We start from the raw sequence: 576,716 nt of genomic DNA, 5'->3' as shown, positions 1-576,716 counted from the left end.
CAATTATGAATTTGAAATCTATCTGAGAAGACAGGTTGGCACTTGGTCTTGCAGACAGCAGGGGACTATATTTTTGTGTATGTGAGAGCATGTGTGAGCCTACATACATATTCTTCAAATATCTGGAACTCTATTTTCACTTGATATTCACAAGTATAGTAGCACCCTTTTGCCCCTTCTTTCTGCCAGTGAGAACGTGAAAAGAATTCTCATGTAGGATTCCTTCAACAAAAACTTTACTTTTTTATTTTTCCAGTTTTTATGCTGTATCCAATTGGGGAAAATGTGTGGTGGATAACTATTCAAGCCTGCTAACCTTTAACTTTTCACTTTTCTCTAGGGCCAGTGTTAAACTGCTGCCTTTTTAAAAAAAAATTTCCCCTCCTGGTCTTTTCTTTTTACTAGTTCTCTAGCTTTACTGAAGCTGAGGGAGATTTGAAAGCTGCAATAGGAAAAAGAAAATGAAACATGACCTGGTGGTGCCCTCCCAGAATGCAGTCAGCAAAGTCTGGGAAAGTCATTGAAGACTAATATGCACAAACCACTGTATGTTGCAGTTTTTCTTGGATTATTGTTGCAGTTTTTCTTGGATCATTGTATTCCCTGATCTAGAATATGAGCATCTCTACTTCCATTTCTAAATCCTGAATATGTTATTCCTTGATTCATGATATTTTTGAAGATTTTTTCATAAACAAAAAGAAAACTAAATTCACCTGATATTTCAAGTTTAACTTAGATGTTTCCAACACAAAAACAGACTTTTTCCTGGAAATTACAAATTCACATATGCAAGGACTGATTTTGTTAAAACATAATTTATCACTAAGGAAATATTTAAGTGTAAACATTTTGACCTTTCTCATGATGATCTTGGGATCTATACATTTTGTGGAGCACAGTCAACTGTGGGTAATAAAACTTCCCTGGATACTTTTTGATAGATGCACAGAAGGTAAGGCAATCAGAACCAGTGTTGCAAATGCAGTTCCACGAAAAGCTTACCCCATCACTACTTCCTCTGAAGCGTTGGTTTGGAATAGAGATAAATGCTTTGTTTACTGTCTGCACTTGTTCAGTGGCTGTTACCAAGACTGAGGGGTGTAGTGGTCTTTATCAGCACCCGTAGGTACAGTTTTGTTGCATAAACAGCCAAAAAAAAGGTTCATCTTCCTCTTCTGGCACTGTGACTTTGCTACATGTTTCCTTCCAAATCCTCCACGCAGCTCTTGTTCCACGCACACTGCAAACCTCTCTGCTTGCTCTGTTCTCTGCTTGCACTTCTGTTTCCTCTTTCCTGCATTCTTCTCCTACCGAATCATTCTAGATCCTTTCTGAGGTCTCATAGTTCTCTGCTGCTGCTCTGGCTGTGTACCATGTACCCTCTGTCACCCACCCTCTCCTCTCACCCAGCTGATACCACCCCGCTCTCCCTGTCCCCCACCCCACAGCACCCATCACCAAGGATGCTCTGTTCCTGCTCCAGCAACTGCTAGCCTGAATACTTTCCCCCGCCCCTGGGATGGGAATGTTGGCTTTTCACCGATCACGTGTGTCTTTGGAGCTTGGCTGGGAATACACAGTGACAGGGACCAGCGTGCCTTTCCACCAGGCGGAAAGGAGGAGTGGCGCTCTTCTATAAATCAAGTAATCTAGGATTACTTAGACACTTGGAATAGCAGTCTCTTCATTGCTGTGCCATGGCACTGTCTCTGGGAGCATCCTGAAAATCTCAGCACAGCCCAGATTCATTATGAGGATTTGATGTGGCCTGATGGTGAGAATGCTGAAATAGTCTGCGTTTTTCACCCTGCCTTTCTGCCTTATGAATGAAGGGATTGTATCCTCAGAAAATGTGACTGTATAAACTCAGAGATATGAAAACCTAGTTTGAAATCCACAGGGAGTTCATCCTTTTGTGAAGAAAACAGACATACTTTTCAGCCTTTCAGAAAAAAAAGAATACAGAGCCCAGGGATTTGTGGGGACTGGGGAAACTCCAAGTTTTTATTTTCTGCTTCCTTTTTAGGTCAGTACTGTAAGAAACTCTGTACAGGGAAGTTGTGCTGATTTAACTAAAGTCTCCTTTTTAGTCTGACACATTCTGGTAAATCCAGCCAGATGCTACTGACCCTTCTGGACCACCAAGAACCAAAGCCAGAGGTTTCCATTCCTATGAGGGAGCAGACAGAATGGAGCATTTGCCCATGCATCAAAATCTTAACACAAACCTGCTGTTCTCTACACTTTTGGTACCTTATAAAAAGTGGTAACTCTCTGGGTACCCTGGAATTTCAGCTGGGACCCTGAATGCCTAAGGCAGAAGCAGGATGCAGATCCATCAGCTCTGCCGAGTGAGGACAGGGTCTGCTGAAGCAGGAGTGCAGAGAGCTGCCAGTGCTGGCATCTTCAGGTGTAAGCTAAGCATCACAAAAGCTCAGCGGTTGGAGACTTCCCTTTAGATGGACCCCTCGCTCATTTTCCTTCTACTAGGTTTAGGCATGGCCTTTACAAGTTTGTCTTGCAGTCATTTCACTGCACATGAGGCTCATGCACTGTTAACAGTGACAGTAAAGTCAAATGTCATGTAGCTGGTTTTGTCAGTAGAATTCCAGAAGCTTTGCTATGGGAATATCATCTCTGTTCCTAGAAGCGTGTAAGTTGGTCACAGAAACTCATGTGTCTGCAAACAGACCTACGCATGACCATTTTTAAATTGTTGATGGTACTTGGTATATGACAGAACTTTGCATGAACTACATTTTGAACACTCTCATATACTAATGAAACCAGCCAAAGCAATGTCATTTGTGGTGCAGCTCCCCAGAATGCAACAGAAGAAAATTAAAGGGAGAAAAGGTTTTCTTTACTGAGCATCAAGGCAACAACAGAGCTTCCCTCAAGGAGTGGGAGCCAGGAAGCTTGCTAGGTTTCCATTCAGGGTGATGCATTGCCATGCAGTATCACACTGATGTGCTGCTGGGAATCACCATCTCCATAACAGTCCTGCAATGTCAAGGAAAGAAACTCCAGACCTGACAAGAGGATGTTACTGTCCTGCTGCCTCTAGCTGGCTTCCCTGCCCCAGCAGGAAAGCACAATCACAGCTCATCAGGAGAGTATTTTTCCACCCTTCACTTCTTTATGTTTGTTTAAATCTTTCACAAACATTGAATATATTACTACAAGCAGGATGTACTGGCATAAGCAATACATTTGAGCTTCCCCCAAGACTTCTCCATAGATAATGTGGCTGCAGTAATTTTCATATTTCTTTTCTTCTTAAAAAGAAATTTTACTCAGTTCACCATAGCTTAGCTGCTAGCCCTGTACTGTCTGTGAAACAGAGCAAAAAAGAATGTTGTTGGCTGTTGGTTTACATGAGTTTACAACTGACACAGAAGGAAGAGGAGCAGTGGATGGAGCCAATAATATAGGAGATTATTTAAACTGCTTCCTGCAGTTTAGGCATCATTTGAAGGGGAACTCTGAAATCAGTGTGAGGGAGTTTCCTCTGTGCCTTTGGTTTTCCTACTTACTGCCTAGGGTTTTGCCTTTGATTAACAGACTGACATGCCCTTGCAATCCATAGGAATCAATGAGGATGAGACATTTCAGCCTACAGCCTATATCAGAAGTGTTTTAGCAATTAACTTGCTGGATACTTGTTAAGGAGGAATCTGAATGTAAGTTGTCATGGTGCAGCCTCTAGACATGCATAAATCTGTGGGCCAGATGGGATCCACCACAGAGAGAGACAGTTGAAATGCTCATTGAGCTGCTTCCCATCATTCCCAGAAGTCCTGACTAACTTGGGAGGTCCCAGGTGACTGGAAGTTAGCAACTGCAACACCTGTCTACAAGAAGGGCCAGGAGGAGGATCCAGGGACCTGTCAGTCTGACCTTGGTGCCAGGGAAGGCCATGGAGAAGCTCATCCTGAGAGCCATCACACGGCATGTGCAGGACATGGGCCCAGCAGCATAAGCTCATGAAAGGCAGGTCCTGCTTGACCAACCTGATCTGCTTGGACAAGGAGCTCAGTGGATGAGGGAAAGGCTATGGCTGTCACCTGCCTGGACCTTAGTAAAGCCTCTGACACCATTTCCACAGCACTGTCCTGTAGGAAGTAGCAGCCCATGGTTGGCTGGGTGCAGAGTTTGCTGGGTAAAGTTTGTCTGGATGGCCAGGCCCAGAGTGGTGCTGAACAGAACTACATCCAGCTGGAGACTGGCCATGAGTGATGCCCCCAGGACCCAGTTTTGGGGTCAGACCTGTTTAATATCTTTCTTAATTATCTGGATGAGGGGATCAAGGGCACCCCTTTGCAGATGACACCATAGTGTGGCCAGCAGCCCAGGGCCAGGATCATCCCCCTGTACTCAGCACTGGTGAGGCCTTGCCTCAAAACCTGTGTCCGGTTCTGGGTCTTTCACTACAAGAAAGACATTGAGGTGATGGAGCAAGTCCAGAGAAAGGCAACAGAGCTGACAAGTCTTATGGAGAGTGGCTGAAGGAGCTGGGGTTGTTTACCCTGGAGAAAAGGAGACTCGGGGGCTCAGGGGCTCAGACCTTATCACTCTTGACAACTCCCTGTAAGGAGGGTGTAGCCAGGTGGGGTCAGCCTCTATTTCCAGGGAGCAAGTGACAGGACAAGAGGAAATGGCCTCAAGTTGCTGCAGAAGGCTTAGACTGGATATCAGGAGAAATTTCTTCATGGGAAGGGTTGTCAGGCATTGGGTTAAGTTGTTCAGAGAAGTGGTGGAGTCATCATCCCTGGAGATATTTAAGAGACATGTAGATCTGGCACTCAGGGGCACAGTTTAGTGGTGGACTTGGCAGTGCTGATTTAAAGATTGAGCTCAATGATCTTAGAGGTCCTTTCCAATATAAATGATTCTATTCTATTCCATGACCTATGTCAGATTTGCTCTGGGTGCTGGTAAAGTAGCATCACTGTTCCTGGGATGGCTCTGAGCCTAAAGTGATTCTCTCTGTAAAAACGTAGAGTTTATAATTACTGGCACAGTGCCAGGCACACACACAAAAAAAAAAATCCAGAGTCATCCTGCATATGCCACATGCATGTCTGTAGTCTGTAGCCAAGCACTGCAGAGCTGTGGCATTGCTTGCTGATGTCCCTGCTGTGGCAGTAGAGATGTCCTAACAGATTTGTTCCAGTGGCTCCAGAAGGGATCTGACTCTGAGGATTTTTTCTGAATATTGCTGAGTCCAGTGTCACAGACCTGTCTGCTGCTGAGTCCCCTTGGGTTTTGGGTTGGGCTAAAATAATTTTAATTGCTACACCTTTTTATCAGGTAAAAGGATACTAAAAAATAAACAGAACACCCACAGAAAAAGAAAGTTTCAGTTACTGCTAGCATATTAAAACTAATTGGTTCCTGCTTGATCCCTATGGGATTCTGCTACTATTGCTGTCTTCAAGGCTGAATTATCTGTCCCCAGGCTGAATTCTACAAAAGGAATTGATGTCTTCAAACTGACTTTTCTCACCTTTTGTAAACGTAATTGATGTCATCAGATAACTTCTACAGTAGAAGTTGCTTAATGAAGAAAAGAACTTTGTGTTTCCAGTGTTGCGTAAGATTATACCACCAAAATAAATATGCATTAAGTAGGTGGAGAATATGTATTAGGTAGGTGTACCTTTTACTGAATAAAAGATACAACTTTCTACCAGTTGTACTTGATTTGTGGAAACCCTGCACAGAATAAACAGTCTCTTCTAAAACTAGGCTCTGTGTCTGTGTTTAGAGAGCTCCTAAAATCTGAAACACTACCACAACCTCACCTCCTCTCCTTTCTCACCTGTGGAAACAAGGTTCTCAGCAGCAGAGATTACTCAGTGCCCATTGCAAGCTACATTGCTCCCACACCAGCATTATGAACCCTTGACTTTACAAAGTAAAACATTTGCAGAGGTCAGTTGTTTTTAGAGGACTGCTTTTTGCAGTTTTCTCTTGCATTCACCACAGAAAATACTTACTTGACAATTTTTGTAGCTTCAATGTTTGTCAGGTTGTGCAAACCACAGAAGGCATGTGCCTGCACTCTGAAAAACTCCCTCTTTCAGGTGGAGATCAGGCACTCTTACTGAAAAAAAAGGGAACACTTCATTGTTTTCATCCCTATACACTAGTGTCAGTTCCCTCTTTTAAACTCCAGAGTTTTACATCCTGCCCATATTAGGACAGTCACCTAAGTGGTGATTCAACCCCCCAGTCTGAAGTCCTGTTATGTAAACTTCTTGTAGGCTTGTCCCCTATGCACCACTTGTGGGGCTCTCAAGGTGTGCATCAGCAAGGGCAACTGTGGTGCTCCAGCAGACCTCTTTACCTTGCCCACTGGAAGTGGAATTACCTCAATTCCTACCCCAGAAAGAAGTCTGTAGCATTTTCCATGCAATCTGGGCCATGGTACAGCAGCTGAATGGTACTTGTTAGATGGAGAGAAGTGATGTGGATTTTGTGGACATTTCAATGGACTTCCCTCACAAAACCCTCCCACTTTTGGCCCTGGGGAAGGAGGATGTGTATTCTTGTCCCCCACAGGATGTGATGTGGTGGAGAAATACCCTTTCAAGGTAAAAAGAGGTAAAGCCAAGTTGTCTCTGCCCTTTGCCAGGGGCTTTGAATCAAACTGAATCACCATTTGCTCTGCCTTTTATTCAAAATTGAATCACCATTTACTCTGCCTTTTATCAGGCTTAAGCCATGCCCCAGCATTTCCCCAGAGGCTTGAAACCAGGAAGGCTTTTTTCCTGCCTTTGGTGAATAACTCAGGTGTCAGTGGGAGCTGGGGCTGGGGGGAGGGTGCTCTCTGAAATACCGTGGCTTGGCTCAGCTGCAGCTGCAGCTGGACTGCAGGGACAGGTACCAGTGACCCTTCCTGGTTAATGAGCCTGGGGCATCCATGGCCAGGAAGGAACTGGAAAGGATTCAGCACTGGGAAACTCCCCAGGAAAGGGGACAGGATATAGGCGTGTGGGTGAGGGTCAGGATCATGCCTGGTGAGGGAACCAGTGTCAGACAGAGGTCTGGGATGTCCAGGCAGGGCCATGGTAAGGCCTGTTAGTGTAAGCCACGGGCACATGCTGCGCGTGGACTGTGAACTGCAGCTCTGTCTAGGCAGGGTTCTGCGGGCAGCAACAACATCCCACCTGGGGTCACCCTCTGCAGCCATTCATCTTGACTCTTTTAAAAAGTGCCAGGAATGTGTGTCTGTTTCTCTTCCTGACCTTCCAGCCCTCCCTGCCTCTCCCTTCACTCAGAAATACCCTGCCAGACAGCCCTGAGCCTGTTAGCCAATGCCAACCATGAATCTCAAGGATAGATAGGAGTTTTGAAGAAAATTAAATTCTTCCAGATCTACAAGAAGAGTTTGTCTGGGTGAGTGGCCCAAGGGGTGGAGGAAGAAGGATAACCTTCCTTCAGCACCAGCAAGTCCACAGAGAAGGGACATCTTATAAAGAAGACCAACACAAGAAGATCTCCAGCCAGAGACTGCCTGTCACAAAAACTGAAGACACAGCTCCATAGGAAAAAGGCTTCATGAGCTCCAGGGTGAACCTGCAGAATGAGCTATCCAAATGTGCTCTTCAGAGTCCCCCGTGAAGGAAATGAGACTTTAACTGTATTTTACACCCCTACCCCGTTATGACCATGTGCATTATCCCTTTGGGTATCCATCACTTGCCTGCTAGAAAGTAGCAAGAGGAGCTTCATAAGGGAGTGGGTAGTTTTGACTAAGAAAACTTGACCCTGGCCCTAAAGTGATACTACGCTGTACCTGTGAAACACCATGTATGTCCTAGAAAGTTTTGTTTGCCAAGAAGCCTGAACAAAGCCTGAAGTATCTCCTCATCCTTCCACTTGACCATCCAACAGTCCCTCTTGCAAGAACAAAGTTGACTTCACAGCACTAAGCTTCCATAGATCCTACAAAGAACTGTTTTTTCTAGCCTTGTGACAGACAGACAAGACAGGCAGACAGACACATCGCTGCATGTCATCTTCTCCTTTTTCTGGCACACACTGGGATGGCTGTGTACTTTCCAGTTGTGCAGGGGCTGCTGGCCTCCTGCCTGCCTTCAGTCAGCTGCCGGTGAGTCACCCGGGACGCCCGGCAGGACTTTCTGAGAACACCCACAAAAGCCATCAGTGGCAGCGGGGAAGGGCCTCCATCTTTCCTGCCCCCCCCCTCTCTAACTTTCACTGAGATGAACTTGCTGGCTCTCAATGACAGCCACTGCCAGGTCCCACCACAGCAAAGGCAAAAAAAAGTAACTGGGTTAACAATTTCCAAGAATAATAGAAGAGTACTTTTCTTTTTCAAGCATCATTTTCATGAATGAATTATTCATACAATTGTGGTAATTCCAGCATTCATAAGAAAACCACCAACACACAAACAATGTGACTTCTCTTGACTGCTGCTGGCTTCTCAGCACTGGGATCCACAGGGAAGGAAGAGACACCAAATTTCTGATCTGCAAGGAAGGAAGAAAAAAGTATGATACAGTGGCACTGTTGAGAACAGTGACTGCCCCACAGGCAACATGAGTGCCCTAGTCTTGGTGATGAATTTGCACACAACTAATTTTAGGTTGGAAAGTGAAATACCACAAATAATTGCAATTTTTTCATTATATTGATTTTGTATTATGAGGAGATTTTGTATTCTGAGGAAATTAATTTAATGCTGTGGTGTGATATTGATTTTGTATTCTGTGGAGACTAAAACTGTCAAAATTGGCCAATGTTACATGCATTGTATCTCTATCAACAATTTACTTGCCAAGCTATCCCACTGGGTATATCTTGCTGGGCAAAGATGGATTTCTGTTCCTATCTCTAAGGCTACAATGCATCCCAAAGGCTCCACCAATCCCACTTGATTAAACCTTGTTTTAGCATTAGAATCTCCTCAGGCAGTGGGCACCCTCTCTCGTCTGCTCAGCACCCTGTCCTCTGAGCTGCCAGGACAAGATGTGCATGAACCCAATGCCTAATCATGGTTAGAGAAATCAGAGGAAGTATCACTGCTGCTGGACTGGAGTGAAATCAGTTGGTCAGAGCTGGAGAGAGGGCTTAAAATGCATTATTTTTAATCTTTTCAACCCTTCACCCAAAAGCTTCGCCTAAAACTTTCCATGACCTCCAAGTATGGGATACCTAGACACAGGATCCCACAGTATCAGGCTGGAAGGGATGTCAAGTCTCTACTCCAGCTTCCTGCTCAAAGCAGACACAGCTTTAAGCTCAGACACGGTCTCCTGGGACTCTGTCTGACCAGTCTTGAAAAACTCTAGGAACAGAGGCTGCACAACCTCACTGGGTGACCCAGTCTAGTGCTTGACTCTCTCTCCTTGGGAAAGTGTATCCTTATATCCAGCACCAGACTCTTGTTTCAACTTCAGTCTCTTGTTGCTTGTCCTCCCAGTGTGTTGTGATGTCATGATTTTGGCAATATCTTCTTTCTGGTCCCTTGTACGTGCTGGGGGTTTTCTCTTAGGTCCTTCCAAAGACTTCTCTGCATCAGGCTGGACTACACCAAATCCCTCAGCCTCTCCTCTAAGTGCTCCAGCCCTTAACATCTTGCTGAACATGCCCCAATCTCCCTGTATTTAAGGGAGAGTGTGAAACTGGACATGGTATTCTAGATGTGCTCTGATGAGCCCTGAGTGGAGGGGGATAATCTCTCCCCTCCATCTACTTCCCTCCCTAACTAATATCTCAAAACAAAAGTGTGGGCATGCATGACCTTTAATTCTGGTCTCAGTAAGTCTCAGAGAAGTTCCTTGCTACCCCATTGTTATTATTGTGGTTTGGCACCAGAAAACAGCACTCAGCACCTTCAAATGCACTCAAAAAGTTTTACATAGGCAGGACCTCTCCTTGGTGTCAAAGACGTGCACTGCACACTAATGCCAGCAATGCAAATAGGAGGCAAAGCCTTGGAGCCTGGCAATAAGAACAGTTGATTTTGCTCTCAGTGTTTATAAAAAAGAGGAATGATCTGATTTATCCACACTACTGCCCCCTCACCTGTAACCTATCTACCTCAGAGGTCTGTGTTTATTTTTATAATGTGCCTACGACCTTACAGGATTCACCCACTCATAATCTGAAGGTATAATGGTGCTGAGGGGGTGAATCACCACGCACTGCATCTCTTACATGCCACCAGAAACTGCCTGAAACCTGCTCCCTGTCCTTCCCACAGGCACCTACCTCACCCACACTGCTGCCACCGAAAGGGCTGCAGCCGAGGGGACCTTCCTTCCCCACAGCCACCGCATGATGTGATCACGATCATTACTCACAGGCAGGGAAGGGCTGATGAAACAAAATGAGGTCTGGAGGGTGAAGTCTAAGAAAATTCACATTGTGCTTAAATCCGAGGATGCCGAGCACAGCCTCACTGAACAGGAAGCCAAAGAACGTCAGCAGAGTCTCACTCCTGTAAAAACAATATTCATGAGATCAGCTACTTACCTCAGCTGAAGCAAGATCAACAAACTCCACTGTAGCTGAAAAAAAATAAAATCACACCTATGTTTGCCAGGCCAAAAATGGGTTAACCAAAAAAAAGAGAAAAATTGTTTTCTACTTTAGAGCTGACATTTCTATCTGAAGGACTACATGCCCTTAAAATTAAAATGCTTTTAGGCAATTTTTAGAAACAGAGCAGAGCAGAAAACAGCTGCCCTTCAGAAGTGCTGGAGCTTTTGTCAAAACAGTTGAAAATGTAGAAAGTCAGAGTAGAGCAAAAATGAGTAAACCAACAGACTTGAAAAAACTTTCATTAAAAATTAGTCATTATAAGTCCCGCTGGAACTGGCCACTTTTGCAATAGGGCTGATGACCTTTCTTAGTGGAAATGATCTGCTTCCGTCTGTCCAGTGTTGCCCATCTTACAGTAAAAAGTCATCAGGAGAGTCTGGTAGAAAATATCTTCATTTCAGTTATTACGAAATATCAATTTTGAACTAAATTGGTTGTTGTTGGGAAATGAAAAATAAAAATGGAAAATAATAGTGTTTTCCCCTGGTTCATATAGCTAAAAGTCACTTTCAGGGAACTGGCAGTCAATTTGTGTGAAATTGCCACATACTTGGTACACAAGAAATAGATGCATCAAGGAATATTGGTAAATGAGCAGTATAAATGATGCAAGTGGTATTCTTTTGCATTTTTTCTGCTATTATGCAATTACAAGATTTTGGCTAACATAAAATTTTTGGTAAATTAAGCAGAGGCACAGTAATGAATCAATATACAAGTGGACTTATGATACATGCATGTTTGAAATTGATACTGGAGGACAGAATTTTGCTGGGTAAGGAGGAAGTACAGTGACCACCCTTGAAAGAGAAAAGTTATAAGGGAATTGCAGGCAGTGACTACTGATTATGACTCACAGCAGCAAAAACTGCAGACCCATTCATGCTGAAGCAAGATAAATTCGTCTGCTGGAATTTTTAGCAGAATGGGATAGTATGGGGAAATGAGGACCTACACCATGAATTTATATCCAGACAGATAATAAATTGATTTTTAATTTGATGCTTGTACCACACCCTGGTACTAAAATAACATTGTTATGCTGTTGACTTCAGTTGATCTGTTCTAATTTATTCAGGATCCAGCTCTTTGCTTAACTGTCTGGTTAGTAACAGTGAAGTTAAAAGATAAGTTCATAGGACAGGAGGGGGCATAGGAGCTGTTCTGAAGTTCTTTGAAGGCTTTTGAAAGAGATCTTAAGCTCATTTTTGTTTACTTCTGCAGGAAGTCCTTAAAATCTTTAATGGTGTTACCATGGTAGGAATGTAGCTTTCCAGGCTACCCTGTGCCACTCATTGTCTCACTCTGCTGCCTTGGCTGTGACAGCCAAGACCCACCTGGTGTCAGCACCCACCAGGATCACCCAGATGACGTGTGTAGGGCACACGCTGAATGCCACTGCCCAGCACAGGTGAAACCACTGATGTCTGTCAGGAACCACTTGTTCCTCACACAACCAAGAATAGAAACACGCCCAGGACATAGTGAGAGAATGCTCAGGTATGGCTGGGGGTGGAACAAGGTCACCAAATGTGAGCACCAGCCTCCCACCACCCACAGACTGACTCAGTTGCCCACATATGCGCCAACCCACCTCCATCACAACGGCCTGCAGCTCTGCTGCAGATTTGTGAAGTGCCAGAGTGAAGCGGTGCCCGACTTTGCAGCCCTGCTGACTGAACTGGCCCCTGCCAGGACTGGTACTGTTAGTGTTCAGGAACACATAATTACGGAATGATTATATGCAGGTGCTTTATTGAAGAGCTCTGGGTGTTAGGGGTGCAGACCCAAATTTGACTCCACCATGGGGACAAACATGTTTTTATATTCCATCATTCCATAACTTACATATCAATCATTAAACTTATATTGTTCTATTGTATACACTGACTTCATCCAAGCACAGGCTTCCCGTGATCCCCCCCACAAACCCCTGAACACAGTTTCTCATGACTCTTCCCACGACCAAACAACAATTATATCTAAACAATCATCATGTCCAACAATTACATCATCCATCTCACACTGGCCACACAGGTGCAACCCCACATGATCTGGCAAACACAAGGCCCAGTGTTTCCCACAGGCCCACTCTACACATTTTCCCAGGGCACACCAAGCCCAGCCCTCTCTCTAACTCCCCAAATTTTCCACAATTTTAAAATCTTTTACTATCAGTACCAACAGCAGTCACAGCATGTGCCATTTGTATGGTGTTTAAGACTTGGTGCTGTCACTGGTCCTAAGTGCAGGTCAGGGCACAGAGGCACCTGAGACATCCAACCCGCAGTGGTGGATTCTCCTAGTTGGCTTTTCATCATGAAGACAGACAGCAAATTCTGAAACCAGATATTTACACTACGAAAAAGTAATTTCCCCACATTTCTTCAATAGGAAAAAGAATAATTTGCTTATTTTCTGCAAAGTGGAAGTGTTTGGTGCCAAATGATGTTTATACTGCTTGGCTCCAATTGCAGAGTGCACAAGTTAAGGAGCTGCAATGTAAATGTGAGGAGTCACCCCCAGTCAGTAAAACTAAGGAGGTGCTGGACCAGATCACCAACAGCAAGTGTGAAAGCCCTATCGTTGTAAGTGTATAAGAACAGGTAATAGGGGTATCTGTCACAATCAGCTGAGGTCTTCAAGGCCTGGTCTCAGGGCAGGGGTAGCACAGAATGAATGCCCAAATTGCTTATCTTGTCTGTCATGACCCATAAAAAACTGATCTCAACCTGATATTGCAAACAGTGCTGTAGCATCTGTTGATGCTAAAAAGTGTCAAAATGTCAGTTTTAAACACCATGAGAAAGACAGTGACTGTGCACAGCACAGTTGGTCTAACAACAGGCAGACGTAAAGGATCAGCATTGAGTCACAAAAAAAACCCTGTTGCTTCCTGAGTAATTCCTTCCACTGCTGCCATCTGTAGTACCCAGGAATTTCCTTAACCATCTCCCAGTTTCCAGCAGGGCCCAAAGCACTTTATCTGCTGGTGTGTGGCATGTGTGGCTGTGTGATAACCTAAGGCTGTGGACAGCTAGAGACAGTTTATTTGGCCAGGGTTATTTCTAGGTAAAAAGTTCTGTGCTTCTCTATTAAGGAATAAAATTCTCCGATGTACCAAAAAGCACTTTCAGTTCCCTAGAGAATGGTAATTTCTCTCAGGTGTCAGCCACATAGATAAAAAGGCTTGCTTCCTCAAGAAGACAAGCAAAGTGAGCAAAGAGACCTCCTCCCCCCTTATCTGACAAGGATTACAGCTGTCACTCTGTACCCACAGCACAGCAGCACACCGTAAGCTGCAGCAGGCCAGTGCTGAGTTCTGCTCTCTCACAATTTTCTCCCTTGTGCACTGCTTTCATTCACACAGCAACAGACTTCACAAAGGAGAGCACCACCCCTATCCATGCTTGATGGATGAGGAAACTCCCATGGTCAGAGGGATGCCATAGCAGAAGTAAGGATATAGCCCAGGTCTTGCACACCAAGAGCTGGTGAGTAGGCAGACAGTCCTTGTGAAGATGTATGGCCATGTCATCATGATTTAACACTGTGCCTTTGATCTGTGAAGGGGCTGAGCTGAGGAAACTGGTCCCAGAGCAAAAATGACTGACTGCACTTCTTACCCTGCATTAGCTCATGAAGCAACACTATCCTAAGGCTTTGTGCCTGCTTTGAGCAGGCAGATACCTCAGCCACAGGTAGCTCACTCCAATGTAAAAGGACAGCCACAGGCTGGTCTCTCTCTGACAGCCCTTGGGCCAGGCACACAATGATCTTCAGCTCTGAGGTGTGTGTCAGACAGTGTAGTTACAAGGCAACATCTAACACACACCAAGACCCTTGCCCTCTGCAGGCTGTTCCACAAAATCCAGTGGAAACCTACACAAAGATTTTCTGTGGCTGTCTGCAAGAGACAGACAGAGGTCCAGAGGGAAGAGATCTTGGTACCATCACTGCTTTTCTATGAAGGCCATTATAGCAGCTGCAGTGGCTCTTTACCTCAGCAGAACTGCTTCACATCCATAAGGTTCCATTTTACCATGAGGACGATCTGTTAACAATGGCCTATCTCTCATTTACCACCCTTTCTGCTTTACCCTCTGATGGTATCTCACCACTGAACAAGGCTTCAGTCACTGCTCACCTCCTTATCTTTTTATCGTGTGACTGGCATCACCGAGGCTACAAAGAAAGTATGCATACAGCTTCCATGTCCAAGGCAGAACAGTCTGGAGATAAAAATTATCTCCTTGATGTATGTGAGAAGGGCAGCTGGAAAGCATCCTTGATCTCTGACAGGGCTCTGGGACATTTTCTAATAATGGCAATTGTATGTGCAGGTATTTCAGTCACTCAAAAACTATTTGACTACAACCATAATAAATGCCTTCCTTTGAGAAACTGTCATGTTGCTCTAGAGGGACTGCATTAGTTTGTCTTTAAATGCTCTATTTTTGCTTTATAGCTTTTTTAATGCTTTTCTTAAAAAATATATTACCCTCAGCCAAAACTAGATTGTTTGGAAACAGTGGAACAACACGCTGGGACACCTGAAAGCACCCTCACCTTTAGACTTCTGTGCTGTGCTGCACACAGTTTTGTGTACTGTGCATTTATAGTTGCTGAGAGACTGCTCAATTCACTGTTGAAGAAGTTCTCCCAAAACTTATGTGTAACTGAAATTTGCATAAGAAAGTCTGAGCATTTTTAAAGGCTTTGCCTCCCCACTTGCTAAGTGGAGAGCTAGTGGCTTCCTGTTAAGGAAACTTTTAGTCTGCTCTTGTCTTTGTTAGTCAAGTCTGGCATTCCCCTCTGTAAAAAAAAAAAAAAAAAGAGAGAGAGAAAGATAGAGAGAAAAAAAAAAAGAGAAGCTATTGCTTAGAAGAAAGCAGTCAAGCATCATTAAAATAGCCTATACCAATATAGATGTTCACTAGCATGGCCACATCCTCCCACATCTGGTACACAAAGTGGGCTGATATGATTGACCATTCCACTCACCACTTGCACAGGCCATCCATTTCTAAGAATATAGTGGTTTTTATTTTCCACAGAGGTTCTTCATTACTACATGCACATATCTTTAGCATGCAGTTTTACTACAGACCAGAGAAGCAAGGATGGGCCTTTCCACTGAACAGATAGCAGAAGACAGAAACACAACATACCCATGACTTCAATCTGCCATCTCTTGAAGAAGCTATGCCAGCAAGTGAAGCAGATAAATCTCTTTTGGGGTGACACCGATCATGTAGCTAAGGCAAATAAAACGGGTTGGATGTCAACAGCTGTCTCTAAGCAATAGCTAGTCTGTTGTGGCCACTGACAGGTATGAAAAGAATCTATGAGGTTAAGAGAGATTGAAGGTCTGCAGCAGCACTACTGTTATTTGAAGAAAAAGTAATAAATACTCAGGGAAAAAAGGGAGACAGGAAAGGATGAAAGTGGTTTGACCTTCTTTCCTAGATCAGCATGTTGCACTTAACTTTCTTAATTCTCTTTTTTATTAATTAATTAATTAATTAATTAACAGCAGCAGATTCTCAGTGGTAAAATAGTAGCAGGAGGATCATGTATGTTCTCCCTCCAGCCATGGCAGCCTTGTCACAGTACTGGCCAGAGGCAACCCTCACAAGATACAACCACCCTCTGTTGTGACTGCTAGACAGGGAAACGCTAAAGGCTTGCAGCAGTATTAAACACTTGTGCCAGAAAACCATAGAGATCAGTGTTTCAGCAACCCAGGAGTAATGCAGACCAACATGCACTCATAAGCTCACTCCTTTGTCAGGCAAACCATTCAAAAGTGACTGGTTACCCCACTTGCCTTTGTTTGGTGATGTCATTTAGAGTGGTATTAAACCAAGGAGATTGTTCTACAGTGCTGCATGAGTGCCCTTCCTTGAGTTTCTTTTGGGTGTCCAGTACATAGAAAATATGACACCCCAAAGTAAACAATAATATTATCTGAGTTGCAAAGGTAGCCATTTAAAAAATAATTACTAGTTACCTTATATATAAAATAATTTTTCTATATACCTGCCAAAGGAGGCTATTGCTGTTTTTGTGTACGCCTCATTCAGTTAAAACATAACTGCACAAGGATGTTCATTACCTGATTTGGCCATTTTGTTTTCATAGAAGTGAGTGCACCTTATGACCCATAAGTGCTCTGTGGATACAGTCCCTACAGGGAAGAGCTATGTCTCCTTTCTTGAATGGGTTCAGAGGATGACGTTTCACTCTACCTTTGTTTAAGAGGCTGTGGATGTTGGTAAAGAGACTTCCTATTCAATGACTACACACAGAGCTCTATTTCACCTGGGCTAACCCAGTTTCAGGAGCCTTCTCACTCAGTGTCCAAATTAAGGAAAACAAAACAAACAACAAACAGATACAAAAAGAGTCACTTAGCTCCTCAGGTAACCCAAGATTTTTTGGCAAGTAACTTTGTAAATTAGGGGTGGACTTTTTATGGAATCATACAATTTTGGCTTCAAACACAGTTTATTAAAAAAGCTCTAACTTCTATCAGCATAATTATTGTCTTTTACTCCAGTATAGAAGCATATGTAAACACAATACAATCCTTCAATGATCCCAATGCTGCAAGTCTCCTAGTCACCCCTGTACAAATACAGTTAGCTGCATTCAAGTGGTGTCTGGCTGACACTTTTCATCCAGAGAGCTGTCCTGTTTTGATTTGATGCTCAAGAGATCTTGGATTCACCTTGTATTTGTCTTGATAACGATTAACTGTAATTTAGTTATGAGCAGTTAATGTCTCGTTTGAACTTGTGTAGTTTTGATCTCGAGCCACTGGGGTTTGTTTGACTTTTTCTACCATTAGCACCTTGCCCATCTTCTTTAGGAGAAGCCTATCAAAAACCAAGCTGGTCTTCCCTCAGCTCAAAATTTTGTGCCTTTTAAATTTCTCAGTGAAAGATGTTGTCTCCAACATGCAAATATGCCTCATCATTTGAAAACAGAATCTTCTATTTAAAAGTGGAGGAAGGGCTTGTGCATTCAATTTTCCTCTGTTTTTTCCAGCTCTATCAGCTGTTCAGATAAGATATGAACTCTACCTACACTGACCTGCCTCCTAATTTTTTTCACTGTTCTTTAAAAATTAGAGTTTAGGGCCAAAGTTCATGTGTTTGCAAGCAGTAGGCCAATATAACAAATAGATATGTTCTTCCAGATTATAAACTAAATGTTCAAATGTACTGTAGTAGGAAAAAAAAAATAAATTCTGGAGAAGGTATGCCAGAAAGATAATCTTCCAGACATTTAACCAGATAATCTAGAAGCTCTCTAACAGCATATATGTGATAAAACCTCATTAATAGGGCCCTTAATGGCTTGAGATGAATACCTCCTTGAACTGTGTTACTCTTTCTGTGCTCTCTTCCAGATCCCCAGATACACCTTAAGAGCTCCTGATACTCATTGCTTCCTTCATGCAATGGTAGGAAGGTACCAACCTTACTGAGAGCGCTTGCTGTGAGCAAATCCTAAAAAGCCAAACCAACAAATGCAGCAGAGAATTAGTTGTCTAAAGGAGATACATGAGATTGGAGAGAAGGAGCTTTTAGTGAAGAAAAATTACAGGTCAAGGCCTACAGTATTTTCTGCTCACAGAATAACTAATCTTAAACATATTCCAGTAGTTGATGTCAGGCTCACAATTTCAGCTGTAGATAGAGCTGCAGCACAAGACCAAGTAAGAAACAGCACAATCTCTTCATTTACATTTTATTCATTATTTTCACAGTGAAATTAAAGAAAGCTTGGCCTTAGTTTTAAGCTACATTTTTAAACATTGCAAAAGGCTTTTAAAAAAGGGTAGAAAAGACATTGCATTTCCTGCTGTGAATGCAGAGTATATGAAAGAGAAAACTCAAGTCTGAGACTAAGAGAAGACACTAGTGAAGACAAACTACAAGAAAATTGTGTATATTTAACCTTAAGATGTTACTAAATGTTAATACGTGTTCTACGTGTTGTCAGATTCATTTCTCTGAATCTATAGACTGTAATGACATTTGGAATAAATTATGGTGGAGAAGAAAACAAGGGTGTGGGTTCTTTTTTGCTCAGAAATTAAATGTTTCTGTACCCAAAATAGTGATTACTGAAAGGACTTATACTAGGGGCTTTTATTTTTTCTCCACTGACTTTTTTGAGAATTAGTGACCTACATTGTAGAAGGTTTCTTTTTTCTTCCCCTGCTTACAAGTGGCCTCACAGATTCCTGTGACTCACAGAAATTTTTAAAAAACAAACCACCAAATGTATGACTTTAAAACTATCAGTGACAGTTTCATGATCAGCTATCAGAGGGGATTCCACACACTCTCAGTGCAATTGAAAGGAGCACCCCTTTCCTCATAAACGTACAGGTAAAGGTCAGTTCTAGGAAACTGCCTTTAGTTCCAAAGCCAGACTCCTCATCCATGTCCCTGCATTTCAGCTGTTGATACCAAAAGCTCTTTTGATTCCATCAAATCATAACCATCCATCTTCTTGTGAAATCAAGGTTCATTTAGACTTTCTTCTATATCAGATCTGTATTTTTCCTCTGCTATGCTCAATGTTCCTAAATAATTATTTGTCCCAGACTCTAGTTATGCTAAATGGTGAGACAACCACTGGACTCCAAGGTAAACTGCAGACCTGTTTAATTATACAGTGTTTCTAACTCAGTGTGACTGGAACAACAATACATGCCTTGTTTCATCTTAAGGGAAAAGAGCAAGATCCAGGGATACAGGGTTTGTTTCCAACTCTTCAATGCACATTTCAAATATTGAGAGAATAGATATATAAAATGGTCATGATGCTTGCTTTTCTAGGAACCTACTATTATGAACACCAACATATTAATTAAGATAATAGAATTAATATCAAAAATTATTCACCAACACAGTGTACTACTCCATGATGAGGAAAGCATAACTAATCACACATTAGAGGCAGAGAGAAATGTCTTCACCAAACTTCACCAAACATCTTGCCAACACATTTATACTGCACACAAAAATGTTTATTGGGCATTTACAAACCAAACACTCAGGAGAGAAAATTGTAAAATTTAAATTACCTTAGGAAAGAGCTCTTTCATGATCTCACAATGACTTTTCCCACCCCACTGCCATCTCTTTGCATGCACAGGCTGCAAAGGTAATTATCTGGTGAGCAGCTTTCTGGGCTTTCATGTCCTGCTCTTTGCTCAGTGCTTAGCCTCACACTTTACCTACTCATCAAACACGGCTCTAAAAATAAAATTACTCAGGGACTCTTGGTCTTGCCTCACCACCAAAGCATCTGAGTGTCTTTGAATGTGAGCTAACCTTTGTTGGTAAGCCCTGCAGCATGAGGGGGTGGTACAATCCCCATTTTACACATAGGGAACTGAAGCCCAACGTGATTAAGGTCAAAACTTTCCATTACTTTTTTGTACTCCTTAGGACTTAATTTCTCAGTTTGTTTAATACTCGACTTTCTGTCTCCAAAGCCCAGTGTGTATTACCTCAGCTTCTGCTGTGAGAACTCAGCACTCGTTCACGTCAGACATGAAATCTCCACCCACACATGCGTAATACAAGGAGCACCCAGTCAGTCATCACCTCTGACAAGGTAGGTTTCAAAAAAATTTCCAGCACCACACAGAAATTTTGTGGCAAAGAGGAGAATAAGCACAGTTTCCCAGGGCATCATGTGACTGCCTTCACCACATGTTGTGCTTGCTCTTGGTGCAATCTCTCTTCAGCCTGCAGCTTCAGAACAAGACAGCAAGCAAGGTGGAGGTCCTGGTCATGTGGGGGATGTCCTTTTCTCTCTGTCTCATATCCCTGATTCCCCAGGACAAATGTATTAGGTGAAGGAAACAGGCATTCTTCTGTACCACACTTAGTGACTTTAGAGTTCTTTAGCCTCAGGGAGAGCAACAGAAGTGTGGGAGAAAAGTGATGGGCACATTCTATCTCTGGTGTAGAAATGGCAAAACTCAGCGAGTTGGAACACCAAACCATGCTCAAACACAGACTGTGCAGTGGGACACACAACGTCTATGCCCACTGCTTCACATTTTCCCCTTTTCATTCCTCAGTCCTCCTTGTTCAGGTTGCACTTGCTTCTTCCTATCCCTCTAATTTTGTTGTCTTCAGTGTTCAGTCTCCATTCCTCAAGCTTTGCCACCAAGCTCTTATTTCCTTGCTTTACCAAGTTCCAGTCTTTTTCTAACCCTTTTGACTAAGTCTTCATCACTTCAAAATTTGTAGTATTGGACATTTTGTTGACAGTCTTCACCTTCCCATTTTCTGACTCCTCATCATAGCCTTTCCCCATGGCTCCTCTTATCCCCATGCCACTTGGTTCTTCCTTTACTTGATCTTTTTTTCTCCAGTTGTTTCCTTTTCTCACCCCATATTTTAGGTCTTAGGAGGAGCTGGTGTTTTTTTCCATCACTTATTTTCCAGATCCCAGTTTGTTTCTACTCTAGTAGTGCTGATGAATGAACTGACAGACTGAATTGCTTCCCTTATGCAGCTTCTCAGCTCCCAGTTTCCCATCTCCCATAGAATCTGTTCTGCATCCACAGTTTCCCCAGCGTTGAAGTGGAGTGTTCTCCAACTTCAGCTGCCAGCAATCATCACCAAGTCTCAGCTGCCACTCAGGTAACACCAGGCTCTTTCCAAGTCACTGATATTCCCCTCTTCTACATGCCTGACAGCAAGACAAAGGGCACTAAAACTATGAGATAGGGACAAGTTCCATTTTTTAATTTACAAAGTCATTATGTCATTTTTGCCTCCCATCTTGATTTGGACCAGTGAGGAGCTGGAATTGGATGTCCAGCTTTGCCCTACAGGTCTGGGCTGCAGCAAACCTCCTCTGGATCACCCTGCACAGTTGCACCCAGTGGGCAATATTGGATCTCTAAGGGGATGGAACATACTCCATCACACTGTGGGGAGCACACAGTTACAGCACACAGGATGGCAATTCATCTCTGCATGAAGTTGTTCTGGTTTAGTATAAGAACAAAAAAAATCAGTAAAAGTGGTTTGATCTGTGCGAAAATGCAGATTTTTTTTTTTTGTTCATTTTATTAACCTGAAAATATCAGGTTATTTTAATTTTATATATATATATATATATATGTGTGTGTGTGTGTGTGTATATATATATATATATATATTATATAAAAAAAATCACCTGCACTTTTACTCATTAGAAAACTTGCAGCACTGGAAGCATAAAAAACAAAGGGCACAAAGTAGAGAACATAGAGACAGTGCTATAGACCCCTAACTTTTAACTAAGGAACCTTTGGTTAGTATTTTGGGATGTGAGGAGACGCAGGCTCTTTTTCTACATCTAATATCACCAGATGGTACAGTCCAGGGTATTGTGCTCCTGACCTTGCATGTTGAGTCTCACCTCCCTATCCAGAAATGTTTAACTCTTAATTGGAATAGCCTCAGTAAGATTTCTCATTGTTAGTTTATGATGAAACCTAATTCCTTGGTGGTTTTCCCTCCTACCTTTAAATAATAAAAATTAATTAAGAACCAGACTTTGAATAAGAGGGACTGAAAGACTCCTTCTTCACACTCTATGCTCCAACATAGCTTGCAGGTTTCCTTACATCACCTAGAAGGGTAAAGGGAAGGTAGGTTTGCCCCTACCTTCACCTGGCCTTCCATGGTAGAGGCAGGAACAGCAACACTGGGTACATGACAGCTCCCTGAGCCACTGGGCAACAGGGGGAATTGGTATTTCTGCTTGCCTTCACCCTGAAGACACGTGGAAGTATTTACTCTGACTCTTGGCAGTTTCAGGTCAACCAGAGCATATTTCTTGGATGGCAGGCAAAAAAATCTCTATCCACAAATGCAAATAGCAGTAGGTTTGGACTGACATTTCTTTGAGTGGCAAATGGCTCATCCCGGATTAATAAGTCTTTTTATTGCAAGAAATCAGGTCTCTGCTCCTAAGACTGGATCATCAGATCAATTTAAATAAAAAGTTAGTGGCATTTTTTTAAAAGACAAAATTATGTATTTTTTTTAAAAAAGACAAAATTATGGGGTTTTTTTCCTTATCCTTGTCCCTAGAAAATAATTACCTATTTTAAGTCAGGCTTTCCCTCATTCTTCCCTTTACCATATTCACTGTGGAGACCAATCTCTGATACTTTTATTTTTTTTTAAAGAGGGGTTGACAAACATAGAAAAAACAGGAAACTAGGTTTTAACGCCAGCAATGCTGAACACTTCAGTAAACTGGTTTTTCCTGATTGTGGTTATAATTAAGACATGAGATGAAAACACATGGTCTAATTTAATTCTTGAGAAACCGATCAACTTTCTCTTGGTGATAACAGTGCTGGCTTAACATCAAGCAGATACACTGAGTACTGAAACAAGGCAAGAAATGGGTAAGTGTGCGTAGGTGCCTCTAACCTGCAAAATGCTCATGCAGTGGTGAATGTTCAGCTAGGGGATTTACCTTTGATAAGCAATTCAGATGTCAAATTAGCTGTGCACTACAACAGCATTGTGGGGGTTTTATGCAGAGTTCAGTGGAAGCAGACAAACTACTTCAGAGCTTCATCAGAATCGTGCAGGACTTCCTCGGAAGGAGTCACCCTCTGTGCCTGGAATGGCTCTGGTACCAGGAAGTTTCCTCCGAGTTTGAAGACTCACACTTTGAACTTTGAAGTAACAGCAAAGCTCTACTTTGGCCTGTTGTAAACTGTTCCCTCTATGGCACCATCTGTCCTATCTATAAAGGAGCTAATCTCTGCAGAACACGAGGTTGGAGATAACCCTGCTTTCATTAATGCCCAGTTAAAAAGACATGCCAGGCAGCCAAGGGGGGAAGAACAGATCTTTCTTTTTCAAGAATCTCCACAAGAATCTATTTCAAAGGCAGAGGGTGCAGGGTTACTTTCTCCCTGGACCTCTAGGGATGCAACATACCATAGAAAGAAAACACAGATAGGTCATATCACACCTGCTCCTATGGCCAATGTAATGGACCTGCAGCCAGAAGAGTAAACAGTCACAAAAGCACAGGGACTCCTGGAATGATGCATGCTGAGGTCCTGGCCTGTGACCAGGAATAACTAAGGACTGTTGTTTCAGGTGGAGAACTTTTATAAAGCAGACATGTCCAGGCTGAGTGTACTTGCAGGGGCATGGTGAAAGTGACCACGTCAGAGCATACCTAGCGAGCCACTCAGATGCTGACATGCTGTTCCTAGGACTGACAATCTTGAAGGATCACTAGAAAAGCTTGAAGCTTATCACTCAATTTGATTTTCCATCACACTGAAGTGACTCAGATTAAGCCCCTCTCAGGATACAGTTTATGAATCACGGCAATTACTGATCACAGTGCTGTCAGAACCACTGGACATGCTAAAAGAGACACTTTCCTGCTCAGGTAGTGAGATGAGCAGAAAGGATGCTATCAGGGCAGACAGACTTGATCTTACACTGCCCTGGCTACCCCAAGAGTCAGCAGCCATGGGGTGTTCACACAGGCAGATCTGAGCAGCAGGGATGGGTGCACCCACAGGTACAGCCTGCAGACTTGCTGTGCAGTATCCTGACACCATGCTCATAGCAACAGAAAGGCACAAAGGTTCAAAGGATTTGTAGGGAAGAGCTGAAAATCTATTACTGAGAGTGTCAAAGGATTCATGGGGAAGCTGTGAGAACCACCCACTCTGTAAATACTGTGCCACAGTCTCTGTTCTTGTTCCTTGCATTTTGCTACTTCTATCACCTTATGATTTAGCTTTCTCTATTCTTTTTCTGTACCATCTCTGTACTCATATGTGCACAGATATATATCCTTACTGGAGCATACAGGCCATGCATTACTTAATAGAATAATTGCTAAATAATATAATTTACATGCATATCCAGTATACACTGTTGTGTATTTCTCAGCAGATTATGTGTCTCTGGGCACTCTTTGATACTCATTCTCTCTTTCTCTCTCTCTCTCTCTCTCTCTTATTTTTGTAAACAGGTACCATCCCTGAAATGCAGATGTTTCTTTGGGAGAATATCATACACAGCTGGTCCTCAATGTATACCGAAATTATTTATTTAGTCCAGGAAATGACAGGATGCCATAAACCTGCTGAAATTGCCAGGGAAAACCTATGCAGACATATGTAACTGACCTCATTGAAACAGCTCAGGCCAGAGCAGGCCTTTACTGAAGTAACAAATCCCATGGAATAGTTAGTGTCTGTGGGCTCCTCATTTTTCTGCCACAAGTTCTCATGAAATTTCACAACAAGTGAAATTTGAGAATTAGCAATTAGTGTTTCCCTTTCATCTCTTTTTAAAATAACTAGTTTAGACAAAGTGCATGACCATAAAAGGGAAAAATGGCAGAACAGCAGAAAGAGGAGGCTGAGGACATCAAGATGAGATGTGTGCTGGACTTCTAAATTGTTTGACTGCTACTCCACAAACTTCTGGACAATGAACTATTACAGACAGACCAAAAAAACTTAAACCCATGGCCTCTCAGAAGCTGCCTGCTCCGTACGGTCTGGACTCCATCACTGCCCCACCAAAAGGGAGTCCTGCTCCATATGAAGAAGGTCAACACAGAGAGATGCATTTACATGGTCCAGGTGATCCAGATCAGACAGTCCTTTGTTAATGCTTGAGAACCATGTGGACAGAAACAATTACTTGAGGTGTTCCACATACACCACAGATGCATATATATCTATAGTATCTCCTAGACATGATAGACTACCTTTTCCTATATGATTCTCAAAGCTGTCTGAGACTACTTTTACTTCTCTCCACCTGAATGAGCAAATTGGAATTTGTAGCAAGCAGCTACAATTTTTGCTTCTGAAGCATCAAAAATTGCAAAAGTGGGAGCATATGACATGAAAACACACTCCCCTGGTGTATACAGCAGAAATCTTAAAAAATCCTCTCTGTGACCTTTGGAATCAATGATTATGTTAGTCTTACTAGCAAGTGCTGTCATTGCAAAAATGGGGAGTCCCTTCACTCTGAACTCAGAAGAAAACAATGTACTTTTTCAGCTAAAACACATGATCAGAGTCACCACGTGGACATTGACTAAACCCATGTTTACAAAGCAAACTCACCATTTCCCTGATGGAAGATGACTGTTAGCTTTTAGGAAAAAATCTATGGACTCTGTTATGTAGTTCAGCATATGATGGTAAATTCCCATGTGTAAATAAATATCCTTCTTTGGAAGTATTTTTCATGGGGAAATTCTGGCACTGCTGATACAGGGCGGATAGATTTTCTCTACATTTGGAAAGCTAACTTGAATTTCTGGCCACTCATAAAGCCTCTCATGTTATTCCTCATGCACAGAATTTGCTCTACACAAAGGAAATGCCTTTCCTCTGCTTTTGAAAGTCCAGGAATGAATGCACTTCCTCAATGTCACTGAAGGCTGTGAGCTTTGAACAGCCCCAGAATGTAGTTAACCTCTTAACACATGAGATTCTGAAACCTATTGAATGCTTAGCACTTTTGAGGTAAAACCCCAGTTTGGTTGAGGGTGTGCCAACTGAGATTAATTTTCACATCTAAACTAGTAACTCTAAAACAGGATTTACAGTAAGCTCTGTATGGTACCCTCATACCATTCTGTTCTCTTTAACAAAATCAAAACAGTCTGTTCCTGAAAGAGATGTTGACCATGTGGCAGCAGTTATGGGCCTGACACAGCCCAAGAGGCTCAACAGACTGTGTTGCTGTCTGTCATGTTTAGAAAATTGTGAACATAAAAAGTCAGCCAGAAGCATTCACCAAATACTGCAGAAACTGATATTTCATGGCTATTTCTCCACATTTAGATGATTCGGGGGAAATTACAAAAATTACGGAAGAGAAGAATGACCAGCTTCATGCTGTATGATTCATGACTAAAGATTACCTTCACATGGTCACTTTTTATTCACTTAGCCCTCCCCATGTAATTTCATCACTAAGAGCTGCTGAGAAGAGATATTTCCATCTTGAGAGAAAATAGTGTCAGCAGTTTTCCCATTTTGTCAAGGAATGATACAGTCACTCATTCAAATATGCACCAAGTACATAGAAATTAAAAACAATTCAAAATAGTTTTACTGATTTTAAAGAGTGTAAGGTTAGCTTAATAAATGGAGTGTAGGTAACAAAATATATTATTTGACATAAATAAATGGGAACAGTTTGCAGGGTTTTTTTTTTCCATTCAGATCATACAAACTGCTTATATTTTGGGAGAAAGTAAAAACTTCCAGTGAAACTAGAATTCATTAGGAAAGCAATACAGAATGCTAAAGATCTGGAAGACTGGCAAGTCTGCTGAACAGCAGGTTGTTCTATCTAAGAAAGTTTTAATGACTGCATTACATGTTGAAATTGTTCGAGGAACAGAGGAGAGAGGAGTAAGAGTTTTAATTAAGTGAGCAAGTATTTGCTAGCTGCATTCCTTGACCCTTCCCATCCACTGCCAGAGGATATAGCTTTGTGCTAAATGCTTACTTCATACCTGAAGTTAGAATAGCTGATCATCTCATCAGATAGCAATATAGAAAGGAAAATAACAGTAGTCCTTGCTTGATTTCACATGAGGCATTATCTTTAGCTATTTATTTGTTAATCACTTGCTGACTCATGGATGCTGAACTGCTGGCTGAAGCAAACAGCTCCAAAACCAGGCTCTGCTTTAGAGTCCCCTGGTGTGGTGTGCACTGACATTTTGGTAGCACAACAGTGATGCCAGCCTAAAGATCAAGTTAAAAGCTACAATGATTGGGCTTGCACTACCTAAACCCATCCACTGCTCTGTGCATTAAGGCAGTTTGGAAAGGAAAGACATCCCTGTGCAGAATCCATCCCTCTGCAGTGCTGTCTATGCAGTGCTTTATGCTTACAGCCCTCAACCTAAATCAAAAATCATTCTGACAGCAGTAGTTCACAGTTAAATGAAGTCTGCTACACATGGATGGTAACTCTCTGGAAGCAGGGACCATGGTGCATGGTAAATAACCATGTGTCTAGGTGTTAAAGTACAGCAAACACAACACAAGAAAAGACTATTCTACAGAGTCTGTAGTCAAAGTTAAACAGCATGATAACAGAAAAGTGTGAGGAAAGAAACATTTACAAACTTACCATACAACTGAGAAATTGACGTACCAGAATGTAAGCCACAGCTCCAAATCCCAAAGAAACTGTGACAAAGCACAGGACTGGGAGCAATCCAGCCTGTTTCTATGTACTTTCCTGGACAGCTTCTCAACGTCTGTGAGAAACAAGGCAGTGAGGTCAATGGGCCTTTGATTTGGCTTTCTACTGCAGTACTTAGTTTAGCCACACATCTAGTCCAAGCCTGCATCAAAATCTACTGAAACCACCTTGCTCTCCTAAGCAGAAATGATGTTGATCTTCCTCTTATTTCTTGCTGGGGCCTTGTTGGATGTCTCTGTACTGTGCACTGAAGAGGGTCAGTAACTCTGGGCAGTGCTGCTGTCTCAAATGTAGCTATACATAGCTATGTCTGCAGTCCTTAAGGGCCCTGAGGCTTGCTGCAGTATCTACAGATATCAGAGGAGTAAAAACAAGTTACAAAGATTTTATCAATATCACTTAAATTTTGTCATGCATTTCACAGACAACATTGCTGAAACTAACCTCCAGACCAGCAGGTAAGTATATGGTTACTGCCAGTCTTCAGTGTGGTTAATGCCATACTTAATCCCCTTACAGATAATAAAACCTGTTCTTAAAAATGTCCAGTGTTTGCCTCCATAGCTCATTTTTCACACTGTTTCACCATCCTTAATGGGAGAATACCACCCTTACATCTTAACCTTCAGGTTAATAAAAGGGGCTAAGGCAAGATTTGAACTTTCAGCCTCTTTGAACCCACTGCAGTTCCAGTCCTTTTCTTCTGACACTTCTCTCACAAATATTAAAAAGAAGGAGAAAATGAGCTCATACACACACCAAAAAAATTTTTAAAAAAAAATAAAAGAGAAAAGCACAGGAAGCCTTGTCCCCAGGCCATAAATAAGAATCCCTATGTCATGTCCAGTACAGTCACTTGCCAGTATACCCTGGTAAATACCCTGGTAAAAGTCTTCTTTGGAATCTGGAGTTTCTTTTACTGTATTCAGATGAGTGTAATGGAAAAAATCACAAAACCAGTTCAGCTCTTGCTATCTAAGTGGCAGACATGATTTGGGGTTTTTTGGTTTTGTTTGTTTGTTTTTTTTACCGTCATAACTTGATTCAGTAATAAGCATCATCTTTCTGTCTGATAGATATTTAGGGGATTTTCCCCCCTCTCTTTCCTTTGCACTGACAAGCTCTTATCACTTCTCCACCAGGAAAAGAAGCAACAGAACAGCTCCTGGAAGACAGAAGTGCTGAACTCAAGCATGACCTCAAGCACTGCTCTTGCATTAAAAGGGATTTCCCTTTAATGATCCTTTTCCTCCCTTCTAGATGAATCACACCTCTTAGAGAATTATCTGATATTAAAAGACACAGCAAATAATTGAACTATTAAAAGCCTGAATGTTACTATCCCTAAATATTACTATAGTCATCATCCTAGCATTGAATATTATGTGAGTACTTTCTTAACAATGACTCTTTCCTAGTGCAGCCTCTCAAACATTTGGTGATGGTGTTCTGAACACTCTGAGGTCTTGGTTTAATTTAGTGAGCATGAGCTACTCCTTCCTGAACAGTAAAAAGAAGAAAAGTAATCAAAATAATTTAGAGATACAGACCTGAACGGGGTCTTGAGAGACGTCTTTTTTCCCCAAGTACAATAAAGAATTGTTATTGATTGATGTACATGAAACTGATTACCTAAATTTTCACAAAAAAATAGATATTCTGCAATTTCCAGTGACAGCTTTCTCCAGGGTTATATAAACATTTCCACTTACAACAGTGGACTGTTTCACCCTTACACTTAACCAGAATAGCTGAAAATTAAAGTATTTCTTATTCTGTCCTTAATTCCAAGAACTTCCCTTTTCCCTCAAGAGAAGCAGACATGCATATATACCTAAAAATACGTGTGTGCATGTCTGTAGTCATGTGTGTGTATGTGTGTGTATGTGTGTGTATTTACACACACACACTTTAAAGAAGAAAATTTTCCATGACTTTATACATATGTATATATGTTTATATTTTATGAAATGTAAGCATTATACCATAAATGATGAGATAAACTATAGGGTAAACTAAAAAAAAAAAAACCAACCAAACAGGAGTCATTCAGAAAAGAGGAATATATATTCATGCATTCTATAATTACTGATGTTTTTAATGTATTCCCATATTGCTGAGGAGTTATGGTTGACAAGACAGAACTTTATTTTGTGCTGTGCAAACTCAGATCAAATGAATTCCTGCCATCCTGCTCAGACCTGTTTGATAAACATCTGCTTCAGCAATGTGCAATCAACTTTGAGTTTATCAAGGTGTAAACAGTAATTATTAATATTCAGACATGCTTACCATTTAGAAATCAAAAATAAGCTGTTGCCTTTTCAGGTTTTCCTGGGTCTCAGCATCTCCATCATGGCTAGGACTACTTGCTAATTTATTTGCTGCAGTTTCCTATACAAAGCAGGGTGCAACTCAGCTCTTTTTTCCCTACTTCCTACCTTAGTTCATCATTCCTACTCCACAGTGAAACCCTCCATCACTTCAAGCACTCTCTATAAAACTCTGTGAGGGGCTGGGCTTCATATTACATGAGAGAATTGTTTTGGATAAAAACTTTTTTTTCTCTCTAATCAGATCACTTCAGCAATCTGCAACCTTAGTCCCCATGAGAGGACAGGGGAAAATGTCCAGAAGAGGGGAAAAGTAAGATGCTGACAGAAACATATAGCGTGTAAATCACAGAACAGATGCTACCCTAGTAATGCAAGTCCAGTTCCCTCAGGCATCCAGTTCCCTGGATTTTGGCCACCCCTCAGATTACCAATCATTAAACGTGGAGCCTTCCTACCCAACTATACTTTCCAAGACAGTAGAGAGGCTAGGGGAACAAAAAGAAAATAACACACCCACAAAAACCTTTCAAAGAAAACTCTCCAAGGAGAGGAAGAAAAAAAAACCTGAAGGGATTATTCTTTTTCTGGCCATATCCTGACTTCTTTTTGAACAAAGGCAGAGGAGAAGGATGGCCTGCTGTGCAGAGCCAGCACAGGCCTGTAAAGCCTGGGAAAGATCATGTTGCCACATAACCCTGCTGTGTGACACGAGCAATGATCTGAGCCAGCTGCTGCTACTGGAGGTGAGGTGAAGGAGTTCAAAGCTGAACTCCTCCAAAATCCACCTGTTCTCTGACGGAGTCAATATTTAAGACCTGACTTCAAGGTGTGCAGCAACCCTGGCTTCTCATCCTGCCACTGGGAGGGGTGGATACTCAGGAACAGGCAGGTCATTATCTGGGAAGATGAAGTGTTTTAATATTGCAAGAAAATTTGTTACACTGTATTTAGTTTCTGGGTGCCTTCAGATTGTAAGGCTATGGAGCAAGAAACAGCCTGTTTCCAGCATAAATCATATTAACAGGCCTTAAATATTGGGATTTTATTCAGTGAGTTTTTCACTGCACAGATATTAGCACAATGTTTAAAGGTGTGCATTAATTGTTTACAATAATTAAATTTAATGATTCCTATAAAGTGCTAGTTGCAGTCAAGTATTTACAATCATATTCAGACACTAAGATCTCCCTGACTTGATAGCTTTAGCCCAAGCTTCTGCTCTTTACCTGCAACAATCTGACCTCGAGCTGGGCTGGATTAAAGCACATTTAACATCTCCTCCGGAAAATGCCAGCATATTGGGACTGTGGGCTTCTATATCGGCCTGACCTCTAATTGAAGAAATGAAGTCACTTGCGGTTATTTACAATACAGAGCCAAAACTGTGGGGCACATACAAGCTAAACACAAAAAACAACAAAAAAAAAAAAAAAAAAAAAAAAAAAAAAAAAACCCAAACACTTGCTTGAGTCTGAAAACCGTATGGAAGAGCAATACTTTCCATGCATGGGACGGGCCCCCTGGAATGCTGGAGTTCCCGCATTGCTGGAATGCTGGGGCGGGGATACGGGCATCTAGACGAGAGCACCCGCAGCCTGTGTGCCAGGGACACGGAGGACACGGGAGGGGCTCCTGGGCCGCCGCCCCTCACAGCCAGCGCTGCGGGGCACGGCCGGGGCGCCGCTCTGCGCAGGGACACGGAGCCGCTCCGGACCCAGCGACGCCACACCGGGCCGGCCCGTGAGCGGAGCGAAGCCTGCGGGACGGGATGGGCAACCCCCTGCCCGGGGGGAAAGGAATAAGGAAGGAAGAAATGACATCCCGGCTCCCGAAAATCCCGCGGGTGAGTCACGGCGGGCGGGGAGGCGGCGGGGCTGCCCGGCGCGGCGCCCCCTGGCGGCAGAGCGGCCGCGCGGTTGTCACAGGCCGGAAAGTCCCGGCGCCCTGCCGGTGGAAATCCCCGGTGGGGTTTTTTTGTGTTGTGTTTTCAATCTCCCTTTTTTTTTTTTTTTTTTTTTTTTTCACCCGGGCGCTTAAACAGAAAGGGAAAAAAACAAGAGGCTGGGCTCAGCCCTTCATTCCGCAGCGGCGGCAGCGGCAGCAGCAGCAGCTCCGGCGGGGAGAGGGGAAGGAAGGAGCCCCGGCGCGGTGGGGGTTGATGGATCCTGAGCGCGGCCCCGTCCCACCGCCCCAGCCCCGCTGCTGAGCAGGAGCCGCGGCAGGATCGGCCGGAGGAGGAGCCGCCCGCGGAGAGGTGAGCGGCGCTGGGCAGGGCCCGGCGGAGCCCGGAGCTCTCCTGCCCCAGGGCGCCTCGGGCACCCGGCGGCTCTGGCGGCGGGCTCGGCCGCAGCCGTGTGCCGGCTCCCGGCCGGGCGGGGACGCTGTGCCCGCCGCTCCCGGCCCCGCGGGGCTCCGCGGCCGCTGCGGCTCGCAGAGCGGCCGGGCTCGCTGCGAGTGCCGCGGGGAAATCCGCCCTGGAGCTTCGGGCTCCTTCTCCGGGGGAGCTGGCGGGCCGTGTTGTGTCCTTCCCTTGCACGCCCAGCCCCCGGCGGAGCAGTAGGTCAGGGAACGAAGAACGCGGAACACTTAGTGTGTGTAAACCAGTCCTGTGGGATTTAAAAGAGCCTCGCTCCTCATCTTCTGATTTGATGAAGAGTAGTGCTGTGTTTTAGCTTGTACCGAGCGAAGACCCAGACAGAAAAATATGGGTGGGCTTAAAAGGTATTAAGCATGTTTGTTTTAGAAGTTTTAGCACTTTGTGGAGAAGTTTATTACTTGCTGTTTTTCAGCTAGAGGACAGAAAATGAAATAACTTTATGAAACCATGTGTAGATCTCAGAACAGTATTCAGCTTTCCCGAGCCCAGCATCTTCAGCATTACACCTTTGGAAAGGATGCTGACTCTAATTATTGTTTACAGCTGTTCCTTTCTGGGAATTCCTAGTGATTACTTGTGAGAAGGTTAAAGTAGCGTAGCACACAGCAAAGCACAGTAGACTACAAAGTAATATAACTGGAGCTCAGTTTTCTATTTTTAAATCTCCAGCTTAGGTGTCTGTTGAGTTCTGTTTGTTTCATCACATTGATTTTGAAAATAAGGGTTGCTTGGCTTTTGCCTTGGTTCACGTTTACGACCGTAAATAATACAGGCAGTAATTTCCACATGTGGAGGGGAAAAAATGCCGGTAGAGCATAGAATTGAATAATGTAGTTTCAGTGAATGCTTCTGTAAACTCAGTACTTTTTGTTACTTAAAGCTGGAAATAACCGTTTCAAGAGTCGATGCCGGTAGTGCTTAGTCATGTGATTAGTCTTTATTCGTGTAAAAAAATCCCATTGACTCAATGTTTCTACCAGCATAAGTAAGGAATTCAGTACTTTGGTCATCTCAGAGCAAAGTAGAGCTGTGGTTATCGCACAGCTTAGTAAGGGGTTGTTTGTATTTCCTTTTTAGACTCATTCATACATTACATAAATAGCATGTGTAAAACTATACTAGTGGGGGGAGTGGACGAGAAAGTATGTTCATTTTAAGCCTGTGTGCTGGTGGGGGAATGATAAGAATATGCCATCTTTATTACCTAAAGGAAAGCTTTTCCTTATGTTGCAAGATGTGACAGCTCTGCAGACCGTGCCTAGTGTTCTTAGGTTGTGTGAATGACATCACCCTAAAGTAGGACTTTGTAGCATCACCTGTTTCATCTGCCTCATCTGTTTAGGGCTTGTCGAGCTGTCCACCGTATCTCTCCATCAGCTGGTTCTCAGAGAGGTTATAGAGCTCAGCTCTTGGCACCTGGAGTTTGAGGTCCCCTCTCACCCTGACAGGGTCTTTTCAAAAGCTTTGGCTGGGCATTTGGAGGTGGATGTTGCCAATGGAAGTGTCTGGGTGAAGAGGGGAGAGCAACTCTTTCCCTGGGGGGAAGGAGGTGCCAAAGCCCTTCTGTGCAAGAGGGGTCTTCTGCCTCCATAGACCTGGGAATGCCTTCCTGGTCAGTCTGTCAGGCTGGAGTTCTTCTTCCTCTCTCTGTGCCTCCCATCTCCATGAGAAAACTTCCTAATAGTTACATAAACAATTTTTAGTTGCTTCTTGTTTCCGTGTACTTAATGTCCAGAGACTGAAACACGTATATGGCTTGATACTTGTCCCTAGATTCATAATCCAAATGGTAGGTTCTCCTAATGTGACTAGTTGTCCTCTAAAGATTTTAGGCATGCATACTTTTGTCTTGATACAATTTTTGCTTCATTTTTAAACAAAGCAAGAATGTTTGTGGACAGCATGGAGAGTCTCTCCCTGTAAAAACAGGTTATTGTTGTTCTTGCTGTAGTGCACAGGGGTTTTGAGGGATGTGGTCCCTACATTTGTCTCTAACTAGCCACAGAGTTGGTGTCCTCTGAGTAAGTATTTCATAGAGTGTAGGTTTGAGGTTATGGGTTTCTTTTTTTGTTTTTCCTGATGTACCCCATGAGGCCAGAGTTACTGAAGAAAGGGATGCAGGGCAGTAAACATTACATGTCCTACTGTGGAAATATATTGGGGGTTTTGAGCCAGAGATGGAAATGCTTTTTCAGCTCTGTTGACTTACCACTGACTAATAGTGGCACTGCAGTCTGCACCCCCACATACGGCACAAGCACTTCTGAGCCATAGCTCTGCTGCTCACAAAATACAAAGAGCCTCAAGGAAATAACCTAAGCCTGTCCTCGAGTGACAAACTCCTCATCTACCATATCTGGCCACTGTAAGTATGGGACTGATACTTGCACAGCCTGCGATTCTTTGTGCTCTTTCTGTGCTCTACTGACCGTCACTGCTCAGAATGTATGGGCTGTGGAAATCTGAAGTGGTCATTAACTGTGGTTTTTTTTGGCATGTTATCAAAACAAGAGCTTGAAAGGTCCTGAAATTCACCAAGTGCATATGGGATTACACTGTGCAATTATCAATTAGTTAAGTTTCCAGGATAATTTTCCCTTCCCTTGACCTTGCCTTCTCTTATCCTTATTTTGATTTAAATGCTTTTTTTGAATGATGATGCAGTTCCTTACTTACGCATAAATTCTTTTCAATATCACAGTAAATTGTATTAGCAAATGAGTGGGATAAGCTGATCAGTGTCTGTATCTGACTAATGCAGAAAAGTTAGTGAATGTGAGTTTTGAAAAAACGTTTTTTATGAAAGGCTCAGAAGGGCTGCATCCATCTGTACCTGTTTTAGGCAAAACTTCATCCAGAATCCCACCCTGAAAGTGCCTTCTCAGCCACTACAGTAGTGATAGCACTGTGATAGAAGGACACTAACATGCCAATAAAAGGATCCTTTTTCATTTCAGATGTCTTCTAGAAACATGGCTGGCCCACACAACCTTCCTCAAGCTTTGTATCAGAGCAATATGCTGAAGGCTATGAAGATCAGAGAGAGGACACCTGAGGATCTAGTCAAACCTCCCAGTGGAATAATTCATCACTTCAGGACTATGCACAGATACACCATAGAAATGTTCAGAATGTGCCAGTTTTGTCCCCAGTTTCGGGAAACACTTCAGAAGTCCCTGACTGACCAGGCTACCCAGACTTCACTGGAGCGCCACAGGAAGCTCAACTGGTGCAGGGAAGTTCGGAGACTTGTTCCTTTGAAGACTAATGGTAAGTTACAACCAGGTCTTTGCACTCACAGTGAAACAGGTCCTACAAATGTAGCACCTTTATTAATAGCATCTGAGTTCACATTACTGAAACAGAAGCACATGGCTTTAAAAATGTGCTGCCTTTCAATCTGTTTTGAAATTAAAATTCTTTCCACATGATGTGCTGTCCTGAGGCTGTAGCAGACCCTTGGCCATACCGCAGTATGTGAATATTATGGAAATGTCACAGATATTTTCATAATATCAGTAACCTGTGGCACTTCAGAGTCAAGAACAAGGCAGGGAAACCTGATTTGGAACATAATGCCTTCCCATGAGTCTGATTGCTCCATGTCGGCTGCCTCATCGGAAATGCCAAACATCCTTTATGCCAGGCAAGAGGAGCCTTCAGATGCCTTGAGTGACCAGGGATGCATTCCCATGTATATTTAGCAGAAGCTAATATCCTTCCAATAAGCCCTGCTGTTGTAGCTGGCAGGCAGTGCTTGCTTGCTGATCCAGCTTTAACAGCAGTGGTGGCAATAGCACTCAGAACCTGGAGCCTCCTGGGAACCTGACACTGCTGTCCCTGGAGTCAGTGCCCCATGCTGGGGCTGCTCCTTCATCCTCAGCTCCCTGCCTGGGTTTGCCAGCTCTTGCCTTCCCTCGGAGCCCACTGGTAAGTCCCATGTGTGTGACTGACACCCATCTTTGTGCAACACAAATTCTGCAGTGCCCTTTTCTTTCAACAGTCAGTGCTGGTTTCAGGACTTGGCTTTTGGGTTACTCTGTGTGTGTATTGCATCAAGTGCTACAAATGAAAAGGCACAGCAGTAGTGCCAAGATTTCCTGAACAGGTTATGTTTGTCCACAGTCTTGAGCAGGAAGCCTTGGCACATGACTGTAAGAGTCATGGGCATTTTACATTCAGTGGAGGAAAGATTTGGTAATGGCTATGACTTATGGTCATGCAGCTGCAAACTTGGACTCAGGATTCTTTACAGCACAGGTTGCCCCTAACCAAGAACAATAGACTGTGACAGTGAGGACTTCAGGAAGATGAAAAATACATACTCTTTGCTCAAGGAGCAGATCACAGCAGTTATACAAACACTGGGTGTGGTGGATCTGCAGTATTGTTGAAGTCCATGTTGTGTTCTGGGTTTGCTTCTTTTCATATCTGCTTGTATACACATTAACCTTATCTTCCTAGTCCACATTTTTTCCTTTCCAAATTCTGCCATATTTCTCAGTCTGACTGTACACAGCCGTGTTGTACAGAAGCCATAGAAATAGACCTACTGAGTAGATGTCACTTGCCAACCTAAAGCCCAATGCTGATGTGCGTGTCTGTAACTGTTGTAGAGGCATTGACCTTCTGGTGGGCTTTTTGGGCTGCCTCTTCATTGGTGTAAAATTCTCATGACTACAATGAGGGGTGTGCACAGAAGTCATGGAATCTTGAGCTTTGGAAGTACCAGAGTTGCAGCCAGGGCAGGCAGTGCTTTGCACATACTGGGAAGGTAACATCAACTCCAGGTGTTGCATCTTAAAAATTTCACTCAAATAGATTTTCTAGGAAAATGGACAATGTGCACAATTTTTGCCCAGGGCAAAGAGTAAGAGGTTTAGAATCCCCCGTCACCAGTCAATACAAATCCTGCAGGGGTTAACGCTGCCTGGACAGCCCCTTGTTGGTGACCACATTACATTCAGCAGCACTGACCTCCTTCTTTGTCTCATGACCATCGGCCAGTGTGGACTTGGATCCCACCCATGAGCAGGCATACCTGTATATGAGGTGCTGAAATAGTAGGGCAGGTTGAGGGAAGGCAAAGCAAGATTTGTGGTCTCCCCATACACTGAGCAGACAAAGAACTTGGCTTCAGTTCAGTGCTCCAGGGTCATTAAGTGCATGAGTAGGAGTGGCTTTGGAAACCTGTGGGTTATGCAAAGTAGTTGCATAGAAGGGCCTTTGTAGGAGAAAGAAGGTAGATTGGACTGTAGGAGAGGATCTCTGAAAGAAGTGCAGAAGCCTGGAGAAGCCCTGTATTATCCTAGAAAACAACTTTTTTTTTTTTCTCCCATGTGGCGTGAAAAATATTTTTTGAACGTTTAGCTGCTTAACCCATAAATATGAGAGGAATATGTTAGTTCTCTCAGTTAACAGTGGACTTTCTTCAGAAAATTCTGGGGTTTTTCTGATTAAGGCTGCAGCTGTTGAAAACAGAGAAAGTATCTCCTAGAGGATCTTTTGATATATATTTTACCTGATATGTTTGTGGATCTGTGGAGTGGTGGGGTTTTCTTAATTAAAAAAGCCATTTTGAATTCACTACATATTTCTTTGCAGACATCTGAATGGAGATAAAGGAAAGCGGTAGGAGGTACAAAAATCGAAACTCTTAGGGTTTTTTCTTCTTTTTTTTTTTTTCAATTTAAAAATTCCAGCATCTATTGGCTGTAGAGATTTCACTTGTATAATGAATTGGCATTCATTCCAGCTCGCCCAGCCACACCCCCTGGGAAAGTCCGAGGGAGGCCACGCTGCAGCCGCAGAACAAAAAGTACAACTGTTGCTCAATTGCTAGTCAAACGGTGTGGGGGAATTCCAAGTGCTGTGTAAGGAATTTTGGGCAGTGCTTCTAAATAAAGAACCGAAAGTGAGCTCTCAGAGAGAGAAAAAAATTAGTCTTATCTTTGCTCTAGATTTTGCAAAGGGAAAATTTTAATGGGATTAATATGTCATCTTTCTTGGTCAGAAGGAAACACAGTCAGTTTTTCTGTCTTCTTGGTTGTTCCCTGATTTTTGAGCTCAAGTAAGCAGCCTGCAGAATTGAAGTAAGCTTTGCAGGACTGCATTCATAAAATAGAAGGCTGTTGCAGGAATCTGATATGCACCAATCCCATAACAATTTATGAAGCATTGAGTAGATTTCAAATCATATCTTGTTCGGGAAGTGAAGTCTGTTGTAGGCTTTTCTCTGCAATTTCACAGAATAAGCAGCAAAAGTGTTCACAAATTGTGTAATTGAACTCATCACGTATGTGACACATTGGGTTTCATTCTTTTGTGGGAGTTCTTTGGGTGCATTTGTTTGCGTTTTTTTCATGGAAGAAAAATCTAGTAGCTTTACCAGGGTTGATGTCTTCTATTCCAAGAAAAGTGCTGTGGTTTCTTAGCATTATGTGAATCTGTTTACCACTGTGGTAGACATCAGACCTAGTTTTGCATCTGAGGATGTGACAGTAACGATTCTTAATGTCTCCCTTTCAGGGGAGACATCCCCTTTTTGAAGAAGGTAGCTAGAGATAGAATTTGAAACTCAGACATAGGTGTATTTCTTTTTACACCTTTTGATTATCTCCTCTGAGTCTCAGTTTCCACTCTGAAACTGCAGAATACCACAATCCTTCCTACCTGTAAAGAGGAATTTTTTTAATGCAAGAAGATTGTGTAAATGAAAATCAAATCACTGTTTTTCATTGACTTAATTTTGTGTTTTAAAATCAGCCCTCTAAGTAATATATGTAACAACCCAGCATGCTATCATTTCTGAGAGGAAGGCCAGAGGTGTTCCTATGATTGCTTTACATAAATCACCTGCCATTCCCTTTCTGTCTACTTTTTAATTACAGTTCCTCCATCAAGCACAGCCAAGGGCCAAACAGTGCTCATCAGGGGATATGAGGCTTGGTGTTACTATAATATTTTCTTAATAGTTTCCATTTTCTCAACCTCATGCTGTTGGGTGTATATTTGTGTAAACACCAATGAGGGAGATTTACATATTTTTTTTGTAATTTTAAGATTGCTTTGTTGTGTTTAAAAAGCTATTTTAGCTGTGTTTGACATTTGTAGTTGACCCCAAAATTTAGTTTGTGATATCAGTCAAAGTTAAGTAAGGTAGGTAAGGGGCATTGCTGTATGACAGCTTAACTTGGACTGGTACAGAGACAAAACCAGTAGGGAGGGAAGTTTTTTCTTTCTGTCTCTGAACAGAGACCATAACTCTAGCCCCCTTCTTTACAACCCTTCTGTCTGAGGCTTAGAGAGAAGTGCACAGGGAATACACTTATTTGTGGTGTAATTCTATGTCCCACAGGCTTGTGGCATTTTATTTAAGGAGCCATTTGAAAATAATGCACTCTGTCTTTTTTTTTTCCAGGCGATGGAAATTGCCTTATGCATGCTGCATCACAGTACATGTGGGGTATTGAAGACATCGACCTTGTCTTAAGAAAAACATTGTTTAGTGCTCTCAGGGAGATTGACACACGGAACTTCAAGCTCCGCTGGCAGCGGGAGGCTGTTAAATCCCAGGAGTTTGTAGAGACAGGACTCCATTATGACACCCGGGTAAGGCGGCCGGAGGGAGTGGTGCTGTTTTCTAGTGCTCACCAGCATTGCCTTGCTGATTCTGTTTGCTTTGTGGCTTCACGGATTCTGTCATTAATGAGAGCAGAAATAGTCTTCCTTTGGAGGAAATGGGAACGTGATTATTTGGGCACTCTGTGCTGCAGCTGGTTCCTGAGCTCCATGTCGTTGAACTATTGGTAACAGCTGTTTCTTTCCTCAGAACTGGGAGGAGGAGTGGGAATACCTCATTGAAATGACCTCCCCAGAAATATCTGGGGCTCGAAATAGACTCCCCTATAATGCACTGGAAGAAATCCACATCTTTGTCCTTGCTAACATCCTCCGAAGGCCAGTCATTGTCCTGGCAGGTGAGTTGCCTGACAGTCATCCCACTGTGTTACTCTTGTGCTGTGTTAGTAATCTTAGTCAACACCTGTTGTTTTCAGGCAGATGCATTTCAGAACACTGTGTTTTCAGAAATTATTATAAAACCCCTAACATACGTTTTTTCTTGCCTGTAGCACATACTTATTTGTGTTTTCTTTTTCTTCTTTATGCAGATAAAGTAGTTAGAAGCTTAGAGTCAGGCTCCAGTTTTGCTCCTCTGAATGTTGGTGGTGTTTACTTGCCCCTCCTTTGGCCAGCTGAAGAATGCTACAGATACCCAATTGTGCTTGGCTATGACAACATGCATTTTACACCACTGGTGACTCTGAAGGACAGCGGGCCAGGTATTTTTCAAGTACCTCATTTGGTATTTATATTACTTCTTCAAAACCACTGCGCTGATAAAGCATTTAAAATATGATCTGGTTTAGCTTTGCATTTTTAAGGTTAAATTAGATTAATTTGAAATATATTCCTAAAATGTGAGCAGAAAAAGCTTTCTGTGAATCTGAGTAGAAATTAAAGGTTACCTTCAAGATATTGGTTGAGAGTAGAGTGCAGCTCATCTGCTTGCAGGCTGGAATTGGTCAAAGGGTAACCTCTGCTTTATTGTGTTCTGGCCTCCCTTCCATATTTGTAAGAGAAGAAACTTTGAAAGATGCAGTCTCACAGCAGGGCACCACTGCCTAGCAGAAATAATGAAATATATGCTTTACCAGTTTTAACACATCTCTTCTGAGTGGACAGTAGTTCTCTAGGTTCAGGTTACAGCATCATCCCACCAAAAGGCATAACAAACAAAGACCTACAATCCTGTTCAAGTGGAGTAGATAGTTGCTATAGGGACATTAAAAGTACTGTGCAATGGGGCTAAGTTTGTGATGTAGCTGTGTTTGCAACCTCCCTCATGCTCTGCCCAGCTGTTCTCCTCTCTCTCAAAAATTTAGTGGTGGTATCTCCATGTGTTGCATTTTATGGTTATTCCTAACTGGCTGGTTATGTTTGTGTAAATATACAAATACACATACATATTTATCTCTGTGTGTGTGTGTGTTTTTGTTTGTGTATGTGCTAATCCATCTTGTTTCCCCACAGAAATCCGGGCTGTCCCTCTGGTCACCAGTGAGCAAGGCAGATTTGAGGATTTGAATGTGCACTTTCTGACAGATATAGAAGAGAGGGAGAAAGAGCAGCTGCTAAAAGACTACTTGATAGTGATAGAAATTCCAGTGCAAGGCTGGGATCACGGTACAACTCATCTAATTAATGCTGCCAAGTGAGTGTCATTCCTGTTTCCTCAAAGTTATCTTGTTTACAGAGGCGGGACAAGCTGGGCAGCCCAGTGTGTTCTTTTGGTCTTTCCTTCCTTCCTAGGTGGTCCATGTGTTTACTACCTGAAATATGAAACATTGGCATTACTGTTAATACATTTTGAAGTAGTATGAGCTGAGGCCAGTCTCAAATTTAAAGGCAAAAATGTGTTCAGATTTAGCAAACTGAAACTAGCATTTTAGAAGAAAAAATCCATTTGATCAGTTTCACTGACTTTTGGATTACACAGGAGGGTGGCTGAAAAGTACTTCAATGCAGGAACTAGTTAGCCCAAGCTCTTGTGCTTTGTGTAAGGGCACATTGCATAATGGGCAGTTGGTGTAAGTTTGGCTGCCCTGGGTAAAGCACTTGGCAGTATGTTCTGAGCACAGGTGCCTCAACACCCTGGGCTGTTCCGTGTGGCAGCAGGCAGGAAGCTGTGGCCAGTGGAGGAGCCAGCATCTCTGCTGGTCCCTCTGATGGTTGAGCATCAGTAACATGCAGGGAGCAGCTGGCAACACCCATCAGCTTCTCATATGCAGTGGCAGTGGCAGTGATGCCCAGCCAGTCCCCTCAGAACTGATGGAGGGGAGTAACTCCTGTATCCTCTGTTTTTGCTTCCACTACCACACGGAAAGGAATCTTCATTCTCTTGGCTGGTTCTGGTGTAGGGGCCTTGAAAATTGAAGTCCTTCTACCCAAAGCATGTAATCACATGTAAAGGGTAGCACTTGAGCTTCCCTAGTTGCTCTGCCTAGATGTGTTCTGGAGTATTGCCAGAAATGTTAGCTCCTCATCCTGCCAACTGTGGCATGGTGAAGCTCCAGTGTAGGATTTTCCCTGCAGCTGGAGGCAGAGTAAGGATGCTAGCATTGCACATGCCGTGCTGAAGCCCCACAGTTTGTTAGAAGAATGCTGCTGGTAGATACAGACCCAACAGGGCAGAACCAGGAGGAGATTTCATGATAAACTGTATCATTATGCTCAGTTGAAGACTGATCCTCAGAGCAATTCACCATTTGGGGGACTTTCTGCTTCTGAGAGATTACCCATATTCTTTATGCAAACAGCTCTTAGACAGAAAACCCTCACTTAGCAAAGCCTTTTAAGAATATTTCTGTTTAGCATTGTGTCAGGACATTTATTTCAGATGTGAAAGTCTCCGTCACTGAACACCTGCTTTTAAAATTATTTCCATTTACAGTAGCAGTGTAACATCCCAGATCTTCTGTCTGAGTAATATGGATGTGCATTAAATCTACATTTCCTTCCCACGTTGCTTGTATTTGCTTCCACCCCCACCATCTGCTCTTTTCAGCCACTGATGCAATCTTCCTTTTTTTGGCTGTCAGGTTAGATGAAGGCAACCTACCCAAAGAAATAAACCTCGTGGAAGATTACTTTCAACTGGTACAGCATGAGTACAAGAAGTGGCAGGAGAATGTTGAACCTGCTAGAAGAGAGACATGTTCCAGGAACAGACAGGATCTGTCACTTTCCCAGCTCTCCCTCTTACAGATGAAATGTGAAACGCCAAATTGCCCTTTCTACATGTCTGTGAACACCCAGCCCTACTGCCACGAATGCTTTGAGCAGAGGTCCCAAGGAAACAAGGGAAGAAAGCAGGGCTCCAAAGCAGGACCTGAGAAGCTGAAGGCATCTGGGTCAGGCTCCTCCCGTGGGGATATTTGTGAACCTGGGGGATGGACATCTGAAGGGCCTGTAACAGAGCCTCGCTCTGCACCTCCGACCGCTCCGAGCCTTTTCCTGTACAGTGAAACCACAGCCATGAAGTGCAGGACCCCAGACTGCCCCTTCACACTGAATGTGCAACACAATGGGCTGTGTGAACGCTGCTACAACAGACAGCTCAGTCCCTGCAACAACTTGGATGACCAGAGACACTTAGACTATGCCACATGCAAAATGTGCCGTCAAAAGGCCAAGAGGACCTTCAATGGTATATGCAGCACTTGCTTCAAAAGGTCTACAGAGCAGTCCCCAAATGGCAGTCCTGCTTTCCTGCCCACCTGCCACCAGAGATCAACATCTGACCCATCCCAGATCTCACAGATCCTCCACCAGCACTCCTGCCATCAGGCTCCCAACAGCCATGGCAAGGAGCCCCCGCCACCAGCACTGCCTCCCGAGGAGAACAGGGGAGGCAACCTCTGTAGGAAACCTGGTTGCAAGTTTTTTGGGACATCACAAAATGAGGGCTTTTGCACGCTGTGTTTCTTTGAGTACAGGGAAAACCATGGTAAGTGGAGATGGAGTGAGCTTTGACACACTTTGGCTGCAGATCAGTCTCCTTGAACTGTGAAGTTCTTTGTGTACTGGGTGATAAAAGAGCAGGGGGTGATGAAAAGAGTGTGAGGAGAAGGTGATTTTCTGTCTTATTATCCTGTTGTCATGGTTTAACCCCAGCCAGCAACCAAGCCCCAAACAGCTGCTACCTCACTCTCCCACCTGTGGGCTCAGGTAGAGAATAGAAAGCGTAAAAGCTGGAAAACTCATGGGTTGGGATAAAGAGAGTTTAATAGGAAAAGCAAAAACTGCATACACAAGCAAAGCAAAACAAAGAATTAATTCATTACTTGCCATGGGCGGGCAGGTGTTCAAGCTTTGTCTTCTCCCATGCACCCTTGCCAGCAGGGCAGTATGAAAAGCAGAAAAGGCCTTGGCACTGTGTAAGCCCCGCTCAGCAATAACAAAAACATCTCAATATTATCAGCCTTGTGCTCAGCACAAATCCAAAACACAGCCCCATACCAGCCACTGTGAAGAAAATTAACTTTACCCCAGCCAAAACCAGCCTGCTATAAAGAGGTGCATGGCAGCAGTGTGAGGAATCTGTGAAATCTCTTGTAAAACTTACTTTCAGCTTTGATGGAAGCAAAACCAACTCAGGAGGGGGTGGTTTTTGATACCTCCCCATCATCCCCTTCAGTCATGATTTGGTATGAATTTTCTTCACAGCTAGACAAGTTGTAGAGGTCAGTGAAGGAAATGCTGTAAATATATGGAAAGCACTGAAAATCAGTTATGTTAGCAAGGTGTTTAAAAAGCCTTGAAGACTCTGTAGATCTCTATCTGTTCTGGATGTAACAGGTATAATGCTTTGGAGTAACCACTGTAGTTGTCTTGACAAGCAGAACAAGTAGAATTTGACTGTAGGTAATTAGCTTGTATTTTGGAGTAACTTTGGAGTGTGTTGTTATACTCTGCCTTGAAATCTTCCTTGGTAATACCCTGCGTGTGCATGCACTTTTGTTTAAAGACTGACTTTCAAAAAGGCAATAGTTTGAATAAATCACAGCATGAAATCTTCATCTTTCATGCTACTGCCGTGTTTCACAGGTAAAGAGCGCTTAGGTATAGAGCCTGCAAGGCCTGTGTAAGAGAGAATTATTACTTATCTCTTCAGATTATTTTATTGCTAGTAAGTTTGCTGATACAAATAAAGAAACATGTAATAGGTTGGGTTGGAAGGGATCTTTAAAGATCATCTAATTCAACCCCCCTGCTGTTGGCAGAGACATCTTTCACAACGCTGAGCTTTCCACATGCGTTCAGATTAGGGAACTTCTGTGCCAGCTTGCAATACCTTATTTTCCAGCATTGCTCACAATTAAATCTTTTTTCCTTCTGATTGTGGAATATATACGTTTGCTTCATGAGACTAAAAAGTATAATGCACTTCTTCCCCTTAAGCTCTCTACCACTGTACTTCAATTGTCTGATGTGACTGAAGTGGGGGAGGCTGAAATGGGTAGGTCACAGATGGCAGTCAAAGTGAAGTCAAAGGTGAAATTTGTCTTGACTTCAGTGTGATCTAGGTTTCCCACTTAGGGCAAGTTTTTCCCAAATCATCTGTTTCAACAACTTACATTAAATTCAGGCTGCATTAGCACACTTATGTATGTAACACAAAGAAAGATGTACCAATGGGGGTGTCTCAGGATAGTCAAAAACTCATGTTTGAGGCTAGTTGATATTTTAAATTTATTTTAATTTTTACGGTGGACAGCTTTTTGCATCTGCTTTGGGTGATCAGTTCTATTGGACCGATTCAAGCTGCTCCTGTTCATGCTTTGCTTTACAGACAGTGTTTTGCTACGCCACCAGAGGAGATCTCAGAGGAAGTCTTCAGCACCAGATCAGACAGGGAGCTCCGCTGCCGGCTTCCGTAACACGGTGTCCTGCCAGCGGCGCGACTGCGGCACCCTGGGCAGCACAATGCTCGAGGGGTACTGCCAGAACTGCTTCATTATAGCCCAGAACCAGCGATTCCAAGAAGCCAGAAGGACAGAAGAACAGCTGGTGAGACAGCCAGAAGTAAGTGTGAACTTCTCAAAACCTTCCTGTTGTTTAGCGCTGCATGTTTTTCTCTTGTGGGAACAACTTGGGATCCATGCTAGAAAATCCTCAAATGGCTGCAGCTTAACTATCATGGAAAGACAAGCATAGAGCATATCATGAGTTTTTTCTGCTGCAGTTGAGCAGCGCCCGTAAAAAGTCGTTCTCAATTTAGGGTTGTCCTGGCCCTGCTCAGTTGTACTTCCACTGGGATTTTGCCAGCAATTCCAGAGGAAGCAATTGGACCAACAGCTAGGTTGTTTTGTTGGCTGGGGAAGGATTTTTGTTCTTACCCTTATAGCTGTGCAGTTGTGTCAAGGGGTTCAAGTTGCATTTTTGATTGAGTCCATCACAGATTGTGTTTGTTCCAGATAAGGTTTTTAATTTGGTTTGTTATGGTCCTTTTAGAATTGAGGATTGCCAAAGATAAAAAAGCCACTATTTTTTCCTCAGAAATGACGGAATTTGTGATTTTCTTTGGTAAAACTCAACTTGGCTCTTGGTACTGTACTTCATAGAAGTGCCTGGGAACAATCCCCAGGTGATTACCTATACAAACCACGAACAGAGTAAAAAGGAAATGAAAAGCCATTTGTGCTGCCAGCACAGCAGCTGACAATGTGTTTTAATATTTTTCAAGAGAACAGGGCAGCACAGAGGAGATGTGCAGCGCGCAGCATTGAGTGCCCAGAAGAGACAGTGTGCTGTGGCTTCGTGTAGAAACAACCAGGCCTGCAGGAGTGATGACCTGTGCCCGGAGTGCCGGCGCCTTGGTCAGCTGCCGCCGTCGGGGAGCGCCCGGGAGACGGTGGCACAGGAGCCTCCCAAGCAACGCTGCCGAGCCCCCGCCTGCGACCACTATGGCAATGCCAAGTGCAATGGCTACTGCAATGAATGCTACCAGTTCAAACAGATCTATGGCTAGTGGCGAACCAGAAAGCAATACCAGCTGCTTCCTTCTCTGAAATGGTGCTACGTCCAAAACACTTTAACAGTCCTGGGAGTGGGAGGGTGGGGGGAAACATAAGCTGTCTGCTCAGATCATGTTTATTCCCAAGAATGGGAATAAATTTCTACTTCCTCTAAACACTGCATACAAGGACTGCTGAGAAGGTCACATTGCCTTCTGCACAGAGCTCTCATTCGTGACTAAGCTCCTACAATGCCATATTTAATTCTTGGACTTCCCAGGAGGAAGTGTGAAGCATTTGAATCCAAAGAACTTCCCAGTTCTGCCTGTTTCTCAATACCTCCCCTCTCCCAGGCAAGGAGCCGTGTCTACTCTCAGAGATGCAGGACCTTTTTATGGTTGCATACATCAGTCAGGTGCAAGTCCTTCCTGAATGGGATTACCCATGACAGACTGATGCTACTTCTAGTTGACATCTGAAGAAACGTGGTTTGGTTTGCCCATGTCCTTGCTGTACTTACAGAGCTCACCAGGGTGGGAGCTCCAGCGGGCATTCAGGGTGATAACAGCAAGCACTTCTGTGTTTGCAGAGCCCTCAACAATCCACAGCCAAAAACAAGACCAGCACTGCTCTACTCCTTTAACATGCTTAACCAAATCAGCATTTAGATCCTTTCCCAAATCCCAAGACAGCTGGAAAGACAGAAGTTGCAGAAGAAATGCATGTGATGGTGAAAATGTATCCTGCCATTTCCCACTTGCGTGGAAGGAATTACCTCCAAGAGACAAGAAAAACCCCAAAGCCCTTTGTCTTCACTTCTGAAACGAGATCAACTCCTGTCTCTCTTGCACTGTAAATGTCAGGAGTATGCGTGTGCTGTTCATACCCTCCTGCCTCATTTCTGTCACACTTTCTGTCATCCCTAATGTGATTCTGTTACCACACAAACAGCTGGGAGCTCAGTAACAAGAGTTCTTCAGGGCTGAAATTTTACTCCTGAAGTTTATGCATCCACTTCTCAATCAGCAATACTTTCTTTAGTAATCTCAGCTTTACCACTGTGCCTGTTACCTGCTTCTCTCTTCTCCTTTTACACCTTTTAAGTTTTCAGCATCTGTTTTGCTGCTATGATTTTGGACGTGAGATCTCTTCTAACTTGCTTCTCAAGTTTAGAATCTTTTTCTAGTTATTAAAAAAAACCAAAAAAATTTAAATAACTCATCACTTATTTCTGTTAAATTTTATATATTTTGTGAACCTTAATGTGAACATATGTTTTATTAAAATATTTATATTATTTGAAACAATGCAATCTGAAATTTGCACAGCTAGGATTTTTTTTTACATATATTTACTCTAGTGTTGAAAGTTACAAACTTAAATGTATAATTGAAAAACTTTCTCTGGTATAAAGAAATAAATTATTGAAGGATTGAATTTGTTATTTTTATATCTGTGGACAGGGGGGATGGGACACCCCCAGAAGGAAGCCTTTCTGTTCAGCACTACCATTCAGCATGTTACTGCTCCTTGGTGCAGATGGTGCAGCCAAGTGGTTTGAAGAGGTGAGAGATAACTTGCTGTGAGTGGGTGTTCTCTCAGAAAGGGCTCTTGGTTCTGTTGAAGGACCTGGGCATAAGAAGTTGGTTCCTGTGAGTGCAGAGTATTTTCAGTCCCCAGAAGAATGAGTGTGGGAGAGTATGGATGGTACAGGAGAAGACTGCAACAAAACCTAAGCTACACTGACTTGCCTTGGCTTTCTGTGTTATCCCATCCATTATTTCAGGAATTCCCAACAAGTGGTGTTTGAGTGCCACCCTGGGAGGTGGTGGTGGCAGCACGTGATCCCAGCCTCCACACAGCTGTGTGTGCAGCCCCAAAGGCACAGACCAGCCTTCAGCCTTCCCTCTGCCAGGGACAGCAGGGAAGCCTTGGCATCGAGTTGCTCAGGAGTTCATGAAGAGCCAGTTGCCAACTGCTCTTTGAAAAACTACATGAAAGCGGTGTTTTCTCATCCCAAGCTCAGCCTAACCCAGCCTCCTTGCCAGGGGATTTCTGCACCATAACTCCTGTACTGGCACTCAGGTGTTTCAGACCTCTGCCAAGACAGGCAATACTGTACATTATCATGGCTTTTAGGTGTTGCTCATGACCTGAAACAAAAATATGAGCCCAGGCTGCAAACATCCCTGTGCAGTCAAGGACACTTTCTTAAGAGGCTGACTTCAGCTCAGTTGCTGTCTGTCCTGGTTAAATCTTTAAGCCATAGCCCAGCTCCTTCTCCACTCAGAGAGCTTATATCTGCTTTCAGAGCATACCATCTAGAAGTCAGCCTACACCCCAAGAGCAGAGCCTGCTGGATCTACCAACTCCATCTCTACAGCATATTTCTCATTTATAAAATCTGACTCTTGTTGACCAGTACCCACCTTACCCTTTCTTTACAACTCCTACAACTCACACATCCCTGTGATTCACTTAACTTTGCACCAGGCAGACACCTCAGTGGTGAAAGAACAGGCAAAGGTTGGGAGGGACACCTGCAGCCAGGCAGCAGGAGATGGAGGCAGCTCATGGCATCCACTCTCAGCTGCCACCAGCCCCTGTCCACTGAAAAGCCAGAACCTCCATCATGATGCTCTCGGTGTCAGGAGGCTGATTTACTCCACTTGCTATTAATTGCAACTTCTGCAGAGAGGAAGGATTTCAGACCAAATGTCCCAGATCCCACTGATTTTCTGGGCCCATTACTCATAACCCTTTGTGTCACATGAGGCTGGTCTCATTCTGAAGCTCCCATGTAAATGAGTGCCTAGCTTGTCTCTCGTGATTTACTTGTGTGGGAACATTAAAGCTAGTGAGGCCTTTTTTTATAAATACTCTGGTATTTCCCTTATGTCCCTAGGGGATTTTGACCCTCTTGATGCTTTCTGCTCTTTGCCTAGACAACTCTTCAAGTTCATCTATTTTTCCTTCCTGTTCTGCAAGAGAGAACTTTTGTTTGGAGTCTCCCTTTTTGTGACCACTTCACTTAGAAAAGAAGTCTCTTTTCTAAGACATATATCTGTGGTAGCCAGATTTTTTTTTTTCCTTAGCAGAAAGGCAAAACTAGTAGAGAATCATAGAATTGTTAAGATTAGAAGAAACCACCAAGATCACTGAATCCCACTGTTAACCTAATACCACAAAACTATGTCCCCAGGTGCCACATCCACACCTTTTCTGAACACTCCCAGGGATGGGGACTCAAACATCTTCCTGGGCAGGCTGTTCCAACGTCTGATAAGCATTTCAGTGAGGAAATTTTTCCTATTACCTAATCTAAAACTCCCCTGGTGCAATTTGAGGCCATTTCCTCTTGTCCTGTCACTTTTACCAGAAGAAGAGACTGACTCTCACCTGAATACAACCTGCTTTCATCTAGTTGTAGAGCATGATAAGGTTTCTCCCAAACCCCTTTTTCTCCAGGCTCAGCAATCCCAATATGAAACAAACGGCTTAATGAGTACTTGTATTTTACTGGAATTCATTGTAATATAGTGCAGAAAGGGATTGCTGTGCAGGCTTACACATTCATTTTATTTGGAGAAGGGATATACTTCTGACTATAAGATGATCAGAATATTATCTGTGTTTCTGGATTTCTCAGGGATATAACCACTCAATTAATAGATAACGATACGGAGAAGAAAGCACTTTTTTCAGTGTAGAGAATACATATCTTGATATTTCAGTGCTCTGTCTGGCAAGTCTTTGGCATGATCTGAAGTACTTGGCCACTTAACACATTAGGGGTCATGAAACAGCATGTACTGTGTTACATTGAAACACCTAACACTGATCTACTGACCTGACAATCATTTTGCCAGCTGTTTTTCATCCTGATGTCCCTGCATTTGCTGTGGCCTGTCCTAATCTCTACCACCCCATTCCTCAAAGGTGTCTGAAGTCAGTTAAACCACTCTTACCTGGCAGCTATGGCCTTTATACTGCCAGTGATAGGCATAGGAGAAAGGGCAGCCCAGTGATTAGGATAAACACATAAAAATAGGCCCCCATCATGAGACCAAAGCTCTTGGGATACGCTGAGGTGTCTTTCCCACCTGAGACTGGGATATTGGATGCTCAGCTCCTCTTCTGAACAGGCACAGCAGGGACTTTGAGCAGCTATGTCAAGAGGCTAGTCAACCTACCAAACAAAAATTAAAAATTTACCCTGGTCATCTCTAGCTGTGTTTAGGAGGCCATGAGTAAGCAGGGATATCTGGTAGAACCAAGACCTGGCAGTCCATGTGCCCAGGCTTTATTTGGGAGTCTTCCTGAGGCTTTGGCAGCAGGAAGGCTTCTGCAGTGTGAGACCTGGGACACAGACTCACCACAGATATCCTCAGTACCTGGAGATTTTGCTGACAGATCAAGGACTTCTGGGGCTGAAGGATTTGAGAGGATTCATGGAGACTTCCCTAGTGTTTAGATGTTGAATATGGGTTTTGGGTATAAATCCCTAAGAAATCATGCTGAGCATAATTTTGTGCACGTGAGTTCATGCATGGTTTTTTCAGGTGAAAGCCACAGGGGAGCATTGGCTACATAATTTTATCCTGCATATTTGAGTAGATTATAGTGTAATACGTACATCACCAAAGGAGAAAATCCACAACACAAAAAAGTTATAATCTCAGATTATTTTAAACTGCAAAGGGCCCTTAAATCTGGAGTTAAAAGTACATGGAGTGCTCCATTTCTCAGGTTCCACCTCTAACACGTGGAGCAGCAAAGCTGTCTTTGATGGGAGCAAATTCAATGGACTAAACTGAACTGGTCCAGTCATTCCTGTGCTGATCCTTTCTCCACATTAGTGATAAATACTCTTAGCATCAACCCTGTCTGGTTCAGAAGGGTTGTTCTACCTGAATAGTAAGGAAGATGAGGGGTTTAATGGTTTCATTTAATTCATTTAATGGCTGCTTCATTAACTCCCCTTTCTTTAACCATCCATGGTTATTTTGGAGAAGACTGCCTCTGGCTCTCAGGTGGGTTTTTCATCTAGCTGTTCAATGCAGTAGGACACCCATATATACCTCACAGGCCAGTCCTACACCTACACAAATGTCATCTATCCTTCCTCAAGCTGTGGTGAAGCCAGCTCAATGAGTCTGCCCAGGTTCCAGCAGCTGCCTGCCGCTGATGTCTGGTCAGAGCCATGGCTGTCACCCACTGCCTTTCCGGCAGCCCAGCACCCTCACCAAGGGCTCTTGCAGCCCTTTTCCACCAAACAGCTGCTGTAGGAAACCTGGTCAGCGCCATGTGATTTTATCTCCTTTTGTCAAGATGAATGTCAATCAGAAAAAAGCTTCTAGGTATACATACTTTTATCTATACTAAAAAAAACCCCTATTGTACCATCCGTCAAAGACAAATCTAAAATAAGAGCAGGTAATTTTTCTTGGGAGTTTTATAATGATTTCTTTTTGTACTAATCTTAATTTTAAAAAAAATTCCCTCTGTCTAATACCGAAAGACAATCTATAGCATGCTATCCAGACTGCCCCCCTCCTCCAGCCTCACTAAAGTGAATGTTATGAATGCAAACTCCCCTCCCTCCCACCACCCCTCATCTCTGACAGCAATGATGCTTCTTGTTACTAGTTTGGCTGGTGTTTTCCCCACTTTTTTTTTTTTTTTTTTTTGGGTTAAGCTCTAGTAGACATACATGGTGTTGGGCAGGAATTCAGATTTCCCCTGGTGAATTACCGGGGAAGGGGGACCTTAGGTTTTGTTCTCTGTTTGTGGCTCAGCGTCAAGGGATTCATATGAACTCATAGAAATGCACATGATGAGTTAGTCCAGTTCCCAGCCAATACTGTGTTTTTTTAAAAGAGCCACTACTGGGTGTCATGACAAGACAAGAAGGAGTCAAAATCCCCTTCTCATTTACAATGTAAAGCAAAGCAGAGCTGAGGGTCTGCTAAGAGGAGCACAACTCCATGTGGTGCTTTGTGCTTTGAAAACAATGCTTTTCCTACTGACCTCTGTCAGATATGCTGCTGAGCACCGTGGGGCAGAATTTGGTCACGGCATGAAGTACGGCATAGCATGAGATTTTCTGCTCAGATATCCCACATGCTAACATTCTTTTTTGCAGGACTCATTTAATTTCCTGGTGCCTGACACTGGTGACAGATGAGTGTAAACAGCAGTAAAGCTGGATAAACATCTTGCTGCAAACTCCAGTAACATTTGTGTTCATGTAAAGCTGTAATAATTCGATTTGCTTCTGCAACTTTACTCCACATGTTCTGTTGGGGATTTGGCCAGCTATTATAAAAAAAATAGTCTATTACTCCTTTTATATGTTCTGGAGTGAAAACATGCACTCCCACTTACTCACACCTTCATGATGGGGAGGAAAATCAGAAAAATAATTTTTAATTCACAGGTTGAGATAAGAGCAGTTTAATAACTGAAACAAAGTAAAATACTACTAACAAAACCAACAATATAATAATAATAATAATAACAATAATTATAGTAATTAAAAAGAGAGAAAGGAATAAAACTTGCAAAAAATAAGTGATGCACAATACAACTGCTCACCAGTGACCAATGTTCAACCAGTCCCTGAGGAATGAGATATTCTGTAAAATAAATAAGATGGAAATCTGATCAGATAATGTTTAAAAAATAGTCTCTTACTTCCTTTTATACATTTTGGAGGGAAAAGATGCACCTTAAATTTCTGCTGTTGGTACTCTCATGCCACAAAGGCATGCCTACATGAGCAAGCCTTGTTGTTAAAAGCCATTGCATTTAAATGGATGCACATCTTGGTGGATGGCTACAGTTTAATGGGAACTAAGTGTTTCAGCCTTTGCTGTGGTCCTGAATGCACAGCTACTTAAAAGGCAACAAAAATAGCCAAACTGATATTTCAGCATGATAGATTACAGTTTATATCCTGTAATTTATTACCTGCAATGAGGACAAAGCTATTTTTTTTGGTGGGAAGAGAAGACATTATTATTCATTTATGTATTATTAAGTTGCAGCCTAAAAGAAAAGGCTGATATTGCATAGCTTTTTCACAATCATGGGTATGTGTAGACCAGCCTACATTTGCCTAAAAGAAAAGTTCGCCCTTCCAGAGACTTTTTTAAGAAAAAGGAAGTTTGGGCAGTTGTAATAGAACAATAAATTATAATCCCTGGCAGAGCCCTTCTCTTTGAAGGCTGGTGCTAGATCAGGTGCTTGGAGGCAGGAAAGCCTGCAGTGCTTGCTGGCACTCCTGTGCATTTGAGTCATATCAGAAATGTGCACCATTAAAGTTCAAAATGCATTACTCACACTAAACATGCAGCTCAATCCCATCAGGCCCGGCCAAACCTAAGTCTATATGAATGTCAAATTTAACATATTCATCACCAGAATTTCTTCCTCTCATTTTTTCTTTTGTGCACTCAGCAGAGAGGACCTATCAAAGCAGAATTTATTGTCACCAGGCTTTCATGATTTAATTAACCAACTTTCAGTTCTGATAGTTTGGTGTTGCATCAGGCCTTTATCTTTGCTCATCTCTTCTGCAAAGGGGCTGCACCAGCTTTCCACTCTGAGCACCATGATACAGAGTCCTCCTGAAAGTGGTAAGATTTTTTCTGAGGATTGGTTTGTTTGTGCCCCTGCACACTGTAAGTTGACTCCCATCTACAGTGTTGAGTTATCTCACTGCCACGTGTCTGTCCTCTGATACAAGCTCATTCTGCCCTCCCAGGAGAGAAACTTGCCATCCATCGCCTGGGATCAGGAACAGTTTGATCTTTAACATACAGAGCTTTGTTATGTTTTCCACATCTGCATGTGCTAAATGGATGACAGAGCATTTCCAGTTTTAGCCAACTTCCCAAGGTATCTGTGACTGCATTACACAGTGCAACGAGGTTTCTGTTTCACTGTTTTTCCTCTATCATGCTGGTCTATGTACAGCTTCATTTGCTACCACTGTTGAGCCAGCTCCCAGGGCATCATGTTCTTCTATTCCCTGAGGCTTTGGAGAAGGTGAGGGTCACAAATACACCTTCCTGAAAATTTCTAGCCCCTAAAGCTCCTCCTTCATGCCTGCCTTCTATATCTTGCAGATGGATTTATCTGTAGACATGCAGAAGTCCGGCCATGCTCTGCAAAGTGCTGACCTTCCCAATTTCACAGTATTTATCCTTTCTGAGTTAACAGCACTTCCTATTTGTAAATAACTTCAAATTAAGCTCTCAACGAAGTCAAGCAGCAAACACAGCAGGTATGGGTAGGTTGTATCTCTTTTCTTCCTGTCAACAATGAAATATCAGTCTGTAATAATAACATCTGTATTATAGCTGCCAGAGGTGTGTTTGTGCTTAATCTTTTATCAATATGCTTTTTCTATTGCAATTCAGGGTGTAACTAAATATTTTCAGTTCCAGAGAAAGTCTAGCTAGATCACATTGTGATTCATTTTTCCCCAGCCAAAAAGCCATAAACTATTTAAAAATACTTGCTAATGCATGAAAGATTAACTAAATCTCTATTTTAATACTGCAATGATGAAAATATCATCAGCAGATAAAGTTAATCCAGAAAAGCCTGCAATAAATGAAAATAAGCACAGGACATCAGAGACATCATAAAAATGAGAAAATGATAAGTCTATAGGCATGTGGAGCCAGTAAGTGTTTAAAATCTCTTTGTTTTGAGCTGGTTGAAGCAGAGGCAAGTACACACAAGAAAAAGCACAAATGAGTGCTTTATTCCGAAACTGAATTAGAACACTGAAGATAACATCAAGGACGGTGTGGAAATCCCCTGGATATGTTTTGTAATTTTTTTCCAGCGAAACTCTGTATATCAAGGGTAAGTGGATGACCACAGCTGGGGTAGGCTGTGTTTTGGTATTCCGCTTTTGCGGTGCAGACAGGCAGGGTGGAATTCATCTCTGTTGACTCCCTTGACTACCAGGAGTGTCCAGGTGATTGATGAACTGAATCTCACAACCCGTTCCTAAGGAGATGTTTCCTCTTGGAGAAAGTTAGAAAATCAAGGCAATACACATTCCTGACTAATCAGTTTGACGTGGCAAGTGACAGAGCCACTCCAAACTTATAGCAGTGAGTTCTTCCTGAAATCAATGGGTGTTAGGCATTTAAATGCCTTGTGCTTCTGGGTAATTAACTTCTCACTTTTTTCATTTATATTTGTTCTGAATAAAATTGGAGAAATGGCACTTAGCTCTCCTTGGTAGTTAAGAGATTAAATTAATTGATGGTCAAAACTTGCATTGGCATTCTGAGGTGAAAGGTATGATATATAAATAACAATAATTATTTTTATCTGCATCATGAATATACTCACTGCACACTAACAATCCCACAATTCTGATATCCACTGAGTCTCACTTTTTTGAGACACTTCATTTTTTCTGAAGTCACTTTGTCTTGTTTTCTTTCAGGTACTCCTACAGAGGAGTCAAAATGAAACTTGCCCAAAGGGAGCATGTGAAACCACACACATGTCTGTGCACTGGACAACACCTAAATATTAATGAATTACCATTCATTACCATTGCTTCATTACCATTTCCTTAGTTATTTTAACAGTGCTCTAGAAATCTATTTCAATTCTAAAAAAATTCCTCTTTCAAGGCCAACATGTTCTCAGTGTAGAAAATCAGACCAAATGGAGATGAATCAGGACAGGGCTGTTTGGAATAACTGTTAAGGGCAAGGCAGTTGCCAAAACCAATACATCCTCCATGTGCATTAATAATGCATTCAAGAAAATAGAGTTTTCCTCCGTAGTCAATGGAATTGCATCAAAGATCTACCTGGCTCCCTCATCAGTTTCTTTTCTGACAAAACAAAAAATCTGATTTTTTTCAAACAGCAAGGAAAAGTACTGAGTCACAGTTTTCTGCACACCACTTGCAGATGGCTGCAGATCAGTGTTCAGCTTCTTTGAATCATAATACAGTTGAGATGTACCAGGGAATTTGTATCCTGCTTACACAGCGATTCATGTTATAAACTGGGGCAAATAGAGGACTCACTTGTTTACTCTGAGGTTTTCAAGGTTATCAAGGGAGATGAGAATAAACCACTGTGGCATGAACAAGGAAGTGAAGTGAGAAGTTAATCTAGCTGGCTTTTATCTGTTTCTGTATTGACTTACTGACATAATCAAGGGATAAACACCCTCTCTGTAGTGGAAAAATATTCATAATAAAGATAAAAATGTGATTTTAGTGAGACCTGAGAAGAACCAGTAAAAAGTTTTAGAATTACTGAATTCTAAGCATGGAAAAAAAAAATCTCAGCAATGAGAAATACGGGGACAAGAAACATCTTTTCTGTTAGCTTACCAGGACATCTCTAAAGAGTTTTACCCCTGTAAAACTGTGAGCTCATATTGTGCTATTTTTTCACAGTGCCCCCAATTCTCTTTGTTGCTCTCAGGATGTAATACCCCACTTTGTACTTTCCTGTATTAAAGTGCATTTGTTTCAGTAAATCTGCTTTGCTAATCCAGCTATTTTACACTGTCTGACTCCTCTTCCTCATCCATACTTAGTTTTTCCAGTTTCTTAGGATCTTTGGTTTGTACTAAAAAATATTAAGTAATGACTTAATATTTTCTTTCTGGACAGAGACGAAAATGTAAAATGAGATCAAATCTGGCACTGATTTCTGCAGAAAATAACTAGAGAAGTCTTGGGGTAAAGATTTCTTATGCCAAATGTATTAGTAATTATGCCAGGGTATCAGTTCTCAGTTTAATGGGCATGGGGGTTTTTGCCAGCAAGAGTTGCTAGATTTTTCTGTCCAAACATTCTGCATTACCAATACAAATACCTCACAAAAGTCTATGTATTTGCTTTTACCAACCAGGCTAGAAATTGACATCAGCAAAGCACAGAACCAGGTTTATTAAAGAATTTTTTTCCTAATAATTAACATAGAATGACACTGGCTGTTTTCCTTCTGCTTCAAGCAACTCTTGTAGGACTTGTGGGTGTAAGTTGCATTAAAGAAGAAGTGATGTTATTTACTTGTACCACATATGAACAATAATTTCCATTACATTATTATTTAAGGGAAATGTTATATACAAAACCAAGATGTTTGCTGAACTTTTTCTCTCTCTATTCTTAGAATTTTATTATCTCCAAAGGAAAATGACTGATATTAATTGGATTATAAAAATCCTTTCTTGCTTTTAGATTTCCCTTCATGTGTGCACAATTCAGATTTGGGAAGATACAAAAAATATTCCTAAAGTCATCCTTGTACTAATGTTCATGTTCTGGTAAAGCAGAATTCCTTTGAAAAGGTCTAATCATTTTACACAGTCCATCTACCTTCAGTTCTGTGCTGCAAGACAAAAATTTACCTAGGGAGATCACTTACTGTATAAAGGCTCTCCAGTGTCATTAATCTTTAGCCTCAGTGTACCTATCTAATCCACATTAAAAATAAGCACAGTCAAACCCTTGAAAAAGTTTCATACTAGGTAAAACTTTTTACTACCTCTGTGGAAAAGGTGTAAACCGCCCTATTTCTTGGCATCTGAAGTTAGACTTCAGGGAGTTTCAGTCCCTCTATGTGGGAGAAACACGTTCATGCTGTAAACAAGTCAGATGTCAAAAGAACAAATGGATGACACACAGGGTGCTGGGTTAGGGTTCAACCGTCAAGTTTTGGCATTATGTGGCAATGCAAAAAGTTCCCTACTCCTACGTGTCTGCGCCATCCACGCAACTCCTCTGCTGAGCTGCTCCAGCACAGCTGAGGGAAGGACTTTTTGGTCCCTCAGTCTGGAAAATGTGATGCTCTTTATTTTTAATTCTACATAACTGCTGTGTTGTACCAGGGCTAAATGAACAGCAAACACAATATGAGAAAATAGCATGATGTTGGTTTCCTCCATCAGGTCACTGAAAATGTTCAAGAAGACAGCATTAATTTAAAAAAAAAGTAATTAAAATATTTGTACTAAGATTTAATAGGAACATAAGTAAAAGAACCTAACGTATATTTGCTATCAGAAGCAGAAGTGCCATTTAAGTGAGACTTAAATAGTTCTTGGACTAGCTTATATGCAGGAGGGGGAAAAAAAGCTTAAGAAGAAATGAGACATTTTTCTTGTTCTAATTAAAGAAAATTAAAACTGACAAATTTTCAGTAGACCAACTAGCATCAGCCTCTGTGCTATGGGGTGCTCTGTGGTGACTAGAAGTCAGCATGACCACACCTACACTTGTCTATGCTTGCTGAATCCCAAGGCAGGTTGCTAGGTTCCCCTTGTCCAGGACCAAGCTTCTTGGTGAGCTCAGCCCAGATGTGGGCTGTGTTCAAATGTCATGAGTGCCATCAGCAGTCCTTCCTGCCAGGATCCCAGGCATGGTGCTGCCACAGAGCAGGTGAGATATGTGTGCTCATCTGCACAGAGCATAGTATCCTATCCGCCCATCCCCAGAGGAGACTGTCCCCAGAGGAGAAATGAAAAACCATTCTTCTACAAGAGATATTTCTTTCTCTGGGAAAGAAGCACAACCCGGCCCCACTCACTGGTGGGCTGGAGTTGGAGCTGGCTTTGGACATAATCCAGGGGAAGTCTGTTAAGACTTTAACTCAAGAAATGTCCTTTTGCAGTTCCCTGTTACTCTCAGCTCCAAGGATTTTAGGTTGCAGCTTGAAGGACGAAGGATACCTCAGGGACATTTTTCTGCATCAGATTCATGCCTGACAGGTCTGAAGAGGAATTTTCCCCCCTTGCAGGCTCTGTCTGGGGAGAATCTGAGCGGTGCTTTTACAAGGTGGTGTGCAAAGAGGGGGTTTCCCACTTGTGACCACAGGAGATTACCATACTGCCTGCATAAGAAGAGTTAGTTACAACAACAGCACCTGTTGACTCTCAGGGCAGACTGCTGGGCAGAATCTGGGTGAACCAGCCAGGGGCTCACAACAGTGTCCAGGTGCTTGGGCAGTGTGCTGGTGCTGGGAGACCACAGCACACTTCTGTGCAGCTGGCACCTGGCCACCTCACCTTTGGCAGAATTTCCAATTTTTTCATCATCTCCATGCACTTTGTATGCCAGCAAACACCAGCACTGCCATTCTACTCTGAAGTCGCCGTGTTTGTAAGCTGAGGCATTTCCTGGCAGGGTACTCAGGCAGCTCAGGGCATTCATTCCTGTCCCTGAGTGATCCCTGAGTGCAAGGGCCAGAGTACTCCCCATGGGCTCAGAGCAGTATGGAAAACTGGGAAAGTCAGCTCATTTAATCCTATTTTCACCCCAAGCTCAATGCAGCCTCCATCAGTTCCCTTCATACCACACAAAATACCACACAGCCCAGGGTCTTTATGGTATATGTCAAAACCTCTTGAAATCTCTTTGTCTGCTGCTTCCATAAACACAGTCTTGGCTGAATCTGCTGGGTTTTTTTTTTTTTTTTTTCAGGTTTTACCACATTTTCTATGAATTTTGAAAGTATATGTCTCAGAAAATCCCCAAACAAGTGTGTTTCCAGCATGGGAGGAAGGAACAGCTCGGCAATGTTTCTCCTGCCCAACCCAGCCATTCACTCCAATCCAAAATGTGCAGTGAAGCATGAGCTAGATCTTAGTTTCTAACCACTGACATCACGCCAGTCACCCACAAATAGACAAGCTTTTTTGCCATTAAAGTCTGGTTCATCCATCCATCCATCCATCCATCCATCCATCCATCCATCCATCCATCCATCCATCCACCCATCTCTTTTCCAAAAGATTCTCTAGACAGCGGGTGGCATGAGTGTGCATGGACACATTTACACTGCACCAGTGACGTGGGGCAGACCAAGGTGCAGAGCTATTCTTAGCCTTGCTCACAGCAAATGAACCAGGGTATCTGTGCCCTAATTAATTCCAGGCTTTGAAATTTCAAACTGCAAATTTGTAATTACAAATTTAAGAGGCAAAATTTTGCAGATGTAATTTTTCCTGAAAAATTCTGTTTAGGGTGAAGAAAGAGAAAGCAGACTGTTTTGTTGCTTTGCTGGTTTTTAGAATTTTTTTTCAGACTGCAGATTATCATTGTAAAGTCATCTCTGTCAAAGGAACATAAGCTTTTTCCAATATCATTGTACACAATGTTAAAGCCTTAAGTCCTTACCTGGCACAATACAATATTACTGAGAGGGTATACAATATTACAGAGGGCTGGATAAGAGGAGAGGGTATATTTGCATTGTACCTTGCCTTTCTCCATAACATAAGTTACTTAACCAAAGAAACTAGTAACAGGAAAGTGAGGTCTTGCTTACAACACTATTTATCTTGTCACCAGAACTAAGTTTATCGCATAAAGATAATAACTGCAATTACAAAGCCATCTTCTCACTGAATAACAGTGAGAAACAGGAAAAGATAAGTCACACCACACCCAGAAATGTCTCTCACAGGTGATTTTTTTCCAGCCTTCAAACATTCACTTCAGTCCTCCTACTTCTAGCTTAATCAAAGAACATGTGAAACACTTAACTTAAAAATTTACCCTTAAATACTCACCCAGACTGTACAAGTCTGTCTTCATGCCTATCAGCACTGCAGTGCATGGGCTCCTCTCAGCAGATCTCCCTCTATCCCACCTCCTCTGCCCTTCCAGGCATGAAGCAATTGGTGGGATGATGTTCCACCAGACCACATCACAGCTCCCCTGCTACTTTTCTTGGACTCTCTCCAGAGGAATATTACTACAAAAGCATATTTTATTTCATTTGATCAATACCCACTTGAGTGTAATGGGGGATTACTTCACCATATGTTCCCTGCTTTCCCCCTGGGTATTAATTATGCATATTCTCCCCACCTCTTCTCAGTAAGACACAGGGGAAACTAGCAACTGGTGATGGCTTATCTGTACAGATTTCACATGGTTTGTCATCACAAGATAGGGTTTAGTAGATTGTGCAGCTTTTTGCTAGACTGAGTGGTTTATTCTGATTTCTGTCACTTTGCTTTTTTTTTGTCCGAAGTCTAGGATTTCCAGAGATGGATGTTTTAAAAACAAATTCAGCAAAGTTTAGATTGTATCTTTTCTCCTTAAAACCTCTCTACTGAAAATCTAAATTGGAAGTATATAATAGTTAATGCAACCTCTTCCTTTCCCATGTGAAAGTAGTTCTAGTTCCTCTGACACTTTATCTAGGTACTTTTCTATGTACCTTATGTGGAAACACTCATACATAAGTCTCAGTGATTCTTTATTTCAGTTCAAAATGAGTTGTTTTAGACACACTCTTATCTCCAGCCACATCTCTCCAAGCAACATAAAAATATTGTCATATTTTTTTCAAAATGTCACAGGTACTTTCGTACATTTCAAAAGTGATTGTGGCCAGATGTCAGACGGGAAGCAGGCCTTTGACTGGAGCAGCACGTCCGGCACACTCATCCGATGTCCTCAAATGACGCCCTCAGTTCCCACTGCTCCACTGTTTTCCAGGGGCTGGTGGACCTCCAGAGCTTTGCTGTGTGCACGGTCTCCCGTCTCCTCTGGCATCTCTGTGTCTCCATGATGGTGCTTTCCAATGGCAGAGGCTGGGTGTGCTCAGAACGCTGAGCCAGCTCAGGCATCAGGGCAGTGCCCGTGGTCGGCACAGCTGCTGTCATGCAGTGAGAGTTGTCACACTGGCAGCTAAAATAAGTTTCCTAGTGGGCAGATTCTCCTTCCTAGTTCCTCTTTTAACTTTTTTTTTTTTTTTTGCCTCCCCCTTGCTTGTCACAGCCCTCTCCTGCTGCCTGCTTGGCCAGCAGCTGGCCTGCCTGCCTGCTGCATTTCATCTTCCCCTCTGCAAAGGAGCCCTTTGCCCTGTGACCAGCCCCCAACCAGCCCTGTCCTGAGCACCCAGCTTTCCAGCATCACTCCTTACTGGTGTGCCTCGTGCTCCACAGCACTTCACAGCGCTGCCTGTCTCTGCTACATCTCGGGGCTTCTGCCCTTCATTAAGAAGGTGTGGCATCAAAAGGGAAGAAGCGTTTGCCTTTGTTCTAGGAGGTTATTTAAGGCTGCCTGTTGCGTAATTAGGAAATGTTTCCACCAAGTTATTAGCAGCCTACCCAGCTGTGAGTATCTTTTTTTCACCATGCACTTGAGAGCACATCCAATATTTTCCTTTGTGCTGAGCCATTTGCACTTTCCCCCTGCAGTTCTTTTCAGTGGAAAGGGCCGAAGGCATGCTCATCTTGTGGCAAGAGCCATGCAAAGACGCCGGGAACGGCAGGCTCCAGATGAGCTGCATCCATTCCCTTGCCCCATACAGGACAGACAGAAGGGGCTCCATCTCAGTGGAGTAAGGCAGGCTGGCTCTCACACTGTTCCACTGCACTGTCTGTGTTTCAGAGAACGTGATGTGAGTGTACCACTTCACCTTGTCCCTTGCTAGCCAGATCAACCAGCACTGCAGCCACTCTGGCACAAGATGAGGTTTTATTTCTAATCATAACAAAAAAAGGGAACTTTGCTACATAATGGGCAATGAAAGAAGTAATTCTCTAGACTTCCAAGAGAAACAGTCTAGTCATCTGTAATCCTCTACAGACATTTTCTCTACCTGCCTTTTCTGAGGCATCCCCTCCCCAGAGGCACACAGGTGCCCTCTCTCCCTCTTCACTCAGACTGTGCAGCGTGCTTGCACATGTCCCATGGACACGTGTCAAGAGCTGCTGTGCTCTGCTTACATGTCAAGGCTAAAAATGGCACAAGACCTTGGGAGAATTATTCCTTTAAGAACCACTTCCTGACATTTAACTATGCCTTTTTTCTGTTTGTTTGTTTTGTTGGTTTGTTTTTTGGCTTGAGAAGTAACATAGATACTATTTTTAAATGTTTCCTTCCTCTTCAATAAAGTTCTCCATGTCTTTCCAGTGTCTGTTGAAAGCAGAGGAAAATACCACAGGCTTCAGTAGCCATCATTTGTTATAGAGTTCAATAAAATACTCAAATACCACAGCAATGAGCAAGATACAGCAATGGGGGCTGCAATATCAAGATACAGCTTGATCTAGAGCTAGCTAGCTAGCTCTAGGGCTAGAGCTTCAGGACAAATTTTACAATACTTCTACCTAGAAGCAAAAGAAGAGGGATGTTGTGAATAATGTAAGCAACCCATACTTCCCTGATCACTTAATTTATGGACTGCACTGTGGCCAGCTTGAAGGAGGCAGTCAGTGACAGCTTTCCCAGTGAGCAGAGTCACTTGGAAGTCCTCAGGTTCAAATCCATCACTCTGAGGGCTGCATCACAGCAGAGGAAGGCACATTTAAGTATCCTCATTGATTAAAAGAGCAAAAGGAGAAGACCAGAGAGGAATCTCTTCTTAAATTTCATGCAAATTTCAGTGTTGAGGCTGGAAGTGACCCAAAGGGCTACTAATACTGTTACCGTCCTAAGGGGCATCACAAGCCAGGCAAGACGTTGCTTGTCAGCACACCTCAGTTCTTCCATAAAGAAGGCCCTAGAAAACCCCACAGCTACACTTTGCCTCTCTGCCTGCAGTTTTACAACTTGACATCCTTTTCCTTAGGAAGGTGTCACTTTCACCACCTTACAGAAAACCATACAGAACTGACCTGGCTTTACTTGCAGCTTGAAATCTTATACAGCCATCCTTAAAATCTAGCTTCAAGAAGCAAGCCAGTGCCAGGGTTAAGACCACAAGCTTTCCAAAAAAGCTTCCTCTTCACTTCAAACCTTGATTGTTGGTGGAACAATCTGATACCAAAGATAGAAAGTGCTTAAAACTACAAATACAGAGCAGCCAGGGGTGTTGTGTGTGGTTGAATAAGGGGAAGTACTTGACCTCATGGTGCCCTTAGTTCCAGATGAGCAGACCTGAGCCTTTTGAATCAGTATTGACAGCTTGCTTTTTCGTCCATATTCATCCTTGAGGTTGTGTGTCATATTTTTAACGAAATAATCAGAACTGCATATAAACATTTGCTGATGGGTATTGATAACAGATGCTAAAGGAATGCAGAACAAGCAATAGGTCCCCACAAGAAGTACGGTACAGCTGCTACAGCCCCTTTAACTTTAAGCCAGAGATAGAAAGAAGGAAAAGGTAAACAACACATTCATTTTATGGAGAGAGGAAATAAACATTGGAGTTCAGTTCCCAAGAAATATAGCATTTAGATTAATCCTTTCTAGAGTTCTGTCTGTGAATAAAATAATTTTGTGAGCTTGGGAGAATGTGTGGCAGTTCTTAAGTCCCCCACAATTTTCTCATATAACCTAGACAAGTAATTTAACCTGTCAATTCTTCAATTTTTGGTGTTTTTAAATAGCATTCCTAGTAACACTGCTCTGCATAACATTTTCATACACTAGATCAGGTGTTTGATAAATTCCATATAAATATAGTTTATATATGTACACCCCATCCCATCTTCTAGTGCTGGTGCAGCAAACAAAAATCACTCTCACCTCTTGAAGGTACAATGTTTCTGTAAGAGAAGGAGATAGCCAGAGCCAGACTCTTAGCTGAAGAGCACTAAAGAGAGGCTCATAATCTCAACTCACTTTCTATTTGGCGTCACAATGGGCAGTTTCATCCAGGACTGACTAAACAGAGATGCAAGATTAGCTTGACAGCCTGTTAGGAAATCCATCATTTCCCCATTTTAGAAGGCTGCAATTATGTGTTTTCTCCAAATTTGCATGAGTCTTGCTCCTGTTATTAGAAACATCAGAAAGAACTTGGGACATTTACTGGCAAGTGACAGAAATGGACAAAACATTAATAAATAAAAATCATAAGAAAAGTCTCTAGAGTATGCTAGTGTAACATTTTATTTGCATACTTTGAAATTTATTCTGATTTATGTCAATGCTTGACATTGATAAAGAAATGTCTGAAAGAGTTTTGCACAATTTTAATTATGTTTTGTAAATTAATGTGTAGTTTCCAGTTTACACGAAATACCCTGGAGAAAGAGCCTTCTTTTTACTGAAAGACTAAGATGAAGGTAAAACTTTGATTAAACTACTTCAGCCTCAGATAAATCTCATTGTAGACATGTTCTGCTGACCTCAGTAGTTTTATTCCAAATACTGTAGCTAGTAATGTAGATTCAAATCTCACTGCTGGAGCAGAGAAAAGCTGTAAAAGAAACACTATTGTGTCCATCAGGGAATATGTGACAAGATTTTGAAAACAATTGTCACGGTCAACAAGACACACCAATCCCCATCTGTGGGTCAGTTATTTCAGCAGCTATTGCCTGGCCTGCCTGCCATTCTCCATCACTGTTTCTTCTTAATCCTGGCAGTACACATCAGAGTTCCCACCCAGGAACTCAGCCTTGCTGGGCAGAGAAGGTTTGTGGTCCACATTATTCTTCCAGAAAACCCCAGTGATTAACCCAGTGCTGTACTGATTGCTTACATTTCACTGTTTTATGTCAAGAAATAGGAACCTATTTTAAAGATTTTATCAGACATAGATACAGAAGCAAAAATTTCCTATCAGTGGGCATTCATCTTAATGCTTGGCAAGTGGGATGCAGCATTGTTTCAGCTTAGACAGAACTGGCTTGAACTTTGGCTCCTTTCCTAAGATGGATCCACAATTTTCACATTTTAAATGTACAAGGAGCTGTTAAAGACTTTATATTTTTTTTTTAATTACTCATTTTTCTAATCTGTGTAGAAATAAAACAGCTGTTTTACAAGGCAAAAGAAAAATTCTTAAAACAAATAAATTAGTTGCCTGATCAAGAATGAGACAGGTCAAGGGATCACAGATGGAAAACCTTGCCATACTGAAGTCAATGATGGATTTTCCTCTTGTCTGTCTATGAGGCCAGGTTTCCACATTCTGCTTGTGAAATCAGCCTAGGTATCATCACAGTTCTAAAAAGCAGGGAGTCAAGGAAAAAAGTGCATTAGAAAAGTAAACTGCATCCAAAGTGGTTGAAAAAAACCTGACACAAAACTTCAGAATTAAAAAGAAACAGTGCTATCAAAGCAGTATTTGCAATATCACGTCAGTTCTACCAAAATACTATTTCATAGAAAGTGAGAAACTCATGACATAATCAGATGATCTGTTTAAAATTCTCATTTAAAACAAATAACACTGAAACTACAGATTTTTGTTAAAGTGAAATTTCTGTGTGAATATCAGCTAGAGTAAATGGATGCCTAGATTTCCTCTGCTGATTTTTTATCACTTTTCTAGAGTTCTTTGGTGACAAGTTCAATATTCAGGTTTCAAAAATTTCAAAATCTTTTGTGAAAGATATTCTTCAGCCCCTCTTACTGATTTTTAATTGGCTTTCTCTAAAATTTTTAACGTAATAATTTGATTTTTAAATTGTAATAGAACCAAGCCAGTTGTTGATATGCAATGTTTCTTACTCTAAGTGTTATATTTCCCTTATGGAATAGATCAACATTTTCAAGCAGGGGAGAGTACCACGTCTGCACACCCTCTCAGAGGCGCTGAAGAAATTTCAGATGTGCTCAGGCTGCTCCCATGGCTGTAGAAATGTCGTGAGCCCCTTCCAGTGCACCCAAGGACAGGTTCTTCACACCTGATCATTGACAGAAGGTTCAAAACCAAGTAGACACAGTAGGTATTTATTTTCCATGATTTCTGAGGGCGTAGGGACTAAGGAGGAAGCAAAAATGAGGGAGAAACAGCAAAGGAACACGAGGGTCAGAGAAAAGGGGAAGAGGTAGAATATTAGAGCTCCATATGGGAGCCCATAGGGCTGGCCAGCAGCCCATGGAGGATGCACACTAAAGCACATGAATATTCCTGAAGGACTGCAGCTTGTAGGGAGCCCACATCAGAGCAGATTTTTCCTGACAGCAACTGCAGTTCATGGGCAAATCAGTGGAGCAGAGGAAGTGTGAGGAGGAGGAAGGATTAGCAGAGAGAAACCACTCTGTACTGATCATATCCACCCCTGCCACTATACACCATTTGGAGTGGGTAGAAGAGTCTGGATTTAGGGAGTTGGGACTGGAGAAGTGGAGCAGAAAGGTGTTGTTTTAATGTTCTTCTTTTTGTTTTCACTATTTTAGTTGGCAATAAATTACATTTATTTTCCCTTAAATAGTCTATTTTGCCCATCACAACAATCAGCAAGCACTATCCTTGTCTTTATCCTGGCCTGTGATCTTTCTCACCCTATTTTCTCCCTGTGTCCTACAGGAGAAGGAGGGGAGGGAGGAGGGAGTGAGCAGCTGGGTGGATATTTGGCTGTTAGCCAAGATTAACCCACCACAGCCTTCTTTTGGCATCCAAGGACTTCTCCTGTGTGGGAAGGGGCAGAGATGTCACACTTTTGCATTACCCTTCCTCTGCCACCCAGAAGTATGGCTGGCACAGCCACTGACAGACCAGTGCTCCATATCTGGCATTTCGAGCAGCATCTCAAACTCAGTCAGGGGTGTCTCCCCATGGTTCTGGCAGGAAATGTCATCCTTGGGCTCCATTAGAATCAGGCTGGGTCTAGCATTAGGGGACAGCCCAGGACCTACATGCTCAAGCTCCACGCTGTCCAAGCTGTCCTGCTCAAGCTGGTTTTGTGAAGAACTTTGTCAGGGTGGGTTGTCCTGCCTCTTTGGCCTGTCCACACTAATTTTGCTGTGAAAAGACTAATGGATTTTATGAAAATGATACTGCAGCTTTATTATGAGTTATAGCAGAATGAGAAGGCACGTGTGGTCTTTTGTTGCTGAATACAGACATCTAGTGGCTACGTCTTGCTTAGTTTTCAAAAGAGAACAGTGCTAACAGAAGACCAAGAGAATGATGGGGCACAAGCCAGAAAATTTCCTTCCTCGTACCTCACATAGAGTTACCCTGGAATTCTTGTCCCTCTTGGCCACTTGGCCATCTCAACTTGTGGCTATTGCCAGACTTTCTAACCAAAAAAAGCCATAGTAAGGTCGGGGCACTGAATGCCCATCAATACCAAATGGGTAATGCCTGACAGAAATGGCAACAGTTCTATTGCTCCTTGTATTAATTCAGTACTTGTGTGAATACCTAGCTATAAAAGCTCCATACACAAACACTTAGCATGCTGGTGTACTTTTGATCCTTTTCTTTTACACATAACAAGTTCATTTCCTAAATAAAATACTTTGTTATTTATTTTCTTTTAAAAAATCATAGGTTATTTTAGCATTTCCACTTTGGTTCAGAGAGATGTTGACTCAAGAGTCTTAAAGAAATGCACCAAAACCGAAATAAAAAAAGAATACAAGTATTTAACAGGTTTATTTCATGTAAATTGCTTCATACATCCCAAGCAGACTATGTGGGAACACTTACTATTTAGCTAATAGTCAAATAATGAAATAATAAAAAGGAGCTGCAGGATAAACTGCATAAATGTGTGACAACAATCACATCATGCCCATGCACCATGCAGAGGATGCCAGCACAAGGAATGGGTGTATTTTATCCAGACAAAAGGCACAGCAGCTGTGGTCACTCATGCCCAGCCATAGTCTCTCAGTGCTCCACTGCCTCTGTGCTGGAGGAGCTATTTAGGGGCTCCACAGAGCTGCAGCACCTCAGAGCAATGTGTGAAGGAGGCAGGACTCCCCACTCCATCTCTTAATGCTGTTCGCTTTAACCAGGGACATGCACTGCAGTCTGGATCTAAAAGTGTCAAAAATAAAATTAAACAAAATAACCTATAGTAGCTATGTGTGTATTCTAATGCCAGTGGAGTTTGCTCCACCTTGTGTGGCAATCTGTCTAGAGAAACAAATCAGCATTTTAATATGGATGCATGCTAATGAGCCAAATCCTTTTTTAGCAGATTATAGACACATCATGACGACAGGCTCTTTCAGGTACATATTATTAACATAGGAGAACATATGGATTTATACATATGGATTTTTATATATGGATGATATAGTTTGTGAGAAGAATGTAGACATCTAGGGTCAGACGAAGCATTCCAGTGCCCTGGTTTAATCTCCTGTATCACGTCAGCCATTTGCTTCACTGTCAGCCTTTTATTTGATAGCAAATGAGTGTGAATAATATTCCTGCAATGGGAAATAACCAGTTACAAATTGTACTGAGCTGAGAACATCCTACAATCCTAAAACCATAGTACTGATACAGTGTGATCTTCACATCAAGATTTCCAGTGAGAAGGAAAGGTTCAGGGCCTTCCTGTTGATAGTTCTTTTATTTTTGTGCTATTTACTGTCAATCGAGCTTTCAAGTATTATAGGGCTGGCTGGGTACTGACCCCACAGGTCTCTGTGTGTGTGTTCAGCTCCTGAAAAAAGCTACAGCCCAAAGCAGTGAGAGGGGCACAGTCCACAGCTCCTCTGAGGACAAGGTTCAGCTGCAGCGGGCTCTTCACATGCAACCAGACTAAGGCATCTTCCTCATCCTGGGGAGAGATCACCAGTCCGTGCATCTGCCCCCATCTGGGGAAGGCCTAGCTTTAAGTCCCAGTTCCGTGTGAGCAGTATGTGCCGGACGAGGCAGTGTCCAGGCTGCTGCTGTCCCTCCTGTCAGGCAGCTGAGGGCAGCGAGGGCAGCATGGCCGCCCGGAGGCCCAGCGCCTGGGAGTGCTCCTGCCCCGGCCACGGGAGCCTCCCGGCCCGCCCTTCGTGCCCTTAACACTGCCCAGGGAAGCGAAAAGCTCTGCCCGCTCCCTGCGGCCGTGGGAAAGGCCCAGCCTCCAAACAGTTCTTCAAAGGCCGATTGCCCAAAGCGGAAAAGCGTCAGCCCGCCTCTATTCCGCCTCTGCCTTGGCGCTGAGAGCGGCCCAGCCGGCGAGGCCCGGCCCTACCGTGCCCTGCCCCGCCCTGCCCGTCCCTGCTCGGCCGGGCCCGGCCCGTCCCTGCCCGCCCTGCCCGGCGCTGCCGGTGCCGGTGCCCGCGGCTGCTGCGCCGCCCGACACCGGCAGGGGGCGGGCGCGGGCAGCGGCGGCGCGGGCGGGCCCGGCGGGAAGCGGCGGGGGAAGCGACAGCCCGGGAACCGCTTCTGGTTCACATCGCTGTGTCTGTAGGAAAACCCGGCTCCGTCCTCTGGCAGAGATAGGCAGGCACTGCCCTCTCTCCCTCCGTCTCCTTTCCCCTCCTCTCCCTTCTCCTCTCCCTCTTCTCCGCTGCTCCTTCCCTGGGCCACTGAAGGATTTTCTCACAGGCCATTCCCAGCCCTCCTTTCCGCATGGCAGCTCTCAGGTGTCCGGCTGTAAAGGTTTGCCGACTCTCCCAGCGCTGGCCAAAGGAAACATTACTTTGTCATCTAAAAAGGAGCAGGTATGAAAGAGCAGCCATTCCAGAGGGACCTTACAGGCTTGACGTGTGAACCTCGACATTCAACAAGGCCAAGTGCGAGCTCCTGCTTGTGGCTCAGGGCAGTCCTAAGCACAAGTACAGGCTGGGTGAAAAATAGGTTGAGGGCAGCCCTGAGGACGACTTGGGGGTGTTGGTGAATGGAAAGCTTGATATGACCTGGCAAAGTGCACTTGCAGCCAGGAAAGCCAAACGTGTCCTGGACTGTGTCAAAAGCAGCATGGCCAGCAAGGCCAGAGAGGGGATTCTTCCCCTTTACTCTCCACCTTCAGTACTGCATCCAGCTCTGGAGCCCCCCACATGAGACAGCCATGGACCTGTTGGAATGAGTTCAGAGAAGGGTCACAATGGAGCCTCTCTTCTATGAAGATAGGGTGAGAGAGTTGAGGTTGTTCAGCCAAGAGAAGAAAGAGAAGGCTCTGGGGAGACCTTGCAGCATCCTTCCAGTACCTAAAGGGGACATACAATGGAGCTAGGCTTTTTGCAAGGGCATGGGGAATGGACAGAGGGGAGTCACTTCAACTGGAAGTATGTTTATGTTAGATACAAGGAAGAAATTCTTTACTTTGAGGGCAGTGAGACACTGGCACAATTTTCCCAGAGTTGTGGGTGCCCCGTACCTGGAAGCGTCCAAGGCCAGGCTGGATGGGGCTTTTAGCAGTCTGGTCTAGTGGAAAGTGTCTCTGCCCATGGCAGGGTGGTTGGAACTGGATGATCTTTAAGGTCCCTTCCAACTCATACCAGTCTATAATCTTACATTAAAAAAGAAAATGTCATTTTCCATAGCAGATCTCCCCATGGTATCACTTAGAATTGAGTAACTGTTTCTACAAAAGCTGAAAGTGGCACTTGCTGCAGTCTGTGACACATTCATAGGGCAGCTCACCATTTAAGTGCTCACTGTGATGGCTTGGCGTCACTGTGTGCTTGACACTATCACATAAGTTCACAACATTTCAGTATATTTATTCCTACAGTTTGCTCATAAATATTCTCTGCACTTTTTATCAGAACTAACGTCAAGGACTCTGAGTTGGGAGCCTGAAGTAATTATTTCTCTAACAAACATAATTATCAGAATTAAGTCTGTCAAGGACACTGTCTCCTGAAGCAGACAAGGCCTTGCTTGGGAGAAGTGATTCAAATTAGTTTGGTGAATGACTGATTTAACCATATTTGGAAGATCACAGCTTTTCATGCAGTGTAAGCCCTTAGGGTCACCATCATGTATTTCTTCAGGCAAAGGAAATAATCTGGGTTTTTTGTCAAATTCCAGTCTGAGTTACTTTATACAGTGTACTGGAAGTTCCCCTGCAGGTTCAACCATCCTTGTTGCTTCTAGTGCAATAACTTTCCCACTTCTACTGCTGTGCTATGCTGTAAATCAGCTCCTTTATTATTACCTGTAGTGTGGAGAGATGGGAAATTAATTCCTGTACAAATTTGTGATACTGGATTCCCTTTGCAAGAGAGCTGCTACAGTGGACACACTTCTGTAAATCTTTTCCAAAGAGCTGTGCAGGTACACAATTAACCCCCAGCGCCAAAATCCAGGCCACCTTGTTCCTTTCCCAAGTCTGGCCTAACTCCAGAGTTAGGGCTGTTGAGTGTGACTGGGAGAACAGTGAGATGAGGAAAGAGTATTTCAGTGTGCAGTTGCAACTCTTTGTACAAATCCCTTTGATCTTGTTCTCCCTCCTGCACAGGGGCGAGGCAGCGTGCTGTGAATATGGCTCCAGCAAATAGAGGCAGAAACTAATCTCAAATCACTGAGCCACTTTATCTTTTCTCCAGCCTGTGAGCATGCCTAACCAATTTGAGGGGACATCAGCTTCCACCAAGGACATAATCATGGGTAATTGCCTCAGTGCAGAGGAGCTTAGGAGCTGGAGAGCTGTACATGATTTCTGCTGTCCGTGCATGCAGCAGGGCAGGACGGGCAGATTGACAGGTGCTTTCTGTCTGAAACCACCCCAGTTTGGGTGGAGCAGGCTTCACATGGCTTCAGTTGGGGGATTCACTCTGTCACAAAGCCACTGGAAGCAAATTAAGCTCCCTTGAGTTGTTACAAATAGATGTTAATCTCTGCCTCGATTATGATTAACTCCTTAATGCCATGGTGCCTTACCAAACAATTTGTTAATCAGCCATAAACATGGGTGTCTAACAGCTCACTGCCCCTCCTGCAAGCACACAAGCAGTGACTCTTCTTCCCAAGTCAATGGCTTTTGTCACCATAGGCACTTGACAGAAATAGTACCATCTCCTTGCCCCAGGACTAGCACAGAGCTCCAGTCAGAGGCAGTAGCTGAAGAAGACAGCTGCTCCAGGAGAAAGGATGTATCCAACAGAGACGGAGATCTCCATCACAGTTCTTAAAGTGCTTTTAGAATAAAGGCAGTGCCTGACAGTGTTTGCTCATGCTTCTTTTGTGGCTTTGGGAGGTCTGAAGCTGATTCCCCCAGCAACAGATAATCAAAATGGGGTAATGACATGGTTAACATTTTCAGTAACTGGACAGGAGCCAGAATGTGTCTATACAAGCTGAAATTGCATCATTAGACATGATTAATGTTCCTGCATCGGCTGGAAAGGAATTACTTAGGTAACTACTTTATCCCTAACTCAGGGACCACAACATGTTAAGTGATTTTATTCTAATTTTGCATTCTGCTTATTCCTGCAGTTTACTCATAAATATTCTCCTCTCCCTCTTTAATACTGAGCAGAAAGATGGAGATATTAAGAAGACATAGGTAATAAATGGTGCACTGTCAGAATGAAGCACACGTGTTTAGATCAGCAAACTCTTGTTCAGCTGCTCTCTGTTCCTGAAGGTTTCTACATACCATTAGTGCCTTGTTTTTTGACAGGCTCCAGCAGGCAGAGTTGTCACAATGCCCAGAGAGCCTGAGGTTCAGCTGTCTCCCACAAAAGGCCATAGTACTTTCTCTCATGCTGAGTCTCATGACTTCACATCCCACTGGTCTGCAGAGGTGGCACAATTCTGCAGCACAGTGATGAAGATGTGGCAGAGAAGGGAGAGAACCAGGAAACTGAATTATTGCCACCCTTGTCTGTGAACACGAATATATGCACATAATCATGTCTATGTACCAGTTCTTAAATGTATAACCAGCACTTGGAGAAAAGACAGAATCTTAGACAGAATCCCTGAGACATGCAAGGCATGCTAATCTCTGATCCCTTCCATCTCTTGCTTTGCTGTTTTAGTTACCTTTATTCTTCCTCAGTGTCCCCACCTCAGGAGGGAGCGTTAAGTGCTACCTGGCAGAGACATGCAGTGTTTAAAAGCTCCCTGCACCTTGTCCTAGAACTACATGCCCATGTAAAAAGTTGTTCTCCCTCTTTTTTACAAGCTTCCTCTAGCTACTGGAAAGCCCCAGGGAGTTGTCCCTGGAGCCTTCTCCAGGCTGAACAACCCCATCTCTCTCAGCCTTTCCTCCAAGGAGAGGTGCTGCAGCCTTCATAGCCCTCCTCTAGACCTGCTCCAACAAATCTATGTCAAACCACTCTATGATTCTATGATTTTTACTTCTGTTATTTCACCTCAGCAACACCAAAGTGCATGAACCACATTTCTTCCTCTGATAAATAGTGCAGACAGCACTCCTGTTGAGCATGACTCCCTTCCAGCACCTAATGCAACCTGCTCGTTTGCAGCACCGGTCTGACCACATCACTCTGTGTGTGTTTGTCCCCTTACAGGTCACTCTCCCTCACACACAAATGCGTAACACGTTCTGCATCAGCAAGTTTGGAAAATTGAATCTTCCCTTCTCTAATATGCTGAATAAAAGTGGATTGTGGAATGGCTCTGTAACTTCCTTACCTGCAAGAGTTTAATAGCTCTTAATGTGCGAACAGTGTAATTTTAGCGTGACATGAAAGGGGGAAACAATGCTCTCACCTGTTGCAAATGTGTGACTCTTGTAAACAATGTGGACATGTGCCCACCAAGTGGCACACAATGACAGGATTTGGCCAGTCCATTACATGATTCACTGTCAACCACCTGAAACCAGAATTGAGAAATTGAGCCTTGGTTTCAGGCTGAGGGTCTAGCACTCTTGAGCAGGATCCTACACTGGAAAATGTGTCAGAGAATGTATGGATAAGATTTCTGTACGTTTTCCATCTAAACAATTGATTGATAATTTCACAGCTCTGTGTGTTGGTCTGCTTGTGGCTTGAATCAGCTGAGGTTTTGCTGTGTGCTCAAGTGTGGACAACATGAGACCAAATTTAGGCATATTACTCACAACAGCTCTGTTTGCAGGTTTTAGGCCTCTGGGAACTTCCAACCTTCTTGGTCACCATGTTCATGTTCAAAATACACTTAGGTCATGGAACCTGTAACCTGGGCGCTGAGAGCAAAAGCCCTTTGCCACCAAAGGAGGCAGAGCAGCCACTCTGTCTGTCACTACAACATTTCCACCATCTTTTCCTATATGGGGGAAAAAGTGATTTTAGTTACATACAAAGAAGTAATTCCATCTTCTAGAACAATGAAATCTGAACTGTTTACCAAATTGACTGCTAAACTTCAAGTTCATCATACCATTGAGTCTTCTATGTTTCTTGTCAAAAACTCAGTGTAAGCTGTTTCAGGCATATGTCCATTGAAAAAGGCTAAAACTTTCTATAAGAGCAGGTGAATGGAATATTTAGACGAGACAGTTGAAATGCAGATGGCCCAATATAGAGCCTATATATAGGAATGGTCTAAAATTTTAGCAGTGGAGACAGGCCTCTCAAAGGATCTGAAGGGAACTGGGAGCCCAATTGTTTTAAAAATTAAGAAAGGGAAACATTTGCAAATCTCTGTTTAAAAAAAAAAATCAATGTTTTCTCTCTTATTTTCAAAGAAATCTTTCCTTTTGTTGTGTCAACTCATAAATTATGATCAGCTCCAAAATAAACAAATTAACAAGAGATGTACAAATGTCTGTGAGACTGAATTTCAGCCTTATCCATGTGAAATGCTGTGCCCTTATTTCAAATTCTCGATCCAACATTGCTTCAGTTTAATGCCAAAAGGGACGTAAGACAATTCAATAATGACTGGTTACTGGAATCTTCTAGGATTTTTTCCAGATTTCCAACTAAATTTTTAAATGCTGGGGCTGAGAGTCTTAAAAGTCTCCCTCAAGAGCATCAGACCATCTGCACTAATGTTTTCAGCCCTTCTTTCCAAAAACCAGCACTCCTTTATAGCCACAAGGTTTAATTGGCCTTGTCCACTGAGGAAACAAGCTGAGAGCAGATGCTTATATTTTGCCAGATAATCCCTGACAGGGATTACAGCCTCCTTACTACATAAACTGCGTCTCTAGAAATGAAATCAAAATGGGCTAGTGTAGCCACGAATAATAGAGAAAGCTAAGGTTGCTTTCCAAAAATTGAGAAAACTATAAATTCAGAAATCAGCCAGCCATCTCATCAAAAACTAAGTTTTGATCCTCGATGGAGTTTTACATCGGATGACTCACCAATCAATTTTAAAGTTGTTACAACTTTACATAAGAAATTATTATTTTTCCTACACAATAACTAACTTCTTACTCACAAAATGCTGTTACAAATGTGATGTCCTCCCTGTTTGTCACAGATATGGAAAGGCTCAAGCTGCTCTCATGGTTTGACCAAGCAAATCAAGATTAAAAAAAAAACCCACCAAAACAAAAACCTCACAAAAAATTAGAAAAATGCCCAAAGCAGATAATTGATACTGCAAAATTAACTTTAGAAGCTATTATTCTGGCTCTTGTACTCAAACTAGAAAGCAGACTGCCTCTTCCAGAGCAGTTTCAAAAGGGTAAGATCCTTGAGATTCTTGTGAGACATTTTTAGGATAGCCATTGAAAGTCCTAGAACTTGTCTACCAGAAAGATAAAATTGCCTGGTACAAGAGGATTATAAATCCTCTTGTATTAGTATTAATCCCTTGGCCCTCTGATTAAGACTCACACCCATGCACAGCTAATTATTGTTTACCTGGATTTGTTTAGGATAAATTTCAAAGAGCTCCAGAGCATGGTAAGCTGGAGCTGAACTTGTGAGTCTTCCTAGTGAAATGTGCTTCTAAACCCTGTCTTTTGACTATTTTGTGCCATAAAAGAAAAATCAACACAGAGTGGCTTAGGTCTGTGGTGTAGTCATAGGTCATAGGTGATAGTCAGTTATAGTTGCAGAAGGTTGGCTTGGCAGAATTTTCTAATAATGAGTTTGCACGTGAAGGTTGCTTGTACTGCTATCAGGTGGCAGCAGTGCCAGTAAGTGTTGGCAGCCTTTCTGAATGCTGCAGTTCATTCTTTCTCTTATGTGCACTGTTCCTTGCTAACTGTAATGTCTGTGGCAGGGGGTCTGACTGGGTTTTGGGGGATTTTTTTTGCACAATGAATGGGAAGTTCCATCCACAAGGTTGGTTAAGCTCAATGGGGCATAAAGCAAAGAACCAAAGTTAAGAGCTCCTCTGCTCTGTCTGTGGCTGCAGGATTAATTTCAGTGATGTTATGGAGCTCTGGCTGCAGAAAGCAGGATCACATCATCTCTGGAGAAGGAGATTTAATGAACCACTGAGCTGCCATCCATAAAATGTAATCAGAGGGGATTTTGCAATTCAGTTCCACTGGGAAGAGGCCAGCAAGAAGCTGCAGAAACCACGAATGCAGAATTATTTATAAACTAACCCACAGGAGTTAGCAGTGCTGTGCTTCCTGGCAGGCTGCTTGAAGTAGGCTTCCCCTCACTGGGGAGCAGTGTAGAGATGGCTGTGCTGAATCCAGCAATGTCACTGGCTCTCAGGGATACAAGCCTGGAAATTCAAGCAAGAAGGTTTCAGTTCTTTCCTTTACACTCCATTGAACTCAGCCTTTTCTTCTCTTAGAGAAAAAAATTATTCCAGCCTTACAGCTTATGACTTTAGATAACAGAGGACAAGTGACTTGTTAAAATTTTCCCAGTGAAGGCACTGAAACCAAATCTTTTCAGTTCTTCCTTTGTTTTACAGGCCTTTTGTGCCCAAGGTCTGCTGGAGGCTAATGACTGAGCCCCTTTCCTACAGAACAAATGGAGACTTATCCGTCCTTCTTGGCAATTCCTGATCCTCAGAGTGTCACTCCCAGCTTGTTCCAGGACAGGAAATCCTGGGCCTATGCAGGCTTCTCTGGGTCAAGAGGTCTCAGCAAAGCATTGGATCACAGGGCTCAGATCTCTATGAGAACTCAGTCTCAAGCTGATCCCAACTCAGCAGTATGGAAAAAAAGCTGTGAAATCTGAGCAGCATTTTCTTCCCACTTTAAGATGATCCAGGGATTAGAACAAGCAAAGAGGGTTTGCTTGGTTTGGTTTTGATTTATTTTGTCCTATTAATTCTTCTAAACAGTAAGCATTTAAGAAGTTGAAAAACTGATCTCCCTATAAAGGCTGAGTTTGGCAGTGTTGGCAAAATAGCATTATTTCTTGTGTCATGCAAGAGGCAAGACTGTAGTGGTACGTCCCTTACAGCCTTGAAATCTGAGATCACTTACATTGATACATGAATTAAGAGAAAATGAGACAGATATATGGATTGGTTAACCTCTCTCAGGTATCTATGCCAAAGTTGCTCAATCAGGGCTCACCCCCACAGGGGAGATGGTTTTCCTCAGACTCTGATGACTAGAAAATTATTGACTGTCAAATAGGCGGCACTGTGCCTAAAATTTTATTTCAGATCTATGTCAAAGGTCTCTTCCTAACTTTCCTTATTTTCATGTTTCCTCACACTTATTTCTCATGAAATGCACCCAACTGACCATGGTGGAAGATACAATCCTGCCTTTGGTTTGACAGCAGGTACAGCATAAGAAGCAATGATGTGATCTTCCGTAACACTGCTTTGGTAATATGCTCCAGCTCCTGATTTAAGAAAGGAGGAAGGTTGTTTCAGCTCAGTCAAGTCCTTCCTCCTGATAGTGCCAATCAATCAATTAACTGCATTTGTGTTTTTGGGACTCATGGAAAACAATTTTGGCTCTCTGCATCAAAGGACAATTTTTCTTAGAATGATAGAGTGCCCAAAACACATACAGATCTGTTGTACTCAACATATGACTTAGAACACTAATATAGACAAAAGACTTTGGTTTTGCTTTATCAGTGTTATAAATACTGATAAAGCTGGAAAATTCTGAGCTCCAGTAGATAACTTACATGTCCACTTGAAAATATCTTGACCATTTTTGTGCTTTGGTGTCTTTTTTTTTTTCCCCCAGAGTGCAATGGTTTTTTGCTTTTAAACCAGAGAAAGCATCAATGGAGAATGAGCTGCATGTGTGGGCTACAGAGAATTGCTTTATATTGTCACCTTATAGAGGTGTTTCTAAACGAGGTCTGTGGGATTTTGAAGGAAGCAGATAAATAATTAAGTGTAGTTTGAAAAATGTAATCATATTCACTTATTCCTAAAGAAGGGCTTGCCAAAGACCTTGATGAAAACGTGGTAGGGCCCAGCTAGAGAAGCTTTCAGAGATGCACTTCACAATGCAACGGCAGGGGTTCTCTTCTGGGTCCAGTGACAGTAAAAAAAGAGACTGTCAGCTACATTTTTCTTTCACAACTCTTCTGTTACATCTTCTGTAACATCACAATTGCAAAAGCATTTTCTGTCACTGTAAATCAACAAAGCTAATTCAGAGGAAATTAAAGACTTGGTAGAAAAAAAGTTTGAAGTATTTACACTGACTGTGTTTGAAACTAAGTAGGGAACACTAAGATAAGTCACTCTGCAGGCAGATCAGTGAGGTATAATCTGTGGCAGGAGGCAATGACAACTAGAGAAGGGAGTAAGAAGAAATTTAACTGGAAGAAGATCAGTCTCTGCAGGTTTAAAAGACTGTCAGAGCCACTGCCAGATTCTGGGAAAGGAAGAGCTCTAGTCTCATTTCATTTTTATGATGAAAAGTGTTTTTCTAATATTGACAAATGAGAACACTTGTGAATCAGAGAGCTTCTGATATGAACAGAAATCCTTATGGTTCAAGCAAGCTCAGTATAAAACAGGGATTGCTAAATGTCTGGGCTCAAACTCAGTCAAGGTTGATTTGTGTTTAAAAAGGAACAGTAGAATTAGTGTTTTGAGATACAGCCCCATGATACATGGTGTAAAGAACAAGTTTTCAGTCAGCTACTTTTACACTCTCACATGGAGCCTCCATGGTAAAGAGGTTTGCCACAGTTCATATCATATAGATGAAACCAAAACCACATGTATCACTATTTGCACAGCTTCCCATTAATGAAATTATGGATTTACACACATAATCACTCAAAAAATGCATTTCTTGGGTTGGTTTGCTTGTTTATCTGCCAGACTTACCAAGCTCTGTAACTGAGACAGTCCCACCATTCATTATTTCCTGTTTTATTAGCAGGGTTTACTATGGAATATTAAACTCTCATAAATCTGCTTAAAGTTTAAAAATTATTAAAATTATCCATTCTTTAAATCTGCATGAGTTTCTCAAGTTGGTACTAAATTTCAAAGCTTCTAATTCTTGCAGAAGTCCTAAAATGTATTAAAGACACTGTTCTACCAAAAGCTGTTGGCTGGATCCTGTTAGTCTCTCTATGTTCATCTTCACACACACACAAAATTTAGTTTTCTGGTCACTACCTGGCTACCTGGCACAGCCAGAGGATTTTTCCTGAATAGACTGTAGTTTATTGCACAGGCTGGTGCCTGACCTGGACAATGACAACACTAGACTTTTCTTGGATTTGCACAAGATTTGTTAGGCTTCCTTGTTTAGTGCTTTCCCCAAGCCAAACCCTGCTAAGCCTGAACAACACCCTCATGATTCATCATCCCCCCATGCAGCAGCAACGTGTTGCTCAGTTACCAGAACAAACCAACATCTGTCACGCCACAACTTCCAAGACAGCCGGGCTAATCACTGCTGTGCCATAAACTGGGAGGGGAATGACAACACTAGCACTGCTAATGCCACAAGGATTCTTCTTCCAGCGTCCCTGGGGCACTGCAGCACTGCTGCTGATCACAGGGGGGTAGGCTTCCACCTCTCTAGAAGTAAAAGAGCTTGAACTTCTAACCAGGTCTGCAAAAAGAAGTGGTGCTGGTTTCTGCTAGAACACATACAACTCCCAAACAGTTTTCAGGCTGCTCAGAATCATCCAGAGAGGTTGAAATATTGAAAATATTCTTGATATTTTGAATATGCTTCTAATGAAGTTATTTTCAGCTGTCACAACTTGCTCTCTCTAAAACATGGGAAAGGACATAAAAGGCAGTATTGCTTCACCTGCTTCAATTGGTGTCTGATGTAAGCAAATTGGGATGTGAGGACAGAGAGGACTAAGAGGAAGAAAAGCAGCTTCTTCCTTTCTTTTCAGATCAGGGTACTGGTTTTGTTGCCTTGGGTGTTGTGTTTGAGGAGTGGCTGCATTGGCATCCTGAGGAACAACAGGCTGAGATTGTTTGCCAGCTTTAGAAATCTGTTAAATTCAAAAACATCCACAGTTTTAGTGTACCTTTCAAATACGCATTCTTTTAATAACACTGCAAAAGGTGGCTATCCCTATTTCACATAGAAACGCATGTTTGGAGGAGGTAAGTGGCAGTGGAGGATTCCAGCACTGTTCCTGCACTCACTGGGTTATTGGACATGCTTTTCTCTTCTTCTCTCATATCTCTATGTAGGTGAAATTGAGGTTCCCATTCAATAAAATAACTGCTAAGATCAAGCCCCTGTAGGTTCCGTTTCTTCCTAAACCCTCACCACAACAAATTGCTGAAAGATGATGACTTTCCTGAAGCAAACTATCACCTGAAAGCCCAGGTTGCACACTCAGCACACTAAAATCTTTCCCTGTAGTACACCCACATGAATCACAAGCTGCAGCAGTAGCAAGACGTAACTGAAAAATAACATTAATAACATTAAGAGCAAACCCATGCCATACTTGGAATTTTTGCATTTCACATCAGGATTGCCTGCCATTTCAAACTCTTCTTGAGCTGCTCCCTCTCTGTCACATTTTTCTTAAAAAAGACTCTCAGGATGGCCTCCTCATCAGCATCGCTTGCTTCTTCTGTAATACACTGACTGATCTGACCAGTTACAGTCACTCTGCGTTTTCTGGAGGAAAGTAAAAACAGAAGTAACTCCTGATCCTTTTCGTCATTTCTGTGTGGCTTCAGGGTTTTATTCACTAGGATACCTAGGAAAAGTCATTTTTTGGAAGGACAAGTCCTGAGTTTCTGCTCTCAGAGGACTTCCAGTGTAATGAGACAAGAGCAGATATAAAGTAGGTTAATATTAACTAATTGAAACCTGAATGACTCTTGTCTAGAGCATGTGCATTTGTCCTTTGTTCCCACAACTTTCTTGATTGATGGCTGAGAGACTTCCAATTAGAGCAGCTGGTAATTTCTCAGTCCACTTTTTAGTCCAGGGTAGCTTTAAAAAGCTTCAATGTTAATAACTCCTGAAGAGCTATGAGCAAAAACTTTGTCTTTTATGTGAGAAATGGCTGCTTGTTTGTGCTGCTGTAAAAGCTGTTACTAAATTAGTAACATTTCAACACATATAATTTGCTAATTGTACAATTAATAGTCTTCCCTTTGCTTGTAATCCCTCTTGTACTACGCAGAGAGCAAAGGAAACGTCATGGATGGCACCCTGGACTGAGGAAGAAGCCAGTACTTCCCAACATATTATCTTCAGCAATAGCAGCCTCGTTGGTCATAAACTGCTCATATTGCAACACTTCCCACTCCAAAGAAAGAGGCAGCTCAGGATTCAGCTTTGTCCCCGGATCCAGCTGTGTGCTCCCCACAGCCTTGTCCCAAGACTTTTCCTCATACAGACCTAAGATTCCGATCTGCCAGGTGCAAGCAGCGCTGATGTGCTGAGCACGGCTTCGCTGTAAGGTGCTGTCTGACCTACACAGAGAGGCTGCAGCCCCACTGAGAGCTCCAGGTTTGTCCTCACTCTTCAAATGGACAGGACATTCACTGTCCCTCCAGGATGGGCATTATTCCACCTTCTCATTTCATTACATGTAACTGCAAGAACATTTATCTTTTCCACATTTACTCATTTTTCTTTTTCCTGTATAGAAGTTCCTTAATGAAAACTAAGCCATGGTGATTCACCAGAATCAAAACTTAATAAAACTTATCCCTAAAAATTCCATTCATTGACAGTGGTCAATGAAGACATTTCTTTTCTAATATTTATGTTTTAATGTTTTTATATTTCCATCTGATGTGAGATAAATCTAAAAAATCTGTAGAAAAAGTTATTTAGAAACATAAACTAAGGATTTACTGAAGTGATTTTCATAAATTCTTTTGTTTGCATAAGATTAAATATTTCATCTTATTAAGCATTGCTTTTGTTGTTCTACAAGAAAAAGAAATATTACAATTAAGTGCCTAAGTCTGCAAATGGAGTGTTGCAGTCTTATTTTATCCAGGTCTGCTTTTTCCAGTGGGAAAGGTTTCTGGTTTATTTTTTTGATTTTTTTTCAGTTTCAGTTTTAGTGGCCATTCAGGCTCTTATCAGCTGCAAAAACAAACAAGAAAACTGCAATGTCTAGAAACAGAAGCAGGCTGGTAAAGGGTTCAATACAAGCCCATAAATCTCTAATTATATAAATTATATTTGTTGATAATAACACATTCTGCTAGTCACAGTTGATGGAGCAAGGACTATTAAAGTTAAAAGGAAACTCTTTATTACACAGAAGAAGAGAGAAACATCCTTTTAACATCCTATAGGAGATATTAAATTATTATTATTGTTACAATGGGCAAAGTTGTTGCTTTAAATGGCACTCATGAGATTATGGTGTTTCCTTAATTTAAACCCACATGAAAAGAATGGATGCTGCAGAGTTGTGAGCAAATGAGGATGCAAATGAGGAGGAGCAAGAGCAGAGAATGTAAGAGGATGATCTGTGTGTTGGGTAAGAGATGTTTCCTTCACAGCTGCAACCTACTGACCAAGTAACATAAGCCATGAGGGGAGGAAGACCTATTCAGATGTGATAAAACAGAGGGTTCTTAGCAGCTACATGCACCTTTCTTCCTCATTAAAGCAGGTGCTGCCAGCCTCTATCACAAGTCTAACCAAAGTTTCCTCTGTGCCATTTGGCATTCAGAGCAGTTTACTGGTCATTTAAAGCCACCAGGAAATTTTTATTGACAAACTTTTGGAGATGAAAATGTTGGTCTTACACATTCTGAATCTGAATCAGAAGTTGCCAACACTTGAAAAAAGTGGTGGTTTGTAAAAACTAGGAGACTGTTCACAAAACTTAAGTGAAAAAGTATATTAAAATACTATTAGCTGTACAGTTTTGATGTTCTACCTTTCAAAAGATCAAGATTACTGAACAACATTGGTTTCTAGGTTCAGTATCTGGGTCACCTAGGATGAGGTAGGGGCAAAGAGAGGAGTCCTACAGGAAGACACTAAAATCTAGGTATGGTTAGGAAAACAAGCTAGCAGCAGAATATCTCTTGCTGATACATCCAGCCTAGCACTCCACTCTAGACAGTCACAGTTAACAGTAGGAATAGCACAGAGATTGAAGCACTGACATTTTTCCACTGCTTTCCTGCCTTGTCTGTTTCCCTTCTCCTTTTATTCCCAGCATATTTCCATTCCATTTGTTGTCCATTTTTTCCTTTTGGCTTTAAATACACCATCAGTAAGTCTGGAACAGAAAACTAATAAGACGACAAGGCTGAGTAGCTGCTGGTTGTGGCATAAAAGTAATTTCTTCAGCTTGCTGTCTACTACTGATCTACACAGAATGGTCCTTCCTGGCCTCCTCCCCCTGTTCGTAGGATGTTTGCAATCTCTCCTGGGAAAGGTACAACTTTAATTGGAAATTAGGGCAAGAGGGCGGAGGCTCCTAAAACATAATTATAAAGCACCCTGCTATGTCCCAGCACAGCCATGGGAAAGCAGCCTGTAAATTTAATTTCGGTGCCGTGATGGCTTCTCTGCCAGCTGTCTCACTGCCCTCAAGCGATTGCAGAGGAGCTGCTCCCCAGCACCAAGTGCTGCATGACTGTTCCTCCTGTCTCCTTGCCAAGGAGGTTTGGAGCAGCCCAGCCCTAGCCCGAGGGGCATTTTCTACCCAAGAACTGATACTGAATGTCTCATCACCAGCGTCTCAGCCCAGGGTTTTCTGTCGATTCAGCTCCTTAGGACAGCACAGGGTATTTCTTACTCTCTTGTGACAGTAGAAATACACTGGCTGCCCTAAAGCTTGAAGAGAGGCTTTCTGTTGCCCAGACCAGCTGCTTCATGCTGAGCTCAATTTCATGTGAGGCATCTACTATATAGATGCCTACTATTTGCATCTATATAGTATTTTGTCAGTCCCAAAGCCTCATTGGAATTGCCCTTTAAGGGATATTAATTCATATATTTTTGTTTGCAAGAAGTGGATAATAGTCCTACTTACCATAGCCATGGGGGAAGAAGGAAGTACGATGACAAAGCTCTATGAGACTGACAGCACAAGCACTCCCTTTTTGAACATCCCTTCATGTTAATTCATTCATTTTTTTTATTGCTAGGCCAGCCTACAGATAAAATTAAGCACCCTTATATTAGAAAACTAAAACACCTATATAGCTGTAGCAAGGCACAGGTCACATTTTTAGTGGCAGGAGCATAAGGCGGAGGCACTGTGTTATCTGGCATTTCTCTGCCTTCAAAATGTTTTTCACAGGCTGTCAAAAAGTCTTTATGTTTGTGTTTGACTTGGCAGGGACTCTCAAAACCAGGAGAGTAAATGTGGAGGAGCCCTCGTGCAAGCCCAGTCATCTGTAACTTGGCCCAGTCCTCTGTGATCTCTCATCCGATAACCTTCAAAGCCAGCCTCTCTGTTTGGATGGTGACTTGAAAGAATCTCTGAGGATTACATTAGCTTTACATTAGCTGTACTACTGTTTTTAATAGCAAAGCAGCTACTGTATTTACAATAGAACCAGGCCAGTTCTGTGGCAAATAGATTACTCACTACAAAGAAAGTCAGATCTCAGCTTCTCAGATCTTCTTTAGATCTCTCAAAACTCTCAAATTTGTCATTTATGACTATTTTCATGCACTAGAAAATAAAAATTAAATATCTAAAATGTCATGCCTACATTCTTTGGAAGAAAGTTCAAATTTTTCGTTTAAAAATTTCATTATTCTAAAATTTGGGAAAAAATACACCAGGAAAAGGAAGCTGAAATAGGTATTTTGTTTTGAGATGATGTTCATGAAAGTAAGCTAAAAAAAAAATAAATTCCTAAAGAACCAATCATTTAAGCAAAATTACTATCAGACTTCTGAGGTTTTTTATGTGGTAAGCTGCAAACAAACAGACTGAAGCTGTTTTGATGACACAAGGTTGATGAATATCAAGCCAATTTCCAATATTAATCCAAGCTGGTACACCAGCTGTAGCAATGTTTACTACATTAGAGCAAACCATCCTTTTCCAAAACATACACTGTATATGATCTGTGTAATATTCTGTGTAAACTAATATTATATATAGGGGGCGATAGTCCACTTCGATGCCTGAAGCCACCTTTCCTCCTCAGAACTTTTCTGGTTTGATTCTTTGTGGTAGTTGCACTCCTGTTGCTTGATTCCAGAGCAAGCTATGAGTTTCTTCATCAGGAGGAGGTGGAAATGTATGTTAAGAAGAATACTTTTTTCAAACCTTTAAAGGACTCATTCCTGCAAGCACCACGGTTCCCAAGTGCCCTCAGGAGCTTGGGAGGTGAAGGCAGAACATGTCATTTCAAGTCCACCACTGCAAAAACAGCTTTAGCAAACAGTTCATGCGTCCTTACTTGTTTCTTGTCTTTACTGTGTAGATGAAGAACTAAAGAATTTTGGTTTAATGGTTTAACCTTCTTCTGGTGAAGAGTGCTCCAAATCTGGCTGCTGCATGGCCAGCTGAGAATAATTGTGCTCTAGGCTGGGCAAGAGAAAGGGCTTAAAGAGTGCCCAAGACACTGCTGGGGATGACAGTAATTACCCTTTGTGGCAGTCATGGGAAATTAGACAGCAGCTGAGGCCGGAGCACAGATTTGGAAGGCAATATGCTGCTTGGGGAAGGATGGTTTGAAAGTTATGGAGTAGACAAAATCAAGTTTTTGCTGTTGAAACAAGAAGCTGTGCTGGAAGAAATTCAGCATTGTCACCTCTGAGTGACAATGCTGCCCCTGGATATTTCGATAGGCAGTGCCAGAAGTTTAGGTGCTCTTGTTGTCTGGCTTGTGATACGTGTTGGGTGGAAATCAGAGGCTGACCCTCAGACTGTTTTTCAGATCAGCCTCCTATGACAGATGGATGGCAAAGCAGAGCTGGGATAAGATAATTAACAAGATAATAAGCAATTTTCTCTGATAGCCAGAGACAGCACTTGGTGACTCAGGACATCCTCAGCTGTGATGTGACTCAGGGCAAAGTGTAAAGTTTCACCTCTTTGTACTCCTCCTGTTACTAACCCACAGTATTTCTTGGTGTCAAAGCATCAGGCCTAACAATTAGGAACATAAACAGGTGTGTCTGTTCCCTCCCTTTTTCTGTGTATTACACATGGGAGTATTTTAAGGAAGGTTCTAAATCTTGATGCAGTGAATCTTTGATTTACAAAATTCTTCACAGTGGGCTAACCACTGTGAACCTCCAAAGTTCTAACCTTCCTCTGCCCCCACACAAAAACCTCTCAGGTTAATAAAATGGCAGTTTCAACTTGCTAGTAACTTCTTTGGGACTGTAAGGTAAAACAGAAGGAAACTTTCCACGTGGGTGGGCAACAACCATCGCATTCCTGCCATGAGGACACGGCCATGTCACACAAGGGCCAAATGAGTTATTTGAACTTCTGCCTTAAAAGTTCCTTCCCTGGGCACTGCTGGAGGCAGATGTGATGGGCAGCTCCTCCTTCTGCATGCTGGTACCTTCAGAAACCAGTGCCCAGAAGGTTTGTTGATGCTACTGAAAGACTCCAAGACAGCACAGAGTACACACTCACATGAAGGAGGGGGCTGCAAAGGTAATTTGGCTGCTAATCACCCCAAGCCATTTTGCTGTGAGGACTGCAAGTAGACTTTGGGATACTGTTTTTGTACTGGGCTTGGTTTTTCTCTTGGACCTCAGTTCTTGATTCTCTCTTCTTTTGAGGCTATTCTAAAATAGCCTGAGAAAGTCTCAATTTTTCTAATTTTCCTATTGTCAGCAGGATTTTATTACTTTATTACTTTTTATCTAAGAAGAAGAAAAAGAGGGTTAAGGGATAAAAGCCTGGTTGCATTAATATTTTGTATAAGCTTCAGATATGAACCTGGCAAGCACATGTGTTCTTGTCAAGACAGGGTGTGGTAAAATCAGGACAACTTATGAAAAAAGTAGTATGGCATTACAGAAGTGAGGTTACAAGAATTCCGTATGGGAAAATAAAAGAATGAAAAACTGGAAATAACAGCACAGTCCCAACTATGATTTACACAACTTTGGCCCGTCCTCATTCACATTGAGGTCAGCTATGGACTAAATTGTGATACTATGGATGTGTTCATGTAAATACTTTATATAATATTTTTCCTTCATTTTTCATGTTTGCATTTTACCTGTCTGATGTTTTCCTGAGGGCAAAGTTCTAGGGCACCAGTTACTTTGTAAGAAATGGGGAACTGGGCATGTAAGCCAGGTGTACAGCCAATAATTAAATCTTCTGGATTTACACTATCTGTGGAAAAATCCTACAGACAACAGCTGCCTCCCTGTTTCATCTGCATTTGAACAATCAAGGGCAATTTAAAGTGCTTTATGATGGATTCTCCATGGATACCTAATATAATTTCCTTTCATTATGATACTCGAGTAGGTTTTCACAAAACTGTTTTTACAAAAAAACAGATGGCTTGGGCAAACTAGGGCACAAGTGAAAGGATGTCTCATAAAAGCTACCCAAGAGAGGACAGTTTGATCTAATCTCACCACATTCATGTTACACAGGAAAACTTTGCAAGTTTGAGATTTTGAAAGTTGTTCCTGTAAATTTTTTGCACTCCCAGCAGACACATGCAAAATCCTATGATATGTCCACCTTGTCACTTTGATCATGAAAAATGAAAAACAAAATTGAAAAAAAAAATTGGTGCATCACTTCATATGCAGGAAATCTAACTAACCACTGTGTGCAGATGGGCATATGAGCCCTAACGTGTCAAGTCATTTAAGGAACCATGTATGAAAACAGCTCTGATGGCCCCATCAGAATCGTCTGCAGCCTTAAGGTTATGCAGGTGCTTGTTTGCATTTTGGCACTAGCACTGAAGAATTTTGCAGATAAAATTGAGGCCCAGAGATTCCTATGGAGCTGCACCAAAGCAACAATTTTTTTCTTGAAAACAAAATTTCTGGCAAAAGCCATATTTTGATAGTGTGGAAAAAGATAAAGGAAGACCCAACTGATTTCATCTTTCCCCATTATTTTCAGTCTTTTAAATTTCAGGTTGGAATTTCCAATATGATTCAGAAGGAACTCTTTGTTCAGATCACTACCCTTCTAACAAAATGGTTTGGATCCCACTTTCTGACAGAGTACACAAATGGGCCAATCCCTTTTTCCCTTATCATGATCTTGATTGCTTCATTCTTTTCTTAAATCTGTTTATCTTCAGAACACAGAGAAATCCACTGGATACAGAAATGTGTGAGGAAGTGTTCCAAGAGACTGAATTACAAGAGTAACTGTCACAACTGAGATGTGTCAAAAGGAAAGATGAAGCTTTTTCATGTGACCAGGTTGTGCATCTAAGAAAACATGATTTAATTATGACCCAAATTCTGCTAATTTTACACATATTAAATTGTCCTTTATTTTGGAAATGATATGTCAGCTGTAACTCTTCTTTCTTGTCTTATGTGTACCAGTGTCCTATTCCAGAAGTAAACAGAGCTGCTGAGTGGAGCATTGTATTAGAGATATTATTGCTTCTGAACACATAAAGTAAAGGGCTTACACTTCAACAATGAAATGTCACACTCGAGAAAACAAATTAATGTTTTGCAAGTGATGGCAATGGGGTCAAAACTTTGGTCATGTCAGTAGTTCATACAACAAAATATGCACAACAAATACAACTGCAAACTAGATAGCATTTGAATTATTGATTAAGCAGGATGTATTTTAAGACCAAGTGGCAAGTGCCTGAGAAATGTAAAGTGAAATATGGACATATTTGCAGAGAAAATTGAAAAGACTAAGATGTTCAAGCTCTGGCAGAAACACCAGAAATTAAATTGACGATATGAACTTACCAGCAGGAAGTTGTTTGGGGTTTTTTTGTTGTTGTTTCAGTTTGTACCTGTAGGGCTGCTTGGCATTCTGCTCGTTTTCAACCCAATTTCTTCATTGCTTTTCAGTGGTGAAGTTGAATTCGATAAAACATGTTTGTTGGAGGACATTTCCCTAATTCTGAATTTGACAGGAATAGAAGCAATGCCTTTGGCAGTCATCTTTATTTCTATTGTTGTAGCAGACCTAATGTTCCCAAAAGCTTCAGACATCTGTTCTTCCCTGCTTTTTCTTTAGCATTGCTGTTGGGCACAATGAAAGTTTAAGTCCTTTATTGTGTTGCTCTTAGTGTTTCAGTGTCCTTTTCTCTTATGAGAAGACTTGGATCTCAAGTCTTCTCTACAGAGAAACCTGGCTAACAGAGATGAAGAACTAAGGAGATGTCTTCTCTTCCTCTAACTTTGCCTTTGCTTGAAAATCCAAGCTCTCTGACTGTGACTTAGCTCAAATCAATCTAACAATTTGCTTAGTTATCACTGCACTTAACCTTAAATTTAACAATTTAGTTCAAAATCTAGCAATTGACTGTTAGTTAATAATCTAACAAATTGAGGCACATCATTGGCTCCTGGATTTAGCTTCCATTATATTTTAGAACCGATTATACTTTGTCTGCTGTTTTTGCCATGCACCCCTGTTGCAGAATTCGCAGGAAACAACATTGGCATCTGTAAAACAGTGTTATCCTTCTCACTGTTTTTTTGCTGCGGGGTTTAGGATGTGTTTTTCTAGGAATCTGTCTTGAACTGGACTGGCATGACTGCAAGCAAGTTACCCTAAAGGCAGGATTTCATTTGATTACTAATACCTGTGATACTACTTCTTGTTGAATACCCACCTACCCATGCACCTTGTTCTTTAAGGAAAAGCCTTTCCAGTGAGAGCCTGGGGCAGGGAACCAGGCTACAGTCCCTGATGCTGTGCTGGGTTTGGCAAATTGCTTCATTCCTCCTCTCCCAGGAATGCAAAGTGGCAGTGGGAAATGGAGACTGGGGCTGTGTCCCTCAGAGTCACCAGCCCTGTCACTACTCACACACCTTTAGGGAGGAGGAGGAGGAAAAGGGAAGAGAGGAGATGATGAAACTGCCGAGATCAGCAAGGGAGAGGAGAGAGGAAGGGGGATGATCACCGGTGATTTTCTTTTCTTTTTAATTACGCTCTGCTCTCTCATCAAGGTTGGAGTCACACTCCTAAACCTTGTTTTGTGCACCTTTCCTCACCTCCAGGCGTTTTGTCAGTGTCCAGCTAATGCAAAAGAAGCTGTAAACACAAATGGTGGTTGCTTAAGTTCTCTTTAGCTTCCTCAAGGGATTGCCACATCTGGTGGAGCAAAAGCACTGAGCAGGACCGTGCTGGTTTCCTATTGTGTGAACACGAGTGCGTTACCGTCTGTGGCACATGGTGGCACAGAATCACCTGTGCAGGCACTCAACTCCATAAGTCCACAAGCAGACAGGTGGTCCATAAGTGTCCCCTGTTCTCATGTGCTTGTGAGCAAGGCCTTGGGAGGCAGCCAGCATTGGACTGAAGAATAACACAAGCTGGAGTTGTGATGCTGGCTGTCAAACTTCAGCCAGAATACTCAGGTACTCCAAGGTGGTGCCTGAGAGGAGGAGGCTTTGGGGGCTTCCACAATTCCCCACTCTCAGTAGAGAACAAAAGTTAAGACTAATTTTTGAAACAATACATAGATACCATATTTTATTAGGTGTAATAAGCATAAGAAAATATTTATGTTTTTTTTCTCCTGAATGGATAATATTACACAATGAATTACAAGTCATTTTATACTAATTGTGTTCTCAACTTTTCACTTTGATTTTCTTCCAGCTAGGAAATATTGTTTAAAAGTATTTACATGTTCTTGCCTAATTATTCCTTGCTGCATATACTCTCCCCATTCCTTGATCAATAAGACTGAGTGCAGCGGCTGCGACCCCTACAACTGAGAGACTGATCTCTCAGTCTTATTGATCAAGGTTAGGAGACACTCCATAAAAGTGAATGGAGTTAATGGCTTAAAAAACCCAACCAACCAACCAACCAACCAACAAACCAACCAAACAAACAAAAAACTCCAAACAACCCAGGTGAAGCCCTGTGTCTTTATTAGTTTTAGGTACCAAGAAATTTTACCTGAAAAATTTTCCATCTCTAATTTGTTGAAACAAAGAACACTTGGCAGGGCTTTTATAGTACACACAATTACAAAATTGCAGATGTGTTACAAGCTAATAAACCTCAGTAGTTAAGGATTTAGATGAGACTCCTTTTCCACATCACATATTATCCCTTTTTTTCACTTAAGAGAATGAATTGAATGTTATAAATTTAGGTTTAACAAGGCAGAAACCAGTAGAGTCTTCAGTATACTTCATTGCTTGCGGTATATTGAGGCTTGAGGCACTGTGGAGTACAGGATGCTGGAAGATGTTTTATGATGTGATTTTCTTTATGAGAGCTTTAGTATGAGCTGGTAAGGAGTATTTATGCATTTTACAGTTACATATGACAGTATACACTTTCCAATTTAAAAATACTTAAGAACAGCACATGAACAAAGAAGGAGCCTTTTAGCAACTGTATAATACTTACACTCACACTGCTCCAGCTCAGCTCCTGAGGTGCAGGGAAATCATACCTGACCTTTCTACACTGGATAAAAAAGCTGGGCCAGTATAGCAGAGCATTTTAAAGTCATATGTTTTGATACAGCAGAAAAAAATGTCAAGACAGCCAAGAAGAAAGCCACCGCAGGAGTTTTATCAAACCAAGTCTGCAGGTTGCAGGGGTGGCTTGAAATCCCTTCTGCCTCTGCCCACTCTGTACTGGCACCAGCAATGGCACATCAGGATTCTTAAGGCTTTACTGGTGTTCCTTGCTGACTCTTGTAAATATTTAGAAATAAATACATTCCACATGAATGAGGAAAAGTCAAGATGCTGTCTCTGGTAGGGAGCTTTAATCCCTTCTTTACTCTGTCCTTATGGCTTAAGTGAATGAATGAAAATAGAAGCAAAGCTATGAAGTGCTGGCTGACTAATTTATTACTTTGGCAGTCAGTGGGCAAATGTATTTGACTTTTTTGAAAATTGTGCAAAAATCCTCAGGTTAAAGATGATACATATAAAATGGGATTATTTTGAGTTTCTTTCCTTCAGGAAGATGATATGCATTGGGGTTTTTTTATTGCCAGTTTAATAAGTTTTTCTGAATTTCATTACAGTGATGAATGTATTTAAAATGCAGTGGAATCCACATAAACCCCACTCATGGGAATGAAAGAGGAAAACCAAGGGGTTTTAACATTTGTGCTTTATCTGACCAACCCACATCAGATATGACAGTCCAATATAGAGTAGATAACTTTACTGCAGATGCCAGTGGCATATTTCTACACACATTAGAAAAGTTTCCAGCCTTTTCTACTAACATCTGATGACAATATTCTGAAAAACATAGCTAGTCTGTCAGGTATCTCTGGAATATGAACACATTTTTCCTGGTGCTTATGGGGAAGAGTAAAAATATGTGGGCTTGACATTACCCAGGATCTGATCTTCATAGTTAGGAAGGCAGCAGAAGAAGAATCCCAAGCATATTTCCATAATGGCAGTGGTCCAGCCAAAGCCATAGGCCCAGCTGAACATATTGACTCCTGTCATCTCAATTTCAGATGAGAACTTCACTGGGTAAATCACCAGGCCCATGATGGAGAACACAGCTGAAGAAACAGGAGAAAAAAAAACATGTTTAACACCCAGCACCACTGCCGTCCTTCATAATCCCTGTAGCTAAACCCATCCTTGTTTTGGAGGATCTGAAAATCGATCCAGTGCCATGAGAGACTTTGATTTTTCATACAGAGCTCAATTGCACACAGCAGAGACTTGGGTATAGGATCGCCTGAGGAAAATACCAGTTCTAGTATGGATATATCTGCACTAGCTAAACTTGACTCCACATGCTGCCTTACCAGCCACGAAAAGCAAGCCTCCGATCCCACGAATGAAGTTGAACCGAAGAGTGTCAATGGCAAATGCTATGATGGCCAGTGCAAAACAGATGACTAGAAGTAGGAAGCCAACCAGGTATGTGGCAGCAGCGGCTCTTCCCCAGGCTGAAATCAGAAGGAAGATACAAAAAAACAAAGGTTGGTTTTCTCTGGTTAGTAATTAAAGGTTAATTTAAAAACCTGTGAAAAGAGGATCATCTCCCAAGAAAGAAAGCATGGGAGCTTCTCTCCTCTTGTAGGTGAACATTTCAGTTTCACAAGAAATCATGCACTAACTGCAGAAGGCATAAAATTCCAGATTGGTCTTCTCATGCAGAATGAAATGGGGGCTTGGGTGAGAGCTTACTGTTTAGTTTTAACAATTAAGAATTAAGAGAGAAATGGCCTTAAATGTGTAAAACTGGACACTGTCTTTCAATAGCAAATATTACCTCAGCAGATGCCATAAAAACAGCTTCCTTTTGCACAGACAAGGACAAATAAACTATTCCTGGAACTAATAAAATCTTCCTTTGAAACAAAGTGTTTATAAAAGCACTACCAATCTGGCAAACTTAAAGGTATGGAAATAACCCATAAATGTCAAAATTCAGTGATATCTGTCTTTCAGCCTTAGTTTAGCTCTGTGTCCTAAATGGAGCTAAGGATTTGGAATCTGTTTTGTAGGGAAATTTGGTCTCTGATTTTGGTCCAAATTTAGAACCACTTCAATTCAAAAAGCTTATTTCGGATATTAATTCTTTAATTTTCAAATTATAGACTTTTATGTTATAACATGTTAAAGCAAAGCATATTGCATTGGCATAACAACTGGAAAAATAATATTTATTTAATATTTAAAGACTTAAGTAACAACTACTGTTCCAAGAGATCAAAGTGTCTCTTCTGGATCTAAAAAAGCTACTTTGACACATTTTAAATTGTGTATTAAATTGAGTAAGCAGTTAAAGTCTGGTAGGCATCTACAGACTTCATCCCCTCATCTAAGCCACTATGTCTTTGTCAAGTGTTGGCTTCTAACCAAATATATGCAACTGCAGTGCCAAAAAATTATCACAGCCCAAACAACCCTGACAATAATTACAATTTAACTTAAATGCAGTGCATGCTGTTCAGTAAAAGTTCCCTCTGAAACTGAGTAAGTAACCTATCAATTTGTTTGCTTTAAGCATGGAAGCAATAAAATGCAAAGTGTCCTGTCTTTCCCTTGTCCAGAGTCAGGTAAGCATGAAAGCAACTGACTTGTCCCCAGTGAGTGACAACTTGGTGTTCAATCTGTCTTTCCCCAGGGCCCACACCACCACTGCTATTAGGCAAGAAAAATGGATCAGGATTTTCCAGCTATCCTTTTCTACCCCTCAATCAAAACCAGTTTCCCTTCTGTTTGCTTTCCCACATTCTCCCTGCTTTATGATTCCTGCTCTGTTCTAGCTATCACACTATATCTTCAGTTTTATTTCATCTCCATTCTCTTTCTTATTCCACAAAGTTTCTGTCTGCTTGTAGGGCTTTTCAGCTGGGTTGTTTTCCCAGTAAACAGGTAGCTGCCTGAGTAGATTGAAAGGGACAGCAATTGTGTTCTTACATCTCATTTTCTAGCCCAGAGTTTTAGCTCAAACTCTTCTCTCTAGGAGTTTACAGGGGGCTCAGAGGTAGAGTGTGCAGTGTGGAGGCACAAGAGAGGGGACAGCACCTCAGGCAGAGCATCAGAAGAAACAGTCAAGGAGAGGAATTTCTTACACTGCTCAACATACCCCATTTAAGGTGTTCCTATTCCCTCTGTTACCCCTTTAAAACAGCAAAAAAAGGGACACCTGGCCATAAGAGATGTTTCTCAGCAATGGTGACCTCACTGCTCTTTGATACAAGAGTTCTGGATACTTCTGGCAAAAGTATGGAATGACAAGAACATCTGGAGGTGATGTTTTTTCTTAGGTGCAAAAGTGCTTGTGGTTAGATACAAAACTCCCAGGCAAAGGAGCAGACTCAGGGCACAGCTGCCTGCCCAGCAAGTTCTGAGACACCAGGAGTCCTGGGGGTTCCACCTCCCCTGCTGCCAAAGCTCAGCCTTGCTTCCCAAGAGCGGCTGATGGTAGAGCACCAAGCCCTGGGCTGGGAGCAGCACCAGGGCTGGGGGCTCAGGGAGCTGTGCCTGGTGGCTGCAGACATGTGGGGTGGCACCTTGTCCATGCCAGCAGCTCCCTCCCCGGCCAGGCTCACCCAGGTGTTTTTCCTGAAGTAGTGTTCCAAATGCTGTGACTGTATGGAAGCAGATTGGGCGCACGCCCAGCCCGCTGGGCACTGGCTATGTGGCAAGAAGAGACATGCCTGTTGCAGGATGCTTACACCATTTGGAGGCATTGCTCAATCACCTAACAGCCAATTTTGTGTCTCTCAGTTCTACAAAAGAGAAAAAAAACCACCTTCAATGTTGGAAGAAAAACAGCATGCAGCTCCAAGGCAGTAGAGTGTATGAAGAGTGAGTCTCTACAGGGTTTTTTTGAAGAAAAGTATTCTGAGTTCATCTGCCCTTTGCAAAAAGCAGCAGCTATCAGTATTCTAATACCACAGTGTGTAAACTGTAGAGTAAAAGGCAACAAAGGCTTTGTGCAGCAATAATTGCAACTGTTTCTATATTTGAGATGCTTATTTTATCTTGTGCCAGCCAGAAGCACTCAAGTAGCTTAGTTCTTTACAAACAGAACTAAGACTTAAAATTCCTTTAAAATGTCAAATTTAGAAGTATTAAATTGGTCAAAAAACACTGACAAGTAAGTAGCTAATTTGGTCCCAAATATTTTCTTATATTCCAATGTTGTAGGGGGTTTTGTCTTCAACATTGAGTAGAAATATAAATAAATTTTTCTATCTGCAAAGGTTTTTCTTAAAAATGTGAACTCCAGGCCAAAGAATCCTCACAGGTGCAACACCAATTCAGTGTATTCTTGGCTGTAAAGTGAGGGCAATTAAAAGCTGAAAGGGTCCAGTCCACCTGTCACCAAATCAAAAATTGAAACAGAGGGAGCAACAGGTTACAGGATATCAAACTGAGTTTGTAAAAATATTTTGAGATCCATTTTCTCAGGCCCAAAAATGGTGGTGATTTTTGGCTGTTTAAGAGTTAAAATGTGCTTGTGAGAAAATAAATGTATGTATACAAAAGTGTCTTTGAATACCAGCAGCATCCTGTAATGCTTTGGTGCCAGTCCCATTTCTCCCTCTCTCAGTTCCTTCACCAGCTGAAAGAGCACCAGTGAACACTATGAAAGGGTTTGTGGGCAGCTACACACCAGCCACTCTTCAAAACTCCTTCTAACTGGCAATTTTCTGAGCAATTTGGTCTTATATAAGACATTGCTATCCCAAACAGGGAAGAGGAACCCATGTTCTCACACCTGCCTCAAGCGGGTGAGGACAGTGCTTCTGATAGCAGAGTTTTTTATGTCGCTCACCAGTGATTTGTGAGAGTCTGGGCTGTCCAAAGTGAATACAGTAATGCAACCACTGGAAAATGCAAGTGCCTGACTTCTACAACTCCCTGCTTTGTGAGAAGACCCCTGAGCTAATGTAGAGACCAGAAAGAGCCCTCCATGCCAGGACAGAGCTCATGATATCTTGTGAGCTACATAAAGAATTCAATAATATCACAGATTTATTACTCTGCTATTAAAGCTAACTCAGTTTGGAGGCAGCATAGCTACCTCTTGTATTGCACCATATAAACACATGCTGGTTATCCTATGGCTGCAGCCATAGGGAAGATGATGGACTTAATTAGACATCCAGGACTAAGAATATCTCCAGTTTCCTGCCTTCCTGATTTTACTCCCTTACACATTTTACAGTTTATGAAAGTGTAAACGCTGTCGGTGCTTCACACAAAAAGAAACAAACTTTCTTGCTCAGCAGTAAGTTGAGCCAAAACTTTGAACCACCATACCTAGTATTTCCTCAGCCTGTCATGTTTCATGCTCCAAATGGTGCCTTTAAAAATAGAGCTGTTGTATCTTGAAAATAGCATATAACCTTTACTTTCTCCATGAAAAATACAAATGCCCAAGTTCCTGGTGTATGTGTTGCAAAACATGGGAAAACACTCACAATAACATTCTCATGTTTTTCTTGATCTGGTACTCCCACACCACATAAACTGCTGAGTCTCTCCTTGGGTGACATTTTCTGAAAGCAACCCCAGAGAGTTCAGAAGTACCGCTCCTTGTATGATCAATAAGAATGTACTTCTTCAAATTTTCCTCTTGGTTGGAAGCTAAATACACAACTAGCATTGGAAAGAAAAATATTTATTGCCAGCTCAAAGACACCAACAATTATCTAGAGGTTCTTGCTGACTGATCATTTTCACACTGCAGTGAATTGTGCAGTGATTTGAGGAGGGGTAGCTTTAATTCACAAGAACGAGGGAGGGGTGAAATCAAATGTAAGAGACATTTTGCTCTGTTATCCTTCATACCACCAAGGGAAAGGAACATAAACCCTGCAGTTCTAGCTGCAGTCTTGCAAAGCAACTCTTAGGAGAACTAAAATCTGCAGTGGTAGCAATTCATCTCTGTGTTATACATAATGAAAATGTTTCTAGGCTGAGTTTGCAGAGCTCAACCTGTTTAACATCTCTCTGATTAAAGGGAAAGAGTATTATTTTGGAAACAAAGCTGAACTCACTTGAGTTTCTCAACCTGGCGTTCTTTGTCAGGGTGTGGCAAGCACCGCAGAGCACATGCTTCACTTTGAAAGGAACTGCTTTGGTCAAGTTTTACCATTCCCCTTTGGTTTGTTCTCCTCAAGAAGGTTTCCATGTGAAAGTGCATGTGTTTGCAGAACTCATGTTCCCTTAGCATGACTCTTATGGTGGTCCATCAAACCCAATAACCCACATCTCTACCAGCCAAAGGGTTACAAGCTGCTGGTGTGCATGCACACCACTGTCATCAGGACTCTGGATTTCCTGTGTTACCTGTGCAGCACAACACAGTGCAAAATCCTGTCTTCTGGAGATACTGACTCTGTAACATGCCAACTAAGGGGAATTTCTGTGCTCTTTCTGGAAACAAATGCACACAATAATCTCTGCAATTGTTTGCTGATCACGTGAGCTGGCATTGAAATACCAGTGTACATGGGTTTGCATATAGGCAAGATAAATCAGAAACTACCAAAAGCAGCTTCTTTTAATAAACTGCATGTGCAGACTAAAAGCCATTGACTGAAAATTATTTCAAAGGAAGTTTGTACAAATGAGAGGAAAAAAAATCACAGTCATGAATAATTTTATGAACAGAATAAAATGAGGAAAATAATATCAAAGGTATATGATATGAAAAAGTACATATGTACTATTTTTTGAGTTTCTGCCTTCATTGCATCTGGATCATTCTAAAAATAACTTCATTCTCTGTGTACCTTGCATATCGGTAGTCAATACTGGAGGTTTTTCTTTTGATTTTTTTTTGGTTGAAATTTATCTTTTGCAGTGGAATACAGAATTTTTAGTATTTCTATATTGTATCCTCTTTGGTAACTCTGTTCTTTTCCCCATAGCATTACCTTTTTAGAATTCATTGGCTGTTAATACACATTTCTCATTTAATAGCAGAGTATTATCTCATGAAAGTAGTTTTTGTGTGAGCCAGAACCAGCTTTTAGCTTGCCACTATTTAAAAGACAACCATGACCTATTTAGGTTCACATTAGGATAATGTCATGGCCAAAGTTTCTCAATGATTAGTAACAAGTCCCATATAAATGAGAAAGGATTAGGACAATTACCCCACAATAATGATTTTAGATGACAACATTAAGGAAAAGAACCTTTATAAGTAGTTCTTCTATCAATAAAACACAGTATACATTAGCAGAAGGCAGTGTTTTGTCCACAGCTGCATGTTAAAATGATAGCTCAATGTGGCTTGCTCCTTTAAAGGAAAAACCTATTAATTCCTTACCCCTGGCTTCACCCACAAACAAACACAGGCAAAACCTTTGTGTAATCTGCAACCCTCCTTTCTTACTGAGGCAAGCAATTAAACTTAGAAGCTATTCTGACTTGAATTTGAGGGGAGGAGTAGTTACGTCTGGAGGGAGTGGTTCAAATTCATCTCATCATAAGCTCAGGCATGTACAAGCTTGACTTAGAAGCTGGCTTCTGCAAATCCTGCATTAATGAGGGCTGCTCCCTGATGCTTGCTTAGTGCTGGGAAGGCAGAAGGGGCAAAAGGTGTAGAGCCATCATCAAAGGCAGCACCAAGGGAGTAAGTTAGATATTAAATGTAATGCACACACAGTGCCTCAAAGGTTTGCTCATGAGAGAGTCAGGGAGTACCCCCATCTCACATTATCTTCAGAAGCAGTTGCACACACTGGGAAAATCTCAGGATTAAAGCTCAGCATCATATACTTTAATGCTATAACATTTTTCCTCCTATTTTTTCCAATTTATTTTAAATTAAAGCAGGATTACTTATACTTGGATGTGTACATGGGGTTTGGGAGGGTCAGGTAAATAAAATAGGTAAGGTATTGATTAATCAGTTCATTTACATAAGCTCAGTTAATGAGAATAGCAAGATGTACCTGCTCCCTAATTACCCCTGAGTGGGTTGAAATATGTAATGTGAATTAAACAGCATTGATTTCCACGATAACACAATGAACTAGGACTTTTAATCAAATCAAAGTAGAGTGGAACCTTTTAAAAAATAAGTTCTTTTTAAGTTTTATATTCCCAGAGTCATTTGGGACTAATGAACACTGAATTTACATCTTATTTCCATGTGCACCAAGAATTGTTGTCACTCTTGATCTGCAGTTTTCATGCTGTGAGCAAACTTTGTTCTGAAACCTTGATGAAAATCACCTTTCGCACTAGGGTATTTCCCACTAACAGACAGCAGCTGTGAACCTGGATCTGATTTTCTGATAGGAGCAAAATTTTACTATTTGCAAAATACAACCCTCAGAATATAAGCAGAAGTTGTGCTTTGTACTCATAAAAATATATTGAATTTATTTACACTTCTTGTTAATGAAACAGCTTTTACAATGCATCCTGAAAATCTTTGTCCCGTGCTGCTTACTGCTGATGAGGTTGTTAAATGAACTGCACAGAGACTTCCTTTTTTTTTTTTGGGCCTCATTTGGGCACAGCATCCATACATCAGCACAGTAGGTGACATTAGATGTACTCAGTTTCAGATTAGTAATTCAGCAGGACTGAAGTGAAGTGTAATTTAGTACTAGTAGAAGGAAGCCAGATACCTCTGGAACACAGACTAGTGTCAGCTCTCCATAAGCTGCTTTGAGTTCCTGGGAATTTTTGACCAATGGGTTATTCTATAATGGTATTTGACAAAGAAGAAACGTGGCGTTACAATGCTCACTGAGTCAGTGTGTTTGAGTTGTGTCAGAACAGCACAAGCTGCCAATAAAAAGCAATACAGAAATGTGAAAGAATGTTCTGAGAGTTTTGTTTCTTTTGATGTTTAACACCTTCACACTTAAGTAATATGTTTAAACCTATAGTAGAATTTTAAATACATCTTGCAGCCCGTATCACTGTTCAGACAATGGAGATGTTGTTATGGAAATGCTGTATTAGATTACCTCAATAAACTAGAGGAACAAATGAGGTGAAGAGGATTGAGAGTTTGGCCAGGAGTTTCCAAATGCTGTCAGCAGAGATGTCTCCTCTGTAAGTGAATGGAATTCTCTCTTCAGGACTTCAGGGCCTGAAAATGCAAAGTGTTGAGGATCTTAAAATCCTCAGCACCAGCAGTTCATATCTCCTGATGGGCAGGTGAGAATGTTCCACATGACTGCTATTTTTCCACATAATCTAACTGTAATTATTAAGGGAAGGCTGGATAACAAACAGTGGGATTACATGTGCAATTGCTCTCTGGAGAATTATTTGCTCAAGAGCATTACTATTATTTATAAAAGAATCTGATTAAATGAATCTGCTACTGAAATTTTAAAGTACAGTCTCTAAAACTACAAGGGAAAGCACACAAGCAATTGCAGGTAAGAAATAAAAATTGCCATGGTAATTAAATGCTCTGGCCTTGATGCCCTTCTCTTATACCCCTTACACCTTATTGTTTATACTGTTTAGAATCAATGGAGTGTCTCCTATGAGCTGGGGAAAAATCAAATTTTTTCTTTCCTTCTTGCATCATTCCTTGCACAAACGCTGTTGTGATTTTTTCTTTAGCTATATGTTTGAGACTGTATTTTTTCTCATTTTAAGTTTGAATAATTATTGAGTCTTCTACATTATTCAGTAAGTAATCTTGTAGTCTTATTTCTCACTGGTTAAACCCAGGGAACATTATACTTTAAGGAGAATTATGTTTTTGGAAATCATATGCTTCTCTACATACTGTAATTAAAATTACAGACAATCACTTTATACAAATATAACCATTTTATGATACAATACAGCAGGAACAGCAGCAGCCTTTTGTTTTCAGTTCACCCTGTGTCAAAGGAGTCAAGGTCTGCCCTTTAATCCAGGCCATGTACAGAGCAGAGCTGGACTCCATCCTGGGCTCTCCCACAGGCTTCCTTGAACTGCTCTGAAACCTCCCCAACCTCTTTCCCAGCTGCAAAGACACTTTTGCAAACCTACTTGGAAGTTACCAAATTCTGAAAGCTGTTAAGTGCAGAACCTTTACTTCAGGAAAAATCTGTAATGAAGGCCCAGTGACTTGAGCTGGTCCCTACTTCAAAAGCACAGTTACTTGTTTACTTCATTTCTGTTTTGATGTACAGACACCCCCAGATGCCAGAGAGACACTGGGTCATTTTGTTTGTCCTCCATCTGCTGTATCCCATCCTGTCTCTCTGGAAATATCCCCATGTCACTCCACTCCGGGGGCTTGCTTTATCTTGGGGCAAGTAAGGGTTTCCCCATGCTAGGATTAGGTGCTGGCTGTCAGATGTGATGGGAATGTGGGGGAAGGAAAAACAGTTTTACGTAGGTAGTGTGGCAGTGGCAAAACCTGGTGGCTGGTCTGTCCTGTGCCCCGGGTGTAACGAGCCACTGCTCTGATGGAGAAGGTCGTTTTCCAGAGGGAGGGCTGTGTGGCCAGCAGTGCAAGGCCAGTGGTAGGTGCAGTATCAAGAGAGAGACTTTGGAAACTGATCCAAACCACACCATGTTACCTTGCTGTTGTATCACTACTTGGGTATTTTTAGTAAGTGATTTCCATTTTGTTCTTCCTCCAGGATAATAAATGCGCTTCGCTGTAGCAAAAGATTCCCTGGAAACAAAAGCCTGGTACAGGCAAAATGGGGTGAAAAAATCCACTCATCAATGGGGATGCAGAATATTTCTTTTCTCTAAAGGATATTACTTTTTGCAACATTTCCTTCTTTCACGTATCCTGTAGCCATTCTTATCTGCTGTCATATTTGAAGTAGCTTTTGTTCATTATAATCATACTATACTAGCCTTCTTATCTTGTAGTATTGCATTCATATTCATAGGCCAAAATAAAACTGGATACCTAGAACATAGTTGCCCATTATTTGCCTGGAAGACAAGCTGCACAAAGGAGTCCCATCCAGATGGCAAAATCATTCATCCCTCCACTAATCTCCACAGCCACAAACCCCTCCACACATCCCAGGAAAAACCTATAATATAATATTATGATGTGAAAATAACTGAAGATATGGATTCCACTTGCCATATGGAAATGTATTTTCCTGATTGTTTTTCCCCAAGATCTCTGTTTGCACTATGCAAATAAGATGATCTTGACAACATACACTTTAAAATTTCAGGTTTTTTGATGGCAGCATCTGCAAATGGAAGAACTACAAAACTGGATGGAAGATAGGGGACAAGTGTAGTCACAAGTTTTTCACCCTTTGTGCATCATATTAAGACTAATAAAATCAGTTATTTTCCCCCTCATTATTTATTATGTATTTACCTACACATGTTTAAACATCTCCAAAGCCTGCAGTGGAATAAATTACATACTGAAGAAATGTCTCAGGTCTGCAAGACACACCTTGTTCAAGACAGGTAATATAGCCAAAGAACAAGAAAAACAAAGGAGTGCTGTGCCAGCATCATGATGGGGTTTAACCTGTGCATTTTCTTTGTAAGCTCAGTCATCTCCCACAGAGGTACATTCCATATTGCTCATTATCTATCCAAAAAGTCTTAATCTCTCCTTGTATGTGTTCAAGCATGTCATCAGATTGAGCCCTTTGTTTTTTCAAGTGCAAGAACAATGAAGAGCAAGAGCAATGAATCTCTGAGTCCCTCATCCTAAATTCCCTGAATTTTGAATGTGTCCTAATGCACTGGATATTTTTTTCCTAGAAAGTTCTATTTATTTGAACTAAATATGCTTGAAAAGCAACAGTCTTTGATAAAGTCTACATGGGTGTCATATGTTTAAAGCAGATGATCTGAAGTCTTGGAGAAGCTAACAGAGTGTATAAACTCTTCATATTTTCACTTTCCACAGAGCTTGTAAACTTTGCAAAAGACCACGGGTTAAAGTTAACAGATGCTTTCACAAAAGGTAAGTGCACCAGTTACTTCACTGCCTTTCCAAAAAAAAAAAAAAAAAAAAAAAAAAAAATTAAAAAAACCCCAAAACCTCTGAATGCCACTGATGCAGCCAATGAAATATTCAACCTTCTTCCCTTCCAATATAATCAACCTCAATGACATTGGGTTCTTGCCTTCCAACTGTATAAACATACCTTGAGCCAAACAGCCAAGATTCAAGGGGAATTATAAACATTGCACGTGCAGAATTTGATTTGAATTTGCACATTATAATTAACAACTTGCAAGGATGTTGCAATTACATCTAATTATGATAGGATGAAGATGACTGTAGTGGATTAAGATAACTACACTGTCCAAGTCATGTTGACAATATTTGCTGGCAGCTGCTGGGGTACACATACATATAATATTTATCAGTGAAACCACCCCTGCAGGAGGGACAAATTTCAGAACCTACCCAGCCAGTGGCAGATTAGGCAGGGAAGCTGAGAGTAAAGGTCAGAAGAAACAAGATGGAAACTGTGGAACAGAGGGAGGAAAAGAGATCTCATCTCAGGAATGCTGTAGAACATTTCTGTCCTTTACGTTTACATCACATCTTTGTCTCTGTGCTCAGGAAGGCGTGTAATTACACTTTGTTTAACCAGCACAAGCACTGTGTTTAGCTTGGCACAAAGTTAAACATCCCACAGAACATGATGCTGAATGCTTGTTTTCCATGACCTTTCTGGAGCACAATAGATAAATTTAATCCCAGAATTACTAAAACCTTCTATTTCATCACTAAGGAAGGTACAATCAGGCTCAACACAAGACCTGCATGCTCACAAATGAGATGCTCTCATGGCCTGGTCTTTTGAGTGGAATCCAAGACCAGCATCAGCCACCTCTGCCTTGCATGAGAAAATGTGGGAGTCACAAAAGAAAAATCCCAACCCTGCATCACTGAACAAGGAAAAGTGGAGAACAGGACTGGATCTGAGGATATCCCACCTCTGTCGAGAAGGGGTCTGAGGGAGAGATCTGGAAAAGATCAGGACAGTGTTTGCAGCCTTAACAGTTAGGTCTACAGTCCTCTTCTGAGTCAGGGATAACTCACCCCATGAAGGGCAAGGTCTGCATTTTAATGGCAAAATCTGGCAAAGGCAGCAGCCTGGCAGTATAGCCCACTCTTACCTGGCCTTTGCATACCTTATTTACATACAGCCTTCACATTTTCTCCCACTACCTAGGTGACTCCATTGTGCCAGACATATCCAGGAAATTTTGTTCAGGAGGATTTTGAGGATTTGCTTAGGCTTCCTGGGTATTTAATCTCCTTGAAGAGCTCAAGTGATAGATGCATGCCTATTGAGGGCATAATGCGGTCATGCAGCTCAGGAACAATGTTTCTAATGCTTTCAGAAGCATCAGTGGACTCTCCAATGTACATGCTGGACAATGTCCTGCATGTGTGTACCAAGTCCACAATGTTTGTGTAAAAAGTGCTGGACTTATTGTGGATGTCATTCATGGTAACTCCAGACATTCCAGGGCAGTCTGCACAGAGGATGACCTCCCTGGCTTGTCTGTAGATGCTGTCCAGTTTCCAGGGAAACTGTGCATGCAGCTGCAGAATTTAAAGCTATCAGAGTGAGGCAGGATAAGGAAGGAAGTGAAATGGCAGACACTTATCTAGGTCCCAGAAGTATGGAGAAATTTCTCTTGTTTTATTAAGAGAAGCAAGGTGAAACATCTCTGTATTTTCTGTCCAGTTAAAGCTGTCATTCATAGCATTCTCCAGGGCCTAACTTGGAGATCAAGAGGAGGGCTCACTTTTCAGGAAACTTAGGAGGAAACTCAGGACTGAGAAGTCCTCTACTAAGCATGATGTTCTTTCTCCTTCTCTTAAGTCCCACGTAGCAGAGGCCCATTTGCTGGCTTGACTTAAGCCCAGCCACAGAGCTGATGCTGGAGCCCTGAGAGCAGGGCTGGATGGTCATGCCTGGAGCCCTACACTCACAGAGGCCTGCTGCAATTAACTCATTACATCTCCATTTTGTGCATAGAAGGTAGAGTTTCATGACATACAATAAACCTTCAGGAACAATTTTGAAGCACTGTAATAAATAATCCCTGAGATTGCTTCAGCAAGTGCGCTTACTCTTACTTTTAACAAGAAGAACTGACATTCTGAGCCTCAGAGAAAAGGTTCTTCCTTGTAATTTGAATGAGCATAAATTTTAAGAACTCATGAACTTCAAGCTAACAGTCCTTCATTCACTATTACTTGTTGCAAACCACAGCCAACAGCAAATATACAGAAATAAAAATAAAAAGGAAAAATAAAAAAGAAACAGAATACATCCAGAGTGATCCTTCTCTTGGGCTATTCTCCCACATTTGTGGTTTACGTCTTTTCAATCTGAAGATTGCACCGAGGTCAATATGTTTAATAGCATACTTCACCAAAACTCAGTACAAACAAGAAATCCTTTCATCTTTTAAAGCTTTCTTTCATAATCACAAGGAGACTCTTTCACACGACCCACCTACTGGAGCAGTTTCAGGGCAGCATTCTGTAGCCTGACACTCCCTGGGAATATCTTGCTGCCATCTTACATTTTTACCTCCCTGTTTCTGGCACTCAGACCTGCTTGTCACACTAATGCCATGCTTACCCAGACAACTTGCTGTTTGGATGTTTGATCACCGGTTTGAACACCGGTAAGTTTTGAGGAGCAGTGATTAGTGAGAAGAGGTTACCAGGTTCTGAGAGAGGAAGAAAATCCCGTATTCTTTGCACTGGTACCATACAATGCGTGGGTTTTTATGTATTATGTAATCCTCTAGATTCTTTTCTGCACAGGGGTGTGAGGGCATTTTATTTCTTCACCCAGTTAGTCAAAAGCCTCAGTGTACTTAGCGACAGTCCCTATTGCCCGTGGCTTCATATATAAATGCAGGTACTGGGTGATGCAGTTAGGAGACCTGCGGGAAGGTGACCCGGGAGATGTGACCCTCTGCTCCAGATCCTGCTCCCTGCCACCCCTGCAGGCACTTACCGTAGTCCATGAGGGACTCGCAGCTCCATTCCCCGCCCTGGCCAGGCCTCCTGCAGATCTGCCACAGCGACGCTTGCAGCACATAGGGCAAGGTCTGCGACTCCAGCCAGCCCCAGCCTGCCAGCGCGATGATGCCGAAGATGACCCCGATGCCCAGGAGCAGGGGAAGGATCCATCGGCAGCGCGTGTAGTCGAGGCCGTACTTCACCATGGCTCGGGCAGGCGCTGGCAGGACAAGGCCTCTCTGCCGCAGGCTGGGCCGCGCAAAGCGATGGTGCCTCTGCGGAGCTCCTGGAAAGGCGGTGCCGGCACCTGCGAACGCGTGTGCAGATGTTGGGGAAAAGCTTTTCAGCCAGGACAGACACAGCAGAGAAGGAGGGAGGGAGGGAGGGAAGGAGCTCCACCTAGATTCAGATGAGTAAGAGCTGCCGCTGAGCAATAACCAGTTGAGCTGGGGAGAAGCTTCGAGGCTGGGTTTATCTGTGAGATCTTCTCTGCCCTGCTGACTAGGTAACAAATCAGGAGATGTTTACCCTCAGCATTTAACACTTTCCTTCCTGACATCCCCACCAGCAGCTGTGCTTACACCTTTCCATCTTCTAAGGGATTTGCACTATGGCAGGAGAAAGCAGAGACGAGAAGGAACAGTTTGCATGACACGGTGGATGATGCCTCTGAGACTTGCCACCTGGAGGCTGTGAGCTGCCCTTCTAGGACTCCATTTAAAAATGAAATCATACCTTATATTTTACAGCAAAAGAAATTCCCATAGCTGTTATAAAGCTAAGGCAATAAAGAATGTCACTGTTGGGCCTTCCCCTTCTGAAGCATAGGTACAGAAGAAAATAAAAATATGGTATGATCTGGATATAGCCTTAATGGGAGAACAAAAGCTGAGTTCTGATTTGACTGAGCCTCACAAACACACCCTGAGTGGATCTGGCTGTACAAGCACTGCCTGGGGCCTGTCAGAGCCTGTCTGCAGCTGCTCAGTGTGCAAGGCAGGGATGAGCCATCACCTCTCTCTGCCCTGGGAGGACACCCAGCCCGGAGCGGGGCAGAGCTTCCTGTCTGTCGGCTCAGAAGCGATATTGTTGTGTTCCCTGCACTCTCTCCTTGAACTAACACATGCTACAACCTAGTATTTTAGTAGGGCCCAATTACATTTGCATCTGGAAGGAGCTGCAGCCCTTGATCAAAGCTGGTTTGTGTGAAACACAGTTAAGCCCAGAGGATGTGAAGTATCCTTTGCTCCCATGGTGGATTTTGTTAGGTAGGGCTGCATCCAAGTACTGACCTCGTTTACTCAAAGAAATTTATTGTTGTATTGCAGCTCTCATGGTGCAATCTGACAGCTGTGACCTGTTTGTGAACTGCAAACTCTACAGCGTTTTTCTGAATTAACACTCATAAATCAATAATGGCCTAAATAAAAGCAATTAATAATTTACATTGCACTGATACGCTGTGCCTGAAGAGGTATTGAGCTTGAACCAAACTGGAACATCTACAGCAATGAGCTGCAACACAGTGAAGAAATAGTAATTCCACAAAGAATTAGATTTGAAGAAGTAAATTTGACATCATGCCTTCTCTTTCATCAGATACCTTATTTGCCTGCTGGTAGATTAGCAGTGGCTGCCTTATCTCTCATTCTGGCCAGCTGAAGCTTTCTGCCAGCAGCTACCCTGTGGCACAGACAGTCCAATATCCCTGTGGCTGTGAGAGGTCCATCAGGAGGATCCAACAGGCCTCTGTGAGAGCAGGAGACATTTTTACTATTTTGACCATTGAACTTGAATGTTGCTGAAAGCTACAGCCAACTATGAAGACACCTCAGCTGCTGTTTTGAGTTGGAAATAAGGGTCAATCTCACTTCTTTTTTTTTTTTTTCTTTTTTTTTTTTTTTTTGGTAAAGTAAACTTTACAGAACAACCATTTCCTTAGAATAGAATATATCTTCCTGCTGTTACCTACAGGTTGTCCAAGTCTGTATATGCATTCTTTGTGTTGCCACAGCTGAGGTAGAAGTGGACACAACAGAATCCAAAAGTTTGAGAGAACACAGGTTTGGATATTAAATGGTTTTTAAAAGATTGCTTCAGAAATACTCGTGAATGTGGCAGCAGAGTGTAGACAAGCCTTCACATCACACAGCTGTCTGTATCTAGTCTCTTGCCAAGTTTCAACCTTTCACAAAATTGCACCGTTTTAAGGATATAGGCAAATCAAATTACATCAAAAATCAATTTTGTACCTGAAATCTAGTATAAAGACAGGTACTGTCATGCATTTGAGAGCCCATATCTGTTGAGGACTAAAATGGTCCTCTCTGAATTTAGAATGCTCAGCCATGTTTCAGGTAGGCACCTCCTGAAGGCTTTGTCATCAGTTTCTGTTACAGCTCACCTGTGGATGAGTGCATGCTGTCACAAACGTTAGCATTTGCAAGGCAATGCCACAGAGAACATTATCATGTTGTGAAAGAAAGGTGAGTAGTGTTCAGTCACCACAAATATTCCTGTCTTGCCCACCTTTGTCATCCTTAAGCAACTCAGAATTACAAGCAATCTTGACATTCAGTAAAAGGGTAATTTGAGATTGAACAGTGGAGAGGCAGATACATCCAAAGGTAACAAAATTATGTATCTATCTCATGTCATTCTGATACTTCTATGGCAAACAGGGAAAAATGGTTGGAACTTCAAGTGAAGTGATAACTTACTTTCACCATGCTTCATCTTTTACAATGTAGAAGCTGGGTGTTTACATGAAAGCAAATGCTTGTTCTCCTTATCCAATATCTGTGGATAGACCCTCCTGGCTAACACCAACACCATCTATTGAAAATTAAGATATATCATCAATGTTAAAACTGTTAGATTGTAGTGCACTTTCTGCACCTAAAAATATTGCTAGTGAATCTTCATTATTACTTGAGGTAACCAAGTAAGCAGGAGGATATTAATAAAACAAACAACTCTACAGCATCAGAGTTAGAAATAAAAATATGCCTCTTTCAGCCAAGACACAAATGGTTTTCTTAGTGGAAGAAGCAACTACCAAATCACTGGTAGCGTATTTTCATTCACCCTTAGTCTCTGACTGGTCAGCTAAGCTGTATGAATGACTGGATTGGCATAAACTGACTGCCTGTGGTGCATGATCATGACTTTTGCAGCAAGCGCATTTTCATTCTCTTATATTCACACTGCTTCTAAATAAGAAGTCCCCAGACATTGAATTTAAAAAGTTTTGCTAAAATTGTTTTATGATCTGTTCTCTTGTTTGCTATCTTATATCCAACAAGTCACTCTGAGCATAAATTTCATAACTATTACTACTATTTTTATTAATCTATTTACAACTAGAGGTCCTTTTCTTTTGCCTGTAATGCCAATCTACTGTTTCCCTTTGGAAAGGGCTGCACTGCAGTTATTGTTACAACCACAGCCCAAAGAGTGATGCAACTCAGTCAGCCAAATTGTATTTTGTGGTCACTCCCTGTACCCTGCATCCCCTGGGCAGTAAGGCAATAGTGTTCTCCATGTGATTAATATTTCATCCATAGCAAGCACATGTAGAAAAAGACTTCAGACATCATCGTAGAAATCATCATGTAGAAATACATTCTGAACAAGACCTGATTTACATCTTTTGCAAAATAAAAACACCCTCCTGGAAAAATGCACACAGTTGAGATCTTGTAGTTCTGCTACACCAACCCTTTCTAAGGAACTCTTCTGTGGTGGGCAGGCACTGTGACTTCTCCATGATGCTTATGATGACCTGGGGAATGCTGGTGCTCAGTCCTGCTGCTGTGCACTTGGGAAAGCTTTCCTCTATCTGTCCCACACAGCACAGGAAAGCTCTGCAGATGTTGGATATTTCCCCTGTTCACCAACTGTGGAGCTCAGAGGAAAATTGTCACAGGGTTTTGTTGAGATTTTTAGCAAGAGTCATGCAGGACCAGCTTGCTGCAGGGCCTCTGGAGCCTGCCCCACATGCAGCACTGTGTGACTCTTGTCAGTAAAGCAGGCTTGCCTGGACAGAACCAAGGCTTAGGCTTAAAAGGGCTTTCTTCCTCTCCTTAGCAAGGTTACTTGTGCAAACCAATAGATGTAACACCTGAGATGCAAACATGGGGCAGCATCCAGAATTGTAATTTATGTGAGCAATTCAAGACTGTATTGGGAAAACAGAAATACGGAAAACACAAGATTAGGAAGGTACAAAGACTCTGTGTGCCTGAGCATGGATTTAATTGTCAGCTAGTTTTTGCTTAAAGTCATGATAAGCTGTATATTGGAACATATATATAATCCCCAGGTATTTCCTGCAGAGGTTCTGTAGAAGTTTAATCAGTTCAGTCAACTCCCCCTTCTCCACACGAAGGCTGAAATCAAGGGTGTCCTGTAAACCAACTACTCAGTGAGATGGCCTCTGGACACTTGTAACCATTGGGAGTGTCTGTATTTTCCTTGAGTGGCTGTCAGGAGCACAAGCTCTCTGGTGAGCGCACAGAATCACAGAATGAAAGAATCATAGCACGCTGTGTACAGGGATTTCATGAACCCATGGGTAAGCAGTTAGAGTGGTACAGCACAGTCCTGTTCTACGTATGGGATAATTTTATTTGAGCTACTTACTTTAGGCTCCAGAACTTCTCTGTGGCATAGGTAAGCTAACTAAATACTTGGCCTGTTGTAGTGTACCATAACAGTAACTCCTTGTAAAGCATAAAGCTCAGTTGCCTTAGAAGAGAAATAAAATCAGCTTCACTTAGGTAATTCCCTGGTGCCACAGCCTTGCTACTTACAGTTCTCTGTCAAAGAAATGGCTTTTATCTGCTCTGCCTTATGGGTCAGTTGGGAATAGCAACTTGTTTAAACACTCTGAGATTTACAGATAGGACATGCATGCTAAGCACGTCTTAAGGGGCTTCAGCCAAATTTTCGCTTTGAGATTCTCCAACCAAAAGGATTTTGCTGAAACTAATGTGCTACATGAAAATGATGTCTTCAGTTTTAAATGTTTGATGTGAAATTGATTTGACAAGGGGGCTAAAATTAAAACAGAAGTCTCCTAGCAACATTTTCAACCTATTGTCTTATTACCAAATGCCAATTATGATTTGTTTTGTGAGTTGTTTTTTCTTTCTATTTCAAGTCACAAGTTATTTTTCATGTATAAAAATTCACTTAAATTATTTTTTTCATTATAAGTTCATTTCCTTTTGTAAGGAATTGCTTAAATCCTCTCCAAAGAGAGCTTAAAAATAGGCTATTTCCTGCAAAGGGACTTAATGGCCACAGGTCAGCTCCTGCCCCAGTCATATGCCTCCATGTGTGTTGAGGCCTGTGACCACCAAACCAGCCTACTTCAATCCATGATCATTTCCCAGGGCAGCACACTGTAGGACAGGACTTGCCTGGCTTTTTATGTTAAGTTTCATCTGAATGCTCACTCCAAACCTTTCTGGGCCCTCTCAAACTCAGCGAACACTGATTTCCAATGTATCACCTTGAGTCTTAGCAAACTTTGATGCTTATAAAATATTCTATGTTCACAAAAACTATGTGAAAAATAGCATGAAAAAACAAAAAGCAGGAGCCATACCAACTCTTCTTATGTTATTCAGTCCTGCAAAGATGAACCCATAAGGAATATAATTAATTTCTATTTATTAATTATATTATGTAATGCATAGTTCTTATCACAAATTATTATTTATCTTGTTTATAGCTGTAATATTTATATTATAAAGCTCCAGGCATTTCCGTGTGTTCTTCTACAGCCTTTATTATAAATACAGCCTTATTAAATTTATGCATTCAGAAATCCTAATGACAAAATCCTTAGGATTATTCTAGCAATTCTCAAGTAATTTAAATGTAATTTTACACAGACAAAATTTGAGGACATTAGATTTTTGCCTGGATGATATCAAGCTCCATAGGTGGTGCAGTTTTGCCCACACTTTAAGACACCAGGGAATCCCAGACAAAAGGCTGCTTACTGTACCACTGCAGACCTGCATCATGGAGTCATTGGAATGATCTCATAAGTACACAGCACACGTGCAGGAAATGGGATCTGTGCATATAAACTGCTGCACCTGTGCAGTACCACTGGCATTTACCAGGTTCTGTGAACCCACTGCACATGCATTTCGCTACTTCTGTACTGATGCCCGTTACAGGAATCGAATTTAGAAACTCAGCATCTCTATTTTTGACAAATGTGTCCTCCAGATTTGATTAAACTTTATTCTGGTTGTGAGTATCATCTCCCAAGTCCATTTAAAAACCTGTGCAACTTCACCTACTGGCACAGATTAACCTGGTTTTTCAGGGTGCTGCTCCATATCACCAGTAACCCCCACTGCTCTGAGTTGTGGGACCAGTACCTCAGCTCCCAAATGTTGTGCATATCCCAAAGCATTTGGGTTTCCATAAATATGTGCGCTTGGTTCATCATTAGTTTGTAAGTGCTCAATGACCTCAGCAACTCTCTTTGTGTGTGTGTGTGTGTGTGCAACATTTTCTCTTCGTACTGGTTGTTTTTGTTTCTGGAGTGCTTATCACCATAACAATCCTCCCCCCTCCCAAATGATTGTTACTACACTCCCTTGATTTATGCATGCATTCTACATCCAAAAGCCTTTATATGGAGGATGTAAAAGTCAGGTGAATAATCTTTTAGAATTCTGTCTTGTCAATGAATTGTCTAAAAAATTAGTCACTTGTTATGTCAACTAAAACTACAAAATCCCAGCAGGGTGTGGCAGCTGTTTCCCATATCCATGAGATTTAAGCATTAATCTTCCCATTCAGGTCAGTTAGTCTTCCCTAGCACTCAGTCATGCACATTTTTGATTGCTCATAACTCCTCCTGAGACAAGGGCCAAGTGTTCTCAGATTCTCCTGAACTGCTCTCTCGTCTCACAAAGTGGATTAGAAGGAGCAACCCAGCAGCCTGAAGCTCACTGGAGGCATTCAGGTGATTTTAGGGAGAACAGATTTAGGTTGCAGCTTCATACAGACTGGTAGGTAAACAGGACTACAAATTTTCTTCCTGTCGAAAGAAGGGCATTATAGAAACCCTGCAATTATCTTGAGAGCATTTAGGAAAATCTAAAAGGAACCAAAATATTTTTTCTATTTGTTTATTTAAAATTAGAAGTAATAAAAAAATGGGGAGAAATGGAACCAAAACCCAAAAAGAAACACATGCAAGGCACCAGAATCCAGGGTAGTAAATGAATTTTAAAATTAAGACATTTAAGGAAGAGGATAGATTAAAAAAAATAAACAAGAGAATGATGAACCTGTTTTTCCAGAAATCAGAAGCCACAGGCTGGTGTAACACTGCAGTGACTGACTGATTTGGTCTCTTTAAAAATGTCACTAGGACAGGGTGGTAATATGGGCCGTGCATAAACTGAGGTTAGAAGTGGGAAAGTTTCTAATCATGGGAGAAGTGCAGCCTTCCACTGAAAATAGTGAGTACACCACCTTTTTTCACTATTTAAATGTCTTGATCATTGTAGGAAAGGCACTTGGAACAGTTTTGATAAAGAACAGACTTCCCACATGCAAGACCGCATGTAGACTGTTGTGTATTTAAAATGTTTAGAGTTCCCCCTTATCTGTGATGCACTTAGGAGGTTTTGGCTTAGGAAAGAACATTCTATACCTGGCACTTCAATGAAAGTGCACAGACATGTTCTGCAGTGTATTCTGAAGCTTATTTGACTGGAAAATGAAGTTGCTGCTTCCTGGACATGAGGTCTTTAACTTCATTTTATTAATCTGACACTTTATGGATACTGATATTCAAGTTAAGAGAATAAAAGAATGGCTTATTTGTTTGATTTTACAAAATTAATCCACGAACCACAAACACCACCAAGTTTCTACAACCGTCAGTTAAAACATTTTTAATTAAGCCACCACATTTGAAACGAGTGTCACATACATTAATATCACTTGAAAGTAACTAATAACTTTTTGCAATAGCTTTCTTAGCTTTCTCTGGAACATCGAAGTTGTGTAACATGCTGGTTATGCTTCTACCCCTCCCAGTACATTCAGAGCCAAGTTTATTTTACATTAGTCCTCTTCTGACAAGTTATGCCAATGCTTATAAAAAAAGCATACAAAAGACTTAAATTATGCTAATCCTAATTACCATATTACCATACCATCTTCCCTGTCATTAGGAAAGGTGTCCATTTTCTTACACTTTCTTCTCCTTTTCAGCTTTAGTTGTGCAAGTTCCTGACTTAAGATTCTCTGCTGTGTTTTGAATTCACTAGAAGTAGGTACTATCATTACTTATGATAAAGTGTACACAGTATTCCCCACCAGCCAGTACTGTACAGAAAAGGGAAAAAAATTTAAAAGGACATGTTTACCATAGAACTCTCTTATTTGGCAAGAATCATAAATACAATTGATTGTATATGCCACAACGGAGCTCGCAACACAATTGTGAAGTCTGTAGTCATTTATGCTCTGTAAAGTTATAAAATACAGGCCTAGAAGGGACCTTCAGGAATCACCTGGCCTCTCTAAAACAATCACATGCAATATATAGCATTATCAAATTGAAAAAGCTGTCACAAAATGGAAAGCTATACAATATATAATACAAGAAATACAGGGCATTGCAAAAGATCAGTTGTAAATTATTTTAGCTTTACAGTGTGTTGGTTAATGCTTTCTAAGTTTTACTTTGTACATGTGTATGAATACACATACCCATACACTTACCCTCTCCTAAGTACCAGGTTCATGAGAGTAAGAAATAACACAGAGCAACAGGCAGCATTTGCTTTCCACCCCACCTATATCCTCCTCAGTGTGTCTTTGCTAAAGCTACTTCCCCCATAGCTGGAAGAGGAGTTCAAAAAATGAACTTCTTCCTTCTTCCCCAGCTGAACAAAGCCCTGACAAAGATTATAGACTGTAATTAAATCTGCTGTAAGATGCTGCAGGTCCATGACCAACACAGACATACATCACTGGAATACTTATTTGGAACTGCTGGCTGCAGAAACACAAATGAGGAGCCAGTCAGATTACTCCAACACTGATGTCTGTATGAAGTTTACATATGTAAATTGCTCACAGAACTGCTTTTCTATTTCTACCTGTTACCCCTACTCACTCACAAAGCAGCCCAAGTTTGCTAAACTCTGAGGTACCTACAGTGTTAGGAATGTATGGAGGTTTTTAAACACTTCGTGCTCAAATTTGCCTCCAAAGCACACTGATAATTAAAACACTGCAACTTTACAAAGGTAGACCAATAGAATAGTATATGTTTCTGTTCAAAGATGCTTTCTAAATCAGCATCCCTCATATAAATGTAAAAATGTACGTAGTTTAGCATCTGAATCCATTACGACACATGTATGTGATTCCATCACAAGTCCTGCTGTGGCCACAAACCCACCAATGTTACATTACTCACTCTTATGTTATACACACCAAGTCCATGCTTTGGAGAAGACCTTGTCCAACAGCACCAATTGGTGGAAAATAAATTTTAATTTTATTTTCCCCTTAATTCAAATAGCTAGTGGTCAACAACAGTCCAGTAACACAAATGAGAAAAGATTCTTAGGCAGCAGATGACTGTGATAGTATCACAGAAGTTTCTTTCTTTGGACTGACTTTGACAGAAGAAAAAGCATTCATTGGAAGGCTGTGTTTTTTCCTAGCTCCATTTAAAGCAATTTTTTCAGAGGTAAAAAAAAAACCAACCTATCTCTCAGGACACACTAATGGGTTGTTTAAAATCCATCCTTTTCCTTTCTACACTTGAAACACTATCATCTATGTTCCTAAGAAAATATTTGAATAAAATAAGGATGACTCAATTAATTGGGAGGGGAAGGAGCAAGTAAACCAGTAAAAACTGAATTGACATGAGAATATGTAAATAATACTTTGGGTAAAAGCTATTTGGATTAAGATGCCAATGTTTTTCCTAATTTATTGCCAGCCACAGTAAGAAAGAATTATTTTGCCAGAATACAGCTGGCAAAATAAGGTGAGTTTTTTTAGTCTCCTACAATCACACCAAATGTACATCAGAGGTGCTCCTCTGTTTTGAGAGTTGACTGTACTTGGACTTAATCTTTCAATTTAAGTATGGTGCTCTCTCTGGGGAGGAGTAGTAATAGGTAGGCTTGATGTTTCCCAGGACTTCATCTTCCCAGTTGGGGAGGCAGCAGAAGAAGAAAGCACAACCTATTACAACAACAGTGCTGGCCCAGCCAAAACCATAGGCCCAGCTGAACATGTTATCTCCTGTCAGTGGAATGTCTTCTGTGAATTTCACTGGGTAAATGACCAAGCCAATGATCTGGAATGCAGCTAAAGAAAGAAAAGAAAGAAAACCAGAGTAAGTTACAGAGAACATATTACAGTTCCCATTAAGAAAATGTACCTGGAGATAAGTGCATACTTAAGATATGTAAGGATTAGCCTCAGACCTGCAATCAGATCTGCATTGTTACAGAGGTATGTGACTTCTGTCCCAGGCAGATCCCCACGCCTATGTGCTGCGGCACCTCAGGTGCCATTGCCAGGTTGCTAAGGCACATATCTGCATGCCGTGACCAGCCCTGTCCCACAGCCAGCACCGGGAACCCTGCCGAGCCAGTTACCTCCCTGAGCCCTGCTCCTCCTCCTGCCATCAAAAAGGTGGGAAGCACCCACAGCTCTTAAGTCTTGGCATGTCACATGCAGGGTCAAAGGTGTTGGGCATCCCCATAAATTGCTTTTTGGGAAAGTGAGAACTGACAAAGGCCACTGAAGATTCCCTACCCATTATGCTTTCAGAGCACAACTCAGCCTTCCCTTGCTCCCATGAAAATGAGTCATAAACCAAAGACAGCTGATTTTGTAAGGGAGGCTCCACCTAGCATGTTCTTCTGCTGATGCCTGTTTCACATCTAAAATAACCTTGTCTTTGTGCCCAGCCTTACCAACAACAAAGAGCAGGCCTCCAATTCCTCGCACAAAGTTGAAGCGGAGGATCTCGATCGAGAACGCGATGACTGCAAGGGCGAAACAGATGACCAGGATCACAAAGCCAACGAGGTACGTGGCAGCTGCTGCTCTCCCCCACCCTTGAAGAGAAAACAAGAAAGGTGTTACACACAGCAGTACTCTCCCGTAGATCATTGCAGCTCTCTGGTTTTCTTTATTCACTTTTTTTATTGAAACCCTTTACTGTAGGAAGCATGCCCTTATGTCAAAGCAATACTGAATGGCTGCAAAGCACACAGCTGCAGAGCAGGGGGGCACCATCCCTGCAGCAGCAGCACAGGACTCCCTGCCTGTTAACTTTTCCTGATGAAAAGGGTGATAGAGTGCCACATAGAAGAGAGATAATGTCTTCAAACTCTGTATGTCTAAGACACCCACAGATACCTGAGCAGATAGGGCACACAACTGCTGATAATGCCCTTTATCATTACAGCTCCCATTTGATATTCAGGTTTACAAAAGCACTTCCATGCACAGGGAAGTGTGAAAGCAGACAAGAGGGTACCACCACAGGAGATAACTGCTGGGAAATAATAGTGCTGCCTGCATAAAATTTCTGTTTGTTTATGACAAGTACAGAGCTTGTGGAGCAAAATAAGCATGACCAAATAGCTGAAAAGATGACAGAAAGAAAGTTCTTGAAAATAAGTAACTATTCGCAGCTAAAATGCAGCAGGTGGAGGAGAAACAACAAAATCTCAGCTAAAAGTTGATGAGTCCTCCTTGAATCATTACTTTGACATTTGCTGGAACAGGGTGTATCAAGCTACTTAGTATCAGCTACTGCATGACAGGCTCAGGCATGAAGCAAGCAGCTGTATTCCAGCAGAGCAGCACCAGCATCCAGAACTCACCCGGCACAGGCCAGGACCAAGGCAACAATGGCAGGAAAACCTCCTAGATAAACAACCAGCAATTCTGCTTTGGCAGTAGCACAGCCTTAGGAAAAGGCCCTCACACACCTTGTTCTCTTCAGAAACCAAGCAATTTAGGTGAGCCCAGTGCAAACAACTACAAGCAAAAGTGTTCCTGCCCTGGAGGCAGGATACCTGCCCACAAGGGCTAAACCATACTGGCTAATGCTTTGTTTCCCAGTCAGCTGTCATCACAGTTCAATTCCCACATCTACATATTGTGGGTTTCTACTTTCACACACTCAGACAGAGGTAGGGCTGGATCCTGAGCTCCCTCTAATGTAGGAATAAAGAGGCCAGTGAGATCTAGGTCAGAACATTAAAAAAAAAGAATCTCTTTCATCATAGCTGCCCATTCCAACACAGTTAAAGTGACTTTGGAGATGTCCTGCTTTCAATGTAGTCTCCATTATTTCTCTGCAATTTGCTTTCTGAAAGCAAAGCATTGTTTTACAGCTATTTTTATTAGATCTGTTTGAACTGGTTTCTTTATTCTCTAATCCAACAGCAAAAGTAAAATACAGCAGTAAAATGCATCAACCAAATCTCTGCCAAAACTTCCATCCAGCACCACTGCTACCTGAAGACAATAAAACTGACACAGAAAAGATAAGGAAAAGTCTTTCTTTCCCCTTTCCCTTCCTGGAGCTACTCTAGACAGTAAAAACATCTCAAATTTCTTCTTCTCCTTAACTAGTTGTGCATGTCTCATACCCCTTCCCTGAGGGAATGCTGAGGGGAAGATGTGGGGAGGAGACTGATGAGTGTCTGGAGAGTAGAGCTACATCAATGGTTTGATAAAATCTTTTCATACAAAATATTCTCTCTCATACCTAACACAGGTATTGAATATTGTCTTCACAATAGGATTTCTTTAGTGATAACTAATATAAAGGGATATGTAAACATTACACACAGACAGCCCAGGAAAACCCATTCAGACTAGACGATTTAGGCAAGGTTTTATCAATATTTGCCCTATTAAGAAAAAAAAAGGTACGACAAGAAGGAACACTAAGTTACCATAGCATATTTCCTTTCAGATGCATTATTTATGCTGACAAGATGTAGGAAGATAAATCTGGCATCTCTTTGATCAAATTTAAGTTGTAAACTCAAATACACCTGTACGTTAGACACCTTGAGGTTTAGTGCAACACAAACACAGCTGGAGGAGTACAAGGCAGAATGCCCACAGTGCTCTCTTTGCCATTTTCATATCATCTGTACTGTCTTTACAAGCATAATAAGCTTTTGGATACAGGTCAGCCCAGCCTTTGCTCACAGTGATTTATTTTCTTGTCTAGGGCAATAAGAAAATGACAACATATATAGCTGCAGGAGATATCTTGTCAGGAAGATTAATATCAAGCTCAGCTTTCCTTGAGGTGTTCAGAAACAAGGCAGCAGTAGGTATCATCATCATGAAAATCAGTGAGTTTTGTGCTCATGTGTGACAGAGCGCAGTGCTGGTGACCCAGGACCTTCTGCTCTTTCTTCAGCTGGATTATCTTTTCCAACAGCACTTAGCAGCAGGTTGATGCTGGCAAGACCTGATGAGACTGAGTCATAGGTGCTGCCCACAGCACAAGATGGGTGTGCTCTGGGCTGGATGAGTGTAGTCAGCCACTGAACTATCAGCCAGACACTTGATGCCCTGTGGGAATCACAGGACTTACAGTTAATTTTTGAGATTTTTCTTATATTGTGCATATATATAAGTCTCTTAATAAGTGACTGATGGGAGAGGTTGGGGTGGGAGGGTGCACCTTTCCCAAGCAAAGTGTGCAGCCTTGGGATGTTCCTTATCCACATGACCTGCTGCCACCCCCACCGACAGGGAGAGTTTTCATTAGAGGGGCCGCTGCAGAGCTGAAACTGACATTGCTGCTTCTCCATGAAGGAACTCCCTCATCCCCACACCTATCAAGTCAGGCTTTCCCAGCTCCTTTTCCTACTAAAAGCTTCAGAGAGCTGACCGAGTCCCCACAGGCACCCAGCTCTCCTGTCTTTCTGAAAGATCCTTCCCCTACAGCTGCCAGGAGGGGAGAGGTGCAGGTTTACCCTCTCACTGTTTGCTGCCATAAGAGCTGGAGAGACCTGCTCACAGTCAGAGAATGAAAGATTAGCCCCAGTTTCTATCTGGTTTATGCTCAAAAGTACCTTGTAATCATAAGAAATTTAGCCAGAATGTAAGATTTTCTATTAAAATAGAAAATTCACAGACGCATTCATTTGTTAGAGAGAGTATTTCTTGTGCAAAATAAACATAAATATTATGTCTGCTTATGAAATCAACCAAGAACACCACAGTGATTTGGAGCTGCATAAATAGAAAGGCAGAAGAATCGGAGAGCAGAAAAGCAGAGAAATAGTTGGGGGTATTAGTGTTTCCAGGTCAGCTGGGCCTCAAAGAGTAGTCAACGTCTTTGCATCTGATCAGCAGAAAAGTATTTACCTATTAGGTGGTGTTGAAAGAACATTATAAAAACAACTGTTCAGAAGGTCTGTAATTATTAGGAAGGATGAAGAGTTTTATTACATAGCACTACATTACATTAATGATTACTATGGGAAGGAACAAAGCTGCAAATGTTATCATGCAAATAACTAGGAGGGGTCATGATTACTAAATGTTAATGATGAGCACCAGTAATATGATGAAATTAAAAGAAAGCAAGCAACAGTGCCTTAGCATTAAGTGTATTTCCTGACTTCATTTGGCCATGCCTCAGCCTCACCAGGGAGGAGGTGGAATCTCTACAGGCTAAGATATTTAAATCTACACGTCTCTTTAGAAATCAATAAAAGGGCTGTGAAAATAGTCCAGCAGGAAGATGAACTGCTACAGGATTTGAACTAACAAGACTCATATTTGTTCATTCACTTCCAGAAGCTGAAGCTACTTTGTTAGCTCGTGAATAAGTGGAAGTTTTTATCACGACCTGCAGAGACTGGGCATGTTTTTGCAATGTAGATGTAATATCCTTGTGTATGTAAATGGCAGTAGCAATCCTTGTTTGGCCTCAAGAACCCATTACACAGACTGTCCAAAAATATCTCTCTTTTTTTGATGTCATAAAGGAGCAGTGGACTGCAAGCAAAAGAGCAGTGTCAGCACTACTTTCTTGCTCAGGTAATGTGCAAACTTCCACGGTAGCATGACTGGTGAGAGAAAGCTATGTGCATACCCACCATGAGCACAGAGGACCCCAGAATCCAAGGTTTGCTGGGAGGGCAGGTTGGAAATTAATACTGGGAATCACAATCTGTTTTGGCTTTAGGAGTGCAGGAAATGCAATTACTAAACTACCAAAATACTAAATGCAAGCCTTCTAGTATAAACTTGGCTTCAGTTGAGAGCCGAGGAGAGGCACAATCCTACATATTTCCAGCTTTTAGTCTCTGGATTGTTAGCAGCAGAAGTGTGCCTGCTCAGGAGCCAGCAAAGTGCACTGGCAGAGACACCAGCCTCACACTTCACTGGGATCTTTTACCAGGAAGTTACAGTAAGTGTTTTCTGGGTGTAGGCAGGGACGCCAACTGCTACACCTTTCCATCAGCATTTCCCAAGTGCCTGCACTTGCCTGACACTCCACACGATATTAGTTTGTCTTGAATTCATGCTGGTGTTTGTAAATCAGACAAAAGTGTGCCTGAAAAGAGGTGCATTGAAAAGGTAAGCATACACCTAGCATTCCTCCTTTATTTACCTGGCCTCTTAGTGAAGACTCCACATGCACTCAGTTTCAGCAGTAATCTGGGGTATCAAAGTCCATACCTCTAGGGACATAGGTGCAGTGGCACAGCTCCAGTGAAACATGATTCACAGAGGCTGGGCTCTTTTTTTTTTTTTTTTTTTCCTGGCACCTACTAAGGATCCAGAAAAATGCTCTCCTTTTTCTTTGTTGGCTGGTATGTACCAAATGAATATCGACTGGCTCTTAGTGTTAAGAAGGAGTTAACCTAATGAAGTTACCTTTACTGCACATGTACACACCCATTTTTTACAGTGTTAATGCAAAGCAAAGTTGCTGGGACCAGTCATTCAGAACCAGGAGGGCGCAGCCACCCATAAATATTTCTCCTAAACTTAACGATCTCATCACTATAAAGACAATCATCCTTTCCAAGTTACACAGTGCAAATAGTCTTTGTCATAGCTGATGGCTTGCTGATATGTTTTAAACACACAGTCAACAGTTAAATCCTGCAATGGTCTAGACTTAGTCATCTTGAGTCATATTCTAGTGCACTACAGTGCTTCTGCATTGCAACATTTTGATAATACATAGACACTGCCAGCCAGGGCACTTCTCAGACACACACTAGTACAGAACTCCAAACAAAATCCCTTCCCTGCCTCCCTACCACATGACATCCTACTCTTTTTCCCTTTCACTTTTTCCCTCTCATGTGGTATTTGCAAATGTGCATTAAGGAGCTATGCAGTTTAGGAGACACTCCTATTTGCAAATCTTTGTTTGTTGTTTCCTGCCCCTTTCCCCTCATTTAAAATAAGTGACTTGCCTGCTTTTTTTCTTCCTCTTCCTCATACACATGCCACAGCTCAATTAAGAATTTGTCTAATGGCACATTCTGTTAATGGAGATCCACTTTGAAATCTTCATTTCATCAGAAGAGGTGCAGGATGGTTAGTGCACAGTAATTATTGTATGCAAAACACAAGTTATGCATCTCAATTCGTTAACCTTTATTTTCCTGCAGCAGTCCTGTAAATGCCTGCTAGGCATTTTTTCCTTTGTAAATGCCCTCACCTATTTTGACAGTAATTACATTAGCATAGAAGAAAAGAAAACAAAACAAATCAAACCTGAATTCATGTGTTACGTCTGTCTCTAGATGCAAATACTATTTGAGTAGACAGTGGCATTGATGTTATGAAAATTTCAGAACAGGCAAATTCATATAAATAAGCCAAGGATTTAAATAAGTTTTGGTTCAAATAAGCCAAGGCTCAAACCAGTGAAGTGGAGGATGCTGTTCTTCTGTGTCAGCCTGTTAACTAGGAAAAAAATGCAAAAAATTGCTTTTGTCCCACAGTGCTGAGGGCTGACGCAAAGCACACACCCATCAGCACTCAGGGACGTGTGAAGCCCTGTCACTACAGGAGAAAACAAATTCCAGCGGCTGTACTGTATTAGCACTTTTTTCCTGTGCAATGCAAATTTCAGCAGCTCTGCTCTAGCTTTTCTTCTCTGTCTGATGGGGGAGATGGATATTTTCATCTCAGTAGCCAGATTTCTTCTACCTGCAGTGAGGCCCGAAGTCATCACCCAGCTGAGAAACGAAGCCACTTCTCTTACAGCATATTCAGGATTTAGCTTGAGCATGAGCAAAGCTTCTGGAAGTGAGTCTGCCGTGCTCAGGCAGCAAGGGATCTGCGCAGGGAAACAGTCCCAGCTCTCCCAGCTGAAACACACCCTTCCAGCCCCCCAGTCCCTAAAGAACCCTCATCCAAGATCTTAAGGCGGGTCTGCTTATTTGTCCAGAAATATTTTGTTTGAGGGAAAAGCAGATGTAATCAGACCCACGTGTCCTAGCAATAAAACAAAGAGTCCCCCAAAAGACCTAGAAACTGAGAGTGTGCAGTAAGAATGTTACAGTGGCGATGCCAGATACAGAAGCAGCTAAACAAGTTAAAACAGAGGCACACTTATCCCTGATTTAGGCCCCAGTGCAGCAGAGAGGTACAAAGGAAAGAGCATTTTTTTTTCTGCCTGCGAACCCACATCAGACCATTTTAAGCCGCGGACCAGGAGTCATTTTAATAGCTGCACTCCCTTGGCCAGGAGGGTTAAATTAAGGTGCTCTCTTCCCCCGAAGAGTCGGGGAAATACCATTTTTCTACTGTCCAGGCGTGGTTCTGCAGAGGAACCCTGCGTGGAGGTTTCCACACTCGCCGTCTGACCAGGGAAGCCAGCGGCACAGGGCGGGAGCAGCCAGGTAAGGCTATGGCACTGCAGCCCGATGAGAGCTCAGGGGAAGCAAGCACACAGACTTGGAGCCAGTTGCTGTCTTACTTTGGTTGTAAAATAACTTCAGAAAAACCCAAAATATCAACACCCCATGGGTATTCCATTCCAGAAAGCAGCCGCTCCACAGCAGAGTTAGGGCAGGTCAATGGCCTTGGCACCCTCTGCCCGGATGCCTCGGAAGGCTCCTGACTCACCGTAGTCCATCAGGGACTCGCAGCTCCAGTTGAGATCCTCCTCGCCCCGCGTGCAGCTCTCCCACAGCGACGCTTGCTGCACGTAGGGCTCCGACTCGGACTCCAGCCAGCCCCGGCCCGCCAGGGCGATGATGCCCATGATGATGGCCAGGCCCAGCAGCAGGGGCAGGAGCCACCTGCACCTCCAGCAGGCGAGGCCGCACACCACCATCGTGCCCGGCCGGCGGCGCGCCCTGCGAGCCCGGGCGTCGCGGGTGTGGCGCGGTGCGGCGGGGACGCTCCGCCGGGACGGGAGACTGCGAGCGTGCCGCTCCGAGCGCGGTTTTAAGGCGCCGGGGAGGAGGGAGTCCCACCCACATTCCTGTGACTAAGCCTGCCGCCGCCGGCGGCCCCGACCGGTGGGGCCGGCGGAGAGCGGCGGAGGGAGCGGGGCCCAGCCCGCCCCGCCGGCCCCGCCGGCCCCGGCTCCTCGCTCGGCCCGCCCGGGCTCACCCTCGCCCTTCTCCGCTCGCTGTCCGCCGCCCTCCCGCACCCGCTCCCGCTCCCGCTCCGCCGTCGTGGCACAGGCACCGCAAAAACGCAACCGCAGTCAAAAAATCTTGCGGTTCTCGGGGTTGCACGAGCCCTGCCTTGCTCGTGGGGGCTGGAGATCATCATCCTCCTCTCTGATCACTGGATTGACCGACCAGCATTGCCCCACATTGATAATACTGGTGGTGCTAGCCGCTTCAGGTACCAAAAGCTTGCAAAAAGGCGCTTTTGAGGTTGACAAAAAAAGAGACATCTTAAAGAAAGGTGTCACATGAGGAGGGGAATATGACATTATTAACAAGGAAACCATCATTTGTTTCACGTCACGCTCAGTATTTAACAAATGCGTGTTTCCTAATGGGCGTCTAATGAGTGTTTCATCACAGGTGTGCCCTGGCTTCCAAGCAGGCTGTTCTGGGCACTGGACAAAGCCCAGCAGTGGCACTCAGGACCCATGGGCCCTGATCCTTTCCCATTCCATGTCTGGAAATGTACCCCAAGATGCCAGGTGACCAAAATGAATGCTTCCCCATCACATGGCATGGATGGACACCCAGAATTTTGGTCATGGTGAGAAGCACTTCTCCACAATAAGATAGCTACATATCCCCTCGTGTCACTCCATTGCCCAGCATCAAATCAAACTCCTTGTCTGAGCAGACACGTGCCCATAATAGGACTAGAGAAATGTGTGTTTTGGGCACACAACTCAGACACGTTTGAGTCCTAGAACAGCTTCTAGGCCTCACCAAAGAAGGCATTGGAAAGAAAAATATCTGAGATCTGAAGGACTGAAAAAAATAGTAGGTGAGGGGGATTACGTGTACTTCATGGAGAATGGGAGCATATGAGTTCTTATTGGACAGGATCGAGATGCTAAAATCAGAATAAGATGATATCACTATAGGCAAATTGTGCAAATCTCAGGCAGGGTACCTCAAATCATGTGGAGTTTCACCAGCTCTCTCAACATCCTTTTGACGTTCATTCCCACTGTTCAGACTTCATTCCGAATTCATAATAAAGTAGAACTGTAAACAAAATTTGCCAGAACTAGTTGCAAGCCTATGTCATCAACACACAGGTTTTGCATAGCAGAGAATAATGACAGAACTGGGCACTATGATCCCCTCTTTTTGTAACTACAACAGAACTTTGTGCAGTGCAGTGCCAAGCAGTGATTTTCCAGCGGTCTCACTATCAGCACACAAGTCACCTCACAAGGAGATGCAGAAAGTATTTTCTTCAGAAATTGAGTGCTGTTGGAAGAGAAGTGAGAGTAAATTTCATCCATTGATCAAAAGTAAGAGAGTTCCCCCAGTTAAGACAGGAGTATAGAGCTCACTCTGATTTTTAGTAATTGCATTACTTGGTTTCCCAAGGCTGTCCTACCCCTGGAGTGCCTCAGTGCCCAGATGCTACAGTGGTGTGATGAGAAGCTCTGAGGGCAGCCTCCAAACCCGCCTCTGGCACTCCTGGCTTGTGTTGCCTATGGCCTATCCTCCTACTCCCAGTGACACCATGAATAAAGAAATGCCATCTTCTCTGTCTCTGTTCTTTTTAAACCCTTGGCTTTTCAACAACTAGGAAATCCAGCTGAAGTTAAAAGATAATACACCAAATATTCCATTCTGTATGAGTGAGGGCCTATAACACAGTCAATGAAGTTGTCTGCCTTCAGTCCCAATCCAGACACTTGGATTTATTAGCAAAGAGATCTAGTGAACTAACAAACCGGTGCCTCCTGCAGCAAAACAGGCAGCTCCAGCAACATATGCAGCTTTTCTCACCTCTGGGCTGTATAACCCACATCTTCCAGAAACCAGATGGTAGGAGTCAGCTCTGTGGGGCCGCAAGGATAATGCATGAAAAACAAGTAGTGCTTTGATTATGAAGAAAAGATGCCCTAATACATAACAAAACAAACAGGAGGTTTGCTTTCCAGAACACCAAACCCTCCTGAATGTAGCATTCTGGATCAAGCTGCACTGACAAATGTACATTATCTTCAGCTGTGAACACAGCTACATCTTCTTTAGTAATGAAAATAAGAGCACTCTCCCCAGTTTTATCTTTGGCCATGTTAAAAAGCATCATAAGCTTCTTTCACCACCACTACCCTTACCTTTATTTATTTATTTATTAAGCAAATAATAAATTAATTTCATAATCTTTGTGGCCCTATAGAAATTTTTTTTCTCTGCAGTGTAACAAGGGATATGCCTCTCTAGCAGGCAATGCTTTACATGGAGTAAATCATTTACTGATGCTGGCAATCATTCACCTAGCTATCAGAGAAAACCAAGTAGCACTGAGAGAAGGTCAGGGATCAACTCCAGCTCAGACAGGTACGGCTGGGCTCTCACGGGCTTTGAAATACACCAGTGGGAATCTGCAGGCTGGTTGCCAAGAGTGCATTTGGGGTGAAAGGGAGGGAGTGGGACACAAAGTGGGTAGCACAGGGCATCCCTCTGCCCTGCAGAATCCCCTCAGGGATAGGGTACTTTCCTTTATCCATTTTATGTGGCTGTTTTTTTCTAGCCTGTTTACCTCTCAGATAAAAAAAAAAAAAAAAGTCCACAGACTATCTGCTGTAAGTCCAATTACTTGTGATTCATAGGTGTTGTCCTTCAGCAGCTTCTTATGCTCACTTTCCTCCATGTCCAAGCGCCCCAATTCTACTTAATCTCTCTTCAGGCATCACAGCCACCTAATTAACATCACCTAAACAGGGTAGTCACTCAACCCATAAAACAGGATAGGCATGGGATGTACTTTGTATAACCCACAACAACCTCTCCATCAGTGTTTCCAGATCTGACTTCAGTTTCCTCATGTGTCCTCAAAAGCTGCCATTATGTGAATTTATAAGAAAGCAATTTTCTAGCCAGCTCTTGTTAGTAGCCCTTAACTGAACTCCGTTTACATTACAGATCCTCTGGGGCCGGCATAGATGAAATAAACTGGCTGCCTGCAATTGATGTGCTGTGGAGCCTACTTCAAAAGCCTTGTGGAAATACTAGGGCAACAGTTCGGCCTGCAGAGGTGTGACTAACACGTTCTCATTCCTGCAAGGGACAACTTGTGTGACTCCATCAGCCTGAGATGACCTAAAATCTTAGAAATAAAAGGATAGTAAAGTCCTCCTTCTGTGCATGCAGTGCCTCTGGTTGCCATACAGTAGTGAAGATGCACGTGTGTTTGCCAACTCAAGTTTTCTACACTTAGGTCGTGCAAAGATCTCTCTCCTGTCCTGAAGTTGCACTGGGTGAAATTCCGCTTCTAGTAAAGGAAATGGCAGAATCCCTGGTGGCAGGGATTTTACCCCAAAGCTGTCTAAAGACCTCAGGGTCACTTAGATCATACCCACAGAATAATGAGGGTCTCCAGACAACTAAGTTCTATGGACTTTTTGCTGCAACTTTTCCTCCTTTGCCTCATCCTCTCATTTGCATGTCCAAAATGTACAAAAATAAATCATCAAATAAAGAACTGTGTCATCCTTAATCTCCTTATTGATTTTGATTTTGTTCATAAGCCCTTTTCTAAGGTTGGCCATCTTCATGCGTGATGTTACAAAATGCTAGCAATTGCCTGGCTAACACTGTAACTATTCCTGTAGGAATGGGAGCTTGGTGCAGCGTGTGAATGTTTTTTTCCTGAAGTTGCTATTCACTTGAACCATCCTTCCAAGAAAACCCAAGGTACAGTGTGTACTTATGCTTGAGGGGCCAGAGGGTTTTGCTGGCTTTTAACTTTGTTTTCTTTTAAGATAAACTTTGGTTTATTCGAGAATGGGAAAGATTTATTAATTCTTGCAGAGCATTATGCTTGTGGTTCTTCTGACTTTTGTATTCACATCTGATAAATCAAGAGAATATGTGTTTTGGAAAACATCACATTTGTGCAATATCAGACTCAAAACTGGAAATCTTTCTTCACTTAAACTCCCCTTCATACCTGAGATTTCTCCTGCGCTGGCACTGTTTTATTTAAACACAGCGCCGCGCCCGTCTGGGGCAGCGGGCCGGGGCCGGGGCCGGCGGCGCCTCTGCCTCCAGGGGGCAGGAGACACCTGGGGAAAGCCGGGATCGGGAATGGATCCTGGGGCACAGACACCTGGGGAAAGCCGGGATCGGGAATGGATCCTGGGCCAGAGACACCTGGGGAAAGCCGGGATCGGGAATGGATCCTGGGGCAGAGACACCTGGGGAAAGCTGGGATCGGGAATGGATCCTGGGGCAGAGACACCTGGGGAAAGCCGGGATCGGGAATGGATCCTGGGGCAGAGACACCTGGGGAAAGCAGGGATCGGGAATGGATCCTGGGGCAGAGACACCTGGGGAAAGCCGGGATCGGGAATGGATCCTGGGCCAGAGACACCTGGGGAAAGCCGGGATCGGGAATGGATCCTGGGCCAGAGACACCTGGGGAAAGCGGGGATCGGGAATGGATCCTGGGCCAGAGACACCTGGGGAAAGCGGGGATCGGGAATGGATCCTGGGCCAGAGACACCTGGGGAAAGCTGGGATCGGGAATGGATCCTGGGCCAGAGACACCTGGGGAAAGTGGGGATCGGGAATGGATCCTGGGCCAGAGACACCTGGGGAAAGTGGGGATCGGGAATGGGATCTGGAGGCAGAGACACCTGGGGAAAGCTGGGATCGGGAATGGATCCTGGGGCACAGACACCTGGGGAAAGCCGGGATCGGGAATGGATCCTGGGGCAGAGACACCTGGGGAAAGCCGGGATCGGGAATGGATCCTGGGCCAGAGACACCTGGGGAAAGCCGGGATCGGGAATGGATCCTGGGGCAGAGACACCTGGGGAAAGCCGGGATCGGGAATGGATCCTGGGCCAGAGACACCTGGGGAAAGCGGGGATCGGGAATGGATCCTGGGCCAGAGACACCTGGGGAAAGCGGGGATCGGGAATGGATCCTGGGGCAGAGACACCTGGGGAAAGCTGGGATCGGGAATGGATCCTGGGCCAGAGACACCTGGGGAAAGCGGGGATCGGGAATGGATCCTGGGGCAGAGACACCTGGGGAAAGCTGGGATCGGGAATGGATCCTGGGGCACAGACACCTGGGGAAAGCTGGGATCGGGAATGAATCCTGGGGCAGAGACACCTGGGGAAAGCTGGGATCGGGAATGAATCCTGGGGCAGAGACACCTGGGGAAAGCTGGGATCGGGAATGGATCCTGGGGCACAGACACCTGGGGAAAGCTGGGATCGGGAATGAATCCTGGGGCAGAGACACCTGGGGAAAGCTGGGATCGGGAATGAATCCTGGGGCAGAGACACCTGGGGAAAGCGGGGATCGGGAATGGGATCTGGAGGCAGAGACACCTGGGGAAAGCTGGGATCAGGAATGGGATCCAGTGGACATGGCAGCCTCCCACCAAGATCCCCTGCCTGCAGAGGGGCTTGTCGTGTCCTGGGACACTCCACCCAGCATTCTGGAGCCTCCATGCTCAGCAGGGCCCTTTCAGCCATCCTTATTTCTGGTCCTCTAGCAACAAGATAGGTGGTCTAGAAGGCCAATGGCATCCTGGCCTGCATCAGGAATAATGTGGCCAGCATGACCATGGCCGTGACTGTCCCCTTGTACTCAGCACTGGTGAGGCCACTCTTCCAATCCTGTGTGGAGTTCTGGGCCCCTCGTTACAAGAAGGACAGTGAGGTGCTGCAGTGAGTCCAGAGAAGGGCAGTGAGGTTGGTGAAGGGTCTGGGTCGAGCACAAGTCCTATGAGGAGCAGCTGAGGGATCTGGGACTGTTTAGCCTGGAGAAATAGAGGGTCAGGGCTGACTCTACTGCTCTTCACAAGTCCCTCAAAGAAGAGTGTAGCCAGGTGGGGGTTGGCCTCTTCTCCCAGGTACCAAGTGACAAGGACAAGAGGAAAAGCCCTCAAGTTGCATCAGAGTAGGTTTAGATTGGCTATTAGGAAAAAATTCTTCATGGAAAGGGTTGTCAAGAAAGGGTTGTCAATCACTAGAACACGATGCCCAGGAAAGTGGCTGAGTCACCAACCCTGGAGATATTTAAAAGGTATGTAAATATGGCACTTGGGGAAATGGCTTGTTGGTGGACTTGGCCGTGCTGGGTCAATGGCTGGACTTAATGTTCATACACGTCTTTTCTGACCTAAATGATTCTATGGCTCTCTGGAATTTAGGTGCTTATCTCCCCTGAAACTGCAAGCCAAGGACCTAAAGTGGAGTTGCTCTCACTCAGATGTTTTAGACTGAGACTGAAGTGGAGATTGTCTCACCACTGATGATGTAGGGTCACCCAGGCCATGGACTTAGCTTCCACCCAGACACCTGCACCACTGGTGTGTGCAAGGCAGAGCCTAGCACCTGTATGCCTTTCAGTGGGAGTGTGGCACTGCCTTCCATCCATGGGCTCGAGTCATTTAGGGAGATGGAAGCCCCTGTACTGCTGTCCATTCTTAGCCCTGAGATTTTACATTCATACACACACACACACACACACACACACGTGTGTGTGTGTGTATATATACTTATATATATATATATATATGTATGTATATATTTAACTCCCTATTTCCAAGAGTTTTTCATTCCAAAATTTTATGGAAGAACTGGTGTGATAGATACACAGTTTTTCTTTCCACCAGCATTTGCATTTGCTTGCATCAATCTATATTTCCTGTTTCTATTCCTCCTTCTTCTCTGTAAAAGCCACATGCATCTCAGAGCTGCCCACACGGCATTGTAGAATCACCATTTTTGTGCTTTCCAGCCTCAGCACAGTTAGCTCTTGTGAAACAGCATCTTGGGTCCCACGAGTGACTACAGGAGCTTTTGGGATAAATGTAATCACCACCTGCACGTCCAGAAGAAGACAGAGTACATTTGATTGAACAGCTCCACATTAAAGTCTCTGTTTAGCTTTCATGAATGACTCACCCAATAGCTCAGTTCACTGAGGCCTGATTTCTGAGGTACAGTCTGGTCTTTAAGCACATACTCAGATGAGGGATCACAACTCTAAATTAGCAGCACACGTGGACATGACTCTGGATTAACACAGCATGCATGAACGTCAGTACTTTGAGTCATTATTTTCAGGGGCAAATCAGGGGTGCTGCTTCTGACGCAATTTCTCCCAAGCCTTGTTCCACCAGGAGCTGCTTCTGTGTTTCTCCCTGGCAATGACCCACTTTGTTCTATTATTAAGAAAAGCATAACCATATAAATAGTTATAATTCTGAGTTTTCTCTCCCATTGTGATGGACAGAGAGTAGAAATTTCCATCTATTTGTCCTGCTGCAGCCAACTCACCTTCTTCACACTAGGTTGATCACACTTGTGGGATTTAGCCCTGCCTTGCAGAAACCATGCTGTACCTCTAATTTTAAAAGCGTGTCTTTCTTGAGCTCCTTGCTGTGACAGACAGCGTTGAGTGCAGGAAGATGAAACAGAATTGTGCAGAACATGGTGTTGTTAATGCCTAAAAATATGGGAGAAGAAGTAATTTTAAAACTACACACAGAGTTAACACATACATGACCAAGAGTAAGTATTGAGAGCAGTAAGAAAGGGCTGGGAGACAGAAGAGAGAGAACAGGGAAATACTGCTTGGGGGGAGAAGTTTCTATTTTGGGGATGTTTGCAAGAAAGCGAGACAACATCTACCTGTTTCCCTCAAGTGTTGGTGAGCTTATTTTGTAAGCTCAAAAGCTCAAAGCTTTTGTGCTTTGTAGTAGCAAACACTGAGGTACAAGCATTGGACCCATGTAGAAAAGAGTGGAGATGAGGGATTTAGTTTAAATGCTGTCATTGATAAAAAGTAAGCAGTGAAGACGTGTGCTTACATAGAAAGAGAGGAATGGCAGGCAGGGGCAAAATACCCTCGTCTTTTTGTTCCTCTCTCTCTCGTTTACACATCATACAGCAGATAGCAATTACATTGAAATATGTCTGTGGTATAGCAAGATCCGTTGGAAAAGTGAGACCACGAGAGACTTTAATTGATCACTCAATAACAGATGGGGTTATAAAACCTGGGACAATAAGGAATATTTGCGGAACAAATGAAAGATCAATTCCCCTTCTGTTGTAGAAACAAGAAAACAGGCAAGTGTTAAAGAACAATCTAAAAGGCAAAATGATGAGGAAAAGAACATATGGCAAAGATGGAAACTGCTAAATACACACAGAGGAAAATGTATGTTTTTAAACTCTCTTTACAGCATGCCTCTTTCTAGTTTTTACATGCTTTTTTGATACCATTTGTGAAGAAATAATTACTTGGATCTCATTAGTACAAAGCATGAAGAAACTAGGTACAAAATATAGGTTCAATAAGAGTTTAAAGCACAATAGGCAGAGGAAAAATAAAAGGAGTCTTTATCACAGGTGGTCTGAACGAAAATGCTACTAAGATTTTTTTCCCACACATACTATTGTTAAGGAGATTATGCCATGTTTAGAGAGTGAATGCAAGTAGAAGTGGGACAGGAATGAGCTCTGTGCAGCCATAGACACTATACTTTTTAGTGCGACACCTAACAGCATATCCTGTACTCCATTCTCCTGGGAATAGAAGCGCATTAAACATGGGAAGCATTGATAAACTACTCAAATATTGGAATCCCTTTCAACTACTCAGAGTCTGTTTGCACAATCTGATGAAGACCAGGAGGAGGCCAGCATGTGAAATTAATGACCAGTACAGAAATTCAGCCTAAGAGGGCAGCTCCAAGGACAGCCAGAGCTTGCTCACTCCCTGTGGGACATGCAGGGCTGCATATGGCTGGCACTTCAGCAGTCCCCAATGGTCTTCAGTTTCTGGGTGAGACACATGTGAGGATGAGAGGTACCCTGATCAATGCTTGCCATCCCCAGCTTGGCACATTCAGAGCACCCTGGATGTGGCAGTCTTCCACATCCAGCAGTGAACACTCCAGGGACCCTCTGTGAGAAGTTCATTCCAGGCTCAACACTGAGCAGCCTGACTCCCATTGTGAGCGGGAAGGCTGCCTTTAAACATGTGCTGGAACTGCAGATTTCAGGGAGAACACCAGGCCTTCTTGTTCCCTCAGTCTGTGCCCAGCTCTTTGCTAGGAAGGTCCCACAGAGTTCACTAGGACTGTCCTTTTTTAAAAAGAAATACCTGCCAGTTAGCTGGCAGTTGAAAGGGTGGCAAGGCTGTGGCTCATACATGGGCACTGCCCACTCATGCCGTGGGATATGCAGCAGAGATATATAAACCCTCTCTGGGCCCATAGCTGAATCTAGCCTTGTGCAATTCTTTGCAAGATCAAAAGTACAACTGAACAGAAGTGAGGTCGAAATCTTGGATTTAGAAGTAACACCTTTTGTTTTTATGTTTCTATGTTTGTTCTAAACAAGTATTTATTTTTCTTTATGCTGTATTTCCTTTCTCTCATGTTAGTGTGGAAAAGAAGAAAATGAAATTGAGACATCCCTAAATATCTGTCCCTACATTTTCATTTGAATACATCACAGTGAATATTAGACTACATCACCGTGAGTAGTATAATTCATGGCAATATGAGACCAACAACATAGAGAGAACAGCAACACTGATGCTTATCACCTGGGCTACATTGCAGAAGAGTGTATTCTCAGCAGAGCTTTTTCTGGGTTATGACTCATGCAGAGCCCTGTTTTTCTGCTGCTCCCCCACCTACTGAGACAAACAAGAGAGCTCCAGTAAATAAATAAATAACCAGCTATTATTATCAACCAGCAGAATTCAATACAGAAATTTAATATACTGGTGCACATCCTGCATGCAGGCACATCAGGATCCTGAATCCAACATCACACTTGTGCAATGACCTGTGCCTTGCCCCTTCCCGCTCTGAAGCTTTTGTTGAAGCTCCCTTATTTCAGGCCTTCTTCTCATTTGCAGACATTTACCTATAAGAGTAGGCCAGCAAAGAAGAGAGGTTTTCAAGGATTCTACAGCCAAGGAGGAGTAGGTGGAGAGGTTGGAAGGGAGAGATGAAATAGCCAGAGGAGGTAAGCAGTAGGGTAATGCAGAAGCAAGTCTGGGCAGTGGGTAAGAGCTTGCTGACAGCGGCTTTGTCACCCTGTTAAAGACCTTTCCAATGATGTAGGTAGGTTTGTGACTGTCAGGGTTTCAGTTTTCTCTTTTTGAAGGATGAGTAAGTTTGTGTTCCAGATGGAAGTTACAATTGTGAGCCAGCATTTATCCAAGTTTGGTGGAGAGCCCTCTTCTTCATATCCACCATAGCAAAATTGATCCTGGGATATTTCAGAAACTGAACTTGGGTACCAGCAATCTTTCACCATCCAGTGACCTTTGACAAAGTGAATTAACATAGGAGGCATCTGAATATCTGGATGGGAGGGGATATGTGCTCCAGGACCCTTCTTTGTCTACGCCGCATTTCATCTTTTTGCCGGATTAATGAAGAGGCAAAATCTTGACATAATTGTAAACTCTTGACTACCTGGAAGTAGGGACTGTCTTTGTAAGGTTCTCCAAAATAAAGGACACCGGCATCTATTTCAGATAGCTGTGCACAACCAGACTTGAAACAGTAATAATAATACAAGTGCTCAAGTATGACACGTTAGGATAAAATCAGAATGCACAGCCAAGTAAGTGGCTTAATCTTCTATAAAGTTTCTTTTATTTTGAATCCTTTAAAAAGCTGCAATAAATTCATTCTTTTGGCTAAACTGGCATAAGCACCTTAAAACATTGCAACATGTTTCCAGTTTTTTGAGTGTTAGGCTTTGGGGCTCATCTTTTTGAAATACTTAGCAGTTTTCTCCCATCCAGTCTTTTTTTTTTTTTTCAGGGGAGGAAGATTTTTTTGTGTGCTAATACTGCAACGGTGAAGCTCTTCCCTCAGGCTGGTTTTATTTTGTGGACATCTGAAACATTTGGGAACAGATTACATACTGGCAAGTAGGACAATGGCATTGCTGTAATGAGCTAGAGGCTAATTTATAGACTTTGCAGATGTGAATGCATTACCATGCAAATCATGAGCAGCTCCTGCCGCTAAATAAAATAACTTACCTTGACAAGGATGGCTGTCCGAAAAATATAATGAGTGTTATAAATTATAAGCAGGTGTCAGATTTCCACTTCCTTTGTATTCTTGTTTGTGCTTTTCTAAGGAAGCATTTAAAGATAAAATGTGCAATACAGTGTATGGCACAGGCAGTTACAATCTTTGCTGCCCAGTACTATTATCACCTTTTGCCAATTGCCACTCCTTCCTTTGTTAGAAAAACAGCTAGTCAGACTTGTCAGCAGCTTTGAATAATATGTTCCTATGTGGTAGTCCTCTGGAAAGAAAGGATGAACTGTGGTGAACGCACTGAACTGTGGCTCAGAAGTTTTCTGTTCACAGCTCTGCCTCAGACATAGCTGTTCCTCAGACCCGGTGTGTGGCCTTTGGCAAATCTTTCAAGCAGTCTGTTTCATAATTTCTTTAGCTAAGAAATAAGCAACAATGAAGTTTGTTTTACCCGTGTTTCCTGTTCAAATATCGTTTTGAGGTAAAGCCTGCCTTTGCTGTCTATCTGTGCAAGGTTGTTTGTGTTGGCACACACTGAGCACACCTGGCAGCAGAAATGACTTCTGAAGTTACGGCTTCAGAAGATATTTAGGAATGAGCTCAAATATAATGGGTGCAAAAATCTAAGGGCTTGTTGTGTTGTTGTTTTTTGGTTTTTGAGGGTTGTTTTGAAACTTGAAGAGAACATAATGAGACTGCACTTAATCATGTGACTTGCTTAATCAAGTCATGAACTCATGCAGGACTGATGTCTCTATGATTTTGCCAGCTTCCTGCCACTCCCTACTTCCCCAAAACACCTTTTAATGACAGAAGAGCAGAAACAGCAAAACTGAAGAATTCCTACAAGTTTCACCGAAAAACACTGCCTTGTGGAGGAGAGAATCCCAAAGTATTGCCTTCCTCCCCTAAAGGAGAATTTCTACAGTGAACTTAGAGAGAACATCAGAACTGTTAAATTTTGCTCCTAGTAGAGCTACTAATTTCTTCTTAAAATCATATTTTGTGAGGTTGATTCCAGTGGAAGAAAAATCTTTCCGAAAGTGGAATAGGCCGGCTGAAAACAAGGCTCACTGACAGCTTTGCTTATTTTATGGACATATTAGAGACCAAGCTAAGCCTTTGCCATCTGCTTTGCCACCAATTTTAAATGGAAAAATCTCTATACACCAAACAAACGACAAGAACAAATCACACCAAGGAGATAAAAGTGATTTAACTGCCTGTACATACTCCACCAACAATGCAGCTTGCACTGAAGATGTTCTTTCTCATGATTCTGATGCAAATCACAAGGAGAACAGTTCACACACAACATGGTAAGTTTTCTGCTGAGCTGGAATTTTCTTGAACCAGACCTGACTCTACTGGAGTTTTCAAATGTATTTATATGAAATTATGTGAGCTTTACATAAAGAGTGTCCTTAATAACTTTTTATATTGTTGGTATCTCAGGCAGTAAGGCATAATGGGATGTGCCCATAGCTTTGCAAATATGACAGTGGCTAACTGCAATTTACAGGAAGAGCCTTTAAGAAGCAAGGAAGGAAGGAAAAAATTGCAGGAATTGCTGCTGCCCTCCTCAGAGAGTCGACTGTATGTATATACACTGAAGTATCCAACAGCTGCATGGAAGATGTGAGGTGTGTTAAGTTGTGTATTGGGAAGGGTTATGGTACCTACAGGATTTGCTTCCAGTTCTGAAGAGAAAGCCTTTCCCTATAGTGCTGGTAGGAAGATGTGTCTTCATTCCATGGCCAATAACAGTAAATTAGCTTAAAATATCTTTAAGGCTGAACATAAGGCTGAATGGAAACAAATGGAATTTGGGAGTTTAATTAAAAAAATAATGATATTTCATATAATTTGTAGTTAAAAATTATGGCTAAAGCAACATGACTAAATCCTCTTATTCTGATACCTGCATCACTATTCATTAATGGGTCAATGATGATCTGTTCTTCTGCACCATAAAGATCAGCTTACCCTTGGCCTGGGAAACAATTGGATTAATTTGTTCCCAAATGAAGAAATTATTCAAAGTAGCCCCTTTGGTATTTAGGTATTTAAGAAGATAATATTTTCAACTTCCACAAAGATCAGAAAAGGAGTAGTAAATGAAATGAATGCTTTTCTCATTACTAATTACATGTAACTACATAAAATCAATATTGTATCTGTAATACATATGTCATTTATAAAGTTGGCTGGCATTATAGGTGGCACTACCTCAAGGTTACCTGGCAACTGCCACAGCACAATCTCATTCTCACCCACTTTATCAAATACTAACTGGGGCTGAAGTCTTCCATCTGGATGGGAGCAGGGGTGATTGCTTTGCATTTCAATCAGATCAGTTTCACCATTTCTAGACAAAAGAGAGCAGATAATGTTTTGCCAATTTTAATACAATCTGATAACCTTTATTTGAGAAGATGTCCCTGTTTGTTGTCATGAAGAATGAAAGCAAAATGTAAGCAAAGACTGGCTTACGTATCTGGATTATGCTTTTTGCTGCTTGTCCAAGTGTGTACAAATTTCAGCAGATCAGCTTACACACATTCAGTAAGGTGACTAGTTTTTATCAGTTCTTACAGATCAAATGTGAGAGGGCACACTGCAAAACTAAAGGGCTATGGTAGAAAAGCTGTTCTCTTTTCAAATCAGCAAGACCCAAAATCACACAGTTCTGCTGGTTGCAATTGTTTCAATAAAACATGAGGGGAAAGAGCTACCAACCATGTACTAATGAAATCAGTGAGACTTACAGTAGAACAGAAAGCAAGACTATTGGTAGGCATATTTAAGATCAAACCATCAAAATCCATTTGTGCTGTATCCCTAAAAATAGTCTTTGTTCTTTAAAGGACCATCATTTTAATAATCTCCCAAAAAATTCAATCTTTTATTTTTCTTTCTGCTTGCCCCATAGTACACTGAAGGTAGCAAGCAGTCCAGTTTGACTGCTAGAAACCAGACGAACCTGTGGTTATTAGATCTGTTTTCCCCCAAGGTTTTTAATTTATAGACTGAGTACATTTGTTCTGGAAGCTACTGACATTTAAACACAGAACCCTAGAATGCCGTTCCTTGAAATCTATTTTCAACATACATGTTGGGAAACACTATATTTCTGCTTGATTTTTCATTTAATGCAAGAAAAGTTTTCAAAAATTATACATTTGGATAGTAGTGCTCTCCCCCAGGTCCACAAGGCTGGATGCTTGTGACTATTGCTGTAATAAGAGCTTTTGTGTGGTTCAATATCACTTAGCATTGGATTTTCAGATCATGACTTAGAGGCAATTACTGTCTACTCCCAGCAAGGTGGAAGCTGAATGCTCTACTCCCTCTGATTATACCTCCAGAAAGTACATGCCAATAACAATCTGAGCATTGATTTCATGTTGATTAATACTAATAGTGAAATATAAAAGGACGTCACTCAACATAAAAGTTCATCAGTCAGTTTATAGCAAACTGGTCTCTTGAAGAACATTCCAAGAAAGCTTCCAAGTGTGTGACTATACCACAGGTTTACTTACAGGTCAACTTTACTGCTAATGTGCAATTTAAGTGTCAAATTCATAAAACCAGTCCTGTGCCCAGTCAGATGGCAGAGGGAGATGTAGAACTAATTGATAGTCTTTTCCAACATAATTGATTCCGTGATTCTATGATACCTTTGAGATGAAAACTAGTGTCTGCAGGGACAAGAGAAATGAGGTGTAAAATGTCCTTATACCCTTTGAAAGAGCTGTTGGAGACTGGGACTTAATTCTCTTGAAAGAAGTTCCCACTTATTATTGTGAGGAAAAGGTATAATAAATAGAAACTAAAATATGATCTGAAGTTAACTATCTTAATTTGGAACATTTTATGTTTTAAATCTTTGAAGTTAGTTTTTAAAGCTGGAAAAATATGAACCATTGATTAATAGAGTCAAGCTGTATCTCAGAGAGTTTGGGAGCAGCATGGAGAAGACAAAGGTTTTTTCCTTGTGTTTATATTGAGTATTATATGGCTGCATAAAAAGACAGCTCTGAATTGAATTCTGCCACTATTGCATTGTAAGCCTGAGAGCATTGCCCTGAAACCAGGGAATTCATTTCAGATTGATCTATCTGTGGCAGAACAGAATCTACATATTAACACTATTAAGCATCTACTTAACCTGTCCCTTTGTGTTTCTCTTTACTTTGCACCATACTTAACAAATACAGGGATTTGTCAGGGAGTGCTCCTACCTTAAAATTTGTAATAGTGGTGGGAAAATCTATTTATTTGTTTCAAAAAGAGCACAGTAAATTGAAAACTTGTACAATATCTAGCTTTTCTAGGAGTATTTCTAGTACTTCAACTCATGTGCTTAACACTAAACAGGCGGTGCAAGTCACAATCTATTTCCTGGCCAGTAGAGATGTATTTAGTCAGACCTTGCTGACCTTTCTTGACTTTGTAACACAAGCCTCTGACAGCTGCAGATGTGATGATGTCCTTGTTTCCTCATAATGAGGAAAGGCCACAACAGATTTCAAAGCAGGTTATCAACACAAATATGGGTAATACATTTGTAATTTTCAGTGACCTACATTTCATACAGCTACCTGACAAGTTACCAGCTCAGTCACTTTCCAGAGACAGCTTCAGAGAGTTGAGTTTTGTCCATTTTACATATACCAAACATATGATGGCCAGATTATACAATATTTTTGTATTCAGCTTTTGAATGGACTGCATTTTTAAGCGTTCTTTCCACAGATTAATACTAAGGGAATCCTCTGGATTAGGGGAGAAAAGTAGGACACAAGGAGTCCTCTGAAGTTTCGTTTTCTGGCTGACTTGAAACTCTTGTGATATTAAGGTTAACTCCACAGTAATTTTCTTGCCCCTTGAAGCCTTTTCAGTGGAGTCTGATGGAAGCAAGAGAGCTTTTATAGTACAAATCTTCAGGCTGCCTTTTCCCTTGTACTCACTCTTCTTCACAAACTCTTGTATTTCAGGGTAGAGAAGAACTAGAATTAGTACAGAGAAGGGCAGTCAGAATGACCAAAGATCATTTTAGGAGAAAAACTAAATAGAATAGTCCACTGTAGACTGGAATAAAAACAGCTGAGGGAGAACATGTTCAATGCATAAAGAATCATAAATGATGGGGAGAAAATAGTGGATGCTTATGAAGTGCTTCTCAAAGCACAAAAGGTAGGTAGCTTTAAAAACTTAAGAAAAAGAAGATAAAACTGGTCAAAAAAGAATTTTCTTTTGTTTGCACACAACTTGGCTGTGGAACTCACTGCCAGAGGGTGGTTGTGCAGGTCACAAGCATTAAAAAGTTTCAAAAGGAATTTAGTACATTCCTAGAAGAAAAATCCACCAGGTATTATTTATGAAGATAAAGCCAGTGTCTCAGGAAGTGCCTAGTCTGCAATTTAACAGAAACTGGGAGAGTTCAGCATAAAGAAGGGCATTATACTTTTTCTGCCCTTTCTTTAAGAATGCCCAACTAACTTCTGTCACAAATACAACTACTAGATAAAAATGACCTTGATGTGTCCCAGAATAGCTGTTCTGTGTTCCTGATACCTTCTTCAACTGCCTTGGCAACTCTGCAGGGATGAAATTATGGTAAATTGAAGATAGCCATGGTGATTTTTGGTTTTTGTTTTTCTTTGCAGAAAATATATCTTAAATGAAGTCAGAAAGTCTTGTCTCATATTTCTACCTTGGCATGGATCTGAATATTTTACATTTGCTTCAACTGTTCTTCACAGAATAAATGCTGTGAGGCTGTACTGAAAATACAGTTCTGAAAATATGTTGGCTTTATTTACAGCTACCACTCTAGAGGCTTTTTCTCCCTAACTCTGTAATCCTGCACTGAGCAGCTCTGATGCTTAATGTGCTCTGCTGTGCTCAGAAAGGTCATACTTTGAAGGGTGCAGAAAGCAGCAGCAGCTCAGGAAGGACTTCACTGAGCCCCCAGCTCTAGCCTCTGGTAACTTGCTGTGCAATCAGGCAAACAGTGACAGATGCCACCCCACCATCAGGAGTGTGCTTACAGTCTAGACAGCCATAACCAAAATCTTGACAAGGGTCTTGCTTGTCTGGGTCTTGATGCCCTCTGGGAGAGAGAAGGAAGAGTACCTCCATCTGCTGTGAGGTGTCACAAAGGTGATGATGAGCCCATGGTCCAGCTACAGCTCCCTTCACTTCAAATTGCAATTTATCCCTCATCAGGGGAGTCACATGTACAGAGCTTCCTGAGCAAAACAGAGTCCAAGCTTCTGACTGCTGGTCAGTCCAGTTATAGGAGTGCTTCTGGGAAGAGCAATTTTGAAAAATCTGGCTAGGCATAATTTTTTGAACCATGGAACCAAGTGGTTTTCCTGTCATTAGAGGGAATTTCTTAGCATTTTGTAATTCAATTTGTAAGAAGTTCTCAGGCACACAGCCCATTTCTTTCCAGCATGGATCCGGACTTTCCAGCATCTGAAGTATACAATGAGATCAAGGATATTGTTAAAATGGCAAAGCACAAGTAGTACATGAGTGATAACGACTAATAGAAAATAGATGTGATTATCTTGCAGCCTAACATGCCTGTCTCACACTTTTCCACTACACTTTTTAATTCTTTCTTATGTTCCCAAAGACTAGAATTGCAGGGCAGGTGTGTGCACAGGTAGTATGGCTTATGCAATCAGAAAACATTAAAGATAGGACCACATTGCCTTCCTTGGCTACTAGAAGGCTCAGAGACAGTAGCATGGAGACCTCTGTGTCAGAACCCAGGATATCCCTCTGGATGCCCTGGATGTTTCAAGATCCTGGCAGGGGCTTGGAGACCCTGGCAGGAAGTAAAAGTCACTTGGGAATTTGATCTCAACCCATGGAGCAAATTACCAACTTTATATGAAGAATTACAAGTCACAAAAGTTTAAGTAGCATTAACAGTAGTTGTCACAGGGTGAAAGGTGAATTTTAAAGAATTTTTTTATGGGAGTCTAGGGGGACAAGATGGAGGAATCTGGGTGTTGTCCTGTCCTTCTTCCTTCTTCTTCGTAGCCTCCATCTTCTTGGTGATGCTAGCATTTTGGGATGGGTTTAGAATAGAAAGTCACTGTCTACCATAGATGATAGGTATTGGGAAATAACTGTAAATATAGAATACGTAGTTTGTAGTATGAAAGACAACTCCAGCCCCGTGGGCGGGGAGTGTGCCTCAGACCGACCTGCTGAACAGACCTCAGCAGGCCAGACAGAAAACGTTTTAGATAAAAAATAAAAAACAACCTTGAGAATGTGAGCCAAAGACTCCTGATTAGTTCTTCAATGGCTGGGTTGGGGAAAAGAGACTTTCAACACACCTCAGGATCATCTCAACCAGAGGGAACCCGTGACTCTGAAGTCAAGCAAATGCTGGTTACTAGCCTGGACAGAGAATTGTACTAATACAGCTCTATTACTCCAGGTGTCTTGAGTAGCTTGGCTTTCCTTACACACTCCTTGGCTGTGCTCAGAGCTGTGACTGTATGCTGGGATATAATCAGTATTCACACAATGCAAAAGATCAGTAGCACTGGCACTGCCAGGGGAGAGCTACAAAAGCACACTGCACATCTGCCACTGCTGTTAGTGACATATGACCACTGCATTGTGCAGAGACCAGATCTGGATAGAGTTTTATGGCTCCCAGTTGGACCAGGCTCCAGCTGTGCAGGGGATCAAGAGCACTGACTCCCAGGTATCCTCTACCACTGTAGAAGGCTGCTTTGCACAGCCAGGACAAAGCAAGGAGGATTTATGAGCTGTGAGGGTGACCAGAGAAGGCTTCATTTTCTCTTCATGGCAGAAGAGAGGAGCATTCATCACCCTTCATCATCCCTACTCTGTAGATGGACTCCCAGATATTGTGACATTTTAGGACACTTGCCTTGAAATGGCATCCAGAGCACATGATTAAATATCACCTCCTCCCTAAGCAAAGCTTATCCATGGAGTGACTTCGAGCAGGACATGGTTACTGTGTATTTATGTGAGTATATAGACAACAGACTCAAGGACTGATGGACTCCTGTCCATCCGGGAATGGAGGGCCTCAGGTGAAAAGTTTCAGCAAGCTGACTCATGGTGTTCTGACATCCACGCTTGGGAAGACTCATCATGGCTTACTTGTCTCTTCTTCTGCATAATCTTACTGGCAGGCCTTAAGGAGCCTGAACATGACCTCTGTTTCTCACAAGCTGATGACATTACTATTGAGAGAAAGTGTTTGGCAACACAGAGTCCATTTTGCTTGAACACATTGGACAGCAAGTGAAACACAAATGAATACAAATCTTGGTTCAGTGACATCGAGCATCTATGAAAAACACCATAGCTCTGATGAAGATGCCAGCTGCAAAGGCCTTCCTGTAGAGACTACGGAGAAATTAACCGGTAAGTTCATGATGCATATAGCTAGAAATAATCTGAAATTAAAAATTAATTCAGTTTCATCAGTTGTTCCTTGAAAACATGCAATTAATTATTTACTACTTACAGATACATATTTATCTTTGAGTGTTCCAGAGGCCCAAATGACCTCTGGTACATAATTTCTAGATTAAAATATTAAAATCACCATCATAGGGGTTTTTTTGTTGTTTTTCCCCCAAGAAAAACAAAAACAAAGCCTTGAAAAGCCAGAAATTGACCCTCATGCTTGTTTCCACTAAGCACAATGCAGAATAAAGAGGAAGCACGTGGGTGGGAAACAATTTATCATCACTTCAACTTGAGCCTTGACTTACAGCATTGTAGTGCCCTGACAATCCCAGCTGCTATTGCTAGATTTTTCATTCCCAAGGAAGGTGGCACAGTATGGTCAGAGATAAGAAACTTTGGGAGACTACTTTCAATTTCTTAAAGGCTGTTTTATGGCCTGAAAGTGGAAGCTAAATGGTATTTCTGCTAAAGGCTGGGGTTTTTTTGTTAGGGTGGGGTTTTTTATTTGTTTCTTGCTTGGTTGTTGTTGGGCTTTTTGTTTGTTTGGTTGGCTGGTTTTTTTTAATTCTTAGTATTGCAGCAATAGGCTACAGCTTTCCACCTCCAGCAATAATCTATGCACTTCTAGACCTTTCTGGCATTATTCTAAATCCTTTTCTTTTCTGACAGGACTTTTACATTCTGGCTTTAAAAGGCAACTATGGATTATGCATTCATTATATGTCTGAACACAGGATGAGTCCTTGTACGTATTTGGACAAGGGACAGCCTTTGAAAGCCCAGTATCCTATGGGAAATGCTATGGCTGATTCACCAGGTGCCAATATCCTGCCTGGTAATTCACTATTGGTACTCTTCCAATTAGCAGAAGGAGACATAACCGCTAATACTGCCAGCTGCTACCTGGAATGCCTTTCTTATCTGCTGTCTTTTTCTTTTCATTGTCTGCTTGTTTTCTTGTCTCTTTCAGGAGAGATTCTGCAAGAAGACGAGGACGTTGTAACACTTAAGCGATGCAGTCACAAAAAGGGCAACCAGCATACAAACTAGAGATAAGGCAGGGAAACAGCAAACAGAAGAAGGCAGGAGGTTTGGTGGGTAGGAAGCATTCCGGGTGTGAGGAGGAAGGTCTGAGCTAGTGGAGTGGCTGCTCTTTCTCCCGGAGGCTGGCTTGTTGGGGACATTAAGGTGTGCTTTCCTGCGAAGGCACAGACAGGTGGCTTAAGTCGTGACTCTCTGCAGCTTTGGAGACAGGCACAGATCCCACAGCCACTTAGGTGACCCCACCGGTGGCAGGGTACAGCCAGCGCCGGCCCCACGCCGGTGCGCCGGCCTGGCTCCCTGCGGCACAGCGGGGCTGCGGCAGCGGAGCGCCGGCCGCAGGAACCGGCCCGCAGGCCCGGGCTGCGCTCAGCGGCGGCAGCGGCCCCGGCCGGAGCTGCGGGCCCGGCGCACACCCAGCGCCCGCCTCCCGCTGCCCGGGGCGGGCAGGCCGGGGCTGCCCGCGCCCCCGTCGCCATGGCGACCCGCCTGCCCGCCTCCCGCGGGGCTGCCGCTGCCGCCGCAGGGCCCGGCTCCGGCGGCGCCGGCTCCGCTCCGCTGTGCTCCAAGCCCAGCGCCCGCAGGGAGTCCCTGTGCTCCCGCCGGCAGGGCCGGGCCCGCCCCAGCCCCGCTGCGCCAGCGGGGCCTGCCCGGGGTGGGAGAGGAGGAGGAGAAGGAGGAGGGACTCCGCAGCGGCAACAACTGACGTGTCCCCGCCATGGAGCTCGGCGTGATTCATCAGCGGCAGCGGGGCGGCAGCGGGGTGCCGCGCTCCGCTCCCGCCTAGGCACTGCCGCGGCGGGGACAGCCCCGCACCGCTCCGCCGCCCGCGCCGCCCTCCTCCTCCTCTTCCTCGCCGCCTCTCCTCCTCCCCCGCGGCTAGGCGAATATCCCGGGGGAGGCAAGATGGAAGAAATCCTGCGAAAGCTGCAGAAGGAGGCGTCGGGGAGCAAGCACAGGGCCATCAAGGAGAGCTGCACCTGGGCCATCGGTAAGGCGGCGGGCGGAGCGGGCAGGAGCCGCCGATGGAGCGGGTTTGTAGCGCAGGGGGGCAGGGAGACCTCAACAAACTTGTTCCGCGCTAAGGAGAGCCTCCTTAGCGGAGCCTCCAGCGGCTGGGAAGAGAGCGGAGCACCGGGGCTGTTCGGAATGCCCGGGAGCTCGGCGCTGCTGGAAGGCGCCGTGGCACCTGCTGCCGGTCCCGGAGAGCATCCCCGCCCTCGCCTTCCCCACCGCCTGCGTCTGCTTCGTGGCTCTTGCGAGGCAGATATGCGGGTATCCAGAGCTGTCAGTTTCCGTGTATGTTTTGGAGGTGCTGTCTTTTTCTTTGAAGGCCCCCTCCCTCCTTTAAATCATAGTAAAAAACATGCAGCACAGCTTTTACGGTGGCTTATGTTCGGGAATCTATTTTAAAAGCTAGAAGTTTTGTTCTAATGGGTTACATGAGCTCTTTTATCCTTATGGTGTAATGATCAGTATAACGAGTTAGTCTTTCAAGGGTGTACAAGCTTAGATACATTTTACCATCCACCCATTTTCCGAGATTGTTTGTGTCTTGAAGTGTTTTTTGACATTTACAACCTGGAACACTGATCATCAGGACCTTTAATTTAAATCTGCATAGCTGTGATGCTTTCAATTGCTTTACATTTTTGATTTTTATCCATGCATAGCTACAACATTCTGTGGTAGATCAGACCTGTTGCTGTCTTATTACTGGCCTTTCATCTTGATGTTGCGTGAGTTGCTTCATTAATTGCATGTGGTTCTTGAGCAGCAGCCATGCAAATATCCTCTACACTGTTCCAGTTTTAGTGGATGTGCTGCTGAAGTGCTGATAAGTGAAAGGGAAAAGATGGTACTCAGTGCCTTCTCATTGGGCATGCAACGTCCTGGCAGATTTATGCAAAGCTTTGGCAACTCAGAGCAGCAGTGGTTGTTGTTCTGTCAGGTGGAGTAGGTGTAAAATTTTGGATCATTGGCTTGGAGGCTGTAGCCGGATGTATTAACTGTGGTTGAACTCAGAAGTTTCTTTTAAAAGCCCTGTTTCCTTCAATTATACAGAAACCTTGGATTCTCCCGATGCTGCTCTCAAGATCCCACCATATCAGCTGAGGTAAGAACATTGAAGTTGAGTTCTGTAGAGCTTGTGAGTATTTGTAAAATTGAAGGAAAAATTTTGAATTAAAAGTGAGGTAGAGGAGCGGGCTGCATCTATGTGATTTCTGTAGTTTCTAGATATACATATCTAGGCTGGTAGTAGTAGATAATTTTCTGTTGAGCCCTTGCCTTTGGCCCTGAATGAAATGTAAGGAAATGTGTTAAAATGGGCATGAGTGTGTATAGTGGTGACATTGGTTAGAAAGGAGGGCTCTCTTATGGGCTAAAGAATTTCCCTGCTAAATTCCATCTTTCAGTAATAAGCAACGATGTTTCTTAGTTCTTCTCAGTGTGCTTGTGTTCTTTTAAATTTAAATCATGTTTTGTTACTGAAAATAAATATTCCAGCAACTAAAAAGTTATATCATCATAAAGCGAGGACACTGACTAGGAACTAAAATAATACAGTTTCTATGCCTACATCTTCCTTTAGCCTGCTAGATTATCTTGAGTGAGCCTCTTCCCACCTCCATTTGTACACATATAAAATGGAAGAAGTGCCATGGCCCTGATTTGTCTAGCTATTTAAAATCTCATTTTGGAAATTGTCCTTGTTATGGAGTAGGTAAATAGGCAAAATTATCCACTGTCCTTTTTGACAGAATGATTAGGAGTCATCAAAAGAAACTAGCAAGTGCACTGTTTAAAACAAAAGCACGTTCTTTCATGCAGCTTAATAGTTAAGATGTGAAATGCTTAGGCTTGTCTTATTAGAGAATGTAATGGATGCTGAAAGATTGCATGCATGCAAAAAACCACTTCAATAAATCCATGGAAGAAATTGATTGAAATCCATCAGATGCACAGGTACCGTTCTTATTCAGAAGTACCGTAATGAGAGGTGATCGAGTTTATAAGGGAGGATGTAGGAATGCTGCTGTATGTTTGGCCTGTCCTGTGATCCTCTCAGGTATCCACTGTGAGCTGCTGACAGAGTGGACATTTTTTTTGTTACAATATTACTCTCCTGGGAGTGTTTTTATCACCTCAAGATTCCCTGCTGCTTCTTTCATAGATGCTTTGCAAGGAAAGTTAGAGATTGAAGAGCTAGTTATTCCAGAGCAGTCGCCAAATAGGGAAAGAATAGGAGCAGTTCTTTTGCCACTCTAAATTCCTGTCAGCTGCAGTCCACGAGGCCTCAAATCAAACGGGGGATGGATGTAGCACAGCTCTGACATGACCAGTGCCAGACACAATGCATTTGCAGCACAGAATGGAAACAGCTGGATGACTAATTCTCAATAGGTCCACAAGAATTATGTTTACTTGACACTGTGGCTGGAGAAAACTTGGCTCTTCACCTTCCCATGTATCAACCTCTAATATGGTGTGTGGTCTGTGCCTTTAAGTGGTATTGTCATTCCCTATGAATTAGTTAGCTGGCTGTTACCACATTTCTTCCTTTTCCCCTTGCCTACTACCTCTTTACAGAGAGGCCTTTTTCTCTTCTTTCTCCAGTGTTCTTAATGATTGTTTAGTTGGGGTATTTTTCCACTGTAAATCCCACTTTTAAAAAATAAAGTTAATACCTTTGCAGGTGTAGCTATGATTAAATAAGCTCTTAATATTAGACTTGTCAGTAGCAATGCACATTATTACTGGATGTTTTGGAAAATGAAAGATACACAAGAGGATTTGAACACAAGCTTTTGTTGTGGGGTCCTTGGTAAGGCTCAGCCACACAGACTTAGATAGTGTGGGAGATGTTGCTAAACATACCCTTCACTCTCTGATAACAAGCTACTGCCAGGCTCCAGATCAGCACACTGGGCCATATCTTGGGCTGGAGTTTGCCTGCATCATGTGCAAATTAGATAAAAGTTCTTCACTTGGTATTTGTTAAAAAGCAGCACCATGATGGCTTGGTTCCTAATGCTGGAAGAGAATAGCCTGGAAAGTAGAGCAATGGCTGAGACCAGAAACACTGCCAAGATCCAGGATGGAGATGTCCTGGCTGTGCCTCTTTTGTGCTTTCATCTTGCATCACATGCAGGTTGTATCAGCTGCTGTAACACAGATCAGCTCTGGCTGCTCATCTAGTTGGAATCTTAATCTACACTTCACACTTAGGTTCTGTTCTTTCTAGAACTGAAGAATGAAGGCTGCTCACAAAAATGAGAATATGTAAACTCTATACTCACTTCTTTCTTACTTATAAAATGAAAAGCCATTTTCTACTTCTGACACCCCAGTTCTAGATGAGTAGAGGTTCTTCGTTGTCTTTTGTAAAATTGTGGTCCTAGTGTGATAATGGGGAAGACAAAGTGTTTCTGCTTTTCCTCAGACTATGAGCATTTGGGTTCAAGAGGTTTTTGACATGTATTATATCAGCTTCATACTTACCTCCACTGTAGTATTGGGGTAGACTGCATTCTGTCTTGTTCCTGACCTATCCATAGTTTCATCTTGGACTTGTGTTTCTGAACATGAGGCAGACCACATTACAGTTCCATGATGTCTGTGCAATTAATTGGGGACATCAGCTGTAGCATTGGCATGGGAGCTGTTTCCAGCAGTGACCTGCTAGCAGATTAGATAGCACATGCCTGCTGTGTTTGGGAGCAGCTTTTGCCCCAAGGGAGTCCCAGTGACTGACCATCCAGACTGGAGTGTAATTCTTTAATTAGTTTGATAGGGATCTGTTTGGTATATCTTCAGGGAGCTAGATGAGACTATTTTGCTGTTCAACTTCCTTTGATGTTAATTGGACTTATGAATCCAGATCCCCATTAATGACCTTGCATATTGATTCTAGTGAGGGTCATTATTTAAATGTCTCTCTTCCTACAGAAAAGAAATCTCCAACAAACACAGAGTTCCCACAGTCTTGTCAGCTCTGCCTTGAGATAGGAATGTGTGTGTGATTTTTCAGTACTTTTAACTTATGATCAGAGTATTGGGCAAGGGTGTGAGATAGTAACAAAGATTAAAGTGGATCAAGATGGAAATGGCCTTAGGTAAGTTCAAGGCTTTGCTGTAGATGTTCCGTGAATTCTTGAGAAGGGAGAGTCACACAACCCATTGATAACTGGCCTCTTGTGATCTGTCTAGTGTGATGGTATTTGCCTCTGAACATGAGTTGTGAAAATTGGATATATACTAAGTACTTAAGGAGGCTGGTGGCTGACTTATAAATAATGAATTAGATAAGAGAAATTGATGTGCTTGTGTTTTAATTGGTGAATTGATCACATGGAAAATAGCTTAAGAGACCTTAATGTTGTCTGCCAGCAAACAGTTGTTTGCTACTCAGCTGGGCTATATTCACTTCAGCATTTTCAGGATGGCAAATTCTCCCCTAAGGCCAGCACTATACACTGAACAAGGCTCTCTTCTTGGCTTGTTGTGATTTTAGAGGCTGAAATATGAGCTATAAAAGGTAACTGAACAGACACAAGAAAATGAGCTTTGAAAAAAAATGTTTGATTGGAGCAGTTTAATACTCGTGAGGATTATCTGCATATCAGAGGATAAAATAAGAGGCTAGACAGCACTTGCCAGTCACACACTGCTTTGAAAAAACTTGGGATTGCCAGAGTTTCTTGGAATGCGTTATGTCGTTAAGTCATGCCTTATAGGCTATGTGAAACTTGGTGACTTGCTGTCAGCACAGACTTTCTTTGCTGGAAAGAAGAGATTGGTTGGGACTTCTGAAGGGGCATTTCTTTTTGGAAGAAATGCAAATTGAGTTTGCATGGCCAGGTTTTGGTAGCAGGAGGGGCTACAGCGGTGGCTTCTGTGAGAAGCTGCCAGAAGCTTCCCCCGTGTCCAGCAGAGCCAATGCCAAGTGGCTTCCAGGCAGAAGTGCCCCTGGCCAGATCTGGGCCAGTCAGAAATGGTGGCAGCCCCTCTGTGATAACAAATTTAAGAGGAGGAAAAAAGGTTTTGCAAATGTAATTGCTTCCAGAGAAGAGTGGGTGAGAATATGTGAGAGGAACTACTCTGAAGACACCAAGGTCAGTGAAGAAGGACAAGGAGGAGGTGTTCCAGGTGCCTGAGCTCAGATTCCCCTGAAACCCATAGTGCAGTCTGTGGAGAAGTACCTATGGCCCTGCAACTCATGGAGGTCCTTGGGGGCACAGAGATCCACCTGCAGCCTGTGGAGGACACTCATAGTGGAGCAGGTGGATGCCTGAGAGGAGGCTGTGAGCCTGTGAGAGGCCTGTGCTGGAGCAGGTTCCTGGCAGGTGTCTGTGGATTCATGAGCAGAGGAGCAGGTTTCCTGGTAGGACTTGCATGCTTGTGGAGGACCCACATGGAAGCAGGATGTGACTCCCTTCCCTGAGCAGGAAAAATGTGTGATGAACTGACCATAACCCACATTCCCTGCCTCCCTGTGTCTCTGGGTGGGAGGAGGGAGGAGTAGGGGGAAGGTGTTTAGGTCTTATTTTACTTCTCATTACACTGCTCTGGTTTTGGTAATAAGAAATTCAATTAGTATCTCTAATTTGAGTCAGTTTTGCTTGTGGTGGTATCTGGAGAGTGATCTCTCTCTGTCCATATCTCAAACCATGAACCCTTCATTATATCTTCTCTCCCCTGTCCAGTCGGGGAGGAGAGTGACAGAGTGGCTTTGGTGGGAGTCTGTCATCCAGTCAGGGTCAACCTGCTAAAATCCCTCCTATATTTTTCATTGGCCTTTTAAAAGTGATCAATATTTCTGGAGATTGTAGCTGGGAAGTCAGAAGTCAGTGAGGAGCAGGGTCATGTGTAATAACCAGTTCATGTCCGATTCTGTCTCTTCCTGCTTGTGTCCCAGTGCCAATCATGTTGGTGCTAGCTTTTGAGGGGAGTTTGTGAACTTTTTCTATAGTCATGGGCATGTGGGGAGGAGGACATTTGGGGATGAAAGTGGTAGTTCTGCTCTTTTTTTTTTTTTGTATTTCTAGATTAGTATCTGACATACTTCCTGAGAAGTATGCAGTTTATAATCTCTTAAATAAAACAACATGCTCACTCATTTTACCTTACATGTGCTCAACAAATAATAAAAGCAGTAATTGTGGTGTGATCATCACCAAACAAACAATGCTATAGAGACTTCAATCCACTTAACTTTGCAGGTAATTCATCCACTTACAGAATATTGAGTCTTGGGATGCATTTCACCTTCTCTGTTGTGAAGAAATGTTTGTGATTTCATCGTTTATGTCTTCTCCTATCTCTTAATTTTGTTCATGTTTTCTGTTAGTTTCTTTCTACTGGGAGAGAGTGGCTAGGAAAGCTGATACATACATAGCAGATCCCTTGAACAGGGGAGGAAGGAATGGTTGTTTCTGAGGGATTTTTTTCTGGGGTTGGTTTTAGCATATCTTTCTCTATTTTACTCTCTCTCTTTTTTTAAAACAATTTGTTTCCTGCTCTTGCTGCCACGACCACCTGGCATTAGTTGCTCCTGTGCTTTCTTCCTGGATGTGACTGCTGGGTGTGACTCATGCTGCTCAACCATTACATGCTCACTATCTGCCATTCAGCAAGTGAATTATGAATTCCCTGGCAGGCAGCTGGCCAAGAAGAGATTCTAGAGACAGTGTGGATTACTGACCTGCATCTCCCATGCTGGCAGTTTACAGCCTGGATCCAGACTTTTGGGAGCACTTATGTAGTCCATTTGGTGTTTTGGATGGTGTATATGCACTGGTCTTGATTTAAAATTTTGCATTCTCAGTTGTAATGTTGAGGAGTAGACAAGGGAAGGAAATTAGTGTTTAGAAAGGCATTGTGCCACTGATACAGTATTTGAATCAATCTGCATGTTTAATCTGGGATATGTAAGTGGCCCTATTTCTTGTCCAGTGGGCAGGTATTTTTGTCTCAGCAAAATTTTGCATCTGTTTTGCAATCCCAAAAGTAGTAGTGTTGGAGAGGAAAGGGAAAAGGATATGTAGGGTCAGCCTCAGGAGTCCTTGAAAACCTGTTAGCTGGGGTTATGACTCTTGAATGTATCGAGCAAAATTTAGCATTGTTATGAAAAAAGACACATGGTTTCTGTTACTCTTACTTGTGAGTTTGAGTGAGGTTTTTTCCCCTTGATTTTAGTGGGGTTTTTTTTCTGAAGGGAACTTTCTACCTTTCCTGATGTTCTTTGTATTAGTGAACCATAACAATCACCACTGCCTTGGGTCTTTGTTCCTTTTATAGACTCTTCTAAAAATTCACTCTACTTTTGTGACAAAGCCCACAGTCTTGGCCAGGCTGAAGTTAATTTTCTTCATGGGAGCTGGTAGAATGGGAGTGGGGAGCAGCTGGGTGGGGCTGAGGATGACAGCAGCCATAGTTTTAACTCTCTGACTTCTAACAACAAATGCAAGTGAAATATTGACCTCAGGTTCTAAGGATGATAGTGGGATAGCAGTATGTGTGTCTGTTTTAAACATTTGATTACTTTCAGTGCTTGCAGAAGAGTAGAAAATGAGAACATCATGAGGCTTCTGATAATTGTCTTAGAGAGTGAAATATGGTTGGGGGCGGGAAGAGGGGTGGCAGTGAAACTGAGAGGACTGTTTTCCTGCTAAATGCTCTGCTCTGATCTTTGTGTGATGCTGTGCAAGTCATGACTTTTCTTTGTTTTGAAAATGAAGGAGTGAGTGGGAATAATGAAAGTCTTCTCTCACATTTCCTTTATTTACATTCCATGAAAAGTAACAAAACTGCAGGAAATTCACTACCTTTCATTTTCTTCAGTGTTTGTTTGCTTAAGAAACTGAATGTGCTGAAGTGCAGTGAGTATAAAATTACGTAATGCATTGCAAACAGGGGGATATTTTTAGCAACCATCCCTTAGGTCTGTCAAGATTTAGCACTGAACTGCTGTGAAAGTTGAATAGCATTGCAGATTACAGCACTGACCTTCAAAATGTAACTAGTAATGACCAGAAATACACTTCATACAGGCGTTTCTTCATCTGGTTTCTGTAACTCACAGCTGCAGAGGAGAAAATAAGGTAATTTGCAGGATGTCCATGTGATGGTACCTCTGTGTCTCTTTTTCCATTCCCTCAGCCTGCCTTCTTCCAGCATTGCAAAACTTCTCCTGATGGAAGCTTAATTCTCATAAAACACTTTATTTGTTATTTTGTACTTAAAATTTCAAACAAAATGCTTTCAACAGACAAATCTTTAGCTTCCCTTCCAGAGTTACCAAATATAGGGAAGAGAGGTTTCATGGAATAGTTTGATAAGCTTTCAAAATTGTAGGCTGAGCAAGTCCAGCTTCTGACCTCATCTTCATACTCCAATTCAAATCATAATCAACAAAATCACATAAAGGCTACAGATTGCTTTATGATTAAGACCTGGTGAGTTTTACATGCGTCATCAAGCTTCTTAAGAGTAGAATTTGCAAGTGACTATTGACACCTTGTGCACAGAGGGCAAATATCTGTGAGGGTGGAGAGCAATGATAACATGTCAGAGATTGCACTAAAGCTTTGGAGACTGGAAGTATCTGATTATTATTTTGGCCTTGTCCACCTTACTTTAATATTGTGTAGAATCTTTTGCTGTCTCTTTTCCTCTCCTCTCAAGTAAAAGTATGTCTTGTGCTTATAGGTTTTTTTTGTTCTGTTTTGTGCTCATCTTGACAAGTTCCTATCTAGGAACCTTGTGTTTCTGTTAAAATCAAGATGTTATTAGCTAGTATAGCAAGGAGGCAAATGACCTCAGAAGTGCTCTCCAGCTGAGTGACTGTGCTGAGCTACTTAATTATGATCGTATGAATTCTGTTGTCTTGGTTGCACTGGGTTGGCTGGAAGATTAAATTGCTCATGTTTGCCTTTCCCATGAGTAGAGTTGTGCTGCTTCTATAGTGGTAACTTCATTTATCTTAGAAAGGATGCAAATAAAAAAGATTATAAATACCATTATGTCACTTCTTTAACACCAAGCAGTTTTAAATTGCAATCTCATTCATGATTCCAGGTTGAAAAAAGAATTATTAGTTCTAGCTAGGAAGCTGTGTGAAATTGCATTTAGGCATTATTCTGCGTTTTCTCCCCCTGTATCATTAAACATCTTCTGATAAGCTGCTCATATTTCCCTGCAAGGGCAGGCTTATTTAACTGTTGGGTGAAGACTTTGTGTCTGGGTTTGAAAAAACAAAAGGATTGAAGGGAATAGGGAATACATGAAAAAAAGAGGAAGGAAAAATTAAATATTGTGTTGGATGGAACTCTGAGAGAGAGCTGATGTCAGCAGCTGAGGTGAGAAAAGTGGATATGGAAAGAAAAGGAGCATTAACCTTAAGTCAGAGGAGAAAAATCCTTTCCATTGTAACTGGATAAAACCAAAGAGTTTTGTGCTCTGTGGGAAGGAAAAGAATGAGATTTTTAAAAAGTAAGATGCAAGTGGTGAGACAGAAAAAATGAAAAGCCCTTCAGCCAGAAATTAAAATTTCTTTAGTTATTAGTAAAGGTGGAAGCTCACCTGATGTGTGAAAATATATGAGGCAAATCTCGTGACACAGGAAACATGTCCACAAGTGTCTCTATATTTGTGAGTAACTGGAGTAAAATCCTGGCCCTGTTGATTCAAGTCAGCGTTTATATCTACATAGTTTGGCAACAGTCTCCCAACATTTTATTTTTTTTTCCCCAGGACCTGTAAACTGCAACACTGAGTGCTTGTTCATTCTTATACAGCATGGTAGCACCAAAGTTGTCTAACGGTGCATGATCATCTTGTAGTGGCACAGCATCATAAAGATAATTTGTTGGTTTATTTTTTCTTGAAAAGGAGGGTTCTAACTGGAAGGCTTCAGAATTTGTCTTTTATCCTATTGCTCTATTATTTCTCTCAGTACTATTGACAAACTTGTACTTGCATAGAGGTAGAAATTTTAGTGCTGGAGGAGTCTGTTGTAATAATCTGTTTTGACTTCCTGCTTTGTGGAGGTGGGAGAACTTGCCCTGTATTTATATACTGTGGATTCCAAACCTCTCTCCAACGTGAGTTTGACTGTAATTCTCTTTTTAAGTGGGATGATCATATTTCTACAGTAATCATTTCTCTACAATGTGAGCAAGGACTAGGTTTAAATACTTCCATTATGCCTAAACTTGTTGGTGGAATCTTTTATCAATGTTCTCTAAACTAGCACAGGAAAAAATATTTGTGTTTCTATTTTTATATGTACATGTGTTCATATATACAACACTAGAATTTGTTTTATGTAAATGAAATCATTCCTATTTGTGCAAGGACAGTGTTTGCTTCTGTTTGTTTTACATAAGGGTAGCAGCTGTGGGTACTTGCAGATTTCTGAGAATTCGTCTCTACCAATTATTTTCTCATCATAGGCCAACTCTTCTTCTTGAGTAAGTGATGCTAATAATATTACACTGTGCTATTTCTTTTTAAGCAGCCTAGGTGGAGAAAATCTTTTCAATCCTTGGTTGCTCTGACTGTATGTCAGACTTTGGCTATGACTGTTATCCTGCCTAATAAACAATGTATCAGAAAATGGCAACAGTGGTTAATCAAATTCTTATCTGTTCTTTCACTGGGCTGTGAATTATTCTATGGAATGTAAACTGGATGCTGATAAGGCCTTGAGGTTCTGAATTTTTCTTCTCCTATGTAATTTTCAGTAGGAAGGTAATGCAGAGAGCTGTCTTATTTTTAATTTTCAGAAATGGGATTAAAAATAATAGGATGATCACCATTTGCATGAAGGGAAAAATGCTTAATTTTTCCCTTTCCCTCAATCATGCCCCTTTCCCTAAGTTAAGGTGGGTTGTGAGACTGTGTTCCAGGCACTAACAACAAGGAGTTAATTTTAGGCAATTTCCTATCTTCATTACAGTTTTCATCATGAAAGTGAATTAATGAGCCATTATTCTTTTCTCAATAAAGACTTTTTTTGTCATTACGAGAATAGAAAGATTTTTATGATCTCTCTACGTACAATAGTAATTTGTCTTGCTCTGACCTTTCTGGCAGTCTGTTTTGGCTGACCTGCCATAGCATCCCTTATTCCAGACCTACAGGGAAAGAGGTAGCTTGATAGGTTGACAAGCCACAGCAAGCTTGGATGGCTAGAAAGGTCATTGTAACCTAGTGTGCTGAATATAAAGGCTGTGTGTGTTCCCATCACTCATTCTGCAGTTGGCAAAGTTGACAGTCATGGAGTGAGGTAGCTCAGGAGGGACAGCCTGTGCTCTGGGAGGTACTGGCCCTGGTTCTGTACTTGGTTCTGTCACTGAGCTTTTTTTCTTGTTCTGGCAGATATCTTCCTCTCTTCCAAGTCAAAGGTGTTCCTTTCCATTCATTCTCCCTCTGTGTTGCACTTGATGTGTTTCAATCAGGGTTAAATTGGTATTTGTGCCTCAAACTGTGTGTATGTATGTCCACCCTGGCATGCAACAGTATGGATTCTCAAGAGTTGCAGTGTGAAACTACTTTCTGTACATTATGTAAATGGAGAATGTTCTCAAACATGTTTAAAAGTATATTGTTGTGCATCAGCTTATTCTGAGGAATAAGTAACTATTTCACTTATGTAAAAATGTCTTACATGTGTAGTACTACAAAACCTGCATGAATTGTCACTTAACCATACAGAACTGCAGATGGTCCAGTAAGCAATGAAATCCCATGGAGGGGGACTGCTCAAAACAGAGTAGAATTATAAAAGGGCTGCAAGGTATAAGGGCAAACCTCATTCCCTTACTTCACTCAAATCCATTGAGGTAATTCCAATCTGCATTCCCTATTTTGCTGCCTTATTGAACTGAATTCTTAAGATGTTAGAAGGGACTGTGTTAATTGACATTCTTCTCTCCTGTTCTGCCTGAGGATTATCTGCCTGTCCTTCATGTTCTCATGCTATCAGATGATGCATTTAAATGGCAAGTTGAACTGAAGTGTGAAGGGTGCTCAAGCTAATCAAACATTGTGAGATATCTCTGCAGGTGTTTCATAGCTGTAGCATGGAAATGCTAAAGGCTTAATTGACTGAGTGTGTAACAAGAACAGGAAATGACACAATGGCAATTCATTTTCTCCATGAATACAGTGGGAACACAGTCTGCAGCAACCTTAATTAGATTTTCAGTTAAACATTTTTAGCAAGGATGGGAAGTTCAGCTAATTGAATCTGTTCTAATTTCCATCCTCCTGTTTGTCATTTTTTGCTCTTCTTTTTTGGGACATCTATCAAAGCTCTTATTGTTCTCTGCTCATTGCAGTATGTGATGACAGATGGCAGGCAACATGCTGATGTGCGAGGTAGCTACACATAAGCCATAGGAGCTCCCACCTGTCTTCATTATCATGAAACTGAACTGGATCCACTCCAGTGGCTTACGACTTTCTTCATTTTCCCTTCTCCTCCCAGTGTTCATCCACTTTAATGTGAGAATAAATTCATTCTGTATTAATAATAATGCCCAAAATGTTTATATGCTGTTGCAAAAATCTGTAGAAAGTCTAAAACAAATGTGGTGTTCTGCCTAGAAGAGATGCAGGTCCAAATAACCATTAGTTTTTAGCATCCTTCAGATAGTACTATACTGTAGTAATCTTTTTTCCTTCTTTCTTTCCCGTTTGTGTCTGGCTGCTGGACTGCCAGTAATGCACAGGTACCTTGTTTTGGCACCTGTTGGTATGCTGATTTCAAATGTGAGTTCTCCTCACTTTAACAGAGGGAGTATAACAAAGTCACATTGTAAAAGCACTTAAAGGTACTTTCTGGATTGGAGCTGTGTGATGAAATATGCCAGCTTTCTTTAGAGGGTAAAAGTGCTTCACAGAATTGTGAATTATCTTTGGATGCTGTATGCAAGCATGATCTTTCTGAAACTGATACAGCCCTTCTATAATGTTATTTGAATACCAATTTTAATTGCATTTTTCCCTCTCATTTTCTAAAATTTTCCTTAGGGAGAAGTGTCTCCTTCCTCTTCAACTGGCTCTGGAATCAAAGAGCATGAAGCTGGCCCAACAGGCTCTAGCAGGGATGCAGGTATGACTTTAGAGTGGGAGTGTGTTCGTGGGCAGTGGGTGTCAAGAAAATCTAGGCTTTTCTTTTGAAAAATATGACAGAAAAAGCCTCTGTCCTTGGGTGAACCTAACAACGTTTACATTTCTATTCAGAAGTTAGGATGCAAAGTAAAGGGTGGTGATTTTGAAGAAGCTAAAAATGTTTTGCAGATAGGTTGGGAGGTCCTGGATTTTAACATTGAAATGTAAATGTACTCTTCCTTGTGGGCCCTGTGCTGCTGCCAGAAAAGTTTGCCACTGATAAGCATCTGAGAAATTAGGCTGGGACTTGCTCTTTTCTTTGATTAGAAAAGAGGACAGCAGTGCTTGGAAGATAGAAAGATTAATAAAGGATCTGGGAGCTGTGTTCTTTATGTGTGGGCACTTCTCTGGGTTTTTTGTACACTGAAAGCAGTAGAAACAGCATCTGATTTAGAAGTCTGTGAAATTGCAAAAGAAAACAGCAATGCAGCACAAGAAACAAAAAAAACTCTCCTGGGTTTGATAGTATAAAAACTAAAGGAGTTTACTGTTCTTTTAACTGGACAAATGAGTACAAGTCAGTAAATACTTATTACTAGGGGGAAGCTAGTTGTGGAAAAGGCTGGGACACTGCTGGGGTGTAAGATCCATTTTCCAAAAAGAATGTTTTCCTTTGGAGGGCCAGAAAGAAGTTGTTCTGGGAATATAAGGATGTAAGTGGATCATTCAAATTCACTTTTTCCACCGTAAGAGGTGTCAGACATTTGGTTAGAGAGTTCCCCATATTGGGGCACAGTGCGGTTGTAAACGGGAAGGGCTGTTAAGATAACAAAGGGACTGGAGCATCTCTCTTGTGAGGAAAGGCTGAGAGCTGGGATTGTTCAGACTGGAAACAAGGTGCCTCCAAGGCTGGAGACACCACAACCTCTCTGGATAACCTGTGCTTGATCACTCTTACTGTAAATTTTTTTCCTGGTGTTGAGAGGAATCTTTCTGTGTTTCAGTTTGTGCCCAGAACTTCTTGTCTTTTCAGTGGGCACCACTGAAAAGTTTCTGTCTGTTCTTTTTGCACTCTTCAGATATTTATATGTAGTGGTGAGATCTTCCCTGAGTCTTCTCTCTCCAGTCTGAACAGCCCCAGCTCTCAGCCTTTCCTCATAAGAGAGATGCTCTAGTTCCCTCGTCATCTTAGCACTGTACTCCAACAGCTCCATATCTCCCATCCTGAACTAAACATTCTTCTTTGTATAGAAAACCCCATTATTGTCTTTGCAGATTGAGTTAAATCTCATCAGGCTGTACAGTGCTAAAACTTGATATTCTGGTATGTGGGAAATGCTGTAAAACATTCTGAGTTAAACCCTGACTGGCAGTTCAGCTTTACCCACTCACTCATTCCCTCTCAGAGGTATGGGAGGGTAAAAGTGTAAAAAGGTAAAAGTGAGGAAAACTGTGGGCTAAGACAAAGTTTAATAGCAAAAGCAAAGCTGCATGTGCAAATAAAAGAGTATGTGGAATTCGTTCACCACTTCCCATGGAGCAGCAAGTGTTCAGCCATCTCTAGGAAAGCAGGGCTCCATCATGGGTAACTGTTATGTTGGAAGACAAATACTTCAACTCTGAACGTCTGTGTCCCCTCTTTCTTTGCCCAGCTGTTGTTGCTGAGCACAGTGTCATATGGTTTGGGATATCCCAGTGGTCACGTTGGGCTCAGCTGTCCCAGCTGTGTCCCCTACCAAACTCTTCTGCACCCCCAGCCTACTTGCTGGGGAACCAGTCTGAGAAACAGGCAGCCTTGAGGCTGTGTAAGCTCCGCTCAGCAATAGCAAAACGTGGGTGTTATCAGTGGTGTTTTAGTCACATATCCAAAACACAGCACTCTTGGAGCTCCTATGAAGAATTAACACTATCTGAGCCAAAACCAGTACAAGCATAGGAAATAATAAGTAGGAATGAACCAGTGAAATGTGCTGCAATGTTGAAGCTGAGGATGAGCATCAGTACAAAAGTGATGCAGAATATACAGAGGGAGTGGGCTGCTCAAAGTCTCTCTCTACTAGGACAGAGCAAGGTTGTGTTCCTGGGATCTTAGACAAGCTAGTTTTGCTCTGTTGTGGGATCTTCTGAGGAAATAGGAGCTGGGAAAAGACTTGTGTAGATACATCTCTTTTCAGGATGCCTGCCACTAATAGGAGACACCCATAAAGATGGTTATAGACTATATGGAAGAGGCATATCTAGTAGAACTCTGAGGAAATAGTGCCATTGACGATGTCAGGAGATAGTTTCTGAGATACTTGGCAAAGTAAATCTGATCAGTCTAAAATATTCAGTCTGAGGCTCAGTCAGTCTGTATTGAATTCAGTTCAACCAGCGCAATGTCAGGACACGGAATTTTGGTATCACCTCAGCTTGGGTTGGTTTCTATGTGTGTTTGTGCTAGTCACTTGTTAACTGTGCTCTTTGTCTGAGGACTTGATTGTATCCATTAGTGGTCAAATTCTGTATGACACAAAAACACATCTTACCAGGGATCAAAACTGCCACCTCCACGGCACTTGTGCTCTATTGGAGTAATTGGGACAGTAGGTGACTGTCTCCTGTTGGGCAGGAGATCTGATAGCACTAGTTCAATGCCAGGATGCTAGCCTGAGTGGGGTTTTTTATGTCTTGTTGTTATTTTGATGATCTGGGGGGCTCCAGTCCAGGTTCCAGTCTCTCCCAGCTTCTAAAATACTAAGAGGTTTTGCTAAGGACATTGTTTGAAGTGATATCTGTTACTGATGGCACTGGGGATGTGGGATGGGCAAAGACGATACTGGAATGGCAACTGATATGACACAGATCTCCCAGTTTTGCTGTTTTTCTTGTATTTTATATTGTTGAATTAATTTGAAAATTTTAGACAGAAAGCCTAACCACCCTAGTACCAAGCCCTAATAGGTTTAGGTGCAGTACTTTGCAGAGGCAGTATTTGTCTCAACATGTACATTGCCATTTTCTCTCTGCAGAAGCTGCTGTCTGATGAGAGGTTTGTATCCGTGGAAACAGACTCAGATGAGAAACAGTTGCTTAATCAGATGCTGAATGCTGTCAAAGTGACTCCTTCACTCAATGAAGACCTGCAAGTTGAAGTGATGAAGGTTAGTGTTTCACACACGTCAGTGCTTGCAGCAGAGGCTGCACGACTGAATGCTGGGGTTAGCAAATAAATTAGCTGTTGCCTTGAAAATCTTCATTTTAGGACAGTGTTTGATTCCCTTTTCCTACTGGCAGATGTCAGTTGTTTTCATTTTTTTTTGTGTTTCCTTGGATTAAATAGGAGATAGTTTACATTAAGATTCAGAATACTGGTGGTTCCAGTTTTAGCAAACTTAAGCAGCACAATCAGTTTCCTCCATGGGAAGGCACAGACAAAGGACTTGTAGTTCTGGAAGTTTGTTATTGAGCTTTAGTGGTCATGAGGTGGGCTGTGCACACTTGTAATTTTGTATTGTGTGTGCATAGGTGCTGTGTAATTTGTTAGCTGTATTTTCTCTTTGTAAAATGCTAATGATTAAGCATGATTTGTTTAGGCATCAAAATGTCCCTGGACCAGTGCATAAGGGAGATTATTGTTTTGTATACTCTGACAGAACTTCCATTTCTAGGAATACTCCAGCACGCTCCTGTGTGCATGCTAGGAAGCTCAGCTGCCAGGAGGTAATGTTTTGGGGGGAAGGTGAGACCAAAATTCCTTGCCCTGTTATCATGTTGGTTGTATGACTTAGAAGTCACTTTTCTATATCAGTATTGGCAATACCTGTATGATTTGTACAGAGCAAGGTGATGGTAGACAGTTTTCAGATGTTAGGGTGTAAACTTTGTGCTGCAGGGTTTATTATGCTATAGCTGACCATTGGTGAAACCATTTTGGAACACACCTGGTGGTCTTTTTTGCATGTTCATTATACCTAGTACTGATTGATGTATTTGGATCTATTCCTCGATCATCCTTTATTTCTAAGTGCATAGATTGGTTATTTTGTTTCTGTGTGACACCATGGGCCTAATGAATGTATGCTATCCACTCAGAAACTGCTCTGTACGATCTGTACTCTTAACCACTGGAGGTGGAATATGCACTCTGTGTCAGAAGGTGCAGAGGGGTGAACCTAGCAGCAAAAAAGGGAGTAGTATTCGTGTGGACTGGTGCCTGTTTTATGGGAGGAAGCTTCTGCTTAACTGATGACACCCTGTTCGGCATTCCTGACCCCTTACACCTCCTTCCTGCCCCTTTTGTCTCTACGGAGGGAAAGGGGAAGAGTTAAGTACTTGCCCTACTGAACCAACAGGATCTTCTTGGAATGCAGTAATTTTTTGCAAGTCGCTTTTTTTACATTCTTGAGTGTTACAGATTCAGAATCTGCATGCACAGTTTCTTTGAAAGCCTGAATGTACATCTGCGAGGCAAAGCCCACACACTAAGAATGTGAACACTGTATTTTTCTACAGTTCTGAGTAAATATCATCTCAAGTTGTCTTGACATGTGAGAAGCAAATATAATTTCAAACCATCAAACCACAAAAAACCCAAGCCAAAACATTGTATTTATGTATGCTTTTTTTTTAAATTAGAAAAACATGTTCAGTTCCAGTTTAAGTGCAAAAGAGAAAAGAGAACATTGCCTTAATTTCAGTGAGTGAAATTTTGATCTGCACATCCTGAGCAAAATGTGTGTATGGTAAAAATCGGGCTACAACTTCAACTTCCCATTCTGAGAGCAAAGCAAAATTCTATTTTGATTTAAATATTTCAAGAGACCAGAGGGCCAAAACATATTGTAATCAGGACAGTTATTAGATCTGAGCCTTGCCTGATAGTCAAATCAAGCAGACATCTCTTCAGATTGTAACGTGAAGGTTACAAATGCCATTGCAACACTTGAAAATGTTGTTAGCTAACCCAGGCCTGATGAATGGCTAAAGCCTTTAGAGGGGAAGGAGAGGGATTTCAGCATCTGGTTTCAGCAATGTGTTTATGTCCTTGGAGCTGCTAAAATGTGTCCTCCAGACAGCTTATGATTGTACATTAGACTGTGTTATTCCATCTAGAGGAGATAAAATACATCTTTATCTAGTGCAGATAGACACTCCTGAGTGTGAGCAGGTTTGTGTGAAACTGTGTCAGCTGTGGTGTCAGCCTGGTTCTTTGTGACTCACTGCACAGTTGCACCAGTCTCACAGGTATTAAGAATGCAACCATCAAAGATTACACACAAGCTTTTAGTCATGCAAAATCAGTGTGAAAGTAGACATGCAGGAGTGCAGAATTCACTGTAAGTTGCTGGTGTGTAAGCTCCTAAATAATTTAAATGTGTTTGGGGTTTTTTTTCAAAGTCCTATCCAAAATATGTCCTGCTGTTCCCAGTAAGAGTATACCAGAAATTCACACTTCCCATACTTTCAAAAAAAAAGTCCTGGATATTTATGTTAATGGTTTGTTGTTGACATCTAATTAGCTGAGGAGGGCATTCTGTAAAGATGCTTTTTACATTCAGATGTCTGCATGTTGGAATTGGCAGTGAAAGGAAAGAGGTGCAAGGGCAGTTAGTTGCCTTGACTCACACACTTTTAGAGCATGGCCAGTATTGTGAAGGGCCATCCTTAAACAGGAATGGTATGAGTAGCTGTAATGGTTGCTGTAAATAAATGGAGAAGAGTGCTAGCTGGATCTCTTCTGGAACTGAAAAAAAGCAAACAGGTGGGGCCTCTGTTTTAAAAATGGAAGGACATTGACTAATTTATGGCTAGGTACCAAATCCTCCTGATTTTTAAGGGTGAGAGTCATGGAAGGCTCTGCAGGTTGCCAGATTGGAGAATCACAAAACCAACACTCTGATAGCATTCAGGCTTGAAGGCCAGGGCTGGGGATTGTGACTCCTGAGTGCATCCTGGGCAGCCAGGGAAGATTTAAACTGCCCAAATGCAACTGTCAGGATGAACTTAAAGCCTTCCCCTCTTATGTTATCTCTCTCCTCTGTGCTAGGTGAGGTACCTCTTACCTTTGCATAAACTTGGATTGACTCTCTGCTTCCTCTGAATATCTGTTGGGGAATGTGCCTTTCTCTTTAGAAAGGTTTTTCATGTAGTCATTATATGGGGAAATTCCTCCCTTGAATTTCCAGAACAGAAGTGATACTCTGAAGTCCTTGTTTATTTTTCTTGGAGAACACCCCTGTAATTGCTAATCACTAGGTAATTCTTATGCCAACAGCACTTTTATGCCCAAAAAAGGCTGTGATCTTTTCAGTGAGGCAGGGGGAAAGGCTGTGGTTTCTCTTTGACATGAATGGGCACAAATAACAAACACAGGTGTACTAACTGGCTTTGATTTCCCACATATCAAAGCAAGCTGTCTGGGTATATAAATTTTATATTCAGACATGTATGCTATTTAACTGCTAAGCCAAATATTTCTTTAGAATATCTCAATTACTACCAGTCTGTGTATTCTCTGTATCTCTGACATATTTTATGGTAGAGATTTATTAGTATTTTCACACCAGGGACTAAAGTGAGGTTATTTAGGTGCTTTAATTTATATTAAAAGATACTGAGATAATTCAGGAAGTCTGACTGGAGACAATAGTGTATCTGACACAAGGCCACTTTAGTATTCATCTTTGTTGTTGTCATCTTTGTTGCCATAAGAATGAAAAGCCTTCTAGCATGTATGTTACCAGTTTGTGGTTTACTATGCTCAACTGGCTGTATTAGTGGAAAGGAAAAATCACACAATCATACAGGACCTTGCTGATGATTTTGTTATACATCAATAACTTCAGTTTCAAATGGAATAATTAAATATTTATCGTTTTATATTTTCTTTAGAATATTCATGTGGGAAGGAAGAGATATATTGATTGCTAATCAAATGCAATGTTTTATCAGTGAGATACCAAAGTGACTCACTGCTCTATTTCTACAGCTGCAGATGCATAGAAAAAATCAGGGGGACAGTAATTTAGCACTTTCCTTGGATGAACATGACCATGCAGTGGTGCTGGCACAGAAGTGGGAAAAATTTTGTTGTGTGACGCAGTGCCATGTTATAAATTGAGTGAAATGAAAGGGTGTCTCTCACATTGAAGGGTGGGGACATTTTGTTGTTTGTTAAGCACTAGACAAACAAGCTGTAGATACTCTGCAGCAGAAAGGGGACGTGTTCTGGACTGAAGATTAATACTCGCTTTTGAGTTCAGTTGTGGAGTCAGGGGATCCTGATTTTTTCCTCTCCCTGGCTTGATGCTTTTAAATTCTGGCTTTAAGTGTTTTTAAAATGGCTGAAGTACTTCTACTTTGTGCAGTTAGACCTTTGCTTGGAGGAATACATACAGTATTGACAAAAGCACGGTCAGGTATTGTCAGATCAGCAGTGGAAAAGGACATGGGGAATCTAATCTATAGCTGAACCTCTGGATTGCAGTCACTTCAAACCTCATCAATTCTGTGATTTTTATGTTCTCTGTTTGAGTTTTTGGTAATTTTTCATTACTAGCCCTGACTCATAAAGTGCTGTCCCGCCGGGAAAGACTACAATTAGGCTTTGAATGTAACTGTGGCACCAAGGAGCTGAAGCCAAATATTGAGGAAGTGGGAAGTATGGAAGGAATCCTAAACAGCAGAGACACTTGGATATTTTCCTTCTTTTTTTCTTTTTCCTTACTTCTCATGCATGTTATGGTCACTTTCATTTATGAGTTGACCACCTTTTTAATAATGCAGTACTTATATCTGACTGTGATAACATTATTCTTAGATAACAACAAAAAATATTTAATGAAGAGTTCCAAATCACTAGATGAGTCCTCACACAGAAACAATTCTTCGGACAAACCAGATACACTCTAGAAATACATTCTCCAGATAAACCAGATACACTGTAATATAATAGGTACTGAGATAAGAAAGTTGCTCTTAGGACAAAGGTGTAATTTATCGTGTAAGATTTCCCTTTCTACTGCATCCTTTTGTTTTCTTCAGTCACAGAGACAGCCTTGTCACTTGTAATTCAGTGCATTTCAGTCCAGTGTGTGTCCAGATTTCCTGGGAAATTGCAGGACAGAGATTTTCAAGCAAGAAAAGGAATAATGACCTCTTGTGAAAGGAACTCAGTTTTTCGATTTGATGTTTTTCCAAATACTTGTTCTTTATTTCACTGTTCTAATTAATGGTTATATGCTGGGCATGTTATGAATATATACTGTGTTTCTGCCAGTGAAGATTCCAAGCTTTATTTCTTACTACATCTGAGAAGACTTCTCACGGTTGAGTTGCAGCTACCTCACTTGTGGTGGTTTTTGAATAGACTTGAGGATTGCTTTGAAACCAAAAAATAATCTTCCAAAGTTGATCTAAAGGGAAGACTCTTCTAGTTCCCATCATTTACCTATTGTCTATGGCAAACAGCAGCTTCATTTAAGAAAGACTAGTTTATTCCCAGTGACTCCAACTTGCATTTGTTTGTGGATTAGGTGTATTTCTTGCAGATGGGCAAATTCTTTAGGATTTTTCTTCTGTAGGCTTTCAGTGAGGAGTCAGCCAGAAGTCTATTTTGTCTGTGAATGAGGTTTAATGAACCCTTGCTAAATCTGCTGTGTCAAGGCAATCTTTTCTCTTTGTCTTTTCACTGATCCATTAATACAGCATTTGGGAGCTTTCCAGTAATAATGGTAGACAGCTCTCTTTGTGATTTCAGTTTTCATTTTGGATATATTTGGAACTGAAATCTGACTTAGAGTTCTGTGGTAAAACTTAGTTTGTGTAAGGATAGACTGTCTTTAGGTTGGGTATTAGCAACTGTTCTTCCCAAGATTGCTACCATAATGCTTTAAAGGTGCAAAGTGATGCTTTGAGAGCTAAGACTCATCTCCTAGTTTTATTAATTTATATCTGTAATAACTAATTAAATTGATAGGACTCCAGTTACGTGGTCAAATTGTCACTTGAGAAGGTCATTATTGAAAGTCTACAAGGAGTCTGAGAAAGTTTAATGACAATTTTTTTTGCCTTAGTTTTCAGTTTTTAAAACAGTGATAGCTGACCTGTTTTAGGGTCTGTACAACCACGTTGTTACAGGTTCAGGGAGGTAGTCCTGATCTGTTGCAAATATTGAATGAAACTGAACTGTGCTTGACCAACCAAGCAAAACTTACAGTTAATTATTTGAGAAAACTTGTCAGGAACTTTGTTGCTGCTTGAGCACGTCTTTGGCCCTCCAAGACAGAGAACAATTTGAAAAATTACTCCAACTCCAAAATGTTGACACAACACAACTGTACAATCCAAGTCTCTTTGCATGATGATATTCTAAACAATTTTCTTGAATATTAATAAATGATATCTTCTTATCGTTTTAAGGTTAATGTTTATGAAATATATTTTTCCAAATACAATGTGGTTATGCTTAGTTGAATATAATTTACAACTTTTCTGCTTTGTCTTGAACTGGAAAATCAAATGGAGGTGTGTTAGCATCTGCTCTGTTAAAGAGGGGATTCTGTAAAGACTTGCACAGTATCATGCAAATAATTTTTTTTTTTTTTTAAGATCAGTCCTGCTGAGAAATGCTATCTAGAGTTCTTAGTGCTTAGCCTTTTCATAAGTTATATTTTTGCAATGTAGGCCAATTACAAATCCAGACCCTCTTGGGTTTGCTTGTCTCATTTTACTTCTTTCTGGTTATTTTTGAAAGTCATTTTATTCATGGCTTAGTTATAAGTAACCAGGTTAATTCCAATGGATTGAATGACCTTGTGGACTACAAGATAAGCTCATCCTTTCCTGAGTTAATTAGAACTATAGTAAATGCCTAGTACTGTGATTAAAGAATTCCCCTGGTTCTTAGGCACCTGGTCATTGTAGCCAAAACCAGGCTTGAATTAAATAGCAGAGCTTTCTCCTTAAGGAATCCAAAAAAATGGTAATGGTAATGGCCTGAATGTGGCCAAATAGATGCTGGAGGATAACTGCCTAAACCACTCAGTAGTGAATGCAGTATCTCTATAATGAAACCTTGTTCCTCACTACCATTCTGGGCTTGAATTCTACCCCTGAACAACCTCTGTGGGTTTCATCAGATGTATAATTCCAAAAGCTAAGCCAAGTGTTGGTCAGCTTAAAAGTTGCAGGATATAAAAGTTGGCTTAGTTTCTTTCCTGAAGAAATTCTAGTGCAAAAATTTTAACTGTCTCAGAGTTGTGAGGTTATGAAGGTGTTTTCAGATAGAGAACATGCTCATTCTGTCACATTGGAACTGTCACATTTGGTGTGGCATAATCAAAATCGTTGGCATCAACCAAAAAGCAGCAAGTCCCTAGCTCTGTAAAGTGTAATTTCACACCTATCAAGTGTGGAAGTGCAAGTTCTTATAGACTTTTTTTAGTCTGACACATATACCAAGAACCTGGAATTCACTTAACCATTACAAAAATGAATTGCAAAGACATTATATGATCAGAACCCCAAATACAGAAACCCTTTAGCTTTGACTTATAGCCTTTTAGTCTTTTGCCAGCTGCCAGACATTAATGCTTACTGGTGGTGACAGTGGCAAGTTCTGCCAACCACAGTGGCCACACAACAGTGGCATGAAAGGGTCACTTGCCATAGCTTTTTCATGCAGTTGTACCCGTACTGCAGGTGTGCCCCAGCTGTGCACAGATGCACCCAGTTTAGACCTTCTTGCTTGTGAGCATCCCATGATTAGGGCCACTGCTGCCATAGCTGTTAGCACCACCTGGTCCTGGGGGCAGCTGAGGGGAGAACTTGTGTCCCAATAAGCTGTTCTGTCACTGCCAGCCAGCTCCTTGGGTCCTCTCCCCTGGAGCTTCTCATGTCTCATGTAAGAGAGGAAAAAGATAGAGAAACTGTATGTGACATGGCAGTTGGTGATGCAACCACAAAACCAGGTTATCTGGCTTTTTAACATCACTTTCCTGGATGAAGGTCAGGTTATGGTCTGGGATAGGGTAAAATCCTCTGGCAGGCCAGACAGCCTGTGGGACACCACTTCCTAGGTTGTCTTGAGGCTAACTTCTTGCCAATTAATCTAGTGACTTGAAACAGTAATATTAAATCAGCTGTTGTAAAGTACATTGCCATGCCAAACATTTCCCTGTTACAGTTTTGCATTATCTGAGAGCAAGGGAGTTCTCTTATCTCTCCCCTGTCCAAAAAATTCTCTCGTTGTCAAGAATATAAATGTCAGCATTTTCTGCCCAGGGGAGACACCAGTTCTTTTTTTCCTTGACAGCTCTAGCTCTACTTACATCCATGTGTTGACATCCTTTTGAATCATTTTAGTAATTGGTGCATGAAGCTTCCATTTTTATTTGAGAACTCTTTAAACTGTTTGTTGGTGTTTTCCAGTTAGGTATTTCTCCTTTTTCACTTTTTGTTTTACTCAGATTTGCACAGTATAATTTGTAAAGTAATGCAGTATACCTGAATAAGTCGTAACCTGTAAAGGAGGAAATGTCATACTAGTACTGCTGTTCAGCCTTTTTCTTTATTTTTCCCTGTCTTTAATTGTTAAAATTCTAAAGATAAAACCCCCTGTCAGAATGTTGACAAACACTGTTAAGTATCTATTAAACTTTGAATAATTTATTTCCCTTCTATGACTGTACTACATAAGCAGAAGTTTCACTTGGTTTCATGCCACCATAAATAGTGTACAGCAGCAGTTCTGTTTTAATCCAGTGAACTAAATGGGCATTTTCTTCTCGGAGCACTCAGCATGTCATTGCTAATGATGTGTGAGGTTCTCATGTACCAGATATAGTCCTTATGTCTGAAGCCCTGGTGCATTCATAGTGCTGAGCAGCATTTATGGGTTTACTAATTCATAGCAGACACACTCCTCTCTCTCCATGATTAAAATCTGCTGTTTGGTACAGTGACACATGGTGACACAGTGTAAATGACTTCATTAATGTGCTTTGTTTCTCTTGCCCTTGTTTTCCTTCAAGGCCAAAGAGTGCGACATGAGCAGGTTACCAGTTATTCTGACAAATAGGGGGACACCTCCTGTCCAAACTACTTTGCAGAAATACTGGATGACTTTAAATGTCAGACTAGTGAATGAGGTAAAGTGCTTCCTACCAGGGATTTCCTCCGAGGGGCAGGATGTGAGAATCACCTGACACACATTGCATCCAAGTTTACTAGCCTGCAAATAAAGTAAGTCAGGAAAGACTTCTTTTACAAATCCCACAAAGGGATTATAGGTGGTTGCAGAATAGTTTTCTTTGTGAGTTGTAAAGTTTTGAACCTTTTCTCTCTTTTTTGCTTGCTTTCCTACACACTGTGCTTATTTCATGTGCCTCCACCATAAGCCCTTCAATGTGAAAATTGCTTTGTGCTACAGATATGTACTAGGCACTTAAGGGACTTGGCTAGCACTGCTAGGCAGCCTTGCAATCTAAAAACGTTCCCACTGTTTTCCTCTTCAAGAGATCACAGAATGGTTTGGGTTGAAAGGAACATTAAAGTTCATCTAGTTCCAATGCCCCTGCCATGTACAGGGACATCTTCCACTAGACCAGGTTGTTCAAATCCCCATCCGACCATTAAAGTGTGGAATCACACAGAATCACAGAACGGGTAAGGTTGTAAAGGACCACAGTGGTCATCTGGTCCAATCTCCCTGCTCAAGAAGGGTCATCCTAGTGCACATGGCACAGGATGGGTAGACATTGTGATGTCAGTTTAATGACATTGAGCTTCATTTTGTTTCCTGTACATTTTGTTTCAATTGACATATCAGAAGCAGAGTTTTTTGGTTTTGTTTCTACTTATTGTGAAAACTACCCATGTGCATGCTCTTATACTACATTTGGGACTGTATCCTGGGACTCCAGGGAGTAGGAATTATATTTCTTGTTCCATGATGGTCAGAGCTTCAACAGTTACTAAAATAAATACTTTCATTATGAATAAACCATTTATAGAAATGTGATGTCTTTGGGCATTTGCAAGATAATGCATGCCAATTAAAAATCCTGGAAGCTGTGTAACTTTGAAACTATCTCTACAGTCATATAAGTTCCTTCTTTAAAAAAAAAAAAAGAAAGAAAAAACAAAATGTGGTTTAGAGTCCATACCAATCAGTAAAAGCTGATTTTCAATTTTGTTTTTTACTGGAATTGCTTTCTAGTTATTAGGAACTGCTTTGTAGTTGTTTTTGCTTTCCATACCAGTGCTTGCAAAAATATGTTATTGCCCAAGAAAGCCTCTATCTTTCTTTTCTTTATGTTTTTTTTTAAATACAGATTGCTTGAGTTAGTATCATGAATAGTTAAGCAGTCTGTGGGGGTATCCTGTCTGGAGACTCAGTGTTTTCAGTGGATTGGAATTATTAAGTTTGGTTTTGTTTGGTTGGTTTTAAGTCCCATTTTTCATCCAGTAATTTAAGAGAGGAGCCTGCTGTCTTCCTGTTTGTTCCACATAAAAGGGAAAACATGCAAGTTAAGTGTTTGGATCGTTGCCATGACTGTAAATGAGCCCTGCAGCGGTGCTGATGGAAATCATAGCTGAGAGCAGTCTTATGTATTGGTCAGAGATGTGTTTCAGAACTTACAAATTATTTGTGAGGGAATGTGGTAGCAGTGGAGTAAGCTGAGAATATACTGGCTGATAACTTGTGCTTCTGTCATTTGATTCCATCAGATCGTATGCCCTTTCTCTATCTAGTGGGTTCCCAGATCTTACTTTTTACAAAGAACAGCAGTCAAAACGTAGCAGTCTTTTTGCTGAAATTCTCTTTTGCTTCATAGCAAAGTTTTGATCATCACTTCCTTACTGAGCTTGATCTCTGATGTGTATATCATTCACATGTTGCATGCAGGTTTTTGGCATTTGTGACAGAAAGGAATATATATATGTGAGTGTATATATACATATGCACTGACTTTTCACAATTCAGCTCTATAAAAGATGGTAATTAAAAAATAAAAATGAAAAGGAGGGAAGAACGAGATTTTGAAGAGCAAAGGCTTAAAAGAATGCTTGAACTGGTGTGTCCTTCCATGCATTGTAGTGTATTGGCATCCAGGTTTTGATCTGTGGAAAACATTAGATAGTAACACATTCTACAAAGCCAGGATGGGACAAGAGAGCAGAAAATCACATGAAGTAAATAAGGTTTTACAAGTAGGGAAAATCAGGACACACAAACCACTGAATAGGATTAGTAATGGATGTCCATCGTGGTTCTTAGTGTGATAAGAAGAGATTTGTCAGTGGGAGGTAACACTTGTCTCTCCGTGTTTAGGAACTGTGTTCTACACCTGTGTTTTACACAGCAGTGTCTGGAGGATACAAATCAGTTTTTCCTTGAGTACTGAATATATATTTTAGCCAGCTGCTGAGCTCTCACAGCTGTTAGAAATGTCAATAAAATTTCAGTGTAATTAATAGTTGAGAAAGTGAGGCCCCACAGCTGACTGTGAGGCTGGCCAATAGTTAAGAATATAGTTAGTGCTAAACAAAATTGTTTGGCTTCAGAGTTTTAAATTTTTCACATATGGACTGAGCAGCAGATGGAAATAACAGCCCTTATAACTTATGTATTTATTAGACATATGAGACAGAGTTTTTATTTACCTTCCTGTTGTTCTATAGAATTTGTTCTGGGGACAGGAAGAAAGGTACCACAGTTCCTTTTCACTGGCACTTGTGCATGCACCAGTAAATGTTATGGATTGCAGAGAAATTTGTGGAGTTCCTGTCAAGAAATACAAAGTACAGCATTCTTAATTGTTTGTAGTTAGAATTAGCTTGCTTTCTCTGGCAAGTTCAGGTGCTGTGTAGCTTGTATCTCTCCTTGTAGTATTGAGGTGGCTGTATAACACTTTTAAGAAATTCCATTTTGTCAATTTCAAAGAAAAGAGAAACCATGAAGAAGGAATTTGGCTCATAAACTTTGCTCCAAAGATAAATGCTAAATATCTAAAGAAGACTTTCTAGTGCAGGACTAGTGTAATTCATAAAAGCAGTGTGCCCTTTTCTGTTGTCACTACCTCTAGTATTTATCCACATTATTCAGCTTCTATTTATGAAGGACTGAGAGTCAAATCAAGATATCATATACAGAAAAGTGTAAAATTGCCATTACACAATGGTTTACTTGGAACACTTTTTCTAGTAAAATCATCTTTTGTAAGAACAGGATCAAGCGCCTTATTGGTATTTTATATACAAAACAAAAATACAAACAAACAAACAAACAAACAGAAAACCCTACAACCTTAGAGTAAGGTCTGACATCCTGTAGTGAAATACAGGTTTTCTGCTAAGAAAAACACTTGTAAAGGTGCAGTGCATTTCAGTGTATCATAACTTTTCAGTATGACTCTCAAAATGCTAAACAATTTATTTATGTCCTTCTTCAGGAAAATGTTGCACTCACCTCTGGACAGACTCTTCTGTACTTTGCTTCTAGTTGACAGCCATTAATGTTGACTTATCTGATGTCCCAGACTTCCTTGTGAAGCAGATTACAGTAGTTCTGAGTAGGGCTGAGAAGCTGTTGGGACCAATACATTAGTGTTAATGTGATTTGATGTTTGCTGGTAGAGTTATCCCAAGAAACCCATACTATTTCAGAACAAGCCAAACATAAATTCTGGTACTGGAGGGATTTTATGCTTTGAAGGAGAGAGAACAGTAGCTGAGACTCTGTCTTCTGTAAAGCAGAAGAGATTGGAAAGGAAGGCAGGAAAGAAGGAAGACATCTCCATACACAGAAGGCATCACACCACAGCACCTCTCACCACATTTCCTCACTGACCCATTTACCCTAGTTGGTCTTTTAGTGTCTTATACTTCCTGCTGAATTCAGGACAGAACAAGCCTCCCTTCATGAACTGGGGCTTATGGATTGTTTTTTAGCTGCTCATTGTCAAGTGACTGTAATACATTTAGTGGAAGTATCCTGTGCTGGGAAATCCTCAGGCAGTAATTAATGGCTTGTTTCACATAATACTGATCTGTCTGTGCCACTTAAGTAATAACTTGCATTGTATGCATTTTTCCTTCCTCTTTTGTTATATTGAGAGAAATTAATGGAAGGACTTATTATAAATCATGCAAACCTTGTGGTTAAAATATGAATAGGGGTCCAAGGCCAGAGTTGATCACTGGATTGTCTTCCTTTTGGTGGTCATGTGTAGGAGACAGCAATAAGTAACCCACTGGGTGGTGCCTCTGGGGGCAACAGATGCAGCTTCTCAGAAGGATCTCCTCTATCCCAATAACACATGGTGCTAAGAAGTTTCTGATGCTGTTTCTCAAAGTTGGAAGGAGTTGTGGCTAGGAGCACATGCGTGGGAATGAGAGTCAATAATGGCTGAAAGTTAATTTTTTTAATTTCCTCTCTTTTGGTGCAAGGTCTTGCTCTGTATAACATATACCTCCACCTTCGAGCTGAATGGGAGTTCGGTGTTGAAGATTGCTGAGGTAAGTGCCTCTTTTATACCACAGCTTGTGTTACTTACCCTTTCCCCACTACCTAGAGTGTGTCTTCCATATGTATCCTGAAACTGAGCCAGTCTAAAGCACATCTACCATCATTAGGACTGGTATTACCTTATGCCTAGTGTGAAGAAATAGTTGCAAGTTGGGCACGTTTGGGCCTGCATGGGAAGGCAGTGTTGGAAGTTGACTGATAATTGTACATTATAGCAGTGCACATTTACTACTTCTCATATTTATTTTGCTTTTTGCAATAGAAAATTTTTTTTAGTTCTTCATAAAACAGCACTGTGCTGATTTCCTACTGGTTGCAACTCTAACACTAATGAGGTTTCCTCAAGACAAGTTTATAAGCCATAGTGTGCCATGTTAGCATAAGTACCTCAATGTTCCTCTTTCTTGACACATCCAAGTAAATTATTTATAATGCCCCTTGCTCCATTGGGTTGTTAGTAACTCTACTCCCTTTATTCCATTAGATTTTAGTCTGAATTAAATTGTAAAGGAGCTTTGGTTGTAGAAAAACATACTTGCAGGCATATTACCTGAGCCTTTGTAGGTGAGTGATATTTTTAGTAGTGTGTTGCAAGCTATGGGCTGTTTGTTCAGCTTAGAGAAGATGCACAGGAACACTTAATCTTCCTGTGCAGCACACACTGCTGTGTGCAGAATCTATTATAAAATTACATTGTTAACATGGTATGGGCAGAGCTATTATCCATGAAGGAATGTAAATGTTACTTACATGTCCTACACTCCCAAGTGTCTGTAGACATTTAGAGATATGTTACTTCTCAGTTTTTGTTATTTGGGGTGGGATTTTTTTGTAAAAACAAAAATCCCATGTGAAAATAGCTTACTTTAGCTGGAAGTTACAGTATTTTCTGAGTTCAAGAATAAAACTGGCCTTATCTTATCAGAAGCTTAGAAAGGAGCTGTAGGGATAACAGGGAACCAAAGAAAATTACCTCCATTTTGTAAAAGAAAAAAGGGTTTTAAAAGGCAAGGATACAACATAAATAGTTCATATATATTACATATACCAGATGAAAAAGATAGTAATCATTCTAGATTAGCACAGCTTAGATTTTGGTTTCTCTTGTGCTAGGTGAGACCATAAGGCGTGGCTATTTTTGGAGGTCTTTGTAAGCCCCATCTGTAGATACTGCAGCATGGATGAACTGAATTGCTACTTAAAGCAAGCCACAATTTTTAAATTTTTACTAAACCCTCTTTTTGTCAGTGTCACACACTGAAAAAAAAATACAGATTATTTCCCCTACTGCAATTTTTCGCACATTTCTCACAGACTTCCTAACATGCGAGGCAAAAGCTGATGAATTCAGCTTAGTGCATCTCTTGGCTGTAGGTAAAGAGCTTGAGATTAAGCAAAGTGCTTGCTGGCAAAAGCATTTAATGACTTTGAACCCTTCAGCTTTCAGTCTTTAAGAGCACTACCTGAGACTGGGGGGAAATGGTCAATCAGTCATGGTCTATGTGGTATAAACTGTAGAAATAATCAGAAATAATATTTTCTGTTTTCTCTTTAAACAGGGTTGTTATTCATCAAAAGCATTCTGAAAATTGGCAGTTATCTTTCACAGATTGATGTGAAACTCTGCTGGTTTTGGTAGTTGCACATCACTTTTATTCTCAGAAGGCCAATCTGGTTTTTAAAAAGCTTTGCTAGTGTACTGATACAAATTAGGACAATACTAGTTCTTTTCTTTTATGGTGAACAAGACTCTAATGCATGGTGAGATGTGCAGGCAAAGCAAGCAAAACTCATTTCCTTCAATGAATTGGAACAAGCAGTAATACAGAGTGTACTTGCCTCTATTTGGAGTGTTGGGGGGTACAGTTATTTTCTCCACACTTCTTGAGAAAATACTGCCTCAGGTTTCTCTAAATAGCCTAGGTCTTTCTAAATAGCAAATCCTACCAGGCACATACATGTTTCCACAAGTTCCTCCTGTCCAGGCTTTAGGTAAGGCAAAGACTTTAACAGCTGGCATCACTATGGCTTTGTATCTGAACTATCCAATGTATAAGCAATAGGAAATAGAAAATAATTTCTCAGTTCAGCATTTGATTAACCTTCTAATATGCTCTAAGAGAAAGGTGGCAAAAAGGAGCTTCCTGTTCCAGTGCCCATGCTATTTAACATTTCTTTCCAAGTCAGTCCCTCAGTTTTCCTTGCCTGCACCCTGTAGCAAGTAGAACCACTGCAGGATTAGAAAGGTGCTGCCTTCATTACTGCTGGAACTCCCTGAGGACTCTCTCTGACAAACAAAGCTACAGTCTGGCCATTTTGCATTGCCTGATTGTTTGCAATTCATGTGTACGAAAAAATGGCACTTGAAATCATTCTGCACCTTATCAGCTTCAAATTAAGGAAGCATCCAATTTGAAGATTACTATAATTTGTGCCCTAACTGTTAATAGTATTGAAAATAGATTAGTGGTATTAAAAATAGATTAAATCTTGCCCTGTGCACCTTCCCATGCTTGCCTAGACACCTGCAAGAAAATTTAGTTGATGCTGTTGCTTGTTTTTATGTGTGTGTTTGTTGCTCCAGTGTGCCTTCTGGAGGTTTATTTTGTGTAACTCTCTTGTGTTTCATTAGCTAACCCTTCTGTGTTTTGCTCTTAGTTGTGTTTTGCATGCCATAGAGCTGGAAGTCCCCGAGTGCATGAAATGATCAAAATGTCCATTGCACACCTCTTTGGAGCCCTGAGCTCTTGCACTTTTACTGCTGCTTCTTCATCAGTGGCTTTTCAAAAGGTACCTTGCCCGGCCATTTAGAACACAGGCCTTCTGTAAGATTGCAACTCAAGTATTGTTTGCTTAATAGCTTTCGTGGGGAGGGGAGAGAAGGAGGTATCAAACATGCTCTTTCCAGATAGTCAGCCTACCTCTAAGAATGGTACTTCATTATTTAATTCAGGTACTCTAGAAGAAGGCTTACAGTTCAAAAAGAATTATCTCAGCAGCACTGGAATGGTTTGGCCTCTGTGAAGGGCTGTGCTTTAACAGGGTTATTTTGTCCACTGGGGTTCAAGGGATAGCTGAATGATGGGCAGAATTGGTCCAGGCCAATTTACAAGAACATCTTCATCACTGACTTATTGACAGCTTGGTTTCATTTCAATAAAAGTTAGAAACAATCAAGAGTCTTGTTTGTGTACTTATGTCAGTACTGATCAGGCTATATAAACAGATCACTTTAATTTTTCCCCTCTTAAAAACTCATCCTCATTAGGGAACAGTAAAAATGACTTTGCATTATATAATATCCTTCTCATTCAAAAATACACCAGATGCATTTCTGTATACTCCTTATGCATATAATTTATACTACATATTTATATTTTTAAGAATATTTTTAATAATTTTTCGCAGCTAGTTCCATTTCTATTTACAGTTCTTGCTTGCTATATATATCTAAACAATGGCAGAATAAAACCACTAAAACTGAAAAATATAAATGTATGTGAACAGACATTTACTTTTATTTTTTGGTTGCTTGGTTTGGACTTGGGGGATTCTTGTGGTCATTGTGAATGATAAAGCTTAGTGCAGGACAAAGGGCCAAAACTGCTTCTTTGAGAAGACTGTGTTGTACAGTTCTGTCACAAACCTGCTCAGCTACATCAAGACTTTTATCTACTTAGTAGTTACTGTGCAGTGTGCTTACACTGTTTACTCCAGTCACAGCAGGTCTTACAGAGACCCAGCACCTCCCGCAAAGCATCTGATGAAGGATAGAAACTGCTCCTTGCAGTGTGCTGTCCCCAGGATCCTAGCTGTGTAACACTTGAGCAGCCATTTGTGCAACATCACCTGGGGCACAAGTCCAGCATGACTCTGGGCACAGCACATTGTCAGAGATCTGCCAGCAGCTGGGTGTGGAGTTGGAAACTGGATGATCCATCAGTGTTCTTATATTGCTGCTCTGGTTCCCATGGGATCTCTGAGAAGAGGAGCCCTCTGCTGGATTGCCAGTTATTAAAAAGCAATTGTTTGTGTTGTTTATGGTGAGGTGCTATTGTATTTTCTCTGTTGAGAAAGGCCTTAAAGGCTTTCAGATGTGTTATGGTATGTAATGATTACCGTACAGTAAGTGACAAATACCTGTACATCAGAAGCAACAAGCTTGAAGAATTGGAGGGTATTTACATTGCAGACGTAGACTTGCAGCGAGGTAGTTACAATAAGTATCAAGAGATGAATAATCAAAGCAGCATTCAATGAGTTCTGTACAAAGTGAGACAAGTACCCAAATCACTTGGATTTGACAAGAGACTTTGTCAGTTTTGCCCTACCATTCCTGCAGCTGTGTGACTCATGAGTTACTTGGCTTTCCAACCAAGACTGCTAAAAATTTCTAATGCGCTAATAAAGCAATAAGAAATAGTTAGGAAGGCTGACTATCTGCATGTGAGAGACCTTGGTATCTTCCTAAAAAAGTGTTCCTGGTAAGTGGGAGTTGATCTCTTTGTGCTGCTGTCTTGTTTCCTCATCAGGTTTGCATTGAGACATATGTATCTAGCTGTCACCAGCGGAGCATTAACACCGCTGTGCGGGCAACCCTCAGCCAAATGTTGAGTGACTTGACTTTACAGTTACGACAAAAGCAGGAAAACATGGTGAGCCTTCTGGCATCAACAAATGGTTCCATGTCCATGGCTGCATAGCATTTTGTTCTCATTCATTTGAATGCCTTATGGCTTTTATTTGACACTTCCTCAATTAATCCTGTTTAAAAGCCTTTTTGGGCTCTGACTATGCCTCCTCAGAGCTCTCACATTGTCAGCTCTAGTTGGCTGGTTTGTTTGTTTTTTTCTGTGCATTAAACAGAAGAAACTTTGTCCTGATGTCAGGCTGCCTCCGCCTTTTCCATTCTTTTATTTTGTTTCCTTGTTTTTCTAAGGTGTATTGAAATCCTCCTGCCAAAACTTTTTGCATGACAAATATTTACGTAGCGAAAACAGATTCTCAACGAAGGAAACTGTAGTTGAGATTTTTCTTCTACTTTTTTAATAGAAAATCATTTTAACTTATGAAATTATTTTTCTCTGTTAGCAAAAAAAAAAAATTATTTCATTATTAAAATCCATGAGAGCTGTTTGAATGACATCCCAGCACATTTTCAACTGCAGATGTTCTGGGTACATGTGGAATTACATTGGCTTCTTATATTGTTTGTACTGTTTTGTATAATACCATGTTGTCAAAGAAGTACTATTTGTAAAAGTCAGTTTCTATTTATCAGGAAAATTTAAGAACTGTAGTTGTACAGATTGTTTTCCTTACATCTGTTTTGGGTTAAGATGATCGTGTCTATTTTGGATTAGTAGACTAGATTGATTTATTATTTTTGCAGTTGCTCAGCAGGATGAAAACAGTTTAAGTAAACTTGTCTCCTGTTGGTGCTAAGTAGGTTCATTTTACTAGCCAAAGCATTTACCAGAAAAAACTCCAAACAAACAGACAGAAACATTTTGGGTCTGCAATTTCAATTTTGTTAGTTATTTTCTTAGCTGAGGAGTAGATAAAAGCATATGAGAAGTGCATTTAGTTCCTGACATTTTGTTATTGATGCTTGAGAGAGTTTGGGTTGACCCTGTTGTGCACGATAGGAAGAATCCTGTACCACAGCTGAACCAAATCATGTATGAGGTCATTTCCATTTCCTGGCTGCCATAAATTCTGTTGGTTAACATTGACATTGTCAATGTTCTAAACTCTCTATTACTCAACCGATTTTGGTTTCTAAGTAGTTTGTGAAATCTAAACTACGCTTTTCTCTCAGTTATTTTCAATGCAATTTATATGCCTAATTATTACTGAGTTGTTCTAGGTGTAGGAAATTCCTTAAGGACTTACAAAACTTTCACCTAAATGAGATACAATTTCCTTTAATCTAAATGGCTGTTAAAACAGATCTTAAGGAATTTTAAATATATTTTGCAAAAAGTTCACTTAAAAACCCTAACAAAAAGCCCAAAACAGATAGAGGACATGAATTTAAGCAAGTTCTGCTGTTAAAGTATTGCTTCTATTGCTTCCTCTGCCCCTTGTACCAATTACACCACCTTTGTCTTTCCTCAACAGATAGTTGAAAACCCTGACACCTTGCAGAAATTCAAGAGTCAAGGTATTTGTGATACTTTCTTAGTGACTCCTTCCAGTCCAGCTTTTTTATTCTCAACTTTCTTTTTATCACCACAGTGCTGTTTGTCATGGGAGTTGCACCCTCAGGATTTTCTAACTTCTCTATAGTTTGGTACTTTCTTGGTTACTTGTGATAAGAACTGAGATTGCCCTGTTAGCTCCTGATATTTCCAGTTGTGTCTTCATTTGGACCATGGTGACAGCATTGCACTCAACATAGTAATAAATCATTGTTTCAAGGGGCTAACTTCTGTAATTAAGGGATTGCAGTGGTCTGGAAAAAGTTTTAGTAAGTGCCTTTACTTCCTGAAATAATATAGATTTGCAGAGTAGAATATGGAATCTGAAAACAATCGTTACTCTATTTCAGGCCAAAGATATTGTTTATATAATGACTACTTGCCAGGTGATTATTTTACAAGAGAATGTTTTTCTATTCCCATTTTGGCTTAACTTTCAACTCTTCTAGTAGGAAAAATAGTCTCTGGTTGTGACCTTCACTCAGGATTTCTGTAGAATTTGTGTGAATGGAGGCTAAAATCTTTGAAGAGCACAAACATTCTTTTATGAGATCAGAAGTTGGTCTGACATCAGAAAATGTGTAAGAGAGTGAAACTACAGGGAGAGATACAGAAATTGGCTGCTATGTAAAAAACTGAGGCCAGTCTTTTTATTATTTAATTATATACTTATTTTATTACCTGAATTTGATTTCAGCTAACCTTCTGTAAATGCATGTAAGCAATTAGTGCTCTCTCCGGGTTTAATACTGCTGCTTTTGCATTTTGTGGCGATCACTTTCCAAAGTAGCACTTTTCCTACTGCATCTTATCTCTGAATTTTGGTAGCCCTGCTCCTTATTTAGAAGCTCTGACCAGCTCTGAAAACCCATGCAGTTAATTGATGTTGTTATCCAGCCTGCTCATATGTAATGCCTCTGATATTTGTCCTTTTTGGAGGTACTTCAGCTGAATCTCTTTGTGATGATGTTGTATCTGTCCTCACTGTGCTCTGCGAGAAGCTCCAGGCTGTCATAAAGTGAGTTATTTAAGTTTATCATTTCAATTTATTACCTGGAGGTTGAGAGTTTCTCTGATGTATGTGATTGTACTGTTGTAGATCTGGAATTACGGAGTAAAGCTGTGCTTAAATAAAGTGTTTACTAGAGAAAGTGTTGTTCATGATGCATTAATTTAATCCTCACTTGAAATGAGGAGCTAATTTGCCTTCTTTGTGCACTGTTCAGCTTTACAGAGCTTCCAGTAAATCTAATCTGTAGGTAACTTCCAAAAAGCAGCAAAATACTAATACAAAATGCTAATAATCCAAGGAGTTTTCTTTTCTGACTGGAAGAAATATCATAGAGAGAGTAACAATTACAAGAGCCATAGAAAGACCTAACAGATACTATATTCAGAATTAATAAATCTGTCCTTAGGCAGCCTTTATCTAAATGAAGTAATTTGTGCTATCAAAGAATTCCTCCAATTTAGGAATATCATACACTCTACCTGCTTGAAAATGTATGATCTTAACTTTTGAAATGTGGTTGTTATGGACAGTGTGTTATATGCTGTACAATTTTCAGAAACTGCTAGAGACAAAGATAGCACTGGCATCTATGTGCAGGTCTTTTGCAGGCTTTCTTCCCATGAATGTCTCTAATAACTGCAGGATTACAGAGGAATACTTTACTTAGCTTTATTTAATCAGTGTCAGCATCTAGAAAACTAAAACCAAGAATGCAGGGATACCCGGTGCATGCCCATGCAAGTGTCACCTGCAAGGTGATCATCTGTGTTAAGACACATTGTAAGAAAAGCTGTAAGACACATTGTAAGAAAAGCTGTTGGGAAAGAAGGCATCTGTACCTGGAATGCATGTATCTTTCCAGATGGGTGTGGACTGTTGTGTGGAAAAATCTATCACCTTTAAAATATAAGAAGCCAGCAGTTTTCAGCCCTCCATAGCACAGAGTTAGAAATCCAGCTTTGAGCCTCAGGATTCAGTGTTTTCTCCATGGCATGTGAAATGGGTATTGTACTTTGATACAAATTCATGCATGTGAACAAAAGGAACTCAGGCAGTGACACAAAACCACTTAATTTCGATTCAGATAAATCCATTCTTTACAGCTTCCTTGTCCTACAATTATATATCAAAAAGTGCATTCCTACAGCTCTCGTCTCTGACCAAAAGAAAGTTATTAAATCCTGGTTTTCTTAGGAGTGAAAACCATATTGTGGGTACACTTGCCATGGAGTTCTCCTTTCATAAGGGGGATCACAGCCTTGCTCGTCTCCTGGATTCCGCAGCTGATGATAAGGCACGGTGCATGTTACAAGTGTATCAGTTCCAGGTTCACAGGTTCTTTAAGATTCTTTGTCATGAGGCTTTCTTTGAGTTTATGGTTGTGACAGAGTTACTGGCAAAGCCCTGAAAGGCAGTCATGTTACCATATGACTTTCTGCTTGGAGACATTACCTTTTGACAATTGTGGCTGTCACCAAAAAAAAAATAACCAGAAGAGAGTAGCCTAAACATGCTTCAGATTGCCTGAAGAAATCAATAATCCAAAATGTTCTGTTGTCTCCTTTTCCTCTGTTTAAGGTTCCTTCCCAAGATTTTAGATTGAATTTGAATAGTTATTTGTGTTTTATTCTCCCTATATTTTCACTTTTTTTTAAAGTAGTAGATCACTGCATACGATCAGTACAAAATAAGTGGGATGATACAGGTGATCATACCATTGTAAATTGATAGCAAGAAGCAAAATAATTCACTGCTGTAAATTGTGGTATAATTTTCAAGTGAACTTAATGTGGTTGTTTTAGAAAATTAAGTAGTCTGTTTTAATATCATGTAAATATTTTCTTTGCCAGTGACAATCGTCAGCTTCAGCTTCTTTACTTGGAGTGTATCCTCTCCATGCTGAACAGCTCCTCCCCCAGCATGCACCAGCACAAAGGATTCACTGACCTAATATGGTGAGTACATCTGAAGACTAATGCAAATACTCAGTTTGTAAATGTAAAAGGACCTGCTCCCCTCAACCTTGCAAAAAAACCTGTAAAAAGTCTCCAGGTGTGAGCAGAGCTTGCTGTTAACCTACCATCATTTCTTTCTGTGCCTCACATAAAATTGGTTAGGACTGCCTGCTCAGCTGCCACATTAAATCCTGGTAGTGAATTATCACTGTAATGAGGTCCAGTGGATTTAGCCAGAACAGAAAACCTCTTATGCTTTCTGCAGTAGTTTGGATTTGGGTGTGGCATTGAACACAGAGATGCTCTGGTTGTTGTAGGAAGGTACTGTTGAGATTCTTAATGTTGTGATACAATAATACCGGAAGATAAGCAAAATTAATGTCAAATGTGTGCTGGTGATCAGAAATGCTTATTGGGACCTTCATTGTGTGAGGTTTGTGGCTAAATAGTCTTAATGTTGCTTCTATTTTATCAAGAAATTCTCCTTTTTAATACACTTCACCTGGAAGGATTGATGTCTTTGGTGTTCATATCTACCTCTAAATTGATACCATCACGTCAAAGCACCTGAAATAATCCTGGTTTCCTTGTGATTGAAATAGTGGGGTTTTTATAGCCTGTGGATAATTGAGTCATAGTAATAAAGCAAGAATGTAACTAATATGCAGTTTCTTGCAGCCTGTGCCCATCTCTTGACCTTGTCAGGTGATTGTATTAAGGAAAGATAGATGTGACAGTTAATGACAAATGTGGTTTTTTTGTTTTTACCCTGTAATTTTTGTAACTGAAGTGATTCACTTGGGCCCAATTCTAAGGATGGAACATGTACCCGTAACTCCCCTGCTGTCCCAGGAACATCAGTGGCTGCAAGAGTGGGAGGTGTCCAGACTGGTAACACTTGGCAGTGTTGCACAAGGACCCAGTGCTGAGGTCTAACATAAGAGCAGAACTCTCTCATGGCAGATTCACTTCAGAAGTTTCTGCCTTTGAATTTCACTCACTCTTTTTTTTCTGCTTATGTGACAGTCTGTGGGGCCATCCTGTGAGCAAGGTCACAGAAATTATCTCAGTTAAAAGAAAACACTTGCTGTTTTATTTTCAATTTACATGCTTATGGCGATCCAGCTTATGCTGCACATCTACAGGTGTTTGTATCTGTAACAGTGTACCATGAGAGCAAGCCATCAGGGTGGGACTTCTTAACCTGCACTGCTGCCAAGGAATGAACATGCAGGCTTCAGCTACCTGCTTCAGTGGGGGAGAAAACCCCTAAAACACTAGGAAGATACAAAACAGTTTAAACTGCAAACATAATTTTGAACATTTTGTACGCACTCATACATTACCTGTCCGGTGAGGTTGTGATGCAAACTGGTAGCTGTAATTCTTCTTTAAAGAGCTGTTCCCTTCATGCACACAGCTTTCATTCTGATGGGCACTTTGTAGTCAGTTCCCAAAGAAGATAAAGAAGGGAGCAGACAGAGAAGATTTAGCTCTGTGTGCTGACAGCATTCTCCTTAGTTTGATACAGAAATACTTTGACAGGACTAAGATGTGTGGGGAATATATTGTTGCAACCTGTGATTATGCCTGCTTTGAGACAGGCATATTTCTTAAGCAGTGAATTGTTATGTTTTGAAATGTACTTGATTGGAGAAATAAATCTAATAAGCAGATTCAAAGTCATTATCTGATGTCCTATTAAAAGCTGGTTTTCTTTCCATGACTTAGGGAAGCTGAGCTGTTTCAGATATCTTGTTAAGAGAAGCAATGAAAATTCTAGACTGCATAAAACCTTGAGAAAATAAAATGTAGTTTCCTATGGGGATGTGTTTTATGAATTGTTACTTGTAATTGGGTGCTTGCTCTAGGTACTCGCTTGCACCTCTGAGACGTGGGTGAAAACCAGATTTGGGACTTGTTCTCATGCAGCACTTGGCTTCTTAAATTAAGGTCTTGCAGACTGAAGTAAAATGTCGAGTGTGTGAGTGCAAAGCTGAGATAGCAGCTAATGGAGCAAAGTGCTGAGCTAGCTTTGGTTCCACAGAAGAGTGATCTGCTGGTGTTGAATCACTTAACATGAGTGTTAGACAGTTGAAGGAAGGATGGGTATTTACTGTATTGTGGCATATATGTAGTATAGTGCACACTTTGAGTTATTGCAGAGGGCTTGCATTATGTTCTTAAAAGAGCCAAAAAGAGACTCACAACTAAGGGTGCTTACTAGAATAATGCATGTGCAGTTCAGTGATAGAGCATTCAGCCTTCTAGTTAACATAAATTAGTTCTTGTTAGTCAGGTTTTTTTAAATCTCCCAAGGTGAATTGAAAAAGAGACCCTGAGCGGTGGAAGCCTAGAATTTCTACTTTGTGATGGGTTGCAGCTGGTGAAAGAGGCAGGCATACTATCCTGCAAAGGGACAGCACTGTGCAGCAACATGAACTTGCAAAATCACTGCCATGTTTCTACAGTACACAGAGGTCTTTCCATATGGACTAGCATGATGATGCTTGAGAGATGAAAAAAGCCTGGCATAATTTGTTTTTCTATCTAACCACTGCTGTTTGACTGATCATTAAAACAAGAGTGTGTATCTTATTTAACCATGGGCTATTTTCAATCTGTTCTTGTAAGAGTATTTTTTTTCCAGCTACCATCTGCTGCTTTTCTCTTTCTCAGGAAGCAACTGTGTCCAGCCCTAATAGTAATCCTGGGAAATCCAATCCATGATAAAACTATCACCTCTGCCCACAGCAGCATCTGCCTTGAGGCTGATTCACCTTCCTCAGGGGTCTCTGATCATGGCCGGGGTTCAGGTTGTTCTTCCACAGCACCTGCCCTTAGTGGGCCCGTTGCGCGGACCATATATTATATTGCAGCAGAGCTGGTTCGACTGGTGGGGTCAGTGGAATCCATGAAGCCTGTGCTACAGTCTCTGTATCACCGGATGTTGCTTTACCCACCACCTCAACATCGAGTAGAAGCCATCAAAATTATGAAAGAGGTAGGATAATCACATGTGCAAATCCAGGCATGTAAAACAAAGTATTTAACAGTAAGTTTTGCCGATATGTGCACACCAATGCATTTCAAACCTTCCTGCCTAGGGATGTTGAAACTGTCCTTTCTGAGCACAGCTGGTACATCAGCACCACTCTGACAAATAGTTTGATGCAGTTGTAATAGCTGTATTTGTCTCCATAATACCAAGCTACTGTGGCAGCTCCGTCAGTGCTCACGCTGTGGTGCTGCATGGAGCAGATCCTATCGCTGAGTCACAACTGCTCTTTTGGGTGAGATAGAGCATAACGATCCAGTCTGCAACTTCTTTGGCATCTTTCCCCAGACACATCCTCACAGTGTGGTTTCCAGGCATGAAGGTGAATATATGCTTTGATTACATGCCCGGTTTTTGAAATCCAGTTTCTTGGAGCTTTTTTTGAATAGATACAAGAAAGCTGCCAATGGCTTAAGAAGCCGTTTCAAGACCAGTCCATTCTGGCCTCTTGCCCAGTGTCTACTAGAAAGCACTAGAAGTGGAACACTGGGAGACTCATTTCAGCACTAGCTGAAATTATGGACTTTTCTATTCCACATGGGCACCTTTCTTCTTATTTTGTAGAAAACAAGGAAATTCGTGTAATTTGTAGGAACAGTGGTATCTCCTAGAGAATTTTTCATCTAGCTTGTGCATATACCTAGACTGTTCTATTTCTGAAAAATCTCAACACCACACAGCCACCCACTTGGTTCCTGTCTAAACTAGGAGTCATTCTGTCACTGCCTTTCTCTAATTTTAAACAGCAGCAAGATGATAAATGAAGTTTTAGGAAAAGCTTTGTCTAATGTTGTTTTGTGCAGGACATACCTGTTGCTTCTTTGGGCTTATTAATATATGCTTGTTTGTATTTCCTGGTGGGCATTAACAAGGTGCCACCTAGCATGTTGACTCTGAAGGAATCACTTTGCCTATCTTTGCATGACTCCATAATTGCGTAACTAGGTGGCTGAGGAGAGAGGCTTCCTTTGGTATAAACTATAATAAAAAAATACTTTTGTAGGCATAAAAATTGTCTTCTGTGCAGTATCAGATGAAAAATATCAGTCAAAAATGTAAAGCACTGGAGAACATTCTAAATGTGATTCTTGCTGAATATTCTCCTTTACTTGCTTTTCTGGGTTTAAAAAGAGGAAATGTAGCTTTAATAAGTAGAACATCACTGTGCCATTTTCATTTGCTGTGAGAAATTACAGCAGTGCTACCTTGGACTTGATAGAATTATGACTTATTTACTGTATTTAAATAATGCTTAGATAATCTTCTACTTACTTCTCTTTCCTTTCCTTTCAGATACTTGGCAGTCCTCGGCAGCTTTGTGATTTGGCAGGGCCCTGCTCTTCTGAGTCAGAATCCAAGAAGAGGTCTATTTCTAAAAGAAAGTCCCATCTGGATCTTCTCAAGCTGTACGCTTTGTTTCCTCCTTTATCCTTTTCTGTCTTAAACCTATGCACACAGAACACTTAAGCAGTTCAGGAGCATACCCAGTATGAGCCAGGGTATCTGCCTGGTTAAATAAGCTCTGAGAATGGGAAAGGTGTAAAAGCTCCTGCTTAGTTTGTCATCAGTCTGGGTCTGTTTGTAAAGACATAGATAACTACCTTGTTGAGTTTGCCAGAATTCCCAAATATGTTGGTTTACAGCTGGAAATTTTTGAGTATGTGTCCTTAAACTTGCATTAAAATAAATGTGTGTTTCTGTAGATGTATATTTTCAAGATGAAGTCAGAGGACGTCATAGAAAATTTTAACATCATCACATTGAGCAAGAAGGGTTCTCAGTTCTTATAAAGATCATACCTTGTACATAAGATCATTTTCAGGGCACAGATGGCCTTTAAATTTAGTTCAACTGGGTGTTGAGATTTTTTTTTAGTTAAGTGCTTGATTGGAAGAGAGAACATGCTGTGCATGACAGTATGAATGCGTGGTAACTTTCCCTTGTTGGCACTCCCTTTACAGAATGACCATGTATGCATGGGAGACGTAATAATTTGTTCTTGCACTAATTGTCTTTCTCAGGAATAGTCTTAAAGGATAAGTTCACTTCTTTTTTTCCTGGTTATGGAAAGATGGTGTTGAATGACAGTGGCATGCTCACCATACATGTTGCATCACTTAATTGAAATCTGTGTTTATTGTAGTATCATGGATGGGATGACGGAAGCGTGCATCAAAGGTGGTATTGAAGCGTGCTATGCTTCAGTGTCCTGTGTCTTTGCCCTGCTTGGAGCCTTAGATGAGCTGAGCCAAGGGAGGGGTCTTAGTGAGGAGCAGATCCAGTTGCTGCTCCACCGCTTGGAAGAATTGAAGGATGGGACCGAGACAAGCAGGGACTCCATGGAGATCAATGATGCTGACTTCAGGTGGCAGAGACGCATCCTGTCCTCGGAAAACCCTGCCTGGGAATCAGGAAATGAGAAGAGTCCTGATATCAGCATTAGCGTTACCACAGACACTGGTCAGACTACTTTGGAAGGGGATATGGGACAAACAACTCCAGAGGATAATACAGAAAATCAAAAAAACTCCCTGCCATCTCCAGCTGGACACGAAAGCAAAGAGATTCATTACAGAGAACCAGAGTCAGAAACCATTGACCAGCCAGATGTTGTTCAACGAAGCCACACCATTGTCTATCCAGATATAACTAACTTTTTATCAGTTGATTGCAAGACCCGGTCCTATGGATCCAGATACAGTGAAAGTAACTTCAGTGTAGATGACCAGGACCTGTCTAGGACTGAGTTTGATTCATGTGATCAGTATTCCATGGCAGCAGAAAAGGATTCTGGCAGGTCTGATGTCTCAGACATAGGCTCTGACAATTGTTCCCTGGCTGATGAGGAGCAGACCCCACGGGATTGCCCAGGTCACAGGTCCTTACGCTCTGCTGCTCTCTCTCTGAAGTTGCTGAAGAGTCAAGAAGCAGACCAACACAGTGCACGGCTCTTCATCCAGTCACTTGAAGCGCTTCTTCCTAGGCTTATAGCTCTTCCCAGCATAGAAGAAGTGGATGGAGCACTGCAGAGCTTCTCTTCAACATTCTGCTCAGGTTTGCAAGCAAATACTTACTGTCTAGCCAGCATGCACACTCTGCACTGTACACAGATTCCCTTGTAGGATTTAATCTTCAGAGAATGTACCCAGAATGAGGTTTGGGCTTTACACCATACATTCCTCCACAGGAACATACTTCATTTAGGGCAAAGCAAATTGAGTATGTAGGCACTGATCCAAAGGGGGGTAAATCCATTGACTCTTAACGGACTCTGGATTATGTCCTGAGTCAATAAAGAGATGGAGTTTGTTGTAGCAAGATACCTCTTTGCAGGTTTGTGAAGCTCTGTTGAGAAGCTTTGCACATGGTGTCACTAAAGAGAGGTCGGGGTTGCCCCTTAGCATGAGAGGAGTGTGGGAAGTACCATCACCTGTTTGTAATGAGATACAAGCAGCTTAGTAATCACTGCACTGATATTAATAGTAATGCCAGCCTCACAAAGAGGGTGGTAGTATTCCACAGCAGTAAGCTCTAGAAAGGATAGGGAAAGAGGAGAGTTTGTCTTCACTCTTTTGTTTTTTTTAATGCTGGTATCTAATATGACAGGAAGTGTAAAGCTCAAAGCCCAGACCAAGAGAAAAATTAAGATTTTGCCTTCTAAGAGATTAAATATCTTCAGTTCTTTCATTATTAGAACATTTGGGATCTTGATCTGTCAAACAAATAAAAAAAGTCATGCAAAGGCTAGTTTGTCCTGTTGATAGCGTATTTAAGATGTGTGCAAATAAATATTTTTAGAAGGGTTTTGCTTTCCTGACAGTGGCCAAAATTAAAATGTTTGCTAAAATATGTCTGTTTATTTAACTTTACTGCATTTTCTTTTCCTACTGCTCGTCTCCTAATTATTGCTTCATTCATTTGTGCTCTCTCACACACATTAAACTCATGCAGAGTCAGAAGGGGGGACTCTTCCCATCATCAATCAACATAATCTAGATATAAAGCTGGGTGAATAAGATGATATTCCTGATATCCTGTTTAAATGCTACCCAAATAAACCTTAACTCAGGAAGATCATAAATGGTATTCTTAAGAAACATTGGCTATTTTATATCACAGAAAGGAAATACTTTAGAAGAGGCACTAATGTTAACTACTTTCCTAACTGAGGGGCTCAAGAGCACCCTTTCTGTCACAGGTATTTCTTTTTTCCTGGAAAAGGGTAATCTTGAGGTTATAATGAAAGACCAGTGCTAGACCTCTAGTTCAAACCTTTGTGCATCTGTTCCCTTGTGCATGAATGAGTATGCCACTTCTTTTCCCTTTGGTCTGTAAAGTCTTTGTTGAGTGGTTTTAAAGCTTTAGAAAGTGTAGACCTAGGAGAATTCTAGATTTTAAGGCTAAACATAGCTTTTCTTGGCATTCAGTATGAGTAATACAGTGAGAAAAATGGAAGACTATAACTCAATTTTTGCATTAAGTCCATTATTTGTGGTTTGTACACCTTAAAAAGATACCTAGTCTTGGACTTAAATTGTTGAGAGAGACCATTCACTTTTCTAAGAAAGCCACCCCTGTGGCTAAATCTGTACTTTAAAAATGTACATGTTTCCGGATGGATTTTGTGAAGTACTTGTAAAAGACACCATTCAGTAAGGAATCATGGAGAAGTGGAGTAGCAAGTCACTGTATTAAGACAGCCTGGAAGAGGTATCCTGGAGTTTTCATGAAGTTGTCGCTGTTGCAGGGTTGTACTTTTATGCTTTCATAAGATCTGGGTGATTCCTGTTTCAGTTGGACACCTGGAATGAGACTCAGTCCAGCTGAAACAGTCCCTTAACTTGTACCTCAGATCTTAAGCAAATGTCCATCAGTCCTCCTGAGGTGAGAGCTTGTGCTCCTGTGTAGGTGAGAGAGCCATGAGTTTAAAAACCTTTAGAGAGAGGGACTTAGGAAAGTTGAAACAAATGTCAGGGGGTAAGAAGTTCCCTGGAGAGCTTCTGAGACACCAGTGTGTGATCTGCCTCTAAGCAATGTGTAGGTCCTTACTTTAGGAATCCTTCATTAGCACCAGATGGTGAAGGCACAAATTAGGTGATGAAGCTAGAGGGATTGATCCCATTCATTGTACAGACAATAATTATTCATATATAATTATTGAAAAATACATGGAGAAATTGAGAGTTGGATAAGATTTGAGTTGAGAAAAGACATGGATGCAATCCTGAGACCAGTCAGTACAGAAGCAGTATTTTTGTGTTTCTGGGAGACCTTATTTAACTACTTTGTTTCATTTTTAGATTTTTTCTTACACTTTGGAAGAAAAATACAATTCAGTATTCTTTCCTTCAAGCCAGCTCCTTATATAGATAGCATTGCAAAATTAGGCTATTTTCATAGGATTGAAAGGCAGTGAATGGAGGTAGGAATTTAAGGCACTGCTGAGATAAGCATGGAAAAGGTATAGTCAGCTAAACAGAGTTGTAGTGAAATTAAAACTTGCAAGTAAGTTGGTTAACTCTAAAATTAGGAGTAAGTTAGCCCATCTTCAGTTTTGATTCCATACTTTTTAGAGAGAAGGTTTTTATGCTGGTAAGTATCATCTTCTTCTGTGATCTCAGCATCTCACAAATGCAGTTGTTTGTTTTCCCATATTTTAGAGGAAGTTAAGGAACATATTTTTCCCCAACACTTTTTGGTGCTCAAATCCATGTCCTCAATGGAGTATCTGCTTTTCTGTGCACTTCTAAACCTAATTAAAATTGTAAACTTGTATAGGAGGTTGCACATTTTTAAAACACTTTAATGCAAAATAAAGTGGGCTTTTTTGTTTGGTTGGTTGTTTTTTGGGTTTTTTTTTACTTTTACATATGTCTCTGCCTTGAGTTTTTTATTATTCTAGCAGGTTCTAGTCCCTGCGGTACTTATTTAAGAGAGATAAGACAAAAAAACAGTGGGAGATGAGATATCTTCATCAATATCATGATCCTCCATCCCACAGAGTGTTAAGATGCATCTTTGTTTTCAGTGATGAGGAAATCACTGGGACTACTCACAGGGTACTTTCAAGCACATAATTGCAGTTTTGGTACCAGGTAAAGGTTCTCTGTTGGCATTGACCATGAGAAATCTACCCCAAGCAATGGCAGCCTGTGTGGGTGTGGTTTGTGGCCAACCCTATCACCCTTCTTCCACAAAGGTTGCTCCCTTGAACAGATATTCATTTTTTAGACCCACCCTGGAACAGTTACTCTCTTTCTAAATCCACCCTCAAACAGTTACTCACCTTATCCACGCCCCCAAAGTGACGACAGTGGAAAGTCCGAGAAGGCAGCAGCACAGAGCTTTCAAACCCTCACGAGGCAAGAAAAACATTTGCTTCTTTTCTGTGTGTGGATTTTTTTTATTTTTTTTTTACTGTTAATGGTTTGTTGTATTTTGTCTAAGAAGAGGTATGAGCTTTATGGTGGGAGGAATATATTCACAGTAAACCAGTACAGCCGTTAACAAATGATACAGCTTTGCTTCATCGTGTAACTAACTTTGGAAGTTGTTTTTTGTTCCATTTCAAACATCCCTTTAGGATAAAGCTGACTTCTTAATCTTCCCTAATTGACATTATATGAATGGATTTCACAGTTGATGTGAAAACCATGAAATACTGTGAGTTACGTGGGTGGATCTGGTATTTGTGGTTTTTTCATGGTTCAGACTACAGATCATGGGGATTCAGTTAGGTGTTGCTCATACGTGATTGATATTTTTTTACCAGTAGTTCAGCTATTTGACATCCATGGGAAGAAGGGATTGTGCCACCGAGCATGGTTGTAGGCTTCATACAAATAGTGTTTTCAGGACTAGTGAGTACTTTACAGGTGGTTTCTGGGTCTGACAGAAGTGCAAGTGCTCAGCCATTTAGAAAGTAGGCCTTGAATGAAATAAATAGGGCTTGGAGTTGTAACTAGTTCCAGGCAGCTTGGCCCCAGATATTTGTCCACATACCTCTAGGCCATGGAGAGAATGATGGTTGCAGACTGATCTTGCAAGGTGTGGAGCACTCCAGTCCCCATCTAGCAAATGACTTAGCCAGAATGGGTTTATACTGGGGGGTTAAAAGGGCTGTTAATCTCATTAGCACTATTTGGTGCAGTGTATTTTCATTTAAGTACGCAGACTTTGGGTCTGCTCCTTTCCACCTCACTTTTCCAGTTAGCATTGCAGATATATCCTGCCCTTTGCTTTACACATGACAGTCATCCCAGTAAATGCTGGTGCTCCTTGCTTATTTCAAATTTAGCATGTTGTATTGCTGGACTGTGACTGGAGTGTTCAGTTTGTCTTGTATTCTAGATGAACTACTTATTTTTCTGTTCCCTACTCTAGTATGTTTAGTAGAGTAATTTCTACTGATGATTCATTAACTATTCTAGCAATCCGTTGCTGCCAAAATGCTAGGGATAGTTTCTGATATTTTTTCCAGGAAAAATCTGTGTAAAATATGAGAGCTCACATGGTGTTTTTGTTAGGTATGATGCACTCACCAGGATTTGAGGGAAACCTAAATTTCAACTTCCAGACTCTGATGAATGCAGACAGTCTCTACGTGGTATCACATTACACTTTGCTGCTCAACCTAAAATTGGCAAACTCAGATTACTACAGGAAGAAGCCTGCCCAAGCCCCTGTGTTGCTGGTGAGTTGGAGAATATGGGATCATTGTTTTTAAAAAATGAAAATTTATTTTGCTTCCTTTCACATAAACCAGCCCACACATAAAGCCTTCAGGCTGCTTGCTAAGTGGAGAAATAGTAATTGCAAATGAAGCGTTATCCAAGCTGCTTATGAATCTTGCATGATAAGTGTCGTGCATCTGAATTACTCTGTGATTTGGTGGGAAGGAATGCTGCTTACTGATTGTCATTAAGGTTGCAGTCATTTTGATGGTTAAACTATTTTCAGAATAGATTAGCATCATGTGATACAGCAAGTATTGTCTCTTGACAATATTCATGAACATCTTGCAACTGGTTTTTTTGCCTAATACTTGGTTTGACTTTCTGTAGATGAATACATGAGAAGTTAAAGTGAAAAATAAGTAGGTCTTAGTAATGTGAAATTACTATTTTTGTTACACCTGGAATTCCTCCATTTCTTGGGTTTTTTAAAAACAGTTTTGAGAACATGCATCCATGTTTTTCAACTTAATTGCCCAAGAGGCATTTTCTCAGAGTTTTCTGAAAAACAAACAAAAAGAAAAAGGTGTCAAAATATATAATTATTGCTGAACTTCCAGTGTAAGGGAATTTATAATCTATATAATCTCAAAAACAAATGGAGTTTAACATCATCCTTAGTTCTGGTGTGTTCTGCAGCAGATCAAGTGCAGATCTGTGACTCAGGACATTCTCTGGAGGATTCAGTGTGCTCAACAGGCCTGAGCATGACCAGAGTATTCTTAGAGATCATTCTGATAAATAATTGGAGACCAGTTCATCTGTGAAGACTGTTCAATGCAGAAAGGCCCAGTTGCTGGGCAGGCTGCGTTAGGTGCCACAACTTCTTTTAATTGGATTTGAGATCCTACTCTTACCTTGTGGAAACATCGAGAGATTTCCACACTATTGTCCCATTGTCACTGTGCAAGAACTGTCATTCTGACTTGCATCTTGCATTAACTGCAGTAGGAGAAGGGAGAGCTGTTCATGTTCATGTCATTCTCCACTGCAGAGACAGACATGGAAGGATTGGACAGGCTGGATTGATGGGGCATGGCCAGCTGTATGAGGTTCAATAAGGTGAAGTGTCAGATCCTACCCTTGAGTCACAAGAATCTAGTGTGGCACTAGAGGCTGGGGCAGAGTGGCTGGAAAGCTGCCTAGGGGAAAAAGACCTGGGAGTGCTTATGAGCCAAGTGAACATGAGCCAGCTGTGCTCAGGTGGCCAAAATGCCAATGGCATCCTGGGCCTGTATCAGGAATAGTGTGGCCAGCAGGGCCAGAGTGGGGATTGTCCCTCTACTGGTGAGGCTACACCTCAAATCCTGTGTTCCATCTTGGACTCCCAGTACAAGAAGGACATGGAGGTCCTGGAGAGAGTCCAGAGAGGGGCAACAGAGCTGGTCAAGCGTCTAGAGACCAAGTCCTGTGAGGAGTGGCTGGCATTGTTTAGCCCGGAGGAAAGGAGGCTCAGGGGAGACCTTCTCATTGTCTACAGCTCCCTCCCTGAAGAGAGGGTGTAGTGAGGTGGGGGTAGGCCTCTTCTCCCAGGTAACAAGTCACAGGACTGGAGGAAATGATCCCAAGTTATGCCAGGGGAGGTTTAGATTAGATACTAGGAAATTTCTTTTCATGGAAGGGTTTGTAAGGAAGAACGAACTGCCCATGGAAGCATTAAAAAAATGTGGGTGTGGCACTTCAGGGCATGGTTTAATGGTGAATGTGGTGATGGTGCTGTGCTGACAGTTGGACTTGATGATCTTAAGATATTTTCCAATCTTAACAATTCTAAGATTGAAATCCTCTGTTAATTCTTCTCATAACTTAATTTCTACTTCTGCAACCCTTACTCAGAAGTAGTTCTGGGGGCTGATGCTGTTGTACAGCTTACACTGTTGTCTTACATTTGGCTTTTATGTTTCTCTGCAGAAAGAGTTCATGAAGCAGATCCAGTCCAGTGGAGTGTTGATGGTATTTTCCCAGGCGTGGGTTGAAGAACTGTACCACCAGGTACTAGAAAGGAACATGCTAGGGGAAGCTGGGTACTGGGGAAGCCCTGAGGAGCACAGCCTTCCGCTTATCAGCATGCTTACAGGTCAGTACAGTATTATGATGGCAAGGCTAACTTCCAAACGTGTCTAAAACAAGCTACAATGACACACTGCTTTGTTGCGTTACATACAGAACAGCATGTCATCCTGCAGTATGTGGTGTCTTGTGGAATTATCAGTAGAGAAGGAGCCAGACCTAGCTGTGGCCAACTACTTAAGTGTTTGTTTTGGCTCATCAGAGTGGTTTTGAAGCATAGGTTTAAAAAAAAAATCAAAACTGTCCCTGGGAGACAGGGAGAGTAATTTTGTTCACTGAAGCAGAACATCTCTTAATTCTGTCAGCTTCAATTCTGGTAGAGTTGATACTTGTTAATGATAAACAGTAAGGCTGCTGTTTTCTTGATGTCATAGAAAAGCCATTTCAGTGTGCCTGTGGTGCAGTACAAATATGAATAGTGGCATTTGATCCTGGAAGCCTTCCACAGATTGGACTCCCCTTGGTTCAGACTTGAGCTATGCCAGGGATATGCCAAATGGCACTAGAGAGAAGCTGAAAACTTGGAGCACAAATGCTTAGAAGCAATCCTTAGCTTCATTTGAGGGGAAAAAAATCAAATTGTATCAGCTGAAAGACAGCAGGTGGCTATGATACTGTATTGATATAAAATGCACTGTCTGCTTTAATGTGTCTGTAATTAAATAGTGTATGCAGGGAAAACAATGGCTTCAGCTGAGCCAGTATGTGGTGATCAAAGGGCAGTGTTCTGAAAGTTTTTGGCTGTTGTATTGAGCTCAGTGTTACTTTTAGCTACTGAGCTGGTAGGAGGAAAGAAATGCTTGGAAAAAATTATACCCGGATGTGGAGATGGGGCTTGTTAGAAAGGAAATCAACCTGGTGTCCCTAATATCAAACTCCCTGTGAGAAATGGCTCTTTTGTACTGTTGGAGAAAGGGTTGTATTTCTTTTGTTGAGACTGAGCATACATAGGTCTACTAAAAATCACATTTAAGACATAGGATCCCAATGCATCTTGAGAACTCAGACTGAGGTCTGAAAACTTCTAAATAGAGGATTTAGCAAGATTTGAAATACTGTACTAAGAAATGCAGAGATTTAAGTGTGGTAAGTTCTGAACTGTAAGCAATACCTTGAAATCTCTACTGGAAGTTCTGTTCACTGTGTAACTTGAAGAGGGGGGAGAGCAGCTTTTGAGAGTGGGATGTCTCCCCTGTTCAACAAAACACTGGCTATACTGGGCAAAGCCTAAGATGCCACAGCTCATGTTTATACCAAGGCTTTAAAAGGTTGCCAAAAAGAGTAACAAAAAGCACACCTGGGAAGTCAGGAGTGCTAGTACTTAGTTGAACACAGAGCCAGTAAGACATGCTTTTCTCATGCCATCTGTGTGTCAAATAGTAATCTGGTGTTTTTTAATGTTCTGGCAGACATCGACGGCTTGGGCAGCAGTGCAATTGGTGGCCAGTTGATGGCATCTGCTTCAGCTCAATCTCCTCTTTCCCAGAACCGGAAGACAGATGATTCTGTTGTTGCAGGTACTAAGATTGTATCATGAGTGTGTTATCCAGCAGTGGGTTGTTCTGTACCAAAAGCGTATGCAGATAAATAGTGTAGAGTAACAATTTAAAAAGAAAGTATATCAGTACATCGTACATGTGAATTGGCAGTTCAGTGTGTAGAGGACAAATGTGACTTGGCTTTTTACCACTAATGATAAAGCTTCTGTTGTGCCATTTTCTTGTAGTTAATAGTATTAATGTTTTTTCCACTCTAGGAATTGCTTTTGCCCGATACATTTTAATTGGCTGTTGGAAGAACTTGATTGACACTTTGTCCACCCCACTGACTGGCCGCATGGCGGGCAGCTCCAAGGGGCTGGCCTTCATCTTGGGAGCAGAAGGAGCCAAAGAACAGAACCAGAAGGAGAAGGACTCCATCTGCGTGAGCCTGGATGGACTAAGGAGGGCAGCCCGGCTGAGCTGTGCTCTAGGTAATGCTGCATGGGGGATGTCATGGCAGACTCATAGAATAGGATGGTAACCTTCCTTGAAGGAATTTGGGAGAAGGAAATGCAGAATCCTGCTCCAGTTTTGCATAGGAACAGGGATGGTGGCAATACACATACTACATACTACAGCATAAACATATCCAGCCAACTTTTCTTGACCCTACCTCTTGTTGAGGTTGGATGGGACTGGGGAGGAGATGCTGGTCATACAGTAATGGTGTTGCTGCTTTACAGGAGTTGCTGCTAACTGTGCATCTGCTCTTGCCCAAATGTCTGCGGCCTCCTGTGTCCAAGAAGAGAAAGAGGAAAAAGAAATCCAAGAACCCAGTGATGCTATAGCTCAAGGTAAGTACATGATTAAATTACCTACCTCATCTTACATTGCCTGTGAAGCTGCAACTGGAAAGCACTTTGCCACACATAGTGGCATTTCCCTCTGTTGTTCTGTTGTACACCACTTGATTGTAGGCACATGGGATGTGTGTCTTCAGTGCATGCCTGCTGTCCTAAGTATTTTAGCATGTAAAAAGTTCTGCATCTCTATACCACCATTTCAAACCCAGTGGTTGTCTCCAGTGACTATTTGAAGAAGTACACAAAATGTCTCTGTTTACATCTGATTTCTAATGGCAAGAAGCCCGTAACAAAAGACAGTGTTGCACAAATGACCCTGCTTGGTAATTAAATTTGGTGTCTTGGTAGAGAAAACAAAACTGAAAAAGCAGGAGCTTAGACAAGCTTTTGACTGCTCTGCTGGACATGGCTGAAGTGAGTTGGCCAGACTATGCTGAATCAAAAGGAGGTAGCAGCAATGGCCAGAGGCAAGCAGATCTGTTCTGTGAGAGCTTGCAGAGCTTCAAAACTTGTTTCCATTCCAATGCAGCATGAAAATGAAGCTTTTCAGGGATTCTCAAAAAAAAAAAAAAAAAAAAGTAGATCCAAATGTTGTAGCTCAGATCAAGATTAGTTTTACTTTGGCAAGAGCTTTTTGGTGAAATTTTTTGTATAGAAATACATATGAAATCCACAAATGCTGGGGTTTTTTTTCCATAGCAAAGGAGATTTTGGTAAAAATAAATATTCTGTCAGCCATCTCTGAAGAGAAATATCACTGGCAATCTGCAACTGTTCTGTCGGCAACAGGATGTGAACTTGGGGGTGGAGGGTGTCAATCTAGCACTGATTTTCACTTTTGCATACATTTTTTCAAGTATATAGGATAGTCAAAAAGGATTTTAGTTTTAAAGCTACCTTAGGTTTATTAGGAAGAAATGGGTTTCTCTGATTTGGTTGTTTTGGGTTTTTTTGCCTAAAATTCATGTTCTATATAGATTTCAGACTGTAATCCTTTGCCATCACCCTGTATACAAACCAGTGTTTGTTTAAAAGCTGAAGAAGCTAATTTTATTTAATTTTTTTATGCTACAGTGAAACAGAAAGTGGAGCAGAAACTGGAGCAGATGGGAAAAGTGCAGGGAGTCTGCCTGCACACTGCTCATGTTTTGTGTATGGATGCAGTCCTTAATGTGGGTCTGGAGATGGGAAGCCATAATCAGGACTGTTGGCCTCATGTATTCAGGTACTCACCAGCTTTCCCAAAATAGCCAGAATTCAGCCCATGTTGCCTGAAAGTAAGGGTCTGAGAAAAAGAGCTTTGCAATCTCTGTGAATGTTCTGTATAAACAGTGTCAGAGTGAATTAACTGCCAGTACCTCTAAAAGAAAAGATGGTGCTGTTTTCCAAAATGCTTAGAAGCCTCAAAGTTACCAGAAGACTGTGGCAGACTCAGGAACCTAAATGGGCTTTTCAGGCACCTCCACCAAACTATTTGCTGTCTATGCACATGGGAGGCCAAAGAAGAAAGTTTATCTATGTGTAAGAAGAAAGGTTATCTCTGTGTAGTTTGAGAGTTAGAAAGCATTTGTTTATGGTTTGAGGAAAATGTCTTATGATTAGTGCAGGGAGGAGTTGTTTTGGGGTGTTTATTAATTTTTTGCTTCTCCTGTGTGTTGCCAGGGTGTGTGAGTACATCAGCACGCTGGAGCACACCCACTTCAGTGATGGTGCTGCCCAGCCCTCCCTTACCATCACCCAGTCCCAGCAGGCACCCGGAGGGCAGCACCCAGACTCTGAGCCCGGGGAGGCTCCTCAGGCACTGACCCCCGAGCAAGAGACCACCCTCAGCAGCCACCCTGTCATTCAGCCAGTTTCTATCCAGGATCTCATCAAGGACAGCAGTAAGGGCAGAGCTTTTGACTTCCGTGGAGGCAGTCTGCTGAGTGGTACCAGTGCTGCCAAGGCTGTTCTCACACTCTCCACGCAGGCTGACAGGTAAAAGCACTGCTGTCAGGACCAGAATCCTTGTTCCCAAAGCAGTACGAAAAAGGCCCTTTTTGTGCTGCAGTGGGTCTATGTTCATTTCAGCCACTTGCTTCAGTTGAATTTCACAAGAGAGCTGAGTGTTTGTCACAACCAGCAGTTTCTAAAAGACTTGGGTTTTTTTCATCTCTGCAGTAGCTGCAAGTACTGACCTGAGTGTATCTGTGCACAGCAGTGAATATGCCAAGCAAATCAAATGCATTCAAGAGTGGTGGATTTATTTATTGCATGTAAATTGCTATGTTGTATTCAGTTAAGCAAAGTAAAGGGGTGCCTTGTCCTGACAGGAAGGGACTGATTGACAAGAGCAGTGTCAGTCAGAAAGCAGCTGCTTCTGCCAGGGCTGCGTGGACATTTCATCAGGCTTCCCCAGTGTGTCCAGAGGAGCAAGGGAGCCAAGTATGGTCACAGAATGGCTGTCTTAAATGTCCTTTCGTCATGGTCTGCCAACTGATATTATTTCTGCTATTTTTTAAGCAACCCAGCCTACAGTTGAAAAATTCCTGGTTTTGCATCCTTGCAATTACCTTTTTGATCCAACTGACATTTTTCACCTTGATCTCTGCCCATAGGAAGGTGTTATATGTAAATTCAGAGCCAAAAGTACTGCATAAACTGCTTGTAGAAATTTGACTCTGGGAAAAAAATACCCTTTATTTAGGAAGCTGAAAATATAGCTTGGTTGTGAGGATTATAGAATAGCAATACTGTCATTTTAACGATGCTGATTTTATTTCTACCCTTTGACTTAAGTGCAGATGTTTATTAGGATTGAATCCCTTGTTTCTTAGGACTGTAGTAAGGTTTTTTCATGAAAAGCAATGACAGAAAACCATATTTTGTCAATTTCTAGATGCACCATATGAAATTTCACTGTAATCTCTGTGGAGCTTCCCTCCAGTGTAACTACACTTATTGTTTTGTGGTACAGATTTTAGCTGTTAAATCCTAGGAGCCCATTGCAGCTGAAAATAACAACTGTTGCTTGTATTTGTCATTGTTAGCCAAAATATAGCCCCATACTTGCCACTGTTAAAAAAATTAACTCTACTCCAGCCAAAACCAGCAAAATATTCCAAACTAGCAATTCAGGTACAGTAACCTTAGGTTTAAGACTTGAATTAATTTATTTTTCAAGTTAGGGTTGGTAACTTCAGATGGAGCAAAGTGGTATAACCCTAAAGTCAGTGAAGCTATGATGATACATGTTGTGAGGACTGGGCATGTTTCAACTGGTTTTTTGATCACTGGTTCGTGACTGGCTTATAGCATTAAAGTAACTTGAAAAAATGGCTTTCTGTTTTAGCACTGTAGTTGAATCTTGAAAGAGTTCTGGTTGATCCCATAGCAACCTGCTTTCCACCCTCCAATTAATTAAGCTTCTAGATCAAAGTCTTGCTGCAACACTGTATAAATGAAAAAGCTCTCAATAACTAATGTGTCACAAAAGCCAATGTATAGAAGCCACAAACAGACAGGAGTTTTCCTCTTACATACACATTTAAGTCTGCATCTCATGAATTTTTCAGTTAGATTCTGTTCTTTACCTACAGGCTTTTTGAAGATGCTGCTGACAAGTTAAACTTGACGGCATTGGCAGGCTTCCTTTACCAGCTCAAGAAGGCTTCTCAGGCCCAGCTTTTCCATTCAGTCACAGATACAGTTGATTACTCACTAGCAATGCCAGGTAAATCACCTGAAGATCCTGTACAGAGTGTTTTATATGCAATTGTACTGCTTACAGGACTAATCTTTCTTATTACAATTGTGGGAACAATTTTTTGTCTTCAGAAAAGATTGAGCACTTTATTTGGACAGGGACCACATCCACACCTGCTTTGAAACACACCACAGAACATTCATTTGGTTCTTGGACTTTGTGGGGTGTTAACTGTGTGCCAGTATATAATCACAGCTCTATTTTTGAACCCAGGCCAATATGGAAACTTGGGTCAATCTAGACTTAAGACAGTGGATTTAGGTTTGATACTTGAAGTAGGATAACCTCAGAAGTGTTCAGGAAATGGGTGATAGAGAACAGAGCACACAAACAAAGAATGTTAAAGCAGTGGGATTTGTCCTGCTTGATTTTCTCCAGGAGTAGAGTATGTACCTCACAGTACAAAGCCTGTAAATTGTTGTTTCTATCGCTGTCTCAAAGAGAGCAGAAGAATTAGACACAAAGAAAGATGACTTCACTTAAATTTATACTGTGCCTGTAGAAGCTACATTAGTCATCAGGTTTTGTTTTGTCCTGTGGCACCATTTTTATCTGTGTCTCCAATTTAATTGGTTTCCTCTCTCCCTGAAGTGCTGCTTGTCATTTTGTCGGTATGGCACTTCAAGATTTTGGTTTTGTTGGTCCTGCTTGTCTCCAAATCTCAACGTTCATTACTCTAGTTTTAATAAATAGATTTCATTTTTTCATGTTATGTAGGGGTCAATCAACTGTCATTTTAATACTGAAATTAAAATTAAGATAGAGGAATTAAGTGCTATTTTGTTATTTTAAAAGTGATATGCCGCCTGATTATGTCTTTTGTTAGACATAAAAGCACCAGTGTATTTGAAATGAGAGGATGAAGTGTCTTTTCAAATGTTGTAAGAGCAATGGAAGACGAATCCCATTCAATGGGAAATAACAAGTGTTAGTGGCTGTGGAACAGAAAAGCATTTTCTTACATTCTGTTCTTTGTATCCTTTGCTTAATAAGAAATACAAAATTAAATACCCAGGCTAAATAATTTGCAGTTTATAATCTTTCCTGTAGATGTCACCAAAAGCTTTCATAACTACCATTTTGGGTCTTAATATCAGTTATTTAACTCATTGCTTAACTTTTCTGCATGACTTTTCCAAGCCTTTGTCTTTCATATGTTTGGAAAAAAAGCGATCACTTAAAGTATGTTTAGTAACCTTTAAACCTGGATCCATCTCCTGCCCTTTTACCTACACAGGCAAAGGCTATGTTTTACGTTGGTTTTGGTTTTTTTTTTTCCTTTTTCTCGCTCCCACTAAAGCTTATCGATAATCAAATACTTAATCAATCACTCAATCCATAATTTCTAATTCCAGTTCAGACATTTAGGAGTGGAGGAGCAGCTGATGCTTTATTCTTATACTTTCTTGTAGGTGAAGTAAAGTCTACACAGGACAGGAGAAGCGCTCTTCACTTATTCCGACTTGGTGATGCCATGCTCAGAATTGTAAGGAGTAAATCCCGCCCATTGCTCCACCTTATGCGCTGCTGGAGCCTGGTGGCTCCTCACCTTGTAGAGGTAGGAATGGGGGACAAGAATGGGAATGTGTGCCTGAAGCAACAAAGTTGAGAAAGATGAAGAAGTTTTGATAGCTCTTAAAATGTATAACAACCTTCAACATTGTCAGATCTGCTCTGTGTTTATACACTGTGTCATATATTGCCATACTGCCACCAAGGAGTGTGTTTGTAAGTGACTGAAATGGGCAGGGACAGGGTGTTGGACTTCTGCAATGTGTAAATTGTGCCTGGTAGAAAAACTGAAATCACCTCAAGGGGCTCTAAGTGACTCCTCCACCTGCTTATATTCCAGTCAAAGTCTGCATCCTTGCAGTTTTTCCTATGAAAGGATGCAGGTTTTCTTTTCCCATATAAAGCCAGCTCAGCTGATACCTTTGGAAGGGAAAAAGGGTCATACAGTCCAAACAAATGACAGCATTTCACACAAGTTCTGTGAGTTTTAGTATTTAATTTATTTATATTTAGCTCAATGTGTTTTTAATTGTCAGCCAACTTTCATACCTCTGTGGACCTCTAGGCAGCTCAGAGTCTCAGTCATCTGTTTCCAGGGCAGTAGTCTCCTGTTTTCATTACGGTGGGGTCCCTGGTCACATTAGTGGTGAAGCTGTTTTGAAGGTTTAGTAACATGTAGTGCTTACCTCCCTTGAAAGTGTCTTACTAAAAGCAAATTTTTTGCTTAGACACAGTCTAATCCTTCTCCTTTCCCTGCAGGCTGCCTGTCACAAGGAGAGACACGTGTCTCAGAAGGCTGTCTCCTTCATCCATGACATCCTCACGGAAGTGCTGATGGACTGGAATGAACCTTCTCACTTTCACTTCAACGAGGCACTTTTCCGCCCCTTTGAGCGCATCATGCAGCTGGAGCTGTGTGATGAGGACGTCCAAGACCAGGCAAGTTAGCTCTGATCACTGTGTCTGTATCTGGTCTACATTCCCATAAGAATGGTTTCCAGAGTGCACTTGGTCCACCTGAGGGTGTTTCCCAAATTCCCTTTGAATGCTACCCCTTAATCATCTTCAAGGAATTGGGAGTGCTGTGCCTACCAATCCAGCATTGTGGCAGAGCACAGAGATAGTAGACCTGGCTTTGAAGCAAGTAAATAAAGATTTTCTACTATCTAAAAAAAATTAAAGAGTAAATTAATCTAGATTGTCATAGTGAGGTCTAGGAATGTATTTAAAGACATTCCTTCTGAAGATCCATCTGTATATCAGTTCTGGTTTTTGGTTCTTTTTTTTAACCCTTCCTACACTGGCTGCAGGTGGTCACCTCTATAGGAGAGTTGGTGGAAATGTGTTCTACCCAGATCCAGTCGGGATGGAGACCCCTGTTCAGTGCCCTGGAAACAGTGCATAGCAGCAGCAAGTCAGAGGTCAAAGAGTACCTTGTAGGAGAATACTCTATGGGTAAGGACTTCCTGCACTGTTTCAAATATGCTTTCATTCCCTTGGGGACACAGCAACTAACTCAGTATATTTAAATGCCCAAACTGAACAGTGGCACTACAACACTCCAGAGCTGTACCAAAGTATCTGACTTAATTGTTGGGGTAGGTAGGAAAGCAGACATATTGTTCTGACCTTTTGTCCTTTACATTATAACAAATTATTTGAGTGAGAAAGAAGGGTGTCAAACCTATTGGAATAATTCTGAGCAAGACAGTAGTGCAAGGGTACTGAGCTTGGTTGAGCATTTGTCACTGTCCTACTGAAGAAAGGACTGTATCCAAACAGAATGTCTCTTGTGAACTGTCTTCCCTATTGTATGAAACCTATTGCTCCTATACCTCAGGTAACTTAATATGATAATCTAGGCAAGTGCTTGTCCAGGCATTTGATCTCAAAGCTTTCAGATTCCTAGTGCTATTACAGACGACATTTCTGTAAGAATGCACATCCTTCCCAGAGATGTTTGCTTCTATGGAAATGTATTAATGTGGGAAAATCCATTTTTTCTGTGCTTTTTGCCCTATTAGAAGGTATGTTAAAATGTGACAAGTCATGTGTAAGGGACATGTTTTTTCTCCTAAACTTTGTCATTGAGATCTGTTATGGTTGATGGCTGAATGCTGGTGTACATAGCTTTTGAAGACGATAATCTACTTTGGAAAATCAAGGCTATTTTGTTACTCTATAGTCTGAATAGTTTTATGCATGATTGATGTAATCTTGGCAGTTATCTAAAACTAAACCAGAAGCTAAACAGAGACCTCCACCAAACAGAACTATAAGCTCCTGAGTTCAAGAGCTCAAACCTTAACTGGTATTTGCCATAGACTGGGCAAAGGAGGGAGTTTCTGTCACTTCCTATGAAAGGCTACACAAGTTGACCCAGGAGCAAGAGAAGGTTTTACTTTTAAGATCATTTCTGTCTCTGCCCAGAATAGAAAAGATTCTACAGATTCAGTTAAATTGTTGAAAAATGGTTGGAAAATTATTTTTAAGGGGGTTTGAGGAAGACTTCTCACCTTGTCATCTCCACAGGTAAACGCCAGGCTCCAGTGTTTGATGTCTTTGAAGCATTTCTAAACACAGACAACATCCAGGTCTTTGCCAACGCTGCCACCAGTTATATTATGTGCCTTATGAAGTTTGTCAAAGGACTGGGTAAATATTTTCCTACTAAGTCATGGTCTCACAGAAGAGGATAATTAAATTGTGTAATACGTAGCATGGTAGGAAAGAGAGGGGCACTGAAGATGTTGAGTCCAGAAAGCTTTAAAAAAATAAAATGAAATCAAAACCCAGGGATTATTTCTGTAACATTTTTAATACTATCAGTTCTTCAAGTTTTTATAGCAGCAAAGATACATCTCACGATTAAGTGTCTGCTTCTTAATTTGATCTTAGTTTATACCAGGACTTGCTTATATCCGTATCCATATCCATATATATATATATCTATAATAAAAAAAATTAAAAAAACCATCCAAACCTAGAATATTGCAGAAGTGGTCTGGCATTGTGCAGAGACAGCATGGATTGTCTGCAGCAGAGCAGGGCCTGTTTTACACTGTGGGCAGCAGAGACCAGGTTTAGTATGTCAGGGTGACCCTGCAGAGTCATTGTCATGCTTCACCAGCCTTCAGAACAAAGGCAAATGGTGCTGGGTTGTTCTGCCCCCGTGCTGGTGATCCATGGCTTGCCTTGATCATTAGAATTTGACACTTTTCACTGAACTGTGACAATGTTGGGGGATGTAAATTATAGAACTTTTAAGTAGTGATAAAATGGGGCTTTTGGTTTCTATATGAATATTAATTCACAGAGATTTCTAGGTCTGTAAGCAACTCCTTTTGATTTAAATGAAGCACCTAGCTGCAGGAGATCTACTCTTTGATGTTACTCTTCTCTCATTGAGCTATTTCACCATTGATTTCAATGGGGGAAGAATTCACATTGTGAGGTAATTATAATTGTAGATATTACTGCAAAAGAGAAATAAACTTACATGTCCAGTACCAATAGAGGGAACTCATGTTTCTTCTGGAGATCTTAAAAGCCTGTCTTATATTTCTTTGTGTTTCTTGCTTTCATGAGATAATTTTGACCCCATTGTGGTCGCATATCAAAAAGCAAGGTGTTTTTTTGTATTAAAGGTAAGAGGACTATGGGAAACATCAGCAAATACAATGCCATACTATGTGCATTTTATTGTAAAACTAAAGGATTCAAACTTCACTGGCTGACTTGGCTGATATCAGTGGTAGACAAAACTTTAAATACATTATGTTAGTTAATAGTTAAGAGTGTAGAAAAAGCAAATAAATATAGTGAAAGGAGAACAAATAGAATCTAATAATATAATTTAATATTTATCTTGTGCTCTTTATGAGAGGAATAACTTTTTAAGGCAAGAAAATGTTAATGTTGACAGGCATTTAGTCACTTCAGATTTGGTACTGAATGAGAAGTATTTGACTAAACTGGAAAAATGGTTTTGAGCCAAGTATTCTAAGGTGGACAGAACTTCAGCTGAGATGAGACAGGCAGGGTCAGCAGACAGGGAAAATGATGGAGTGAATGGAGTTATCCAGAGAGGAGCTCAGCAGCAGGATGCCTCGCAACTGCTCTGCTTATTGAATTCCCTTAGTGAAGCTGGTCTGAAAGGAGCAGTCTGCTGATGGAAGTCAGGGATACCAGCAATAGTGGCACTAGAACCTGAGCCTATGTGTCATGCAGTTATAATTGTGAGACCTTGATGCCTGCATTAGACAGCAGAAGGAAGTGTAGTATACAGAATATAAAATGATGCAATTAAGCAGTAAATAAACTAATAGGAAGAACTTCTGATAGAAGAATTTTCCAGAGCAGTGGGGTACAAATGACTAGAAAAAAATACTACATTAATTGAGCAATGCTGAATATGAGTAAGTAATTCCTAAACCCATGGAAGAAAGTGGAATGGAGTCAGTATGACAGATAATACAATATATGATTATTAGAACTCCCAAAGACTGTACTAAAGAGATATTAAATACGCATGTGTTTATTAAAGCATTTATGCATATAAAAATTTGTGTACAAACTATGACCAGTGTTACTGTATTGTTTGTGTGTGGGTCACCTGGTTGTCATTTAAGATCAAACCAAGGATGTTTTCTGGATTCTGTTCAAACATTAGGGTGTAACTGAATGAGAAAAGAAAATTAATAGTTTATTTATTGCTTTTCTTCTGTTCTTCCCAATGATGCCTTTTCTGTCCCCAGGGGAAGTAGATTGTAAGGAGATGGGTGACTGTGTGACAGGATCAGGATCTGCATCTACAGACTTGTGCCTTCCCGCGCTTGATTACCTCAGGAGATGTTCTCAGGTACGATGAACAATCTTATACAGGCACTAACCTGGCCTGGGAAATAATTCTAACCTGCAGGCTTTGCATCAGGCATTGGATGATTTGCAGGAACCCAAAAGAGTCTGTGTTGACCCTAATGGTAGTACCCTGCATTGCCAAATGGGTGGTGGTAATCTGAGGGAATATCATACCTTCCAGGCCAGTTAGCAATGGGAAAACTGAGGAGGTAAAAACACTCAGACCCAGGGAGCAAGTGAGGAAATGTGCCTGTTCAAAACATTGTAGTAAGAGCAACAACAATAACAACAACAACAACAACAACAACAACAACAATAATAATAATAATAATAATAATTCAAAACTAAATTAATTCTTACTTAAACAGTTACCATAAACAGTGTGGTGAATGAAAGACAAAAAAAAAACAACAAAAAAACCAAACAAGAAGTTGAGAATTCTTTTATTTTAAAAACAATAGGCTGCACCCTCTGAAATGCAGAAGCAGCTTATTTGTATCTGAAGTTCAGGTCAAATCTCTAATAATTAGAATGCTGGCATGTTTCCTCTAATCTTCTTGCACACAGTATATATTATTATCCAGGGTTACCTGGACAATTTTTATCTGATTTTATAATGTTATTTGTATTTCTGTAGCACCTGCAGGTCTTTTTGTTGGACCCAGGCCATGTTTTTCTGAGTACAATACAAAAGCACAACAAAGGATAATATCATTGCTGAAAGTACTTAATATCTAAATTCAGAGATAATGGTGGATTCAGTATGCAGGCTGAGAAAAGAAGGGAAGAATAAGGCAACTCAGAATAATAAACAGCAGACATACCAAACTCAACTTGCTATCATGTTCATCTAAAAAAATTAGTAAATATCTATGTATATATCTAATGTATGTTCTATCTATACACTATTAGTGCCACATTGCTATTCCTCATCCTTACAAACTCCAGTTCACAGTGGGGGGGGAAATATTTTCTCCGCTTTAAAAGAAACAACCATTTATATCTTGTTATACCTTTTAACTTGCCAGTAAAAGTAGAACAGGAATGACTAAAAAAGAATCTTGTCTGTATATTGCAAGTACATTATTTACTTAGAAAGACTTGATTAAATGCTGGTAGCATCCATGCAATAGTATGGCTAACGGAGCTTTGTAGGTCATAGATACAATCAGTGAGTTGTAATGTTTTCCCTTCACAAATGAGAAGAGAGCACACTCCCATCTCAGAAATGTGTTATTTCAATTGCTGCTCTCCATCTCTTTACCCACAACTTTTTAGTTGTCAGTGAACCAAAGACTTCTGGCCTCTAATTGTGTTTGCATACCTTTTATTTTATTTTACGTACCTCTGTTGTATATGATTGCTTTTACAAACTTTCCCATGGATATTTATCTTCTCTTTTTTTCTCTCCCCTCTTCTCCACCCTTCCAAGTTGTTAGCCAAAATCTATAAAATGCCCTTGAAACCCATCTTCCTCAGTGGCCGGCTGGTTAACTTGCCCCGAAGAGCACAGGAGCAGTCAGCCAGCAGTGAGGATGGGATTGAGTGCATCCTTTCTGACTTTGATGATGACACTGGTAAGTGCATTGAAAGTAGTAAATTCAAAACTAATCAATTGTTTCTTCTATATGTTGCTGCAAATTTTGACAACTGCTGAAAGCAAAAAGGAGGGAAAACTTCATACTTTATTGTTTCCTTGTTATCTACACACACCCACGTGTGCACACAGAGCTTGGAAGTTCAGGTCCTGTCACCTTCTTTATGTAAAAGATACAGTTAATATATAAGAAAAATACAACCCCTCTCCTAGGGCAAGAAAACAATATTTTTATTAACAATTATTTTGATTATCCTGATATTCATAACACAACCATTGTGTATTTCTGAGAGCTAACACAAAACTACTTTCTAGACCACAGCTGAAGTAAAGGAGTGAAAATCTTCTAGAGTTGGTATTCGCAGGCCTGCCTTTAACAGGAAAAAAAATACCAGTATTGAGTTACAGTCTACAAAGATAAAGAATAATTGTTTAAATATTTCCAAACTTAGGCCCCGTGGTCTGTTGAAATAAACAGTGAATTTCTGAAGTCCATAAAAAGCACTATGACCTCCAGAAAAAACAAGCAACATTTGTCACCTGATTATTTGTATGGTTTATATGGGTTGTGGATTAATCAGGTGTTGGATGAACTAGAATATACAGAGCCAAGCAGTAGAGGAATGCAGCCTTATGGCTTCTGGGCTCAGGAGACCTTCACAGCAGTACAGTTGGTGCATGAACAGAAGACTCTTTAACTAATTAAAGTTGAAAAGTGACATGTTTATTCAGCTCGCTGGGCATACTGGGAGGTAGTCCTCCAAAGGCATGTGCGAATTTCCAAAACTGTAGCTTCTCCATATATCTGCAAAAGCTCTACATATTCATAAAGACATCTGAGACGCCTATACATATGCATCACCTGCTCCTGCTTGGTATTCCAATGAGCTGAATGTTCATTACAGCTGCGCAGTCACCTTCTTGATTTGGGTCAGTGGGCTTTGAAATGGGTCAGTGGGCTTCTGAAGATGAAGTAAGAGGTCTTCCTCATGGTAAATTCTTCAGCTTTATCTGGTTGCCAGGACTTTGTGACCCCTTGGTCATGCTCCAAACTCCCTCTCCTGAGCCCAGTCATTGTTAGAAGCCAGGTGTATTTATGGTTCCTACCCTTTTACAATACTTCATATATTCTCTGTCATTTCTAAGAATACATGCAAGTCAAATACATGATACATTGCCTTTGCTTCAAAATTATCCCCATCTGGAATTATTAATTTATTATATATTAATCTATTAATTTATTATAAATTATTAATAATTTCTCTTTTCTTAATCTCCTTGTTAAGCTCTTAATTAAAATATATGGCCTTCATCTTACTAGCTACATGTCTAACTTAACCCCTTGATTCATTCCCCCGTTTGTCTGCAAAGTTAGTAAATTCTTTTATTGATATACAGATTCTTTTTCCTCTAACCAAGTCATGTGATAAGAATCTCTTAAAACCACGCCATATGTTTTTGATAATGAAGTTAAGATTACTATTCATCTTAGCATTCTCAAATTCTAAACAAGCATTACAACAGACAAAATCAACCTTAGGCCAACTAAAATCAATAAAACAACAATTGGGTGAACTAAAGCATTAAGTATACCCGTTGGTTTTGGTGACCATCCAAAAAGTACATCCTACTAATGGTGAGACATATCTTCCTCTAACCTTTTCAGGACTCTCAGTATGGTTTCTGTGTCATAATGTATTGTAATTCAGGTCTTCTTTCCCATAATTTTAATTTATTCAAGAATTTCCTTTTGATCCTCATTTTTCAATAACTGTTTGACTAAAGTTAACTTCATCCCTATAGGCACAGGTGATATTTCTTGCACAGTAGTCAAATATGCCTTTAGACAATGATGTGATACAGCAGCCTGATAGGAGAAATCACATCCTTAAATTTTGGCAGTTACAAATGCACAGATTAAATGGTGTTTCATTTATGGTGAGCTCCACCACCACTATAGTGGAGCATGCTGTTCTGAGGCATGCACAACCTTGACTTATATATACAAGCAGGGTTGTCTGGTTGACTGAATGAACCTCAATGTGACAAATGCTTTGTTCTGTATCCAGACAAGTGTCTTGATCATTATTCATATTTCCTTCACATATAAATCCTAATTGTCTTCTCATGGCATAAGACTCTATATTAGTAGTCTGACAGTTCCCTTCAGCTTTCTGTGCCCATGTTCTGTGTTCCGAAGGATACAGTACAGTTCTTTCATGATTCAACCTTAAAGCGACTATTGGGTATATCAAATCTGCTGATGCATTATGTATAGTCAAAACAAAAGCAGTCACTACACTTGTGACAGGATCATAGGTAAAACTGACCAAAACCCACCAAGACTGAAATTCTCTTTCTAAGTCAGAAGAATTATCCCAAACAATTTTGCAGATCTCAGCAGGAAAGGTGTGTTCTCCACTTTCCTTAATAACTGAGGCAGCCACTGACTGCATCCACAAGTGTGCTTGTACACACCTAAGAGCAAAAGAAATAATCTCAGTAGCTCTACCCAAGGTGTTGATTATCAATTCATGGTCCTGTTCTTCTGTATTTTCCCATTCTGGTAATATCTTGGACAGTTTCCACTGGGTGATACCTAAAGCTAATAAAGGAGATTTAATGGCTGTTGTAACTTAATTGTGTCACTACCAGCTGCAGTTAATTTGTTCATTAATACCTCTGAATCCATTGTATTCAAAACCCCCAGTCCTGTTCTTAATCATCCAGTCAAATCTCTTTTTCTTCTGAGTGTATATGATATATGCTTCTGTAATCAAGTGGTCATCCATAAAAGAGGTCTTAAAAAATGGGGTACACTCCAGTCTAATGGCAGAAGCATTTACCTGCATTGCCATTTCTGCTTGCTTCAGGGACTATTCTGGATTAAGCAGTAGCCTTTGGATTCCAGTCTTTTTAATAGTATGTGTTCCAATTTTGGTAACTATAGGTCAAATTGTCTCTTTTAGGGTTGGATGAGTGTAGTCTGAGTATGGGCAGTCTGTCTTGGTAGAGGCTAATTGGTTTTTCTAGTTGTTCTAATTCTATGCTTCCAAGGAACAACACAGACTTGAGTTATGTTATAGTCAATTCTCTCGTTCTTGTCTGCACATCCTTCTATTCGGAGTCGGAATTCAGGACATTTGCTTAAGCATTTGTCACAACATTCAGGGCTAATCCGGATGAGTTCCATAGGTTCTTGGTCGAATTCATGGAACCCATCCTGAACGAACGCATATTCACATCCCCAGACATTTCTCCCTTCCCAGACAGCTGCATTTGTGACTCTCAGCATTTTTGACAGAGCTTTACGGGTGTAAGAGTCGTAAGCTGTTCCTCGACAAGTGTATATATCAGTTGCATTGTACACACGTGGTATTGCATTAACTTCGGATATGGTCATAGCTATGATAGCGAAGGCCACAACTTTGCAAATTGTACTTGCCATTCTTTGAAACAAAGTCATTATAAATACAAACTAGATTAATATTTCTTCTTACAATCTACTCATTTCCCCACATAAGCTTCAATTTCAGTTCATTATCATCTGGTGTAACTTTCCAAACACCTCCTGGATGCTTTATCACTCGTGTATGGTGGATCCAGACGTTCTGTTCCTTGACCTTGATTGCAGTAAAAGTGGTGAGAAGCACTTGGAGTGGTCCTTCCCACTGTGGGTCCAGAATTTTCTCTGCAAAAGACATATACATAATCTCCAGGCTGTATGTCATGTACTGGTTCATCTAATTCCCTGCTCTGAACCCCAGCCACATGCTTCTCAATTTCTGTGAGTTGCTTGTTTAGGGCCATCATGTAGCTGTGTAGGGTTTCTTTCCCTACTTGGGTTGATGTTCCCTCTTGTACCCCATATGGCCTTCCATATAATATCTCAAAAGGACTTAATTTTTCTTTTGTCCTTGTTTTAGTCTGGATTCGCAGTAATGCTGATGGAAGAGCCTGGGGACAACATAATTTTTCTTCTTGCTCTAGCCTAATAATTTGTTGCTTGATTAAATGATTCATTTTTTTCCACTTGGCCACTTGACTGGGGATGATATGGAATATGAAGCTCCCAGTCTATGCTGAATTGGCTGCTAATTTGCTGTACAATTTTTGAAATTAAGTGTGGCCCTCTATCTGAAGATACTGTGGCTGGGGCCCCAAAGCATGGTATTACCTCTTGTAACAATACTTTAGTTACCTCTCGCACCTTGGCAGTTCTTGTAGGAAGAAATCAGCTATCCTGAAAAGGTATCTGTCAATACAAATAAATATTGATAACCCCCTTTCCTGGGAAGTTCTGAAAAATCAGTTTGCCACTGATGCCCAGGCCCATAGGCTCTTCCAATTTGTCTAAGTTTTGGTTTGGCATTATTTTTGGATTAGTTTGGAGGCAAAGACTACATTGTCAGGTCACTTGAATAACTGTACCTTGTACATTTCTGGCTACAATCCTATATTTTAAATTATTATACAAAGCATCTATTTCTGATGCTCCTCTTTTACTAGTGACCAAAACAAATAGGAGGGGACTGCAAGCTTTCCATTCCCTTCTTGTGTAGTGGCCCATCTTTCCTGATTGTATTTCCCATTCTCAGTCTCAGTAATGATTCCAGAGAGTAAAGAACATTCAGCATATGTTACTTCCTCCCAGTTCTGTTCCCTTCTTAAAAATAACATCATCTGCAATAGTGTCATAGTCTAAGGTTCCAGATGGTGGCCATCTAACATCTCCTTGTAGCCTATAAAGTGGCCATCATTGGTTACAAAATCGTATTAAATTCCTTTTCTTTTCAGTTCCTCCATAGCCCACCAATTCTTTCCAGTGTGCCAAAATACAACCCAAAGAACTAGCCTTAGAAATTTCTTTACTCTGGTTAGTTCCCATTTTTCTTTTCCCAGTGCTTCTTTGCTTTATCCCAAGTCTTTGCCTTCATTTGAAAGTCTTGGGGTATAAAAATAGGCTGCACACACTTAGTTCTAATTACTTCTGCTGGCTTCCCTAAATTAACTGAAACCCCCTTCTCCAATGATTCAAACAACCTGTTACTTCCATGGCCCTCACGACTGGTTGCCAATAAAATCTTTATAGCTCTCTGAGTGCCCTTTGTCTCCTTAGAATAACACAAATGACAAAGTGACTCTCTCAGTCTCCTCCACCTAAATGTCTGTCTGTACCACAGCTCTTCAACTAAATGCAGCAGAAGCAAACCCAGGGTTCACAAGGGCAGCCCTTCGGGCAAGCAACCTCTACCAAGCTCAGTCTCCTCTGACTTCTATTTCCATTCATAGGACACCTCAGCTACTTATTTCTCACTCACTCTACCTAAACTTTGTTTCACAAAATCTCACATTCTTTTCCCAGTTTTCTTTCCACAAAATCCAATCTTCAGGTACAAAGTGTGACTTTGAACACACCAACTTTAAAATCTCTGGTTCAAAATCACCTCGATTAAGGCATTGTTTCCACTGACACAGGGCACGCTCACTTTGCTGTCTTGCAGAATAACAATAATATCGTCCTGCACAAATATTAGAGTGCAATAACACCCACACACAATGCCAACTTCTAAATGAACCAGGGCTGCAGAGAAACATCCACAGAGGCAAGCTATTCCATGGATCCCTTAATGAAGTTCTAAATTCTCTATTGTAGGAAATTCCAATCTAAAGACAGTCAATGGCCACCAGAAGTCTTATGTAATCCTTCTGGGTAAACCCATTAGTTTCTTCTAGCTATTCCATGATTCACTGGAGTAACAAATTCCCATGGATCAAGTCCGAACCACTCTGTGAGAGGGATTCCTTTAATTCTCCTAGCCATGATTAAAACAGAGAGCCCCTAGAGATCCCAGAGAGCCATATACACTTCACTGTGTTCACTCACCACACCTCCCCTTTCCTCTTCTCAGGGGGGAAAATGTACCAAAACTGCACACAAATCTCAAAACCACACCAGCACTCTACAGAGGCTTCTCTAGCCCTAGGTCTCAATTGACCTTTTGCCCATAAATTGTCCTTGTCTGTCCCTTGGCAGAAATAATAGCAGCCTTCTACACAAAATACTGCTCTCACTACAGGCAGCAATTCCACAAACACAACTCTGTATCAGATATCAGAACTAAACCACGGGGATTATCCTCCAACTCATTTTGCACTGTTCCCCATTTTCTTTAAAAATATCTAAATTCTCAGGACAACCTTTTCCGCAGACTAAATTCACTATCTCACATTCGGTATGTGCTCCCTCCCAGTTATAGTACTGTGGGCATTCTGATTCCGGGAAATATTTGGGGCACACAGGTCTCTGCCTATAAGATAAACAATACCACCTTCTATTGCAGCTCTTGCAATGAAGAAGGACACAAGCTGAGTGTCCCCCAGGTACCCAACAGAAAATTGTCAGATTACACAAAAAGCAAGGAGTTAATCCTGGTCTTTTCTACCTCCACAGATTTCTGAGCTAATCCTCTGCTGGGGGTAGCTCCCAATCAAAAGCTAAATAACAGTTCATTCAGCTTGAATATCTGTCCCCTAAAAACACCCTTTCTGTCTTTCTATCCTGCTATTTATAACAGCCCAGTCTCCTCCTCTAGCCCAGAACTCATCTGGTTCAAGCCCAAGCCACTTACAGCGTGCCTCTCTGGACAGTCAAGTCTTTGCAGCTCGAGCCCAAACTTCGCCAGCCACCTGTATCAATTTGTTAAAAATAAACAAACATCACAGTAAATACAAAACCCAAAACACCAAGTAAAAAAACCAACTAGTTGCAACTATAACCTTCGACACAAGATAGCAGTGTTGTCTTAGAAATGAAGTAAAGAGTTACCAGCTCATTGCAACTCTACCTTTTAACACAAGATAATAGTATTACCTCGAAAATGCACAATATCCCTCAAAAACAATGACAACTACGATTTCCAATGACAAAAATCACAGCTCATGTATTTCATCAAATGCACACACACTGACACAGTCCAGACACAGTCAAAAATAGCAGCAAATAAAAGAATAGCAGCAATACACAGGAATTTGACCACTTCACCCCCAGAACTGCTAGCTGGTCTCCTTCAATGCTTGCAAGCAAACCTATGGGCCTGTGTTGCACACAGGGCCTCCCTGTCACTTACCAACTGCCCCCTCAGCCACATGTACGTACAACTTAGAGACTAATTTCTATCATTATAAACATACCCTTTGTAATGCCAGCAGTCTTGTCTGTCCCTGGAATGAGCAGACGGGGAGTGGAGGTCCCTCCAGGAATATCCCAGTGGCACCTAGAGGTGTCCACAGCCTGGCCTGGTCTCACAGTAAACAGAGGAGTCCTGCCGCAGTTGCCAAAATGATGCACAGACAGAAGACTCTAATTAAAGTTGAAAAGTGACATGTTTATTCAGCTCGCTGGGCACACTGGGAGGTAGTCCTCCAAAGGCATGTGCGAATTTCCAAAACTGTAGCTTCTCCATATATCTACAAAAGCTCTACATATTCATAAAGACATCTGAGACGCCTATACATATGCATCACCTGCTCCTGCTTGGTATTCAATGAGCTGAATGTTCATTACAGCTGCGCAGTCACCTTTTTGATTTGGGTCAGTGGGCTTTGGAATGGGTCAGTGGGCTTCTGAAGATGAAGTAAGAGGTCTTCCTCATGGTAAATTCTTCAGTTTTATCTGGTTGCCAGGACTTTGTGACCCCTTGGTCATGCTCCAAACTCCCTCTCCTGAGCCCAGTCATTGTTAGAAGCCAGGTGTATTTATGGTTCCTACCCTTTTACAATACTTCATATATTCTCTGTCATCTGTAAGAATACATCCAAGTCAAATACATGATATATTGTCTTCGCTTCAATTATCCCCATCTGGTAATAATTGCTCTTTTCCTAATCTCTTTGTTAAGCCCTTAGTCAAAATATATGGCCTTCATCTTACTGGCTGCATTTCTAACTTAACCCCTTGCTTCACAGTCACTTCTGAATATGTAGACTACTGAGCTGTTCCAACCAGACTGCCTCTGTAAAGATCAGCTGTAATGCGGCAGAAAACAGGCTGACTCCGACGCATTTCATTCATGTGCCTCACCAGACTGGCCTTTGTCATAACCATGTAATGAGACTGATGCTGGAAAATAGAACGGCTCAAGACACGTTCCTAGCACTCCCGTCCCGTTTGTGATTTGTACGTAGCCCCCGGCTGGCGATATTTCAGCACATGGATTGTCCTGTTCCTTCTACTCTGGATGAAGGAATGAAAAGCTGTTCTCTGAAACCAGAAAGTCACAAGTCCTAGTTTTTCACAAAACAACCTTTTACTTCTTTCTGTGCTGGATTTGGTTTGGTTTTTCTCTTTGAGGGGATTTTAGGATATTCACCTGGGATGTAGGAGATGCAAGTCATTGAAGCCTCTGCTTTGACTCAGACTTGGAACTTGACCTAGGGTCTCCCCACCTCAGGTGCCTACTGTTCTGAAGTGACTCTGCCTGTTACTCTCCTGCTGTAAACAGAAATACCACCCTGCAGCAAATAAATCTTTAGGTTCTTGTCAGAGCTGACAAGAGGCTGTCACCCGGCAATGGTGTTAGATTGTTGCTGGGCAAATTTACTTTACAAAGACACAAGGCAGCTTCACCTGGCACTCTAGTGCTCAAAGTAGCAGGATGAGGCAAAATGTTTTAACCTACTTTGGCATATTTGCAGTATATTTTCATACTGTGTTTGATTTCATGCTGGACTCTTCAAGAGGGTGTTTTAGAGATACTTAGTTCTCTCAGACTGGAAAATGTCCATATTTCACTCTGAGTCATTTATGCTGTTTCCTTATCCAGAAGTGTCATTAAAGTCTAACTGACTCAAAACAGGGCACAGCACTGCCTTCTGAAATTAGTGTGAATAAATGAATCCTCAACCCAGTTACAAAGCAATGATTTCACTGTTTTTTCCTTGTTTCTCAGGAAGATTCTTGCAGTCTGCAAGCTCAGCAAATCTTAAAAAAAGTTACCTTTTGTATTGCTTTTAGAACATAATTAGCTAGCAAGCATCATTAAGATACAGACTACATCAGCATAGCTACCACTGGCAGAGAACAGGAACTTATTAGTGAACCAAAGTAAAATCCATTTTAGCCTAATAAACCCATAGTCTTTTAAGGTGACTTAAGAGTGTAATGCGCAAGATCCCTTTAGTTGTTCATGTTATCATGGGGAACTAGGAGATACTTAAGGGATCTGTGAAAACTTGAAGGGCGGTGATTCCTAACCATCTTCAAAATAGTATTGAATACTAGTTGTATCCTGTAATCTCTTAGGAGATACCTGCTTGCCAGTGTAGATGAGAGCTCACCTGTGTTCTCTCTGCTGTTCTGGCAATTGTCCAGCTCCTTGACCTCTTCAGCTTCTAAAGATGACATGAGGCAGCCTAATCATACCTCATGAGACATTTTTACTTTTCAGTCCTGAGTACCAAATAGAGCCAGTTAAATTATGGCTGGTCTTTTCAGAAGCCTTACTTTAAAGCATAATCTAAGGGAATACAAGCAATTCTGTGCAGCATTTACAATGGTAATGAGATGAGGTTTTATTTATATATTTTTGTGGGATGTTTTACACAAGGTTAAAGAGACTGAGCTAGTAGGAATAGTAAAGAATGACCAGAACAAGGTGTGTATTAATGAGGAAGGATGGGACAAAACACAAACTTGATAAAAAGGGAGGGAAAAGGAAACCATCTTTTCAAAAATGACAATTGGCCACAACCATTACATGGCAACAATAAACATGCAAGAACCATGATCTTTGAGTTACTTAATTTATTCATTTACATAACTTCTGAGGGCAAGTTTCACCTGTGTTGAGCAGTATCTTATCCATGGTTTTTAATCTTTCTTTCTTTTCTTGTAGGCCTTATCAATGTCTGGATTATTCTGCTGGAAGAATTAACAACTGCCATATCCAACTGTCCCCGTCAGCACCAGCCTCCTACTTTGGATCTGCTCTTTGAGTTGCTGAGGGACGTTGCCAAGACACCTGGTAATGAAAGGGCCTGATAAAATGTGAGCTAGTGGAGTCCTAACCAAACCTTGTAGACTCCTAAGCCATTTCTGTAAAGTATGTTAAAGTATGTTACTTGTGTTAAAGCTGCACAGAGGCATTTTCTGCCACAAAGGGATTTTCTCAGAGCTGATAAGTTGTTCCACTTAGTCCATCATTCTGTTGACAAAGGCATCTTGTAAGAGCATATTGAACATATGCTTAAATTCATTGCACAATAAAGAGGTGTGGTACTCTATTGATGTCCTAGCCACAGAAAATGTTTGCTTCATGTCTAGCAAATGGAAGAGAAAATTACATAATCCTGCAGATCTGCTGGGAAAGACTGCAGGTAAACAGTTGGCTAAATGTACCTCATAACTACATCCAAATTTTGCCACTCTCATCTCACAAAAAAGTTTCAGAACCTCTTTACTTCATCATTACCTCAGGCTTCAGCTTGGAACAAGTTAGCAAATTTACTGAGCACGTAGGCTTTGTAAGCAAGTACATACAACCATTATTGTGTTTATTTTAAGGACCAGGATTTGGCATTTATGCAGTTGTACATCTTCTTCTTCCCACGATGTCTCTTTGGCTCCATCGCAGTCATGGTGACCACTCTTACTGGGATGTGGCATCTTCTAATTTCAAGCATGCCATTGGCCTTTCCAGTGAACTTGTAGTGGAGCACATTCAGAATTTCATACACTCAGGTATGTCATTGTAATGTCATGTCTACTGTCATCAGTGACATATTGCTGAATAGCTACTTGAGGAGGTGGTTTCATTGATTTTTTTGGTTGCTCAAGCATAAAATAGGAAGAGAGTTAATTTTTTTTTTTTTTTTTTTTTTTTTTTTGCTTTATAGTGTTTAGAATTATGGGGAAAAAATTGTAAGACACTTATGGAAGTTATTTAGACCAAGCTCCTTCTTAGAGCAGGGCTATCTTCAAAATTAAAAGATCATAATCTTTAGTATATTCTCAAAAGAAAATACAAAGACTTTGGTCATAAGGAACTAGAATATCAGAAACAGGATCTAAGATAATTTCTCCTGTACCAGTTCAGCCCAGACATTTTATGTTGTTAACTTTAAAAGGACTGTTCTTTCAGCTTGATGTGATGCATGTTTCTATGGCTGCATAAAAAGCATTTGGTTTTGCAAATTCTCTGAATAGCAGTAAGTGTAGCAAGACTGTTTACCTCTAATTATAATGAAAAGGCAATGATGTTAAAACCAGTCTGTGTTTTTTCCTTATAGATATTGGTTATGAAAATATGATCAATACTATGTTGAAAGATCTTTTCAAGTTACTGGTAGCCTGTGTAGCAGAACCAACAGAAATTATTTCCAGAGTGGGCTGCTCCTGTATCAGGTAACCCAATCTGTTCACTCTTAGCACATTCAAAAAAGATGTCTATGTCTTTGAAGGACTTGTGGACTGATAAGTTGGTCAACATCTCAAAAGAAGTCTACAATATGTCTTAGGTCTTTTTAGTGGAATAATGGATTTTAGACTTACTAACCTTTTCTTACTGTTTTATCAATGTGCTTCAGAACCTGTGATTTTAGACATTGCTATGTGTATGACTCTCAAAAAAAGCACTTGCACATTACTTATATGTAGTTAGTCAATAATTGATCCTAAAGAAAAAGGGTCTTCTCCTGGCATTCACAGGTCTTTAGAGGTAATTAGCACCTTTCTCAGTCTTCAGGTTATTACAGTCATAATCAAAATAAGCACTGCATTTATACAGTTATATAGTGTGGAAAGATGTCTACTTAAAGAGGAAAAGCAAAGGAGAAAAAAAAGTCAAAACTATAGTGTAATTACAAAAATAGGTCAGGGTAACAACTGAGGAGATTGGATAACATTAGCTAGCAACTGAGTAAGCCTTTTGTTCTGTTTTCATTGATTCATAGAATGGTTTGGGTTGGAAGGGACCTTAAAGATCACTTTGTCTCAACTCCCCTGCCATGGACAGAGACTAGACCAAGTTGCTGAAAGCCCCATCCAGCTTGGCTTTGGACACTTCCAAAGATGGAGATTTTCAACCTTACCCCTTTAGGAGTAAGAACTGTCTAGTTCCTTCTCAAATGTGGTAACATTTTCCTGTGTCCTTGCAGGTATGTGTTGGTGACAGCAGGGCCTGTTTTTACTGAAGAGATGTGGAGGCTTGCATGTTGTGCCTTGCAGGATGCATTCTCTGCCACTCTGGAGCCAGTAAAGGTAAAACTGCCATTTTGCTGTCAGTCAAAATGTAATCACACAGTGGATGCACTAACTTTTGACAAGTTGTTAATTTGTCAATTCACAATTAAACATGTTGGATCAACAGTGGAGATTGAAATCAATTTTTCTAAATGTATATAGACCACACTAGTAGCTTTCAGTTCAGACTTATTTTAAATTGCCTTGCCAGTATGAAATCAGAGGAGTTCAATAGGTGAAAATTTCCCTTTTGATCTATTTCTTCCTCTGGATTTACAAAATAGATAGAAGACAATGTTGCTTTGCTTCAGCTGCATGCTCCTTATAGACTAGTTTTCAATTCACCGTCTATTTTGTAAACAAAAAATCTGGAGAAGTCTTGGCAGACCAGCATCTGTAAAAAGCTGCCTTTACATTGGATATATTAATTCTAGATGGAAGGTGACCAGCTGGTGGGAATGGCAAAGGTCACTGAATCTTGTATTTCCCACAAACAGGCTGGACATGGCTACAGTCATTTGTTAACCACACAGTGAAATTCTGATGTTGTGTCTCTCTATAGAACCTGTTGGGCTATTTCCACAGTGGCACTGAAAGCTTCAGTGGAGATGCCTGTGAAGTGAAGGTGGCTGCCCCCTCCCTCTCACCAAGTGCTGAAGCTGAGTACTGGAGGATCAGAGCCATGGCACAGCAGGTACTGACAGATATTTCAGGGCAAGTCAGAAAACCTTTTAAACTTGGAGATTTTCTTTAAGAAGGTATATTTTTTCCACCATATTCCTCATAAATCCTACAGGCAAAGGCTTCATCATCACCAGGATAATTCAATTGTCTTATAGTAGTATTCAGAAAAGTTAACAAACACTAGGAAAAACAAAACAAAAACCTCAGAACTGTCACCCTGTAAACAGGAATTTGAGATGCCTAGGGTGGGAAAAAATGCATGGGTATCTAGAGAGGACTGACAATGAGCCTACTGTGTAATGTAATTTCTAAAATTGCCAGGATAGCATACATCATTGGAGATGTTTCTGATAGAGAAATGGAAATAGTAGTGTCACCGTGAATCCTCATCAAGAATGTCACATAGGTTTCTGAATACTTTTTTGAAGAATGATAAATTCAAAGGACAAAAATTGCACTAGAACAGAGACAGTGATATGAATATAGGAAAACAAGATTTGATTAATCTATCCAAGCATTTTTCTCTATAAATGCCTAGATATATATTGCAAAGGAGAAAAAACGTTACTGGGAACTAGAGGATAATGCTGACATTTAACAAATTAGTCACTAACCCCTAATGAGAATCAGCAGAGCAAACTTGGAACCTTTTTAGGGTTCTTTTCACTACAATGAACATTATTCATTCTGTGAAAGTGGTTCTATGAAACAAGTTCTTTGAAATACAACATACTGAACTTAATGACCTGCAGGGTACCATAAAACTGTAAATACCATATGACAGTTTCAGCCTGGGAAAGCAGAGAGATTAAAACAGCCAGCAGATGTTCGGTGTCAATTTCTGACTTGATAAATCATACTCTGATGCTGCTAGAAAATCTGAGACGCACAGACCAGCACTGGTGATCACAAATAATGTGGTAGTGGCAGACATTGTTTGAATAGAAAATGTGTTTTAAATTAAGTTTTAAAGATGCAGAGGTCAAGAAAGCAGGGTATGTAACATTAATACTTTTCTTGTAGACACTATCAGTGACACTCCCTGAGTCCTCCACAGTGAGGATTTGCTACAACAATGAAGCTACAAAAGAAAGCCACAGCAATTGAGAGTTGTTTCCCTGTTTCCCACTGAACTGGTTTTGGTTGGGATGGAGTTAATTTTCTTCCTAGTAGTTAGTACAGTGCTGTGGTTTGAATTTAGTATGAGAATAAAGTTGATAACACACTGATGTTCTAGTTGTTGCTGAATAGTGCTTACACTAGGTCAAGGACCATTCAGTTTTCCATCCTCTGCCAGTAATGAGGGCTTGAGAAGCCTGGGGGGAGCATGGCCAGGACAGCTGATGGAGACTGGCCAGAGGGATATCCCATACCACAGAGTGTCATGCTCAGTGTGTAAATGAGGGGAGTTGTCTGGCAGGGGCTGCTCAGGAACAGGCTGGGCGTGAGTCATTTGGTGATAAGCAACTGTACTGTACAAGTTTTATTTCCCTTTTTTTGTTGTTGTTTTTTTTTTTTTTTGTTGGTTTTTTTGTGGGTTTTTTGTTGTTGTTTTTTGGGGGTTTTTTTTGTTGCCTCCGTTTGTGTGGTGGTGGTAGTTGATACTACTATATTTTATTTAAATTATTAAACAACTCTTATATCAACCCATGGGGTTTATCTTTTTTTCCCTGATTCCCCTTCCCATCCTTGAGAGGGATGGGGTGTGGGGTGTGGTAAGTTTGTGGCTGCTTGGTATTTAGCTGCTGTCTGTGGTTAAATAACAACACATCCCCACAGGGTTGTATATTAGGTGTCTGTTGTATCTTCATGGCTGAACATAATCCTTCCAACAACCAACCTTTCTAGGTGCAACTGGCTAACTGTGCAGACAGGTCCTTGTCTCCACTCTACATGGCACTTTGAGATAGAGCAGAAAGCTTGGTTTGGCATTTGGTGTTATGCCTTATACAGGTTCAAAGAAAAATATGTCTGTCCTTTGCCCTGCACCCCGCTGGATGTCTGGAGGCAGCCCATTGCTGTTTTGCCAAAGTAGCATACTCCAGGAAAGGTCTGTCTGGGGGGACACCTTGCTTTCTCTCTATCACTGTAAAATTATTCAGAATGACAGATATTTCACACTGCAGGAAATCCTATTCCCAGCTCCTCACCCACCCCAGACCCACTGCAAGTGCTAAACTGATTGTTTTATGTAACTTGTTGCTTTCTAGGTCTTCATGCTGGAGACTCAGTGCTCCCCCAAAACCCCTAGCAACAAGGAAGGGTTTGAACATGCCCAGTCGTGTGTGCTCATCATTGACCTGCCACCAGATAAGAAACCAAATGGGCATAACCAGAGAAGGTAAAATATCTTGCAAGGAAGACACTGTGTCACTAAAAGCAAAATAAAAATACTGCTGAACAGGAAGAGATGTGAACTGAGCCTGGTAAATCATACCTCTCCATAGGGCTCATCAACAAAAATGAATACACTGATCAAATTAGGTTTTGTGACACTGTTGCAGTTTTAGTGACAGCTAGCAAATGCAATGTCTGCTTCACTAAGGGTCTTTTAAATTCAGTATTACTTGGTTAAGAAGGTAGAAAAAGTGCTGGGGCATTATAAACTGAAAAGACCACATCCAAAACTGCAAAGCTGTCAACATTGAGCTAGGGAACGTTTTTTTTTTTTTTGCTTGGCACATTATTTTTGTGGAAGTCTTTCTGTTATGTTACCACATGAGAATCTCATCTGTTTGCACTACAGTCTGATCCTGTGAAAGAATATTACCTTTTGCTTGCACGTGGTTGTTTAAACAACTGCTGTACCATCATTTGGGCCAAGAATCAGAATTCTGCATTCAGGGTTTGTGTTTGTATTGCAAGGTATGTAATGGCATGAAATTGTCTTTTATGAGATACCAAACATGGTTTTACACCATTCAAATCTAAACTATTGCTTGCAACAAGGAGCCAGAATGTGATGGTCCTTCTTTGGATGGACAGGAAGAAAGACCATGCAAGATGTCTCTATTCTTACACTGCTGTACAGAAGTTTTCCCCTGATAGCAGGTGCTCTGTTGCCTCACCATCAGAGAACAGGGCCCTGCACAGAGACAAAGAAAGCTTGACGTTACAGGTTAAATCATTCCTTAATAGGGGACAATATCTACTTTATCCAAAGGCTAGCAGGTCATTCTTCTTCTTACTATGAATGCACAGCAAAAGACTGGAATATTCACCTCTCATAGCGCCTGAGGCCATGCAGTCTAACAGTCTGTGATTGTAAGGGTAGCAAGGGTCTTGCTTGTCTTTAAACAGATAAATAAAGCTTGCAATTAATGCAAACTCTGAATGCTCTCACACTGCGCTTTGTACAACCAGCTGCTAAAGGTGTAAATGCCCATAGCCAAGTGTTATCCCAGCAGTGCTTGTTTTTTCCCATCCAAAACACAGCTCACAAGTTAACTGTGCCACTGTTTTCATATTATTTGCTACAGCAGTGCAGTAATATGGCAATCATGCATGATAGTAAATGTGGCCTTTCCAAAAGTTTTGCTTTAACCTTAGCAGGGTTTCACTTCTCCCTTTTGGTTTTGTTTCCTTAATGCTGCATCGTTTCACAGGAAGCTGGGGTAAGGGAGCTTTTCTTCTTCCTGAAAAGTAATCATATATTTCACTTTGAGACTTTGGACAGAGTAAGAAAATACTATCCTTAACCAGCTTTGGCATTGTGTTTTCACCTGTAGTTCTCTACCAGTTTCTTTTGGGATTGAGCAGTACTTTACACTGTCCTTGTAAATTGCTTTTTTGGCTATTACAAGGAAAGCAGATCTCCTTCATTCCTGACCCTGCTTTTGGAACAGGATTAGTTGCTTGAAATCACTGCAAGCTCTCATTTAACTTTTTACATGCTCTTAAGAGCTTTTTTGATTCAGAGCCTCTAATGATTTTTACAGAATAAAACTACTTTCCCATAAAGAGCTCAACTGTATGTGCTAATCATTAACATTTTATCACTGTCAAATAGTAAGACTACTAAATTTTACTGAGGTATCAGCTGTGTTATGGTAGGCAAAGTGACACAGGGAATGTAACTGAATAACAGTTTTGCCTGAACTTTTTTTGAAATGTTGTATTCTCAAAACTGGGTTTTGATAGAATTTCTCAAAAAAAAAATAAAAATTGGCTTTTTGTCTTGGTATTCCCAAACACTTTTGAAAGTTGTTTAATGAAAGCAGAATAATTTTTTGCAACAAAAAAGTCAAAGATCTACAACTGAACTTCTCATGTTATGTGAAGATTTGCTTTGAATTAGACTTAAAACTTCAGTATTGGAAGAAAACTGAAAAATCCCTTCTTTACTTGATAGCTGTGCTAATTAAAACTTGACCCATCACATCAAACCAAGTATTATTATGTGCATCAGTTTCATTTAGAACATTGCCCTGTAATCTTACATAAAGACCTTTTTAAAAGACCTTAAGATAGGTTTATAATTTGAAATACATGAGATACCAAACAACAATCCTGTCTTTTTTCCAAGCCTTGCTTGCCTGTAAGCCTCTCAGTGTCATTTACTGGTGAATGACCTGAAAACTTTGGTCAGAGGCATTTGCCATTCCTGTGTCCCCTGTGCAAATCAAACATCAGTGAGGGCTAAAACAACTCCCAGCATCTCTCTAACAGGAGCACAGCTAAGAATCACCCAATATCATATGTGAGGAACAGGTTAGGAATAGATATGTCTATGCTAGGCTCTCAGTGTTCAAGCTGAAGTCTTAAGAGCAAGCAGTGAAATGTGTCTTCAGCCAGACTTCAGCTTCTTTGCATGCTGCATTGCACTGCTGATGTTTCTGTACATGTTTCTTTATTGGTTGGATACCTCTTCATGGTTTATTTTTAAGAAGTACTCCTGGGCATTAGTGGAAATGGAAACTGAGTAGTAGACTAGTTTTGGCCCCAATTTTTCATGGCAAAATAAAGGTTGTCTGACATGTTGGTGGAAGAATAATTTGTGTGTTAATAAATTCCTCAGAGATAGCAGGCTGAAATATCTGAGTGTGCTTTTATTCTTAGTACAACCACAATGCACCATTTTAATATTCTGTGATTTTTTTCCTTCCATGCTTGGTTTACCAAGTATTCCTTTCAGGACAATAGTGGTGAGCTTGCTGTCCCACCAAGTACTGCTCCAGAATTTATATGACATCTTACTGGAAGAATTTGTGAAAGGCCCTTCTAACTTGGAGGAGAAAATGGCAATACAAGTACCAGAAAACAAGTTGGCTGGTTTTCTCAGGTACATCTCCATGCAAAACCTGGCTGTCATCTTTGACCTACTCCTAGACTCCTACAGAACAGCCAGAGAGTTTGACACCAGACCTGGGCTGAAGTGTTTGTTGAAAAAAGTGTCTGGCATTGGTGGAGCTGCCAACCTTTATCGCCAGTCAGCAATGAGCTTCAACATCTACTTCCATGCCTTGGTTTGTGCAATCCTGACAAACCAGGAGAACATCACTGCAGAGCAAGTGAAAAAGATCCTCTTTGAAGATGATGAGAGAAGCACAGACTCATCACAGCAGTGTTCTTCAGAAGATGAAGACATTTTTGAAGAAACTGCCCAGGTCAGTCCCCCCCGAGGGAAGGAGAAGAGGCAGTGGAGGGCCCGAATCCCATCTCTGAGCGTCCAGCCGGTCAGCAATGCAGACTGGGGCTGGCTGATCAAGCGGCTTCACAAGCTCTGCATGGAACTGTGCAACAACTACATCCAAATGCACCTGGACCTGGAGAACAATGTAGAGGAGCCTCCAGTGTTCAAAGGTGACTCTTTCTTCATTTTACCATCTTTTCACTCAGAGACCTCCACGCCATCAACTGGAGGGCTGTCTGGAAAGGACACACCATCAGAAGATGACCGAAGCCAAATCAGGGACCAGCTGGGAGACAGCTTGACACCTCGAGGAGGGAGTGGAGAAATATTGCTGCTACCCCCTCCCCTGAGTCCTAAACCAGAAAAAAAAGAGCAAACCAAGAAAAAAGAATGGTGGGAGAGTGCTGGTAACAAAATCTACACCATAGCTACTGACAAAACCATCTCCAAGTTTATGACAGAATACAAGAAGAGAAAGCAGCAACAGGCCATGACATCCTTCACCAAAGAGGTCAAAGTGGAAAAGAAAGGGGAACTCCTGGGTTCAAGAGGGCCAGACTCACCTGTACTCCAGCGGCCTCAACATCTTCTAGATCAAGGTCAAATGAGGCATTCATTCAGTGCTGGTCCAGAGATCCTGAGACAAGAGAAGAGACCCCGTTCAGGATCCACAGTCAGCTCCCTGAATATATCTATTAGGGATGCAGAGGCCCAGATACAGGTAGGACATTCTTGTAGAAGGCTAATAATAATAGCAATAAATAAAAACATACCTATACATTTTTTACATTATTATAATATTTTTTCTTAAATATTGTATTATATTATGAAGTCCTCATGATGAGGACTGAATGTTTAGAAGCTGGAATTAATAAAAACATGATTCTGCCCTATTAAAAGAAAGTCAGTTTTCAGGGAGGTGTCATCAGGCATATGCTAGTTCAGCTGTCAAGAGTGCTTCTATGACTGGGGCCAAAGCTGCACTTAATCCTGAGAACTGAGAACCTACAGCAAGGTCATTGCTTACTGCTATGGGCTGTAGACCACTGAAGGCTTTTGAAAATGCTATGCTGCTTGTCACATTGCTTTTGTACTTAAGAATGGGATTTTTTGTTAATTCCAGAGAAAAATAATGGATTCTTTTGCTAAACAGAAGCTTGTTGTTTGCATGTCCAAGTGAACAAATCAGTGAAAGCATCAAACTTCACAGATTTTGTTCACTGTGGGACAAAAAAAAAAGGAAAGGGTGAGCATGATACCTGCAATACAAAGTCAAGTGATTTAGGAACATTAAATTAATATGCTAGCATTACTCAGTCTGCTTCATGGGGCTGCAGCCACCAGATACCTTATTTTCTGTCTCAACCACTAGGCTCACCTATTTAGAAAGGTCTTCTAAAGAGGTTTTTTTTAATCCAATTTCTTTGTAGGCATGGACCAACATGGTGCTGACAGTTCTCAACCAGATTCAGGCTCTGCCAGACCAAACTTTCACAGCCCTGCAGCCAGCTGTGTTTCCCTGTATCAGCCAGCTGACTTGCCATGTGACGGATATCCGTGTCCGCCAGGCAGTCCGGGAGTGGCTGGGAAGAGTGGGCCGAGTCTACGATATCATCATTTAAACCAAGCTGTGATCTCTTGCAAAGGGCAGAAGACATTCAAGGTATACAGCAAAGAAGCACTTGGGGTTCATTAATTGCCTATTTGTTGGTGAGAAATTAAGAAACAACGAGCTTGTCAATTTGTTTTGTCTATCCACCTGAGATTGTGTGTCCCTCACTCACACTAGCAAAGGAGACAAAGCATGAGTCTGTTTAGAGGATCTGGTATGGCCCCAGAACCTGTCCCTAAACCAGGCTCCTACCAGAAGAGGTGCATTTCATAGCCTTCATTTTAATTCAAATTTGCAGTGAGAGCCACTAGAAACTGCAGCAGAACTTCCACACTTGAATTTAGCTGTGAGTGCAACTGTCATGGGGGTGTCACACCAGGTCAGTAAACCTATTTAACTTAGAAAATAAATAAATAAATCCAAGTCAGTGAAAAGGTGGGGCTATAGGACAAGAAAGAAGGTGACATTTTTTAGGGTAACATCTTCCCTTCAAAAATTGGCATGAGAGAGGATAGCCAACTAAAGAATATTGTAGTAACTAAATGTGTTGCTCACTAGGGAAAGTGGAAATTTATTTTGCTACAAGAGGAGCCTTTGTAGTCACATTTGGAGTAGCTAAAGAATACCAGGTCTAAAATGGGTGAACCAAGCACAGACTATTCATCCTTTCATTGCTCTTATGGAGAGAAATGGCACTGTCAAACTGCCCTCTCTGCAACACCACCCTGGCTGCCTCTTCACCTATGCCTACAGCTGAGCATTTTGCCACATACCTAATTCCCTCTAAGGGCAAAAGGGAAGTTTGTTTTGCTCTTTCCTGTGAAGCTGTGGGGAAGACACACCACAGCAAATACCAGCATGTGCCAGTATCCAGCATTCAACTAAGCAAAGTGATCCAGTTTAAGCACCAACTAAGCAAAGTGATCCAGTTAAAGCACCACTGCAACTATTATTCTACTGGAAATTTATGTTTGTTTATGTAGAGCTGTTGTAGCCAGGAGCACCCTTATCACCTTTGTTAAATGTAGCCTATCACTCCACTTGGAGCTGAAGCAAGATGGAAAATGGTATGAAAGGGGGGTATATTTTCTGTTTCTCTCTCATTTCTTGTCTGCTGCTGTAAATAGAAAAGGACAGATCCTCATGGAGGTACATCCCCCCTCCATGCAGCACTCCTATTGGGACTATTGCAATTTGCTGTTATTAGTAAGAGGGAGGAGAAGGGGGAGGATTGACTATTGTGTTGTCAGATGCATATGTGATGCTTTTCACACTATACAAAGCAAGGGTTACCTTGCTGCGCAAGTTATGTCACAGCCCTTGGGACACTTCATCTCATACTCTCATGCTATATCATTTGTTGATAACTTGTTGAAAATTAGTTTATTTTAATTTTAGATGACCCCTTAATGCTGTTCTCCCAAGGCTTTTAAAATGTGCATGCCAACTAAATATACAGCTTCAGTCCCTGCTCCAAAGCATCCTGAGAATGTCATCTCTTTGTGTAAGGCCTGGATTTTGCACAAGTGCTTTTAGCATCTTAAACCTGGAAAAACAGAGGGAGCCAAGAAGCTCCACTGAACAGCCATCTCCCAAGCTGCTTGTTTACAAAGAGTCTGACAGTATCCTCCTGCCTTTTCCCTCCATTGCCTACTTCCCATTTGTCACCTGCTAGCCTTGTGCAGGGAGTATTTGTCCCGTAACTTTCTGTAGTGCCAGTCATGCTGTTTCTCTTTCTTTAAAAAGTTCCTTTTCCTAAATTGTTTAAAGAACATAAAAATTCTGTAAAAACACCTCTTTTCTACCACCTAAACTGACTTTATGGATTACTAATTTAACAATTTTTTCAATTGTCAATTTTCCCCCAACACTTTTAATAATTCCTCAGGGACGTGTTAGATTATGCTTTGGTATCTGGGAGAGGAGTAGCACAGTTTGATTTCTGTTGCCATGTCTTTCTTATACATCTTTAGGTAGAGTGAAAGTGTGGTTACATTTTTTGTTAAAGTTTTTATTTGGCATCTATACAGAGCTGCTTTTAAAGCAGTACATTAATTAGACAATGACAAGAATCAGAATAATAAACCATATTCAAAGCAGCTAACTCTGATGGTTTTAATTATAAATGCATTGAATGGATGCAGATCCTTGCTGTACTGATCTAAAACTAAAGCAAAGCCCTAAATTATGTAGGGGAAATAAAATTGATAGCAGTACCAGTGAAGTCATTCAGGACTACAGAAGAGGTCCTAAAATCTAGGAAACACCATGGTTGCATTGTGGCTGCAATACAAAATCCTTCTGTAAATCAGTAAAAAAAAAAGGTGTAGGAGTGCCAATACCATTACCACCACCGCCCTCAAGCTCATGAACACAGTATAACCTAGTGTTACCTGATTAGCCACCATCTTGACCTAAAATGTCATTTTATTTTAACTATTTACACTACAAATATCACATTGGAAAATGAAAACAAGAAAATTTGCTATGTTGCTGTTGGCCTGCTTTGAGCTTTGTCCTTCAAATTATGCACTAAGTGCCCATTGTCACCCTCAGTGCCTCTGCTCATTAAGACCCGTTCCTAAAAGGTCATAAGTAACTTTGAATAATCCCAGAAATGTAATTTAGAAGGAGGGGAGAAGGAATATTTGAAGCAGCAGTTATTTACAGAGCCATTTACAGAGCAAAGTTCAGCATGTGCTGCTCTTCCTTTTCCTTGTGTGTATAAAATGCTAGCCAGGGGAGGGGAGTGGCCCATGGCCACTTCAGTAACCGCAACCATGAGATACACCTTCAAAACATAAACAAATAAAAAAAATAGTTGGTTCATCAGATTCTCAGCAATTTTTCTGCTAGTTTATCCATAGACATCAGTAAGGCCCAAAGAGGTAGAATAATAAATGTGTGACACCACCATTTCATAGGTCCTGTGTGTCCTGTTTCATGGCTCATGACTGCCAGCATGATACCTTCAGGCCTCATAAAGCAAGCTTTTAGCCCAAAGGAGAAGTCTGCCAGAACAGTCCCAGGAAAAGGGGACTGGCATCAGCCTGTCCTAAGCTTCAGAAGGGGAATTCCCAACACTGCACACCCCAATCATGTCCAGGTACATGTCCATGCTACAGGGGCCTTTCTGCTTTCTGCTTGTGAGTGGGGAAGCACCTCAGTCAGTAGCAGTAGCAGTCCTTGTATGCACATGGGTATTCACACGTGTATCCCATTCAAACCCTTACTGTTAGCTCTATAACCTCATGCCTGGCAGAGTATTGGCAGTTTTACTGTTGAACCAAACATTTGAACCTTGAGCAAACCAGTCTCTCTGCAATACAGCCTGAGCTTGCTCTTTTTCTTTGTCTTAGTTAATAACAACATTCTTCTCTTTTCTTGCCCTTACTTTTTTTGTCACATAATTTTCTATAGGAGTTTCGTTTGGTTTTTTTATTGAACTGGCTGGTTGTTTTTAAAAATGATTGCCCAGTAAATTTTGCTCAGCTGAAATGCTTTAAAAAAGAAAATGTGGTAGCTTGACATCCTTCTCAGGTACCAGAGCTGCACCTCTGCTGCCTTTGCCTAATTCACGATGCCCTCCTCAGGGCCATCACAGCCAGCAGAGGCAAGGACATCTCATTTTAAAATCTTGTAGGCAGTTGCTAACAGGGAAAGTTGCTGCTGCCCAGCATCAACTACCTTTAAGCACATGAAATAGCTCATCACTGTGCAAATATTTAAAGCTGAGAAAAGCAGAGCACTCATCAGGAAAACAATCCTTTTCCTACAGAACAGGGGCAGGGTCTGATCCTGACTTACATGCTCTCAGGTCATTGCATATGTTTGCACTTCATTCTGCACTGTGAACATATGCAGCCATATGAGATGATTGACATGTATATGTGCAGATACCTGTAGCTCCAATCACTGCCATATTCTGGACATTCAGCATATTTTCAGAGAGCTATCCACATTAGTAATATGTTTATCTGCTGTGTTATGTATTTGTATCACACCAGCAATGGTTCACACAGTTATTCTGGTACCTTTTCTGAGCATTCAGCAGCCACTGAATTACCACCCCTATCTCTTGGTCAACAAGAGATGCCTTCATGTCTTTATGATGTTAAAATAGAGATTTAATACTTTCCTAGGATAAACACTCATTTGAGAATAATTTACTTAATTTACCATATCGAAATAATATTAGAAAAACCTGGGCAATACTTTCTTTGTACAACTCCCAGCACAGGCAACACAGCTTTTGCTTCATCACAGATGAAAAATTTATGTCGTCTGCACTGTGGCTTGCTCATGTCAAGGCCAAGGGCAGTTTACACCTGTGACTTGTAAGGTGCTTTCCCTTTCAGTCTGAGCTTCAAGTTTTGTTTAAAATTTAAACCTTTATGTAAAATTCACTGACAAATCCTCCCTCAGCAAAGAGAAAACCCCCACCTCTAAGTGCAGTCTTCACCTGTACTTCGTATAGCAGCATCTCAGTGTTGGTATCAGCACTGCAGAGCCCAGCACAGCACTGGCATGAAACTGAGTGGCAAACAAGTTAGAAAGCAGAGTCCAGCTCCATGTTCTGCCTCCACTTTGTACCTTTCTTCACAGCTTGGGCCCACACTCAAAGTGCTGAAGCTGTCAAATTCAATGGAATTTAAGTAGCTAGGGATCTTCAATACTCAGGACTCAGTCCTTGAATTCTTTAATCCCTACATACGGGTTCACAAGTTCTCAGGAAAGGGAGAGTCCTGTAAAGATTTTTGTGTCCCCCTTTCTGCTGCTGTCCTCCATACACCTCCTGCTTGAAAAATCCATGGGAACCAGCACACAGTCCCACACAACTCTGTACTGCAAAACTAGAACTCTCACTTTTGCACAGATCCAGCAAGCCAAAGTGATTTATTTTTCACCTAGCTCATCTGTAGAGAAGCCTGTTGAGAAATTATGCATGTGGTTTGGCTATTGTCACCTTCAGCAATCTATTCTAGAAATGCCATTTCTCAGTGCTAAATTGTTTTTAATTCACAAAAGAAGTGAAGTGCTTCCTTCACCCCCTTCCCCCCTCTTTATACTAAGATATATCTAAATGAGGCTATTTACTCATTACTCCAGTTACAGTAATTTATGGGAAGACCTGTGTACAGGTCTCATCGTGGTATATGACATGAAACAGGTTTTTTCAGTTGCTGGTCATTCCACAATTGTTAAAGAAGCAAGATGATACCATCAATTTACCAGAAGAAGTTTCTCTTCTTTTAGTGTAAAGGACCAATTTACCATTGCACAGAAGCACAAATGTTGGATTTTATGCAATGCAGATAAAAGCATATGGCAGCTAGTGATCCCTCTTCACTGAGCCTCCCTAATTTGAGTGGAGCTTCTGTAGGGATATCACCAAAGGGTCTCAGCAACCCTCACCAGCAACATGCCTGGGACTCCAGAAGTTGTACAACTGCAAGGAAGAATTCATTTCCACTAATCCCCCTCAGAACACATACTTTATATGTGACACCAATACAGTAATAAACAAACAGTTTTGGCCAAACATTTAAAAAGCCAGCAGTGCTGGCTTTTTAAAAAGAAAAAAGAAAACACACATGGCCTAAGCGTGCATCAGTCTTTTCACTTAGTGCTCAAAGGTCTCCAAGCTGAAAACTAAAAGCAGAGGGAAGAAGAAATGCCCTAATTCTGTGGATATTAGTGGAGCTATTCTGTATGATCCTGGATTAATCTAATAATGAGCTTGCCTGTGGAACCAGATCCCTCAAATTCCAATTTTTGGCAAAATCACAAGTTGAGGTTTGCATAGTCTACACTGCCACATTGAATCAGGGAGCTGATTTTATGGAAAGCATTTTTGGTTAAGAAACATGGCAACAGGATCTATTGAATCCTTTTACCCCAACGTCCCACTTTTCAAAAGGTAGTTTATGTACTTTGATAAATTTTGTCTGACTCCCATGGAGCATCAGGGCCCTGTTTCCTGTCCATGCATTTGGTCCATCTGGGCTGTGGTGAAGTGCCACACTTCCACAAGCAGCAAGCTGCAGTGAGAGAGCTGAGCTGGCAGACAGGCACAGGTACACAGGATCAAACAAGGGACAAATATCTCCTCCACAATCAGGCTGTGACACCTGAGCCCCCCACTCTGCAGAGGAAGACAGGGCTCGATACCAAAGGGAGAACAGCAGGAAGGGCAGAGCACGGTGGTGACAGAGCCCTGTAGCGCACGCTGTTTGCTAGAGCAGATGGGAGCAAGGGATTGAAGGTGCGCAATGACAGCAGCAAGAACCTTCTTTCAGTTCCCCCCACTTCCTCTTCTCTGCCTCTTTCCGCTCTCCCCCTTTTTGTCATTCTTGTGAGACTGCAAACATACTTCTATGGACCCTTCAACCAGAACTGAAAGCAAGCCAAAGGGAGTGGACACTCCGTTTCGCCAAAGATCTAAGTCCTTTCTGTTTGAAAATTTAAAAAAAAAAAAAAAAAATTTATTTCCTTGATGATGGCTGCCAGAGGAAGCATTTTACCACAAAACATGATTCCCAGGACTTAATCTCTCTAGCTGTATATTCAGGAGGAGCCAATAGTACTTATTAAGAGAGACTATAAATTACCTTGTCAAACAAGTGCTTATATTGGGTTTACCTTCTGCTGAGTTCATACCTATCTGCAATTCCTTGGTCTCATCCGTGTTTCCTTCCTCTACCTTTCTGCTCTTCTTCTTCAGAACACTTCCCCATGTCCACCGTGTCCTGTTGTGCCGCTAGCTTTGTATGGTCCTTGGGTGTCCAGTGGTTGGGCAGTCACTGTCAGCTGGCTTGCAAATTGTATTTTGTGTATATTTTATTCTGACTGAATTCTGAAATGGAAATATTTTAAAACAAAATTATAAACTATTTATGTTGCTTGTGTTGTAGAATAAAGATGCAAATGCAAAATAAATTATGCTTTGGTTTTGTCTAATGAAAGTTATTGTAGAGTTCCTGGTGAAGCAAAGGAACAGAGCAGAGAAAGGGCCTAAAATACATGGTATGTACTAGCAGGAGCTGCAGTTTTCATGGATGGCCTTGAGAATTTAGTTACTCTGATCTCCTGTGTGGTTTTGATGGGAACTGAGATCTAAACACTGACAAATGACTCCTACAGCACTTTGAGACAGAGTCTGAGTTCGTGGGGTGGAGAACGAAGCTACTAAGATAGTTAAAGGTGCTGTGCAGAATTTTGATGCACCTAGACAGGTGAAATGTTTCTCCCTTCTCTCTTAAATGAGAATACCGTTGGCTCTGATTTAATTAGAGATGGGTTGCTCAGAGCTCTCATTCACAGGCAGGCTTTTGTTGGGTTTTTAAGCCAGGCATTCCGTGACCACAGAGAGTTTAGATAGCAGTCCTCAGGTGTTCCCATTAAACATGGTGCATGGATGCTGCAATGTTTCATTCTGCTAAAATGAGAACTCAGTGAGGGTTCTCCCTGTCACCTACATCCCTCTTTTGATTAAAGTAGAAACAAAGATTGTACCTGTTGAAGAAAAACTTTAATTTAATGAAAATAATAAACACCTTCTTTACTGCAGTCACCCCTACTTCTGTATGCAGCCAAAATTTAGGTACTGAAGGAGAAAGGGTTTTCCAGTGTCCCTTTCAAAAGAACTGCCATGGGCTTCCTGAAAGCAGGAGTGTTTCAGTGACAAGACATAGCATCATACAGTCAACCTTAAAATACACCTCTCTGCGGTCAAGGATGCTACCCACAGCCCAAAAGCAAGTTTTTCACATAATCCCAGGAGGGAAAATGCAGCCAGCTTTCCACCTGGCCTCACTGGGGTCTCTGGGCATGGGCTCCCATACACAGAAGCAACATAAGGTCTGGCCTTCACTGGTTGTTACATAACAGCCTCATCAGCATGAAGGTTAAGAACAGATTACAAAGCAACCAAATGAGGTTGTGATGCTTTAATAATCTTACACACTTCTGGCAAAAGAGAGTGTGTTAAATCCCAGCCGTCAGATCTAATTTCATTCCAGGGAACTACCTTCTGCTGCTCCACACATCTCGTTTAGATCCCTTTAGAAAGATCTTCATTTCCTCCTAAAGAGCATTCAGTAATGTGAAACAGCAGCAGAGTAAGTGCAGAAAGTAATGCTTCACTATTCCTCTCACTCCTTACATGTACAAATTCCCAGTTGCCTTCCCACTAATGCTGGAGTCAGGCTAGCGTGGCTTCTGCTGCCACTAGACTTACCTAGAAGACACTTGGTCTTGTTCTTCTGTTGAGGAGCAGAGTGTTAAGAAGACTTGCCAAAGAATACAGCTGTCAACAAATACTTCCAAAAACAACAAAGAAAATTTTTAAAGGGACAAAACAGGCACACTATTGAATCTCAGACATCCTCTTCGCTTCAGTGGATTCACTAAACTCATTCATGTTTTCAAACTGTAGGTTTATCACTGGCTACACAGTGTTAATCTGTGCTAAACTAAATGTTAAAAGCTCCCCGATACCAAGCCAGACTAATTGTTTCTTAATAACTAATTTTTATTTTTTGACAGGGTGCGAAAGGAGTGCCCAGTGTCACTACTGCCATTTTACAGGTGGGATGACCAACCAAGCAAGTAAAAAATTTGTCCTTGACCTCAACATGGTCCAAAGTATCTAAACATATGCTCTGGCCTCTTGCTTATCCCAAAGTAGCAGATCTGTGAGATAATCTGGCAAGAGAAGAAAAAAACCCTCAAAACAAAAAAACAGCAGCAAAGACTGTTTATAGAAGGGATACAGAAAATCAAACTAGAGATACCAGCAGGTACTTCAGCTACAAGACAAAAGGGAAACACACTTTGGATGTAACAGGTAGGATTCCATAGGAGACCACTGTCACATCCCCAAGCACTCGGGTAAAAACAGGACAGTATTTTCAGTGAGCCTGCTGGAAGCATGCTCTCTCCAGGACAGATACTTCCTCATCGTGTTTTCCAGATGAAGAAACATTTTGGTTCACTGAGCAAAGCTAAGGCAGAAGTTGAAAGAAGAAGTAGAACAAGGCTGGGATTCTGTCCACAGAGCTATGTGAAATGCAGGGTGATCTCTGATTTTGGAGCTTCTGGCAAAGAAGCTAGCATCAGGATAAACCTCTTAACATCTAATATCACTGTAAACAAACACAAATTGAAGTCTTTATCCGAATGCATGACACAGAATCCTAGAAGAGGACAGTATCCAGATTTCAAATCTCAGTTGAATCCAAAATAAATGAGAAAAATTTAGATGCCAGCACAAGTCAGCTAGGTCCTACTCTTTTACTGAAGGGGAAAAAACCCAACAAAACACCAAAACCTAACATATTAGCCAGGCTGCATGTGCAATTTTCTGACTCCTGATAGAAATTCAAGTAATAAATCTGGTTTTGTTTGTTGTTTTTGATATGATTTTTACCTTTGTCTACACTGTAATTGCTGGGAAGTCCATATTCATAAAGGAGAGACAATACTTCTGGTTTGCCAGCTCTGAGAAAATATGGCCAACCTGAAATATTTTTCTTCGCTGTGGTTAGTGTGATCACTTCTGATCTCTTTTTATGTTCATTCCCTACCACAGTCAAACAAAATTACTTAAAATAATGTGGAATACTTTTCTGTGTAGCATTTATAAATTATTTACTATGTTTTTTAATGTTGCATTATATTCCCAGCAGACCACTTTGTACTTCAAATCAGGTTCTTTGTTCCAGAGATTACAGGGAGAGGAAGAGATCAAAATAAAACTGGGTAAGATGCTATACTGAAATCTATCCCTGTAAGTAATTTTGTCTAGGAGGTCAAAAAAGACAAATCTTCAAGCTTGAGAAACAATAATGTCAAACATAATGAGAAAGTGAAAAATGGTTATGAAAAGGTATTGCAGTTACTCAGGTGAGGAGAGGAAGGTGACAAGGCTCTTGGTTGGTTTGCTTACCTGCAAAAGCAATTCATCGTCCCTTGAGAAAACAGAGGCATTGTTTTCTGGGTAGAATTGCAATGCTGGCACCACAAGCACAAAGGCCCTGACAAAAATGTTCTAAAATCCCAGCAGCGGGGATGGTCACCAGAGCAGATCTTACATCTCTCTTGCATACATTACCTTTTCTTTTAAAAGGGCACTAAATAATTGAATATCTCAATGCAGGCTCTTGTGACCAGCCCAAACCCACGAGAATAAAGATTATTAGTTTGCAAAGCCAGGCATGAAGGTTAAAAAAAAAAAAAAAAAAACAGGAAATATTATTTTAATGTAGTTTGCTCATTATTTTCTCACACATTTTCAGTTTTTTAGGTAGAGTTGTGCTGAGAGTAGGGCAAGAAGGATGACCACTATTGAGGATCTGCTGGGATTGTGGGTATATATATAGGGTATGCTGTGTTGCTCTAGACAACATCACAGATGTGCAGTGACTGCAGAAGAAAAACAGGATGAGAAAGATGAGCCTGGGGCAGGGCACAAGTGCCAAACTGCACCACTTTAAGTGTCTCTTTTAGAGCCTGAGCCACCAAACCAAGCCAGTCTGGCTGGACAAGCACCCCTCTCAAGGAGGCTACACCCTACACATACCAAAGAGTAATGGTTGGAGTCAAATAAAGTTTTAAAAAACCCCTAAACCCTGAAGAGCAACATCAGAATGTAAATGCCTCTAACCAGTCAGGCCTAGAGCTGCCCCTACAACCTATGCACATTGTAAATGCTCACCCCTACTGGCCCCATTGCCCCTCAGCTACCACCTGGCTCCTCCTGCTGTTAACACACCAACTCACTTGACACACAGTGTGAAGAGGATGTGTCTGGAAAAGGGGTGAGAGGATCCCCATCTGGTAGCAGAATGAAGTAGCTGCCTCAGATGTTCTTTTCACAACTGATTCCCTTTGTCCACCACTGCCCCAAGCAAAATCTACTTTTTACCCAAAGAGAAAATCCACGTTTAATCAGCCTGGCCTTAGGCTTTCTCCTCTCTCCAACTCTGGCTGACCCTGAAGCTTCACACAGGAGCAACATTTTGCACAGCAGGCTGACCTGGAATGCACCAAGGGACAGACACCCTCTTCCCATTCCCTATCCTGAAGTGGGTCACGCCAGTGAATATTTTCTCACTACTCTCTCAAATGACAATATAGTCTCCTGAATTAAGGACTGCACATATGGAAGAACTGTTCAGATCATCCATTCAACCACACCAAGCCTCAGAGCAGAATCCTCTTTACAATTGGCTGCTGTTTTGACCCTTCTTTACAATCCCTCACCTTAACATCAGCTGACTGCAGAAGGCACTATCACATACCTCTACAGACCTTAACACCAACATATCATTCTTGGGCAGCATTTTTCATTTCCTGACTGAAAACCTGGCCTGTTAGTAATAAAGCTGCCCATGCCCGTCCAGGTATTTCTAATGCACAAATATTCCCCTCCAGATCCTCACACATCCCTCAGACAACACTATGCCACTCCCTGCTCCCAGGCTAATCCTCTTGTTTTAAGAAACCACACTGAAAGCCTTTGTCTTTGTATCTGTGGTTTGCTGTGGAGGGTATTGCAGGGTGCCTTGCCTTTTCTAATACCAAGACGTTTTCATTTCCAATCCCATGGCATACTTTCCACTTGCATCCATGTAAACTCTAATGTCCCCAGCCTGAGAAAACTGTGGCAGTGCCTTTACCCCACTGTTACAAGTGTTCTTATCCTTAAGGCCTTGCACTGGTCAATTCTGAAATGCTTTTACATTGCAAACATCTGCCTGGTGTGTTTAACTCACCCCTTTCCCTCTCTGCCTCCTGACATTTTATTTTCCAGTCTATAGCTCCATTGAGGGAGCCCTTCAGCCTTCCCCTCACCGTTTTTAGCAGGTAGCTTCAGCACCTACAAGGGGTTTTTAGTTATCCAGCAGACATTTCCCACTAGCACACAGGCACGAGGCACGGCAGCAGTCAGGACAGGCACCACACCGAGCGTGGTGCAATGGATGCAGAGGGTGCCATAAAGCTAAACCAGCCCCGGGGAGCTTGAGCAGCTGCCACAGAGCCACGCTCAGCATGGCAGTGTCACACTGCATGCACCCACAGGACACCCCAAGGGGGAGGCGCCTGCCTGGGAGTCCCTCACTTCCCACCTGACCGGTGGGGAGAAGTTCTCCCTTTTCTCTGCCCCTTCAGGTCCTGCTGCAGTCCGTGCATGCCATCAGCTCTGCTTTATTAGCATCTATTAACATTTATTATCATGCATTTCAGGCTGATCTGCCTTTGTGTGACAAGGCTCATACCCCAAAACCTAGGCTTGACTGCAAGTCTGCTGGCCAGGTGAACCATTAACAAGTGCACTTGAGAAAATAAAGTTGTTCTCACATCTGCAGATTTGGGACCTTTTTTATAAACAATTTTTCTTAATACATTTCATTTCTACAGCAAACTTTATTCTACAGGTTGCAGGAGGCTGTCTCTTATCCATAAGTTTGAAGTAGAAATCTTTAGATTGCAATCAGGAGATTAAACTTCAGGATGTGAGGTCTGAATTGGAACTGTACACAAAATATGTTTTATTTCAAGCAAAACAGTGCAAAATTACTCCAAGCCTCTCAGTTGATGTTCTGTTAAATAATACAGCTCATATGGGTTCAGAAGTCCACAGACAGTTTCTCTACTGTCCAGAAGGCCAAAGGCCTCAACAACTGAGTACAACACTGAACAAGTACATTGTGATTTTTCAAAAGTTTCCAGCATTTAGTAATGGAAAATGAAGCGTTATAGATTCCTTGTTAATGATGGGCAATATCGGGGCCTCTCCAAGCCTGTAATCAGAGACAATAAGATTAAATAAGAGGGTATGTTAATAACTATAGCTCTGCTCTGGAGCTGCACCTGAGTTTAAAAGGATGACCAAGGGCTTGTAAATTAATTTGCATTTTTTCCACTCTGATGAAGAGCCGAGCTAGTTTTAGAAGCTAGAAGAGCTATTGTTTCTCCAACAGGGCTCTCCTGACAGTGGTTCTAAGCAACAATGTCAGAAAGAATAATTCCTTTGAAATCTAGAGATAATAGATTTTTGGCAGCAGATGATACCAACCAAATCAAGCTTTATAAAGATAAAATTGCTCTTTTATATAAAATCTACTGTGTTAGCAACAAGTAGTGACACAGAGACTGCTGTACTTGAATACAGTCTCAAGAGACTTCATTCAGGCATTCACAATATTCTAGCAGAAAATTATAAGAGTTTGAACAAAAAATTGAACACAAGACTGCAAATATGTTGAGAATTCTGTATCTAAGGCCTACCCAGCACTACACAAGGTCAACCACCAGGGAAAGCAACATCAAATACAATGAACAATGAGGTAAATCTTAAAAGTTTACTTTTAAAAGCTCACCTGAAGGTTAACCACACATTCACATTTCTCCTCAGAAGTTTATTTCCTTATATTGCTGTCATGATTTAGGAATGGTACTCCCCAGTTTAGTGTTTCACACTGAAACTCCAAACTACACACCACTCACTCACCCATCCCCTTTTCCCTTTCTTCCCTCTCAGAGGATTTGAGAGGAGAATTGGAGCTACAAGAGGCAAAGATCATGGGTTGATGATCAAAGATCATCATCAAAGAACTATTTACTAGAAACAGAAATGAGATAAGAAAATCAACAATATTAATAATGAAAGTGTAAAAAAGGGAATGTGTGGAGCTCGACCTGACTGCAATCACACCACCCAAAATTATTTCTTTTTAGAATATCATTCCTATAAAGTAGCAAAATTTTTAATTTCTCACTAAGCTTATGGCAACGCTTGTAAAAGCAAATGCAACCCAAAGCATAATGCGGTCAGCTGGCCCTTCAGAAATGCTGAAAAAAGCCCAAATCACCAAAAATCCAACCACAACACCAATCCCTTCCCACTAAAACAAACAGTTGCTATATTTTGGCTAAATAGGAATGAAGGGTCGTACAGTGTGTGCTGGCAGAAATGCACTCTTAAACAGAGTGGCAGATTTTTCTCTTATTTAAGAGAAAACAAAAATTCAGGGTAAGGATGAAATGTAAATGAAGGGGATCAAACCTAGATTGACAGAAATGACAAAAAAGTACCTAATAAAACCCCATAGTTCTAGACAGAGCTATCCATCAGATATATCCATCAGATGGATACTGCTCAGCCACCAGCACTCTGCCATGACCACGGAGCTTTTCGGGTGTTGTCTCACTCACAGAGTTGCGAGGGACTTTCTGCAGGAGCAGCCTGAGCTCTCTCCCTGGCACTCTCTTTTAATGACTTTGTTTTCAGCTTCCCATCTGCAGCACGGGCACCTGGGATCAGCACCTCAGCAGTACCTCCTGCTGCCCCCTGCTCCGAGGGACAGTGACAGTGTGCACACATTTTGCAGCAGGGTCTCTCTGCCTCTGTTTTTACAGACTGTGAGTATGTCCATCCTGTCCTCAAACACTGCTCTCCAGAACTGTGGCAGAGCTATGCCAGCTTCTGCCTATCCTTTGAAGTAGCAGTGGGTTTAATTTGATGGGGAGAGGAGAGCAGTCTTCAAAAGGTGCTTTGTTTCAGAAAAAAAGAAAAAAAAGTATTGATAATTAATAATAAAAAATAGTTTAAAAAAAAAGTAAAGGTAAAATCTCAATATAATGAAAATTTATCCAAAAAAGTACAAAACAGAATTGCTTAATTTCCCAAGTAAGAAGGGAATGGACAGAAACTAACACCACTCCCACCTGAAGGACACAGAAGCACCTGCCAGCTGGTTATAGGCAAAAGTAATCCTGTCCCACCATTTCTTCTGGTGAATCTACACCTGCCAACACAGGACTGTTAACAGTGGTACACTTCAACCACTAAAATTCTAATTTTTCATTATTCAGGTTAACCCACATACCATCCCTCACAGCATCACAGTCACATTCAGGGAAGTTTCACCACCACCTGTGGGCAGCAGTAAAAGAAACTGGGGAAAGAAAAATATCAACAAACTTGAAAGGTTGTCTAAGGCACTGTGGATATTGTGTTCCCTGCCAATATTGGTGGCAATATAGCTTAGAATTACACTGCAAGCCTCAAACATCTCAGCAAATCAGAGACATTAATAATTTATGACACAGTTTGAGCTTCAAACCGAGGACAGTGGAGGCGCCTACTCTCTGCAGTGGCTTCCTCAGAAAGTCTGGAAATCATAGTACCAGCACTGCCTCAGTTAAAAACATCATGTTGCCATTGTTTCACAAACCTTTACCAAACTTTAATCAAGGTCAGTGGTACCATTCCATGTCAGCTATTTTCTTCAGATTGTTTGACCTGGCAACTTCCAGTTCAAACTATTTCAAAGTCAGTGGAGGAGGAGGGTAGGACATTTTGTCCATGTCAAGACATGGTGATCTCTGAATCCAACCCACACTTCAAAGTGGCAAGCCTGACATCTGGCCAAGGGCTTGGAATTAAGGATGAGCCTCTTTGCCCCAGCTTTCACATTACAGCATGCTTCAAGCTACAATGGTATTTATGAACTCCATGTGAGAAGGAAAAATAAGTGTCTGTGAGCCCACAGGGCTGGCAGAAATCTGCAAGATTTGCCATCACAAACCCAGTCTTGAATGGCTCTGTTTTCACGTCTGCTCAAGAGCAGATCTGCTCTACAAAGGCAGTGCAGCAAATGGACACCTGACCCCTGGCAGCAGCAAGAGTATCCCAATCACGTTCACTAATCTTGCTGCTGGCTCCACTGATGATATAAAAAGCCAGAGGGACAATCATTACTTTATATTCTAATTACCTGCCTGACAAAAGGCACTGCATTTCCCCAAATTCCCATTCGGCCTCAGCTCTACAAAGTTAAATCATTCTTATACTTTTTCCAGAGGTCAAGTATTCAAAGCAGCACTTGACAAATCAGGTCAGTGAGTCATAAAAGTACACACCTTATTTTTCTTGGCTAAAATTCATCTATTAGAATCTAAGGATGCCAAACAGGTGTTTATACTGTAAGGGGACATAATTTTTTACTTCCCCTCATTATTCGTGCACAGTCCCAAGGCAAATTTATAGCAAGCTTTTAAAAATAGCATTAATAATCTAAGGGGCTGCACTAAGACCCTAATTAAGATGGTATATGAATGTTTCCTGCTTGCATGTGAGATTATAGATTTAAGTTACACAGTCTCAAGGCTCCTTAAGGAATTAATTTTATTAACCGTGGTTTGGGAAAGATGGTCATTATTCTTGCTTTTTTTGCAAGAGAAATATTTTACTATTTTGACCTGTGACCTGTTAATCCATGTTTAGGACCTGGCTTCTCAGTGGACATTTTAAGTCACAGTGCAACTGTCCTGGTCCTGGTGGCTGGACACGTTCATCACCTCTTTCTAACAAGTGAGGCACTGAGGAAAAGAGGAGCCTTCCTCAAGCAGTAGCATGCAAAGGCTTTGCTGAGGTGAGATTTCTAGCTTCACACAGGACTGCCTCAGCAGAAGCAAGAGTTCAGTTTCCAGCAGTGATGTGGCTGCTTCAGCAGCAAGAGCAGCCCTTCGTGCAATATTGCTGTTCCCTGTCCACTGCTCACCTGGCAAATTCAGTAACAAAACAGGATAGATTTATCAAACTACCTCCTCTCTTTCCCCCAGCCATGGCTCTTCCTGCAAGCTGCAGACACAGGGATCGCAGCCAGTTTTGGAACAGGCTCTTGCAGGGTCCTTCTGCTAGAAATGGCAAGTGTTGTCACTGCTGGAGCTGCAGTAGAGCCTGCCAGTGCCACCTACACCTGCAGTTTTCTGGGAGCCATGAACTAAAAGAAGAGTTGATGAAAAAAAGTCCAAGCAGGAAATAAGAGGTTAAAATTCTAACCCCAATTTCTATCAATGGTCCTAAACACAACTTTTGCTTGGACAGATAAGCCTTGAGAAATCACAAAAAGTGCACCACAGCTGAGCAGTTGTGGAGTTTAAAGGGACATTTGGCAATAGCCTTTCCCTCTGTCCACAGCAAAAGACACCTGCAGCTTTGACTGCAGACTGAATCAAGGTTTAACTCAGGTTAAAGAGCCCTCACTTCAGAAGTTACCACGCAGCAGTGAAATAAGTTCATGTTTCTTTTTGTGGATAAACAGAGTCTTCTCACTGGAAACAATTGCCATTTAACGAGTAGCCTAGAAAGCTTGAAACCTGATTTAACTGAGCTGACAACTCGTTCTTACCAGAAGCAATCATACACTCCCACAGTGACCAAAAGTTTCCTGGCAGAGCTCTCTCTCTGGATTTATCATTAACATCTACATCCTAACACTGCTAAATAATTCAGTACAGCATTTAGCCTTGTGTCCTTGCCTCTCTACTCAGAAAACACTTTTCTTTTCTGTGTGTTTCAGCAACAGGGAACAAAAACCTGCCTGGATTGTGGTTCCACCTTGTGCTGCGTAACTGAGGGGGGAACCTCAGGTACCCTTTCACTCTCAACATAGAAGCATGGGTTTTATTTCTTTTATTTTGTTGGAAATAGTGTTTATTAGATAACTAAATATAGAGCGTTATTTATCCACATGGAGTCATGACCATGTGGGCTTAGATTCACATGCAAATTCCCCTTTTAATAATCCTAATGCAGGGAGTGCTCCAATCAGAGCGCTACCAGCCCCAGCTCCCAGATACCTGATGCCAGCTTTGCTGGTAATGTAGGCCACCGAAGCAAATCCAGAGAGATTGAGTTGGAAGTGGAGAGAGACTCTGAGATCTATTTGCTTGGCTTCCTGACGACGAGGGGGGTGTCTAACTTCTTTTTTTTTCTTTTCTGCCGTGAAGGGATGTCGTTTGAGAGGGATCATTAGCTGCGAGCAGCCCGGCTGGGTCAGGCTGGGAGGCGGAGACGCAGCTGCAAGCAGCGGAGCAAGGTGGAGGCACGAAGACAGAAGACCAGGTTAATGAAAGCATGAGGTGGCTCTTGGGCAGCAGCTTGAAAAATTTTGGACATGCTGACAGGGGAAACTATGACTGGCTAAACAGTGAACCGGGTGGGCCACTTCTGGAAACAGAGCTTCAGGTCTGTACCCCCCTGCTCATCTCTGTGGCATGTCCTTTGACTTTGCATGTGTGTGTATGTCTGTGTAACGCCTCAGTGTACAGCACAGAGTAAATCCCTGGGTACTGGGACGTATCAAAGCAGTACTGATCAATTACATGGAGTCTGAGCATTTCTTTATTGCTGTTAAGTCTTTTTAAACACATTTGTGGAAGAGAAAAAACATTAGATGGAAAAAAGTCTTTTTAAACACATTTGTGGAAGAGAAAAAACATTAGATGGAAAAATGTTGCTGGGGTGGCAGGTAAGGAAGTTCAATTACTTCTTTTAAGCATAAGGCATCATTGATTTCCTTTCTGTTCAAGGCGTGTTTAGGCGCTGCAGCTGGTCCTGTGAAGCCTCTCTGCAGATGTTGGGAGGCAGTGGCGGGCAGCGATGAACTCTCGTTCCCTAAGCTGTGCGCTGATTACTTCTGCCAGAGAGGATCACATGCGGCCCCGTGGGGGGAGGGAAGCAGCCCCCAGAGATGAAAACACAGCCTGCTTTCTGCCTTTGTCTGGGATACAGCACAAGGGTTTCTCTGGTCCGAAATAATAATTTAAGGTGCACGTAGTTCCTCAGTAAATGTCCGAAGCATGTTGCATTAGCAAATGAACTGGCCACACCACTCAGCTGATATAGATGAAGTGTACTCTTGCAAAATAAATGGGGGTAGGAGTGTGTGTGAGTGTCAAAACAGGACAAAAAGTAGTACTCAAATGTCGCCACAATTTCAACAAAGTCTGCCCCACTGGTAACGTTTCCAGAGTTAGAATAGCAATGGCAATGTCTTCACACCTCCAGACTGCTTTTATCTGACAGCAAGAAACAAACAGCATCACTAGGGTCACATTCCAACAAGTATTTGAAAATTCTGTGAAAATCCAGGCTCACTTCCAGATTACATGTCATTACTAATGGACACAAAACCACACAAAAATGTTTTTCTATTTGCCAAAGTTACATGTTTTTGCTTTTTACAAGCAGTAATGAATCATCTTCAAGAAGCAGGATAGAGTTTGGAAAAGAACCTGTAGGGGAACCACACCCTAATGACTTCAAAGCAGACTTTGTTCCAAACCCCCTTAAAACATTTCAGAAGTATTGGCTTCCTGACTCAGCTTCAAAAGATATTAGTATAAATACAGACTATATTAACAGAAATAATTTTAATGGAGTTCTAAGTATGCTAGCAAATCATTAAGAACATAATAAATCTTAGCACAACTCAATCACTTCAATGGGAATTTCAGTAAGCAAAATAAACTTTCATTTTTCTACCCTCAAACAAAAGCTTCTCTAACATCATGTTTTGCCTTATGAGGTGATTCCCTCCCAAGGCAGGTACTACCCCTCATGTGTCTGGACTCACAGCTCAGCTCCAAGCCCATTCCTTTACTCATCGTGGATATTCCACACAACTCTGCCTTTCATTCCTTCACCAACAGGCACGAGTAAAAGCTCATCTTAACTGATATGGGTCACATAATCTGTAAGCTGGCAACTGTACATGCTCAGCATGTTAAAAAAAACATTGGCAGACAGATTATTAACAAAAGGCTTTATTCCTTCCAGTATGTGCTCAGTGGCTGGGGGAAACTGACCCTCTGCTTCAGTCCCTACAAATATACAAATGAAGGGGGGAGAATAAACAATGTCCAAACTGTCCTGCTAAGAATCAGTTCTGGGAAAACAGGACTTTTTAGAAATATGATCCCTTTTACTTGCATGTTCTTTTCTGCCTTTCTCTATTTTAAAATGGATATTTTCCCATATTTATGTGTCTGTAACTTATTTCATGCTGGAAGTCAGGTCCTTCTTTTTGTCACTTACAAACCTGACAATAGACATCTGCTTGTGATGACACAGGCAGAGCACGCTGAGCTCTAATGAAGCAGCATCAAACAAAACCAGTCAATTAATAATTCTGTCAGTCACTGCATATGCCTGGTGTGGAAACTTTCAGATTTAAAACATACAGATGTAAAAAGTAGAGGATTTTACCTTGAATAGGTTCTGCAGCCATATTAGTTTCAATTAATGAAGATTGAGTTTGATTTCTAGAAAATTTTATTTTCCAGTTCCGGCAGCTATTAATCATACCTATACACAGTGGTTACTTTTCTAGTTATAGAGCTTCAGCTGCAGAAGTTAGTTTTAGGTCAGTTTAGAACTAGTTTTATTTTATAATTTCAGAATTTTTTTAAGTGACCTTTGATTCATTGTATTAAAATTATTCCTATTTTTAGTGCAATTTTTAAAATGCCTATTTGATTTTCCAAGTCTTTATGCCAAGATCTTTGCAACATTCTTCAGTAGCACTTTAGGCAATCATTGCAGAAATGGAAACAAAACCACAATAGAAAAAGAAGGACTAATATTGATTGATTCTCTCCTCATACATTTAATATATTTATACTGATATATGTACAAGAAGTCCATCATCGTCCTTTTGCAACTACATCTCAAAGTAAAATCAGTCCATGTAATGTTTGGCAGAAGGCAGCATCAAAATGGACACATAACTCCCTGTTCAGGTTCAGGGCATCTGTGGGGCAATAGTTATAAAAAAATATTTCAGCTCAAATAATACACTAAGTAGCCTACAAATTACTTCACCTGGATAGGAAAGTCTTAACATTAGCTGTGTTTAAACAGCTATGAGCACTCTGAAACACAGTCTGAGGAAAATCAGTCTTTATTGTCACCTGTTAGCATACAGAAAAAGCATGAAGCTGAGTCAGGGGAGGTTTAGGTTAGATATGAGGAAAACATTTTTCACTCAGAGGGTGGCTGGGCACTGGAGCAGGCTCCCCAGGGCAGTGGTCACAGCACCAAGCCTGACAGAGTTCAGAAATCATTTGGACAATGCTCGAAGGCACATGGTGTGGCTCTTGGGGTGTCCTGCACAGGGACAGGAGTTGGACTCAACGATCCTGATGAGTCCCCTCTAACTCAGCATATTTTATAATTCTATAATATTGCCTAATTCTTAATCTTATCTGCTTTGCATGCCACTAATTTGCAGATCATAGTAAAATACACTTACTGTTCTTTAACAACTATACAGTAGTTGTGAAACAAAATAACAAACTAAACAAATTTATTGTGTCTCCTTTTGCACACATTACTGAATAGGAAGCCACCAGGCACAGGTTACTGTGGTTATTTTGAAATAGAATAGGATAAAATAGGAGTAGTTCAGTTGGAAGTGGTCTGCAGTGAAAATCTAGTCCAACCACCTGACCATTTCAGGGAGCACAAGAGAATATGGGCTGCTTTGTAATAACACTGCAATTTTTTACCAGATCCCACAGTGCAATAAAGTTCTTGCAGGTTCAGGGCACTGTCTTGTCACCTTCAGAGACGGTAATAGAGATGCAGAATTTCTGCAGACCATACCCAAGGATCTCAACCCAGGCACTCAAACCAATCAGTAACCCACAAGAAACACCTCCCCTGATCTGTCTTGCCCCTTCCCTAGAGCATTTGGTAGCAGAGACAGGAGAACAGCTCCCCAGAAGAACATTTGCTTTACCACACAAGCAGGCAGTCCTCTCTCTTCCCACAGTCTTCTGACTGAGTCACTGCATACTCTACACACCCTGCAACACCCTGAGGTATTGTGGTGTTCATCTTCTTCCCTAAGCAATCTATCACAATCTTGAGGAAGCACTTTGTGCACAACAATGTAATTAAAAATTATATGTGTCCAAATTAAGGATTTTACAGATTTCAAAAATGCTAGCAGTTATTCAGGCTTGAGAGCTTGGTTTTGCAATTTTAGAAGTAGTGCTATAGATTACTCTTGGAGAGCCTTTGAACAAGAGTTTTCAGGCCAGTAACCCACTGATAGCCTAAGGTGTCCTTTTGTGGCTAATTCACAGACGGTTGCCGTCTAAGCTAGCTCATACTACAAATAGTTGCACTCCTTCCATTTTTTTACCATTAGATGTGAACCATGCCCTCCAACAATAATATATTTCACACATTTCTCTTAATAGATACTTCATTGCAAGGCCCAGGACCTCTGGGTTCCAATCAAGGCTTTGGAGCAAAGTATATTTCCCTGAGACCCGAGACCATTTGTCAATTCCTTCCATCAAGCTTAACCTTTCCTTCCCTTCTGGAGTCCAGTATTTGTACAAGGTGTTGTCTTACAGCCCTAACTCTTGCCTGTGCTTCCACCAGCACTGTCCTTGGCCATCATTTAACATGCAAATATCACTGCAGTGAAATTTATAGGGAAGCTGCACTGAGTTTAAATGATAATTGGGGCTTTATATACCTTTTACTAATCTCATGTAGGAAACACTGGCAATCTCACACACTGTCCTCACAAACCACCAGAGTACTGTACAACTCAGATCTTAAGACCAACACTTAACCTGGATGAAAGCCTGCTCCCTACAAATTAAACCCAAAACTTAGACTTGGATTTTAAAAATAAGCTCTTCAGGAACAATGCTGTCCATTATAAGCTCAGTTCTTCTCAATATTTACTGTAAGAGTATCTGTAACATATCAGTATCAGTGAGTCCCCACATACACAGAGCACTAACATAATACTACAGAATGCTTTTTTCTCATCTTCTCTTGAAATGTTTTATACACCTCATAAAACACACTAAAAAAGTACTAACAAGCTTTTTTAAAAATCCCCTAATTTTTAAGAAATTATTTAACGTCTGCACTGGAAGAACAGCTGAAACAATTTCTTCCAATTCTGCTCTTTCCTGTCACTCATTGAATGGTCAGGTAAGACAACAGCTTGTACAGCCAGAAATTCTTTAATAAAAAGTATCAATAAATATAAAGTAGTTCTTTAACATGCATTTTTTGGGGTAAAAGACCATTGGGGGAAAATAGCTTAATAGCTAATCTGCAAAGGTTTCAGTGTATTTTAAAATTATTTTAATGCATTTAGCTTCAGACCCACAATACCTTAGGGAAAAAATAGAAAAGCATAACCTCCCCCTACATCATTTGTTAGGAGTCAATGCCTATTTACTTTATTTTTCTCAGGCATAATAATAATTTCATAATATGACAACAAAGCAAAGAGGCTACAAATGACTGGTAGATAACCAGTTGAATGTAGATTACAGTGTGATTTTGTAGCTAGAAGAATGACTGTGATTCCTGTAAGAATAAGAACAGAAAATTTTTGTAGACCAAAAAGGAGACACTGGAGTTACTGCCTTTTCACAAAGCCATTGCTGCAAACAGCCAATTTGTATCCCTGCTTCCCAACCCTTTGAGGAAAGAATCACTTAAGTTCTCTTAGTCTGAATGGGCACCTTCACTCAAAATAAAGGAAATCTGGTCCATTGACCTGTTTAGTCTCGCCATGCAAATGTGAAAAAGCCATCTCACAGCATTAGTCAAGAGCTTACAAAAGGAATGACTTGATAAACATCATTGTAGGGTCTGGGTTTTCCTTATGCCCTAGGCTAAACTCTGAACGAGACCCAATTACTAGAAGATGGAGTCAGACTGGAAACAAGATATACTAAATTTTAAAACTAAAGCTAATACAACACAAGAGCACAAATGGCTTGTTGGTTTTTCTCATAGCTTATGCCTCCTGTTAACATTACATCACAATTCAAAAGCTGTGGGACAGAGGTCTTTTGTGCTACATTTTGCAGAAAACAAAGCTGACACAGCAGTCACAAGTGCTACTTCTCTTACACCAGAAGTTCTTTTTCTATAGTTCTAAGCAGGAAAAAATGATTCTTGGATCACTGGCAGAGCAAGCTCAAGAGGTCCAGTCCAAGCTGTCCTGTCCAATAAAAACACTGTGTTTTATTTGGAACTGGCCTGTGAGGTTAGAACAACCTAAAGAACATGTATTGCAGGCAATGGCCCCTGTTTGAAAGGGCTAGTTGTCGTAATATTTGTTCTTTAAACAGTTTTCCAAACATAAAGAAACAACACCAGATGATGGTTCATCAGCCTTATTCATCTGCAATTCAATGTTCTCACAAATTTTAAAAGCTTGACCAGTTTCCTACAAAGTTGACTGGTCCTGCTATAATCCATATAATAAGAGTAATAAAATGCCATACAAAATTGCATATACTTCCAGGCTTTTAGGGTTTTTTCCCCTTTGGAGACAGGGTTTTCTAAAAATCCAACACTATTTGCAGCTTCTCTGGGATTTTTTGTCTCTGGTTGTAATTTGCTTTAATTGGCCAGTAAATAGAATTCATGAGTCTGCAAAACATACTGCTTGATGTATACTGGTGCAGAGAGAAAGACCTTTGGAAAAGCAACTGCTATGTCACAAGGCAGAGATAGGGAACGTGGTTTTCCCCTCTGATTAAGAGATCTTCAGGAATCCAACACATTTCCTATTTGCTTTGGTTACAGAGCAGACAACAGTCAAGTTCAACCAAAGACGACATAGAACCTTTCCTGTGTATCATATTGCCTGCCACCATGATGCTCTTCCTGGCATTCCTGCTGCTCTTCCTGTACCGCCGTTGCCAGCGCCCCACTCAGCAGGGGCAGATCTTCAGCATCGACCTTCCCGAGGCCCTGCCTGAGCACGACGTGTCCAATTTCCTTTCTGCACTGCCCTGGAGCAGCGAACAGAGCTTCCACTACTCGACGCTGCTCCCCGATGCCACGTTCCTCTCCGTGTGTTTGCCTCCGTCCTACGAGGAGGCCACCATGAAGACTTCCATGGAAGAGGCTCACATTGAGCTCTCTCCAGACCCAGTGCCTCCTTACGAAGAGAGTGCGCTGCAGACCAGCAGCACCAAATAAACTTCCTACAGAAGCACCTTAGCTGAAGCATGCAGCACAAAGGTAGAACTGCTATGGCCTTTAAAATCTGTGAAAAGATTCCAAATGAGGCACAAAACCAATTAATTTATGAAGGAAGAAACTTGAAGTAACAGGGACTGCATCTCTTCACCTCATCCTGGGATTCTCTACCTTCCATTTGTGGCAAGTGTACACACAGGAAAGCACCAAGTCCAATCCAGACTGGTAACGTGGGGATTCTAGTCAACAAACATGTCATGTAAGGATTAAACTTAAGGAAAGCTGGGAAGCTCTTCCTCTGTAATCCCTCAGCTACAGTGAAATGTCAATAACGCTATAGATTCAGCAGTCACAAAAAGGGCTTTTAGCACATACATATTCCAGTTTGGTTTGGGGGTTTTTTTTTCCTTTTTTATGCATTTATATTTAAATGAGTTTTTGACAAGCTGAGTCACTCAGTCTGTGTGTGTTTACATCACATCATTCTGCAGTGCTCTGGAACGATCACAACAGCTCTCAGGAAAGCAAATAAATATATAACCTCTACAAAATTTCCACTAACTGTCCCCAAAGGTTCTAATGTGCACTGTGAATAGAGGCTGTCTTTTCTCACAATTGGACAATGAGCACAAGCAGCAACCAGGGAAGACCTGATTGTTCTGGGTGAGGAAGCCTCCATGCAAGAGCACACTCACTCTGTTGCTGCAAGCTGCTTGCCAAGGTCTGCAAGGTCCCAGCATTCCAGACTACCCAGTTGACTTATTTTCCAAGGCTAACATAATAAACCATTTTACTTACATGGTGCAGTGTGTAAAGGAGTTGGGGAAAAATTAATAAAATCAAGTGCACCAAAAAAGCCCTGGTCTGTATTTCAAAACAGCTTTATAATCCCTTCCCCTTCATCCCCAGGGCAGGGTGAGGCTCGTTCAAGTGTGTTGGTGGCAGTGGTTCAGAGGGTTTGCATAAGCTTTCAGAAAGTGATGGATGTCATCTTTAATTCTTTCTTACAGGATAGCATTTTCAGCAAGTTGATAGATGCTCTTGTTACAGAAGGTGGTTACTACAGATCCTGACAGCCTCAAAAGTTATGTTGGCAAGCCACAGACAAATTCAGTGTTGTGGAATAGCTGACACCTGCAAGGAAGAAACTGTCACAGCAGCTGGTGCAGCCTTGGTGTAACTTACAAACCCAAAGGCTTGCACTTGGTGATTCCAACAGCTGTCAGGAGGTGTCAATAACAGCCAGTCCTGCTTTACCCACACTCCTTAAAAAAAACCTCAACAAAAACAATAACACAATAACAGAAAAAAAATCCTCACTGTACTCCAGAAGAAAGGCTACTTTAGAGCTGCAAGGTGGTTGAATTCTGTGTTATGTCAACAATGACACAATCACAGTAACCAAATAGTCCATATGAAAACTGATGTTCCCACTCATACATTTCTCTTACAATGAGGAAAAAATATGCCTTTTTATTTAGAAAAACAGGGTTATTTTCTTAAACTACAAATTTGAGATAATTCTTTTTCTAACATTCCACTTGGATCATCAAACTGAAGAAGCAGATATTTTGGAAAACTCCCATAACTGGGAACAGTTCCTGGTATTTGCTGATGTGTTTGAAAGTACCACATTCTAATGCTTCCTCGCATTTTCTTTACTTCCTTAATATTTGGTATATTCCTCAGTTGTTTTTGAGGAAAGCTGGAAAAATACAAGAGCCCCAAACAATATACCTAATTGGAAAGGTGCAAAGGTTTGAGGTTGAAAGAAAACCACTTCTGCCCCTGGTGCCTGTATATTCCACTAACTTCAGGGGAACTGTACGGATATGCTTGAAAACTCACACTTTGTCATATCAAGTTGAATATATTTTGCCTTAAGAGATCTTAAGAGATCTACTGTGTTCTGAAATGAGTCATGCTGTTCTTCAGCACGATCTCTTCTTACCCTTCACTTGGGTAGGGCCTGATACTCAGCCTCTGGGCTCATCATTCTAAACTGCTCCCTTGTTACCTTAGTTACAGTTAAGAAAATTTTTGACTGGTATTTCTTGTGGCCAAGACTGATATACCTCTATAACTAGATGAAAATTGCTATTCTCTGCAAGAATATAGAGAGTAATTGTGTTTCATGCAGTATTTATTGGACAACTCTCAAATCCTGCTTAAGAAAAATAGCTTCTGATTGTTAGCATTGCTAAAGACAATTTAAAACAGACACTTGCTCAAATCCATATTAACAGAAAAACTGCCATTACTTAAATTCTTCCTTCTAGTAAACTGCTTTTTATTCCATCTGGAATTGGTATCCCTTATCTCATTCCAACACAGATTTGTCTGATCTTGTGTGTTAATTGTCCCTAGTAGGTTTCAATATAACCGGCATCTCTACTCTTAAATCTCCAGCCCAAAGAGAAGGCCCACTAAAAAAAAAAAAATGTTTCTCAAGCAAATACACTGAAATGAAGTCTCCATTGCCTAGAAGCTCCTCTGATCCCATCAGGCTGTGCTACACGCATCTCAGCAGCCACCTTGTCACTGTTAGTGCTACTGGTTGTGAGCAGCTTTCAGGTCCTCTGGGCAAACACCTTGTGCATCAGAGCTGAGAGCTCATGACCTGAAAGGAGCTGGTGCCTGGCAATAGCAGCAACCATAGGTGCAATGAGCAGATCTCCCATCTTAGCTGCAGTAATCTGAAAGGTGAAGGTTTAGAGCACCCCATCTAAAAGAAAGATGTTGGAATTGGGACCATAAACAAAAACGCTGAGGAGAGATATTAAGTTTTCAATTACATAAAGGGTAACTACAAACACAGTAAAAAAGGGACCCCTCATGCCTACACCAATCTGAACTGGTGCTAGTGATTTTAAACTGAAGCAAGATTAAATCAGAAAAGAAATCCCTAAAAGTGAAATGTAGGCTGAAAGTGCAGTGAAGCAGTGGACACACAGAGAAGGTAGACAAACATCTGTCCAGAATGATGCAGGTTAGAGCAGAGAATGGATTAGATGTCTTCTCTGTGTCCTTTCCTATTCCTATGCCCTAAAGTTACACCAAAGTAAATTTTGTTGCTTGTTTCCAAATTATATGAAATCAGATGGCTGTTTCTTTGAAAATTTCTTATGATGAGATATCATGAGCATCCAGAAATTACTGTGACGTTGGCATTGCACTTTATAGCCACAAGGCTCTTTTTTTTTTTTTTTTTTTTTTGTTTAAATCTTATATCTGCTAGTACACATACAAATTATGAACTCACCTTGACGTGAAGGGTAATTGTAATTCATTTTTCTATTATGAAAATACTAGAGGAAGCCTGATGAGATTAATTATGTATACACTACCCCTTGTTTATATTTAGCAGGAAACCATGGAACAATACAGGGCCTTTCATTAAGGGGGCTTCACAAGCTTAGAGAGCAGTCTCTGTGCTTGTCTTCCCCATGAGAGCTGACAGAGTCTCTCACTGACACGAGTCCATTGCTCTGCAGACCAGGACAAATACACATCTTGCACACACGGCAGATTCTTGATCAAAAGACATTTAATTGAAAACAACACAGGTAATTTATACAAAATAGTTCTTCTAGATATCCAGTGAAAGTATTCAGCACGTATCTCCAATAATGCCACAGTAGTTTCCTATTAATGGAATATTCTGCCTGTCTCATTTTAGCCAAAGGAAGAAAAGATGACACAGCTCTTTGCAAGCACTGTGGGATCTCAGAAAATAACATCTCACATAAAACTGATGCATGCTTCTGCATAGATGGAGCATCTGGCACCTGATCTTTGCTGGACTTAAAGCTAACTCGTGACTCATTGGTTTGCACTTGCCAATGATAAAATGTGCTTTTCAAAACAGAATAGTCATTGCTTGGCATTACTTCTTGGCATTAGAAGTAACCTCTGGTCTAGGGAAGGCAGGATAAGCCTTTCAGTGCATACATTTCACTTCAGAGAGATCCTCACCTGTAACAAGTATCTTGACTAGAAATTTAGAAACCCAACTGAAGTAGAAAACACTTAGAAAACCAAACAAACCCTGACAGTATATCTTTATGATAGTTCAATAATATCACAGTGGTCAAGAAAGAACTATTCCCAAAATAAAATTCTTTGCTTAATCCATACTTTAAGGATTTTACTTGCATTCTTATGGGAGCAAAGCCTCCAAATAGACACACAACTACTTCTGCTAGTACAGACTCCACTGGCACGAACTATATATGCTCCTGTAGTGAAAACTGGAGGAAGTGAGTGGGCAGTCTTATTCTGGTTAGGAGAGTAATTTTGTTTGGGTGAGGGTTTTTTCTGTGGTTGTTTGTTGGGTTTTTTCACAAATTTTCAAGAACAAACGTTGCAGAAAAACATCACATAAGCATAAGCTGAATGCTTATGGCAAATAAATTATTCACTGACTCCTCTCTCAAAAACTGTCATAAGTGAAACAGCTATGAATTTTTAATAATGAAATTTCTTAATTTCAGTCAGTTAGTAAACAATCATGTCATGCCATGACTTTCATTACAAAGCAGTTCTATTCATCACTTGGATAATGAGGTCTTCTATTGTAAATCAAGGTGACTCTGACGTGGGTGAGGGAGAGAAAATGACAAGGAGGACTCTAGCTTATTAGAAGGCTAAATAATTACTTTATTATACTACACTATATACATTGCATCTAGACTGAATCTGCCATGCACTCACTCTTGCTTACAACTGCACAGAACTGTCCTCGTCTCTGATTCTCTTGTGACTATCTCGTGACAACACACACATTCTCCTGGCCTTGATAGGCCAAGGGAACAAAATATTGTCACTTTGAGTAAACAATCTCCATATTGCATTCTACACTGGCACAACACAGGCACAGCAAATGAAGTAAGAATTGTGTTTTCCTTCTCTGATGTTCAGAGAATGTGAATCCCAGAAATATTCCTGGGAAGAATTGTGCCTTGCTTTTCTCTGTGAACAGAAATGTAACAACAGTCTTCTGCAGAACAGGAAAGGCATGTGAGTGTGGAGCCTAAGGAAGGTGTCCTCTGTAATAAAGACAGCCTGCCATTCTCAGTGGCATGGCTAGCAAGGATGGGCACAGCTAAGAAATCAATGCTGCAGATGCCTGGGTGTTGATGAAGACAGCAAAACCACATTGAAGACTCTGGGATACATGACTATGACAGCAGTGAAAATGTACATTTGCACTTTCACAAGCTTTTCACTAAATTGGTAGAAAAATGCCAATGTCTTTCATGTTTGTTGAGGGTATGAAAGAATCAAACTTGTCTGTGAGTTTGGCTCCATCAGTAGTTTTACTTCTGATTATTCACAAGAATATCATGTCTATGAGTGTTTACTGTCAGAAATTAAGTTTAAGGAAGAAGCAGCAATCAAAACTGCTCAGGACTCAGAATTTCATAGAAACAAATCATATAATCACTGAGGTTGGAAAAGGCCTCAAAGCTCACCAAGTCCAGCTTCCAGCCCAGCACTGCCGTGTTCACTGCTAAACCATGTAAATGGCACAGCTGCATACTTTTTGAACAGTTCCAGGGTTGGTGACACGGCCACTTTCCTGGTAGCTTGTTTCAATGCTTGATAACTTCTAGTGAACAAAGTTTTCCAACTATCCAATTTAAAACTTCCCTGGTGCAATTTTTCCTCTCTTCTTGTCACTTTTTACCTGGGAGAAAAGGCCAACCCCTACCTCACTACGAACATCCTTTCAAACAAGTTGTGCCATTAATATCATATTATCTTATCCAGCCCCTTTTATATTAATTCGTCCCTAGAATGTCAGCATTATTTTATTCTTGAATGCTTATTCTTGTGGGGTTTTTTTTCTTGAATGCTTACCTTAGAACTTTTCAGACATCTCCATCTGTGACAAAAATAAATACTTTAAAGCAAGAGAGCGTGGACAGGCAATTCTCTCCAGTCATGTCAAGTACCTTCACAGGTGTATCTTTTATTTTATAGTGTTCTGGCTTCTTGTTTTGTTTTGTTTTTTTCCTCAGGTTCAAACTAAGAGAACTGAATGCATGGGGTTTTTTTAGTTCTTGGAACACTAATGAACTGAATTCCTTTAGTGGCCTTCCAAGCACAAAGCATAGGAAGCAAAGCCATACTCTTCCTGCCCTACCCCATCAAGTACCCTAAAAGGAAAGGAATATGGAAAAGATCACAAATCAGGATGAAAAAAGGCAAGAGAATTGCCCATCCAGAAATAAGCCTCTCACAAAATTGCTTTCTCCTCTCTGGCTTCCTATTTTTCACTTCTCTCTTCTTTGGCTTAATTTTATTTTTCTGCCAATTATCTAAAAGAAAACACAGAAAGGAAAACTACCTCCACAGCCTGATCCATGGCTGTAGAATTCAAAAGACTATCATGTGTTATGTTCCACTAGTAATCTGTAGTATCTGTTTGTGATTATAAAATGCTTTGCACAAAGTCTGTTTCCACTGCAGGTAAACCAGACAAATTCAAACATATTTCTACAAACATATTTCCCTGCTTGTGTACCAACAACCGACCAAATAATTTAATCAGCGCCCTTAAAACTCAGCATGTGCTTCACTTCTGTGGCACTTTTTCTCTCACTTTTTCTTCCAGTTTGGAAAACTCACAGTTGACAACTCTCAGATGTTAGTATGGCCTAAGGTTCTTCACCTTACACCTGTACACCTATGTTTTAGAAAAAAATAATAAATTTTATGGGAATTAGCTTGTTTATAAATCCTATCTTAACAACACTCACCCTTTTTTCATTTCTGTTAATGATGAAGAACCTAAATATTTCTATAAAAGACTGATTTCTAGTGGTTTCTAGCAGCAAAACATTGTGGTCATCAGGAACTAAAAAATGCTGCTGTCATGCAATGAAAGGAAAGAAAAAGAAAAAGCAGATCCATTAGCACAACCCTCCAGTGTTTGGCTGCATCAGGAAGATCAAAGCAGGCAGAGGACATTATTTCAGAGACAGAAGAAGCCACACAAGTACAGTCCTGTCTAGCACAATTCTGAGGCTTTCACAGTGATTGCTTTCCCCAGCATTACCAGAAACCATCACCTGCAGAAAAAGCACAGTGCTGCATGGCAGAGGAGCATGGTGTCCCTGATGCAGGACTGGTGGCACCTGAGGCGCTGGCATCAATGGGCCCAGTGGTGCCCACGAGGTCCTGCACCTCTCCCTGCTTCTGTGCACCTCTCCAGCAGCCCCAGTGCCATCATTCCCACATGTAAGAAGGAAAGGCTGAGTCTGCCCAGTTGAGCCATCTCAACATGCCCAGTAAGACCCCTACTGGAAACAAAATAAAATAATCAAGTTATTTGACCCTTAGAGCATATTTTTTTTTTACAAAAGTAGCAAGAAAACACACTGGGTAATATCTAGACCAGTGTGCCAGTTATTATAGCAGATTCTATAAAAGAGACACAAAGTAAATTCTTCTTCCTTTATCTAAAAGCATGACCTAACATAAACTAGAGCACAAGGAAATAACTACTGCTTGATATTGCATTTTATGCTTTGCAGATCATCCTGTAAGTCAGAGGGCTTATTTTTTAATCTATTATTCTTTATCTGGCTTACGCATATCTTATTTTAAATAATGTAAATAGAAGTTGTGGGGAGGCAGGCAAGGTAAACTGTAAGCATGAAGCATGCCCAGATACCCTATCTGAGAGCCCCACATGAACAGCTCTCTCTTTAGCCAACATCACTTCAAAAGATTATCACCTCCTATACATTTTCACAGTTATCTGGACCCCTTCCAAATGCCCACTTCAGTCACCAGCTAACCACGGAGTTGTTGGAGGCATTTATGACTTTGGTTTGTCCAGTTTCATTTATGAACAGATTTTCTGTTTTAGCTGGGACTGAGTGCCAGGAAATATTTACACTACATGCATTAACTTCTAATAAATACCATTTTCTACTTTTGTTAAAAGACAACGAATATTTCCAGAATGGCTTGCATTTAGAGTGATTATACTGATTTTTCAAGAGCTGAAAATAAATTTTCATGATAATGACAACCTGCTTCCCTGACCCAAGTTATGCTGGGCACCACTCCCAGCTACCAGAAGAGGGGAGCTTGGCAAGGCCTTCTCTCCATCAGGCAGCTTGCCATCATGTTTAACAGACAGCAAGATTAAATTCCCAGTTATTCCAGGACTCAGTGTGTTTGGTGAAACTGGGTACCAGCACATCCAACAGCTACTCTGAGGGAGGTTGGATTTCACTGCTGATGAGCATTAGAGAGCTTCCAGCCACTCCTGTTCGCCTGGTCCCTTGTTCCCAGTGCTGTACCAGCCCTTTTAAAAGTTGCACACCTTTATTTAGTACTTCTCACAGATTACCACAATAGTACCCAACAACACAGACTACTCCAACCGGTATTTTTCCAGCTAACACTGTTTTGAACCATAAATTTTGGCAAAATACATATTGCCAAAGCTCAGTCATTAGCTCCCAGCAGCCTTGCTCCCAGTTTGTGACAGCTACACAGCAAAGGTCCCTTTCTGCTTGTGCCTGCCCAAAGCAGCAGAACAGCTGCCAGGGCTAAATAATGACTGGCTCCATGGGCTGGTATGGGATCAGCTGCTCCAAATGGCACCGGGGCTCCTGATGGAGGCTGTCAGGAGATGTTCTCCTGCATCCTCCAAGTTTCTGGAAATGAGAGAGAACTGCCAAAGCCAACCAGGAGCACAAGGGGCACAACACAGTAGTGCTGGACCAAGTGGCAGCTTCATCCAAAGTCCCCAGTGACAGTCCAACAGCTCTCTATCGAGCCATTAAGTGGCTGGCAAATCAGCACAGTTGTAAATATTTAATACCAGATGCTCTGCTCAGAGCAGACCAGCACTTGCTCATTGTTGTCTCAGTTTCCTTCCCCAGGCACTCTGCACAGAGGGGACAGATTCCCTCCCAGCCCCATCAGTGTTGGCTCCTGTGTCCCCTACCTGCACACCTTCCTCAAGGGGGTCTGTGGCTGGCAGAAACCCTGGCAAGGTAACAGTCTGAGCAGGGACAAGGCTTTAGAGATGGCAAAAGGTGAGTAAAGTATACACAGGAGGATCAGGAGTGCTTTTTCCAACACCGAGGGAAGAGCCTGGACATCCCACCCATTTCCTAGATTGGGTAACCAAGTACCTGCTGAATTATGCAGCCACAAGGATCCATCAGCACAGATTACCTTAATTCACTAAACACAAAATTGCAGCAACCCAGAAGGAGATTCAGTTGAGGATTTGGAGCCCTGCAGACAGAAGTAATTGGCAAACATAACATCTCCTGCTGCCCAGTTTTAACCCAGAGCCTCCATACATCTGCCAGTCAGGGCACCCTTAATCTAGCTGCTGGTTCAATCAAGGACACAGCAGATAATGGGAAGTAGCAGTCCTTACAGCAGGCAGTTTAAGGACAAGAATGGAATGAAAAGGCTTTGAAGTCACACCCTGTTCACCAGAAGCGTTTTAGACAGCTCCTTCTACTTTCCAATTGCTTCCTCTTGAAGAGGCCTGGAAGTTCTGCATCCTCTGTTCCACTGCTCACACCACTTGGAAAGTTATAATTTCAGATTAAATGCAATTTATATCAAATAATAAAAAAAAGTGATAGGACAGTTTCTATAGCGTTTAAAGCAACTTGAACATTTGACCTATATATTTTATTACAATAATTTTGAGAGGATTTAAATAGCTGCTTTCTATTCTGTACACAGGCTGTCTTCAGCTTTAATATAGCTCCATGAACAACAAATTTTTCCTGATATGATATTATGAAGGCAAGGATACTTCCAGCTGAGGGAATTACTTCTGTTCTAGGTCACAGACAAAAAAACATCAATAAATCTTGTAACTCAACAAGATGTGTGTGTAACTCAACAGCAGTGTGCTGGGTAGCAAGGTTTCCTCAGAACACCAATGTAATGTGATTATGCTGCATGGTCTGAGTCAGATCTCTTACTGGCTTTTCCACCCTGTCATGGTCTCTCTGTGAAATCTGTATGAAATCAGAATAAAGTATACACGGGAGGTAATTTCAAAAGTACAAAGTTTCTTTCAGTTTCATGGCAACTCAATTTCAGTGAAAGTGACTACACAGTGCCCTCACTGTGGGAAGGACTGTAGTACTCATCTTTTGTAAGACGCTGAGAAAACCCACGTAGAAGAAAGGCTCCATAAATAAGGTGAAAATGTTATTGTAGTGGGCCCTCTGTGATGCAGCAGAGAATCCAACAAGTCAAAAATGTACAGAAAAACGTGTTTGTACTTTGCTGCCCTCAGAACTACAGCAGAACAATGAAGTTAGGTTAGATTTATTTGCAGAATTAAAGGAGCAAATGCAAACTTTGAACAAGCCACAGAGACAGATGCTTTCTTGAATGCCACACTCTTTAGCTGATCTGCCTGAGTTTCTATGTGCCATTGAGCTGTTTTTACTCACCTGATCTTCTGAAGGAACGACAATATTGATGGTGCCCCAATGAGCCTGGTGCACAGCCAATCTGCACCCACCTCTGCAGTCTTCTCTTAATGCCACTCAAACACCAGAATAATGGAGTTAATCTCTTGGAATTGGATGTCTTTGCTGAAGAAAGAGGAGAAACGTGTGGTCTGCCAGGTGTGTATTAATTTGTGTGGTGCTGTCAAATGGTTTGTGTCCCTGTAATCCAAAGGGAATCTCCAGAATAATAAACTTGGATAAAGTACCTTCTCTCCTGCATTAGGGAACCAATTTCTCACTTTCATCAACTAAATCATGTGCTGCCTAGAGACAAAACCTGGTCTGAACTAGCCTGTAGTATAGCAACAGTCATTACCCTCCTACAATAGGCATTCACTGGGGTAATTCTCACACAAAAACCTCACATTTTTCTTTTTTTTTTAATCTGACCAAGGCCAAATTTATGTAGATTGTATCCCATCAGATTATGTATTACTTTCTATAATGACATATTTTCCCTACTTGGTTGTGTGAGTCAGCACAGGCAGGACACAGAAGAACCACAAACCCACAAAGATTTATTTCCCTTACCTCACCAACCAGGGGATCCCCAAAGCAGCACCCAGGCAGAGGCACACAGGTGGGACACAGGCACCACAGGGCTTAGTCCATGCTAGAGGATGACCAAACCTGCTGTCCTTGCCTGTTTATCAGGGATTCACACAGGTATTTGACCACTGTGCTTTGATCTTTCCTGAAGCAGAGCAGGAATCTCAAGCATGTGAGATAGGGTGCCTCTAAGTCTCTCACAGGCTTATGTTATCTAAACACAGATGTTCTACTTGTCAAACACACAAGGCTAAACAACAATTAGTATGATGTATGTGTTTTTCTACACCCCAGCTGCAAGTCACTTCAGCGTGTTTATAATCCTCCTCACCAGTCTTCTGCTATTATCCCACGTTGGTTGTTCATATCACAATAAAAACATTGTGCCAGCAGGAGCTAGGGAGGGGAGGGAGGGACTTGAACAGTTTGCAAATGTGAAGGGAACAAACTGAATCCCACATTCCAGTATCTTCTCAGACTTACAGGCTGCTAAAAAGTGGAATTGAAGACTACCAGGTAAAACTTAAAATTAATATCCGGTGTTCCCAATTAGGCCCTATTTGATGGAATTCTACTTTTGAGGCAGTCTCTCAGGACATTAGGCTCTTAAGAAATGCAGATGAAGATGTGCAGCCAGTTGTCTTACCAGTTTATCTTGTTGGTCTGTTCATTGAAAAGTTGTTAAATATTCGCTGCCTTGTGTCCTAAGGGCCACCTCTCTATGTTCATAGGCATTTAGGAAACCCAAACATTGGGAGGTGAGGAGAGCCCAGTAAAGCAGCCTGTAGGCAGCACTCCTGCAAGGTGTGGGCTAAGAGACGGTGGGAGAGGCCCCCACCCCGTGGGCACAAACCCCAGCTCGGTGTTGGGTGCTGAGGGCAGAGACACCCTGTCACCGTGAGCGCACACCACCAGAGCCTGGAGCAGTGGGACTGCTGGAGCCGTGCCACGGCTGCCTGCTGCCCTTCCACGGCTGAGAGGAGGAGCTGCAGTGGCTGAGGACAGAGCTGAGCTCATTGTGGGAGCTCCTCTGACCTGGGACACCGACCAAGAGCCCGGAGGTCAGTGTCAGTCTCTGGAGCTCTGCTGGAGCAGAATGCAGAGAGGGCACCTGGGGCTGGGATTAAGGGAAGCAGGCGTGCCAAGAGGCATGTCAAAGGTTTGGCAGGTCACGTTGGAGAAGGTGGGAGTAGGAAACTCTTCTCTGGATCCAGAGTTTAGCCAAAAGGTTTTGGCTGTCTGTACCAGCTGAAGAGCCAACAAGGCTGGAGGCCCCTGTGCTGTCACGCAGGCACATGGACTGGCACAGAAGCAGGAGCTGCTGCTCCTGATGGCATTTTCCCAGACAGATGAATGTTGGGAAGTCTGTGGTCTACAGACTAGGGCATAAAGCACAATCAAGCTTAGATTCCCTTCATATTTATTATTCTCGGCAGGCCTTCCAAAAGACATAGCAGTATCACAGCTTGATGCTAGCAAGATGTTTGAAGGAGGATGAGGAAATACCTGTTGAAAGAGTACTGCTGAGGCACTCTACAAGAATTAATAGATGACATGAGATCTGGTTTATCCAAAGAAGGAAAAGTCCAACAAACAAGAACAACAACCAGAATGACTTGAGAAAGGCATTTCAGTTTATTGTCAAGACACTTTCTCCTCTCTTTTCTCAGCAATAATTTCTAGATAATTTCTAACACAGACTTTCAGTTCAAGGAGGTCACACTTTCCCAGGCCCTGGTAATCATTTGAGAGAGCAAGTTTGTGGCACAGAAAGGAATTTTTTAGATTCTTTGTTCCCAAAATCCAACATGGCTCCACATGAGATTGTCACATCATGCAAGAAATTCATCCCATGAATTTGATGACTAATTTGTTGTAGTCAGTCCTGGATTTCAAGAAAAAAAACTTTTATGTTACACACCTTGCTTGCCTTGGGTTGTGCTTAACAGTCTAAAACCAGAGTAGTGCTTGTGGTTTTTTTTTAATTCAGAAATAACCTATCAACTACTTTCCATGTTTCCACATGCCACAATCTTAAATTCTGACAAATTTTTCAAGAAAATGCATGAGTAAATGGAAAAATCAGGTTCAATGTTCTGTGTTGGAATAAATAAAGGGCTGTCTCTTGAATACTACATTGAAGTACATACAGTTTTTCCCCTGCGTATCACATCACAACAGACCTTTCTGTGGAATTTAAGTTTGTTTGATCTTTGCCCTGAAAGATCTAAGTGTGCTGTGCATGGGAATATGCCAACCTCATTTGGGATCACCAGTGGTTTGATACTGTCTATCCACGGCTGGCAAATGGACTCAAGCTACCTTAGACTCAAACTTGGACTTCAGTGCAACTCTGCATGACCTCTGCTCACAGCCACGTGCTCCCTGTGCGCCCATTTTCCCTCGGATCTCCTTTCTGAAATGTACTTTTGTTTTGCATCAGGGCTCTATAAAAACGTAAATACATTAAAATCATTATAATTCCTCAGTCTGTGACTGCTGTACTGACTACACAAACCTGGCCTTTGCTTTTTAAGTCCTTTGGACTGCACTGCAGCTCCCAGTTGGCACAGCAATTTGCAAATCACCATTTCCAGGCAGCACATTACAACACCCTGGTTAAGGCCAAAAGGATGGGACCACCTCTTACTAAGGACCATCTCTTACTTCCCAGCTGGTGACGCTGCACTGGGCACTGAATTCTTGTGTCCTTGTAATGCTCTTTTCCTGTTTTAAACTGAACTAGAAATCAGGAGTTTCCCTCAAATTTAACTCCCAAAGGCAGGAATTTATGTTCCGTTTTCTGCAACCCAGTGTGAACAGACTGCTGGAAATAGCCTACAGTAGTTCTTCTGGAAAAAAGTACATTGAATAGATACTTGACTTTTAAAAAAGAAAACATTAGTGTGCTACCAAGATGCACATGTACAACATTCCACTTCAGATAGCTCATTTAGTTTCTTGTATTTCTTGTTTCCAGGATATAATCTTGTGGTGCTTTAGAACTTTTTGGTTTTCTGGAGATTTTTGTTTTGTTTTGGGCTTGTTTTTGATTTCATAATTTAAATATTTTTTTCCTCACAAATTAGTTTTTACCATCTAAACACACAACTTAAATTTTTACTTTTTTTTTTTCCTAGAGGTAGTGAAAATGCAGAAACTTCTGCTACCTTATGTGTCCTGACAAATTTTCTTTTTTTCCTTCAGTAGCTAACAATTCTGGTTTTATACTGAAGGTTGATGCACAAATAGACCAGTGTACTACAGACAGAAGCAACTCAGCTACACTGGGACTGGACTTTCTTCTCTATATACCTCTCCATATGCTTATACACATGCATTTGGATTCACTATTAACAGACAATTTCCTATGAAAAATCAATGACATTTTCCATTAGCATCGTTGGGGAAGCATTGATTGGCCCTTAAAAGGCTGGCTGCACATTATGTGAAAGAACCCACCTGCAAAGAGCTGAATTTGCAACATAAAATGTACTCAACGTTCTGCTAGGGAAGCACTCTCAAGGCTTTTACCCAGTTTTTCAGGATAATATATGACACAGCACATCTTTATCAAACATATCTATATTTTACTCTGTTGAGTGTTTATTAATTCACACCAGTATAGCCACAGTCACAATCCAGCACTTAGTTGCAAGATTTTAATGCTGTACTCTGATTTAAGTTGATAACACCCCTTTAGAACCAAGAAAATTATCAATTTTGCCCAAAGATTTTTCTAGTCTTAATCATGTAACAAATCACTTCCAAAAGTTATTCAGAAAATTAAGTGTAAGAGGGGAACTCAGAAAGCTACCAAGGGCACTATAAAGCTACTGTGCTCCCTTTTGTGAGTACTGAAGTTATTTTAAATAAAATAGATAAAAATGATTCCTCATTGCCACTGTAAGTTATGTAACACTTTGTTTTACCACAGAACTCCCTTTTAATTCTCTCCTAGAAAAGCAAACAATGCATCGTTTTGAATCACTCAAACGTACTGTGGCAACGGCTTTGTTTCAACAGTGGCTGCTGCTATAAATGACTTTTCCAGCACTTTGTGGTATCCACAGAATATCTAACAAGATCAATTTGCTTGCAGTAGTATTAACACATTCATCCCTGCGTGAGTGGCCTCTCTTTGCTTCAGGAAATGACGGAAGGTTTAGCAAGTTGCCCCAATGCAAGTGTCTGGAGACCTGCACCCAGTACATCGGAAGCACTGGATGCAGAGTTGTTGGTAGAAATTAGACAAGATCAGTCTGAGCTTTGATCTTCCCAATCCCCTTTATTCTTTCCAGACTTCAGGCACGGTGGTTCTATAGAAGCCTCCCAAGAGCTGTGCTTGAGCCACCTACCCACTGCTGCCTGAGGTCTCCTCCAGCAGTCCTCACTCCAGCCTATTACTGCTTCTCTAAGCCAAATTTTGCTCATTTTCCTCTTCTAAATTGTTTGGGATTTTGGGTTTTTTCCCCCTCATGTTTGACTGACTTCAGCCTTCTACACCCTTTGATTTAGGATGAAACACACAGGCTACAACTTTTCTTCCTCCTTGCTGTGGCTATTCCATTGCTCCTTTGCCTTCTTCTCTCTTCTGTACTTGCTGTAACTTCTTTATCATCTACAATCTGCACTAGCCTGCCCACCCCATACCTTAATCTGTGCATTCATTGTACTTCTCAGTAATCTCCTTGCTTCACCTTTTCTGCCAGTGCCTTCTTTCAGGCTGAGCCTTATGCAGAACCAGTGTCCCAGTCCTGGTTTCTCAAAATCCCGTCTTCATCACTTCTTATCCAAATCTTTTAACTGATATCCAGTAGCCTTCCAAACCTCCTCTCACCAAGCTATTGCGCCTTGCATAACCCCCATCATTTCAATTAAGGTAATAAGTTCTCCTTTCCAGTGTACAAACAGCAGTGAAGGCTGGTAAATGCCCCAGGGCCTTGTGAATGTATTAACAGAGGGCTGGAGGGCTCTGATTCACAGGGCTATTGGGGCTGCCAGCACCTGACAGCAGAACTTTGGGCATAAAGGAACACAACATGAAATGAGTTCATATAGGGCAGAATTTAGAAAAAGACTGAAGCTGAAAACCATTCCCAGTAAAATGGAAACCAGAAATTAATCTCACCTCTAGCTTCAATAAAGATTCTTGTTTTAGAGGCAAAGTGTAGACCAGCTCCAAACAAGCCCTGTGACAGTATGATGCATTAAGCATCAGGATGACAAGTCTGCTATTTTTCTTCAGCACAACCAAGTTTGCATATGTGCCCTCGTCTCCTGCTCTGGACATCTTTAGAAGAGGTTTGCTAAATTTAATCTACAGCTGTAGACCAATAAAACCTCAACTGCAAAACCTCCCTATGGAGGAGCATTATTGTCTAAGAAAGTAACTTTGAAGTTGTAAGCGTGACAAAATAATTACCCAGTTCTGCCTGTGGGGAGATGACATGGCAACACCTCTGTCAGAAAGCTACATCGGCTACTGAAGTAAATGGTATAAGCACCATTAAACATATTTCAGCACACTTAAGGTATTTCACTACACTTTGCACTGTGTAAAATGCAGTCTTGCAGCAACATCAGCAGGGTGCACAAACACTGCCTTCTGAATGTTAGCCAAAACATGAGCTTTAGCCAAAGCTCACCTGAAGTGGGTTTTAGAGGAGCATCAAGGCTACCTGTGGCCAGAGGCAAAAGTCAGCCTGTGCTACATTCAAGTTTAATCTCATATACCTGCACTGACATCATGCATTTAAGCCAGGCTTTTCCCAAGAGCTGCCCACACAGCCCACAAAAACAACTGGCAGCATCAGCTGGCCATCACCAGGGAAGAAGCTGGCTGTGCTCACCCCTACAGGCACTTGATGCAAAAGGCTGCAAATGGCTGCAGAAGCTGCAGGCATCAGAGCTACAATTTTGCCCAGTACATCTATTTTTCACTTAGATGATTTTCCCATCTGTAAACAATAAAACGAAGCCTGAGCATTACTTATTACACACTATCCTGTCAGGATGGTGGCATGAGGACTGGCTAGCATTAACATGGCTTTCTAAGGGACAGTACCTGCTGTGGAAAGGACTTGGTCCTTTCATGTTTCATGAGATCAGCTGAGCAAGACAGACCAAAGCAACAACGGCATGATGTTTAGTGCAAAACATTCTGCCACTGCTACCTCTTTGTAGCAGAATGTGGTTCAATATTAACAATATCTGAAACAATCTTTATTCAATTAGGTTTTATTTTAGTTTTAAAAATCCAATGGTTCTTTCAGTATCATATGAAAATGGTAGACAGTTTGCTGCACACCAGTTAATACCACCCTTGTTCCACTGAGTGCTGCTAGACTCAACTTGTCCATTTCACTTCTCACTCACTCTGCTTATAATCTGGTTCTCCAAGAATTTTAGTTTTCTGGGACAGGTTGCGAGTAGGACAGAAGTAGGAGAAACCCTCACAAGACACTGGAAAAAGCTCAGGATTATTTAAATTTTTTAGTCTCAGAACTGAGATACCAAAATGGGATGGATGTGTGAGTACACTTTAGTTGTGCCTAAAGTGAATTAGTAAATTTTGCAATGAAAACTGGAAATTAGTAGCTGGATGCATGGATGATGGCATTCAGTGGGTTGCCATACGCTGTGGGACACATCTTTTGAAGGAGATTTTAATCGACTCAAAAGACAATATGGCAACTGGCAGGCTTTTACTTTATTGAAGCAAAGTCACAGCATTTTCAGCACTATTCCCCTCTTGTGAAGGGAAGAGTTAAAACAAAGGCCCCTGAAATTTACATAACTAACAAGTAAAGGATTGAAGAAAGAGATTACAAGCGTATTTCTCTAAAATAAATAATCTACAAAGAGTGCTTTTTCTTCTTAAAAGCAATCTAAAAATGTAAAAATTCTACGGTAAGGAGATCAAAAGATATTTTAACAACTTTCAATATTTACAAACAATACAAAAACTGCGCATGCCATCAAATGATGCAAAATTCTTATTAAAAATTAAAAGCTTCATTCCTACCAAGAACCAAAAACTCCAGCCAATATTTCAGTTTTAATTAATGGTCTTCTTTACAATTGGAAAACCGTTAAATGTTCTTATTATCTGTAAAATATACAATAAAAACGAACCTCACTAAATTATTAATGTTAAAAAAGAAGAGCAATACTGCAGGCAAATCAAAAAGGAAAGTAACCGTAACTTATTCTTTGGTAACCAAAAGTTAGCAAGTATCTGTATTTCAAGTGATGAAAAGTAATAGTCTCCCCATTTTAACAAATGAAAGACAGATTTCCGGCAAAACACAATTCCCAAGTTTCAGTTTGAAAGATGGGCTCCACCTACAGCTTTGTAGTGCAAGTCAAATTTCTCTTTCTGATTCAGAAACACAACTGTCCTGGTTCCGGCCAGGACAGGGTTCATCTTTTGCAGCAGCCAGGAGGGGCTGTGGCCAGGACAGAGGTTATTCTACACCACCTCACAACACTGCTGGGAACAAGAAGAGGGGCAGCAGGTCACACATTACTGGGATCTGTGTGGTGAGCAGTCACCTGTGAGCCATTCATCTCTTTCATGAGCACTCTAAGCATTGTTGCTGTTACTGTCAATTTTCTCACTTCATTGCTGTTTCCAGTAATTTTTGATTTTATCAGCCCCCAACCTTCACCTTTTATGCCTCCAATTCTCCTCCCCAGCCACCCGAAGAGGTAAGAGGAGAGGGGAGTGAGTGAGTGGATACATGGTTCGGAGTGTTTTGGTGGGAACACTAAATTGGGGAATAAACCATGACAGTAACCCTTCCAAATTCTGGCAGTACACTGCCTCATTCATCTCCCACTTTCCTCATGTCTGCTTGCACCCTCCACACACATCCAGCTGTTCTAGTTCTCTAAGGGAATACTCCAGTCAAGGAAGCAATTCACCTGGAAATGTGTGTTTCACCAAGTGAAGGTGTGTGGCTGCATAGCAGCTAGTATGTGTGTTATAAAATCAGCTCCCTTTTCCACCTTAACTACACAGCTCATTTTCCCTCAGGAAAAAGAATTACAAGTACAGTACCCTGGACCAATCCATAACCTGGTGAGCTCATTGCTCGAGCAGGACACACTTCATCAAACGCTGGGCCATACCCCACTAAGGAGCCATGTAATCCCAGCACCAACCCTGCTACCTTCTCTCAGAGGTGAATGTGCCTCATTGTGCCTCCCTCTGCTTAACAAATGCACTACGCTGCATCACGACAATGCTTTTGAACCAAACGTCCAGCTTGTACCACAGGAGCCTTCCCTTTTCAGGCTTATTCCTAAATTTTGCTTGCACAATTGCAGTCTCAAGAAAAAGAAAAACTTCACACACCCCTACAGACTCTGAGGAAAGTTCCCCACCCCAACCCACCCCACAAGAGGACTTCTAAGGCTTTACACAAAAAATTCAACTGTTAGCGTTCTTCAAGCCACAGACCACTCATTCAAAGCAAGTGCTCCCCACCCCAACCCAACCATGCAGAACCATCGTCGCTTTAGCATTTAAACATACACATGCAGTTCGTGGAATAAATGCTCAGCAAAGTAACCTTGTCCTGGTCTGGGCTTTCTTCTGGAATCTAGTCCCTGTGATTTTCTAGACTAATATCCAAAGCCTTTTGTCACACTGTCTTTTAACTTTCTTCAGCTGAAGAGTTTAAATACTTCCTTGAAGCACCTGGTTGAGTCATTAAGTCTACATGGGCTGGATCCAAGGTCTCCTTGCAGCCTGCCTCCTCAGCATAAGGGAAGTCATTCATGTCCATTTCATCACTGTTAAACATATCAAGCTGCCCCTCCTGCTGCTCTTCCAAAGTCCTCCGGACCCTGCCCTCGGACTGTTCCACCACTTCCCCATCTCCTTCACTAATGACAGTCATGGGGCTGCTCTGGATGCGGTTGCGGACGTTGTACTTGCTGCTGGCAGCAGACGGGGGTGTCCGTGACCGGCCGTACCTCGTGCCAGAGAAGGACATGCTCCTGGGCATCAGGCCCTCACTCCTGGCCCACTCTTCCTGGGCCCGTTTGCTCTTGCTGGGTGAGCAGCTGGCAGAGCTGTCGGGAAGGTCAGGGGCAGGGTCTGTCTTTGTCCGGTGGAACCGCGGGTCCGTGTTCTTCAACATCTCTGCCGCGGACATACGGGAACTGGTGTCACAGCGACTCCCCTTCTTCAGCAGCAGGGCTTTGAAGTTGTCATTGCTGGTGCTGCTCTTGCGAACGCTTCTCTGGATAGATCCGGCTTGTTTGAGGGTAGCTACATTTGGGGAAGCACCAGTGGGAGTTACGGGGGGCGACGGAGAATGGTTGCGGGTACGGTCGTCTTCAGAATCTTTACGGCCAAGGACTTTCCTTTTGGATCTGAGTTTGAAACACACACACAAAAAAAGAGGATGACACAGAAATAAAAATTCTTACCTCCTCTAATTAAACTCAAGTTTAGAGGGATGACAATGAATTTAAGCTAAAGCAGAGACAGGGAAAAGGGAGAAGTGATCTAAATCTAAAGCATGAGTAAGAACACCACCAGAACTGTACAGGCACTAATGCAGGTATTGGAGGTATAAGACAAGTTTATTACTCTTTTTCTGCAAATCTGGAACAATGAAACTACTAAAACTGGCAATATTGATGTTCAAAATACTTCAGTAAATTTAGTGAATCGGGTTTTCTGAAGTCAGTATTCAACTGCTCAGACTAATGTGCTATAAAGATTTACACTCCATGCTGTTTTTCTGTTAATTTGGGGACTTGATTCAAAATATGTCATCTAGAGTATATGGGTTGTTTAGTTTCATTTTATGATTTGACACTCTCTGGAAAATTAGAGGCGTAGTTTAATGCACTTTCCTTCAGAAAAAAGGACACAGCAAAGCACTGCTGCTGAAAAGGAAGCCACATGTAACAATTCTAAATTAAATTATTTATAAACCCCTTCCCTAATCCAAATATTAAATAAATAGAGAACAAACTTTTCCAAGCTCCTCTCAATATGCAAAGACAAAATTCACAGTTATGTTGGTGCTCTGTCATTGCAACTTTCAACTAAATGAAGGAGAGACCAACTTCCTGACAAGAAAGTAATCTTTCCAAATGAAGGAGCGGAGTGTTTGTCTATTTAGATGTGAAGTGCAGGGACAACACACACACAAAAAAAAATTAAAGAGATAACCATGGAACTGGGAGTATGTGGAAACTGGACTTTTACTGCCTCATTTTCACATTTCCAGAAATCTTAAAGAAATGTACATGCCTGGTAGCTGTAGTACAGCTGCTTCATTTCTTTGCTGACTGAGCAAGAATTAATTAAAAAGGATTGTATAAGGCCTAATTTTAAATATGGTATTTTGGCAGAAGTTTAAAACAAGTCAACAGACTTCTCAGAGATATAAAATTATCATCCTATAAAACTCCATATTAATTTTTATCAAGCATATGTTCAATCCAGACCATTCCCCTTGTAAAACAGATGTCTACTTAATGTGATCTTTAGCTTTACTTTCTTAAACGCCTTGAGATTTTGCCAAGGCAAGCTCCATAGTGTCCATGCATCGCAGCCTATTGATAATTTAAAAACCTCTGAAAACAAAGAAGCAGGATCCATCAGCTGAGTAGGTGGCAGCAACAGACATTGCTATAGGCTGTGCCAAGACTTTGGAGTGATCCTGCCTCTCCCTAAGTTTATGCATAGCTCACTTGTGATGCCCCCACGCCAGCTGTTCCAGCTGTTATTTTCAGCAGCTGCTGCTGCCCCCACCTGTCTTTCTGGAACAAGAATGTAATGCCAATGTCCATTCAGCCTGAGAATGAATGGACACAGAAGACAGCAAAGAGATATAATGATGACTTCAGGAGCAGCCAATGCAGGAACCTCATCTAGATTTAACTGTGTGTTAGTGCTATAGGCAGCAGATGACCTGGGTGTTTGGATGCTCTGCGAGTCTGTACGTGAACACTTGTGTGCATTTGTTACAGGGAAAAGATTTTCCTTCATTAGGGTTTTGGCTGCCTATGGATATCTTTAAACACTGCAGTGCTGGGGTTGTACTGTTACTGAACCCCAAATTAAATTGGAAAAAAACATTCAGTTGCAAAGATCTGCACGGAAAGACTGTTATCCTAGCTTGGAGTGATCTGGTAAGACTGTGAATGCAGTGCAGAGCAGTCAGTTTGCTGTCAGCACCTAGCCAGCTTTTCTCAGTATGTATGAATTATGGAAGAAACTTGAAATTAAGAGCCAAATTTGGTTTTGGTGGCTTTTCAGACACAGATAGGGTATATGTTCAAACAAAACTATGACTTAAAACTTCAGACTGTTCTTTCTGTCCTTAATGCAAATACCACTAAATTTCATATCTTGCTCCATATTATATATTCAAGAATGCCAATTACTGAAGTAGTATCTCTTAGAAACAGCAGGGGAAAACCAAAACCTTTTTTAATTAATTAGCAACCAAGGAAGAAAGTGGTTCAAGTCCAAAGCCAGCAAAAGCAAGGGCATAATAAAAAAAGCATGTCAAGCAGTTCTAAGTACGTCACATCCAGTTCCATTGTCCATTTCCCCACAAACTCATGAATTACAGATATGTGCATATACACAGAAATCCACTCTCTATCTGCATACATAAAGGAGAATGGCTGCTGGCCAGAATACCTCATTCTAAAACCAGATTTGACATAGTTCTAGAGAGCGCCATGCAACATGAATGCAACAGACCATTTTCAGAACGGCTCATACAGGCCAAGTCCTAAGGAGTAATAGTAAATTATAAAAAGTCAGTATCATATATATGTAGTTTTTGTAGTGTCTGGAAAAGACTTGTTTCAAAATTTGAAAAAAAAAAATAGTATTTGCATCCAAAATGCCGCAATCTCCCAGCCGCTCTCTTCCCGATGTGCAGGCTGAGGGAACACCGGGATCACCCGCACCCCCTGGCAGGGAGGGAGGGAGGCGGCCGCTCCGCTTGCAGAGCGCGGCGCAGCCACGCGATGGCGCTGGCGGCACGCCCGGCCCGGCCCGGCCCGGAGCGGAGCGCGGCTCGGGGGAGCCCAGCCCGCGTCCCGGGCTCTGCCTTCGGGCGCGCTGCCCTTGGGGCTTTCTGGAGTGTTCTTCCTTCTGAGCACCTAACGTGAACAGCGCATGAATCTAGCTGCCATTCGGGATGATTTTGTTATCAAGGGAAATGAATAATGCCATTAATAATAGAGCCAGTATTGCACATTTCATTCATGAACCAGTTTGACACAAAATACCCGACCTCAGGCTGGATTATGGCAAACTATAATCCAGCGTTTGCCATATGTTTTGCCATATGACTGACATGTTGTGTTACTTGCCAGTTTCAGCCACGCTTGCCATGAAGCATTAGCGTTGAGCCTCTGTCCCAAACTGCACCATATAAGCAGCGGAGAGAGTAAAAAGAGATGGAGAAGAAGAACGAGAATGAAAACAAAAAGATACACAGAAAAAGCAACAGTAGAGTTAATATGGCAGATTGAGAACAGTACAGTAAATACTAGATGTAAATTGATACTTTAAAGGGCAAGGTATTTATAATATAATCTACATCTATTTAATCTGGTTGGGTTTAGTTCAGAATGGATTAAATACATTTATAAAATAATAAAATGCAAGTTCTTTTCCTCATCTTTTTCACATATAGCCTTAGTAGAAAGTTGATAAATATGTGCTTTCTGTTAAAGCCATGACAGTTGTAATTGGGTGCTCAATAAACAATATTAAATTTATTTCTGAGAGACCTACTGGACCCGACAGTCCAGGAAGGGCAGTTTTACAGTACCTGTGAATGGCTGCAAAAAGATCCTCAGTAGTCCTTGGTCTTGCTGGTGTTGCCACTCCGTCTGTCTCTTCCCCATAACTACTGCTTGGCAGGAATGAACTACTGGCTGTGTCTGACTCAAACACCTCCACTGTGCAAAGAGAACGAACAGCACAGTCAGTCTGTCGTGCGAACCCCACGGGCACACAGTCCCAAAACCAGCCCTTGCTGCCTCCAAGGAGAAGCATCCGATGGACTGAGTGAGTGCAGCGCTGTCATTATTGTGATTTCAGACCAGCACTTGCTTAGGGAGCTGCAGTGCATGAAATACATGCCTGTGCTTGCTCACGCATAACAGGCAGAGAACAGTAACAAAAGAAAATTTGTAAGGTTTCCACTAAAATGCAAAACCAGTCTAAACAACTGCTTTCCTAGCAGGCTTTAATACTAGCATAGTTAAATAAAGCATTTTCTTTCCATGTCTGCAACAATGAGAAATCAGAAAGGAATTGTATGAAATGTACAGTATTAATCAGATCCCTGCAAGTTTCTTTTTTTATTTGTAACAATCACAAGAGGTTCTGTCCTCTCAAGAATGCCACCTCAATGCTAGGATGGCTATTCTCACTCCCCAGCTTCTTCAAAATAGCTACTGCTGCATCTGATTTAGTCAGAGAAAAGAGACTCACCACTTTCGTTCTCTTGAGATAGGTGCCCGTCAGTGTTACTGCCACTGTCTTGGCTGCTGCCTGAACTGCTTCCTTCATCAAAAGCAGACTGCTCCTCCTGCCTGGGTTCTTCTTGAACTGGTGATGCAGCAGGCTGTACCACAAAGGCATTCGCTCCCACTGTCTCCGAGAAGGTGAATCCAGCAGCTCCTCCCTCAGGAACCAGGCTGCCAGAGTCCATCTCGCTAGAACCGAGTCCATCTGTAAGACGATTTCTCGCCTCCTCAGAGTGTGCAAGCACAGCGTCTCTCTTAGTTGGGCTTCTGGCAGTATCACTCACTTCAGCTGCTTTCTCCACTGTAAGGTCTAACTGTGGAGGTGGTACCAGAAGGAACAGTTTGGGTTTCTTTGAAATAGGAGGTGGCTTCTTGCTTGGCAATACACCCTGAGTCTTGTCAGGAGATGCTGGTGACCCCTGAAGTGACATGGCAGAAGGGAGGTCTTCACTCTGCACTGAGGACTCAGGTGTGTCATCAGTGGCTGACCCCAGAGCATCAGCTTCAGAAGATTTCTTTACATCTACTGCACTCACAGGCTTTTGATCACTGTCAAGCACAGGTGTGTTATCAGAGAGAATGAGAGGAGAACCCCGAGACAGTGTTTGAACTGCATTTTTAAATGAGGTGCTTTGAGTTTTCATTTCCTCATCACCTAAGCTGGTACTGAGTTTTAGTGAGAGAGATGGCTTTAGCCAAGACTGTGATGATGAGTTTACAGTACCCTTTTCCTGAGAGGTGGTTTCAGAAGCAGATTCAGTTGATGATTCACCTTCCGTCGATTTTTTCACAGACCTCAACTGCACCATTTGCAGTGCTTTGGTGGTTACTAATGGCATCACAGGTCTTGAATCTTGCTTGTTGAGTGGCTGTTTCACTGGACTGTAGCAAGAATCCTCCTGGTTGCGTTTCTTAAAAGAATACTGAGGGTGTATTGCTGCACCTTTTGTTATTTTGGGATCAAGTGGTGGTGCTGGTGGCGGGACAGCCAAGGGGCAAGAAGGAGGAGGAGGAACAGGTGAAGAGAAGGAACTGATGGAGGCTTCTTGCGGAAACCATGGCACAGTCTGAACAAAGGTAGAACTTACACTGGCTTCTGGCGGAGGAGGGGGGAACGTGGGAGAGGTCGACAATGGTGACAGATCCATTACTTCTGCTGGAGGAGGTGGAGGAGGAGGAGAAAGTTCAGGGCAATGTTGAGATGTTGGAAGAGGAGGTGGTGGAGGAGGTGCACCAGAATCCACAGGAGGGCTCAGGGCAGGGTCCAGTTTCTTCACACTCACACTCCCTTCAGTAGATGTATTTGATGAAAGAGAAGTGGATGACGAAGACATAGAGACTGAAGACAGAAGAGAGGACTTCCTTTCAGGCACTTTAGGCTTCAGCTTGGATTTCCCATTTCCTGATGATGCAGACTTTACAAGTACAGGCACTGGAGTAAGCGCAGTGGGTGTGTTGGACTGGCTGGAGTACCCACTCGATGGCGATGTGACTCGGTGGGATTTCTCCGGAGAAGCACTCTTTGGTTTGGCCAGTCCACTGGGCACTTGTGGCACAGAAGCCCTTGAGCCATCGCTGAAGTGGCTGATGCTGTAATCGCTGAGAGCAGATGAAGTACTGGCAGAATGGGTCACTGGAGATTTCACCTGGTCATCTGCCACCGCGGCATAGTCGCTGTAGTAACCCCACTGGTCAGCATACTCCGACTTTATGCTACTTGTTTCACTCTGGGAGGGAGTGACTGTGCAGATGGAGTACAGGTTTGGAGCAGTGGTGGACATCATGCTGCTGCTCGCACTGACCGAGCTTTGGCTGCGGGAGCGCAACACCCAGGGATCCTCATAATCACTGCAGGGGCTCTGGGAAGGGGAGCTACCATTTTTGCACTTGAGATTCAGCTGCAAAGAATGCTGCAGAGTGGCAATGAGGGTTTCATCAAGTATCTGCCCATTGGATTGGGCTTTTTTCTTAGGCATCCTTCTGAGTGAGTCTGTTCTGGATGGTGGCAAAGGTGGCTTCTTTGCCTTTTTCAGTGAGATGTTTCTTGCAAGGGATTTGTCACCTTGGCCTGCATGGTCATCCTGATATTTCTTCTCCTTTCCTTCAAAGACATTTACCACGCTGTCTCTGGGGTTCTCAAAACCATTAGTACTGTTGCATGGCATGTCTGCCTTCAGTCCAGACTCCATATGCATGGAGCCGTAGTAGCCATCGTGGTCCACAGAATACAGGGAAGTAGAATCATCCCTGACTGATGTCCTCTCCAGGCTACTGCTGCTCAGGTTGCTACCGGGCGAGGCACAGCCCGGTGTCGTACAAACCACCTTGCGCGAAGGGGTCTCGCTGCTCTCTGGAGACTTGTACAGCCAATGCTCCGTGCTGCTCACTGCTGCCTGCGCTCGCTCCCCAGAATAGCTGGATTCGCTCCGACCGTCGCTGTCCTGGGAAGGGCTTGCTAAAGCAGCAGTGTTCCTACAGCTGTAGCTCGTGCTCTGAGACCCAGCCTCTGCATTCCCAGGAGTGCTTAGAGAGACAGCAGAGTCACCAAGAGAAAGCATCATGACAGTGTTAGATGGGATGGTATCTGAAGTCTGTGAGTGACGTGTGGAGCTACTCTCACTCCAGTTACCACTTGAAGAATGGTGATCTTCTTTCCCACTTACTGCACTGCCGGCAGCAGGATTGTCTCTTGGATTTGGAAAGGCAGTGGAGCTGGACATTTTGCTATCCAATGATCCAACACTCTGCGCAGCATGAATAAGGATAACTTCCGAGGAGGATGACAGTGTTGCATTGGGTATGATGCTTGTTGAGTAAGTGGCATGAGGAGAGACCACACATGCTGGGCTTGAGGACTTCTCGCTATCACAGCTTCTCACCTCTTGGGACTTTGGCCTTGACGGGGTCCCCAGTGTGGGATTACTCCTCAAATGCACAACACTATCATCCACTTGCAATTTACTTATCTGGTGGGGTAAAGTGCCAGCAATGTCTTCTGTCTGCCTTGACATCATGCTCTGTGTCTGATCTAGGGACTGCAGAGACACTCTCGCACCAACCCGAGGCAAGCTGTGAAAACCTATGTCGTTATTTTGGCGAGAAGCAAATATAACTGCAGCAGAATCACTCATCACCGACATGTTTCCAGATGAGCTGGAGAACTGAGACATCTGGGCTGCAATGCCTTGTCCTTTCTGTGCTCGTATTCTTCTCATGGAAGGGGGCACAACTTTAACTTCCTCGGTCTGGCAGCTGGTGTCCTTGGTTTCAGAGCGCTGCATAGCGGAGCGATAGCTGTCTAGTCTCCCTAGCGTGGAACAGTGATCTGGGACATACATCGAATGCCCTCGGAAATCACTTTGGCCAGTACCAACTGCTGGAGTCAAAACAAAATAATTATTTCCTGAAGCACAAATTCACATTTATCTTCTCACTCATTTAAAAAAATACAGCAACCCAGCAAACTGCTTGATCCCCAAGCTCCTGCAGGTTTATGCCTTCTGAAGAAGAATCTGCAACAATGGATTTTGCAGAGGCATCATCTGTTTTCTGCATTTCTCTTCCCTTTTTCCTTATTACCAGGAACCTTCTGCTTGCAGAATCGTCTGCGTTCCTGCCGCACATTCGACACATGAAATCCTCTGTTTATGACATGGTAATAATTTCCATAGTAATCAGTTGTGTCAGAAACCAAGCAGTACTGTTTGACTTCCAGTAGGCAACGCAGCAGGAACAGACAAAAGCCTGAGAAACGTGAAGTGTGTTCCCATGCTAATGCCTCATGTAATAAAGAAAAGGGGAAGGAAATCTGGAGACTAATATGAATAAAAGGATCTACTTTTTACAAGCACTACACTTCAGAAAAAAATATTTCAGGAGACACAGATAGCTCTCCAAGTCCTGCAGTTTGTCTGAAAGAATGCTAACACATAGAAACATGCACTGCTTTACCACAAGAAATACATATGCTGTAACAGCATCCAAATAAGCATTATCCCACACTGCAAAGAAAACCATCAGATAACATTTCTCCATACAACTACTTTCTATTTATCATAAAAGAAAAACACTAAGAAGTGGGGAAAAGAAACAGCTGGTATTGATGGTTTCTTATCCTCAGCACCAAAAAAATAACCAAGAAGGAATGATCACATATTGGCATAATTCCCCCCACCCCCAACTCTGAAGACAATGAAAAATCAGTTTTAGTTCAATATACAGTTATCACTCAGTCAATAGAAAGGATTCTATTAAAGGGCTCTTTTAAATTTACAGTTTTATTGGTAGCTGCCTTTTAAAATCACAAACCAAAGGACTGCTTTAAAATTAGCCTGTGTAGAGCTGCTGCTTTTGAATTCAGTTGCATTGCTGTATAAATAGCAAGAGAGAGGCAGGCATGCTTCTGGAGATGCTGGTAAGGACGCTACACATATGTCACTGTGGGGGAGAACTGGTTATTTCAAGTCTCTGCCTTAGCAAGTCTCAGAAGCAATAAAGTAGCATGCCTGAAAGGAATGTTCTCCTTTCATATTTACTATATGAAACTCCATTGGGAGGATAGGTATTCTTATCATGCAGCTTTAAAAACACCACTTAAAGGACATTTAATCATCCTCATTCTTGGCAGGCAAAAGAGGCATTTAGGGTAAGGAAAAGAGGGCTCTGAAAAGGCTACAGTTAAAGCAGCACACACAAAAAAGATTGTTTACTTCTTTTCTTCAGGCATGTAAGTAGTCTTTCAGCAGCTTGAAGCCTAGTTAGCTTGCTTTGTGAAAATTCTCTTGCTCTCATAAAAATGCACCCTCTTTCTGCTTCTGCTAGAGGTTTGCTGCAAAGCTAGATACTCAGATGCTGGCAAATGTCTTGGATAATCTAATATGAGATACTGTCAGAACAGATGGACTACTGCAGCCAACCAAGAGAGCGATTTGCATATTCTGTATACAGTTATTAAGAACTGTACAGTAAGAAAAATAATTATCCTTTCCAGGTATATTTCTTCCTATGGAATCAGTGCACCCCTTTGGTTAAGACAGAGAAAAACATCGAAATAGACATTACAAATATTTCTGGAACCATCACATAACCAATTTTAACTGCTGGTAAATTAAAAATATCTGGTAACAAAAATCTGCATGCCAAGATATGTACATAACCAAAGAGATGGGGTATTTTTCTTCTCCTGCCACTGTGAAACACCACACACGCAGACAAACACACTTGCAGATGAGACAAAAAGATTGTGCTGGTGGAGAATGAAGCTGTCAGCACTACAGCAAGTGTCTAATACTGTCACACACTGACCTGTGGTTGAGAGCATTTGTAAGTGGTATGTCTGCACTGTACTCACAGAGGAAGCTAAATGCACCCTCTTTCACAAATAGTGTAATGCAGATGGGTGTTTTATGTCTGTTCAAAATGTTACTGCTAGAGAAGGTAAATGGTGAAGTGCTGGACTTGCTAACCTCACCTTCTCCTTCCAAGACAAGGAGAGTTAGAATCATTTATTGGGACATACAGTTCATGGTAAATGCACAGTGGTATCTGAAAAAAAATTAATGGCACTGAATAAAAGAGGCCACAGAATAGAGGAGGCCACCGATAGCTATACTGAAAATGCCTGGCGCAGCAGCTCCTGCCCCTTCCCTTGGGACACACCCCAACAGAACAACAGTGGGCACTGCTGGCTGCCCCAGCCAGAGCAGTACACTAAAAAGAGGGCAGCATCAACAATCAGCTGCAGGATGCTGCTGAGAACCAGTGCTTACCCCAGGCTTGTTACCAGAACAGATGTCATTTACGGTCCAACCTAATACGCTCTGGGAAACTGCATAAATTGACTCAACAGCAGCAAATGTTCCCAACCTCAAAACTGCAGGGAAGCCCATTAGGGCAAGTCTTTGCACTGGTGTGAAGACTGGCCTCTTCTAGTCAGAACGATTCAGAGCCCAAATGAACACAGGATTATGGAGGGCAAGACAGCACAGCTTCAGACATATAAACTACAGGGCTACATCCTTCAATGGGCTATGGTCAGGAAAGGAATTTTGCATACTTGTTACTATTACAGGAACATAACTTTGAGGTTTTAAATTTTGGTGGTTTTTTTTAGAAAAACTCTATCAGCTTTGGTTTTGGCTTTACATGTATGCACAATCTCATGCAAAGCTGTGAGGATTTACTCTTTTTATAGTTCTGTTTTATGAAGAGGGACAACAGAAATCTGCAGGGAAAATGGTTCAAAAAAACCAACCAGAGGAACATTTAAGACTCAGGTATACTGGTAAAATGCTGAGATGTTTATGATTTTGGTGAAATTCAGAGGAGGGTAGCAAGGAGTATTTTATTTGCAATTTACAAATGCACCGTAAAACACTCACTCACTTCCAGAGTAATACCGGTAAATAAGGATTTTCAAAACCCCTTAAAATCTTTGTTGGTACTACAGCTAGAAGACAATCCCATTCTAAGGGACAGCTCAAACCTCTGAGTAAGTACACTGAGAATGCTAGGTTTGTCAGAAAACACCTAATACTTAAATAAATAGGAGTCAGAAGATAGAATATCTCTGCAACACCAAAATCCTTGAACAGAATCAGATCTTTCAAAGAATACCATCCGTAAGTCCACCTAGTTACAGGGACAATGTGTGAGCAGACAGCAGCAAAAAATGCTGCAGAACCAGACATCAGGTTACAGATGCTGATCATCATGCAGTCAGAAGTAGCTGCAAACTGGGTGCATGATAGATGTGGCTGAAAGCAACAACTGTCCTGTCTGCCTTTTGCATTATCCTGTGTCCAGCAGCACTGCAGACAGTGCTATGTCCCCCACAGCAGACCTGTATCTATGCTCTTTTCCTTTTCCTTACCCTACTATGCTGCAAATCTCTCCTAATTAGGGCAAATGCTCTTCACTGTGCATGTTTAGTGCAGGCTCCAGCAGCTAGTAAAGAACACCCACTCTGTGGACTCTGGTGGTCACTGGTGTTGCTCATTAGAGAGGACAGGGATTGAGAATGACAAATTTGGCAAATTTGATGGGGAAGAAAGAGTGTCTGTATTTAATCCCTGGGGCCTAGCTACTAACAGCCCTGCTGTGACTCCAGCTGATCTGGTGGCACCAGCAGCTTGTTGCAGAGAATCACATGAAAGGTCCTCTGCATTGAAATGAGCACGGAAAACGGAGGGTTTGAAAAGATAAACAAAGTGTGTGTGTTGGTGTCACAAAGCAGATGCCTGTTTCAAGGAGAACAAAGAAGTAGTCTCTTTTACCTTCTGACTAACCATTTCTAATGTAAGCACTTGTCTCTTATGCCACAGGCACATTCCTAAGGTGTGTTGCTCTCACTGCCTCCTCATGCCCCACCTAGCAATCCTGCTGCAAACCTGGTAAACTGGCTAAGTCACTGTGCAGTTTAGTGTTACAAATAAACCCCAGAGATTCTTATTTTGTTTTACCCCAGCAATTAGAAACCCAGTGATTTTAACAGACACTCAAAAAAGAAACAGACAAGTACACTGGGCTTACAGCAATTTTAAGGAATTTTCACTGTGTTCCATGAAGCACCTGTAATCTCTCATCAGAGGGGAAGAAAAATATTGCAGTGAATCCTGTGAAACTTTTCAGTACAGCTAAAAAAAAATCCTAAATACTTGCACATATCACTGCCACCCTGAGAGGGAACAGTCTGATGTAAATATCAGGAATTCAAGTTTTCTTGATTCTGTTCATTTCTCTAACCTAACAGCCTCTGGTGAAGTTTATATTCTTGGCATCTGTGTTTTTCATCCTCCCAGTACCAAAAGCAGAATATACCTGCTTTCTAACACCTGATCTATAAATGGATAGTGCTGGAAATGTACAATTGTGAAAAACTACAGGTAGAAACCCAGTGTTAGTCAAAAGGCGCAATAACTTTGAAACAGAGAAATTCTCTCCAAAGACTGCTAAAGTTCCAAATAGAAGCAGGTGTAGAATTACTTGGCTTGAACAGCTGGGTATCTGTGTGGTATTTCTGTAGGACCAATGGGTATCTGGGACTTTTCTTACCCATGGGACCTGTAACTTGAGTGACTGCTAGCCCTGAAGGGAACTAACTGGAGAAGAGCATCAATTAAGAGGCATTTTTAATAGAACAGCTGAGTTTCCAAAGATCAGAAGGACACATTTGCCCCCATGTTGCTGAGATGGAATTGCTTCCTCTCAGGCATGTCAACAGAGAGTTTCAACAGTCCCAAATGATACCTGAGACACCAACTGGTACCACCAGGGGTCTGAGCTGCACAGCAAGAAAGCAAATGAAGGACTGACAGTTGAGGTGTCAGTCGTTTCCATCCCTAGGACTGTCACGAGATACTACAGGTGAGAGTGAGCTACTGAAAAGATGAGGTAGGAAAATAAGCTCTAAAAACTGTATGTGGTCATTCTGACCCTCTGAACCTTTAGGTCAAGAAGGGGGAAAAAAGTACACGGGGCAAGAAAATCACAGAACCAAAAAGACTATTAATTGAATCTGTAAGATGTGAAAAAAGGAATGGATCTGTAAGATGGAAAAAAAGGATTTAAATAATCCAAAGGAAGTACACACAAAGCATAAAATTAGAAGACATTTTTGGAAACCGAGAGGACAGAATCTTTCTGTGCGAATAAAAAAGACCCCATCAAAATGCCTGTCAGAAGAAGGAGGAATAAAAAGGCGGAAAAGTTGAAGATGTTTTCCTGTCCCTTGTTTTGGTGAGGTATGTTTATTGGGAACTGTGGTGGAACTGATAGTCAGGTCTGAGAGCTGCTCCTCCTGAAGACAGGGAAGGAGTCTGGGACACCAGAAGCTGCCCACTGGTGTCTGGGACTGCACTGGTGCAGAGCTCTGGAGAAACACAAGCAGGCAACTTGGAACTTCCACAAAAAGAAAGTTCGTTTGAGCCAGACCCTAGAGCCCTGACACAAAGAAGGGATCATGGAAAGGTGGAAAGCATTTTGCTGCCTTTACTTCATCTGGAGAGTTGGAATGTGTGAAGGGAGCTGATGATAACCAAGAGCCAAAAAATGAGCAAGGCCAGTGACAGGTTCTTCCAGAGAGGTGCTCATCTCTACCAAACTTCTCTTTGGGAATCATCTTGTCTGAGGGAGGAACACAGGTTTGCAGATAAGGTACCATCTGAAGAAGACATCTAGAGACAATGGATACTGGCAACAGTGCAGAGAAACCAAGAGCACTTGAAGTAAAACGTCTCAAAGTTTCTTGCTCTTTCTGCCATTTTGACCCAACACTGACTCCATTAAATATGTATGTAATATTTATGTTCTGTAAGACAAGGAAGGTAATTCAGAAGTATGCAGAACTAATTCTTTTTCATTGCTGTGTTTGGCAGAGAGAAGAATGCTTTGCCTTCTCCTGTTACTTTGGTGTCACTCTGCTAAATAGTATTGAAAAGGTGCTGCAGTTAAAAAGCAACTTCAAAAAGTAACTGCATCTCTAAACTGGGAGACACTTCACATTCTTATTGTGTCTCAGAATCCCATCTATCATGTTGCATTTTATTCATGCAGAATTTTTAATGCAGAATTTTCCAGTCTACACAGAGAGACTGGTTCATAGCTGGAAGACACCTGTGAAAACACAACAGCATTTCAATGCTAAAAACCAGGAATGTTAAAGACACTTTGAGCACACGGGTGAAGTTAATGTTTCCTTTCAGTATGTCTGGCTAAGTTCTATGAGGGCACCACATCCGCTGAGCTCAGGCCAGCAGCCAGTGCAGGCTTTCTCTTCTGCTTGGCCTCTTCTGTTCCAAAGAACCCAAAGCAGCCAAGGGAGAACCCCAGCGGCTTGGCCTCACAAAAGTTCTTCCAGGCTCTCTCATAAGAAATGAAAATAGTCCAAGCCTGGTTGAAGCTTTGAGGTTCTCTCAAGTTTCTGCTTCCTTCTGAAGGATAAACAAGAGGTTACAAGAATCTGCTGTATATGTTGGTTATTTAGCCTGCACACAGCAACTCTAGTGTACCAAGGGATTTTAATCTTTGTGCAAATATTATAGCCATTCACAGCAATGCTTTAGGGGAGAAACAAAGAGATTTATTCAGCTGAAACCACAGGGAGAATGTCAATAGGCATAATGCAATTGCTTGATTTGGAGTTTAGTCCGGATACTTGTTCCGATCAAATGAACTGTGGAATGTTTTAAAACAACTCGTTGTTTGTTTTGGGACAGTGCAAGAGAAATAGGGAACGGACTGCTACAGAAATATTTGGGGAGTGACAGGGGAGAAAAGGCAGAAAGTGCACTGAACAGGGATGGGGGAGACTTGCAGCTATTCCCAGCCTTGGTGGCTGACTGGCTAGGTCACTTCACTGCAGCATGTCTGGCTTCCCCAGGTGTAAGATGGAGACACTATCACTCTCTTCCAGTGCACCTTCTGTCTCATGATGGAAACCAATAAGCTAAGAGGATGGATACTGCCATCACAGAGTTCTCCTGGCATACAATTTGCTCCCTGGAAGAGATACAGCCACCATGGAAGCAACATGGAGCTCCTCAGACAACTTACGCCCTAAGGCAGATGGCTGAAGCCCTATGTGCCTGCAGGCCGGGGGCCAGGGAACCATGCAGAGAGAGCTACTACAGTGGGATACTGCAGTCCACAATTTAAAATAGAAGCCAAGGAAAACCTTCAAGCAGTGCCACATGAAATGTGCTCAGCACTGACATGAAAGATGAAAATCAAGGTAAAAACCTGTCACCCTTAGAGAACAGACTGGCAAAAGTCATAAACTTCTTTTAAGGTATTAATTGAAGAAATCTTTTTAGGATAGATGCCAACTGCATCCTCAGTTTACTCCACCAAATATAACTACAGTTTGTGTTTTCAAGCATGAAACATCTTTTTGAAGTGGTCACAAATGTAACCTTTACATTCTGTAAATGCTTTCCTGAGGCAGAGGATTGCCATGGCAGGGCACTGTTTCATTACAGATGCTGAAGGAGCACAGCTCCACTCACAAACTTCTCTGCAAGTAATTGTCTGTTTCTTGGCTTTCTCTGTGTCTGACCCTCTAGCTCATTTCAAACCCATCCAGACAAGCCACAGATTTTTGCTTCTGTTTCTGAAAAATCCAGAAAAATAACCAAGAACTGAAAATATAATTAAAAATGAAATAGCTACAACATGCAAGGTACTAGAACCTACTGAAATCATCAATATATGAGATGATAACACATGTAAAGCACCAAAATTAAGTTCTGCCAGACTATTTAAAAACATATTCCTCTACGGAGAGAAAAAAAAAGGGGGGGGTGAATACTTTTATCTTTGAAGTTATAAACTAAAATAACACAATTTTATATCAAATAATTCTGCAAAAAGTGTCTGAAAGATCTGCCAAAATTCAGATTGCTTCATCAGCTTTGAACTCACATCTACTACCAAGTGGGAAGGAGACAGGTCACATATACACTACCTCAGGCAGTCCTCCTTCTTAATAAACCAGACATACCTGGGTTTATTAGCTATTCCATATATTCTAAAGGAAAATTCCCTTTCCTTTAGAATATATGGAATAGCTAATAAACCCAGGTAAGTTACTGCCAATCATGTAACGCTGATACTTAAGAGGTTGCCAAAACTGAACTGGACAATAGGTTTTTCACTCTCAATGCGATCCTTGGCAGATTCAGGAAGGCATCCCTGAACTGATTTACTCCACTAAGTAATTACTCACAAGCCAATACATCTGCCCACTTCAGTTTTGCTTTGGTGAACATCCTGGAAGAGATGACCAAATCTGAAGGAAAGCATTAAAGTCCAGACACCTTACACCCCTGCAGATTTTCATTGTACCAGTACACCATTTTCCAAACACCCTGTTCCCTTTAACAGATGGAAGTCAACAGATTAAAGGTCCCAGCTTCCCAATGCAAGAGGTGGCAAGGAGGCACACACGTACTTGGAACTGAAATAGGCTATCAGACTGTATTTGGTTTCATGAGCACTGGTGATGTTATTAGTCAAGTCATGATAAGCAGTGACAATGAACAATGGATGGAATACAGTTCTGATGAGCCATACCTAGCTCCTTTTGTATGTTGTCAGGGATTCCTGTAATAGTCTTTCTCCTTTTGACTTTCTTCGGCCGTCTTACCACCGTGTCTGTGTAAATTAGAGACCGCCGAATGCTGGCCTGGCGGTCGAAATTCTCCCCTAATACATGGTAGAACAAGCAAAGCAACATTACTTCCAAGCACACTGACATCATGCACTTTCTTCCACTAGTTTTGTTGTAGAAATGGAAAATAAGGCATTAATAAATGGTGTTAGCTTGGTCCTACAATGAAGGTTTACACTGAAGGAAGATACAGCACACTGTCACAGTAAGGCTTTAGGCACAAATATCCATTACACAATACTGCATGTTTTAGAAGGAATTTTGACTTCCTGAGCCCAATTCATATTTGGTGAGAGCAGCTCTATTCCACAAGCAAAGAGAATCACTGCTTTTATTTAGCCCTTCATAGCTTTTCCTGTGGTTTTGTTAATTTATTTTTAAGTAATGAGCGGCAGAAAAAGCAAACCTGCTCATGAAAATGGAAGATCACAATGGTTTAGGCAGGAACAGACATTGCTATTGGCAACAGCTATTACGATGCTTTTGTACAGCTCCATCATTAATTCGCGTGAGGCCCTTTTCTTCATTCCGAGTTCCTCTGAACCTGTCAAGTGTGCTGCATTTCTGGTGTTGATCTTTTAACACGAATACAAATAAGACCTATGGAGCACACAGAGATCAAACTGAACTCGCGGACTCATAAATATTTCAGAGCGAAAGCTGCTTAAAATTGAAACTTTACAGATGATTGTAAAAATATACAACACCAAGAGCTAAAAAAAAGTCTAAGTGCACTTTGCCAGACAAAGCCTTATGATGACCATGTGCTGTATCATAATGGGACCCAGAAGCACCACTATCATAAAGCAGCTTTTCTTTAGAAATTCACTTTTGTTTAGAGGTTTATAATTTGGCCATTTCATTAGCAGAAAGATAAAGATTGCACTATATATCATGAGCTAACTCTCTGCCACTTCTAAAACTTTAACAGCTATCCCCTGCAGCTTTAAAACACTGCTCAATATCCTTTAGATGATCCATTTAAAACTTAAAGGTATGAAAACCTTGATATACATTGTACGTGTTTTTTTACATTTCATACTTTTTTTGAAAACTGATGACCAAATTATTTACCTCTAAAAAGTGATTAATGCACGGTAACTAATACATCATAAAAATTACCCCTGGCTGACTGCACATCACTACGATGTGTGTCGTGCAAGTAGCACAGAAAACCTCATTCTCTGTAACAGTTAAAGACACAATCGTATATTGAAGTATAGCATGTAGATTTGTGAAAATGCAAGGAAAAAAATGCAGCATTTTCATTTATCATGTTGTAAATATGAAGACTCTGACTCTGTTTGACCGGAGCCTTGACCACGGGCTGCACTTTTGTTGAGTGGAATCGTTGCAGTTACAAAATACCAGTTTCATCCAACTTTTGGATTGACTGAAGTCAGATCAAGGGAGGAAGGGAAGCTCATGGAAACTATAAAACTGAGAGCTATGGATCCCACTGGCTTAGTAGAAGTCCTGAAATATTGAGACAGACTATCCACTGTCTTGGGCAGCACCACTATTAGGATGTTAGAACCCATATGGGGCAAAAGTCAGGACATTAGGTTATCCTGTCCTGCAGGATGATAAAAATAATTCTAACCACATTATACAAACCCAATGGATTTGAAGGAGAAAGTTTTGCATCTCTGAACATATCTTTATCCACTCAAAGGCCTTTATCCACTCAAATCATGCCTGAGATGGTGCGTTACAAGAAAATTGTAATGTAGCTTTGAATAAAGCCCTGGAATAAAACGTAAGTGGTAAGCAGAGGGTGCAAACAGGGAGAGAGTCTTTTACATGAAGCCTCAGACAGCACAAACAGGATGGCCATGGAGAAATATTACTGTGTCACATGATCCACAGTAACTTGTTCCAAATGAGCTACCTAAAGCTAACTCAACCAATCCATATTTAATGGCTTTTGATACACAAAGGCCACTATACAAATCTGCAGAATTTCAAAATAGTAACTTCAGTGAAATCCAACAAGCAAAATCAGAATGTCTCAGTCTTTTTAATTTTCTTCACTGTCATCTTTTTCATTTTAGAAAATATCAATGTCAATGCTAAGTACATTTTACAGATTTAAGACCCTCTCTTACAGGTTTATAATAAGTCATCTAGGTATTATATACTTCATTCACTTCTCTCATGCAGTATACTCAGTTTCCGTGGATTCACAGAAAATATTTAAGTATGCACTTTAATCTCACTGAAGTCAGTCAAGCTGGACTCAAGCAAATGCTTAAATATTTTGCAGGATCCAGCCTGGCACTGATCACCTCCACCATTACCAGACTCCTCCATCTGGAAAGAAAGTTAGTTCTGGAAAGCCCATGAGAACAGACACCATTATATATATATCTATATATATATATATATTTTAACCCACAGGATATGAAAATGCAAAGACTGGCCACCACAGAAAAATTCAGTCCAACCCCTTCCAGAATAAAACTCAGGCCAGGCACTCTGAGACCGAAACTGTTTCCAAATCTGGATGTCTAGTCAGCAGCTTGTAAGCCTAATGCAATGCCCCTGCACCTTCAGGCAATCCAACAGATTTTTATGACTACTGTATTAGTTGCAATCTGTTCACCAAAGAGCCCTGAAAGCTGAACTCATGGAGCATTTATTGCACAGCCACGTGAGAGGCCTTTGTAGCAGAATCACCACTAATGCACTGCTGAAAACATTATCACTTGCCAGCAGCCTCTTCAGAGGTTAACCTTTTATTTCATGCCAGGAGTAATAAAATGGAAGTTTTTTGACCTCTCTTCTGGGAGAGTAAGAAAAAGAGTGTATGAAGGAAAAAGCCAAATCAAAACAAAAATCTTCAATGGTTTGTCCTGTGCTATGTTTAACAAACGGCACCGGATTTCTTGTCAGTTTTTTTCCTGCCTCGTGCAGTAACATGAGGAACTTCACAAAACAAAATTACTCGGTGAGTGGGAGAGAAGAGGAGGGGAGCAGATTGTGACTTTTTAAAAGGAACAAGGACAGCAGCTTTTTCTGTATGTTGTGTGTGGCTCACAAGCTTGCCTTGTTTCACGGTAGCAATACAATTATTTCAAGGGAAGGAGAATGGTGGATCCTGGAGACCAGATCACATGGTGCAAGAGCAGTCTTCCTTTAATGCCCTCCCTTTCTACCTCTTCCAATCACCATGTTTAAAAGTGCTCAATCGCACACTCCAGAAAAGTGAGATATAATATGCATGTGCACCATTTCTATCACAAAAGTTGAAAATTGCTGAGTTTTCTGAGTCCTGGCTAATCAATTCAGGGGACACAAGCTTTGCTATGCCAATGAAATTATGCAGGTTGAAGTCACAAGCGAAATTTATCCGAACAAAGTATTGTTCCACATGATGCTGAATTAATTCTATGAGCTTTTTGATCCCTTTACCTAATTTTTCTTTTAATCTGTTTACTTCTCCCATATCTTTTGCAGTATGCAGGATCATTAAATCAAACAACAGATTACTGTGTCTCTAAGTATACTGTGTTCCTGCTGTCACAGTATCTAAACCCTACTCAAGCTTATTGATTATGTCAGATTATCTGTTGTTCCCATAACTTGGCCTTCTGCATCTGTACCCTAAATTCCCTAGATAATACCAACTGGCCTAGTAACATTTCAGTACTGTACGTATTTTCCTTCTATTAGTCTTCCAGAGAGAGAGTATTCATGATTTCATGTTGTCTTCATCTGTTTAGTTCAAATACTTTCTGCTATTTAAGGAATAATTTCTTGTTGATTTCTCAGAGCTTGCTGATGTTTGAAACAGCTGTCCTAATCCTATACTACTAGAACATTTAAATACTATTAAATAATACTAATTAAAATACTAGTTGATAAAAATACAGATGAAAAAAGCATTGGTAGTCATGAAGGGAAAGAGAACCTAATTTACTTTCAAAACAAAACCAAACATTGCAAGCTATTGATTGTCAGAGTAAGCATGGAGTCAGAGCACGCCATATGGCATTTGAAATAAATTGGATATTGAATATCATCCTGGCTTTGGCAGGCAAGCAGTCAGTTATTTGAATTAACTAATAAGATACAATCTTGATACCGTGCAGAAAAAAAGGGGTTATTAAACTGAAGTGATAATTCCATCTTTGACAGAAATTCTATTTTACACAGAAAGAAGTATCTATTCAGCATTAGGCTTTAATGTAATTTAACTTCCACAGAGTGAGAGTTCTGCAACTGTCAAATCAAATCAAAGAGCATTTTCAAAATGAAGAGTTAATACACAGTTCATAACAAGAAGATATGGACTATGGTTATGTAAGTGAAGTGTCACCTAGAGTATTGCTCAAAGGTGCAGCATCATTAACTTTTGCTGCTCTAACCCTGCTCTCCTTGACACCTAAAACTTTTCTTGCTGATAAAAATTAGATCCTAGAGCTTTTTTCTTGATTTTTGTAACATTCAGTCTTTGAACACAGAAGTTCCTGACAACCTTCCTTAAATAAAATTCCTAGAAAAAAATCTTAAAATAGCATCAACACTGGATAAAATATGATCTTCAATTACATATCCTCAGTGCAGTCCACAGCAAAACACTGCTATTTATCAGCCCTCTTCTTGCATTTTGTGAATATCTAATGCTGTTTTCAAGCCCACATATTTTAACTATCTCCATTAATGACAATTTTAAGGTATTTTGATATTTTCTAATTAAGTTCAGATTTAGACTATTAAGTGTAAAACAGTTTTCATAGAAAGGCGTGGTAAGTAATTTTAAATTCATGCATTGAATAAATGAATGTCCAAAGACTAGCCAACTGTATGGATCCCCTTTCATCTCTGCCCTCCCTCATCAGGGTAATGCAATTACTGAAATTAAAAGCCTACCAGTCACATTAATAGGAACCACATCTGTTTGGACGGCTTGCGCTTGTTGTCGCATTTTCTCTTCTGGCGTTGGCAGTGGGAGAGACTTAGTCCAGTTGGTTTGGGTGTTGATGTCTGATAACTCATTTGTAGCTGGACTTTTAGGCCTTTTGATGGTAATAAGCTTTTCTTCTTCAGAGGGAGAGACAGGACACTACAAACAGAAATACATACAACAGTGTGAGTTTACTACTAAAAAAATAGGTCGGACTATGGTATTACTAAGGTGTTGCTGCTGCAGTCAGCACTGATTGCTTGTGGAGCAAAACACACCCTCACAAATATCACACTTTGACCTACATAAAGAGCAGTTTTAAAAATACTCCAAAAAATTCACAATAAAACATCTAGCTTGTATTTTTTCAAGACATTGATTGGTCTAAGGAATATATACCAACGAAGGAGAAAGGAGTGGTGTTGCGCATAGCAAAGCACAGTAACTCATTACACCTTACACACTGACACTGCAGCAATTAACTCTCTCTCCCTGCACCAAGGTTTGCCTTCCCTTCCCCTCTCACTTCCCCATGAGCTATTAAAAGATGAGATTTGAGCACTGCTTTGTTCCAGCTGCACTAGGTTGTATGAATGTGTACGGTCTCAGCAAGAATCCTGTTATCAAAAGACAGATTTTAGTAGAGCTCAGTAAAAGAACCAATCAGCACACTCCACAGAATCATCAGCCATGGATCAGTGAGGTAAGCAAGTAATTTTGCTTTGGTCTTGGAGAAACTCATGCCACAGTTCAAGGGGTTACTCATTTTTCAGGGGTAAAGCACTTAATATTATTAGTAGCCAGAGAGCAGTAATTTTAAAAGTCAGCTCTTCTCAAAGTGGCACTTTGAGCTGCACTCAATTCCATGAAGTGTTCAAGAAAAAAAAAAAAACAAAACCAAACTAAACCAAAATCCAATCAATAAAACAAAAATCTTTCAGCACAAGAAAAACAGGTCACAGCAGCTTGTGCAAATCCCTCCACCAAAGCTGTAAGCCAAAAAAACACTTATTTTTGGGGAGCAAATTTTCATTACAAGGTCTTTGCCTGCATGCCAGTATGGCAGAGAAAGCCATGGAGCAGCTTTTTACTGATTGGACAGTACTTGTCCATCACTTGCCAGGTGGTCACAAACTGTGTGAACCTGAAAGAAGCAGCAAGGCACTCCAGGGAATCCCAGAAACAGGAAAGGAAGGAAAACCTGGAGGAAAACCAACCACAGTCTCCTTCTGCCCCCAAACGAAACAAAAAAGAAAACATGGAAGAGGAGATGCATAGCATTTGCAGCACTAGCAGAGATTTCTCTGCAACCTGACGACTCCTCTGCTTCAGAGCAGTTTGCTTTGGGACCCTCCTCCCTACCACCAGGCCAGAATTACCCCCCTCTTTTCTGTATTACCCACTCCCTCTGGAAAGTCAAATACTACTCAGAACAGGGCTGTCAGTAGTGGGCCACTGCCTCTTCCCCCCTTACTGCTGCACAGGCATGGAAGGAAACATCACAGCTATTTGTAACAGATGGAATTTTTATTATTGTGGTGTTCAGTCTAAGTGATCTGTTCTCTCTTGAAGCTGAGCGCTACACAAAAGACATGCCCAAACACAGTGCTGCAACCTCTGTTTATAATTTCTGATTTTAATTTTCTTCCTGTTACTATGAGGAGTTCTCACTGTTTATAAATAAATAACCATTTATTTATTCTGTTATGCTTTGACTCTATATTCCTTAGGACATAGTCCAATACCTTACTAAATGGGAAATAAAAAATAAAAGCAACTTCCAGGCAAAAAGTAAAAGAAAAGTAAAACCTCTTCAAGCAACACTAAAAAAAAAAACCATTTCAGGCAATTAAACTATTATTCTGTGGTTTGGAACTACACTTCAAAACATGGGAGCTTTTCTTCAAGGAAATAATCAATTTCTGACAGCCCTGAATTTTTTTCCTGCAGAGGCCGTGCAAGGGATAGACACTGCTATGTAGGTAAGGGCTCAGCCCAGTGAAAGCCCTGGCAGCTCTATCAATACAACCTTCCTGGAGGACACCAGTATTTTTTCAGGCCTCTGCTATTTCTAAAAGGCCCTAAACCCAAGTAACAATATGATGTGCTTATCTTTTTTTTGAGAGTGTGTCCATACACCATTTACATAAATATACAGTGTGGGCACATATATATGTACTTACAAACACAAGGACTTTTCCACCTCAAATTATCCAAATTCATAAACGTAAGAAATTTGGGACAGGAATGCCATTGAAGCAGGGAAAGCTACCTTCAGGCCATGCTTCCCCCAGTTAGGTTTAAAAAGTGATTGAGAGAAAGGGTTTGCAAGGAACATGGCAGGGGGTGATAGCCCATCTGTCACAGCAGGCACGTGTACATGCACTTGAAGGAGTACGTAAGGGGTGAGACAAAGAAATATTACTTTCCCTGTTCTACAATGAGCTTTTCTCCACCTGAATCAGGGAGACCAAGGGAGGTACCTCAAGCATAATTTTGCAGTTTGTTTGGGGTGAGGATGAGCACCAGTGACCTTCAAATACACTGCTTGCTTGATACTGTCAGCATCAGATGTGTCACCTTCAGACTGCACTTCAGTGCAGGTCTCAGCTGTCATGCAGCAGTCTCTAAGGGCTATTCCAACAGTACATTAAGTGGCACAGATACTGGTTACAAAGCCATCCTTCCTTTTCAAAGAAATTACTCAAGCCAAGCAGAACAGGTTTTTTGTTATAGTACACAAACAGAAAAACTGAAAAAGTGAAGTGTATGCTACAAGGGAATCCCAATTATTCAAAGAATGTGAAACATCAATCAGAAATTTTGTAGAATTAGAAGCTGAGAAAATTTGGGACAGATGGAGCAAGACAGACAGAAATATGTCAGGTTATATGAGCATGTAACCAATGAGAAGCAACTGAAAACCCAATGGCACAGTTGAGTTCAAAGCAGTCAGTGAGAACAACCTCCTGCCAGAGGACACACATACACACTTCTACAAAATAATTCAGCAGAAGACGTGGAAGTGGTTTTGGGTGTAGGAATAAGTGTTCACATTTCAACTGTAGGTACATTTTCCATGGATCCTAAAGAAACATGACTGTCTCAACTTACATCCTTTCTTCCAAAGTACTCTCAGTGACAATGGTATATGCATGACAAAGCTGCACACAGCTTTATTACACATAGAGGAAGGCAGCAACTCATCTTTCAGCCTTCTTCAGACAGAAATTATTCATCTTTTAATCAGGATGAAAATGAGATTTACATATTTTTAGCAAACATTCCCAGATTTACAGCACAAAGCTCGCTGTAAGACACAGTGAATTGCTCCTGTGTGAGAGGAATGTTCTTCTTCTCCAGTCAGGTCTGTTATACTGGAAGTAGAACAAGGCATAGCTGATTATAAACTCTATGTTCATAACTTGTCCCATTTTTAAAGCATCTCTGAGTCATAATAACTTTACTGCTAGTCTTAAATGCCCAAATTCCTGGAATGGTTTGTTACACCCATCTCCACAGGAAAATTTGTTGGAATTCATCCTTTTTCATGGACATGATAAGGGGTAAAAAGGTAGGATGTCAAAGCAGAAGCTTTGGACCTTGCAGTGTTTCCACAAAGATGCAGTGATGGGGAAAGCATGAACATTCAAATGGGAGTTAAAATAAGAATCCAGGAGAAAAATGGCCTATAAATATCCTATAGACAAGCTATATGGCTCTGTAAGCTGGAGCCTCTCCGACGCCTTGTTGACATATTGTCCCCCAGCCAACTCAGCTGCTGAGATACAACAAAAGAGTTTCACTATCTCAGCACTTTCATGCTATTTGAGAGGTCCCAGATGACAAATGGGTTTATGCTATGTATCTTGCAGCACTCCCAGCCTAAATAATCTGTTTATTTTAAACCCTTTTTATATAACAGGGGTTTATACTACAGTATCTAAAACAAGATGGAACCTCCAGGAGAACTTAATCCATACAAATTTTACTTTTCAGCAAAGAGACTTCAAACTTCTACTAATGCCATTTATCCTATTAAAATCATAATTATCAGAAAAACAAAATAAATTTTAAAAATCAGTGTTGCAGACAGCAGCCATACGAGTTCAGCTGTCTGTTATATTTGACAACATCCTATTCCTGCCTCCAGGGTTTCACTAGGTTTGATGGCTTCAAGAGCCATTTTTCCAACACCAAGGGATCAAGACAATCAATAACAGGAAAAAGAAACCCAAGACCCAAACCTAGCCAACTGAGAATGGCACTTCACATACCTAATTCAACCCATGGGGTTTCACACTGTCTCATGGAACACTGCCACATTATAAATTTACATGAATTTACACTTTAGATGAATTAGTCATTAGACTCTATTTGGTGTCCTCTAGACCAAGGTCACCAGTCTAGTTCCCACAATTTTCACAGAATATTCCATTTTATTACTTCTACACAGATCTCCAGTTGCACTAGCCAGCACTGCTGTCCTACTAAATTCTTCACTTCATAACTTTCATTGTGTCTCAGTAAGGAAAGAATTTTTTTGCTGGTGAAATTCCTGACTATCAAACAAATTATCACCTTAACAAGCACTGCAGAAATGTTATTTTCTTCTTCCTCTATTCTGTTGTAATGGGATAAAAACCACAAGATGATCCACACTGTCTGGAGCTCTAAAAGCCTATCTAGTATCTGCCTTAAGATAAAGGCCAATGAATTGTATCAAGGCAAAATTTAAATCTGAGGATGCATAGAGCAGATACTTTTTCCTGAATATTCTCCCAGCATTGCATGGAGTCCTTGCCCTTCAAGAATGTACCCAGCTGCTTTCTAAACTCATGTAAACTTTCAGCATCCACAACTCACCCCTTACCATGCACAGTCTGAGTACGTAATGAGTGAAGAATTACCCTCCTTTCTTTGTTCAAAATTTTCTGTACTCACTTCCTTATGCTTTGGCATTTCATGTATTATGAGCAGCTGTTTCAGCCAGTAAATGGCACAGTATTTAAAAAAAACCAAACCCCTGTAAATGGTATAAAATACAAGTGCTGTTTACAAGAGCAGTGCCATGCAACTGCAGCAGAGAGGCAGGGAGGCCACCTGAGGACACCACTACCCAGAGGTATCTTCAGCTCTGCCAGACCTTACACCTCGGGGCTTTTTAGGCATTCCCGCTTCCAAAACTGAAGTGCCCAACTTTACCTCCTCTTAGCAGCAAGTGAAGTTTTGTATTAGACTTCCTCAAATCAATACAGTTAGTGCACTTGTTTTCACTTAACATACTAAACAGTTTCAGGCAGATATTGGAGAGATAACTAACAGTTCAGAGGATCACAGTGGCAAAAATATACTCTCACCCCATCCCACCCCCCCCCAATAAGAGAAGTGTTTCTTCACCCAAAGCATAACTATCAAAGCAAAGTTCATAGCCAAATGACATGATGTAGGGGAAAACACCATGAGTTTTGGATGCACAAACATTTTCATAAATGGAATAAAGAAATAACATATGCAATACTGCATGTTTGGAAGCAGGTATTCTCTCTAGTTCACATTTATCATTCAATAAAGACACATTCCTCCAAATTAGTAGAGTTTTTCCTTGGCTGATTAAAAACCAATGAAGCAGCCAATTAAATAAAACACAACGTCCATTTGGGGAGGGGTTTCAAAGGAGACAAATGTTAGTAGACAAAAAGGGAATTAAAAACTCCGTGAACCAAGTAAATACAGGATACTGTACTGCAGACAAAAAGCAGTCCACAGGAACACAAACGAAACAAACCTGGCATGGGACTCTTCTTTCTTTAATTGCTTTTTTTTCTAAGCAGAAAAAAGCAGCAGGTAAGGACTGGAGGCTAAGCAGAATAATATTGCATATATGCTAAATACTATAGGTAACATCAAGCTGCAGATATGGCAGCTGGATGGTCCCACTTGTGGGCAAAGTACCTTGTTGCTCCAGGGAACCAAGTTACAGCAGGCGCTAATGCAAGACTGAGAGATGCAGTCTAACAGACTAGACTGTTGAGTGAGACAAAAAGAAACAAAGAGAATGAGTGGCAAAAAGGGAAAGAAAAAGGACAAGAAAAAAAAACACACACAAAAGACAAATACAGTTAATATACACATGCATACATTTCAGAACATAAGGAGAACTGGAGTTTGAACGTGACATTTCAAAACATCTTTCACACTGGTAAAAAAGAGTAATACTGAAGGACAGGAGTTGTGTCACCAACAGCAGCATGTAAGATACAAGGAAGGAGAAGACTGGTCACAGTATTGAGATGTAAAATCCAGGTAAACCAATTTATTCACCAACAAACTCAATTAGGATCAGTACTACACTGGAGATTGGCCTGAGCTCCATTAATCTAACTTGTAAGAATCAACATTAAAAGGGCAGACCCAAACACTTAATTTTATATCAACTTCCACTCAGAGACTCCAGCTTTCTATGTTTTCTAATTTTGTTTGCTCATTGAGTTGGGCCTGCTTCTCCTTAGTGGTCTTCCTTTGGAACAGCACATGTTCTGCTTAAGATATTTTCTAAGACACTGAACCAACATGCTTGGTGGTGTGTCTATTACCCTCTGCTGACAGACATCCAGCTCCACAAAACCTGAAAATGCTTGTGGATCAACACCTAACAATAGTTTCATATTGTCTCCACTGTAGAGAGACAAGCAGAATTTCTGGCTATGGTTTTTATTTTTAGAAGAAGATTAAAAATAACAGGGAAAGCTGGTTTCCTTTGTGATATCACCCACTCTTTTTTGCTGTAAGCTGGCAATTATATCAACCAATAAGTTTATGAACAGTCAAGAGGTATTAATCCACCTGTCATTATTTTACTGTTCTTGAATTTCAATTATTAAATACTGCATACACAGAATTTAAATGTTGGGTTTTTTGTTTTGAATAGACGACAAAGCTTTCATCTAGTGATAAGGAGTTCACATTTCCAATCATAGGATTTTTTGTGACCCCAGTTCCACACTGTTACCAAAGACAGCTGAAATATGACCCCCTCAAGGCATAACACTTATTAGAATTACTTGGCTCTTTACCAGTAGGATAATAATTCAAGGTCAGAAATTTGTTGTGGTAAACATTCTAAAGAAAGTAAACATTCTTCTAAAGAGAGATAAAACATTTACAGCATTAAAAAAAAAAGTGCCAATTAAACAGAGATACTTATCAAAAAATTCCACAAAAGAAAGTTATACAATATTAATGGAGAATAACACTACAGTTTACAAGACATTTATGTCTTTGTGAGCTGGAAATAAGAATGGCAGGGTTACACTAAGGTTCTGAGATAATCAGTAACAGCCAAGACTGTCAGTTTGGCAGCTATCATTCTCCACAGCTCTGAATCATCCTTTCAGCTACAATATTTAAAGGAAACTATTCCAATTTGAAATGCAAGTGCTATCCTATATTTAAAGCATACTTAGTTGCATTAATTTTCTCCAGAATGCACAGAAATTGTTAGTAGCACATTATGTTAACACTCAAAAAACCTTTAACCAAGAAAGGATGACAGCTCTCAGTCTCCAAGAATCCTCACCCATGCTTACATATTTTTATGTAAATTGTTTAAAGAAAAGCGTATTTATACTTTTAAAATGTTATAGTAGTTTTAAATGTGCAGATGGTTATAACCTGCACAGCACTGTCCAGGACAAGTCAGTATGTATGCATTTAGGGGCAGTACATTAATAGCAACAAACAAGGTGTTAATACTTTCCCCACTGGAAATCATAATTCCAATGATTTCAGCAAGGTTTTGCAAATTACCATTATAATGTATTCCACAGAATGAATGTGCTTTACATTCTCGGCTCTCTGCCAGTACATACCACACACAGCTAAACAAGATGTTCTGACATTCCCTGCCAATACACAGATAAAATGCAATCACCACCTGGACAAGAGAGTCTACATATTCCACAACACCTCTTATTACGTGACTAAAACCCATGGAGGAGAACACTCAAAACACTGTACCCATTAAAGTGCATTCTCAGGGTCTGTACATTTTGCTGATAGAAGTTATTTGGTCCATACTACCAGAGGGACATATGGTTTAGTATCAATTCAAAGACATTAAACTGTGTTACAATCAAGGATATTCTCCCACTCTCGAAGCAAGAGCTGTTTTTGGCAAAGTATTCTAGAATATCTATCTTGAAAATGCTAGGAGCTCTGGCATTTCAGTTTTAGGCAGGCACACACCCCAGCAGTAACATCCTAAACCACTACACCACAGTCAGCTTTCCCTTCAGAGCCCACAGGCACAACAGGACAAAGACAGGAGAGCAGAACCTTTCTTCTTCAGAACAATAACACAACTTACTAGTTCTGTAACTGAAATCTATAATTTCATGTATAAAGCAATATGGCTTCATAACTTTCTTAAAATTTGTGATCAATCGTTCCTTCTCTTTATTTATTTCTAGATTCTAAGAGTTGAGATGGGGGGATACAAGCATGAAAATCATTATGTAAACTGAAAGAAAGGCAATAAAAACCCAACTTAAGTGGACAATCTTCATTTTCTGCATGCCTTTACCAAACAGTTGTGATGCATTAAGACAAAGCCTCTATCTAACTGATTAACCACCTCTATTAGCAATTCAAAGTGTGCACCTATCCAAGTTACAATTCAAGTATGCTGATGGCTGCTGAACAGCTCTTCTTGCCCTTAGCAGCTACCTTTGCTGGGGTCTTCCCTCCAGAACATTACCAAAGCCCTTCTTTCACACTCTCAACATGCCAGTGGGAACTCTGTATCACGGCATGGGTAGAACTGGGAGTTTTAAGACACCATGAAAGTCAGATGAACTACTCTCACTGCAATTCAAAGAAATAAACATCTTTGTGATCCTCTAAAAATCCTGCCTTGTCTGAACAGTGTTATGACAGGCAATTAAACTGCACCACAGAAGTATTTTTTCCAGCGCTTTTCCCCCCACCATTACCTTTTGTTCAATTTCTTCATAATCATCCTGGTAACTTCCACAGATTGCACTGGAGGACGAGGAGAAGGTGGGGCCCTGAGAGTAATACTGCGAGCTCCGGTAGCCATCCCGCCGCAGCTTGTCACACTCTGCCAAAAGAAAGAGAAACAGGAGGTTAAATCATGGCAAGAGCCATTACTGCTTATGTTTGGTGCTCAATGGCATTTAAGTACTGAATGTTTTTCTGAAAAGGTTTACCATGCATTAACATTGTCTGCCCCAAGTGACAGAACCCAAGGGCGCGTTCCTCATATTTGTATCTATATTTCCTCCTCCCTCACATGTGTGACATACGTAAGCCCTCGCACAGCATATTAACCCAGGCGATGGCAAGTGCTTCAGGAAGAAGGGGGAAATATATTTCTTTATTTATTTAAGTGATGCCTGGCTCGGTGTCTTGACAGATGGCAGCATCTCGCAGGATGGGAGATGGATGCATGCGAGTAACTCCAGGGGTCTCATTTGCCAGGCCGGTAGACATCTATTATATGCCTTACACTTGAAATGATGATGATGTTGCTCACTACTCAAGCACCATCTGCTAAATAACTTTGGCACTGACCACTTGTCTTGTCTTCCTGTCCATGGAAGAGACCATTTACGGTGATTTTGGAGAGAGGAATGCAAATCACAGGGATCTCAAAATCCTGTGTTGCTGCACAGCACACGTAGCTTAATACTACAGAGTTTCTAAAGTTCAGAAAGAACTCAGAGCAGACATGCATCCCCACTCACAATAGCCAAAATTCCAGTCAACATAGCAACCCCCTCACCAAGTTTTCCACAATCATCTTCCTGCCTCCTAATTGATATTCAGTGTGATTGTGCTGAAGAATAACAGACGCCAGAGCATAAGGAAAAATTAAATGTTCAAGATGCAGCAACCAAACTCATCAGACCAGTTAGCTTTACACTTCCAAAGACAGATATCTGAATCTGTTGAAAGATGATAAAAGCAAGAGGAAAATTAAGTATTTAGTGTATTTCCATTTAAGGAACTGAAATTTCTGCACAATACGCATCATCACAACACAAAGCACTTTTATCATCACTTGCTGGAGAAGTACCCTTTCTGTGATTATATCATCTGTCCGCCTATCTTGATCTTCTGAATACTCCTTAAAATAGAAAAGATGCAGGGCTTAAACCAAGGACAAGGTTTTAGAGAGGCTTTTGCCTGGCAAATGTTTAGGTGGAGTTACAATGTGCAACTCCAGCATACATGTCCTCTGTTATGCCCAGATGCTTCTGAGACCAAGATCTGGAGGACTCGTGCTGACAGGTTAACTGACCTACAGCAACCAGAGATCTGTGAGAATTTAATCAATAAGGACTCTCCTGTATCTGCACATGGACACTGAGGAGGCAAGCTTACACTCTGACAACCAGCCACTTCCACTGGTGCCAGACATATGTCCTTGCCTGTGTAACCCTAATGTGTCCAAAAGGGCAGTATGGCAGGAACCTTTCCTTCTCTCTCAATTCAAGGACCAACAGTGGCAGCGTGGGTTCTGAGATCCAAATCAATGGCTGTATCTCAGGATCAGAGGGCTGGTAACCCTGTTTACCCGTTCCACATGTGTGAGCATGCTGACATTGTGCACATCTGGCAAACTGTTGCTGTACTTCAGGAGGGGGGTGAAAAATGACTGTCAGCAACCACAGCAAAGCAAATTCCTCCACCACCGTTCCAAACGTGGTACTGGTCCAGCCAGATCCAGCACATAACATTCACAGATGTGACCACCCTGATGGGTTGTTTGCTGGTTTCAGCTACAAATGAACAGGCTAAGCAGACTGTGGCAGAGCAAGACAGCCCAAAGACTTGCATCAACTTGTAGCACGGGTTAACATGCGAAGTTGTCAACTTAGACACTGCAGCTTTTACCTTCAGAAGAATCATTAATCACCACAAACAAACATGAATACAACCTAAGGGGTGCATAAGAACACATTTATTTTTCTTCCCATTTTTGGACTGAGGCTTAGGGTCTTTGCTAGCCACTACTCCTGTGACTCTCCAACAACAGGCATCATGGCACAGCCCGAAAACAAAAACCTGTGGTGGTTTGACCTGGGCTAGATGCCAGATGCCCACCAAAGCTGCTCTATCACCCTCTTCCTCTGAAAAGAGCTGGGAAGAAGAGAGAAAATATAACAAAAGGCTCATGACCTGAGAAAAGGACAGGGAGAGATCACTCATCAGTTACAACCACAGGCAGAACAGTCTTGATTTAGAAAATATCAAAATAAGAGCATGATAATGAGATGTAAAGCAAATCCTCTAAAACACACTCCACCCACTCATCTCCTCATTCCCAGGCTTAACTTGATTCCCAATTCTCTACCTCCTCCCCACTCAGCAGTGCAGGGAAATGGGGAATGGGGGTTATGATCAGTTCATAACGTTGTTCCTGCTGCTACTTCCTCCTCAGGGAGGTCATTCCCCAGCTTCAGTGTGGAATTCCTTCCTTGGGAGACAGTCCTCTAAAAACTCTCCAATGTAAGCCCTTCCCATGGGCTACAGTTCTTCACAAACTGCTCCAGCAGTGGTTCTCCCATGGGTGCAGTCCTTCAGGAACAGTCTGCTTCAGTGTGGGTTCCCTACTGTGGGTCAGAAGTCCTGCCAGCAAATCTGCTCTTGCTTGGGCTTCTCTACCTATGGATTCCCAGAGCCTGCCAGGAGCCTGCTCCAGTGTGGGCTTCCCATGAAGTCACAGTTGTCACAGGACTCTTCTGGAGGCAACAGGCTCTTCTGGAGCATGACAGATGAATGCTCTAGTTTTAATTGTTTGACCTTATTTATTTTCCTAGCCAAGAAGGTGAAGATGATGCATAATGCACCTCATGAAGCCCAGAAAAGCTCCAAAAACTTAAGGAAACCAATGCTGAAGGAGTCAAGTCTATCAGAAGTTCAAGTGGACCTGTCAGCTTATCAAGCTCACAACCTCCCACTTGTCCACAACACAAAATCCATGTAACTTCAGAAGCCATTGCAGCAACATTGCTGATAAAGCCGAAATTGCCAAAACCTGCTAGATGCAACCAAGAAAAAGGTTTGTTCCCAAGAACAGCTTTTTATGTACTGTAACTGTACATATTGCAGCACAGCAGGAAACACACACTGTGGATGGCACCCAAGGCCAACAAACCTCATCAGAGGCTTTAGGCAGATATGTTGTACTTCATGTTACAACAGCCTGCAAGCACAACACAAGGTCAAACATTGCACTTGACTGAAGGGACTGCCACTGCCAAACCAAGGGTGGCAACTGCAGTCTGAAAACTGTTCTAGCTAGAGAACACTCCATCTCCTAACTCTTATTAGAGGTGCACATTGTCTGCTGTAATCAATCGGATTCATATTTTTCAGATACAGGGGGTTTATTTTTGTAAAAAAATACCAATGAAGAAGCTAAAGATACTTACTCTAGGAAATACTCCATATATTTACTCTTGGGAAGACCCCCTTCTTCCCAGAGGAACAATAAATTGTACTAGTCTGACAGCCCCAAACAGAGAAGAGCACTATACACTAAGTGAAAAAGTTCTTATGCTTATGCATGTTATTTCAGAGATGTCTGTACTGAAGCTGACAGGATAATAAAAGGATCCATCCAGTTCCAGTTATTAAAAATCTTCATTTTAAAGAATGACAATACATTAGCACCAGCTGAACTGGGGACATACACTCTCTTGGCTGCCATTTCACACATTATACAACACACAAAACCGTGCACAGCATTTCCTTATTTCCACCACAGAACTGCCAGGTCAGACCCCAGGAGTCAGGCAGGACATGAACACCCGCTCCTGAGGATGTGCCTGCCAGTCCAAATCTGCAGCACATGCTGCAGGCAAGCTCAAAGTGATAATTTTCACATGAATCTGATCTAAAACTGCAAAAATATTATTATGCCCCAGATGAACCAATTTTGTTCACACAAACATTAATTCCAGGAAAATCAGGGAAGTGATAGTGCCTTGGCAATTGCAAATGGTGGCTGTACTGGGTGCTGCCACAACTCAAAAGTCTGAAGCTACCTCCCTCCCCTTCATCTCCTGACTGACTGATTCTGGGGCTAAGTGCACAGGAACATTGCCTGTCACCTTCTGCTGCCCTGCAAGTGTTTTTCTGGCTAGGTGAAACCATAGATTAATTATTGTTTTCCTTCTAAACTAGTGATACATTAAATTTCAGAACCACCTCTGTATTAGAAGCATTGCTCAAAAATTACTGTCATTAGATTATATATTAATTTCTTTCCACTTACGTGATACAAATGAAACCCTTCCTAAGAAACGAAAGCTTTCCTGAAATTTTTCCTTGTGTCTTGCTGTTCACGGGGTGGTTTTAGTTAAGCGTGAAGAAAGTGCATGGGAAATGCAGCTGAAGCCCTTTTAAGGGCCCCTTCATCATTTCCACAGTTATTAGAACAGGCTTCGGGAGACACAACCAAAGCAAATGTGTTAAAGCTGTCAGTGCCCAATACAATCATGCCCAAGTCTCTGCTATATACCCAGATACTCATGTATTTGCTCAGGATTGCAGTATTGCAGCTTTTGCTGAATCTTGGCATCAGATAGAAGCATGCTGGGGACATGTCCTGTGCACCACTCATCTCTGCTCTCTTCCCTCCTGTTAAATAAGCAGGGAACAGGCAGGTACCTGCAGCAGCAAACCGAAAGCAAAGGCTCAACCAGCCATATGCAGTTTTGCACCAGAGTTTTGAGCCATGGCACTGAATTCAGCACTGCTGTGAATAACTCAACCTCTCCATACTAAAGCTAATGGCCTTTGTGACAGACTGTCAGGCCAAGTGTATGAAAATACCTCCGAGGCCTCTCAGCCCAGATCTCTCTATTACACACAAGGAACTTGCATGTGCCCCTGAGTCAGTAATACACACGTGTCAAACACACAGGTAATTTCCTGCTTTTCCAACAACTGAAATCATATTCTTGCACGATTTGAGGCACAAATCACAGGAGTGAACAGAAGGCACAGCACTGATACCTCAGTAATTTGTCTGACATGGTATTACCATGGTAAAGCAGGATTAACGTTTACCTTGTCAGACCTACACGCCACACCGTGCCATGACAGATGGAAGGCTGGGTTTGCTGGGAGGGGACCGGATGCACTGGCTTTTTTCCTCTCCTTTAACCAACTTTGGTAATGTTTTGTACCTGCTGAGCTTCCTATCCATAAAACTTGTTGCTATATCTTGAAGTTTTTATGAAGGAAAATGCATTACCCTGTCAGAAGCAGAACTGGTCAGAGCAACATGGATTCAGTTATTTTCAGAAGTTGTGCTTTGTATTTTTCTTATTGTAAATGAACTGTGCAGAAGTGTTATTTATAACAAGCTTCTTCATAAAACAATTATTTTGCCTGTCAGTATTAGTGTGCCCCATATACACCTGTCTGCAGGGAGAAAAGCCTCCAGGTGCTGGCTTCCATGGCTAGAGCCTGTCTGAGCCTGAGACCTCTCCCTAAGGCAAAGCCCCAGCAAGAGCACAGAGCCACGGCTTTATGCCACCATCCTGGACCAGTCCTTCACGTCTCAGGCCTGAAAGTGCACCCATCACTCATTAAATTAGCCCTAATGAGATTACTCTGATTACTCCTGTAAGCAAACACTGCTCACATGACTGTCGCAGGATCAGGCCTTAAGCTCTATAGCTGTCTACATCCACATGCACACACTCAGGCAGACTCTCACAAGCATATACTGAAGACGTTAATATAAAAAAATTAAAAACCACATTTCTAAATTTTATTAGTAACCAGCAAAGGCACTAGTTAAAGAATTAAAGTACTATGATATTGACTAGCATAAACTTACAAACTTAAAAACTTGGTATCAAAGTTATTCAGACATCTTAATAGCTCAAATTAGTTTGGAATAACTACCCATCCCATTGCATGGGTCAGAAAATAAAAAGACAGGAAAATAATATCCTGGAAACATCTAAATTTGCCCTGTATGCAAGAACAGGACCTGGAACTCAAGACTAACTGCTAAAATCCAAAGAGATTAAAATAAATTCTAAGTCAGACCAGGAGCAGATGCACTGCCTGCCTGGCATAGCTGCTGAAACAAAAACTCCCAGGTAGAGCTGTAGAAAGGGGAAAGACCAGCACACACATCAATTACTTTTATATCACCTCTTGCAGTCTCCTTGTCAGCAAGAAGGGACATGTGACAAGCTGACAGCTTCATCTGCATGCTTGAAAAACTATCTCAGCTGAAGTCTGGGTGCCTTCTTGGCAGAGCCTTTCAACTTGTAACTTGTATTTTTCTATTTTTCTTTTTTCTTTTTCTTACTATGGAGAGGCTATTAACTGCTCAAGTCAGCTAAACTGTCAACTAGAGAAATAAATCTGCTGACTAGTATATTAAAACACATTTATTCAATCACTGCATATCACTGGAAAACCACTTTACTCCCCAGAGTCAGAAATGGGAGGTTTTTTTCAGTCTTCAAACACTGTAGTTAACTTCATCTGTAAATATCCCCAAACCATGTTCCTCCCTAAGTCACAACTACAAACACTGTCTTACCAATAGCTTTCAAAATTTCACCTAAAACCAGACAAACTGTAGTACAGTATACATTTGTCTTGTAAACACAAACTGTTTAAAATTACCTCTTATTTTACAGGTGACACTGCACTTTAATAATCAAAGTATCAATGCTTTTGGTTTTAAAAGAAATTACTTTCACCACTGGTAAGTAACTGCATATAATTTTAATTTACTTGATAGAGACTTTGAATTTGTTTTTCCAGTTGAGTTGAGACAACTAAGATACTGTGGGCTTGCGACAGACAGGCGTGGGTGTCAAAGATCTGGATTTCTGAGCTGGCATTGCTGCATCTGTGCAAATCACGTTGGGTTAGATCCAGTCAAGGACTTACTTCCTGCAGTCAGACAGGGCATGATCTAAATTTCACATACGTGCCTCCTAAATTCAGAGTCCAAACAGGTATGTACACACTGCCTGCAGCATATGAATATACAGAAAGGCAACTCAGGATAAATCCAACTAAGGAAGAACTTGACATGCTTAACTCTCATCATCACCACGTTAGTAATGGCTGGTGCTGGGTCCACTGCTGCAAGCCCTTCTCATGAGGGGCAAGAGAACCTGACAGGGTTCTATGCATGATGTGCTTTTGCAAGTTAAAAGTATTTTTCATTTAGATACAAATTTAAGTTCTTTACAGATGACGTGGGCACAGGCTAAATCTCCAGCTTCCTAATGGTGCTCTCAGAACACTAAGCAAAAGGTTGTCCCCTGTAAAAGCCAGAGTTGTGCTTTGTTTGGGACTGTCATATGGTCTGGTGCTAAGTACCAAAACACACTCTGAGCACTGAACCAGGACCTCGTCAAAGGGCATGGCTGCCTCTCTGCTTGCTCACAGCACTGTGTAAGGCGTGGATAAAACCAAGGTAACACTCGACTATGCAGTTAACTGGGGAATTTCAGGGAGGTAACTTTTCAAGATAAAGAGCTTGTTGAGAATTATTATGCCTGGGACTATAATTAAAACAGACACCCTGGTTCAAAGGTTTCTTTGGTCAGTAAATCCAACTGGAATTACTACCTTTCACTCTGTGCCTCTTTATGGCTCCCTCATTTGTAAACTGGGGTTAAGAATGCAGAGTTCTCTGTGTGTAGATGAGACAGGCTATATAAAAGCTCAGCTGTACAAAGGCAATCTTGTTTCTCACAAATATCTCAAGTTAAACATGACTTCAAAAAAAACAGCCCAATTTAACTCCAATACAGCACCTATTTTTGTCCCTGGATCTAAATATGCAGCAGACAGCTTGCCTTTACCACTTTACATTCCTCCCAAAAATTCACTCAGCTTGGATCATGTCCCATTTCTTTGAATGTATAAATCCCCATATCATCTGCAGAACTTGACTATCACAGAGACTGCTTCTATATCAAAGCTTTAAAATATGTTGTAAAGCCACAGCAATGATGCACTTGTGTAACCACTGAACTGTAACCAATGCTGACTGCAAAGCAAGTTCATGAACTTCAGCTGTGATATATTCAGTGCACCATTTTGTTCAGACTCCCACTTAAACGGGTCAGGGATTTCAACAGATGGAGTACTGTTGCCACCCAGCTGAAAAAACTTCTCAGTTGCTCAACAGCTCAATCTAGATGCTCTGGCTAGTACCAGACTTTGTCAATCCAGCCAACCACCTTATTATTCCCATCCCTTGCCCCAGAATGCAGTTTTATACTGATATTTCTGTATCTTTTATCACTACCTACAGAAAAGCCCAAGACAAACCCAGAGACGGTGAGCACGGGTACCAACACATTTCTTCCAAAAGCACCATTTAAAATGGCAAGTAGAAAAACAAACAAAAAGACCACCAGTAAAACTTAGTTTTGCTGTCTTACTTGATGACTAAGAACTTGAAAGGTCCATGAGACTTTTTAAAAGACTGTTTTGTATATTCTCTCTCATGAGTAAGTAGCCATGCCCAGCCACACAGGTAGCTTTTAAGGACAGATGCTTAACCCAGAAACTTGGGCTCCAATGGGATGAAGGTAATACTAACACAGGGCTGCTGGACTGTGACAGAGAAGAATGCTGCATGGTGACTTTAAAGAAGTCTTACTGAAAGTGAATAAATGTATTTATGTTAGGTCTATTTGCCCCCCACACACACATGTTGGTAAGCATGTCCTGCCATGTAACTGGAAGCCAGTTGGGCTGAGAAGCCCAACCTTCCAAGCAGCTTCAGGGCTCAGCTGTGCAGACACAAAACAGCACAAGGATGGGGCATGGAAGTGCAACATTACAGGAAAGCGTTGCACAGATTTATTTTCAAGGGTCTAAATCAAATGCAAGTATTTAAGAAGGATCCAAATTAAAAGGAACTCTTAAATGTCAAAATACTGTTAACAGGGTCAAGTAAATGCAAACATGTTGATCTTTCCCTTCTTTCCTGGAGTTTTCAAAAAACAAATACATTCAATACCAACCTTTAATTCCCCAGGTGATCTGCATGATTTAGCAATAGGGAAAACCTTTCTAGCGGCACCAAAATGCAACAGCCATGACACATTATATTTGTTAACAAGCTGTCACTAGGGAGTGCTCAAAATAATTATCACTGTTTGTCTCAAATTCATTTAAATTTCTGCAAGTGCCTTATACGACTGCATTTAGTGGTGACAAGATGTCTTCAGTATAACAGTGTATTTGCTGCCTTTTCTATCTTTAATGCTTGCATTAAAATAACACTCCCTGCTTTTTCTCTAGCATTTTTTATGGATATTTGCTGTTTCTTAGACAACTGAATACAGCTAATATAAAAATACAAAGGGGTTTTTCACTGTTTTTTCTCCTAGGACATTTTATATATAAAGCTATCTCAAATGCTGCCAACATAACATCCTAAATATAAGAGAGTAAGGAGGAAGAAAAGCAAAAATGAAATCAACTGAAAGTTCAGTATTCTTTGTGATGGAAGTTGCTTTACCCAGTACTTAAACTTAACTGCTACAGAGAGTTAAGGGTTTCAATTTATTCTTTTTACTAAAGACATGGATCTGAAATGGGTTCAATAATCCATCAGTTATAGCTGCCTAAAAAAACACATTCATCTAGTTAAAAAAAACAAACAAACCTGTATTATTTTGAAACAAATGTTATCTCCTTTAAGCCCTTTCGCTGGAATTGCTTTCACTGCTCATGTGTATCATGCAATCAATCTACATATAACCACTCTATGTTTTTACACTCAGCACTGCACTATATAAACTAAACCTAAAAATAGGCCACCTAGATGCTTCCAAGTAGCTCAATTTTGCAGCACAAGACCAGCTTTCAAACACATGCAGTGCGGCTCTTGGTCAAATTCTGTTTTGTTTCATTTGAGTATTTCCTTTTTGAAATTCCTTATTAGAAAGGGCAGCTGGAGTATGGAACGTGGCCAAAACCATCAACAGATGTACGGTGAATTAATTCAGTAACAGTAAAAAAAGCAGGATACATGAGCAGAAGCTCTGATAGTAACTTCACAATTTAAACCAAAATAATGATAAATAGGTTGATTTCTATTTTTTGATTTTATAGCTTCATGGCCTTTCAGGAACATATGGTCTACTCCTAGCCTTTAATGGCCTTTTACTTCATTAAGGTTTCCAGTTGGTAGGGAGTTCACATCTTGACATCTCTCTGAACCTGAACCAGAGCTATTATTAATATGAAGTGGTTTCCCCCTATTTGCAGCTCTTTAATGAAACATAAGATTATTTTAAGTCCATAATCTTCTCAGCAGGATTATCGACTAGTAGGTCTGACCCTAATATTGCTCATCTGAACAGTGATCTGGCAGATGCACTGAGAAAACAAAGGCTAAACACATACCTGTCTGGAGGGTCTTGAAGCAAGACATAATAGAGGCTTTATGACTAACTACTTAAATCCTGTTTTATTTGACAATGCTAACCAGATGTCTTCTGGAAAACAAATCAAGTGTTTCAATCACTGCTGCTTAAATACATTCCTTGAATTTGGCCAACAAAGCCAAACAGAAGCTAGAGTCAGCCAAATCCAGCTCTTCTGAAGATGAGATAATAAATGAATCATCTCAGGCATTGGAACAACGAGCCCTATATTATGTACGTAGCCTGAATCAACACAATTTCCCTGGGGGGAGGGCACAAAGTACAGGCAGTTATGCAGGAAGTTTCAGCAGTTACAGACTGAAAAGGGAATGAAAATCAGCACGTGGACTGTTCCCACTACTTACAGCAACACCTTCCTCAGTACATAAGCGACACCTCCTTATCTGCTGGAAAGGACAACCAGGCTGGGCAGTGACAAGACACTGCTCCTCATCTGCAACTTCAACAGTGCAGAGTGTCCACAACACTCTTCAGGAGCTGGGTATCTCCTAATAGTCTGGTATCATTTCAGTCTAGCTGTGTCTGACCTTTAACATTAATACAGTTATTCCATCTCTGCCCTTTATGCCTGTCGTCTCCCAGCTCATAAAAAAATGACAACATACAACAGTAGAGATTGCACTCCCCTACTTTTTTTTTTTTTTTAATCAAAAGTGCTCTACATTGCTAATTGCAGGAACTGGAAGACAAGTGCCCCTTGGAAATTCCACTATAGATGCCCTGCTCTGGTTCCCATCACTGAAACTAACATATATCCACATCTGAGGGAGAATTTAGAATAGTTCAAAAGTAACAGAACCTAAGAGTTCAGGTACATGGTACGAATTCTTTTTTCTCTTCCTTCACTTCATCATAGCTTGCAAAATTATCCAAGGCCAATGCATTCCAGATTAAACTTTAGGCTTTCCTTTTAGGACATTGGACCTCCACCTGTAACACACTGTTGATGTCACAAACCTGCTCAGAAGGTAAACAGGCACACTTAAAATACACCCCAAGCAGTTAAATAAAGCAACACTTAGAACAGTGCTGTGTCTCCTCCCCATCTTCATGCTTCAGGCCTTATTGCTTGTCAATTTGAATCTAATACACTTCACAAAATGAGGATTCGTCTCAATTTACTTTTACTGCCAAATATTTGTGTCACTGCTATGTACTACAGCTGTTCTATCTGTGCTCCCAGCTGAAGACCACTGCAGTTCAGAGACTTCCTCAGACACTGGTCCCTCAAACAGGACCATACATGAGCCAGATCTGTCAATGCACTGTGTGTGTCAGGGATGGGAGCTGTTCCACAGTGCTACCCTACCCACTGAACCTCTTGGCGTTATGGGCCCAGAACACTGCAGGAAACACTGCAGTATGTGGCACTGGGCCCTTCAGCACAGACAACAGCCTGCCTTAAGAAACAATGCCACTCTGAACAACATCAAACTCACAGCTCTGCTACTGCTCAGGCCACACTCTCAGGGCTAGTTCACACACTCAGCAGACATTAGCAACATGAGACTAGCCAAGTCGAGTAGTCCCTCATGCTTGGAGCAGAGCACACAGCAAGGGAACAGGATTGATTTGAGGATCCTGGCCCCATGCAGAGCCCCAGCTCTTCCTTCCCATCTGTCGTCTTCATCTCCTGTTTTCGTGAGCTCCTAGCACACAACAGTGACACAAAGCACAGAGTCACGTTAAGACTCCTCAGTGGTTAATAGTGCTTTGTTTCTATCTGAACATCTGCATTTTGGGAGACACCTTTTTCTGAAGTGCCCATGAAAACACCAGGAAAAGGCCATATAGGACAGGGTTTCAGGAAAGGCCAGCCAGAGCAGCTTGGCCCTGAGGGTAAAAAAACATGCATCTTGCATGGTATGTGCCACTCCATTTGCCTCAGCAGACACTCCAAGGTCCTGGCTCCTTCCCCAAAGAACAGAGGGTCTGCTTTATCCAATGCTAACTAAACACTAAGAAGAAATACTGTATCTATCACCACAACCCAAGAACTGCATAATTTTCTAAACATTTAAATCAAATTGCAATGGTACCATGACTGTGAAGTGCAGCTGAAGTTACTCTTCCTCCCTAGCCATCATATTAAGCCACTGAGACCTTTCATTTAAAATGAAGTAACACAGCCTGGGTTTAATATACCAAGCCATTGGTTTTACTCAATAACAACTCTAAATTTTAATATAGGTTACATATAGGTTATATGTCTCAAGAACAGACAGACTATGCCTCACAAACTTTCCAGGTTCCAGGTGCTTCATTTTCTAATTCAGATTACTGGACAATACTGCTTTTTTAAACTTCAGAGGGCAGCAGAGCACCTGCATGCCTAAAATAGCTTTACCACAGTTATGAACACATTTGAATGAAAGATCTCACCATTTATACTTGAAAGTAGTTTCATAAAGGAAAAGCATATTATTTCCCCATAATTTCAAAATTACAGAAGCTTAGTTCATAGGGAAAAACCTAAAATATCTCCCTATGCAACATCTACTGTCACATACAGCATCCATTTCCACGGTGTTGATAAGCAGGGGACATACCAATATATAATATACAAAGTAAAATAATCAGCTGCACAAAAATTAATTAAGAAGATCTTTTCCTCCTCCAAACACAACACTGCTTCCTGAACAAGTATGCAGAAATCAGCATACAGCGTACTTAATTTTCTCAAGACACGTTAAATACTATTTATTTTAATATCTCTAACTTTTTATCCTTAAACCAATTTAAGTAGCAATATTACCTTCTGCTTAAGTGGTACTTAAAAGTTTATTCTAAATAACAGACAACTTTCTATTTATTTCACTAGATTTATTTTTTTTTTTTTATTAGACCCACACTGTAAAGAATTTGCTGTTAAAATCCTACACAGTTTGCCCTTGCACTGACTGTCTAAAAAGCTAGCCAGGATTCCATCTGGTTACTATTAGATGGGTGAAAATACCTTGATAGAAATACTTTGCTTGAATTATTTTGAAATAACTTATACATTTGATACTTTGACAGGTGATTTAAATGTGCTTTACATGTGAATTACTATTTGTTACCTCCGTTTTATATTTCCTTTTCCATTTACAGGGGAGACTCGTGTGCAGAAACAAACAAATAGTCTTGAAGCTGCTACAGCTGCTATCTACCAACAACATCAGCTCTCATAATATGAACAAGAATAGGAGTGGAAAACTTTCATATCTGTCTTTTGATGGTCTGAACAATACCTGCTGACTTAGTCCTCATGACTTCATTATCTTCATTATCAGGTTCAAGGGGACCACCAGAGGTTCTTTCTTCCTTCCCAAACTCTTCTAAAGATAGGCTTAAATATACACAAATGCCTTCTGAGTAGTGCTTGTCTGAACTATTCTTAAAAACTTTAAATTATTTCATAATTTCACAAAAATTTACAGGGGGAGGCATATAAATACCTTTGCCCTCGTATTTCTCTACTGATGTACATACATACTGCTTCATTTCTGACTTAATTGCTTTAGTTCTACTTCCTTCCAGTTTCCCTTTGTTGTCACCATTTTCTGGAGACAAAAGTGATTCATCCCACTTTCTGCACAGAATCCAGTGCATTTTGTCATCCAGTGTCATTCTTCCCCCACCACCCATACAGCATGTCAGGTCACATACAGCTGTCCTACTGCTCCACGGTTTACCCCAGCCAAAGAACCTGAAACACCAAAAGGACGGCAAACTGCAAGCTTTATCCTGAGACCAAGACATGCAGAACTGCCCCATGCTAACCCAATGGTGCTTCTCATAAGACTACTTCAAGCTCTTCTGCCTTACGGTCACATAATTCCTTTCTACCTATTAAAGAAGCTTTAGAAAACTTTGTTTTTTCTAAAGAAATAGGTGGAAAAGCAGTTCGTTCAGCAGTTGTCAAAATTATGTCAAAATTCTGACACTGCTTTTACACAGAATGAAACTCTGCTCTGGATACAGAACTTCTAACTCAAATCTCTAAGGCACCAATGCCTTCCTGATTTCACACTGCTGGTTGAAGGAACAGCACAGTAAAACTGATAAAACTTCATTCAGTGCCTCTCTTAATACTACTCATGCTGTAGCTTCTCAGGACAGTTCCAGGCAACAGCAAGGAGTTATTTTAAAACTGCACTTAGGGGGAAAAAAAACCCAGCTCAAGGAAAGAGCTTGAGGTTAAACAAATAAGTAAATAAATAAATAGCAGAGTTGTATTCACTAAGTCAGCAGTATGACATCTGGCAAAGGTATCATCACAGTTTCTCCTCTCAGTTACTACCCTGAAAGCATGAAACTGAAACTCACTTCATTACCAAGCAGTCCTACATCATGTACACAAGCCAGGTTATTCAACACAAATGGCTAACTAGCAAATTGTAGTAGTAATCAATAGCTTCTTTTTTATAATGAGCTGCACCTCCAGAGAAAAATCCCACCAGACCAAAACAACTCCAGGTGTGTAAGAAGGGGAAGCAGTACCTATTACTTGGTTTCACACAAATATGTTAGATATAGATTTGTTTAAACAGAACATTAAACTGCAGTACAAACATTTCTGATCAAACTCAAGAAAATCAGTGCATTTAAGCCTGTGCAGGTTTTTGGGGTTTTTTAACAGTCCAAAACAGAGAACAGGAAAAAATATTAGAGTGAGTGGTTCACGTTCAGAGAAAGCTAACAACAATCAGTGCTCTTTTTAATCTAAAGCAGGCAAATATTTTTATTTTGTAAAGGACGGATAAATATTTTTATTTTGTAAAGGACTGGTAAGTGTGCCTGCAAGAGAACAAAAAATGTTTCAAAGCTAAGGAACTGCAGAGATGTATTAATCCAGTAATAAGTATAGAGGGCACACAGGCTATCTGCTAAGCCATGCAGGAGACAATAACACTGGCTGTCAAGACTTCCCTATTAAATGATAACAAAAAGCACCTAGTAAGAGACAGTGAAAATCAATTAACTGGGGAAATGGCAAGAGAACTCAAATATGGCTGTCAAACACTTCTCTATTCAGACATACAAAATCAAGTTTTCTTCAAGTCTAAAAAGCAGAAATGTCACGTTAATCAAATAAAAAAATACAATATTCTTTTAAATCAGGTTAACTTTGCAAGGTATCAAGTACTTGCAGTTCCTGCTGAAACAAAAAGGAACTTGAACAAGTTGGCTCTTTGCAGGGTAACCCTCTTTGTTAAACAGCCAGTGTAAAGAAAAATCTAGGTTAACCTTTCCAGAACACGAACATTATACTGTTATTTTAAACTTTATGTCTGGCCCAAGGACAGACATTCTGCAGGCCTCCTTGCTGGCTGCTTGTCTTTGTTCTCATGGCTGCACTGACACAACACAATGCCTCGCACGACAGACTGCACAGGTACAGCCCCAGCGAAGGTACTGTGGGTAAAAACTGAGCCTTAAAAACACGCTGAACACTTCTGCAAGCAAGCACTTTTACTGCTGGAGGAGTCCTTGTGAGTGCCCTGTTCCCCATTTCCCTTTCTGCCCTCAGCACCTTTTACAGGTTCTCACAAGCAGCCAGAATCCCGGAAATGACACTGTGCAACAACAAAAGAAATCACCAAACGAAACACCCATAACGCGTTTTTTCTCCACAAATGGACTAATTCAGGACTTACTGAAATTGAAGGTACCATTTTGAAAATACTCCAAAGACTAAACAGGCCAAGAGACACTTTTCTATTTTAGAGTGCTTTGTCAGATAACACATTTACTCATGTGTTCACAGCAAAGTAATTTTCCCTTGTCCCTTCATTTGAGGGGGAAAATCCCACTAATGTTCTACAAGTGGTACAGAAAAACAAGTAAACTTGCAAATCCTGCAATCTGGATATGTTTGCAAAGACTGGCAAAAAGTACTGTCATTTTAGGACATCTCTGTGAGAGTAGCAGTGTCTTACCTCTCAGCACTGACTTGAGGTTCAGCTTGGCTTGTCTGTGCAGGTCCTCCACACAAGGTGGTCTTGAGGAGGGTAGGAAGACATTTTCCTGCTGGTGCCACGGAGCAGTGTAGTGCACAGTCCATCTACTCTCTTCATCTAGGTTGGAAACAGCTGCAGAGAGACACAAGAATAAGAAAATGAGATGTTATTGCAGATAGCTCTATCACAAAATCCCACATGTAAGTTTGTCACACGTCATCTAAAAATTAAAGAAGCATTGTTTGCCACCAAAATACTCCTTAGAACCTCACTTCCATGACAGTTAAAAAACCCTTCCTTACATTTCTATTCTAAAATTAGTTATGTAGGAAACACCTTTTGCTCTTCCCATTTTTATATTTGTTGTTTTATTTACTCTAAACTTGCAACTGTGTTCCCCCCCCCCCGCTCTAGCTCCCATTCTTCAAAAAGGAATCAGTTTTCCACTCCCTGATCATGGCAGGTGCTGTGCAGTGCAGAATAGCTCAGCTCAAAGGTGCCCCTGGGAATATGACAGCCTTCATGAGAGATGACAACAGGTTCATTTTTATTGGGAAACAACCTTGTCTGACCTCCTGCTTTCTCACACCAGAAACAAGATTCCAGTGAAGCAAATAAATTAGCTATGTTCCTTTGTCATGAGTGGAAAGCAGATATAAACAAAAGCAACTCCATGGACAAATACTGCTCACAGCACAACAGCACTGAAGAGGGCTATCTCTGGTCACCTCTTTGCACTCAATACAAACGTGAAAATAAAACACAGACCTTACTCAAGTTCAGACAGTCTAGCAATAAAACAGCCAAAGCACACATTGCCAAGATTTGTTTATCATCTATGCTTCCCAAGAGACAGCCACTGTGTTTTGTTTCGAGTTTATCATCAATAAAAACTTATACAGTTGAACAGCCTCATCCCTCTACCCTGCTGTAAACAGAAAAAGGGCAGCTGGCGGTCATATTTTATGATCCCCCAGGCACTCTTTGGCCTTTAGCTAGCATGCTGCACATCCCTGCTTTTTAGCTCCCCAAAGCAGAAAAAGCCACTACAGATGTGCTGCCTTCCAAGCACCTGCCCTGCCGCCACTGCTCCACTGCCCCAGGCTCGCTGTCAGCTCCACATCCTCCCTTTGCTGCCGCACGGCCTGTGGCATCACTTTGTGGTTTGTCTGATGCCCTTGTGATAGCAGAGGTGGTATGTAAAACTGAGAAGCAAAAAGGATGCAACAGCCTCCTGTCATTTGAAAAATTACCCTTTCCTTAACACTACTGGGATCATTTCAGATGGAAACAATTGGTATTCGTAAGGAAAATAAGCTATGCCTCTCGCTTCGAAACAGAGCTAAAGCCTAAAGCCTGTTCTTTCCTAAAAGACTTGAGGTAGAGGGGGAGGTTGTTAACTGCTTCCCCTCTCCTATTTCAGATTAGATTCAGACCTCGAATGGTCTGAAAATGGGTGTCCTCATATCCGTGTCTTGGTCCTGCATCCCGCCCCCTTCTCCCAAGACATACTGGTTCCAACAAGGGCAGATACACACTCAGCCTGTGCCCACCCTCCCCGTTCTTGCTCACCAGAGGTCGAACCTAAATCACGAAAAACGGAGAAGTCATCACCTCCCTGACTGCAGCATCAATCACCCCCATCTAACAGAAAACGTGACACTTAAAGTCAGTGAAAGACACCCACACCATTCCCTGGCCGAACCGGCGGATGGGGAGTGGGTAAGGCTGGAGGAGGAAGAGGAGGAGGGAAACACCTGCCGCCAAACCCACTGTCTGGCTGCTGTCCTGCCCAGCAAAATTAAGGTTCAGTGCTCGTCAGATCGATAATGGTCATCAAAACTAGTCAAGAGAAGTGGTGTGCACATTTGCCAATAATTCTCTCTAGCCTCATTTGTCTGTCCTTCATGATTTAAAGGAAGATCAACATGATTTGAAAAGCCACTCTGAAACCAGAACATCTTAAAAAACAAACCTTGGCTCAGAACAAACTTTAGGTAGATACCTCAGCGATACAAGCCCATAGCTGCATAAGCAGAGACAGATGTCTGACAAACCATCAGCACACCACGACACACCGGCACACCCTGCCTTGTCACCGAGTTGCCCATTTCACGCCGAGAACTTTGGCTCCTTCAGTATCACCGTGACAAAGCACTTCCAAAGCCACTGTGTCCCAAAGCAGAGGTCCTAAAGACCCTCACAAGGCTGCCTCCACACACTCCACAACGATAAAAAGAAAAAAAGCTTAAAAAGAGGCTGCAGGAAGCAGAAGTAAAGCCGACGGGACCTGCACTTTCCTTCAGAACTGGGCTGCCTCCTGAAAGCAGAGTGAGCAAACAGAGCTATACTTACTCTTTCTCTTGAAAAGTTTCATGAGAGATTTAAGCTTTGTGTTGATGAAAACCACCATTTTCAAGGTGCTGAACTGCGATCCTGAAATTGAAATCCCATAAAAAGGAGGAGTTGCAGAAAGGTGACTGCTAGATTAAACCTGTTCAAACTCTGCACACCAAATTTCTCTTCTCCGCGTTTCTCCCCTCTGCCTTTTTTTCTGAAATCACTTTAAATGTGTCTAGATCTTTCTGACAGACGAAATAATTTACAATTCTTTAGCCTGAGTTTCTCCTCCTCGCATGTAACCCTGTCCGCTGGAAACAGGCACTTCCAACAAGCAGGAGAAAAAAGCACCCCAGCTGTTATTCTCCTTTGCGCAGGACGAAAAAGGTTTCCTTGCTGTCCACAGCAGTTACTCCGCTCTTGTTCCCCTCCTTTCCTCCGCTCTCCAAGATGGGCTGCTCCAGAAAGTCCCGAGACAGCAGGTGCTTGCTCTCCTTCCCATGTCTCCAGCGGCTGTGCCGGCGGAGCAGCCGGAGATCCCGGCACCTTCCCTGCCCCCGCCCCCTCCCGCCGCACCTCCCCGGCGGCCCCGGCCTCCTTCCAGTTGCAAATGAGTGCTGCATTTTCGTGCTAATCAGGATGCTCCGCTTTCCCACCGCTCCCATCCTTCCCCCATCTCCCCCACCACCCCTTTTTTTATTTTCACCCTCTTGCTCCCACTTTATCAAGGATCCAGAGCTGCGCCTCAGCTGGCCGCTACACTGCCTCCCCTCTGCACTGCCTCCCCTTCCAGTCCCACTGCTCCCCCCGCAGTCACTGCCACTGCCTGAGACATCAGCACACTAATTTTACATATTGAATTTTATTCAGTTGCACTCCTAATTTATTCTTATTAGCGTCATCTCAGACCAGATACATGGAAAACAAAATCGAGTTATTTCTGGCTAATAGAGATTCTGTTATTCATCAAACGAAACTTGTGCACGGAGATGAAACAGCCCAGCTTTTTGAGATGCGCGTTTTATCCTCATGTCTTAAAAAAATGCATCTGTACAGAGGTCCACAGCCATCCTTCCTAGGAATGAACTGCAATTTTGCAGAAGTTAAAGAGAAAACTCTAAGCACCAAATGAATGTGCTCAGCAGGGCATGCCCTTTGCACAATGTTCAGGCTCAAGAAGCAAGCCCTCCCTCACAAAGCAAGCTTAGGAAACCCCCTCGAGTTAACAATGAAAAGGATTTTTTTTTCCTCAGGAAAACGAAAAATGCCAGCAGCGGGGGGCTCAGGCTGACCCCAAAGCTGCAGCAGGCTGCAGCCTCTGGAGCACAGCATGTAAAAGCAGATGCTCCACAGGAACTTCTAAGTTTCACCAAACAATTGAGACCCAACACTGCGAAGAACAGACTGTAAATGAAATCTGTTCATCATTGTCTGAACACAGTACCATCAATATTTCATCAGAATTTTCCAAATCCAGAGATTTTGCAATTGCAACATGAGCTTGACATCAAAACTACCACGAGCAGCAGGTCTCTCCAGCAGCTGCTGGTCCAAGAGGCATTTTGACTGGCTCAGCTCTGCCAAAGGGACAGAAGACCATGGTGCCATGGCAGCAATGGCAGGGAAGGCATCTCTGCTTTTTGCACTGATTTCCATCAAGTACTTTACACAAAAAATGACTCTGGCATTGAACTCTGATAACAAGGTAACTATTTAGCACTGGCGTTGAATTAAATATACAGTAATATCACTGTCAGACATTTGCCATCCACAAACCATTAAATGCATGCTTGCAGGACACACACTGACAGTGAATTTAGAGTGAGTTTAGAGCGATTCCATTTCTAACTCCAGCTACATTGCTATCTGAAGGCAAGCCAAGGAGATGGTGACTCTTTTTCCAGTGTGGTGTCAATCTTTTTTAGGATGTAGAAAGTGCCTCTTCCTACGTGTGCCACTTCCTTAGCACGCACAAAATGGAGCACAGGGAAAGGAGAGAGTTTCAAGCTATACAGTGATGGAGGTCTGGGCTGCTGAAGTGAGACAGCCTCTTCCAAAGGTTTTTATGGAACCTCAGAAGAGCCATGCAAGCCCTCAGAAGCAAGACTTTGTTACCTTTTCATGGTCAAGCCACTGTGAATCAACATGATCCTGGGTACTCTGGGCAGCTTAGAATCCTTTTCAATTCACCCCGGGCTAAGTGCAGTGTTCTTTTTGTTACTGGATCCTCAACCCATCCTGGAGCATTTCACCTGCCTTAGAACAAGCACTTGACCACTGTCCTCTATCCCGGATCTCAGCATGGAGGCAGACATTCAAACCCAGCAACAAACAATACCTTAATTGATGTCTGCCTTTCATTCCCCTCACCACCCCGACCTTGCCTCCACCTACCCTCAGGTCATGCAGTTAAAGAGGTCAGACATCAAAAATGGCTATCATGAGGGACTACCCCAAAGGAAACACCGTCTGGCTACTCCTATCTGCATCTCTGAGACTCTGCACTAGTCCAACAACAAACAAAACCTCTTCTCCACCTGAGACAAACCCACTGACTTCATAAAATTCATCACGTTGTCTCAATCCAGCGTTTTGTAAAGGCTTTTCCTGTCTCAAGAAAACTCTCATCTAATAGCAATTCTCTGAGAACTCAAAGCGTGAAATGCCTACACTCCTCTGCACTTAGCCTCCCTACACTGAGAAGAAAAGGAAAAGATGGGGAAGTTTGAGAAAATGCATATTGTAGCCACTGCACAAACAAATAAAGGACTTCACCCTCAAACATTGCCAATCCGGCAGACAAACTCACAAGAATCCCCACCAACCAACAAGAACAAAAACCCACTTAAAATTAACTTGACAGAATAAAATTTAAAAGCTTGTTAAAACTAGATAAACCCAGCATGAACAGTAGGTGTGCAGACTGTGTTATCAGTTTTTACATGCAAATGACTCAGAGACAAGCAGGAGACAGGGGAGACCTTGCTCTGTGACACATTTGCTACTCCACCTTCGACAAGTTAATATTAACCTACCGCCTGAGTTATCACATCCTTAGAAGCAAGGATCACAATTGCTGCCACATAAGGATCACAGAAATACAGAGGAATCAGGAATATCACAAGGAATACAGAAAACATGGAAAAGATGTTCAGTAAATGTTATTTTTCACTTCACTTCACTGGATGGGACTGGTCACAAAGTTTGGCTCAGAAGAATCTTCTTCCTAAAAAGTGGTGGACTGGAGCAAAGAAACTGAGAGGCACAAGTTGCAGTGTCAAACAGCATCCTCAAAATCACAACTGTGTAATGAACTCATTAGCAAAATGCTTTTTTTAGTCCAACTATAATAGTTTTTAATCCCTGAGTGGTTCAACTGATTCTAATTTTCTAGCAGAGGCCACATACATGCAGAAGAGAAGTAAAGAAGAGTGGCTGCTTGCACGTGGCATGCCTGAAACGCTGTAGCCATTCCTTCACTCCCCTCCCTGCCCTATCCCCTCTTTAGAGGGGCTTTCCAGATGACCTGTTCCACGACAGCCATCTGGGACAGCCACCCTTCCACAGTCACAGCAGCATAAAACATCGGCGCCAGGGAAACAATCTGGAAATATTCAGCTTCCACGGAAATACTTCCAGCCAGCCCCTGGGGGAGAGGGGCTCTTGTGTCTAGCCCCCCTTCACAACCCAATGGGCCTGAACCTTAGCACCAATGCACAAAATCCACTGAAAAAGCTGCTTTATAAAAAGACAAATGTTGAAAAGTGACATTCTTGGATCCCTCATAACCAGAGCCAGAGCAGCTGCCCGGCACAGCCCCAGGGGCAGCTGTCCACAGGGACACTGGAAGCAGTGAGAATTAGCTTCTCATCCTAATCACCAGCCCATGCATATACGTGCAGTACAAAATTTAGGAAGTATTTAGGTTTTAAAAAACCCAAACAAATGAAACACAAGAGTAGCTAAACCAATGTTTTCTAGCTCCCTCCCTCAAAAGAAAACAAATTTTACCACTTTATTTTCATGAAGGAGAGGTAAGCCAAACACACATGATATATCAAGTTCATTAAGGGAATGATGCATCAAACTACTAAAATGTACCATCATCTCAAAAACTAAACTTCAAGTTGCAGGCCTTAGCAACTTTATCTGGCCAATGGAAAGATCCTCCATTAAACAACTGAGGGAAAAAATAGTAAAACTGTCCAACTGAGCTGGGAACTAACTGCATTGTGAGAGCCCTTCCAGTGAGTCTCTGTTCAATGCACAAAAGGGAAAGTGGAAACACTGGCAAGCAGATGTACTCCAAACAATTAAATCGATGCCTTTGCTTTTACAGACACGTCACTCGGTTGCTCTAAATAAGTTTCCACCGTGCCATCCTAGAGCAGCTTGCAGGGAAGAAGCTGCTGAAGGGCAGTTGTTTCCAGCACGTCTGCAGGAATGTGTCCGTGTAGGACATGCTCGGGATTGCTCCCTGCCGCCCCCACCACCCACTCTGAGCAGCTGTGGTGCCCAGAGGGGCGCAGCTATGGAAGTGACCCCCACGCACCCCCTCCCCAGGCTGCACAGAGCACCCAGGCACCTGCAGGGCAAGCCCGAAACTGAGGAGAGCTATTAAACTCACACGGCTCCTGCCTGCCTCAGACCAAGACCACCCACTTTTACTTCTAAGTGAGATTTCTATCATGAAGAAACATCAGAAAAGCCAAATGCCTCGGTATTTTCAAAACTCACACCCAAGCTTTGTGTCTGTTCTGGTCACCTTCACCCATGATGTTAACCATTCACTGGTGCCTAAATGGACTCCTTGCAGAGCACAGGAGTCAGTAATTCATGGTCAGAACGGGTTTCTCCCTCCCCGAGATCCCATCCCGGCTGGCCCTGTCCCGGCATCTTTCAGGAGAACAAAAGTGCTGCCTCCACAAAGGCCGTCCCAGGCGGCACCGCATTCAGCTGCCCTCCCGTCTCAGCTCCCCTCGCTCACAATGGCCTCTTTCAAGGCAACCTCAGCCTCGGTGAAGCAATACTGCCCCGGCTACTGAGAAATTACAATCCATTAAACCTGGGATCAGGAGGAAGAGGAGGAGGAGGAGAATGCACAGGGGAGAGGGAACAAAGAAGATAAATTATTTTATCCTAAAGCCGCCACAACAGCACACCAAGAAGGATCCATGCCCCAGGGCAGGGGCAGGCAGTCAGGGCTGAGCCTGGGCCGGCGCAGGCTATTACCGGGCAGGTATTGCTGGAAAAGAGGATACCCGGCTGAGCCCTCCTTTATCCAAGATCATAAAGGATTATGCCTGCAGGCTCTGGGAAAGGGGCTGCCCGGCGGGGGCAGAGGGAAGAGGGAGCAAGATGAGAAGGAGAAGCAGCACAACCTAAGCCAGAGAGGACAGAAAAGCAGCAGACTGATTGATCTGATGATCCTATTTAGGTCACAGCACAATAAAGCTAATTCATTCTTTAACAATTCAAAACATCTTTCTACAGGATCCTCTATCATGCAAACACATCGGCAGAGAGAAAAGGCAGCATTTGGGCAGGGCTGCCGGCAGACAAAGCAGCAGATTCTTTTGGTTAGAGCATCTCCCAACACAGTAATGGCACTCAAGAGAACACAAAACGTTTTGTGAATGTGCAATTTTGTTTTATTTTAAATTGCAGAGCACAATCCTTTTTCCTTTGGCCCTTTCTGAACCCCAGTTAAGGCAACTTCAGATCTCAGATGAGAACTTTTCTCATTCCCTAGGGAATAATACCCTTGCAGGATGTCACAGGAAATATTCTCAATTTAAATACCCAATCCACCTGAATGCTCCTGTGCTATGGCTTATCCGAAAGAACTGATCAAAAATGCCTGGGCAAAGTAATGTCTGCAAGTAAATTAGTCTACAAAATCTTGGCTCTTACTAATAAAAATGCACAACAGTGAAAATAATTTTCTTCTGAATCAGTGATGGAAAAAATACCAGGCAGACAAGTCTGCAAGTCTTCTCATTTGAATCATCCTATAGCACGAGGAGCAAAACCAACAAAAGCAGACTGCAAAAATTCCATTTCTGAACTTCTGTCCCAAACAGTCTCCTAGTAATTTCATCTTTGGCAGCTGTGCTCTTGGGCATCCACACTAATATCCAACAGACATCTTCAACTAATCCAGTCTGCATTCTCCTTATGGATTTCCCAAAGGGGACATGCTCCCCACTCATTCCACTTATTTAAAGGTCACAAGAAAGAATTTTTGTATCCTATCTTGGCCTCCCTGCCCAACACTGATCTTTGGCATGCTTTTATTTATATATGGATTATCCTGGTATAAGGAGTTACAAATTCTTCCCTTTTTTTGGCTTTCTGCTGACTCTCAATAAATTCTGGGTGGGTCTCATTTAAGATTGGAGGCACACTCTCTTAAATTTAGGCATGTACATTCTACAGTTTCCTAAGAACTATTACACCCTATAAATGAAAAAAGTTAAGCTCCTTGGAAAATACCAACCTGCACAGAATCACACAACTGCTCATGCCAAAATCAAGCTTCAAGCACTCATTTACTGTCTTCCACAGCAACTTGAGTAAAAGTTTTGTTCATTAGAAACTTTCAAAAATTTTACCTGAAAAATGTTATCTGCATAACACAATACTAAAATGATGAGTAAAAGTAAAGGCTCACAAATAATAAATGGACATTTGCTATTGCTCCTAAAGCCCTAAGATTTTTGATGAAATCTAAAAACCCAGGTGTGTTCCAATTAAAGACACAATCTGCCCTGAAATAAAGGTCTCCAAACTAAAGTAAGGCATGGAGTTCCTGTAACAGTGACCTAATAAATACATTACTGCCAGATTCAGCAATGTCTAAGGAAACAACTGCACCAAAATCTGTACCACAGAATCTCCAGAGACAGTCTTTAGCTGACCCTGGGCATATGGATCTCAGATGTGATCAAATACCAACAGATTTTGAAATCTTATTTTTAAGATTGGATTTGTGTGGTCAGCATCTTCTTATCAGAAGTCCTCAATAAAACCAAATGAACGGACTAATACTGTTAATCAGTTGAACTTTCAAAACTTCTAATGTGAATACCAACATAAGCTTTTATTAGCACTGGTTTGATTAAAAGTTTCAGAGATCTGTTATTAATCATACACATTAATCTAGAGGCCCACGCCTCACTACATGCCATAGTGGATCAGCAATAATTCCTGAATAATAGTTGTGTTTCTTCGAGTAGCTGGCAAAATGCATCTAACAGTTTAAGTGATGCTAAAGTGATACAGGTGCCTTGCCACCAAGCATCTTCAGGAAGCACTACTGAGCACATTGTGGCAATGGTTTCTATAAATAAGTATGTGTGGGCAACAAGCAAACAACAGGAATCACAATGTTCTTCATCAAAATGTAGTCCATAAAATATTTTAAAATGCAGATTCTCTCCCCTCCTGCTTTCACTCTTCAATTTCTGCCTCCATTTCCTGCCAGACAGAAAAGGAGTAGATCCCTTGCTTTTCCTTCAGGATCCCCACTGCAGATACCTACATTTTTTCTTGTTTTAGAAAAACTAGTTATTCCTTGCTGTGTTAATCCTTGTGTGCTTCATAAAACCAACCAAAGAGAAAAGCTGTAACACAGAAAGGGGTTTAACATACACTATTTCTAATGAAAGATACCATTCTTAAATGTAAAAATGTCTCTTTTGGTATCTTTGGTTTCCCCTCTAAGCACAAAATATAAACTGCAGAAAAGCTTGCATTTTGTTGGAAGAGCTGAAGTAGAAGTGTAAATACAAAACTCGAGACAGCCGAGGCTAGTTTTAAAATAATTTCTCTGAGTACGTTCACTATTTGTATCTGAAAACCTTTGAAAATGGACAGCTATAGCACCATCAGTGCCTCTTCAGCTCTGAACAGACCACAGGCGGTGTAAAATAAGCTAAGTTTCATTCCTGAAACTTCCCAGTAGCTGTTTAGACAACAGAGGAACAAGGAAAAGAAATACCAATCGTTAACTACTACTAAGCAAACAACCCTGCCACCCCAAGATAATTGATAAAACTACTGTGTATCCCAGCAGCTGCATTTCAACACTGTGCACAATATTCCAAATTCAACTGTGAGGTAAACACTGGTTCAGAAGACTGTTAATTACTGACATATGTGCTATTACAGAATTGAAACAGGAGAGCATTTTTCATTATTAGTCAGTCAGAAAAAAGAAGAAGCATGGTCTTAGAATTCTGGAAGAATCAGGTGTGAAACGTTACACCAGCTCCAGTGCAGGGCTGACCCCTGGAGTAGAAGTTTCCATTTAAACATAAAGGACATAGGAGATCATAGTCAATGTGAATAAACCTTTAGGAAAACCAGTCAATAAAACCAAAGCAGTATTTTCCCAAAACTGGTATGGGATGTGCATGAAAAGGCAATTCCTTTTTCCCATGCTGATGGATAATGGCACAAGTAGTCTTGACTTTGGCACCCATTTAGGATGCTCTGATGCAGCATTAAAAAACTTCAATTCCAATTCACCTTAGACAAAAGCACCACCTAACAGGATCCCTGCTTTGTCATCACACAAGGAATTGTCTAAGCTGATGCACACCAAAACTCAATTTACATCTTAGTTTTTCAACCATAGCTAGTGTGAAGAACATACTTGAAACCACAGCCATTAAAAGTATACCTGACACATCCACAATGTCTAATATTCTGTACAGAGCACACACCCACTCCAGGAAGAAATAAATTAAAACACTGCATTCTTATAAGGCAGTGAAAACACTCCTTTTATAATCAGGGTAATTAGCATCTTTCTTCTCTTTGGATTAATTAAACCTATCAGAAACAGGTTAGCATCATACCCAGGAAAAAAAAAAAAACTGCTCACCTTCAACTACTGGACATAAGGGACTGTCTTTTCCTTTGATGTTATTAATTATTTACCCTAACATTGCCACCAGCATCTGCTTGGGGACCTGCTTGCTCCCCCCAAACAGCAGGCCACTGTTTCTGGTCTAGCCACAGCATCATGTTTGTGGCAATAGCATCGTGTCTGACAAACAGAAGGAGGGCCAGGTTGGTTAAAAGACACTGAGAACAGCTATAAAGGATCATTCATGAGGTGTGCCAAACCTACTTGGGAGATGCTACCCAGCTCCAGGTTTAATTACTCCTTCCTGGAACACATCACAAAACCTCACAGAAATGGTTTTATAAACTTCTGTTGATGTCTTTGGGCAATGACAAGGAATGAGACCTTTGGGATGAGCAGCACATGGCCACCAACCTCACACAGAGAGGCTAGCTGAGTATTGCCACGGAAAAGGCAGCACAGACTTGTCTTTCAACCATACCATTTAGAAGTTTTTTGTATCTTCTCCAGCAACACCAGTTCGTGCTCAGCTGGTGGGATCACTGGTGATCTAGTCAGCCCCCAGTACAGTGAGATAGTTTCCAGGCACATGCCAGGAGTGCAGCCTAACAGGCACAAGCAGAGCATTGGGGAATTTGGCCTTTAAATCAGTAATGGTCAGACCCGAGCGGGGAAGACACGGGGAGGCTGATTCAGTACCCTTAAGCTGGGACTGGAGAGATGGCATCGTGGGGTTTCACATTTATTCTCCTCCAATGACTCCAAGTCAGAAGTGGTCAGGTCACACACCAGGCGCTGTTTCTGTAACTGCTGTAATGGCAGGCGCTGCTTGCAATCCGAAATTCAAGCTGCACCTTTCCAGTTACGCTTTATCTCTATAACCCCAGACTCCACACTGCTGTGTATTACAGCCCCAATTGAGACATAATTGAGATGAGCCACCTAAAGCATTTTTCTTATTAAAAAAACCCCACAACAACTCCTCTGCCCCAATTTCTGTTTAGGCATAAGAACGTCACCATTACTGTTTGGTTTGCACTGCACATTCTTAGTTAGATCAGATCCAATCTACCTCTCAACTGCTTACTGGCAATTCCTTAACTGTGTGACTCCTTGGTCTCCTTTTGTGTCTTCCCATAGAGTTTAAAAAATGCTTTTTAGGAACAATATATTAATATAAACAAAGGCTCCAACCCTCTTCCTTTCTAACTAGCCAACTTCTCTCAATACCAACTCTTCTGAGAGATACAGAAAATGCAAGCAAAATGTTATCTGTTAGCAATGAGGTGGGACTAAGCCTTTAACATTGAAATATTCATTTTAGAAAAGCCAAGCAAAAATATTGAATCAACTGACAAGACTGAGTTCTCTAAATCACTGCAGATTCCAGGTCCAGCTGTGCACTTTACTTCACAGTAGACATATTTCTATTTGATCTGCTATTAACTCATTACTTCTTTTCTAAGAAAGCGAAGAGCTGCCCTTGAGCCTTCCTCCTACTAAACCCGCTGACCCTTTGGCTTACAAATTGTAACATGGATCTTTGCTTTCCTTTCTGAAGAGAAATTAAGGGGAAGGCAGAGAAATAAACGCAAGGTAGACCCTGAGGACTTTTTTAGGTCTCAGTCCACTAAGCTTTCTTTGCCTGTATCATATAATCTGTCCCTGCTGCACATACCCACCTGCAGGGCAGTGCTGCTCAGAGGCAGGAGACAGCCACCCCACAGCCCTGCTGAAGGAGATGCTCTACAGACCGTGATAATGTCAGTCTGGGGGGGACAGGACAGAAATCACTTCATGTCTACTCCAGCCTGCACCTGCTGCCTGATAGAACTGCTGCGCATCTGCTGAGAGTGGCTGCTGCCTCCACACAGCAAAAAGAAAGAGAAAAAAAGAAAAGAAGCTGAGGGTATTTTTCTGAAGTCTCACTTTCAAGAAGATAAATTAAATATCATTAAATATCCCACTAGGTAATCTGATGCCAGATAAATGCAGTGGGCCAGGCCGTCTGCTTTCTGCTGTAGGCTATTTTACACCAGTTAATCCACCTATTTAAAGGTTTTTATTTTTCATTCTAAGAAATCCAGTTCTATTCAAGACTTACTACCATTATCTAAAAAGACTACATACTTGGAGCAAAACTGCATAAAATATAAAACCCAGCAAGTTCTGTACTCCTCTTGGATCTTCCAGCCTTGCTCCTACGAGAAGTGATTCCAGTCAGCGCAGGTGCATCCATCAGCACAGCAGGGAGACAAAGGCACATGGCCACGTGCCAGCAGGGCTGCCTTCTGCAAATTACCAAACAAATTCAATACCAACTTGCACAGTAGTATTTTCACAAGTATGCAGTCACCATGCAAGATGCAATCCTTTCTACTCAAATCCCTCTCACTTTTAAATACAGTAATTTAGATGGGTGAAAAAAAACCCCAGACTGATTGTAAAAATCAGATCACATCAACAAGCTCCAGGCACTCTGTCATTCTAAGATTTGTCCTCTGCAGACACCACTCAGCCAGTTCATTTTCTCTTTTCCATCAGTAAGTAGCCTTCACTCTACTCCACTGTCTCCCATATGGTTAACATGAATGTGGCAATTAATATGCAATTAATAAAATGGTGTGATCAACCGCTTTTGTTCACAGCAGCAGCTGGCCTGCATGTTAGAGTGTAATTAGACAAATTAAGACGTACCGCTTTTGTTTGCAGATGGACTGACAGCATCGCTCATGCTTAAATGTCACTAAGCCTATTGGCATTTGGGATTATTTTAAACATGTCTTTTTTTATTAACACTACAAGGTATGAAAAAACCAGATTTATATGCTACCAGCTCCAATGCCAGCAAAGCGCAAGTTTGCTTTACCTCTGAGATGTTTGCACAAGCAACTGAGAGTGGAGGGCTGAAGTGATGTACTTCAGAGAATGAGCACCTTTTAAGTATCACAGCCCATAGGATGGAGCAAGTAGCCCTGGATGGGTGAAAAAAGCAGAGCTGATCTACAACTGTGTCTAAGCAGAGGTTTGAAAATCTTGAAAATCAAGCAACACAGGCATTTGTCAATGACTGGATCAGGGCAGGGAAGCAAGAGGGCTAAAAATCTGTTGTAATCTATCAGACTTTTCATAACCATTTCCTTTAAAGGATGTCCTTTCTGTGGAGCTTCAGATTCTCGTTACCATGTTTCCACTATAATCTGATCTGATTTTCTTACAGCACTCAAACCCATTTATTGACTTCACAAGCAACTTGCAGTAAGACCTGGAAACATACTGTACCCAGCATCCATCAACTGCAGAAGCTTTCATCAAATTAAACACTGAAGAGCCTATTCAGTGTACCATTAACCACTATCCTCAGCCACAAGCTTTCCAAACTTACTTGTTTCACGTGAAACATGTGAATTTGCATTTATGTTGCTCTACCTCCTTAACTACAGCAAATGCTCCCTTGCCCCAGCCATAAAAAACATGTCTCTGAGCTCTCTATTTTTTCACACTCCTCCAGATGCACTTGAGTGGTGTTAATGAGCTCAATACCAAAACCTCACCACCCCTTCCTTGTGTTCCTGAGTACCACACATAGCTTCTTCACTGCTCACTGGCAGAGAGGAATGAAATGCCCACCACCAGCACCTCCTTGCAGCAGGTTCACATCTAACAGTGAGCAGACAGGCTAGCCAAATGTTTTCTTTCAGCCAGTAAACTCAGGAAAACCTTAATATTCATTTTAGTGATTCACTTGAGCGTTTTATAACAATCCAACACTAACATCTTTTGACCCATCATATTCAAAGTTCTTCTTCGTCCCTCCCTTCACCCACATCACTCTTGCATTTGATGCATGAAAAGGCAGAGGAGACCAAGCGCTGGACCTCCATGGCCCATCCAGAAGAGGACAGGCAGGGAGGCTTGTTTTCTATGCAACATGCAGAGAATGTGCAGCAAGAAATGCAATACACATACAGAAACACGCACCAAAAGAGCTGTTCTTTATCCAAGACCTGAAGTAATTTTGTGCAAGTGGAGATGCTCCCCTGCTCTGCAACATCACCGTGGCTTGTTCTAGCAAATGAACAAAACCTCCAAAAAAGCTCAGCCGTAAGACAAGACATTAAAAACACATAGAGAAAAGGAAGGAAGGAGAGGGGAATTCCCCCATTTTTTTAGATATGCAATAAAAATTCTATCAAATTTACTTTTTCTTTTCAAAACAAACCAGTTCCTGGCTTTTTCTGGTGCAATCCGATATGTGATGGTATGTCTGTTATGGTATGAGCTGGACACAGCAGAGAAAACTGGGCATGAGGGTGGCCAGTCACTTGCATGAGGCTCTGTAAGTAGCCATTCACCACATTGACTGAGTCCTTGTGTCACTTAGGGCACGAAAGGCCACAAAGGCTTGTTCAGTGCTCCCCACGGCCCAGAATTTGCAGAGAAGGAAAGCAATTCAGCCTTTGTTTCACACTGCTAAATGAGAAAGAATGAATCCTCCCAGTTTGCAAGGATTCTGGCATCTTTTTCTTTTTAGTATAACATCCTTATATAGGGAAATTTAAATCTCATAGCTATTGGAAGAGAAAGCTGGAAAAAAGCATAGCAAACAGTGGATAATAGAATACCCAACTTGGTTCACAACATCCTATTAATGTATAAATAGATTTATTTATTATTTCAAATTTTACGTTTTTCACACAGACAAGTCTCAGCTTTACAGATATGAATAAAGAAGAAGAAAGCATTCTTTCATGAGCTAGCAGGCAACAAAACACTGAGAAAAAATCCCAGTAACTGAAGTTACTTGTTTAACAAACATTAAAAGTAATCTGATACTACCACTGGCTTGCTCCTGCATCTGTAAAAGACAGAAAAAACTCCCAACTCCTTATCAAAACTTTATCATCACAAAAAGCCAGCAAGAGCATACTACACCTTTAAACTTGGCAAACTTGTTAAAATATCAAGTGGCAATGGGAACTACAAGAGGCAGGTGATGCTCTAACCAGGAGGAGGTGACAGCCTCCCACAGCAGCAGTCACTGCCAGCAGTGTCTCACTGCCTCATGTTTCAATTCAGCAGGCATTTAAACCAAACTAAACCAAGTCCCTGACATGTTTGCCAAACCTGGTCAGTGGAGTATCTCAGTTCAACTTTGCTGCAGGAAAACCAAACACTCAGCTCCACTGGAGGTTGTAATTGTGAATGAACATGTGATGGTGACAGCCCCAACACCACTGCAATACTAGCAGGCAGACAGGCTGTTAAAGGATGTACTGCTGCACTCTGGCTGATTTTAATCCTATGCTGTCCATTTGTACTCAACCTGGCAGCAAATAACAGCATCACAGATGCTGGAACACAGCTGAGCTGGTAATGCAGAACTTTCACTTCACAATATGACTAATTTAACAGTTCTATCAAAATAACTACAACAGCGTAAAAAAACTTCATACCCTAAAATGGTAACCTGATTATTATGGCTGCTACATCACACCACAAGTATTTTAATTATTGATTATTTGGTAGCAGGAGTGCAAGGACTACTGCTGCAAACTAGTGAGGTCCCCTCACTGAGGATGCCCCCCCAGCCCATGAGGAAGTTCACATAATTTGACTGTTATTATGCTTTCAAACAACCCTAACACTACTGGGAGCATTTTCCGTGGAGTGTATCAGCACTGTGAAACCTCTCCAAGTGCAGTTCTCATGATGCTGGATAAGGACCCCAAAGGGAAGCCTTTATCAACAGAGATAAAACCCAGCCAATAATCCCCTGCTGTGCTCTGCAGTTATCACTTGACCTGGTCCCAGAAAGCACTTCCACTCTTAAACACTTTTGTTCCTTAAAATAAACATTAACAGAGTTTAAAGTGACAGAGTCTCCCTACTCAAAGAGAAATAGTACCTGCCCCACCCATAACACTTTTAACTGATGGCTTAATTACTCTGCTATTCTTTTGTTTCTATGGACCAAGAACGAGTTAGAAAGGAGCCAGTGAGGCAGAGCTGGTGTCCCACAATCTACACACTTGTACTGTGGTGGGACACCACCACTGAAGCACTAGAGGTTCTCCTGGGAAAAGTCGGGCCAGAAAGGAGGGTGACTGATTTTTGTCATTCACTGTTTCAATGAAAATGAACGATGATCTGGAATTCAGAAAGAACAAATAAAATATATGGGGTCATACCAGATATCAGCAAAATTCAACATACGGTATACAGCAATAAACTTGGTCTGAAACGTGAAAGTTCATTGCTAAGGACCAAAAATTGCATTAAATAGCTTTGTTAGGTCTCAAGTCAAAGAATTCAATTGCTTATCTAAGTGTTGTACTATAAATCAAAGAAATTACACACACTGACACCACTGTCAAATATCTTCTGAAAAGTTTTATAATTTCAATTCAGGTGCATTTTAGATAGAAGGGGATGCTTTCCCTACGGACAGCACAAAAAGAAAAAGGAGGGAGGCTGCAGTGAGGGACTTCTTTACCCATGCTCCTCAATCACATTTCCACACTCTGGAGAAGCAGATTCAAACACAGCAGGTGCTTGCAATGCTCTGAGCAACACCTCCGAGGGCACTAGGAGAACCAGCTCTGAAAGTGTCACAGCTTTGTAGGAATGAACTAACCTGTCATCCAGCAAGAGAGACAAATCCCAAAGACACACACACTCACCCCAGGCTGTCTGGGACAAGAAGAGCCATATCCTCCTCCTTAAGGGTATCCTTGCAAGCTTCTTCCTAGTCCCTAGGCTTCCCTAGGTCTGACAATGACTATATAGCTTTACATAAAGGAAGAATTTTCATTTTCCCGCTGAACAAACCAGAATTGACCCTGTGCTCAAAAATACAAAAATTCAGCAGAAGATGTGAATTTTTCTTTGCATGCTGTATAAAAAATTACCCGCTCTTGAAAAAGGCCTGAAACAATCATGTGAATCACACTCCTCCTACAGGAGGGGACATCAAATGAAGCTTGCTTAGTAATAAATGGAGAATATGATAATTCAGGAAAATATAGTAATTCAGAAAACAAAATACAGGTGGTTTTGCTAATCAGTGTTAGCATCATGTGACAAGATGGGGATTTTTCAATTCCTGGTAATAACAAACCACTGTCAGACAGTCAGTGTGAGACTAATGAGAAAAAGAAAAATCAATACAGTTGTAAATATACTCATGTACCGGTTTTTTTTCCCCCAAAAAGACCTGGCACAAGATAGCCAGCCAGCTGGCTTTTGCAGGAAAAGCTTTCTTTGTCTTGTGAAATTTCTCCCCCATCACCCTTAAATAGACTTTTCTGAGCAACCATTCCACAAACAGCTGGGTGCCTTTGCTTAGGTGGCCAGAAAAGAAGGGAAGACAAGCATTAAGGCTAAAAACAAAACATCTGAACATTACCATTGTCTGTCCTCTTCTCTCCTTATTTCCCATCTGTATCTGCCTGTGAAACTTGAAACTATTCAGATTAAAAAAGGAGAGTCATCACAATTCAGGAATTCTTTCTTCTCACGTTCACAGGGAAAATAACCTTAGACCAAAGGTTATTCAAAAGCTGACTGTTTTTTGTTGTTTTTTTAAATAAGTACTCATCAACTGCATTAAGCACCGTTTGAGTCTGTCAGACCTTTTTCTTATTTTTCCTGGCCTTTTCATCCACTAATTGTTCCTATGGCTTTCAATTAGAGTGCTACGTCAACAGTTCCACTCATCTAAAACAATCATTTTGCTGAAAAGGAGCATTACTGAACTGAAAGCGAGTGCTCAAGACCTCTCAAACACAGACATATCACATGCACAAAACAGTACCATCCTGTATCAACTTCGCAGCCCCGTCAGACAGAATAATTACATGCACTGTCCTGAAGGGGAAATACATTATTTTTGTAAGAAAATTGTTCCCAATGCCTTCATCCTCCAAAAGAGAAATAAGAGTATTTTCCTTGTTCATGTTTATGTTTGTTTTATTTCTTTATTTCCTCAATAACGACAACACAGTACTAAATGAGCAAAACAGCTAAGGAACAGGAACTGATCTTACTTGGCCAAAAGGAGTTGTCGTCTCTGCTCAGAAACTTTTTCTTGAGGCGCCCAGGCAGCTTGGTGTGAGCGTTGCCCATTTTGCTGGAATAGAGCGGGATGAGTTCCTCCTCCTCCTCCTCATCGTCGCAGCTGGGCTGCCACTTGCTCCTGCCGAGGCACCCGACCATCGGGTCGGCGGGCAGGCAGTGCACATAGGCGATCATTGTGAGATGCTGCTCTCAAGGATGTCCCTGCTGTCCCCAATGGCTAGTTCCGAGCAGAAGGGAGTGGCCTGCTTATAACCCTTGAGCGGACGCATTCAAAAGGCTGTGGAGGAAAAGATTTTCTCCTCCTTCGCACTTAGGCAAGCTAAGCTATTTAGATATCCCGAAAACTGTCTGGAATAGAATTCTCTAAGTATTTGAAAAAGAAGGAAACAATTAAAAAAAAAAAAAAATCAAGCACCTGGTTAAGCAGCCCACTCCTCCCGCCCGCGGCTCACAGCCACAAGCAGGAAAACAGAGCCGGGAAACGCGGTCACCTGCCACAGACCTCGGCCCACTCCCTTTCTGCTTCCTCTCCAGCCTGTGGCTTCTCTTAAGCCTTATCCCCGATTACTCACCACTCTGAACAACAGGTACTACAGTCACACACAGATGGCCACATCCAAGAAGCTTATTTAAAGCTCAGTTACTATAATTGCCGTGACACTGGCAGCTACAGAACCGTAACTGGGCAGGAACCTGCCAAGAACAAGAACATATACCTTCTTCTAGTGTGCAAAAGCAGGGAAAAACATAGGGACTAGAGAAAAAAGAACAAAGTGTTGTGATTTCAGTATTTGGATTTTATTAAAGAAGCTCCCTTTCAAAGTTAGAACTGTAATGTTTGATACCAAAAAAAGACTGTACCTTCTAGGTTAGACTAGTGGATTGATGCTGAACACAAAGCATACGCAGTTATCAGCTTGCCTGCAGTACTGCGTAAATGCATACATCCTCACCATGCCTCTACAGGGTAGCTATTACTCCTATTTAAAGATGAAGACATAGTCTCAAAGGGATTTAGTAACCTGCCCACACAGTGGAAAAGCCAGGATTAAAGTCAAGGTATTCTCAGTTCTTTAGCCTCATTCACAAGTCACTAGTCCATGGCACCTCTCCCAAACTCCACTACTAAGCAAGTTTCCATGCTGCTAACAGTGTCAACCCTAATCTCCCATACTGCTCTTGTCTGGGATTCAGGAAGAGTGCCCTTCCTAGTCTTTTGAATTGGCTGTAACAGCACAGTCAGACTGGGACAGCAAGGAAAATGTCACATGAAGAGAGCACGCTGCATGTACTGCTGTCTTCAACAATTTTTTAAAGGTTTATATTATTTGAAATATTAAATAGGTGATTATTTGTTTTTTAAAAAGGGAAGATATCAAAACCCTAAGTAGAGTATAACAAAGAACAATTCTTAGTCTGCTTTCTTAAGTGTTCTTTATAAATGCTTTCGTTGCAGCCCATGCCATACATGGAAGTGGCTGCTCTATATACAGAAGCACAACAGCAAAATGTAAGTATTTACACACATTTAAAAAGGCTTTGTGTGCTGTTTGGTTGAGAGCTACAATAAACTTTGGTCAGGAAGAAAAAACAAACCAAGCCCACAGTTTAACAACAACGACACAGATGCACATCTCCCCTTTCCCCCTGACACACACATGCATGTCCTGCTGCTGCAGCCTGGGAGCAGGGTGTACACACACAGCAGCTGCCCCCAGACGCTGCACCAGTGAGGCACCAGCCTCCAGACACACGAAACACAGAGCAACATCCAGCATAAGCTGTCTGCAGCACTGACTCAACAGTGCTGGCAAAGCATAGAAAGTTCACGAAAAACTGGCTGGTTTGGTGGGGGGAGGTTGTTTGTTTGGTTTTTTTCATTCAATATCCTGTTACTTTCCACAGCAGTCTGAGCAAATAATTTTCACTATAAAGTCTTTCATACACATCTCACATGACTGAATCTCAGCAAACTTGCAAACAGATAAAAACAGGTCATATAACGAACTGTGCCAGACACCTTTAATAAACAGGCATGAAAAAAGCCCTGACTGCAATTTTACATTTTTATATAACAATTTCCAGTATCTGCAAAAATATGGATGGGAAGGGGAAAATATGCCAACAGCAAGGGCAATAGCTGTGGTACCACTGCCTTGTTCATACAGATGGCAGAAACTCACTGGCAAACACTGAACGCTGGCAAACAGGCCTTTGAGGCAAATACAAATTTACAAAGCCAAGTACATTTACTCATCAGACTATGAGGAGCACAAACTGTGATTAACATTAGCAGAGCTCAATTCACTCATCAACCATGCTGATACTCTTGTGTCTGCCAGAATAAATGAATGTCTAGACAGTCTTCCTGGGTGGAATGAAACCCCAAGAGAGCTGTCAGTGAAGCAGTTCATAAGGAGGCCCTGTTACTGCCTCCCTAAGGGGACCTCTGCAACCAACCTGTCTAGCCACCATGGCTGCTGTCTCACCCTTTCAACTCACTGTGATTATCAGGGTCCTGGGAAGAGTCACTGTCATAGATGTGATGCACAAAACTTCAGAGCATCACCAGGCTATTGATAAAAGTGTATACTGGAACTTGCATTTATTTTTCCTGCAAACAGGAACAGTAAATTTTATTACGTGAGAATACAGATGAATTTCAGTTATGGTTTTTGGGGGGTTTTTGGTTGTTTTTTGTTTATTTGGTTGGTGGGTTTTGTTTTGTTTTGAACCACTCAAAATCACACTATCAAATAACATTTTCTAAAGGATACTGGCTGATGTTTGCAAGCAGTCTTTCTATTCTACAAAATCATGTTACCTGACATAAAAGTTCTGTGTTGATCTACACACCAAGCCAGTACTATTAGGTAACATGCAGTACAAACACAAGAGCAAGAAGACAGGGGACACCAACAACTCAGTGATCAGAAGACTCCCATGCTCCCAAACACTTATCAAGATGACAGAGGATAACACATTGCCCTGGAGTCCCTATGACATTTACCATGCACTTCTCCAGAGTACAGACATGCTCAATTATCCATGTTTCCAATGCATGCTCACGAAGGAAGGCTGAAGCACAATAATGGGATCATGGCTGAAATCCAGTTTAACAAGTATATTTACCATATGGTAGGCATTAATGTCCCCACAAATTTTTTACTCGAAGAATAAATCTGTTTCTTTCCTGAAGCTGGGAAGACCTTGGTAATAGAAATGATAAATGATTTGGTGATGGTTATGGTCGCAGCTATTAGCAAACGTAAAACCATAAAGAGCTGCCAAGATGTACCATTATCATGTGAGAAAGATACTGTGTACATTGCCTCTTCATCTCCCCACAAAAATCCTACAAAAAACCCAATTTCTTTATGCTATGTCTATTTGGAGCAAGAGCGTCTCCAAGTTTGATAAAGTCAAAATTTTATCACAAAACATCTGATTAATCTTCATTTATTCTTCTGCAGCTGTAGCACAGATTTATTTTTTCAAATACACAAAAGTGAGGCTGTTCATTTTTCTCAGCCTTGAGCTATCATTTATAGAAAGATTTCCCAACAGTAACATTTTATTTCCTTTATCATTCTTTTTCATGCTGTTTAAAAATTGAACTATTAGTAATGCTAGCTCTAAGCAGGCTACATTATATTAATACATGCATATTAATCTTCATCAGCCTATTTCATTTTTGCTAAACCAACTCCTTACACTCAGGCTCTATTAGAGAGAGCTTGAATAATTAGGAGTAATTACAAAAATTCAATCAATATCACATTATATTGGACATGTTTGGTTAAACAAAAAAGATCTTTAAGAGCTTGACAGATTCACAAAACTGTGTCTAACTCAGGGATTACAAGAAATAAGATTATAAAGAAAAAACAACGAAAGAAAACATTATCCCTTTTATTAGACAAGCATATATGGTCCTGAGCTCTGAGAACAGCAGTGATACTGATGAGTATTACACATAGGAGTTTTAAAAATATATAGGATACATCTACTGGGAATATGGAATCACAAAGGATTGTCATGTCAGCCCTACTCTGGCATTAAGATAATTTTTATAAATATGCTACATAAGGAATTCTATCATCAGTCTTTATGTATAATTTGTAGATCCTCTGGATGGAAGGTAATATGCACCATGTCATAAAGTAACACCAACTTTAGGGACAACTTGCAGAACAAAACCATCAAATAAAGTAATTCCCAGCAGCCAAACTGGAAATTAAAGACAGCTCACAGAAATCCATGGGGATAAACTTTGCCCTAATTAGACATGGATTCTATTTTTAGCAGCGATGAATTGATGTGTTCTGGGCTTTCTGGATGAGCAGCTGGAGCTTTTAAATTGTACTTAAATAATTATTTTTAAAACAAACAGGGGGAAAAATTATATATTAAACATATTTCATTGGATCATACAGCATTAATTAATTCTCAAAGTAACACTCTCAAAGAGAAGTATCCTCCTTTTACAGATTAACAACTCAAGACAGCAATAATCAGGACATGTCCATCATGGTGGAGCACCCTAGCATCCTTTGGAACTGGAAATGGCCAGACTGGACATGGTATGTCCTGCTCTCCTGGCCTGTGCATGTATTCTCCTCTTTCCTGTACATAGAGTGTGCATGGAGTCTTAACTCATGTTCCTTAAACACAAATACAGCCGACAAAAGCGAAAGAATTTCCAAAGAGGAAAAAAAACCCCACCTCGAGGTATTATAAATCTGCTTTTTAACTGAACATGAATCTCAAACAGGAAGTGAGCAGGAGGTATCAGCTTTACAGTGTTTAAAGCAAGCCCAGCAATGAGGAGCTGGTACAATACTGACAGACATCAGGGTGCAAGGGAGATGAAAGGGACCCAGGGTGGCAGAAATGCACACAAAGCTTTGCCACGTTCCAGAAAGCTCCCTCCATTTGGCCATATTCACATTCTCCAGCATTAGCTCTGTCCCCTACTGCTTTCAATGCATGTATTTTTGTCATATGCTTGTGATCATGCAGCATCTATGAGCTTTTAGCTCTTAATGCTTTTAAAAGGATGTACGTAGTAAGTCATGTGCAGCTTGAAGAGCCTGACCAGCATGGCAGCTAAAAGCAGTCCTAACAAGCAAATATGCTTTGTAAAAATGTACAGCAAGTGTCCCTGGCAACCGTGTATCCAACCAACTGGAGGCAAATCCCTGAATGATGGGGCATTTGACTAGCTTAATTCCTGGTACCCACATAGCCAGATTAAAGGTGTCATTCCTAGGCAACCTCAGACCTCTGCAAGGACACCAAATCTGCAAACCATTGTACAGCAGACACCTGTAAAGCACAATAAAAAGCAACAACAACAAAACCAAACATAATGTACAAGGGTCATTAGGAATCTGCGTGCCTGTATTTCCTCTGCTGCACCAACTCTGAACATAACCATTACCCTCTCTTTCATACCTTAATTTAATTTTTCCTCTGCTGTTATGTAATATCCCTCTGCAATTATTTTTAATTCAGTAAGTATTTTGATATACAGCACATAAGACACTAGACGAGAAAAACATACTTTGTATTATATTATTGGCAGTCTTAAATATTTTAAAATATATTTCTGTGTTCCAATTATTCACCTCTACTCAAAATTAGAAAGCCTTCTTAAGAGCAACAAGTAATATTGTATATTTGATATTAACACTTGATCACTGCTTTGCAATATTTAGACAATAAAGCAATTAAAGCCAGCCATAAAACCAAGTAGCAGGTAACTCAGAGAAGCCTTTCTATGCCTTTCTGGTTTAGTTCTGCTGCCATACAAAAATAAAGATAAAAATAAAGAATGCGCTTTGGTCAGCGCATTCTGTGAACTGGACCACGTTTGGGAAGGGGGTGACACATGTTTGGGGCAGAAGAGAGGGCAAACAGAAGCAATTAGATATTACTACTGACAGTTGAAACAAGCTATTCTCGCTGCCATGCTCTAGCAGTTGAGTCCCGCACACCTCTGATCCTTCTGAAAACACAGAGCAAAAGATGAAGCTGTCAGAAGCCGGGGGAGAAGGTGGTTTCCAGTCTGGGGCCACAATGGATGGCAGTGTCAGCAAGGCTGGTACACCCACTCACTCTGTGCAAAGGAGTCACATTCTACCAGCTTATTTTACAGCTCATATTAAACAGCAACGCAGACAGGGTTGGGTAGGATTACCCAGTTCAGGCCTGCTCATTAAACTTATTACCATGGTAACAGGAAGAGAGAAAGAGAGAACTCATCTCCCCACTCCTATTATCTCGCACAGTTCTTTTTAATGGATTAAAAAGCCCAAAGAGGGAAGCACCTTCCTGATACAGAGCACCGACGACCTCTCTGCCACCCGCACAGCTCACTGGAAGAGTTCACACACAGTGGGGTTTTCAAATCAAAAACCAAAGCAACCTACACTACTCGATAAAAGCCACTGTTAGAAAGCCTCCTCGCCCTCCTCCTTTTGGAAGAAATGGTCTGACAACGCTGCCTTCTGTTCATGTACACCAACACTGCTGTCAAAAACGCAGTGCCACCTCCTGGACATGCATGTTCTCAGGAAGGTCTGCTTTGGCCAGGTGTGCCATGGAGAGTCAGGAAGGCTTGCAAGATTAAAACAACAAAAATGGTAAAACAAATGCAAATCTGTACTGAGATGATTCATTATTTTTAATGAGTACTTCGAAAACATTTTTGTTTTACATGGCCCATGTTTCAGTAACTACCCCCTAAAGAACTGCTTTTAAACTCTATGTAAGATGAGGGAAAGTCTGTGAATGTTGTCTGCTTGGACTTTAGTAAAGCCTTTAAGAATTTCCCACAGCATTCTCTGGAGAAATGGGCAGCCCATAACTTGGCTGGGCGCAGAGTTGGCTGGGTGGAAATCTGGCTGGATGTCTGTGGTTACATCCAACTGGCTGCCAGTGGTGCTAGTGGTGATCCCTGTTAGGATCAGTGTTAGGGCCAGTCCCACTTCATATCTTTATCAATGATCCACAGGATCAAGAGCACCCTCACTCAGTTTGCAGAGACCAAGCTGGGCGGAACTGTTGGTCTGCTGGAGAGCAGGAAGGCTCTTGCAGAGGGATCTGGATGGGCTGGACCAGTGATAGGAGGACAACTGTGAGGTTCAACAATGCCAAGCGCCAGGTCTTGTCATTCTGTCACACACAACTACCCCGTGCAGCAGGGGAAAGAGCAGCTGGAAAGCCACCTGACAAAGGAACTGGAAGTGCTGGTCAACAGTGTCTGAACACGATCCACCATGTGTCCGGGTGACCAAGGCAGCCAGAGGCATTCTTGCCTGTATAAGGAATAGTGTGACCAGCAGGTCTAGGGCAGTGATTGTCCCCCTGTACTCAGCACTGAGGAGGTCACACCTCAAGTCCTCACTGCACTAAAGTCGTTGAGGTGCTGGAGCATGTCCAGAGGACAGCAAAGCTAGGGAATGGTCTGGAGCACAGGTCATCATCAGGAGCAGCTGAAGGAGTTGGGAGCGTTTGGCCTGGAGAAAAGGAGGCTCATAGAGGACTCTGAGAACTTACTGGTCTCTAGAGCTCCCTGAAAGCAGGGTGTAGCCTGGTGGGGGCTGGCCTCTTTTCCCAGGCAACAAGCGACAAGACAAGAGAAAAATGCCCTCAAGCTGCACCAGGGGACGTTTAAATTGGGTATTAGGAAAAATTTCTTCACTGAAAGGGCTGTGAAACATTGGAACATGCTTTACAGGGAAGTGGTTGAGTCCTTATAACTGAAAGATCTGTGGCATTTAAAAGATCTGTGGCATTTGGGACATGATTCAGTGGTGGGCTTGGCACTTGGCAGTGCTGGGTTAACACTGAACTGAATTATTTTAGCAGTCCTTCCCAACCTAAATGATTCTATGAATCTAGGCAAGGAAAAAACGCAAAACTCAGTTTTGCTAATAGAGTGGTGCTTCAGTATATAGTAAAAAAAAATTCTCAGGATGTCAAAAGATGAGCTGATTTGCTCATCCATTTTAAACAGAAACTGGCAGGTAATACTCAGTCCCACAAGGGCAGGATTTTTCATTCTGTAGGGCACAACATTCAACAATGAAGAGCATCATTCAGCTCTGCTGGGCAGAGCATTCATTCACTGTTTTTCAGAAAAAGAGCAGCAGCTAATACATTAGGCACACTACAATAAATGCAACAATATTAAAACACCAGTAAAGGAGCAAGAATGGCAAACCTAGTTGTCTAAAAGTTCAAAATTAAATAGTCATGTTATTCAATTTTCAGCCTGAAGGGATTTTCCTGCCTACAGGTACACATTTCAGCCATGTGTTGGTTCCTCCCAGAGATGCTCTTCCACATCCCATGCCAATGGTTTGTATTGCAAGCACAAGCACACCTACTCCATGCCACAGATCCCTCTCCTGTCATGGTAAATTGCCACTGTAGACACAGCTTCTCATAATCATTGCCTAGGTCCAAAATAAAATAGTTCTATTATTTTTAAAAGCACAACCAATGAAAAAAAAAACCAAAAAAACCTTTTCACATGCTTCTGTCAGCAGCCTAAGGAATGGTCATAACTCAGCAAAGATAATTATTACATTAAAAGAACTAAAACAAGACTTTGTATAAAATATAATCCCATTAAATTGGAATGGTTCAGTAGTAAATTTTTAATCTGAAGTGTCACATTTACTTGCAAATCATATCTAGGCAAGATAAGCCAGTTAGCACTAGCTTCTTATGAACTATGACTCAACACAGCCCACCTACTTTCCAACAGGTCACATAAAGGCTTTCCAAAAAGAGTAAGTAAACTCTTGGGTTTACAGATCAGGCTACAGGAATGCATCAAATTCCATTACAAAGAATAATGACAAAAATATGCAACCCTTGCCAAAGAAAGATTAAGCTAATGAGGAGCAGTACAAATTAGCAGTATTTCTATCCAAAACCAAGTCACACCCTAAGAAGAACATTCTTGTCAAGTCCCAATCAAGAGTATATCTGTATGGATATTTTACTATCTATAGTAAAATATCCATACAGATGGATATTTTACTATCGATTACACAGTCTTGATGTTTTTTACAGAAAATTTATATTGACTTGTCATTTTTTTCTATCTTTAACAACAAACTTGCTAGACTGCTTTTTCATGTGGAATATGAAGTTATACCAAGCCAACAGTCAACTGTTCTTACAACAACTGATTTTTCAACAAAATGACTGAATGCAGACGCTACTGCTATGCAGCCCACCAGCCCATTCTTTATTTTATCTGGAGTTGCTGCTCTGTTTAAAAAGAAGTCAAATGGTTCAGCTTCACAAAATGAACTGGAAAGAGCAGCCATCTGTATGTACACAAGTCCACAAATTAACAGACCCAACTTGTCTATTGGTTTCATTTTCAGTCTGTTTACTGCCAAAATCAAACAAACAAACAACAACAAACCTATTTTTTTTAATTTTTAATTGAATTTCGAGGAATTGAAGTTCCAAGGAATACTCTTGAAAATTAGTCTCCTTTCTGATAATCCTCCCTATATGCCAAACTTGTGTTAGAGAAGGATCTTCTCTGCAATGATTCACTGAGCAATGCAATATGCCTTGGTTACGACAAAGCCCATATCAAAGCCACAAACTAAGACGTGAAAAATTTACATAATTCTTCAAGTCTATGCTTCGGGTAATTTCAGAATTATGTATTCCTAAAATTCCATATTTTGACATACTGTAGGCTACTGTATCAAGGTTAATCTGAAGTTGAACAGATTATAAACCTTTTAGTTCTTAAAAAGTCACTCAGCCTTTATATGTATTTTGCTATGTATTATATGTATTATGCTATGTATTAGAGTAAAGCTACACAATTTATATGATAATTCAAGAACAGATTTAAAAATTTTAGCAGAAAAGTAAAATTATTTTTGACTGACTTGAAAACGATCCTTTAAGACGAGAAGCAATAAGATGAGAGCAACCTCTGCATGGGAGAACCTGATAAACCCTTCAAGATCCTCAGAGTGCAGCTACAAGCTGTGTGACCTGACAGAGTGGGATGTCCCTCACCACAGCACTCTCCTGGACCACTGTCCTGACCCGCAATACTGCTCCAGAGCATGAACTGACTCATGACAATACATATGGACACACTGAAGATGGAGAGAAGTGGAGACGGATGAAAAGTCAGAAAGAGAAAGGGGCTAGGATGCTATGCTGCAAAGAGCAGATTTTCAATGAATCTCTGGATTAAAGGTTTCACAGGTCAAGAAGACCTTATCAACAAGCAGCCTGAAGTGAGACACAGCACCATCTCACTACATTTGTAAAAACTGTGTCACAGGAAAAGAGCAAGAGAAAACTGAAAGGTGTCAGCAAGGTCTGGAGACTTTGAAAGTCGGAGACCTGCAAAATGAAACTTCTAAGGAAAGTGCAGCACACCTGGCACTAGAAAAGAACACGAGAAGTCTAGCAGTCCCAACCAGGCTGGGCTTTTGGGGAAATTTCCACCTTAGCAGTACCTGTTGCTGAGTCTAAAGGAAAGAATGGGGTGAGCAGGGCACATCCGTGAGATGGTCTGATGCCTTGAGAACCTGCAGCACACCCTGCTCCTCATCCAGCCTTTTCCTGCAGCCAACCTCCAGTGAAGCAGAACAAACTTCAGAAGATGCAATTACATATTTAAAGGAATAATTCTTCCTGGTCTTCACAGGAGAACCAACAGAAGCATTTAAACATGGGACAACTACAACACAATGCAATCCTGTCCCCAAGTTTCCATGTAGCTCTCTGTCACAAACTTCCCTTACCAACTCCAGAGACTCTGAGTTAAAACCCTCCACAACATTATCAAGAACCATCTTAAAAACATTCTTTGTCCACATTATCCTGTTTGGATGTCTGTTTCACAACTTCCCTCCTCAGATGGCTGGGAACCTTTTAATGTCTGACTTCAATTAATTCAGAACACAGTCATAACCATTAATCTTGCGCCAATACTCTCCTTGGACTTCAACAGGTTTCCTCCCTCCTTGTGGTATTTACCTCCCAAACTACCAGCTAGACTAAATAAGCTATGCTTTTATAATCCCTCTGCATATGACCAGCAATTAAATTTAAAATATTTTAAAGTCTAAAAGTCCAGATAACTTATACAAGAACTTCAAATGCCAAAAACATTTTCTGAATTTTTTTTAATATAGCTAGAAAAAAGTGGGATGCTCTGGATGACTGGGCTAGTATTAGAAAGAGATGCCTGAGGTAATTATAGACTTTTGCCAGCCATTAACCACAGGCAAGATCACAGCTGTGACAGGACTCTGAATAAAAGAATTAACAAAATTTCCATTTCTTAATACCAGGCAAAGTGCTTTCACAGGGAACAGGTCTCCCACTTGACAAAGGTTTATGGCATTTCCCTGGAAGTAACAGCAGCCTTCTGCAAAAATGGTGTTGGGGGGAGGATGGGGCTAGGGGAGAAAACCAATGTAGAAGAATGACAAGCATAGACAATACAAATCCGGTAACACAATACTTACACAACGTGCAATCATTACTATGCTTAAAGCACTGAAAAATTCATGAAGATATTAATAGATTTCAAGTATGTGAATGCTGTCTCAAAGACCACTTCCACAAGGAATTCTTTCAGTGCTTTTGAATCCAATCAGCTGTGCATGCTACTTCTACATCTAGTTTAATGTTCTCTACCCTGCATGTAGAAAAATTACTGCTTAATTTTAAGTGCTGGCTTTTTGCTGCAATTTGACAGAAAGTCACTGCCCGCTATTATTGCTTTGCGCAGTGATGGCCAAATTCATTGTACTGCAACCCTCCAGACAATGGAGAGGGGTTAACAGATATTGCTTAAAAGCAAACATTACCAGGTCAAGGAAAACAGCAGATGATCTTTCTGCCTATGACTCATTTACCAACAGGTCCTCCTCAGGACTGCAGCGCTGTGTGAATTGTGCAATGGCTCCTGTTGCAGCCTGCAATAAAGACTCAGATCTGCAGCAGAAAGGCAAAGTGTCCATTACATGCACACGTGAAAGAAAAGCTGTGTCTTAATTATACAGTTGTGACAGCAGAGGAGTCAATTTCCATAGTTTTAAGAATAATACCACCTGAGTCAACAAATGGACTACAAACAGCAAGTATTTTTTCTTTGTGTGTTTAAACTGTGCAGTGTTTGAAAAGCACAAGCTGAATTCAAGTACTGAGGGCCAGGCACATACAGCAGTCTGCTCTGGCTCCACATTTCCAATCATCACCCAAAGATTTACTGATGGAGAGCTTCAATACTAACTGATTTTGCAGCTGAATCTATCTGGCTTGTGCTGTCACCATGCCACCTCAGGGTGAAAGCCCATGTGCCCTGGGAAAGGCGGCTGTACCTGCCAGAAGAGATTTTTATCCAATGCCTGAATATGCTCACCCTGCTTCACCCACTGCCACTGACCTTCTCAAAAATTTAACGGAAAAAATAGGCATCCACACCCTGTTCTATGAGCAAAAAAAAGCAGAGCAAAACAATAGGCATTCATTCTGCAGGTTCTGTACCCATGCCATTTGGTGGTCTCCTCAGAGGCGGTCAAATGAAACAGCTCCAAGGACTGGAACAACATGCTTCCACAGTGAGGTGATTAAATGTATTTACAGACAACCTCTGAACTGCAGAAGCAAGAGCTGGGGTACTCCACTCTCCCCCAGTGGGTCAGCACGGCACAAATACTCCCTGGGGTTTGCATCTCTGCTACAAACAGAGCCAAGAAAGAAGCAGGATAGGCACCGCAGGCACGGCTCCAGCTCTGCCACCCGAGCATTCCACTACCTTTGAAAATTCACTTTGTTTTTACATACGCTGCCCTCTTCCAATGCATTTAGATTGTAAATGAATCCAAGCAGAAACAGTGTTTTGTTGGTGTTCAAACACATTTGACAATAGGACTCTATGTAGCCATAGGTGACTTGAATGATACTTAAAAGCAGAATGATATATTCAATACTTCTGAGCATGGACTAACTTCAGTAAGACCGTTATTATCCAGACCTATAATCTTCCTTTTGTTATGTTCAATTTCATTCCATACTTCCAGGCACAGTTAGAAGCCATTCCCGTTCACTGCCACATGACAGAGAAAGACTGGTCTTGTATCAGATGCTGTTATCCACATCAGGCATGAAGATAACCTTCCCTACCTCCAATCCTCTCCTTCCTTCAGTGCGCATTAATAAAGCTGTAATTTAATGACCAAAACCTTCAAACTTTATGCAGTCTTAAACAGTAAAATCTTGCTAGCAGCTAGCAAGTAGAAACTGATTTTTTCCCCCACATCAAGAGAGCACAACATGTCTGACAGAGCCATCCTGGCACATCCAAGGCTCACACAGGTGTAACTGAGAATTGAGAAGTAGGGGTTTTTTAATCTTATAGTCATATGCTTGATTGTCAGTCTGTACTTATTCTGTGTTTGTTCAAACTGCTTTTATCCATCAGAGAACTGCAGATAGTAAGCGTCCTCAAAGTTACTCACTCTAATAAAATAATGCATATGATATAAAAAACAACTACAAAAATAATGCATCCCATTGTGATTATGCGTAACCAAAACAGAAATTAAAAAATTGAAATTAATACAGGGGAAGAAATGTCACAAGATCAATAAAGGCTTAAACTAGACTCATTTAATTCTGCCAGGAATCTTCACTTTGATAAATTCCTTAATTTAGATTAAGTCCATTTCTTCATTTTGGCCTGGTGTTATACACACAAAAAAGTAAAACTTTAAATAGAAAAAAAGAAAAAAACAACTAGTACAAATTTTTTCTTGTCTAGTAAAACTTGGAAAACACATTTATTTAAATACAGGGAAAATCTGTTTCTGATTTCAAACATTGGATATTTCACAAGAGAATAGCCAAGAAAGGAATCCAAGGAATGTCCTTACATACACACAACACATGAGACAACTGGTGAGCAGCCCTGTGATCTTTTAAAAAAAAAAAAATTAAATAAAAAAATCCGCATTTCTAATATGGAACTCTTCTCCAGAGAGCAAGCAGCACATGCCTGGGATTTTTCATGGATAGCTTCTATCATAACTTCTTGCTATTATTAGTATAAAAGACTTTCCTCCCAAATGCACAGCTGTAAGAAAAGCAAGGACGGAAAATACTGCCCAAGTGCAGGCAGTGAGCACACATGCCGACTTCACAGCATTTCTTGGCACTATTCTTTCTGCCTTTACAAAAGCTACGAAGGAAAGAGGAACTCCAGGCAAGTATCACAGAAATGTGAGGTCAGTTTTCACCACGTGCCAATGGACAGTTCATGATGTTCCTAGTAATTAATCCTTTACCAGGGAAATTTATTTTAATATTTCATCTGTACTTCAGTCCCAAAGATCAATAACTAGCACCCAGATTGCCTCTGCTGCAGGTGCCCAACTTAGCTCAAACTCCAATATATGCTTCAGGAGATGGGGGCACCTGAAGGCCGTGAACAGAAGCCCTTTGATGGGCTTTTGTCTTGAAACTAAAAACTTATTCATAAATAAAACCTGAAAATGTTGAAAAGTCTTTTTCTATGCATTCAACTTAGGATTTAAAAGAAAAAAGCCAGAGCAATTTGATTTAATTATGTAAGGCAAAAATATTTTGCTTCTGTACCAGCTCATTTACTGCACACAGGACAATCTCTAAAACTTCACTCTTTGGTCCATTTTCAGACAGGTGATCTATATTACAGAAGTCTCAGTATTTGCAGCTGCCTCAACAGGCTTGAAAACCTTTTTACCTACTATACTTTTAATTTAAACAATTTCTGTCCTGTAACATTAATACTGCAGCAAAAGTTTCATCTTTTATTGCTTTGTAATTCCAGTGATCTGCTGAATTGTTGTGCATTGAAAACCTCTTAAATTTTAAACTGTGCGGGTGTTTTGTACAAAAGAACAATTTCATTTAAGATAAACCACTGCATAGCAAATTGTGTTGTGCAATTCACTAAGGTTTTCTCTAGGAACACTGGATCACTGCTCTGAAATTTGCAGGAAAGGAACTATTTTTATTGTCTTTTTAAATTTATGATTATACCAAGATCCTCTAGTGGAAACTTTGCATTAATAGTAGAACAAAAGCAGTCAATGGTTTATAGAATCATAGAACCATTTACTTTGGAAAAGACCTCTCAGACCATGGAATCCAGCTATTAACTCAGCACCGCCAAGTCCACCACTAAACCACGTCCCTAACTAGCTTAGAAAAACACTCTGAGCAAGCACTGATAAGCACTTAAGTAATTAACGTAATTGTTATTCTTTCCCAGGGAAATTGTGGTTGTTTTTTTTTTATAAAAACTCCTAAGCCCTTCCTTACAAGTTTCGGGTGCCAGTTTTCACCTTACTTCAGTACGAAAAGTAACAGTAATATCAATTTTTAACAAAAACAGAAACATGGGTGTGAAACAAACAAAACAGTAAGCTTTTCCTAGTCTTTTAGTTTCAGAACCACGTGCTTAAGAAGCTCAATTAAAAAGATAAAACAAGACTATCTCATTGGACGTAAAAACTCTTGCTGTTCGGACGGTCGGCACCATCTCTGAATGAGAGGGAGAGCAGCAGAGCGGAGCCCCCAGCCGAGCAGCAGCGTTCCTATCGAGCACCTGCAGTAACACAGCACGACCAGCTACCCCTCTGCTCTTCTCCGGGTGCTCCACTGCACCTCACCCGTGCCGGGAAGAACCAAAAGAAGGCAAATCCGCCCCCGGGGCTGTGTCACCGGGAGCGCCGCTCCCCACACGAAGCCTCGCGGCGGCCCCCGCGCCGCGCCCGCCTTTTGTCCGCCGGGCTGCCCGGCACCTTCCCTCAGCATCGGGGCAACAAAAGGAGCCCCAAAGCCACGCGCTGTGCCCCAGGCCGAGCGGCCCCGCTGGGCACGCCGGCGGCCGCTCCGCACCGCGCACAGCAGCCTCACCTTTCAGGCAGAACATCCTGCGGCCCGGCGGGCAGCGGCGAGGCGGGGCCCGGCCTCCCTCCGCCCGCACCGCCCGCGGGGACACGCGGCCGAGCGAGCGCGGCCACTGACGGGACGGGCCGCGGCTCCTGGGGAGGGACAGCCCGGATCATCTGTCAGCTTTTGTCACTGCCCTCCTGCAGCTCGTGGGCATGCAGGGGTCAGCGCTAGGGAAGGAAGTCACCGGGATCCAGCTCGCCTGTTCCTTACAAATTACTGACTCGGCTCTTGGTGATCCTCCCCCTGCGTCTGGTCTCTCTTCAGAATGCGCTTTAAGCAGTTCTTTACTTTTTCTATAGGGTTTATTCATAACCCAAAATCTTCTAAGTGTATCTGAACAGTCAAGCTAGAGAAAATATTTATTTTTGTAATGTACCTGTGTGCTTTAAGCCTGCAGGTGGATGGATGCCCCATCTCTGGAAGTGTTCAAAGGCAAGGCTGGATGAGGCTTTGAGCAACCTGGTCTATGGGAGACATTCCTGGCCAGAGCAGGGCCTTGGAACTTCATGGTCTCTAAGGTCCCTTCCAGCCCAAGCCATTCTATGATTCCTCTGCTCTGCACCAGAGATGTTGTGGCTAAAAAGATTTCTTGCATTATTCCCTGTTTCTGCAGAGGACACCTTCAGTAATAGAAGGACACAACCTTGTAAGCATTTTATTTTATAAGGGTCACAAAGAGCTGCCACCATGCTTATCCGTGGTATGTGGGTCTAAATAAAGCTGTGTTGTGTTGACTAGCTGTTAGAGGGCTTGGCCTTGTGCAGCAAAGAAACACAAGAACCAGGGAACAAGGTATGGGTCAGAATAACCTATCTTGCTGAATAAACAAGAATTGCAGCTGCCTCCAAAAGCACAAATCCTAAAATCCTCCACGAAAAGCCAAATGAAAATAAAGAACACATGTAAACACATGCAATCTTTAGGTGGAGCTCCAAAAAAAAAAACAAACCCTGGCCCATACACCTTGAAAACAGCAATTCAGCCCCCAGATGAAGCAGTGTTAATGAGATGCTGAGTACCATTAGCTGGGCTTCGATATTAAAGAATAACATTTCAAGTATCTGTCCTCATGTAAGAAAAGTTACATCACTTTAGAGTAGACTGTGAGCAGCCTATGGTGGCAGAAAAAATTGAAACATTATATTTGAATAATTCAAAATCAAAAAAGAACATTTATATACCTTAGGCTGCCCTTTGTCTTTCAAATCCTGCTAGAAAGGGTACAGACTAATGTCAAAATTTACTTATACTCTGAGAAGCAAAGCAGCCCTTTCCCCTTAATTCCATTTTCTGGTTCTCCAGGCATGCGTGTGCTCTTTCCTACCCTAACTTTTCAGAGGGCTCTAGGAGTAAACAGTTTATAGAGGCAAAATAAACAAAAACATATTGTAGCTGGAGGAAGGTTACTTGGATACCAGAGGGAGTTTAAGGTCCAATCTTGTTAAATCTACTCATTAATTACCTGCAAGGGGAAGTAAGAAGCGCATCAGTGATAATCACCAGGGACTGAGAGCAGCTGCCAACAATCGACTGCGAACTAAGAAAGGACACAGCAGATTCTAGGGGAGTCACAAACACAAATGGAAAATACAAAAAATACAAAATTAAATAAATAAACCATAAAAAAACCCAAAATCTGCAGGTTTTGCACATGGGCGATGGGGAAGAATGTGTCAATAAAACAAGGAAAAGGAAGTCAACTGTGGAATAATAATAGTGTCTCGGAAATTAGACACAGCTTAGAGACAATGGCTGAAACGCCCAATTTGCTCTGGGCCATAACACCAGTGGCACATACTCCTCTGGGAAGGTTTGGGCTCCTGGGGAAGTGTATCTCCCTCAGGGGATACACTCTGGCCCATTCACCAGCTTCCCCTCCCACCCTCACCAGGAGTAGAGAGCGAAGTGTGAAAGGGACCCTCCTGACTTCTGATGTCACGTTCCTGATGCCCATTGGGAAGAAGGGAATGCTTAAAACAAAACAAAAACAAAACAAACAAACAAACAAAAAAAAACCATGAAATAAAAATCCACATATTTTGGAAGACAGCAGAATTATCAAAACCCCAGACAGGCCTGAAGCAGTTTAGCATCTATTTTATTTTTTTTAGTGTGTCAGGACTCTATGAGTGATCCAAGGACATGTGCAGCTTTACAGCAGCAAAACCAAGGAGGCCAGATATCCCCCTGACTGCCTCAAAGGTAGTGGACCTTGCCCTCCAGGAAGCTGGCAGCTCCTTGCTCCAGGTCTCCTCTTGCCTGGCCATTTGCAATATGAAATCAAATTCCCATCAGGGAACCAGTTCTCCTACACCCTGCATCTCATTTTGCAGTCTGTGACTCTAGGCAACCAAATTTCCCCATCATACCTGGTGAACTCTATGGAAATAACATGGAAATATCTTCCAACAGCCATATTACAAAACATGTTGATTCTGCAAAGCATTACATGTTGTGCTGGATACCAAGCGACAGCTACAGGATGTGAAAGAACATATCCCACCTCATCTATCCTAGGACAGGAGAAGCACCTCTCCCAGCTGCCATAATGCCATCTGCCATTGCCACCTCTCTGGGGGGCACTGCTCCCCGCAAATGGATGCTAAATAGACTGGCTCCACAGAGGAGACCACAACTGACACGTAGAACTGTGCATATATAGCCATGTTTAATAGGGAATGGTCATGATTTCTTAAATAGAAATGTCTTAACCACATGAAACACCAAACCACATCTTTCATCCTCTCCCTTACCCTCAACTCACTGAAAAGTCTATCAGCTCCTCTGATCACAACTAGAAGAAAAGCTGCAGTGTCATTTGTCCCTTGTTGAAACATAACATTGCTAGTGCCATTTCTTTTAGCTACCCTAATCTGAAAATGCAACAGGATGGGAGGAAAATAAATTCAAGAAAAATATGTACATACTTTCACCACTTTTTGGATACTAATGATCGTGCCATTCAAATGAGCATGAAAGAAAATCCAGCTCAGATCTGCCCAACTCACTGAAAAAAATGATGTGGGTTTAGGCACTTTCTGTCCTGCTTCACGTGTTGCTGTACATCAAGGTGCATCCCGATCTGACTGCTAGCTGACTAGCAGGGCTGTTGGGACATCTAATTAAGCCCTGTTCCCTTTTAGAGCCAAAGCAATCCTTGGAGACATCCATTTTTGATACCCTGGATGGGTGCCAACTATCATTTTTCTGAAGTCTGAATTCTTCTTACATGTTTGCCTTTCAAGCCGTACATAACAAAATGAAAAGCAACAGAAAAAAACCCCAAAAACTCAAAAAAAAAAAACCACCCTGAAAAGCTATCCAAAGAAAACAGCTGGAGTAAAAACAAAATTTTCAATCTGAGGGTTGACACAAGCCACACTATCTAGTGTGCAGGCAGCTCAAGCACTAAGGAAAGCCAGACCCAGAACCCAGCAGGCCCTGTGCTCCCACCGGTGATAAGAGACCAGAGATAAAGAGAGGTTAGGTCAGCCCCAGAATATCTTTAAAGAGTCAGCACTGACTCGGAAGCCAAGCACTGGGAAAAAAGACATTAAACATTATTTTGATAAGTAAAACCAAATATTCTTACAACTCTGAAGCAAGAGAAAAATATTTTGCTATTATCTCTTGCAGTTGATAGCACATATTATATTACCTATTCTACTTGAGGACTAAGGGTGGAGTTTCCTCATACAGTGAAGAAGGAAAGAAATCTTTCAAAAATTATTTAAGATTAAGAAAATCATTTGGGGAAAGTCACAGCAAACATAATGAAACAAGTAACTTATTGAAATGATCAGGCAAAAACTATGTCCTTTCAAGCTGTAAGTCAAAGTAACTCAAATTGCTAAGTATTCACCATAGCAGGAACTAAAAAGATGTATCCTGTCCTGGAAAAAGTCATGCAGGCAGGTGACTTGTGATGAATGGATCTTTCTAAAATTATCAGTGAAACAACTGCTATAGAGCTATCTTGCACTCCAGATTTGCAGCTGCAGGGCCTTGTCCCACCCTTCAAGACTGGCATGAGAAACAGAATTTTCCAAACTGTCAAACTGTAGAAATAAAAATGGACTTTTTCATACCTTTAAGGAGCAGGAATTAACAGAACCAATATAAATATTTTGGGGAAAAAAAATGTATGCCCATAATTAGAAGAACTTTCTTCCAATAAAACCTCAGACAAAATCTGAATTTTTTTCCTAGAGAATTAAATCTAAAATAACGACCTTTTACTTGAAAGAGGGACACAGTTCCAATTTGATCCTATGTAAACTCAGGAGCCAAAGTAAAATCCTATATCGATGTGGGATTTCTTCATCAAAATACAATTTTCAATTAAAAACCTTTATTTTTATTTCTACCCTAGCTACAGCTATACTGATGGAGTTTTCAATCAGACACTGCAGACAGCGTTTGTTAAATCCTGTTGTGGTTTCTGATTACTGCAAACAAAAAGTTCTTCTGTAATAAACCCAGCAGTGTTTGCAGGTGCAGACATAAAGTGCTTGGCCTTAAAATTAATAAAATAAATGGTTTTAGGAATGGACTGCCTTCTGCCTTAAGTGAGGAAGAAAACAAACACAATGAAGTCATGAATTAGTTCGCCTTATCTTTTGTTTGCCTTACTCTTCAGACAAAGGGCACAGAAAGGGCAAAATCTTTTAAAGAGCTGCTGTAGGTCAAGAAAGGAATCTGTAACCAACTTCTCCAAATTCATTCAGGAATTTCTTTGCCACAGAATTTGAACAAAGAGGGCATTCCTGGTTTTGCGGGTAGGAACAGAGTGTACAGAGCCTTAACACATGACCAGAAGAACACACTAATTATATGGAAACAGTGGCTGATGGTCCTAAATTTAAAGAGAGGCTAGACCTGAAATTCTCAAGAAAAAGCCTGAGAAAACAACAGGCAATCCAGCTATTTCAATCTACTGCTAAAGGCCTGCTTCTCAATAAAAAAAAAAAAGATTCATTGTTTTGCAAGGGTTGTGTGCCAAATTAGCTTTGATTAATGGATGCAACAGGGCTTTATTGATAATGTTTACCATTAAAACAAAACAAAAATGTCCCTCGCGGGCATTTTCATTTACCCAGTCATCTGTGCATTGCTCCAGAAAATTGCCACAGGTTGGCAAGGGCTTGTTCCCTCAGATTGATGTCGTCAGTGTTTCTAACCCCGGTAACAACAAGCCACTGGGGAATGCTCTGAGGCCATTTTTGGGTAATCAGGAATACCAAAACCACAGGCAGCATGAGGAACACGTGAATTCCCCCGCATCACCCTGGCACATAAAGACAGTGCACCATCCTACAAGGATGAGGAGAAAATAACAGGTTGTTTCCTGAAATACGCGCAATTACGGCATGTTGTAACCAAACACAGCAATGGTCTTTTATTACAAAAAAAAAAACAAACTTCAAGGCTGAAACAAATGCCAGACCAACACAAAGCAGCAAAGAGAAAAATCAGTTTCTCTTCTGCCCTAATGTGTACGAGTGTGCAGACACAGCATCCATACTGCCCGGGGCACTGTCTTCATCCACACCACCGCAATGCTCACCTAACAAAAAACAGTTCCCTGAAAAACTGAGGTAAAACCATCAGCACTTTACACAGTTCTCTTCTGATTTACAGCTACGTGCCAAAATACACTCAAGTCCTTGACAAAAAATTACAAAAATTGGCACTTTAGCGTGAGCTGTCCTTGGGCAGCAAATTGGGCCAGCATTGTTATCAGTAACCGTGCTAGGGCAGGGTGACAGAGCCATTTGTAGGTTGTTACAGCTTCACTTGAGTAGTGCAATGGGAACTATTTCTACATTCCCACCTGTTCTGATTCCTTCCTTCCTGCAAAGCTGAGACAGCCCCAAGGTGTTTTCTGCCATTGTCCCCGGGGGCAGAACAGAAACACAACTGCTTGGTCACTGAGATCCCGGCATGTGAGAGGTGTCAGCACATTTGACCCGATTAATTTAATACATTTGCTGCCTTCCTCACAGTCCCAGCTGAATGACAATCTGACAGAGACCACGGAAGAGCTGAGCCCCCTTGCTATTGACAGCTCCAGTGTCAGAGCCAGCTGGCACCCCGGTGGGAAAGGAGTGGTGGTGCCGAGTGCAGGGCATCTTCTCCCTCTGCAAAACCAGGCCAAGCTGGCTACAAGTCAAACGCAGAATTTAATACCTGATTCTGGCACTGCATGTCACAAGACATTTCATTCTGAAATGAAAATGCCGTATTTTCCATATATGGCATTAAATGCGTGACTCAAGGTTAATAAAATTGAGTTAGTAACTCCTGGACGAGAGTTTCCATGTAAGTGTACAGTAGGCTGTAATCCATCACCCTTACTCACCACCTCTCTGGCAGTCTGGATTACAAAGGAGAAAAAGATACAAAAGACTCAATGGAAATTACAAGTAAGTACAAACACATTTCAATTTCTAAAAGGCAACGGCCTCCACTATTCATTAGTTTCTGTCCCTGTTTCAGACATTAAAATTAGACATGAATGACAAAATCAAAATTAAGAGCCTGTTTCTTCCAAAGGTCCCTCTTTAATTTTGTAGTCATTAGCAAGAGTGTGATTCAGAGTATTAAGCCTAATACATAACTCTGAGCACCCCCACTGTATTAGGGAGTAAACACCTGCATATGCAAAACAAAGCCGTGGGGAAGAAAAAAAAATAAAATTCATTCATGCAAACAAGCAAAAGGAAAGAGAGGCAGCAGGGACAGGAGCAGGTCTGATGGGATGTGACTGATGGGGACATGCTGCACGAACCAAGGAGTGTGTGGAGGGCAGGTGCCCCTCCAAAGCAGTAGGAGGCGAAGCTGACCCTCGCTCCAAGAACTGCTCCTACCAAAGCTGACCTGCTAACTGGCAAGCACAGCTTCTTGTGCCGTGATTCATGCACATGGCCCCCAGTTCAAGCAAGAAGCGAGAAGAGGTGTGGGCAGAAACCTCCCCCGTCCCCTCCAATACCCACAACATACACCGGCGCAGTGTTACTATGGACCCGTGCTACCCTGGAGAAAGTGTGACCAGGGATAGCTTCTATTTAACATCCCCACGTGCAAAATGCAGCCCTGTCACTCCCTCTGCTTAGGTGTTTGATCTCACAACTTCTGAGCAGCTTATTATGAAAACCTTCTCCGGCGCTTCTCAGATCTCTTATTTCGGAGTGAATGGGTAAGTAAGTGATGCACCAGTTGCAAAGCACCTAATTCACAGCCCATAATTGCCTTCCAAACACTAAAGTTCACCACGACTCTATGTCCAGGGAACCCATCTGCTTCAGGGAGATAAAGTTCCAGGCAGAAGCTGCCATGCCATATGTAAGGGAAGCTCTAGAAGGAGCAGAGGGTGTACATATTAATTACCTTTTCCCGGGATGGAAAATGTGCCATTCTCTTAAGCGTCCAACATACACGCACACATGCTGAAAGTACATTTTGCTTAGGTATCAAAAGCACCTAGACCTTACATTTTACCCACTTCATCTCAGGCTTTGGAACAACAAGCTACAGATTCGAGTTGTTACAGCATTTACACTTCAGTTCTCCAGGAAAAAAAAAAACAAAAAAAACAAACAAAAAAAAACCAACCAAACAAACAAACAAAAAAAAAAAAACAACCCAAAGAGGTTTCCACTTACAAATGGGAGAGGCTGGTAGATAAATTATATTAATACACAAATATAAGCAAAACCAAACAAACACCCAAACCAACCCCCAACAAATGAGGTGGATGGTAAATCTAGAGTTTAGTTTCTTTATTTTTATTGAAGTTCTGCAGCTAAAAGACCGTAAGAAAATTTATTTCACAGTTTAAATCACAAACTGTCAAATCCGCCCTGTTTAATTGTTCCAAATATTATAATAGAAGCAAAATATGCTCTTTCAGAATTCGCCAACTTACGTTATTTAGCCACATTCTTAACCTTCACTTTCTTTTCATTTGTAACAGACTGGAGGAAAAACAAGAAGTTGTTATATTTGCAACATTCTGCCAGAATGGTGAGCTATGACCATGCTGGAGACAAAGGTCCCCTCAGTTTTAGAGGACAACTCCTGAAACAGTTGGCTAACAACTGCATACAAATAGAATTTTTCATGTACTCTACTACTCAATGAGCAGTGCATGGGAAAGCACATACAGCACGTTTTTCAGCTCAAACAGTGCATCCAAACACTGGAAAGCATCCAGTCTGTTTTATAAAATATAGCTACTTAAGAGTAAAATATGAAGGTCAGGAAGCATCAGTTTTGACCCCTAGTGAGGGGGAAACATGTGCCCCAAGTTTTCAGCCTAAGGATAAGCTGGACATTAGAGGGTACCCTGGGAACAAGAAAAAGCGTATAAAAGCATAGAGAAGTTTATATATCATGAAGTAAAACTGGAAACCCTTCAAAGCATTACACTCTCAGAAGGAAAACCACAGCACCTTGTGTGTTTCATCATGGCCACAAAGAAGCAAGCAAAGGAGCACTGCACCAGCGAGCCTGCTAATCCAAACAGCACAGAAACTGCGGGACAAATTGGGTTGCAGTGTCCAGTGTAACTCTGGAAACACAGGGTAAGTCAGGTGCTGCTCAATTTGTTTGCGTTTCCCACCACTGTGGTCTTCTACAGTGCAACCAGCCAAGGGAACTCCGGCTGGAACTCTGCACCTGAAATTCAAGGTGTCCCAGCTGAAGGCAAGCACAGTCAGGGGCTCACCTGACAGCAGCACAGAGCTGCCTAGAAGGAACTGGGATCTGCCCCTGGAGTTCTCAAACACCAGGGGTTAACTTCCCCTGTGCCTAAGAAAAGCACACTTCTGACACAGCAACTCTAACACACGGATTCAGCAACACCTCACTGTTCTTCCCTTCAGCTCCTCCATCCTAACGAAAAACATTCCACAATCCCCTGAGACATTAAGACTCTTCAACACAGTTAGCTTACATTAGTTATGGCTCCTGGAGCAGGCAGTGAAACCAGCCACAACTCTTCATAAAAAAACTCTACTGGGAAATGTCCTTTAGCACAGACTGCTGCTCTCCTGTCATTGGTTCCTGGAGAGGCACAGACATGCTGGGATAGCAGCCGGGAAAAAAGGAAGGACTGCAGCAAGTTTTATACAATTATAGAATTTTTTTTTAATTTCTATTTTTACCTGGAACACTTTTGATCAAATAAGAAAATCTATTGTTCTGATCAAATAAAACATTCTATTGTTTTTTAAATAAAAGATATTTGCACTTTTAAAATACCAAAGAATTGGAATTTGGCAAGGATTTTATAGATTAAGTAACCATGATGTCTGGATCCATAGTTTTTTTGATAAAGCAGAAACAGAGATGTGGGTTTAAACAAATGGTTCTGTGATATCAATGCAGATATTCTGTGATACCAACATTTCTTATTTAAACTTGTTTCTGTAGGGTACAAAGTTTTGCTTAGCAAACCCATTTTCAGATTCCCATCTGTGGCAATATTTGCCAGAAGACATAGGAAAGACAGCAAAGTTTTGACTAAATTTGTCTCTATGTAGAAGCACACAAAAGTTGGTACTTCAAGTTATAGTTAAATGCAGGACTTGTGACTGTCCCCAGCTGTTTTACCAGTGTGAAAACTTTTGTTTGCCACTGTATATCATGAAAGTTTTACAGAACCCTCTGCTGTGCCATGATAAAATATGCTAAGACAAATAGTACATACATCAGTAATTGAAATAGTACCTCTGCTCCCAGCTGCACTTCCATAAAAGCACATCAAACAGTTCAACCACAAAAATCTGATATAAACTTGACCAATTGTTACAAATGCATAGAACTATATCCAATTTTATCTCTGCACACCAAACCTACATGTAAAAGGTAGTAGAAGACAGAAAATTGGCTTTTATATCCAATCTCTCAGTGTTTTTTCCCTTCAAACGGTCAGATTTGCATATGTATGCTTATGCTTACTAAATTAACATTCATTTATTTTAAAAAAATCCCCCCCCCGAAAGCATACAAAACAAAAACAAACAAAAACCACAACCCAAATTAAGAAAAAAAAAAAGTCTTTCACAAAAAGGGTATATAAAGTATATAATATTTGCTTTGGACTTACTCCAGGCTCTTACACAAATGCTTTTTGAGGTTTCCATAAATGATTATTTATGGACTTGCCCAAAGCTTCAAGAATCCTTTTCACAGACACACATGCCCCAACACTACAATCCATCACATGTTATGGCTTCTACAAATGCTAACAGCTCCCTTTGGGTTTATGGGCCTTTATCTATGTAGTAACTGACATGACTTTTTCCCACTTTGAACACAAGATCTTGTGCAAGAACACACAGGAAAAAAAATCCCAATAAAATTATTTTACATTGGAACAGCAACAAGAAGTCTAGATTTGATAATCTTGCTTACAGAAACTTAACAGTTATTGGTACGCTTACATCTCATTACTGAAAAAATGTGATTACTTGTCTGTTCCTGAAACCCCCTTGTAAATTATATTCATGACTTAGAAACCTAGAATTTAAAAATTATTTGGCCTGAAGAACTGGGGTGATACTCTGGTACTGCAGTTAGGTGAGATCAGAGTTGCCTATCTCTACCCTGAGTTTCTACAGGAAACATTGAAAATAGAAGCTCCAAAAACCAAAAGGTGTTGAGTCTCAGGTCTGCCTCTGGAACATGAGAAAAAACTCACCTGATAGTATTAAACTTACGTGATGTACATTTAACCAACCACAGGTAGTACAGGCATAACTGAAGGGCATCATTTTTAGTGACATAATGAGGCAGCATTATGCCACTAACTTCTACTGTGACAATTCAGTAATTGTTCAGTTTATGGAAATCTGACCCCTTGGCAAGTGTGATGTTCTCAGATTGTGATAAGTCATTAGGAAGTTAACTGACAGCTTTGGTCAGAGCTGCCATCAGGGTGTTAGGATTGCTTCCATCAAACACACTGCAAGGACACAAAAGGCTCAGCCCACAAAGATTTGTGAATTTAAATTTCTTTTGCCATTAAAACAAATTCTCACATTTAGACTGGTTTTGCAAGGGAAAAAATGGGCATGTCACATGTTTTGGTATTAAAGACTGAGAGCTGGCCAGCAAACAGCAGAAAGCCAGTGGCTGACACCTTCTGAATTGGGTTCAATCAATCATTAAAACACAGCAGTTACCTGAGAAACACGGTTTCTCTAATGACTCTAAGTAAGTTTTCCAGGTAAAATAACCTGCAGTAAAAAGCAGCCAAGACTCAACTTTTGTGATGCAGAAAGACTGGAAAGCAACCAGGAAAACTTTCCAGCAACCAGACTGGAAAGTGAAATGGAAGGAGTAGGTAAAACGTAAGAGCAATAAACAGGGACAGGAGCTGGGGAGAGCTTGGAAAACCTCTTTGTGCAAGAGCTTCTGCTGATGCATTGTCACCCATGGCCAGACCTGACTGCTTCTGCTTCTCCAGCACCTGGCCAGAAAAGCTCAGTTAAGATGTTCTGATGCTGCCATGTGACTCATTTCCCTTTCGAAAAAATTAAAGTAAATATGGTGAAGCCTGTGCCATGAACTAACTCAAGTGTTATCTCTGTTCAAAGTTACTTGCTGTGTTGTACTTGTGATAAACAGCACAGGCACACACGAACCACTGTCCCATTCTTCCACCCATCAGAAATCCTTTGCAACACACCCAAGCACTTTCATTTCAAAGAATACTCCTCTCAGTCTTTTTCCAACAAAGTGGTTTTTAAAGGCAAAAAAAAGCTCTGAGCTTCAGTCTGAAAATACGTGCTCCCCCAGAAAGTAAAATATTTGAACAAGTAAAATATCTCTGATTAAAGGAGAAAAATCAGAGTTACAGTGTGCCCTCATTTCAAAGGGCCTCCAGCTGAGGAGGAAGAGGGCTGAGCAAGAAATGCTTCAAAATCAAACCTTTATTTTACTGTCAACTTTTACCATCTCTTCTACTAAGAGCTTTATCAAATGTGAACTCTGATCGGGGCTACCAGCTCCAAAACACTCTGCACTACTCTGTACATGTTAAAAAGAAGAAAGAAGCAGCAGCCCCTGACTTCCACGTACACAGGGATCAGCCACGCAGGACACAGAGGAGTGCCCCAGGTTTGCAGTTACCATTTACTTTTGTTCTTCTTGCTCATTTCGAACTGACAAATCCAGCCAATCTCTGTGCTCGCTAACTGTGTGCAAGCTCCTGTTTGCAGCCAAGGCAGATTAGCCACTTTGCTGGTGAAATACCACGCAACACATGCTGCCTTGTGCCTGTCACCCAGCAGCCTCGTGGGAATGCAATCTGAGCCTGGAGGAGCAATGGAGCGGCAAAAGAAGAGGTTTGAAAAGACAGGAAGAGAAACAGCTCAGAAAGAACAACAATTCCTTCATTTCCAGCTTCTGTTATTAACACTCTTGTCTTTACACGTACAGTTAGGAGGAGAGCCTGTGATTTGTCAGACTGGCTTTATTTACCAACTTACCTGAGCAAAAACTGGAGGGAAAACTGTTTTGGTAGCTGAAAAACAATTAAAATCTCATCTAGCTTTAAAAAGTCTGGTTTTCTATATAACACTTGCTATGTCTGCTGTGCTTCTCATTTCTTTCTAGTCTGTGTTAATTTAGTGATGTGGTTAATTTGAGCACCAAAAACAATACTGTTTCGAGCCCTCAGCTTTATAAAGGCTGGGAAGCAGTAATACAACAGAGTGGTGGAACAAATTAATTCAAGAACACAAGTGGCCATTTATCAGACACGGTTTTGCTTTTGAACACAAACCTAAGACAAACACCCTGCCAGGTATGAATTCTCAAACTCTTCCAACACCGTGCAAGCCTGACTCGCAGCCCAGGGTAAAGGACTTGCAGCTGTGACAAGTTTCTCCTGCCCAAATAACCCCACACTCCCTTCAGCCCTGGCAATCCCTGTCAGTCTGGCAGAGGATCCTGGTCAGACAGAAATGCAGCTAGATTTATGATCCAGGCAGCTTTCACAAGTTGAGTCAAATTGTTCCCTGCAAAGAGGAAATAAGCCCTGCATAATCTGCATCTCCCCACACCTTCCCTTCCAAAATGACATATTGTCATCTCCTCTATAGGCAGGCAGGGAGGCTTTCATAGCTTGCTGCCCAATTACAGGAGGAATTCTGCCCTCCCCCTCCAGCCGGTACAATGGATTCTTTATGTAAATCACTCAGAAAAATTAATACACCATTAATCCATCAGTAAAGCTTCCTTTCCCATCTCTGCCCTGCAGCGTGAGCACAGGCTAAGGAAGGCAGCACAAGAAACTTTATGGAAGTTACATAGAAGCCAGCAGCACGGCTCAATGGTTCTTCTGATCTGTGCAAGATCCCATCCCACAGGCATTAGAAGCTAATCTGGCATCACTGTACAATATCAATATACCAGCAGTCAAAAGTAAAAATTACTGGTTGCAAACACAAACTCCTTTTTTAGAAGTTTTTCAGCAGCGAAGTAGGTTAAAAACAATCTTCAAAGCACAGATTAAAGTTGTGTCCTAGCATGCAGGGAGCAAAACACAAGCATATACATCCTGTGTTAGTGTTCCTGCACACAAACCATTTACTAAAGCCACAATCTGTTCTGACACGGAAGTGAAATGCTGGTCAAATAGCTATCAACTGCTCCGAGAAATGAAAAGAAATAAAAGGCCCTTTGAAGATCAAATGCCCTTCGAGAGCCTGCTTGCTTTTACAAAAGTGACCTTACAGCACAACAGAGTCAACCTTACACTTTCTATTAACAAACTACTGCTCTGGCAGCACTAGAGAAATTACAACCTCACTGAGTAAAATACTCACTGAAAATACTCACTGAGTATTTTCAACCTTGCGTGCACACACACTCTGCTGCCCGCCAGCCAGCTACTGGTCCTGCTCACCAACTCACATGGGCAAACTTCTGAAATTTGTTTTGATTTATGGCAAATATGAGGTAATTGTTTATTTAGTGACCTGGCAAACTTCATTCAAAAACAGAACACACAAAAAAAAAGTACTTTTTTAGAAGTCTCATATAAAATATACTCCGGGTCTTAACATTTCAAGGGTTCAGTCAGAGCTATTATCTCGTATCCTAGATGTCCCTCCTCCCTGTGGAGCAATTCCCATCACTTTCTCATCATCTCTTTTATTTTGCATCTGGGACCTCTTCTCAGTCTGCACTCATAAAACAAAATACACTTAAATTTTTCCCAGCAGGACCATGAGGCAATCATCCAAGAAAAGCCACCCGGTCATTTAGAAGGGGAGTCTCAAACTGCTTTCGGTTCCACATTTTGAAGAGAGATTCTAGCTGCACCTGCCCAAAGACTCTGGCACCAATGATTACCGGCTACAAGAAGCATAAACAAAACTTACCTATATCCCACACAATCAGTACCCAGATGGGAAATTAAAAGTTTTTCCTGTTAATTACTATAAGCTTTCACAATCTGAACCCACAAAAACTTGGTAAGGCACTGCTGCACCTCGGCTTTTGTGCTGCCCTCCTTCCTCCTCCTCCTCCTCCTCCTCCTCCTCCCCCACCTGCGGTTCCCGGCCCCGGTGGGACCCGAGCAGCGGGACAGAGCCGCATGGAGCGGGGCTGGCACTTCAGCAGGGATCGCAAGGGTTAAAGAGAAAGCAAGTCACCTTTCCTCTGCGGGCTCCGGTAGGTCCAGTTCTCGTCATCCTCGTCTACCTGCTGCACGCACATGGAGGAGAGCTCCCCATCGCTGCGAAACAATCTCTTTGTCTGCCTTGACAAGGACGAGAAATTTATCCAGCTGACAGCACGCGAGAGGGAGCCTGGGTTTTGTTTGAGTTTGAAAGATCTCGAAACACACTCCTTTTTCATTTTCTTTCAAGCCAGCCACTGGCGTCGGTTCCAAAGAGACCTCTCTGAAATTGTTCCTGTCCCCTTTCTCGGCAGGCTAAACAAACTCAGCCCGACTTCAGTCCGGGTTTCTTCCCGCTGCCCTTAAACCAGCACCAGTATGGAGGCAGGTGGCTGTGCCAGCGCAGCTCCCCTGAAGCTGTTTGGATACAGCACTCAGGGAGCTGCCAAAGAAAACAAAGGGGAGAAAAGCAGCAGAAAAGTGGCACCTTGCAGCAGCTCAGCGGAGCATGTAAGGGCTGAGCAGAGCATAGCACCGAGGCAAGTGTTTTCTCCATTCTCCACTCCACAGCAAAAACTGTAGCTCCACTCTTGTCCCTGGCATCGCTGCCCTCTCTTCTGGCTCGTCAAAAACAGCCCACGAGGAGGGCAGAGCAGGCAGGGATCACGCCTTGGCATGGCACAGCTCACGAGGGACAATAAACTTCTGCCGCCTCATCCCGCCTTCCCTGCTCTCCCTTAGAGAACAGCCTGGTGAAGGAGCTCCAGGAAGGCTCTCCTAACAATAAAACCGACTGCGTGGCTATCGCTTAGGATTAGAGTGAAATATGATAGGCTCGCTCTCCTAAAAGCAAAACTCCTCCTTTCCTCAGCCAGCTCAGCGGCGGCACAAACTTCTGAACTCTGCCTGCAGAGATAGGAAAGCACTTGCGCACCTCTGCGGACTCGGAGCGGAGGAAAATAAAATCCTGGAGCTTTTCCACACCAAAAGCATCCTGAACAGTGTGCTGAAAACATTGGTGCTCCCGTAACTGGTGGTACATTTGAAAAGAAACTAAATAAAAGTGCATAGACATGAACAAAATCTGAGCAGATATTTAGCGATCGGTCTCTCACTGGGGTCACTACAGCTCATAAAACAGGTTTCGCTCCCAGCTGTTACGTTCTGCTGCCTTCTCTTTAAACTGGCAGCTAGGAAAAGCACTCCACAGCGTGAAAGTTTTAAAAAGTCGGGCACTACTGAAAGCTGCAGTGCTTGTCCTGCATGCCCATACCGGTGCTGCTCCCAGAAGGGAATAAGCCTGCAAGATGGAGGGGCAAAGGGAGCATTTTAAAGCAGACGGGCGTTGGTTATACAAAGGCACCCCAAAACCCATGGGTTTTGCTGGAATTGGTCACCAAGATAAAAGTTGACAAAAAAAAAAAAAACATACAAGTTTCTATCTCGCAGGAAAAAAATATATAGTTGAATGTGGGAGATAGCCAGTAAGGCCAGCTCAGTGAATCCTTAAGGAGATGGTACTAGTGAGGAATCTGAGGAAGAAGGAAGAGGAAAGAGAACACAAAACCATCCCCTTGATCTGAAGAACAAACATTAATGTGTTAACGTCCCAACGGCTGCAGATGATGTTATCAAAAGGACAAGGATCGTAAGAAAACCAGGGTGCCTGCCGTGTTCGGGCTCCCAAGCTGCCATCAGATTTACACTATTGCAGAACACGCCCCAACCCCTTGGCAGATGCTACCGCAGCCTTCTGGATTCTGCTGCACAGCCTCTTCAAAACCATTAAAAACAAAGGCTCTGGCTTTTTCTGAAACTTATGGCTCTCTGACTCATAATAAGAGGATAAGGTTTAACCCACTGACTGGGAGGCAAAAAGCTAAGTACTGTATCAGATTACCCTATGAATCAACCAGGCACACCAAAGTGACCTTTGGCTCCCACTAACACAGCACAATGGGTCGGCCAACTGTCTTCTGTAAATAATTTAATAGGCTGCATTTAAATTGACCTCACTCCAACAAGGTAATGCATATGTACATACACAGGTCTCCCACCACTTGCCGAACCAGTGGTGCTGTAGTGGGGCTGCAGCTGAGTGTGTGCTGAGTGTGAGTGGGAGCTAACACACTGCTAACACTCGCTTTTCTCACTGTGTCATCAGTCCTTCTCGTTGGGTTTTCTTTTGTCTTTGTTAACAGACACCACTCCCCATCCCTGATGAGACAAGAGACCTGTCTAGGGTTGGGAGGTTTCCTTTGTTTTTCTTCCTTTCACTTGAAAGAAGACATGAGAATGTGGAGTGAGGTACCCCTAGAGACCCAAGCACTGTTCCTTTTGGAGCAGCTCATGTACAAATAGGCAGGATTTAATATAAAAATAAAAAAAATCAAAGACCACGCTTAAAGCCAACTTAGTTCTTTTGACAAAAAGCAAACATTTGGAATTGCCAGTACTGAAAAGTACAGAGAACTGTAGACTACCACAGCTATTACTGGCTAAATTATACAGGGCCAGATGTATAAAAACCCTGGTAGGAACTGCAGAATCACAGTCATCTCCTTTCCACTTTACTACTTAGAAACAGAAGATCAGAGGAGCCAACAAGAAGGAAACCCTTTCAGGTTAACCCAAAATTGGGTAAATGCCAGGGTAAATCCCAGAGGCCTGCCCAGAGTCTAGGCAGCAATTTAATTTCAGGAATTTTCCTGACCTGTCTGTACCTCTGCCTTTTTAACACGGGGCTGAGTCACAACTTGGTGATGCAAGAGCAAAAGCACCATGACTGACCATAACATTTCCATTGTTACTGTAAACAGAGTAGCTCAGTGCTTTGCTCAGAGCTTGGTATTGTTCGATTTCATTGCAGGAAAAGATTCATTGCTATACCCTTCAACACTGTCACTACCACAGAATACTTCTTATTTCTAGGTGACAAACTTAATATCAGCATACATCATTATACATGTGGATCAAAAATAAATTTCCCAAGATCACGAGAAAACAGCAATTACCATTTGAAAAACAAAACATAGTGAGCAACTATTGCAAGTTAAGCCGTTCTTTAATCACTGGCCAAATACAAGGCCACGGAGTTGGAAATCTGTCCAAGAGGAGACAACGAGGCTGGTGAGGGGCTTGGAACACAAGTTCTGAGAGGAACAACTGAGGGAGCTGAGGTTGTTTAGCCTGGAGAAAAGGAGACTCAGGGGTGACCTTATCACTCTCTACAACTGCCTGAAAGGTGTTTGCAGCCAGGTGGGGATTTGTCTCTTTTTCCAGGCAGCAGCTGACAGAATCAGAGGACACAGTCTCAAGCTGCGCCAAGGGAAATACATGTTGGATATTAGGAAAAAGTTTTTCACAGAAAGAGTGATAAAGTACTGGAATTGTCTGCCCGAGGAGGTGGTGGAGTCATCATCCCTGGATGTGTTTAAAAAAAAAGACTGGGTGTGGCACTCAGTGCCATGGTTTAGTTGAGCTGTTAGGGCATGGGCTGGGTTTGGTAATCTTGAAGGTCTCTTCCAACCCGGTGATTCTGTGAAATTTTAGCATTTGAAACATTGCGGAGGCTTAAATTTAATTATGTAAAACACACTACAATGCCATAGGAAAGAAACAAATACACTTCTAATAAGCTAAGCTAATTTTCCAACCTGTTTTCTCCATTATGAAGATGTCATACAAGTATATAGGCTTCATATTTTCCAGGTTATGTATGTAAAGATTAAGGCATTATTTTTGGTGCATTTTTTAAATATAAATTCATCTCAGTAAAAAACATTAAGGAATCACAGAAGAAGAAGCACAGGGCTTGAAGTAGAAAGCTAAACTGGTTCCTTCCCATGCTCTTTTTTATTACTTTATTTTTAGAGGTGAACAAGACCAAATAAGCATAGTCTCACATACCATCAGGATTTTTACCATGTATCACTACCGGATTGTCTAAAAATTCTCTAAAAGTTGTTAAGCGAACACAGGTACATGGTTCACAGCCACTGTCTTCTCTCAATGCCAGAAAAAAAAAAGCAAAAAAAAGTTTCACAGAAAAGGTTTCAGGTCAGTGTAAAAAATCAACAAAGCAGAAAGACAAAAACCCCAAAACGCCACAGACATGATCCAGTTTTGGCTTTTGGCACAATCCATATGTTAATTTAATTCCTACATTTCCTAATCTATCATTTCTCATTACTCAACGAGGCAGTAACATGGATGATTCACAATTACAGATTGCTGGGATAGCTCGTGCTCCAACAGCTGAGAGGACACATCTCTCTCAGGCTGAGTGTTTTTCTTCAGGTGATAACAACTCATCATCAGCCAGTCATAAAGCCATTTGGATTAAGCACCGGCAAAAAACCATGGAAAACACCTTCCCTGCAGTCTCATCCCATCCTTACAAAGATCTTGCTGCAGCCAGCAAAAGGAGAGGGGTGCTCCAGCAGCCCTAAAACCTCTCCATCCCAGAAACCACCCCAACATCACCAGACCAGCTACATATGGTCATGTCCTCAGTGCACTCATCATCTCCAGGCAGATGTGGGGGAGTTTCAGTCAGTTTTCAAACCTTGTCAACCTGACCTCCATAGGAGGTGTTTATCTACAACATGCCTGTTTTTTACAGGCACCCTATGAAATGCTCACATAGCAAACCCACAAAGTAATCCATATTCCTGCAGGACTATTTACAGCAAAGCAGCCACAGAGAGCATTCTGGTGTAAGAGGGCTTAAACTTCCAGTTAAGGCTGTGTCCCTTTTTATGTGCAGGGCACATAAGTGAGAAACTTTCCCTCCTAGTGTGAATGGTGGACCTGCAAGGGGGGAAAATGGTATTGAAATAAAGGAACAAAAATGAAGTTGTTCAAGATCACAGAATGGATAAGCAGCAAAGCTAAGAAAAGAAAGTAGGTCTCCTGGCTACCAGCCTTGTGCCCTACTTAAGTAGGCCCTGTCTCACACAAAAGCAATGCCTATTAATTGTTTCTATCACAACCCTTACAGAACCTTTGAATGCCCTAATTATAAAGAAAAACTTCCTTTCTGTTTGTACCCTTTTGGTTTTGCAGTTTTTTTGGTTTTTTTTTTTTTCAATTTTAAAATACACCATATTCATACTAAAGGAGGAGGGAGTTTTATACTGTAGGATTGCTTCAAAGCAGCTCATCCGCATTTCCAACTTTATTAGATCCACAAGGAAAACAAAAAAAATCATATTTCAGACAACTATTTTATTCTACAGAGGATAAACCAGCTTTTGGACAGGTCTGTATGATGCACCTGCCACCAGTCTCTCTTCCTCCTTTCAGCTTCTGTGTCCCGGAAGGATTCACTGTATCAAGGCAATGTTTTCTCTGATTCAACAGATGCACTTGCTTCGATAGGGAAATTCTGTAAAAACAGGGGTACAGTTTCTGTAAAGTCCTAGGCTAACCTGGTGGTGGTTCTCCCCTCAAGAACAGCTGTGTGTGGGAATAATGATGGCTCTTACTGAGAGAAATTGAGCGAGGAACACGAACAGTACAAGCAGGCTGCTAGCCAAAAAGATATTTGTAAGAGGGGCGGCACCAATGCCGGAATGGACCAGAAAAAAGAAAATAAGCTGTTCTTCTCTAAAATACTTTGATGCCAAAAGAGCAGGCAAGTAAAGTGCACATAGACACCCACCTGCTTCAGCCACATACAAATGCATTCACAAGCTGTTGGCTTTCTTCATCAGTAATTCCAGAACTGATGCAAACCCCAGATTTAATAGAAAATGTGCTTGCATTACTGATGGCAGGAGCAGTTTCAAGTACTGGGCTCTGCCAGGTAAGAGCGTGATGGATGCCCTTAAGGCATTTAAAGACCTGGCGGTGTGACACCCGGGGACGTGGCTCAGCGGTGGACATGGCAGTGCTGGGACAACAGTGGGACTCAATGATCTTGGAGCTCCTTTCCAACTCAGACAATTCTATGATGTTCTGAAGGATACAGGAGGAAAGGGCTTGATCTGCGTTAAGTGCCAGCCTTGCCTACACAGGACGAGCTTTTCCTTCGCGAGGTTTGATGCTGTCATACAGCTTAAGGGGACAGTAACGGGGCTTTGGTGACCTCGGGCAATGTGCAAATATTTGGGTATTTCAGGGGCAGCCCTCGCAGGGCAGCGCCGGGCCGGGGGCGAGCCCGGCCGGAGGCGGGCAGCGTGTGCCGGCAGGTGGCAGCCGGGATCCAGCCGGGATCCAGCCGGGATCCGCGCTCCCACCGCCCGAGGGACCTCAGCAGCGACACAGGTGACACACGGTAGTGAGTTATCGTTCAGCAGTTTGCCTGTAGTAAGCTGTTATTATCTCTGCTTGAAACGCAATTTGCAGTTTTAGTGGTTTTTCGTTCGGGCATGACAAGTCACGAATTGAGACAGCTCTGCTGAAAGCTCCCTCTGCTGTAGTCACCGCCTCGATTCCTGCCCTCTCCTGGGCTGTGGGGCTCTTGCTTTCACATTCCCCGAACTGTAGGGTCACCTCTTTTCCGAAGCTGAGGCTTGGCCAGGGAAATATTCTGCTCACAACTGTTAGCCAACACATCCCAAGTGCTGATAGACTGGGAAGATTAACTATCTTAGTATGGAGTTTTTGTGGACAGAGTAAGTTTTCTGTGTGAAGGGAAATGTTTTTTTCCCCCAGGCACTCAGCTGTTCGCTGAATCACCAGAAGTTATCAACAGCAGCTCTGATCAGCAGGGGAAGTCACTGACAGTCTGGGAGAGAAAGTGGAGAGGTGGTCCAGCAGCATTCAGCACCTCGGCACTCCTCTGCCCCACTGCACTGACCCTTAGTCCAGCAGCAGCCACCCGCACAGCTGGCACCAAGGATGCTCCGAATGGAAGCACCCTGTATCTCACAGGCGAATCCAACCTCCCAGGAGAGCTGTGTGCTTTTGTAGCACCCTGTATGCACAGGTACTCCTCTTTGCTCTGGAACGCTCCACAGCGAACACCTGCGTTTGTAAACTCAACTTGCACTGCTTTAATCTAAATTGTAACATCAGTTTTAGTCCCTCCTGCTACTTGACTCGGCATGTTCCGTGTTCATACTAAGAAGGGGCTCAAAATACTTTTAGTACCTGACTGCACAGAAACTTTGCAAGACACCAGCTACATTAGAAATTTACAAATAGGAGGCTTTGGTGAAGCCAAAACAAGAAACTTCTACGGAATCATCCAAGTTTCTTATGGAAATGCTGACAGCTGTATTGAAAGTAACTGGAAGCCAGTTAAAGACAAACTGCATAAAAAATCAGTTAACATGTAATTGAAGATCATTCTGCCAGCAGGGAAGCACCCTAAGACAACTAAATAAATGTCTATTTCCCACTTCTCTGATTAAGAGGATGCCAGGGAAACTGCAGAAGGGATAAGGCTGTTTGCTTTGAGGTGGAAGCCCTCTGCTGGTTAACATAAACTAATTAGCACATTAATCTAAATGTTTTCGTAGATAAGAGAACCACAAAGAACAAGAAAGAATACAGTGGCTAAAGAAAAAGCAAAGAACTATCAGCATCTCAGAAATCCTTATTCTTTTTTTTTTTTACTTTTTTCCTGTTTGTATTTACATACCCTTTGAATTACAAAATATACAATTTAATAAATCATACCACGTCTTTGCAATAATAAAATGCTAAAAAGTAACTTTAGAACCCTGTGAGACACTTGGGCAGACCTGACCATTCCAACACTAAAAACACAGCTCATGAGTGTTATAGACAGGTCTCAGTGTTTGATATATAAATTCTTGATATATAAACTCTTATATTTCTTCTTATAGATGCAAATACTGTTTGTGCACATAGTTTTTTCTTGAGTCCTGTATCTTTAAAACACATTTCAAAATTACTTTATAATCAAGCCAGCAAAATTATTTACCATACTGAAACTGTATGTAAGGCTCTTCTAGGAAGCAATGTAAGCATGTGCAGTTTCTGTAAACCATGCATAAATACTGAACTTCAGAAGACAGACAAAGGGCTCACATTTGCATGTGTGTGCACAGGTACAGGGCTGCAGCAGTGCTTTTTCAGTTTATTGCTGTGTTTACATGCCAGCTAAGCCTGGCACATGGTAAGTACAAAGGGGTGTGTTGCAACTCTGGACAAAATTTGTAAATGAAACTCAGCCCCACCACACCTGGAAAAATGCTGCAATCTCCTCTCTTCCTGACAACAGGCCCTAGGTTAAAAGAAACTCATTTCTAGGTGGAGGATGAGCACAAGGAATGTTGCTGACACACAGAGGGTGAGGAGGGAAACACTGAATTTGTGTCTTAGTTACTGTCCTACATAGTTATATTTAATCCCAATTAAAATAGCTCTGTTAAAAGCTTGATGAAAATGCAAGAGAAAACAAAACTTCTACAATAATGAACATATGGCCTATGTGTGTGCTCTCTCTGTATGAAGTGCCTGTGCATGTGCTCACTCCATATGTACACATCCACATATTCAGCAGGAGCACTGTGACCAAGAAAAATTTTCTCCCTCCCTGCAATTTCTCCTTCTGTCTGAAATCAACTTTGATTTTTATTGTTTTGTTGTTTTTTTTTCTTTTTCAGTCTGAAACACTTAAATATTTTCCCCTACCAACAGAATTTCTATGTGAAAAAAAACCCTGAGAATGCAGAAGAATAGTATGCAGGGTCAATCCTGCAGAGCCTATGGTCCCCCCTAAATAAACATTTGAGACACAGGAAATGTTCACATTCATCAGCTGTGAAAATAAGGTGAGAACAGGAGGTAAAATTAAAGTCCAAGTTGTCCTCGGGAGAAGAGAAGCAGGATAAATAAGGACATTCAGGCAAGCAGCAGGAATAATCTGATGCTACCTCTCAACCACTGGCATGTGAAATAATCAGCTCAACAAAACAGTTGCTTAGTCACAGTTGAAAACCTAGGAGTATCAATTCTTAAATCATAGCACAGATAAATTAAATCAAGGGTTTGCAATCTTCTGTAATTTGCACCACATCATCTTGTTTATGTATCTAAAGAAAGCTCATCTTCTGGCACTCACTGAAATACAGGGTGGGGAGGGTAGAAAGTGAAAGAGAAGTCACATACTATTGAAATTACAGGTGTAAAAAATGTTTGTTCATCAGATACTAATCTGTTGAGAGCCCAGTGGATGCCTCCACAATAGTAACACCCCAAACCCACTTCTCCCAAGCAGGAGAGTTTAGAAAGCAGATTCACTGCCTTCTCACAGCCAATGCCAACCACCAATCACCATTTCAGGTGGCTTCATCAGGGCAAAAAAGATTCACACCTTGATAGTCATTGTTAAATGAAGTCATCCAGACATTTCACTATTAACCAGTGGACTAAATTACAGGCTTAGTCTTCCCCTAGTGCTTTTGCCTGCCCACAAGACAATCTGCTTGGATTACCCTGCCAGCCTGAAAGCAGCTTTGAGGTACTCATCACCCAGGTTCTTCAACACCTTCCTTTTCAGATGCTTGAAAACCAAGCATCAATCTTGATGTATCCTTCAGCTTGACTTCTCCTATGGCCAAGGCCAAAATATGGCGCTAGTCTACACCATAGTTTTTTTTCTTCTTTTGGCACAACTGGCAGCCCACATGCTAAATCCAGTATTTCATGATGTCTTTTACCTTTTCCTTGTCAGAAACAAGGAGCATGGCTAGAGCTGGATACCCAAGCTTCCACGCTTACACAAAAAGAAGCAGAGCAGGAGAACATGCCCAGGTCCCAGGGCAGCACAGCACCACAGCAATAATATGTTTTGACATCCTTCAGAAGGTGATTGGTGAGAAAAAGAAGGGCCAAAATGGAAGCCAACCCCTTTCTTACTGTATTTTCTGTGTAAGTAAAGGCCACTAGAGATAACAGGATGAGTCACATCAATTTAAATGAAACACCTCCCCCAAAAGAAAATATTCAACTCTGTACTGTAAAAAATAGATTTTTATTGTAATGAAATCAAAACAAAGATTTCATTAACTGCTGTGTTTTTCATGTAATTCTGCCTGTAAAGTCAAGTCACCTTCCCCAACAAGAACACTACATCACTAAATGCAAATGGCAAACAAATTACATTGAGAAATGAGATACGTATTATTTCACTTGCAGTAGACATTCCTTATTTACAGGCATCTGGCAAATTGCCTGCAGTAGAAAGAGATGCCATATAGATATTCCTAAAGAAATAAGAATACAGACACATGGGATAAGATACAAAATAAATTTATGCAGAAATACTTATTATCTAATCATGTACTCTATCCATCACATACCACATTCTTGTTGTGCAATCAAGTTTATTCACCCAGGGGAATCCACTAAAAATGAGAATGCTTCATATGCATTTATTCATCAAATAAAAATAACAATAGTTTCTAGATGGGAACTACCACCTTCTTTTGATTCACATGCCTCCCATGTTACACCTGCTCTAAACTCATCGAGTTGACATGATTATCAAGATTGGTTAGAGAGCCAATATTTCTCTGGAGTACTTTTTTCCCCCCAACATAGTGAAGTGGAAAATGTGCTGGCCCTCTCAGCCGGCTTTGGCATAGAGATAATGCCATACTCTGTGGTTAACTGCTAGCTCTTCTTCCTCCAAGGCACTGTGAGTCATCTCTGCTTTCCACACTGGTATCTTCCAAACAATTCTGGGTAAAACTCTGCTAGTTCATTCTCACCAAAGACATTGTATGAGAGCACAATTACACAGAAGGGATCGCATATTAAACAAGTTTTTTTTTTAAAGCATTCCATTAAAAAATGTGCAAGGCAAATATTGCAGTAACTATTAATCAAGTCTAAAATTAAATTAAAACTAGCTTCATGAAAGATGCCTGGCCATTTTCTGGTATTTAAGGCTTTCCCTTCAAGCACAAGCACAGTCACAGCAGGATTTGCTACTCTCATCCACTGGCACCTTTTCCCAAGCTTAGACAAACAGATGTGAGGAGACGCTTTCAATCCCTACTTGCAGACAGCATTGTTTTTTCATTATGACAAAGTGTTGCTGAGCTTGGCAGAAGAAACCACCCACTTTCAGGAACTCCCAGTGTAGTTAATATTCCTCTGCTTAACAAAAGATGCCTTGGTCTGAGGCTGTTGCTACAGGCTGTTGTTACAGCACTGCACCCAACTGACCTTAATTTATGAAGAGCTGCTTTAGTTACAGGATCCTGAGTTATTCTGTGTAGGTTAGGGCCAGCAAAATGCAACAGATTGACAGGTCTAAACATCACTCAGGAGGGGAATGAATAAATTCATAATATCACATACTGGCTAAAATATTTGGTACCTGCCAGCATCATTCACCAGTGCTTAAAAGACATCTTAAAATCCAGTTTGATTGCCAACTTAGTGTGCTACGTGTTTTGTCTTAAAGGAAAAAAAAAAAAGTGTGCCACTTTTTAGACGATAAAGAAACTAAATGACAAGGCACTTGCTTTATGGCTTCCAAATTCTGGGCGCTCTAGGGGTCACTGCGAGCGTCTAAAAAAACCCCCTTAGGACATCCACCAGGAGAGTGCTTGCAGCCCACCCTCCTGGGTATCAATGGGATCTGCCCTGAGGTGAGGGCATCACAAAGCACCTTTTCTCTTGCTCTCAGGTAGAGGCAGGAGAGCAAGCTGCTGTCCTTCCCACCTCTGCGTGCACCTGAGCTGGGCTCATCCTGCACAAGCTCCGCTGCTTCGGGCACTGCCGTGACACTGCGACCCCGGCCTCCAGAAATGCTGGGATTTCTTCTAAATCCCTGCAGCCAGCCAGCTCATGGCCCCAAACCAGCTGTGTCAGCACAACCCAGGACCCGAAACCTGAAGGAGAAGGATGGACATGAGCACTGAAAGAACAGGAGCTCCTTCTGGAGCAGGGTGAGGCAGGTTAAGCTGCTGTAGCCCCATGGCTACAACTGTCCAGGAGTTCTGCAAACTCTCCAGTTCCCTGGTGAGCAAATTCAGGGTATTGATAAGGAAAAGAAGGTCTGAGCGTAGTACTTTTCTGGATGTCTGTTCAGCTTGTACTTCAAAGTAAAAAAAAATAAACCAAAAAACCCCCAAACCAAACAACCACTTTGGTCTTCAAACAGAGCTCTTCTTTTGGGAGAAAATCTGTTTAGAGTGGTGTTTCTTGGGTGTGGGGTTTGTTTTTAAAAAGTGCTTTATTTCCACTGTGTGTGGGAAAATGATGCCTGAAGTCTTTGGCAGTTTTCAACACAGGAAAAAAAAAAATCTCCATAGGGGTGAGGTCAGGGTTGAGCAAAGAGAGCACTCAAAACATTCATGTGAATTATATCACCAAAATAGACTCAAAACACTTCATAAAAATGTGTGGAAAATTCATTGAGATCGCAGAAAAGAAATATGGCATCCGGGATCTCCAGAACATCATTACTGGATGCAGAGTTTCTTTTTTTTTTAGGTTTGGCAATCAGTTTTGCTATGCTGGAAGTTCCCTCCTATGCTAAGAATTATATCCAAAAGCATCTCAGCAACCAGCCAAGACAGAGATCAAGAGAGGGAAACATTATTATGTTCTCCCCAGTTCAGGGAAGGATGAAGCCAAGGTAAATAATCTGAGAGCCGTCTTCCGAAGTAAACTTTTCTTTTGGTTCATGAGTTATTTCTACACTGTCAGCCAACTATAAACATTACAATTTGTTAGTCCATTGAAATTAGGTGGAAGTGTATTTCCACCTTAATTCCAGAGAAGCTTGTTTTCCTAACAAATTTTTTAACTCCAGGCCTCCTTGACAATGCTGTTGCCTGCTACTTGGCTTTCAACACATCTGATTTTTCATGGAAAGCTTCTGACCATACTGCAGAAAGCCAGTACAAGAAGACAGGGCAGAAATACATTTCTGTGCTAGAGTGGTAAGCACAAGAGAAAAAACCAAGAAGACAAGTCAGTCATGTGAGTGAGGCATCCCTGGCATTCCAGCCCTGATGGAAAAGAGATGTCACTGCCTTGCAGCTGAGGTGTTCACACAAGCTCAGTCCTCAACCAAAGCACAGAACACACACGCCCTTTCTCAGAAAAAAGCTCAAGATGCATCCTAAAATACCTTCCCTGCCTTCAGCAGTAGGTCCACTGGGCAGACACTCATCCTTTAGGCACTACCAGCAAGTTTTAAGCTTAGAGAGAGCTGTTGCGTTTGCATGCCTTCACTAGAGGTTCATCTGCAGTTGTCCTACAGGTTCTGCCTGTAAAACTGGGTCTGCTGTCTCCTTGCAGGGAAGGCTGGTCTCCTCCTACCTTCCCTTCTCATCCCACAGCTTCTCCATAATGACTGCTTTCTTCTCTGCTCATGGACACTGTTAGTCAGAGCCACAAACTGACACATGAGAAAATATCTTTAATTTCATCAAACACTCTCTCCAATATCACTCCCTCTCCTTACGCAGCTTCCCAGGATAGCACAAGTGGGAAACTAAGCCAAGGAAGGAAAGATAGCACAGAGCAACCACAGAGCCACTCTGCATGCAGGGTGTGGGGGGAGCAGCATCCCTGTGCACCCTTCCCTCAATGCCTTTCACAGCGCTGCCAGTTCCTGCAAAATTCAGGGTGAATCATATTTGCCCTGCTTCCTCCCACATCCCAGTTCTTGGGAGTCACGTATCTGGGCAAGAGTCATGTCTTTTATCTTCAAAGGCAAGTGAAAATTTCTAAATTTAATTTGAGGGATGCAGAAATTTACACAACCTAAACATGATAAAAGTTCAAATCCCAAGAGGTATTAAAAACACTTTTTGTTTCCATATTTCACAATATTTTGGGGGGTAAGCTCGAGATCCTGAGTGCTTTGCTTAAATCCACTTCTACAGGTGGGAAAATCTTAGCCGGATTTTCTGCAATGGAAGGAGTTAGACTGCAGGAATGCAGCTAGAGCAGGATAAGGGATGCTTTTCTGGGGAGGGTGCTGAATGCTTGCATACAATAATTTTAATTCCTGTCGAGGTAATGCCCCATCAGGGTGGATGCAAGACGAAAATACAGGCTTTTCATTATTGGATAATTGGATGCACACCCTTAGTAGTGAAAGTAGTTTGTTAAGTAGTTAATTCACCTCCAAGTAGTGAGAACAAGCATGCTAACAAAAATACTGCAAGATCCCAAGGGTTAGAAGACAAGCAAGAACTGCAGCAGCAGCTGTATGAAAGTAAGAGATCTTGCCATATGGCTGAAAAGGTTTTAGCTAGTACAAACCAATAACACACACTCTTCCCCCCCAAAAAAAAACAAAGCCAAAAATTAGCACAAGTGGTTAAAATTATTTCACTCAATAATTAATGAAACTTAAAATTTTATCCTACAATACTTCTTTTACTCAGAGAGTTTAGTGCAAATCTGATCTCAATGTTTAAAAAATTTAATCACTGAGTACATTCAGATTTTATTCAGACTTAAAAAAACCCCCCAAACCTTAAAAAGCTTTCATTCTGAAAAGAGCAATTCCAAAGTTGGGGTTTTTTTAAAGCACAAAGTAAGCAACATCTGAGATAACCCGAGTGGGACTGTCACTAGCAAGTCCACCCCCCTCCCTTTCTTTACCAGCTCTGTGTCAAATCTCTTTCTCAATCTCACTAAACTGGGTGTGTGTAAAGGCGAGCAGGCAGCTCTGGATACATGCCTCCACCTAGCTATCAATTACTGTCACAAGATTTGTACTTCATCTACTTTCTGCCTCTCCCATTTCATTTCCCTGCATCAGCAGTAAATTTAGGACAAAAACACAAGACAAAAATTCAATCACTGCCACCTACTCAAGCCAATTCACCAATAAATGAGCTTACCAATTTTTATATTGCAAGATGTGAAAGATTAAACTGTAAGGTCCTATAGAAAAATTTCCTAATTATAGTTCCTTATCTTCTTCTAAGAGACAGGTCACTACTGAATTCATGGATCAGCTTCCAAAAAAAGTCACATTGTTTTCAGAAAAAGCAAGAAGTGACTAAATTCAACATTTAACACTTTGTATCTAAAGATGAAATATGCCTACAAATTTTGTCAAGTGACCTTTGTTTGCTATACACCGACATGTTCTTTTCTCCCTTCTTAGAGAAAATTAAACCAATATATTTAAGGGTGAGAAAGAAGCAACATTAATGACTGACTATATAAATCAGGGTATACTGAAAATGTTTTAATTTACATTTAATAAACTAAGTCCTTAATTGATAGGTTTGCCTTGAAAACAAGAGGTGTAGCCCAGATAAATTTTCTGTTGTGATCAAATGAGCAGACAGCTGGCAAGAGATAAGTAGTGCAGAAGAGTCAATTACTCAAAACAAATCATAATTCCTTTAAACCAAAATAATGTTTTGAAACTTGAACACAACAATAGTTTAGAACACTTACCAAAAAAAAAAAAATCACATGCTTATACCATGCAAAGGAAGATGATTTTGAGAGTGCTGGACAGCATAGGAATCTCCTAATAAAGATTTGAAACAAAAAAATATAATCAGCAGAATGAGAGCTGGTCTTTCCATCAGAAGGATGAAGATGATCCCCTGCCCACAGAAAAGATGACACAATTTGTGGGCAGAAGAAAGAAGTATTTCCCTCACCCACCCACCTAAGGCATCTGACCTAAAGCTTCATATTGCCTTCAAAGATCTTACAAGTGTGAGGCATTTGAACAAGGATTGGTTTTGTTTCGTGATTTTTTTTCTGTTTTGGGTAGGTTGTTTGTGTTTTTGTTTTGTTTTGTTTTTTGTTGGTTTTTTTTGTTTGTTTGTTTGTTTATGTTGTTGGTGGTGAGGGGTTTTTGAGAACTCAGCACAGCCTTCATATGACAAAAAATGAAAAACTTCTTCCATTTATTGATCCCTTTCAGTGCTCTGAAACACAAAACATGGCTAAAGAAACACGAGCTATGCTCTACTCTCAATCTGTTGGCCCACAGCTGAAGCATCTGTCTGCTACCATCTCCACTGTTTCTATATTACTGCTTAATTTCCTCTTCTCAATTTATGGCATTTCTGAATCATCAACACAAAAGACCAAAATAGGGTCCTGGTCTTGGGAATTGGAAAGTTCTCAGGAAACCTGGGGGCAGTATTAAGGAACAGGAACTTTGGCAAACAAGAGAAAAGACATACAAGGAAAAATAAACTCCATTTAGTAGGATTATATAGTCAAACTGAAAAACGATTTTTTGGTCTGATGTGTAGCTTGCTGGCCCTTTGTTAAAGCAGACACACATATGTTGAATGTCTATTTAAAAGCAGAATACTTCACTAAAGTATACTAAAGCTAAAAAAAAATATTTGTAATGGAGACCATAAAAGGGAGAAAACTATGGAATGTGTTACGTTCATCTAGCAAAGCTGTTCCCTAGCAATCAGCAGTTTCAAGCAGCCTCTATCAATCCTGCTCTTAGACACAATAGAGTCTAGTCTGAAACGCAAGCCTAAACTAAGACAAACCATTTGAAAATTCTCCAGAGATTTTTCTTTTTTTTTTTTCAGATACCATGGCAGGAAATCCTGATGGCAAAAAACATCATGAGTTCAAAACTGTGACTTTTTAGCAAGAGGATGGAATCAAAACACCTCCCTACACTTTGCATTTTAGAAAAAGAAAAATAGAAAGAAAGAAATTAAATAAAAGGAAAACATCGACAGAGGTCTTCATGATAGTAAAAAAATGTCTGGAAACAATTAGCAGTTGAAAAATGGAAGAGGAAGAGTAGTAAAAATTTAAAAAACCTTAAAACACAAGTAGTAAAGTATTCCATTTTTATGAGTAAAACATTCTAAAAATTGCAGGCATGTAACTTAAAGTTCGATACATGACTGCACAGAATTTAATGGAGTTCAAAATAATACCAAGCTCTTTAGCTATCGACATTCCGAGGCCATAAACCTACACAGCAAGTCATCAAAGCAAAACATCTGTGCACTGTCCACACATGCAGCGCGTGCTTATGAAACAGAAAGAATGATGTCATTTCAGCCTGGTTTTTATTATATTCCATTTGCTAAATTCTCAGCAGCACGGCCCTACCCCTGCCTCTCAGAAACAGCCCAGTGTTGCTTTGCCAGCACTCGGGGCTCATTTACAGTGAAAGACGCTTGCAGCGCCCCATGGTCCAAGGGATCCCTGTCACGAGCTAAGGAAGATGCTGCATGGTTTAATTTACCTGCCACAGCTGCCAGCAAGCCCTTGCCTATAAATGAACCTGAAGTGATACAGATTTTGTCAGCATTCCCCTTGTGCCACCAGTGCAGGCAGCAGGCTCCTCCCCAAACACAGTGGGGAAAAAGTACTTAAGTCCACGCAAAGCAACACAAACATGATGCTAAAATCAAGTTTCTTGTGGAGATAAAATCTGCTCTCCAGCAGAGAGCCATTGCAACCAAAGCTGGAATTTTCAGACATCTTACTGTCCCCAAGGCTGACATGTCTTGAGCCTACTTGATGGAGCAAGGAGGGACAACCATATGCAAGAGAAAATATCAGAGGCCAAACACATCATGGCTTTTCCAAGCCAACTGCACTCTGTCCATCAGCCTTCATCCTTTAAGCTCTCTCCCTCAGGAACTTCACTTGCACCAGCCTCCTCACCACTTGTTCAAAAATTCTCCCAAACAAGTGCCCATTTGACCACGTGCCAGTTGTTTCTTGAAACCAGACGTTCCCTCCATTCTCCCACCGCTCTTCCCCGTCACCTGTTATTTCTCCTGAAGATGATCATTCTTGTTATCAACACATTTTCTACACAGACCATAAACAGAATTACTCTTGCAACCTGCAGAAGCACTAGAAAGCATGGCTAGGCTAACACAGCATTGTGCTGCATGTTTCTTCCCCTTTGGGGTAAGCTAATGTAAATAAAATGAACAGATTTCTGGTACCAGGGCCTGGAATATTCCTAGAAACTGTCTACCAGACTGGCTGCCTTTTTTTAAAATATACCATTCTAAAGAGAAAGACAGTGTTGTTGAGCGGAGCATATAGTTTTATAAAATTGGCAATTCTTTTCTTGTTTTTACTGATTTGAGAAGGACTAGCACATTTTAGTGAGGGCTTGGTAAATGTGTTCTGTGGAAGGCTACAGAGTACATGTGTTTCTCTCAGACCAGTTCCAGGAGATGGTGGAAAAGAGCCATACCCCTTGATTCAAATGAAGTCACTCCTGTGTCTCTTCCAAAAATTACAATAACACCATGTACAAAACTCATCAGTAACTGGAGAATCTTGGACTTCATTATTTAAACCTGGATTTGATGCAATATGAATGCTTTTTCAAAAACAACTTTTCACATAAAGGCGTTAATATAAACTCGATCATATGTTTTGGGGTTGGTTTTTTTTAGCACATACCAACACTTTCTTGTAATGCTCTTGGACTGTGTAATATTGGCCTTACACTCTGCATGTAAAAATAGTCTGTTCTCTTACCAAATAATGGGCTTGAGGAACCCCAGGGATTTTAAATCTGGACAGACTGTAATGGAAACAGAGGATCTGCTTGTGGACTCTGAATGGGAATCAAGTACCTCTCCTAGGGCTGTGGAGGCCAGCTTCCCCACGGGATGGTCCACTTGGCTGCCTCTCCAGCCAGAGTCACTGCAGGCACACTGCCTTCTTTCCTTCCCTGTCATCTCTTCTGGCCCTCACCTGGCCTGATATCAGTGTTACTAAGGCAGCAAATGCATACAGTACCTGGACAAACGGCACAACAATTCCCTCTACCCACACAGTCATCCAAACTTTCACGAGTGTTGTACTAGTCCTGAAGGGAACACAAATTTTTAAAATTCCCAAACGTATCAATTTCCTGCTTTAAAATAGTCTTTGCATATAAGGTGACCTAAGACAGCTAAATCCACCGTCTAGTGCCTGAACACCTCCTGGCTGGATAACTGAGAGAAGTATTTCATTTTGAGACCCTAAATAAACCCCAAAACACAGGTTTACTCCAAACAAAAATATCAAGTGAAAGAGTGAGTAGCAACAGATAAGGATCTTAAAATGGAACAATTGCATTAATATAAATTAAACTGCTTTAACTGCCACTGAGAAAGAAAATACTGTGAGCACCTTACCATTCCTATAATTGATGGTAAGTTCTTCAACATTCTAAAATTATATGAAAACTATCAATAGACAGATGACTTCATTAAAGGCTTTTGATGTTCTATAAAACACATACAAGCACACATACACCAAAAAAAAAAATCAGGTGGAAGAATGGAGTGCATTCAGCCAGCATCTTTCTGCAGGAAATTACTCCCATCAGACATCTGCTTATATCTATTTATACATATACACAGATAGATACACTTTCCATTCTTTTTAAATATTGCAGACTATTTAAATCTACCCAACAGATGAAGTTCCAAATACAAAGCAGCTTACAAAAAGGTCATCCAAAAAGAGATGCTGCTCCTGGAACATGTGAAATATTAAATCCCATTTTAAAAGGCATTCTTTATTATACTTCAATTTATAAATCCCCCCCATCTGGAGTGAGGCAGTATGAAAATACTGATACTCATTCGATTGTATTGTAAATCTGAATTTTGACATCTTCCAGGTAAAGGTACTGTTCACAGTATTGCATAAAAAAACAAGGAGTTGAGAGTCTTTGCCTTTTTTATTGTTTACTTTCTTAAAGTGGTTCACTGATTTAGGTTTACTCAGCAGAATTCTCTGTTGTTATTTACGCTTGGTTTAAAATGTATTGTGCACTCAAAATGACAATACTTAAGAATCTGTGCACCTGGACTGTGACCTTTTATGTACACTAAAATAAATTGTAAAGTTTTCATCCCTAAACCAAAATGTGGCCTTCAGCTGCATAATTATAAATGCTGCAGAGTTCTAATAAAAACCTTCAGTTATTCCTGCTGTAGTCAATTGTCCCCTTCTAAATATAGAATAATGCCAGGCCTAGACACTCAGGTCACCAGGTAAAGCTTTGCACAGCATAAATCTGTCACCACCTTTGCTCAAAGCATCTCTTTAATCAAAACTCATTTACTGTGACAGTGAAAAGCAGCCAATTTAGACAACACAGCCAGATAAATTTGAACCCGTTTGTCCTGTTTTCAAAGGAAGGCGATCACAGTGGAAACTCAGAGGAGTCAGCAGAAACTCTAGTAAGTTGTCAGCCTGCCGACTGACCCTTTTATTTTTTTGTTTGTTTACTTAATCTTCTTCAAAAATGCATGTTCATTGTAATCATTACCAAGCTCCAAAGAAATTTATGCAGGATCAGAATACCCCATGTTTCTCTTTTGCTTATATGTAACAATTACAGTTATTAGATGTGTAAATAGTCAGCCAGTACCACAAACAAGATATTTCCCATATATATATGGGAAATATATATTTCCCATAACTATAAGGGGAAACATTAAGACTAATATTGTTCAATTTTTCCAATGAATACAGTTACCACTGAACTCTAATTTGACTCATCTATGTCAACATGAATAGATAATAACAAGTGCACTATAAAAGGAGGGCCTTTCACTTAATGATGTCTAAGGCATAAATCCATTTGTAGTAAGCAACTAAAGGACAGCCCTACTTATTTATGTATTTGTTCCCTCTTTTTTGCTTCATACATATATTTTTAAAAATCATAAATCTACCATTTATCTACAACTAAATGAAGACATTTGCTTTAAAAAAAACAGGAGATACTTTTCTAAAGCAACTTACATTTTATGAGTGACACTGAGCTTTAACAAAATAATAAAGCTGTGTTCCACCAAGACCATTTCAAAGTACCTTAAAATATTTAAACATTCTTATTAAAGTGCAAAGCTGAAAATTTTACTGGAAATGAACATATCTTTACAACTTCAATCAATGTTTTAGTCCAGACTACTAGAATAGAGACGGAGCGTTAGCACAGGTTACTGAAATTCAGCATTCTTGCAGGAAATGGAATCACACAGTTCCCTGTGGCACATCGCATGGTTAATGAGGGAGGAATTAGTCAAACAACGTTATTACATTTACGTTTTCATAACAAATGGCTTTCTCCAGGGAAGCCCAAACAAATTACCCCGACTATTAGAGCAGCGCAGGACACACGAAGCTGTGGTTTGACATCTCGGCGGCAGTGCTGCCCACCCACAGCTCTCCCTGTGCCAGGCCAGGGGCACAGCTGCCCCCGCACACACCCGGCCCCAGGAGCTGATCCAGCTGAAAAATAACCTGGCAGAGTCAAGTAAAGCAAATCAAACCTTCTGTGGGCAAGTTTCCATCCTCTCCACCGCTGTCTGATTCTCCGCACGATCACAACCACACCTGCGCCAGTGCAAGGGGGGCACAGCAGGCACGGGGGAAAAAAATTTGCTCAAAACAGGCCCCAAATTTTCTTCATTTCCGAACGAAGCCCATCAAGAGAAGAATACAACATCAGAGGTGTAGCTCCAGCTGCAGCACTCGGGAGCTGTGCTGGCGCTGACCCCCTCCCTCCCCAGCCCTGCTGCAGAGCTCGCTGCGGTGGGAGTGGGGACCAGCCAGTTACAGCCGGGAGATGGAGCAGAAGGAAGCCCCGAGGCCCCAATTTTGTGCAGCTTAAGCCGATCTAATTGCTGTCTGCCGGCATCCCAGCCCTCCACTCCTGAGCCTATTACCCAACAGAAAATTATCTCTTTTTTGCTGTTGTATCATCCCATGGGTTTTGTTTCTGTCTGCTTACTGAAATGGCTCAGCAAAGAATGGAGAGCGGGACCACAGTAGTGGAGGAGACACCATTCAGCTCACAGATAGGTTTTCCTAGGCTGCTGCTGACCTACAGCTTACATTAAATCATTTTTCAGCGATTCCTACGGTCTTCTTTTAGATATAACTCAGCATTGCCACAAACCTTTGCATCACCCATGCTTCTAATTTAACTTAACCTTTGCTCAGAGGTTAAGTTAAATTGTACATTAAAGTAAAGAGCTGTTGAAAATACTGCTCTTGTCTTTCAGGACTGTAGAATATATAGGTCTCACTGCAGCACTGCTCTGCAATGCTGCCACAGCAGGTCATCAAAGGGATGCAAGGGCTGGCTGATGATTCCTATGGGTCTCTTAACTTGCATACTAAATCCCAGCTCTGTAAAGCAAAAATCAATCAGGACTTCCTCCAAACTGCCCTCCTCAAAGCCACAGAGAAAGGCTGTGGTGAGACATGAGGTGGAGTGGCGTCTCACCACAGGTTGAGGGAAGTCCCTACTGAAGCCCAACATTCACAAGCTCACTCAAACTCCCACTGAAGCTCAGTGGAGCTCCCAGGCTGGGCGCTGGGCAAGGGGCAGGTTACACACCCACTTCTCAGGTGTAACAGTGCACCCCTGGCAGGATAACCACGGTGTGCTCAGCATCTTTATTGATCTTCTTCAACAGCAGAGATCCGACGCAGCACAGCCGGCACAACCTGTCAGCACTTGCATGTGACAGCGTGGCATTTTTAGACAGCATGTACTACTACATGAACATGCTATGAAGGGAGGGCCATGATCCTTTAATTTCCTGCAGTAGGTGGAAAAAAATACAAAAGAAAAACATTAAGATCATCAAGGAGGAGAAGCCCTTGTCTGAAATCACCGTCCAGCTACAGATACCTTAAAAGAATTAATTGGTACCTGTGTAAATATGTCTTTGTTTAATAAATGAGATTTCTTTCTGCTGTGTTTCCACTAGTGAATTAGTAAGTAGGGAGGAGACAACTTTATTATTTACAAGAGACTCAATCTATCTACACACCCACATCATGCTTCAACCAAGACAATCAACACTACATTAGAGATTATTAATACATGAAGCCCCATTACCACCTTATGATTTGTGATATTATTTCCTCCACTTTACAAACAGAGAAAACTACATAACAGCAGTTATTAAAAAGCTCTGTGAGGAAACCCACAATGGAAGACAGCGTACTTCCATGGGGCCAGGAATTTTCTCTGGTCCCTGACTCCGTGCCTGTGCTTTAACATCACAATTCCTACCAAACTTGAGCAAAACAAAGCTCAAATAATTAAAGAGACATAGCCTGCTTCCACTGAAGCCTGTGGCAAAACTGCCATTATTTTTAACAGAAGCAAGATTAGACTAAGCATTTATAGAACAGTTGTGATCACTGGAAGGCACCACTCAGTTCTCAATATTATTAGCTACGAGACTGCATCTATTGAAGAGCAATATTTCTTTTAAAATCTTTAAAACCTGGTCTCAAAACCTACCAGATTTTTAAAAGCTCTTGTTCTTCAGAAGAACATTCTTGAAAAAGCACTGAATGGTCATTACTTACATTGAAATTTTCTGTATGAATAATTTAAATGTGCTGGTAAAGTGCATACCAAAGGCCACTCCAGCAAGGGATGGAGTTCCTCTGAGGATTCTCACTTCTTTCATATTTGCTTTTGCCCCTGGTTATAACAGCTTTTCCTTCATTTTCCAATTAAAATAGTATTGTAATGAGATTTGGAGTCAACAAGCTTATTGCTGTATTCACTGAAAAAAAACCCATTATATACCTCAAAATGGAGGAAAGAAAGCTTTTCACAGTACTTTAGATCAAGTTCTTAATAGGAAATTGCTTCGATTATAAGCCATGGCAGACATACAGAGCTTTTTGCACTTGGCTGACCTGGGGTTGTTTTAAGTAATGAAATTTTCTCTACATAGATAGCGTCCCACTGAAACAAACACATCCTAAAGATCATGAAAGATAGGTTCCGCCACACTTCCGTGCTCAGTTTTAAAACAAAAATTATCTCCTGGGTATGAGATATTCCTAACACAAAGGCATACACAAGTTCTCACCAAGCCTTTTGGGCAGAAAATGAGCAAACATGCATGACTTCATTATGCTTCAACTGTGACCACATCATTGCAGCCAAGGGCCTTCCTGTACAGAACCGTGCCAAGACCATCAAAAGGAGCTGCCTTTATTAAGTGTGAGCAAGAAGTACACTGACCAACATGAATAAAACAGCTCTCACAGGAAAGGTCACGGGCAAATGAACTGCTGTGAGCCACACCAGGCAGTGGGGAAGGGCTCAGCACAGCAGCTGAATTAGTCTCCCTGCAAGGAAAATGACAAACAGGAGAGTCTGCTCCACTCTAATCTGGCTATACCTCTCACGAGATTTTAAAGAAAAGGCTTCATGAAGCACCTCTAGAAGCCAGAAAAGCATAGCTAACAGCAGCAAGTTTCGCACAGGAGAAAAATTATTATCAGAGGGTTCTCCAGGAAACAAGGGATGCAACAACATCCTGAAACCACACACACCTGTATGTCAAATAAATCTCAAACAATGAATTTTTTTGCCTTTCCTTGGTTTCACAGCACAATGTAAACATCTGTCATGTGGACAAAAACTGCCATGTCAGCATAGTTTTTCAGACATACTCACCCTGATTAAAGAAAATGGAAGTGAAAGCCTAGAGTACTGATGCTTAAAGGAAACTCCAACATTTCAAGTGTTCATACTTTTTACTAAAAACATGTAAGGCCATGGGAAGGCCAAGTATGTAACTTCAACAAACACTGCTTCTGACCCACCCACAATCACAGAATAGAATTACAGAAGACTTCAAGCACAAAAGCAGCTTAGATTGGTCTCAAACAAAGATATCTGTGAATACTCAAACATCTTACTTATTATTTTAAAAGGCATGAAAATATTTTCGCAAATCAGCTTTAAAGGAAAAAGAATCTTCGTTCTTTGCTAGTCTTAGTCTGCACCTCCTGTAAGCTTATCAGTATAAGGAAGTTTAGGTTTTCCACAGTCTTAGCTGACTGTTTTAAGTAGGGCAATGTATCCTGTCGTTCCAGGATTCATTACAACAAAGTCCCTCACAACTTCACAACATTACAGACCTGACTGAAGATAAATCAGTGAATAAATTTATTCACTTAAAGCAAAGAATACGCATGTTTCTCTACAGCAGCAGACCTTGTGCATTGTGGATGGTTAGACAATTTTTTTAAACTAGCTTGATTTTCAGATGAAGAGCAACAGTATTCTCAGCAGCAAGCAACTTGTTTTTTTACAAGCATGAAAGCAAGTCCTTTCTTCTCTTTGGTCAACTAAATGCAAAAAAATATAATCCCCTATTTAAATTTACTTGCAGTAAGATTTTCAAACGCAAACCACATTTACAAAAAGCACTACCTGCTGTTTCCTTAGAAGAACATCTCCTAAGTAGCTCAGTTTTCCATAAAGGAACATGAACTGTCTCCATTCTTCACAACACTGGGACTTCCCGTATCACAAGAAAGGATTTCATCATGCTGTTGAGCACAGAGCAATTTCAGCTGTTCAAGCCGTCTGTACCACTGGATTTCTTTGTCCAAACTAATCCAATTCAATCTCATTCGTGTCTTTTCAGTCGTCTACATATTTTCATCCTTGCAGATAACTGTACATCCGTGCCAGCTACTAAATGCCAGTCACTCACACACTTTCCCTGCTCCCCTGGCCTCTCTCTAAATCTCAGATAGTTTCACATTACTCCACGATGTGCCAGGTAAGCATTGGTCTCATTTCACAGCTGAAGACACAGATATAAAAAATGTACTGACTTGATTAAACTGAGGGGGAAAAAAAAAAAAAAAAAGACTTGTGAGTTAACACTTGTGATCAACAGAAACAGAGTAGAGGATAAGAACTATTTAATTTAACTATTTATCAAAGAGACTGTTACTACTGTGCTACTGAAACTTGAAGTTAATACAATACTATCATTATATTTGGCGAAGCAATGCTTTGAAAACACTCATTAAACCCAACTTTGATCACAAAAAGGCCAAATGCGACTAAAAGAGATTTTTAGAATATAAAAAGAGATGCATAGGACTGACATTAATAAACATTCAAAAAGAGCCTAGACATAGAAATAAAGGGGGGGGAGAAAGCCTATAATTCCTCACAGAATCTTTTATTCAATTTAAATTGTACTATTAAGCTGTGTTACTAAAAAAAAAGAAATTGGAAACCTGCTTACCAAAGGGTTATCCTTTGCTTTATATACCCAGAAACAGGGTGATTACAGTACATTTAATATTTGATATGAAAAAGAATTAGAGAAGAGAAAAATAAACTGGCACCAGATCTAATTTCACACTCAGGGGATTACAATGTAGAGAATACAACACACAAGCATTCTTCACTGACAACAGCACTGTGAAATGCTCAGTAGATTGCCGGCACTCCTAGGATTTAAAAGATTTAATGTTCTGCTTCGTTACTTCACAGCATGCAAAAGTTTGGAGGCCACTGGAAGACCAAGCAGCTTAGCAAGGAAAAATAACAGAAGAAAAGGGCCTCATCAAACTTACAGGAGCTTGATGGACCTTTTTTGACAGCATTTTACTGTGCTTAAATGTGGAAATTAAAAACCAGAGTCCTTCTGTTCCCTTAGGGTAGTAAAGGCCATGTAGTGGGTGCCATTCTGACTGCCCCAAAAGTAGCCTGTACATATACTGGCATCCTATTTTTACTTAACCAAATAAAAATACATTTAAGTCCTTTTCTGCTGTAAGGAATAACACCTGCCTCCCTTAAAAAACATATATACTTGCAAGAGGAAAAAAAAACAACCCACAAAAAAAAAATTATCAAACTCCCACCTGGAGTAGCTGAATTAGAAGTTTTCTTTATACCTGAATAGAGGTCATTGCTTGTCCTGGATCTCCAGGAGTGCACACTTGGCAAGTGCATGCTTTCCTATGGTCAGCACTGGGGTGGACCATTGCTCCTCAAGGCAAGAACCATAATTAGGGCAAAGCATCTTTGTGAGCTGCAGTAATTTCCCCCTTTTCTCCCCCGTGCAGCCAAGCAGGAGCAACCCTGCAGGGTAGGTGACAGCACTACAATAGCTAATCCCAGCAAGAGAAACTCTGAGCAAGGAAATGTGCTCTGAAAATGCAATATGTATTCTGAGAGAATGAGACTCCTGAGAAAACAGAAGGCCTCAGTAGTTAGTCCTTGGGTTGAGAAGGTGGCTCTTTTGCCTAAGAAGTCCTTTCAAATCTGGGGTATTTAGTTTAGCACAAAGAAAACAAGCTCTTTTGTAAAACAAACATCTAATCACCTAGAAATTTTAGAGACACACATGCAACTTCAACAAAAAATAACTTCAAACAACTGAATTTGGTGTTTAAGGTGCCCTCTCAGTTATCTGCATAACACAAAGGGGATTTTGGTTGTTTTTACACCTTTTATGAAGAAACATTAGGAAGGAAAGGTTTTGTTCCTCTCGTTCTGTTTAGAAAGAGCTAGAGGGGAAAGTCAAAACCCACACAAAACACACCTCCCCTGCCCATCCCTTCTTGTGGTGCCTCCTGGGGCGTGCCATAAGCCTCCCCCAGTGCTGAAGAGCACTCATGGGTCTGATACACCACAAGCACAGCCTGGATGCCTCAGGGGGAGCCCCTGTCCTCCTTATTCCCCCTTCTTGGTAACCATTTCACCAAGATCTGCCCTCGCATACTTCTTCCTGTTTTCACCCCTAAACCCACTGGGGCCGGGAAGAGCCCATCCCATGGGGAGGTGGCACGGTGGCTCCTCAGGGACCGCACATGGGAAGCGGTTTCTGTCTCGTGCCTCTTCAGAAGTTGCAACCTGCTAGCAGAGAGCTGGTCACCGACCTCATGTGGTCCTGTGCACTCCCAACTACACAACATTAAACCAAGCACATTCACTTTGTTAAAAGTGTACACAAGCAGCCAGAGCATCTGAAGCTCTGCACAGGAACGTCTGAGCCGGCAGTAAGTCGGCTCTGATACCATGGCCTCACTGCTCAGAGTGAGAGCAGCACTTGGGCTGATCAATTGCCATTCCTCACCATTTCATCCCTACCCTCCCTTTCCCCACCAGCTGTACCCAGCAAGGATGTGTCACTGGTGAAAAAAGCCTGATCCTTGTTTCCTTTTCCACGCCAGCTTACGCTTCAGCTCATAGGAGAGCTGCACAGCTTACAGAGCTGCAATGGCACAGCCAACCCACAGTGTGAGGCCACATGGAGAAAAGGGTGTGCCAGATGAAGGGACAGCAGGTAGCAAGGGAAGGACAGCCAACACATTTGAAACCACCACAATTACATGATTTTTTGGCAATACAAGGCAGCTTCACATGTGCTCTCCCATCATGCCTCTACAGAGCAGAGAGGGTTCAAGGGTCGTGTGTTGACAACTGGAATTTCTGTAGCTGACTTACTAATTTAAAATAATGCAGTCTGCATTTCTACTACGAGGATCATGTTCTCTGTGAGTTCATCCATATCCAAGTCTCACTGAGCGCCATCACTCACCTCCTAACCTTGTCATGTTATTCCAAAAGTATTCAGAATCTGCAGTTTTCATAGGTAAAATGTAGGAAGCAAAAGGAAGGCCGAATTGAAGAAGAAACAAACCAGGATTCCCCAACCAGTTCTAGCTAATGCAAAGTTTGAAATATCCAGGTCTATTTTATTTTATGTCCCATATGACAATGTATGTTACAGCAAGTACAGCACAGCATGTAAGCAATAATTGCTTTAGAAGGCACAGTAGTATGCAAGATGAGTGCTAGTGCTGAGGCCAAGAGTGTCCAGGAAGAGCTCATTTGTAAAAGAAAGATATTTGAATTAGAAAGTGTCTATTAGTAAGTAAGGGTCTCATCAGCGTGTGTATTTTCATCAAATATAAGGCAGCTTTAAACACAGTATGAAATAGCTGCTGTTTACAGAACATTATTAGAGCCATACAATAAAGTATTTAATTTTGAAAGCTTACTGGACTTAGACTGGATAGACAAAACAGAAGGCTACTTATTATTTAAGCAGCCCTCACCTCAGAAGGATATTAAGTTTACAGCCTGATGCTGCTTACTCATAACAAAGTCTAATTACAGCCTAACGAGCACACCCACTGGCTTCAGTGAGACTCGGCAGAGAATAAGACAGGATCCACTGCATGTCAGGTTTGGCAGCTCCCTTATGAAGTGCTCTAGAGGAAACAAACCATTGGGCCAGTTAATAGAGGAAACTATTTAACACGGAAGCCTGGGAGAAGTGATGCAACTCTGGCAGGGCCAGAAGCAGGGCTTGGGAGCTCTGCAGCTTCTGTGTGTGTGCACAAGACCATCAAATCTCCTCATGGAAAATGATCACCTTCAGCAGATCATTAATTTCATCATTTGTTTACAGCTTTGAAAGAAAGTTACTGAATCACTTGTTTTTATTACCCTGGTAATTGCAGAGGGACTTCAGGTATATACATATATATATGTATGTCACCATCTTCTATTCTATTAGAGCAATGTACTCTTCTGCAGCTCTTATAAAATGCAGGAAGACTATAAAGAAAAATAACTAGGGAAGAAACTGAGGACTAAAGGACGGTTGTTTTCAATCTCCACCTCCCCATCATGAGACAAACATCAAGCAGTAAATCAGTTCTGCATATCAGCTTGGCATACCACAACACACAAAATACACACCCGTCCAACTGGTATCTCTCCTTCAAAACATTGAATATTCAATGCCAGCAGTATCAACCTAGACAGCAATTTCACTCCAAGAGTGAAATTGCTGTCTAGGTTGCTCAAACCCACTCTTGGTTTTGAGTTGGGCTCTCTGCTTTGCTCTTCAAACTATACTCCACATTGCCAGTAGACTACTCCTGATCATAGTCCCTGCTCAAAGAATCTTAATTCCATCAGACCAGACAAAGTGGCCACCCACGAAGTGGCTGTGGAGGTGCCTCTGTTACAGGGTGTCACAGATGAGACCACTGATCACTGCAGAACTGTCCTGTGGAGAGCATCCTGGAAAGCAATGCTACTGGTAATACACGGACTGCAAGACAGTGACACATCGTGGGGAAACCGTGTCAAACTGACTAAATGTGGATTCCTTCCTGCATCCCTTTTATGTGCTCTATTTATATTTGTAAAAAAACAGACTTTCTTAAGCTCTGCAGACTCAGAATCTGACTGCACTTAAGGGCTGGCAGTGTATGAGGGGAAGTCTTTGCTCTGCTCATAACAAGCCATGTTTCAATTGTAGAACAATGGCCTAGATAAAGCGAATATCCACAGCAGTTGTGTTCCTGATGCATCACAGCACTAGCAGTCTCAAAACATCTAGGGGGCCAAATATCTGTGTTTCTGAAAAATAACAAAAGGAAATCATGGAAGGAGGAAGGGCTGGAGGTGAGAGTAGAGCACGGCATATTGCTCCACTGAAAAAATGAGAGCTTATATCTCTCCATTAAAACATTGAAACCAACTACACCAACGACACCCATTTTATCTATCACAAACACACACGTGCTTTTGGAATGCCTTGAGAGCCAATTCATCAGGGCAGAGCAGCCCAGCAGGCCATGCCCACACGTGGTCCTCCCACACTGGAGCTTGTCCCAGAGCCCAGCACCTGGCTGCAGGGATGAGGCTGGACCAGTGCAGACACCAGCCACGGGGCAGGCAAGGGCTGGCAGCGGCTCCCCGCACACAACACACCTCCCATCCCTTTTGCCAGGTCTCCTGAAATGCTTGATCTCCCTGCATTAAGCACAGGGGAAATTGCAGTCATGCATATACAAAACAAGGCTAACACGACAATTTTGGATATGTACTAACTGGTGAATCAGACATTTTTCCACCTCTCATTTCTTTCCTGTGTTAAATGACAAGTCAAGGTAATTCCTTCCCTTTGAAACTGTAATATTCAGATGAGAAGTGTAAAAGCAGACTTGGTCTTTAATTCTAAATTCAACATGTATTTTGGTTATAAGTCTTAATAAGGGCATGCTAAAGACCCTTCAGTCACTTCCTTTCCTCTTGATTTTATCTTGTTTCATTCAAATTACTACGTACGACTGCATACAATTTTGCTGTTTCAAGCACTAAGACCTGAATGCAGTAACAATCAGACTGACATCAAATTCTAAGGCTTCCCCAGCAAACACACACAGAGACAACCTGCAATTTATTTTGCATGCCAGTACTAGCAATGCTGCAGGTATCTCTACATGGTTTCAGGCGTGCCTCCATGTGCTTCTCCTCAATGAGCTGGGAGGAGGAGAAGGAATGAAGGAAAAGGAAAAAAAAACAGAGTGGCCATTATGTCACCACATCCATTTTTCAGGATGCACTCCTAAGGAAAAGCTCTTGGGTTCACATATCAGCAGGAACAGCCAGTTGGAATTCCTGCCTCACTCAAGAGGAAGAACTTCAAAAAGCACACACAACTGGTTCTCAGGCTCTTCAAAGAGCTCTAGAAGCAGGAAAATACCAGACTACAACATATTCAAAACCCAATAATAATAGTGGCAGCTTCTGCCATCTTCTCACATTAGAGATGTATCTGCAACCAACCCCAGGAGCCAACAGAGATAACAAGCCAGTATAATCAGCCCACAGGAGAAAATGGAAGTCAGGAAGAAGGAAGATGGAGGCGTCTCCCAAAATATTTAAATTTAACTATTTTGGTCAACTTCTGTGCTGGAAGTTTTAAAGATTAACTTGAGGGGAGGTAGAGTTTAGGGTAGAAATAGAAAAGGGAAGAAGTAGAATAATGCTTGTTTTTGATCAGTGTTGTCAGATGTGCTCTTCAGCTTTTAACTCTGCTTCCTCGGTGAAGAAGAAAGTGAGCAGTAAAGAGGTTGCCAAGCTTCGAAGCAGGAAAAAAAAAAAAGGAAAATAAGCAAGCAGGTAAATGTCTCAAAGACACAGCTTCAAAAGGAACTGACAGTGCCAACACCATTAACTGGGGAGACTGCCTGCATAAATCCATCCATATTTGAATGTGTTAATTTTCCCAAAGCTTACAACTGAATCAAAGGCTATTTCATACTTCAAGAAAAGAGAAAGGGTCTGAAGGAAGCAGGGAAAGAAAACCAAAAATCAGCACACAGACTGACCCCCACACAGACGTGCTGTAAGCTCATGATATGATTTCATCCACAAGAGCCTCCCACAGTAGTGCCTGACTGAAATGCTGCTGCCTGCACCCTACAGTGATGCCAGCATGCCTGTTTACACAGCCATGCCGAGAATCAGATCTGGCTTCGCCATGCAAAACAAAAGCCACAAAACACGTTGGGGTTTTTTTTCATTTTTAAGGCAGATCCAGCCCCTGTTCTGGGTCACACGAGAGCTGTATGGCTGCGCCAGAACAACATGTGTGCACGGGGCTGAAACAGGGATGTGAATCCATCTCCTAAAAACACAGCTAAAGCCAGCTCCCCCTGCCTGGGACAGACTTATCTAGGCTTAGAGGAATTTCTAAATGAGCAAGTAAAACCTTTCCACATAAGTCTTTTTGGAGACAAAGCTACATCTCATGCATTATCGTATTGTGCATCCAACAGACATTTTCAGGGGATGAATAAATAACACCTTATTCCAAAAATGCTGGCTCCCTGTCACTGTCTGCTGTCACTAGACTGCAGAAGGGAGTCCCCTGCAGAGTATAAGACACAAGCTGCCTGCTGAAAGGGTTGCCTGTGGCTGGCACACCCAGGCTGCAGCCCCGATTTTAGGGTACAGAAGGACAAACTGTGACATGGCATCCCAAGAGAGGCAACTGTCCAAGGCTTGTCACCTGTGCTCCTGAACAGGCACGTGCAAGAAGATGCACACAGGAAAGGTTTACTTGCAAACCCCAAAGCCCTTGTGTTCTAATGCATGGAACACTGATGTTCAAACAGAGCTCTGAATCCAAGGGAAAATGCAGTTAGTAAGACACCAGTATTACAAGCAGGGCTCTGAGTGCAGTTAAATGCCTGTTTCTTTTGCTACCTATTAGTTTCAAATACCCTCAACTCAATTTACTTCAACTTTTAAAAAGATAAAATTCCTCACGCATTTGCATTACTTTTGCAATCTCTTAACATTTTGTTTCATTCATACATTCATAACTGCTGAAATGATCTTTGATTTGAGAAGCTGAATTCTCATTTGCAAGGCAAACAGCGTTCATACCAAAGGAAGATAAAATGTTCATCACTTTTATTAAAATAAAAATACCTTTCCACCTTTTCAAATCCTTGATTCCTGTTCTCCTGAGTTTTAACTCTCTGCAGAGTTATCACAGCACACTCCAACAGACCTTTCCCACCACTAGAGTGAGAAAACTCTCAGATGTGAACTCTTGCTTTGAAACAGAATGGAAAATCCTGGCAGGCTTCTGCGGAATGTAAAATAAGCCTTATGTGCAGTAAAACTCACACATGCAACAATGCAGAGGACAAAAGTACCAAGAGTCATTGGTTTGACCAATTCTTGCACAGATAAATTTTGGAGAATAAAATAACCATGTAGAAAACTCATATACACTCAAAAAAACCAGTCTGAAAAAGGTAGCAGGGCTCAATTTTTGCCCCCACTCTGTCCCAGCAAGTCTCACATTTACTTAGACAAGAAAATCTATTTTATACCTTTTGTTAACAGAGATTCCCAGATCCATGTAATCTATATTTCATGCATAGTACCAGCATCTATGTAATCCATATTCCACTCACTTTTATAAGTTACTAATTTGGAAAATTAATATATACAGACCTGAAAATTTAAAAAAATAACAACTCCAAGAAGTATCTTAACCGAAGCTAGTACTAACACACAGAACCTTTCAGCTCCCTGAGAAATTAGGCTGCAAAGCTCTGATTTGTAGCTCTTCAGGTCTCTGGCACCATACCATGGTACACAGCTGAATAAAATTCATCAAGATTTCGAAGCACACCCTAATGATGTTTATTTATGTGAAAACTGGTACAAGTAGTCAAACTCACACAAAATATATTTTATCAATTCTCCCCAGCTACCTTCCCCAGGTTTACATTTATTCTGTTTAACAGCTATTTTCTCCTTATTTGAATGTTTCATTAGAATCCCCTGAGAGAACATTATAAGTTTCTAATACTGCATTTTTTTCAGCTCTGAAAACAGTGAGAGAACCTTTTGCTCCCTGGAATCACACCACCACAAAAATACGTCGGTGGGGTGCAAGAAACTTCTGCTGCTCATGAAGTGTTCTCAGTGTACAGCACATACCATGTTGAGAGCAGTTACTGTGCTTTCCTAGAAGGAAGAATTTGATGTACATCTCACAAAACTAACTGACTGTAGCAGTTGGAAAACAAAAGGAATGTAACAATAAGGTTATTCTTCTCCTGCTTCTTGGACACCATGGACTGACAAAGTGCCACATCTAAGGAAGTCCTGCCTATTTGGTAAAAAGTGTTAGCACTAGAAAATTCCCTGTTGTGAGGGTGCAAACTCCAAAAGTTTGGTCAAGAGTTGTATGACAGACACATATTGATAAAGCCACTATTTCCAGCTTTAGAGCTAAAATCACTCAGTTTTCTTCCTGCATTAAGTGTTGGCTGAGTATGTGGCCTCTGTAAGTCCTTCTGGTGCTGTCTCTTGAAATGATGCAAATAAATTGCAAATTCAACATTTCCATATACATGGGATTATATAAGGAATGCCAGGACAACCCAGACATACTAAAAAAAATATTACTCATGTTCAAATATTTTGTAGTGATTTTTTCTCTACTGAAAATAACTTAAATTTGTATTTCTCACATATGTTGCAGAGTTCAAAGTCTTTGGGAAGAGGAACAGACTTCAAAGTATACCTTCAGAATACTTCTCTTTTAGAATGAAAAATATTTTTGTTTTTTATAATTTTCAGTTGTCAAACATATTTTGAAGAGAGATGATGAGCTCAGACACGCATTACTGAGCCTAGTAGAGAGATTATTGGATAAAATTCCATGGGCTGTGCAGGTCTGACTAAGCACTGCTCTGTAAAAGCTTGGTATGAAGCTACTGACTTGAGCAGAACAGAGAAAGAGGCTACTCCAATTTTGTACTCAGATCATAATTTAGAGCTTATGCTCATCCTAAAACTGGCCCTACCTCTTCACTTTAATGTTGGTGCCAGAACTGCTGCCTCTCACCTGTGTCACTCCCATGAAAAACTCCCACTGCCTACACTAAGAGATTCCAACCTGAGCTGTACAGCCAATAAAATACCTTTTCTCAAAGTCATTTAAAGCCTTGAGAGAAAGTAAAATAAATGGGGATAAACAAATGGTAAGGTTGATGGACAGAAGGAATAGAAATAGAGAAAAGAAGACACAGCTTCACAGTAATATTATAAGCATGATTAATTGGAAAGAAGCCTATGGATTTGTACTGTTTATTTTCAGCTACAAGATATGAATTAAATACTGCAACTTAAACAACTATTTCCTTACTCATTAGACTCAGGTATGCATCAAGCCTGTATATATTAAAATGATGAATAATTCTGCATATATCATTCAGCAAAAGCTCATGCATGCTATATGACATGAAAGAAAAAGGAAGCAACAAGAAAGTCAGGGAAAAACATTCAGTGACTAAGCATCAGACCTGGCAAGGACAACAGGGAAGCAATCCCTGCACTGACAAGTGGAGTTAATAAACAATACTGACAAGGTGGGCCAAACTTCTTGTGCCTCAGAAGGCAGCAAAACCTGGAAGAACAAGATAGTAGCAAATAATTGTAAAGACTAACATGCCTTTTGCTTCCTGATGAAGAGCAGTGGTGGCAAGAGCACTGCTGTGCAAGGAGCTATGGTTGGCTGCTTCCCTCTCCCCTGGCCTGCCAGCTCCACAGCAGGGGCTGCAAGGAAATAGCACAGACAAAAGGGAATATAAGGCAAAAGCACAGCAGACAGTGAACCAGAAAACATCTGGTTCATCTGGCCAAAACTCACTCTTTTTAAAACACTTGTCTCTCTAATATTACCGAAAACTTTCTGGATATTCATCTTGATGGAAGTGGAGAGGGATTTTTTACAAGATCATGCAGTGATAGGACAAAGGGTAAATGGCTTTAAACTGAAAGTGGGCAGGTTTAGATTCCAGGCATTAGGAAGAAATTCTTTACTGTGAGGGTGGTGAGGCACTGGAAGAGGTTGTCCAGTGAAGTTGTGGATGCCCAATCCCTGGAGATGTTCAAGGCCAGGGTGGATGGGGCTCTGAGCAACCTGGTCTATTACAAGGAGCTCCTGCCCATGGCAGAAGGGATGGATCTAGAATTTAAAGTCACTTCCAGCCCAAACCACTCTATGAAATCTGAGGGTGCAAAAACATGAGGTACTTGTACAGTGTAGCAAAGCAGTCAAAACTGCAAAAGCTTAGTCACATGATAATTATGAAATAGAAATATAGCAATATGGACAGGTTTAATGCTTTTAAGGACATCAGATACCCTGTGGAGAGGGCAAATTTCCAAGAGGCACATGATATCTGGTTTGAATTTTTATTCTCTTGCCATTTAGTGTAATAAATTGTGGTTAAAAATTTGTGTAAAAATTGGAGCAGGTTACAGAAACTATTTCTGAATTTATCAAATTACCATGAAAATGTTCTGCATTATTTACATCTCTATCATAGTGAAACCTGAAAGTAGATTGAGGGTACTTTTAAAAAAGTTTCATGATAAAGCAGCACTTGATAGATAAGCTTTGGAAAAATCTTGCTGTCAGGGCACTAACCTGCAGCTGAGAGCTCAAGGCAGGAACTCTCTAAACTCTGTGGTTGTTCCTTCCTCAGACACCAAGACTCACATCAGGTCTCTGACAGATTTGTAGCAGTTGGTAAAAGTCAGACAAGTAAAGTAGCTGCTATCTCCACCCACCCATGCTGTCCCAACGCAAAGGTTCCCAGTTTGCACACGGAGCAGCTTGGGAACAAATGTAGTTTTCCTCCCAGGAAGCAGAGTCTGTTTACCTTGGTACGTGCCCAGATAAAAGTGTAGATTTCTACACAGGAGCAAGTGGAATTGCTTGCCAGTTGTTGCCTTTCCCTGAAGCACTGTTTTCAGCTTCCATACCATTTCCCATCACAGGAGGCTGACAACCACACTGGGAAATGGCTCCAACAAGCTCAAAAATGAACAGGATATGAATGTACTCACCAAACCAGCTTCTGGCTGCACAGGCTTCAGCCAGCTGCTCCTTGCTGCTGTATCCCACAACTTGGCACAAGGACGTGTCCAACCAAAGGACCATCTTTAGACTTGAAGAATAACCTGCTAGAATTGTAACCTTAACGTCTAAAGGATATTCACTATAGCTCCAATGTCCCATTGCTCTGCTTTCAACATGACACCTCCTGCTAAAATTGCTTCTATTCCAGTTAATTTGCACTTTGAATCTGCTCATAAAGTATCAGTTAGTGTAACATTCAAATAATGCTATGGATTAACATTAATGTTTTATTTCAGCTCTAAAGACACACAGTGAAAATTACCCTAGTAGGAAAAACGTGAAGGAAACATCTAACTAAACAAGAACTGTGAACACCACAGTTATACCAAAAAACCAGTTACAAATAGCTCTATAGCCAAAACCAACTTCCAAATTATTTGTTACTATGAAAGCAACTTCCATGGTTCTTCCCAAGCCAATCTGTCTGTATGGACTAGGAGCACACAATTATGTCCATTTCAGTGAAGGTCTTCCAGAACTCTTACCACAAATTAATTATCACACCAAAATTTACCATTTACCAAAATCATCACCACAATTTTCCCATGTACGTTGCTACTTATATTCAAGATTTATGCCAGACTGACATTTACTCCAATGGCATTTATTTTGGTGATTGATGGCAAGACACATGATGACACACCTGACAAATAATAAGTTTGGTATGAGGAAATGCGGATATTGGCAAGTTCTCAATCTTCAATTTATTGTTTTCATCAACACAACCCCAGCTCTAATTTGGGAGCATTTTATTTTGGGCAAAGAACTCATCTAGTAGAACAAGTCATACTTTGTTAGTTCTTGCCCAGGGAATAGGTGTGTGTCTCAAATTATACTCTCACAGACAAGGAATAAAGAGGATAGGTTGGGAAAGAAAAATCCTTATTGGAGCTGGGCTTCAATTTAGTTGGAGACAGTCAAAAAGAAAATATTGACAAGGTATTAGCACATCTGGATTTTTTTCATACAGTGAAATATTGAAAAAAATCAGCAAATGTAACTCTTACAATTTTTTTTATTGCACCCTGTTGTAACAATACCCTATTTCATTTCATGTTTCACCTGCTAACATTATGACCCTGTGTCCTGAACAGTCTTTGTATTTTGAACGTGTATTTTCTATTTGGCAAACATCTACTCTACAAAGGCAAATCTTATATTAAACCTACCAGAATTTAATTATCGAGTGTTACTGGAGATGCATTTTTTTTTAATAACCCTTAAATTTGAGGATATTACAGTGTTTCACATTTTAAGGAAAATTGCTGCAATTGATGTGTCAGTTTTGAGTAAAATTAGTGCTCATGAGAAGGCGCCAGGTTAATAACTCTGGAGAAACTTGTCTATTTTTGTTCCAGATCTGTAAAAAGCCTGAATTTTTGTATTAGAAATGCAGATCCTGTCTAGCCTAGAAGATCAAGAGTTTGCAAAACGGTGACACTGCAAGAGTAACAAAATCAAGTTCAGACAACAAAAAAGCCAATTTCATTTGAGCTTCCCACAAGTTTTTTTAACCCTTTTGGAGAAATAAAACCACAGCAGTAATTTGCCAGTTAACAGAAAACAGAACTTCATTCATTTTGGCCAACAGGTCAGCACGGTTGTTTCACATAAATCACAGAGAGGGTCAGGAGTATCTCTGCATGGCACACAGAAGGCACGAGGCCCTCAAGGGATGCTGCTTCTGAATTGCCAACAGCCAAATTAGGAGGATCTGAAATAGAGAAGTCTAAGTTTCAGCTCTGGCCAGTCCTATCCCAAACACAAACAGATGGAAAAAACACAATTTATAAAAACTCTAAATACAACTTTGTAGTTCAGTTTAACCTTGTAATATTTTTAGTTCACAGTGTTTTCCCTTTGCCTACTTTTTTTTTTCCTTTTTTTGAGGAAAGAGACAAAAACATGTAAAAATTATTTAACTATTGAATTGAAATGTGTTTAAACAATTATATAAACAACTTGACTGCAGTTTACTTTTGAGCTCTACAACCATATGAGCAGCATCTTTAAATGTAATTTCTCAGTGACTTCAGTTCCTCTATCATCTGTTGCCTGGGAATTCAGCACCTCTGGGCAGTATACAAATTTCTGGTCTTCAGTTCAAAAAAAGATAATAAAACAGAAAAAAACCCTCTCTTACTATCAAATCTACATCAAAACATCATGTCAAAAAAGGGCGTTCTTTTCCTCAAATTTTTTCAGATTTTCACTGACACAGTAACTAGAAGCACATTTGTGCATTGATGCTTTTCCAAAAAAAATAGCCACTTGTAACTTCTCCCAGAGTGCAGCATCAATTTAAAAACAATCAGGGAAAGCTTTATAAACTAGCAGTGAACAAAAGATGTTTCTGGTATCGTGACGAAGCCAGCACTGACACAGCGGAGTTAGCAGGGCATTGTATTCCTCCTGAGCAGCTACTGCCAGCTTCAGCAAATGGAAAGACCAGCATCATGATCCAATCACAATGTATCCCTGAGTTTAGGATCAAAATCCATCAGTACTAGGCTGACAGATTTCTGCCAGTTAAAAAACAGGCACATTTACTGTCAGGGAAAAAAAAAACCAATTAGGTGGAGGACTAATGTGAAAACGAAGAGTAGTTTTCATTTCCGCCCTGGTTCCTTCCTCAGTGCTAAGGCTGCAGTCCTGCTCTTCACACCATTAACACTGGAGACAAGGATGCAACCAGCACCTATGACTTAAAATATGCCAGAGAGAACCAGAGTGGATTTACATTTCACAGGACATAAATGAAAGCAAGCTAACATTGAAGGCTTCCCTTATACTAAACTCTTCACTGTGGTTTTCCAAAGCCTCATTTATCCCGGCAAGATTAAAAAACTGACACAAAGAAGCAAACGTACAGGACGGAACGTAGCACACACAATTATTTACTAGATAATAATAAAATAGCAGTTTTTATAAAATGTAAGAGGAGGAGAGACACCAACAGAGGATGATGGGCTTAATCAGTGTGTTGCTGTGGTGGACACGTGCCGCGGCACAAGGCTGCTCACCATCCACTGGTGCCAAGGGAAAAGAAGCCAAAAATGGAAGAGAATACCTGTGAACTATGACCCTCCATTTCCAGTTTCCTAGGAGGATTAAGGAAACACATTTTTCATTGTGACAAAGCAGCAGCCCAATTTCATCAGCTTAAATAATTATTAAATTCACCTGGCCAGCAGTAAGAGCATAAATTTAGAGCTACTGACTGTGTAGCCATGAAGAAACTCTTGGTAATTCTTTAGTAACTGAAGCTTTATTAATTTAACTATGTCTTCCACATGTAAGCAAACAAAAAATTAAATGTGCAGTGGACATTACTTTATTTGTGCTTTTTCCTCCAGTCCTTTACACATCTCCAGCTATTTACAGAGCACTTCTGTGTACCGGGCATTCACATATTCTGAGCTGACAAATAAAAGCAAAGAATGCTGGAACCACAGCAAAAACACATCTCAGAGATGTGGACATTCCAGCACCAGTAGGGAATATGCTGGATTAGTGACATTCTGTGGAGAAACCAGGCATTTCTTAGTACAAGGGGCAATGATGTGAAGGTGACGTCCCAGTGCTGACAGTCCCACCTCGATCAGCAGTGATTTGGTGAGCACAGACCATCTCAGCTGGGTACCATGACACCAATTCTGGGTTTATTGCAGCACAGGAGTGCTGGGGTGGCACAGCCGTCAGCCTCACTTCATTCCTCAGGGAGCTGCAACACCACAGCCAGCAGCAGCACCACTGGCTGCAACCAGAGGCACAACACAGCATTCCCCCTGAGCATCTCACTTTTCTGACATTTTGCATCTCTGCTCCCAGTTACACTCCCTTTGTTCTAGCCCACTATGTGGTGCCATGCATCATGTGTTAAATTTCCCTGATTTGGGAGAAAAAGACACCACATTCTCATTGTGCCCTCTCCAGCTGTCCCTCCCTGTGCTGCTCTAACTGCTGTATCCCTCCTCACCTCACATTCCCTCACTCTGCCTGGGACACCCAGCTCAGAACCTGGCTGCCCAGTTCCACCTCCTCCCTCACAGGCTCTTCCCACATTAAGGTGTCCAGAAATATCCAGGATTGCTGTTTCTCCCTTGTTACCATGTCTGCCTTGCTGATATTCCATTTTTAAGAGAACCATATGAAAATCAGCATGACAATGAAGTAGGGCCAAGCCACTAATCAGAAACCATTTGAAATTAATTTCCTTAGAAACATAAAATATAAACACTTGCACAGTGGGATGAGGAACAAAAGTTCTCCAACATCAAAAGGAAAACTTTTTTTCCCCCTTTTTTTAAAGTACAGTATCATTGTAGCACCTCTAGATTTTTTAGAAGCAAGTAATTTTTAAAAGTATCCTTTGGTTTGTTGAGTTAAAAAATAAAAAGAGAGAGTGAGCATATAAACACAGAGAAACAAAAATAAATAAATGTTGGGGTTTTCCACCTTAGAAATTATGCAGACCTGAGATAAAACATGAAAACACCTGATACTTATTTATCTTAAAAACATTTAAATGCATAAAGGTATTTTGGAGAACTATTTTTTTTAAGATTTAATTCCGCAAAGGATTATGCATTTGATTGATCACACAAACAATTCTCTTTAGATGGTGCAAGAAAACAAAATGTACATATTTGTGGAATTGTTCCCTAAGAACTACATTAATTCCTAAAATATAAACAAGGATTCTAGAAACAAATCAGAAAAGTTCCTTTGAAGCACTCTTTTCCAATTTCAGTATTTGATATGGCACTGAGTGGATAAACCTTTAATAAATTAGTAGTGCAAAGAATGCAAATACAGTGCAAAGAGTTCTATACATCTTTTTCATCCATATCTGCAGCTTTTGGTGCAATCTTCTCCTAAAACTCAGCACTCAGTTTGTACCCATAATTTCAGGCTTTCCTACATTTTTTTCCTATTTCACCCAGGCAGGCATTCAAAATGCCCTTTCTTGGGTAATTCCTCCTTAGTTTATACTGTTTAGCTTTGTGGTGCCTATAAAGCCAGATTTTACAGAACACCCTTTTACACTATCAGATGTGGTTATTATGCTACACATTTATGTAGGATTTTTATGTTTTCAGAAGTAACAGAAACCAAAAACCTTCCTTTGTTATCACAGCACTATTATGCAAACAAGATTTTTTTTTTTCCCCCCTATGAACAAGATTTTTTTCCCCCCAATGCAGTTTGTCTCTTTTCTATATATTTACATCCATGGGATTTTGCTGGTATCCAGAGCTCTGGATACTGTCACCTCACCCACATACAATCAGAGTCATAAAACATGTGTTGGACCTGAATAAAATCAATATCTCTAAAAACAGTGACATAAGTAGAATACTCATATTTACCATTCGGCTCAGAATATTCTGCATCCATCATCAGCTGTCAGCAGGGACAAAGCGAAGCGTCTCGGAGCACCAGCAAATGGGCTGCTTCCACTGAATAGTTTGGATGCAGTTTGACAACGAAAACACTTTTTAAACCAGAAAACAAGCAGGCAACAGCAAGCTGAATAGTGGGTGGAAAGCTCTAGTAAGCGCATTCTGTGGCGCAGGCAGCTGCAAATCACAACAGGCCATTCCCCCTGTTTGTCAAGGGATGCCTACGAGTTAACACAACTTGCAAACAATAAATATTGTTCTGGCCACTCGTAAAGGCTCATTAATTTTGTCCACGTTTATCAGAGATTGTATCTCAATTCATAAACTCTGTGTATAAAAGAGCCTGTCCTCCAAAACAAGTTACATCAGCTCCTCATTAGTAAATATCTTTAGAAACAAAACAGAAGTCAAAGTTTTCACAGTTTGAAAGGCACAAATAAAAACAGTAGTTTTAAATCGACTCTAAATGAAAGCATGGTAGAGTGAAACAGCTACATTCCCAGCAATTGTGCCAGGCACAGCACCCATGCAGATGGTTTGCTCAATATCACTTTTTTGTGACAGAAGACTCAATGTTGCCCATTTGCATTAGAACAGCCAGACAAAATCTCTGTGTGTGATAATTTGCTGTAGCTAGAGAGAATTTGCAATGAGAGCTTGAAAGTTTTCATAGCAACCCCCAGAGTCCCTGTGTGCATGAGGGATTAGAAAGGAGATGGACGCTTCCTTTGCTGGCCACTCAAAACCGGTGACACAGGGCACAATCCCAATGCCACACACCTTGAGCTTTCTCTAGGCTGTGCTCCAAACTTTCTGACCTTCAATGTTTTGTAGTTATTCATCATCTTTCTCTTGCCTAAACACCCTGCCTTCTCTTCTTCTTTTCCAGCTCTCCATTTGAAGCCACTAATGTGGGTCATTCCAATTCTGGCAATCAGTAGTTTTTTGGGGGGGTTGAGCTGTATCAGTTTGGCTCTAATTTCTCTCTCTGCATTTTCTTATAAGTCACCTGAATGAAGAGCAGTTCTTACACACTAAAGATTTGTCCAGATGAGTGACACCATACACAGATACAATTTTTTAACACCAACAGCTATAATAGATTGACATAAAATAATTTTGTACCTTGATGCTTTTATGCAATAAAGCTGAAGAAGTTGCATAGAAAACCCTCAATGTAAGAAATTGTTTCTGACACGCATAAGGAACTGGAAGCATATAACTTGATACATCTCACAAAGACAAATGCCTGCCCAGCAAAATCATTAGATTGCAACAAGGCCAGTAGATAGGTCCCATCTAGGACTCAAGTTTTCATCAGTACCTGAAATACTTGAATGGCTATAAAATGAAAAATGTAAACATCAAAGACAGTACAGATATTTTCTAGAACTCTCCTGGCTCCTTCCTGCAAGGGTGTGTGATAATGCACAGATAGATACAAACCACAGCTACCACACTGCTCTCACTCAATTCCTCGAGAGTCTAAAGAAAGCAGATTCCATTAGGAAACAAGAGTACTTCAGCTAACTGCAAGGCTTATTAGCATGCAAAGCTTTTCCAGAATACATGGAAAAACTCCATTGTGTGCCAAACTCTCATTCAAACTAGCGTAACTCACAAACTATAAATGTGTAGTCATAATATACACGGTGATTATTTAATGTCAGGTATGCTTAGCTAAGAAGGAAGCCCTTTAACAGCTGCATAAAAAGGCAAAATGAAAGGAAAACTTTTGAGAATTACCCATAAAGAGAATAAAATATGCAAGTCTGTGCTGGAGATCAGAAATTACACTCTACAATATGCAATGAGAGGGAAATAATTAAGCATTAGATAACATGATATCCCTGGAAAAACACTGGGGGAAAACCAACTTGCCTAACTTCAGAAACATAGAAACAGAAAGTAGCAAAAAAAATGAAGCTCTGCATTTTGGCTAGTTTATTTCACCATTTAAATTTTATCCTTTAATTCCATAAAGATGGCAACTGTTATTTAAAGAGCAGAAAAATATAGCACAAAGCAGATTCAATAAAGATACAAACTGAATGAATTATTATTGTTCAATATCACATCTTCCACACACAGAGTAGATTTTGTAGGATACACAGTTACAGCAAAAAGCCCTTCCTCAGTCTTTTGTGACAATCAAAGCTAGCACTATCACCTCTATTGTCTCAAAACAACCCAAGTTGGAGGAAAACCTGGCTATTATAGTTTCAGAGAGCCCTTCACCATATTATCAGCTAGATAAATGTAGTGTGGTGGCTCTGAATTCCCTTGTGACTAAGAATAGGACATGAATCAATTGCTCACCCTCTACCTTGTCCCAGGCAGGAAGAAAAGGCGAGCCAATTGTCATGTTTATTTTATTTGATAAAACATAAAATGCTTCCAATATCATGGTGGTTCCTGACCTGGGAGGCCAGCAGGTACTGACAGGGATGCTGGGTTTTTCTGCTGCAGAGTGAGGTCTTCCCAACAAGTAGGTGCGTTTCCAGAAGCCCCTGAAAGGAGCAGCATCTTAAAACACCTTTCCTGTATTTCCGTGGCCTCTGAGGTTTTGCAGTCTCTTGACAGGATTGGTTTCTCTTTCCTCTTATCCCAGGTAAGGCACAGAGGGAGTGATACAGGACAGAAAATGCAGCTGCTTGCTGCCAACCATGGCTGCCCCACTTCAGGGACCAAAGGGAAGATGAAGAGTTACCATAAGATCATGAAACACAAAAGGCTGAGAAGCTATGGCAAGAGCCTGAATCACTCGTGGCTGAGCTCATTGAAATAAAAGAAAAATTAGGGGAAAAATAGAGGGAAATGTGCCTAGTCATATTAACAGCATTTGGAATTGTTTAGCTAAATGTGGGTCTAATATGTGTGTTCATTAGAAGGGACTTGCAGCAAGTGATTACAAATCTCCACCTCAGAAGTACTCCCAGAAATTAAGTGACCATCCAGAATAAAAATTGTTTTATCTAGTTGATAAATTGTGTAACATGTAAGCATCTTTCCTTTTTTGAATAACAGGCATCACTTACAAACCTTAATGCATTTCATCTGTAACATTGCTTCCTGTTCCTGATAGGGAAAGGAAAATTCATGAGGCAAATATTTAGCTCCAGGCAACAGGCCAGTATAGCAACAGAAAGTTTTACACTTGTGCCAAGATTTCTTGGTTTCCTTTTAAAATGAAAATCGTGACAATTATCTTGATGCTTTCTGATGAATCAGATCTGTCTATATGAAAAAAAGACTTTTTTTGTTTCCAACACACTATTTTACAAGCTTATTCACTTTCTTTTAAAAAAAGCAGCTTATGTACCAACTTAAAAGCTAATGTGCTTGCATGAAAACATTTGTAACCAGTCAAGCCACAGAGATTTTCAGTCAGTAAACCTGAAATGTGAATTCAAAGAGATACAGGATTTCTCCAAGGGGAGGAATTTAGGAACACACTTTTCAAAAAAATACAGTTACTGTCTGCTTTGTTCAACATTTTCCAATCCACACTATAAATCTGACTGATTTGTACAGTCAATCCTTGGTAATGTCAACATTTCAAAAACTGCTGTGCCACAAATTAAAGCTTCAGTTAAACTTGAAAAAAACCCCTCTTGCCATGCTCATGCTGCTTACTGCCACAATTCTAAATTTAAGGTTATTATTCTGATTCTTATTCTCATACATGCTGGATTTGTTCTGAGGTCTTCCCAACATTACTCTTGGGTTGTTTTCCCACCAAACATGGAAAGATCCACTGATCTGCAGGTAGGAGTATGAACTCTCCTCATTTTTAATCCCTATTTTAACTCTGGTCTCACACTGAGCAGCAATTTAGTGCAGGCTAAGGTCATTCCAGTTTGCAAAAAGTTCTGGCTCATTTCCAGTAGGTTTTCTAAAGCCTAAGTTATCCTGTTATTTTTCAATTTGCTAAGATTCAGGAATTTAATGTTTCTAATGTGTATTTGTTTCCATTGCCTTTGCAGCTCTTCCCCCAGCAATCTCCTCCTGGCTCTCATGAAAATGCTTCTTGACCAGCAGCTAATTGCTCCCACTGGTAAAGCTGAATCCAAGAGTACTACAGGTACAAAAGTTCACAGCAGAGAACAGCATTCGGGCAAGAACTTGTCATTTCCTGGAGTTCTGCCTCTCCCTCCTTCTCCCCTGCCTGGCAGAGCTGCAATTTCACTTTCTGCTTCCAACAGAAGGAGCACACAAGCATATTTACACCAGCAAACTCTTGTTAAACCAAACATCATGTGTAGGGTTCAAAGCTCATCATGCACAGAATCCAGTTCTTTTGCCAGTCAATTTTCCCCACTGTGAATTACCAAAATTCATTACTGTCAGGATGGGAGCAAAAAGTAAGGTGAATAAATAAATAGAGACAACTTGACAATAACCAGGGAAGCCCTTGCTGTCACCCAGCAGCTTCTCAGCAGTCAACCTGCCCGACTGCTGCAGACACAAGAGATCTCCTCCAACAATCTCTGCTTACACCGTTGCTGTACAGAAACATTATTTTCTGCACAGGCAGAAAGACCCTGAAACCAGATACTCTGCAGCACTTCAGCTGGTGCTCGTGATTCTTTTCAGTCCATCCCCCAAGACAGAGAACAGCACCCCGAAGAAGTATTTCAAGGCCATTTCAAAAGGAATCATACATTATGCAAAGCCCCTTTCACAACAGACACCAGGGCTAGAGATCATGGTAGAAAGCCAGTAGATCCATGAATAAAATACAAAACCAGGACTCACTGCATTGGATTCTCTGTTTCTCTCAGGCATTCACTTTCTGTATTATCCAAACCCAAATCTCCTGCCCTTAATAACCCTGTGGTCAGACATGGCCCTCTGTGCCTTGCAGCGTTCACATGATTGCATACCCGAGATACTTGCCAACATGATGACAATACCTAATTTTAATTGTTAGATCTTTATCCGTGAGTTTGCTTTATTTCCTTAATACATCTGGTATTAGTCCAATGATCGCAAAATTACCCAGACCAGAGTTTTCCTTTTGTTGCAAAACTTTCCATTGATAGTAGTTAATGAAACTGCATTCTAGAAATTAAAACTGACTCTTTTTGGCTTTCCTTGGTAAGAACTACCTCAAATCAGTTTTTCCCAACCAGAGCTTTAGACCTGAGAGATGAATCCTTGTGCCCTCTTAAGCATGCCCCATCAAAATCTCATGGTAAAAAAACATTGTTCTTCTGAACATGCTCCATGTGGAGCTATACAGGATCAATGCCCAAAACCAAACTACCAGGGACGATACCCAGGGAAGAATTTAAAAAAAACCCCTAAACAACAAAAAAACAGAATGTAGTGTATTATTACTCCTGCAGCATTATATTATTTGTGGCTGAATTCTATTTCTGTTAGCTTTTATGTGGACTCAGTTAAGTATAATTTCTATATTTGACCTCCCCTGAGATGGCCTATTATGATTTTATGAAGTTAGCATACATTTCACATAGCAGCTAAAAGTGGAGAAAGTGGAGAAAAGCAAACCCTTGAACAAAAAACAAGCCAGAGGACACTTCCACAGACACTGCGGTAGAGAATGCAGGGATTGCATTTTCTTTTTAATTTTTTTTTCCCTAATCCCATTCACTATTTCGTGGAAAAGATGGAACCTATATTTCAGTATGAATATGCAAATCTTAAAAATAAAATGCATGGCTATTCCTCTTAAAGCATACAGAAACCATTATTGGGAAAGGGAAATGAGCAAAGTTGGGCATGCTAAAATAAACACAATTATATTTCAATCTTTGGAAGTTAAACAGTCCTTCAGAAGGGTCAGGAATCAAGCATTTCATCATGAATGATTTATACATTGGTTTTACTTTCTTCTGCAAAATCTTAACTGGCACAGCAAGGAATGAGAAGGGCAGCAGAGAAGCACTCTGGTAGCAGGAGAGACATACCCATGCACAGCAGAACATCTGCTTTTTCTGAACTGCCACATTCCAAGCCTAAACAAGGAATCTCTGCAGTATTTGCTGTAAGTATCAGTTTTTGCACAGAGGAATACAGACACTAGTTCCCATGCTTACAAGCACAGGAGCTGCTGCACCCACACAGTCTTAAGCAGGCCCCAAGGTTTGATTTCTGTCTCTCCACAAAGGCTATCTCAGGTGTTCCACCTGGCTGCTAAAAAATAAACAAACAAGGATACTCTCCTTTTCCTTCTCTTACTCTTGCTACTTTTATAATTTTCCTCACATACCCTTCCTGCACCCCCAGTGCTGGCCTGCCCTCTCCTATCTCTCTGTGTCACTTGAGGCCTCCTTCCCTTCAAACTTCCCTCTGCTCCATCACACCCTCCTGCCAAGCCTGCCTGGTGTAAGATACAGGAGATACAGGAGAGTGCTGCCTGCAGGTGTTTATGTAAGATGTGGGCTTTTGCCTTCTGCAGTACCACACTTAAAACTACAATATGGGGCATGATGAAATAGGTAACAGCTAGAGAAGCAGCTGATGCCCCAAGTTCAGCTGAATCCAGCACTCCTGAATAAAAATATTGTCCCCATCCTTCCCCACTGCCCTGCTTGCCATGATTTCACTCTTCAGGCAAAGGGAAGTGCTGGGCAGGAAACTGCCCCAGTGGAGGATGCCCCAACCTCCTCCTCATCCCAACTTTGCCTTCAGCCACAGCACAGGAATGCAAGTTGCAGCACTGGCTTAGGAGGGGTTATTAATGGTAACAGGACTAAAACAGGAACTGGAGGGAGGCCTTGATTTCAACAGGAAGAACTGAGGGAATGCACTCTTCACTGGATTGTTCAGTGCTTCCTATTAGCTCACTTGAATTAGACTTCCTAGTAAATATAAGGGCATGGGAAGGGTTTATCCCTGTTTATGTTAGCGATTAATGGTAGGGCAGGAATTAGGAGAGCAAGACTTGTGAGTCTACTCCAGTGCTGAGCCAACTAGACAATCTTATACATGCAAACATAAGATAGCTTTCAGTGGCATGCTGCTCTGCTGCTTACAAAACATCCAACTCTTTTACTTTGTGTATTCAGAAAAAGCCACAGAGAGGGATAAAAACTGCAGCAACAGAAGGAAAGGTTAAAAGAAAAACCTGAGTCCCAAAACCAGAGGTCTCTGCATTTTTGGTTCTGCACTCACATGGGTAAAACTCTGCTTACAGAGTAGAGACTAAATATTACCAGCACTGTGAAACCCCTAGCAGCCCTCCTTCCACGCAGTACTCACGGGCACCAACAAATGCATTTCCCAGAAGCCAAGGGGCACAAGAAATCTGACCCTCGTGCTGGTCAGTACTGGAGCACTGGTTCACATCCCATACAGATCACTAGTGGTCAAACCACTGCAACACAGCAGCTAGCTCATTCTGTGGAGGATCAACTCGTTCCCTGGTATTGGGACTGCAGCGACAGACTGCACAAGCATAGTAAATCCACGCTTGCTCAGTAGATGCAAGAAGATCTACCATCCTTTGACAACACTGGTGTCAAAACCAGAAGTTCACACCATGCTAAACTCCAAGAAATTAAACAACACTGCTGAGAAATGTACAATCTGAGTACTCAGGGTAAATTTTTGGAATGACAAGGCATCAGGGATAGGGAAAAGGACCACCGTAAATTTTAAACATTTCATTTGAATAAACAATTTTCTACTAGTGAAATAAAAACTTCAGCATTTTGATTGTGGTTTGGGGATGACTTTGAGACAGGTGGTCTTCTTCTGAGGAGACAAATTTCCAAAAAGTGACCACAATCCAAACCATGCCAGATATACAGCCTGTGGAGTGTCACCAGCTTCCCAATTGTCAGATAGTTTCCTAAGCTGTTTAAGACTAGCCTAAGAAAGGAACACATGCATAGAGATGGAAACAGTTTAAGAAACAACTCTAATGAAAAGCAGTCATTTACACAGGGCAGTAAATAGCTACCCACCAAAATGCCTACTCCTACCAGCACATCTACAAGTCATCCTATAGTGTGTTCCCAGCTAAGTTCTCTGTATAGTCATGCCTCCAAACACACTCAGGGGAAAGTGTGCTGAGTAATAGTCTCCCCATCCCAAGGGCAATTTCAAAATCAGGCCCCATGTGCACCCTGCATAGAAGAGAGATAATATTAAAGGGCATGCTTATTATAACACTAATTTGTCCCAACAGGACAGGTTTTTGGGAAGCATCAACACCAAAGGAAAATGTAGAGCACAAATGAAAACAGGGTAGAGATGTGCAAAGGAGGAGGGGTGGAGAAAACAAGCAGGAAGAGGAAACTTGATTTTAATGCAAAAAGAGATGAGACACCAGTGAATGAGGCAGACAGGGTTGAACTCAGAGAAGGAGCACTCCTCCCACTCTGGCTCCCAGAAAAGCAGGATTACAGGGGCAAACTAAAAGCCCTGGATTTACAGCAAAACAGAACAAATCAGAAACATGACAAGAAGAGACCTGCCTGTTGGGTCACTCCACTAGCTTCTGCTTGAATTAAACCTACCAATTGTGAATAACCACATTTAAAAAAAAAAAAAGGTCAATTCCTATTAAAGCAGCTGCAAACAGGAAGGGGTAATACCCTATCTTCTACTTATTTGGTATCTGAGAGGCATCTGCTGTGCCCTGAACTCCAAACCAATTAACTTGTGCCACTGCAACACAAGTCACAGACAGCTATACCAGGCTGGGAAGTTCAGTGACTCAGGTTTTTCCAGACTTTGGCATTTTTAATTAGTGAGTTGTAATGCAGACTAACATTGAGCAAAACTGGTTTAATTTGCATTTAATTGCAGCAGTAGATCAAGCAGCACTGGTCTGGCATCAATTTCAATAGAGGAAACTAATGAATACTCAAAGTGGGCAAGAGAAACAGGAATTTCAGCTAAGTGAAAATTCCAGTTCCTACAAAGACAAGAGATGGCGAGAGACCAGAGAGGTATGCAAGAGAAAATCACGAAGAAAAGTTTTTCATTTTGACATGCCAAAAATACTTGGTCATCTAGGTAAAGGAATTAGATTAATAAATTACATGGAATCAAGAACACAGATCTGGATACATAAAACTTTTAATTATTAATATTTGCCTTATTATTAATCAGAGACATGAATAAGAAAAAAAAAAAAACCAAAACCAAAGTGGACTAAAGCAGAAAAAAACTCCCAGAGCACAGACCAAAACCCACATCAATCCAGAGCAGCCAACAGCCCTAATTCCCAGACTATAAAGCCTTTGAGGCTTCTTCCCCAATTTTTTCCCTTCTGGTCCCGTGACCTTCCCTTCAGCAGGAGGTATAGACAGGGCTCCTATTCCATACCTGCCCAGCGACTGAAGCTCGTGCACTCTGACTGCCTTCAGTCTGAAGAGATCACTTAATGAAAAGTACCCATCATTGTCCTTAAAGGAGTAGAAAAAAAACAAAAACCAAGCTAACAAACCAAGGAGAGGGATATCAACTGAGTTTAGGCATTTAGGGTTGCCTTGCAAAGTTACTGGGCAGCAAGTCCAGGCTCCTGGGCCCAGCAACCTCCCAAGAAAATGCTTACTCATGTATGGTTGTAGAGTAAGAAATTACCAGATAAAGAGCTCCTACCAGGTTCTTTCACGTCTTCACAGCTGTCTCAGCTTGTCTCATTTCTGTGATCACGTTGGTGCTGATCTGGCACACCGGAGAGAGGATGGACGTGGTTAAGGTGGGCGCTGCTGAAGTGAAAGAGCCATGACACCTCCAGCGTGGACATTACTCCTAATACATAAAACTGTTGTCCCTTCTGCCAGAAAGCTTGCCCTTGGGTTAGTAGGCTGCACCTTCACTGGACCTGGCCCAAGGAGCCTGCAGCAAGGACAGGAGGAGAGGACTAATGGTAGCAACAACCTGCAGCTACAAAGATTAGGGATGGTGGGCTAAGCCCTGCCAACAGCCTGCTGCCAGCATCAGAGGGGGCATTACAACTCCTCTGCATATTCCTAGGGCCATAAGGCATCTGAAAGAGGCCTGAAGCATTTCGTTGGAGCTTTTTTACCACTACCTGACATACCTAATACACCAGAAGAGCTTGGCGCAAGGCATGCATCACTGGGCAGGTTATGCCAGGGCAGAGTGTAGGTGTTCCAACACATAAAACTTACTGAAAAGACACAGAAGCCAGTCTGAAGCAAAAATCGGCACAGACTGAAGTGCACTGTGGCTTTATGCAGAGCATCATTCCAACAGCTAAACATTGCACATGTACATGAATTATGGTGTGAAATAAGCATTCTGTAAAGCAACAGGCAGCAACCCTACCCCTCATACTTTAGGCCAAAACAGTAAGAACAAGAATATAAATCCCTCTCCCGGCCACTACACAAATCCTCCTTGTTACTGTTCTAGAAATCCCAGCTCAATCTTACGAGCCTGCTAGAACCTTGCAGGCAGCTGAGGAGCCCCTGCTGACACCGGTGCAGTGACAGCTTGCAGTCCTGCAGCCTTGCAGTGCTGCTGCCACAGCGCTGGAACCTCATGGGTTCCCTGTGACTCCGCACAGCAGAGAGAGTAAAGTGAAAAACCATCTAGTGAAGAGCTTGATGAGGTTGGTAACAACCATGGCTGTAAAATAACACGACAAAAATATGACACCACAGGTAGAGGAAAGAAAAAGCAAAACCAAGAATTTTCAAAGCTTTCTACTGATACTTGCATAAACTAAAAATAATCAAAGCACCTGCAAGCAGCAGGCACAGACTTCATTTAACAGGTGATGAAAGACACATATTATTTGTATGAAGGTACAAGGCTTCTATGGCAGCAAAGAAACCAGAAATAGAACATTTGTTATCAATTCTGTGCTCTAAACTGATACCTCATTGTTTTTATCCCTGCTATATTTTTTTTTCTTACTGGATTCTTTTTAAAGAAGATATAATGACTACCAGATGCTACAGCAGTGCAGTCGTCAGTGAAAGGGTAATTAGCAGATGAAAGTTCAGCAGTTGTTTCTAGTTACAATCAGATGAGCTGTACACTGCCTATCCCCTGAGTGAAGGGCAGAGATGAGCGATCCAGCCTCCGCCTCCATTCCCCACTGTAACACAGTACAAAGCAGTACCTGTCAAGTGGGACCTGGAGGTACAGAGATAATGAGCATGAGTGGTCCAGCTTTGGTTTAGGTTTTCTCTCCAGAATTTAATAATTGCAAATACTTACAATACTAACTTCGCCAAAATTTTAAGAATATTCACTGCATATAGTAAAGCTGACGAAAAAAAATCAATACTAGAAATCTATGTTGATCAGTGAGAAATGTGTATTGCACAGATTCATGGCTATTTATTCATAAAAACCTGTGCTTTTTTTTCTGTTGTAAATAAAGCTTATAAGGACATAACTCCTGGAGCTCTGCTGATCTTCAAAATGTAAATGAATGAGAGGAACTACTTGAGGAATGTGGAGGAATTGCAACATTTTGAATGAATGAGTGCAACGTATGGCTTCAAATAACTATAACCCAGTGCAGTTACTGCTCATCTGACTCAGCTGGTCAGAGCACGGTGCTGATAACAACAAGGTTGGGGGTTCAGTCCCCATATGGGTTCAGGCCATTCACTTAAGAGCTGGACTTGATGATCCCTGGGGGTCCCTTCCAACTCGGAATACTCTATGATTGGACTTACTAGATGGCTGTCACAATTTGCATTCCCGCTTAGCTAACCTTAGAAATATGTCAGTTTGGGCTTGTTTGCCATTTCTGCTTCAGGGTTTGGTTGCCAAATACTTAAACTGCAGCCATAAAACCAAGCAAATGACATAAAATAAGGACATGCTTAGTTAGTCCTCATAATTATTCAGCTGAATTTTAATTCCTACAAGAGTAAGACCAAGTGCCTCAAAAGATTACAAATCAAGAGTCATTCCACAAGTGTAAACTAGAGTAACACCAACACGACTGAAAATATCACTGCTGTCAAAGCCCTGGTGATTAGACATTCAGTGTTTCAGAAATAAAGAAGCATTACTTTGGGTAACTGTATTACCCAGATATATGCTTATAGATAGCATGGGAAAGAGGTTAATAAAACTCAACCTGTAATTTCTGAATTACTTTAAAAAAAAAAAAGGTTTACAATGTATTGTTTTGGGGAAGGCAAGGCCTGGGAGAGAGTGCAGCATGTTTTGTTTTAAGGGCTGTGAGGAAAGCTTAAAAAAACCCAAAAAACAAAACAAAACAAAACAAAGCAAAAAACCCAAAACAAAACAAAAAAACCCACCCAAAAACAACACTCTAAAAAGAAATGAAACCCAAAAACCATCACCAGTATATCTCTGATACCAAAGACAATAAATTACTACCTAATGGTATTTAATTCAAAAATCCCTATTTTAGATTAATACATATATAAACAGATAGCATTTTTTTTTCTAAAAAACCCACAAGCTGACCAAAAATCCTGAAAATATATTTCCAAAATACCAATCCACAAGCTGATCAAAAATCCTGAAAAAACATACCATTAACTGCTCTACAGAGTTAAAAATAGTTCAGGACAATTTACTCAAAGCCATTTACTAAAGAAAATATGAAGCCTTATATCTAAACACTTCCATATTTATTATATCCTCTGGGAGTGGTTACACAGAGCTGAACTACATACCAGCTTACGGCAAAATAACTAAATCTGTTTTCATTTCACACTTTGTGCTAATTTTCAGGAAATCTGCATGTGCACATTTACTCTGGAATCAGATGGTTTTTCAGAATGTTGCCACTGGCATTGAAGAGGTGGCAAGAGGCACTTCCAAGACCAAGTGGTTATAAAGCGATGGAGGGCCAGCCAGAGAAGTACCACATCTGGCTCCTGTTTGATGTTACTGTCTTGAGTACAACCAAAACCATGGGCTGCTCTAGCTCCTGTTTACGGGCTGTATTTGGCCATGCTTGCTCAAGTCATTCCCCCCATTCGCTCATCATAAGTTGCAAGATGCCCCATGCATGTCACACACTGCCTCCGTACCAGTCAGTGATTTTGTCCATCCTTCTGTGGAGTTATGGGAGCGCCTACTTGGGATCTTTGCTGCTTTTTTTATCTCTTGTTGTTGTTACATGCATACAAATACAGAAGTATGCAAAGTCAATGACTTTTTAAGTGAATGCAAGTGTGGACTAATGTCTTTTTCCTCAACATTAAAAAAAAAAGTGTGTGATTTTCAGAGTTTCATAATCTCCAGTTCTGCATAGCATTTGCTTTGTTGAAATCCAAACCTGTTTTAATGTCCTGAGTTAAAGCTGGAGGCTGGTGGAACTACTACTGCTGCTTCATCTCTCCAACAATGGCACTTTCACCCTTGCTTCTTGGTACCCTGCTGCATATCTGATCATCAGGTTTGGATAGGGACCAGCTGAGGACCAAGCAAGGTGCTACAGCAGGAAGCTGCTGGTCACCAGCTGAACCATTTCAAAAGATCAGTTTTCTCCTACAACAGAAAGGGCAGTGCTGCTCTGCATGGCAGACTGCAGATGTGGGCATCCCTACAGAAACTGCACCAAACACACAAAAAGGCTGCATTACATTCTTACATTAGCAAAAATTATCTTATTTTCAATAACTATTCAAGTCCCGTTGCTACATCCCCCTAGTATCTGCAGGTCTGTGCTGTGGCCCTCTAAGGAAAGCCAAACACCAGGTGATCAATCAGCTGTGCTCAACACTGGTCACATTAGCACAACACAAACAAATTAGGGCTGATTTTATTCATGTTTGCTCCAACACTGAGATCTTCCCAGCAGCCAAGAAGAAGCCAGTCTGTAACCAAAGTGAGAGTGGTCCCACCAGTAGCCTGCTGCATAAGCCAGGACTGCCACTTCCTGGGGGAGAGTGAGAGGGCTGCTGTAAGATGTCATCACAGAGCGGCCGCAGGCACAGCATGGATGGGTTCAAATGGCTCCTGCCACTGATGCACAGGGGAAATTAGGATCTGAAAGCCTCTGCTGCCATGTACACAGGTCCAAAAACACAGCTGGCATGATACCACTCAAAAAGTTGGCTAAGGAGTGCTAGACAAAGCCTCAGGAAGCATGATTGTGATAGTGCACATCGTAGGTGAAAAGGTGAGCACGTCAGCAGCCTCACCACTGGAACCTGTTTTTGAGGAGCTGTTACCCAAACACGCAGGCAGGATAAGCACAGGCTGTCTGCCTATCTGGATTGGAGATCTCACACTTTCATGTGTTCAAGTATGCTTTCCTTTACCACAACAGATGTTTCATGATATTTCCTTTACACCTAAGTAGAGAAACTTTGTTTTCCCAATCCCCTGCATGCAGCAGGACTCCCATGACAGCGCTGATCTCAGCACTCCAGCACAAGACCTGTCCCCATCCTGCCTCCAACCTCCTCAGAAAGGCTATGCCCTGGCAAAGAAAACTCATGGTCTTCAAGTATTAGTACAGGTATTGTGAGCCCTGAAAGTCAATTTTATATTTATAAAGAAAACTTCTACATGTTCAGCTCAGTGTTTGTCCATTTCCCATTTTTCAGTTGCTGGCAAAATCCACTCTGAAAAATTTAGGACTTCATGTAATGAAGAAAAATTGTTAATCATCCTGCTGCCAAAAAAACCTATCTTTATTGAGGTACTCAGAAATCAACTCTATCATACCATCTGAAGTGTATTATAGCAGATTTTCACAGGCAACAGTTGGAATTAAGTACATACCTTTCCATTTGGTATTTTTCACTTCACAGCCTTAATCTAATTTCTTTGAAGACACTCAACTATTGTTCTGGCAGAAGCATAAGGAATAATTTATAGCAAAGCCTCAAAATTTTAGGTCAGTGGGAGTTAAACACAAGGCCTTAAATTCTAGACCCTATCTCAGAAGCTATGTAAAATATTTTTCCCATTAGCACTTTTCACATCTAAAATTTCAAAAGTCACTGCAGACATTTACATCTACCATTCACAGACTTTTTATTGGGAATCCTTCTGAGAATCATATTACATAACTCAGCTGGGATAAGTATTTGAGAGCAATTAATCACTGGGGATATTGCATACATATCTTCAGTGAAATTTACTTAACCAAAGTAAAAAAAAAAAAAGCATTTGAGCCTTTCCACAGAAATCCTCAGATGTATCTCATAAAGTAATTTTAGTATGTACATCACCATCCTTTACCAATTTATGTGGTAAATCCATTCTTCAATTTGTTTGCATGGGGTTGCTATAATTAATCAAAGCAGGGATTTTTGAGGAAGGCTTTTCAGGACTGTTAAAGCAGCAGGAAAGATTCCAGCCCAGGCATTAACAAGAAGACAATCTGGATTTGAAGGAGCAAGCATGTCTCTGGGCATGTACATAGCCTTGCAGATGGACAGGAAATCCAAGACATCTTTAGGCCACTGCAATATTGATCATTAGAGAAGGTACTTGTAGGGTGATTTCCTACAGCACCAAAAGAATAGAGACACTAATTTCATACAATGTTGGAGTAAAATCAATGCCTTGTATTTAAAGATCTAGAGAATGTTACAGGAAATAATGTAATTATTTTCCTTTATCCACTGAAATCATCTTACTCATCACAATCATCCTAGGTCTGCAAAACAGCAGGCACTCCTACTCCCTTCCTCCCCAGATCTGGTGGATAGATTTGGCCACTGGTGCCCTATGCATCAAAGCCAAACAGATCAAAGTACAGTTCAACCCAAGGCAAGCCAATTCCAGCCAGATCTTGTGCAACCTCTGAACTGGAAGGCAGCTTAATCCATTGGGATCTCCTCTTTCAGCAGTGTTGAGATGCAGGCTCAGGTATTAGTTTGTACGGAGGTGGCAGTTGACCTTTGAGTTATCCTTGTTTAACTGTAAAATGGAAATTCTGCCACCCTCAAAGCCCTTTTGAAAATGATGAGTGAGAACACTTTCAGCTATAGCTATGGCCACATCACATTGGCCCCATCTATGCTGTGGCTCACTTTGAAGCATCAGCCTTCAAGGATATGATGCTGCTCTTCCCCTGAAGGATGGTGGTGGTATTTTCATACAGAAGTTTCTCACTTCTTTGTGCATCAGCCCATTATTCTGCACCCACAAATTCAGAACTTCCAGTTTCCGAAATCAAGATCTGTCTCTACATGGCTTGCAGAGGAAGATCTCTGACCTTCAAGCAAGCCTCAATCATCCTAAAGGATTTCTTACAGGTTACAGTACTAGACTGATGTGATTATTTAGAGGTCTCATAGGATTGCTGGCAACCATGAGCATTCTCAGCATCTGTAGTACCCATAGGATTTAATCCACAGCATTTTAACATCTGTAGATTTTTCATATTCTTTTTTTTTTCCTAAAATCCCTTCTAGCAAAATAAGTGACACACCCCTCCCTTTCTATGCTTATTTTTCTTCCAGAAACAAACCAACCCCCCCACTGGCAACACTAAGACAACACATGTGAGAGTCTAACTTGACTTCAAGATGACTGCAGAAGACAGAACTTCATTAGTTCAATGGGACTGATGCCTGCCTCGTGCTAATTTTGTTTCATTTCAGTCCATCCCTTTCCATTTGTGCCATCTGTTCTTGTAACCAATTTACCTTTTCCATCCACGGCAAAACAGATTAATTAAATTAAACACAAGGGAGGCAGCTAGGGGAGCTTTAAAGGTCCCTTCCAGCATAGACCAGTTTATGATATGACAGCACAGGTAGCCACGTTCCCCCATTTTCTGGTCTCAGGACCCCCCAGGCCGTGGCAGAATCCCAGGAGCCACAGTGCCAGCCCAGCACGGCTACAGCTCTGTGGGAGTGCTGCTCTCACACCACACTCAGTGCTGAATATTAATGAAGCTTGATTAAAAACACAAGGGCAACCCCTAGCAGGGGCGACTCTGTTTTCAGATTTCAGTATTGCAAAATATGGTCTCCAGAGTGTTCCTGGATATATCACCACGCAGGTTGCTACTTCCACTGCTGCTAATTCCCTCTCCTCCCAAAACAACCTCTCCTCTCCTTTTATAGTATTTCAGTGGAGAAGCTCCACAAATTGGACAAAAAACAAACTCGTGATAACTAGAGGTACTGAAATAAATGGAAAGCTGGGAGGGATAGTGCTCAAAAAGATTCTTTTTATAAAAAAGTAATTTTTTAAAAAATGTACCACAATCCACACAAAGCAAGCTGTTTGCAGAGAGAAGACAAAAGACAAGAGCATTTCCTATGCAATAGATAGGCAAGAAGTTTATCTAAAACAATTCTTCATTAGGAAACACTGGGGCACATCCTCCCACTGTAAGAAAAAATAGAAAACAATCCCAAAACTTACCTACACACTTTTGACTTCTCTCTGTCTCCTACATCTTCACTATTATAAACAGACTCCCAAAGTGCCAGCCTCAGCATTTTTGTCTCCTGAAGCAGCAGACTCTTGCCTATGAAGGCAGCACTTCAGGGTAAGGATGGACTGAGCTCTGAGGATGTGAGCATGGGGGAGGGAAGCTTCAATATTAGAACCCATCCATCAACCACTTCTATAAAGCTCTTTTGTTCCAAGTTCATACTTAGCAACTCAAGGTCAAAACTGATGTTGGAAAATGCAAATCATAAGTCAACCCAGACTTTCAGCCCATGTGTCTCCTTGACCTTAAACACAAACAAGAAACAGGCAAAAAGAAGTTTCAGCTATATAATCTATTTATATAAAAATATGTGTCAAAGAATACTAGCAAATTAAAAATGACTGGGGGTTATTCTACATTACTACTGATATAGATTAGAAAAAAAAATCAGAATATGTGCATTTAAGATAAAGGGCCCTTACTTTTTTGGCTTTCTTACACTTTGGGCAAAGTCAATTTCACCTGGAAGAGGCTTTTCTGTTTGTTTTTTTCGTTGTCTATTGGGATTTGATTTTTTAGTTTTGAGCTGGTTTGTTGTTGTTTTTTTTTTTGTGGGTTTTTTTTTTTTTTTTTTTTTTTTTTTCTTTGAAAGAGACACACACAAGGTTTGATTGAAAGCACCACAGGGGAAACTAGCTGGTTGAAAAAAACCCAACCTTTTCCTTTCTGGTACAAAACAAAGGAACACATCTCTATTAGCCTTTGTCTTTAAGAAGTCCTGGGTCAGATGTTGGCAGCCTCCACAAAGAAGAAAAATAGTAGGTATTACCAATAAAAAGCAAGAGTTTCATTGCAGCCAAGAAAACAGGATGTATTCCACAGGCTATAACTATTCTCCTTAGAAACACAATATGAGGAGGGAAAAAAAGAAAAATCATTCATTACGCTCAAATACTTAAGAGCAGACTTTTCAATGAACCCCATTTTTGCAGGATTCCATGGCAGAAAGCAACAGAGGTGCCAAATACCTGAGATTACAAGCTTATCCCGTGGATATTTCCCAGAGGTGCTGTAAGAAAAATCAATTTACATGGACAACAGAAAGACAGTGTAAGACAAGAGAACTCTGACACAGAACATTAATCTAGCATTTAAAATCTCTTAATTTTAGATGATCTGGCAGTCTTTACAATTGTCATCACAAAACTTTGAGTTTTATTCCAAGAGTTTACATATAACATCTTTCATATGGAAAAAGTCCTGCCAAGAAATTTAAATATAGCTGCATTGAATGCCAGTTTGGCTTCCTCCATGTGAATTTGGACAATTTTAACAAGAGTTTATGAACTTGCACTGGGGGAAAAAAGTATAATGATAGTTTGCCATCCATGTATGTAAGTTATAAGTTATGTAAAACACCAGATTCTGCAGTCTAGCAAAAATATTTTAAAACTATTTCTCTCCAATAGCTTTGATTTGGCCCTTAAATCACAACTTTCTTCTAAAGCACCTTACACAGTCCTGGCAATTAAGTCAGCCTGAAGGGTTGCTTACTTAGGGGAAGGATAAGAAAATGTGTTTAAATAGCAGTAATTCAGTCTACTGAGGAACTGCTTTATTTGATCAACTGCTGCTGTGGATGATCAAAAAGGTGTTTCCTGTAATTCTCATTGGAGTTTGCTCGCTTGCCCCAAGCAAGATGAAGAACAGAACTATATGGTATGTTTTCCATCCTCCTTAATAAAGCTCCCATCAACAAGCAAAAAAATAGGGTACTGTAGTAATGTAACCTAGATCCTAGACAGTTTCCAAAAACCCAGCCAAGGATCTTTGTCAGAATTTCAAAGAGAAGCCGCTGCTGAAATTCTTAAGCATGCGGAAGGGTTGTTCAGGACTCCCCCTGCACACAGTGAGTGCTTTCACTCCCTGAGAGGTCGCTGCCAGCAGGATCTGTAAGGTGAGACACTGGAAACAGTTTCCACTTTCTCCATCGGACACAGTTTCCATCTTTCTGTGATCAACTTTATTACCTCGCCTTTCAACAGAAACAATAGGTATTTTTATGGAGAGTATTAAAGCTCTTCCCAAGAAGCGCTGCAAGGTCAGAAGTCCTCAAGTAAATAATTATAAATAAAAAATATTATTTTTAATTTTTAAAATGTGATTTTTGGCTCTCAGCTCTATAACTTGATTAACTAACACCTTCCCTTGCCCATCCTTTTTCAAATAAATGTGCTAAGACATAGTCACAGTTTAGGAATGGTATTTTCCAATTTAGTACTCCTGCTAAAACCACACCACTGCTTGCTGCCCCTTTACTCTAACTGAAGGCACAGATGAAGATCAGAACAATTAGCTGGAAACAGCAATGAGATAAGAAAACTAACAGCAGCCATATTGATAAAAAAGGGTATGAGACAAAGAAACTATTTACATGGAAAGCCCATGACAATAAGCAAATACCAGACAGCTTCCCTCACCACCTTTTCTTAACTGGGGAAACTCCTTCTCCCCAGAACAGAGAGAGAGAGAGAGAGAGTCAGAGCAAGTCCCTTTCCCCCCTGCCTGCAGCAATGGCCTGGGTGGTACAGAATAACATCTGGGTCCTGGCCACACACCCTCCCATCTAAAAATTACCCTGTCCTGGCCAAAACCAGGACAGACATTTACCAAAGGCCACAGAGTATCCCAGCTCTGGTGATCAAGTTGTTTTTCATCCTGGGTCCCACTAGTACCTCTCTACGACAGACTTCCAGTAAGGAGTGTATCCATGTTTGTGGTTACAGTGCTTTGACAAGAGGCAATGAGAACAAACTGTAATGCATAAAACTCTGTCTAAGCGTATGGAAAAACAGTTTTCCTATGAGGGTTGTGATTGCTCCACCCTTGGAGATATTCAAAACCCAAATGAACACAGCCCTCAGCACCTGGCTCCCACTCAAGCCTATCCTGAAAAGGAGTTGGATTAGGTGGCACAGACAGAAGGTAGTGACCAATAACTCGGTGCCCAGATGGACACTGGTGACAAGCAGGGCCATACTGGGACCAGTTTTTTTAATGCCATCAGTGACAAAGATGAAGGGATCAAGTGCACCCTCAGCAACTTTGCAGGTGGCAGACACCAAGCTGAGTGCTGTGGCTGGCACGCCTGAGGGGCAGGATGCCATCCAGAGGGATCTGGATAAGCTCAACACGTGGGCCCATGGGAACCCATGGGAACCCATGCAGTTGCAATGCTCTCAAGACAGCACCTTTGGTGACTAATCAAGCAGCCTCAAGAACTCTCCCTTGAAAGTTTCATTCAAACTCACTGTCTCAGCTTTGACAACAGCCACCAAGGTAGGGGGAGAAAGGTAATGCACATGGTGCACAGATAAAGTATCTTTTATAATACCCTGTAAGTGGAGGCTGTGCTCGTGTGCTAACCATGACCGTGCAGAACATTCAGGCTGACAATGAGTGACATTGCTCACTTCATGTTCACACGCAGAACTCATACCTGCACTTGCTATTTGATGCTGTCTTTTGTCAGTCAGTCATTTTTCCAACTGGCTGTTTCTATTAAAAGCTGAGATATTCTAGAGTTCTCCCTAATAACTTCAAAGTTCCACTAGAAATATGCTCATGCTTTCATTTGTCTTTGGGATTAACTTTATTCATATTTTTATAAGCCACTAATAGTAATCTAAATTAGAAATACAGTATGTGCATAGACACAACTAGTGATAAAACCAGTGGAGCACAAACATGCCAAGCTGACAGGAGCTCAAAAGAAGACAAGCTTTTGTCTATCATGACCTAATTCATTTTTCTACCAGTTGCACTACACAATGCATTTAAATCATTTAAATATTTGATGTGTTAACCTGCAGCACATTATCTCTATGTACAATGCTAAATTACCCACTCTTCTTCCTACCTTTTAGAAGCTGCAGCTATTTCCAGACTGCAGCAAGTTTCACGATTTGTCAGCAAGGTTACTAACTGTAAAAAAATGTTTTGTAAAGAAAAAGCTACTGTATTTTATGTGTTGGGAAAAGGGTGGGAGGAGAAAACATGCTCAGTTAGAGCAACAGGGTCAAAACAACACGCCTTGAAGAGCACTCCCCTCCCATGTTACATACCACACTCTTCAGAGGGGACATCACAAATTACAGAATTCAAGCCAAACTCAGCAATGAGTGGGAGCAGGCAAGATAATAAGCACTGCAGATGGTTTTAGTCTTCATTACCATCCAGTAGACACAATGTCTCTGTAACAGATACGGACAAACAGAGGCTTTTGTAACATGACAAACTAAAAAGCACCAAGAGCTGTATGTTTTTGTGGTATTCTTCACCTCAGGCAAACACTCTGTGGATTTCTAATTACCTGCTCTTCCTCCAGACCTCAAAAAAGCCCATAACTGTTGTGAAACCTTGGGTTCTTCAAAACAGACCGTTTTAAGCCACACTTAACTAAATTATCATCTTCTGGATTCACTCATATGTGTTACGACTAGACTCTTTCAGGAAAAAGAGCCTTCTAAATCGCACTTAAATCTGCACTGTGGCTGTGCTGTGTAAGTGCTTCCTAATGTTTTAAGGAAATTTGTTATCACAAACAGGCCAATGCTGCAGTTTAACCTTCCTTCAGGATAAGCAAGCACAGTCTCTCTCCTCTCCACTCAGATTTGGAGAAGGGCAGCCCTGTCCTACCACTGACCATCAAGACAAGGCAGGGCAAGAGAACTGACGCACACTTGCCTCGTTTTCTCCAGCCTTCCTTTCTTTCCTGAAGGTAAAGATCACGATTATAGATTACAACTCTACGTATTTCACAATTATTATACAATTATAACAGCAACAGTAATTTCAAAATCAACTGCAATAATGTATTTACACTGAAACCACCCTTGTTATGATCCTGCTTGTCTCCCCGGGACCAGGCAAGCCCTGCGCGATGCCGCCCGGGATTTCCGCAGCGCAGAGGCAGAGCCACTTCGGCTGGCGTTGCACAACCCGGGCTGAGCCCAGCTGCAGCCCCACGGGGTCAGGGCCCCCCGCCCGCCCCGGGACTGCTCCCTGCAGGGCTCAGGCTGCCCCAGCCTGCCCAACAGGACTGCACACGCTGCCACGGCGAGGGCAGCAGCCGGAGACAGCAGGAAGGGTGTTGGCCCCACCGCCATCAGTTGCCATACCTGTTTCCCGTATCTGGGCTTCCAACGAGGTCGCGAACGCAACTGGTACAAAACCTTTCAGTTCTAACCCCGTCATCACCCTTCTGTTTCCTGCCATAGCCATTCCCTATGGCATGCCTTCAGCCATGCAGAATGAGTTTATGGTAAGTATATTTATACCTTAAAATATGAGACCTTCCATCACATACACATTATTAAAATAAAGTTAGCAGGAGGAACCAGATAGTGACTACTTACCTTTATTTTAATAGAACAAGGAAATAGCTCAATGAACAACTTCTAGGAAACTGCATCTAAACTAACACACCAAGACACATTTATGAACATTACTGTATTTTCATCCTTTCTTCCTCACAACAGATCTGGAACAAACTTATTTCTTTCTCATTTTTAAGAATCTTAAAGTTCACTTAAGAAGGCCTCCATGTTTCCAACACTACAAATCAAAATATTGTAAAGGAGGCTATAACCAAGTACTTAATTGCACTGTTGTTCATATACACATGAACATATATCTTCAATATTACAGTGTGTTCATTTTCAGAAATGCCTGGGTTCTTGGACTTCTGCAAATAAATATTTTTCAGTGTCTAGGACATATATTGGAGGGAAGAAAAATAATTCAAAATTTGAGCAGAAAAGATTTTATTTGCATGATGTCCAGAATAATGGGTAATAGATTTGTCTGTGTTATCAATCAAGCTTTGCTTTTGCGATCTTTCTTCTAAATTGAAGATTAAATACCACAGTTAATGAAAAGTTTTGTAAGAGCTTGTTCCCATTTCCTGGTAATTGGGTTCTTTTATCTACTTCAAAATGTTTTAAGTGTCTCTAAGGACAACGTGGCTAACAACATTTTGATATTTTCTTTTTAACTTTTAATGATACTGCTTTAGGCAAGCATCACTTGGTTTCTCAGTCGTTCCAAGCAGATTCAGTTACTCACCATGAACTAGATACTGAACAGGAAGGGAAAGCCAGCACCATTTGCTTGGGAGCTCTTCCCTTCCATACAGCAGGAACAAAAGGTGCCACCAGAGATAACCCACAAGGCACTCATCTTGGACCCTGCTGAGCTTCCTGTAAGCAAACTCCATCTGCTGCTAAAAGCCAAAACTCGCTAAAGTAGAAAACAAAAGACAGATACTCATTTGCAAGGAGAAAGACTGGGCTTGCTTTCTTACTCAAACCCAAGATTTTGAGAAACCTTACAAACGTAACAGCCAGACACAACGAATGTATAGAATCCAGTGAGTGGCAATATTTATTCCACCAGTTAAAAGCTGATGAGAACTCTTCTGTAGCCAGCATTTTGACACACAAAAAAAAAAATAAATTGGGAGGACCAAGAAGAAAGAAGAGCATTCAAGTACAACTCATTACCATTTAAAACATACTGTAGAAGTGTCTTGTTTTCATTTTCCAATTGGTTGCTTAACCAGGGGAAAAAAAAATCCCACCATTGTCACTATTACTCAATATGCTTGAAATCACTATAATTTTTCCATTATGATTAACATTTGCATTTAGTGCTAGCAGAAAAAATGAAGTGCCGCAGTTCTTCAGAGAGCATCCATAGTTCCAACATACTTCAGGAGGCAGCTGTTCTAGTCCTAATCTCTGAAAAGTAGGAGCTAAGTTAATTAAAAAATTACAATCTTAGATTAATCAAAATTTGGTTAGCTAGGCTACAGCCTGATTACAGTAAAAGGAATGTCAAATCAACTAACTTAACAGATCTAATTGTTATCAAGATGTCAAATTTCAAATTAAAACAGAACTGCTGCTCACATTAGGGAAATTAAACCTACTGAAACATTAAAATATTCTCCAAGTTTGAAAGTTGTAAGAACTCAGCCACAGACACAATAAAGTCTGTTCCTTTGAGAGTTCTTTTATTTCAAGTAATACCTTGATATTCTCACCTCCCTCACTGTAAATGGTTTTATACTTGCTTTATACTCCTATAGCAGAGCAATGGACATGTTTGGAAGGGAAGCAATGGAAATGAAGAAAGGGGCAACTCAGTTATTATGGTGCTACCCACTGTGCCACATCACCAGGCAGGAAGGCCTTACACTGGGGGTAACACCAAGGGGCTGTGAAATAGAGGGGTGAGAGGGGCTGTCAGGAGAAAGCCAGAAGCTCCATCAAATTTCACCCTTCCCTGTCTCTGCCTCCTCACCTCCTTCCTCATTAACCCGACTCTCAGGCCTGCAGAGGGTGTTGGATTTGAGGAAGGTGAAGTGCTGAGTTTTAACAAGTGACATGGGTGGTGAGGTGCAGAGCAGACACTGGGGCTGTCACACCTCAGAACTGGGAGAGGCAGCTCAGAGCACACCTGGGGTGAGCGAGGAGTCAAAACTACTAAAGAAAATGAGGAGGAGAAAATAAGAGGAAGGAAATAAATTAAAAAAAAATCAGGTCTTAACCTGAAAACTGTGTAGTCCAGTGGCTTCAACAGGGTAACTACCCAGAAGAGTGATAGCAAAGCAATTACTTGGTTCTGCCTCTCTCTGCAGGAGTAACTACCCTGCCTGCAGACTGCAGAGTGCCTGAAGCTCAATCTCATTCATTGGACCCTAAACATTTATATTCTAACTACTCCTACTTCATGAAGGGCAAGGAAATCTCATATGCACAATGCTGATTAAAGGACAAGAGGCCAATAAATAAATAAAGAAAACCAGCCTAAATTAAACCACCATAATTTACAAATGACAAAGAGAAAAAAACCCATGACAGCCTGAAGCAGCCCTGCCCAACTAAAATATGGTAGGATATAAGAACAAACAACTTGCAAAGTCCACCCACATTAATCTAGGCTAAACCCACAGGTAGCAAAATATTTTTTCTTGTTTCTTAAATTGCATGACATCCAGGCTCTCTGGAGACTGCCATCCAACCAGCAGGTTTCCTATCCAACCTACAGCCAAGAACAACATTTAATTAGCATGTTTAATTGATCTTGTTAACTGTTAGGGTGGACAGCTTTGATCTCGCCTGCTGATAGCTAGTTTAGGACTACAAAAGAAACTGGGGCTTTGCATAATTGCCAAGCTCTCGATGTGTGTCTTTTAAATCCTTCTGTTTCTCAATCCCCCTTTCTGTTTCTGCTGCACTAGTGCCCCGGATAACAGGAAGTAAAGAACATGCCATCATTTATTTTATCATTTATTTGAGCATGTAGGCGAAAAAAAAGGAAGACGAGGAAAGGGAAATTGCTGCTCCTTCACCCAGAAACACAGGAAAAGGCCAGGAATTACCACAGTGAATCTGGCCTGGGCAACATTAAATGAAGTACCCCATGGCTGAGGGCAGCCAGCACCAAACACTTCAGTGGAAGAGGCAGGGAACACTAAGCACGTGTGGGATAAGCTGCTCCCAACCCCCCTTGCAAGCCTGATCCCACATTCTGTTGATTAGAGGCTGGTTTAAATTCTAGGATAGAGGGTTTGAGGAATTTCAGGGGCTCTCCACTGTGTTGGTCTATGTTTGTTAATAGGCTCATCCAAAAAATTATTTTTCTGCAGGAGATTCATATTAGCTTAGAGAGAAGCCCACAAGACCAAGATTACTAGCTTGCACTCAACCAAGATGGGACTGTGCCAATACTAATTGGAAAAGAGACTTCTGAGGACATTTTAGTGCATCCTAAAATATCTAGCAACCTTCAAAATAGATCCTAATTGAAAACAACTAAATACAAGTATGTTTAATTCATTAACCTCCTCTCCTAAACACTGTTTTCCTGAATGATCAAGCCACTCATAAGTTCCACGGAAATAAATGTTCGTAGGTGGTGTATAATAGGTTCTGAGCCATGTACAAAGCAGCTCTACATTTCAGCCAAAGAGTGTCAACTGTTTTCAGAACAGCAAGCCAAACCCTCATCAAACTGAATTCAGCTGGAGCTTTGCCACTCAGCAGGACAACGACTTGGCCCACCATCCCCATGGGAAATCTTTTTCTAACTCAGACTTTCTTCCTGCTTATTCCAAACGAAATCTCCTTTGGATCAGGTTGAATCTCCACAGATAATTAGTCTTGCACTAGCTAAATAAAACAAGAGTTATATTGCTTCTGAGCAGCAAACTGAATAATTACAACAGGGTTAAAGAGAAAATTTCTTCTTTTCTTTCCCGGGGGAACTCAGGAATTAACTGTTTAACATGGTTGAACTTTGCTGTTGAATCTTCATATTGCACAGCGAGAAGTACCATAGTGCAGTCACCTCAAGCATCTGTAATCATGGATGAACTGTAGCTCCCAAATACTGCTAGAACAGAGTTCTTCACCTAAAAGCCTGTCTTTTCTCACCAAAGGTTTCTCATGAGCACACTGTGGTTTTGGTGGTTAGTTTGGGGATTTTGGTTGTGGTGTGTTTTGTTTTCTTTTGTGGGGGCGTGTGTTGTTTGACTTTTTTTATCCGTAAAACTTTTTCTGAAGAAGGATTCTTCTTATTGCTGCAGGATGATGAATATCTTGTATTCTCTGTCCTTACACCAGAAACTATAGAAAGCTAGCCAGCCCCTTCATCTCCTGCCTACTGCTGATACTGTCTCAAATAATGCTCACTTTTGGTGGCTTGGGATGGAGGAGGGGTTTCCCTAGGAATAAGCTGAATAAAGCTTCCTGTTCAGCTAAAGCAGGAAATGTGCTCCAGTACTGCCTTGCACACAAAGAGTGGAAAATACTTACTAAACAAAATAGCAGGAGATGAAGTGTAAACTGGATTGTCCTTCCATCATGCAGACAAATAGAAAGCTATACTCCCCACACCCCCAGCTCTCTTGCATTAATGTCCTTAAACTTGGAGGGGAAAAAAAAAAACCAACCCAACAAAAACCATATATATGTATAGATATTGTGCACCAAAATCAAATTGTTGTGCTGTGTCTTTAAAAATCAAACACTGAAGGATTTTAAGCAACACTAATTAGGAGGCAGCATTTCCTCCCTCCCACAAAATCAGCTTCTTGTTAAAACAGGAGGTGCAACTGGCCAAAACCCATCCTGCTAGTGGAGACACTGAACCAGAAGTTGTCATTAGGTTAACCTCCCAGCATCTCAAATCATCTCTTCAGAAAGACTTTAAAATAAATAGCAGAGAGGATGGAAGGAACAGCCTTCCAATCTGTCAAACCATAGGGATTTACAGAAAAAAACAGCAATAATATTTTTTGCATAAATAACAGCAGATGGCAGAAGACAAATATTAATGGAAAAAATGTCCTTCTTCATGCCCTACAAAAACAATGACTGTTTAAGACCCCACAGCATTTCCCAAGAGCTGGCCTTGTAATTCATGCAAGATTTCCCTCAACCATCATATGCCTTTTGACGGGCTCTGATCACTTCAAAGAGGCACTTGTCCTCACCAACCCTAACATTTGAGAACCAAAAGTGATGAAAAACTACATCACCTGATGCTAGGTCACGGCTACAGATGCACACTGCTAGAAAATAAAAAGCTGTTAGGCAAGTCCCGTGGTGTAAAACACATTATGGCAGCTGGATGCTGGAAACATATGACAAAACATCATGCAAAACAGCAACACACATAAGCTTAATGAAAACCTGATGAAAGACTGTTTGAAAATGTACTGAATCTAATTAATTCTCTAAATGTGACTAGTGCAGCTGAACTAAGGTCACAAGTAATGCATACTACACTTGAGCCACCTTGAGCCATTAGTGCCTCCCATCACCATGAGTTATAAACCAGTCACCAGCCCATAAGGCCATGTCTCATCATATTTTGATGTCCCTTCTTGTGGCATAACACCCTGCTCATTATGCAAAGCTCAAATACATGTCAGGAAACCATTTTACTAACTGGCCTTAAAAATAGCCTTGTATTGAAATCAAGTCAAGAGCAATTTTCTCAGCTGGGGGGATAGAGCGAGCAACTTCTCTACCACTGTAAACAAAAAGTTAAAGAGAGCTAAACTAAACCAGAGAAAGCAGAGTCATTCTAATGAATCTGAAAACTCAGCCATCACCAAGACTGCATACATCTGAAAGCTCCCTTCAAAGTGCTGAAGCAGACCTGAAATTAAACTGTCCGAGTACATGTGGCACACCAGTACAAAACCCTTGGAAAGGAGGCCTCCCAGCTGAAGGGCATGGCTGAATTCCAGACATGGGGAAGTTTATCCCTAGTGAGGGTTGCAAAGACATAGCACCTGCTGCACTACAGCACATCCTTAACCAGTTTGCCACATCGGAATATTCTCTCCCATGTGGAGCAGTGAATGGATGTCCTTGAATTAATGCAGTCACTACAGAATACTGGTGAGTATGTAACTGAAGGGAAAACATCAGAGATCATCTGAGACACGTTTACCTATTCCTACTCTAATACCTAGAACTAGGAGCATATGGATCCTAAGCACACGCACAAGGACACACTGTACAGACAGAGCAGCAAGCACAGTCAATGACTGCGGAGAGGACTGAAGACAAAGAGCTTTGTTCTGCCTGCTTTCCCTCCCTCACACCCCTGCCCATGCTCAGCGAGGAACAAACACTGATGGACTCCTCTTATCTGAAGGGTACTGCATGTAAAGTTTACTTTGAAACAAAATTATGATAGTGCAAAAATAAAAGAAAAACTCAAACCCACAATTTCAAAGCATGTACTTTCCCAAGCACCATGGACACACATAGCATATCTTCTACCAGCTGCCAGTCTGAAGCTATATCACAAAAAGTTGTTGCAACCCAGATTTAAAGTTTTCTAGTCCTCTTCTGGTCCTTCCCATACAACACCATGCTGGGATTGCAAAAGTTGTTCTGGGACCTTCAGTTATGAGGGGAAATTTTTGTCTGGGCCCCACAAAGAAAACAAAAGCCATTTATTCAAGTAGAAATTACCTGTGATTTGAAAAGCAGGTGTCCAATGTCCTATCCCCTCATCCTGAATGCAAGAGCAAATTACTTAAGTCATCTGACACAATGTCATGCTGCACCTGTGTGTGTACTTGTGCACCACAAAAGGTGCAGTACTTTACAATATCTCAAAAGGTTTATGATTAGTAAAAACCTAGTAAATGGGAAAGCAATTATACAATCCTTGTTGTTCTTACATCCTGCACCAGCAAATAGCTTTCTCCATGAGGCTTCAAAAAATAAAAGGAAAAATTCCCCTTGCTGTTGTTCCCAAACAAAGACAGCATGATTAAACTGTTTTCTTTGTTTTCCATATAGTTCCCTTTAATGACAGGAACAGGGTTAAATTTGCAGACAAGTCTTGATGGCTTGTATTACAGAAGTGTTCATGACTCTAACTGCAACTGAGCATCCTACCTGATCTCCTTGACCAGACTGCAGTACCTAGAGAGCCTATGGGAATTGTCATTGCTTTATGTGCAGCTTCATGTCAATATTCTCAGCCTACACATCCATTTCTAGTGACTGAATAAGCAAATAAAGTAACCCTCCTTTACAAACAAAACAAAAACTAAACCCCCCAAACAACAAAAAACAAACAACTAAAGAATCAAAAAAATAGAGCTAAATATTCATTAATTCTCTTAGATTTAAATGAATGAAATCTTTGAAGAGAATATATAGCAGCAGCAATGAGATTCCAAGTAGCAAAACTGAATGAACAGAAGACATGACACCCAGCAAAGAATTTAAAACCAAACATAAGAACTGCATCCTGTTTTAGGCATCACAATCACAAGAGCAAAGACCATCAAATTAAAAGCAATAACAGGCTTAGCCCAAAAAACTGAGTTACAACAACAACAAAAACATGAATATATAATTTGTGCAGAAGGATGACTAAGAAAGAATACAACCACTAAGAGTCTGACATTTAGAATTTCAGGGCTTGCACAGTGCGGCAGTAGACTTATTTCACCCTTGCCTTTATATACATTGCATCAGTGTTTGCTAATTGTTAGCATTCTATTCAAACTGAGATAAATAAATATTGCTTCCTATCAGTTTAATATATCACTATACTGCAGGTATCCCCAGTAATAACACACTTGCATTTCAAGTGTGACAGGACCATGCCACGCCTGATTAACACAATGATATTGGCAGAAAAGATTATACTTGTCTTGGTGAGTAAGAAATGGTCCTTCCATTTATCATTCAGTTATAAAACACCTAAAAAAGTAAAACTGGTTAGCACAAAACTTCACCCTCACACTTAAAAACCACAAGGTTTGGTATGGATGATGAAGGTGTCCTCTCCCAGAGAAATCACATACTCAAGTATACCATAAGGAATACTTCTGCAATGAAACAGGTAAGTTATCCATACAGGGTTCATACCATTTAAATATTATTTCTGAAATTATCAGTTTATTTCCTAATCAATTTTGCTCATAAGTGTGCCATGTGGAAAGCAAGCTTTCTAGTTCCAGTCAGAAGAAAACTGTCAGTGGTCTCTGAGCAACAACCCTGTTTAGGCTGGGCTTACACCTTATATAGCTGCCACAAAAGTTGCAACACAGTTCTTTGGGTTCCTGAATGTTTCCAGCACATTGAGAAAGCTAAGCTGATGTTGCAAGCCATCTCCCACATTGTCTGTGGGGAGCTTGGTCACGCATAAACAAATCTTCATGTTCCAGATGCAATTTTTACTGGATCCTTTCTCCAAAGTTGGACCAAGCCCAGGAAAAAAAACCCAAACCACCTTTTCCTATAGCTCTGTGTTGGTGTACAATTAGTCACTTCTAAGGACAATTTTACAGGCTCCGAAAAAAACTTAAGAAGAGCCTCCCATGCTGCCACTACTTAGGAATCGGAGGCCGAATCTGCATCTTGCTGCCTGGGCTCCGTATGAAGTTGAAATTTCAAAGTTTGAGATCAACTCTGCTCGAGAGAACCGAGAGACACAAAACCAGCTGCAAAATACATCCAGGTTTCTATTTACTGCGGTCTTCCCATGCACACACAAAAGAATTAATCAGGCATGTGGGCTGAACTGTCAGGAGCTCGGCTGATCCCCAGCTCAGCGCAACCCCGGCACAAGCACATAAACAAACTCCCCCGGGATCGCAGCGCCCTCGGCTCCCGGAGCGGCGCCCCCCGCCCCCGGCCAGCCCCTGCCCGCCCCGCGGACACGTTCTGCGGCTGGGCGAGGGCTCCGCCGCCAGAAGCACCGGGGGAACACCGGGCCGCCCGTCCCGCACGCTGACACCGCCCTCCGGCACGGGCCGGCGGCATCCCGGGCCGGGGCCACGGGACGGAGCCGGGGTGTCCCGGAGGGGGATGAGCAGCGCCGCGCTGCAGCCCCTGGGCACCGGCGGGGCCCGGGACGAGCACGGGAAAAGAGAGACGGGGATGCTTAGGTGTCCCTCTTTCCTTCCTGTTTTCAAATAAATCACAAACTAGAGTCCAGCCTGCCGCGCCAACAGCTCCGCCACCGGGCGGCCGCCCTCCCGCCGGCCCTCCCGCTCCCCGAGCCGCCCCGCCACCGTCCCGGAGGAGCGGGCAGCGCTGGGCAAGGGTGGTACTCACGGATTTTGACTTTGCGGTGGTCGAGGCGAGCGAGGAGCTCTTCCAGGGCGCCCAGGCGGCGCTGGAGCCGGGCGTTGCGGTGGCACAGGGAGTCCGCCTCGCTGAGGATCCCGCCGAAGATGTCGCCGGCGCAGCGGGAGAGGTCGGAGAGCTGCATCAGCAGCGACACCAGCGCGTACGAGCTGACCTGCTCCAGCGTCCCGAAGAGCGGCACCGCGCCGCGGCGGCGCCCGCCGCCCCCCTCCGCCGTCCCGGCGTGGTCCCCGGGAGCCGGGCCGCCCCGCTCCGCGCCATCCCCGCCGGCCTCTTCCAGCCTGCACAGCTTCAGCGGCTCCAGGGTCCGCAGCGGGAACGGCATCGCGGCCGGGGACGGGAGCAGCGCGGGGCGCGGCAGCGGCAGGGGTGGCGGGGAGAGCTAGGCGTCCCCGGCGCGAAAAGTCTGCATCCGCGCAGCAGTGACAAAAGTTCGGGGAGCGGAGAGGGAGCGAGCGAGAGAGAAGAGCACAACAACAAATGAATCGGGGCGGGAGGCAGGGCGGCCGGGCTAGGCGCTGCGGGGCTGCGGGGGAGCCGCCGCCGCCGGCCGGGCGCAGGGGGAGCCCCGCGCGGCGCCCATGTGCGGGAGTGGCCCCCGGAGGCGGGAGCGGCCCCGGGAGGAGGGAGGGGAGGGGAAGGGAGAGGAGGGGGAGCGGAGCGGGGCGCAGCACCGCCGCACGGCGGGCGCGGTGAGAGCCCGGGCCGGCCGGGAGACAGGAAAGAGCCCGGCTTTCTCTCCCCGAAGTGAGGATGAGGCGGGGAGGGAGGGAAAGAGGAAGCGTGGGAGGGGGACTGAAGCGCCCTGGATGCGGCCACAAAGGAGGAAAGCCAGCCAGAGGAGGAGGGGAGAGAAAGCCCGGAGCAGCTCCACCTGGGGAACCCCGCGCCGTTGCAGGCACTTTTCTGAACGCACCAAACTCCCAACCCGGAAAGCGAGAGCTGGAAAAAGAGGAGGAGGGAAGGGAGGGGGGGAAACCTCCACGAACCTGGGAAAAGCAGGAGGCCGCCGCCTACCTGTGGCTCCCCGAACTGGAGCCTCACCCTTCCCGGGCAGCCAATGTAGCTCTGGGTCCAGCGGGACTCCCCAGGGAGCAGCCAGCCCGTCCGGCCTCCTCTGCTCGGCGAAAGGGGCCAAGCAAAGAGGGGGCACGTCTCGCCTCAGCCCCTTCCCCTGCCGCGCCGCGGGTCGGGCCAGAGGTGCTGCTCCAAGGCAGGGGAAGCAGCGCAGCCTGTCTGGGAACGGCGCGTTCTCTGTGGTTAATTTTTAGTACGATTTACACTGCGGTAGGAGAAGAAAAGTCTGGCCCGTGACACCGAGCGTGGCAGCACCAAACGTTGCAGTAATGCTGGTGCGGAGCGAAGGCAGGTTCCAGCCTTAGAAGCCCCCGCGCTTAGGACACAATCAGCTCTTCATGGGGATGACGGCTCTAATGAGCTATTCCCCACAGAAGCAATTTAGCCCACAAGCAACTGTCAACAGCTGCTATTTAATTTTAATTGGACAATGCCCTACTGGCTCTGGCTCCTGCTATATGATAAAGAGAGGAACCCAATCCCTCTCTTCTTGTGGGAAAGGGCCCTGGGGAAAAGTAGTTGTATAGTTCCTTCCTGCCTCTTAGCTTGTTCTGGCTGCTGCTGTAGCTCATGAATATGTGTGATGAAAGAAAGAGAATCGGCTGGAGGAGGAAGGGTCCAGGGAAGTATCCACCTTCATTAGCATCTTGAGGACACACCGTTTGTGTAACAAAATATTCTGTTTGTATCATCCGTAGCTTTAGCGTTCGTAACGTAAAGGAAACCTGAAGGAAACCATTCCACCAGTAGCGCTTCAGATGTTCCTTGGTGCATGGAGCAGTATGGGGGCTGCAGAGAGAGGAATACAAACCAAAGGCTTGGTGGCACACTCGAGAGTTAAGATTTACAGGAAAGGCTTGTAAGGGTGATAGTCATAGCAAAACTTGCAAACCACTAATTCTTCTCTTACATTAATCAAGGTAAATTTCATCGTCAAGTTTTCCCCGGGGGGCGGGGGGGAGGAAGCAATGCCATCTAGTGTTTAAAAAATAAAGAACAAAGCCTCCTTTCTTAACACCTCTGTCCAAACAGGTTACCAATGGAAAACCTTGCAACTTGGAATGCTCCCACTGGTTTTGTGTTACAGACAGTACCACTGAGTGCACATGTGCAATATTTATAGAAACTGGTGAGAAGAACAGGGTGCAAACAGGCAAAATGATGTTTAATCAGGGGTTTAAGCACACAAGGAATACAAAGAATTAGTTTTGCGATGGGGAAGCCATCAGGATTGATTATCAGAGGATGGGAAGCAGTCATTTTGTCATATTGAACTTTCCTGGTTTTATTTTGGGACATAATGTCTTCATTAATTCTTAGACATGTTTGTTTGGGGTAGTTGTTTGATAAAAAATGCATCCAAATGCATTCAAACATGCATCACTAGCATGTTTGAATGGGAGGAGTGATTCTTTGTATGTTTTGTTTAAACTACAGGAGTACCATCAATGAGGTGGATTCAATACAAAACGCTGTAGGAAGAAAGTGAGCAAAGAGGTTAGTTCAGGTGTCAGCTGAAGAAAATCTGCAGCAACACATCTGCTAGGGTAGACATCATAAAGCTGTGTGTTTGAATGGGAAATTACTAATTTTTAGTACTTTCCAAAAGGTACATTTACCAGTCTAATTTTTTTTCCTGCAAATGTGGATCACATTCTGATGTTACAAATATTTTTTGCATGTTCGGTAAGCAGGAAAAGGCACTTAGAACAGATCTGAGCACAGAGAGAGTAATAGCCAGAAATCAAAGCTTTAGACAACACCTAAATGCAGTAAAAAGCCTTAGCTACAGTGAGTGAATGGGATTTCACTGCCAGTGAAATCTACTTTACCTATTTCACTGGTTCTTATATTTGCAAACTAAAATAAACTCCTATGACAGCCTGAATATTTCTGGTGGAAATAATGTATCATAAAATAAGGTGGTTTTAGGACTGCCAGTTAAACCAAGTTAAGAAATAAATCTGAATTTTAAATGCACTAATGTTCTTGAAATATTCACAGCCTCTGTGTTTATTCCAGAATGATACTTTTTTTCTCATTAATTTATATGGTCTGTTTTTCTGGGATGGGTTGTTACCACGTGGAACACTCAGAAAAGAAAACAAGTGTAAAAAAATGTAAATATTGGATGACTGAAATGTGAAGATAGGTTAACTGAAACTAGTGAAGGTTGTTTCTGTGCTAAAGGAAGGGACATAGGAAAGAAAATGAAGCTTAAATACTTACAGAGTTAGGGATTTAAAGTATTCACCATGCTAAAAGGAAGCATTTAAAATGCTACATTCAGCAGAAGTACAGACTTTCTTAGGGACACCCCATCTCCCTCAGGTAGCTGTACACATTGTCTGTTTCCAGAGGTTAAAACTGGAAAATGTTTCCTCTTCTGACAGAGCAGTGAGGATGCTCCTGACTCTTTTAAATCTGGGACACTGAGTCAAGGCAGGCACCTCTGGCTGGAAGGTGACTGCCCCAGTGGCAGGGCACTGCCCTCGGGGGAGCCATCCCTGTCCTTGGGTGAGCTCATCATGACCCCATGAGCTCACACAGTGCAGTTTTTTGGCAATTGTGTAATTGGTGGGAGCAAGCTTTCCATGTAGCTGCATCCACTAGGAGGATGCAGAAGGAGGTCTGTGAGCTCAGTGGGTAGCAATCACTTCCACTTGCACAGCTACAATGCCTGGCAGAGCTGTGACCCCGTGTTCTGGGTCTCACACCTCCAAATACCCTCAGTCAGGAGTGGGAGATCCTCTCAGAAGAGGAACAGAGTACAGTAAAATGAGAGACAAAGGAGAAAGGTAGACAAAAGGACAGCAGAGACTCCACTAAATAGTTCAAGCTAATATTTATTACACTTTTAATCAAAGTTCAAGTTCACTGGAAAGTTCATTATGTCTGAATTGTAGCTTTCATCCTTCGGCATTTTAAGCATCAAGTTAAATTACCAAATTAAAGACCTAATAACTTTCATGTACCACTTCAAGAAATAGAAGGAAAGTCTTGTGGGACTTACTCATCACCTGCTGCAGAGTGAACGCTCTCTTTCCTCAGCTTGCTGCTGCAATCCTTTTGGGCTCTCAGAAGCAAGTGGTGAGCAGTAATACAAAAGTCACAGGGTCAGCCATGTCACATCAGGCAGCTCTTGCTGAAATTGTACTTTTGTGCCAAGAGGGTAGTTTAGATGTAGTCAGCTGGGATCATCAAACTCATCCATTGTATTTTATCCCACAGATTGAAGCTGTTTGCCTGTGTAGGCTAGGAAAACCCAACCAAAATGGATACACAGAAATGACAACAGTGTAACTTGTAGGGATGGAGGAGGACATTTCTTGGTCACTCTCAGAGCAGCTCCAATGAGCTCTTGTTTGTAGTGGAGAAAGCAAGCTCAATGTCCTAGACACAGAGCCAGCTTATGTATTTTTTACTTACTTTAGCTGTTAAGCTGTAGAAGTTTGGTGTAAGCTTAAAACAGAGACAATTCTGCAAGAAAAGTTCTGACATTTTATTCTTTCTTGGTTAACCAAAAGTATGTGGATGCTTTCAGTCTTACTGGGTCACTGGGCTCTTTTAATCTTCATGCAGTCATTTGTCTTAGTAGAAAACCCTTTTCAAAGAAACCTGTATAAGATAGACAACAAATGGGAGTAGATATGATTCCCAAGAAAGTCTGTCCCCTCATGACTACATATTTTTTGTGCATTATATAAATATCAAATTATAAAATCAATTACAGCTAAAAAAATTACAGCTGCTTTGCTCAGTTTCTCCAGACTTCTAAACTACTACATTAGGCCACAGATCACCTTTGCCTGACTATGCAGCAGAACTTTCAAGCCTTACTTTTCTTCCAGCTCACCAATATCAGGAACTGGTATTTTTATGTGCTTGAGTTAACATCCAGCATGGCCCAAAAGACCTTCTTTGTCCAGAAAAAGAATATTGTGGATATTCTTCTAAAACTAATAGCAGAATTTCTCTGATGATGACAGCTTTGTCTCTGACACAGGTTACTTACAAGGTTCTGTTTTCCTGAACATTAATAATTTCCAACATTTGTGAACCCTGAGCTCTCCTTGTCTGGCATATGCCTGGATCATATGCTTACATGAAGCTTGGAACTGAGCTGCATTTTCTGTTTTGTTCTGCAGTGCTTTTTTTCTAATTTTCTTCATCATATTATTATCAACATTAAACAAAGACAGTAGTGTAAGTCCAATGCCTTCATCCCTATTATTCAAAGAACTGAGTAGATGTATTCACACTTTCAACATAGATAAGTTCAGTATTTTCTTGAGCACTCTCTTAAAGGTTAGTGGTTGTTGCACCAGTCCCAGTGATTTTTCTCTTTTCTCACTAACATTAAGCTGCAACTTATTCTTTGAGTCTGCCCAGCTTGTGGTTTAGACCTTGGGTTGTTCTGGCCTGAGCTTTTGTGTGCTACAGTGCTCTGCCTATCCACAGAAGTGTGAGAGTCAGCACGCTGTGTTCAGCCTGCCTATAACCTCTCAAACCCTTTCTCATTTTTCTATCTATACAGAGTTGTCTTTGGATAAAAGCCATGCTACTAGTGGTGCAATGGAACAATCAAACTGCAGTGGGAATGACACTGGAGGAAGCGGTAGTTGTGATGGCCTAAGGATATGATTCAACTGCACACCAACAACGTGCAGCAGCTCTTTGCCTCTAAAAGAGGAGCCCTCTCACCCCTGCTTCCTTCCTTCCATTCCTGCTCACAGATGCATGATCTGAAGCTTGCTCTGCAAGCATCTGAAGTCATCAGTGTAGAAGAGCTGCAGCTCTGCTGCATGAAAGGAGGCAGGGGACATGCTATGAAAAAAATTGCAGGAAAACCTACTCTTTGCCCTTCGAGACACAGCAGTATGTTGGATCATTCTCAGGGGAGCTGAACAGTGGAGGCAGTCGAGACTGTCAATAGAAACACTTGCAAGAGGTCATAGGGCCTAGGAAAATACAACTATAGCATAACAGCCCTCTCAGAACTTAAGTGATCATCAGAGGGTTTTGGTCCTGGTATGCAATTGAGTAGCGTGCAAAAAAAAGACTGTCAGTCACCATGGTTGTGTGGAATTCAGAGACAACCTGCCTTTAAGACTCCAATTCTTGGAAAATGAAACAAACCCAGGCTATACCTCCCCGAAGAGAAACCAAGGTGTTGAGAAATTATCTCAATGGGTCAATAATAGTACTCCCAGAGTTGCCATACTAATTTTCTTCATTGGTTGAGGCTTTTCTGTGTCTCCTAACAAAGGACATTCTGTGCTTCCACTTCTTCCATAGCAGAAAAACTTCTGATACATTTTTTTCATGGATAAAGTGGAAACACCTTCCACTAGACCAGGTTTCTCAACGACCCACCCACCCTGATCTTCACCACTTCAGGGAATGGGTTGTCCACAGCTTCTCTGGGCTACATATTCCAGTGCCCCAGCACCCTCACCATGAAAAAATTCTTTCTTATATCTAATCTAAGTCCCGTATAACTATTCATTATTACTGAGTTACATAGCTACAGGTATGCAAACAGCCAGTGACTGTACAACAGGAATATGGATGTCATTATTTGTGCAAGAAAACCTTCATCTGGAAAAACAAAAGCTGTAGGAATTATCAACTGAAAATCAGAATAAATACATATGGAAATTTCATAGATGCTGACCAAAGACATTTGCTGCTGTCCTTAGCTTTAATGAAAACAGATCATGTCAAAAGCTTGTGTAAATTCTGTGTATAATTTTTATTTATCTAGGACACTGACCACATTTATGTCTTCTCTAATTGTATTATGTTTGGTCTCCTTTGAAGCAATTACACAGTTTACATTTTGATTCACTAAATAAATATTGTACCAAATCCTAAAACAATTAGAAAAAAACATTCCATCAAACAAGATGAAATTGTATTCTTTTAACAGAGCTGATTATCATCTCAAAAGAATGCCTCAGGACTCAGGGTAAACAATACATCCAACGGACAAAAGCCTCTTAATTGCATCCCAAACATGCAGACTGTGCTGGTCACCAAAGCAGAACTGAATTTCTCCTTAGTTATTAGCTGCCTACCAACAGGGACTACAGCTACAGCAAAGTACTTCTTTAAACTCAATGTACAACATTTTTTTAAAAATATGCCACCCTGTTTCAATTCAGTTATGAACACAAATGGATGGTATGCCAGTCAGTCATGAATGAGTTTTGAGCTTCTGCCTTGCAAACAAAATGCAGAGTTTGGTCACTGAAAAAACAGAGGGCATGATAAACCCTCTATCAACCAGCACAGATTTCCCCATTCTCTTCCTTGTGAGTGAGCATGACTTGTCCCTGGGATCTCCACTGTGGATGAAACAGTCACTGGTGAAATTATAGTGGGTGTGTGTGCAGAAATCTGTGACTCCACCGCTGTCTAAACTCCCCTCTCCATTTTCAGATTAAAGAAAAGACAAATTATTTCCTAAATATATTTAGCATACTCATGTTCTGAATACTTGCATGATGCCAGAATTTTTTTTCCTTCCTAAATATTCATTTGGGAAGACTTTGTCACTGTGGTAGATCATTAAAGGTCTCTAGCTGCCTTGTTTATTTTCCTTTGCACAATTTCACCTACCTGGTGATGTTTGTGATGAAATACAATGTGTTTGTGCTGCAAAGCTTGGTGGTTTTGTTTATATATAAAGGCAGTCTCAAAGACTGGCACATTGCCAATAAAGTAAAAAATATATTAATATTCCAAAATAATTGTTTGAAATATGGATGGCATTATGGATATCTAGAAATTACGCTGAGTAGTAAAGTCTATGCTACGTGGAGTAGCTGACCAGAGGATTGCTCAAAGCAATACCTGTGACAAGTGGCACCTTTGTATTTTCTATGAACTATGCAATGGCAGTACCAGTCTTTACAACTGGGGCAAATGATCTAAATTACAGATAATTTAGATTCTGTTGTTGCAGAATCATTTCTACTAAAATATCTAACTTATACAAACTAAAGCCTTATATTAAATATAAAACAAATTGAGAGTAACAGAGAGGGTAAGGGAAATTAGGATTTTTACTGCTCTTTGAATATTCCCAGAAGTTTGGGAGTACCAAATATGTGATTATGCAATTGCTGTAATAAATGCAGCTGTGTTTATTTCACTGCATGGACCCAACAAACTGTACAAGGTAAGCATCAGTGTCTTGTTCATAAATCAGTAAAAAAAAACTGTAGCACAGTATGCAAGATAGATTTTCTTTCTCTTCCAAGTGTTTTCAGATTTGGCAGAGTACACATTCCTTAGAGAACTATGAACATGCCCAGTTTTAATAATTTCTAGCAAAATAAATCATTAGTTCAAGAAAAAAATATATTATGCTTTACTTAATATCAGAGGAATCAACTTTTAAATACAGTGAAATCCAGCTAGAGAAGTTCTGTTTAGTTTTTTCTTAGAAATGAGGTGGAAGAAAGTGTAAAGAATTTCAGTGTATTTCAGGAATAGCTTCTTTAGAAGGAAAAAACATAGTTGATTGTATTTCGCTTTCTTCCAGGACTCACCCTTGTGGTCTCTTTCCAGAAGTTTGAATATTTAATCCCCGGTTGTATATACACAGAAAAAAAGAAATAAAACCAAAACAAAACTAAAGAAACAGTGTTACAATTATTCCAATTTGTCTCTTTGGTGTGTCAATTTTTCTGTGCTTTGCATTTAAGGACAGCTGCAACTGCAGTCTTGAATACTAACACAATCATTGTGATCCACAATCCATTGAAGCCATACAGTCAGTCATTTTCCACTGAACTCTGTAACTCTACCATGCTTTCCAAATAGGTGGAGGGAGCTTATTAATATTCCTTTAAAAGGAGGTATCATTTACACCCATTATTCTATTACCAATAATTTAAGAAAGCCTTAAAATAGAATTCTTCTTACAAATATCTACTGTACCATACTATAATTAACTATTAGTTATAAACAATAGCCTTCAGTGAAACCATGCTGCTCACATGCCCACTGTATTTCATCACTAATTTATTTTAAAAGCTCATATTTAAGACTTAAACATTTTTCTCCAAAGACCCTCTTTATCCTACATCAATATGCTGTCCACTGTCACAGTTGTCCTGTTTGGAGCTGAGAACTCTAGTTGCTATTCCTCTTTAGCATTTTCAACGCAAAGGAAAATGCTTGAGATGATTAATTTTTCCTTTGCTAATTAGAGTTACTGGAGTAAAATTATATTAAAAAGGAAACTTTAGAATACTGTTTAATGTCTGCATTGCTTGGAAACAGTTTTCTGTAAAGATATTGCTGTGTACACTTATTCTCTTTAGGGAATGGATTTGTGTTTGTTTTTAGTTCTGCATTTGTATATGTCTAACAAAACAGAGGCTGAAATTACAAACATGCTTTCCAATGTCTGCTTTTAGAGAACAGACATTTAGCCAGTGGAACTTCTCAGTAACATATCTTCTAGCCTGGAAAAAAAAGTCACTCGATGCTCTTAAAACATTGCAGCAGTTGTATTTGTACTAAACCACCAAGCTGTAGATTCTAAACAGCACAGAGAAATTACTCGAGGCTGACTACAAATCTGACCAGGAAAAATTGCAGACTGCAAATAACTCACAACCCTACTTTGATATTAAGATAATAATCTGATTTATATTTCTAGAATATAAGTTTATTTCTATAACTGTAAGTATAAGAGCTGTATTTCATACTCTTAGCACATTCAATAAAGGAAACATACCTGCTTGCCTTCACAGTTCTTTAAGGCATAATTTTCACAGATCTCACTTGGAAAAATTACTGGAGTTTCCTGAGCTGAAGTTTCCAAATGAGGCTTATAATTTTGGATATGAAGTTTACCACTGGGGAAAAAAAAGAAAGAAAAAAAGAAAAAAGAAAAAAAAACCCCACATATTTGAGATAGTTTTGTATTGTGTGGCTTAAAAAGAAAATTGTGAGTTTGACCAGTTTTCTTTTAAGCCAAATGATCCATCCAAAAAAACCCACCTACAAATTCTTTCCCGTAAGCTATGAATTCATCATTGCCCTTGATGCCAGCAGAACCTTTGACACGGTGGATCACGTAGATACAGGTTATCTACAGGAATCTACATTTCCTTTTTCCTCTTTTGTGTTGTATCCATCTGGTTTAGGGTTTGTGTGATAGGAATTGCATTTATTTGCTCCCTGAGTTTGTACAGAGTCTCACATCATTGGGATTCTTGCCCATGACATTCAGAGGTGTGTACAGGTGATTATGCCCTCAAGCCTATGTTTGTACATAGTGGAGGTGAGGCTGAAATTGCTTTGAAAAGTTAAATGTTATTTACTCAGCCTTCCCTGGCATGCCTGGGTTACTCTGTGCTAGTAATACTGTTCAGTGGCATCTCATGGAGACGATATGAATAGTAGTTTCTTCTTACTGACATGAAGTGTAAACACCAGCAAAGAAAATAAACCCATTTTTGTAGGCACTTAGCCGAACTATTAAAAAAACTGAGCAAGGATTTCATTTCAGTTGTGACCTTAAGGCTGTTGGCTTTTTTTTTTTTCCTGCAAGGTCTCGTTCCAGTATGGTCTTCTTGTGATAAATTACTGAACAGCTTAAAAAAGAGGCTACAGAAAAAAAAGAATGCACATTGTTTCTTTGTGATATGAGCTGCATGTTCTATCTTGTACTAAATTAATAATAAACATTATTCAATATTTAAAAGTGGAAAAGAGCAGGTGCCTGCTGAGAACAGGTGTTACCAATTTTACCTTACATAAAATCCAGCAATCCCTTCCAAGTATTACTTCTATAATATGCATTAGAAAGCATACTTTGCACAATACATCCCCAGCTGGAGAGAAGAAGAACCTTTTGTCATGCATTTTCTGATCTGGTCTTGTTTCTAGAATTTACTCCCCATTTTGGTTTATAAGGGTTCATTTTAGCTAATTTTCATAGAATCCTGTAAACACTATAATGATTTTAAATAATTTTAAAGTGATTGTAAATATTGTTCTATTTACAGTGAGTAGCCCAGTGACTACCTGCAAAAATAATTCAGCAGGCTGCTCAAGGGGGAAGAATTTGCTGAAGGTTTATTTTAATTTATTTTAAAACTTCATATGAAGTTCATTGTTGTCAATTACTGAACATGCTTGCAGGAGTGGTGCCATGTTACCCCAGATTTTTCTCATGTCTATCAACAGGTTGAGTCCTGTGAGAAAGGTTTTATTACAATAAAATTAGTGAAACTAAATTATTTAATTATAATGTAGATGGAATTATTTTATTATAATGTATTTTAACGTGTAAACAAGCATTGTCCAAGCAAGACAGTGTGGTGAGATGGAGATCAGCCATCATCCTTATCCTTCAGAAAACCCTACTCTTTTTACAACATGCCAGCATCTAAAACCATGGAAACCATTTTGAAATAATTCTAAAGGAGAACACATGAAGCACTAGGGAACCACCATTGCATTTATGGGTAATCTTAGTTTTACATTCCTGACAGAGTCTGACAAATTTTATTGGTTTGGGACTGTACCTGAAATACTGGTTGTGCTGGCAGAACCAATGACAGACTTCTTCCTTTTCCACCTGGAGTACTGGGATTGCTAAAACAACTAAAGTACAGTTCTAAAGTGCTTTTTTATTTGGGATCTTAATGCATATTACAAATATTTAAATATTTAGAGGAAGGTAAATGTAATTGTACAATAGCTTCTATATCTTCTGAACACATAAAAATATTAACATGTTCTTAAGCAACTAAAAATTGTATAAGGAAAATCTTCTTCACCAGGATAGTAATGCACTACTGGAGCAAACTGTCTGCAGGGGTTGTAGAGTCTCCATTCTTGAATGTTTCAAGGCCTGGCCAGACAAAGGCAGAGCTGGCCTGATGTGGCAGTAGCCCTGCTCTGAGGAGGAGGCTGTGCTAGAGAACACTGGTGCAGATTTCATCCTAGAAAATTTTCTAGAGAGGCTGGATAAAATCTGGGAACCTGGTCTATGGACACAGTTGACTCAGACCTCATGATGTCTCTTACAAACTGAGTTAGCTCATGCTGCTATGACCTCCAGGAGTGCTTCCCAACCACTATTACTTCCATGATACTGTGAATGTGAAATCCAGACTAACTAGTGGATATATTTATAACATTCTTTAAAAATCATTTTCCAGGTGTCCATGCAGGAGCTGAAGAGAGATTTGGAGATGCTTAGGCAGGAATTGAAGTCGCCAGGCTGAGCTGAAGTGGGGATCCTGGACTCCTGGGCATTGGGGTGGGGGACAGGTGGGGCTGTCCAGGGACATTTGGGCCTCAAAGGCCTAGTTCTTGGGATGACTGCTGCCTTCCAAGGGATTCAGCAAGTCCCTTCTGTTCTCCCTCCTTCCTCCCTCATCACTATGTCCTGGCTGCCTGAATTACCACACTGCTGGCCCAAGGAGGTCCTTTATTCTTCATCCACATTCAGGTAAAATATTTGTTCAGTTCTTAAGCAGTTCATGTATTTAATGTCTTGGTAACTAATCAAGTATTGATTTTTTGCAATCAGAATACTTCATAAGCACACAATGCTGTTGGAGGTTTTAAACTAATTGTTCTTGTGTAACAGCACTGATTTCAATGGACTATTCATATTAGAGATGTGGAAACTGATCAATAATAGCACATAAATCTAATGATTTATATGATCTTATGTATGATATTCCTTCACTTAGTATAATGATAGTATGGGGAGAGAGATACAATGTAAGTATACATGTTGACACATTTTCAGTCACTTTTCTTGAGGACATATCCATCACCAATCAGTAAAGAGTACATGTGTCTAACCCACGCAATTCTACATCCGTATTACTCCAGTGGTAATTAGTTATATGTATAATTTCAACTTTGCTGCGTTGTTCTGCACATTTATCTGGCTGACAGATACATATTCACCTTGTTATGCTGCTCCTCACAAACCAGCAATAAGTACTTTCCTTCCTATGAGCAGATAGGTCCCAGACCATGCTCTTTTTTGGAAGGTGATGCTGTAGCAATGTCAGGATTCCACGAGTACAAGGTGCCAAACTGTGAAATACACCTGAAATTAATTATAAAAGCAAAAGAACCCAGTGCTTTCATCACTGTCTTGGAAGCCTTTAGAACCAACTTGCCATCTCATGTTAACTGAATAGGGTTTTCAGAAAGAAGAATCTGATTTTATTTGCATGCATATCTCAATACAAAATACAGATTTAACTTTGAAGTTCTTCTTCAAAGCATCTTCAAAGGTGGGCCTCTAGTTTGTAAGGAGATATACATGTAAATAAAATCATATTCAATTAAGTTTTTAATTTGCTGCTTTAACAATAACATTGTTGCCATTAAAACACTGTTACCCTTGGAGCATTTCAGTCAACAAGTGTACACAAATGTTACCCCTGTAATGCATGGTGGAGTTGTCAGGAAAAAAAAAAAGCCTTTTAAAGGAAGAAAAAAGCCTTTCCTGGACCACGAATCATTATCACAATACAAAATTAGGCAAAATCTCAGATAGAGATAGTCCAAAACATGCCTTTTTCCTCCCTCAAACTCTATTTGATTCTAGGCAACAGTGTTATCTGCAATAGGATTTCTCGTAACAAATCAAGACCATACTACCTTTAATTCTTTGCTCTTAACTTACTATTATATTTATTTTAAAAGAAATTAATTATTCACTACAGAATTATTTACTCTGTGAAAACATAAAGTCTGAGGCTTTCCAAATATCTGCCCTGGTAGGCTCTGTTAAATCAGATATAAAAATAACAGAGGCACCTTAATAATAATTCTAATGTGATGTAGTGTGCAGGGATAAGTAATTCACTTGGAGCAAAATATTTCCTGCATGCTAAAATTTATTGTCTTTTCTATAGTATTTGTTCCCTCCTACTGAGACACTAAACTGAAGCAGGGTTAACTGTGGAATCCAACTGCGTCCTGAATATGAAAGTAATTTTATTTAAAAAATGCTTAGTGATGGAAACATTTCCCCTTTATTTAAAAACAAACCATCAGTCATTCTGTTTCAACTGCTTTGGTAGAAACAAAGGACATCCAGTCACCTTCCATCACACAGAACACCTTTAATCACACGGGGAAAACAAACCACACCTCTATATACCAACTGCAAGGCAGGTACATTTACTTGCTCATATAGCATGTGAGAAATGAGCTGCATGAACACAAACATTCCCAACATTTCTCCATTACCATGGAGAAGCAGTATTTCTCTCATACCATTTTCCCAAATGGTTGCAGAAATCTGCCTGTAAGTCTCATTTTGTCCACTTTTTGTATCCCCCTGTATATTTGTATGCACACATATATGTATGTGTGCAAATGAGGATTCTGCTTGGGCAGTCCTGTGACTGGCTCACAGCCCGTGTGACTTTTGCTAGCTCTTGTTTCCCTGTAGCGCATGCCAAACCAGATACCACAAGCCCTTTGTATTACAGAATCAACTGTTTCAGCTTCTCTACCTGTCCCTCAAGTCTTGTGCCACTGCCTTTTTGTGTAATGCATCTCCAGTGCATTCTCAGTTGCCTACACGCAAAGAGCCTCAGGTTGTTTATTCCCGCAGGTGAGCTGTCAGTGTATCGCTAATCTATCGCTAATCTATCACTCACCTCTTCCAACAACTCTGGTCACAGTGTATCAGAACTGATCCAGCTCCTCAGACCCAAACTGTGTCCCACTGCAAGGAATTACTTTGTCTATAGGGCGACCTTCAGTAGACATTCGGTCTCTGTCATTCACATGAGAAACACTCCAAATGGAATCTCCTTTTGACAGACAATCTCCCCTTTTGGGTCTGTTGCGTGACCACTGGGTCTCACAGCTGTAACATCCCATCCAAGTCTCAATGAGACACCGCTATTTAATAGCCCTCAGGTCTAATTCAAAGTCCATAAAAAGGTTCATACCCAGTATCAGGATATGACTGGAGAATCATTCTCCTGGTATCACGGACAGTTTAGACAGAGATAGGGATGCATTCTAGGTGCTGCACACCTGTTAAGTCATGATGTAGCTTCATACTGAGACACACACATGCAAACACCAGCAAAGCTTCTGGTCAATGTTTTATCACCGTGGTTGATGCGGATTATAGCACCTCTCACAGCTGGTGTGCGAGTAACGTCTGAGAGTTTTCCTCACAAAACATACCGCAATGAACAACACGCTTCTCAATCTCATTGCAGGTTTAAGAAATTCAAGCTGACAGGTTGTAGAGATAGTTGATAAGTTCATTTCTCTAGGTCACAAACTACTTTCACGAGGGGAGAAAACAGCTCGGGCTACCAGCCCAGGTAGGAAAGGTGTGCCGACCATTCCAGTCCACAAAGCCACGACCGGCAGGGAGCACTGAGGTGAGAAGCGACGACCAGAAACGCAACAGCGACAGCACCAAGGAAACAGCCTTGGTGGGGCTGAGCTCCTTAATTACTCAGGCTAGGTAGGCACACCCTGCTAATTATACTGCCTGCCTTGAAAATTAAGTTCCTGCAAGCCAACGACTCAGGACTGAAATCCAGGTCGGAAATGACACTGAGAGCTGCATCCAGCTCAGCGTGGCAGCGGGGCTCCTCGTTTATCTGGGACGACACCCGGGCCGGGCACATCTGTGCTGGGGACGCGGATGGCCGCTCCTTGCCCGCGGCGGCCGCTCCCGCGGGCGGTGCCTCGGCAGGCGGAGCCGGGAGCCGGCACCGGGAGCGGCGGGAGCGCGGGGAGGCGCTGCCCCCTGCGGGCGGGCACCGGCACTGCCGGGGCCGTGTCCCTGCGGCTGACACCCGGGCACGGCCCCGGGCACGGCCCCGGGCACGGCCCCGGGCACGGCCCCGGGCACGGCCCCGGGCACGGCCCCGGGCACGGCCCGCCGCGGGCTGATGGCCGCTCCGCTCCGCCCCCTCCAGCCTGCAGGGCTGCGGGGAACAATTGGGCTGGGAGACGCCTCTGAGACCATGGAGTTGATGTGTGACCGAGCAGCGCCTTGTCAGCTGGAGCACGGCCCTCAGTGCCCCGTCCAGCCTCGCCTTTACAGCCCGCGGGCCGTGACTCCACCGCCTTCCCGGGCAGCCCGCTCCAATGGCTAGTCACCCTTTCTGTGAAGAAATTCCTCCTGATGTCAAACCTAAACTTGCCCTGGCTCAGCTAAACACTATGTCTTCTTGGCTGGAACTTGCTAGCCCATACAGCTCCACGTGAATATACTGAGTTCTCCCAGCCTGTCCTGGGGAGAATTCCTGCTGCTGGCCCTATCTGGGGACAGCGATGCCTTGCAACACCTGAGGGTCATTTCCCGGCGGGCTCGGCTGCCCCTGTATAAGCACAGTTCAACTGGCTGTGAACTTTTGCTAATAAACACAGGTAACAAAGGCTACAAATGAGTCTGGCCCCCGACTGGGGCTCCACATAAATCATTAGTGTGAGGTGCCCGCTGCTCAGTGAAGCCCTAAAAGCAAAAGCAGCCGAGGCCTCTTCAGTACGGAGCGGGTTGCGGCTGGGGTGCAATTACAGGCAGGAGATGGAGTGAGCAGGGTAGAAGGCAGACCTGGGCAAGGACCAGGTCGGCAGCACGGTGCTTTAACACGTGCGAACTTGGAATATTTCGGGAGAAACCCCTGGCCCTGGCCGGGGGCCCGCAGCCCGCCCACCGCGCCGCGCCGCGAGGCGTTCTGGGAGCTGTAGTCCGCCCGCGGGGGAGACGGCGGCTTGGGGCGGGGCTCCCACAATGCACCTCGCGGCGGCGCCGGGCCGCCCCGCCCTCACGTGATCCGCGAGCCGGGCCGGGCCGGGCGCTTCCGCGGGGGTCCGCGCGCGCTGCGGGGGGCGGGGCTTCGCTCAGGTAGGGGGCGGGGCCTGCGGGGGGCCGGGGCCGGGGCTGAGGGCGGGACGGGGGCTCCGTGCTGTTCCCGCTGTTCCCGCTGTTCCCGGTGCTCCCGGAGCGCAGCCCGCGTCCCGAGCCCCCGCGGTGATGGAGCGGCGGTACGGGTACGCGGCTGCCCGGGCTGCGCGCAGGGGGCTCCTCATCCCGGGAGGTAGCGGCGGGTCCGCGATGGCGCCCGCGGGTCACGTCGCCGTGCCCGCGGCGGCCTGTGCCCGTCCCGAGGTGTAACGGGTGCCAGAGGAGGTGGGAGGGAGCGCCCGGTAACCGCACACGGTGGGCTGTGCGTGCGGGGCTGGGCGGGGCAGGGCCCGCCCGTGGTGCCGGGGTAATGACCACAACAACCAGCAGTAATAACAAGACCGTAAGCAGCAATAACAATACAATAAGCGAGTCACGGCAGTAGCAGCGAGAGCTGCAGCAGTAATAGCAGGTGTAGAAGAGCAGTGACAGCAGCTGCGTCACAGCGTCCCCGTGCCACAGCACTTGGCGGGGTTTGGCCTGAGCAGTGGCGGTGTTTCCGAGGCGCACTCCACGGGACACAGTGCTTGGGATCATTGGGAGGTACCTGTTGGCTGATGGAGGTTTTAAGTCCTGCCCTTTCTGCTCATCAAGCAGGCCAGGCAGGTTCTCCTGAAAGCTGGGTTCTCTTGTTCTCAGAAATGAGTGCTCATCTCTGAAAGAACTACAGGTTTCCTTTCCACGAGCTGTCTTTCCACTTGCTTTTAATGGATTTTTCCTCAATTTTTTTTCTTCTCTATGAAGACATTAGTCTAGATGCAGTAAATTGGAAGAAATGGAAGAAAGGAAGATCAAGAGGAGGAGCCCCAAATCATCTTCCAGTCACTCTGCTCAGGTTGCTAACTCCAAGAAAAGCTCAGTGCCAGTCAGTAAAAGTACAGCCTTTTCCAACCCTGCCCCACAGCCTGCCGTACAAAAACCAAAGCTAAAACGGTAAGCTCGGGGCATCTGCACACTTAGCGGGAGTGACAGCCAGAACCTAAGACAGTCTAGAGGTTGTTCAGACTGGCTGTGACAGAAGAGTTTCAGACTTGTGAAAAGTTTTGATGATGTATCTTTTTTAGCAACATGATTTATGTTTAATGCAATGTGATGGTTATTTTACAGCAAATGAAGTGTTTTGCACTTTTCTTGTAAGCTTAATGAAATGTTACACAGTACTGTAAACCCATACCAACAACAATTTAGCTGAATGTAGCCTGATGTGACTGGTGAAAGACACAAGCTGGGTGATCAGATTTGGGCATCATATGGGGAAACAGTAGAGCCCCAGATGTGCAGCTGTGAGCAACAAATAAATATTACACGACTGCAAGGTTGGAACTGACAAGTACGGCAGGAAATGAAGGTCATAAATTAAACAGGATGAGCTAGAACTGGAATTTCCAGGTGTTTTGTGATTTGGGAACCTCTCAGTTGGGGCAGAGTAAAGAGAGACATTCAGTTCTTCAGAAAGCACCACACCAGAATAGTTTGTGTTTTGTTGATGATACATTGGTTTCAGTTCGAGAACATTAATTTACCTCTGTTTCTTGGCTGTGGCAGACACAGTCGATAAATAAATGAAGAGGAATTTTAAAGTGAAATGTGAGTGGAGAGAGGCAGCAGAATTGACTGACCTCTGAGTTTTAGGTGAAGATTAAATACAGAACTGTCAGCATCAGCACAGAGAGTCTGTTTGAGGGATGCAGTATTTGCCTGATGAATAATGAATTTCTGCAATGTAAAATCTATACATTATTTTTCAGGAAAACTGTGTTAATACTTAGAGGGAAATATTAGTAAATACTAATGTGCTATAAATCGGTGGCTTCTGCAGTTGACTGAACAGTCTGCTCAACATTCTCCTGGGATTTACTAGAAATTAATTTATTGCAGTCCACAAGATTGTCTAGAGAAGAAAATGTCCTTTTTGCTGTAAGTTCTGGCCATTCTGGCACAATTGTTAAACTCACCAAGCAGTGCTGATACAGACAATTGTCTGAACTTTCCAAGCAGGAGAGCTAATTGACATGATAATGTGAGGATGAACTGCTGTTGTGATAATGGAGTAAGAGTATTTAATTAACTTTCACTTTATCTGCAAGAATGCAATGAAGTAAGTTTTCCAAGACCAGTAGTATATTTTATTAAACATTAGAATTGGGTAGAAAAAATGGATGACTTGTCTGTTGTACAAACCATTAAGTCTGAAATTGAAGCACAACCTAAACTGAGTTGCTCTGAGTTGAACTGGGTATGGTGATTGTTGGGCTGCTGGTTGTTTCTATAGCATATGGTCTATATGATGTTTTACAGACTACAGAAGCTCTTGGTCTGGACAAAGAATTATTATTTCCCATAAGAAAGAGAGACTTTACAGAGCATGGGAAGAGTAGGGCTTACTGTGCTTTAAATCCCATTATCTTCACTAATTAAATCCTCTTTTTTAAGTCTGTGATTTTTTTAATATCCTATAGTATTTTAAATTAAAATTTTTAGGCTCACATTTTTTCACTGGATCAAGTTCTGAACAATTCATCATAAGGCTGCAGGACAGCCTCCTACCTAAACTGTATTAGGATGCAGTCTGTCTGTCTGTCTCTGGGTCAGAGATGGAACATACCATGCTTCTCACTGGTAGCTGTGTGTTTAATTTCCATATTGGTTGTGTGTTCACAGGGATTTAATATGGTTATTATTTGTCATCCATGTAGTTTCATCATGGGCACATGGTGCTCTGAATAAGTGCTGTGTATGGGAGATCCAGAAATTTTGATGATTTTCTTGCAGGAAGGCTTGTGGAGTATTTTTAGCAATTTGATGTTCGGGCATGGACTAGGTTCATTTGGTATATTGGAGTAGTGGGAGAGTGGTTTTGATGGTGAGATTTACAAAATTGGGATGTTATTTATGGGTTGAAAGAAAGAGCTCTAAGAAAATTTATGTGGAAGCAAGGTTACCTTCCAAAGCTTATAACCAGCTGTTTTCCACATGGGTTGGAGTCTATAGGTGTTTGTGGCAAGAGGAGATTTTTGAGGGGGTTTCTCTCTGGCTTGCAGATGCTTTTTGGGTGATTTTATGTAGATGGTGTCTGCCTGAGGAAGTAGTGGAATCACCATCCCTGGAAATGTTAAAAAATCGTGAGTGTGGTGCTTGGGGACAAGGGTTAGTGGTGAACATGGCTGTGCTGGGTTAATGGTTGGACTCAGTGATCTTAGAGGTCTTCTCTGTGCCAATGCCCTGCGTGTCACTGCTGGGTCATGCTGGCCCACTTCAGATTACTAAGATGGCCATCACAGATGTGGTCCATTGATGGTTCCTACTGTGAGCAGGAAAGCAGATTGTTGGAACCCTTCATTTTGCAGCATCAAAATGCTGAGATACTGATGTTCTTTATTTGTAAGACAAGATGGTGGTCCAGTATTTATCCTAAAAGCATTGACTGAAATATACACTGTGTATTTCCCATTTAGTTTTCAAAGCTCAGATGTACACTTCCTTACATTTAAAATTTACAGTGAAATTGAAAGCAGGAAATAATACTTGTTTTGTGCAATTATTTTTTTAGCGTAATCAAAGAGAAAGCCAAACCTCCAGGAGGTGAAGCAAAAGGGGCACAGGCAGCACCAATCCAGCATTCTTTTCTCACAGATGTATCAGATGTCCAGGAAATGGAAAGGGGACTTCTGAGTCTCTTGAATGACTTCCACTCTGGCAAACTTCAGGCATTTGGTAAGTGCATGAATCGTGAGTGTACAGTAGTTGTTTTTTGTAGCTGTACAGTGCTAACATCTGCAAACAAGTGTGCTGCGTGGACAGACTGCCAGCTGTCAGTTGGACTCTGCCACATGAAATCAACGTCATTAATACATCTTACTGCATTTTTAAATTATAGTCCCATTGTAAGGTTGTGTTGTGAGGTTATTTATATGCCATTTAATTATTCCTTCCAGTGGGGAAGCACCTTTCCTTAAGACACCAAGTTTAAAGTCAGTTATTTATGTAGGAAGAAGTAACTGTATTTAGTGCCCAGTTTTGTTGCATATGAACATTTAAAACTGTTGGTAACAACTTTTATGAATTTCAATGCAAGCTCATTTTACCCAGGTTACTGTTCTGTCTTAGCTTCTTAGTATTTTTACAGCCTCAGAGTTGATGGAGGTTTTAGAAGAAACATTGCACATTTTTGCTTCTTTTCCCCCTTGTACTAAGTAGAAAAATACATGCATACTTTTGCAGGAGTTTAGTGTTAGATCAGTGTGTCCATTTCACACTGATTTTACAAAAAAAACTGAGCAGTTTGTATTCTATAAACCATCTGTTCCAAGAAAGCAACCCTTAGATAAATCAGAATTGGAAAGAAGGTTGTTTTTTTACTAAATTTTAAGTTAAAAACCAGGGCCTTTCTGAATCAGAGAAAAATTCAAGAGTATAGAAAAACCACATGCATTCTAAAAAACTCAGAACATTGGGATAGCCACTGTAAATTCAGCACAACACAACATCAAATAGGATGACAGAAACTTCAGTAGTGAAACAGTGAGAAATCATCAAGAAAGTAAACGTACTTATAAAATTGATGTTTAAATTCTCTGATGGAAAAAGGTGCATCTGCACACCTTCATTTTTTCTTTTGGGTTTCTTTATGTAATAAAGTTTTTGCTTGTTGTTTTAGGAAATGAATGTTCCATAGAGCAAATGGAACACGTGCGGAGTATGCAGGAGAAACTTGCTCGCCTCAATCTGGAGCTCTATGGGGAGATGGAAGAACTTCCTGAAGATAAAAGAAAACTAGCCAGTGATTCCAACCTGGATAGACTGCTGTCAGATGTAAGTACTGGGAAGGTAGAAATCATGGAACTTAGCCCACAGCAAAGCTCAGTTCAGGAAAATACCGCTCCTGTGTGCGCAGTGATTTACAGTTGAGGAGAAGGTAGCTCTTCAATGAGCCAAGGTGTGCCCTGCCCTCCTCTTGGTTCTGAGAAAACACAGGAGTTGTTTTCATTTGTTACAGCTGCTGGTTGCTTTGGGGCAGGGAGCAGCTGGCTGAAAGCTGCCTGAGCATGTCAGCCTGCTTAGGGACAGCCCATGTACTAGGGAACTACAACCACTTTCCCTGCAGTCCATCCTCCTGCATCTGGGGAAGGTGACACATAACAGGGAATATAGATCTGTATATTCTACACTTTGTCTAGGGTATTTCCATAAAAAACAGAACTGTTAAAATGTCTTTAAATTTCTTGAGATCAGTAGATTTAAACTTAATTTGGAACTTAGCTCATTGTGTAGAATTTAGTGTGGCTTTGATTTGATTTTTGTAAGAAATCATACATTTCAGCCCAAACTCTTAGTTATTTCCTTCATTGTTTTAATGTATTTATTTCAGCATACCAGCATAATTGTTGCATTTCTTTGACAGAAGTGCCATTTCTCATAATTTCTACATTTACATTGCAGCTAGAAGAACTAAATTCATCTATGTATCCTTTTTCTAAAACATTTATTTTGCATTATATTTACCAACCGTAGTCAAATTGCAGCGTGTTTCCCTAGTAACTGATGTCTTTACAAGAGTCAGATTCCTTTGATAATGCCTTTGTGTTGTTTGTTTTTTAATTTTGCACAGAATCAAAGTGCAAATCCAGGTGTTTATTTTGCACATTCCTCTGAGCACTGCAGGGCTCAGTGCCTAGAGTTGTAGTTAATTGTGATGCTGTGCTTCTAAATTAGTACTATAATACAGCATCAATTTTTAGGTTCTTCCAATACATAAGTGACTGTATCTTAACACATCTAATTATAGGTTGTTTTTTCACCTGGTGATTTATTTAGCTACCATGTACCACCTGTGTACCACAGTGTGTTGTCAGTGGCAAAACCCATCAGCAGCAGGGTCTTTCTGCATGCATGTTCTTGAGACATTCTGGAACAAACATCCATAGTAATATTCCTTCAACAATATTCAGAAGCATCTGTCCCACTGATAAGTAAATTCTATTACCTTTTATTTTTTTTTCTAGAAATGTGTGTGGTTGTTTATCACTGCTTCACTGTGGAGAGTGAGCTGACCTAATTTTTTATTTCTAGGGTCAGGTACTTCAGCAGAGCTTAGGTAACTGAACAAATGTGTGCCCTTAGGCCACAGGGAAGATAAAGCTGAATGTCTCAGCTTGTCTTTCACACTGTGCTTTTGATAAGCCAGGATGGCAGCAGAGGAATGTAGCACTCTGCTTATGCTGCAATCTGGTTATTTCTGTTTTTACACACTTTGTATGCACCGAGGAGGCAAGGCTCTAATTTCTGGGGCTTAATATCCTGCACTGGTATCTACATTCCCTGCATATCCGTGGAAAGCTCTTTAAGGCAGACGTCATAAAGAGGACAAGTGGAATGTGATAATAATATGTAATAGTGATAAAAATAATCTGCCATCACCTTTGATCCCCAGGCTAATGCTGGAGGTATGTAATGCTCAAGTGTCATTGAGAAATATTAATGTGCTGGTGGGGAACTAGCATAGGACTCACCAGAACAGAGTTTGTCTGGACTGGTGCATACCCCAGTGTAAGCAGAGTTTTGTGTAACACTGCTGTCTTGTTTATGCCTGTCTGTATGTGAAAGTGTTATTCCTTAATGATTTGCTTCAGCCAAAAGCTACATTTAGCCGATGCTCAAGATATTCCAAATGGTACTACAGGCTGAGAGAGAACATCTTTGTCAATCTGGATTCTCCAGCTTTGCTTTGTTTTTCTGGATAATGGAATCAAGAAGAGTTGTGACTTTGTGTTGTTTTTAATTTTACACAACAAAGAATCAAAGTGCAAATCCAGGTGTTTATTTTGCACATTCCTCTGAGCACTGCATTATGTCAGGGCTCAATACCTAGAGTTGTAGTTAATTGTGATGCTGTGCTTATTATTGCCTTACTTAACAGAAAAATTGGAGAAACTTGGAAATATATTTCTTCTGCTCAGTGTTCATATGGTTGCAAGTGGTACATGTATATAAGTTTATTGGCATTTCTCCAGTTTTTATGAAGGTAGTGATGTTGCCTTTCTGATCATTATACAGACAATCTGCTCACTATCTCTTTAGTGTTTTGTTGATTGGTGATGCCACGGATTAATTTATTGTTAATAAAGTGAAAAGCTTTAAATACAGTATGTTTCATTTGCAGAAGCTGCTACTGGAAGCTGAGTTTTAGCATTGTCTGAATGTCTGCAGAGTTTATGTTTTTCCTTACTATGAATAATTACAAAATCTCACCAAATTAAAATTAGCATGCATGCTTAGCAGTCCACAAAAATTAAGTATTGTGCAATTCCAAAATTGGGTAAATAGTTACTGTTCAATAAATCCAGGATAATCAATTTTGTAGTTACTCTGATGTTATAAATAGGCTACTGTTGTTATAATCTTTCTGTGCACAGCCAGAGGGGAAAAAATCTGTATTAGTGTAAAATCAGGCTGATTTTAGATCCAAAATTTCTATCTTGGTCCATCAAACCATGCCTTTGGTTCTATATATTCTATATATTATATTCAGTTTTTAGGTAATACATTCAGATTCCACACTGATTTTACACTTACTGAACAAGGAATAGAATATTTATCCTTCTACCTGAATGCAAAGCTTTCATCAGCCCAGAGTGGGCACATGGCCAGGGAATAGAAGATTTCTTTTGTTTGGCACCTTTGGAGAAGAGGCTCCTTCAGCCACAAGATGTAGTTTTGGACGGTGCAGCACCAAGCCTGCAGCACACTGGGGACAGAAGGATCCTTTAACCAGCACTGAGTGCTCTGGCTACAGATTCACCCTCAAATTCCCTGCATCACCTATCATGCAAATCTCCATGATTTACAAACCAGTAGGGATCCCAGTGGCTGTCCCCTCAGGTTGTTCTTGTTCTTTAGGCAATTTATCTCCTTCGTTGCCAAGATTCTCTAGGAGTTTGTGTGCTGGTAAACGTACCTAGGAGTCCCTGCCTGCAGCTGGGTACGTATCTGTGATGTTGTGAAATCCAAAGAAGAGAACTAGAATACAACCAGCTTCTCACAGAGTGAAGCCAAAGTTGATGTTTGTTCTCTGCACGCACACCTCTGGCCAATAATTGGGCATTTACCATTTCTGCACAGCACCTTCTCACATCAGCACTATGCCCTTGTTTCTGGGCAGACTTCTGAACAAGCAGCAAATAAGTATCGTCTTTTAGCCTCGTGCCTCATACCAGGTGTGGCAAACGTCACTAGTAGAGCTGCAGTCATACAAACAAAATTGTATTCTTGCAGCTCACTTGGATGCAGGAGCAGAGCACGTGCTCACTGGCAGGCTCTTGCCAGCAAGGGCAGTGTATAGCAGCATTGCAATGCACACTCGTCCCAAACCACACTTTCAATCTCAGCATTTAGATATTCTATATTAGAGGCAGCTCTTTTCCATTTTTGGGCTCTGACATCAAACTGCTTAGGCTTATTATTTCAAATCACTTACAAACATGCTGGATGTCCTGATCTTGTTTCTGTAGCAATTTATGCAAGGATAGAGGGTATAATTTGAGATACAGACATAAACAAATACCTTCCTCAAGCAGCTGTTTAGAATTATACAAGAATTAGCCCCTTCAATCATTTTAAGCCTGTGGGTAATTACAAGTCACAAAGAGTGCATTAATTGCAAATAATTGAGAAATTAAGAAATTCTTTTCCCCTTACCTCCTCCTGGATACAACTTTGTATCTTTGACACAGTCCATTAATGGTTGGTGCTTATTAGCTTCTAAATTCATACAAGAAAATTTTGTAGCAAGACTTTTGAGATACTGAACTCTTTTATGTGGTAATGAGCTAATCACATTTCTGGGCTCCTGCAGGAAAAGGAAAAAAAAATTACTGTAACATATTTGTGGAAAGTCTTTTGTAATTAGAAAAGTATGTAAGTGGCTGCAGAAAATGAGCTCATTTTCTATTATGTTGTTTCCTGAAGAGCTGTTTATGGAGACTAAAGTGTATTAACTAAAGTGTTCAGTATATTTACCAACGTGAGTTTAGGCCAGTGCTGTGGTTTAAAAACTCACACTGATAAATGGGTTTGGTGTTTGGAAGAAGGTGCTCTTTGCTGCATCATTGTGGGGAATCTGGGACACAAGTTACATTCTCCTCTATACTTCCAGTTGAAGGCAACGACACTGGAAGAAACAGATGGGCTGAGACTATTAGTGCATGGCATCACATGGCGCCATTATGGTGTCACTGCCAAAATTTTGGGGTTTTTGACAATGCCATTGCCTATGCAGCACGAGGCCTGCTGCTTCCCCTGATGTGATTCATCCTTCTTGGTGAGGGAGGAAGGAGTGTCTGCTCAGGAGGTAGCAGGGCTCACTGGCAGAGCTCTACAACAGATGTGGAGGGGGACTGGGACAGTACCAGGCTTGTTGCTGGCTAGATGTGGGATGAGATGCAGAGGTCAGAGGGACAGGGTGGTGGCAAAGGTCCTCTGCTGCTCCCAGCTGTGCTGGCCCCACTGGAGCACACCTGCAATCCCAGGGACTTGTCTGGTAGCAGAAGCCCACAGAAAAACACTAAGGAGGAAACATGTCAAAGAAATTAAGGATCACTCCTTTGGGAAATATTGATTCTGCAATGAGACCAGACATTGCAGATTTCTGAATCAGCACTGAACTTTGTTGAAATAAAGCTTTACAAAGAGACTTGTGGCACACATCCACAAGAGCTGCACAACCCTCTCTCCTAAGTAAAAAAAAAAAAAAAAAAGAAAAACCGTGTATTTTTAGTAGTTGATGTTAGATATAAATTTTAAATCGTAAAAATTAGTCATTGTAATAGACCATAATTTTCCCACTATTTAGAAATAGTAAGATTAATATGAGACCTCCAATTTACAGCTCTTTAATCATATTAAACCAACAAAAACCAGAATATGAAATAGTAACAAGAACAATTCCCAACAAACTGAGAGGCTGGGACCAGACTGAATGAATGAGTAGTTTGCAAATTATCTGATCACCCTGATCAATGCATTATTGCAGAATCAAGCCGAAATACTAAAACAGACATAGTCTAACAGTTAAGCAAGTGCTAATACAAGAAATATTATACAGTACTCTAAAAATTGCAATGCATGTGTGAAGGAGAATAGGTGCATGTTAGAACAAAAATCTATGCCATCTTCATGAAAATTTTAAACCCAAAATCCTACCTTACAATCCAAATTATATCTACTTTCAATTTTAGACACTACTCACTGTGGATTAATTCAGATCAAGACAGTTTTGAGCTGTGACAGTTGAAATGTAACCCCCTGTAAATAAATATGTAATAATCTTTTATACAAGAGAAAATAAAATCCACATGAAAAGGTGTTTGTAAAAAGTTTTAAAACTAAAAAAAAAAGAAAAATCAATGTTCTAAAAAGCTAGAGGAAAAAAGGATAAAAAACACTGGCAAAATTGGTACTTTTGACATGAAAAGTTCTGAGACGTTATCAATTTTAGCACGTTTTTTGGTTAGCAAATTCACTATGGAGGTAATGTCATAAAAAACAATCTGTCAAAATTACCAGCCTCTTGATTTTGAAAAAAATGCCACGTGACTAATTACTGTTTTTCCACAGAACATCTTGCTTTAATGCTACTTTATCCCAAAAGGCTAAATGCAAAGTAAACCAGGGAATATGTGCTTTTTAGGTACACTTCTACAGCAAAAGGATCTCCTGATTGGTCTACGATCTCTTGGTTCCTCTGGATGAGAAAGCAGGTGACAAAATTCCTTCACAAGTGCAGTGAAAGACAATGGATTGAAGCTCTAGAAGAAAGGTTTGTTATAAACTGAACCACTCTTCTTCCAAAGGCAGGATATGTAACAGAAAAAAACAAGTAACATGCTCAAAGCATAGCACTTTGGCATTTTCTGATAGAATACAATGAATTACAACTTCCTACAAAATTCCTTTCATCTGTTTCTTGAAATACACTCTGTATTTCCATATCTTGATTAACTCAAGCTTTCTATCAGCTCAAGCTATGTAAAATAAGGCACAGAAGCACTTAGTAGTGCTGAATTTCATAGCATTTTAATGAAACACACACCTAAGTTAACACAGGGATTCCCAAAGTATTTCCTTTGCTTTCTGCAGAGAAATCATATATTGCTGAAGCTCCTTACTATACGTAAATTTCTTGCAAAGTCTGACACACCCAGTCAGGGATGCTAAGCCTTCAGAAGCCCTTAGGTGAGTGTTCCTAAGCTGTTTTAATGCTTATTCCACTGCCTGCTCCTTCAGCTCTCAGGAAAATAACTGATTATCAATATGAAATCAATGTATTTTCTCAATATGCAACCAGTCTTTCAAATGCTAGTGCTCCTTACTTGCCTTTTGGTTGGACACTAAAAACCACAGGCCCTTTCTAGACAGTCCTGATCCAGAGTGCAGCTTCTTACAGTGTACATGTTCTACCCCATGGACCACCCCCTCTTCTGTCAGTTTAAATGCAGCCTTACTTCAGCCGAAGAAAGAAAAGCAGTCAGACCTCTGAGATTAAGTGACAGAAAGCAAGAGGCACCACAGCAGCTCTAAGGGATACACCAAAAAGTGTACATGCACTGCAGAGCATGATGCATCTCCCACCTCCCACAGACTGGGAAACAACACAGCCACACGTGGTTCAACAGCAGTACTGCCAAAATTTGGGTTTCCATCAACATACTTGAAAGTCAGCTTAAATTGCTTTTACTGTTTATGATGTTTTGGTAATTTCATAGGCCCCTCAGAAATGAGACCAGTCAAAAGAACAGAATAATTTCAGCAGCTTCCAGATTAAACAAATCAATATCTCTGAGAGTGAAAGTGTCAAGAATATATTTTACCAGAGATTAAATAGAATTAATCCAGCTTTCTGTAGGCCAGAATGCTGGTGAAGTGTTATAAACAGTACTAAGAGTCTTCTTAAAGCTTTGCATTTAAGCTGCGATATCACAAACTTCTTATTTCATAGAGTCACAGTACCAAATTTTTTAGTATTATAATTAAACAAAGGCTGTTTTGGACAATAATTTAAATGCAAGGCATTGAATACCTATATACCAGTAGGCTGGAAAAAGGTACTGTGAAATCACTTTGAAACACACAGTGTACAACCAGTACACTGTGTACACAGTGTACAATCAGTATGTGCTTTAGGTACAAATAATGTGCAATCTACCTTTAAAGCAGAAACTGAACCTTTAAAACCCATTTTGCCAATTTAAAGAAATATTACAGAAAGGAAATGACAACTTTCCCCCCTCCATATCCCCAAACAAAAGCAATTAATTTGAAGACTCCTGTGAAGTTTATATTTTGCTTGTGTGCTATCAGGACAACCCTATAGTGTCTCTATATTTGGTTATTGGTATGTAGACATTATTAACATCTTTCCTGTACAATACCTAGTTCATTGTTAAGACTATTAAAAGTCTTAATATAGACTCATAAAACATAGCATTTAATTTTTTTTTGTTATTAGATAATGAAGTCCTTGGTTTTCCTCTAGACAGCTGTATGATAAAAGATTGGTACATCAATATACATGGCTAGACAAGCATGCTGCATAAGCATGCAAATATATTCAAAATAAACAAGTTATTTTTTCATCTTCCCCACAGAGTAAGAACTGCATTGTTATTACTCACTTAGAAGTAATGTGCTTTTGCAACACATCACAATTTCATGAAACTACATTCCACTAGAAACTAAGACTAGAACCAGCTGGGAGTCAGGAGACAATTATTTACTATTTTTTACCGTTTTAGGAAAAAGTGATTAAGGCTAGGCCACCCATGAAGTGACATTTAGAGACACACTGCACAGCTGAAACCAGAAGAGTAATTCTCAACTCTGCTCTAAATGTAGAGAAAACATAGCACACCCCATCCATAAGGGACAGAGACATGTCACGCAAGAAACAATGCTGCAAATTTATTTTCTTTACTTTTAAGTTTTTATAACCTCAACTTTGTTTATCCCACATAAGACATTTTCAGTAATATGAGATCATCTAGTTCATCACAATTGCAAGGAAAATGAGGTGCATGTGAAGTACAAAAAAATTGAAAATACTCGCTTACATTGGATAGACTTAGAATACTGCTCAAAACAAAGCGGCTTTTCAGCTTTTTACCTTTGCATTTTGGAAACCTTCTCTGTAGTCCAAAGATAGGCAATGAATGGAGAAAAAAGCAACTCCAAAGCAGGTGGAATGAAGAAAGAGGCACATTATTAGGAGACACAAAAGAAACGCAAATCAAACGAGGAGAGACACTCTTCCAATGACAAAGTCCAGAGAAAACCATTCCCCAGGTGTTTCAGAAAGGCCTGCTGCTGTCCATCCATCCCAGCTGGGTGCATGAATCACACTCCATTCTATTTAGTAGTCTACATTTATACTAGCAATAGAGAGAGCACCTCTTTTGTACTGTACATAATTCCTTGCCCCAAAGAGCTTACAATCTAAGTTCATACAAAAGAATGCATCAAGTAGCTGGATCGAGATCAAAGAAATGGAGAAGATAGGGAAATAATTTTTTAAGGGATTAAAGTTGGGTTACATTACTAAATGAGGTAACTTTTGAACATCATTGGCAGTGATGTTCTTAAGACATTAAGTAGTTTTTCAGTTAGAAGGTCTTCTGATCATGAAAAACTGGTTTAAAATGTACAGAATGATGCATCAGAAGTAATCCACAAAAGTTCTTAAAAACAGACTTGTTGGCAAGACACAAAAAGGTTCAGATTTTCTTCACTTGAGACACTAACTTGTCATTCTATTAGGAAGATATGGATGTTAGAGAAATTCATATGTACATGTAACATTTGAATGTAAAAGGCTTTTCACATTTAAGCTTAAAATGTTAAATTCTGATTTAAGAATCCTGTTGCTATAAACACAGGCTTAATACTTAAATATTATTATGAAAATAGTGCTATTTTAAAAATGTATTTTAAACTTTAAAATAAACTATGGACAAGATACAGTTGGTTCAAAAGATCAACATTCTTTAACTGCAGTGACTCACTTTTCCCACTTTTTAAAAAAAGGAAAAACTTTTTCCTACTCTCTTCCTGCTACTTGTCAGTTATAACAGAAGTGATCGGTCCATCAACTTTAAGGTTTTACTTTACTTTGGGGGGAGGTGGTCATTTGTTTTGCTGGGTTTTTCTTCACATTTCCCTATTCATATATAGTTTTCTGAAGTCAAAGCCTTGCACTTTAAATAATATTTATATGTCACCTTTGTGACTATTTAGCTATCATTTCTTAATCCCTTTACATGCAAACAGAAACTACCATCTTTCATGCAACTATGACATCCTTTCATACCAGAGAATTTTGCTTTAGATTATATACACAAACCATCTGCAACACTTCCATGACATTTGAAAAAGTTACAGTAGTAAAAATTCACCACAATTATCCAGTCTGTTTATGATAACCAAAACCAGAAATACTTATTTTTCACCGTAACAGCATAACCAGTAGTAAATTTGACTTGACCTATCCTTTTGGAAGGGAAGCAAATGTTAAGAGAATTTCATTTATGCACATAAGTGAGACAGTGATGTTAAGGACTGCTAACAGAGGATGATTTATCTTCAATTTTTAAAGAATTTTTTTAGGAAATCAAACCAGATACTAAGTCTGAAGAACTATAAATATATTTGACCCAGGTCAATACTAACATTTACTTTTTAGAAATTACATTTGTATTAAATTTGCTTACAGGAGGATACAAAAGGAGTATAGCCACAGATTACCAAGAGAATCACTTCTGATCAACAGCTAAAAATGAGGGAAGAAAATGGCCAAAAGATTAAGATCAATCACTTCTTGTACATGCCACAAAATTACAAAAAATCACCTGCAAACCTGTAATAAAGCCTTCCCCTTATTTGAATGAGTTTTAATTCCCATGGAAAGATGAATCAACAAAATTAAAATATTGTGCTGTTTTATTGGTGTAAAAATCACACAATTGCTAGTTCTGATTCTGCAGAGATACATCCATGCAGTTAAACATCTATGATCCCACAGCCAGAAGAAGCCATTAAATAGAATATCTGCTGTTAGTCAGCAATTAATGCAAATTTACATATGAGATCAAAATGTGTGTATCGTACAATATACAACAAATCCTAATACAGTACATCAACCTGAAGAGCAAGATACACTCGAGGAACTCTGTTAATAGTGAAGCCTGTCTATATGTCAGAGAAGTAAGGCCTGGAAACAAGATGACAGAAGGTACCCCAGAATTCCTAAGAATCAAAACTGTTCATTTTTTGTTTTATTTCTTTTTTTTTTTTTTTTTGCTGGGAATTAGAAGTTTATAGAGGTATTGACACATTACTTGACAATACAATTTGTTATAGTGAAGACTGGTGGATGTGATCTGCTATTAAAAGGTAACGTGTGAGACATGCAATTACAGGTGGTGCTTAGATAATGTGCAATTAATGTTTGGGACCTACACCAACTCTTTTCACAAAGGGGAGAACTAAAGAAGACCTGTTTGATAGACTACCCATTGTGCCATAAATGCTTCTACACATGCGGCTGAATCAGGAAGATGAATGGATAAAATGTGAACACCTGGCAATCTGTGGTTACATAGTCTGTAATGTATGCAACAAAAATCACGAAATCCAATCCAGTTGATATGGCAAACAGCCTGCAAGAATTCTCCCAAACTGAGTAAGCTGGGGAATTGCAAAGAGGCAGGCTTTCTAGAATCATGAACAATATTCCAATTGTGAAAGGCAGCTTGGGAAGTAACATTGGCTGATGACAGATTAGTAGTTTGCCTCTTTTCTGGCACAGTAAAATAAATGTCATAGTGAATAAAGAGTTTATGTGCTTAAAATCAACTGATTAGCAACCCTTTTCTGCAAAGATGTTTCAACAGGAAAAAAAAAAAATCCATGAAAAAATTCCAGTTGGAAATTTTGGCGACAAACTCTGCAAACTCAAGTCCAACAAAGATCATGGATGCCCACAGAGAAAGATGTGAGAGGCAGTGTCACATTCAAGGAAAAAGTAGTTTGTTGGTTTTTTTTTTCTCTCTGTACTGAAATTAAAATACTTAAAATACAAAAGTGGACAAATTGACAAAACAGAACCACAACATTTAATGTAGAATAGAGTGCATTGAGCTAGATGCATGGATATTTAAATAGGCCTTGAAACCAATACCCCTTTCAAAATTAGTAAATTCACAGTTAACGGCAGTAGGCTTAGAGGTGAGAGAAGGGTCGAAGTTGTTCCAGTTGAACTTCCAGGGAGATTCTCTCTTCAAGAACATCCTACAAAAGAAAGATTTTCTACTGACAGTCCACAGAGAATGAGCACTGAAAATTTCCTCATGCAATCAAACTCTGCTTCAGTTTGAAAACTAACTTATATTCTGGACTCTCAGTTACTCCTCCCAGAAACTGAACAGAAGATTGCCTGGCTGATAATTACTTATCATTGGAAATCAGTACTTTGTTCCAAGGTAATGCCAAGTATTTTTTCCTTTCTTTCAAATCACCCAAACCCAAATTTATAACCAGATGAAAATCCAACTATAATATTTTCAAATGATATCTAAAATGTTGAGGGGGTAAGCTCTCACCTGAATTAAGTGTATTAGAAAACTCAGTTTTTGTCCCCAGTTTTTCCTCCTATCTGAATTTTATGCACCTTGACTCTCATGAACAGTAACAAGTGAAATTCAGGCTTGAGTTTTTCAATTGACCTAACTTCCATTCTAGACAGTATCATATTAGTTCATGTTTTCATTTAAGATATTTAAAAAAAATTATCTTCACTGTTAAAATTAGATATCTTATGTAAGAAAGATGGCAGGCAAAAGACACTAAGCTGATGCCTAAGATAGCTCCAAAATAATGACAGCTGACCTAGATAAACAAATTACTATTGTTTCACTAATTATTAAACTGCAAGTAGTTTTGTATTTCAGATTATTGTATTTGTTTAAAAACATTTATAATTTATAATTTCATTTAGACTTTAAGGCTTGTTTTTTCCTTCAGAAGAACACAAACCACTTCACCTGCTCTTCTCAGTACTGCTTTTCAAGTATATGTTGAAGACAACAGGTAACCTAGTATTGATAACGTGAGGTAAAATTTTACTGTAGCTAAAAACAAATCAATACATTGAAAAATAAGCATTGTAGCAGCAAAAGTGTGATTTGTAGTTTCACAAAGCTTGTAACAAATATGTATATTCTATGATCTACAAAAATAGCTAAATATTTCATATCAATATCCTCGATTACATTTATCAGTGGATTGCAGAGATGCCTGTTACTGTGCATCACTAACATCTTGCTCTCTGAAGCTCTTCTCTTACACAGAGAAAGACTAAGGAATTACCTTTAGTTGCTGCTGTAGTTCACTGTTCAATCTGGCCAAAACAGTGTTGGTTTCCTTGTTACGTCTGATTGATGCCTGAATTGCCTTCTTGTCTTTGCCCACTGATCTGAGAAGATATTAGAAGTACTGTAATAAGTAATTTTGCCACTTAGCTGAACATCTCACTTATAGTCCCCCATTCTTTAAGTGAGCAGAATCCTCTTTTCAAAATTTTTTTACTTGTTATACTGTTAAATTTTCCCACCTCTGTCTGGCTTAATTAACCATGTTTATTTGCATGGAAACACAGATATATATATATATTTATATATGCACACATAGTTGGTTTCAATCAAAGAGCATGCAGCGCATTTTAAAAACTTGTCATTATCAACTTTCTGAAGACCCAACACAGCGAACCACATTCATTTTCCTCCAAGTGAGTACTGCAATAGACTAGTTTCATGTTAGGACACACAGACTGCAGATTTTGAATTGTTCATAGCAACCATTTAAAATTAAACGCTACATCTTAATACTTCCACCACTCATTTCCGACATACTTGTGGAAGTTAAAAAAAGTCCACACTCCAAAATCTCTTAAAAGTCTCCCAGCAGTAGCAGCTTTGGGATGACCATATTTAAAAATAAAAAACTTCTTAAATTGTTGAATTAATCTAAATTGAACACACTGAAATTGTTTGTAACTCCTGGAACAGAAAGTGTGTATGCTGTTTAAATGTAAACTTTCCAGTAACAGATGAATTTATATACTTCTTGGGTTACCTAGGAATAGATGGCTGTGAAGCAAGAACAGCAGCTATGACACCTGTTTTCTGTGTATGTTCCTCAGCTTCAGGTCTTAGCTCATCTTCTGATTTTAATCTTCTACGAATAGGCTTCGGTGGTGGAGCAAGTGGGGTAGTGCCTTTACCCTGAAGAGGCAAAGACAGCCCATTAATTCTCTGAAACTACATTTTATTTGGATTATAACCTGGTAGCTTGTGTTTCATATTTAGTTACTGAGGCAACTGAAGTCATAGCCCATCAGGTATTTTCTGATGGAGATCTAGCTGCATTCTCATTTGGTCTGGAAAAAACCTGAACTACTAAATCCAGCCACATGGTGAAAGGCTAGGAAGTTGCTTCACACTGACAAAGAACTGTTTCTGCAAGCAGAACCACCACAGTACAACTGGGTACTGTAAACATACAGCAACGTAGAACACACTTTCCCCCCAGTAATTATATGTCTGTAATCAAACAAAAAGCTACTGTTAATCAAGTTCTGCACTAAACATTTTGATCTGTTTCAAAAATTCGAAAACTTACAAGTATCTTTTCTGCTGTCTCAAGAATAAATCTAATCATCATCATCTGCTGCAAAAATTCACCATACAGATGCCTATTTGAAACACCTATTTGGCTTAGAAAACTGGGTTCAAGTGGACACATATAAAGCTGCTGTTGCAAATCAAAACAAACATTTAATTTCATATACATCAGACAACTGTGCTTTGTTCCAAGGGTACTTTGCCTACCGCACTACTGGGGACATTTGCAGGTGCTTTGTCTTCAACTCTTCCATCTGCTTTGGCAACTCTAAGAGAACTTGCAGAATCAGAGGGCTTTTCAACCTAAAGAAATATAAACTGTATTTAGAAATCTACTTCTTAACATATACTTCATTTGGCAACAATTGGAATAGAAACAAGTATGCTGTGTTCTGATACATTAATACAGTTAACACCTAAAATTCCAGTTCAATTCTCATTTAGAAACACAAGTTCTATGTCACGAGGCACTGTATTGCACAAAAGAGGCTGTGGCCTGACCACAAACTGCTACAGCTGTTTCTGCTATTACAGTACCACCATTATCTATTTGTCACTGCCAAAGGTTAATCCCTCCAATGTGACTGTTCCACATCCACCTCAATGCAAAACAATCAGCAAACTTAACTTAAGCAGTTTTCAGTGGCAGCTTAAGCTACCATAGCTGGTTTTGCAATGAGGTGCATGGAGAGTGCTCAAATGGGGCTACTGACCCTCCTGAACAAGTGAAGCAACACCATGCTGCTGACAGCTGGGAGAACTTTAAAGCACAACAGGGACTTTTGAAAGCGAGGATACAGAAGTCCCAGAGAACTTACAATCTGGATAAAAGCTATAAATCATCAAAGGAGAACATGAAGCAGTTTCTGCAATAGCTGCTAGCAATGACATTAATATTAATGCTTCCAAACTTTCAATTCCTATATCTGTAGTAGGAAACAAGTTTTTTTAAAACATCTTTAATGACAGAAGAATGCCAGAGCCCTATTCACTTTAGCTGCTTGTCCAATGACTTTGAAGAAAAGCAAATTAATGGAATTTTAGCAGATGTTTACAGTACATGACAGTACATTACAGTACAGTCATCTCCTTTATTAAGGCATGTCTTTTTTAAGACATTATTTTACAATTACCAGCAAGTCATTTGGAAGACTGGCAAGGATTAGCAGAAGAAAGGTTTTTCCTGTGCTAAATCTCAAATTATGTGTATTACCAACACAATTATGTTTGTGCCCACGTATACTAATAAGCATAAAAATCTTTTACATTACAATCAAGACCTGAGTTGAAAAGAATTCCTTCTGCTTAGGTGTTTGGCAATTACTAAATAAATGCAGCAGTGTGCAATGTAATTGCTTTCTAGCAATGGATTGAGACATCATAAAAGCCCAAAACAGAACAAAAAACCCAACAAACAACACACCACTGACAGAGAACAGCAGAAATAGGTCTTAACAGTCTCATAACTGTTGGTGGTATTAAAGCAATTGACTAGATCTTCCTTTCTACTCACCTGCAAGACTTCTGAGTGTGTTTCAATTTCATCTTCTTCCTCTTTGTTTACACCTGAAACAGCAAATGCCTCAAACTGGCTGAAGTCTGCAAAATTTGGCTGTTCTGGTATTTGTTGAGGTGAGGTACTGGTATGAGCTATTAGGCCATCAGCATCCACTGAGCGATGCACATGAGGACCTGTGCCCTGCAATAAAATAACAAAAATATTAAGGGATGGAATGTTAAGGATTATTTGGCCTTTTTAGTGGACAAAAATTTATGTACTATCACTAGGACAACATGCATCTAATGCAAGACATGCATGCAGAAATATTTAACAGAAAGGATGTTCAGATACGCTATTATCCAGGAAATAAGACCAAAGAGGGATGTAATGTAGCACTAGCTAGACTCATTCAACAATAGATATTTCTGCTGTGACAGAGCTATTTGGGCTCTGGGGGCTTGATACAGACTTTTAGTCCAGTTTCACAGGGAAATGTGCTCATATTCACCGTGTGGAATATGTCTGTCTTTGTACACTCACTTCATCCCTTTAGATAATTTCTGAATCCTTGTAGAGGATTTCTGAATCACTGACTGACTTCAGTTGCTGGTAACTCAAATTCTAACAAGTAGCTGCTGGTGAGAAACAACTAAAAAGCAATTTTATCTGTCCCATGTTAGAACTGTATAGCAGTTGAAGGGTTCAGCTGGCTAAGACAACGAAAAAACCTTTTCAAGATGTGCTTTCTACCAAATCAGCTAACTGATATCACTCAGACTGCAACTACAAAGATCTGTGACTACAAAGTCTGTGACAATTGAAGAAGTGGAACCACTCCTTTTGGGGGCAGGTATATTACGTAAAGCTCTACCCTGTGCCAGACAAATGAAAATCAAAGCCTTATTTTGCAAAACTTTGGAAAATGGCTCTCGCAGTCTTTGTTACGGCCTATGCACTATATAGGAATAGACAATGAAATGTGAAAAGGACAGTTTTTCTCTCTTTTCCACAATTCAGAGCTCCAGAGCCACTCATTCCTCCTCAATATCTACCTTAATCCCTACCCATAGTTCCACTAGAAGCATTTTTTTATTTAGGAAATACTAACACTTGGCTGTAGTCTAGGTTTTGCCATCATTCACATCCTGGTGTTTTCAAAAATATGTCAAGCAATGATACTAATTTTAGAATATATTAAAACTCAGTTACATAAAAACAATGCACCAAGTTAGATTATGATTTTTCAGAAGTGACATCACCTGTGAAGGCTGTGGTCTTGGAGGCACTGCAGGCGGATAGGCAACAACTCCAGCCTGTTGCTGTCCTGCAGAAGACACATCACATTTGGCAACAAAGATTGTTACTTTGTACATTACAGTGCTACCAAAATTTCTTAACTGCCAACATGAAGGACCATTGCATTTTGCCACATATTAACCTGTCATATTGGGCCCATAATTGTAATGTCACCTCCTTTCAAACTGGCAAACAGACAAAACCAGGATTAATCAGAACATGGATCTTGTACAGACATGGTCATACTCTTCTGGTTTTAGTATCTTAGTCTTTAGGATTTTTTTACCCTCATTACAAGTTCTTAGTTATTTTCTCATACTTTGTGATCTTGAATTTAAAAGTACTGACAAGTCAGAAGTTCAATAAAACTCCTTAAGCAGAGCAGCAGAAGTGACTTTAATAATTTCCTCTGAAATCAAATACTAAATACCCATCTTTAACACATGTAATTCCAAAAAGACTCCCCTTGAAAATTTACTAGCAGATGCAATTCATTGGATATAGGTATACAACCAGAATATTCTTTTCCTGACTTTGCTTCCCACATTCAACCAAAAAAACTACAACAGCAGAATTCAGAATTGACTTTTAAATTAGCTACTTAAGTAAAGGGCAGTATAAATTTTAATACAAAAAATACAGTAAGGATGACAACATTTGCAACTTTTTTATTCAGAAGTGGTGCTTTAAAAACAATATTCAAAATCATTCCTCAGAGAAAAAAGCACTGTCTGCTTCAGGAACACATGTGCTGAAAAACACTATACATTCAGAACACAGCATATCTACCTGGGGTAACTGAAAAGGATCTGTTCATATCTAAAGATGACGACCGAGAATGAGAAGCATGAGGCCTTGGAGGGGGTGGTGGTGGTGCAGTGTTGTCTGGAGATGTTCCTGAATGTGATCTGCAAAATACATAAGCATCTGTAGTGATTTTAGGTGGCTACAACAGAACTAAAAATCAAAAGTTCTTTAAAGCATGCAATTAAACAAAGTTTGACAGAGGTAAAACTCCCTGACTGCCAAATCAGTTTTAAACTTCCACTATTCTTTGATTTTACAACTGCTTTTATATTTCCATTTACTTAAATATCATTTATTCAAATTATTCTTATATTATTACATGTAATTTATTGTTAGGAAACCAACAGCTTGATTCATATCCCAAACAAGGACAGCTCAGGAACAGAGAATGCTAAATATTGTAATTCCATCCAAAAGACAGTCACTATAATTTTTAAGATGTAGTCAACATCCTGTTTAGGTTAAATGGGGTAAGTTTAATTTCATTAAAGAAGAATGTTTGGTTTCTCTTGGATCTGCCTCCATGTATACTGAGCTCAAGAAAAGTATCACAGTGTATGAGATTGCAATTTAATTCTCTGCCTGAAATTTTCCAAATCTATATACTTCGCACAATCTTCAGAAATTTGAACTCATTCTTAGGTAGGATCACCATCTAGTGGATATCTGTTGCAAATTCCTGGAGCATACATGTAGAAAGGATAGAAAGATAAATCACTGCACTAAGTGCCATTTAAGTGTGATTTATTGTATATAGAACTTTTGTACAACTTCCTTTTAAAACCAGTTTGCAGAAGCTTCCTAACTAGTCTAATTTGAACAAGACAGAGTTATTGAATCACTGACCTGAATATAGGTACTTTTTTATTCAACTCATGATACAATTTTTTCTATGACTGACCTCTGCAACATTCTTCTATAATTATTGTAAAATGTGTACTAGGAGAGGTAAAGGGTACCCAAGTTTCACACAAAACCTGGAATTCCTGAATGTTTAAGTTCAGACACAAAGCTGAGTTATCACAGCAGAAAAGTTTACTTTTTTAATATATTCTCTACAGCAATGCCTCTGTAATACTGTGTAACTCCCCAGCTGATGAAATTAAATCTAATTATACTGACTCCTTGGGTCATCCCTCTAGGTAGTACAGTAAAAAAAAAACCACAAGTGAAATTAAAAATGGGAGAAAGTGGTTTAAGGAGAATTCCAAAGTATCATTATCTGACACAGCCCTGTCAGTTTTTGCTATATGAAAATACAAAAAAAAAGTAGTCTTGACTAATGGTAAGATTAAGTACAATGTCATACAAAATTCCAATTGGTAGAAGAGATGCCAGTGGAAGGAAGTAACAGAGTAAGTAGGACAACAAATTTCCTGTGTTCATACTGCCACAACTACCAGGTCAGGACAGAAGCTCCCTGTGCCATTAATGTGGGAACTCATCAGAAAGCTTCACTCAGCTACACAAGTTCAGCAAGAGAACCTAACCCGAAGTCAAAGCGTAAAACAACATGTTGAAACCATCATGTTGACAGTGCAAAAACACACATAAAAGCATGACAGAGTCACATTTTCCATTAAGTAGCAATGCAGGAAAGAATCTTTCAAGTTGCTGTACTGACAGGCAAATGGAAATCTTTCTTTGCTATTGAAGTCACCCTAATTATTTTTGTTTTGAAGCTTACCTCTGAAACTGACTCTAAAATGGTTAATGGTGTAGCTGGTTTTAATCCTATTCAGGCAGATTTAGTGGGAACAATTAGCACCAGCTAGTACAGTACATTCTCTTATGTGAAATGATGCAGTTGTTGGTTTTGTGCTTGCATAGCTTTCTCCAATCCCTTAATTTACACTGGGCCTATGACTGCACTTTTTAAGTCCATTATTAAAAATATGGAGTTACTGCCATGGTATTCTTAACTTGTGCTTAATTCTTCTTTTAGGCTATAGTGTCATAAGGTTCTCCAATAATGCCTAAATGTGTATTTTTAAAAATACAAAAAATTGGTTTCAAGTAACAGCTTACATTTCCTTGTGTTTAAGGGGAAAGTATTAAGATTCTGACTGAATGTGGAGCTTCACATGGAGCACTTGACTGGCCAATTTAAAATTTTTAGATAACTTTCCTTTTTTAATTTTCACTTTACACACTAACAAAAGCAACATACATTGTTAATGCTTTAGAAAACAGACAGTTTCCAGATTCCTGAGTGTTAAAGTTAGGAATCTGTTTTGCACCATTTTATAAGCTAGTTGTCAAATAACCAGGAGCTGAGAACAGGCTTCTTTAAACACCTTTTACTTGTTTCTTTCCACTTGCTACTCTACTGACCGTTGCCGTGTTACAGCATTTCCGATTTGCTCCGGATCTGAAGTGTAAGAGTCCGAACTGCTGTAACCATCTGCTGGGAAAAGAAAGTACAGTTTCATATTTCCTTTGCATCATTAGCACACCCTAACAGACAGAAGTAACAAATAATTTCAAATATCCAATTCCTTTTGTTACAAACAATGCCTTGTATTGCTTCCCTGTAAGGTGTGATCTAGTCAGGATTCAAAATTCTCAAGTCCAAATAATTGAAGGACACAATACAAACCAACTCCACTCACCCAACACTATAAGTTGTTGGTTAATAGTGGCATGTACTGAAGAATAAACAATGACAGTAATGATGTATTTAAAATACAAAACCTAAGCCTTATAAACAGAAATTTTTAAACACTTGATGTTCCATCACTTCAACAATCTAGTGAACGTGAGTAAGGGACATCCAAGGAAAAAAAAGCAAGGGGCAGAACATGCCTGATTTTAGAAGTGCTGAAGGACTGTCATCAACCTTAGAAATCAGAAAAAGGAAAGGGCATGTACAGAACACAGATTAATGCAGTTGCTTTGCTACTACTGTAACTTCTGTACCACCAAGTCTGGAGGACAACTTTGGTTTGGACTGAAGGTTTTTTAAAACGTTCAGCTTTTGATTAAGGAAACCTACAGAAATGAAAGATGCTATTACAGCATCATAGACAGATTCTCAAGGACACCTTTACCCTTAAAAGCTCTGCAAAGCTTGAGGGTATTTTCCCCAGCAATGAGGAGCCTCACAAAAAGCACAAGATGTATATGGAATGAAGGTAGATAGAAAAATTCACCTTGGGATAATTTATCACAAGGGCACCAGGTAAATCAAAGTTCAAGGTGGAAGTCACTGGAGCAAAGTTGATTTGTTACCAGTGAAGAGGAAAATTCTATTCAAAACCATAAGATTTTTCTGAATTACCCACTTTCAAAGGATTACTTTAACCTCCTAGGACACAGAAGTTTTCAAAAGTGGTATGACACATCGAAGAATGTGTCCAAGCCAGAAATGAAAATCCTACAGATGACTCTCCTGATGAGCAAGGCACATTCTTACCTGTCACATTTTTGATACCTTTTCTCCATAACACTGCAGGTACACAGTGCTTACATCTTACACTGCAATGTGGTTTGTTTTATTTCAGTATGTTCTTCCTCTAAAGGAAAAACACTCTATTAAAGATTAAAAGATTAGACTACACTCAGATAAGGAAAAGGGAGGACCAAAAGGCTCTTGAACTTAGATCCTGCATACAGCACTAGTTCCACATTAAAAGATGTTTGCTTATTCTTTTGCATTAGAAAACTTTTTAGTAAAAACAAAACTGCTTGAAAAGTAAAACTCAGACATGGTCAGGACACTGGTTAGAAAAAAGAGTGCCACTGAAACAGAGTTCACGAGAAAAGCAAAACATATTGCAAGATGGTATTTTCTGAATTCCTCCTGTATTACAAACCAATCAAAATACTTCTGTTCTTAATAATGTAAAGGATTTAAAAGAATGACTTCTTGAAACTTTATTTTTACTGAAGAAAACTTCCCAACTTGAAGAAAACAAAAGAATCTCAGAAAGACTCCAGAGCTTCATTCAGGCAACATATAATCCTGGACCTCTCTTGTAGTCATTTTCACCCTTTAGAAAACAGGTTAACATGGTTCTGAGGAAGAACAATCAAATGCTTCTTAGAGAATTCCACTTTATCTACACTGAGTTTTTTATTCTAGGATTAAAAGAGAAAACAGGAAGATGGAAAACAACTGACAAAAATAATTTTCTTGAGCATATAGGGTAGGAAAACAACTCCAGTGACATCAGTAGAACTTTAATAATTAATACTTCTAATACATACTTTGTATCAGAAATGTTTCTGTTCTTAGGATAAGAATCTCATTTTAGAGCTGCTACTATCCAGCCAGCTTTCCTTCACTGAAGGATATATCAGATCTGCATTTTATGTAATGTAAGAAATGAGACCAGAAAGCACTTTGATACTTACTAACTGTATTTCCAGACGTAAATTTTACAGATGAACTAATTTTATTTTCTTCTGGGAGATCTGATGGTTTCACAAGTAGTGGACTAGTAGGGTTAGCATGATCTAGAGGGAAAAAAGAAATCTAGATAAATGAACTTATTCAAACTAGCCTTTATTTCTGGCGCTAAAGATTTACACTGGTTTTCTGCCCTTATCTGAAGTGCTGCACTCAAGACTAAAATTGTATTTTAACTCAGAAATAACACTATTACAACGTAAAACACCAATTTCTCAGTATTAAGAGCTGTGAAATTTCAGCTATTTACAAGGCCATAGAAATTTAAAAAGAAGTGTGTTGTCAGTACTATTTATTCTCCTATGCTGAAGACTCTGCATGAGTTCATGACTTTAGGAAATACTGGCACACAACTGAAAACTAAGACCCCCCCCTGTATTCCTTTAAGAAAATTTATCAAACCACCTTGCTTATTATTGACCAGAGTAAAAAAAGGCCTGCCAATATTCCCAAATGCTTTCAAGTTTCAAAATAGTAAATGCAGGATTTCTGACCACAGAAGAACAAGCTTTATGATTGCAGGTTATGATCTTCATCTCCAGTTTCCTTCAGTATTTAACAAGGAAACCCAGACATTCACCTGCAGTTCCAAATCCAATCTTTATAATGATGCAGAACCACTCTCCAAGAAACACTCTGCTAGAGATGGTAAAAACTCACTGTAGCAAATGGCCAATTCAAGCTCTGCACTTATCTGAACAGCAGTTCTTAACTCAGTAATGATGCTCGTTACAACTCCAGATTTATTCATCCTTGGTGAAGGAGAAAAGTAAGTACATTCAAGGAAGTAAGGCCAACTCTAACTGTATGAAACTTTCCAAATTAGCAACAGAAAATGTCCTACCACTTCCAGTTCTTTTAAGCTCCATTTCCTGCATGTGGATTTTGCTTGGAGTCATTCTTATAGGAACTGGGTGCACAATTGCAGTGTCCTGTAGAAGAGATCACAGTTATGTTAACCTAGCTTAAATCACTTATAAAAGGTTCTGACAGCGAGTCTCTGACAGCACATGCAATGTCAATTTTGAACAGAATTTCATAGATTTCGTTTATTTGCACAGTTCCGGGGAATTGAATATACCCAGGAAACCAAAGCTCTCTAAGCTGTAGTCTCTGTAATGTGAACTTAGCTGCTTAAAAGGGCACTAGAATATGTTTCTATCCGTAACTGCAAGTAGGACCTGAATTTTACCAGCTTTCCACCATTTCTAGCATATCAGGCATCTGGTACTTTGAGCACTTCTTAAAAACACCCCAAACCTAACAATTTAAATCTTGACTCCTCAGCTTTACTTATAATGCTTCAAAAAATAATGGGCTCTCTAAATAGTATAAGTAGTGCTCAATGAAATAGGTACTTTGTAGCAATTTCAGACATCTTCTGGTGTCTTTAAAATAGCAAAAATCTAAACATCAGTATAATAAGCTCTAAGCTTCTTGACAAGCATTGGCCTTACACTTAGGCATTAGTCATTCAGACAAGGGGCTATGTTTAAAGTACTTTATAGACAATCCTTTTCATTTAGTTTGAACACTGATGGCAGACAGTTTAAAAAAAATAATTTCAAAACTCAGAAACAGCCTAAAAATAGAGCCATGGCTGTCTGAGGTTTTTTACTATCATCCATATTCAGAATATATGAATGGGTGGGCCAATGACAGCACAAGAACACCCCCAGATTATATTATATTCTATCCTAGAAATAACAAGAAATTTCAAAACTACCTTTGTATCAGAAATTTAATTTGTTCTGACTCTTCAAGTAGATCAATTTCACTAGGTGTAATACATTTGTATTTTCTGAAACTATTTCAATTCACTACCATGGTTGCAAGCAAAACCACTTTCTAGTTACAGCTCAAACATTTTTGTTGCAGGAAACTTTTAGGAGTAGTTAGCACTTTAAAATACACTGCTTTTTGTTCCCTCTCAAATGAGATTATCATGCAAAGAGCACTTTTACTGTGGCTCCTTCAGACCTCTGCTGTACTCTAATGTGCAGCTGAACAGAAGTCATGCCTCAAATAGTTAAATGGATTTGATATAATGCATTAATTTACATTATTAACCTAATTTTACATAAAACAACATGTTACCAACTTTGACTTAAAAAAGGCATACTGTGCTCCCATACTAAGGGATAGATGGACTGTTTTACTCTTTCCATTTATGTTTTACCTCCAAAGCAGCTACTTTTCCAACTAAAAAAGACCTGGTGTGTGAATTTATTCTTTAGATAGTTATTAACAACTGCTTAAGAAAGCTGGTTTTCTCTCTACTGGGGAACCAGTTGTTCCATAAATCATTCCAATGCATCACTACTGAAACTGCTAAAACAAAGTCTGCCATCAGCTAACTGAAAATTTGTCATCATTTGTTCTTATTTTAGTATTGAAAACAAAGACTCTAACCCCAAAGTCTGTTACCCTAGCAAGTATCAAAGATGCTCACCAGTCTTTTCTAAGCTATATAAGCATTTCAAGAAAAGAACTCAAGGATGTGATCAGCCATAAAAAAATTCTGCATTCCCAGTGAATTTATCCATATACATACACACAAACACATACTCTATATAAGAGCTTTTCATACACCATCACTGCTCTACTTTTTAGATTATCAACATAATGAAAGAATTCAAACCTCAGGTTTCTGTCATCTGCTAATTATGTGTGAAAATAAATTACTGTCTTCTTGAAGAAACAAGACAGTGATAGTCAAGCAATTATACACAGCAAGTAACAACTATGAACTAATTTACATCATGTTTACCTCATTAAAACATAAAAATCAAGCATATTTAAAACAAAAACCATCTCAGATGAAAGAGGGCTGGTTTTTGCTTTAAGTAGGACATTTTCACTTGTTTTAAATGTTTATTAAAGGTTAATTCTGAACATGAGAAACAGTGCAGTTTGAATTCTGGCTTACAGCATCTAGAAATGCTATTTCTACACAAACATCAGTGTTAACTTTGAGACTGGAGCACTGATATATTGAAAATTATGTATATTTATGTAGTCTCTCTTTTCAGAAGTGACAGGTTTAATACTAAGAGCAGTTAAATGTGTATTATCTCCACCTATTATATTTTGTTACACAATCAAATGGACACCAACACTGTAATTAATTAAATTAAAATGGACACTTGGTGCTAATTAAGTCTGTAAAAAAAGCAGGATGAAAGCAGCAGCTAAATACTGCATTTCTAATACATTTCAGAACTGCTTTAATGTCACATGCTGTAAAGCTTAAAACCAGCAGAACTTGAAACGCTGTAGTGTATTTCTGGCTCCCAAACTTGGCAAGATATTTAAATACATAATCCTTCAGAGCACTCCTCACTGAGTAAAGCCTTAGAACACCACAGGTTTAGCTGGAGAGATACTAAAAGCCTTAGTAATAAGTAACTCGGTAAAAATATTTGGAATATGAAACACCACACCCATTAAAGCCCAGTAGCTTTTTTTTCACAGAAGTTGGCACTGGTTTTGTGCAAATCAGGCTCTGCAACTCAGAAAAACCCAAAACAACACTGAAGACAAAATCTACAACAGAACTTGTTTATCATAGGGAGTGGCCCTTGCATCAACTTGCACTTAAAAAAAAAAAAAAAGTTTAAATTCTTTGTGTATGACAGATTTTGACAGAAGTGTTGCATTAGGTCAAAATCAACAGGAAAAAGCATTCTTTGCAATCAGAGATTAAACAAGAGCAGTACTAGAAAATTTATATTCCGAAAATAAGCAAACAAGCTATTTGCCACCATTCCCCAAAAGCAGTCCATGGAATCATGCATAACAGGTAAATACAATGAATGGAAATTCAGTGTTAATAAAATTAATTTCAAACAAGCAAGCTAAGTGATTGACTTACAGGATCAGCTGGTGCAATGTTAGAATCAAATTGGGTCAGAGTTTGTGAGCTTGAAGAGCGTTCGCTAAATGTCTCCCACTGCTGAACAGACAGAGGAGAGAAGTCAGCATGATGAGGAAGATGAGAGTAAAAGATCACTGAGGAGATTTAGCATAGTAGTTCAGAGGTTGCACTGGAAAGAATCATATTTGCACAGGAGAGTACTTCACTTGGGAAGCACACTAATATATATTTATAAAGTATTTCTATTTCTGAGATTGTTGTGGAACCAAGTTTGTTATCTGTCTAATATTAATCTTTATATTCACATTTTATAATGAAGATAACAGGTGCAAAGGCAACCCAGAAGTACCTTCAGAGCTCATGCTTGCCAACAAACATCATACAAGTAAAAGAACTGGCTAAGCAGTTCATATAATTATAGAGATAAAAATCAGAGACATGTTGTGTGCATTTGTAGCCATAAAATCCACAGAAAGGCTCCTCAGCTTTGTAGCTGCCAAGTTTCAAACCTATTTAGTAAATGCTGATTCTCTTACAAAATCCCAGACAAATGAACACTCAGGAGAGTACTCCAATCACACCACTACAGCTTGCCAGTGCAACCCCTGAGAAGTGATTCTACGCCATAAAAGAGCATTTCCACAAGTCTAAATCACTGACAAGGCAAAGAATAAAATCCAAACATACTGTTGATTACTAAAAGCAAGTCAATCTCTGAACAATTTTATAAGATATGGGCAATGCTGTATCAATACATGGCTGTCAAGAATCCTCATGTAAACTGAGTCAAGTTATAGCCACAACATTGAAGTACATAAAATGAATCAGTGATCTGGAAACCAGATTAAAAAAAAAATCACAACTAGAATGCTAAACCTATTATATTTTGGTAAAATAACAAGTAAATATTAAGCAAGTTTTAAACACTACAAATACAAGTTTCAAAAATTAAAAATACAAAATTTTTAGTGCTCAGAAAATTTGACAAAAATTATGTTTGTTATAGTTGTGGACACAACTTGGGTGTTGGACTCTATGACCCTTGTGGGTCCTTTCAAACTCAGAATATTCTCTGTGTCATATTCTTGTCCCATCTCTACAGGTAAATCAATCTAAATGATCCCAGAAGACACAAGACAAACTATATGGTGCTAGCCAACCCAATCTCGTGTTCTCCTCTACACCAAACTATATTCAGTGAACAGCCTGTATTGGAAGCAAGTCTAAAACAGTTATTTCAGAAATAATTTCTTAAGGAAATTCCTAAATAACTGTTTACAATCAGATTAAATAAAATTCAGAAAAATATTAACTAAATTTGTAATTGCTGTCATGTGTGGTAAAGCTTCTTGTAGAGAAGTAGCTTTGTCTCCTCATTTCAAACTTTAAATGAGGGCAAACATTATGGAATTCTATTCATATAAGGGTGGGTTTCTTTTCTGGTTATTTTTTGTTGTGGTTTTCTGTTGGTTTGAGGGTTTTGTTTGTTTGTATTTGTTTTTAACACAAAACTACCCTCTTCATGGACAGAACCTAACAAAACCTTTTTAGTAAGGATTCCCAACTGTTCTGTCCCTGTTTAACACTCCCTGTATTAATTAAACAGTTCATCTCTGTGTCCCTCCACCCCTTCATGAAGGTGCAGCATTGCAAATTGTTTGGAACTCTACAAACCTGTTAGTGAGCCAGTTTTTATCAAGTCAGAAATTTAACTGCCAAGTTCTGCCAGCCTTTCTCCTGATTTGGCCTCTTGCATTTGCACAGCTGCTCATTTTCATGAAACATATTAATATTTATCTTAGGTCTACCACTTTTAAACTTGATTTGGCCAGTGGCTTCCCAGTTACTAGTGAGACTGGCAAACATACCATTTCATTGAAGAAATACTGTTAATTGTTCCAAAAATTCCATAGGGCACACAGCACTTATGTTACAGTTAAGATAAATGGTAAAATATTATTTGTTACAGATGGATGCTTAATCTCTTTTACCACCCTGCTCTGAAGCCAAACCACAGGTATCTTTATTACTTGTCCTTGGGCTCCCTAGCTTTGGAGGATCTGAAGTAGCTCTTAAAACATTGTTTTATTCTAAGACACGGACACATAAATACCAACACCTGCTCTAGGAAATATGCTGTTGTGTTCTATTCTGAAATACTACCAGAAGCTAGCTACTGCTAAATCCCCAGTTAACAGAAAGCAAAATATATTGAGAATCTACTGGACTGCATCTCAAACACTGCAAAATTTAAAAGCATTGAGAGGGTAAAACTCATGCTAGCTAAAGCTGAAGTATTTGTTCTGTCGAACTGCAAAAATGTTTTTAAACTAGTTTCAAAAGGTTAATTACTAGAAACTAAACCTCACAGCCACCTGAACCATTATGAAAAGAACACCAAGACATTTGAAACAAGGCGTAACAGTTGTGAACTTAAAAGCAAATCTCCATATCTGTGTTAAAGCTAGTAAGAGAGCTGCATGACACTTGACAGTTTTAAACAAAAAAATTATACTAGGCTTTTCTATTATTTTAAGCTTTGAAAACTAAGTGGTCAGCTGTGAGACTTAGATGGAAAAGACATCTGAAGTAAGAAAGAAGCAATGAGTGAAGAGATGAGAATGTGAAGCATGTAGTATATCCAAAGTTAGACGGATTTTCATGTTGCTCTTTATTCTGAAGTTTTAAACTGATGCCTTGGTCTATACTTGGGAGTCTCCAGTAACTGGGCCTGGCAACTGCATTCTATAAACCAACAATGAGCTAGAAAGAACAGAGTAACCAACAGCTTTGAGACTAACAGGATGAGACTGCCTGGAATGACAGCTAATACAAGGATGCAGAGCTTTTACAAGCAATTCATTTGTTGATGACCCTTATAAGAGGTTGAAAGAGGAAACAATTAGACTGGTGCCTGCAGCAATATCAGAAATTTTTTCATGGAATTAAAACCTTGAGGACTTTGACCTGACTCATGCTGAAAAGAAAATGCCAAGAAGAAAGAAACATGCACAGCAACACATTTGAAAAATCAGAAATTCCTTTGGGTTAGAACAAAAAAACTAAACATTTAGTTCAACTCTTATTTTAGTATAGTTAGTATCCAGTAGTATAGCTACTGTGAGAACTTTTCCAAACCTCTTAAGCTATAGTAGACTTTCAAAAACAAAATGCCACCTTATCTTATGTGAATGGAGAGTCAGTTTTATAAGTCAAGATTCTGGCTGACAAAATTGTAATTCACTTTGTTGCACTAGTAGAATTACCCTATTCAATGGGTTTGAGTTGCATTAGACACTGAAGGAATCTGTTCAATTATGATGCAGGTATTAAATGATTAGCTTATTAAATCTTTATTGGAAACAGAAGGGAATGTGTCTGGGCAAATTTTAATACAGCTGCAGACATTTGCAGCTTTTTAAGCAACAACTGAATGAATCTGCTCCACCTCCCTCTTAAAACAGCTTCCTACCAGCAGTCTGAGTCACTCTGTTAAACAGAACAACTAAGAATCACTAAATAATGTCCAACGCTTTTTAATTTGGTAAGGATGTGACTATGAGGCTAGCATTTGTCTTTACAAGTAACAGCAGACTTTATAAAGTCCTTCCCTGCTGAGAAATGATGGAAGTTTCCTCTGCTCCTAACTTTAATCCTAAAAATGTGCTTATTTTCTGCTTCATGCTGATTTTCCACTGGTTTGTCTAAATCTTTTCCTATCAATTTTCTATTCACTTCAAGTCTAATGAAGAAAGAAAAAGAACCACAAAAAGCTCTTTTAATAGAAGGCAATACTCAGCTACTGACAGAACTATCTTACCTGTTAAAACAAGTTTTCAATTGATATTGAGTCACAGATAATAAAAAGTAGTTTTCCAAAATTAATTTCATTCTTTTTTTCCCTTTCTTATAAGGAAAAGTAAGCCTACATCATCTTTGTACATGGCTGCAGTCAGAAAGTCATTTAGGCATCTAAAGTAGCTCTTAAAACACTGGTTTATTCTAAGTCAGAGACAAAAATGTTAAAAGAGTAACAAGAAAAATCTAGGAATCAATCCCTTACAGGCCTTTTAAGCAAAACACATTTGTGGGGGAAAAAAATATAAAAAATACTGCTTGCTAACTTTACTTTCAAATTCTGATAAAATAGAGCTCTACTGCAGAAGACTGCTTATATAACAATATAAGCATATATATAACTTATATATGCTCAAGTATGATGAAGCAGAAGTACGTAACAGTAACGATTTAAGATTTAAATAAATTTAGCCCATGGCTGGCTTCAGATCCTACTCTGAGTCTCTGCTTTTGAAACATGCTTCTGAAGTCATGACTTCTCTATGTTACTGGTGATATTTCAGCCTCAAATCACCTCCAGAAGTAAGTCTCAATATCCAGATCCGTCAAAAACTTATTCTGTAGTTTAGCCAAAGTGTCTGCTAAAAAAAGTTCTTCAGAAGTAACAAAAAACTCCAACCAAAAACATGCCCTAAATAAAAAAAAATTAGGATTAATTCAAATTTTCCAAAACACGTTATGAGAGAAATTTTGTGATTAATATAAAGCTTAATTACCCTTAATAGCATTTTAAATAGTATCGCACAATGACATAGAAAAACCAGAATGAAACCTTTTTTTTTTGCATTTTAACACAGAACTTTCTTGTGTTTATTGTCATGCTAACTGTTTCATGATTTGTGATCAGCAATTCACTTATGACAAATTATGGACACATACACACAATTTGTTTATTGACTGGCAGTGAAATAACTCATAGATAAAAGTGCTGACCTCACTGCTCTGATTCAATTCTGGCCAGGTCTGGTTTAGGGATGGCATTGATGGAGACTTGCTTGGAGGTGCTTCTGCTGGAGAGCCAGAGTAACCTACCTCACCAGTCTGTTCCCCAACTTCTGAAACGACAGGAATCACTATGAACAAAAATCATAAATTGCATTCAGTTTATTTTTAGAAGAGTTGTTCACATCTCACGGAAAGTGCAAAGTACCCTTAAATTTAATCTTTTTCAAGAAAATACTTAGCAGCAGACAAAACCCAAAAACCCAAGAACTCTTATTAAGTTAAATACTGTAGAAAACCTTTTATCAGGTACTACTCTTATTTTAAGAATGTTTCTGAAAATCAGACTTTGAAGATTACTCTGTACCATCCCATCCTCCCAGTACTTAGCCTTTAAGTAGCTTTTTCAGATTTTTATTATATATATAATTAAACAGTTTTTCTAACAGCATGAGAAAATAACTTCACACTAGCATTTATTACATCATATCCTGCGCTGAGCATTTAATCTTACAGAATCAAATACTTCCTTATATGAAAGGTCAGAGCAAAACCAGTATCTCAAAGCAAACACAAAAAAATTTGACAACAGATTAAGAAAATCATTCCCCCTTAGATTAGTCCCCCCAAAAAATTAGTTTCAAGCCTCCTTACTAAAAAAGTGGTGTTTCCATTCACATTTTGCAAATTGAGTAAATCTAGTAGCTGTCACATTGCAACTGTCCTTTGGCACTGTTCAGTTCTCTCTTGAAGTAAATCTGAACAGCAGATCAAACATTCTGTCTAACACAGTACAAAATCCTGCTTACAATGTCTCCTATTCTAGATATCATCATGCAAGCTAAAGCCAGGCATTAAGACCCTCAAAAAACCTGAAAATTCAGATTACAACTGTACAATGTACAAGCAACAGGAACAGTTGAAAAAGTGACTGATAAGTAGTGAGACATATTAGCATGTCAGCAGTCACACAGAATTAAAACTCCAAACAAGACAAAATACTAAACAAAAAAATTTCATTAAATTACCATTAGAAAGGACTGCTTCACGGGTATGTGATTGAAGATGACTGCCGCAAGAGTATGTTGTACCAAAACTTCTTTGAAATTTATAGAATTTACTGGTTTTAGGTTCCTAAAGAGCTGAACTCTGCAGCCTTCTCTTCTGCTAAGACAAGACAATATACTGCCTGCTAATTTTAATTTAGAATAAGCTAATAACAAATTCAATGTCAAACCAAACTGAAAACACTTGAATAGGCAGTGTGATCACTCTGAAAAGTAACAACCCATTATTGCCTCCAGAGAGCTGCCAGGGACAGCAAAATGCACAGCCAAAAACTGAAGACCAAAAAGAAATTAATTGTGCTACTTTAAGGTCAGATGTAACTGCAATGCTACTACCATGAAAAAAACCACACACTGAAACCAGTAACTCTTCAGTTTCAAAGGTTATGTAAACTTCCTTTAAATAGCCAGCTCTGAGGCTGTTTCCAAAATTGTGCCCCGCACCTAGCATCTGTGCTTTCTGTAAAGGAACACATCTGTGTTCCTTTACAGAAAGCAATAAAAATAGGTTACATTGAGGTGTCAATGTTACCAAGTAGTCAAGCTGACATGCTGTGGTCATTGCAAACAAAATAATATTATTAAGTACAAAATATACCAGTGGCAATATTTTGTAAATACGTATCACATGTTAATTGCTCTGAAGTGTAACAAGAATAAAAAGTTTCTATTAAGTTAAAAACCTCAACATTCATGTTTTACTGACAGTATTCTATATAACAACTAATTTCCAGTGTTAAACACAAGTTAAAGTCAAAAGATAAGGCTGAAAATTATTATGTATAGACTACATAGCTATCTGTAAGTCAAAGAGTTCTGCAAATACCTACATGAAACACACCTATGACAGTCTATGGAAAATTTTAAGGGTTAAAGTAATTGTGTAAGACATAAGGCATGGCAGATTGTTTTTCCTACAAAGAAATGGCATTGTGGCACCAACCCAAACAAAAACTCATGGAAAAGTAAAACTTGCTTTTCAGCTTTTGTAAAGGTTGATAATTTTTACTGACTGAGATAAAATAGAGTTTGAAGGAATTACAATTCTGTAGAGATGTACTGCTCTACTAGAAAAATTACCAACTACACAAATGCTTAATTATACAGTAAGTCTGTGCCATGTGAGAGAAATACATATCTCTAGTTATGAAACCAGATGTAAAGCAAGATCCTATCTCAAAGAGGTATGGAACACCTGCAGCTGGTCACATACTGGATTCACAGAGGCTGTCAGAGGAGCTCAGGAGACTTCTTCCTTTGCTGTCTGAACACAGCCCAGAGGGTGCAAGGAGCCCTCTGCTACTCCTCCTGCTGGCCACTAGTTCAGAAGTCAAAATGCAAAAAAGCAGCACTTCTCAAGTGCAGAAGATTACTGGGAAACTTTCTAACAAAAGAACGGGATTAATAATGGTGCTGTCAACGCTTTTGAAATGAAGTTTGCCATCTTGTACATTGGTTTCAAAGACATTCAAGCAATTCGTCTTCAACAGTTTGACGATACATTATTCATACTGAGGCATGTCAGCAGAAGATCATCAACCATTTCTTTCTTTGAGAAAGTTTTATCCCATGCAAAAAGTGCACTGAAAAAGATACTCTGGTGTCGTACTTTAGTTTCCATTTCTAAGACTATTTTGGAAGAAAGCTTTAATGAAACACAACTTTTACAGGAACTGAAATGAAAAATTATTACCAAAATTTAACTGGCTCATCTTTCTAGGCTTATTTACAGTTCTTATGATGAATTCCTGTAATTCATCATGTCCAGCAGACAAACCTATCACTAACTTTTAAATTAGTAAATGTATGCTGTTGTAACTAAACATAAAACTGTAGCCACATCAATAACTTCATCTGAAGTATTTTATTCAACATAGAAGTTGTGGCAATAAATCATGTTACATGCCAGATAAGATCAGCTATTTCCAATGCTGCTGACCCAATTAAATATATAAAATAAAGCTAATTGGATAAAAACACAGAAGTTTGCAAGAATTTCAATTTTTCATTGTTTCATTGTAGCTCTTAGTAACCACAGAATAAAGTATCAGATTTTCCTATTTTTTTAAGCACGGCTTACGTAGCAAGGTAAACTTTTAACATTCACTAGAATAGGGTAACTTCCCTTTAATACCAGAGGGAAAAACTTCTAAAAGCAAGTTGCCTGTAAAATGAGAACAAAAAACATATACATAATCTTTTTGGTTTAGTGTCTGATGTATAAAGTTTTCAGACAACTTAAGGTGAAATCTTATACCAATAACAGATCAAGACAAATATAGCTGTTGGGTGTGGAGTTTTGGGGGGTTTTTTAGTGGGTTTCTAGGGTTTTTTTAGAAACAACAGTTTATACAAAAAAGTGTTATTTCACTTCCTAACAAGATTTTTTTGCTTGATTACCACTTTAACACAAAAATGGAGAGAATGGAATGGTTTTTGACATTTGCTAGGTTTTAGCCCAATTACCTCCAGCTATTTCTCACAAATGTCTTCATCATAGCAAAATGCTTACTCATACTGAAAACACTTCAGCAGCAGCTCTTTGAAGAGCCAACCTACTCCGACAGAAAATAGGTTCATTATTAAAGCAGAGGTAATAAGAAACACAGTATCTAGTTTAAGAACTCATCCATAATTTTGAGATTAGAGTCTCAGACAGTCTACAAACACAGTATGAAAAGAGTTCCCTTGAAGCATTTAGTGAAAATAAATAAAATTCTAGCAAATCATAGTACCTGTGTACTCGGAATATAACCTGACTTTCCAAGCAAAGACTGCTTGTTATAAAGTAATCTAAAGCAGTTTTAGAGCACTCAGTTTCCTTTATCTATTTTAAAAAAGTAAAAATGAGATGGTCACAGACATCCTGTTTTTGAACACCACTTGAACATGGAACAGTAGTTTGTTTTTCAGTTACGGGACTAAGTTTTTGCCACGTATTAACAAGCAGAACTCATACAGTCAGTGTTTTTCTGGGAGTACCAAATGGTAAAAGGCAATGCACAGAACAATTAGGTGCCCAGACAATGAAGGATAAATCTGCTTCCAAGTCAGGAGGTGAATTTCAAAAAAAAGGGCCTGTGGTACTGATCCTGCATTTTTAAACACTTATCCTGCCCTTAGCATTGAATCTGGGAATATTTTTTAAGTACCTTTGATACTCAGAAACTCATACCATATTTTCACAAACGAGGGTGAATAGAAAGCATACTCATTTGAAAGTGAGTCTAAAGTATAGAGGGCTTGGGAAATTGAAATACAATAGCTGGTCATGAATAAAATCCACACTGCGACAATTTTGTTTTCCCTAACCTTTAAAGGACAGAGTCAATATTTCTGAATGTAATAATGTATGCATACTTCTCCTAAATAACTGCCCTCTACAGAAATATGTACATGGTCAAATTAGCTTTGAGCAGTAAGACTTCTAAAAATTGAACAATGCTTTAGTTCATATTGACAAGTGCTTTCTGTTCATACAAACATGTATCTGCTGTAACAATTAGACCATAATTTTAAAATACTGACATTCGTGTTCAATCCGTATCTTACCCGTTGAGTCTTCCAAATCAATCAGTTTGGGCATTAAACTTTCAGGTAACTTTTCTGGCAAATCATATCCATTCTTCCTAGCAACTACCAGATGAAATGCAGCACAGAACTCATCCAATGTCAGTGCACCATCTTTATCAAAATCTGACAGTTCCCTAAGAAGGAAAACTTAGTGTAAATAAAATTTCTACAAGTTATTTTATTTCCAAAAGACAGGCTTCCATTTTGCTACTTGGATGAGCAAAGGTTATTGTTCCCTCTATCCTACTAAACACTTCATATTAGGGCTACATTCTTTACTCCTCAAGATGATGAGCCTTCATTAATAACAGCTTACAGTTAATTTAAAGTCACTTTTATCTCTCCTGGTTTTTAAAGCATTTAAGACAGTACTACACAATATTATTGGCCTCTAGTGCTGAGGCAACATGATTAAATGAGAAATTACCTGAAAAAAATAGAAATCATTACACTGAAGGAAAGATAGCACCTGCCAAGGTAAGTCATTTAATGACAGCATGCAATGATGCAGGACAAATTCCAGAATACAATGAAACAGATTTGCCCAAACTCAAAGCTGAATTTGTCACCATGTACCACAAATTTACTTAAAAATGTGTATGTGTACATTTAATTTAAATTTACTTACACAAAAATGAATAAATAAATATATATAAGGAAAAAATTATTTATATTTAAACACATTTTTAACATTAAAAACCTCGTATAAACTGCTTCTATCTCTGAAGAGTTTGAGATTTTCTCAAAGTACCTTGTAAATAGTACCAGCCCAGGCACATTAAAACCCACTAAAGTAATACTGGCATAAATATGAGCAGGACTGAACATACTAGTGTAATTTTACTTAACAGTTTCTAGTAAGTACTTATTAGGCATCTATCAGATAGCTGTCATCTTTCTAACAATTTATCATTAATTTTTTATTATTTTTATTTTAAATAATCACACTTACCAAATATGAGAAAGTTCAAGAATAGGTAGTTTTGACTTAGTGAAAAATTCTTTAGCTGCAGATCCTAAAAAATTACAACAATGGTTTTTAATACTTTAGGCAAGTGAAATTATTAGAAGACTCAGACCTACTGTAAAGGTAATGAGTTATTTAGTAAAGGTTCTAGGGAAAATGGCACTGATTACTAGGGTTAAATGAGGGAAAGAGACAAATTAGTTTCTAGTCTTTCTTGACTTACACTGAACTATAGTAGAATATTATCAGCAAAATGCACAACTTCCTTCAAAACAGTATGCAAGCCTAAGTACAAAACAAAGTCTTTGTAACAGAACTGATGCACCCACAATTATATTTTGTAAAGAATGACTTACCTGGTATAAATCCATTTAGATCAGGTTGAATGGTTTTAAACTGATTAATATAATACTGCCTTTGTTCATCAGTTATTTTCCAGGGGTCATCATAACTACTTGATTGCCTACGAATTTCATTTGCTGTTGTAGCTGATGCTACAGTTCGTACTGTTGTCTGGTCCTGAAATGAAATATTTTTCCTCAGTATTATCTACCTAAAATGCTTCTACAAATTCTCAACTTCTTGCCTTCAAAATACAAAGCATAGTTAAAACTCACAGTAGTTTAAAAAATGCAGGAAACCATCGGCAGATGGCATCTCCAGGATAATGGCAGGGTATTTTTGCACACTGATACAATATGGAATGACCGCAGGTATGCAAGCAGAAAAAAAAAGTATGGCACATATGCATAAAAAGCTAAATACAAATGTTTAAAAGTTATAATTGTTGATATTTTTAATATTAGAAGCTTTCATTTAATCATTCCAAATTAAGGCAAATCAACAGAACAAGTATCTGTTGGGCAAATAGCACTGAACTGACTACAGCACAGATACACAGTAAACAGCTGCAATGGAAATTATGAAGAAAAAAAAATCCAAGGATTGCAACATCAATCTGAATGAGGCAAATAAAATACCAATAAGTGTCACACCTGGACAGAAGCAGGATGCATGGCTAAAAGAGCACTGGTTGGTGGGGTATCTGCAAAACTGACCCAGTTTTCTTGATGGGGTGGTGGTGAATGGCCAGACCATATGGGATCACTAGAAGTAGATGAGCCTGGAATTAGAAGAAACATTTCCTTTTCAAAAGACAACCTTGAAAACTGTGAAAGAACTGTGGATATGGAACTATCTCCTGTCAGGGAGATATACTATAGAATGATGAGGAAAAAATGAAAACCAAAGTGCACCAAGGTGACAAAGTTCACCTCCAGACATCTCACTTCTGTAAATTTTTACATTGTTAGCTTCAATTTGCACTAAAAAGACAGAACTGAGGAATGAGCTTATTGCAACCCATGTAAAATGTAAATTGGATTTTATCCATTTTATGGGTTTTGAATGAGTTAATAAACACTCCACATTTTCATTTAACTGAAATAAGCAACACTTGTATGGACAAATACTATCTAAAAATGGCATATTATATTAGCATTTTACTTCAATTATATTAATTTAATATTATCAATATTAAACCTTTTTCTTTTTTACATTTTAGTTTGCCATTCAAAGAACAAAGTCTTGAAAATTCCTTTTAAAAATCAGGGGTTTTGGTACAGACAATCCTTTTCCTCTACATAATTTCTAGGCTAACTTAACTCAGTTGCTTAAAAGCAGGCCAAGAATAATAAAAAGCATCCATATAGAATGCTGATATCTGCTATCTATTAACTATCTGGAACACAACAGTTGAAATTCACCCAATGCCCTGCTATAATCTACTTCTGAAGAACTGTCAATGTTCAATATCTTAATATTCAAATAATGATGAAGCAACTACAGAAAGATAAGGCCATCCACTGCTCTACATACAAAACCATTAAAATTCTTTAAAATTGCAGTTGCAAATGAAAAATTTAAGGATCTCAGATCAGAGAGAAAACAAACCATTTAGAACAAGTCTAGAAGAATCCCAGGACTCCATTCTACTCCTCGATTCCTGAAACAAATGCTGAACTCCTTAAATCTAAACATTTGTGAAACTGATGAATCCACTCTTCTTGCTCAACTAAATGCCTTCTCTTGAAATATGCCAAATAAAGTCATACTTAGATAAGAATTTTTGCCTTGTATGCAGGAACAGGCTTCCTTTTAAAAGACAGGTCAGCTTCTTCTAAGTTTCTATAAACTCTTCACACAACAAGAAAGAGGACACTGATGTCATAAATTTCGTCCTGCTAGTAAGATTTAATTTCAAGCAATAAACACCAAGAATTTCTTGTCATGATACTAGCTAAAAAAAACTTGCTACAACAAGTGCATTCATATAGAGGTAATCAATTTATGAAGCTGACAAACATGAACAATTTCAGGTTCTTGAAGTCTTTATGACACCACACTGCAGTAAACAGAATGAAGAAAATCTGAGAATCTGTGAGGCACATTGAGGACTGACAGTTTAAGTGACAGTATAATTGTTAGTATAAAATACTACTATCTAATACCTGGCAACATGAAATTACTCTTTCATTTCATAAATGAAAATTAATAAGAAAAATGCTTAGAACCAGTTTATCTTTGCTCTTTTCCTACATACAGTAGTCATAATTGCACAGAACACATTTAATTTTGCATTACATTGAGTATAAAGTAGCATTTGCATAAGGAGAATTTAATAATTTGTTTGGGTTTTTTTTGGTGGAGGATTTTTTCTTTCTAAGTTAGCTTTAATATGATGAAAAGGCACTATTAACTACTCGTTTTGTCCGAAATTCATCCTCCACTTTTGGAAGCTCCTGATGTGGCCTGATGCTTCTAGTGACTTTATCCAAAAGTGCTGAGAATAAAGGTAAGGCGTCTGACAATGCTTTATTTGCTTTGAGGTTCTTCTCCAGTAGTTCACCTAATTCTCAAACACTAGAAAGAAAATCAAGAGAAAAGCTCAGTCTCTTTCCACCTTGTCTCTAACAGACAGTCAGAGGCAGACAAGATCTTCCCATCAGTCCTTTTGATATGCGACACACAAATTTTATTTTTGATACACTGACTTTGCCCTTTTCTACCTCTCAGACACTGACATTATTACCATTAACCTTTTACCTGTTTACTCCTCCTTCACTTCTCTCAACAACTGATCTTGGTACGATTCAATTAATATCTCACTTAGCACAGGATCTGTTCCAAAGGAATACCTTGACAGCAATGGAAACGCCAGTAGCACCAAATGTGATACCTTCAGAGAACTTTACAGGTATTGCAAGAACTCTTTCCTTTCTCTCCTGTTCAAATAATACCAGCAAGAACATTCTTACATTACTGTTCTTGTTATTTACTCTCCAGTGCATTGTTCCAGGACACAGGATGGGATGGCTGGAGAACACTGGAGAAGGATTACTAGTAACCATGGAGACCTGGATCTACACACAAACTCATGAACTGCCACCAGCCAATAACTCAATTTGACAAAACCAAATTGGAAACAGAAAGGTGGAAGAGAAACTGGAAGAAAACTGGGTCACAGAGAAGACTCAAAGCCATTGGTCTATTTTTATTTTATGATTTGTAACCCAATGAAGAAAACCTTCAGTGGTCTCTGTGCATCTTCATTAGCGGAAACACCTGCAACACCACTTTAAACAAAGAACAGGTCCAAGACAAATTATCAGATTTGAAGAAGCTGGTGAAGTCTAATGCTCTGTGTTTAGTATGAAGACCTAACAAATTCCTGTAGCTGCTCTCTTCCTCTAGCTTGAATATCTTACCAACATATTGATAACTTATGGAAAATTATCTAATTTCCTGTGGAAGAAAAGGTACCCCCTTTACTTTGAGATATAAATGGAAATGTAAGAAATATTCTCTCTAGTTAACATGTACTTTTCAATAACTTATTAAAACTAAATTTTCAACTAACTATGTAAACTAAGAACAGCTTTCCTTATAATCAGTCTGTGGTGAAACAAAACCAGAAGCTGAATACAATTCAGACAATAAGATAAAATGCTGCAGAGATCTTAAGCCCAGGTAAGAGTATTCTAAAGCTGCAACAAGGCCAATGACAATCAGTTACTGAAGCATTAACTAGGGGACAAAGGACTATTCAGTCCCCTGCAAGCCCTGTAAAAAGCTTAGGGCTCTGAAAATGCAAGGGAACTGTTAGCACAGCAGACATATTAGCATTCAACTTCATTATCAATATTACACTTTTTTCCACTTGTAGACATGCTCCACTTCTGTCCCTGAAGTGTTCACAAATGGCTACAAAATTCCTCCCAAAGAGAAAAGAAAGAAGTATGGCTTAGGGCTGCAATTTCTTATGCAGAGAGAAATCTCTTTGTGTTGATATCTCATGCATTGAGATATCAACACAAAGCTCTGATGTCATGCCAAAGAAAGCTAACACATATCCTAGGACAGAGCAGAAGATCTCAGATTTTTTTAACTTGTTTTATATCATTATTTGGATATTACCAACATAAATATTCTGCTTTGCTTCCAGTCCCAACAGACAACAAGGTAATAAAAAAAAAATATTTTCACATTCTGACATGCCACTCAATTATCATTTAAAGTAGGGAAGGGTTCTTTCTCCCAAGTTTGTCAACATCATGATCTTATCTTAAACTGCTAAATCAAAGGTACCTGAAACACTTGAGAGACTCAGGACAAGAGACTTGGCTCTGACATTACAGGATGAGACCTGAGCTAAGTATAAATATTCTACACAGGTCATCAATGTCTGTCACTGAATTTTAATTCCTGATACTAAAGTAAAATAAATGCATCCTTTGGGGCTCTCTTTACAAAAATTCTTGAAGAGAGATGGTAACAAGCCTTGGCTTCTGATTTCATGTTTGTAAGCACACTGAGCTAGTGTGACAATGCCTCAGTAATATACATACAAAGCATTAGCACAATCCTAACTGAATTACAATGACAGGACACCACAAGTGACAAAAAAACTGTAAAATCCAAATTATTTTCCTCTGTTGAGAACAGGTTTTTGTCCAAGAAACTGATAACTACAGCTATAAGTTATGAGTTAGATTTCTAATGCAAGACGATGGGTAAGATTTTTAAAACCAACAATTGACTTATATAATAATTATTCTACAGTCCAATTCAATAGAGGAAACACTGTTTAACTTTGTTCATAGTGGGAGTATAAGGATGCAATGGAACGTTTACTATGCATAAGTCAGAATCTTCCTGTTTAAATATATCTTTCTTCAACAAAAAAATTAGATTTGATTTTTGCCCTTCTGGTTTAAGCAACGTGCTGTTTATTATGTGACCCACCAGAAACATTTTCACATTTGAGATTCCATGATGACATTTGACAATCTCATAATGTGAAATAATGTTTGAGAATAAACTAAAATACAAGCAGAGAGGCCTGGGTTCTCACTTTGCTTGGATCACAAATGAACTGGCACAGCCACACTGAAACTACAACACTTCACCTGGTTTCTCAAAAATATCTTGCACTGGAATCAAGATGAGCTTGTAGTACTGATCTAAACAAAACTAACCAACAGTCTGTCTGGTTCTATCTAAATGTCATGAGAACATTTTCTCTAAACAGTCCTTAAAATGTAGGATCAAGGGAGGGGGGGAAGCTGAACTGCCTACAACAACTGAAATTTAAAGCAATAATTATCTGCAGTGCAAAAGGATCATCCACAGTAAATTACACTGACAATTTTTCTTAAAGTAATATATGAAAAATCACTTTACCATTAGCATTGCCAGAAGAGACAATTCTTCTATAAGACCATCTTTGAATTACTCTTAATAAACTATGAATGTGTTCCAATATGGAATACAAAATCAGGGAATACTGAGCTAGTTAGGAAATATGCTCAGACAACTTCTGAAAAATTTACCCATTAAACATCACAGGAAAATCACTGCCAAACTGAAATATTAACATAGTATCACAACTTTATTTTTAAGATAACAATACTGAACTCTTTGACACTAGGAAGAGTTTGCATACTGTCCTGGAGTCTGTGACTTTTTAAGTTAGAAAAACTTCACAAGTTAGAAATCAGACACTTGTATTTCAGCTGTAGAGAAACAAAAGTAAACCGAACTATAGGAGAAAAAACATTGAGAAATTGAGTGCTGACAGTGCTCGGACTAAACCCCTACAAGGGATTATATAAGCAATGAGCAGACTAATTTTTCATTTTAAATTGTAAATTGACTGGGACTTAATAGCAAACAACATTCAGGACACTGACATAAACCTCTGCATACAACCCACATCACTTCTGAAGTTTTGTTTTCTTATACAACAAATTTTAATAGAATCCCTGTTCCTCCATGGATGCTTAGAATTATAGAATGACAATAATTGAAAGGTGACAGACCAATTTTGGAATATCATAACTGAAATAAACCAAGCAATCAGAGTTCAGTCTTGAACTACAACCTACAAAATGCAACATTATTTAGCAGTACCATCAAAATCAAAACCTGAATTACAATTGCTCCCAAATTTATTAAGACTACCAGGTATGAGAAAAGAAAACAGAACTTTTTAAAATAAGATATTAAGGGGGAAAGCTTTTAAATCTGAATACAGTGATACAATAACAGGGATGGTCTTCATGTTAAATGAAGAACATTAAAGGATGAAAAGTTTCACTGAAACAAGTGGTTCTACCTTGAGAGATTGGAAATGCAGACGCTTCAGTTGTTTACATAAACTTTAAAGAAATAAAATTAATTGTTCTGGCAATTCAGCTAATCTACCAGAAACATAACTCAAGCAAACAATATATTATCTGCTGCTTTCCCTTGAGGTCCCCACATTTTCATGTATACTGACAGCTTCTGCACAATTTCAACAGGATTATCAGGTTTTTTTTAAAAAACTTTTCACTGGAAAACTTAAGCACTCTTTCCCTCCCTCCAAACCCTTAGCATTTCCCATGTGAAACTAATAAATGGATCTGCAATATGCAAGACCACAGATTCTACAGTGCTATCAACACAGACACTTGAATCTGCAAGAAAATTTCCAGGACTGGAAAACACAAAGATAAGCTGTCCTAAGCTCATTTATTATACTTATTGAAGAATTCCACAACATTGGGTTACCACTGAAGCATAACAAGACATTTATACCTGGTTGTACTTCGCTAAATGGAGCCCAAAGAGGCCCAGGTCCAGCAAGAGGTCGCTCATTATTCCCTCCGCTGGGATGGCGGCTGTGCTTCCTCCAGGTGTGTGGAGAGGTTGGTGGGGATTGCTGTGGTGAAACAACTGGAGATGTGGACTCCTAAGAAAACAGAGGAATGCTTTAAGATTTTTACTACATAACTAAATACATAAAAGCCTATCTAAAACCATTATTTCTAGAAATAACCATCACTGCAGTTAAACTCTCATTTTAGAGAGTGAAAATTTTAGTACTTATTAAAATGAGGGAACAGGACAAGTCAGGTACAGTACAACTAGGACTGAACACATTTACATCAAACAATGTAATCCAATATATTTTTAACTTGGCATTCTTAAAACAACAGCAATGCCAAGTTAAATCATTTAGCTACAAGGGAAACTAGATTATAAGACTCACTTTCATTTTTGATACAAGTTACATTTGAAACCAGCTCTCAAAAGAAATACTTACTGTGGCATTTGTTATCCTACCAAATGTTAATCAAATGATTCACAGTTATTTACTTGCATTTAAAACAAACGAAAATTACAGATTGGTGAAAAAAAAATCACCAAATATGACACTTGATTTTTTAACATGCAAAATCATAGATGCAAATTTTTAAAATTAATGATGCCAGTTAGGATATACTTCTCTGCTGCACAAGGTAATGTTGCCATGACATTAAGGCTCAAACTTCTTTCATCCCATACTGTACTATATTCTTCCTGAACAGGTGGGAAAAAAAATCACGTGCAATTTCTACATGGAATTAGTTCTCATAAGACATTCAGATTACCCCTTTATTTCATTTATTTCATTTCAAATAAAATATAAAGGAAGAATAATTTATATTGTACAAAGTATTCATGTAGTAGAAAGTAATTTCTTCCCTATATCTTTTATCTTTTGAAATTCTTGGTTTCCAGTGCTCCCAATTTGAACTGAACTGTATTAGTGAAAACAAGTAAAACAAATCTTGAATCCCAAATATCCTGAAAAGTAATAACAAAGCCAAAAACCTCAAAATCTTTTTCAGCAGTACATGGAAAGTTTTGTACCCTATGTAAACAGGTGTTAACATATTATCAAGTGCTAACAGACACACTGAATGTAGGCTTCCCTAAAATTACCCAAACTGATTTACTTTGCCTGTATTCAAAGACCATTAAGCTTTTCAAACAATATTACACCTATAAAAGTCTGAAAGTCTTTTAGAAAGTTAGAAAGTGCCATTAATAAGCTTTTCTCCAAACAACTTATATTCTAAAACTACATGCATCCTAACAAAAAAGTTCTAGAGCCACAATGACTGTAAATTTACAATGTGTTGATGCAAACTTTTGCCTTTTTTTTTTGCCCTCTGATTTTCCTATTCCTTGTGAAGTGAAGCCACTTTGGTTGATTCTACAGATGAGGTATTTTCTGGAAGTTCTGACTATTGAATCGGATTTCCTCAACTAAATTTCTAGGTCACAAGATTTCCAACTTTCTATTCCAAGTATTTAAATCATACTCATACATACTGGCAAAGAGTTTTACAAAATGGCTGGGAGCAATACTAATTCACTTCAGCTTTTAACTGAGGGATCAGCTGACTGCACAGTCTGTGTTCCTGTTCCTCCACACTACCTCCATGAACTCAATAAAGGGGTTTTTTTTGGTGCAGCTACATGCCTTTATGAAATTTGCCTGAAGATTTCTCCAGATTTATTTTCAATGGCAGGATGTTCCTATCCTCACTGGCGCATGGGGGCAGGAGGGGAAGGAGTTAGGGTTTCCAAAGTGCCACTTGCAGTCTGGAAAATGGAACTGAGGTTGAATGGCTACTGTGCCTAGCATTGTGCAACAGGCGATGGGAAAACCATGACACCGGATCACTTCAATCAATGTACAGCTCCCTCTTCCATTAACTTTTATACAAGCCATCTTTTATCAAACAAGATTTGAGGGATGCTTGAATTTTTCAGACTAAACATCATGGAGTAAATGCAGCGAAAATTATGCTTGGACACAGATGTTATTAATTTAATCCAGTATCCTTACAAATCAGATAGTCCAGAAAGACAGAAGAAAGCCTGAGGCAGACAAATGTATGATAGTCTACCTAGAGGAAACTACTCACTACTTCTAGTAACTGCACATGAACATTAAAACTTGACACATAGTCATTATGAAGCAGCCCTGCCCTAGGCTGAGAACTGTGACTCTTCAGTAAGCCTCTGCCTAACAGCTGGTTCTTATGCTGCTGGCACAGGAAGGAATTTTAATTATTTTAAATCTTTACTATACATGTGGTTCGTGCAATTCTGTAAAGCATGTAGTAACAGTAATCAGACTATCAGAAACACAAATATAGGAAATAATTAACTTTGTTCTCAGCATACAAAACATTATATCAGAATTTTGAGCATTTACAGATTTCCCACAATTGATTTGGAGCATACAGACACCCAAATAATTAAACAGCAAAAGCATGTCACCAGCTCTGTTGTCAAACTTCTGGAAGGTAGAAAATCCACATTTTTAGCTATACGGTCATTACAAGGCACACATTCCCAAACCAGTTTAAACCCAATTTAGACAGCATTGTTCTGGCACCATCTCTCCCTTGCATGATCCTAGTCACTCAAAAATACCACTCATGGCATTCATTCACCTAGATAACTGGAATCTTAAAGAGAGCTAATACCCTTAGTTGGTTTTTTTTAAAACATATTTACATATACACATGTAAATATGTGCATCTATAGCAAATGTCTGGGCCAAAATGCAGATGGCTTGATGCAAGTGTAAAGAAGGAAGATGAAAGCCAAAAAAGGCTGGGGAGGATGCAGAACAGTAGAAACACTGACTCCCATTCTAAAGCAGTCATGGGAAACCACAATGAGTAGAGAGTTACTGAAACTGCAATTATCTACAGGTTCATTTACCCCTTGTATATAGGTTATTAAATATGTATCTGCCTTTACACTAGATAAAAAGTTATCAGTTTTACTTAGAAAACATGGTTTGTTGTACAGTTTCCACTTCAGTTTTGTCTTGAGCGCCACACTTTTACTAAAGAGTCAGAGTAGTTTTATCAGAACCAATTTTATTCTTAGCTGCAATGCACATTTGCATAAAGTGAGAGAGTTTTGAGAGCTTATGAAAGCATTTGTTGCAACTGAGCAAGTAGGGTTCTTTGCTTTCACCTGTCCAATCTATTAATAAAAGAAATTAATTTTCACAGCTTGAAAAATCCAGAATCAGATTTTTAAAGCATAATTTGGGTACAGAACCTAACTTATCGGCTCTCCCAAATTGTAGCATATAAGAACAGTTTGCATTATTTAGCTTACTGGTAGTTCAGTCATTTGAAGTTACCCACATAATCTCTTTTGGAACTTGGAAAATTTTACTCAGTGTCTGCACACTGTAGCTGACGTTTAGTAGATCAGCTACTATTAAAATCTTATTTTTATAATTTTTAAAAATAGTTTAAATGCAACTACATTAAAACATTTCAACCACTATCTTTCATTTTCCCTCTCACCAAATCTCAATAAAAGTCAAAGCAATTACAACATTCTGTATTTTACCATTAAGCCACTTCATAGTAACTTAATAAGTTAAGCCACTTATTTTACCTCTTTAAATGAGTCCAGAAAATATCTTAATAGAAGCATGTTGACATAAATGGTTAACATTTTCATGTAAAATCAAACTAATGAGGACATCTTTGTCAATAACTAATAAAAAAATGTTATAGCTACCAAGCAAAAATTAAGTAGAGCACCTTAATTAAGAAAAAAAAAATCACGTTCAAAAACATTGTAAAAAACATTTTTGCCAGACTGGAATTACAAAACTGAGACCTGAAGTACTCATAACTTGGATATTTTTGAACTGACAAGAAGTTACTAAAACCAGCATGTTAATTAAAGAAGGTGATATAATACATTGTTAAAGGAAAAGCCTTAGTGAAGACAAGCCAAATAAAGTGGCTTAAGGCAGCACAATAATGTGCTAAAGGGACAATAATGTCCAGAGGGATCTCAGCCTCACAAGGGCATTATGAGCATACATGAGACAAATGAGATGATAAAACTTTTCCTGCGTGGCACACATCAGGCCAGAAGAAAACCGCCTAATGAGAATTCCAGAGGCAATGAAGCCAGACATGATATCTCAAAAATAGTTCTAAAGGTGTTGATCCAGGTCCTGATACCACCCAGCCTGCTTATGAGTTAGTCACCAGATCCATCATGACAAAAAATTTATTTGGAGATGGCAATTGCATTGTAAAACCCAGGTTTTTTTAATCAACTGGCCTTCATACCAAAGAACAAAATAGCCCAAGATTCAATGAGAACTTCTCCACTTACAGCACTATACATTTTTCAAGGCAGGATGTGTAGTTCAGCCAATTGAGGAAAATAATAATTAAACCAGAACCAAATGAAAAAGGGATCAATCACAGTATGAGAAATGATACTGGTATTTTTGCTATTTCCTCAGCAAAGGAACTGCACTACATTTAACCTGAAGCTGAGCATTACCTCAGCAGGGTGTCATACAAGATAGTTCCAACAATGTGGAGACTAATACAAGGATCTCAAGTGTAAAAGAACTGGCTATAGAAGGGGCAAAGCTGGATTGTATTAGAATGGGGATTACAAGATTGAAGGAAAGTTTCTAATAATGCTCTTGAATGACTGATTTGGACAATTTGATATTTTAGGTAACCAATTATGCACACTACATAGCATGCTTACAAACTGTGACACAAATATAAGGCAGCAGACAGATGGGTCTCTTTCAGGACATAAGGAACAGTCAGCTATCAAATTTTAGAATTTAAAATACAGTTTATCTTTCATAATGAATGTTACTACCAAAGGCCATAAAGAGTAGACTGGATGCACAGGTCACATATCAGACCCCTACAGTATGTCAAGTATGAGAGATTTGCTTTATTCACAGCTGCCAAGATATATGAGGTGAGACATATCAAGCAAAAACAGGAAAAAACCCTACAAAACTATATTAATACTGGTGAAATTTCACTTGGAACAAGAAATACAAATGTAATAAAATATTTTCAATAAACACAAATTCAAATTGGATCACAAGCAGAGAAGGATTAAGGATTAGTGGTAACGACTTTATGAAATGAAACTGAGACTATGGATTGTTTTGTCAAGCAAAGCAGAGCTAAAGTGGAATGTAATCATTTTCCAGTAAATACTGGTAGTGCCCTGCAGCAAATACTAATGACAAAGTTGTTAAATTAACAGGCTGAGTTAAGTGGGAATTCCCACCATATTCCCAAGAATATTCCTCCTAAGGCCCTGGAATAGTTTTCCCCAACAAAGCCAGTGTGGAATAAAAGGCTTCGCAGTTTCAAGAGAGAACCCTGATTTTTTTAAAAACCTCATATAATAATAAAATGACATATGAGATATTTTCCAGTTCTGTGCTTGTGAACCAGGTATATTTTATCTGAAATTACCTGTTCAATCTACAAAACAGAAGTGCACAGAAATTAACTACCAGAACTACTAACAGAACCTTAAAATCACACTAGTTTTCATACAGTTGAAAGAATTGACATGATCAAATTCTGTCTACTACAGGTACCAAATTTGAGCTTCTCCTCCTAAGGCTGCACTAAATCAATAAAATCTGGATTGCAACTAATATGCTTAATGCACCCATAGGCAGAGGAGTACCTACAGCTTTACCTTTTATTTTCACAGGGGTATAGCAAGTTTCAGCCTGTAAGCATTAGTCAGATACTGAGACTTTAACATCTGAAAAACATGTATCTATTGAAGCTAGATATCCCCTTTCCTGAAAAAGAGGTAAAAGTATCCTAAAGCAGTACCTGATCAACATTGGATCATACTTAAAAAAACCTGAAAAAAGTATTTGTTTTTTGGCTTTATCAGCAAAATACAAAATGTCTCCAACACAGAATGTTTAGTCACTCATGAGGTACTTTCAGAAGACACAATTCTTCCTAATCTCAATATTGCTGCTTCTTCCAAGAAAGTTTTCAGTACACTAACATTTTTAATAACATAGCTGCTACTACCAAGGTATAGATATGTATATGCTACCGTGGTAGCACACCCATGTCACCAAAGTACTTGTATAGATGTCACACTGTCAGCAGAAGTGCTCCAATCTACTTAGCCTCTATTTTAAAGGAATAAGAAATTCTGTCAGAAGGAAAAAAAATATTTTCACCCAGTGTTTCATCTCCACTAGGATGTGCAGTTAACATGCTATCCAGTGAGTGATGGCATCTTTCATTACTCAGCTAGACTTCTAAAATCAGTTCTGCAGCTTCCATGACAGCTGAGCATGACTTCATTCACCTTCTAACAATATTAAAAAGACAAACTTCTGCCCAGTGCTATATTTATAAATTAAAAAAGCTACTACAAAATCATTTATAGCTATTCTTTGGAAACACAACCTAACTGCTATTTCCTGATTCCCTGCCTCCAAGTAAAGTTTATTGAGGGGACTGCTGAAATAATGCATTGAAAAAAATATTTTTACCTAGAACATTTCAGTAGACAACATACTGAGTAAAGTTCTTCTACATAAATTGTGATTATAAGATATTATACTATGCATGACAAATCTCACCAATAGGGAAAGCTGCATATAAATGGACCAGTTTTTAAAGATGAAGATATTTTATGATGCCATACAAATAGCATTTCAGCCATAGCAATTTAAGAAACCAATGTGTTTTCAAGTGCTGGTCACATTCTCAAAGCCACAAACAGTTTAAGAAAAAACAAACCTCCAAATTTGCTAATGGAGAATCGAACAAGTACATGATAAGTTCCATGAGTGAAATATACAAGCTTAACTGATATATTCCTCCAGAAAGAAGCGTGATCCCTAGGAAGATGACACATTGTGATTTACTTGTCAGACTCCATCTCTTCAACTACTTATTGGTCAAAAAGGTGGCATGAGAATTCAGAATCTGAAACTCTTTCTAGATTTTATTAACCTGAATGGTATCTCCAGGTCAAGATGACTAAATCAGCAATTTCCATGAAAACACAGATAAAAGCGGCACCCATCTTTTATAAAGTAACCCGATTAGAGTATTTACATGGTTATGTGAGAAACCTGGGCTCAAGCCCCTTTCTTTTTCCCAGTTTATTTCTAACCTGGTATCTGAATCACTAAGTATTAGATTGGGACAATAAGGCTGCTTGAATGGGTTCATCGTACAGAAATGCAGCATTAGAATATTCCATAATGTAGCCATACAATGTTCAGTTTTACAACAGGGTGCACAATTATACAACACTTCCTCGATGCTCTAGAACCTGAAACTTAATGCTGTGTTGTCTGTTACATTTGTTCCAAGTCTGCTTTCTGGGCCAGATTACTCCAAGAACTTAGATACAGAGTTTCTTTATTCTGATGATCCCAGACAGACTTGTGTAAAAAAGCGATACCAAGTTGCTTTTATCAGCCAAGACAGAGAAATGAAATTGGAATACACATACACTTCTGTGAATACGTGGCTTCTTTATTCCGAACTTGAAGACCTCAAACACCAGATTTATTTTTCTTTTTGTTATTTTAACATTATGCCACAACAGATTCCTGTATCAAATTACAACTGGTCACTAAATAAACTCAACATCATGATGGAAGCATACAAAACACAGTTTCAACCCAACCAAAACCTCACAATCAGACTCAGGAAATCTGCAATGTGCAAAGTTCTTGGTAGCTCTCTCAAACACACCTAACCAAAACCAGACAGCAAAAAGCTATCTTGAGACCTACTGCTAGCCATTTTTTCATTACATTCCCCATTTTCTCTTTGAAAGAAAGGAAGTAGCAGCCAAACCCTGATTATGGATTTCCTCTACTAATTTACTTTTTCTTTGTATTGGATCAGTCTGGGCTATTTCCATAGAGACTAATAAATGTTTATGAGTGATTCCTTGATTCCCACAGAGACTATGGGACATTTGCAAGTTCCCCAATTCTTTACAAAAAAAGCCCAGAAAAAAAGCACACCACTGGGAAGAAGCAGGTCATTCAGTACATATACCCAGCAAAATTTAGCATTTGTACTCAGCTCTTGTTTGTAGAAAAGACAATCAGAAAGGATTTCTCCATGGACAAAGAGCATTAAGACTGTAAACCCAAGGAATTGTGTATAAGAAGGCAAGAGTTTTAAGTCTTTACAGTCTTCATTAATTCACACATCTTGTCACTGAAGATGAAAGAACCAGTGAACAAAAAATAATCAGATTTCTCATTATTAGAATATGAGAAAAAGCTATTTCAAAACTTAGGTGTGTTCTTCCAGTTCTCATTGTCTCTCCTTACCAGTTAAACCGTGGAACAACAAAATGTGAGGCAGAGAAAAGCAACTGAGAAAATTTAGAGAATTTTTTTCTAAATACAGTATTTCAGATTTGCATATATGGGAGCATGTTGAAGGACTAGAAATTCAGTCTTCCATGGCACTCAGTACCACTGTTCCAAAGACCAGGAAACTGATGGGAACAATTTAATAAATGAGTTATTAATACCATAATGACTACAACTTTATATTTGCCATCCTAACTTACCCACTGAATTTCTTTTCTGTCTCAATTCTTTGTCTATTACTGCCAATATTTTAAACACAGATTTTAAGACTCCATTAAAAATGTCTCCCTACATGCAAGTATTTCAGAGGCAGATATAGTCTTCTTGTATAATATATAAATTTTTTAAAGAAAATATATTGGAAGTAACCTAGCTCAGAAGCCATATCAAATTGACATCTACACAGCAAAATAGTGATTAAGAATCCCAGTTAATCTTTTAAGTTAATTTACCTGTTGATCAGTTGATGTACGCTGCTGAACTGCATCATGGCTCACAGAGCCTTTTTTGACTTGTACCCTGCCAGGTGGAGGAGGAGGAATCACACCTGAATATGAAGCTGGAGTATCAGCATCTGAAGAATACAAGGCTGTGTGTCTTGACTCTTGTTCATTCTTTGACACAACAAATCTGGGAAGAGGGAGGTCCTTTACTGTTAAAAAAACACAAAGCAGGACATTCACTATACATAAATATGATGATTAAAAATAAAAACACTGCTCTATTTTGAAGTTAAAATTTCACATGTGACTCAATTCCTTACACACTGAGACTGCTGCTATAGTCAAGCCAACACCTGGCAGCTGGAAAAAGCAAATACCTATTCTGCATTAGACTTCATGATTCTGCTACCCAAGTTCTGACTTTGGTACATAAAGATGACTTCACATTGCTCCACTACAGCTTTGCACCACAACTGTGCATTAAATGCAGCAGCAATCAGATAACCTGGATTTAGCTCATTTTTTTTAGATTTGTCAATATTTCATTACTGAAGCATGATTTTCAAAATTTTTCTACCATTTCTAGCACATACCAAGAACTAGGATCTTCATATAGACTGGTTCGTCAGCAAAACAAATGCTAAAATACTACACTATATTCAGCATCATCTTTTGGTGAGCTAATGTCATGTTCATATTTACAGAAGATAATATAATCTAGTTGTACCACAGAGTGAGACTATTGCTTAAACACATCTATGCATACTTTTCTACAACAAAAGCTAAATTAGCTCATTTGGAATACTGGAAATACAACTGGAAATATTCCAATATCACCTCATTTGATATGAACAACTAAAATGCAAAAGTTTCTACAAAATGCTAGGAAGCCTATTAGCTTAATGTACCATGGTTCAGAGTAGCCCAACACAGAAATGAGACTATGTAAACTTTCAATTTTCCACTGCAAGATCTCTACCATTTTTCTCCCAATTGCAATCTTTTTAGTGCTCCACTTTGAATAAACATAAATTGTGAATTTGCTGTACAGCTTATTTGGAAATTATGTCTCCAACACAAAACAAAATTGCAAGCATGGCTCAAATTTAATTTCTCTTGCTGACTGCTTACGTAAATTACTTCTGGTACTGAGAATGAGTCAGTGGTACTACAACTATATTAAAATACAAGATGAAATTGCATACTGTTTATTACATGAGCATTGTACCCCATGCTGCAGCAGGGAACTAACATAACTAATACGCAAACCACAGCCAGCCAAATAGTGAAAAAGCCATTGCATACAAGTGAAAATGTGTATGTCTGCAAAACCAGGAAAATACAGACACCAGATGATCCAACTGACACAGGGGAAGTCTGTGCAATCAGCTGTGCCAGCACAAGTCACAAAAATAATAGAGAACTCAAAAGAAACACAAAATACTCTACTGTCTTCTTTAAAAGCAAGACTAGATAAATATAGGTTTGTTTAGTTGTACTAAGTTCCTACGTGACTAACCTGCTATTTTTACCTCTCTCCTCTGACTTTTTCCAGTAACAGCAGAAAAATCTCATTTCAACACTACAACATTTGTTACCATTCAGAAATCCCTCAATTATAAATGTGAGAGCTGTCATGAATGGAACTAACCCTTGATATTGAGTATATTAAAGAGTTCTCTGTACTTTTCATGCCCACATCCTTCCTAATATTTTTTTCCAACAAAACCTGCAAAAAATAAATATTGCTTTGAAATAGACACTGCTCATTCATGTCTCAATTTTTAGCTTCCTGGAAGGAACAACAGCTTTGGAGGCTTGTAGCATAATGACTAATGCCCAGTATTCTTATTCTACTGCCCATCTGAGTAATCAAAACAGTACTTAAGAATCAGATGGACCACACTTATGTTAGACTTAGTATTTAAAATTTGACTGAGTGTCCACTCAGTAATGCAGATAGAGCAAATTCCTTGTCTACTGACAAGACACACAAAAAACCAAAAGGAAAAAGTAGGAATGTGAAGGAAATACCCATGTTAAAAGAATGAAAAAAATTCAGAAAATTCAATGAAACATGCATAAAATTGAGAGCTAAAAAGTAGATGTGCAAAAATATAAGCTTTATATGTCTGAAGAGACAAAGAGTATACAGCTTAGTTTGGGATGGCTCTAACGCTTCGTCTTCAAGACATCTTGGAGATGGAATGTGCAGAACTAAGTTAGCAAAGCTCAGAATCATTTTATCAGCCTGCTGCATTTTAGTTGTTGAGTTAGCTGTTACAACAACACTTGAATCATTCTAGAAGCAGGAAATTCATAGATAGGACTGGAACCACTGCAACCAAGGCAACAGACCATAGCTAAAAACAGTTAGGGTAAAATTAAATGTTCTCTCTATTGTACTTGGTGTATTTTGTAGCCTTGGAACCAGTTACAGAAGATGATTTCTGAACTTCTAGGAATAATTACAAGTATTTCTAATATTGCCATGAATCAAGAAAATTATCTATGTGAAATAAAGCTTCCAATCACTGTTAACTTTTTAGCAAGGTATTTTATGTTTTGAAATGAATTCTGTACCTTCATTTCATTCTTTCCTTCAAAATTCTTGTCATTTCTCTTTTTTTTTTAATAGAAAAACTCCTTCTGGTTAAGGTACCTTGCATTAAAATAAAACCAAGATTATAAAATCCCTGCAAAAAGCCCACATACAGATTTGTCTTTCCCTTCTCCAACAGGCATTTTATGAGAAATCCCACAATTGTTTGATCAAGTTCCAATTTTATCAGTATTAAGAGTTGAAGGTTCTTTTTCCAGCTTTCCAATTTTAGGGCACTCTGCTACAACTTGCTACGGCTTTAGATTAGGGAACACATCAGGAAAACTGTGTGTTTATAAACACACAGTGGCTTATAAACAGAAAGGGACTTGAATACTAGCAAAATGTTGACTAAAACAATGCACTTTTCCAAGAAGCTACAAAACCTCACGAAATCAGTATAAACAGTTTGTATGAGCCTAGAATAAACATAACTGTGAAAGTATACACAGTGATTCATTTCTTTTTTATAGCTTTGTCAAATACTTCTGTCATATCAGATTGTTTTTAACAGTCTCCTTAATTGCTTCATCTATATCCTTTACACATAAAAACCTCCTAAGACTTCTTTTATTTACTAGCATATAAAAATGATAACATTATTATACAGACATGAAATCTATTAGGAAAGTCACTCTAAGGCAAAGCTTTGCTCCAAAGATATTTTTAGCTTGTGAGCTGTGTACTATAATGCAAGGGCTATAGTGCCTTAAAACTCATTACTTCATCTTCCTAAATCTCTTTTCATCTTACAAAACAACAAGGACATGGATCCACTTTTCTCATTCAGAAGGCTACAGGACAGCCTCACATCAAAGCTCTTCCTGCAGCTCTAAACCGTCTTTCTAGAGTAAGCCTTCCTCCTGTTTCACCTATTTCACCACCCACACCACAGCTGACCTTTGAAAAGTAGGGTAACAGATGATTTGGCTGACAACAGACTTCAAAAATCTTTTACAGGTCACTTTTTCACTAGGAAAAAAATCTTAAACTAATCTTCATATCTGCTCTTACAAGGGAAAAATCTGTCAAACCAAGTGCAAAGAGATGTAATGTTAGAAAAGATAACCTTCTGTTTGTCACAATCAAGGCTTTGGAAACCCAGCAGCTACAAAAGCTTGCAAATGCTGCACTCTTCTCTCCTTCCAGTTTACATTACTCCTCTTAGTTCTTCACTCAGAGGACACAGCACACAATTTCTCACATCAGTAATCTATAGAATTAACTTGCTCCTACATAGCAAAGTGCAAGTTGTTCATTTGTCCCATGGTGAAAGCAATAATTATTCAAAGAGTAAGGTATTTCAACTTGTATTTACTGCACAGTAAGAAAACACTACCAGTTTCTCCACATTTTTAAATCAGCAACACAGATAAAGACATATCCCACTAATTTACAAGGTTACTCTGTAAGAATATGTAAACCAACTACCAATAACTGCACTCAGCAACTCAATCCCCACTCTCCCCATCCTGTGATTTACCTGTATTTAAGCTTTCCACTCTTAGAGGGAGACCAGATTGGGCCACAGCAACAAGTTTCAAAGCAATGTAAAACTGACTTCTTCCAAAATAGCCAAGTCTTGTTGCACCACAGAGCTCCATAATCTGAAATGAAACACAGTTACTTACAGAAAGAATTTTTAAACACAACAGCTATACAGATTTCATACATTTCAGAGTAGCATACCATGTTTTCAAACATACTGACTGCATCTCACTCCACAGTGATGACCTGCAATTTTATTGAAGGGCATTCCAGCTTGTGCCAGGTCACTGATAAGATACTAAGCATGACACATTCTAAATGACACTTTCAGAGATAAATGATCCAGACTACCTTTTTATCTACTGAGCAGTCTCATCTAGACTGCAATGTTCCAAATGAGAAACAAAGATGCTCTTGGAATACCACAGCAAAACACTTGTTGAAGTCAATGTAGATGGCATCACTGCTCCTCTTTTGTCAACCACAGTTCCAGACAATGTGGTGGACAAATACTCTTGGTAATCCTAATTACTGTTTTCACCTTCATACGCCTAGAAATGGCTTCTAAACAGACTGGCTCTACAGTTCCTCAGGGACCAGCATGCAGTTCCCCAAATCAGTCCTCCTTTACTTTCCTGAAGATGACTGTAACATGTTTCTCCAGTCACTGAGACGCAACACTGATCTCCACAACTATTCCAAGAGAAAGATGGCTTGCAACAACACTAGCTAGCTCTCTCAGCATGCTCAGAAGGATCCCATCTAATCCCATGGATTTGATACTTCTCTAGTATCTTTGTGTAATATTACTAGTTTCTCTCCTTCAATCTCATCTCAAGACTTTGCCTGTGACCATCAGTGCAGAGAATCTCAGACTAATTTACATCCATGGGCATTAATTTCTGTCCTCACCCTTTACATGAGCTCTTGTTGGCAAACCTGGCCTCTTGTCACACCTGATCATTTTCCTAACTACTGGGATGTACTATTACTGGACTTAGAGAAAGCTGTCCTGAAAGGTTTCCCAGCTTTCAGAAGACACAGTTCTGAGTGCAGAGGAGCCCTAGTTGCAGGCAAGTTCCAGCTGAAGAACTGAACTTTCACAAAGCAGTAACAGAGCCACCCAATGCACAAAGCTGTTAGACTGTGTGCTTCAGCACCAGTGGACCAGAAAACAGACTTCAGTAACTCTACCCAATGAATCAGATGAGTTTATCAACTACAACTGAGCCAGATGCAGTTCAACAAAAAACTACTTGGTTATCTCCTTGCACCAGGATTCTGGAACCCTATGAAAACAAGCTGCTGTAAAACCCAAATACAGGAAGGTGCAGGAAGTTGACAAACAATTCCAAAAAGTCACAAGAGGATCAGCATGTTTAGGATTGTACACACAACTCAAATCCTGCTGGACAAAAAATACTGCATTAAATCAGTTATCTGTGTCTGCATCACACTTCACACATTGTCCCACAGCTCCTCTGTTATATGTGTTTTCCCACTGTAGTATTTCTGCAGCATGATGTCTGGAGAGAAGTCAGGGGATCACACACTAATTTCAACAGGTTGGCTGGACTACAGAAAGTTCCACCAGGAAAGAAGTCACAGTGTAACTGTCAGTGACAGATGACAATTCAAATAAAAACTGAGCCATCAACATCTAAACCTTTACTCAACCTAATGCCAAAAATAATTATCCTGAGTTTAAATAACTAGCAGAGCTAAAGCAGTGGAGATTCAAGAGACAGCTAGGAATCAAAACCAGTGTGACAGCAAAAGCAAATCTTTTTTAAAACACTGTACACTGGAAGACTGATGGAACATCCACATACTTGACTACAAGCAAAACAGAAAAAGCTGGTGGATTCGGTGACCTAGCACCAACAGATGGGTTAACCAGACTCTCCTGAGTCTTATGAAAAGAAGCAATGATAGTGGCATTTTGAGCTTATGGAATCATTAGGCAGTAATGGCTTTGTGCAATTTCAAAGTCATGGCTGAACTACAAACTACCTTTTGTTGGAGCTTGTCAGTACTGCCAGATAGATAAAAACAACTTTAGTTAAAAACTGACTTAATAACTAAGCTACTGTGACAGGTAAGTATGAGGAAGGAAAGGCAAGCATGGATTCAAAGTAAATATATATAAATACACAGTATAAGTATCAAGAAGAGCAAAAAGCTAATGATACCAAAAAAAACCCCAAAACATAAACCACCCAGTCCTCCCCACCCATCCCCCCTCCAAAAAAAATGCTCTTCTGCTGCTGAACAAGAGGTGTCAAATCCACTCATAGCTAGCTAAAGGAGTTCTCTGTTTCAATTACAGAAACATGACTGAAGGTTGAGTAAAATCATTAGATGCAAGCATCTAGTGGAAACTCCTCTGCTGAGTGACATCATGCCCAAACATACTCCAAACAGTATACCTGGAAATTCCCTGAAGCAGGATTTAAACATGAAACAGGTAGTAAGCTATACTGAATGGGGGAATCATGATAAAAATTATCAAAGAATTGCTTCTCTGAGATTTTGGGCTTTCATCTGCTTAAGAAGAGAGGATAAGGAATTTCCCTAAACTCCTCAAGGAATGCAGAGCCATCTTCAAGACAAAATGCTTCACAACTGTTCTAATCTCCTTAGATATGAAGAACCTGAGGTCACACTACTGCAATTTACTACAGTCAGGTAAACAACTCAGTAAAGCTCCAGAATTGTTGAAAACCCTCGATACAAAAAACACCAAAAAAACTCCAAACAAACAAAAAACCCACAAAAATCACACCTCTGTGCGGTAGCTGTGAATCATTAAATTGTATGTTCAGTCATCATACCACAAAGACATAACAGCATCAGAAACACCAGGAGCCAGCAGAAACCAGACACGGCTGGGCAGCAGTGTGCTGCCAAAGGGCACTGTTTCAAGCAGATACCTTCTCGAACCCTTACAGGTTTCAAATAAGAGGCCCTTGAATTTTGAGAGGTTTGTGAACCTTTACAAATTCCAGGTGAAGTGGAACAAATAATTTCTCTATCAAATGCAGTGAAACACACTTCCCAGAACTCAGGAAATCTCACTGGGAGTGTCTTCCAGAATATCAGTCTCCCGGCCCCCAGGTTCTTCTACAAGGCAAATGAAGCCCATTATCTGTAAATATTATTCATGCAAAAGTAAAACAGTACTTAAACAGGGATGACTTCAATGCTAAAACAATAAATGAAGCAACATGCATGCCACCTACACAGGAAAGATAAAAATATTTCATCTGCTTGGAGAGAGTTACTTAAGCACCTACTGTTCCATACCAGAGGGTGGTAAGAGGCAAGACCTGAAGACTTTAGCAGGCTGGAAGCTAAAACAGACATGCTGTGTGCTGATGGGAGGGGAGGTGAACAAACTTAGAGGAGGACCTTTGGTATCATCTCATCCAAACTAGGACATTGTTGATTAAAAAAGAAGTCTTACACCAAGAATATAAACATGAAAACTGTTAAACACAATGAAACCCTACATGGAATCACACAACAGTTGAACCTGCATAGGTCCTCTGGAGATCATTTGCTCCACTCCCCCTGCTCAAAGCAGGCTCAGCAGGTGACTTTGGAATGTTTCCAGTTGGGATTTTGAGTATGTATATCCAAGTAGGGAAACTCTACAACCTCTCTAGACAACATCTTTGATTGATCACCTTTAAAGTAACAAAGTTTTCTCTCATGTTTAAATTTAACAAAGACCATGAACAATTCCATGTAAACCATGTACCAGAAATACAAAACAAGTTCTCACATTCATTATACAATAAATATTTGATACAAACTTGAGTTAAACCAAACCATATGAATATACTTGTGCTTCAATATTTAGAAAATTATTTTGAGTTTTACTGTGCATATTAACAATAACCTTCAAATGAAAAATAAGCATTAAATTTAAAAAGTTGTTTACTTAAGATACGAAAAAGATAAAAACCAAATATAATAACTTGCTTCAGTTTTGTTAGTTAATAAAATATAATTGATTATGGACTGATTTTAAATCACAGTTTAAAATGTAAAAATGTATCATCATATCAACAATGTTATTTCTGTATCTCATACACAGTAGTTCATTCATGAGTTTTCAAACTGAAAATATATGACAATGTTTTCCAACTTAAAAGTTTACTGCAATACAACCTCAAATTGGTTTCTAGTACACAATGTCCTACAGCAATGCTGTCCTGAAGTCATGTACTCCACTCACCTCAGCTACAACAAAATTTAGTCACATCTCTAATGTAATTCAGGGATGCGTGATGTAAGCTGAAAAAAATGTTTCCTAATCATTGCCATTGTAGTGGAAAAAAACCCCCTGACCATCCCTACACACTGAAGAACGATGAAAATCTCCTTCACTCATTTTTTCCTAGTTTGAATACATTTCTGTCCTCCCAAATCTTATCTTCTAATCACATTACTCTGCAACTGCTGTTAGATCAATTGCTGTCACTTCATTTACCTCAATCTACCTCACTAATTGCTGACCACAGCCTGGCACACAGTTTTCCAACTACAGTCTTTCACCTATTGTCGACTGGACAAAGCAATACTGATTTATCTGCTAATATTAGTTAGAATTTTTAACTTCTCTTTAAAGATATCCCTTGACAGTTTCACAGATGCAACAATTGCTGCACCGTGCAACAGGAACAAGACAGAGAAATGACAAAGATCCTTCTTTTGATGAGTTATTTTTAACCAAGTCTCTGACCCAGTTCTTCACAGGGCTACACAAAGCTTGGCACTAGGTGGGACAAAAATAAAAAAACAATTGTAGACAGATAAAAAAGAATGCCACTAAAAGAAACAGTCCAAGTATTGCTCTGAATTCTGTGTTTCAACACATTGCAAACATTTCAACAGTCGTACACCTATCCAAAGATCATTTGGAAAACGCATCTATGAAGGATAATGAATACTGCTATATTTAATATTCATTCAGTGTGAAGCAGAAAAAGTTCACGTGCTGCTGAACAGCAAGTGTAAAATTACCTCTAACACGTACATTTATCTTATTAGGTACTTAGGCATTGTAGTAAATATAGTTAATCAGTTGATACTAAGTATTCCAAGGCACAGAGTATATTTAGGGCATAGGGTTCTCTGCTTCATAACAAATAGCAAGGTTTTACTGATTGTTGCATGAAGATACATCTCAGTCAATTCCACAAACCTGGCTTCAGAACACAGGCTTTGAAAGAACTAAAACCAATAGTGCTGGAGGACTTCCAAGACAACACACGCTCTCTGGCACTGAACTATTTAGTGTCTTACTGTCTGAGCTTCTCCTAATACTTCTCTGCCCTTGATTTTCACACTGCACAGATCCACAGTGGAAGCAGACTGCTAAAGTGCCATCAGGAAGAAAAAGCTACTCATCTGCTTGGACAATTAATTCTCTATACATAGAACTACGATCTCCCATTCTACAGGTCATTTCAGGGTCAAACATACATCTGTTTCAGTTAAATGAAATTTCAGAATTAATCACATCAGAAATAATTAGCTGTTCAAAAAATGACCCAGTATTTTAAGGCTCAGAGGAATTATTCTGCCCTGTACTTTGGGATCTGTTCTACAAGCATGCCCACTCCCTGAGTGCATGTTGTCAGATTTGGAGTCATGCTTTCACTTTGCTAACAGAAAAGTAGCAAAAATCACTGAAGTTTAAAACTCTGATTTATGACAGATAAATACTTAACAAGTTAATATGCTGAACACCACACACACACACAAACCTCACAGAGCTTTTATTACTGGTAGTGCTTTTTGAAACAGTTATATTTAGGTAATTGTTGAACTTGACATATTCCAAAAGCTGTCTGCAACACCTCTTGTTGCTCCTGGTAGCCTGTGGATTCCCAGTGCATTAGCCTCATTTACTAAAGACACTTCCTTGCATGCAGTAGTAGCTTTTTTGATTTTCCTATTTACAATCAAAATCTGTGGTCTTACTAACAGCTTCTGCAAAAGCTGTTACAAGCTCTACACATGAATCTGACCTGCAGAGCCTCTCATGCGGAGCTCCATGTCTCTCCAGAGGTCAGCAAGTCCCTTCTGATTTGGTAGTACACAGCAACCACCACCCATCAATCCTCAAAGATGAGGTAGTTGCACCCTACATGCAACTACAAGACCCTGACTTAGAGGGGCAACTTTTCCAAATATCTAGAGTAATAGACTGCCCTACTTGTCTACAACTCAAAGAAAATATTGTCATGTACCTCAAAAATAGGGCAGAATAAAGAATTGTACACCCTTCTGATATGTTCAGTAACAGCAACAAAGGAAAATACAGACAGCCATCTGATAAACACTCAGAAAGCAACTACCATGCTCCCAAGTAAAAAGTCACACCTGGAAGTGGAAGACTTCAAGGCAGAGTTGCTCTTCACTTGTATTAGAACTTTCCCTACTGCTTTTTCTTTGGTATAGTAGGTGCTCACGAGAAAGACACTTTACAAACAGAAATGGTAATAAAGCACCCAGAAGAACTGGAAATTTTAAAAAAATCTGGAACAGCAAAAGACAGCCCAGGGAACTACAAGAACCGTTTCTCATTTTTGATGCATAAAGAAAGGCTCTTTTAAAGTAAGATATTCCACATACCTGTGTTCTCTTACTATGTAATTCTACATTACTGCTTAACCTAAATAGCTCCTCCCTCCTCTGCTCTCAGCTGCAGTTCCCCATTCCTGAGCAATAACTGCTGCTTATCTGTCTGGTCACACAATGTGATTACTCCACTCAGTAAGCCAACAAAAAGTTACTTTGTTAGTTATTTTCTCTTTTATTAAACTGAATCTGTCTACTCTACAACCAACAAACACCTCAGCAGAGCTTCAGAAGTTATTTACTCACAGGCTTTATTTACAATAGAAAATGTAGAAGTTTTTATGAACAAACTGCAATGAAGTGCATATCATATCTTACAGATATACATTATATATCTCTCACTGGTCAACATCAGATAGCTGGAACTTGGTTTTTAGGTTTGCAGCTTATGTTTTTGACAAGCAAAGCCTGAAGCAGAAATGGCAAACAAGCCTCAGCTGGCACACACAGAATGACATTCTTCATCTGTAATCTTTTGAGGCACTTGGTCTTATTCTTGCAATAATTGAAAGTCCATCTGAATACTTATGAAGACTAACCAAGTTTGCCCTAACTTTATGTGTTGTTTGCTTGTTCTTATGGTTGAAGTTTATGTGAGTAAATAACTTCTGAAGCACTACCAATCTTCAAAACATAATTTATCTTCCTTAGCATAAACAAATGAATGGTATTACTTACATATAATTATCAAGTAAGCATCTAGCTTCAGCAGGCACTGGAGAGATACTTCACATATATTCTAATTGTGGGTACTACTACCATGCAGCATTAAGTTGAATATTTTTCCTATAATACTAAAAGCTGAAGAAAGGAGCATTTATACAGACATTTTTATTCTTTTCAGACTTCCTCTATAATTGAAGCATTCCAGTGAATGATATTCTTTGCTAATATTTATTTTCTTTCTTTTTCAGTTTTAACATTTTCCCCACACATCACCTTCCATTATTATGCCCGAACAATACTAACAGAGAAAAACTCCAAATGAGCACAAGTTTCTGGTTCTTTTGCTAATGTAAAAGAAAGACTAAGGCATTCTCTGATCCCAGATTTAGTGGTAATGCTCTGGCCTGGACAAATAGTACTGTCTTGGTCTGTTTCTGCTATTCCTGAGCACATCCATGTAAGTTTATCTGAAGATCCCGTGTCCATTACTTTATGCTCCTTTCACATCCCAGTCTTTTTTTCTCTGAGCATCAATCTGAGCACTGTTAATTAGTTACTTAGCTTTGCACTGCTCTCCTTCTTCCACTGCGGCCAAGAAGCCTTAATGATGTGTCTATCAAAGTTTAAACAAACCCTGGTTAAAGTTCTAAAAACTGCACAATTACAGAGCTACACTTGAGGCTCCCCTGTTAACATTAGGTCTTAAATTTTTTTAAGATGCTTCAAATCAGAAAAACCAAGTCATTCACACTGTTGTAACAATAACAACAGACTTTTCTACAAAATTCCCAACTACTAGTCTGCAGCAGGAGCACATAAGCACCTAATGCTAAGTTTTACACAGCTCAGTCCTGGTCATCCTTTTCTGAGATTACTGAAGTTGAAAGACATGTTCAAAACTGAGTTTACTTCATTGCTCTGTTACCATACTTCAGAAGCATTTTAGAAGTAATTTTAGATGTCAGAAGTCAATCATTCCAGAAATTCAGGTCAGACTGTCATCTTTTCCAAGTCTTTTAACCTCTCAAAACACTGTTCCTATACATAGTCAGACATGCCTAAGTTATGCTGTATTTTTTGTATAACGAGTGTAGGGATAATTTAACTCTTCAGACACTAACCCCAGGTAGAAAAACAGGCAAGCCATGAACATGATCACCAGCTTGGTACATGAATTTAGAAAGAATGACATTGCTGGCTTAAGAATATCCTTATGGTCAACAGAAATGCTAAAGAAAAGAGAGCAAGAGGGAAATAAACTCTTAAATTAATCATTACTGGAACTCCAGTGAAAAATCTGATAGTCAACATATTTCTCCCACACTCACTTCTGACTTCAAACTAATTTAAAAGAACAGCAGAACTCCAATCTGACATCTAGGAATTCTACAAGAAGGACTAACCTACAACAGCAAATATTTATAACTAAATAGGTAGGAAACTTGTCTGCAAGGACTAATATTTTGAGAGCTAGTAAACACAATTGAAAAGTCACAGAGACTGCCAGCAAAGTCCTGTAATTTCACAGCATCTGCAGTAACATTTACTGAAGATTAGACTAAGATGAAGGCATGTTTGCCATTTTTCACAGTCAGTCAAGTACTTAAAACTTCTAACACAAAATAACTGCTTTTACCGGTAAAAGATGAAATTTACAATCCATAATTTTGTACAGCCAAGTTGATTCTAAGACAGCTACATTTGCCAAAGGCCCTGATATTTCCAATTCTAGAATTCTATCCAGTTATGTCAGAAAGAATATTATTCACCCCCGCTGTCATCTGACAGCATGTTTAAAAAGAAAAGAATAAACTGTTTTCAAACTAAGCTGAGCTGTGATACTTGAAATTATCTGAGTGCTGCGTTGGCATACGGAACTATAAAGGAATTATTTACTATGTAAGTGATTGTACAGTATGAATATCAATTTCAAAGTCTCAAAACCAATTACACCAAGAAATCCACTAAAAACAAATCTAAGTCAATAGACTTAAAGTCCTACAGTTTTCCTATAACTTCCTGCCTTTTGTTTCAAAAAATGACTGTTCTCTTCCTAAATGCTGCTGAGATATGAGACCACTCCAATTAATTAACTGTAAAAATAAATTAATTTTCAGCCTACTATAGTCTCTGTGAAAGTAACATCACTTAAATAAACATTTTAACCAGAATTCTGCAGAAACTCAAAGCATAATTCACAGGAAAAACAGCAGATTAAAAGCCATTCATGGCAATAAGAGAAAGTACACTCTTGTTTATCACATCAATCAATACAGGGAATCAAAGCTAACCTACTGCGAAGCTGAAAGGAGAATACTCTATTACAGTGACATTTGAAGGGAAAAAATAGGTGATTCACAAATCAGATATTTTTAACTGCAGATCCAGGCACTTAGGTTTTTAACAACTCTTGTTTACTAAATGAGGACTGGGATACAGCATAATAAATGCATGCAAACATATCTAAAAATATACAAATATGTAAAATTATATGTAAATTAGGTAACATTATAATCATGAGTCTAGAGATTCATTAATTTTATCGTGCTCCGGCTAAAAAAATACTACAGATTACTAAGAAAATTGCTATAGTTAGAGGTATCTACACTGGAGGAGTAACTTGATAATGACCTGTTGTGAATATTGCCTCAGAAGAAAACTAAACTAATTTTAAATCTTTTCTAAGTGACATTTAAATATAAGACTTAAAATAATAAAACAAACAAAATACATGAATTGGAGTAAATAAAGTGTTTTTTTTTCATTTGGGCTTGTTACAGACTAGTTACAGGTCAGTATCAGAAAAGAAAGCTTTTTACACAGCATACATATTTTAAAAATCTAAAATTGCTATTACTTTAAATATACTCCAAATTCCTATGACTGAAAGGAAGGCATGAAATTGCCATGTATAAGGAATTGTGATTTCTCACCCCATCAGTTCAGAAAGAATAATAAATTCAGCAAATTAACCAGAATGAGTTTGAGTCTTCTGCATGTCTCTACCAAACGGGCAACCCTAAGCATGCCCTGGCTCAGCTTCCATTCAAAGTTGGCATTTAGTAGACTCTACTGATTTGACAAACAGGTAGTCTTTCTGCAGGAAAATTCACTGAAACAGTAACTACAACAACACAGTAATTGTGAACAAGCTGTTATTTTCTTAGATCCCTTTCTCGCTACAGCCATTTTCCAACAAAGAAGCCATATTTTAAATCAAGAACCTGAAATTTCATTCTGTCATGTTCTGCCTATGGACTGTAATTCCATTTATAATTGTGCTGCCTGCCAGCAAATGAGCTCTGGCATTTGAGAAAACCACCACTGCATCTTCTGTTCCCTCTGTCAGCCAAAAACTACCACCCCAAGAACAACAGAAGGCAGCACATGCCTGCATCTCAGAGTATGGACTTCGCAATGAAGCAGCTGCATCATGGGTACACACTTTCTTACAACTTCTGATGTGAGGGCAGCAAACTCAGAGAGTTGAGGTAGACAACCAGAGTGTAATTTTTTCTGTCAATGAAATAAGGAGCAAAACTAATTTGTCTGTTAAGACTCCTTAAAAAATAAACAAAAAGCTTGAAAGTGGCTAACAAGAGCCAAAAATAGCTTTACACTAGGTTTTTACTGGACTAATGGAAGCTTACTGTAATTGAAGTAACTGGGCATAACTGCGTGATTCATCTGTCAAAGACTTTCTAATACTAAATTAGAAGTTAGGTAACATTGCTGTACAATGCCAGCAGTGAAGATGACAGTTCATTCATTTTAGAGAAGATACATGCCAATACTCACACATTTGTAGTTATATAGTAATGTTGTATTTTAAAGCAAGATGCTCTGACTCATTAATTTCAGATGAGTATCATATGCACCACTGACTTGCTTCTTGTCTGGTGAAGTTTCTGTGATTCACAATGAAGAGTACAAATTCAGAAAACATTCTATGATTAACCCACCTAAGTAAGAATTCTACAAATCAAATGGAACAGCTACTATATTCATTCCATACACAACTAACGAGTTTGACAATACATTTTTTGGCTAACTGTAGCTTTTACAAGCAATTTCCCCACTACTGCAGACACCAAAAACTGACTTTATTAGCACACACACATGAGTGTTTTAGGTCAGATGTGAAACTTGCCTTTGAAGCCAATTTCCCTGAGCATGCTCCTCTGCGCAGCCACTCCAGAACAGGCAACTATGTTTCTCTTGTATCAAGACACATAATGAAACCCAGGTAACATCCAGCGCACAGGACCAGGCTGGAACTCCAGCAAAGGGAAGCTCCTGAAGTGCATAAATATGGTAGATGACAGCTCCTCAGGATGCCTCGCGTTGTGTCATGCTGCTTGCACACACAAACTCTAATGCACATGCAACTGAGACACAAGATGAGACAAGTGAAAATTACATTTGACAAAACCTTCTAAGTTTTGGCTGAACAAGCTCCCTGGACCAGCTCACGTTCTGTTCAAAGGAAAGCCAGAGCCAGCTCCAACTTCCAGTGGTTTAAGCTAACAAACCTCAGGCCAGGTCACAACTAAAATATCCAACTGCTCTAGAACAAAGAAAGTTCTCTACTTTGTCAAAGAGTTTTCCTGCCTCCTTTCTTGTGCTAGCACTGACATTCATTCAACTCCAGCGCCATCTGATACAAAGTTATAACCAACAAAAAGCTGTGATTAATGCTCTGCCCACAACAGGGTTGGACAGGCAGTGTCTTAGTAAGAAGGAACACAAGGCTGAGGGAAGAAAGGAGCGCCTTCTTCAGTGCCAACTCACTATTAATTTTTGTCAGCTGCATGTGAAACCACACCCTGAGAGTGATCTGAAGACTCATAACTGTTGTGAAGTAGCTGGATTTCTTACCCCAACACACATACTATTATTTGCTCTTTTATATAAGTCTTCTACCTTAATGCTCATTTCAGGGATGTGCATAAAAAAGAAGAAATGTGGGTTAACAGAGACTGGTGTTCTGACACATGCATCTTTGGTGTGGTATTTTATTCTGATAATAAAGCTGTCTTTTTGTAGATGTGTACAAAATAGATATCTAGCTTTTCTTTTCCAGGACACTGTAGCTCGGTATTCAACACCTGTAACTGTTTCAGTCTTCTATATGTTCATTTATCCCCACTAAACAGGCAGCTGACACTGTCCCTCAGAGGGAGAAATGAAATTGATTAGGAACAATGAGACACACATTTGCCCCTATGAGACAGATCTCTCACAAGGATGCAACTCCACAAAAAAGGCTGCACATATATCCAGCCTCTAGACAGCAGATTTGCCAGTAAAACAAGATATGAGTCTAAAAATGCAACTGTCAGACGTTTTCATTTCCAATGGAATCAGTTCTGAACTATTCAAAGGTACCTACCAACCTGTAGTATTGAAAAGGAAAAACTACAAAGTAGTTCCTCAGGACTACTTGGTCCCCTTGAGCTTGAAGAGCGACCATTTTACGCTATGTTTTGCACACCTACAAAGTACTTAGCATTCATGTGACCAGTACTGCACTTGCATTCCAGGATTATGTAAGGATTGGGTAACTGAATCAAGCTCATTGCCCCACAAGCATCAGGTGCTTCAAAGGAACAGGTAAAAACACAGCACCTGTACAGTCAAAAGAAAATTCCACCTCGTTCACAGGGTTTATTTCTTGAGCTATTTCATCTTGAGGTTTAAGTTACATAGTCTCAGCTTTCAAAGCATCAAATGCAATTTCCCTTTGAAGAACCCCAATACAATATATTCATGCCTGTGTTAAGGTATGGCTCTACAGGTTAAGAAGAATGCAAAATAACTAGACAACTAAATTATTTTCAAAGTATGAGGTACTTTTCAGGTGACCAACTGTGACTGCACAAGATACTCATAATGGGTCAAACTGCTAAGGGCATTTCAACTTTCTTTGTACTATTTACAGTCTCATTCCTCAGGCAATCTAATATCTTGTTTGCCATTTTAACTGCAAGGTTCTCCTTGGGATCACTAGAGTGATAAGCCAGGTCTGCTTCTTGAGTTAATTTGTTTAGGACCCATGGAATGATGCCCGAGTAGTCTCTCTTCTTCAGATGCAGTCTACTTTGCAAGAAAATATCTGACCTTCTCTGCAAAAGATAAGGATATAATCTGTGGACACTTGTTTTCAGAATTCCAGGTCTTTCCAAGTTCTTGCACTAAATTCCTGCATGAAATAGTCTCTAGTACTAGCTACTATACACTGATTCAGACAAGTTTTATGTAAAAGAAATTTCTAAATACAGCAAAGATGTAAACATTCACTTTCCCTGGGATGATTTTTCTGAAACTGGCTGGCCACACACAAAAAGTAGCCATGGGTGGCCCTTGAGAAACTTTACTCATAATACTGAGCATGCAGACTCTCCTACCATTAAGTCCAGTCTAGCAAGTCATCAAATAAGAGATTACCAGGAAGAGCCATTTCTTATTCAGCCCTCTTCCACTTCATTGTGTCTTAAACTCATTTCAACTAACCAAGCTGGGAGGCCCAAAACACACCAATAGTAACCCTAGTCAGTAAGTGTTCTCCTGGCACTGAATTTCAGTATCCTGCAATTTGTGTTTCTAGCAACAGTAAGTTTAATACTTTGTTAAAAGGGCTGCTTATCTCACTAGGCTGAGGATGAAACCACATAAAAGGCGGCATGGCTTTCTGAATGCAGCTTTACCCACAGCAGCTTAAAAGACTACATAAACTTTAAAGCACTGAACAATGACAGAGGGAACTGCAAGAGCAGCAAATTATTACAAATAGCTGTTCATAAGAATGGTTCATTGGGAATACGTTCCTCAAATAATCACATACACACAACACCAAAGCAGACTTTCCTTTTCCTATGCAGGTAGCTCTGCAATACTGCTACACGTCTTAACTTAACCTGGCCAAGGAAGTGCTAAAACCTTGCACATACATACTGCAAGTATGGGCCCGCATCTGTCTTAACACCACATTTTTTGTTATTAGAAACATTTGGCTGACTACAGGTAAGTTAATACCTGCCGGCAATGATGCCCAAAAAAGACTGCATGGCTTAGGTGAAGTGGACCAGTGTCAGTAGCTCCCAGTGACACAAAACCAGATTTCCTTCTATGCTGCTCTTCATCAGCAGATCATGGGGACAATCTCACCCATCCTCAGTTTTACACTCTACAGCTCTGACGCTGTGGATGGCTTCTGTCAGCATGGAATATTTTCCTACCAGTTGCTGGACGCTGGCAGCAGAGCCATCACCAGCCCATTCCCAGCCCTGCAGCCGGAGGTACATAAGGGAGGGATGGGCTGGCACAGGGTGCACCACTCGCTGAGCCCCTTGCTCTTCCCTTGCAGCCGGAGGAGGGGCTCTGGTGGCCTGTCGGACAACAGCTCCGTCCTACTGTGTCCAGTCCCGGGCTCCTCAGTACAAGAACGACAAGGAGCTAACAGAGAGTCCAGCGGAGGGACACAAAGGTGGTCAGGGTCTGGAGCTCTCTGGCCAGGACAGACTGACGGAGCTGGGCCTGTCTAGTCTAGGGAAAACTGAGAGAAGATCTCATTAATGCACATAAATATCTCAAAGGGGATGGTGCCAGGCTCTTTCCAGTGGTGCCCAGCGATGAGAAGCAATGGCCATAAACTAAATCACAGTGAGTTTCGCCTCAGCCCGAGGCAGAGCCTGCTCGCACCGAGGAGGGCACAGCAATGAACAGGCTGCCCAGGGAGGTGGCGGAGTCTCTCTGGACACTCTCAAACCCCACCTGGACGCGTTCCTGTGTCACCTGCTCGAGGTGACCCTGCCTCGGCAGGGGGTCGGGCTGGATGATCTCCACAGGTCCCTTCCAACCCCAAAGACTCCGTGACCCCCGAGTGCCCAAGGGCTGCGGGGCGGGCAGGGGGCGCGGGCCGGACGGAGGGGAAGGGCAGGGCCGGGCCGGGGCCATCTCGGCACGACGGGGCGGTGCCCAGGCCCGCCGACCCCCGGGGGCGCCGCGGCGGCGGCCGTACCTGCATGACCACGTCGTTGGGCAGCTGCGCGGCGCGGAAGAGCTCCAGGACGCGCCCGTTGGACGCCACCTTCTTGGTACTCTCGGTGTCGCAGTAGGAGAAGAGGTCGCAGTAGTAGCGCTGCTCCGCCTCGCTCAGCGTCATCCCCTCCATCTTTTAGCGCCGCGGACCATCCGCGCCCGCCGGCGGGGCCGGGCAGGCGGCGGCGGCGCTGGGGGGGCGCGCACGGGACACACGCGCCGCCGGCGGCCGCGCGCGGGCGGCTGCTCGCACCTTCCCCCCGCCCGCCCACGCGGCCGCGCGCCTGCGCGCCTCCCCCGCGCCTGCGCGCGCCGCCGCCCGGAAAGGGAGGCGTGGGGAGCGCCCAGCGCCGCGGGCAGCCCGCCCCCTCCGCGCCGGCGGCCCCAGCGGCGGCGGCGGAAGCGCCGGCTCGGGGGCGGGGCCGGCGGGGACGGGGCCCAGCCGCGCTCCCCGCTGCCCCCGCCCCAGCTGCGGCGCCCGGGGGGCGGCAGCAGAAGCAGTAGCAGTAGCAGTAGCAGTCCGCGGCCCCGGCCCCGGCCCCAGCCCCGCTCCGCGGCCCGGTCACGCGGCGCAGCGCCCCCTGAGGGAGCGGCGGCGCGGGGCGGCCCCGGTGCGGGGCGTGTCGCTCTCCGGCTCGGCCGGGACTGCGCTGGCCCCCGGGAAAGCTGCCCAGTGAATCTGGGGATGCTCAGCTGCGCGGCCGTCCCGGCGTCGCGAGTCGTGTGAGAGGCTGAGGCAGTGCCCAGCGGCTTCCCGAGCCTGCCTGCCTTCACGGAATCACAGAAACAATTACTTGGAAAAGACTCGAGATCATCGAGTGCAACCTATCTCTGAACACCACCATGTCAACTACACCATGGCTCTCAGTGCCACGTCCAGGCTTTCCTTACATACCTTCCAGGTCCTTTCCTTACATACCACCACCTCCACAGGCAGCCCATTCCAATGTCTCGTCACCCCTTCTGTAAAGAAATTCCTCCACCTGTCGCTGGTGTGGCTTGAAACAATGTCCTCTTGTCCTATCGCTGGTTGCCTGGGAGAAGAGACGACCCACAGCTGCCTACATCCTTCTTTCAGGGAGCTGAAGAGAGTGATAAGGTCTCCCCTGAGCCTTCTCCAGGCTAAATACCCCCAGCTCCCTCAGCTGCTCCTCACGCCCATCTCTGGACTTGCTCCAGCGCCTCAATGTCTGTCCTGAATTGAAACATCCAGAACTTGGACATAGGATGCAAAGTGTAGCATCACCAGTGTGAATAATCACTTCTGTGGGGCTGGGGGCACTGGCATCATCCCCAGTCCAGGTTCTGCTGATAACGGGTGAGGGGCAGCCCCTATTATGCCCTGTAGGCCCCAGCTATAAGTGGTTGCCCCACTCTGAATGCTTCCTCTTTCCACCATCACTACATTATTCATCAACACCACATAGCACACAGTAAGTGCCCTGGATAATAGCTCCATACATCAGCCTTGCAAGGAAGAATGGGCAAGAGCTCACCTATCTCCACATCAAGAGCTCTTGCTCCATGTGTCTGTCCTGGATGTGTTTTCTGAGCTTCTGTGTATTTCCTTGGGTAGAATTGTAGAATGGTTTGGGTTGGAAGGAACATTAAAGATCATGTAGTTGTACCCTTCCTGCTATGAACAGAGACATTCTCCTCTAAATCAGGTTGCTCAAAGCCCCATCCAACCTGGCCATGACCATTTCCATGGATGGGTCATCTGCAGCTTTTCTGGACGACTTTTTCCAGTGCCTCACCACCCCCACAGTAAAGAATTTCTTCCTTATATCTTTTCTAAACCTACTCTCTGTCAGCTTGAAGCCATTCCTCCTAGTCCTGTCACTATATGCCCTTGTAAATAGTCACTCTTCATCTTTCTTGTAGGCTCCCTTCAGATACTAGAAGGACGAAATTAGGTCCACTTGGTAGACCTATGCTTTTTCTGCAGTACACTCACAAAATTGCCTCCAAGCTACTTCAGCTTCTGGAGGGCATGTAACAAATGCCGTGGTCTCCTGCCTGACCTTTTGACTACCTGGTCTGATTTAAATCCTCCTGGGCTGGCAATCTACTACTTCATATATTTCTGTCATTCTTAATTTATGTTTCTTTTTTTTTCCACTTCACCTTCCTTCACAACTCTTCCAGTATTTCTCTTTCTAGATGGCTGTTGCTGACTGCTCTATTTCCCTTAAGCACCTCATCCTTTCTGCCTCTTAAGATAGTTACATTTTGAACTTAAAGTAGACATTCATTTTTCTTGCTATTTGAAATATACAGATAACTAAAGTTTTCTGCTAGCTAAAGTTTCTGAAAATCACAGATATGCTAGCTTATAGTTACAAAAGGTTCTTCCCAGAAATATACCATTATCAAACTTTTGGAGTTTATCAACTCCAATGACAATAATGATGAAACCAAACAGAGCGATCATGTTCTCAGTTAAAATTCCTCAAAATAGCCTATATTAAAGAAACAACTTTTTAAAAATATTATATCTAATTATTATGATTTTATAGACTTAAGGCTAATTTAGCATGATCAGTCACTTGGAGCTATTGTCACATCAGTATCTCTGCAAGTAAAATTATTGTGACCCCCTTCCACGGTTAAATTGCATATTGTGATTCTATTAGCTACACAGAGGCATATGTAGAAGAGGTTTTTAAATCACTTATCAGTAAGTGGGTTCCATGTGTCTTTGCTTCTTAGTGATTGTGTGCTAGTTCAGGCATTGGAGTTTGAAACATTAATATATGCATATATCTTTACCCATAAGTTAGTGTGAGGACCCCAAAATATTTTATTGTGAAAATAATGTTGAGGTTTATTTGTAAGAGTAATCTGGACATTTTATTATTTTAATTGAGTTGCTATTTTATTATTTGCATCTTTGCAGCAAGAACTCTGTACATTAATGGGGATCACTTGGCTGCAGCAGTTTGTACAAGACACAAAGACTAACACAAGGAGGAAGCTCCCCAGCATGGACTGATCCCACATATCCAAGTGTCAAACAGTTCTGAAGTGTGTTCAGTAACTGTACATTTCACTAAATGCATTACATGTTGTGTGAAAATGTCATGTCATTGCTTACTGGAGAGATGAATGCTTTTTTTTAATGCTGATTAATGTGGTACAGCATCTCTCTGAAGCTGTTCAGGTCAATAGTTTGGGAATCAGGTTGTTGGGTCTCATTTCCAACTCCTGTACCATAAACCTACCTATTTGCTTCGTGCCAGTTCAAAGACTGAGCAGAAATAATAAAAATTGCATGATGTGTAGCAAATTAATTTCTACTTCCAAAGATCTACATGTGGAAAAAGCATTTTTACCTCAGAGAGTCCCACTACAAGTTTTCTGTGTTTGACTGTGGGATCGTCCTTCCCTCTCCTGATGAGCCCCTGAAAATCGCCAGCCCAAGGAGAGATTTTCTGTTCAGAAAATTTACTGGTGCCCCTCATGCCAGACTTAGCATCTATTGAGATAAATAAGTAAATCTTTTCAGTGGCATCTCAATGGCAATTCATTTTGTTTGTCTGGAGAATATGCTGTTTGCTACAGGATGAACTGAGGAAAAGAGTGTTCATGCATATTGGTAAGAAGTGAGTAACTTCTCTTACTGCCACTTGCCAGTGCAACTGACCCAAACAATTTAGACTTTTAGGTCTTTTGGTTTGGAAAGTTTTGTATCATGGCATTTCCCAGCGCTCATATTAGATACACAAAGAAGGTTTATGGTGAAATACTCACCAAAATGTATCATTAGTGACACACTTTTGATACAGTAGATTCAGCCTTCAGTACATGAAACACTTGATTCAAGTATCTTGATTTATGTTTTAAGCAGAACAAGAAAAGGACTTTTTTATCCTGGAATTTTAGATATTGTACCTATTCTTCTCTTTTTAATGTACCTTCTTAGAATTCAGAGTTCTGAATAGCTAAGATTTAAACTATTCTCCATATGGTACCTAATTTTACAGTATTTTATTGTCTGTGAAGAAACTGTTAGATTACATATATTGATATCAAAGGATCCATCCTTTAAGAGATTAGAATTAGAGAAAATCATCGTTGTCACAGGAAGGCCAAGTCCAGTGACCCAAGGGGATTGAAGTGCAAGGTTGTTTTGCTGCCCATAACTTTTAGAATCAGACCTAAATTATGTATAAATAATACATTATTCTTAGAAAATACATACTTTTAAAATTTGATATGTGACCAGAAGTATGTATGTTCATTAGTCTTAAAAACTAAAAGGAAATTTATTTGTTTAAGGGCAATACCACCTAAAACTGGTTTCAGTATCTTTTATCAGCTGTGAACTTACTACTAGTTTCTGAAAACTAACTGTTGCACATGTTGAGACTAATTTCTAGAAATAAATACAACTTATAAACAGATGCAGGGCCTGGCACTCATCAGGTGATAGGGGTGTGCCATGTCTACAGTCTGCCTGCTTTTGATGTTCTTATTACAGTTAGTGGGTCTCACGTAACACCTGATTTGCACTGAAGTAAGACATATGCTCAGATTATTTTTTTTTAATTGAAATGCCTTCAAATAACTTTCAGCCTTATAAAGTATGTATTCAGGTCCAGTTTCCATTTTGTATCTGGTTCTCCAAGTTTAGAAAAATGGCCCTGAGGTTATTTGTCATTGCCTTTCTAAATTCTTCCGCATACATAATGCTGTGGAGCAGGTTTTACAATCTCTGTCAATACATTCCCTTTACATGCAGCTCATCAGGAGTTCTGGGAACTTGTTCTATCCTGATTCTTTATTGTAAAGACAAGTAGATTAGGTCTAGAAATGAACGGGAGATGTTTAAAAATATTTGCTGTTTCAGACTTTAAAACTGGTTTGTTGTTACTGCCTGATTTTTTTCCAGAAAAAGAAGATACCTTTGGACATAAGGTACTTTATTCCAGACAGAAGAAGATTTTGAGAACAGTGTTAACAATTACAAATGAAAGAAGTTCCTTTTCTGCTTTTCTAAAAGCATATGTATTTCCTTTTTATAGAAGCAACATTTTATTAGGAATATAGCCATTTTACAGACATTGTACCCATACTTTAGTAAATTTTTGCATGTATGTTGTGTTACACTTTCCAACTGTACATTTTCGCAATTTTGAAAAACATCAGTTTTGTCGTGTGCTGTTTTTACCTTCCATGAAATGGCATCCATATTTCAAATAACCTACCAGTTCTAGCAGTCCTGTTGGGATTGTTTTTCCATCAAAAGGACAGCCTACATTTAAGGCTGTGAGATTTTCCACAGTGAAAAATCTCTTTCCACACAGAGCCAGGTAACAGACAGTAACAACAATGGGGGTTTTGTTCTTTCCCTTCTATACAAGGAGAGCACCTTTGCAAGGAGCATTCATCATGTGAACACTGGATCTAAAGCAATGTGGTTACTCACCAAAGTGAGTGTGCAGGCACATCCTAGAAGGGAAAATAATAACTACTCTCTCAGCAACCTCCCTAGAGTGTTGTGTCAGCACTGAAATATGCATGGGATCCTGGCTGAAGACATCTAGTGTCTCTAAACCTCCTCAGTGCAGAATGGTGTCCTTTCCATATCATTCACTATTGCACTAGTTTTTCCCAGTCTCTCCCTTAAACATTTAATTTGCATGTTTTATCAGGGTCCTTGTAAAAGTTGCCCATGTTTAAAAAATTGAATTATCTTCTCTTTCACCCAAATACTTCACATGATTGAAAAGAGAAAAGCAGTCAAAAGAAAGCCTTTAAAGGAAAAAGTTTCAGTTAAAGCAGTCAAATGGAAGATACTGGAAAAGAGCAACTATTACTCCTTATGATTTTGGCAGATTTCTACATGAGATTTCCCCTCTGCATGCCAAAAGGTGGTGAGCCCCCTACCCTTACCCTGCCAGACCTACATGTGTTTGGCCATTTTCAGAGAGGCATTCCTTTACAGAATATATTGAAAAGAGTGATTTTTTTTATATTTATCTGCCTGAGCAGCTGATTGAATACCACCTCTCTTTAGATTTTAAAACTACTCTTGTTGCTTCCAAAAGAAAAGAATGTCTCTTGCTTACATGATACTATGAAATAAGTCTCTTAGTGAAATTAAAACTCCTTGTAGATTCTTACAATGTTTAACTGTAAATTCATCTGGTCTTGCTGCCATATTTATTTACAGTTTATTAATAAAAATGTCTACATCCTCTTTTATAAATATATTCTCTATAGTTTTCTGGAGTCAAAATGGATTGATTAGCTTTTCTTTGGACTTTTTCAATGGATTGATTAGCTTTTCTTTGGACTTTTTCACACATACATATTTATTAATAGAATTATTTATATATTGATAGCTAGCAACTGCCTTGAGATATTATAAGGCTATATACAAATTACTCTTTAAAAATTATTTGGAATACCTTTGTAGTCCCTCAATTTCTTTTTTTATTTTGAAGCTCTAGAACTTTCATTACTGAAGTCCCAGTTAGTCTGAAAACAGTCTTAACCTCCATTGCCTTTATTTACTCAGCTTCCTTCACCCTGGATTCTTGAGCCATTCTCATTGTTCTCCTACCTTTCACTCTGTCCTCTTGCTCCCTGAATGTGGAAGCACAGTGTAATTTGATGATGAAACAGGATGTTATCCCTTCCTGATGGGATTATTCCTTGTTATTCCTTCCTGATTATTCCTCATTATTCCACTGAATAATGATCTCCATCTGGGAGGGTTGTTAACAGCTACTTCAGGAAACTTCTGGCACATTACTGAATTTGTCAGAAATTGGTTACGAGGTGGGAAGAAGTGCTGAAAGCAAAATTTCACATCTCTCCCATATTACACACATACTCAACCCTCCCTTCTTTTTATATTCCCTGCTTTTAGCTGTATACATAAATGCATCTGTCCTTTTCCTTACAGTTACATCACTTACATTTTCATTTCCATCTTACTATTTTTTACCTAAAGAATTTTCAGTTATAATCAATTATGCAAGACTTTTAATTTCCCCCTTTAACCTTTCTTTCTGCATATTTTTTTCCTCACAGACAGCAATACAATCCTGCACAATATTGATAGTAATGGGGTTTGTATTCCATCTTGCCTGTTCCTTGTGCTCCCTGCACCTTCTCTATTCTGGATTCATGGGTTTGCTATTTCCCAGATTCTCCCTCCGAATTTGACTCAGACTGTTCTTTTAGCTATTTTCCATTAATATCAGTTTCCCAAGGATTTGAATTAATTATTTTTTTTTTTGTCCACAGTGATGTTCTTTCTATGTTGAGATAAATAAAATATATAACCCCCACTGTCTTTTTTTTTTTTAAGATATCTATAATCTAGTTTATTTCTTAAATTCCTCTAGAGCAAAAATACCCCCATGTGCTTTCAAATATGTGTCATTTGTTAAAAACAACACTGTTATGACATTTCTCTGATGTTTCAGTCAGGTATAGGAGGGATATTAACATGCTGTGTGCTCCATCTGTGGTGGCTCTAGGAAGGAGTCTGATAATTAAAGGTCTTCCTCTCTATATATAGCTTTGCTTTAATATGTTTTACAGACTCTCATATCTTCACACTTTCTAGTTTTTATGCTATTTTTTTCTGTCCCCTGTCTTATGTTTTTCTCTTTTTTCTCTTCTGAACATCTTGACTTATTTTGAAGATCTATTTCCAACTGCATATCTTTATCCACATTTATTGTGAGGGATTAGCAAGGGAAGCTGGGATCCGTGCATGATCACAAGACAGGCAGTGGCCACCTTTGCTGGCAAAAGCCCCACACTGCCACCCCAGCCCGGGCAGTGGGCAGGACTGTGTGGTCTGCACCAGCAGCCCACAGCCAGGGACACGCAGGGCAGCGATGCAGTGGGACTGCAGCTCTGGCCAGGCCCTGCAGCAGAGCCTGGGATGAAGGCAGCTCCCTTGGGACAAGGCTGGCCTTGCCTGTGGCTGCCCTTCCAGCAGCTGACCCAGACCCCCACAGCCAAATCCCAATCTCCTTTGATCATTGACCTCACCTACACATCCTCAGCCCATGTGTATTCTTATAAAATCTAGGATAATTCCATCACATTGAGGAACATAACTTTGCACTTACCTCGCTATACTTGACAGCAGAACTTGATTTCAAAATACACTAGCATTTTCATTGTACTACCATTATAATTTACAGAAACCATTCACAGACCCCATTTTTTTGAATTTGACAGTAAGATATGTAAAATATACAAAGAACTGAAATAACTTCTGTTTGCATTGAGACTCTCAAGATATCAGAGAAGGATGTAGTTTTCCTGTCAGTGTATAAATAATTCCTGAAGAAAAGCTATTACCATCGAAACTTGACTCAGTTAGCAAATGCTAATGACAGTCCTGTAATGTAAAATCAATGAAAGTTATTTGAACTAAACCCATGATTTGAGCAGAGTGGAAATACACTTAATTAACACGCATTCAAGTGTTCTAAATAAATGCAATCTCTTTATTTTTGAAACATCATGTTCTGTTCCAGTCATTTTAGCAGGGCTATATTGGGTACAATTTGGCCTAAGCCTACATAGTGCTACAACATTCTAAGTGGAACCATTGCCAAGTACTTTATTTCTCCCTGTTCCTTTAGGAAAAAAAAAAAAGTTCAGACCTTACAGTTCTTTAAATTAATCATAAAATGAATGTGTTATAGACTAGCAGGATGGAATGGATATATGTGCATAAATTCAGAGAGATTATTGCATCTTTTGCTATCCACGCATTTTTTCATTGAAGTGTCAACTTGTGTGTGCTTTCCACCAAAGTAATTTTCCAGAATTTGTGTCTTTGACAGAGGAGAGATAATACTCTTGAGTGCATGAAGCACATATCTCTCTTATACTGGAATATAAAAGGTGAAGAAAATCAGCACTTTGTATCATTACTCTTTCCATGTGCCTTTTCTTTTAGGCTAAGAGTAGTTTTGACTCTCTTATAGAAAATTATTTAATCAGGAAGCTATTAGAAAGCACAGTCACCTCTCTGACTGAAGGGCTGTGTCCTGAATTCTTGTCTCTTCTGTACTCCCCAGCAGATCAAAACCCAGTTGTGATAAAAGGCAATGCTGATTCTTTGGAAGAACCTAAGCACTGTTGCTACCTGCCTAAGGTAACAGTCTAGATCTCTTGGCCTGAACAGGAACCAAAAGGTTGCAGACTATCTCAGCCTCCTTGTCCTCTCCTGACCCATGGACTGAGGTACTAGGAGGTTTCTTCATGGGAAATGTCTGGGTAGTGCTTCTTTTTATAGGTGTCTTCCAAATGGCTGAGAGACAGTGAGGGCAAGCCTCAGGCACAATCCCTGCAATTCATTTGTAGAGGATGTCATAGAGATAAGAGGAATAGCACTGGAGAGCAAAGCAGAGCTTGCCAGGAGCACACAGTGGGCTCATGCTTGCTTCCCCACATCTCCATCTACAGCTCATCTACAGAGTGAGAACAGAAATTTCTTGTGCCACTCCCCAGTCCATTTCAATAAGAGTTGTTGCAGCCCTGGTAAAAAGCCTGGGACTAGGGGGCCTAAGAGTGCACCAAATGTGTTTTGTAATGATGGAGCTGATGAACTTAGAGGTCATTTTCAACCTAAATGCTTCTATGATTCTATATTCTATATTCAAATGCTTCTATATTCCAAACCTTTCTCTTGTTTATATTTGATCATAGTACTCTAGCCCCTCAATTGACTGAAGACTTAGGAAAAACAGCTGAGAAAAGGAAACCCAAAAATAGTTTACTGAGTTTTTTGGTCAGATTATTTATTTGTGTAGTTTGATCTTATTAACTTGAAAGAAAGAGAACACTTTTAATGCGGAGCTACAATACTTTACATGGAACCCCCTCCCACAAACTCAGAAGCTACCTTTCACATACAACCTTTTTATCAATAAGGGCTTTTCTGATATTGTCAATGTACTGGAAAAGCCATAAATATATATATTATTAGATATCCAAAATCGATTTAGATACACTAAATCGAGATTGATGCACTTAAAGTGGCAAACCATTGCTTTTTTTGAATGAGGCATAGTGGAAAAGGACGCAGGAAACTAAGAACAATAGGTCTGGTCCCCTTTTCCTCTTCTCTTTATATAGAGATTATGAAGGAAGTGAAATGGTTCTGTTTCCTCACATCTGACCCATGAGAAAAATAGCCTGTGCAGTCAGTTTTAACTTGGGAACACACACAAGCTCTATTTCCCAGTAATGAAATAAAGGATATGTATTGCTCAGAAAGGGAGTAAACAAAACAACGCCTTCATTTCTCCTGGTGTGAGATACTAGTCTCAAGCCTTCTGCTTGCCTCTGTGATGGAAACAGTTTGATCTGTAGTAACCAGTTAACCAACATAACAAGTTTTTATTCATGGCTATTTGCTATATGAGAAGCGGTTAATACTGAGCCTTTGTATTTGTTAACACTGTTAACTAATTATTAGTTAACACTGACTTACTTTGCTTGCTCTGTGATACAATTGATTGTTTGAAGGGAAAAAAACCCTAGCCCTCCAATTTCTGTTTCCTGTTAGCACTGTAATTACAGTTATTTCTGGGCTTTAAAGCAGCAATAGATACACAAATTCTGGAATCATCAGCCCCCTCCTCACCCTCATAATTTCTGCCAAATTTGCAGATCAACAGAAGTCTACTTTCATGTCATCTAATATTGTTTTAGAAGATTCCATTAAAATTGAAATGGAGATTAACTGTTTACAATGCAGGAATATGCTGGTTCCTAATACACTACACAGTGATGATGCACTCAAAGTGGCAAACCCTTGCTTTTTTGAATAACACATTGTGAAAAATGGAGGAAGGAAACTGTAAGAACAAGTTGGTGTAAACTTACTTGAGGAAAGCTTGGACTCAGAGGAAGTGCATTGAGAAGTTTCTGTAACTGTTCACAGAGAAAACACTTGCCTGTGTGCATGACAGTTTTTGTGCTTCTTTCAGTAAACATAAAGGAAATGGGATCCATCTGTGTTATTTGTGTGACAGAGAACAAATAATATTAGCTTCAAAATATAACATCACAATACATTCAGAGGCAAATATTATTCATGTATGTGTAACACAATCACATAGGATAACTATATACCAAACAAAAGGATGGTCATATATTTTTCTTAACTGTATTTTTAAATCTAAGCTTTTGCTATGTATCATCGATCCTTGGACATAATTTCCTCAAGGAAAATAAGAAAGGGTAAGACTTATCCCAGAAGCTTGGGATATACAATTGCAATTCACTTTGCAGAAGAAAAATTCGTAAAAATATGTGTTAGATGCAGGAGAAAATCCTCCCATTTGTAATCAAACCATGTGGCATAGATAAAAGCGCAAATTAATTTGATATTCTCATAGTACATCCCTCGTAGAGATTTATCTCCTCTCTGAAATCAACACACAGTTTAACCTTCTTCACCATCAAAGAAATCCTCCTAGGCTATTAGGTCAATATGCAAGACCACTGCCAGTGCTCCATGGGAAGCTCTGCTGGGTGTCTGATTGTTGCTCCCTCTTGCAGCTTCACACAGCAGGAAATCAAATCATTTAAGATCCAATGACTTGTGGCTGTAGTGCCAGTGAAATTAATAAAATTTGATGACACGTGAATTTGAACCTCATTTGGATTTCAGTGCTGGCATTGTATCTTTAAACCAGAAAAGAATTCCTAAAAGTCAGTTTGTATACAGATCTTACCTGAAAAAATACACTTCCCCATATGCAGGAAACAATAAAATGTTTCTGTATGTGACTTAAAAACAGAGTATCAATTCAGTGCAATTGCAAATATTATCAGATTCAAATGGTGTGATTTGCATCATAAGCACTGCTCTTCAGCTAAGAACCTGGAATGCAGATAAGCAAAATTACAGACAAAATTAATCCTTAAAAATGCTTATGAACAGGAATCTTGAATTAAGTGATCATTACCTGTAATGAATCCAGTGATGAAAGTTTTCTTCCCTGTTTTTAGCCAGCTGTAAACTTCTGTCAGCAGGTCTTGACATTTCACCAATTAAAAAAAAAGACCGTGATGACTTTTGCCATGACACGATTTCATATGCTAAGTAAATGCATTCTGACAAATGCAAATACACAGTTCTATTTCAATAAGATTTCCTTCAGGAAAAGATTTTATATACTTCTGTCATGACTCATGGTAAATGCCTGAGCTTTAGGAAGGAAATTTATATGAAACCAATAAATAAAGATATTACATCTACAACTGCATTTGATATGAATATGAATAGTAATTCCATATTAATGTAACTGTCATCTCTGCTGCCATTATTTGACAGATTTTTTGGAAAGCCTGTATTTTTGGTTTTCTGAAAAACTCCCCAAAATATCAGTATGTATATATGTAGAGGGAAAGGAGAAAGGGAGGTGATTTTTTTTCATGATGCATACTAAACAAGAGGACAGAGGGTCTGAATTCTGTTCCCATGCTGTCTGGAGATCAGGAGATGTGCTGCTGTTTCCTTGCCACACAAGATTTTTTGACACCAGGAATATGAGAAAGTATTTAGTCTTCATGTGGCTTGCTCTCAAATATTCAGCTCTTATAACAAATAACACATTATATAAAATCAGCTATTTATACATTTTTTCTCTTTGTAAACTGTCTCCAAATACTGTTTGTTGCACTGCTCTCTCAATCCTCTTTACTTCACACCCTTTTGTGCAAAAAAGCATCACTCCCTGACTAATTTTGGCTTTGTGCCTGTTGAGAAAGGCTTTGGGTTCAACCTTACATTTTTCAAATAACTGCTCTCAGACACATGGTTTGCTGTATAACTAATGTTATGGGCCGTCTTTTAGCTTATATTGATACAGCATCTTTCTGTCATTTCATGCAGAGGTTTACTCTTGGCTTAGGGATGGAGAAAGTAATTTCAGTGATTTACTTCAAGATTTTAAATACTCCTCTTTTCTATTCCACCGTAGTAAAGGTTTACATGCTAAATTTAGGAAGCAGAAGCATTATATTGTTCAAGACACCTAGTGAATAATGAGAAGGCTGTGATGCACTGAGGCCATTCCTGAACTAACTCCTCTCTCCTGGACAGACTTCAGTGAGCTTAAGTGAATCATTCCATCTGCCTCAACTGAAGTGCTCATTCAAGAACCAACACTGTCAGCAGTCACTGTGTTTGTATTTGTAGTCTCCCTTGTTCTGAGGCTGGTCTGGCTTATTTGCTTTTACGTTAAAAGAAATATTTATGTTTTTGCTAAGTTACTTTTTCAACTCACAGAGAGTAAAAAAGAGAAAGTGTTGGTTTTTTTTCTATTGTTCTCTTTTCGTTTGGTCTTTTTTGGTCATTATAGGAAAAGTAAAGCTAAGAGGCTGTACAATTAAACATTTTAAGTATGGCTCTACATGCAAATTCCTGGAAAGTTTAACAGAGTATCCCTATGCTTTTCATTTTGGTTAAATTATTTTCTCCCTTGAAACAACTGCTGACTTAAGGCAGAGAGAGTGGTCAAGGAAGACAATGATTGGATCAAAAACTATGAAGATGCTTTGGATATGGAGTGCTGTTTTCCTCATTGATTGGTTTGTCTCAAAAAATACAGCCATTCTTCTGACTGCCTCTAATATCCATATTACTTATTTCCCTCAGCTTTTTATAACAGCATTGACTTGAATTTTAATTTCTCATTGTACCCAAAGACCCTGTCATGTTCAAGAAACAGATAGCTTACATTTTCTGTGGGGTTACAAAGTCCACAGGAATAAGGGACGTAGTAGATCCTCTACCACTTTAAATCTTTAAATCATATTAAGACCTTTTAGATCTGTTTTAGCCTGGGCTGATGTGGCTTTTGAGTCAAAACCCTACAGCACACCTGTGCGATGGGTGCAATACACCCGTGGTGAGGAGAGACTCAGGACAGGTCGATGGCACAGATACCTGATGGGGCTGGGCTAAGCCAGACACATCCACACACTCCTGTTTGAATCACAGCACCACAGTTTCCATCCACCTTTGGAGACAGTAAGGAGAATCTGGCACTTTGAACAGGTACAAGTTACTGGTGTTAAAGCAAGGGGATGGGACACAGGCACTTGCAGTGGGAATTGATGTTTCTACTAAATCAACATGTCAAACAAAAATGTGTTGTAAGATGACAGTAAGACCTGGATTACGTAAGAAGGCTGTAAAGATGATCTCATCTAACAGTGAAATCTGCAATCATGGTGTCAGTTCTAATGGTTTTTAGCTGGGGAGGATCTCAGCAGAAAATGCTGTGTGTGCACGAGATGGATATGCCTGCATACGCATAAGCACATATAATGGAACAAAAATTAAAAGTAACATTATTATACAAAACCAGAATAGCATGGGCTATCAACATATACTAGTAAAGTGAGACTGTTTAGTTAATATATGCTGGAAAACAATATAAATGGCCATTACCTAGCACATGCCATTTTAACTTCCCCCTAAATTTTTCAGGCTTGGCCTTAATGGTGTTACACAACTATCTCTGGAGAAACCTGAAACAACAAATATGTTGACCACGTGTTTACTGTAAACATTAAGTACTTTTATAAAGCTAATTTCTCATGGGTTGAGAAGCTGTTCAGATGCCATTCAGAATCAATGAACAGCTGAAAGGTAGAAGGAGACAAAGAGGTAAAGCTGGTAGTCAACTGATAGTCGTGACTGAGAGAGGTTACTAATTACTAGTGTGCTCTTCGTACCATTTCTGCTTGGACCTTCTGTGCTGTTCAAAGCTGTCATTGAAGACACGGGGAAAGAGGTGATGAAGTTTGTGTGATCCTACTTTAAATTACACAGTAAAATACCTGATGGTACTGAAAAATGCAAAGTAGTGTACTGGGGGGAGAGTAATCCTATATTATCTGTAACAGAACAATTAATTGCTACCACTTTGGAAATAGCTTTTGAAACCGTTGTGCATGGCGCTTAGGACTTTTAAATAAGTCAAGTAAAATATTGGGAATTTTTATTGTTGGGAGTGAGAACAAAACAGAAAACATCCTTTATGTCTTTTGTATATACTATACCCACATGCTGAGTAACACTGACAGTTCTGCTTCTTCAGTCCCAGAAACTAACAGAGAATTATTTGAAAAATTATAAAGAGAAACAAGAAGGATCAGCAACATAGAGACACATTCATCTTATATGAGATTAAATTAGGGAGTGTGATGGAGAAAGGAGAAGATAGAATAATTACTTGCTCCAGTAACTGCCAGAAGCCAGGAGAAAAACCGATAGTTTTCATGGATTGCACTGTTTTCCAAATGCCTTCTCTTGGTCCCTGCTGGAGGCAAAATGTCCAGTTATATTGATGAGTTGATCAGATGCAGTACGTCTACTGTGTTGTTCTCAAGTGATGTTTTTCACATCGTGCATAATTCCTCTGTTTGGCTGCCTTCATGGGCATCTGGGGGGACAACAACAATCAAGTGAGATGCCAAGGAAGGTCAAATCAGAATAGTCTGTTTTAAGGCAGAGTCTCTTGAGTTTTAGGGAGCACTCTTACACAGCTAAAATGCATAATGAATTATGAGTCTGATGATGACCTTCACCAGTTATATGAAATATGTATGAGTAATATTTCCATGTCCGTCCTATGAGCTTGTAAAGGACAATTTTGCACTTCTTTCATTTTTAAAACAGCATCAATTTGTGGAAACAGAATGATGGGAAATCACCATCTCCATAATTATCATGTTTCCTGCTCACTGCTGCTGCCCCTGTAATGACATAATCAGTCATTAATTTCTGATGCTGCCCAGCTAATTTTTGTACCTTAATTGACATGGTAACAGATAGTTTTGATTTCTTATTAACCTATTTTAACATTACATTACTAGGAAGGGTCATGAAAGAAATAGTAACAAAAGTGTTTCAATAATCTCCTGATGCCTGGACACAAATACTTGGGTATAACACTTCCTTTTCAAAAGACAGAATAAAAAAAAAAATTAGGCTTACTCAAAAACATGTGTCAAAAGAAAATAAGATGAGGAATTACAGAGTTTTGTTCATCTTTCTCAGATATATAGTTGATGCTTCTTATAAATTAGGGTCTATGAGTCAAAACTTAAAAAGGATTTTTTATGTAGATTTCATCATCAGTACAATAATATTACCTTTAGTCTGAAAAAGTCACACACTATTACTCGATCAAACAAATTATTCATAATAACAATCACATTATGCAAAAGCCTACATTATTTGTGCAAATGTAATGAGGTTTTTTGATGATTAAGAAATCTAGATTATGTGCAACTGAAAGCATGTTGTTAACAATAAAACCAGAAGATAAGCACTTTTATTCTATACTGCTAAATAACTGGAATCTTCAATGTATTTGGTAACATACTAAACAGATTCACTTTTAAAAGCTTTATCTCAGATCTACCTTAAAAAAATACCTTTTTTTACTGTAGCATTTAGCATTTTGTCAGTCAATATAACAAAGACCTTAGGAAAAGCAGTATGCACATATGGCATCACATGCACAGAGCATCAGTGCTCTTCAGATGCTGCATTCTCCTGGGAATTTTCAATGTCTTTTGATCCAATTCAGATAGATTTAAATTTCATTTATTTCCTTAGCAACTTAGGAATGTATTCCTTTTAATGTTGTTTTCCTAACTATCAAGGTTTGTTTTTTGCAAAGAGCACCCCTTACTGATGTAAAATCATCACAGTATCTAATCTGTTCCAGAAAATATTTTGGTAGCATATTGAAACCAGAAAGCAGTATGGTTTTGGTTTTTTTTTTAACTACCAAAGATTCTGTAACTGATCGATAGTGATTATTCAATGGAAAAGTTAATCTTTTCATGAAAACACCATCCAAAAAATTCCTTGGAAAAGCAATGTGCCTGGACTGCAATCCCTGGAGTGATAAAAATGTGATCTTCTTGGCATCATTTCCACTGTGCTAATCAATTTATCTAGCTGCAGGTTTGAGCCCTAGCAGAGCTTGCTGCAGTGGTTTGAGGTGCCATCACCTATTTATTCCTCCTCACACCCAGGATGGGAGAGTGTAAGAAGGGACCAGCCCCACATGGCACAGCTCACAGTCTGAGAAGGAATCTGAGCCTCACCTTCAGAAACTAGTGCATGAAAACTGTGAATTGCAAGGGCTGGAAATAGTTTCTTTTATCGAGTCCGCTTTAGGGTAGTCATGAGGAGGTGGCAGAGACAGCCGGTGACGGCAATGCCTTCAGCTGTGGCAGTGAGAATTTTTGGGAGAGCCTTGACTCTGACTTGGGGCTTGGCGGCTTTTCATTGTAGGAGTTGATGCAGCTCTCAGCTTAAATGCCTGAGTCCTTGAGAGAGGATGTAAATGTTTCTGTGAGGTGAAGAGGGACAAGAGTAGTAGTGAACGACATGGTAGAAGACAGAAAAAAAATTAAGTTGCATTCTTTCTGCAGCGTAGGGTGCGAGGATATGGGTGCTTAATGGAAACACAGATACACTGCAACGCAACTTCATCGACGGTAAATGGTGTTAACTTAGCTCGTTCACTTTCTTTGGAAGAAGAACTAGTTTTCTAGGAGAAAATAAATGTGGGGGGGCCTAAGGAATGTGGCATGATGTCACCCGGGGAAGCCAGCGGAGATGGGGCATAGGGGCCATGGGAGGGTGACGGAGAGCGACTGAAGCAACACGGTAAGTTACAGAAAGCTGACCCACAGGAAGAGGGGCAGCTGCTGAAGGGCTGCCCTTGGAAGGCGTTCTACCTAGCAAACTCACCAGCGCCCGCCGCGGGAAGACTTTAACGCTGGCACGGGGAGAGGGGTCCCGGCAGGGCAGGGCAGGGCAGGGCAGGGCAGGGCAGGGCAGGGCAGGGCAGGGCGGCAGCAGACCGCTCCCACAGCGCCCTGCCCGGGCCCAGCCAAGATGGCCGGGAGCGCCGCCCCGGGGCGGCGGGAGCTCGGCGCGGGAGGCGGCGGCGGGGGCAGAGCCACCTCCGCCCGCCCCTCGCCGGCCCCGGCCCCGCCCGCCGCTGCCCCGCGGCTCCGCCGGCTCCGAGCGGCCACAGCAGCGGCAGCGGGTGAGTGCCGGCGGGCGGCAGCGGGTCGGGGACAGCCAGCCGTCCGTCCGTCCGACCAGGGAGCCGCCTTCCCTTCCTCCGCGCCGGGGGCAGAGGCGCTGCCCGGGCTGCGGGTGCGGCTGCCGCTCTCCCGGGCGGGGCCCGCTTCCCGGTGTTCCCTGCGCGGGCGGCGGCGGGAGCCGGATCCCGCCGGGCTGTGGGAGGCGAGCCGCCCCTGCTTCCCAGCGCGGGCCGGCCCAGGGACCGTCGGTGCCTGCCAGGGGACGGGCGGCGCGGGGGGCAGAGGCGCTTGTCTGTGTGTCTGTCTATCTGTCTATGTGTGTTTCTGTCTGTGTTTCTGTATGTGTGTCTGTCTGTGTGTCTGTATGTGTCTGTGTGCGCGTGTGCTCGCAGCGGTTCGGAGCGCTTCTGCCAAATAAGGAGAAGTGTTTCATTTCCACAGCACCAATACACCGCCTCGCAGCCACGTATTGGCGTCAGGAGTATCAGAGCCTAATAGCTGGCGTGCACTTTTGATGGTTGCTGTGTTGAGCATCTGCAGTATAAAGTATTTAAGTTTTGAAATACCGAGCATCCCCTACTCCTTGCTCAGCCACGCTTCTCTGATCTCAGAAGTCTTGCCTAATTACGTAGAATTGAACTTTTTTTATTCTAAATAATGCTGTTTATATTGATGATGTACGTGTATGAAGATAATTAGAATTCAACGTGAATGTAAAGAGCTGAAAGTGAAAAAGAGCCTTTAAAATAAGAAGAGCGTCTTTAAAGAGAAGATAATTATGCCATTGTGATGACCAATATCCCAACTGGCAGTCTGACAAATAATGGGAGTGTAAGCACTCTAAGAGATGGGTCATATTTTCCTTGCTGACTTCATCTGTTTAGTGCGGAGTCCAGCAGCGTCCGGAAGTTTTTGGAGTTCCCCTTAGGCATTTGCAGCTGTGCAGCCTGGCTGCCCTGCCCTTTGCAGCGCTGGTCCCACGGGGGCACGTCCACTTTCAGTGTCACCTGTTGGTCGGCTGGTGCCCGCTGCAGTGCTGCTGGTGCTGTGCACTAGGGATGAACCTGTGGTTCCCTTGGGGCTTTGCCCAAAACACATGCTGATAATTAATCTTGCTCAGTTTTGCATGTTAAAAAGAAACATTTTTGGCATGTGAATTTTGGATCTAAAAATCAGACTCTGCTGCAAATGTTTTTTTGCCTCTTGGGAAAATCATAAGGGATCAGGAGGTGGAACTATGTCACTCTTGCCTATTTTAACTCAGTAAAAAAAGTAAGGAGGGGAAGCTTTTCTCTTAGGAAGAGTTTGTGATGCATTCAGATGTCTATTTTTAAACTCCACTTTCATACCAGTGCAGAAATCCCGGTTTCTTGAACAACAGAGAGGGTCTCTGTGCTCACTGAGCCCTTTTCAGCTAGTGCTCAGCTCCAGAAGCTCTCAGCAGCTTTTGTTCCAGCTGCATTGTTGGCACCCGTGGAAGCTGCATTTGATGCTTTGCTTTGTCTGTGATGCCCCATTTCTTGTGCTTACCTCAATGCCAGTTTTTGCTTAAGGAGTTCAGCATCTAAAGCTTTCATTGTGTGGATGCTGCTTTGCACAGGATAGGCCATAAAACACCATTCAGGCGCCTGCAGTTGTTAACCTCGGTGCTTTGTAGCTGGGTAGTGCTGTGTGTGGCTGTAGTGCTGCCATGTGCTGTGCCACGTATGGCTAAAGTGTTGCAAGGCATTGGTACAGATTGGTGCAGATTGCTGCGTGTCACAGCAGTGAGGTGCCCCGGATGGGTTTGGCAGCTTAGTAGACTCTTGGGATAATTCTGGGTGGGAAAAATGTTGACTGCCTTAGGTCACTTGCATAGTTTGGATCAGTTCTGCTTTCAGTAGCTGGTGTGCAGGAGCTGCTGTCCTTTCAGAAACCAGCTATATGTGTCTGCAGTATCTTCCCAGGATATGTAGAAAGCTGTGGTGTGGTTTAAGAAACCAAATCTACCACATATGTCAGAGAGAAATTTAAAGGCAGATGTTCCATTTTGATTGAAGCCATTGATGGAAAGTTGCGAAGCCCCTGAAGACGTGTGATGTTAGCGAGTTGCTCTGATTCTGTGGCAGCTTAAGCTCCTTCCTTAAAACAATCGACCCTCCTCTTCTTTGACCTTCCCACATCTGTCATATTTTGAGATTGGCTCCTTATATTTGTGTATAGAATGTAACAAGATTGTAACTTCTTTTCCCTTCAAATGCAGAGGCTCTTTATCTGTTCAAGACTGAAATCCTAGATTATCCTGTAGCCATGAATCTCCAGGCTACTGGGATTTATGACGTGTTCTGACATTCCTAAAGAACTGAGAACATGCCAGAACAGTGCAAAGGATTTACAGGATTCCTAATAACTTTGTAAATTTCTTTTCCTTTTAGACCACAATGAATGTGGAACATGAAATTAGCCTCTTAGTTGAGGAGATTCGGCGGCTGGGAACCAAAAGTAAGTACTGTAGCATCTCTGTATGGATGTGTTCACATTACAGATGTGTGTATGTATATACGTGTCACCATGCATGCATGTCATACGCATGTAGTCGTGTTACATCGAACTTAAGAACTTGGCAAATTCAAATAAGCAGGTAACCTGAAAACCTGCATATGCACTTCATGTTGGACTGTACGGTAACTGTCTGTGTCCTGTCCTTTAAAATAGTTCTGGTGTAAAGTTAAACATTTAAACCTCTGCAGCAGAGAGGATGTTGGCCTGAAATCCTGCTCCCTGAATCCTGAATCAGTTGCAGGAGTCACCTTTTCTTTAGGCTTTCAATACTTGCTACAGTCACCATAGAAGAAAGTTGCACCTTCTCCTTCCACCTCCTTCCTTGGTAACTTCTTCAGAATTCATGCATTTCCATCCTGTTCATGATCTTATTATTTGGAAGAAATTCGTCTGTATGCCTAAAACTAATCCAGGAGTTTTGTGTGTAGTTCCAAACTTCAGTAAATTTGCTTAGAAGGTACCATTTTCTCTTAAAATTGTTTTTTATTGCTGAAACTCCTATTTCTTTACAAATATTTATGCAGTTTGTGGATGTGCTATCTGCTCCTATATGTCAGTTCTGGTGCCATTTGTTCAGTTCCACTTGTTTTTCAAAGCCTAAATGCATATGTACATCTTGCATTTTGTATGCCTGCATTTGCTTCTTAGGAATAACATAACTTTAACAAATACATTTGAATTTTTGCTTTGTGTGAAAATTCACATTGCAGCCTTTTCAATATGACCCTCAAAGATTAATGAATGAAAAAAATGTGAAAAAAAATTAATGTATCATTTAGATTTAGGTTGGAGGAGCAGGCTGTTGGACTTGATCCTTATGGGTCTCCCTCAATTTGAGATATTCTAGGATTTTAATTATTTAAAACTAATTTCCTCCAAACGCTGTGAAGAGGTTCAATAGCCTGTGCTTGTCATAGGTTTCAGAAAGTCATCAATAAAAGTAAACAGAGCAGATATGTGGTCCTTGATACAAGTCTCTGAAAGGAAAGGCAAAGTTAGATTAGGCAGGAGTTCTGCCTAGTGTTTATCATCCAGCATTCATAATATGATCCCAAATAAACTGGGAAACACAGTAGGATTTGCTTTCAATGTTCTCTGTGTCACCTTATCTTCCCAGTAATCTCCTAACTTGAAGGAAATCTATATTATGTCTTTTATGTAGATGCTGACGGACAAGTGAGCGTGAAATTTGGCGTGCTGTTTGCTGATGAGAAGTGTGCCAACCTCTTTGAAGCCCTGGTGGGAACGCTTAAGGCGGCAAAACGGCGCAAGATCGTCACTTACCAAGGAGAGCTGCTTTTACAGGGTGTTCATGACAACGTGGATATCATGCTGCTGCAGGACTGATGCAGTGCTCCAGCTATGTGTTAATGGAATTGCTTGAAACAGTTTGATCAATCAAACAATTGTTTGATTTGCCACATACTCTTAATAAGGCTGATCATTCCGAGGTGTTTTGATGTATTTTCTATATCTTTATAGTCAAAAGAAAACTGTCCTATTTTGGAAAACATTCCCTTTTGTAAGTCTTCCTAAAATGGTACTGTATGTGAGTAATCTTAAAGATGCCAGACCTTTTTCTCTCTTCTCTTTTTTTTTTTTTTTTTTTTTTTTTAATCTCAGGTAATTCTCTCAAATGTCTGGTGGTTATTTTCAACAAATGAAGAAAGAGGACTGGTAATTTAATGTTTACAAATGAAAATGTGCCATGAAAATATAAAATAAAAGCACATACTTAAATTTGTGTTACTCTTACTGCTTTGGTTTCTCTTTTTATTTCAAATCTGAAATGAAAGCAAACTGAATTCCTGCAAGGAGCAGATTTAGGCAACTGTTCAGAAAGCACGGCAATGAGATAGAAATAATTTTGCAGTGTTATTCAGTAGAAGAATGACTGCCCTTTGGATTGGCCAGATTGTGCACAAAAAGCCATGACTGTTAAATGTACCTCATTCATCTGTGGCAGGGTCATATGCTTTTGTTTTCTTGTCCTCTAGACTTGTGAAGGAAGTGGGTGAGGAGCTCCCTGAATGCTTTCATGCGGTGTTAACCGGAAGTTAGTACAGCAGCTTCAGGTTGTGGTTCTTTTCCTCACAGCAGTCCTACTTTCTCTAAATCCCTCCAGGCAGAAGGTGGCAGGGGAGGGGAAGAAAAAAGCCCTTTTGATTGTTTTCTAGCTTACTGCCAATTCTTTTTATTAGGTAGAAGTGTACCCTCCAGTAGGGAGAAAGAATTATTGCATGAAGAAAGCAGTTGTGGGTAAGCAAACTGCTTACTGCTCTGTGCTTACCCTCCACAGCTGCAGCTCTTAAAATTGCAGGATAGGTGGATTTCCCTTAGCAGCCTTTTACAAGTACAAAACATTTGAAAAGTGTCTCCTCATTTACAGATCCACCAAATGGGTGCATTGTTATTGAATCTCTACAAAGCTATGTAGTTCCAGCTGCTACCCTTTTTGTCTTGTTTTGCTCTGCTTTCTGCAACAGGAAAACAACTTAGATCCTGTGTGCAAACAGATCTGGGCTGCCTCTGCTTTTGCTGGCCCCAGAATCTGGAGAGCAGGGAAGTGATACACAAAGAAACTTGAGCTGTCTGGGTCCAAGCCAGCTGGAGTGAAGGAGCAGAGCAGGAGCTCAGCACAGCTTAGTGGCTCCAGGGCTCTGCCTCTCTGGTGCAGCTCTTCTGCTTCCAGGCCTGAGCTGGCAAGTGCCTGCACCCTTGTGCTCTGCAGGTGGAAAGAAGGGGGACAGAGACCCATGCCTTCTGCCAGAGGGGTGAGACCAGAGAGCTGTGAGTTGCCGATAACTACAGCTGTTTTTTCTTCTATTTTGCTCCTAGAGTCTGGATTGTCTGGATTCACAGAATAGCCTGAGTATGCTGGCAGATACCAAGTGCTTTGTGATTATCTGAGATGCCAGTTTTGGTACAGGGAGTACCAAGCTATCCCAGCCAGGAAGTAGCTCTCTGTGCAAGCTCCTGACAGCTCTTTAAGCACTGAAGGGCTCAGCCTCGAAAATCTAGTAAAAACCAAACCAGCAAACGTAAGGCTCAGTGCTGAGTTGGAACCAAGGCAGGACTATGAAGAGACCTTTATGTCTCTCTTACTTTAGGTTTATTGTAACAATACTAATAAAAATGCTCAGGGCTTCTGGGAACACCATGTAGAAAGAGACAGGGAAACTTGGAATTAAAATAAATCTGTAACAATCAGAGGAGATTGTGGCTTGTATACTGCCTGGGGCAGTTGAGTTTCATTTTCTCTCTGATTCTGAGAGCAGGAGAGGAACAACAGGAACAAGGATGTATGTCTAGGAATTTGCCTCCAGTGCAAAGTTTAATCCAGTATTTACTGGCCTCAGAATTGTGTAGGGTTTTCACTTCAGGTTATATACAAGCACTGTTGACTTTCTAATTTATTTTTTTCCCCAGAGAAAATCAAATACTAACATTTCTTCCCATGCATGGGACAACACATCTATTAAGGAAATAATTTCCTCAGCAAATGGCCTGGACATGAGACGTAGTTCCTGGAGCATTTGATACAATAATAGAAAGCTGGGGGGAGGAATTACCTTTTTCTATAAACAGTAGTACAATCAGCACTCCTCTGTGATGGGTTTGTGATCATGCCAGCTATGGCTCTGAAGGAAGTTTGCAGGGCAGCCAGAAGCACCAGTCATTCCAAAACAGAAAGTACTTCTGACTGTGGGGAAGTAGAAAGAATCAGAGATTTCTGACAACAGCATGGGAGCTAATATATATCAGTAGCTGTCACCTGCCTGTGATAATGCTGGGAAATCAGCGGCAGTGTAGCTTGGCTAATTCCGTCTCCATAAGATTTGAGAGCATGGTGGAAACTTGAAGAGAGGTTGGATGAGCTCCAGGCAAGGCTAACTGATACAATTTAAGATGTCACCTGTGCACGGCTTCAGCTGGAACTGATAGAGTAGATGATGGAGTGGAGTGTGTGCACTCACACTCACTCATCTCTGCTGTTTCCGTACAAAATCCAGTGACTGGAGATAATGTGCTTTTCAAAGGAGTTTTAACTAAACTGTGAAGGTGCTGAGGTGCAGGTCTGCATAACCTCTTGTGGGTGGTGGTGACATCTTAAACTTTGCAGCTATTTCTCTTGTGAGTTTTTTTGTTTGTTTTTTTTTTTTTTGCTAAGAGCATGAGCAAAGCAAGGATTGAAATATATGCAACACTACATTTTATGTGCCTCTCTTGTTGGAATGAATTCGTGTTCCTTCCAAAGCTTCCTGGAGGTATTCTTTCTGCTCCAAGGGATTTCACTTGATGCGAGCAATGTCACTTTCGCCATTCATTCCTGTGTAAAGCTTTGCCACAAAAAAAAAACACTTGAAGGAAAGAATAAGAGGAAGAGAAGCAGGAAGTTCTTACATACTGAAAACTTATTATATTGCCACTGATACTTTATTTTAAATTAGTTTTATAAATAGACTGAGATTCTCCTCTAGTCTGGCAGCACAAAATATTAAGCATGTTTAAACAGTTGCAGAGCCTTTGCTAAGATGAGAGCACATAATTGCCACAGGACTGGCCTTATGGCTTCATACCAAAACACTAACCCTTAATGATATCTTTGTATAATCTCCACCTAGTATGAAAAACAGTCCTAAAAGTTTGTTCCACAGTCTCCAGCAGAAGTTATGTTCACCATTACTTGAAAATCCTTCGACTGATAACATGATAGGAATCATGCTTTCAAGGACTTATAAAAAGCACAATGTGTTTCTTTTGGAAACTGGCAAAGTCAGTAATTTTGCAAAATTCATGTGATCTGCCTTTTCTCTCAGCAGCAAAACCCATACCAATTTAGAGCTCCTAATGATTTGATTTTCAATGCAAGATATCTTCAGCATTTTGATCTGAAATGGCACTCTCAAAGAAAGTCAAGAGCAAGATGAAGAGTTGCTCCAGTGCAACGATTTCCAGGATTCTGTATGGTCACTATTTCCAGGTACCTCTGGTTTAAAAATAAGTTGAATGGGTTATTTGAGGATAAGAGCTTGACAGTGTTTCTGGAAAGCAGTGTTTTTAACATCTAGTTACATAAACTGCCTAATGTGACTTTATTCTAATAAAGTTTTCATGAGGGTGGCAGTTCAGTTTAGTTCTGCCACTCTGAGTACAGCTTTAGCCACAAATGCGCTGCAGTGTGTATTTAAGCAGCCGAAACCAGTCTGCTGGCACACATTTTGAATAATACACCAGAAGCAGCATTATCTTCTGGTGTAGCCTAGATGTCATTGCAGATTATGCTTATCTCTGCCAGAGCACCTGAGTGACTCAAATATCAGCCTGCTAACCTAGAGAGGGAGTCGTTCGACCTACAAATGCTCTCCTGAGTCTTGTCAGATCAGATCCAGATCAAAACTCCTTTCAGAGAAATGCTTAGAGTCAGACCTGAGCATTTTCTAGTACAGCATTTTCACAAATATGGCAGCATTATATCCATGACCTTGTTCCTTTTTGGAGCTTCTTCCTGCATGGACACTGAAAGCTGAGTGACACTAAGGGTTTTGCTGCCACCTTGCCATGCTTAAAGCTCTTCTCCAGAGAGGACAATGGTATGTACCATGTAATTGTATATGCATACTATGCATACTTATTGGTACAACATGTACTCAAAACCTGACTCTTTTTTCCCAGTGGAGAAACAAGCAGTAAAATGGAAATTATGTTTGAATAGGAATATAATGATCTGCATTTCCTGGTCTTTGCTAAGTCTGCTAAATGACACAGAAGATCATGTTAGTAAAACTGATAGTTTGTATCTTCCAGAATTAGGTATTTTGCAAAGTTTTGGTAATAGAAGATATATTACTGCCAGGTCTTGTAGTAGTCAAGAGGCCTTGGTCCCTCTGCAGCTGATGTTCTAAAAAGCTTCCTTTATAAAATTCTATTTTGGAGCACAGTATGATTTTCTTGGAAATCTGCTTTCTTAGGGGAAAAAAAGAAAGTTAACAGCTGTTGAAGACACTCACCACCATTCATGAGGACTTCAGCACCATGAAGCAGCTCACAAAGCAGTCAAGATACAAACATGGAAATAACACGTAACTTCAGTGGTATTGGAATATTTAAATCCAAGTATGTGATATTTGCAAGGTACTCTGGTAGCTCCAAGTCCACAGGCTCCAAAGGTTTCACTGGAAAACTTTGCTGGGAACCTAAAATCATGCAAACCTTCTCATACCCAGAGGCATTGCCACCTTGTCTCCACTGAACACCAGTGTGCCTGTCTCAGACAGGTGACCACAGGGAATCAAGACACACACATGCCTAAAGTCAATCAAGGATGTTGGGAAGCAGGGACACTGCGTAGTCCTTAGCTTTATACAGAAATGTCTGTAATTTTCTCCTTAAGCACCCACTCAGACATCTTTCATTACCCTGACATATTGGTTCTGACCTGAAGGCGTGGGAGCATCAGCAGCAGGTGGGTGCAGGTTGCTGCCAGCCCCCTGCATGGCACATGGTGTGCCAAAAACCGTCAGCAGGCAGAGAGAAATTGCTGTGTGAAAAGCTGTGCCTCAGGCTCCTTGGGAAGCTGCCCTGTGCTTACTGTGTCAAGCAACACAGGTTGAATGGTTTGCTCAGCACCAAGAGTGGGATTCCCTAACCTGTGTCTCTGTCTGGAAAACAAGGCCTCTCTGTGTGCTTACACTTGCATTGTGTTCCACTCGAGCACATCCAGCCAGCTGGCCCCATAGCAGGGAGCTGCTGTAGTGGGGCTTCTCAGAGTTGTTTTCTTTTCTGCGAACATTTCTGGCAGTCCGTGAAGTCATAGAATGTTTCAAGTTGGAAGGCACCCATACGCTTGTAGCACACATTGCTTGGTTCTTTCTCAGACACCTTGCATTGTGAGAAAAAGAGCTCCCAGTCATGCTTGGGACCCCATTCATAGGTGTATGTTGGAATGCTGGGGGACACAAGACAGATGATGGACTTTGGACCTGGTTAACATAAGAGATTTGATAACAGGATGCCTTGGCAAAAGCAAATGGAACTTTGAAAATTAGACCTAGATTGCAAGAAGATTAAATCAAACAGGTTTACCAGAAAAAGAAAATCCTATTAAACTCTGCAAGCAAGAGATGTTGTTATATGCATAAATTTGTGAATGTGATTTTAACCTAATCATTGTAGTACACATTACTAGTCTCCCTAAAATAGTATATAAGCATTTGTATCCCAAAATAATAAATAAATAAATAAATAAAATTGGGTTCTGATCACCGAGTCAGTCTCCCCATCTCTCTCCATCGCCAACAGATGTGCACCCTAGTATGGGTCTTGACAGCTTTTTCGGGATTACCGAACAATCTTGTTTTAAAAGTATAATACGTGGCCCAGAGAATGAAGGGTTAAAATATGGCAATACCGCAGTCCCACTGCCTTTGCTAAGTTTAGGCCTGTGCACAACATGCTTCCCCTACATTTTGAAAGCAGCCAAAGACAGCAGGGTTTGCATTTGGATGTTAAAGTCAAACCTTCCTCTCTGTGGTCTGCAGCCCGAGAGCCAGCAGGATGTTGTGGTGGGTGACAGCCAGGGGTGAAACCCTTCTGCAGAAAAGAAAACAAAACCAGTTTGTGTCAGCAGAAGCAAGAGGGAGTAAATGGTATAAACACAGCAAACTAAATGATACTGCGAATTTTTGCTTTATGGCAATCCAGACTACTCGTGATCATGCAAGAACATATTTTAAATTGCTATGTTTTGAACAAAAAAAGAAACATCACTAAAACTGTCTAGAAAACTCCTGACTTTAGCTGTTCCTTGCAAGTTGAATGTGTTGCTGTCAAGCCTCATGACAGTCTCCTTTAAATTTCAGAAACAAAACTAATAATCTTTGCGTTGTTAGTTACAGACAATGGCAATAATCTTGGCCAGTTAATGATGTCTTTAGGGTAAAATGCAGACAGTTGGCATTTTATCAATTTATAATTATTTTTTAAATGGCAGCGCCATCCCTTCTCTCCCCCTCTGCCTCTCCCACACACACTCAGCATTTTATGAGTCAGGCTGCAAGAATATCAAGAGGCTGATGCAAAAATTAGATTTTGGAAAGTTCTGTTTTAAAGAATACTTGAGGTGCTTTTTCTTTGCCTTCCTTACTTTTCTGGTCATATTTCCAAGCTGCTGCACAAGAGCAATGTTTTCATTAAATCTAAATTCTTGACGGTGTTGTATGGCTAAGGTGAGGCCACAAAAGAAATACATTTTCTTTGCATCAAATTTCTAAGAATGCTTCTGTATCTTATAGAATATTTTTGCAAACATCTAGAAGTCAGTGGGGCAGTTCACATGAGATCAAACCATGTATTAGGCTGTGGCTACAGAAGAAAAGAAGCAATCAGTGTGAAAATCATGAGTTTTATTACTGCACTCACATCCAAGCACATTCACCTCCCTAGCACAGGTAGTGTGTGAGCCACCCAAGTGTTACATCATGATCCTCTGACTTCAGCCACAGTGGTTGGGGCTACCATACCACTAAACCAGATGGTACCAAAGCCACAGCCTGGATATAAAATCACACTCTAGACATATCTGTCTCGTGAGAGTGGTTTATATTACCAGCTTAACCCACCACCATTACCATTTAAAAATCTACCTGGCATGAGCTGTGTTTCAGGTTCAAAGGTTCACTGGGGTGGTTCAGCTGTGGAGGCTGCTGGGTGATCTGGTCACCTGGCTGCTGGAAGGCAGCAAACCTGGGGGAGAAGCCCAGGATGAAACTTCTGAGAAAATCTGAGGTTCTAGTGGGTGCTCTGCCCAGTGTTGCCCATGGTTATAAGAAGAGGCTCTGCTCCAGAGACACTGTTGTCTCTACCATGGATACAGCCATGTAGTTCCTCCTCACCTGGAGGTCCGAAGCCTGAGGGCTGAGCATGGTACTTCCACCTCCCAACCCTGAGGTGTGTCCTTTGGGGTGACTATCCAATAGAGTGACTATCTCTGCCCTTGTTGGAGAAGGTTAGGTGTGAGTTTGTGCCTCTATAACACCAGCAGTCCATTTTACAGGTACCTATTCTCTTTTGTTTTAGTTTGTATCTCCAGGGCACGCCCAAGCAACATAACCATACCTGTTAGACTACAAAATATCTCCATCTTTGCATAATGGGTGTGGGAGCTCAGTACATCACTCCGGATGTCCAGAGCTACCGAGACAACCCTTGGGGGGCTCGGAGGCCCTGGAATGTTGCCAAAAGTACCTGGTGGCTTGACTTTGATCCTTTTAAAGAAATGACACCTGAAGGTGAGGAGATGAGAGAATTTCATGTCTAAATGGTGAGGGGATGTTATTCACTTGTTAGAACTTAAGTTAGAATGCACTGTACAGGGGGGTTTTATGTATTGTACAGGGGGGTCTAGAATTCTGTGCATGGATCAGGAGTCCCAAGATGGAGGAATTTGGGCGTGCCCTGTCCTTCTTCTTTCTTCTCCTTGGCATCCATGTTCAGGATGATGTTGGCATGTGTGGATTGGTTCATAGAAAGAGGACACTTGCCAACAAGGGCAGAAAGTATTGGGAAGTAAAGGTAAATATCGAATACGTAATTTTCATTATAAAAGAGACAACCGCCTCGTGGGCGGGGGAGAGTGCCTTTGGCTGTCCTGCTGAACAGACCTCGGCTGGACAGACAGAAAATCTTTGTAGATAAGAAATAATAAACTCGACTGAAGACCGAAAGCAAGAGTCCAGACTCCTTCTTCGAGAGCGCGGCCTACCCAGAACCACTTTTTCCCGTGCTGGGGCAGAGACAAGCAACAGCCGACCCCGGCAATGGGTAGACAAAACAACATTTTTAATTCTTAGCCCTTAATTCTCAGTAGATGTTCTCATTAAGGCATCTGATCACAGATCCTATCCCGATGGCTCTTCTGGTAGCACCAGGCTTTTTGGTGGAAAATCTCCAGAGTAAGTATTGTTCCTTTGAATTTGTCCAATTACACACTGCAAAGCCTCTCCTGACTCTTCCCTGACTGGAACATCTGTTTTACTGATGTAATGGTGCAAATGACAGTAGGGGGTCTCACCCCTAGACTTTCATTTAGATGCTTTCCCAATATATTTTTTTGTCAGACTTTTTTTCCACTATTGCAACAAAAATAATTTAAAAAATCCATTAAGACATTTTGCACTGGGTTGGTGATAAGGTGTGTGAGAGAGAGATGGAGAGAAATACAGTGCAGGGCTCTTTCTGGATTTCAGAAAGAATGACTGACAACAAGTAAATTAATAAAATAGCCATTTGAATAAGAGCATAAAGAGAGAAACATAGTAAGTAATTCTTAAGTCCCCACAGCATTAGACAGGCCCCATATGTTTTTCCTTAGGGCATAACCCTCTAAGGAAAGGTCCTTCCTTTATGGTCCTTTAAGCTAGTTAATAATTTCCTTTAAAGAACCCAACTCTTTTCGTGAAGGATGATTTCATGAGAGCTTCTCACAGCACTTTCAGATAAGGCCAAGGCCAAATGGGATGGTGTAATTGCTGGTACGAAGAGCAAGCTGCCCACAGGCTCCTCTCTCCATAACGGGGTGGCCAAGTTTGTCCCATGGTCGAGGGGTCAATCTGTGCAGCACAGCTGAAGGCCATGTTGGATGTGCAACATGCCACAGCACAGTCCTGGGACTGTTCAGGTTTGCTGTGTAAGGTGATTGATTCCTTGATGTAGTGTCCTCCTGGTCAGGATCACTACAAAGATTAATTTTTGTTGATTCCTTCTAACACTCGTCCTTGTCTCACTTCTGAAATGGAGTCATTCAATGTACCAGTGACAATGGGAAGAAAAATTGGGGAAGTATATTCTGATGCTGTTTTCAAGTAGAGTAGCTGGTCTTCATGACAGCTTGAGTGTTTCATGTGTTGGAGCGGACTTTAAAATTATCTCAATGGGAATTTTGCCAAATACACATTTTCTATAATGTAAGAACTGCATTGTATCACATAGAGTTAGGATATTAAAACGTATCTAATCCTGCTTGGTGTCATGTGCTGCTTCTGGGCCTTCCTCTTGAACAATTTTTTCTGATTTCCAGAGCTGCTAGCTACTCTAATGTTGGCCCATTTTATACGGACCCAGACACTTCTTCTCCTCCCTGTCCTGTCTAAATGGTCAATTCACCACCCATGGACCAGACCAACGGTTACTGTCAGGGAGGAAGTGTGCAGCAGTGGCAGGGTTTCATTTTGTAATATTCACTTGCTTTATTCTAAAAGACATGCTCTCTCCTTTAGTCTCCTGCCTTTATTTTTCACAGAAATTTCATTTCCTACATGGTGGAACAAGTGAAGCAAGGAGCCTCATTAATTCCCATATGGGTTATCATTCATTGTACATACACTAGGATCCAAATAAAGGCTCTGTGGGAGATGTCTTTTATAACTTTAGAGTGTTTAACCTTATTCTAAAGCATATCATGTAAGTGCTGCATGATGAATCTGTATACTCACTGATAAGCATTATCTCCATGTTGATAAGCATTTCTACACACAAATCCTTCACGAGGAAAATGGAAA

General features: G+C 40.9%; 9 protein-coding genes and 5 long non-coding RNA genes across 62 annotated transcripts; 5 read left to right on the top strand and 9 right to left on the bottom strand.

Moving 5' to 3' along the window:
- Nucleotides 1–7,885: 7,885 nt before the first annotated feature.
- On the bottom strand, nucleotides 7,886–31,714 carry LOC135296783 (uncharacterized). Of its 2 annotated transcripts, XR_010358786.1 has the most exons (4): nucleotides 31,420–31,714; nucleotides 27,783–28,204; nucleotides 10,252–10,480; nucleotides 7,886–8,507 (listed from the first exon to the last, which is right to left on the bottom strand). It is a non-coding gene; the product is annotated as an uncharacterized LOC135296783 (long non-coding RNA). The 2 variants fall into 2 exon arrangements; XR_010358785.1 differs by lacking the exon at nucleotides 31,420–31,714 and having other exon boundaries at nucleotides 27,783–29,844.
- A 261-nt stretch (nucleotides 31,715–31,975) lies between these two features.
- Nucleotides 31,976–48,593, top strand: TNFAIP3 (TNF alpha induced protein 3). 4 transcript variants are annotated; one of them, XM_064413564.1, is made up of 9 exons: nucleotides 31,976–32,036; nucleotides 35,528–35,840; nucleotides 39,991–40,181; nucleotides 40,402–40,549; nucleotides 40,742–40,912; nucleotides 41,664–41,844; nucleotides 43,232–44,139; nucleotides 45,985–46,217; nucleotides 46,879–48,593. In XM_064413564.1, the coding sequence occupies exons 1-9, from the start codon at nucleotides 32,007–32,009 to the stop codon at nucleotides 47,161–47,163; spliced, it is 2,460 nt and encodes an 819-aa protein (XP_064269634.1). In that variant the 5' UTR covers nucleotides 31,976–32,006; the 3' UTR covers nucleotides 47,164–48,593. The 4 variants fall into 4 exon arrangements, with proteins under 4 accessions (XP_064269634.1, XP_064269635.1, XP_064269636.1 ...); XM_064413565.1 differs by lacking the exon at nucleotides 31,976–32,036 and adding an exon at nucleotides 32,214–32,447 and having other exon boundaries at nucleotides 46,879–48,592; XM_064413566.1 differs by lacking the exon at nucleotides 31,976–32,036 and adding an exon at nucleotides 32,765–32,914.
- A 44,418-nt stretch (nucleotides 48,594–93,011) lies between these two features.
- LOC135296781 (p53 apoptosis effector related to PMP-22-like) lies at nucleotides 93,012–109,531 on the bottom strand. Its single transcript, XM_064413563.1, has 4 exons — nucleotides 108,936–109,531; nucleotides 108,532–108,843; nucleotides 94,897–95,040; nucleotides 93,012–94,644 (listed from the first exon to the last, which is right to left on the bottom strand). The coding sequence occupies exons 1-4, from the start codon at nucleotides 109,093–109,095 to the stop codon at nucleotides 94,430–94,432; spliced, it is 831 nt and encodes a 276-aa protein (XP_064269633.1). The 5' UTR covers nucleotides 109,096–109,531; the 3' UTR covers nucleotides 93,012–94,429.
- A 9,010-nt stretch (nucleotides 109,532–118,541) lies between these two features.
- Nucleotides 118,542–127,029, bottom strand: PERP (p53 apoptosis effector related to PMP22). Its single transcript, XM_064413561.1, has 3 exons — nucleotides 126,705–127,029; nucleotides 119,534–119,677; nucleotides 118,542–118,919 (listed from the first exon to the last, which is right to left on the bottom strand). Exons 1-3 carry the CDS (start codon nucleotides 126,913–126,915, stop codon nucleotides 118,684–118,686), a joined length of 591 nt encoding a protein of 196 aa, XP_064269631.1. The 5' UTR covers nucleotides 126,916–127,029; the 3' UTR covers nucleotides 118,542–118,683.
- A 6,869-nt stretch (nucleotides 127,030–133,898) lies between these two features.
- On the bottom strand, nucleotides 133,899–148,068 carry LOC135296779 (uncharacterized). The gene is made up of 3 exons (XR_010358784.1): nucleotides 147,684–148,068; nucleotides 134,548–134,716; nucleotides 133,899–134,432 (listed from the first exon to the last, which is right to left on the bottom strand). It is a non-coding gene; the product is annotated as an uncharacterized LOC135296779 (long non-coding RNA).
- A 308-nt stretch (nucleotides 148,069–148,376) lies between these two features.
- ARFGEF3 (ARFGEF family member 3) lies at nucleotides 148,377–245,255 on the top strand. 10 transcript variants are annotated; one of them, XR_010358782.1, is made up of 40 exons: nucleotides 148,379–148,812; nucleotides 149,886–149,937; nucleotides 161,862–161,943; nucleotides 164,954–165,085; nucleotides 178,377–178,445; nucleotides 181,114–181,245; nucleotides 182,988–183,110; nucleotides 184,579–184,621; nucleotides 185,598–185,676; nucleotides 187,521–187,625; nucleotides 190,305–190,629; nucleotides 191,977–192,089; nucleotides 192,827–193,737; nucleotides 196,962–197,045; nucleotides 198,210–198,376; nucleotides 200,328–200,493; nucleotides 201,896–202,003; nucleotides 202,243–202,458; nucleotides 202,711–202,821; nucleotides 203,905–204,055; nucleotides 204,493–204,807; nucleotides 206,409–206,542; nucleotides 207,988–208,133; nucleotides 208,847–209,026; nucleotides 209,398–209,542; nucleotides 210,620–210,742; nucleotides 212,845–212,948; nucleotides 214,380–214,524; nucleotides 224,441–224,569; nucleotides 225,109–225,285; nucleotides 225,834–225,948; nucleotides 226,701–226,803; nucleotides 227,348–227,479; nucleotides 229,680–229,810; nucleotides 232,592–233,822; nucleotides 234,532–234,764; nucleotides 243,261–243,302; nucleotides 243,403–243,561; nucleotides 244,403–244,475; nucleotides 245,012–245,253. XR_010358782.1 is itself a non-coding variant. In XM_064413553.1 (37 exons), the coding sequence occupies exons 1-36, from the start codon at nucleotides 148,728–148,730 to the stop codon at nucleotides 234,721–234,723; spliced, it is 6,756 nt and encodes a 2,251-aa protein (XP_064269623.1). In that variant the 5' UTR covers nucleotides 148,379–148,727; the 3' UTR covers nucleotides 234,724–234,764; nucleotides 243,261–244,131. The 10 variants fall into 10 exon arrangements, 7 of the variants coding, with proteins under 7 accessions (XP_064269629.1, XP_064269623.1, XP_064269622.1 ...); XR_010358780.1 differs by having other exon boundaries at nucleotides 243,261–243,561; nucleotides 245,012–245,255; XR_010358781.1 differs by having other exon boundaries at nucleotides 243,261–243,561; nucleotides 244,400–244,475; nucleotides 245,012–245,255.
- On the bottom strand, nucleotides 240,580–270,785 carry LOC135296778 (uncharacterized). Its single transcript, XR_010358783.1, has 3 exons — nucleotides 270,594–270,785; nucleotides 270,003–270,146; nucleotides 240,580–241,569 (listed from the first exon to the last, which is right to left on the bottom strand). It is a non-coding gene; the product is annotated as an uncharacterized LOC135296778 (long non-coding RNA).
- Nucleotides 250,783–260,358, top strand: SMIM28 (small integral membrane protein 28). The gene is made up of 4 exons (XM_064413560.1): nucleotides 250,783–251,155; nucleotides 252,086–252,155; nucleotides 252,516–252,753; nucleotides 259,147–260,358. Exons 3-4 carry the CDS (start codon nucleotides 252,643–252,645, stop codon nucleotides 259,543–259,545), a joined length of 510 nt encoding a protein of 169 aa, XP_064269630.1. The 5' UTR covers nucleotides 250,783–251,155; nucleotides 252,086–252,155; nucleotides 252,516–252,642; the 3' UTR covers nucleotides 259,546–260,358.
- Nucleotides 270,786–277,301: 6,516 nt separating the features above from the next.
- NHSL1 (NHS like 1) lies at nucleotides 277,302–451,633 on the bottom strand. 13 transcript variants are annotated; one of them, XM_064413530.1, is made up of 9 exons: nucleotides 450,969–451,630; nucleotides 326,625–326,777; nucleotides 310,210–310,337; nucleotides 301,183–301,375; nucleotides 296,211–296,342; nucleotides 284,107–287,517; nucleotides 283,439–283,568; nucleotides 282,975–283,026; nucleotides 279,573–279,998 (listed from the first exon to the last, which is right to left on the bottom strand). In XM_064413530.1, exons 1-9 carry the CDS (start codon nucleotides 451,324–451,326, stop codon nucleotides 279,972–279,974), a joined length of 4,584 nt encoding a protein of 1,527 aa, XP_064269600.1. In that variant the 5' UTR covers nucleotides 451,327–451,630; the 3' UTR covers nucleotides 279,573–279,971. The 13 variants fall into 13 exon arrangements, with proteins under 13 accessions (XP_064269587.1, XP_064269588.1, XP_064269596.1 ...); XM_064413528.1 differs by having other exon boundaries at nucleotides 279,776–279,998; nucleotides 282,959–283,026; nucleotides 450,969–451,631; XM_064413529.1 differs by having other exon boundaries at nucleotides 279,865–279,998; nucleotides 282,896–283,026; nucleotides 450,969–451,633.
- Nucleotides 451,634–454,485: 2,852 nt separating this feature from the next.
- Nucleotides 454,486–466,743, bottom strand: LOC135296775 (uncharacterized). Its single transcript, XR_010358779.1, has 3 exons — nucleotides 465,749–466,743; nucleotides 460,834–460,954; nucleotides 454,486–455,696 (listed from the first exon to the last, which is right to left on the bottom strand). It is a non-coding gene; the product is annotated as an uncharacterized LOC135296775 (long non-coding RNA).
- Nucleotides 466,744–467,831: 1,088 nt separating this feature from the next.
- CCDC28A (coiled-coil domain containing 28A) lies at nucleotides 467,832–475,168 on the top strand. 5 transcript variants are annotated; one of them, XM_064413550.1, is made up of 6 exons: nucleotides 467,832–467,970; nucleotides 468,775–468,963; nucleotides 471,581–471,744; nucleotides 472,688–472,842; nucleotides 473,470–473,492; nucleotides 474,660–475,168. In XM_064413550.1, exons 2-6 carry the CDS (start codon nucleotides 468,806–468,808, stop codon nucleotides 474,712–474,714), a joined length of 555 nt encoding a protein of 184 aa, XP_064269620.1. In that variant the 5' UTR covers nucleotides 467,832–467,970; nucleotides 468,775–468,805; the 3' UTR covers nucleotides 474,715–475,168. The 5 variants fall into 5 exon arrangements, with proteins under 5 accessions (XP_064269620.1, XP_064269621.1, XP_064269615.1 ...); XM_064413551.1 differs by having other exon boundaries at nucleotides 473,432–473,492; XM_064413545.1 differs by lacking the exons at nucleotides 473,470–473,492; nucleotides 474,660–475,168 and having other exon boundaries at nucleotides 472,688–472,953.
- Nucleotides 475,169–480,962: 5,794 nt separating this feature from the next.
- On the bottom strand, nucleotides 480,963–544,799 carry REPS1 (RALBP1 associated Eps domain containing 1). Of its 13 annotated transcripts, none has more exons than XM_064413544.1 (20): nucleotides 544,514–544,799; nucleotides 529,169–529,292; nucleotides 525,093–525,292; nucleotides 516,195–516,348; nucleotides 510,050–510,177; nucleotides 509,411–509,573; nucleotides 509,040–509,103; nucleotides 508,067–508,221; nucleotides 503,439–503,578; nucleotides 498,645–498,725; nucleotides 495,615–495,702; nucleotides 494,716–494,817; nucleotides 492,694–492,766; nucleotides 490,342–490,460; nucleotides 489,516–489,580; nucleotides 488,269–488,454; nucleotides 486,963–487,058; nucleotides 486,251–486,356; nucleotides 485,443–485,548; nucleotides 480,963–484,365 (listed from the first exon to the last, which is right to left on the bottom strand). In XM_064413544.1, the coding sequence occupies exons 1-19, from the start codon at nucleotides 544,664–544,666 to the stop codon at nucleotides 485,469–485,471; spliced, it is 2,277 nt and encodes a 758-aa protein (XP_064269614.1). In that variant the 5' UTR covers nucleotides 544,667–544,799; the 3' UTR covers nucleotides 480,963–484,365; nucleotides 485,443–485,468. The 13 variants fall into 13 exon arrangements, with proteins under 13 accessions (XP_064269614.1, XP_064269610.1, XP_064269601.1 ...); XM_064413540.1 differs by having other exon boundaries at nucleotides 486,208–486,356; nucleotides 510,113–510,177; XM_064413531.1 differs by having other exon boundaries at nucleotides 486,208–486,356; nucleotides 544,514–544,798.
- Nucleotides 544,800–552,529: 7,730 nt separating this feature from the next.
- On the bottom strand, nucleotides 552,530–562,408 carry LOC135296770 (uncharacterized). Of its 7 annotated transcripts, none has more exons than XR_010358778.1 (3): nucleotides 561,664–562,251; nucleotides 555,409–559,985; nucleotides 552,530–553,864 (listed from the first exon to the last, which is right to left on the bottom strand). It is a non-coding gene; the product is annotated as an uncharacterized LOC135296770 (long non-coding RNA). The 7 variants fall into 7 exon arrangements; XR_010358773.1 differs by lacking the exon at nucleotides 552,530–553,864 and having other exon boundaries at nucleotides 554,290–555,537; nucleotides 556,263–559,985; XR_010358775.1 differs by lacking the exon at nucleotides 552,530–553,864 and having other exon boundaries at nucleotides 554,290–556,411; nucleotides 556,497–559,985.
- On the top strand, nucleotides 562,038–566,898 carry ABRACL (ABRA C-terminal like). Of its 2 annotated transcripts, none has more exons than XM_064413515.1 (3): nucleotides 562,038–562,059; nucleotides 565,032–565,098; nucleotides 566,321–566,898. In XM_064413515.1, exons 2-3 carry the CDS (start codon nucleotides 565,038–565,040, stop codon nucleotides 566,503–566,505), a joined length of 246 nt encoding a protein of 81 aa, XP_064269585.1. In that variant the 5' UTR covers nucleotides 562,038–562,059; nucleotides 565,032–565,037; the 3' UTR covers nucleotides 566,506–566,898. The 2 variants fall into 2 exon arrangements, with proteins under 2 accessions (XP_064269585.1, XP_064269586.1); XM_064413516.1 differs by lacking the exon at nucleotides 562,038–562,059 and adding an exon at nucleotides 562,507–562,616.
- Nucleotides 566,899–576,716: the final 9,818 nt, after the last annotated feature.

This window comes from Passer domesticus, chromosome 3 (assembly GCF_036417665.1).
Source record: "Passer domesticus isolate bPasDom1 chromosome 3, bPasDom1.hap1, whole genome shotgun sequence".
Classification (NCBI taxonomy): domain Eukaryota; kingdom Metazoa; phylum Chordata; class Aves; order Passeriformes; family Passeridae; genus Passer; species Passer domesticus.
This window is presented reverse-complemented; position numbering and strand designations above follow the sequence as displayed.

What these genes read in the sequence shown, in the direction of transcription:
- ARFGEF3 (XM_064413553.1), top strand. Translation starts at nt 148,728, where the DNA reads ATGGAAGAAATCCTGCGAAAGCTGCAGAAGGAGGCGTCGGGGAGCAAG. An exon ending in ATCCCACCATATCAGCTGAG is followed by an intron (nt 149,938 to 161,861) that starts GTAAGAACATTG and finishes AATTTTCCTTAG; the next exon opens with GGAGAAGTGTCTCCTTCCTC. An exon ending in AGGCTCTAGCAGGGATGCAG is followed by an intron (nt 161,944 to 164,953) that starts GTATGACTTTAG and finishes TTCTCTCTGCAG; the next exon opens with AAGCTGCTGTCTGATGAGAG.
- TNFAIP3 (XM_064413564.1), top strand. Translation starts at nt 32,007, where the DNA reads ATGACATCCCGGCTCCCGAAAATCCCGCGG. An exon ending in GGCTCCCGAAAATCCCGCGG is followed by an intron (nt 32,037 to 35,527) that starts GTGAGTCACGGC and finishes TTTTCATTTCAG; the next exon opens with ATGTCTTCTAGAAACATGGC. An exon ending in GCCAGTCATTGTCCTGGCAG is followed by an intron (nt 40,550 to 40,741) that starts GTGAGTTGCCTG and finishes TTCTTTATGCAG; the next exon opens with ATAAAGTAGTTAGAAGCTTA.
- CCDC28A (XM_064413545.1), top strand. Translation starts at nt 468,806, where the DNA reads ATGGAAGAAAGGAAGATCAAGAGGAGGAGCCCCAAATCATCTTCCAGT. An exon ending in CAAAAACCAAAGCTAAAACG is followed by an intron (nt 468,964 to 471,580) that starts GTAAGCTCGGGG and finishes TTATTTTTTTAG; the next exon opens with CGTAATCAAAGAGAAAGCCA. An exon ending in TGGCAAACTTCAGGCATTTG is followed by an intron (nt 471,745 to 472,687) that starts GTAAGTGCATGA and finishes TTGTTGTTTTAG; the next exon opens with GAAATGAATGTTCCATAGAG.
- NHSL1 (XM_064413517.1), bottom strand. Translation starts at nt 451,326, where the DNA reads ATGCCGTTCCCGCTGCGGACCCTGGAGCCGCTGAAGCTGTGCAGGCTG. An exon ending in CAACATACAAAAGGAGCTAG is followed by an intron (nt 287,518 to 296,210) that starts GTATGGCTCATC and finishes TTTTGACTCCAG; the next exon opens with CAGTTGGTACTGGCCAAAGT. An exon ending in CTTTTTGCAGCCATTCACAG is followed by an intron (nt 279,999 to 283,438) that starts GTACTGTAAAAC and finishes TTTCAAACTCAG; the next exon opens with ATCCAAAAGGAAAGTCCTTG.
- LOC135296781 (XM_064413563.1), bottom strand. Translation starts at nt 109,095, where the DNA reads ATGTCAGGAAGGAAAGTGTTAAATGCTGAGGGTAAACATCTCCTGATT. An exon ending in TCTTACTCATCTGAATCTAG is followed by an intron (nt 108,844 to 108,935) that starts GTGGAGCTCCTT and finishes ACGCGTTCGCAG; the next exon opens with GTGCCGGCACCGCCTTTCCA. An exon ending in CGAGTCCCTCATGGACTACG is followed by an intron (nt 95,041 to 108,531) that starts GTAAGTGCCTGC and finishes TTCTGATTTCAG; the next exon opens with CCTGGGGAAGAGCCGCTGCT.
- ABRACL (XM_064413515.1), top strand. Translation starts at nt 565,038, where the DNA reads ATGAATGTGGAACATGAAATTAGCCTCTTAGTTGAGGAGATTCGGCGG. An exon ending in TCGGCGGCTGGGAACCAAAA is followed by an intron (nt 565,099 to 566,320) that starts GTAAGTACTGTA and finishes TCTTTTATGTAG; the next exon opens with ATGCTGACGGACAAGTGAGC.
- REPS1 (XM_064413531.1), bottom strand. Translation starts at nt 544,666, where the DNA reads ATGGAGGGGATGACGCTGAGCGAGGCGGAGCAGCGCTACTACTGCGAC. An exon ending in GCTTAAAAGAACTGGAAGTG is followed by an intron (nt 494,818 to 495,614) that starts GTAGGACATTTT and finishes TTTTCCCTCTAG; the next exon opens with ATCATGCTAACCCTACTAGT. An exon ending in ATCCTTTTCAGTTACCCCAG is followed by an intron (nt 489,581 to 490,341) that starts GTAGATATGCTG and finishes TGTCTTCTGCAG; the next exon opens with GACAGCAACAGGCTGGAGTT.
- PERP (XM_064413561.1), bottom strand. Translation starts at nt 126,915, where the DNA reads ATGGTGGTGTGCGGCCTCGCCTGCTGGAGGTGCAGGTGGCTCCTGCCC. An exon ending in CGAGTCCCTGATGGACTACG is followed by an intron (nt 119,678 to 126,704) that starts GTGAGTCAGGAG and finishes TTTCTCTTCAAG; the next exon opens with GGTGGGGGAGAGCAGCAGCT. An exon ending in AGGCCTGCTCTTTGTTGTTG is followed by an intron (nt 118,920 to 119,533) that starts GTAAGGCTGGGC and finishes TTCTTTCTTTAG; the next exon opens with CTGCATTCCAGATCATTGGC.
- SMIM28 (XM_064413560.1), top strand. Translation starts at nt 252,643, where the DNA reads ATGAGGTGGCTCTTGGGCAGCAGCTTGAAAAATTTTGGACATGCTGAC. An exon ending in TTCTGGAAACAGAGCTTCAG is followed by an intron (nt 252,754 to 259,146) that starts GTCTGTACCCCC and finishes CTTTGGTTACAG; the next exon opens with AGCAGACAACAGTCAAGTTC.